Here is a 576,716-nt window from a genome sequence, read left to right as displayed (position 1 = left end):
ACATGATCCACGCCGACCCGAGGCCGCCTCTGGTGGCGCCGATCTCTCCGACATGCACCTCCGCGCAGCCACATTCTGCCGCCGAGGCCAGTGCTTGCCGCAGTTCCTCCTTCTTGACCGAAATATCTATCCCGGTCACTCGAAGTTCCGCCTTTCCCCTGTCCCTGTCTTCAGGGACCCTGATAATGATGGCGCCCGTCATTGCCTTCTTTATTTCGACGATCTCCACACCGAGCTCCGAGAGCGGACCTTCGCTCTGGCTGCTTCGAGCACGTCGGCGTACGATATCCTTGCTCCCTCGTTCAGCGTTAGAGTCACCGCGGATGTTGGCTGTGCGGGAGGGAGCGTGGCCGTCTTGGGTGCCTGCGACGGTCCTTTGTTCATTGCGGCGGCGCTGCGTCGGCGCGCTTGTCGCCCTTGACTGGGGTTGCTGCTGACCTCCTCTCATCGGTGGAGCCACAGTCGCCCCTTTCCTCGCCGTCTCTCCTCCAGCCGCGGCTGTCTTCTTCTGCTTCTTCTTCATCCTTTTCTTCTTTGCTTCTGCCACTCTCCACTCACCACCCTCCTGCTCCCTCGGGAGCGACGCTGTTTGAATGACACGGCGAGTTGCGGAGCGGCCCGTGCACCGGCCGGCTTCGGGGATGCGTTGTAGTCGGCCTGCGAATCGCTCCTCGATAGTCCTTATTATGGAGGATCCCATCTCTTTGACTATCCTCTCTAGGGCTTCTATGCGTACCCTGTCGCTCTTACCCTCCCGCGGAGGACGGCCGGACTCGGATGCCGGGCCACTGCACCGCGGGCACTCGTGAGCGCAAGCAGCCCTCTAGACAGTTCCTGGCGAAGGGCTGCGTTTTCCTCCTCCAGAGCTGACAGCCTTGTTGCCTCCACGAGCCTCGTGGCTCCGGTCTCGCTGCCGCGCGCTGGTCCTGTCCTCCTCGGCGATTCGTTCTTCCACGCGGCGGTGAGGTAGCTCGCCGCGTCCTTGAGGGCTTTTATGTACGCCCCCTTGAGGTTGGACGATGATGTCGCAACCCGCATGATTTCAGAGACGTGCATAGTTAGCCTGGCGCTGACGTCCGCGGCCGAGCTCGTCCTTGTTTGGAATGCTAGTTCCTTGGACACGTCCGGGGCTGTGATTATGATCCTCCTCTTCTTTCTTCTGGACGCCGTCGAAGTCACTGATGAGCGCGGCGCGAACGAAGCTACCGATTATTCGTCGTCGGACTTGGTTCTCGCCCACAATCCTCCTGCCATGGATGACATGGCATCAGCTACCATGGCCGGAGCGAAAATCACACTCTCCGACCTGTCTGCAGTTTTACGCGAACCCCTTGTCATTCTTCTTTGAGATTCCTCCGCAACCTCCATTCTGTTGCTCCCCGCCTCGCCAAGCGCAGAAACACGTCCGGGGGCCTAGCGGTCCACCCCCGAACGGCCATGGTCGTGAGATGACGACGCAGTGGGGCCCACTTGTCTACCCATAACTGCGTCGTGCAGGAATCTCTCTCACCTGCATCGTAAACGTGTTTCTTTTTATTATCTAACTCCGTCATTGTATATAAGTGTTTGTCGGCAAGTCGTCCACGAAAGCTTCCATCCTGGCGCCACTCACTCTTTCGCACCCTACCCCGGTGAAGGCCGGTGCAGGGCGACGGGGAGAAGGTGAGGTGAGTGGTCTTGGCAGATATGGGCCTACCAACTTCTCCGAAATTCTCCGCACCGGATCGGCAAACTGGCGGGTGCCAGAGTCGCCGACCAGCCACCACCCGACTATAGGAGAACGTCAGATTCATCGGGGTTAGGTTGGGGTTAGGTTGGGGTTGGCGCCAGAACGTGGTCCTACGTCCTGAAAACCCATACCCGCCTCGTGCTCTCCACCCTTAGCCTAACCCTAACCTAACCCCTTAGGAGAGTCATAGTTACTCCCGCCGTTTACCCGTGCTTTTGTTTTCTTTTTTCAATTCATCCACGTTGAGATGGAAGAGAAAATTCGGTCGAGAATGGGGCCTGTTGTTATAGGTCTCCAATTCCCGACCTGGCTGCTAGGTTTATCTGGTATTAACTTAGTCCTATTTTCCTTTCATACGGTCGAAAATAAGAACTATAGAACAGAATATTAACAAATTTTTGTCAATATTGCGGGCAGGCCAGATATCATTAAGTGCTCTTTTTAAAATCCATCTGGTCCTGCCGCAGCCTTCTTCCTCATCTTGTTAAGTTTCTCACTCACATCCTCAGCGGTGTCGACGGAAACAATTCACTTATTATCAGCTCAGAGGCGCTATTTCTTGGGATTGGGGAATTGAATGGTCCTGCCCGACCCCACAGATCCTCATAGAGTCTCTTCACTTGTATTGCTTTTGCTGGTTGACTGTTTGGTTCCAGGAATGCACGATCGTTGTTAACAACAACGTTGGCTAACTTCTTAGGACATTCTTTAAACAACCACTGGCAACGTGCGTAGGAGTATCTTTGCTTTTTATTTCTATAGCAATAATTATTATTCTTTTTATTTCCCTTATTTTGGGGCTATACCGTTTTATTTCTTTCATCATTCCTGCCTTTCTCTTTCTCTATTGCTCCATATAGAGATGTGTAACCTCCTTTATATAGAGCGTTAACCTCCTTTAACGGCGGGGGTACATCAGTTAGTTTCTCTACTTCTTTTTCTCATTGGAGTCTCCACTGACGGGTAGACTCCTCATTAAATATTTCCCCGCTAATTTCAGGCTCTTCGCACGTCCGCGCATTGCCTGAGTTAACGGGATCGCACTCTTCCTCTGTCACCTCGGCAACCTCCTGAGGGCTGGTATCCTCACTAGCTATCTTTAGTTTCTTTCTCTTGTTCTTTATTTGTTCTACTGTCCTGCTAGTGAGGATTTTACTTATCCCGATATTAGGGTATTTGAAGTCCTTATAGATTTCATCGAATTCCTTCAGGAGAGTTGCCTCCTCTACAGTCCATTTTCTTGTGTTTGGGGGTTCGTTCCCTTTCTTTTCGCGTTTCTTGCGGCAGGGTGCGCATGCCGTTCGTGGGTGGATAATCCTCTCTGAGTCCCGAAGCTCATGGGGCAAGCTTCGCATTTATACGCTCCTTCTTTTCTTTGACTAGTGCCACTACACTTTGGAATGTGGCACTTTACCCCATGGAGCTTTGAGAAACTCCTTTCGCAATATAAACATCCCCACTGGATGCGAGCATCCGTGCGGTGTTGACCAAGGTGCCTATCCAGGTCTGATAGCGTCATGAAGAAAAGGTGAACTTGCCTTTTCTCGCAGACCGGACAAGCAATCTTGTCTCCCATTAAAGGCGCTATGATCTTAGGAATCAAATTCGGGGGCCTTGCCAAGTCATTACCCATGGTCCCCTCCGAAGCGAATAAATCCGCCACAGCGCTTCCGGGATCGAAAAGCGGTATAACCGTTAGATTGGCAAGCCGATTCTTTATTCATTTACTTTCATATAGTCTTCCGGTCCTTCGTCGCCGCACTCCGTTTAGCCATCCGGAGGACCATTCCCCACGCCTACGCCGGCGTACATGTTACCGGCGGTACCACGGGGAGGTAGGAGTGCGACTTGAGCAGACGAGACCGAAGTCTCCCCTGTCCTTGAGCAACTATCACACACCTAGGGACCCATAGCACAACCATTTAACAGAGGCATGCTGTTTACAGGCCTTAAGAGGGTCATAGTTACTCCCGCCGTTTACCCGCGCTTTTGTTCCATATTAATTCTCGATATTCATAAAAATAACAATGTAAAACGAAAACTAATAAGATAACTATTCGCTCTATTTATTTAACACCATCGATAAAGTACTCGCAGTTTAATTACAATCGCTCCAGCGATTTGAGAAGAAAGTGTTTTCGATGTATACTTTGATGTGTGGCAGCACTCGACAACAAATATCGCCACTCGACACTAACTTCTGTCGGACGACGGCAGCGCAGTGGTTAGCGCCTTACCTTACGAATGTTCGTGACCCGGGTTCAAATCCCGGCGACCGCCAGAGATTTTCTGCATCCATAAAGTGATTTCTACACGTTGATCCTTAACGAATCTTCATAGGTGTCCACTATCTTCGATGTCCGTGTCATAAATCTTAATTTTAAAACACATATTTGCCTGGAAAATAGAGTTTGTCAACATTGTAAATCGTTTATCTTCCTAATTACATGTTATTAACATGGGAATTTAACATTGTATCAAAGCTATTAAATCTTTGAATGCAAGTATGCCATACTTTTTACTTTTTCTTGCAGGAGAGAAAATCTTATGTGCACAACAATTTCAAAATAAATAACATACTTTTTATTTGCTTGTTGCATTAAATTTATGCTTTTTTCGACAGTTCTGAACATTTTAAAAGTAAAGAATGATGTTAGAAATATTTGCTTTTTTGCAAAGTTTGTCAACTATTTTTAAATCTTTTGCTCTATTACCTTCAAAATATAATCAAAAAAATCTACAGAAATTGATTTATCACGTTTATCATCTCTTGTGATCTTTACATAAAGTAATACCAATGCCACTGCAACGGATATTTTATCTTCAAGAAGCCAGCGCGTGTTTACAACTCTAAAATTTTAACACTTGAACTTAGCAATAATCACTGGATCAATTACTGGATCAATTTATGAAAAAAGATGCATTTATGAAATTCTTATTATAACATGGACTATCCGAATACCGTGCAGATCAATACCCGAACGAGATAACGAGATAATCACGAAGGTTTCAATAAGTCGCTGACAATTTTTAGATTTATTTTATTTTCTATAAGCGGCCTAATGCCTATGGAAGCTAATACACATTTAGCTATCGCAGAGGCATAAATTACAGACATAAATTAAAATAAGTTTAATCATTGTATTTAAGTATTTAATTTGTCTAAAAATTTATTTTTTTAACTAAAAGTAGCTTCGTTTATACTAAAATGATTTTGAAAAAAATTGACTAGCATTAATAATAACATAATAACAAAAAATTTTCTTAACAAAATTTCAATATTTATATGTACATATGTTACGTTTTAAAACATGCAAGAAAATATGTGAAATCTTTGTTGGCAAAGCGTGAAAGAAGGCTGCTTCTAAATAGAAATCTTAGGGCATGTGTTAGCTACGATAATCACTGGTTTCTCTAGGATTTTTGCTTTCTGTCTCGTTCAATAACCGACTACATGTTGTGTATCTAAAAAATAATTTAAAAACGATATCGTTGCAGAAGTTCCGAGCTGGAAAATTTCGTAATCTTTCCGGGAGCTTCTAACGCCTCACGTTTGTCCTCGTTAGGAGGAGACGCATCTGCGAAGGTGGTTGCAACAGCTCAGATATCGTTGACTTAAAAATTAACATCAACGATATTCACAATTACACTTAATCCTAGGTTCAACTAGTTTAACTAGGTTTTCTTACAATTTTATATTTTCAAGTAATTTAAGTATATTTCGTAATATATCGAATGTAAATACGAAACTCGAACAATAAGAACGATAACTAAATTAATATTACATCCACATGATACATTACAATTACATTATCAAACGCAATATCGAAAGATCATAGCAAGCTTCTTCCTATTCGAAAATATAAATAACTAATCGAGGTATATATGTATGCTTTCAAATACATTGTTTTATATTATCTAATGCACATTCATACATAGGTGCATTTATCACCTACTTTTGTAAACATTATTTATATACCATCACGAACATTATTTACGATAAAGGAAAACGAAATAATTAAACAATTGTAGTTATTCAATCCGATTCTAATTGTTCGAGATTTGTGATAATGAGCTTGGGCGCGAGGCGACAGTCAGTCGCCAAACGTGGCCGCAGTCAAGGGATGAACGCTTTGTCTAACAAAGGTATGGAGTAACTCTATAGCTCTCCTTAAAAGAAATACTTGTGAAATATTTGTCCCGTGGCTCACCACATGCAGACCCTATCCTTCGGGTATGATGGATACCAGATGCCGACACGTCTCCACAGTACGTGATCAGCTAGCCCGAGGGCCGTTATAAACACTAAGATCTAGTTATCTAAAGTCCTTCAAACAGACGAACAGTCTTTGCCCCAACTACGGGAAGATAGGGAAGACCTATTTTTTCAACGAACGACGTCTCCCACTAGGAACTTTCCCTCGAGGGCGGCTAGCATCGTTTTCTAACCACCGATGTGGAGATTGACCAATTAGCAGCAACGCTAATTTTCCTTACTTTCCGAACGAAGGCTATCCCCGACGAATCCGATGATCTCGTGTCCTTAGACACACCCCATCATAATTTTTCCTCCGTGGCATCGTTGGGACGGAAAGCCATTCTCTCTCGCGATCTCATCGACGAAAAGAGTAACCCCTTACGACCAGTGAATATTACGCGTCCGACTTAGATTTTGTGAGCACGTTCATCTATCATTCCGTCGACCGCGGATTCGTTATTGAACCTAGGATTATTGTCATTAGTTTCTCGAGTATCTAGTTATCACGGTTACTTGTTCGGTTCTATGATAATCGTATTTGCACTAGTCGATGTCTTCTCTATTGCATAACGACAACGTGTAACCCAAACGAAGATTCGTTTCACGCCCCTAACCCTAATTCTTAATGTAAACCCGACATATACATATATCCAATTTATTTGATTTAATTTATATCTTGGGAAATAATAATGTAAAAAGAATTCGGCTTCGTCAAAAATGTACTCCGTCTGCACCATTCAATTTTTCCTATCTATTGCACAATAAATTTGACAAATTAAAGTTGAAATATCTCTTAAACCCCTTTTATATAGGGATTTTTATCCATTAACTACCGCATAAAAATTATTATATTAACATATTATATGTTATATATTAATATATAATGTGTAATAATTAGTAGATATCTTAATGTATACATATTTTTAATTTTTTTATTGTTACTGAAGTTACAGTTATTGAAGTGTGCTATTCATTAAATGTGTTCAGGGAAAGTTCGGTCACCGAGATCACGCTGTTGAACAGTTTGCGAACAATCATTGGATATATGGAAGGAATTACGGTTTAGGACCTGCATGGCCAAATTTTTATGTCCTCTGTTTGGAACCAACTCTATTCTATTCGCGAACAAAGATTCACGATGGAAGTATCCGTCAGAGAGGTTGTCCTCTGCAACTTTACATTGTGAACAGTCCTTGAAGCTGTTTGCGAAGTAACAGCAAGCAAAAGAGTTCTATTCGAAAACCAATTGGGGGGCAATTTACGAAGTTCAGTGTTTGGCCAGCGGGCACTGATCTTTAGACGAGCGCTTTACTCCAATGGTATCTCGTAAGATCGAGAGTGGTTAGCGATCGTGGGCGTGTAGAAATTTACAGGTTACTATCTTTAAAGAGATTTATCAAAGAACAGAAATATCAAATAACAATATTTGTACAAGGAATATAGTAATATTAATAGAATAGCTAAAATGGCAATCATTTTAATCATAATAATATACTATAATGATGGAAGCTAGAACACAAAAGTTTATAATATTATGAAAGGCTTTCGAATATGTAGAGTAATTGAAATCCTTAAAATCTGTTTTATCAATCAATCCGTAGATAGACCTTAAATGGCAGACCCAGCAGAACTTAGAACTGAACTCTGCTCCTCTCTAGCTCATTAAATTTTGGGTGATTCTTGAATCAACGTCTGTGTTTAACCTGAAGTAAGTCTTTAAACCGCAGTGTTGCTAATTTGTTGCTAATTTATATATACAGTTACGTGCAAAAGTTTTTGATAACATCGTTTTACGATAGAAATCTTATAATATAATGGAGTTAACTTGCTCTTTGTCGTAAAATATTGTTGATATCTTGTAGCTATGCCTTTCGCAAGGATAATAGCAGCAACGTGGCCGGTTTTCTTTTTTTCTTTAGAGCATTATTTTGGCCAGGCCAGGTCAGAATTTCTTTGTCTTTGAAGGTAACTAGTGTCTAATAAGACATTTTCTGAGCGCCGACGTTGACATGCGAATGACATCTCATTGTCCGAGCTTCTCTGAGGCACCGCGATCTCTTCCCAAATTCATTGCCGGAATGACGAGACCTCTTGGAATGATCCACACCTCTTGAAGTCGCCCTAAGGTTGGACTCGCCACCGTCGCCTGGAAGAGATTAACCTCATTTTCGAGGATACGCATCGTTTCACGCAGAAGCGCGTATATTCTAGCCGATCGTACTTTATGGGATGGCTACCTGAGCCTATGAACATAGGTAGCCTTCAGGCCTTTAGAAGGAGTGACAGCTGCACCTCCTCTATCTCCCGCATAATCTCAGCGCCAATGTCGGTAGTTATTCGGACAATTATAGCGCTCTTGACATTGGATACCTGTTCAGAGTCGTCCCCAGAAAGGATAATATGACGACTCAAACTTGTTTTATTAGTTATCAAATGTCCATAACGTAAATTATTATGATTAGTTTATTAATGATAAATGGATTAAACAGATGTTAATTAAACAGAAAACAGTGGTTATTAAACATGACCCAATTGCAATAAACGTATAATAATTAAAACAATTAGATAATTAATTAACAATTTTCGTCAACGCAAATTCAACTCTCTTTTAACAACGCTGACAACACTATCTTGACAACGCAATCCGCACTCTCGGACTTCTCAATTCATACTCCTGTTAATTCGTTTATCGTCCCCTAGCATCCCCTTGTCTTTTGTCATATCCCCAGTACGCATATGCTGAGCAACCGCTTGTTTATAATTCACACCTAGGCAACCGCTTGTTTACGATCCGCACAACACCCCTTAGGCCCCTCGTTCATGATACTACATTCGGCCGCACCTGACAATCACATCTGCCCTCGGATGTGCTCATCATCACTAATTTCACCCTCACCTCTGACTTCAACAACGTCCCACCATTTCATGCGATTAGCCGCCGTGGTTGTTGTTCGTGACCCTTCGTGTTCGCCCTCTCGTTGTACCACATAGCAGTCATTCCGCAAGACTTTTACCACGCGGTACGGCCCAAGGAACTGCGACTGCAACTTCGGACCAGGACCTGCGTCCTCTCGATCGCCACTAAATCTCCTGTCTTATACGCTGTTGCCTCTTTACGTCTCTTGTTAAATGTTTGTTTTTAGCTTGAATTTCCTCGATCCGTTTTTTTGCCTTTACGCGTAGCTGATCTCGCTCCTCCTAGAACATCACGGCCCACTCGTCTTCGATCAGCTGCGCGCATTCTCATCCGCGTTCCAAACAAGAGTTGGAACGGGGTAACATTCGTACTTCTGCTGGTGGTTGCGTTCAAATACCTTTGCGCTATCTCTAGGAGTAACCGCTTGTCTGGTGTTGGCGCAGACAAATTCGTCAATAGGGGAATAAGCGTCCGTTTCACTCTTTCTACTTGTGCATTGTAGTCCAGCCGTGCTGTATACCTTTCTCATTCCAATAATCCTCAAAGGCAACCGCTGTGAATATCGTCCCGCGATCCGAGATAATTCTTCTCGAATTTCCGAAACCTACAGACTGCTTCCTCAAATGGCGAATAACTTCCGCAGAACTTGTTGATTTTGTGGAATACAACCAAACGAACTTTGTGAAGGCATCAATCGCCACGAAGATATACCGGTACCTTTTCTTCGTAGATGGCAATGGTCCAAGATGATCGACACGATAAGTGTCAAATGACAACTCCTCCTTGTCAATAGGGTTCAGGAACTCCTCTCGTTTTCCTTATTTTTTCTCCGCAAGGATACAATCGATGCAACTCTGCACTACCTTATCCACCTTCTCGCGCATGCCCACAAACCGATAGTCCCTTTTTAATAACGCTTCCGTTTTAGTGATGCCCAGATGGCCGTGTTCGTGAGCTCGTCGAACCACTTGAGTCTGCATTGACTTTGGCACGCCCAGCAATGGTATCTCCTTTATTTCTTTGTACAAAACTTCGTCCTTTGAAACGTATCCGCCAGCTTCGTGCTGTTCGATGTTGTCCCGGATCTACTGCAGATTATATTCTTGCAAATACGGCTTCCTTAGCCGTGCAACAATCCTTTGTTCGTCCTCGTCTAGCAGCATGACCATGAGCAACGGATTTCGACTTAGCGCGTCGATGTGCAGTATGCTCCTCCCTGGCCTAATTGAATTGCTCTAAAAGAATTGCCCACTTCGCAACACGCTCTGGTCCTTCTTCTCCTCCTTCCTTCCCTTTTTCTCCTGACCTCCATCTCCCTTTCTTTAGAAAGCCGGCATTTCATCGCCTTTGTGCAGAAATCATAAAACCTATTCCAAAACCGCTCCTCCGCGGCCATCTTCTCAACGGCCCGGTTCTCCAATCTAAAGTCTTCAGCGATCGCGACCTCCAACTCCGTTCTCTCCTCCGTCCATCTAAGGCACCAAAAGAGCACATGTTCGGCGTCATCCAGCACCGCACCACAATCCCTACAACTGGTGTGCGACTCTTTGCCGATCCTATGACGGTACCAGTTAAAGATACCGTGTTACGTAAGGATCTGCATCTGTATGGTAGTTGATCTTCCTCTTTCTTTTGTAGAAGATCAACGGATCTTCTACCAGTCTCGTAGTTCAATTGTGGGGGTTGTGGAACGCCCACTCCAATCTCCACCTGTCCTCTGCCTCCGTCTCCAAATCCTTCATTTCTTCTTGCCCAACATGTGCCATTTCTTCAGAGCTCTCGTTGATCCGCCTCTTCACTCCATACTGCTTCCACCGCAACCATGCCTTGATGTAAATCGGCATGCTACCGGTAAGCACACACAGACCCCCATGTGACACCGTACGGTAGGCGGTAGACACACGGATCAACGCCGCCCTTTATGCCCTTCTCATGATCGTCCTATTTGTTTCTCTTCCCAGGGAGGAGGCCCATATCGGTGCGCCATATAGAACCACAGACTCCCAGATACCATAATACAGTCTCCTGACTAAATCGTTGGGCCCGCCGACGTCTGGGAGTAGGCTCCGTATGGCGCCCAAGAACCGTTCCGCTTTATCACAAACTGCTTTGAGGTGGGGGAGAATCCCCTAGCACTATCCAACACTACCCCTAAGTACTTCACAACACGGCTAGTGGAAATCTCGCCCCCACCCCCCACGTCGAAGTTAAAAATCGTCGGTATCCTCTTCCTTGTTAGGAGGATAACCTCCGTCTTCTCCCTGGCCAGGTGCACTCCAGTCTCGCAGCACCACCTAGTGGCCAAGGCTATGATCGCCTTTATCTTCTCATTGGCGCCGTGGAACCCTCAGAGCTTGAGTAGAACCGCCAGATCGTCGGCGAACGCTACTGCTTCGGTATCCTTCTCCAGGTCCAGCGCCTCCAGCACCTCGTCATACACGAGATTCCACAGTAACGGTCCTAAGACCGATCTCTGCGGAACCCCCGCGTAGATGTTCCTCCCTACGACACCGTCACGACAGTGTACCAGTATTCTCCTCTCAGCCAGATAGTCCACTAACAACTCCTGTAGCCGTCCCGGTAGCCGTCTCCTTCGATCCTCCTCCATTATCCTCTCCCACCTTAGAGTGTAGAAGGCGTTCTTCACATCAAGGGCGACCAGAACACACGCCAGGCCCTTCCTTCTGCACTCTTCAGCAACTGCGACCGTCCTATTCAGGGCTTCAAGAGTCCCCCTCCTTTATGAAGAAAGCCATACTGGTCCCTATGAAAGGGATCCAAACCAACGCTCCTCTCGATGAGCATTTTCAGCGTGTGCTTCCACACCTTTCTCAACGCCGACAGTATGCTAATCGGCCTATACGCCGATGACGTCGCAGGATCTTTGCCAGGCTTGGGTATTAGTACCACCCTAGCCTATTTCCATACCGCCGGTATTTTTCCATAGGTATTTATTCCGTTGAGCACTGTCAGGAGAACGCTAGGCTTTTGCTCCGCCAATAATCTCACTACAGTGCCAGGAATCCCATCCACTCCAGCCGCCTTCCTGGGATCGCATTTCCCAACGGCCATCCTCATGTCTACTTCCTCGATGCCTAACCCTCCTTCTTCGCCAGGTAGGATCGATGTCTCTTCCTGTGCAGTTCGCTTCTTCCAACTCTCCTCCTTGCTACGCCCGATCGCCCTTTTCAGCCGCCTCCTAGCATCCTTGAATTCGGCCACCAGGACCTCGGCATCATCCTTGCGGGCCGCCACCGCTCGCTGGGCTCTTTTTCTAGCTCTTAGAGTTCGCTCCTTAACGTAGCGAGCTCATCGCTCCACCAATAGTTGGCGCTCCTCTTCGCACTCGCCGGGTATCTCCTCTTCAAGTCCACGGCACACGTATGCTCCAGACTCATGTGCAGCCCTTCGCCGCATGCCGTCTCGTCAAATTTAAAACCATTTTCGTCATAGACTCCGTCATATTTGTTTAAAAAACCCTCTACATCCATCTCTTTTGTCAAGTATTTAAAGGCGCCACCCTCCACTCGCTTAATATTATCCCTAAACTTATACTGAATATAAAAATGGTCAGAGTCTGAGTACCAACCTAGGACCCTACTCCCCCTCCAACTCAGCCTTATTCGTCTATTAACACTAAGTATATCCGGGAAACTAGTCCTTTCATTTCTCAGGAAGGAATAGTTTCCCGTCGTCCTAATAGGTATAAGCTCGTTCCTCGTTGTAACGTCCAGCAGACATGTTCCCCTACGATCCGTCTTAGACCCCCCCCCCCCCCCACCGAGGATTTCGCATTAAAGTCACCGGCAACCATAATCGCCGGTGCTCTTTTTCTCCCCTCCTTTATGATCCCTTCCAGTTCCTTCAAATAATCGTTGAACTGGCCCTTACTCTTATTAGGGGAACAATACCCACTGACGCAAAATACGTCACAAACCCTGAACCCTACAATCCCTACATTTCTTATCAGGGTCTCGCTTGCCGCATGTTTTCCATTAAACAGGGTGACCCATATCGATGCATCCCCACCCTCGTCATTAAACCAAAATGGCAACTGCCTATAGGGCTCGGAGATGACCACAATGTCCACCCTGCTTTCGCATACGCACTGCATCATTAGGTCTTGCGCAAGCCTGCATCTATTTAGATTTATTTGTAGAACCCTAACTGGACCCCCGTCTATTCCTAACACCTAAACGCTCCATAGGGCACGCCAACGAACTCGTTACATGCCTTGCATTTATGCCACCATGTTTCAGACACATTGCGCATCTCGGCTCTTTATCACAATCTCTCATTATATGCTCAGCGCTGCCGCTCCTCCTACACGACTCCCTGCCATGACATGCAACAGTACACCCTGCCGCCACATGCCCCAACATGTGGCACCTATAACAACGCCGAATATTAGCTAACTGCCTTACAGAAGCTATCGCTAACCCCGTTCTCAGCCTCCTCTCTCTCGTCACTAAGCACTCCACTCGCTGGGCGGACCACCACCGCCTCTTGCGTGCCCCATGGTGCCGCTTTTATAGATTTGACTTCTATATCCGCATTCTCCTCAATTGCCCACTGCGACCTGATCTCGTCCACCAGCTCTTCTTTGCTGGTGAGGGGATCGATGTTCCTTATTTGTAGGGTCGCCCTGTTCACCAGAGCGGCCACCTTCGTACTATCACTCAAGGCGGCTCTCAATTTGGCCGCCTCCTCGCTAACCACCACCGTCCTATCGAATTCAATTAGGCCCGCTCTCGTCCTACGGACCCCCGTGGCTCCCTCCAATGAACTCCTCACCTCCATTATCCTCTTATAAACATGAAGCCATTCGCAACCTTCCCTTCCTCCACCTTAATTAGAATGGCTTCCTTCCTCCTCCTGTTCCTTGGTACGTCTCTCTCTTCGTCACCAACCTGCCGTTTATTTCCCGGACGCACCATCGGGGTAGCTTGCTCTAAGGGAGCTTTCCTCTTCCTCTTCCTTTTTTCTACCCTCATCCACCCTTCGGAGTCCTCGCTGAAGTCACCCCTTATCGCTCCGTTCTCCCTCCCACACGCCTCGGAGTATGTGACCTCTCTTCTTCGGGGCCTCTTATACTCCCCAACTCTCATAATTTCAGCCGGCGATACTATCTTTCTTTTTGGGTATCCGCCCTTAGCTATCGTCACTTCTCTCTTCATCCCTGCCCTTTTTTTAACCTCGACAGACTCTCTCCTTCTCCTTCTTCCTGTTTCCTTGTGATACCCACACTGCTCCAAGGAAGACAGGATGCTTTTCATCAGGTTGCCATGTCAGCACATGCCCTGTCACGATCAATCCTTCGAAAACTGCGTTTATGAATTTCTGGAAAACAGCTGGTGAATTGCATAATCCGAACGGCACACTAATAAATTCATACTGTAGGAACTGTAAATGCTGTATATTTCCTGCTACTTTCTCCGACAGGAACACGAAAGAATCTATTCTTGGGGTCCAACGTACTGAATACTATCGATCCCTGTGACAAATCTAATTGATCCTCGATCAAGGGTAGCGGGTATCTGTCTTTCACTACCTTTCGATTCAGTCGCCTATAGTCGACGCAAATTCTAGTTGAACCATCTTTTTTTTCAATCAACGCGATCCTGCTTGCATAATCGGAATGTGACTGGCGTATTATTCCGTCATTCAGCCACATTTTGATCTGACCGTTGACTTCGACCTTATCTTGCGGGGATAACCTTCGCGGTCTTTCATAACCGGGAAGATCATCTTGTAATATTAGATTCATTTCAACCCCTACTTCGAGCGTTTTCTGCGGCTTATAATTTCGAATCAGATTCTCTATCGCCTGCTTGTATTGTATATTCGTGATATGGGACAAATCTACCTCATGCCTCCCCCACTCCCAACTTTAGCACCCAAATACCTGAAGGCTCTTTCTGGGATTCTTCCGGGTATCCTTAATTTACCAATTTTTATTGCCGGGTCTTTAATAAACCAGGTGTCTTTTTCGCTATTACCTGGAACATTTGACTTTTCTCTGCTGATATTTCCATGCCCCGACCTCTCCAGGTATTTCTGAAGCTCGTCTATCTGGCTTTGTGCCGCCCTCGTATTTTCACCAAGCAAGACGATATCGTCTGCGAAGGCCAACACAGAGACTTTGTTCCCTTCATTTATATTAATGCCACCGATATTCTTTTCGATTACTTCAAGCAGCGGTTCGAGACACAAGTAAAATAGCAGCGGTCATAAAGGATCACCCTGCTTGACTCCTCTGAGAATTTCTACCTCGACCTCTATATTATTATTCGCTTTGATCGTAGTTTTACATCCTTTGTACATTTCATTTATAATTTCAATTATGGGGGTCGGAACGCCTTTTCTCGCCAGACATGGTTTTATAGCTGAATGGGGTATAGTATCGAAGGCCTTAGAGATGTCCAATATTGTGAAAATTCCCCTTCGATTTCTTTTACTATAATTTAAGGCTGCGCTCATTAGGTCAATATTGATTTTGCATCCACTTTCGGATGTAAATCCTTTGTGCCTTTGTTGAGAATTGTGGATCTTTGAAGCCGAAATAATGTTATAGGAACATTAAATGTATATTGACAGTTATTACTAAAATAATGATATATTTATTACATGGACGATTCTATATATATTTATCGATACACACTTGCACGCGTCTCAGAACCTTCTACACCCGACTCTTCATCGACGACTCTTAACCGACTGACTGTTTACATTCCTTTGTTTCGAGACGCTGCGCACACACACATACTTCCACACACTGATATATACATGTCGGGTTATCATTAGGATTTAAGTCGCGTAATGTTTCTTCATTTGAATTAGCCATTGTTTTACAAAACAGAGAATATATTTACACGAATAAACAAGATTTTACAAAATATTATGAATAATGAATTTTATAAATGATATGATTAATTAACAAATGATAAGTTAAATTATTAATTAGATTAAAGAATAATAAGTTTTATCGAACAATAAGAGGAACGAATAATATATCTTACGAATAACAAATTTAACGAATAATGAAAATTAACGATTGATAAATTTTACAAATAATGAATTTAATTTACGCTATTAACAATGATCCGGGGTTCAAACGAATCCACGGTCAACGGGATAACTTTAAATAATTTTATAACACAAAAATACGTTTGCTGAATCACTCGGTAAATTACTTGATGTATCACTTTCCAAGGCGATCACACCAACGAATATCTGATTAAAATCTTTTTCGTTATACGACTGCATTTGTTTGTTATATTCTCGCTGGAGACATCGAGAAGGTTCTAATCGTTGTTGCTAGGCAATATCTGTCAAAAGTTTGTTGTATACTTTTTGGAAACATCGAGAAAGATCCAAACGCCGATACTAGGCAATTTCTGTCTGGAGATTGATTCCAAATACAACGTGTCCCATTATATCAGCATCTCTAAAGTACAATTCTATGTGATTTCTAGGGAGAACAATACAACCGATCCACACCTTCATCAAGCAAAACGTATATCCCGTAACCGTGGCTACGTTCAGCGATCAATTGTCACCTCGAACCCATTTTTGCTGATAACAATTGCTTAATTACAGTTATGATAAAATCTAGGCTAAAGCATTAGAAGGCTTCCTCAAAATTGCATAGGGAAGGCTCCGGTTTTCATTTCATCTCCGACATACATATAAGTATTTCTACTACGCACTTAACTCAGTCCAGCACAGAAAATTACACATATCTCAACACACCTCCTTAATTTTTTGTCCTGCATATTTATAGTGGGTCTCGTTGTAACTGTTTTGAAATCGACTTAAATAATTTACACTATAGCTAACGTCTAATCTTGTTCCAGTACTAATATATAACAAAGCTCCTATGAGATTTCTATATCTTATATCGTCTAAAGCTGATTGTGCGGGTTCTAAACTTAAGTTTTGTTCCATTGGTGTAAAATATAATTTACTGTTTTCTATACTATAATGTTTCGCTAATGACTCTATATAACTACTTTGATCCAGTTTCATCTCACACTTCTTATTATCGTATTCAATGTTTATTCCTAAGTAAGTCTTTACTTCACCCAAGTCCTTCATCAAAAATTTGTTTGACAATTTTTTTTTTAATTTCATCGATTTTTCTTATGTTTTTTCCACATATTAATAAGTCGTCTACGAATAGAATTAAATATATAACATCATCGCTCTCATACTTCATATACAGACAATAATCACTCTTACTTCTTTGAAATCCTAATTTTTTCATATATTCGTCGAAACATTCATACCAAGCTCTTGAACTTTCACGCAATCCATATAACGCTTTTGATAATTTACATACTTTCCCGCTTTTATCGTCGTAACCTATAGGTTGTTTTACAAATACTTCCGATTTTATAGTTCCGTTTAAGAAAGCTGTTTCTACATCCATTTGCATAATCGTCAAACCATATTGACAACAATAAGATAGTAATAAGTTCAACGTTTGCATTTTTGCCACTGGAGAGTATAAATCTTCCAGTACTTCTTTTTGTTGGAAGCCTCGAACAACTAGTCGCGCTTTCTTACGATTATCAGATTTATTCGTATATATCCATTTCAAGTCTAATACTTTTTTGTCTTTTGGTTTTTCTACTAATTGCCAGGTCTTATTTTTCATTAAACTATTCATTTCTCGATCCATTGCTTCTTTACATGAACCGCTGTCATCTCCACTTAAAGCTTCTTCATAGGTTTCATAGGACTGTGTGCACTAACTATATTCACATAAATGAAATATGAGCTCGTTTGACCATATCTTTGAGGTTTCTTTCTTTCCCGTCCTGACCTTCTCAAATTACTTTCTGTGTCCTCAAGTTTTTCTTCTGATTCGTTACTTAAATTTCTCTCCTTTTTTATTGCAACCTGCTCGACCTTTTCGTTTACATCCGAATGTTCGTCAAAAACCTTTTCTGTCTCATTGCCTGGTCCATCTTCTCCTCGAAATCCTACTAAATTATCATCTTCACCTATAAATTCTACGTGTCTTGCAATTACAATTTTATTATTAACTAGTATCCTATATCCATTGTTTTCATAACCTACAAGTATCCCAGTGTCTGCTTTTTTGTCCCATTTCGAATTTCTTTTAACTTCGGGTATTCTTACGAAAACTCTACTTCCGTACAATCTTAAATTATTTATATTCGGTTTTCTTTTTAAAAATATTTCAAATGGTGTTTTATTTTCATATGTGTTTGTAACGGTTCTATTTTTTAAGTACGCCGCGGCTCTAACTATTTCCGGCCAATATTTAATATTCAGCTTTGAATCATGTAATAAGCATCTAGCGGAATTCATGATTGTTCTATTGTAGCGCTCAGCTGTTCCATTTAACTCGTGAACATAAGGTGGGCATGGTTCTACGACAATTCCCTTTTCCCTAGTTAGATTGTACATGCTTTTGTTCATATATTCTTTTCCATTATCGTATCTTAATCTCTTTATCTTTTTACCAGTAAGATTTTCGACTTTGTTTATGTAATCAAGGAAGCAATTGTAAACTTCACCTTTTGATTTCAAAGTATAAATCAATGCACACTTACTGTAGTCATCTATAAATGTCAAGAAATATTTGGATCCATCAAACCCGGTATTATTACGAGGTCCATTTAAATCGGTATGTACTAATTCTAAAATCTCGCGTGCTCTTCTACGGTTATTTTGGAAGGGTACATTTCTACATTTTTAGCATGAGATTCTTGCCTTTCAATGTAACTACTTATCTTATATAAACCATGATCTTTGAATGCTATCCCTATCAACTTTCTGTATTTGTTATATATCTTTAAAGTATTTCCTGCTGAGACTATCTTATTTTCATTCGTTACTCTCGCATAGCTAATTAAGTTATTATCCATTTCTTTCACGTAAAATACATTAGACATTGTAATTTTAATCCTCCTTTTGTTTACTTCAAAGTAAGTTAAAATTTTTCCGACTTTTGTTTCTTTTATAATTCTACCGTCTCCTAACTTCACATTTATCGGGTTTTTTAAATTTTCGTACTCAACAAAATAAGAGTCATTATTTATAATGTGATCTGAACATCCACTATCCAATATCCAATCTATTTTTCGCGTATCGCTAGTACATACCGTAATTTCATTTTTATTATTTTCGCGCTCTACTCTCGTTAGGAAAGATCCAATTTCTTGGTCGTCGTAGCCCTCGTTGTATGAATAATTTGCGTCGTGTTGACTTGCCTCGTAGTAGCGTTGTTGCCGGCCTCTGCTTTGTCCTCGTTGGCCAAATCCTCGTTGGCCGTATCCTCGTCTTCTTTGGCCAAAACTTCGTCCGCCGCGACCCCTATTCTACTGCGGCTGATACGCACCTCCTTGCTGTTGCGTTCTTCCATTGTTTGCGCCATTGTTTCCGCCTCTATACGTGTTTGTGCAATTTTTTGCCATCTGACCGTACTTTCCACAGCCTTATGTCCTTTTTTATGTCCTTTTTTTCGGCTGTAAATACATTTGACTTTGTTCTATCACTTTCTTTCTTGCTACGCGTTTCCCACATTATAATTTTATTTTTCAAAAATTCACAAGTCCGATCACTTTCTTTCACTGAGTCGATTAAGTCACCAACATAGCTCAATGATTCTGGTAGTGCTTTCAGCATGTAGTCGAGTTTTTCACGTTCGTTTGCATTTGCACCGGCACTCCTTAATTCATTGATAGTTTTTTCAAATTCCGTGAAAAATGAATTTGATTCTTCAAAGTCTTTCAACCTCATCATGTCTAGTCTACTTCTTATACAAATTTGCACTGCTGTTGATTCCTTCATATACATCTCATCAAATTTTTGCATTATTTTTAAAGCAGTGTCTTGATCACCAACAAATTCTAATTGCTCATTCGTTATACTACTATAGATGTAGTTCATCGCCCATTGATTCTTTTCATCCCACTTATCTTGCGCATCCGTGTCCATTTTCTCTCGTGTAGCCGGTTCATAACATTTTTTACACTTTAGATACATTAATATTCTTTTCTTCCACATTCTGTAATCGCGTCCATCGAATATTTGAACCTTAATTTCGTCGTCCATTGGCATCTTGATTCGTTTTCTATATTCACACCTTTTTTTTTTTTTTCAAAAAATAATTCTCTTTATTATCCAAAATCTTTTTATTTGTTCTACCAATAGCCTTTTTATCTCTTCAGAACTTATTTCCAATTTTTTATTCCTTTTTATAAATCGACTTTTATACATTCACTCCCGGTTACACGTGGTTCCATAACCTTAAATCTCGGCAACCACGATCTTCTACCATGTTGAGAATTGTGGACTTTTGAAGCCGAAATAATGTTATAGGAACATTAAATTTATATTGATAGTTATTACTAAAATAATGATATATTTATTACATGGACGATTCTATATATATTTATCGATACACTTGCACGCGTCTCAGCACCTTCTACACCCGACTCTTCATCGACGACTATTAACCGACTGACTGTTTACATTCCTTTGTTTCGAGACGCTGCGCACACACACATACTTCCACACACTGATATATACATATAAGTATTTCTACTACTTAACTCAGTCCAGCACAGAAAATTACACATATCTCAACAGCCTTATATTTTGATCTATACCCCGTCTTAGCCGCTCATCGAGGATTGATGAGAAAATGCGGCCTAGAATTGGGCCGATCGTAATTGGTCGCCAGTTCTCGACCATATTTCCATCTTTATTAGCCTTTGGTATTAAGGCTGTCCTATTTTCCTTCCATGCGATCGGAAAATAGGAACTATACCATAATATATTTGTCGGAGATGAAAGAACACCGGAGCCTTTGGAATTTTGGATAATCCCACAACATTGTAACCTAGAGTCTACTATAGCTGTAATTGAACAATTGTAGTTATTCAATCCGATTGTAATTGTTCGAGAGTTGTGATAATGAGCTTGGGCTCGAGGCGACAGTCAGTCGCCGAACGTAGCCGCGGTCACAGGATGAACGCTTTGTCTAACAAAGGCATGGAATAATTCTATAGCTCTCCTTAAGAAGGAAATAGTTGTAACACTCGACAATAAACGTTCCAACGGTCCCTGCCCCGTAGCTCGCCACACGCAGACCCTGTTCTTCGAGTAAGATGATCGAGTAAGATCGATCGTATATATATATATGTAACTATGCACTAAATTTGAAAGGTATGCGATGTATTGAAAGTTTTAAAAGTTTCTTTCAAGTTTCAGATATTTAATCTAAATTAGAGATATATTAGTAAAACATGAAATGAAATATATATATTTACATTATAATTTTTAAACATATTCGTATTTTTAAACATCATTAACTAAATTTCTAAATAATTAAGAATATACTGCTTCTTATTAAATAGGTACGAAATGTTTTTATTAGCGAGAAGCTATTAAAAGTGATGGTTGACAAATTGTATCGATATACCACAAGTTGACGAAGTATACCAGTAATAATTTAACAAAGCAAATTCTTCACTGCGATCTTCGAGAGAAATTCCTTGGAATTGGAATTGTTGTAACGAACGCAGCTGCATTTATAACATGCGACATAAGTAAACTCTTTTATATACTAAGCTATTTGATTAATGCTAAGTATGTAAGAAATCTAAAAAGCTTTTAAAATCGTATATTTATCATTGTACTATTGATTTTCCTACCATTTCGAAATGTACAACTTTGAGAGTAATTACTATATCTTCGTTCTTAAATAATGGAGCAGCTAGCGAAAAAAATGAAGGAAAGGCGGAGAAACGATGCAGAATATTCATAACGTGCACGTGATTCATCTGCATGTTTCAGTTTTGTTGTATATTTCACAATCGAATATTTTCTTTTCTCTTCTATCGTACTCTTGTATCTTGTGACGTGACTGTTTCTCGTGGGAGATAAGAGCAAGACGAAATGCGGTTTCTAGCATTTCGCAAACAAAAAAGGACGAAACTGTTCGCTTTTCTTCTGTTTTCTTGTTTTTAAATGGAGATGAAAGATAAAAAGACATATCTACAGAATTTATTCTATTTCCATTACACTATTTTCATCTAAATCAATTGGCTTGCTGAATAAATTCTTCTTGCTTACAGGCATAGCTAATAGAGATTTGGATAGTCTAATATGGCTTATTTTCATTCTTTTTCTTAGCTCTAATACTTTCTTTAAATCTTTCTCGCCAAACCTTATAAATTTAAAATTATTCGCACACTGTAATTCATTATTCCGATTCAATAACATTTCACACTGAGTTGCATTTAAAATATCAGAAATTTCTGAAAAATAAAGGAGGGTTTGTACATCAGGATATATTGAAAATAAATTTGGCTGTAATTCTTTACCTATTCCACGTGTATGATATTCTCCTAGTTCTTTCTACTCTAATTATATGTTCCCTCCTAGCATGCTGTCTACTCCTGTTGCTACCTATAGACCTTTTAATAGTAATTTCTTCCATTTCTTCATCATTTCTTGCTACATACCTTTGGATCAAATATAGAACTATAACTAATCACATCTTTAATGTACAATCTCTGTATCATCATGTGTATACATTTTTGTTTTACCTCCGTTTCTAACAAACTTGCAGTTATCTCTGGAGTATAGGGTCACACGCCTGGAATCATATTGTTTCTGATCCACGATATTTTTTCTCCTATTGAATTCTGTTTTATCAAGCAGGACATTTCTGCCTTCTGTCTATTTGATATTCTGAAACAAAACACATTGTCCATTTCCTTCTTTATTACACAAAAGTATTATATAATCATATAAAATAAATGAAATGTACATAACAAAATCACATAATTTAATAGTAATTGTATTTACTTTTTGGCTTTTTTCGTAATAGCGATAGACTTTCTGCTATTTGGGTGTATCATTTTCTTTGGCTTCAGGAATTCTTTTCTCATTGCAGTGGCCTATAAAAGACAACAAAATAAATTAGTTAAAATATTACCATGGCTATGAATTATTTCGATTATCCTAATCATCAAAACTCCAACTCAGGCTATCCGTTTACTCAATGTATAATCATGCACAGGCGAATCGTCGACAGTATCACACGCTTAGAAGCACTAATAGAGTAGACAAAACATCCTACATGCCACAGCTATCGAAACAATAACCAGATAGCAACGGATAGGCGCCTCTGATATACACCCGACGATAACCGCTTCAGAGGGACTAAAACCTCAGTACAAGAAGTCTCCCAAATCAGCGTTCTATACCTCTTTGTTATAACACCCTGAACCGTCACTCTGTTGGATTCATACGATAAATTTTACCACTATATCTAAAGTTTAATTCTTTAACTTATTTGTGAAACGTTCGAACTGCGACTCGAGGAGATCACCGGTGATTTGTCAATTTCGTGATTTGTTGTGTCTCGTATATGATAACAGCAACGACGGCGCCGCCTATCGATAGTAAAAGTAATATCGAAGTATACCTTCCTACCATGACATTTCCGGGCTAACAAACTTCAAAATTGGTTTCTTTTGTTTCAAGATATTTTTAGCTATTTTTTTTTAATCTTATAATGATAACCTATTTTAAAATGTGCAATGTTTGATAAATGTACATTAGTAAAATTTCATACGAAGAAAGTTTTTGGGAATCCGTATTATATTCAGCGAGCAGAAAACGAAGACTTGACGGAAGTTGACAACAATGGAGATAAAAGTCTTTATCGTAATATTGTTTTTATTGATTTTAACGTCAGATGGAACGGGTTTCGACAGAAAACGATCCACCAAATTTCAAAGAGGTAACGAGCAAACTTCAAGTAAAAACGAGCAGAAGTCAACACCCGATTATTATTATTACTGCGACTCAACAGAGTTTGGAGTAGTATTATACAAAAGATTCCGTATTTGCGTTCTTGTTCGCCGTGCGACATGATAGAAATTGATTTCTCTTCCGCTTGTATCAGATGCGGGATGTTGGTTGATCCTTTTTCACCGGTCTCGATTATCCTATTTCTCTTTATTCGCCTATTTTTTAAACACAAATGTAATATCGTAGAATAAATTTGAATTAGAGATCGGTTGAAAATAGAAAAAACCGTGTACGTCGTCCTTCTGTGGTTCGTTTACATTTAAGAGCGCCTATGTGACTAAAGTCACCTAGTTCTTACAGAGATATGAGAAAAACAATAAAGAACGCTAGAGCAGAAGAACGGTTTCGGGTTCAAGGAGCGATGACCGAGAGGTCAGAGTATGCGAGTCGAAAAGCGAGTGTGTTGCGAGAGTCAGAGCGAATTGAGTCGTTGAAGAGTAGAGTCGTTAGAGCTAATTGAGTCGTTGAAGAGTAGAGTCGTTAGACGTTTCGAGTCGTCGAAGAGTAGAGTCGTGAGAATTGATAGAGTTGTTAGAGAGAGAGTGTGTGTGTGTTAGATTCGTTGTGACGAGAGTGATCAAATAACTGTAAAGTTATTTGATATAGATACGAGTATTGCATTTAGTTTCCGTTAAATATCGTTCTCTGTCCAATTTATATCCGTATATTCAGTTTAATATTAATAAATTGTAAGTAATCGGGAAAAAATTTCTATCCTTATTTTCCGATATTACACAAATATAGATTTTTTACGATTATTTATATTGTTCATGACATCATTTGACGAATTCTTCGAGAACTTCGCAAGGGAACCAAGACATAAATGATATTTAAAATGTTTATAGCAGTTCTGAAGTAAAGAGAAGCGATATTAGTTTGAAATGATGGATCATTTCAATGACTTTATTATTTATTGCCTTAATAGCTATCTACATATTATTTTAGTTGCGTTTTTCTTTTGGATCGGAAATGACTATCCTGTGTTTCGTCAATAATTTGTCTTGCTTCTCTTGGTGCATTTCTAAAAGTAGTATTGACATAAATGAATTTTTTACTGCAAGAGTTAACATCACTTTTTTTCGACTTCTCTTTTAGGTTACAAGAGTACAAAGCTATATATAGGCCAAAACATGTATGTATCTTTCGATAAAAGATAAATTTTTATTCAAAACCTACGAGACTGCACGCAGATATTTCAAATTGCAGCGAATATTATCACGAATACTTCGCGTTAAACATGTTATATCTTTTAACATTTTCAGAGACGCGTAAACATCTGCAAGCTATTTATCACTTTATTCGATTGCATATTGTAGCGGCATATGAGTCATAGGACGATGCGAATCGAGAGTAACTCATGTTGTTGTTTTGCCTCGGGGCATTGATACCGTCTCGAGGTACGAAACTTGATAATAAACAAACTCCGGACAGAACAATATCGCCGCTACGCGCAACCGTCAACCGAAGTCGAATTTAAATTCGTTAGAGGGAGATCGTTAGAAGAGTACTGCCGATAGTTTTAAATACATTTGACTACACCAAATATCAACTCGTCTCATCACTATATACACCAACGCGTTTAATCAACCTCCACATAATCGAGAAATGATTTCAAATTTGACCCACGTTTCTATCGACTTCGCTTTCTTCTTTATTTTGGAAGAAATGCACATTCACTATTTATCAGCTAAGCGAACTCGAAACGAATGAAAATTCCCAACCACCACGTAGACCAAAGCCTATCAGCCTTTTTCGAACCTGTAGGTTACAACGAGATTCTTAATTAATTAATTTGTTTCTTATAGGCTACAGAGTCTGAGAATAAAGAATTTTTTTGACCGTTTTGTTACGACCTATGTTAAAACCACATCATAGGAATAAGATAATAATACAGATCGTAATCATTATATATCGGTACATACTATCAATTTGATTGTGCAATTAAATAACATAATATCAAAAGTAATCAAATGTTGGGATACTTTTGCGCGATAGTGTATATGTGTAAAACAATATGATTCTATAAATTCATTCACAATAAATCAAAAACAATGTTGTCTTGCTTATTCTAGTAAACAATCCAACCATTTAACTGTAAGATATTTGGAAAGTTCATGTAACAAGCATACAATATGCCACCCGGAAGGTACCAACTACGTTCCTCTATGAAATTAGTACAAATGTTTCAAGACTTATATATTATTAACATTTCACGCAACGTTTTTATAAGATACGTTAATCCGTAGAAACGACCCGTCGCAGTAAATTTATACATAGATCAGAGTTAGAAAATACAAAAGAACGATATTTTCTCTGAGTATACGAAGTTAAAATGGTGTTGGACGCAAATTAATTGGTTGGAAAGAGGCGCCTTGAAGCGTACTAAAAGAGGTAGCTTACCTCGTTGAAATACCATGGAACGAAACCCTGTTGGGCAATGGGCATTCTGCTGTAGCCTGGAATTCCTTTTGCTCCCGTATTCTTCTTCTGTTTTCCGTGGTTTTTGTTACAACACTCGCGACGTTTTCATTCAAACGAACACACAACGCATAAACGGAGAAAAACAAACGTTGAAGGTTGCGTCGCGTCACGCGAATCACTGACGCTACACTTATACGTTGGAAACAGGAACGAAACCGACGCAGGTGCAACACGGGGCCCGTGAAATGTAAACTATCGAACTAGGTATAATAGCACACGAAAGTATTTCTATTGTTTGTATGTGTGTGTGTGTGTGCGTGCGTGCGTGCGTGCGTGCGTGCGTGCGTGCGTGCGTGCGTGCGTGCGTGCGTGCGTGCGTGCGTGCGTGCGTGAGTGCGTGCGTGCGTGTGTGTGTGCGTGTGTGTGTGTGTATTCATATATATATATTATAAATTGGTTATATATATATATATATATATATGTATAAGATTTATAAAATGAATGCTCGGTAAAATGTCTGTGATAAATAATACCAATTAAAATGGAAAAATTTTTAATTGCATTGCTTCGACTATACATATACATATACTTAATGTGACTTACTTTGTATGAGAAAAATTCTGTTTGTCAATTCGATATCGAGAGCTGATAATGCTAACATACGATGAAACGATAACAGAAGAATCCGAATATTCAGAACTTTTCACGATATATGTTAAATAATATTATGAAATAAATTAAATAATTACCCTGCATTGCTTCAAGCGTACGTGTTCACGATTCTCGGCGAAACCGAATATGGCAGCAGGAAATCAACCAATCACAACTTCAGAAGAAAGTAAAGTGCGGGAAGAAATCGCGGCATCCAGCTTCCTGCGAATCTATTCTCGATCTCGATGTAAGCAGTAATCTTTCGATAATCGTTTTGCAAAATGGCGTGTCTTAAACGAAGTGTATAGTAAAATTCGTATTTGAGAGACGCATAAATAAACGATATCAGGCTATTTCCCGCGAGAAATTCACGTTCGGTTGCAACATAACATGTCACGTATGTATTTTCGTCGAAAACTGATTTCGAGGGACGTGTATATGTACGTATCAAGTTACTTGGCGAAAGTTCAACGACAGACTGTGACTTTAAAACAGTATGTATGCCTATGTTTGTTGTCCGAGAATTGGAAGAATCTGTCATGTTTTGTTTACGTCGGCTGTAATGGAGTGGTGTTTTTGTCTTGTGGTAACTGAATGTCTCAAACAACAAACTCGAGATTTCAATCGATCTTCGAAAAGAAGTCATACCCATTGGCCTTGGGTGAGTTGTGATTTTATTAACTTTTTAATTCATAATTGATAACATAAGGTTATTGTAAGACCGATGAAAATATGGATAGCAACCAATTGCAATTGAATATCTGGCCTGTCTTGCACTATTGAAATTTTGCAAGTCACTAAAGTTACCAGCATTAATATGTTCCCTTGCACAAGTTTGACGATAAAACAAATGAAATTTTACTATTTGCAAGTTATTTGATTATTCTATTTAACGAAAAATTATAAAATCATAAAATAGAATTCTATATAACCTGTAAATCGTAACTTCAATCAACTACTAGTCAATCTACTAGTACATATATTATAAATTGGTAAACTTTTGTGTGTGGGGGAGGGGGTGCTAGATGTAACACTGATACGACATTTTGAAAAAATATTTAATTATAATCATGAAAGGCGTTATTGAAATATTGAGTTTTTATTAATGTTCCTTGCAACTTCGAGTTTGCGTACTATATTTAAAATGTACATAAGATATAAAGTATATTGACAAGTAACAGTCACAAAATTGTTTCAAATGAGGATAATCATCCTAATATCAACTTATCAATTGTGATCTGATAAACAAGAATTCAAAATACAGTTAAACTGTGTTCTACATACAATAATCTTTTTCGGAGGAGATTTAAATATATGAACATATTGTGATATTTTGTCCATAATAACATGAATAATATAAAGTTTCGTATTACATATACTCTATTTTTTAATATATTCTGCATATCTCATTTTATGACAACAGACAAGCAAACTATATTCCCATTATAAGCTTCGCTCTAATTTCGCATCGTTTCACCTGAATATATCGTGAAATTTCATCCCGTCAAAATTTTGCGTCAATCTTTTTTATCTTAAAGGATTAAAGACAGTTGCAAAACGCCACGGTGTTTCGGGGTTTGTTTAAATTTCCGCCAAATGAAAAAGAAGTTTCGCGAAAAATGGTAGTTACTAACGGCACGTCTGGTTACAATTTTCGTTTACAATTCTTTTGGCGAGTAAATATGACGTACTGGGTCGATACTAAGTAGTCGGTTGTCCCTGAAATTTGAACTGTTGAGAACGAGGTAATAACAGGGCGACTGGTTTGTTGCTGTGTAACGTATACACGTTTCTGAATAGTTTTCTACTTTAAATGAAATTAACTGCTACCCGACGGAGTTTCGACGTAGCGATAAACACGCCACTGAAAAAAGCGACGAATGGGAATGGAAAATACGTAAAGATTTTTTTGACAAAATAAAGAATCATTTTGTCAGATTTCAAGAAGAGTTTGGGTAAATTCAATTTATGCTCTTTGCTACTTGACTTATGTTTATAACACTAAAAGTTATCTTTACAAGCAGCGAAGTGATTTAGTTTCATCCGTAGTTCGGTTGCTTCCAATTTTTTCATTTTCACATTGCGTATTACAATATTGATGTTAAAATATTATTATAGAAAAACATGTTAGCAACTTAATTTTCTATTTGTTCTTTTCTCTGTTTTCCTTATTCTGTTTTTGGATTTGTGGTAGATGATTTAAATAATGACGTGACGAGTTGATACTTGATATTGTCAAATATATTTAAAATTATTCCAAATACAGAATTAATCGCACGGGAGACAAAGATTTTGTAACGAATCCTAGCGGCTGCCATTTGTCGTTCACGCGCTGTTGCCGATACCGGATGCGCTAATGTCACGTAAAATAACAAAATAAAAAAAGAAATTTGAAGTGAAAAATAAAAAAAAGAAACTTTATTTTTTTTCTAACAACAATTCACTTTACAATCCACTTCCAAACTCTAGGCGTGACTTTCCAAGACTGAAGCTCTTATGATTTGACTTTCGATCGAATCCGATTACTTTCTTTTGTCATCCCTCAACATCCCCACCATGCATTTGCATTTGCTAGGCGTCCGCGACCGTTGCCACGTGCTCTTTTTTCTAGAACCTTCGGCGGAAGGACCGTTGGGATGTTGATGGTTCATTAGACACTTCAGCGATATTGCCGCCGATTGTCGCCGAGTGCCGCCACATCTTTATCTCCATCGTCAGTCCATCGGATTTGAAGTATGCCGGTCGTGACACTAACATTGTGGCGTCAGAGACGACGCGTTTTGACTCGCGAAAGGCGTTTTCGGTTTGCTTCGACCACTCGATTCGCCGCGAACAGCTCGTACGTATCTTTGTTCGCGGATCCGCGTAGTTTGTTGCACGGGTATACGTTTATATTGACACCGGTGTTCACGAGGAAAGAGATCCTTGGTGCCCTGTCCGTCACGAAAATGCGACGGGATACTAAAGCCATCGCCACATGCCGCGTTTACGGACGGCTGGTCTCGTTTCACTGGGTCCAGTTTCAAGGGGCCCGGCACTTCCTTGCGCGGTCTCGAAAGGTCTCGTGGTAATAGCAGAGACCAGACATCTGCGGTCTGTCCTTCGAACTTGATATCAATCTTGCCTTCCGTATGTAGAATAACGATGTGAGGTGGATAGTGGGTGAAGAAAGAAATACTCTTGATGTTCAACAAAAAAGTTAATTAAATTATTAACAATCAACAGTCAACAATTTATGATCAACAATTAACGACTAACGATTAACTGTCAACAACAATTAACGATTAACGATGAACGATCAAAAACAATTAATGATTAACGATGAACAACAATTAACGATTAACGATTAACTATCAAGAGTCAATAATTACGTATCTCTAATTGCGTTTGCTTCGCTATGACGCTTATCACATAACCTATAAAAAAAAAAAAAAAAATTATTGTACACTATAAAGCAAGAGGTTAAATCTTTAATCTGTTAAGAATTAAATTTTTTATTGTAACTGCGAAAATTATAAAAGTACCAAGCGAAGCAAGTACGGAATATATGCGGAATATGAATCGCTCAACGAACCAAAGAGCGGCTCAGTGACAAAATTAGTAAAGTAAAGACCACAAATATTACAACATTATATTCTACCACAAAATAATTCTCTATACAAAAAAGGTACACAACGAATCGATTTTTCACAACGATAAGAGTCAACAGAACCAATTAAGACCAGGCGAGACTCTCATAAGACAACGATATCAGAGGGATCAAATCAGCGACTTCAATCTATGTTACAGAGTATAGTTATCAAGAAAAATTGCTCTTTTCATGAAAAGTATGGTAATGATACTTTTATAATACATTGTATATCTGGCAGTCGGATGTGCCCGTGGCCATCGGAAATGTAAAGACGACGCTTTTAGAAAGTGATAGCGCCATCGCGTTTTAAAAATGCGTTAGAAGAAGGACGGTTTCGCTATCCAAGGCGAATCGAAAAGTGTGCGTGTTGCGAGAATCAGAGTTGATCGAGACGTCGAAGCATAGAGTCTTTAGAATTGAGTTGCGAGTGTTGTCGAGTGTTAGAGTTGCTAGTGAGAGAGAGAGAGAGAGAGAGAGTTACCAAATAGTTGTCAAGTTATTTGTTGTAAATACGAGCGTTGCATTTAGTTTTCCTGTTAATCAAACATCGTTTCTCTGTCTAACTAATGTCTGTATTTTCAATCCATTATTAATAAATTATAATTAATCGGACAAAATTACACCTTTAATATATTCCGATATTACAATAACTTACTTTTTTCTACGTCAATGGACACGAAAGACGTTGAGTGAGGAATTAGAACAAGTGTGGATCGTTGGAAACTACTATGCTGCGGTCTACCATTCGTTTTACCCTATATATACCACGGAACAAAGGATAATTTTCACCGGTTTCATCAAGAGCACATTTTCTAAGCTTTATTATTTATTATTACACCCATTATATTATATTATTACGATATTATCTAATTAATTGTTGTTTATTTATTTTGATGCTTATATTAACTGTTATTTGAAACATACTTTCAACAACATAATAAATACAGAGTAAAGGTTAATGAAATTTTAAACAGCTTTTTCTAAAAGAACATGTTATATCCGTGTAAGGACTATAACATTTCTGTTTCCTCGTCATGAGAACTTTATGACGCAATAAAAACTGTTGTCCTTGAAAATTATACTCCAGATCAATTTTGTGATCCATTTTTTCTAACAGATCACCATCTCCCACGGCTATAACAAGTAAGTTTTTAACACTCTATACACATAGAAAACACGTATTGATTACGATTCTGCTGATTAAAACACGGAACGTCAATATATTTATTCACTATGCCAACACAGATAACATTTACCACTGACGAATATAATATATATTTGAAAGGATGGAAATTTTATTTAACCGACTATATGACCATACTCGGTCAAGTATCAACAGCGACTATCTATCAAAAAGATTAAAAATTTTAGCCATGTGATTTGGTCCCTTAAAGCGGGGATTTTAGAAGTAATATTTTTATAATAAAAGAATTCATGAAAAAGTTGTATTATCATAGAACTAATGATAAAATGCCACCAAAACCTTTAAATTTGTAATATTCGAAAGAAACTTGAAATCTCGTTTATTTACTCGGCAACAAAATCTGATTTACCTTCAGGGAATACCTATACAATTTTTGCGTAACTCTCTCTTTTAAACAAAACATCAAAGCGTGTTGTTCCTAGCTTCAAAGGGCTTAACTCAATTTTTTGATCAATTTTTTCTCGTTCCATACGGTCGTTTCAAAGCTTATAATACCATTTACACCTTTGCCTTGTATTCCATCCATAGTTCCCATGCAATTTTATTATTATCGTTCCGAAGAACCTTCGCACTTCTGCTTCGCTCGTGATATGTATTCACATTTGTTTTGCCATTTTGTTTCGCCTTTCGGGAACGATATGTTTGGAAATGATATGATATTGAAAACAAATAGGCCATTAAACGAGAATGGATGGATTCAAACGGAATTAAGTGATCTCAATTCCACAGCTTTGGCGGCTGAACGTGTTTTCCTTTCGAACGGTTTGCTCGCGTCAAATGGTGCAAATTTCAACAAGTACCCACGTGTTTACTATTAAATTCATTTATTTCTTTTTTATTTATTTATTTATTATCTTTTTGGCTCGGTTACCTTCGACGCATTTTGCGTATTTCTTGAGCAATTTTTAAGGTATTATTTCCTATATTATTGAAGAAAGTAATGATTTTTAGATTACCAATAAAAGGTGGATTTAAATGTTATACAAATTGGCATACATTGGCAATTGGCATAATTTAAGGAAATTGGCATACTGAGATGACAAATTACTGACATTCCTTTAGTATGTTATGGAAAATTTGTAAAGGTTTAAAAATTGTTGGAACACTTTGCATGGAATATGTATTCTATATAGAATACGAATTCTTTCTCTTTCCTAATTATCGTTTACGTGATAAAATAAGGCGTTTCAATTTGAATTCATTAAATGTTGTCTTAAATATTCAATTTGAAAATTCTTTGGAGAAAATCGAAGAAGATTTAGAACTACTTTTTAATCGATAAACGCTTCAAGAATTGAGAACCACTGACCTAGGGGAACTTGATTAATCGAGGGATACGAATAGTTCCATGATATTGCAGAAGCCATTTACTGCGTTCCCCTAATATGATTACATCGATAAAAGAGAGGTCACTACTTCTTCGCCATATTTCATACGTAAAAATAAAAATCTTATATCAAAGCAAAAAAAGGAGTCACTTTTTTTTTTTTTTTTGGACCAGATCGCCATGTCATTAAATCGAGCACAATAATTAAATTAGAAAATTGAGACACCGATTAACACGAAACAGCCACCGTCAACCGAATCTTATGGACGTCTTACAGATTAGAGCGTTTCATTTACTTGAAGCAAAACGAGGATTAACTCGTAGCAACTGAGCAGTAGCTCAGTGCCGAACATTTATCTTCGTTCTCGCCAGTACGGGGAGTGCAAAAAGGCGATTTGCGAAGTCAAATTTGTGCATCAATTTGAGCGGCTTTTTCAACAAATCGAAATTCGAAATGTTGTTAAATACGACTTATTCGGAGACAATGAGGCGAAGATGATTATAAGATTCCATGAAAATATTATGTTAGATGAAAGCTGTTGGTGCCTATTAGTATGGTTCTTCTGTAGTATACACACGTATAATAGAATAATAATAATTTACTACGAGTAAAAGAAACATTTATACGTATCCATAGGGCTTTCGATTTATGAAAATTGAAAAGAAGATATATTCCATTTGGTCGTCGATTTTATTTAAATTCGTTAGTATTCGTTCCAGTTACGTCATTAATAAAACATTTTTATTGATAAGCTACCTAAGAAAAAGACCTTTTTGTCACCCCAAATTGCTTCAAAAGAAAATCCCTTGTCAAACAAACCATGTTCCTTGTACGAAAATCTAAAAAGGATTTTCCAAAAAGATGTATTCAGTAAACCGTGGCTTGTGACTGGTGAGCTTGAAAAGAGTTGTTGAAAGTTAATATTCGACCAAGCTCTTGTGACATCAATCACATCTCAACCTACATCAGTGATAATACATCGACACCCGACCTTCGGACACTTTTGGACACATCACCACCTTATCATCATAGCATACACCAAGGCTGTGACGCACCTCAGTCCACATCAGAGATAGAATATGGGCCCCCGACCTTCGGACACTTTTCTACATCATAACCTACACCTAGCTCCTCAACATCCTAAAACCAAAACGTATATAAACCGAGACTTCACCCAGCTTGGACAGTTCTTGTTCCTCTTCCAGTTGCTGTACTCATACAACCCCTATTCTCCGGTTCGGTGTTATTTTGTGTTTATAATAAAGTTTTATAAAGGAAAATAAGTAGTTGGGTTACGACACAGCCTTCTTACTACCACCCAAGTACCAACTTTACGTGACATTTTGGCGATCCGTGCCAGGATCCATCAACTTCAAGAAAACGAAATTACGCATTTCGGCATACGTGCATCATTGAAGATTGAGGGATCAGCGGACCTCTGCAGATCAGCTCACTTTGCGTGAAAACGACTTCTACGGAAAGCGGACTACGGTCATCACCAAAATTGAAACTGGTCACGAAAAGAAGAATATTCAGGTAAAGAACTGGATTCTTTTAAATATTATCGTACTCGTCGCAATAGCTTCGCTAGTACAGACTCCAACAACAGTACAATAACCACTATGAGCAAAAAATCAGAAGACACATCTTCTGTTAGCCCTATGGCTACTGGTGTGGATCCAAGTATTCGGGCCATACTAGACGCTATGCAGAAGCAGAACGAAATCAAGTTAAGAAAACTGTTAAAGGAGACTATTAAAGCAGCGACTAGTCGGAGTTATCAGGGTAGTTTAGTTTCTAATAATTTGAACAAAAGCTTGGAGAAAACAGACGTTACTGTGGGAAATGAAGAAATGGTTTTGAAAGAATTTTCAAAAGAATTGCAGTCTAATGTAGAAAATTCTTATGAAAAGAAAGTATCAATTGACACCGCTTCACAGGATTATATTTTCATTAAAACAGACTTAATGTTTGATGTCAATAGCTCAACAGAATACCAGAAAGAGTCTGTGAAACGAAGGAAAGAAGATATTGCAGTATTGTATAATGATTTGTCACCATCTTCGTCACAAGATACTCAAAATTTACAAGAATGGTTTGACAAAAAAGTAAAAGTTTAGGAGAAGCAGAAAAAGATCATAATAAGAAGGATAATATTTCAATGAGAAATATTTTGGACGGCGATACAAATAAAGAAAACCAAATTGAAACGAAGGAATTAGAAGCAGTTAGTAAATCAACTGCTGAAAATGATACAAAATCAATAGACAACGTTGAACAAAATATATCATTAGAATCCATACAAACAGCAAGAGATAATGCTTACAATAATGAACATTTGCTTATAGAAGAAGACCAAATGATGACAGCGAAAAATGCGTGTGACACTACAGAATCAAAAACTTCAGCAGATCTTATGTCGAGAAATTTAGATGCTAATACACAAGAGAAGTCTTTAGAGAATAAAGATGACAAGAATCCATCTCCATCTATGTTAGATAGTAGTAAACGGAGCAGTCGTTATAATGTTGCTGCAAAGCCTGCTACTTCGCCAAAATTTGAAGAAATTGTTTATAATCAAACCAGACAATCAAACACAAATAAAATTTTGCGAAGCGCTTTAAAGACGAAATTAATCGAAGACAAGTCTGAAATAATTAATAAACAAAAGGCATCGGAAAATGTAGAAAATAAATTTGCCAAAGAAGAAAAAAGAGGTGTTAAACAAAAATCAATTTCAGATAGTGAAAACGAAACAACTGATAAGTTCGTCAACGAAGGGAAGGTCTTTTAACGAACACAGCTAGTGATAGCGATAGGTATAAATCTGTAGAAAATGATAATGCAGTAACGGGTGTAATAGCAACTGATGAAGCGAAACATAGAGGCAGACCTAGGAGATCGGATAAAGTCAAAGTTAAAGAAGATGAAAATACAAGGAAGATCCTACAAAATGAGAAGGGTGGATTAGAAGAACAAAGAAAACTCGAAGAAGATACAAAAGAAGAAACTGCAGAGACAGAAGTCAATTCAAAAGGTATATTAAATAATAAGTGCGATTTACTTGATACCGAAAGAGCTATTGAAATTAATGATACGGTTCAAGATATTAAATTTACTGAAGGTAGAAGCCGCACTCAAAATGATATGGAAGATGTAGTAGAAGATTCACAAGAATTATCTAATAAAAGTAAGTTATCAGAAATAAGGATTGCACTTAACAAAATTGAATATACAAAAACTATTTTACGGAATAAAAAGAATTCATTAGAAAGAGAAAGAGGAGTAAGGAAAAAGAAGAAAATGTACAGACAGAAATTATTTCAAAAAATATATCAGATGATAAATGTGATTTGCTTTAGAAAAAAAAAATATTATCCACAAACTACATTAGGAATTTATCTATTTTAGTGAAGAGAAAGAGAAAGGATAGAGGAGTTGATCAATAGACTGTAGATTTTGAAGCGTTTATGAAAAACTTACAATTTTAATAAAATATTCAATGTAAAGTCTTATAATATTATAAGACTATAATATTATAATATTCAAATAAATAGATGAAAAAAAAATTGAATTTGCATAATTACTCATGGCTTATTGATCAATCATGCGACTCGTTCAGAGGTAACTCGAGTTGTAAAGGCGACAATTTATTAAAAATGGTATATCTGACGTACGATGCATTTGGTCATGTTAAACTATTTAAATAAGTATAAAAATCACGCGAAAAAAAATCTACTGAAAATAATGTTGAACTAGTTAATAATAATAAATAATATAGTGAAACACAAACCTTAAATCAAGATTTTAAGTTAAACAAAAAAAAAAGAAAAAAAAGAAGAAAGAAGTTGATAAAATGACAGCAACATGTAGCAGCAGGCGAGAGAAAATAAGCCAAATTTCTAAAAGAAGAAACGATGCTCAAGAACTCGAAATTTCTCGAGTGGATATGCTAAACAACGAATTTAATGAACAGTTGAAAGAACGTGAAACGGCAATAGAAGACTTACATCAAATGTTAAAGCATCAATCGGAAATTCATAAAGTTACCTTAAATGAAGCAAGTTTGAAAATAGGAGAACTCTCTGATAAAATAAAATGTTTTAAAGGAAAAGATAGTCAGATACCGAAACGTAATGAATTACTCGAAGAAGAACAGAATAAATGGAGAAGTTTAGAAAAAATGATTACAGAAAAACTTGAAGAAGAAAAATCCCGTTAGGAAACAGCTGAAGACGAAGTGAGAAAGCTTTCCAAATATAACGAGCAACTTCTAAAAGATTATCAAGAAATCCATAAAAAAAAAAAAAAAAAAGGTAAAGAATTAAACATGTACCTCAACTGAAAGATAAAATCAATCGACAGGATTTATATGCGAAGAACATAAGAACACAATATATAGAACAGCACAAGATGATCGAAAAATTGAGAGCAAAAGGAAAACGTGTGCATAATAAAGGTAAAGAGAACACATAATGTATCTTCACCAGGGGCGCATGATCCAAAATTAAATAATAAAATAAAAGGTTTTGTTACTGAAAAGTTAGAGAGATTTCATGACAACAAAAGCATTGCCTGTGCAGAGTGCAGTGTATCAATGTGCACTAAAAATGCAAGCAACGTGACGATTACTTTTAGAACACCACAAGCACCACGAAAACACAATCAAGACCAAACAAGATCAAGTTCAAAAGTGAAGTTACGTGAGCTTATTACTGCTAACGACCAAAAATTGAATTACGATCCCGAGCATCAACTCGCTGATCTTCAAGTAGAATGTTCCGACAAAGACAGGACGACACAAGAGCTCGAGAAGCACATAGAGGACATGAAGGAGGAAGTGCAAAAATTAGAATTACAACACGACGAGTTACAAAAAAAAAAAAAAAAAAAAAGAAACACACACGCACGTAAAAAGAGTTCAATCTTTTGGAATACAAATTGAAGAACTAACAATAAAATTAGAAGAAATAACATAAGTCACAAATATGAAGTTGACTTGCTGGAACAAAAAAAAAAAAAGGCCAAACTTAATTCATGTGTTAGTAATTCAGTGGAGGAACGTGAAGCTGGAGCTAAAGATGCAAAAGAGATAAAATGTAGTTCTTGAACCACAAGGACAAATAATCTGTCCTTCAATGTGAACTAGACGAACTAAAGGGTGAATATAAAAAAGTGGGTGATTTTGGATATAAATATGAAGAAGAAACTAATAAATTGAAACTGGATTTTGAAAAATAAGAAAAATGATCCTTGTCAATGAAAATAAATTTGAAATATTGCGTAGGGTAGAAATTGAAGGTAAAGTAAAAGATATGAACGAACAAAATAATTTTCTTAGAAAAGAACTGGAAAACGTCCAAAAACTTTCCAAAGATGTTAATAATCGCTTACTCGAGGCGAACCAAGAATTAAAAGATTCACATAGAAAACACACTCTTATTTGAAAATTGAAAAAAAAGAAAAAAAAACATCAGGAAGAATTAGGTGATATAATAAAACTTCATGATGAAGAAAAATATAAACTGATACAGCATTGGTGTTCTGTAGAATGTCAAACTGTCATAAAGGGTTACATTGATGGAAAAGTGCAGTAAATATTTAAATAACAATCCATGACTTCTTAAGTAATTGTAACAATCTTGATGTTTTACTATGGAACAACTAGATAAAGTGCGCAGTGACATTAATAAAGTAGAATCATCGATAAAAGTAGATGTATCTTCTTCATTAATATCAGAATCAACGACTGATATTATAAAGAATGTGCATGATATTCCAGAAAATCAAAAAAAAAAAAAATAAGTCACAGGAATGTACAGATAATACAATTCAAGATGGTTTAGTAGTAAATAAATGTGATGTAACAAATTTAAATAAAAACAAAAACAATTTCTAAAGTAAGGAAAGTAGTGAGACAGAGAGCATAAAGAACGCTGCGATTAATGAAGTAGAACAAGAAATAATAAATAAGGACCCACAAATTGATGATCAATGTAAAAAAAAAAAAAAAAAAGATGAGAAATTTCAAGAAGAGCAAGCAGAGAATACAACTGAGATTGGAGATCATTCAAGATATGCAGGTGACACATCTTTAGATAAAGAATCTTTTATAAAGGAAAATAAGTAGTTGGGTTACGACTCAGCCTTCTTACTACCACCCAAGTACCAACTTTACGTGACACTCTCGACCCTTCCATCCCGATAATCCCAATCAAAATTCGAATGAACCACCCAACGGAACGAGCATCGATCCCTATAGAATCTCATTCTTTACTAAGGAATTGTCGTCTTTTACCCCATTACGTTCTTCCATCACAATCTTCGTAATGGTAAATGAAAAAGTAAAAGTTTTTAAAACGCGATGGCGCTATCACTTTCTAAAAGCGTCGTCTTTACATTTCCGATGGCCACGGGCACATCCGACTGCCAGATATACAATGTATTATAAGAGTATCATTACCATACTTTTCATGAAAAGAGCAATTTTTCTTGATAACTATACTCTGTAACATAGATTGAAGTCGCTGATTTGATCCCTCTGATATCGTTGTCTTATGAGAGTCTCGCCTGGTCTTGATTGGTTCTGTTGACTCTTATCGTTGTGAAAAATCGATTCGTTGTGTACCTTTTTTGTATAGAGAATTATTTTGTGGTAGAATATAATGTTGTAATATTTGTGGTCTTTACTTTACTAATTTTGTCACTGAGCCGCTCTTTGGTTCGTTGAGCGATTCATATTCCGCATATATTCCGTACTTGCTTCGCTTGGTACTTTTATAATTTTCGCAGTTACAATAAAAAATTTAATTCTTAACAGATTAAAGATTTAACCTCTTGCTTTATAGTGTACAATAATTTTTTTTTTTTTTTTTTTTTTATAGGTTATGTGATCCATAGTTTGAGTAAGTAGTACATATATATATATATATATATTTACGTGACAAGCTTTCATTTCAATCTATATTTAAGATTAATATTTTATCAGTTTCTGTTCGTAACAACATCGAAGTAGTCAATAAGTTTGAAGAGTATAATTAAGGAAGTTATGAAGCAAGAGGTTAAGAATAAATTCTGAAAGAGGTTATGTACAACTCAGTAGTACTGCTTTACATTACTTTGCGAATTACTTTTCAAGCATAAAAATAGTTTAACAGCCACTTATAGTTATTTCCTTACCATTACATTCATTAAATTCGTTTGATTTTGTAAACAAAATAACCACGCTGACCAGTCTCTTATTTAAAATAGAATTATTTTGTCATATATCCAACAGTTTACTTTCTCTTCGTAAATATTATTAATAATTTTATCAATTTCGTATACTTCCATCCTTCGTATAAGTGACAATGAATCAGAAGAGTTTCATAGCAATATTGAACAACATACAGTCAACTACAACACCATTAGATACATCCACCATACAGTCAACTACAACACCATTAGATAACAGCAATACAATAGATTATAATTTTCTACGTGTCATTGATTCATCATCATCATTTTCCATTTTTTTAGCATATGTAAAAACCATCCAATTTAAAATGTTTAAATAACAATAGCCTATACAATATAATTTTATGTAAAAAAATTGATTATACCGTGCTTTAAAACCATGCTTTAAAATCGATATTCGCTGAAACAATACATCGCTCTGCGCTTCCAATTTGTTTTCGCACGAAGAATCAGTCCACTCATTGTTACCGTCACCATCTCTACCGTAATCTATATTACTCGAATAAATTCTATATCTTGATTGGAAAATCACATATTTTAACGAACTTCCTTATTTTTTGTTTTTTATGACTTTAATTGGCAATTTCCATAATGTTCTATAACTTGACAATAGACTGATAATATTTCAGGATATATATACATACATCATGTTTTTGAGGATTCTGTAGTAAAATAATTATAGGAAAAACAAACTATTTAAGAAAAAATTACCACCTTCGAGTAATAAATTATAGAAGGTTACCAATGTAATTTAAAACTTAAAAATAATCTATTACACGTAACAAAGAAAAAGATTTCTTCGCAAACGGTAACTCGAAAATTACAGCCATTGCTGTAGAAACATAGTTTTACAGGGAGAAGAATTTCGCTAGAAACTCTCGACGATGTCACATCAAGCGAAAATTCAATAAAGCGATTACTAACCATACTACCAGCGGCAATCGTGTTACGGCAATTCGTAAATAAGTTAGTCTTCTATTTGCAGAAACGTCTCTGGCAATATCGTCACACTCTTGATTACGTCGGCGCTATCAAATGGTCTTTGGAAGAAAGTTTTTCATTATCTACTTTTGCCCATGGCGTCGTTCCAACAAATGAATTCGAGTTCTGAATCGCTTTGTCTCGTATTACGACTTTATAACGGTGTTTCTTTAAACTTTAAACGATCGTAATAAATGTATTTACGGACGATGACTGATATCTGGTCTGTCTTAAAGTTTCAACTAATTAGTGCCCCGTTACTTTGGACGTTATGAAATGTTGTATAACCAAAGACTTATCTTCTCTTTTGGTAGTTGCATAAGAGAAGACTGAGCTGTTGAAACGCTCGAATAGATTAGCTGATTCGCTTAACGTATTTTTACTTCCGACGAGCTAAACACAAGAGCAGAAAGCACATAAGGAATAATACAGAAACGTCAAACGTATACAGAAATATATTTCGTAAAAGCATTAATACGTAACATGTCTTTATAATTCTATTTATGTATAGTAAAATGGTTTGTATCCATTTTCATGAATTATAACTGGCATTTCAAAGCATTCATGTAGATATGTAACTCTCGTTAATTAATAATTTAACAATGCGTCATGAAACGTATCATTTTCGTTTCTTCCTTTGTTTCGTTATACACGGAAACGAATTTGTAAATAAAGATGTATAATCAACGATAACATATGACAGCGAGTATAATAACTGTCAGCAAAGGAAGAGGTCGGTAAAATGATTGTGGTTGATTTCAGTGTATCGGTAAATAAGCTTTGACAGACGTTGCCGGGGGACTCGGTGTCGGTGAAACCGCGTCGATGAAATGATTGTCAGTAATTTAAAGATAACCCAATTTATTGATCTGTCTCCCCTTCATGGCGTTGTACGTCTCTCTATAAAACATATTCTACCTCGGAGTAATCAATCAATCGGTTTGATCAAATTAATCGGTTTAAGCAAATCACTTTGAGTCCAATTACCGGATGTCATCGATGCTACGTTGAAATGGCGAACACCATCCAAGTAATTGATGTCCTCTGTAATTATTTGTTAATCATGCGCGGAATCAGAACGATTCGACCTCGTTCCAAAGCAAATCGTTACTAGAGTAGAGACGGGAATTAATAATTCGTGTCAATTGTTCGATCGTGTTCACAAATTCAAATGCGGTTGAGTGGCGGAAACCATTTATAACACGTCCCATACAGCGTAGATCGCATACACGTCTTAGGATGTATTTTTGGTACTTATATATACTCTATATATATTCTTACTCTATATATACTGTAATATCGTAGAACGACGAACGATTGTCGGGTGAAGAGGATTTGACGCTGGAGGAGCTGAGGAGTAAGCTCGCACAGATGAATCTGCCTATATCCGGTGCGAGATCTGTGCTGGTTGCCAGGTTGAACAGAGCGTGCAAACCTGGTCGATCTACTCCTAAGGGTTCGAAGCGTGGCGAAGATCAGAGCTAATTGAGTCGTCGAAGAGTAGAGTCGTGAGAATTGATAGAGTTGTTAGAGAGAGAGTGTGTGTGTGTTAGATTCGTTGTGACGAGAGTGATCAAATAACTGTAAAGTTATTTGATATAGATACGAGTATTGCATTTAGTTTCCGTTAAATATCGTTCTCTGTCCAATTTATATTTGTATATTCAATTTAATATTAATAAATTGTAAGTAATCGAAAAAAAATTTCTATCCTTATTTTCCGATATTACAAGTGGGGGCACAGCCGGGATTGAATAGGACAGAAAACGACACGATTTAACGGAGCTATTTGTGCGGGAGTAGAAAAAGAATAGAATAAAATGGCGAACGTTGAAGATGTCGTGTAAAATTAAGGTAAAAATAAGGAACTTGTTAATTTCCAAAAAGGAGATTAAGTTCTTTTTATTTTTTACTCAATTTATACAATTTTTTCGGTTCGCGATGATACACTTTCGATACTTGGATTAGTTAAGAATTTTTTTATTAGACTGACTGGATGATTTTGAAGGGAGCATTTATATTCTTCCCTTCGTTGGAGTGGGAGAAGGTTTTGTTTATACTTCGCGTAAAATTCGGAGAACGGCTGGAGTGATCGAATGCCACTCAGGCGGCTGAGAACGGGTGCTGACCGGACGGTCACACGCGATAAGGCGTTCGGAATTTCGGTTTGTTATATACAGTTGCTCGAATTTCGTCTGTGACAAAGACCTCGAGAAGCTGAGGACGAAAGAGCTGAGAGCGCGTCTGGCTAGCTTGGGGTTGAAGGTAACGGGAAGAAAACCCGAACTACGCGCGCGGCTACAGGCGGCCCTAGAAGGAGACGATGTATCGTCGGAAGAAGAGAGCTCCGACGAAAGTGAAGGCGAGGACAACAAACAAGGCGCGCGAGAATACAGGAGAGGCACGCGAGCGGTGTATCAGGACCGCGATGATTATCACCAGAAGGTATGCGTCGGTTCGATGTTGAGTCTTAAAGACGTGGAAGACTCATTAGAGAAATTCAGCGGGGATGATCTGCTGAGTGTAAATCAGTGGGTGAAAGACTTCGAGGAAATGGCAGAAGTGTGTGGTTGGTCAGACGCCCACATGGTGACCTATGCTAAGAAATTACTCGCAGGCTCCGCTCAGGCCTTCGTACGACAAGAGCGATGCGCGAAGTCCTGGGCAAAGCTAAAGAGAGCGTTGAGGAATGAATTTGAAAATGTAGTGAGTGCCCAGCAACATGAGGATGATCTTAAGCAACTGGTTGGATTTAAGAAGCAATTGGAGAAGAAATTAGCTGATGCTTACGAAGAGGTCGAGGAACAACGTCAGGTTGTTGGACAATGGAAACGACGCGTGCAAAGTCTGAATGGCGAGATGCACGACTTGAGACTACTGTTGGAAGAACAAACAGCTAGGAATAATCTTCTGGAAAAGAAACAGCGCAAATTTGATTCAGAAACTCAGAATCTAATGAACGATCTGCGGCAAGAGAAAGCGCAACGTAAAAGATTAGCTAGAGAAAAAGAAATCGCGATCGCGGAGTAGTTTACCATAGAACAGAACCTTAGTGGCGCAAGATTGGAAATCGAATTGAAGGAAAAAAGATTGCGGACATTGGGCCAAGAGCTTGAGGAGTTAACATTTGGTAGCAAAACGGAGGAGGAAGTAGCACAGCTGAAGAACCAGTTAGAAGATGCAGAATGCGCTAGAGCAGTTGCAGTTAAAGCGAAACAGGCACTGGAGCAAGAACCGAATGAGACGCTGGCTTCGTTGCAGGAAGTACTGCGGCAACGTTCCGAAGCAGAAGATCGTGTTAATGTAGCTAGTCGCGAACGAACTGAGCTACTGTCGCAATTGGAAGAAAATAAAGAAGAGTTAGCAGAAGTTTTGAAGAAGTATCGGGCAGCTGTGCAGCAAGTGTCGGAGGAACGGAGAATAGTGGCAAGACACGTGGTGATTGGTAAAGTGGACCAAGAGATGGTGTCCTCGTCGGATTCTTGCGGCCAGCAGGAGGACTTAGCGAACATCACGAGGAGGAAGAATCTGGCTAAACAACAGCAACAGGATGTTGTTGACGATATTTGCAAATTTACTGAGAAGGATAGCGTTGCGGGTGTGAGGGTTGTTTCAAGTTTTCGGATAGACTCGAAGAGAGTCAATGCAAGGCGAACGAAAAGACAAGGGAAGTCGCACGTGCGGAATCCCTCCAATAATATCGATACGAAGATTCGATATACAGAGGATGTGGATGACGAGGACGACGACGGGATTGTCGAGGACACGATGAACGTGAAGACCTTCGAAAAAGAAGAGATCATAGTCTCGGTAGATGGTAAGTTGTTAGCGTCTTCCATGTACGAACCGAGCCTACGAAAATGTCACGACGCTGCCACGACGATCAAAGCCCCTGACAAGAGTGAAACGTGTAAACAAACAACGGAAAGGAAGATAGAGGAAGAGCGAAAGAAGAGCAATAGCATCGAGGACGTACAGGCCGTGGTGTTCCAAGAGGAACGAGATCAGTTGCGTACAGACGCAAAGAGACGGATCGAAGAGATCCAAGCCCGAGACAAGTGGACGTATAACAAGAGACGTAAGAAGGCGACAGCATACAGGACGGGAGATCTAGTGGCGATCGAGAGGATGCAGAAGGGTCCCGGGCTAAAGCTGCATCCGAAGTTTCTTGGACCGTATCGGGTGATAAAAGTCCTGCGAAATGACCGATACATAGTGCAGCGAGAGGGGGAGCACGAAGGGCCACGTACAACTTCCACGGCAGCCGATCACATGAAGTGGTGGAATGCTGACGATAGTGATGTAAGTGCGAGCAGCGATGATGAGCACATCTGAGGGCAGATGTGATTGTCAGGAAAGGCCGAGTGTAATATCGTAGAATAGCTTTGATTGGAGATCGGCTGAAATTAGAAAACACCGTGTACGTCGTCTTTCGTGGTTTGTTTACATCCAAGAGCGCCTAGTAACAGCGACGCGAGAAAGGATAAGCAGCGACAAAACAGAGGTACGGTTTCATATTTCAAGGAGTGGCAATCGAGAGGCCAGAGTATGTGAGCCGAAAAGTGTGTATGTGTGTGAGAGGACGAGAGCAAGAGCGAGCACGACCGGGCAGGAGTGTATTGGCGAAGATCAGAGCTAATTGAGTCGTCGAAGAGTAGAGTCGTGAGAATTGATAGAGTTGTTAGAGAGAGGGAGTGTGTGTGTTAGATTCGTTGTGACGAGAGTGATCAAATAACTGTAAAGTTATTTGATATAGATACGAGTATTGCATTTAGTTTCCGTTAAATATCGTTCTCTGTCCAATTTATATTTGTATATTCAATTTAATATTAATAAATTGTAAGTAATCGAAAAAAAATTTCTATCCTTATTTTCCGATATTACATATACTTATATGTACTCTATATATATTCTCTATCTTAGATATACCATAAAATATTTCGTGAAATCGCGTATTCGTGTCTAATGTCAGGGATTCTCTTTCCATAAGTCTGCGTTTTCTATATTATCTTTCTTTCTTATCAGTAGGCATTCTCACAATTTGTGATTAATACTGCTCGTACAGGAATGTTAGGTTTTTGACGTTGTAAAATTTCACGTGAAATAATAATGCCTATATATTGACTAATTTATCAATTAATTAAATCCGTGTATATCAAGTTTTCTATAATTTAGTACTTTCGTGTAACTACAGAAATTTGATGCAATATAAAATTTGATTAAAACAGCGATTCATTAGGAAACGAGAATAATGATGCAAATATTTTTTGTAGCCATTATATAGGATTTCGATCGCATAATTCATCAGTATCAACTTACCAGTCTTTAACGGAAGAACAGAAAGAAGGGCGGGCGGTACACAGACCGCAATCATGATCATTTTCATGTAGACAGTCAGACTGCTGTACATCTTCGTTAGTCGTCAAAAGTCGCGATGAGAAGCGTAAAAGAAGTGCACTAGCCAGAAGTATCTGCGACAGAAATCAGAATACACTCGTTTTCGCATGGTTGGATCAATTTCGCGTGGGACTAACCTGATTGAACCTAACGTGGGATAATTGTGTTAAGGGAAGTGATATATTTACACTGTACATGAGAGTGTGTGTGTAAGGGCCAGAGGGCGTCAAGGTCTTAGTGGAGACAAAAGACTGTTGCCAGATGTTAGAAGAATCTAGGATAGTCGGTTGGCGACAAGCGTGCGTGCAAGACGTTCTTCAGAGTGTAATATAGATGTATAACTGTTGTGTGGGAAATGTAGTCAATTATTTGTATTCCCAAATCCTCGAATTTCCTTAACATGGTAGCAGAGCGTGGTTACTAGTTTTGCAAGATATTTAGTGCGTGGTTACGATCTTGCGAGTGAGTTTTCAGTAAAGAAAAAAAAACTTTCAGAGGAACAAAATATACTTCGAGCACGTAGGAACGCTTGAGTAAGAAAAGAAAAAAAAAGAAGAATCAATTAAAATGGAGAGATCGGAAATCATGATACCTATATTCGATGGTGAGGATTATGGAATGTGGAAGCAAAGAATCACGATGTTTCTCAAATATAAGGAATGCGAGGTTGTTACAACTAGAATGAAGAACGAAAGAGACGACGAAGACTGGGACAAAAAGGATTTGAAGGCGATAAATATAATTTATAGTGCAATATCGAACAGACAATTGGAGTATGTTAGGGAAGGAAAAACGGCGTATGATATAATAAAAAGGTTCGATGAAATGTACTTGAAAGAGTCGACGGCACTGCAGATCGTATGCAGAAGGAGATTGGAAAACATAAGACTGGAGAACTACAGTGATTCAGCATCATTCTTTAACGACTTTGAAAAATTAATCAATGAATTAAAAAGTGCGGGCGCACAAGTAAGTGAGAGGGAAAAGCTGAATTACATGCTGAATACGTTACCCGAAGAATACAGCTACATAGCGGACATAATAGACGCATTGAAAGAAGAGGATCAAACGGTAGCGTATGTAAAAAATACAATAGAGTTAGCAGAGAAGAAAAATAAATCCAATCGAGGAGAAAGGCAAACCAACGCCTTTTCTGCAAAAAAGGAAGGCTGCTTCAGATGTGGAAGATTAGGACACTTTGCGAGAGAGTGTAAAAATGGCGTCCAAGCGGGAAGCAGTAACGGCTATTGGCATGGGCCAACACGTGGTCGAAACAGAGGAAGAGGGAACAAAGGCAATACGAGCAGAGGACGTGGAAACTTTCATCGTCAATCAACAACCGGCACTGGCGAGCATGGAAACTCAAGAGCAGGCATATGGACAGCAACGGTGCACGCAGCAAACAGCAGTGAGACGAATGAAAGAAGTAAGAACGAAATAGTGTGGCTATTAGATAGCGGTTGTACCGATCACATAATTAATAATATAAATTATTTCGATAAATCTATCGACCTAAAAGAACCGGTAAATATATATTTAGGCGATAATAGACCGATAAAAGCGACAAAAGTTGGGAATGTTATAAGTTATTTTGAAGCATTCGGAAAACAAAATGAAATAAATATGAGGAAAGTATTTTACGCGAAAGAAATGTCCGCAAATTTGATTAGTTTAGGTAAACTAACAGACAATAAGAATACGGTTATTTCCAAAGGAAATATTGCGAAAGTAATAGATGAGGATAATAAACTTACAGCTGTAGCGTTCAAAGAGAATGGGACATATAGAATAAAAAGTATATTGAAAGGGAAGAAGCACTTAGTAAACAGCGCCGAACGTAGTGGTACGAATAAAAAGGAAAGATGGCATAGGATGCTAGGACACGTAAATTTTAAATATTTAGAGATTTTGGGTAAAGAGCAGCTAGTGACTGGCATACCGAATGAATTTGAAAAGGAACTTTTGAAATGTAGGGTGTGTATAGAAAGCAAAATGCATAACTTACCTTTCAAAAATAATCGAACTAAGGCTAGGGAAATAATGGAAATTATTCATACGGACGTATGTGGTCCCTTTAAGACCACCGGATTCAATGGAGAAAAATATTTCATTTCATTTATCGATGATTATAGTAAAATAGCTAGGATCTATTGTATAAAATCAAAAGATGAGGTCTTTGATTCTTTCGTACAGTTCGTAAATGAAGCCGAAAATTTAACGGGCAAGAGGTTAAAAATATTAAGATGCGATAATGGTAAAGAATATTTAAATAATCGAATTTATAAATTTGCTAGGGATAAAGGTATAAGAATAAATAATTGCCCAACATACGTACATGAATTAAACGGGACAGCGGAAAGGTATAATAGAACAGTGATGGACATGGCGCGTTGCTTGTTAGCGGAAGCGAAAGTACATAAAAGGTACTGGCCGGAAATAGTTTGAAACACCAGCTCAGATAAATGACCCTCTAACTTACCTTTGTCCTCATCGACGTCAGTGATTTTAAAGCTAGTTATAAAGTGCACTTCTCAGCCAGCGTCCACGGCAGTCAATATTATTTAACGGGTCTTAACGCGATGTAAAAAGGGAAAAAGGAGGAAAGAAGGAACAGGGAAGCAAAGAGGAAAAACGAATTTTTCATTTTCTCGAAACTGGATCAAGTTTCAGGCTACTCGCCAAAGAGTCTGTAGCTAACGAGACAAGATTAGGCAAACCACGCTTTAAAATTCCCACAGAACTATAATAATCCTCGAAATCAATACGATTCGTCGATCCATCGCCTGATTAAAAAATGAGATAGGATGAAGCTCACTAGTCGGCCTTTGAACTTTCAATAGTGATTCTCTGTAAATGCTTGAAATTGACGCTTGGATTCTTTCCAGATTAACTAGCTTTGCCCCTCCCTCCCTTTATCTATTTTCTTAGATCGACTTAGACTGCCACAACATATTATCTTTCTTCTTTTCTTTTCTTTTCTTTTCTTTTCTTTTCTTTTCTTTTGATCTTTTAAAGCCCTAAATCGCTGGCTATTTTGTATACTATATATTTTGTACACTCAGTTACTCTGTAAGTCATAAGTACATATGTTTTACAACGTTATTTGTCATATTTCAGTTAAACCACAGAAAAGCCAGAAATATATTTGCAGCGTGTTTTAACGCGTCCCTGGCAAAGATCTCAAAAACGAGTTGCGACACAATTTAAAGCGACAAATAGCACCGCGTGTCTCGTTGTGGTAACACACGGTTCGCCAGCTTTTTAAAAGCTCTCTCCGTTTGCTTTTTCCTCTCTTCCCTGCCTCTTCGTTTTTTCTTAACAAGCAAAACCATTTTCGCGAGGACGAGAGTACGGAAATGACGTACTGGCAATTTTGTTTTGTGATAATACAAGCAGCTCGGTTTCAGTGAATTAAACTTGGGCCCAAGCTTCTACTTATCCCTACCTTCCTTTCCTTTATTTTCCCTTCTATATCGGTTTTGCGGTTTTCCACATTTCCATCACAATAAACCATGTTTTTTCTCGATTTTACATGTTAGCCAATGATTCACGGCAAAACCGTCGACTGTAAAAATATTTGTAGCTGCAATAGCAACAAGTATGTTTTCTCAAATAGAAAATATTGGGAGCGTACTAATGACGAGGGCCTCAGGCTTGATAACGAATCCGTGACCAACGGGAGGACAGGTTCCCTTGCTCTAACTCACACGTGCACCACTCCCTGCTCGTAAGGCACTCGACTTCCTTCACCGATCAGCTCTCTAGCAAGACTGCTCGTCATCCCAACGACGCCACCGAAACAAGACTCCGGTCGAGTGTCTCAGTACACACGATCCTCCGATCGACGTACGATTGCTATCGGTTTGGACTTGCGATTGTTTCGTTATGGCTATATTAGGGTCTAGGTTGCAAGGTTAGGGTGTTTTCCTGAAGTTCCAGAGGGGCCCCGGCGTCCTTTCGTCTCCGACTCGGCCATCCTGACACTTACACGTCCTCGTGTGTGGCCTGCTGGCTTAGTCTACCCGTCGGGGCTTCCACCACGCAGGCATCGACCCGGCGCTCGTCCTCGGGGCAATGTTTTTCTTCTCGCCGCGATGGACAGCGAGACGCGATGTGTCCCGGCATGTGGCAGTGAAAGCACAACGCTTTTGGTGGTGCAGCCGGTCGGCTTTCCTCCGGCCGTCGGGGGTCCTTCTTCGGTTCCCACTTCGCCCTCTTGCGGCATTCGAATGTCGGATGTCCGTAAATACCGCAGTGGCCACACCTGGTCCAGGGGGCGGGTGACCTGCCTCGTTTGTTTCCGGAGCTCGCTAATGACCTCCACGACGGGGGCGTTGGCCACTCCGTGTATAGGAAGGGCTTCATTTCTCTTTGGAATTGTTTCACCGACGTGATGTCATTCGTGAGCGCTAGTCGTTTAAAACGTTCATCGCGCGAGCCCAGCAGATGGAGGGCGGTGGCGGCGAGTACCTCTTCCCTGGTTGAATTTCGCCACTTCGACCCCAGGAGGGTGATGATACGATTTCCGTACGCTCCTGGTGTTTCGCCGTCCCGCGGTAGTTCCTCGGCTACCTTGATTAGCGAAGCGGCTGCTACTTCTTGGCCACCGAAGTGCGCGGCGAATTGTTCCTTAAAATCTGGCCAGGTGAGCTCGTCGCCGTTCATTATCTGCGTAAGCCAATACGCTGCCGGACCCTCTAGGGCACGGTTTAGGGCAGAATACAGTGCGCTGTTTTTCAGGCGGTGGTCCCTCATGAGCAGGCCGACGGCTGTGCACCAGGCGGCTGGATCTGCGTCCGCGGCTTCGGGGTTGAAGCGCGGTAGCGATACCCAGGTTGCCCGGTGTCCTTTCTTCTTCTTCTTCTTCTTCTTCCTCTTCTTCTTCCCTAGCGACCGCTTTAGTGCGCGCACGATACTCTTACGATCCCGTGCCGACAACGTGTGTTCGGATGCCACTTCTGATGTCGAGTCTGAATCCGAATCCGAGCTCGAGTCACATTCCGAGTCCGAGCTCGAGGCGCCCTCCCGGGCAGGGCTCGCGGGAGATTGCGATTCCGTGTTGGAGTTCTCCATCGTCCGGTCGCGGGTGGGGTACCTTTATTGTCGACAGTGACACTAGTGACGAGGGCCTCAGGCTTGATAACGAATTCGCGGCCAACGGGAGGACTATCATATAAAAAGCAACAGGATACACGAAATAATATAATTCTGACTAGGACAACATAAACGCAAGAAGTGTTGATATTGAAAAAAATATTTAATTTTGTATATAAATATTTTCATATTTAAAAAAGTTTCCGGAAGCAGGAAGATTTACAAACAAATAATATCATAAACCGAATGTTTCATGATCCTTTTCTAATTAGAGTATGTGACAGCATGTGAGAACGTTTCTTAAAAATATGACTTATTGCAATTACTTAATCGCAATTATAAACGATTAAGACCTTCTCACAACGAGGCAATCTATCCAAAGTATAAAACTCGTTATACTTGATGAGAAAACAAATCTCTACTTAGGTTTCATTTCGTTTCATCGCGTTCATAAAAAGTGATTTGTATGAACACATCGTGCAATTTAGTAATTAGGACCGTTGATCTCGCTGCAACATAGATGGATAGAAAAAAGCCATTTAAAATGATACAACGTCGGGAAGACAATTATGAAAATTATAAATGGAACACAAGATAAAATTGTTTAAGATTAATTCTTCTTTTTTTTTTTTTTTTAATCGCGAGTGTTTGCAAACGAAGTTTCAATCTGTTTACAATGATAGCAACGAGAGGAGGATGTCTATGAAAGTTATAAATGCGATATTGAATAACATTTCTGCGAGTGGGTTTGTTTTTCGTTACAAATGTTTTTTAAACGAATCTGCAATCTGTTGGAAACAACGGAACAGTAACGGGACGACTGATAGGGAAATAAAAAAGATCGCGTTTTATTTGAACAGACAAATCTTTGAAATCTATTCGAAAGTCTATTTGAAATGGTACGAGCTCGAAAAGAACGGTGAATACTATAGAAGAAGGATTAATTAAAATTCTTATTAATCTGTACGCTTTGTATATTAAATACCTTGATCGATGCCAAGATAACAAATTATTATACAAAACAGTGAAGTATCCACGTCTGACATTAATATTGAGTATTACCATTACTGTAATTTAATTTTTAACCGATCCTGAAAATTCCTTAGAACGTAAAAAGTATAAAATGTTACTGTGCATTTCATGATTAAATGCACTGTAATTTAGAAACAGTTATGAAGCGGAAACAAATAATTTATTCAGAATAAGAATTCTACGTAATCATGTTAAAAAAAAAACGTACTTATAACGCGTTTAAACTCCAAATATGTAAAGACAATAAGGGAAAAAAATTAAACGAAGAATCGTATTTTTTGTAAATTCACACAAGATTTTATCTAAAAAAAAATTAAGATTTTTTGAAGAACGTACAAGACGGAACACGAACAATAAAAAAGGGATGTTAAATACAAAAAATAGATTGAAATTTAGATTATGAAATATAAAAAAAATGATATTGCATAATTTACAATTATTTTCGATAGCTTACGTCAGTATGTTGGAGTGTAAACTATAAAATATTCAAAAACTGATACCATTCAGACATAATTTAGAAAAACAATAAATTGCGGAAACCGATAGTTAAAACTCGATACGATCGATACTCCAAAGCTCTAATCCTAATAATTACTCAGCAATAATAACCGATAATTCATGTTGATTAATGTTTGAACTCCGTTTTTTTTCTGTATGTGTATACAAATTTTGTACAGTTTGATAAAGCGAAATTAAATTATCATCCTTTTGTACTACTTCAAACATTGAGATTTGTCATCTTCAAGGTCGATCACACATAGTTTCAGATTGCGGAGTTGCAAGGGTAATTAATTTTGCAATCGGTTTTCCTTTGATATAGATGTGCATACAAATAGCCATTGATTGACAATATACCGAAGCAATTCTAGTTTAATTTGAAGTCATCGATCCTTTGATATTTTTGGAAGAATAGTAAAAGTACAGAGAAAACAAGAAAAAATGGCGTTAACTAAAAGATAGCTCCAATGTATCTCATAAATATTATCTATATATCATTTGTAAGATGTAAGTGACCAAGATATCGAATTATAGAAAAATTGTATGTAATGATCAATACTTGAACGTTACTTACATTTATGTACATGAAAATTTGATCTTTTATTAACTAAGTTATTGATCGACAAAATGACTTCCTACATAATTCTCCGCCTGAACTGAAATGCATATTTTTTTTTACGCAAGCCTTATGTGTAGCTAGCAACGAGCAAACAGATTAATTACTTTACACACGGTCGTATCTTGTTTGCTGTAGGCGAGTTCTCTCGTGTATTCAACGAAGTACTCAACTTTAAAGCGATAACAGAAGAACATTATTGTATCGATAAAAATCATGCTTTTTTCAAAGAAATATGTAACTCGTATTTTTTTTAAAGCAACCCTCATAATGTATTAAATAAAATAATCATACATTTTTTTTGTTCAACATTTGTAAAATACGATATTATCAAGATCACCAAGGAGGTAATCTTCAATTCTTAATGAATATAATAAAAAACATAATTAATGATTGTTTGATGGTTTTATTATTATCTCTATAATACAAAAGCACAACATCGTGTCAACAGTTTATATAGTTCGTATGTTTCTGTAGGAATACACAAATAATAGTTCTCTATCACAACGTAATCTAAAGGGAAAACCCTGACTAAATGACAAAAATATCGGTAATAACTGGAACTAATGAATGTTAAAAGCAATCAGTATATTCCATACAAACTTCCATCAACACGATTCGTTCTTCATTCTCTCAACACACTAAGACCGCAATCTTTAAACGCTTATAAAACCATAAGCAATCGTGAAGTTTAGAATTCGCTAACTGGGCGTCTCTCAATCCAGTTTTTGATCTTGGGCAGAAGGAGGACCTTTTTCTCCAGCAGCTTCAGATTCTCGTAATTCTCGATCAGATCAGACTTGTACATAAAGTTCAAATAATCGAGCAGAGCAACGAATGTTAAATCAGCCCAAGAGAGAGTACCATCGTAGAAGTAGCCGTCATTTTCCTTCACTTGCTGGTCCAAACGTTCTAAAATGAACGGCAGCGTCTCTTCAGCAGCCTTGCGTTTTGCAGCTTTGACCTTCTCGTCCTCCTCATAGTGGAAGGCGGCAATTTCTGAAAATTTGTTTTCAGTTAAATACTATTCGCTAATGTTATACTAATTTGAATACAGTGTTGTGCGAAATTTAAATGATACTGAAGATAGAATTACAATCCTTTTTAATCCTTTGTCTTGTATTGTTGACATACGTGTATCGTTCGATTAAATCAAATATTAAATCGGATTTCAACTAATAAATACCTGAACAGATATGTACTATCTGTTATCAAGATTCTCATAAGATTTATGCAAAACAGCACTGGATACTCACTATGACGAATATCATGAATAGTATCAACAGTGGCATCAATATGAAGATTTGCCCAGTCAGTCTTTCCAGCTAAGTCATATTGTTTGGCCAAGTAACGGCAAATAGCTGTAGACTGAGCAACCTTCCTTCTATCAGCTACGAGCATAGGAAGCTGGCCATAAGGAGTCACTAAAAACATACAACTAATAGAATCAAAGATTCTATCGAACAAACAGATTATGATGCTTCTTAAATATCTAGCTTCCTGTTATCTGTTTTGGAAAGATATAATTTAATTTATTGATAATTTATCAGCAAACAAAGGGCATTGTCTCCTTAACAATACCTATTGTTCTCCCACATATCTTATAGAGCAATGGAGAGTAAACAATAATCTCTGTTATACTCTGCATAATTGTGTTCTACTTTATTTAGCTACTTTAGTTAAATTAGGAAAGATGAGATTTAAGAAACAGAATTTCTTTAAATTTTAAGCTTACAGGGCTTTATTTCTGGCCAGACGTCCTTTTTGATACGTTCATCTTCAAATGGAATACTAGCATAGCTGAAGAAGAACGGATTGGTTCTGCCAATGCCGTAACTGGGAAGTAAGTCAATTTATAGAGCGGCATCTTCCTGGAAGTATAATATATACAAAGTAAAAACAAAGAATCATTGATGATAAGAATTATATTATTACAAATTATGAAGTATAAGACAATTTAAGTAAAAAGCATCAACTACTAACTACTCGCATAGCTATTTGTATCTTTATATTTTAATATAGCTTAGATATAAAAAGAATATTATTTTTGGATGTAATAATGTATAAACTTGCGCCAAATATTATAACAAAATATTGCACTTTCTATTTAAGTAGGATAGACATATTACCGGCATTTATCTTTTTTCTATAGCAATGAAATTGTTTATAAAAAAGTTTATAAGAAAACTATCAATTAATGCAAACAACGCATTTCAAAATATTAATTACATTCGCACGATTCGTTATCTCTAGTATTAATTTAACCATATGGTTCTATACACCCAAGACCCTCTAACAGTAATTTAGTACCATTACTAGTCGTATGTACAATGTATGTTTGTATACAACTTTCGTAACTACAAAACATTCAGCATGATTATATATTCTTCCAAACTTAAGAAACATTTTCTAATTGTATATTTAAATTTATCGATCAATTATGAACATGTAATAACATTTATTTCTTTCAACTACTAATTTTTAAATCATCTGCTGTTCGGTTAATTGAAGGATGTCGGCTTTCTGTAGAAGTATTTCATTTTTATTATTTAATTATGAATAAGGAAAAAACATACAAAATATAGTTTTTAAACGGTTTATTATTTATAAAGAGAAACTTTGACTCAGGATATATATACTATATATATACTATTTACTTACAATTTTTTTTTAAGACTTCAAAGTCGAAACAAGCACAGGAAATTTCCAAGCCGGTTAACAGAAACTTGAATGAGACAAAAATAACCTTTAGATCTCTATATGTTCTTCTTCCCCTCTGTTGCTTCCATGTAACTCTTATCCTATTGGTGGAGCTGTGCTGATATGTGAAATTATGACTACATAAAAACATCCGGAAAGACTCATTGAATGATTTTATAGTTTAAGGTTAATAAATTTCCATAAATTAAAGTTTAAAACTTATGAGAACATGTTTTCTGTAACAAAACTTAGTAAAAACAAACTAGTAAGGTTTATAGATTCTTTAATGATTATGTATGTATTCATAAACTAGTTCGATAAACATCGTTCGATAAAACGTCGAACAACACACAACATTGAAGCGCGAAATTTCAAATTCAAGGAAAGATAAATAACAAATATTGCGAACAAATGATATTAAATTTACAATAATCTCATGTAAGAAAAAATAAAAGGGATAAAAGTAGTACAGAAGATAGAAAAATCTATAAAACTGGTGGCTGGGAAATAGAAAATATATAAATTTATGTTATTAGAGTTTAGTACTTCTGTCGATCAATGTGTTACGACCGTTCGCGGAGAGACGCAGTCGCAGTAGCGAGAGGCGTAAATTCTCGTTACGATTCGGTGAATCGACGCCGCGAAGTAATCGTTCCCCTGTTTCGGTTAAGATAAGAGGTGGTTAAATGAATATGACACAGTATAGTAAGTTATATTTCACCGTTTATTCCAACAACTTATAACGAAGGCAGTTACGCTGATGCGTATGTACGAGATGAATAAGTGACTGATCTGTGGGTGTGTCCTACCCGGTGGAAGGATATTGACCGTTCGAAGGATGTAAAATCAGAACTGTCTTGGGAGACGATGCTGTCTCGGAGGAAAGCTAAGGATGGGTGTGTCTAGCGCACGGGACCATCGGATTTGTTGGTGACGATTTTAGTTAGGATTTTAGTTCAAGCTGAGTTGACCGTGATTCAATTCACGAATATCGGAGAGGAAAAGTCGTAATTCACAATATTACACACAATAATACCTTCACATAAAGGAACACAGCTCAGATGAGACTTTTTATAGTTAAACTTTTAACGTACTCATAGACACGAAAATTTTTTTTTAAATAGAACTGTTACATTTTACGACACGTATAACATCGAACATTTACCAACATAGCAATGCCAGTGTACATATATATATACTGGTGTACTGGTCATCTTTTTTCCACACGTTTTTAGCTTTTTAGCTGATTGTGAATGGGCGCCTAATCAGCCAATCAGAAATGGCCGGTATTGTATGAATCCTTTTCTTCAATGCTTGAAGAGCTGGATATTTATCCAAAACTGGTGCCCCAAACATATATTCGAAATTTTCAAGGGTCTCTGCAAATACGAAGTCCGCCCATGTCGTCTGAAAAAAGGTTTGGATACATTTATTTTGTACCTCCTCTATTAAACAATTTTTTTAATTTACCTTGAAAAATGTGAAAAATCGAACTCTTAACTAAAGATCACTAGCTTTTTAGGAAGAATTTGGATTTTTATTTTATTGTCAGAATTTAATGGATAATTTTAGAAATTTCAACCTTTGGAGGTATTTGTTAATTAAAAATGACAAAACTGGTATTATGTAAAAAAGAGTAATGTGTATCCTGAATCAATGTCGAATGGAAATTAGACAGTTCTATAAAAATAAGCCTTCTCACGATTCCACAACTTCATAGCTTAATTAAATACAATTCTTCGGCGATATAATTACAAATACATTTACAGGAATTGTGTGATATGATAAATATCTCGTTAAAGAAATTGAAATTGTAAACTCTAGATTCTAGTATTCTTTCACTTTCATGTTTCCTATGAGCTCTTCAATCGCTAAATATTTTGCAATGAAACACGTATTATTAAACAACATAATCATACTAAATTAATTTAATGTGACTATTTATTATTATTATATAATAACACAGTGATGAAAGAAATAAACTGGTCAAGTAATCTAAGGAACGATAATACGTATCTATGTCAGTGACAGTGAGAAAAATTCAGATATCTGTACTTAAGTGATTACACTTATAAGTATCATTATATATTATATAAATATGATATTTCGAATGGTATCATTTATCAATCATTAAACAAGAGTGTCATATCCAGAGAAATGATTTTACATATCTTCATCTTTGCTTTGATTACGATAGTAATAATTTCTATCAAACTTGATGAGGAAGATACATGAATAATTATCTAAAAGCTGAAGATCTTGGCAAATTCATTTGTACATAAACTAACAGGAGTGAATTTTAAAGATACACTCTGCTCTCAACAATTAAAGCTGTCTTGTCGCAACAAAGTTTCAATAATTTTTTATGGACAACATGGCCCAGTTTGCACAAAGACTAAAAATTTTAACATTAAATTTGGATAAAAAATCTTACGGTAGAAGGAATGATATATCCTTCATATTTGCCAATAATCTGGTCGAATTTAGTCAGGTACAATGGTATTGTTTCGTTCAAAAGTTGATTCATCCTCGCTTCCTTCCTTTCAGGATCCTCCTCCATGCGACAGTAGCAGATAGCTGAAACGTATATGAAACCAACCGTTACGTTCATTTGTGTTTTTCCCCCCAAACGAAGAGAAAATAAGTTGTGAAAGAAGGAGTAGCCTCTCATAGTTCCTACAATTTCTTTATTCTCTTTGCTTTCTTCAATATTGCCTCAACAAGTTCCTGTGGTTCACGATACTTGAAATATATACAATGTTACCAGCGTGGAAATTGTCTTGGAAACTTGGAAAATCTTTCAAGAGGAACAACATTGCTAACTGAGATTCGAGAAAGGAAAGGTAAGTAAATCCTTGCTTCTACTTAGAGCTTTTTTATTTACTTCTGACGAGTAAAGTACTGTTATTAAAATTTGATTAAAAGTACCAAGAATGTCGAGATATAAACAACCATTTGTGGAAAGGTCAGGAGAAGCAGAATTATCGAATAAACGTTATATAACTCTTAGTGATTAAGTAAGAGAAGAGAAACGAGAAAAAAGTCTTTTATCTAGGTCTTAATAAAGTATACTATATTTATCTCCATATCAAGAATAACAACAAGATATAAACAGTCTTCTAGAAATTGAGTAAATATTACATAATTACATCTTGAGCAATACTTTGCGTCTTAGCTTTTGCTTAATCATTATGATAATCTTAAATATCTGTAAATTCTTCACAGACTCTTTGCATCTTCTATACAGGTATCTCATGATCATGTGATAACACACAGGAAGAAAAAATAGAGGAAAAAACAGCGTAAAAAAAAGTTGCGTAGGAGTATCGTCGCACTACATCATTCGACAATTGATGCACGTCATGGCGATCGTCACGGTTTAAAGCAGGCCATCAAAAACACGTTTGTTATCGTACGGAAAAATCTGCGACGTTCCAGCTGTTCAGGTGCATCGAATTGTGAATCATCGGCGGTACGAAGCAAGGCGAGGGGCGTAAATAGAAAAAGAAGAGAAGAGAAGGATTCGCATAAATGATAAAATATAATCGTTCGTTCCTCGTCGATGGCGGATGGATAGCTTTAATCGTGGACGATATCGATACGATTATATTTTATACATTTGAAACAAATATAAAAGACGAGCAAAAACCAGAGATACGATCGTTATGATATTATTCAATCGGTAGCCTATTTACCTCGTTTTTTGTTCACCTTCTCTGTCTAGTAATAATTTTTCGATTCGACTGGCGTGACGTTACGTTGGCGGTGTAAAAACACGATTTTAAACACCTGCGGATAGTTGCATGAGTTTCGAGCGATTCCATTCCCTTCGATTTATATTTATGCGATCAACGCGCGGATCGTTAACGCATTATGCAGATAGCAGATGTTACGTAATCACACATATCGTAATTGGAAATTAGTAACGTTATCGCGTACCAGGATCTTCCTGTCTTTGATCATTGAGTAACACTTCGTTGTCCTCGCTCCTCCCGCGGATAACCAGCGTTTATCATATAGAGACAGGGATTTGCAAAGAATAAAAGTTGTAGAACGTTGAAAGGCGTTGAGAGAAACGTGATGTTATCCCGTTATTCGTTAACGCAACGCAGTTAAAAAAAATCCCGTAGGAAGATTACGATAATAGATAACCTGAGTCGAGTGTTTGTCGGGGGATCTAAAAGATTCTTTCCAGTTGAGCGTCTGAGATTGCAGAGAAGAAAATTTGGAAGCCATCGAATTCGTGATGTCGATAGAAATCTTCATTTGGAATCGTTGTATCATAACGTAGTCTGCTTATTGTCGATAAGACTTTACTAAACTAAAAGTGACTACTAAAAGTTTCTATCCTCTAAATTCTATCTACGATTCTATAATCTAAAAACTGACTTTTGCAAACAAACTGTAACATTCGCTTAACGGAAAGACATACGTATCTTGTTTGTACCCGTCTTTTCACAATGAATTCTTGAACGTCTGTCTCTGTGGTGAGACAAATGCAAAGTCATCTCATCAGTTACTCACCTTGCTCCAAATCTTCAAGAGTATCGACGAGCACGTCGCATATCAACGCATCCCTTTCGTTCCTTCCCATTAGATCGTACTTCCTCGCCAAGTATCGCGCCACAGCGTCAGCCTGCGCTACCGGTTTCCCGTCTACCTCCAGCACAGGCAGCTTTTTATAAGGCATTGCTAAGAACAAACATGGCTCATATGAACACTGTGTAGAGGGAAACGATCGATAGGAAATCACAACACAGCTTCCGAGGCCGTTGCGTTCTTGTGAATAGATGAATCGAAATCATTTCGGTTTTAATCAACATGGCCTAGTAAAGAAATACAGAAATGTCTTCTTTCTCCTTTTTTTCTTTTCTTACGATTACGATGGACAGGGTATCGCGTGTTTTTGACTGTTGGGAAGAACCTAAAGTTTTTAAAATCAAGGATAAAAGATAATACCAAACACGGAAAAAATATTAGAAAATGTACACGGTTCTTGTAATGAAAATTGAAATGCAAGGAATATAAATCGAATGTCTCTTGCGAACGTAATTTTGTGTTTTACACCGACAGGATTGATTTACAGACTTACGTTGATTTTTTGTTTCTCCATTTGCAAGCGACATATAAGATTATATCGAAGACTATGCTGCGTAAAACTTTTATTATACCATTTACGATAGAAATGTCGCAACAGAAGATCGAATTTTATGTCTGCTTTGTTCTTTCGACTTTTTAGCTATGTTCTTGTTCATTTCCGAACTGATTTCAATTTTTTATCCTTTTTTTCCGACAAGTCCTAAAAAGTTTTTAATTTAACGAGAAACGTAGAAGTATTTTTGTATTCCTATTTTAAGTCACCTATTTACGGTTTTCTCAAAATATTCGAAATGCTTCGATTCATTGAAAACAATAAAGATAGCAACACAAAAATTCGAGAATCGTAAGTGAATTAAGTTGGTATTCGATAAACACGATATTACGGAAGCAAAACTTAATGAAAAGTTCGACTTTATTCCGTATGAAATTTTACTTTAAGTAAGTTTAGCCTGCACGTGAAACGAAAGTTTTATATACAGAAAAGTTTGAGTAAATGGTAGATATCTGAGAGTTGAACGATGAAAGTAAAAATCGATTCTTCACGCTTACAATCCTTGTATTCAGGCCAGAGTTGTAGGGGGATCCTCTCGTCGGTATACTCGATGCCAATATATGCAAATATGTACCGTATATGTTCGGCACTACCACGGGCATTGAAGTAGATTAGTTTGTAGGTAGGTTCGTCGCTCATTTTCCTTGCTCTGTCAACTTATCGAGAAAAATGATACAATTAACTCGTGTAATTAACAGACTGTGTGCGTGTTTGTGTGTAGAGAGAACAATTTATTTATAGATGGAATAATTCGTATAATACGCAAAATAAATCATTTAGAAGGCTGGAATATGTGTTTTTGAAACAATTAATTATGTGGAAAAATATTTCAAACGAGATATAATTATGAAAAAAATAATAATTAAATGTATGTAAATGTATGTAATAATAGTTAAATGTATGTAAATGTAATAATTAAATGTAATTAGTTGTGAAAAAATAATAATAAAAAATAAATAAATGTAAAAAAAGAATTAAATGTAATTAGTTTCTTTTTACGCACGCGATATTATTGGCGATATATGAAGGTCAACTTTATTTTTTTAAATAGACATATTTATACGTATATTTATAGATATAAATACATATATTATATAGATATAATAGTATATATAATATATATAATAATATAAATGTCGAGTCTGAATCTCTGAGTCCGAGCTCGAGGCGCCCTCCCGGGGAGGGCTCGCGGGAGGTAGCGGTTCTGCGTTGAAGTTCTCCATCGTCCGGTCGCGCGTGGGGTACCTTTATTTTCGATAGTTACACGAGTGACGAGGGCCTCAGGCTTGATAACGAATCCGTGACCAACGGGAGGACAGGTTCCCTTGCTCTAACTCACACGTGCACCACTCCCTGCTCGTAAGGCACTCGACTTCCTTCACCGATCAGCTCTCTAGCAAGACTGCTCGTCATCCCAACGACGCCACCGAAACAAGACTCCGGTCGAGTGTCTCAGTACACACGATCCTCCGATCGACGTACGATTGCTATCGGTTTGGACTTGCGATTGTTTCGTTATGGCTATATTAGGGTCTAGGTTGCAAGGTTAGGGTGTTTTCCTGAAGTTCCAGAGGGGCCCCGACGTCCTTTCGTCTCCGACTCGGCCATCCTGACACTTACACGTCCTCGTGTGTGGCCTGCTGGCTTAGTCTACCCGTCGGGGCTTCCACCACGCAGGCATCGACCCGGCGCTCGTCCTCGGGGCAATGTTTTTCTTCTCGCCGCGATGGACAGCGAGACGCGATGTGTCCCGGCATGTGGCAGTGAAAGCACAACGCTTTTGGTGGTGCAGCCGGTCGGCTTTCCTCCGGGCGTCGGGGGTCCTTCTTCGGTTCCCACTTCGCCCTCTTGCGGCATTCGAATGTCGGATGTCCGTAAATACCGCAGTGGCCACACCTGGTCCAGGGGGCGGGTGACCTGCCTCGTTTGTTTCCGGAGCTCGCTAATGACCTCCACGACGGGGGCGTTGGCCACTCCGTGTATAGGAAGGGCTTCATTTCTCTTTGGAATTGTTTCACCGACGTGATGTCATTCGTGAGCGCTAGTCGTTTAAAACGTTCATCGCGCGAGCCCAGCAGATGGAGGGCGGTGGCGGCGAGTACCTCTTCCCTGGTTGAATTTCGCCACTTCGACCCCAGGAGGGTGATGATACGATTTCCGTACGCTCCTGGTGTTTCGCCGTCCCGCGGTAGTTCCTCGGCTACCTTGATTAGCGACGCGGCTGCTACTGCTTGGCCACCGAAGTGCGCGGCGAATTGTTCCTTAAAATCTGGCCAGGTGAGCTCGTCGCCGTTCATTATCTGCGTAAGCCAATACGCTGCCGGACCCTCTAGGGCACGGTTTAGGGCAGAATACAGTGCGCTGTTTTTCAGGCGGTGGTCCCTCATGAGCAGGCCGACGGCTGTGCACCAGGCGGCTGGATCTGCGTCCGCCGCTTCGGGGTTGAAGCGCGGTAGCGATACCCAGGTTGCCCGGTGTCCTTTCTTCTTCTTCTTCTTCTTCTTCCTCTTCTTCTTCCCTAGCGACCGCTTTAGTGCGCGCACGATACTCTTACGATCCCGTGCCGACAACGTGTGTTCGGATGCCACTTCTGATGTCGAGTCTGAATCCGAATCCGAGCTCGAGTCACATTCCGAGTCCGAGCTCGAGGCGCCCTCCCGGGCAGGGCTCGCGGGAGATTGCGATTCCGTGTTGGAGTTCTCCATCGTCCGGTCGCGGGTGGGGTACCTTTATTGTCGACAGTGACACTAGTGACGAGGGCCTCAGGCTTGATAACGAATTCGCGGCCAACGGGAGGACTATCATATAAAAAGCAACAGGATACACGAAATAATATAATTCTGACTAGGACAACATAAACGCAAGAAGTGTTGATATTGAAAAAAATATTTAATTTTGTATATAAATATTTTCATATTTAAAAAAGTTTCCGGAAGCAGGAAGATTTACAAACAAATAATATCATAAACCGAATGTTTCATGATCCTTTTCTAATTAGAGTATGTGACAGCATGTGAGAACGTTTCTTAAAAATATGACTTATTGCAATTACTTAATCGCAATTATAAACGATTAAGACCTTCTCACAACGAGGCAATCTATCCAAAGTATAAAACTCGTTATACTTGATGAGAAAACAAATCTCTACTTAGGTTTCATTTCGTTTCATCGCGTTCATAAAAAGTGATTTGTATGAACACATCGTGCAATTTAGTAATTAGGACCGTTGATCTCGCTGCAACATAGATGGATAGAAAAAAGCCATTTAAAATGATACAACGTCGGGAAGACAATTATGAAAATTATAAATGGAACACAAGATAAAATTGTTTAAGATTAATTCTTCTTTTTTTTTTTTTTTAATCGCGGGTGTTTGCAAACGAAGTTTCAATCTGTTTACAATGATAGCAATGAGAGGAGGATGTCTATGAAAGTTATAAATGCGATATTGAATAACATTTCTGCGAGTGGGTTTGTTTTTCGCTACAAATGTTTTTTAAACGAATCTGCAATCTGTTGGAAACAACGGAACAGTAACGGGACGACTGATAGGGAAATAAAAAGGATCGCGTTTTATTTGAACAGACAAATCTTTGAAATCTATTCGAAAGTCTATTTGAAATGGTACGAGCTCGAAAAGAACGGTGAATACTATAGAAGAAGGATTAATTAAAATTCTTATTAATCTGTACGCTTTGTATATTAAATACCTTGATCGATGCCAAGATAACAAATTATTATACAAAACAGTGAAGTATCCACGTCTGACATTAATATTGAGTATTACCATTACTGTAATTTAATTTTTAACCGATCCTGAAAATTCCTTAGAACGTAAAAAGTATAAAATGTTACTGTGCATTTCAAGATTAAATGCACTGTAATTTAGAAACAGTTATGAAGCGGAAACAAATAATTTATTCAGAATAAGAATTCTACGTAATCATGTTAAAAAAAACGTACTTATAACGCGTTTAATCTCCAAATATGTAAAGACAATAAGGGAAAAAAATTAAACGAAGAATCGTATTTTTTGTAAATTCACACAAGATTTTATCCAAAAAAAAAAATTGGCCTGTACCAATATTTTTATTTGTCGTTACAAGTTACGAGGGTATTAAAAAATTGGCCACGAATGGACCAGAGATAAGAATTTATCAGACTTGCTCTCGTAAATTTCAAGACGTTGCATCGGATATTCTTGAAAATCTTTGGACAATGGCCTCGATATTTCGCAGCTTCTATCCTCGAAGCGGAAGAACTCGGCGTTAAAAGCGACAGAACTGGAGAAACCCGGTGACCGCGAGCCTTTCACGCTCTCGACAGATTTCTTATCCCTCGTAATCCTCCCGGTGTCACCCAATTTCCACCCTCGTATTGCGATTTGTTGCTTCCAACGAGGCGACACCTTGTCTTGTGATTTCCTTTTTCGTCGCGTGAAACACGACCGAACACTTGTTCAAACACACAATTCATATTTATCTAACTCGACAAAACGCCGTGTCATTGAAACAATAGCATTCTTTGGCTTTTATGTAAATTCCAATAAATTATGATAATGTTCGTGGAGACATTATTGCTACCTATTTTATCTGTCGTGATCCAAATTGATTTGTGGCTACGTATGTATATATATATATATTTGTATTTTCTTTTGTTCTTTCTTTTTAATTTATGTGATCTGAGAATTACATTTCTGAGAGTTCGGTGAAATTCGATGCTTTATTTTTATCAGTAGAATCTTCCTTGTCATTGTCAGAGCGCAGACGTTTACGCGTTTACGGAAAGTTTAAGGATACAAAAATACAGAAAAATGTAGAAAATATGCAAGAATATGTAAAATATCGAAAGTACAGTACTTCTAATAATACTTAGTAGCATGCTTACAAACAAATTTCTTTTGTATTTCTTGAAATTGCGTAAAGATTCGCGGTAATTATCGGATTTTTGTCCTCTTTTATCTGCTTTTTTTATTCGCAACTTATATGAGATATGAATTAATATTCAACGACGTGCGCTCTGTGCCACGAAATGAATTATCTCGCGTTAAGACTGCGGCAATTCTTACGTTTGATATTTCATTTAACGAACAGCCGCGCGTTCCTGAGTTTAAAAACCGCCACTCTGAACTTACGCTGAGAATAATATCAGGAAAAGCGAACGAGAGATGATTAGAAAGAAAATGCGAGGAGCAGTGAGGGGGATATTACTAGACTGCGCTTTTTTGTGCAAGTATAGCAGGATGTTTGGGAGTGTAAAATTTTAACGAATGCGTATAATATGAAAAAATATATGAAATATCCAAGGTATAGTTTTATTAAACTTACTTTTTATAATGCTTCGTAGGTAAAACAATTTTCTATCCAGATTCCACTTTCTCAATTATATTTTCAAAAATGCTCGATAAGGAGTACAATTTTCTACCCAGGTTGTACCTTTCTAATTATATCTTCCAAAATTCTTGATAGGTGAAACAATATTCCACCGACGATTTACTTTTTTAATTGTATCCCCAAAAATATGGACCTGCTTAACGTTTAGATATTATTATTTTTTTCGTTGTTACTTGATACGGCTAGCAATTAAATAGTGAGAATAAGAAGAATTGGAAGTGCCATTTTCGAAAAAGAATTTTGTTTTTCCTTGAAGAGGTTGTTTGTATGAAGGTTAATATCACTAAATATGAAGGGAAGTGTAATCATAATAATTCGTACAGTTTTTAACGTTTCATACGTGATATAGGTTGTGTATGATGTATGTTGTACGATTAGTTCCCTAAATTAGACTGTGTGCACCATGTGCCAGCAAACTCCCTCCATCGTACTTGAACATGTGCGTAGATAAATCTGCCTCAATTATCCCATCAGATAAGAAAATCTCTACTGACCTTCTTAAGCAAACTACATAATGGACTTACATATCTTCTCTTAAGATATAAAGAAGATATTTTTTTTATCGTTAATTAACAGATCTTTGAAACGATAGAATAGAGATATCGTAAAATTATATAAAGTATTATAATATGCGTAATAAATAAGTATCGTTATATTTTTCTAATAAATAACATTCCCTTAAACAAACAATTTCTCATAAACAGTCGTTTCCCAGAAAACTTTAGTTTCGATACTGGCAACTTTATCTACTTCCGCTCTTCAATTATGAAGGATTAATCTTTACGAAACTTTTGGAACGGCTAAAGATTTCTCACGATGAAACGCGACGAATTCGATACAAACTACGCGGAAATAAAGACAGCTGCGATGGAGGATCGCGGGATTGATATTAATTAATTAATCTGTGGCAACCATTATATCGATTCGTTACGTTATTGCGACAGGCCACGCAACATTTTATTGCTTCTGTTTCTACAATTTAATTACAAAGTATTCAATTTCCCGTTATAAACAAGGAAAGGACTGCAAGTTTGTACAGCTTTTATCAAGATTACGTGCCATTGAACATATCGATTGATTGACTTCTCATGTTTCGTATTAATCGACATCCGATATAGCTATGGGACCAGGAATATTGAAATATTGGGAAGTCAGTTATATTCAGGTGTTCTATAGATTTGACGTATAAGCCTTGTAACATGTACTTCTTCATCAGACGTTTACGAGATACTGAACGATGGCTACGCTTGTAGTATCCAAAAATTTTACGTCGATTTATAATCGATGATTCGATCAAACTATAGATAGATTTGAATATTCTACGAATTGAATTTAATATTAAGAATTTTAGTTGTATAGATCATCGCCGAAAGTCTGTTACACGGACCCTTTCAACAGTTCTATACACACTTCTATTATATATTTTATTTTTTAAAAATAACGCTTTGGCATGATCAAGGATCGGAAGTATAAAAAATGATTGTGACAATTCGAGCAGTGAAAGCCTCTAGAGTAACATTATATTGGTCTCTATAGCGACATTGTGGTACCGTGTCATTTTCAAAGTTCTCAGAATTGGTACTGTATCCGATTGCAATGTTTAATATTCTTCCCGGTTCCTGGAAGAATTTCTTCAAAACTACGTTAACCCATGAAGAATCAACCAACAGTTTCTCATAATGCCGTTTTATCCGCATCCTTTGAAACTCATGAAATTGTAGAATCCAGATAGAAAAAGTAGAGACAAGGTAAACGCAAAGCTCATCCTTGGAATTGCTTGTCGTGGTGATAATGTTAACAAATAGAATTCGATAACGCAAATTCATTGGGGAAAAGGTGACAGATGAAATTCGCTAACGCAACGTTGCCCGTTAATGGGCTAAGAATTACGCTCCATGGGATCGCTCACTACATTCTTCGAAACGACCCTCGTAATCCATAGGCTCGTAAACGGCTTCCGTAACCGTAACGAATTTCAATCTTGTTCACGGATCTCTGACCGCTCGTTTCGAGGGTAACGAGGGGGTTGCGTGTTCACGTGCGTGCAACAGAAGGTGTTATCGTGATTGTAAGGCGTGCTGGAGCAGATAAGTCCAATATGTTCGCGGAAATCGTCGAGATTCATTGCCCAAAGCTGGCTGATAGTCGAAATTAACTTCGCCTCGTCCGATTTCCGCGTTCACATCGCTTTCACGATGGTTAGGCGTTTCTTCGTTCGTTTCTAACGCTGAGTTTTCCCGTGTCGCAGTCAACCCATATTTGGATGTGTGTTCACGTTGCACAGAAAATGTGGTCGGGGGTTGAAACGCGGACAGAATGGAAAACGGACTATGGGAAACGCCGAGAAAGAGGCGTCGATGAGTTGAAGACACGTCGATGCCGAAGTACACGTGTATCTCGCGTCTTATAGCGAAGGAAGGATACGTGTGAAATTTTAGAAAATATTGGCTGGAAAATGTTCTAACGGACATTGAAGAAACGAATTTAAATTGTAAAAAGAAAAAGATGGTAGCCTAAAGACGTTCCGCTTTCTGTCCCATTACGGAAAACTGCAAAATCTATGTATCTTGAGAACAGATAAAGTTAAGAAATGAAAAGGAAAAATTCGATTTATTTTCGTTATATTTTATATTTACTGTATATTATCGGAATAGCCATCCCTGATTCAGAAAATCAATTACATATATCCCTTGGCGAGAGGGAGTGAGAATTAATCCGATTAATTGTAATGGTGGATCAGCTGGATCCTCATATTCTGAACGTCCAGAGACTCGCTAACTACGAAGCAACTGGTCTGTTTGTGACGTCTATCAATTGTTTGCTAGAGATTAATCTGCTGGTAAGCAGCGTCAAAATGCGACGATAACTAAACCGTCCGAAGATCGAATTATAGCAAATGAAACGCGTCTCTGCGCTAGTCTGACCGATTAACAGGGCCTATGGGGGTGGCTTCCAAATTTGCAAGCAAGGAATTACCGTGTAACGAGCAACTCGTATCGATTATTCAATGGGTTCATATGGAGGCGAATAGAAACACGAACTCGAAACGTTTTCGACTCGACGCTGAGTATCGCGTTCATCCTTTAAATGCTACTTCAACATGGGCAAACGTTCATTTTGGTAATGTCGAGTTTTCTCATTGAATAATCTTCCGTTCGTCGATTTTACACGCTTAACCGACTAGATAAATTCGATGATTTTAAGCAACGTAATTAATGTAATTGATTAATTTTTCTTAAAGTGTGAACTATGGATGAAAGATTAGAAACCGTAACATTACAGAGTACAAAGTTAGAAATACAGGGGAACTTTATATTTTCCTTCACTGCTGATTAATTTCTTGCTGAACGTGCAACGACTCGGGAAAACTGCCGTTGCCTGTTGCAAACTGATCGTAACGTACATAGATCAAGGAACATCACAAATTTCACTTGACTACTTACGTTCGTACAACGAAGAATCCACATAATACAGTACGGCTAATATATCACTATAGAAATCGGATGGTTATACATACGCAACAATTTGGAAGAGGATATTTGCTTTCGGGTTGGGAATATCAGGGAATAGAATTGTTATTATGCGAATGACTGACGTTGATTCAATGTAATTAGTTAGGAGTAGAATTACAGTAGAAAAGGCATCAATACGATGGAATTGCACAGTTATTGTAAAAAACAAACGATACTACATAATATATTTAGGTATACAGAAACAGTGACACTTCTGTATTGTCAATTATGATATAATTAAATGAGATAATACGAATAATTGTAAATGCTATTAAATTGTTAAATTTTAATAATTTCCAATTCATTTTCGTATCAAAGCAAATACGAACAATTTACAACGTTGCTAGTTATGACAATAAATTTCTATTTCTCGTGTCAGTAATTTCAAATGTCGTTGGTTGCAATCAAAAATCTGTCGGCGGAAAATTTTCACCCAAGCTTCGACAAATAAATGAAACATCGTATTATTCTCGGTCAATATCGAGTCACTTTCGAGATTACACGAATAAAATTTAAAAAACTTTTTTGATGAATTGCTCGTCGAGGCATCGTTCTGATGTCGATATCGCATTAAGCAACTCGAAGATCGAAGTCTTGGTAACGAGATTGTCGCATCAAAGACGAAGCGAGGCCTATTACCCAGGCGATGATGGAAGCTATGCAACTATAAAGAATACTAGCGCCTTTTTCTACGATTTTATACGACTCGATGCCAGTCGAAGCTCTTGGAAAATATTGCAACAAAAAGTCAATATATAAAACAAAAAATAGGAGGTTTTTCCTTAAAGCAATTTAATCACTGTCCACGCAACTTTTATTGTTCTCATCTAGAACCGAGCAAGAAAAATAACTATTTTATTTTTATACCTTCTCTATATTGGGATTGTAAAAATTTGTCTGTTTGAAATGCATTGGAAAATTTCGTCGAATTATAAAGTTACACCGTTGGTTGTCACCATAGAATCGATTTTAGAATGGATTTTAAAATAACGTAAGAACGATTTTAATGAAATTTTGAGAGTACATATGTACGCACATAGAGAAGCGAATGTAGTTCACAGGCATTGCTACTAGGAATATTTGTGACCTACATAGGTTTCAGGGAAAATAAATGTCTGTTGCAAATAACACTAATTACAAATTATATTTTTTCAAGCTTCGTGAAAACTCACATGAGAAATTAACCTGTCGAGATTCAGCATTTTTATATAATACTATCTTGACAAGTACATTTTACAAACAAACGAATATTACTAATTCGATACGAATAATTAATTAGTTTTTCAAGTTTTCTAAGATAAATAATAGAATCAGACATTATTCCAATTTCCACGAAGATCCATTGAAATATAATATCAGAAAATGATCTATTAACAATTTCAATTTTATTCGACGCTACTATAACCCTTCGCAATCGAGGGCTCCGCTAATAATATCAAATAAATTAAATAATTAATAAATTAAAAATTTAATAAATCAATAAATTAAAAATTTGTCCTTAACCTGTCAAATCATAATTATCTCACGTATTCTTGCAACGAACAGGTAAGATACAATCAGAAAAATAAACCGACGTATTGGCCGAAGATATATTACACTACCAAGCAAAATCGTATCGCACTGCGCGATAATAGTGAGTGAGTGAGTAGGTGATGAGTGGTGCGGCTATGACTGTTCATTCTACGCATATATTTAACCAATTATACGAAAACACGTTCTTTCTACTGAAATTACTTGGAGTATCTGGTAATATGAATAAATGAAACTTTCGAATGCAAAGTATTAATATTATTAACGAAAATTAGAAATATAATTTATCAAACGGGATACGTGTATATAGTAAACCAAAGAATACAATGAATTATGCAATAACGACAGAAAAATTAGCAGATATGACCAGATCTAATTATTCAACCACTATACCCCTGCATGTTCGAATCCTTGGGCGAACACCAGCAAACAGTTCGATCGATATTTTTCAACCTTCGAATTAGCTGTTATAACTAAAATATTTTCCATCGTTACAATGCATCCTGTCCCCAATTACATCGTTAATTTCGTTTCCGAGATTCCGCTACAATACTTCGCAACGAGCAATTCAATAATTGAGACAACGACTCGCGTGATGCGCAGCAGTACGCTGGCCGTGAATCAATTGCATCGGATTACCTCGATTAATACGATTTTCTAGGACTACGCTGTAATGTCGAGTTAATTAATACGATAAAGTGCAATCGCGATCCAATGGAAACGCCTTCATTCTTACTTTTTCGCGCGATTTCACATCGGAGTCTAAGGAAAACGAACTGCATCTTGCGGCATCTTGCTGAAAAACTGAAATTCATAGGACACAGGAAATCTGGTAAACAATAAATACGGCATGGTTCCACGATATGGACGCAAAATCAATGCTGGATGGCACGCTAATTCGATTGGCGGCTGGACAGGTCGAAGCATAGAGCTCAAAGTGTTTCCTCAAAGTGTTTCCGTTCCCTCATCCTCCCTTCAATAAATATTGTTTCTCCCTCTCTCTCTCTCTCTCCCCCTCTCTGTCTCTTTCTCTTTCTCCTCCGAAAACTTGATCATCCGATTTGTGTAACGGAGTTTATTTTGTCTTTCTGTTAATAATCTGTTAATACCAATAAGTTGCCTAATCGCGACACTTCTCGAGAAAATTTCTTTTAATCGCAAGGCCGCATAATTTTGACGAAATCCATGTGAAAAGAGTGTCCGGAATTAGGATGAAAAATATGTTTATATTTCATACGTGTATATGTTTCAAAATAGTTGCAATATAGAAATACCTTGTTTGTAAAGAAGGTTGACTCTATTGAGATTAATCGTTTGGTTTCTGAAGAGTTCAATGTGAATAAGGTTTTACGGTAAATTGAAAGATGTAAAAATACGCGCGAAAATGTACAAATATGCAAAGTCTAGCAGCTATTAATAGTTCAGTAAGTAAAATAAATTTCTGTCTAGGTTCTTCTCCTTCGTCGCGCTCTATAAAAACATAAATTTAAATAAATATCAGCAGTGAGTGTAGCGATTTAGTCGATCGGATCTTAGAACGAAAAAACTTGTTTAAAAATGGAATCGATCAATTTAACTTCTCACTGGCTCACTTATCAGTGTTTATGTAACTCTTTCTCCCATTTCCTCTGCGTGAAACATGCAGCTTGGGAGTTTCGATTCGATTAAAAGTTGCGACTCTGAATATCCTTTGATCGTAAATTGAAGCATGAAAATATCATATATGTCGTATTTCGCTCTGAAACTGGATGAAAGAGGGAAATTGACTTGGTTCTTTCGCTGTTCCATTGTTTTCTTTTTTTCTATCTTTCGGCTATAGAATTACTCTGCCTATGGTGAAATTTGTAAAATTTAGTTGAATGTTACTAAGAGATACGCGATTTATCGATGGAAAGAAAGAAGAGAAATATTCACTCGTCGAAAGCTTAGTAGAACAACGTTTACTTCGCAGATGTAGAACATTTATTTCGGTTACCTATCGGTTGTATCGTTATCGACTTGCCAATCATGAAACGCAGACGCCACCGGCCAGTTTATTCAATAATAAATTATCTGACGCGTCGATTGATCACGAACACATGCTGTCCACGAAATTGAATTGTGTTCCAATCTCTGCATTATAATGTTTATATATATGTTTATGTTTATATATATGTTTTGTAAGGATTCGTTTAGTCGTAAATATGGTTTAGTCGTAAAACAGAATTTTTACACTCAATTCGATTCGCGTAATGGAAATCATAAAATTAACAAAGGACAATTGCAGTTAGATTTAAGATTAGGTAAGTGGGGAATAATGGCTCGTATAATTGATTCTTCTCTCCTTCTTTGAGGATATCTTCGCCGCTCTATAGCTTCTTTATTGTTGCAAGTGTGTAACCTTATTTTGTATAAATTAGATCAGTAACGAGGATTTAAGACGAGGATTAATTTAACAATAGCATATGAATTCTTTTCATTGAGATTTTCACACGAGAAACTGATCAGCCTTGTGAAAAATATAAAATTAATATAAAATTCCTCGATTTAATTATTTAAGTATATAATTAATATTCAGCATGCTAAAAAACGAACGATCTATTTTTCCAAATTTGCAATTATCTATCGCAAGGAATTGTAAAAAGTCACAGGCTCCAAGGTAAATTTTCAAAAGCGTTTGTAATTGTTTTCTGTTATTTTTCTCTGTGCTTGAATTTATGAAGGTGATCAGCGTGGCTCCTGAGCAAATTAAGCTAACAGAATGAAATACTTTCAGTATACAATTTCAATATTTTAATATATGATTACAGAATTTCAATATTGAAATTTAAATTATTATTTAGTGTTACGCCGTAAATAATATCAATGATACTTATTACGTAAAGTACGAAATACAAATCAACGTATATTATTGAAACTCTAAAATTGAGTAACTATTGCTGTACCAAGAATACTAATTAAGAGTTAATCGCATGGATCTGCCTGAGTGACTAAGGAATTTAACAATAGAAGATTTTTAATCGAACTTCTCTTTCAAGCTGAGTTGACCGTGATTCAATTCACGAATATCGGAGAGGAAAAGTCGTAACAGTCTTACAGTTTCGATTCACTTTCATCTCTTTTCGAGGGGGTACTCGCGATTCGCGGCTGCTTCGAGAACTTCCTGCTGGTTCATCCATTGAACCTCATTCTTCGGCGTTCTTTCAATCCCTCGTCTTCCATAGACAAGTCGTAAATCTTTTGAAAACTATTAGCTTGTCCAAAAAGTTTCTTTCGTTTTATGAGGAAATAATAGACGCACAACGCTTTTTGTTTTATATTATTTTGTCGAATTACGTACGATCCAATTTGTTCTGTTGAGATAAATTTCACAGGCTTGGTTTTACGTTTGTACGAAGGTGCATCGTTGTAAAAGACACGCTTGCGAAAGAAAGACACTTTCCGGACAACCTAATACTTTCTCTGTTCGTAAAAATTCTGTTCTACGTTTATTTCGTTCTTTCATATTAAAGGAAAGCGATACTGATCGATAAGTTACTTGATACCGTTTAGTATGTGTAACTGGTTAAAGTATAGTACAACTGGTTCTTACGAGTTTCGTAGCATTCAAATATTTAGTGTGTCTCATTAATCGTACTATAAAGGATAAGGTAAAATTTTCTACGTGAAGAAATAAATCGAAAATGTATAATTTTACAATGTACATTTTAAAATGTACAATTTTATCCTACGACGTTCTTCTTTTTGGAGAAGATAGATTTGAAATACTTTACGTCAGAAATTTATAAAGGTTATACGTTTGACAAAACCTGTTGCTTCGCTGAAAATAATACTTGGTAGGATATTCTGTCAGCCAATTTTTTTAAGAATTTTTACGATTTTGTTGTCTCAGAGTCATAACTTTACAATGCTACAACTATACACAATTGCTTCATTACGATATATGGGATACTTGTATAATCAATTATAATCATGAAGATAAAGAGTAGTAAATGGTATAATTGAAAAACACGATTTTGTTAATGTAATTTTATCGAATAATGTTAAAAAATGACTAGAAGTGATATTAATAAGTACCTTTTAAAAATATCTGAAACGAAGATTAATGGAAATGCAGTATATATATCGAAATAAAAAATATTGAAAAGTCCTCTGAGCTGTCTTGTTATTTTATAAATTTTTATTATAGATACTATACGAATTTCCAACTATGCGAATAATTTTCCCATTTAATTTAGGAAAAGTTTCATAAACTAAATATATTTCATTACGGTATATTTAACTCTATTTAATTGCATTTACCTATATTTAGCTATGTTTAATATAGAACACCTGCGTCCCATATATGATATAGTTTATATGTAAATATAATACAGCTTCATTGACGGTATCCAAAAATTTTTTTTTAGGCACGGATTGGCTTGGTCTTTGATCAGAACGTCGGCTATTATACTCGATAAATTTTCATTATCCCTCGTGTCATCAATTTCGCGGCACGGAAATTCATCGTTGCTCGAACCACGCGAAAAATATCCAGGCCAAAGGAACGAACGAGAGAGAGGGGGGGGGGCAGGAGGAAATGGAAGAAGAAAAATGCGAGAGAAATAAAAGGGAGGAGACCGAAAAGAGAGCTGTTCGTATTAGGTCGGTGAGGTACGTATAGACGACTTTGAAGTGGGTACAAGAATAAAAAATATGCCGCTAACACGCGTCGACCTATTTCGGCTTCTTTCTTCTTACTTTCTTGTAACCATGAATATTAAAACGCGTATAGTTCGTGAAATGTTAAGGGCCAGTTATCGAGTAGAAATTTTTAAGGAATTAATCGATACATCGATTCTGTTTTGTCTTTCGCTTTTCTTACGAATTTCAATAACTTTGAAGGAAAGCAATCTTTCGTTTATATTTAAATTTAATTAGAAGCATCGTAATTTAGACAAAAATTATGTTCCATTATGTAATATGGAAAAACGTGTAAAATATTCGAGGAATAGTACTCGATATAATATTATCCAGTGCTATTATCGAGTATTATTTAAATTATATCTATAAAAATATTAATTTGCATATTCAACCTACAGCATAAGCGATATACAAAAGTATTAGAATACAAAAACATTAAGGGATTAATAAACATGAAAGTTTATATTATGAAATAATTCATCTCTTCTAGGTGATGCTTTTAATATGTTATTAATCATGTCAAGTACTGTTTTATTATTATGTTATGAGATGTAAATGGTGGGTGGGAATGACAGGGGATGAATGGGATTATATCATTGAGCAGAACATTTTGATAAGTTACGACAAGTGGTATTTATAACTTCCAGCACTAAGTAATAGTACAGTAATGCATGGGAAAGATAAAATGATGAACATTGTATTTTTCTCATTGTACCTTAGAAGTTTGAACAGTGTTTATGATTTTTTTAAGTGACCAATATACGTAATCGACATATACAATTCAAAATTCTTTCTAAAATCTAAATGTAAGCACAAACACTTGCGTCTATCAAAAATGTCAAACTTCTGATGAAGATTCTTTCCACAAGTGAAACACAAGCGAGGAATTGAAACTTTCATTTCACTTTCCAATCCTAAACTTCACTTTTCATTCACTGCCAGAGCAACAAGTTCAGAGGATTCATTCATGCCTCGAAACAGTAGAAAGTAGGGGAAAAAGAGCGGGCACAAAGTGGGACAAAGGACACGTATAAATTAGAATATATTCATTTTGCTACGATTACTGCACAGAAAATAATCGATTCGAACTGACCAGCAGTCTCCTCGTATTTAAATTGCTACAATCAATCAGATCAAATAAAAAAGAATCGGACAAAGCTAAGGAAAGGACCGAAGACGCACAAAAATCAGAATAAATTTTATAATTATTCGATAGACAATGATCGAGCGAAACTCAACGTCGATGGTCTTGCGTATAAATTCAATAAAGGATGGACGATGCAAATTTATCAACAGTATCCTCGCATTAGAGTTCCTCACCTTTTTGACCAAGTAAGAAACCACGCGAAATGAAGAAAAGAAATTACACACAGAAATAAATTAGAATGATTTCTTGTAACTACATTTAGCGTCACGATGATTTCATAGAAGATATAGTGGATTTAAACTCACCGATGTCACCGAACTCAATGTCTTCACGTTGGAATTCCACCCTTTCGAGCAGGTTGGATGAACACTCGTATGGAGCGCAACTGGTACTGAGCTGTGGCGAAACTAAGGTCCTGGTGCTCCTTCTCCACCACTTGTTCGCTTGCCAGCAGTTTCCAGCTATGTCGAGCACGATGCGCAACCTCGAATATTTATGCAACCCTCCCCACCAGAAGGACGAGCTGTTCGAAACGAAAATTGTTTCAGGACTCGGAAGGTTTTCCCCTTCTCTTCCGACATTCACCTATCCGCGCTTCGGCTCGTTTCCTCCCCAGCCACCGACAAATCTTTTCTCATGCAAATAAACGAACGATTGGTATTTTGAACGCGGAACTCCCGTGGTTGGCTTAGTAGAGTTAAATATGGGAGGGACTTCATGTTTGTTGACGTCAGGTACGTTCCTTGATGCGTGATGGTAATTTTAGACTGACGCAAATTGTTCTTCTTGGGCTGCTTGTTTTCGCAAATAAACTTTTATGATTGACGAAAGCGCAAAATGAGATTTCGGAGAAGGGGGAGGTATGTAGAATTTTGAACATAATTGAAAAATGTAGGTATTTCATAATTATATGGACAGGATGTATATGGAATGGATGTGGATGGTAACTGATGGTACAAGCGGAAAGGGGGTGAAAGAAGTCGAAAATATAGAATAAAAATTTTTTTCTTAATTTTTCCATCGAGACAACGATCTACAGTGAGATCCGTTATAACGAGATAAGATTCAAAGTTGATTTTCTCGAAAACAAAGCCTCGAACGAAAGATTTCTATTCTATATTTTCTTTTTTCGCGTAGAATCACCCCCTTTCCGCTTGTACCACCAGTTACCAACCACCCTGTATATTCGTACGTGAAGCTAGTCTAAAGTCTATTATTATAAATACTAAATGTACAGAAAATCGGTTAGGTGTTCGAACTGTAAGACATATCCAAGTAAAATCATATATCTAAAAAGACGAGATTCTATGTATTTTGTTTCGAGGAAATAGGAATAATTTCTGAATTTCGCCACTGGTAATTAGTGGTACACAAAGTTGGTAAAAACAAATCAAACAGATGTTATATTCAAATACGATTGCTCACGTGCAGCGGATGCCTGGCAGCCGCAGTAGAGCGTGCCTGTCTATGGTCAGACGCGTGCAAACAGGCGGAAACACAAATTAACAGTAACAGCTTAATCTTAAATCTTCCTACACCTTAACACATCATTACAATTCCACGTATTTGCCCTTTCGAGTTCTCATTTATTCTATTAAAAAGTTTCTTTAAAATTCTGATCACTGAATTAATTGATTATACATAATCTATAAAATTTAATTTTTTTTTTTTTGTAACCATCAAAAAACACGATGTCTATGTTAAAATACCGTTAGGCAAAAAACAGTTTCTGCGACCATTATCATCGTTATCATGCGAACACAGTCTCATGGTAATATACCTCTCGCATTTGCATAAAAAGGCATTTTTAATATTTATCTAATATTATAAATATTTATGATGAATTTCTTTTTTTTGCAGTAATCTGCTTCAGAAAACCTTACGTTACTTATTTATCAAAAATTCCTGATTTAAAGACGTGGTACTCCGTTATGAATATTCTTCGTTCACTCGACGAAATCCTTACACTTCCAAAATTATAAATCAGAGAATAAAAATATTTCATCTGTCGGAGATAAAAGAACACCGGAGCCTTTTGAACTTTGGATAACCCCTCAACATTGTAACCTAGAGTCTACTATAGCAGTAATTAAACAATTGTAGTTATTTAATCCGATTGTAATTGTTCGAGATTGGTGATAGTGAGCTCTGGCTCGAGGCGACAGTCTGTCGCCCAACGTAGCCGCGGCCAAGGGATGAACGCTTTGTTTAACAAAGGTATGGAGTAATCCTATAGCTCAAAAGCTTAAAATCCTATAGCTTAAAAGAAATATTCGTGGCGACACGTGACAGTAAATATTCCAACGGTTTTTGTCCCGTGGCTCGCCACGCGCAGACCCTATTCCTGGAGTAAGATAATTGCCAGATGTCGATGCGTCTCCATAGTACATGTTCAGCTAGCTCGAGGGCTCGTTATAAATCTTAAGATTTAGTCAACTAAAGTCCATCAAACAGACAAACAGTTTTTGTCCCCACTACGGGAAAATAGGGGAGACCAATTTTTCAACGAGCGGCGTCTCCCACTAGCAACTTCCCCTCGAAAACAGCCAGCATCTTTTTCTAACCACCGGTATAGAGATTGACCAATTAGCGGCAACGACAATTTCCCTTACTTTCTGAACGGAGGCTTTTCTCGACGAATCCGATCTCGTGTCCTTAGACACGCCCCAATATAGTTTTCCTCCGTGGTATCATCGGGACGGGAAAGTCATTCTCGCTCGCGATCTCATCGACTAAAGAGTAACATCTTCGCGATCAGTGGTTATTTCACGTTTTAACCAGACTTAGACTTTGTGAGTACGTCCTTTTGTCATCCCGTTGGCCGCGGCTACGTTGGGCGACAGACTGTCGCCTCGAGCCAGAGATCACTATCACCTATCTCGAACAATTACAATCGGATTGAATAACTACAATTGTTTAATTACTGTTTTAGTAGACTCTAGGTTACAATGTTGCGGGGTTATCCAAAGTTCCAAAGGCTCCGGTGTTCTTTTATCTCCGACAGGTGTTCTTTCATCTCCGACACATCGATTTCCAATCTGTCTTGAATAGATCGATAAAATCGCGAAGGTGAATATTTTTATGGCCCACGAATATAATTCCAATCGAATTGCCATGAATATTTGATCCGTCAATCGCGTGAAGGTACTTGTAACTCACGCTGGGATGATCCGCTTGAGCGAATTCATCATCACGCGAGATTCCCTCGCAACGCGTTTTCATGTAACGCTATATCCATCGCGTAAACGTGGCCACGTGAACAGGGGAAGGCGGCGAGTGTACGTTAAACATTATGCCGTAGTTGGGTTGGTTAATTGGTCAGAGCAAGCCAGTTAGTTTCATTACGTTATCTCCATCTTCGTGGGTGTTACGACCGTTCGCGGAGAGACGCGACCGCGAGGAAAACGCGTCAGCGAGAGGCGTAAATTCTCGCTACGATTCGGTGAATCGACGCCGCGAAGTAGTCGTTCCCCTGTTTCGGTTAGGATAACAGAGGTGGTTGATATGAATATGACACAGTAGTAAGTTATATTTCACCACTCTCAATTATCTAACAAATAATGGCCACCGGTAACGAACTTACCGCCTTGCGTCGACGCCGGGATTATTGCATCGGCCACTTTACACGCTTATCGAAAAAACTGGATGAAATCGAACAATCCGGCTGTCCGCGAGAGAACGAGCTAATTCAAATCAAAAATCGTCTGGAAACATACGAGACGGAGCTCCGTGCCATTCAAAATGAAATCGTAAGCATAGACGAGGAGGAGTCCGCTCGCGGCTTTGAAATAGCCGACGAGTACGAGAGACTAGAACTCCGATTAACTACTCAACTGAGCAACCTACGACTAACTACGACGTCACAATCGACAAACGACGAATCAGCTGCCGGTCGCGAGTCTGCTTCGCTTAAACTACCGGAGATTCGAATACCCACATTTGATGGTACGCTCTAGAATTGGCAGTCATTTTACGATTCCTTCTCGTCAACGATAGATCAAAACGAACAACTAACACCAGTCCAAAAATTCTATCACCTCCGATCAGCCTTGACTGGGAGGGCCGCGCGAAGTATAGAATCGCTAGCCATCACCGAGTCAAACTATGCAATCGCCGTTGACATACTTAAGGAAAAATTCGACTGCCACCGTCAAATCTGCATGCGCCACCTAGACTTGCTTTTCGACTATCCGAAAATAGTTAAGGAGACACCCGAAGCCATAGATGACTTCCTCGAGACGGTCAAAATAAATCTCCAAGCGTTAAAGAACCTCGGTGACCCTATCATATCAAACACCGTTCTGATCAAATTACTTACATGGAAGCTACCCCCAGCCATCATTCGCAAATGGCAATGCACCTTACCAGACAAGAAATTACCGTCATACAAGCACTTGATAGACTTCTTGCAAACACGGACGAACGGCGATAGAACAAGTTCAGCATTTACCGCTACGAAAAGGGCCTCCGAACCACCCAACCGTCAGCGACCGAGCGCGTCGCGAAGTCATGCATTCACCGCGACGCTCAAGACGCCGGTATGTCCGGACTGTCGAGGACAACACGAACTACGGTATTGTGACGTCTTCAAGGCGAAATCGCCCAGGGAGCGTCTCGACACAGCCAAACGGGCGTCGCTCTGTACGAATTGTTTAGGCAAGGGACACGCTCTCAATCAATGCTCCGCCGGGTCATGTCGCATCTGTAGACAGCGACACCATACTTATTTACATCGAGATCATGGTCACAGTAGATTACGTGCAAGCCGCACATCGAGCGGTCGATCGTCGAGCGACCGATCATCGAACGGTCGATCTCCGCCTAGTTCACCGATCCCGCGGTCGTCACACCGATCGAGACGCGCATCCGCGTCTCCACGAACGTCTCCCCGAACGTCTCCCCGAACGTCTCCCCGAACGTCGCCGCGAACATCCCCGAAACGCGAATCTCGGTCAACGCGAACGACGGCATCGGGGTCAAATATCTCCCCCAGTGCTAAACAGCTAGGGGAACACTGATATCCTCAAACGGCTTTGCTAGGGACCGAACCACCGAAAACCGACTCATTGACCTCGCCCCCGTCCGGCCCACTCCACCGCGATTTGTTAGTCACCGCACAGGTCAACATACTGGACAATAGAACTCAACCGTTCCGCTGTAGAGCTCTGCTAGACACCGGCGCGAGCATGAACTTCATCACCGAGAGACTCGCCAATTCGTTGAGACTCAACCAACGGAAATGTTCGGTCCCGATCGGAACACTTAACACGTTGTCAACGACCTCGAAACGCTACATCACGGCCACGATCACCTCCGTTGACGGCACATACGAACGCACCTGGACTTTTCTAATCATACCGACCATATCGACTTCGATCCCAGATCAACCCGTAGATCGGTCAACGATACAGATACCCAGAAATCTACGACTAGCCGATCCAAGATTCCACAGACCTGCTCCGATCGACGTGCTATTGAGCGCCGGGCCAACACTAGCGTCACTGTGTGTCGGCCAACTTGATATCAGTCAAGCAAACGGGACCGACTTGCGTCTGCAAAAAACGCGGTTCGGATGGGTCATCGGGGGGAGCCCAGCCTCGCAACCACCCGCACACGCATTTCACGCGTCCACGACGGCCTTGCAGGCGGATCTCGCCCGTTTTTGGGAAATCGACGAGGGACCGCCCACCGCGCACATTTCGGAAGCGGAGCGACAGTGCGAGGAACATTTCCGGAATCACGTTCAACGCACCCACGAAGGGCGATACATGGTCGCTCTCTCCTTCAACGAGACAACTCCCTCGCTTGGATCCTCCAGAGCCATGGCGATGAAGCGACTAATATCTCTCTGCCGTCGGTTCCAACGAGATAAGCGTTTCGAAGCCGACTATCACGCCGTAATACAGGAATACTTGGCATTAGGGCACATGACGAAAGTTACCACGGACCACTGCACTGACGACGGATATTTTTTACCACATCATGGCGTGATCAAGGAGTCCAGCCAAACTACGAAACTCCGAGTCGTGTTTGACGGATCGGCCCCAACCACCACCGGAGTTTCATTAAACGACGTACTTCATACGGGACCGAAACTACAAGATGATTTATACTTCATCCTTTTAAGATTTCGAGCTCATCAATACGTCATTACAGGCGATGTCGAAAAAATGTATCGCCAATTTCTTGTGCGCCCGGAGGATCGGAAATTTCAACAAATTTTGTGGCGCAATGCTGATGGAGAAGTCGACACTTATCAACTCAACACAGTGACATTCGGGCTCTCAGCGGCCCCTTATCTGGCCATCCGCTGCCTCAAGCAACTGGCGGACGACGAGGGGCATCGATATCCACGAGCGGCGACAGTCTTACAGCGAGACTTCTATGTCGACGATGTTCTCACAGGAGTCGATACAAGGGTCGAGGCACAATCATTGAGAACGGAGCTCACAGAACTGCTCAAGCTAGCCGGCTTAAACATCCGGAAATGGGCGTCGAACGACCGGGAACTGCTACGAGGACTTCCCGAGACGGACATAAACGATAAGCTGCTACTAGGCGAATCGCAAACCTTCAAGACATTGGGTGTTGTTTGGAATTCCTTCGACGATTCGATCCTATACTCCGTCAAAACCAATGATGCCGACTCTCGAATTACGAAGAGAACCATCAGCTCCGAAATCGCCAAGATCTACGACCCGCTCGGATTGCTGGCACCAGTAATTGTTCGAGCTAAGATGTTGCTCCAGCGACTCTGGACACTAAAAATTAATTGGGACGAATCCTTACCGGCTGACGTGCACACGGAATGGAGCAAATATTACGCACAGCTGCCATTATTGAATAACGTGGAGTTTCCACGTAAAACGATAATCAACCCCGCAGCGGAAATTCAGTTACACGGGTTCTGTGACGCCAGCGAAAGGGCATATGGAGCATGCGTTTACCTTCGCACCATCACCCTGGATGGTCAGGTCTGTACACGTCTCCTCACTGCGAAGTCGAAGGTAGCTCCGCTCAAATCACTAACCATTCCAAGGCTGGAACTGAGTGGAGCACTCCTTCTCGCGTCACTAGCCACCACGGTCCTCCAAGCCTTGCCAAGCAACATTGCTCGGACCGTTTACTGGACTGACTCCACAATCGTTCTACATTGGATCAACACATCACCCCACACGCTGAAAACCTTCGTCGCTAACCGTGTGACAGAAATTCAACGGAAGACTCACGCCTCAGATTGGCGTCACATCCCCACTACCGATAACCCGGCAGATCTCATATCTCGAGGCCAACTACCCGAAGACTTCCTGAAAACAACCATTTGGCAACATGGACCAGAATGGCTTCAACAACCGGAAGAATACTGGCCAACGTGGAACCCAGTACCGTTAAACGAAACACCGGAGCAGAAAAGGGCAACCTGTCTGTCCGCGACGCCGGCGGACCACAGCATACTGGGGAGATTCTCCTCTTGGCCCAAGCTTATAAGAATTGCCGCTCGGTGCCTTCGATGGAGACAAACCCGGGATCGAGGCAAACCTCTGACCATGCACGAGTTGACCAATGCACACAACAGATTAATCAAACTATTGCAAGCCTGTTATTTTTCAGACGAAATCCGTGCTCTCCGGTCAGATAGAAATTCGGCAATGAAGGGGAAGCTCCAAAGACTCAATCCATTTCTGGACAAGGACGGGATGCTGCGCGTCGGAGGCCGACTCAGTCATTCACCAATGCCTTTCAACCAGAAGCATCCAATAATTCTACCCAAATCCTCAGTTACCGCGCTCATAATCGAGCATGAACACCTCCTAAATCTCCACACCGGAACTCAAGCTACCTTGTACGCCCTAAGGAGATCCTATTGGCCTATCGACGGCCGCAGTCAAGTTTGGAGCACGCTGAAGAAGTGCGTCCGTTGCTGCCGAGCCAATCCCCCTCCAGTGGATTATATAATGGGCGACCTTCCAGCTGCCCGGATAACAGAGTCTCGGCCATTTACCAACGTCGGAATCGACTACTGCGGACCGTTTTACATCAAGGAACGAAAGGATCGCAACCGACTCAAAATCAAGGTATACGTAGCGATCTTTGTGTGTCTTGCAGTTAAAGCAGTCCACATCGAGTTGGTCAGCGATCTCACTAGCGAGGCCTTCATTGCTGCTCTGCGGAGATTCATCGCTCGCCGCGGATTCTGTGGGACAATCTACTCCGACAACGGTACCAACTTCGTTGGTGCCAACAACGAATTACGAGAGCTCCGAAATCTCCTGCAATCCGACGATCACAAGGCACAGGTCCAGTCCTTTTTAGCCGACCGACGGATCGAATGGCACTTCATCCCTCCCAACTTACCTCACTTCGGCGGGTTGTGGGAGGCTGCAGTGAAGTCTTTCAAACGACATCTCAGACGGGTCGCCGGTAACGAGCTCTTGACCTTCGAAAACCTTAACACCCTCATCATTGAGATCGAGTCCATCCTCAACTCCCGCCCGCTGACGCCGATATCTTCAGACCCAAACGATCTCCTAGTTCTTACTCCCGGTCATTTCCTCATCGGAGATTCACTAACCAGTTTCCGAGAACGAGATTTCAGGGACACGCCATCCAATCGTCTCTCCTGCTGGCAGCATATTCAGAAACTCAAACAACACTTCTGGCGCCGGTGGCATCGAGAGTATCTCAACGAGCTACATATCCGGAACAAATGGAACAAGGGCAGTCACGACATACGAGAAGGCACCATCGTCCTTCTCAGAGAAGACAATGTTCCCCCGATGCAATGGCCATTGGGCAGAATCATCAAGGCCCAACCCGGCGCAGACGGCATCATACGCACGGCTATCGTTCGAACAGCGACGAGTACCCTCGAACGGAGCATCAAGCGGATGGTACCACTACCGAGCAGAACGACTCCAGACGACTCCGAACCAATCAACAGTCCGAAGTCTGATAAGAGGTCCACCTGACGACAGCACACCATATCACTTGATCGGTGCCCTCTCAACGGGGGGAGGATGTTACGTCGCGTAACACTCTACCTAGCCGAGGCCACACACCGCGGGCAATATGGCAACCAGATGTCTTCGGATACTCGCAGCGTATCTTCCATGATTTCAAGGACCTTCCATAAATCACATAGATTTCCTAGAAAAGGTCCTTCAAACGAAACAAACATCTGGTTCGGAGGAATTTCTAGAGACTATTGTCTACCACGGCTTAACAAGGGAAAGTCAGTTTTTGTCACGTCCGCTGCAACTTTCCTCCCACTAACCACTTTCTCTCGAGGGCGGTTAAGACCCTTCGTTTAACCAATTAAAAACGAAGCCTATTCCCTCACTCTCCTAAATAACATCGGCACCAACAAATCCGATGGTCCCGTGCGCTAGACTCACTCATCCTTAGCTCTCCTCCGAGACAGCATCGTCTCCCAAGAGTACTGTTTTTACATCCTTCGAACGGTCAACATCCTTCGAGCGGGTATACACACCCGTACATCAGTCACTCACTCATCTCGTACATACGCACCAGTGTAACTATCCTCGTTATAAGTTGTGGAATAAACGGTGAAATATAACTTACTACTGTGTCATATTCATATCAACCACCTCTGTTATCCTAACCGAAACAGGGGAACGACTACTTCGCGGCGTCGATTCACCGAATCGTAGCGAGAATTTACGCCTCTCGCTGACGCGTTTTCCTCGCGACCGCGTCTCTCCGCGAACGGTCGTAACAGTGGGTTTCGCACAATGGAGGCCTCTTCCAGTATCGGGGCCACTAGGCCTGCGTGCGTTCTAGAGCCTCTTTATCCGAACGAGACCGATTCCTCGATCGAATTCTATCGTTCTCCATAGTTTCCTGCTTTCTTTTTCGTATTTTTCATATTTCGATGAGACATGGATTTTAGTAAATGATTTTTTTGACGTATTAGTATGACGTATTACGTAAATAATTTGGAATTTCTTATGTAAACTATAACTGGTGCATAAACACGTTGCGTAAACTTGGCTTAATTACTGGTTTGTGATAATTCATATGTTCTAATTTTACCGATGAAAATTATATCATCCAGAAAATATGACATTCAAACGCTGATTTCAATGACTGCATCTTCCGAGATGACAGACAACCGTTTGTGTAACTTAAGAACATTTTTTTAGATATAGCGCGAGTTTGAGCTAATTCTGACTGCGAACTGAAGCAATTAGTTATACATATCGTAGCAAATATTTATTGTTTAATATCCACTATTACACTACACACTGTACGATGCGAACAATCGGATGAATTTCCAACTCAATAGCAGTATTGTTTAATCTTAAAGCTGATACAAACGTATTACACATATCGCTGACGTAGTCGACTGCATATGTGCATAGATGAAGTATTATGACAGAATTACCGATACGTATTATGCGAGGATAGGGAACACCATTGGAAATGTCATTGCATGTTAAGAATAACATTATATTGCGACAAAGAAAAGGCATCTATAAGAAATGAGCATAATTACACAAGCAAAAGCTACATAAATCTCAGATGTATCAAATAAATTCCTTAAAACATGTACGATGAATATATTACGAACACTCTTAAAAAAAGTTCTTTTCAATAAGCTTGAACGCATAATTTTTCGATTCTATTTCCCAGTCCCTCTCATATAACCTCTTTTCCAACATACAACTAAACTACTCAATCTTCCATTTCCTAGCCCGACTTGTAAACTGTTTCCCAGCTTCTCTGCAAGCCTCTCTTCCATCGTATAACCCTCTTCAGTCCTCTTTTTCGATCAGACTTTACTCGAATACAAAAATGCTTATCGTGACAACACATCGTTATACTATTCGCGTGAGAATCAAATTTGATCAAGGATATTTATGTAAATTTACACCTTCGTGTATCAAAGACATTATTTAGATGAGAGAAAAAAAGAAAAAATATGTCAAAAGGCAAAGTTTATACTTTAATAAATGATCAACGAAATAGATTGTAAGCAGAAATTTGTTTATTTACCAAATATTCTGGAACATTATAAAGAATACATTTTTGTATATTAGGAGCGTCTTACGGATTTTATCGTTTCTAAATTTCCTTTAGATGGATAAAACTCCACACTAATGTTCTATCTATGCACATTAATGTCTCAATGAAAATTAATATTTTTACATTGGGTAGGTATTAGGAGAGTATTAATTAAAGAAATGTTGAGATTAACAAGAATAAATTATGCAAAAGATCGCTATGAAGAACGACATCTTTTTATGTAGCACCGAATCTATCGAAAAATAGAATATTTTTATGATGCAATAGTGATTTTTATTCAAAGCTTCTCTAGTTTCTCAAAAATGCATAGAATGTACGTTGCATAACCATCTATCAACCACGCGTAATAAGTATATGGTAGATAGTAGCAACGACAATATGGAACAAGTTTACTATAGAAAATTAGATCTCCTCGTAGAGGATCGTGCGTTTTAAAAATCACAATGCTTTCGACATTCGTTAAATGTTCTCATCGAAAGCCTTTTCAACTGCGCGCGAACGTTTAAAAATCCACACAATCTAATAATCGACTCGAGTCAGAGAATAACGAAGATCATAACTTTATCTTGCATTTTTCGATCGAAAAAAGAAAAGAAGCAAAGAAGGTGAACGTAACGAAAAAGAATAAAGAGGATAAGAAGCGCGTGCACGAGAATTACGCGAGCTTCGAAAGATCGTGGAGGGCATCGTTAATGACCCACTCTAAGTGGCGAAGAATTACACGCTGGCACGCTCTCCATGTACCCTGATCGAATGCAGGGCCTCTGAAATGCTGAACTACGTCCGCAAGTTTTGTTATCGTTGCCAGAGCGAGGTGATAGAGCTTTAGTGCAAGGTTAGTCGGCGATGAGTAAAGTGGCAATCCTCTGCACGGCCATTATTCTTCGGTAGCGGCTAGGACCAGAAAGGATTTCGTTCGAATTCCTGTCGTGAGTACATTGCTTCATCGGTACATTGGATGGAATATTTCTAAAAACCGACGTTCCTACGCGTCGATTTCGGTTCCTTTCTCTCTGATGTCTCTACATCATTTACGCACGTAGCGAGTCTTCTGGATTTACAGTTTGTCCAAACTATTTCTCATTAAGAATCTCTAAACAAGTGAATATGATATGGTGTCTTTCTCTCAAGACTATCGGTTTTCTTTATCCTCGATCGAGTCGTTAAAAGTTTGTCTTAGATATTTTATGCAAAGATTGTCAAGAGAAATGTTATCACATTTACTTGTAGGAATTTAGTATTCGAATTATGAAGGTTTAATATGTGTAAAAATATATGTACACATTTTAAAAACCTGTTAAGCTATAGCTACATCGAATTACTCCTAGTAATTTTTGTTTTGAAACGATAAATTTGTCAGTGGTAATTTTCTTCAGTTCGATAAAATTCTGATGTAAAAGTTTTCTAACAGAACACAAAGTCCTGAACTGACTTTCTCTTAAATTCTTGAATTTTATTACAAATGTTTGATCAATAGCGTAAATAATTATGATTGAAGCGATATAACGAAAACCGTAACAATTTTGCCAATTGTAATGTACAAACGAAAAATCGGTCTGTGTCATTTTAACAGATTTAGCAATCTTAGTGTTGAGAGGGTGGTTTTTCATTTCTTTGTTTTAGCGGGGTAAATATAAGAGAACTGTAAGTCGTTAGCTTAGTGGAAGCGCGTTTCGCAGAAATAATTAATGCATCTTTCATTCCATTGTATCAAACTGTGATTAATCGCGACGAACGTGCAATTAAGATGTGTACCGGAGAAAAATCTGCTGCATTTAGTTGCGTGAATTCGAGTTAATCCGAGGCAGTGGAGAAATAATCTCATCGATAAATAACACGTAATTTTGTCGTATATTTCATGCCAGGAAACCTTGTTGACTGAAAAATTGTGATTTTCGTAAGTGATAATAAATTTACCAAACAATTTGTTTGTTTCTGATTAGAAAACCGATCGACTTTAAATTCTGAGAGAACGTGTTTCACAAATGATGAAGAATTTTCGAAACAATAGTGGCAAAATCTTTAATTTGATCTCTCAATAAAAAAAATCTGTACTCTCATTATGTTCTTAACTTCGATCGGTTCACACGAATTTAATCTAACAAGTCGTTACTTGGTACTGAAATAAACCAAATTTAACATGCAATCTTATGATACAATATTTTAATTATTAATTTTTCATAGAGAGTTTTTCAACGTTTCTTAACTTGAAAACCTAAAGGAACAGTGAAGAGATATCTTCAGTCCTATGTAATTCAAATAAAACACTACAAAATACATTGTTATGGACGCTTGGAAAATTCAAAACAAAGTCCTCCGCGTGAATAGAGATATAGCACACATAGGATTAATCTTTCAATAATTTTCTAATAATATTTACGTATATTCAAAAATATTTCTAACAAATATAATAATAGTAAAATTGTCTACAATTCCAAGAATACATATTTCGCTGAAGATGGTCTCTCGTGAAAGAATTACCTGAATTTAAGTACAAAACAGAAACGAAACAAAAATCCGCGACGGATCAAGTCTATTGTCCCAGCGAATGGAACTTGAAATCGAATTTGGATTGTTCGCCGCGGACACGATTTCCAGGTAAATCGATACATTCTAAAAAGCAAGGAAGCCCGTAGGACGGGACAACAAAAATAAATTGAGAAGATTAATTGCAATTACCACATAGGTCGGGTTACACCATTGTTTGACCGACGTCCCTCCTGAACTTCGAAACTGGGTTGCATAATGCGGTCGAGGCACGAGCTTAACCCTGCATTGGGCTAAAATTTCATACATGCTCGTCAAAGGAAGCCTAGACGATGATAATTACCATTTTCAACTATGAAAATTATCACGGAAACTTAGAATTGCACAGCATTTCTGTCCATCTATTAACACGACGTAACATTTCTTCTTCTAGAAAGAAATTCAGAAGAAAAGATGATTGTGTCTAAAAAAAAAAAAAAAAAAAAATGAAAAATGAAAAACACGAGATTCAGGTTTACGATCATAGAGAGTTTTCACCGTAACGTTGCGTTTACACAATTTTTATGTATTATTTTGCTACTTGGTTCTTAATAAGTTAATCGATGCCGTGACCAAGGGCACTCGAGAAGCAGAGTCGCGAGAATTCGAGACGTAGAGATCGTGCGAGTCAACGAATTTCTCGAGAGAAAAGTTTATTCGCTCGAGAGGAGATAAACTCTTAAACAACATGTAATTTCTTTTCTCTTGTATTTTCCCAGCGTTTCGTTTACTTTCTCTCCCCTTTGATAAAAAGTTACGATAGTTGACATGGTTCAGCATTTTGAAACATCTGATTTTTAATTGACAAGTTTCTCGATCGAAGAATATTAAATGGAGAACCTTTTAATTGAAAAGACGTTGGGTTTTTAAAATCACTGAGGAGCTTGTTTCAACTTCTGAAACTTTTCGGTCGGGATAGATTTTTGGAAAGTAATTTTAATTGATACGCTTGTACTTCGCTCAGTATACTACACCACCTGGAATATTTTCAATTGGATTTTTTATTGCAAAAATTTATTAATATTGAGAAAACTTTATTCTGCAACTGCATTCTCTTATACAAATATTTCTTCTTCATTTGCTACCCACCTCATTCTACAAATATTTCTCCACGATAATTTTGTAGCTCACTCTCTCTTATAAATTTGTTCAAATAATTAATATACGCGAGCAGTAGTCAAACGAAATCCATCTGTCACTCCATTTGATTATTTTACAAATTTCCATTTAATATTAAGGGGACAAATATTTAATTCGTTATTTTCACGATTTATGCTAAGGATCGCGCTACATCAAAACTTTCAGTTCGTAATGTACGTCAATTTTAATATCATCTGAAGGTTGGAATTATTCTGTATTCCTATCTCATTTAAAATTTAAACTCCACTCTGTAGCATTAATTTGCAGCAGAGACAGCGAATGTATGTAGTAGTCATCTTATCCGTATGCTACAGCGTTCAACGAATTTGCAACTCGTTAATCTAAGCGACACACAACAAGTATTTTGTTTTAGCAGCATTGCCATTCGTTTCAACTTCATCTGAGCGAATGGAAAATCCACGTTCGATCAAAGGAAATATGGTGCGCGAGTTATTCAATTAATTGTCGTATTTATTGATAGTTTAATTAGTTTGCACATTTTCTTTATTTTCACCACAAATTCTGACCAGTTACAGCCTCCTGTTCTAATGTATTTGAAAAAATTAGTGGTTTTATATACAATTTATATACAATGATAAAATGAGAATATTTTAACGTTAATCGAACAAGCTTTCCTTTTAATCAGTAAAAATTATATCCTCGCGAAAAGTTATGACCATCGATATATTCTACCAATTCACGATATATTACGAGTCGTTAACGAATTAAAGAGCTCGTTTTCAAACATAGATCGTACAAAAATTGTTCATTTGTTCATTGTTCGTTGTTCATTGTTCATTCAACCGAATTTGACGAATCGCCAGGCAATTTCTTTTAATTGAAAAAAAGAAACGCGAGGTCTTTTAATCCACCGAGAAGATTATTCGTACAGTTGTAAAATGTCGAATAGATAAAGATTGTACGCGTCTTGTCTTAAACTCTCATTAGCGTAGGTTGATTCGTGCAGTAAAAAAAAAAAGGAGGGAAAAATAACTTTGCTAAATTCAACCAGGCAGCTTTCGTCGTATTAAAAGTTTTAGGGTTGTTTTATAATTATGAGCCGAGGTTTGCGACAATGCGACGCAGTTTACAATAGTTCGTCGCAGTTGACAATACTTGAGCAACGCGTAGAATAACAGACGATGAAGAATAGTGGTGCAAAAAAACGAATGATATATTATAACGCATGTCGTCATTGATCTGGAAACTCATTAAACGATAGGATTACGGCCATATTCGCGGATTGTATCCGCGACGGATATAAAACGACAAATTCCGTGGATAGGTTCGTTGTAACAACGTCGACCACTTGGACACAATACTCCTTGATTATCCGTGTGATTTTATTTGCGGGCGTGGAATTTCCACGAAAATTCGAAACTGTATGCCACGGTTTCGTAAACCGGTGTTCCATCGCGAAAGTGCTGGATGAAACTGAGTATACAACGTTCAATTCGCGCAATTCTCTTCAATTGACATCATTCCGCCCTATGTTGCATGACGTTTACGTCATGTTTCGAAGAATTTGACATAGGACGGCGCGAACACCATAAATCAATTGTTCGACAGGCGATCGATCGATTTTAAAGTAAGCTTAAACGCCGTTAGATGAACGGCGTCAAGTGAGTTGGCCGTCGTGTCGTCTGCCGGAAATCGAGCTGGCGACACCAGTTTCGCGCTTGTCACGCGCAAGTGTTAGATTGTTTTAAATGGCGTGACGCGGATGACACTTCTGTAATTGTTAAAATTGTTGATTCTTGTCTTTGAGATAACTGGCAAAGAATTGTAAAAGATAGCCTATTGTCAAGAGGAATTTCTCAGGAGTTCGATGGTTCGTTAAGAGGTTCAAGTTGTGCGATTTAGTATTGTTAAACACTGTATTGTGCAACTATTTGCACGTTCATAATGTATATTGATAAATCTAAATGGCGTGACGCGAACTATACTAAATGGCGTAATTGCTAAAATTGTTGGTTTTTGCCTTCGCGATAACTTTGAAAGCTTCCGTGAAAGATAGCGTATCGTCGAGGTCCGAAGTTTTTTCAGAAGTTCGCCGTTTCAGAAGTTTTATTTCAACTCGTATACTTTAGGATTTTTACGCGGCTTTATGCAACTATTTGGACTTTTATAATGTGTATTGATAAATTTAAACGTTGTGACGCGAATGGTATTAAATATTATGATTGTTAAACTTGTTGATTCTTTCCTTTAACATAGCTTTAAAAAGCTTCTATAAAAGCTAGCGTATTGTCAAGGTTCCTCAAAAAATCGGAGTTTTGTTGAAGATTCAAACTGGTTTAGGATTCTAAAACATTGGATATTTCTATTTTGAAACATTTTATAGCCGCGTTTTATGTTTAAGATATACTGAATCTTCATTTATATTACAGATTGTATCATTATGCTGTTATACCTTTAAATTACAAGACCGTATCTTCAAGACTAATTATTAATCATCTTAGAATCTCAGGATTCGATCCTTCGACTTTTAAATTACGTTACGGTATTAAATCATATTACATGGTAATAAATTTTACCAACTTGTTGAAATAGCTTGTACTCTGCGCAAATCAAAATCGTATTATCACTAGATTGATATACAACTAAGTTACTGTATGTCATAGCAACTTTTCAAATCGATCGAAAATCAAAAACGATGCGGTTCGTATCGCGGCAAATAGTATGCCGTGTGTCACAAACATGAAGGTCTTGTAGTAGACATTGAAAACTATGGAAAAATATATATTACGATATTTATATATTATTAATATTATAACATTGCGAAGATATTCGTTGTTGCAATTTAATTACATTAGGGTTGAGTAAATTAAGCTCATTAAATGTCAGTATAAGAAGAGACAAAATTACATTTTAAATTAAGAACATCGATTTCAAAAATCTCTCGATATTTTTTATTTCTTTTTTTTTCCTCTTAAACATTATAGATCTTTAACTACAGCGCGTTGCAATGTAATATACTCGCGTTTAATAATTTTGCAGAACGATATCCTACGAATATTAAACCTTAATCGTTTCCTAGAATTAACTCAAATAAATCCAGGAAATCCCTCAGAGCCATTGATAATTGTCTTACCTGGTAGTAAGTACTTTAACTACGAAACATTACATTACATCGACGACTGTTAATGCGTTAACTGAATTATCGTTTATAGACTAGTAAATTAAGTCACCCTACATAGAAATACAAAATTAGATTTTACGTTGAAAGCGTTGATTTTGGAATCTGTACTGGTCGATCTTATAATTCTACGCCTGTACGAAATTCTGGCAACACTATATCGGAGAACGGAGTTTAAATTATTAATATAAGAACTACTTCAAGTAAATTCAGATTTGCTTCTGAATAATCATGGTTTTCCCATGCTGAAAAATGATCGAGCAATATGAATAATAAAGAACCATTTCTTAGAATTAAATGAGTTTCTATATTTCATTTTCCTAATATAAAATTTTACCAAATACCAAAATTAATACACTTGGACCTAATTAACTAGTATGATATAATAAATACAATGTTATACTAAATAAATATATTAATAATTACAATGCTAAGTGTATTTCGAAATTATTTCTTATTCCCTTTAACAAAATCCTTGCACCTATCATGTTTTTGCAACAGCCTGTATATACAAGGTGTCTCGTCTTGATCGAGCCAGGCAAATATCTCTTAAACCGTATATTATTCGAAAGAAGTGTTTCTTCGAAAAATACATAGCTTCGAGATCTCAAGGTGACCTTCGTTTATTCAAATGGATTTCTACATACATTTTTTTCATACGCTATTCGATGGATTTTTTAATTCCCTACAAACCAGTATTAGAGTACTTCAATGGAAAAATGATTAGTTCAAAAGGTATTCCAGCTTCAACCTTGTAAAACTTATCGCATGAAAGACAAGGAAAGATAACACAGCGCACTTACGTTTATATGTTTCTTGTCCTCCACACGCTCAATTTTAATGAAATTAACAATGAGATATCTTTTAAGCTAAGAATTTTCAGATACAACTACCTTGATACTTTTCCGTAGAGAACTAAAAAGTGCATCGGATGGTGTATGAAAGATAAAACGTATAATTCAATTGGAAGAAACAACGGTTATCTTAGAATCTCGTAAACGCTTCCACTTAGACAAATCCAATTGAACGTCGTAAGATGGGCCAATTGAAACCGTACAATTTTATTGTACACTCTTTCTCGAATTACGTATAGTTTAGGATATATGTTTGCGTGGAACGATCAAAATGAGACACCATGTACATTAATACATTCCACATTCATTATCGCGAAATTGCGTTTCCCTTTGACTTTTTCGAGTTTCCGGGACGCGACAGCACGTTCCATTCAACCGCAATTCGCGTACTCGCTTACAATTAGTCAGGGTCGCGATACTCGCGAGTTCCACTAGCGCGATTAGTCATAATGGCTATTATTTTATTGTGTAACAGCTTTTTCCCTCGTTGCTTGCCAATCGAATTGCCTGTTACCGAGAGGCACTACTCGACACGCCCGCGTCTCTAAACGTTAAATACCTTGAATATTAATGTCAGCGACGTCTGATATAGTGCATTTTACCGATGATGAAATCCACTCGATCACTAGGGAAAAACACGGCGTAACGAGGGCGTGTGTACACGAAACGTGGATCATTTGCTCCGCACGATCGATCATGCTAATGTAACGAATATAACAAATCGTTACGATAGCTTCTACTCTTAGAAGAAAGAATAGAAATACCAGCAGACACTGGGAAAATGACAAATGTACAATCAGTTCCAAGTAATCCGCATGTCTTGAAAACATTGACATTCTTTGTTTAAATAAAGCATGTAGGAGTCAATCTGACAAGCTGAACTGATCGATTTCGATGTTTGAAAAGTTTTTAATTTTACGTATCAAAATACGTAGATAGGGTTCATTTCGCAGAAATGGAACGATTAATTAACCTCGATAGAATTGGTCAGTTTTATTTCTATATCGTAGTTACTTTTTGTTTTATTACGCAAGAATAAAACAGTTATGTTAATCGTTTTGTTACGAAATACGTTAACTCTACGCTGAAATTTTAGAAGATTTTACTCGAGTATAAATAGCCTTTCTATTACGAAGACTTTTGTATGGGAATGTAGATGCCGAAAAATGTCAGCTCGAAAATACAGAGAAAAGATTTATATATAAAATTCAGCATAAACCGGAAACGCCACTTCAAGACGCGTAAATGTACCAATGTATCTTTCATCAAGATAGAAAAAGGGACGTCGAAATTATTAATAGACTAATAGACTATTAATAATTAATAGACTATTAATAGACTGTTGAATGGTTTAATCGAGACACAATGGAATACACAATAGAATTCTTACAGAAATACATAATAACAGAGTAGTGATACATCAACGGCTGTCATCAATCTCAGGTGTGCGTTATTACGTTGACCCTGGCCACGGATTAGCTAACACCTTGATGGTGACGTTATTAATCGATGGGGTTTTTACTTTCTGAATGATATACAGCATTATGTGACGTTTCCTATTTCAGCAGATTGACTTTAGAAAGAAAGAAACTGTAGAAAGAGAAAGGGAGAAAATGGGGAGTCATAAATTCTCGTATCATTAATAGAAGTCTAAATATCACGTGATAAGTTATATATAGCACGTAATAAAATATTCGGCTTACCTTTTCAATTTAGTTTCCATCAAAGATAGATTACGGATTTTTATGCAAATTCATATCTTTACGAATATAACTGAAGGAATGGGACCTCGATGGATAATCATTTTTTCGATAGATATTATAACGAGTACTATAGTTCGAATTTATTCATATATTTTTGCTTATGTTTCGCGTTTAAGTCTCCCATAAGTGCATAAAAAGTTGCATACTAGTCAAAAATTGAATGGTCACACATTTTGGTCAAACTTGAGTTAAAAGTAAAATATGGTTCTACAATGTTTGTAAATTATTGCAGATATTGCGATCAAAAGGCGATTTAATATTAAACACAAGAAGCACATTAGGTGCTCGAAACATGTGGCACAGCGTAGCTTAAAAACCCCTTTATCTCGACATGCGCTAAATGTGTTTTAGATCTTTACTCTCGGTTTCCATTCGATTAAAAACGTAGAATGAGAAACAAAACTCCAGAGAGTACAAACGTCCCTTCCATAGGATTCCACAAGAATCATCCCCATTCAACATACATAACATCCGTACGTACATCGATAAAAGTCCAGTATTTCTTTCCGATCGGAGAAAGCAAGCCATTCTCATGAGACTTAAAATTCGACATACTAAACTGACACACTCTCATAACTTTATCCTATTTGTAGATGATAATCTTCTTAATCGTAGCAACGTTAATGCATGAAAAGTAAATTAAATTAAGAAATAAATTCGCTCTGCCAAACGAGATGCAGCATGTCTAAATCAGAAGCATTGAAGATCTTCTTTATCTTCTCAAAGATATTAATCTGTATCAGCAATTATGATATCGTAAGCTACCTGCTTAATTCTAACATACGCTGTATCGTAGTATAGATACCGTTGTTTGAGTTTCTAACTTGCCTTATTGCATTCTACGCTTTGCTCTTTGTTACGTATTTTATTAATCGCGGTAGCTACCTAATCCCGGACCATAAAAATCATGAAAACGATAAAGAAATAAATAAATAAGGAAGAACAGAGCATCGACTATTAGTAAAACCTACTCGACGATAGAAGCGCCTTTTCTTCGTTTCGCGGTGCCGCGAAAACGAAAGAAAAACCGCGGCCAACAGAGCGAAGGTAAAGAATCGGAAGCCGGCGGCAGAATTAAGAGGAACGCCGTTGGCTGTTTACAGTGAATACCGGTCGCGATAAATCCAGCCTCCGGTACACTCGAAATTGCTTTTCGAGGGTCGCCTTGTAGCGGATGCAATTAAACAGGATCACTGTACGCTCGTAATAAAATCTCCAAGTTCCATTGCGCTTCCGGGATGAAAGAATCGGCTGCCTCTGCGGTGCGACGCTATTCCCGGCCGTGCAAAAAGTTCCCTTGAAAGCGCGCACTCCTCGTAACGAGCTTTTGCTAATTTTTTTAATTAATTCAAGATCGAATAGGTATCGATTAGAATCGCGATCCACATTTACGCGTTTCGATGAAACACGAATTATTAACACGAAAACACTTTCGTATTGGGTTTGAATAACATATAACGAGGTTTGAAACGAGCAGAATGTTTAATTGAAAAATTTAACTTACATTTTTACGAAGTGTCAAGACATTGTGAGATATATTTCGAAGGATTATATTTTGCTCAAATGTTTGCATTGATTTGCACAAATTATGCAGCTATATTGTTACAATATGGAACGTATTATAATGAAACGTATATTGTTACAATAATGTAAGGTAAAACCAATCCATAAATTACAGTAATGAAATTTCATATTGAATATGTACGATATTGTAACTATACAAATTAATGAACAGTTTAACAGTTTAATTAATGAACATGATAAACAATTTAATAAATCACAACTGAAGACCTTAGTAAAATAGACGTGTAAGTGCAGTTATTCAAGAAGATGATAAAAACGCTCATACAATTCCAGTTTTAATAGCATGAAAGTATAACTGCACTTACACATTTCAGAAATATTAATTATCCTAGTACTATTGCTCTTTTAATATAACGTTTTTGAACACGTAACATTAAAATCACGAAATCTATCATGATGGATCTGCCACATTATGTTCAGTTATGTTTCCTGTACTTCTCACGGAAATTACTTAACGAAATAAGGTTCGACTACGTCTAAATTTAATCTTAATTCTTTTATTTTTTTAAATTTGCTAAAAATCTCGTGTTATTTTTAGCTCATTAAAAAGGTTTCGTATTATATTCATATATTTATACAAATTGGTGGGAGGATTTTAATTAACGATAGCCTGCGTCCATCGAGGCAAGTGGAATTAAATTTGATCTTGTAATGAAAGTTTGCCAGTTGCACTCTGTGTTTAAACGGTTCGAAGGTATTTAGTGTTTTTTGTAGAAAATCGAGAGCCGCAATGTTATACAGATTGTGAAGCTGTTCGCAAGAGATACGAAAAGTTATGAAGATGGCTACTCGAAAGTTCCCATTAGCCTACTTAAACCAAGTGCATCGCCCTCAACGACAACGACACTTATACTCACCAGTCTCCACCAAAATATGCAAACTACCCCTATGAGAGGTATTTTTCTTTTCTTTTGATAAAAACAAAACTGTATAATAAGCGATACAGAACTTTGCAAGTATAATCACATAAAATCAAGCGGCGTTAGGTAAAACTTTGGTAAACTTCTTATGAATATCGTAACTTTGATCTTCAAAATATAGTAAATTATACCATCAACCCTTAACGCATACCAAGATAGGACAAGCGATGTCTTCTTATCAAGAAGGCTATTAATATTCTCGAAAAACTGTACGATCTTTTTAATAGTTCCATCGATTAGCATTAATATATATTTTTTTTAGAAGAATATTATACAATATCGCGGAACATTTTACTCGAAGGATTTTATTAAAGTAAAAAGTACGTCAAAATAAAATTACGCTCTGACCAGAAATTATTAACAGTCACTGTGTACGCTATCATTTCGTAAAAGCGCGTTATAATTAAATTTTATTAAAAGGATAATACCGTTAAACAGCTTCGAGGCAAATACTAAAAGTATCGGATAAGCGTTTTTTCATCCAGCAAAAATTCAACAAGAACGTACTGTAAAATGGTAAGAAACTTCTAAAATCCTTTAATACGTCAAGAAGTTGGCGTTCGAGTCTAAAGTGGAGATAAAAAAATGCTTGTTTTCACCGAAAAGGCGAAAGCTCAAGAGATCGTTTTAAGCGTCTTAAGAAAATTATAGCCCGTAAGCATGGAACGTTGAAAAAGTAAATTCGAAGAACAGAATATTATTTGGAGATTGTTTTATTGGGCATGCGCATAAAGGAGCGCAACCACCTCTCTATGAACGCTTTCTACATACGAAACGGTTGTGTGCTGAACAAACATCGGACCAATCTCGGTTCACTTCTTCCCTCGCGGCCTGCTTTCACGAATCTCCATCCCTGAAACCATCCTTTCATCCCTCGTGGTCGTGGGTTTTTCGACGCTTCTCTCGTGCGATTGAAAGTAAAGGGAGAGAAAAGAATTAGAGCGATGTTCATCGATTAGGGACGAAGGGTGAGAAAGCATACAACAGTGAAATAGCAAACAGAGAACTTTTTAGGCCTTTAGGCTTTTAATCATTTTTGATAACGTTAGAATCCCAAGGAGAAGTGTAACTGGAAGTCCGCTTTACTGCGGAAGGCAGAATTATGAAATGTAAATAAATAAATAAAGTAACTTTAGAATCTTCAATTTTTAATGATTTAAAAATCTCTGATTTTTAATAATTTTAGGATCTTTAAGAGAAGATTAATCTTAATAATTTTGGAATCTCTGGACAATTTTCATAATTTCATTGATCGATTAAAATGATTTTTGATTCCAAAAATTAAAGTTTCGCGTGAAATTTATTTTTATCAATATCCATAGTTTTTAACAACAAAACACGAGATTCAGTATAAAATAATTTTTGTACCATCGCGCCGGTGTGAAATTTTAAGCATGGACACTGTGTACCTGGAAAATAAGTCGAATACAGAACGTAAAAACGCGTAAAATAGGTTTGAAGTAGAGAAAATGAGGTTTGTAGAATTGTAAAGTGCTGTACCGAGCAGGATTTTTTATTCAAACGAAGTACTTTGTGGTCGAAAGTTTTACGGATTCTAAAGCGATGAGAGCAACAGGTCCCCTACTAAATGTTTCATATTTTTAACTAATTGTTAAGAATTTCAAACGGATGAGATAACCTCGTTAAAGACCGTAGAGAATTTTAAAGTTTGTCGTTTTGTATATAAAATCTGATTATAGACGGTCTCTACTGATACCATCTTTCGGTTTAAATCTTCTTCTTTGCAAATCAATTAAAAATTCTTTCAAATAAAAACTATTTATACTTATGTAAATTATTATGAATTTATAAATATATTTAAATTTGTTGTGGTCAGACACGAAGACCTAATGTAAAATAAACTGCCTTGCATAACTTACGTGTAATAACAGCTGGACAAATCTTTAATTCTGTGGTTGACGAGGAAAAAAACAAAAAATGTTTATCACGGAAAACGTATAAATATAAACTCGTTGATTCGATAAACGCAACAACGATGAGCCTTTGCGTCATTCTTATGCCAATACTATTGATCGAACTGAAAGAAGCTTTCAACACGTTGAATGCTAGCTTTACAGGGATTACCCGTGGCGCCATAATGAATTTTTTATTATGCGATAAATGTAACGGTGAAATATTATAGGTCTATACTTCATGTATAAATAAATTTATTTTTATATGTTTTATACTGTATTAATTTCGTCACGCCGTTGTAGTAACGATGGTGATAACGAACAATCGACATTTGTTCAAATTTTTTGATTTTATTTTTACCAATCTTGGCACACCGGTTACCGGTGACCTCCATGGCGGCACCGACAAGTTGAGTGTCAGTGACCGATGACCCCCGTGGCATGTGACATGCTAAAATGAACGCGGTTCCGATCAGTCCTTGAAAAACTGCGTGATTCTCGTTTACAATAACATCATGACAGAAAAGTAATTTCAGATATAAAATATCTCAAGTTTTACAGTTTAGGTGTTAGATGCTGTGAAAAATTGAAATAGAATAAAATTGTCTAAAATATAATAACATAAGTCCAAATGAAACGTTTATGAGTCATTCGCGATTCGATGGCGTTAACTAAGCATTACATGCTATTTCCAATGAAATTAAGACAAAGTACTGTATAATTAATTTTATCGTAAATTATGTATCCCATGAAACAATGGAACGAACTGTGAAACGCGAAAACTGGAAAATTTCAATCTTCTCCTTCCATCGTTTTTGAAAGCAGGAAAATCGTAATTCAGAATGGAAACATTGTAAACACGATATTGTGTTCATAGAATTATCAATTCGAGTAGGTACATGATTTATTGTAACGTAAAACCGGACACTAACGATGATCGAGCATAATTCCCTTTCGCATAATTACTCGAGTTCTCTAATAAACGTTCACTAAATCAACCAAGGTTGCTCGTTCGATTGAAACGAAAAACCATTCGAATAAATAGTCTGAACGTTTAAAAAGCGGATCGAGAGGCAAGTTATATCAAGGTTTCCACGAAAAGAACCTACAAACGTCGCTAATAATCGCTGAGAACGAATCACCAACCAAAGCTAACGCGTTTGCCGATCGTGTTACGATAATGACGCGCTACGTCAAACCATTTCGACGATCTTAGATTTAAGCGAAGTTTTTTCTTCCTCATCTTATATTCATCTATCGGTATATTGATTCTGGATAATGGAAAAAGTCACGGAACTGCGACCAATAGAAACTTGTTAACACGTTGCGAGAATTCTTTTTGTTCTTTCGTCCTATTAGAAGTGGATCAGCGAGTATTGATCGATGAAATAAAGTAATAGATGCAGATGGAGTTTCACTGAAAGATCGTATAACACTGTCGTCTAGTTGATACTTCCATGGACCCAGTTTCGATAGATATACTTTGACGTAAAACGCGACTCATTACTTCCATCGAACCACGTTTACCGTATCGTGCAACTATTTCCCTGGAACTGTTCCATTTATCGCCGGTACTCGTTAACGAAACTCTTCCTGTCCTTGGCTAACCCGGTCGTAGAATGCCTCCTGAATGCTCCGTGATATTTTCAGAAATTCTAGGGAATTTGAGGTCACTTGTAATCGTTGTTCGTGACGTTACACGTCTAATACGTGAATCTTGTTTAGACACGGATTGATATAATGCAGCGATTTTCAATTTTTGTTCAACCTACCGCGCGTCTAAACTAATTATCCAGCAAAATTCTGCTAAAATTCTATTGAAATTCTGGTACGTTAAAAAATATATTATATTTGATTTGACATATGCCATATGCTGTATAGCTATCGTTATGTTTATTTTCTTGAACGCGTTCAATTTTTATATATTTTGCTTTAAAAGATAGATTGAGATGTACGAGGTAATGTTTATTCTTTGTAATGTGTTATTTTGTATTGGCACTGTTGGAGGAAAACACTCCACTCTTCCAGGAAAATTCTACGTCTGCTCTACTGTTTAGTTTTCCTGATTTTCGAACCTATTAAGCATTATCTATTACTAAATTAATTTGAAGGGCCTTCCAGACCAATAGCCTTTTCTGGAATATGCCTTGTGTAGATGGTGCAGCGAGATGTAAACAAACTGGATTTTTGGAATTATAAATGTAGTATCGTGGACGAAAGGCCTAAGAAATATCGGGCGAACTATGAACAATGTCGCGAGAGCCGAGGCGCCGTCGGGCCCATCAATGTGTCATCGGTCTTTTCCAGTGCATAGTTTCGTGGAAAAGACCTACGTGACCCTGGCCACGAGCGTCTGCAGAACACGTGTGCGGTGGGCCTAGGAAAAAGACAACAGAATGCGGCAACGACCAGAGCGTTAGTCGAGAAACAGAGTGTGAGTCGAGGAGCCGAGTGCGAGTTGAGCGGAGACAGAGGTTGCGAGTGGCGTTGCCGAGAGAGTGTGAATTGCGCTGTTTTCTGTGCGTTTGGCGTGAATAGTTCAGGTTGAACAACAATCGTCTTTTTCTGTCTGATTAACATCTCTATTGTCCACTCTTTGTAAACACATTATATCGCGATATTACATAAATACCATAGGCCCATGGCTTCGGGGCTCTATTGTAATGTCACGCTGCCAGCGTGCAGATCTGGATTAGCATACACTGAACTTATACCGTTATACTCGAATATATTTCTGTTGCACATTAACAGAATACAGATAACCCCAACAGGTACAATTTTTCTCCAACGATGTTATTTAAATGGTTCATGTTGTTGACAATTTTTTAATCCGTGAAATTCCTGTTTTAACCATTTTAAAAGATTCAATTTATTTTACCTAGTTGGTCACCGATAACCACCGTGGCAACTAACGTGTTAACGGCGTGAAAAATTAAATTAAAGCAGAATCGTGAAAACACTGTAAATTCCCACCGATAAAAATTCAAAAATAAATGTACCAAACAAATATCGGTCTTTTAAAATCAACGTCTAAAATACATGTACAAATCTCAAAAAGTAGTTTCCACGATTTTCTCCAGGAACTAATAGAAACAGCATCACTACTTCCCTTCCAAAATCCAATCGATTCGAAACTCGTCAACTTTCAAAATCCACCTTAGATTCCCATGGAAAACAAAAGCAAAAAAAAAAAATCATTTGTTTGAAGCAATTCAGCAAGGTTAGCCCGCGAAGGGAAACTCAAGATAAAGTGTTTCTCCCTAGTGGGAAGGTAAATTGTGACGACGGGCCTCCGGCCGCGTTAACGATGACACGTTCACATTTCCGGCACGCAACGTTTGCCTCTCACCTGATTACAACACTTCATCGTTCATCTTTGTTGATGTCTCCAGAAAAAGTTTTAATCGATTAATATTAATGTTATTATTGTTGTTATTATTATTATTGTTGTTATTATTATCATTGTTGTTATTATTATTATTGTTGTCGTTGTTGTCGTTGTTGTCGTTGTTGCCGTTGTTGCCGTTGTTGCCGTTGTTGCCGTTGTTGCCGTTGTTGCCGTTGTTGCCGTTGTTGCCGTTGTTGTCGTTGTTACTAGTATTGATATAATTTTGTAACGTCTCATGGAGAATCTTTTCGAGTGCCATGAAACATTACAGACGATGCACAGGACCCGAGCCTAAGATTTGTAGCCTTGATAACCGGCCTCATGAATTATTGATGAGACATTTGAATGCATTTGAATGGCACGGCACGAAATCGCGAAGAAATCTCCGAGTATCGACGAGAGTATATCATCGCCTGACCTATCGTCATCCTCGTGCGATTCGTGAACCTGCATATCATTTTTCTCTGCTTCTTTATGCCAGTTAATGCCACTAAAACTGCCGCGTGATCGATTCTCTGCTAATTTTGGGGAAGAGTTTGCTTTTTCTTTGACTTTGGTCTTCGCTGAACTTGTTAGCGAATCTGTTTCGCTTTTAGTGGGCGTAAGAAATAATTTAAGTATGGAATTATTTGAATAATCCTTCAGTTGGGTATTATTTCAATAATTCTTCAGATAAGATTATTTTAATGATTTTTTCAAGGGTTGGAATAATTTCAATAGTTTCGCAAAAGACATTTTTCTATTTTAGGATCGTTGAACGTTATATAGAATATTTTATACGATCGCTGGCGATTCCTGAACTTGCACGCTATTTCCTTCTTCTTCTTCTTTCTCTCGCGGGTTACATCATTGGAACTTTCGTGAGATCGATTCCTCGCTATATGTTGACTCGTGTGTAACTTTTTCTTTATTCTTTCTAAACTTCGTTATTGAATCTTTTCCTGTCTTAATGAATATAAGAAGGAAGTTAAGTAATGTCAATAGAATTCTTGTATGAGAGATACCAATACATCCTGTTATTAGACTTTCATTATTTAGAAGAATGAAAAAAGAAAAGAATAATGTTAACTCAGAATGAAGATATATCGATGTCTCAAGTCGTGTCATGTGCGATGATTCGAGAAATGAACAAATGTTATATAAATTACTTGAGCTAAGGAGGGCTGTATAATTCCAAAGATATTAAAAATCGTAATTTTCCTCAAACCGCCCTGCAATTATTATTTCACTTAAAAGCTAATTAAATTATACACGATAGTTATTACTAATACACGCGATCGCTCATGGTAATTATATCTTTCAAATTACGACGAGATAAAAAATTGCTTCAACCTGATAGACTCTATTTAACCAATCGCAAGTTGATTAAAATATTTCCGCCAGGACTTGTTTACAATATCGATTGCAATAATTCCCCATGATCATGAAAAGGAAAAATCGCGTCTCTGTCTCTCCTCCTGTTCCACGTGCGCGATCGTTTTCTTCACGACGTACCTGGAAAAAATCGTCGATACTACAAATAACTGATTTGTTTCCTCTTTCGTGTAATATCAATCCATGAGCCAGCTGAGCGTGTCCAACTCGATATTTCCAAGGATACCTGGCTGAAAACGCATAACAGTAGGGAATAAATGGAATTACAGTTATCGAAAATCGTAGAAAACAAGCCCGAAGAGCTATCTGACGTCCATCGGTGGAATCCACCGAGGAACGGTTGACAAACTTCGGAAATGTGGTCAGTCGAAGCTTGCTTGATCAACAATAAGGGACAGGGCATGTCCTGAAAATTGATCATGGACGAAGGGGAAATAATTAATGTACAATATATCCAGTCCATATACAATGTATTAAAATTACATACGTCATGATTAACGTCTAACTGTTAAAAATGTGATGGCAATATGGGGGAATATTTTTCGTAATTGACAGAAAAGCTTTAACCATTTAATCATCGTTTATATAGATTTCATAAAAAATTCAAATGTTCTATAATTAAGTAAATAAATTGCGATTAATACACGTTTAACATGATATCAACGTACATTTCGATCGAATAAAAGCAAACTTAATTTTACTAGCTAAAAATGTGCTTAAGGTAAAGTAAGTCCTACTAAAAGTTAGTCACAGATTAAGATCATCGAATTTTATTGCATTCTAAATCACCTTATTTTGACGATTCGATATGCGTACGAAGAAACATGAATATAAACATACATACAAAGAGACATATGCTTATGTGCATGCATGTATGTACGTGTAAGTACCGTACATGTATGCACGTGTACCGTTCAACGGTACAGTCACCTGTTTTTATGCCGCAGATACAAGTAATTAACACCGTATGAGTTGTTATTCGCCTTCAAGACAGATTAATTACAATGCAACTTGTTCAGAACAATTTGAAGCAGTTATAGAATGTTGACATTTCGACCACACATGCACGCTGCTGTACAAGGAATTGCTTCATACGCGAGGAATTGCACTGTCCTCCTCGCGCGCACGGCTTCTCCGAATCTCTTTCATCCACAATAAATTATTTCCTTTTACAAACAAACCATCCATTTTAAAATCGTATTTAGCGTCGATGAAATTTTAATTACTCGCCGTGAAAACGTCGCGATTGTTTTCGACACCCCTCTTTGCCGGGACAAGAAACGATACAATCAAGAATTCCTTCGTATACGGAAAAGAGGGTCATACGCGCACGCCATAGCTGTACATTTCTACGTCTTCCCTTTTTTACCGACGACTCACGTAATTGTTGCGTTCTAACGTTCTAAAATTGGACCAATCAACGATCCTTTAATTACTCGTCACGGAGACTTGGCAATTGTCTTCGACACGTGCCTTTGCCAGGACAAAAATTATTCCATCAGAAATTCCAGATTCTACGGATAAGAAGGACACGCGTAAGAACGTCGTTTCCGTCATCCTGGTAACTAATTACTGATTCTACCTTGTTCGTTAATTGCACGATTTCTCGAGATTCTCGAGAAAAAAAGAAGAAGAAAAAAAGGAACAAGAAGTAAAGGAAAACGATTCATACGCATACTACATAAAACTGATCGAATCATTTGAAAAATCCAAGCTGGCTCGAGAGGATTTTTTATCGAGAACGCCGGTGTAGTATCAACGTAGCGTCGCAGTAACGCAACGTTCAGCCATGCGACAGAAAAATGTATCACCATGAACACGAGCTTCTTTGCGTTTATCGACGAGATTCGTCTGACTGGCATTGAAGATGATCGATGCAACTCAATTACGGACCGAAGATACCTTCGCTTATTATTACTACTCTTGCTTGTTATTACTTCTTACTTCGTAGCAAACGTTTCCTGAATTTGTTTCGCAATTATCAAGTTACCATCGCAGTACGGTGTGCGATGCACAAAAATAGAAATAGTCGCTGTTCAATTTTGATCTCATTATGCCGATATGATATCGTCAGCGCGTAAGTAAGTAATATTATAATTGTAAACAATAATCGTCCGCGGAAGCAATAGAGGATTGGTAAAAAGGGAGGATTAGTAAAATTGTTAGAACATCAAAGTCTAATCACTTGAAAATTAGCTCGTTCACTGTGCGTTCTTGTTTGTTAGCTCTTGTTAAATAACGTTTGTTACGACTTAAATATGAAGAATTTGAGCAAAGATACGTGCAATTTTAATTTCTAATTAGAAAATTTCTTCCCCCCTTCAAAGAGGAATTTGAAAAATATCGTTCAAACCACCTTACATTAATTTTGATCGTTCTGTGTCAAGAAGGTATCGTATCACAAAGTTACATGCTATGTAACTTACGTTACAAACTGCTACATTCGATGTTCATTACTTTTTTAGTTGGATCTTCAGTTAAAATTAAAGTTACACGAAAAGTCTGTTCTTCGCCGAATGTCAGCGCAATATCTGAAGACACGGAAGGGAAGATAAATGATTTCTGCATGACGCTCACGATAAAGTGGTAGGATTTATTTACTTAAGCAACACTTCTCACACTGATGTGTGGTGATAAACAAAAAAGCAAATATTCAAAATGTTTCGAGTCAGGGAGATACCAACAAAAATTTTATAAACAGGCTTTTACTCGACAGATCTCCTGATATCAAGCTGCAGAGAGATTGCACGTTATATGCGTCTTTTATCTTCGTCGCGAGTGCTCGCCCAAATGCCGTACTGCGATGACATGGCGAATTTTTTTCTCGTTTAACATGTTCAAGTCGGGAGGATTTCTACGATTCCTGCTTTCCGCTCAGGAGAAAAAAGAAAAAGGTGGAAACAATTTTCTCGCTTGATTTTTATTTCACAAATATTAATTCGTTATTGTTGAGAAGTATTGAAAAAAAAGTAAATAAATGATGTTGATACGTGCATCGATTTCGCACTGAAACGTGTTAATTTGTCAGTACATATATATTTACTGCTGAAGTTTATTTGTTTTTATATCTTCATAAATATAATTGAAAAACAATATCACAAATTATTTACAAATGTCAATGATCGCGTGGGAAAAACAGAACGTTCGTGATAAAATTGTCACCTGGTAGACCAAATGTATATTCTAGAATTATGGACATTTTTATGAATATGGAATATTTAGCAAAGCGCGAAGATAAATGTTTATCAATGGTAGATAACGCGAGAATAATCCGGGAATAATATGTTAAGAGAGAACACAATACAATTATTGTTCGAGTGGAGTATTTCATTTTATAGTTTCCAGAAGATTGATTTTCTCGGACAGGTGTTCGCGTTCGAATAAAAAATCCAGCAAATGGAGGTCGAAAATAGTATTTCTTACGCCATGGTGAAGGAATCGGTCAAATCAACTGATGGTATTATAATATATATCGTATCTACATTTCTAACGTGTTGCTAACGATGTTCTGGTGTTCTATCGTTCATATCTTTAATTCATGTTTATAACGCTATAAACACTGATCGTTTATATGATAATATCCTAGAAACTGAAACGGAATTATCTTTCTAAGAGACGTAGTTCCTTCCGTCGATTTTATTTATAAATTAGTAATACTGACTAATCAAGATTATGGGAAATATTGCGATTGATTTAAGAACAATATAAGAGAATTGTAGTTTGTATAACATAGGCCATGAAAAGCAACAGGAGATTATGAAACTTGTCTTTAAGGGAGGAAAGTTTCACTTTGTTAAAATGCCATTCTTCAAAGTATGATTTTACTCGACGAATGAAAGAATAATGGTAAATTAGATAATATAGATTTAGAATAATTGAATAAAAACTGTGTGGCATTTTATATTCTCCAAATAAACGAGAACAGAATTATAAAATAGAGAGGAATAAAAAGAATAGAGAGTCGGATCCAGGAAAAGTACTACAAATAAAATTAGGGTAGAGAAGTATCAAAATTAATGCAAGAGTGTATTAAAATTTTATCAAAGTAGGATATATTTTCCCCAACGGGAAGCAACATACCTCCGAGCGATTTGATTAAGAAGCCACTAACCAAAGTTCCCTCAACGAAAAGGTGGTGAACATCAAAGGAAAAGTTGGCAAAAACATGATGGCAGTTTCCGGTAAAGCACAATCTCGCAAGATCATTTTTTCGTCACGCACTAGCCCTTTCGTCGAACCCATTAGACTCCCTGTGGCCATGGAGCTAAATGGAAGGTCGAATTATAGAAAAAAAGGTCTCGGTTCCTTGTCGGAAATCGAAGAAAAATATACTGTAACTCGATCGAAAAAAAAGGAATGTACTTGCTAGAAAATACAAGAGACATGTTTAAAAGAAAATTGCAATTTTCAAATATTTTCCTTTATAAACTGTTGGTACTTTTTTACAGGATTGAAACGATCGATAGGGAAACTGCGTCACTTTGGTGCATAATTTATAAACGATAAAACGGAAGTATCAAGGATATATCGATTCAAGAATTCTGTCTCTTCCTATTATTTCTCTGACGTAGAGAGATGTCCTTAATTAAAATATTCCAAGTCAAACGATTCTGCGCATTGCTTCGTAAATGGACAATATTTATCATTTTTAACGTGCACGCTGCAATGACTTGAGAGGGGAGTTCTGAGCTCTGTTTGCTCTTAACGGTGTATTAATATTCGATTGAAACGAGAATCTAGAAACAAAGGGAGAGAATATTTTTATCGCAATAAATGTAACGATAAACGAAAGGACACGCGTGCATGTGAGAGGAAAGAAAATGGATGAAAGCGTGCTTCAAAGAAACGATAAATCCCCTTGAAAACAAAGCCGATACGGATAAACTAAAAAGTTTTTTGAAAAATTCTATTAATGAAAAGGTCATAATGAATATATAAATATACATAAGTGGCAAGTGTATTCTCCAGTCAAATAATTATTAAAATTGTTAAAATTGTTAGAAATTGAAACAAAGTTCTTTAAAGCCATTATAATTACCAACTTACACGTAATTTATATTTAAAAAATTAAAACTTCCAATATAATTAACTTGTTTCGACCTTTTGCCTTACATGATTTTTTTCTTTTTTCTAAAAACATTCCACGGTCGGCGCATCAAACATAAAAAGAAGATTAAAAAGGAAACACCAAACAGATTTCACAAAGGACGTAACCTAACATACAAACACTCACCACCCTAAAGAAATAAATCAATCAAATTCGAAGATGGTATCCCACTGGTGGTAGCCATCCACATGCTATATTGCTATATCACTAAACTATAATATTTTACCAAATGTCCTACTGGACAAATTGTAAGATATAAATAAATAAATAAGAGAAAAAAAACATTCCGATTGTTCCCTATTTAGATGATTGAACTATTTAACCATAAGCTATACACGCAATACTGTTTAGTTACTAAACAGTATAACTAAAGTGTAATTAAAGGAAGCATAGCTAGCAAAATGGCGTTAAATGAAAGTGGCCGTTAAAAAGCAAAAGATACAGAGCGCGAGATAAGTAAAACAACCTAAGGTTTATTACACATCTCGAAATGGAAAAAGTCTGTTGAAAAAATTGTTTAATCAGCTAGTTAAGTAAGAGTTAAGTAAGGAAGTTACTTAAGAAAATGATATACCTGTCAAGTAGGACCGAAGCGAAATTGAAGGACGATTAGATAACATTTAACCGTGTCTTTTCGTCGAACTCGTTCAAGATCGTTTACGCCGGTGAACTTGAACTTAAATGTGTGTTCGTAAAAAGCGAATGGAACCAGGCAGCCAGGATGGCCTTGCTTGCGGTCGTTTCATCCATTCATGGGAGTCACTTCTCTCGTCTTTGTATAAAGAAACGATCGTACAAATTGCTTTTCGGCTCTTACCTTGATATACAGTTAACCGTCTCGCATCTAAACCTTCGAAATTGCACGTTTCTTCGCTCCATCCTGGAGAACACGACGTTGAAATAATTCTATGAAAATTTGTCAATATTTTTCGAGTCAAGGAAATCGCTAATATCTTGAAATTTAACAATTCAGAAAGACGAACAAAGAGAAGAAAATTATAAAGTTACTTCGAAAGAGGGAAAGTTACCATTTTTCTATTAATTTACAATTTCTCTCAAGTCACAGTTTTTAGCGTGAGCTCGCGAACCAAAGAGAAATTGTAAATTATCGATTTACGAAAGTCAAGATATTTTATATTTCCCAAATAAGCAAACTCGATATCGTAAAATACTACGAACAAGGAAGATTGAAAAGAATGGAAAGATGTCGTAGAACCGATCGAATAATACTACGTGTAAATGAAGAACGAATGACCAAAAAACAGGAGAAAATATAGAAGCGGCGGGAGAAATCAGATGGATACGAAACTCGAAGGAAGAAGGACACGCTGAGAGGCAAATATTACGCACAGCTGTGAAAGCTGACACATATTATGCAAGCCAATCGGAATATCTGTTTCGTAGTGACGGTCATGTCTGTTTCAAAAGCGGACAATTCGATAACGACCAGCATAAACATTGTCTCTAACATTAACGACAGATTACGAAACCGCAACATAGGAACTGAACGGTGTCCCTCGTATATTTTCTTCTTTTCTGGCCATTCTAAAGGCTGCTACAGCTTCCAGTTTACTAATATGGTATTCTTCTGCTTACGTCTATGCGTTTCTTTAAATATAGAAATCGAGCCTATCATCGTGTAGAGAAGGACATCAGGAAGTAGAACGAATGATCTATCGCGCTGATAATCACCGTCATCGTTACATTTTTGCTTGCTGTCTTTCTTTCTGATTTTTATTTTATTAGCAATCATGCGTAATACCACGATTTGCGTCACAAGAGAAGGGCGAATGACGCGATACAGAAATTTCTCAACCGATAAGCAAAGTAATTGCATTGCGCTTGATTTCCTGCAGATAATCCGAGATCTTGTTTGAAATTGGAACTCCAGACAATTTTAATACCGTTCTTTTATTCGTGCTTCGGGATAATATTAACGCTGTATCGTTTGATCTTCTCCGATGCATTCTACTTCTCATTGATCTTTTAATTCTTCTGATTTTACACGTCGTTCGTTTTTAATTTCTCCAACATTGTTCTCTCGTTAATCTTCAAGCATGAAATTACCCTTTTTTTAATAGATGTCTGTATAGTCTCATCCTCTTCGTTGATGCTGCATCTATTAATTCTTCGTTAGTTGGTAATATTATTCGTATAACTATATAGTTAGTTATTCGCGTTTAACTTTCTCAACATTGTTCTTTCGGCCATGTTCATAGCCACTAATTTCTCTATTTTTAGGCGTTAACCGGTTGAAATTTTGTTTTTTTCAAATTACAGTCAATTCTATTTACGCGCTGTTTCAAATTACTCCAGAAATAACATTTCAGTTCTTATAGTTGACTTATCTAAAATTCCTTAATTGCCGAGAAATGTAACGGAAAAGGTCTTACATATTTTCGTTGGGTTATTCCAAGGCGTAACAAAAAATTAGAATTTTAAGTAGAAAACATTATCCATACCATTTATCCGTTTATAGAAGAGTGTAAATGGCAGGTAATAACATTATTTTCCTCTAAAGTCAACTGGGAAAGAATGGTCGCTACTTAGGCTATAATTTATTAATAACATACTTTACGCTTACATACGTAAAGCAAATATCTTATTTTTCCTAGAAAGTTCAATTTTCCTTGTCATTAGCCAGAACTCTCTTGTAGTTTACACATGTTTATGTATGTAGTTTACACATGTGTGTTTATTTCTTTGCATGATGTCTGCATTAAGATTCTGATCTATGGAAACATCTATCCACGGAAGATTACCGAATGATGTCCATGTTTCGAAAATTTGTCGCAGATTTTTACACGTGAGTAATGTTTTATGAAATTAAATAATTTTAAATAATTTTTTTTAGTAAGCTTTATCTAGAATGTATTATTATCTACAAAAAAAAAACAAATCAAGGAATTTGTCAAGATATCGTTTATATTAGGACTTTCTGGAATATTAAAAAAATTGTAAAATTTCTAATTGCATCGCGCTTTCTCGTAACAGAAAATAGCAGATACTTTACGATATGCTACTATTAATCTGTAACAAAAATTGGTCGGCGATATTATCGTGCGATATTATAGCGTGTCGCGTAACACGACGACGAAAAGAAGGATTTATGTTCAGAAATAACGGAAATGCGATAAAAAAAGAGATGAAGTATTTCGAAAATGTGAAGAGACTGCAATTTTTGTAGACATAAAAGATAGATAAATAACAGTGTTGCCTGAAGACATAAAGAAAATGGATAGATAATGGTGTTGCCAGAAAAATCGCTGAAAACTGAACATACCTAAAACTGACAATGAGTAAGTTCTGTGTGTTCAAGTTGAAACATCGAATTATTGAGAACACCTTTAATTTATACACGAACGAATGTTAATTTAATGTTGCTTTTTAAACCTAAAGTCAAGTCGATTCCGCCTTTCCAATAAAATTATGTCTCATATCACGCAATGAGAAAGCATAGCTTCATAGCTATCGGTAATTCGTGGTAATTGTAAAAAATTAATCTGAGAGTTCTAAATATTTAAATAATTTTATAATTGATATGTAAAATGATAGCTATTTCCTTTTAAAATTCTGATTCAACTAATAGTCAAAATTTCATTTTTCGTATTTACCGTGTTGGTTATCGAACCCTCGACGCTATATAGTTGCTCTCACAAAACGTTAACACCTAAATTCGCTAACTCAGATGTCAAATAAAACGATTCGCTTTTATTAAACGCAAGTGCCTTAAAAATTTCAAGGTACTCCGAATTGAACTCCACAATAGATCCAACCTTTCTACTCATTTCGACATTAATGGGCCTTGGTAAATAAAAATTCTGCCACAACTTGGGACGAAAGTTGGACTTTGAAACATTGGTTTGATAGTGGTGCAAGGTTTAGGAAGTTCCGCGTAACATCGATCATTGTAATTGACACTTATTGGACAAGAGAAAAATAGATATTTTCGTAAATAAACTAAACTCATAAAATGAGACACGCAAAGTAAAATCGAGTTCTCAAACACAAGGAATTCGTAAAAATATAAAACATTTTACAAAGTTATTATCTTTCTAATTGCTCATGAAAATGGACAATTAACAACTTCTAATCTATAGATAAAATATAACGATGCTAATAGAGCAACAATTTTCAAAATGCAACGATATCAATAAAATACAAATTTCCAAAATACGACTATGCAAGGATAAACGATGTTTACTAGAGTCTAGAAATAGTAAAGAATATAAATTTGAAGAATTTGATTTAAGAATTACAAATAAAATAAAATAAAATAAAATGAAATGACATAACAGGAAGAACGTAAGAATGACAAATAAATCGATAATTCGGCAAGGGAAAGTTCGTATCAAGGATAGTTGCGGTTTGCCAATGAAATTTTACCTGAATTTCTTTCATCGGTCGTACACACGGCTTATCTAGTCTCATGTTTTCGCCACTCTTCCATCTTCATTCGTTCTTCCATGAACCGGTTTCAAACTCGTCTTCGTGGCTTCTGGTAATCACTTGGCCGACCTTCTTCGGTCGCTGCTTGCCTGCGAGTTGCTCTTCGATTCGCTGGGAACCACGGACTTTCCCTGGGCGTCCATTGCTTTCAAGGTCATCAGCTTTCCGATGAATAAAACCGAATGTGACAGCACGCAAAAATCGTTTCGGCTCGTTGTGTCTAACCACGATCGATGGTTCGCATGTAACGAAATTCCATTTACAGGGATGGGAAAACCGAATATTTCAAGTCGTATCGAGTTTCAAGACAAAAGAATAGGAGTTTACTATGGGCGAGCTTCTATTACAAAATTCACAGCTTCTCGAATTTCGATCAAGCTCACTACTAGATCCAGAACTAGGACACCAGCTCTGGAATTTTGTTACGGAGCTTAGAACGTGAATTCATTGATTATTCGTCTCAGTTTAAAATAGAAAGTAGAAAAATTTAAAGCTACATGGAGAGAATGATTTATATTTAGCTTTAAAATTTTCTCGATTCCTTGGATTTCTTTGTTTACTTCTTCAATTCTTATTTACTTCTTTAATTCTTATTTACTTCTTCAATTCTTATTTACTTCTTCAATTCTTATTTACTTCTTCAATTCTTATTTTACTTCTTCAATTCTTATTTACTTCTTCAATTCTTATTTACTTCTTTAATTTCTTTCTTGTTTAAAACAGATCTACTAAACTGGATTTTTTGTTCTTGCTTAACTAAATATTTAGAGCTAAACTTCTCAAAGAAAAAAAAAAGAAGAAACGTGTATTTATCGTAAAAAGAAGAAGCTGCAAGTTCCAAGATAGATTACAGAAAATGTTACAATATCGTCACTCGCGTTTCTCTGCTTTTCGATGTACGGAGTTGATCAACGTATATCCAGAAATTTGTGTAATTTTTCGATCTTTTTCTTTTATATTCGTGACTTGTCGATCTTTTGAATTTTTGACTTTAATTTAATTCCTCGACTTTTCATTAACTTTTAGGTAACGTCGACACATTTGCATACTTCCAACAGACATTTTTATTATCCAAAATGAAAGAACAATATGCAAAGGTACGTCACGACTTTACAATCGAAGAAATAAATTCGAATGAGCTTCGCTTATGGTATCGCCTTTTCCATTATACGATTGTTTGATTTTCTACTCTTTAAAAACGAACGCCGAATGGTATTTAAACATACGGAATACAAACACGTGTTACAAGCATGTTGCATTCATCCGTGGGAATGTAGTAACGTTTTACGCACTTCCAGATATCTTGTTTCCTTTATTCATAAATTAATTCACGCGGCCGAAGGCCGCCGCGTTTCAGAAGAAATCGATTCAAAATTGCAAAACTTATGTGCACGTGCTATCTTTCGCTCTTTTTCCACAGACGCATGCTGCTGTAGCTTCATCGTAGTCCTTTATTGTGTAGCGCTTAAGCTGTTACCACACATTATTCTCTCATTAATCTCAATGATATTGCTATCCCAAATTTGTGTCTTGCAATTCAATCTCGTCTTCGTATTCGTCTTTGCTTTGATCGATATTGATATTTGAGAAATGATCTCAAACACGTTAGAGACGAAACTACAATAAAATATATCACACATAGAGAATTATAATTAATTTGAAATTTTAATCTAAATTATAAACGAATAGGCCTACACACAAAAACAGACTTACAAAAAAGTATTCGAATTTTTTTTACGAATATATTATCTGTACTATTGAAGATATTTTGAAATTTCATTAAATTATATCGCTAATGTTTGTGACGTATCTGGAAATGTATCTAAGAGCTGACAGAGAGAGAACAATATTAAATATTGAATATTGAATTATGAAAATTATTAATATTAGATTATACTGTTGATAACGTTGATATAAGCTGTTTTTTTTTCTTAAAAATCATCGAGTTTCGCTCTTGCATTTATAAAAATCTTCGAAGAAAGAGATCCCGAAATAGAAATTAATACACATGATGAAATAATTTGCAGGAATGGCAAATTGTGCAATCGTCTACACGAAATAGTAATTTCGTGTTTTGCAGGCATAATTGCTTTCCAAACAGCTATTAGACAATAAAACTTTATCTTCCGCAATCAACATCAAACATACATTTTAACGTCGGAAAATTCGCCTGAACTATATTTTATTTACTCGAAGATCATTAAACATTAATTGAATTTAATCTAATTTTAAATATTATCGCTTTTCCTCGAGGTGCTCCTCCTAGCTGGCAAGCAACATGTTCTCTTAATAACTTCTCTATCTAAAATCAATCTTTCATATCATGGATCGTTAATTTATGCATCATCGCGATGTCTAACCAGTTTCTGATTTCCACGAATATTACCTATGAAAATTATAGGGAAAAAGCAGGATAAATTACGTTTTATATTTTTTACGGAGCAGTTTTAAAATTGAATACTGTACAGCAAGACTGTAATAAGCCACAATTTTTGTTTTTTTTTCTTTTTTTTTTCATTATACACGATAGAAATTATTTGATTTTGGAATTGAATACGTGTTCTTGCCATACTTTTGGATATTTTGAAAATATTAATACGCTTATATTATATAAAATCCATAAAACTAATCTTATCTTTATACCCGCGGTGTTCGATTTAATAACATCACACCAAAGTTGTTGTTTTATTTGATTTTAGGAATCTTTTCGTATATTATTGTAACTTCAAAAATATCAAAGTATTATTCATTTTAACAGATATGCACATTTTACTTCGACAAAATTTCCTCAGTTACACGTATCTTCGTATTTAACAGAATTCTTTCCACTTTTAACTGAAGCGTTTATTTTAAAAGTGATGTAAGTATATTTTTCGACAAAAATTGATAAAACGAGAGACTTACGTGTACTTTAACGTAAAACTTTTAATATAAACGAATTATAATTTCACTCTTAGAATATTCGTTCGTTTGAATCAATTGAAACATCGTTAATAAAGGGAATAGCATAATCGCGTAATCATAATTATTTTGGAAGCGGTATAAGTCTATTTCTTAATGATCTGTAGCTTGTCCAAATAGTCGAGGCAGCAATAATTAAAAAGAAATGATATCGAAATTAAACAGCAGTATTTTACGTGTTTCAATTCTTCAACGACAAGCTTCCGACTTAAACTTTATATTTATCGTGAATCATCAAATCTTCTCTTCGATTTTATTCAGAGAAGCTGATAAGGAAGTTTGCGATATGTGTGAAGCACCGTTTATAGCTGCGATTACGAATGCAAATGTTGTCGTCCTATGTGTGTACGTACGACATGTAGACGAATCCCCGGGCATGTTGCGTTGTCATGTCGCAACGTTATCGGCGCTATCATGCACGCAAATTTTATAAGAACGATCAACGACGATGTATCTTTCCATGATCTTGGCGTGTGCACCTTTTGGATTTTGTTAAATAACAAAACGCACTAGAGTTGCTGAAATAATTTATTCATCGTACAGCATCAGAACAGAATATTTTTCTTCCGAGTTGGATTAAAATATTTACAAAATAATTATTTATTTACAAAATAATAAATATTTACAAAATTAAATAAAGAATGACTGTACTTCGATAAAAATTTGAAATCAATATCAAGCAATTACAGAAGATAATCTGTAGATATGCATAGTAATTATAAACAAACTGTACATAACGAGGAAATAATGAAACGAAAATTGGATACAAATCATAACGAGTATAACGAGTAATTGATATCAGAAATACCTATATATTCGCAACGTAGAATTGACGACCCTGAATAACAACATGCTAATAATCACCTTGTCGATCGAGTAATTAAAGGAACGTCTTCTGTGAGAATCACAGTGCGTACTTTCATAACGTCTTTATAAAGTCAGGCAAAAGCTATTGTATGCATAAAAATGGATTTATTAAAAGTATTAATTATGCACTATCCTGCAACAGAAAAGAGAAATCTCCTTCCTAAAAAAAAAAAGAAAAAGAAAAAAAAGGCGAAAGAAAAAAGATACTATATGCCTTCTAACGTTAATTTATGATACAGACGAACAAAAATGACAAGAGCAATCAGCGCGATATACCGATTGTTCCAATTTTCTATGCTCTACAAGATGACGTAATTTTGAAAAAATGTCAGCAAAAATCGTTATCTGTTTATGGTAATAATAACATCTCGCGACACACGTTGAACAGACCTATCAAACGGAATGATACAGGTATGTTACTTATAAGTAATCCCGATGATTTAGCGCTTTTATCGACAAATCTTAGAAACAACATATACTGCAGCAACCGAGACAATCTTCGAATTTGCAGCAGATCGTTGTAACCAACGAAAAAGAACGTTTTATGAACGTTGTTCAAACCGCTCGCAGGAAGATACCTCTGTTTTAGATTTCCTCTTAGATCAACGCAAGACGATGACTTATAATTCTTATAAATATCGATAAAACGTCTTTCTTCGCGCGTCTATTACGAAATCTATCCTCCACTGCGATAAAATATAATTAATATTTATCAACAAATTTCGAGAATTAAATCGACGAATAATTTGAATAGCTTTTCGCGTTCACGAAATCTTTCACGTTCGATTTCTTTTGGCAAATTTTCAAGGAGGAACCCTTTACTGGAATACGCGCGAAATTCAAACTTCGTTTTCAAACTGTTCCGTTGCGTAAGAAAGATCGTAAGAGCGATCTTGCATCTCGCGTATATAACATGTAATTCTCTTCTTTTTTTTCTTTTTCAAGGGTATCGGGTTTCTGAAGCAAATATCTTTGACGGTTAAGTCCCTGCGTCTCCGTGTTTCGCGAGTAGATTTCATTACTCAGCGAATTTGCCTGAAGCTATCAATGGGGCTATTTTGTTTCGGGAATCAGAAAAATTACCGTGTTCTTTCGTGACAATTGATTTAATTAACTGCGGCTCGAGGAAGATAAAAACGGAAAATATCGCGCTCATTTATTTTCGGTGTCGAAGGTCGCACGAATAGAAAATTTGTAATCCTCGATTGGCATAATCGACACTATCCGATCATAATTTTTTTATCTCTCGGGTAAACATAGAAGGTCAAAAAATTAGAACTCCGGCGATATCGAAGTTTGGAAATTTGGAACTTCGACGATTTGGAACATCGAGCGCATCGAAACTGGAATATTTGGAAATTCGGAAATTTAGAAGTTCGACAATTTGAAAATTTGAAAGTTATTATTAGAAAGTTAAAATTGAGTGTTAAAAAATTTGAAAATGTCGATGCGATTAACCTCGATATTCTTCTATATATCTGTTGATTTTTTCGTTCACAATGTAACAAACCGAAGAACCGTAGAATTTCAATTTGAAAAAGATATCAAAAAACATTTACCATGTGAAGAAACATAGTGAAACAAAGTATGGTTCACTGAACGGTTGATTCGCTTTTACTCGAGTGCTATGCGAGAAGATGATGGATAAAAAAGAGAATTGCGTAAAACACAGAGAATTGTACAAGTCGAAGATAAGTAAATGATGTGATGTTGGAACAATAAAATTGCCGATTGAATGATCATTGCGAGTACCGTGTGAATTACGATGAAACCAACTTTATCATGATTCACACACGGTATACGAACTTTTCAATTAATCCTATTAAATTTAATCACGCAAGACAAGCTGTTAATCAATTCACGTGTCAAGTATCATCGAGAACTAAAGTTTGTCTCTGTTTCTTTGTTTCTAAAGTCCTTTAAATTTAAATTCGTTGAGTCGTTAGTATATTTCCATATAGCTTTTACCCCATCAAATTTATTTTTTCTTAAATAGTAACATTTATTTTGTAAAATCTGTAAAACTAACCATTTTTTCTTTTCTACCATCGATTAATTAATGGTAAATCAATTTATATCAAATTTGTTAAATCAATTTCTATAACAATTAGTAATTAATATTAAAAGTCGAATAAATTAACGAGCCCCATTAGATAAATTCGTTCATTTCGTCGATAATGGAACGATTATTTCAAATTGTTTCATCGTTCGACTTTGAAAACCACTCAAGGAACTATCAGTTACACGATATCTGACTAACGCTTCGACGGATGGATAATCAACATTTAATTCACATGATCATTGTTTTTCCAGTTCACATATCATTAGCCGAATTCAATACCACGGTAAACCTGCGATACTAAAAATTACGTAATAATTTCTATTTTATAATCATTCTTTCCTACCTGGAAGAAATCGATCTTTCGTATATCATAAATCCCAATGTACGCAGCAAAGCAACTTAGAATTATACTTTTTTCTTTTCCTTGCTAAACAATTCATACTCAATTAATATTCCTGATCAATTAACCAGCCTAGCTGTCTGCTTATTATTGTATCTCTTCCAATCTGTACTATACTATACAAACAACACTGTAAATTACCATACGTAACATGGTGAAACACAGGAAATTCACAAATTCTCACTCCAAATACTCCGCAACTGCACCTCGTAATATCACTCAAATTTCCATGAGTCACCAACAGGCGAATTAAGTTAGTTAACCAAACACAGTTTGGGGAAACATATCAAACCATGCAACAACGTCGCAACGTTCTCGGCAGGTACACTCACCTGCGCGTCACCAGTTTATGTCTCTCGCTTTCCGGTCGCGTATACGTGTCGCGACAAAGCGACGAGGGAGAAGGAAGATTGCGATGGTAGTGAGAAGAGCGAGAAGGGAAAAAAGCGTGCAAACGAGTCACGAGAAAACCCAACGGTCGCGGTGAAGCAGGAGAAGCGGCTCTTTGGAATCGTAAAATCCCCGCAGTTCTCCAGTGACGTCTTCGACTTCGGCGTTGCTGTCGACGGGACGATCCACGGGAACCAAAGTCATCGTCCAATAGCCGCACACACGACGCTGGTGGGGCTCCGCTTTCGTTTGCACACGCTATAAAGCCCCGCTAATTGTCCACGCGGCGAACAGTCGGTGCGTGCCCCCTTTTAAACGACGATGTAGCGCGGCGTCCGAAAAATCGAGGATCCGTGCACCCAAGATCATTGTGACGATCGAGATCGAGCACGTGTCCTGGACTTGGATCACAGGATCACGAGAGTCGTTGCGATCCGCGATTTTTTTTGTTATTTTTCCAATTTCAGTTTTATCCTGTTGAAACAGTGAAAAGACATCCGGAAGAAGAAGAAGAAAAGAGTAAAGTTTGTTCGAAATCGACTTATCGAGTCGGACAAAAGTGAAGAAGCTAGATTTCATTTTATTTCTGTGACTTCTGCAGAGAGTTTCTCGTTTTAGAAACAAAACCACGACGAGATTTGTGATACGCCGAGTGAAGTTTCGCGTTGCTCTCGAACGATCGTGGAAAAGGTAAACGTTTGTTTGCACCGATCATTCGTATCGATGTGTCGCGTGAGACTTGAATTTTGGTACAGTGGTTCGTCGTGAAAGTATTTGAACGCTGGTCGTAAAAGGCTTTGGTGCATAATGTATGTTATCTGTTACACGAAACATTATGAAGCATATCGGGAAAAACTTGTTCGATATAACCGTACCTGTGTTATCTTAGCCGTGTCTCATTACGGTGATAATTAAACTTCAAAATGTTTCGCCTAACACACATATTATAATATCTACTATATCCATAAAGGACTTCTATAAGTATTTCAGCATTTAGCATAGATAACTTACGTATCTTTATTGTATGCGTTACATAAAATATTTAAAAATTTCTTTAGTATCGGAATGAGACATGACTATTGTAGGTCAGTCAAATTTTTAGTCAATCTGAAAACTCATATAGGAACTACTGTGATATTCATTGATCGCGAACATAATACACATGATATATTTACAAAATGTTTGCACAAATATTCAGATATTTTCACGTAAGCTACTGTATATTTGCTATTTCGCGAAGAAGGAAAAAGAATGAAGTTCTTTCATTGCTCCAATCGTGTTTTATCTTTCATTAACACTTGCGTCGATAACCTACTTAGATGACCAAATTTCCCTCGTTGAAGATAACAACTAAAAGTTTGGTATTTGCTCCGATCAAGTTACATACATACCATTTCTTCGTAATTAATCGGTCTCTTTACTTCTTCTCACTTTCACGACCAATTTAATTAAAATCCGAGCCAATGACTGCTATAACACTGCTATAATATAATAATATATGGCTCTTAAGATTGGAAGTTTCGTTAAGTATCACGATATAATGGTGGTCCGTTAATTGATCGAGATTTTGATTTGTTAAATAAACAATTTTGTCCTTATTAGTTCTTTAAAATGTCTTCGTGATGTGACAGTCAGTGTATTTGTGCTGACCCTTAATATACTGATGTGCAGTGACTTTCACGTCTACATTTATTTAGTTCAGATATTTTACTAATTATTAGAAACATACTGCAGACAATGTAGTAGAGCCTCTCTTTTCTGAAATAATAGGAAGACGAAATTTCATTTATCCAAATACAGTTTAAGAGTAATCGACAGATTCTTTAAATATTTATGAATCCATAATCAGATAATTTTTTCAACGTAAATAACTACACAGAGTTACGTTCTTTATCGTACTTCGAATCATCGAAGTTCTTCTACGAGTGCCACGAGTGCTTCGGCATGAGAAGATATCTTTTCATTAGCTTTTTCGTCTGCTGTTTTCATTTATATAAAATCGCCATTATTATCGTCTACGTGAAACATTTCATTACATCAGAATACTTACGGCTTTTCTACCGTTGCCAACATCCGAGGAATCTACGTGCTTTGAAGAATTTTCAATTATGTTTTTCTTCCTTTAATGTCTGTGATTCTGGCTTCTCCAATATCGTGTATTTTTGCTAATTTTGTTGCGCTTACATCACTTTCCAGTTTTCTCGTTTACATCGTATTTTCCTGCGATAGTTAGAACGCTTCCTAGTTTCATACCAAATTCGTATAATCACAATTCAATGAATCAAATCAAGGAAAGAGTACATTGTGTATGAACACTGACGACATACGTATGTACATATTTGAAACGGAAAAGGGCATTCGTTACGAAGAAATATTGTGTTTGGATAATAGAACGTTCGGATATTAGGCTATTTGGATAATACCGTGATATACATTTGCTACATCCATTTCGGTGTACCAATTAGGAATAAAAACATTAAAAAAACAAGTTGAAATGATTTACACAAGAAATAGAAAAATTACCACGGTATCTTAGAATGTTTTAGTATATTACGTACATCATTTTGCTTCTTTTGTTTATTTTTTCAGTAAGTGAAACACAGCGTCTGTGCCAGAATAACTAAGAGTAAGTTAGACGTTTCTGAGAAACTGTGACTAACTCCGAGTACAACATACGATAGAATGGTAATAATAGTGAAACTTATATACTAGGTAAACATTTCTAGTAGGCACTATTATGACAAAAATATAACAGTACAAAGTAACTTAGGAGTAACAGAATCATAAAGTTCTTTAAGGACCCTTTGTGAAGAAACGTCGATGATGGCATAAATATTGGTATGCTGAGAGTTGAAGGATAGACGTCTATAGAATTTTGATAGTATCTGTCAGATATCTGTATCTCGTTGAAGATCAACAGCATCGGAGATTTCCTAGAACTCTGGCTCATTTAACAGCTAATTATTTTAAAGAAGGTTAGACAGAAGAAATATGATAAATCCATTTATGTTGATTTTCTAATTATAGCGTTACTTGATGATTAAGTATAAAGTTGAAGAGGAATAAACTTACTAGATCAAAGTCCTTTAAAGCTTGCTTATTCTTTCGAAGATAACTAACAAATCCGCAAAACTTTGTAGAAAGCTGTTTAATCACAAAGTTAAATAGATCTTTGAAATAGAAAATTTGCCAGCTGTGTATTCAATCTTAACGCTAGAAACTAGCAAATCAGACAAAATCACTGACATCGGATTTGTTGTTTTTGGAATTTCTAAAAATATACAAGTGTTTTCGATAGCATCACTTAGTGTTCATCGATAGTGTTCACTTTTATTGGAACAGAAACGCGACTATATATACTTATCCATTATCGTGATATTTATCGAGACTATGTATAACATATTTAGATGGGTATCAAAAGGTCGGACGTTTTAATGATAAAATTATGTTTTTCTAAAGAACGTAAACTTAGAAAACTGCCTTCTTCTCTATGAACTTGGTATGTTTAAATGCCACGATCGACTAACAAAGCACTGTACTACAAAATACCAATCGGTGCCGATCAGTGAGAGGTAAACTCACTATTCTAGAACAGGTGGTCAAACACTGCAATTAAGCAACAAGAATAGGACAACCGTGACTCATATAGTCTTTCAGAAGCCAAAATGATTAACTCTTTGTACACTAGTTCTTGCGCATTATCCTGGCACACGGCGTAAGCGTTCAATTTTTCTAGAAGAGAAATTACTTCCATAAGCTCAATTTGTCGCAAAAAAGAACGCCGTAAACAATCATAAATTCCAAGATGAATAAGAAAAAAATAATTCCAATGTTGTCGCTGGACCATGGACTTTTATCATATAAAGCGATAATTAATCTAACTTACTCATTGTGTATTACAACAAATTTTTATTTCATTCGTTGCTTATTATGCAAAAGCTTATTCGCGTTAAATATGGTAGAACTCGATTAATTAATCGAACTTTTACCGATTTGAAGCACTCACTTGAACGTGAGCTCGTATCACGCGAAAAATGATGAGTAGCGAAGAAAATTGGTGAACTCTTGTTATATGAATTCCAATCGATCCATATAAATTGTCCGTCAGGAAAATCAGATAATTGGGATTGCAATCTTAAATAAAATGTCTGTTTCTATCGACTACAATAAGTGTTTTAATGTATCATATTAAGAAACAATTAACTCGATAACGCCATTATAAATAAATAAATAGAACGATAATTCCTCGAAAACGATGGTATTCCAATATTAATAACAGATTTCTTTCCTTTCTTTTCTTCGTTTTGCCTTACGACCAAGAAGAACACCAATCAATAGGAAGACTTACGGTTGGAAGTGAAACCAAACGATCGTTCCACTTTGTATTGTTACGAGTCTGTAAGTTTGACTTTGTAGTTTGTGCGAGTTCCGCGAGATCAAAACGCTATGCTGTATCTCGTGTGCATCGAATGAATTTCAATGGCTCGATCGCGATCACGATCGCTTTCCCTGATCGATTCGAAGGCGAGAAAACTGGCCCCGCAGGGAAAAATCACGTATGCAAACTATATGTATCCATGCTAGCCATGATCGCTCTTATTAATTAGTTCTGGGATGTAATAGTTGTTCAAGGTGCGCACTTTTGTGTAACCGGTTACCGAGAACGTTTGACACTCGAGTTATGACGATCGTTACGAGCCTCCATTTTCATTGGTGCGTCGGTGGACGAGTTATTGCTACTCTGCTATGCGTTTTCAATCGGGAAAGGTCGGTTTTGAAGCTGTGTTCAATATTCACGCGTAGCTTTTGCTGGAGCATACGTTTCTCATTAATTTCACGGATCGATTACTTTGGGGAGGTTTCTTACATTTTTTAATCGTAAAATTATTGGTTGTAAGATTTTTTTGATATACCATATTCTAAGAGATCTCGCTTTTTTAATGTTGTAACAATTTTCTAGAAATTGCAATGTAATTCTTAATCGAATTTTTGAGCCAGAATTATTTAAAATCATTATATCTAGCAATGCACGAGAAATATCGCAATACTTGTTTCATATAAGTTATTATATATACACACAGACAAATTATTTACATGCACAAATATCGCTTGCATTTTTTTGTCAGAATAAGGACGGTACCTGATGGGAAAATTCGTATTAATTTAGGTGGTCCTGGCTTAACGTTAGGGATAAACACGTGTTCGTTTTATTGCACGCTTTACGCACAATCCGGAAATCAATGCTAACTTAGTCGATCGTTGTTCAAAGCGAACAATTTATCACAACTGACTAGTTGCTACGTAGGAATGTGTTTATTCAGTATTTTTGTTAAGGAAAATGTATTTTTAGTGTTGTATACTTCATGTATATACAGATGCAGCTACGACTCGGATAATTACTGATTAATGATAGCAATCTGCTATAATTGACTAATACTTACTATAATACGTTTACCTATTTTGCATACAATTTCTTTTATCTTTTTTTTTTTTTTTTTTACTATGAGCAAATGGTGTTGGATCGAACGCATTATGTATCTTTTTCAAATTTTCTTATTTTATATTTTATATTTTTATTTTATAGCTTCCTTGAAAATTCTATGAAAATTAGGATTTTTAATGATTCGAAGATTAGAAAATTCGAAGATCGTGAGATTAGAAGATTCGAAAATTTAGACTGAACAATTTGGAGATTTGCAACCTTGTGAATTAAAAGATCCAGAATTTGTTAGACTTATTAAAAAATGGTGTATTCAAAAATAGCATATTCTCTTTCGAAGACATTTTTCTCAATTTATCCTATTGGAAAGTACAAACTTCATATATCACTTGAATCTCGATTAGAATCTCAATTAAAGTAGTCATCATTCCACATAATCATTATCGCCAAAAATGCCATTCAATTTGTGGTAGAAAAATTCTTTTCTCGTGTCCATCGACATACCGTTGTAACGTAAAGTGCGTTACAGTATACGCGAAATAATTTATGCAAATGTTACCAAGACCCTAGAAAATAACAGTTATGTCACGGACTGGTCACTTCCGGTTCTCTCGTCATTAATACTCTTTGTTTTATCTAAGTTCGTGGTAATCGCAACGAACATTAATTACACAGAACCGTAATAAATAACCATCTACACTTATGAAACATCTATGTATGGACTATTAATCGAACGCGATCATCTCGTAGATTTCGTTAAAGATCAAATCTAACCGCAATTATCTTACAAAAAATGTCATTAAATTAATAATATTTTAAACGAACTTAATTCTACGAGAAATTTCATTGAACGCTAGTAAATTAACGATATTTAAATAATAAATAATATTTCATCAAATAAAGAAATAATTAATCAATTAAAACTTGCAGGAACGATTTTATAATCGATTTAATCATCGATCTATTTTCGAAATGATTTGCAAGATTGAGATCTGAATCGTGTAAATTGCACGGTGTAAATATCATATCGTGTTGTACGATGGTTGAAAAAAAGCGAGTTTGTGCAAAAGGGGATTTCTCTTTGGGGTATGAAAGGTTTCTTAGAAGACGAAGGTGGTTGGGAAAGAGTTTAATTGGCGGAAAATTAAGGATTCAATTATCAAAGGGAGCAAAAGCTTTCGCGCGTATATTTTATATTGAAAATGATTGCTCTTGATTCAACGTTTATAACGTTAGCCTTCGTGAAGTAAAAGTAAAATGGCGTTCGCTAACGGTGTCGAATTTTTTCTTAACGATTCTAGTTGAATAATATCACGAATTTGTCGGGATTATTGTAACAATAATTTTACTTACTTGTTTTAATTATCCAGTAATTAACTGTAGTAATCGTTCACTGATAGAATCAAATTTTTATCGAAAATTTTATTTAAACAAGATTCAAAGATTAATACAAATTACTATGGAGCTACAATAATTTCGTTTACTTCTTTCATAAGCACACAATCTTTACGATAAATATCTTCCTTGATAATTTTATTTATGTAATACCTACTTGGATTTTTTAATAATTAACTATAATTGCTTTTTTATTGGTGCTTGTTTCTTAACTGAATAATCTTTAAAAAAAAAAGGCAACAATCGTGTGACATTCTGCACAGTGTCAAAATAAGCAGGAACCGGAGGTATGGTGCTCTATTATTTAAAATTTTCATTAATTGTCTTTAGAATTAATTATTATTTACACATTACGCACGATACATTTTGTGTATTTCATGATCATTTCTTCTAAACAAACTCTTCTATTCCAATGACAATTTACATCTGATTACATTACATTTTTATTTAACAATCCTCACGTCTCAAAAATATTATCTTCCTATTTGCAAAAAGGATCTAATAAGAAGCAAATTATTTAAAGGACACTCCAGTTAGAACGTACAAGTGACAGCAATAAGCCTTCGATAGTATCCTCCTTTTTGCAATAACCTTGCAAAAATGTTCAAGGATCTTTCCTTTTCTCTTCCTCTCTAGCAAATTCAAATCACTTTTTCCAGTACACTCTGTATCACCTTGAATTAGCCTTTACCTAAGATTATATCGTGTCAAAAAGTAGCATGGCAATATATCTAGACAATACAAACATCTACTTCCTTTCATCTCGACTTTAGATTTCATCTTCTTCATCTTGATTTCAACAATGTCGTTCACCTCACCTTGAACCCGTTTAAGAAAATTTAGCGAAGAAGAGATTTCTCCGCTTAATAAGAGAAACATCATAACACGTTGATAAACATGAGAAATTATCCGGCTAAATGTAACGAAGAGATAGACATAAGAGAACTTGCTACTAAAACAACAGTCGCTCACGTGAAAGTACTCGGGCACTTAAACAAACCTTTGGTGATTTTTATACGAGACACTTTGAGATTTCATTGACACTGAAGTGAGACACGATCGTCGTAATTACATTGAGAAAATTTGAAACAGATCTAAACGTGTATATAGAAATTTCATATATTTATTGGAAACATATATTATTGTTATTTTATATATAAAAATTACCAGAGTATTTGAGCAGTCAATTATTCGCTAAATTAATAAGAATAATAAGCCACGATGTACGTAGTAAAATCATCATCATGTGTTATATACATATTAATTTTTCATTTAACATATATATTTGCGAAATATATATACATTGTCTCATGTATATATATCTTCAATATACAATCTCAGATTGATTCCAAATTTTACTATTATAATCTCGATAATCGTATCTCGTTAGAGTGCTAACGAAATTATAGAACGTTTCGTGATATGAAAGTGTTCGAGTACTTCCGTGAGCCACTGTATATCATAAGATCGATCACCTTGATCGTTTATCGATCTGTATTCCTAAAACACATAAAAAGGTATGAACGCATTGCAACACGAATTTATTCGGCGACCTAATAAGACCCCATTCACCTTGAACTTAGTTTCCTCGTAACGTGTAATTTGAGTTAAGTAGGTGATCGAGGATCATTGATTCGCAGATATCGAGATAATGACAGTCATGGTGGAGTCCGTAAAAGCCGAGGAGGGCGAACGTCCGAAGATCGAAACCTTCGACGACATACTACCGTACGTTGGCGAGGCCAGCCGCTACCAATGGTTCCTTTTCATCATGCTCCTTCACCTTCGTCTACGCGTTCCTCTACTTCACGCATTTCTTCATCACGCTATTGCCAGCTGAACACTGGTGTACCGTTCCGGAACTCGAACGATGGAACCTCACAGACAAACAAAAGTAAGTGACACTTCATGTGCAATTTGTCTTATTTGAATTATTGAGTTATACGTAACGAACGATCCTACATAGTTTCTTTATGTTCGAATTTACCCTGTTACGCGATAGACATTTTCAGCTCGGGCAGATCGAAATGGTCAATAATCATGTTGATCGTATAACAAATCAATACATGTTTTCATTAAAGACGTTCCTTTCGATGTCTAGAATTAACCACCTTCTATAGGAGACAATTTATATGCATATGTACATATCTGTTCAAGTCACGTGCACGTAGTTTAAACCAGGCTTCTCGAAAGCCTGTTTGTTTTCCATGCAGGTCGCAATAAATATTCTCGACGACAGAATCTTCCACTTGCACGGAGATTTCCATTTTCTCAGCTGTGATAGCGTATCGCATCGCGACAATTTGTTTCTTTAAAACCACAATATAATATCTGATAACTTGCACGAAACAACTGTGTTTATTGAATCAGGAAAACCCAAGTATCGCGTTGTATATGTAAATGCATATGTAAATATCGTGTCGTACGGGAGTGGGGGAGATACCTATAACCAGTTTGCGACGAGATAAAAATAGTTGGAAATCGCGATTCCATAGTTATACTATTATCAACGTCTTTTTCACGTGTTCTATTTCAAGAACGTAAGGAATTACTTGTGAAAGGATAGGAAGTCTGGATGGCACGATTCCAACGAATCGTGTTACCATTCTTGACGACGCATGCGAGATCTGGTTTTCTACGATGCGTCAACGAGGAAAATCGTTCGTTACGCTTGTTTTCCATTGAATCACCCTGGCCAAGGCGAAACTATCGCTTTGTAGATCGACGATTTCTTAGCGTTCCGGGGGCCCGCCGGAAACCAGTTTGGTCGACGACCTCCGGCAGATTCTAGACGTTCACGTGTTCCGCGAACTGATCGGCTAGGAAATTCTTTTTCGTTTCGCATAATTTCTCGAATCTCCCCGCGTACCGTTTATTTGTCTGGAAATAGACTCACCGATACGTGCAGCGATCGGTAATTAAATCCCAACACAATTCGAATGCCTCGGAGTGCAACAGATACGGGACGATCGTCCTTCCAGCTCTTGCCTTTGTTCCTATTTTTACGGTCATTGTCTCTTTTCCTCTTTTATATTTTGTGCTTTTGTTTTCCTGTTGTTTTATTTTTTCACCTTTCTCATTTTTGATTTTTTTTTTTTTTTTTTTGAAAAAGCAGATTTATAAATAATAAATAGGCCGCGGATTTTTATGCGAATTTTATTTTTACAGAAAATTTAAAAATGCGAAAATGTAAACACTATTAAAGATAATGTGTTATTACTGTTACTGATATCGTCGTTATTCTTTATTAGAGAAATTATTATAGATTTTTATATTGTTATGTATATTACTTTTGTCACATTTTTTATTTAAACAGGATTCGAATTAAGTTTCAAGGAATTGGACTAATTTAAGATTAGGATTAAAAACTATGCACTTTTGAGTAGAAATTTCATCTTAGTTTTCCAATTTCTCTCCCTCTCTCTACCATTTGCTGTCATTTTTCCTTGGTTATTTAAAAAAAGATAAGAAAATCAAAGGAAAATTAGTATTCTTAAAAATACTTCTTGCAAATTTCATCATCGTTAATGTAACGTATTCTTGTTTTATGTAGGATTGCACTATCGATCCCTCCAGCGTCGAGTGAGGAATTGCTGGCGGAAGGTGCGACTTCGTTTTCGCGATGTAACATGTACAATGTGAACTATACCGACATATTGGAGAGTGGTATCAGAGAGGCAGACCCATCCTGGCCAATAAAACCATGCCAATATGGATGGACCTTTAATCACACGATGATACCATACAAATCTATAGCTGTCGAGGTAAAATCACAAGAGAAAATTATATTCTTTATATAAAGTAACTTCAAACACCGATTAACAAATTTTTATTTAAATTAAAACTGTTGGAACCGTCGTTCTATAAATATTTACGGTCTTTCATAAAGCTGCTGACGATAGCATATAATGCAGTCATTATAAAAGAAGTCCTTGTTGGTTGCACGAACTTAGACGTAGGTGTAATTACTTGTTATGCTGTTTGCATCTTAACAGAGCTCGTTTATAACGGAACATAAAATTAACCTTGTCATCCTTAATTATTTGTACGTCTCGGCGTATTAAATCACGAACATGAATCCGTTTATATAATATCGCATAAATCGAAAAGTGAAAGTTACAACTGTACAATAGACAGATATTTCGAATTGAACGTATAAATACGCACTTGGTAACTTCTTACGACTCAAGACATTTTTATCGAATATTTATTGTTATTATTATTATTTCTGTAGTAACTTGTGGATTCTTAGAGTAAGTGATAAGTGATGATGGTAGAGTTTAAAGTTTGATGTATTTTAATGAGTGATATTCGATAACAAAAGGACAGACTACGATATCGTCGCAAGCCGACTCACACTCCGTATCCGCTCAACTCGCACTCTGCTTCTCGACTGCCTCTCTGGCCGTTGTAGCACTCTATTGTCTATTGCTGGGCCCACCGCACACGTGTTCTACAGACGCTCGTAGCCAGGGTCACGTAGGTCTTTTCGGCAAAGCTATTTACCTGAAGGACTCGGTAATGCATTGATGGAACCGACAGCGCCTCGGCTCTCGCGACATTGTCTGTAGTTAGCTCGACATTTCCTAGGCCCTTCTTCCCGATACTACATTTCTAATTTCTATTTCTGCTATTTTATTACTAAAAAAGTCCTACTTAAATCGGGAGATACTATCTTCTACTTAACAAATTTATATTCCTTCCACTATGACAAATTCTCTAATCATATCCAAGAATTATGCAAACTACCTCTACTATTTTATTACTAAAAATATTACCAAAAGACTACAATTAACTAACCTACGACTCAGGTTTTCAATTCTGATGATATTAAAAAACTACGGAATTTATTACTCGTCCTTTCGTCGTCTTCCTTATTCTCTTCACCTTCTATCGATTTTCTAACCACGCGGTGTTTTTTCATAACTAGCCGCAATTATAAAGCATCCCCCTTTTCTGTTTCAGCTGGAATGAGTATGCGACCACGCATTCCTTGGCTCAGCAGCACAATCGGCCTTCTTCGTCGGCAGCATTCTTGGAGGCTTAATATTCGGTTACATAGCCGACCATTGTGGCAGAATTCCAGCGTTGGTTGCGTGCAACGCGGTTGGTTTCATCGCGTCTGTCGGCACTGCGTTTTGCAACAGCTTCTGGAGCTTCTGTCTGGCGAGATTAGTCGTCGGTACCTCGTTCGATAACTGCTTCAACGTGCTTTTCATTATCGGTGAGTCATCGAGAAAATTATAAGAGAGAAAAAGCTGTTGAGAATAGGAAAACTATAATTTATGACCTAATAATGAGGCGCCGGTATCGGTCCCGTTTTACGTAACGATTAACTATTTATGACGTGTTTGAATAAATGTTTATTGCCCTATGTCGGTTTGTTTTTTCTTAAGTCAAATTTTTATTCGAATTTTACGATATCAATTTTAAGATATTTAATGGTAAATGATTTTACTGAAACTTTATATTTTGGAATTATATCTCGTAATTTGAAATTTGTTGTGTAATTGTATATCTAGTTTGGTATTAAAATTACATGTGTCTAGGGATACTTTAAGATATTTTATTTTAAACGACAGGATACTTAATTCTGTATACTTTTCTGGTATGAAATTATATCTTTCGAGTGACCTATTTCCCTATGGAGAATAATCTTCGGTTATACCACGATTACTGAGGCACTCTCCGTTCGATATTGAGATGAAAGCAGTGTTCCTTTTAAAATTCTTTTTAATTCAAAACGATCTTACATTGTCGATGTTAATGATTTATAAAATCTACAAATAAGTCTGAATATTTGAAATTAGATTGGTAAAAAACGAAGAAAGGACAAACCTAAAGGAAATAAGGAAACAATATTATTATATCAAATGAAGAAACGAAATTGACGAAACATTTGGGAAGATTTCTATAACGATGTAATACAATAACGATATCACGAATTATTCTTTCAGTGATCGAATATGTCGGTCCGAAATATCGAACTCTGGTAGCGAACATGTCGTTTGGACTTTATTTCGCGGCAGCCTCGAGTCTTTTGCCTTGGATCGCATATTGGATCTCAAATTGGAGGATCCTCAGCATGGTCACCGCATGTCCTATGGTGGTTGCGTTTGTAGGACCATGGATTGTTCCTGAAAGTGCACGGTAGTTTAATTCCAATTTCTTTTTCATTATAAAAATATAATACAAAGAAATTTCGTAAGTAAATTAGTATACGATAGTATAGTAGACATTTAATCTTACCTCGTCCTTTGGATTATTTTTGTATCTTCGTATCATCGGAAAATTCTTTAAAAATAATCCTCAAAGAAATATAAGAAATTTCTTTTACGTTAAAGTTTCTCTTAAAACATCAAAAGTCCTTTGAGACCGGACCATAAAAATTCCAAAATTATAGCTGAATTAAATTGGGTAATATTTTATCCAGCAATACATACTATCTTGGGATCGGTTATTACATCGATTCCTCTGTCTCGTAAATAAAACATAATAAAACATCTCAAGGTCAACATCTTTCTCTCGATAAGCCATCACATTTTTAGCTGTGCAAAATAAATGATTGATGCGTAACTAGACAGCTCTATTCAAATTTGCACAAAAAGTTTGTCGATACAAAAGGTTGGTGAAAGTGATGATTTTGAAAATTTCTTACAGGCTTTTATAACGTTTGCGTATTTCATATACTTCCGTAGTTGGTACATAACCAGTGGCAGGGTGGACAAAGCGATCGAGATGCTGAAAAACTTCGCTAAAGTGAACGGTAAAGAGGTGAAGCAAGAAATATTCGACGAATTTGAGAAAAGTTGCAAGGCGATGAATGAGAAGGATCAATCGCATAATCAATACACTGTCCTACATCTCTTCAAGCTGCCACGACTTGGTCGTATCACTATCATGCTCATCATTTATTGGTAAGTTAACCTTTCCAACATCAATCGAACAAACTACACAGCTAGAACTTTTTACTTGTAAATTCTCAGCAATGATTACAATATTATTTTAGAAAAAACTAAGACACCAGAGAAACTTATAATCATATACGAAAAGATATACAGGGTGGTTGGTAACTGATGGTACAAGCGGAAAGGGGGTGATTCTACGCGAAAAAAGAAGTCGAAGATATAGAATAAAAATTTTTTGTTTGAGGTTTTGTTTTCGAGAAAATCGACTTTGAATTTTCGCTCGGAAAAATTAAAAAAAAATTCTATTCTATATGTCGGGCCTAGCCACGTGTGATGTTGCCTCGGAGGTGTCGATACAATGGGACATACGTTGTATTAATAATCAAACTTCAGGCAGAAACTGCCTAGCAACGGCGTTTGGAACCTTCTCGATGCTTCCAAACGGGTATAGAAAACAAATGCAATCGTACAGCGAGAAAAATTCCACGAGGCTGGCATTCGTGTGATTGCTTTGGAGAGTGATACATCGAGCATTTTCAACAATCGTATTTTGCGCCTAAGATTAGTTTACGTTTAGTGAAGAGTTATCCCGTTGACTGTGGATTCGTTTGAACCCAAAGACATTGTTAATAGTGTTCATTAAACTTATTATTCATACAATTTATTATTCACTAATTTTATCATTCGTTAAACTTATTATTCATTAGACTTATTATTTGTTAAGCTTTGTGATAGTCCTGTATATACGTGTAAATATAATCTCGGCTTTGTGGAACAATGGCTAATTCACGTGAAGAGTTGTTACAAAATTCTAACCATAACCCGACATATATTTTCGACTTCTTTTTTCGCGTACAACACCCGCTTTCCGCTTGTATCACCAGTTACCAACCACCCTGTAGATAGGAAAGGTATTCAATTTTATACTTCCTTTACGTTTCTTATATTTTCTTTGTTTTTAATACTATGATAATTCTGAATCTTCCTGCATTTCCTAAAATAAAATTAACTAAGAATATGTTCTTAACTCTCAGCCTCACGATATTCCAATTATATTACACCGTTAATTCAACCAAGTTACCAATCAGCCTCGACGCTACTTCCCTGTCTTTATAAAACCAGTATTAAAATAGACACAAATTACCATAAACTAGATACAAACTACTCGAATGAACATTAAGAGAGTATATGGGGCATTTTATGTGGGTCATTAAGAATCTGCTTAAGTATATAATTAGCATCGATAAACGTCAAACGCGAGGGAACGAGTATGCGAAGGATTAATAAACGATTTTGAAGTCCAGCGTGATTTATGTATGACTCGGCTGATTCTTTTCTAGGTTGCTGATGGTGTGGGTGTTCGACGGCCACGTTTGGAACATGAAACTTCTGGACCCCGACGTTTTCACGTCGTTCTCTTTAGCGTCCCTCACGGAACTTCCGGCCGCTGTTCTACTCGCCCTTTTCCTCGACAGATGGGGCAGACGATGGATGGGTTTCGCATCGATGTTCCTCTGTGGCATTTTCTCCTTCGTTGCCATCGCTACCCCCTCTGGTAACATTTTTTCTTTTTTTTTTTTTTTTTTATTTCTTGATAAATGACTTGTCAATCGATATTATTCAATAAAATAGCAGGAACGTGTGAATAGCAGTGAGAAAGCGGGGGTGAATTTTATAGAAAAAATCCGGTTTTATCGATCGACGGTCGTTTTAAAAAGCGCTTTTCTGAAGCTTCTCCAGTGAAAGCTTTGGGAGATTGAGAAATGAAAGCTCGTGCTTGATGCAAGAATAATGTTTTTGTTAGATAGTAAGGAGATAAGCGGTGGCGTTAGGGGATATCCGCGTTTTCAAGGACATTAAGGAGTGGAAAATAGACATTTTTTAATCCGTATTTAGAATAGAACGTTGTAGTTATAAAACAATTTACTATTTTTATTTCCTCATCTTGCAACAAAATTTTCCTTCGAATTCTCTTTTATCGTTTATAGACAACAGACTTGAACGACATAATAATATAGACCCGTATTATTTAAAATCATATTATAGAGAATTTACAATTATACAATCCGGTCATTTTACTTAGTATTAATAATAATCGAATCTTATAAAATCTTTTTATACAAATATTCCTCTTCTCTTCTTTTCTTTTTCTTTTTCGCCTTTAAATCCTATTCCATTAACGATTGACATTTATTTCTCAACGTCACATACTCGACAGGGATGACATTTAATTTTTAATTGGACCATGCGCGCATCGGGCGTATGTATCGTGCGTGGAATGCGGCGATCGTGGCATTTACATATTTCTCAACTTATTCAAGGTTCGACAACGGTTGCCATGGCGATTATAGCGCGTCTTGGGGTGAATATCGCCGCGAATATTGGTTTCCAATATGCAGCGGAAATGCCGCCGACTGTGGTGAGAGCTCAGGGCGTGTTTTTAATCCATATCATCGGTTATATCGCCCACATTTTGGGACCTTACATTATTTATCTGATAAGTGAATCGAAATTTTTGTTAACGACATCGTATTTCTACGATCCGAAAATTACTCAACCTCTTTTTTAATTTACGACTAATATTATTTGTTATTGAAATACGTTTTTTTAAGTTGGTTTAATTTGTAGAAAAATTATGTTCCTTGTCGGCCATGGATTCTTCTTGTGATCTTACGAATCACGGAAACAAGATGGATTTTCGATATATTTTCCTTCGTTTCGTTTTTTTGCGAAGGAAATGTAACTTTTCTATTGTCTGTAATTATTTACAGGTTTGCGATACTACACTATAGCTTCGTTTCTAAATGAAACGAATGTTTACAAAATCTCGTTATACAGGTAACATCAATGATCCTTTGTATATTGACAACTTCTTCAAATTCTGTCTTTAACCAATATTCTTTATTAATATTTAAAAGAATATTAAGTATACAGAAAATACGAAGAGGAATATTTGCGAGGACACTCTTGATTAATGTGTAAGTTATTCTGTTTTGAATTATAAATTTACATCAAAGTATACTACTATTTGTGTAATGTTATTACTGAAAATGAACTTATGGAAGTATCCATTTATTTCCCGAAAATCGAAGGGAAATTAAGGAATTAGCGGAAAGCGGAATTAATCGCTATTACTTCTAAAAGAGGTATAAAGGGAAGCGTATAAAAGGGAGAATATTTTTCGTTTAATTTAGGTTGACATTGATCCATCTTTACCGCTGGTTGCCCTCGGTTTGCTGTCTTTTGGACACGCCTTCCTGACCCTTGGCTTGCCAGAAACGTTGAACCAGGAATTACCAGAAACCCTACAGGAGGGTAACGACTTCGGCAAGGAACAAAGTTTCTGGTGGGTTCCGTGTATATCCTCGTAAGTATAGATTCTATAATATTCTTCCTCCGCCTTATGTCAATATAAATTTACTAATAATCGTTTATTTCAATTTGACAGGAGCAAAATGCTGAAAAAATCTTATAGAAAGAAGAAAGGCCTTTCAAATCCAGCGTTTACTGGCAGTGTTCAAAAAATGGATTGTACTAGGTTATAGTGGTTAGATTTGGCGACGGCGCGAAACTTGCCAGTAGGGTAAAACTTACCAGTGGCATGAAACTTGTCAATGGCATGAAACTTGTCAATGACATGAAACTTGTCAGTGACATGAAATTGCCAGTGGCGTGAAACTTGCCAAATTTGTTGTAAATATAGTTATTAAACGTGTGCGTGTGATGTTAGATGTTAAGATATTACGAACGTATTGAGATTGGAGAGCTATTGAGAGAAACTAGGAGGAAGTATCGATTATTGCAGTGAAAGAGACAAGAATCGTCAAATTACACAAAGTATACGTTTAAGCAATTAATTGACGCTTCATCGACGAAGTAGCTTTGTTGCACACAAGATAATTTTCTTTAAAGTGTATCTTTTTTCAATTGGAATGACTGTATAAAAATGTGAAGAAATTTAAAGAATTCAGAACGCGGCATTTAAAGTACGTTGCGTTCACATATTGCGATGTAATTATTTCGCGTACTATAACGTCGGTAAAGTGTTGGAAATGAGAAACGATTCGAGTATCTTATGTAAATGTACAATTAAATTCAGTATTGGATATACGTATCAAAGGAAACGATATATAAGGAAATAATATACCATAGTATTTATGCATCTTTCGCTTTAAAAATCGAAAAGAAAGATCTATATCTTTTTCTTCTTGCTCTTTTTCTTCTTTTCTCGTTGAAGGAATACTCTAGTTGAATTGATTTAACTATGAAATACCGTGAATAACAAAGGATTGCCACGAGACTCGAAACACAAAAAGAGAGCTGTCTTCGCGCATTGTCAAGCTTTCAACTTGTCTCCTTTATTACGAATCGCCTTTGTATCAATATAGGTGATTCATAAATCGCCGACACTTGAAATGAGAGTTTCGATCGACTTTTAAACCGAAGTATATTTTGCGTTCGCTCGATCAACGTGGCTTTTTTTCATCATCCATTTATGCATCAACACGTTGAATGCTTTGAAAACTCTGAGATCTCTGTTATTTAATTTAAATATATACATACATATATATATATATATATATTATTCTAATGAAACATCAAGATTGAAATTCTTTTATGATATTTTCTTTTTTATGATCTTTCAGTATTAATACGAGAAATATCTCTATTTGATATATTTAGATATAATAAGAATATTACTTCTAATAAGTATCCTTGAATTCGTAATTACTGATCATACATAAAATGGAATGCATTAAAACAATTAATTGCTAAGCGTTCATTAGCTACCATCATACCCAATTGAGATTATAAAATGAAAGTTGTAGGATCTTTTTAAGCAGGAATTTTTTTTAATACAAAGGATATTAACATAATGTTCGACATTCTTCCGAAATTGTTCTGTTTAAATCCAATGGAAAAAGAAGTAAATAATTTATAGAATTATATACAAATTTTAGAAGAAAAATTGATAGATAATGAGTTAATTTTGAAAATGCTCAGTGTTACGACCGTTCGCGGAGAGACGCGGTCGCGAGGAAAACGCGTCAGCGAGAGGCGTAAATTCTCGCTACGATTCGGTGAATCGACGCCGCGAAGTAGTCGTTCCCCTGTTTCGGTTAAGATAACAGAGGTGGTTGAATGAATATGACACAGTATAGTAAGTTATATTTCACCGTTTATTCCACAACTTATAACGAAGGCAGTTACACTGGTGCGTATGTACCAGATGAATGAGTGACTGATCTGCGGGTGTGTCTACCCGCTCGAAGGATGTTGACCGTTCGAAGGATGTAAAATCAGTACCGTCTTGGGAGACGATGATGTGTCGGAGGAAAGCTAAGGGTGGGTGTGTCTAGCGCACGGGACCATCGGATCTGTTGGTGACGATTTTAGTTAGAAGAGTGAGGGAAATAGTCTTCGTTTCTAATTGGTTAAACGAAGGGTCTCAACCGCCCTCGAGAGAAAGTGGTTAGTGGGAGGACAGTTGCAGCGTACGTGCGAAAAACCAACTTTCCTTAGTTAAGCTGTGGTAGACAATAGTCTCGAGAAATTCCTCGGAAACAGATGTTTGTTTGAAGGACCTTAGCAGGCAAGTGACTCGGGTTTATGACGGATGCTTAAGGCTATTGAGGGTACGCCGTGCGGAAGAGCGGACATCTGGTGTCCGTCTGGCCCGCGGTGTGTGACCTGGGCCAGGCAGAGAGTCGCCCGGCGTAACACTCAGGTTTAAATGTTACTTGAAACAGATCGAAACTCCGTCACGTGTTCAATTAGAAATAGTAAAATTCTGATTCGTGAAGAGACGCGAATATTTCCAATCTCGTTCCTTTAGATCCTCCGACCTGTTCGTCTTAAGCGCACAATCTCCGTTATACCACCTTCAAACAATGATTCTAGCAACTAGAATCATTCGATCGTTAGAATCATTCGCGTGCTTATGAGACTAGCCCCTGCTTTCAGTTACCGATTAAAAAGACATACTATTGTTCGTTGCAAGTATCAGCTATCGTTCCTCAAAACCTGAGATTCTTTGAAATATTCCTACGCTAGAGATTCAACTGTACATAATTGTTCAAGGCTACAAGTTAGTTCGATCCTCGTGATACAATGGATATAATTCGATCGTCTGGAAAATAATTCTGGACGAGAGAATTCTCATTTAACCCTTGACGGTCGATGATTTTGTAAATCACGTACGATATCGTAATCAGGAATGAATTCTTTTATATTTTTAATCTTGAAACTACACAGGGCCAATACATATTAAGCTGAATCGCAAATAAATATTAAGGGAGTCTTAAGGAGTTATAATATCGACATTTCTTATCAATACGATAGTGATATAATAATGTGATATAGTACAGAGTGTTTCGTAACTGATGATTCTTCGTATTTTCGAGAAAATAAATTTTGAATATGTTTCGTGAATGTCGTGTGAACACGAGTTGACAAAGCTTCAGAATTTCATTCTCTCGAACGTCGTACGAAAATCTCTCGTTCTATATTTTCAACAGATCCTTTCACATAGTATTATCCTGTACCACTGGTTATTAACCACATTAACTAACCACTGGTTATCACAGTATCAATTACCAGACACCCTGTATAATACAGAATATTACTTCAAATATCCGTATAATGAAGCATTTCATTTTCTATAATTAATTATAATTAAGTTCGGCTGTTAAGGGTTAATACATTGTAACATAAGTGATCGTTATCGTAGAACTCCTAATTATAGGATGGAGTTAGATTAGACGTATAATGATGAACGAGGATCATCGAGCATTAATGTATTTAATTATAGAGATATTTAGCAGTTTATTTTTGTTCGGGGGATTCGTCGATGTGTGTGCAAATAAAAAGTAGAATTGTTTCTTATATTAAGGTTTATGGAAGTTTTATTCGATGAATCAATCTTATGGACGTAAGTGTATACGCGTATGTATACGTGAGTGATGATTATGAATACTATGAATAGGTTTCTTCAGATTGATTGCGTTGTTATTGGCACAACGACGAACACTGATCGTCATACGATGGTACGATTTGCTTACAATATTCTTTCCTTTCTTTTTTTCTTCTTCCTAAACCATAGAAACAGTCAATTAGAGTTATTTTTTTTAAATGTACGCACAACTCGTTTTAGATAAATAAAAGTCCAGCAGTTGGTGCTGAAGAAATTATAACAATAATTTAAAAAGTCTTCAAGCTTGGATTTTATTAATATTGTACGTTATTTAAAATCGTACAAAAAAATATAACGAATAGATAAATAATCGTTAAAAATACGTGGATAATCGTTCAAAAGATATAAAACTGTTTCTTTTCACAAAGACAAATTATCTAAACGTACTATTTTTTTAAATAAGATTTTGTCCAATATATTCCAGTGAAAAATGTTAAAAACATTAAAGGAATCAAAAATTTATATCTCCCTAATTTATTATTTACGTAATTAATAAATTACGTAATTAATAAATTACGTAATTATTAATTTACGTAACATTTTCGATATTATTCTACGTAATATCTTTGAATATCAAATTAGCACCAACCGCTGAACGATTCGAACGTGCGTAACGCAAGTGAAAATTAGCATTAAAATTATAAAAGCTCTTAAAAGATAATAATAAAAATTATATAGGAACACGATTTCTAAGCTCGCTCTTTTTAGAATTAAGGCTTACAAATTCTTAAACGTAAACGATAAAAATAAAAATTAATGTAGGAGAATAGAAAAATAATATGTTCCGATTTTTTCTCGTACAAAAATCGTCAGACTGATCCGCTTGTAATATTGTTACTTCTAAAAAAACACGAATCCTCCTTCGTGTTTTTTAATTGAATTATTATTAAAAATCAGATAATTATCGTTCACAGGAGTGATAGTGTTGATGTCCATTGAAGTGTGTCTTATGGTAGCAAGGCAACGACCAGAAATGTTGGTCCCTTCCGAATTCTTCGCCTTGCTTGATAGTCTGAGGAAGATTCTGGCCGATAGTTTCCGGCAGGAACAAAACCAGTGCAGCGCCAAAAAAGGACACCGTGCTGATAATGAGCATTGGAAATCCCTCCCAAATTGCAGCCTAATGAACAAATATTAATTTATATGAGCAAAGGTTAAATACCATGAAAATCTGGTCAAAGTATTTCTCATTTAAAAAGTTTCATTAGAAAGTTTCAACCAATATAGTTTCATATCTTAAGTTATTCCATCATTTTTTATTTTAAATTTCAATTTTTTGATTAAAGATCAGTTAAAGAAAAGCGTTGGTTGCAACTTCCAAAACGGGCTTTCTAGAAAGTGAGAAATATTTTGATCAGATTTTTATAATATTTAACTTCTTCAGGAAACAACTTGTTTTAAGATAAGAAAAAAACTATTTTACATTTTCATGAGAAAATTTACATGAGAACTTTTTCATAATTTCTAATAGCGCTTATTGTATCTTTTGGAATAAATTAAAGAGAAGTTGAACGTGGATGTACTTAGCGGTGTTTCAAAAATGTTGTAACAACAATAGTAGTATAAATATTTATTTACCGAGTCAGTGATATATGGCGCCAAAGAGTGTGCAACTATTCCGAAAATATGAATGAAAGATACGCCCTGCGATCTGACTGGCGTGGGCAGAAGTTCTGCTGCATACTGAAGACCAACATTGGCTGCCATGTTCAGACAGAATCGCGACAATATTGACATTACTAATTTCGCGAGCACTGGGGAATAAATTAAAAAATACAAAATTAATCCTGGGTACACAATACTTGATTGTAAGTTTAATTAAAAATATAGTCCGATCGAAGCTTAATCAAAATCAAATTAAAATTTCACACAAACTTTAAACTTCTATAAATCTCCAAATTCTAGAAAACCAACATATAGAAAATTATTGCTTCTAAAATGTGCACACCTCTTTCAATTTCGCCACTAAATTAATTCCTAATAATTCCTAAATTCTAGTTCCATCAAAATAATTATTTTCCAAGATTAATACCTTCGAAGTTGCCAAAATTCTTTTACATTCATCATCAACTTAATTTCAGATTTTTCTCAATAATACGTCATTATAATCGTTTTAATTTTACTTTAATAAACAGATCGATATATTTACTGGAATGCAGCATAAGTTCAGCGATACTGAGTACACAGGTCATTGCCATCGTGAGAAATCCGCAGAGTCTACGACCCCATCGGTCGAGCAACAGGGCGAGTAATAACCCAGCTGGAAGTTCTGTGGCACAGGCGATCGAGAACGACACGAACACCGAGCTCTGGATAAGTTTTAATGAATACACGTGACCGTCGAACGAGATCAGGGTGAAACACCTACAAGATTGTATCGGTTATTTATGAAGGTTTTCTCGCAACATGAACTCGTATCTTATACTTGCCAGAATGCAACTAGAAGAATAGTGTTTCTCGCCAACCGTGGCGTTTTGAACAGATCGAGCAGCGTCGCTGATTCTTGAATTTTGTCCGGTGCCTCCATGTTACTCTGCAAGAATTTATTTCGAGAATAATTAACGAAAGATATAATACGAGTCGTGCCTTTAGCCCTTACACAGTTCAAAATTCATAACACACTGAAAAGAAATTTTATTTTCATTTTATTCGTCATTAATAGATAGCACGAACAGTGGCACTTTGCATTCTGTTTTATGGAATTAGTCGGCATGGCTTTTGATATCGAGATTTATTAATATAATGGGTGGTTGGTTGATTAAATACTTTTCTGATCCGAAATACAGTCGGGAACAAAACTAAGTGGATTAGTGGAGAAAATGTAAAAATTCATTTCAATCATTTGCTGAACTATCTGCATATTATTAGAAGGAAATATAATAAATAAAACTCAAGTATATGAGGCTGATACTAATTTGATTATACTTTCTTCACATCTATTTCCATTAACTATAGCAGCTTATTTTTATCCCCGATTGTACTTGTAAATTGTAAATATTTTATAATTTCTATATAAATTCCCAGATTTACTTCAAATTTTGTACGAGATCGATATAATACCACAATGGAATCGCGACAGTCAAGTTTCATTTCATATTTCATTTTTCATCGCGTTTCATTTTTAAAACCTGTCTATGCATGTTAAAATACATTCGCGAGTCTGTGTGTTTTCGACGTGAATCAAATATATCTGTCAGCACAGATTCAAGCACTGTACCGTATGATTTCGCGTAAGCTTTCTAGAATTCTATTTGATCGAACTTACGACGAATATATTGCAAATACGCGAGTCTGGATTTCTGCGATTGATCCTAGCTGTTCTCCGTAGTTTCTCAACAACCTTGTCCATCATCCCGTTGGAAACGTACCAGCTTGAACAGAGCAAATACGAGTGATATGGATCGATAAGTAAATTTGCATAAATCTCAAAGCGCAAGTTGAGAATTCGAATAATCGAACGATTAGGAGTTTACTTACCGGGCGCTCTCGGGAAGAATCCACGGTGTGATAGCGACAGATAACAGCGGTATGGCAGTAACGTAAGTAAAATATCTCCAGTTCGCGATATAATAGGCTATCCATGGTAAAATTGTACTGGCCACTGCGAAGTATACGCCAAAGGCGATATTCACGACCAACGTTCGTTTCGAAACAGCCATATATTCGAGTACTGCGGGATAATTGATCGTCGATGACTCTCGGAATAACTGATTATTATATCAAGATACTTAACGACGATTATTCTTTATGTTGCAGTAATAGAACATGGAAGATTTATCGAGTGAAACCGGTTATTATTAATATGGAGCAATTGATGACGAGCCGAATGAACGATACCATCAACATAATTGTAGGATAATTGTAAGATTATAAATATAATTCCGATTTTAAATTAATCCGTTTACTCTGCAAACGTGAATGTTCCGAGTTTGAGCTGGTCCGTATAACAAAAAGCGCTACATAATGCACGTGTTTTGCTTCTAACGTATTTAAACGAATTACGTGTTGAAAATTTTGTGATAATTTTCATTTCGAACGAATATACGGAGTGGTTGGTAACTGGTGGTACAAGCGGAAAGGGGGTGATTCTACGCGAAAAAAGAAGTCGAAAATATAGAATAAAAATTTTTCGTTCGAGGCTTTGTTTTCGAGAAAATCGACTTTGAATTTTCGCTCGATACGCGTGCACTTTATCGCGTCTCGTTATAACGGATCTCACTGTAGATCGTTGTCTCGATGGAAGAATTAAAAAAAAATTTGTATTCTATATTTTCGACTTCTTTCCGCTTGTACCACCAGTTACCAACCACCTTGTATAACTCGATTTAAGAATATCAAGATATAACTATCCTCGACGACATGAAAATCGATGAAACGATCTTTAACAATAACAAAATCAATATATTCATCTCTGGTGGTGGCAAAAGCTCTTGAATCAAGAACTCGAACCGTATAGTTCAATCGAGTACAGCAACGTCAAAATTATCTTCGAGGAACAATTCATCAAAAATTTCTCACGCAACATCATCTTTCACGTAATAGAAACATTGACTTCATACTAACGTTATCTCTCGCGTGACTGAAACATTGGCTTATCGGTCGAACCTCTCGCACTTTCTACTTCGTAGAAGGCTTACCGATAATCAGAGGAATGTTGATACAGTTATCGAACGCCAGTCCAGTGAGAAACCTACAGACGGCGAATGACCAAAAACTATTTGCGCTGGCAGTGAAAATGGAGGCAAAAAGGGCGATACCATTGCAGAACATTAAAGCTGGGATACGACCCTTCTGATCGGCGATCCAACCGACTAGGAAACCACCGATGATGGATCCGCAGAAGAAGATGGCCTGCGCCGTTGATACGAGGTATTCTCGGTCGCATACCCAATCTAGCTAATCACCAAGGTTAAGAGTTAGTCAGCGAAAAACCAGATTCATATTTTTCAGAATATAATTTTAATCCTGCTGCGGTCTTCGAATTTTTATATCTCGATTCTGCTCGCAGTTCGATGAATGAAAGAGTTCTTTATGCTCTGAAAAAAAACGTTCGCGTAAAATCGGAACGAGGAATTATCCGTACTAACAATTATCGTCTTATACTTTCTTTAAACTTAAGAAATTTACTATAACAAGGTTAGAGTAGATCGGAAATGACCCAAAGAACGCAGCAGAAGTGTAAGAATTTCGAAGCATGCGATTCAGACAACGATGTGAATACTTCACCTCAGTTCCTATACTAGGATATGGAATCTGCGTAAAATTATACTCTCATTGAGTACATTTTATCGTTTTGTTTGTTTGGAAGCCCGATGAGCTCAGGCTCTTATCGCTCTTCAACAGCTCTGTGAAGTTTACGTCCTTCCGTTGACATTGTTCGTAATAAGGATAAACGTTCGTCACTGGAATCGCTATCTTAATCCTAAACACCCCATACGATAGATGATTGATCATTTTAATTATTAAAATAAGAACCAAAGTCCAGACAGAGTAATCCAAAAATATCTTGTATCTTATCGTGAAATTTTTCTACAATATTTTCTAATAATTTTCGAAATGTTCGAAAATTCGAGAAATTCCAGAAATCGCGATATCTCGCATATTTTTCACAATATTTTAAAGTCACTTTCTACGAACAATCAAAAATATCGTTCAAAGTTTAAAGGAGCTTTCGTCGCTACGTATATCTCCTTTTCTTTCTTTCCTTCATTATACATACTTACCTCTCTTCTTCGGTGAAATTCGAGTTTACTAATTCGTCTATCCTGCACCAGTGTTCCGTGGGAATAATCGTAATGAAAAATTGCGAGAAATACAGAAACGCGTACGTCGCGCCATAAGGTAGTAACGACAATAACAACAGCCATTGATATCTCCCGTAGTCACCGACATACGGCAGAACATCATCGAAATTTTCCAATCTTGGTCTCAATCGAGTCGCTTCAGTGGGCAATATAGAGTTACTCTTCTCGTCCTTCATTTCGCTGAAACAGAATCCATCCTTGATTTCCAGGCGTAGCAGTATAAAAGTCGTATAACAAAGTTTTCAGTCTTCTAGTCTTTGAAATAAATGTCATTCGGCAGTTCCTTTGATGTTTCACATTCTGTGATTCCAATTACAATGCTCCTTTCCTCTCCCACAAACAGGAAATTATTTTCTGACAGAACGCAGGAACAATCTTACCCGTCATTCACGTTTTCCCCTTCCATAGTTCGAGCAGCAAAGTCTCAATTATGATTTTAGATTTTGAAAGGCAACGGAGATGAAAGAGGAGACCCGATATGCTGATCGAAAGACGTTCGGAAATGAACTGAAAGAACGAGCGAAGTCCGGCAACTGTTTGCTTTGTTTTCGATTCGGTTAAACGTTAAATTAAGTGTAAGTGTTTGCTCGAGTGCCGGCCAATTACTGTGCCGGGAGTCAAGTGAATCGTGACACGCGACTCGTTCAAATTGAATTGCATACGAACCACGCTCGCGAGATCATCTTTAAAAAGGGCTGATTCGGTATACGCGGCGATGTCAACGTGATATCTGCATGTCTGAGGAAAGTTTCGACGAAAGAAATAGCCTCGAGTGCTGGTTAATGGTGTTCGAGTTATCGTTTGGATATCGATATTATAGATTTGCAAATGAGATAGAAGAACCGAAGGAAAGTTTGTTGACTCTGTCATATTTAATTAAATGCAGGAGAAAAATTGAATGGAATAATTTTCTGATTAATATTGTTTGTTTATTACTCGTAATCCTCTTACCCGGCGACTTAAGGGTGACTTCCGGTTACAGTGCTTAACTAAACTAAGTTTTCGATCAATATATTGAACTCTATTGGAAAATAACCGAGAAAATTTTAAGCCATCGAAGGCTAAGAATAAATGAAATAATTGAAGGTTTTTCAAACCTGTTTTAACACTAATATCAGGGATATAAGAAGATGGTACTTCTGATGTATCAACGCAATTATTTGATTATTTACCATTCGTTAAAACAGACGGTCTTAGGGACTGAGGTGGTTAATTAGATATTGAAAAATTAAAAGAACGATTTCCAAGTTAAAAGTAAAATAATATATCGATCTTTCGCAAAATTTTTATATCAAATTGTTCATTTTCGTATCAGATAGAGCAAAAGGTTAAACTGATATGTTTACTTGAAAATGGATTCAGGGAAATTAATCATTTGCCAATTAAATTTAAGCGAATACGTGAAACAATATTATCATATGGAATAAACACGGAAACGAAACAGCTGACAGAAGAACCATCGATTTCGAGACATCGATTAGAATGACTAATGTCATTGTCAGGAGCGAGAAAGTGGTCGAGTGCTCGAAATAACTAACCTGTTTGGAAAATACGACAACGAGAAACGTTCGTGTCTACGAGCCATCGTGTCTACATAATAAATACTTGCGTGTGTACGTCTACACAAATGGCGGCATTTTTAAAATCAAAAATAGAGTATATTACCCTTGATCGTCCAAACGAAACAATTGCTTATAATTACAAGACATTTGATACAGGACTTTGAGAAATCAATATGCTACAATTTGTTGGAAACATTTAGCTTGCACATAAATCACATATGAGCCAAACTCACGCGACTGATAACGTTACATTGCACTGAAACTGAGGACTCGATCGATTCTCAAAATTCCAAATACAATCTTTTAAATTAATTTTCACTCATTATCAAGAATCCAATCAAAATTTCTTTTTCCTAATTTATTAGTAACATTCTTAGGTAGAACTAATAATTATCGCTATAATAATTATCACGACGTCAAAGTGAAACTCCAAACTGATCGTTTCTCGTTGCTCTTTGTTCAAAATATCGATCACGATTAATCAGGCACTACCAACCACATCCACTAATATCACTGTCAGATCGATTAACAGCAAGTTATGAAATTAGTAATTAAGGGCACCCTCGATCAAACCATTTTTCTCTCTCAACGTCACACTAAATCATGTCAAATGTATCTTTCCGTTCCAAATGTCGTCGACTAACTTCCAACGAACAAAATGTCTCAATACACTAAGTTCGATACCTTCGTGTTCTTTGTGGAGATAACCGAAGAATTTTTCCGTTATTGTAGCATTTTCGTTGCTGCTTCTTAATTTAAAAGTAAAGAAATAAAATTAGTTTGGAAAAGTAATTAAAGTAATTCACGTGGGTTTCTTTGAAGACGGCGGAAAATCGATGATAAAACGAAATAGAAATAGAAATAAAATAAAATAAAATCTGCGATTAAACGAATAATTAATACATGTTATTTTGAAAAGGAAATTGGCGATAAAATAGGCGAAAAACAGTTTCTATTAAAAAGGTTATACGAATAATCAACGCAGTTTGCTTCGAAGCAAAATTAGAATTGGCAATCGAGCGAATGATTGACGATTTATTTGGAAAAGTTAGCGGAATCAATGACTAAACAAGCGAGATTTCGTTAAACACACGATTTCCTTCGTAAAGAAAGAAAAAGTAGATTTGTTGATTACACGAATAATCGCTGCAGTTTATCTCAAAGAAGAAATAGCGCGGATGGTCAAACAGGCGAGAAACAAGGTTTCTCCGGGAAAAGAAAATAAAATAGCTGATCGAGTAAATAGTAAATACAATTTACCTTGAGAAAGAAGCAGACTCGAGCGATCAACACTGTTTCCCTCGAAGAAACGCTAAAATTAATGGTCAAACAATCAAAGTAAGTAATTTTTCTCGAGGATAAAGTAGGATCAGTAGTTAAATCAACAAGATTGGTACAGCTTCCCTTCAAGAGACGCTATGATCAATATTTATACAGGCAGTCACGGAATCTCCCTCTCGACTGATCCAATCATTGAGTGAAACGATTGTATTCGATGAAATTTTCCTCGAAGATGAAGCAAAGTCGCAGATCCTTACGTAAACGACCGATCAAGTTTCCACGGCAATAAACCTAAATTCCCTGGCTAATTGAAAATATAAAGGAGACACGACCACATTTCCATTTAAAGAAATGCAATTGTTAGTTAAACAACGATAGGATTTTCTTATTCGAAAAGAGAGGAGAAAAACGTCCGATGTTCACGAAGTCTTGTACAAATATGAAGGGGAAACCGGCTCGCGTATCGCTGATATAGAAGCTTGCTTAGCGAAGACGAACACTATACTCGGTGACACGTGTTTGCCAATAAAAAAGGAGAGAATCGAAGAGAAACGGAACCAAAGGAAGAAACGTTGATTGACAGTGGAACCGGCGAAACTAGAAATAGTTTGGAAAACTCGATTTTCCGATCGCGAACATCGAGGACTACGTGCTCGCGTTGCCATTGATCGAACTCCATTTAGGTTTGCGGCAAATCGTCGCAACAGCGACGTTGGTAGAACAGAAACACAGAGTTCTTCTGTCTCACAAAAAGCAAGGTGCATACATATGTATTTCCTTGTTTCTCCAAAGCATAGTGGCGCCACGCCGGAAACCGGTTGTCCGAAGCCAGCCATACTTTTCAATGGTGTTGAAATGAATTGTATTGTCGTCTTGTCGCATACTAAAATTGCGATATATGGACGGTGTTAAAAATTGACGTTGAAACACAACTGATTTTTGCAATTTAAATAACGGATGTATTGAAACGAATTCAGTGGATTTTTCAGGTAAATTTGTCGTTTGTTTTACCGGGTTTGATCTTGGATCGACTCTAGTATATTTTTCATATTTAATTGAAATGGGGAATTGCGTTATGTTATTTGTTGATACTCTGTAGGTTAGAAATGTTAGCATCGTTATTTTAGAATTAATATTTACAAAAGGCATAAATGTAATTGAATTCTAAAGAGGATTAATTAAGAATGCTCAAGCTTTTTGTGAGATTGGTTTTTTCTTGCAAGCTACCTCTATAAATTAGACCTCTCCTGAAGGGACACGTAGTTTCGTCAACCGGTTTCTTCTAACAAGATTCGTAGAATTAGCTTTTTGCGAAGGGACTGATTTATGAATATTGTTTCTTCTGAAAAAACTGCTTTGTTACCATAAAAAATCAAGGACAGGTTTTCGTAGTTTATATTCACCGAAATATTCACACACACAATAATTTCGAACAGTACGATTAACAAATTACTAGATATGTCTGTACAAATTTCACCTTACGCTCGAAGATACAAGTAAAGCGAAAATTAAATTTCCAAAATCAAATATCAAGAACAGTAAATAACTATATGCAGAATATTCTTCTAGCGAAAGACAGACAGTCTCTACTCACTATGTACATACGAAGAGAAAGATACACACTACATTCCAAACACATGTCCAAACACAGGAATGACCTCGTAACTTACATAACACCACAACTGAAGAAATTACACCATATAACATTGAATGTGACGGATGTAATATGGCACATCAATTATCGAACAAAAAGTTTCATAAAATTCAAATTAAAAGAAATATGAGATCGCGAAACACACAACGGGTGTGCATAAGTTATGTACGTAACTTCCAACTTACACACATGCAATAGGTTTAACCGTTACTGGCGTTGATAATAACAGAAGCACAGTCATGGATCCGTTACCATGTCTAGCGTTGTTTCAACGAGTTTCATTCCCACTTGATTTAGTGTCGCTCCTAGCCGCTGGTTCACGCAACAGAGAAGGATAAAATGAACCACGACAGATATACAATTACATACTTACGTACTATATGGTTCAAAGTCTATAAATAATATTGTAGACGGTATAATTAGAGGCCTTCTGTACTATTTCCGCACGCAGTAACGTCCTAAACGTATACACGGAAAACTTTAAATCGTAGCACAATTGAAGCCAGAAGAAATTTTAAAGTGAGCTAAAAAATGAAAAACAAGCCAAAAATTCAAGAATAACAGAATTACACTGGAAACTCTATTTGGGCGGGGGGCGGGGAGGGTGCGTTTGAAAATCGATCGCGTATTACGCGGTAGGTAGTAGTTGACTGATATGATTGGAGTAATAAATGTCATTACGGATTATTTGATATCACTTTTGAATAAAACTTTTTGAATAAAATTCAATGTCAAGATTTATTCATTATCGATACTTATCTTGTTTACAGTAGATTGTAGAATCGAGATATTCTGTTCGTAATTTTTTATGAAAATGTTCTTCGCATTGATGAAGAACTTTTATTTTTAAAATGATATAAATGTGATATCTCGACGATATAAACGATGCTTTTCTTTATCTGTATATAAACTAAGCAACTTCTAGTTTTATAGATTTTTACACAAAGTTCGTCAAAATCATACGTAAGAAATATTTTCTTTAGATCTTGTACCGATTTACTGAATTACATATAGTAAACCATGCTAATATTTAATAACTAAATATAACTAGATATAAGTAATTATATTAAATAACAAACGGGATCACAATATTGTTTATGGGTACAGAGACCTTAGAAAAATTATGATCGTAGTCACGTAATTACATTGGTTCCTCAAGAATCCTGTCTACCTTGATAGATCATTAAGCAACGTGACTGGAATCGCATTGCGTCGTCGAAGGAAAATTTTTTATCTTTACTTTGTTGTATGAAAATGCTTTCACTGACTGTGTAGAGGTCGGACTGAGGGAAATCTGTGTTCGCTTCTGGTTTCCATAACAGTAGAACGATGGATCTTGAATAATAGATACATTTCTGTTATGTATTATAAACACGTAACTAAAGAGAATTCCATAATATTACCCAAAAACAGTTCATTCAATTTTAATTTCTGACTAGAGGAGACGAGAAATTTGCTAATGGAAAATTTTCATTTTTAAAATGCTTTACATTTATTAATACTCTTTTTTCGAAAACGATACTTATCGTACCATCTAATACTCAAAGATCAAAGCCTATCACAGTTTTCTGTTCCATCTTTTTTAAATGCTTAAAATATTAAACCTAAATTTAATATTTTTTATCATTTTATTAACACGAAATCTGTTATTAATTATTTACTGTAATATTGTACAAATATTTCAGTCTTCATTTTGCCATACTAATACATAATGATCGTGATCTATCTTGATCATCTATCTTTTCCAAACTGATAATGTATTCCTTCATGGAATTTACCAGTTTCACTTCCTTATTGTTCATTTATCACCTAGTATCGGTAACAGATTATGTTATACGTGTTTCGTCGGCAAAACAAACAGAACTAAAGGATCTAAGAATCGCTCAGTAAGTAACAATGCGATTATGGCTGATTTCAGACAATCTGCGGCATTGAATTTTCTCACGTTGTCTCGTAACGATCGTGATTTTCCTTCTGATCCTTCAGATTAAACGTCCTTGAACATCGTTAACTAAATCATGAATTTATAACGAACCCCATTTTTCATTATTTTTTAACAAGATTCCAAAAGATATGAAAAGTAGATAAAACGGAGAGTTTATCTGAACATAATATTTATCGAATAAATCGAAATTTTATTACACGTATTTAAATATTTAAATAATCTATCATTCGAGTGTGTAATTTGTAATTATAAAATTTTATAATTCGTAAACTCGTAGAAGGCAATTAAAAACTCATGAATACACAAGTGTGTGTCACTTCATGTATGTACTTGTTGTATCGGGTATTTATGACATTCAAATAATAATATCTACATTTAGCTTTCGAAAATTAACTTGCTAATACGAAGCGTATTTACCTTCATATTTTATAATAAACTTAATTATTTCGTTAGCAATGAAACATGTGCGTCTCGCAGAAATGTAAAAAATCGTAGACAAATATAATGTTCCTAGTTTTACTTAACTTCTTAATTTTATTTACAATGATTATTGTAACGAAGTGTCTTCAAGTGGCAATAACTCAAATTTAATCCAATTTTTACGAACGCATAATCAAACTCGAATTTTATTCTTTAAGATATAGTTCATTCGAGTAACTCTGAAACGTAATTAATTAAAGCTTAGAAACGAAAGATTAAAAACATTTAATCCCCAATGGTGTATCTATTCCACTCTATATTAATATTAAAAAAACATACAAATCGGCGTCAAAAGATGTCAATATTTACAATCATAAAAATCGCCACGTTAAATCATCTTTTCATCTACTAATCCCACTCATAACAGCACACTCACCAAACAAACTATCAATGATCGCAAACGAGTCACAATGCCTTTCACATTTTACGTAAGCAAAAAAAGAATACAACGATCGTGATAGAAACTTTACAAGTGTCCCATTTACATATGTGCGTGTCTGTGTCAAGACTGCAATCAGTAAGATTAATCTCGTCTGTCGTCGACAACATGCTTCTCCGCAACCTTACTAGTTGGCACCGAATAATGGTACAATCGTCTAGTAACATGTATGATTGATAACTCGTCACGCTAGAGGGGCATATTCATTACTCGTCGCTTCAGATTGCATCACGTTAATATTAATTAGCAACAGAAACTACGATAAAGGTCGCGAACTCTCGTATGTTGAACCTTAACATTGGGGCAGTAAACGATATTTATGGAGTAGAGATGATATAGCACTGCACGTACGTAGCTGTGCGCATAGCATCGGATTCCATTGACTGTTAAGGGAATTAAAATGAGAAGAGAGAAGAATTTTCCATAACGATGCTACTAAACGGTATCGAGAAGAATCATTTCGTCGATGGTCTACAATAAAAGATTATAATACGTACTTGAGGCGGATAAGTCTCCTACGTGAAAATTACATTGAAGAAGAAGAAGAGAAAGAGAGCGATATAGATCCATGCGTTCCTTCAAGAAAAAAGAAGAAAAAAACCGACTAGATGAAGTAAGTAGTTCGCAAAAATATAACGTATCGTACCTTCGTGACTTTCCATACGAAAGTCGTATTCAGCTCTCCGCGGCTCACCGAATTAAAAAAAAAAAAATCGTGTTTGTAAGTGTGCTTTAGATACCGAAAAAAACAAGTTTTAAAAATCATGTGACAAGTGCATTTTTAAATCTGAGACGTTATCCTCTTTTGTTCTCCCGTCCCTGCCTTTTCTACGCCCGTCGAGATCGAATTCTCGCGATATTTTGCAATTCGTAGCTGCCTCTTTGGCACGAACAATTAATGTCACGTTTTTAGAGGATTAGACGCTGAAACTATTAAGAGCTGCTCGTCAGAATATTCCTTTTAATCTGTGACGAATGAAAAGAGAGAGAGAGTGCGTTTCGTCCCGGGACTACCGGTGGACTCGTCAGTAAGGCTATGCCCGGTAGTCCCTGCCTTAGACGTAGAGGGAGTCTCGCTAGGTGCGGTATTTATATCAATCGCTCGTATATTCGACCGCTAGCGAGTTAGACAGACAGACTCGTTGTCATCGTAGCCCTCTAGTGTTGGCGGTTGGTACCCGCGGATCGCCCGGGAGGTGTTGCGCCGCGTTGATGCCTCGACCTGTCGGCGTCCTGTTGATACCGATCCGCCACAAATCTTTCACACGATGTAAACTTCCGTGGTAATCGACTTTGAAGTTTATTATCTCGTAATCTTTTCATCGAATTTTAATCCTTTTAGGCTTAAATCTGCCGAGTTTCTGAGCACTGCGTACACATGCAAGCAAAATTTCTCTGAGAAGCGGAAAACTTCGAAATTTTTGTATTTATCTATAACGGCATTGTTTTGCATTTGTATTTGTATTTATCTAAATTTCAAGAATGTCTGAAAGTTGCGAAAATTAAGACATCGATATTTTCTTGGTTGCTTGTGGTAGCTGGTATGGCAAAGTAAGTGTACGAAATTTCTGGGATCTATGGGAAAATTCTCGTTTAGCAGTTACGCGTAGGAAAACTTTCAGAAGCAATCGTAATTAATAAATTGACAGTGGAAAAAGTAATTGGCCGATCGCGAATGGTTTTTCCACGCTTATTATAGCTTTAAATCGCGTTACATCTACAATTAGTCTTGAATTGTACCTCCGTAAAAACAAAAACATGTTTCTCCACTGTAACAGCACGAACGACTCCCACGCATACGTCGAATACTCGCTGCGATTCGAATTCCAGGTATTTGTAGCTCGACGATATTTCTCGAAAAACACTCTGAAATTGGAATATTCTTCGCGCATTTCTAAGATTCTCCAAGAAGAGATTTCAAGCACTTCTAGGGAGAAATTTCTTGGAAGATTATCTCTGTACTCTTTATGAACATAACGCGAACTTGGCATTATAATATACAGCATGTTGAATGCTGAAATTATCGATTTTATATACAGATTGTTACGACCGTTCGCGGAGAGACGTTGTTGGAATAAACTGTGATTTATAACTTGTTATATCGGTGTCTTATTCAATTCAATAACGCACACAAATACAAAGGAAGGGTATTGCAGATTTATGGAGATTATGGAGAAAGATATTAAATTTGTCAATAAATGCTTTGCTACAGTTGGTACGACCGTTCGCGGAGAGATGCGGTCGCGAGGACGCGTCAGCGAGAGGCGTAAATTCTCGCGACGACTATGTTAATCGACGCCGCGAAATAGTCGTTCCCCTGTTTCGGTTAAGACAACAGAGGTGGTTTAATGAATGTAACACTGTATTAACAGGTTAACATAGAATGATATATTTTACAATAATATGATGAATATGTTACAGAAATTTGACTCGACTTTACGATATCTCTAGATAAATTCGTTTGCTCGTCAGATTTGTCGAAGTGTCACGTTTGACTCGTCAGAAGGAACTGATCCCCTTCGATTATTCCTTTGTCTCATTTGGAAGATGACCCCCACTATGCTCGGGTCACGCCACCGCTCGCGCCTATGATCACGTATGCCTCTTCTTGCGTGAAAAACGTAACGGTCAAAAATCGACGTTTCTAGAGCTCGCTGCTTGGCAACAACTATGCTCTTGTCACGTAAAATAACAAAATAAAAAAGGAATTTGAGGTAAAAAATAAAAAAAGAAAACTTTATTTTTTTTCTAACATCAAAACACTTTACAATCTACTTCCGAATTCTAGGCGTGACTTTCTAAGACTGACTCTTATGATTTTACTTTCGATCGGATCCGATTACTTTCTTTTGTCATCCCTCAACATCCCCACCGTCCATGCATTTGCTAGGCGTCCGCGATCGTTGCCACGTGCTCTTTCTTCTAGAACCTTCGGTGGAAGGACCGTTGGGATGTTGATGGTTCATTAGGCACTTCAGCGATATACATTGTCGCTGAGTGCCGCCACATCTTTATCTCTATCGTCAGTCCGTCGGATTTGAAGTATGCCGGTCGTGACATACTCCGCTGGTTAGATTGATCTTGGTCCTCTAAGATCGAAGTAGAATGGAATTATTTAAATGTAGATCAAAGGATATGTTTACGCTTTTTTTTCAGGGATCGCTATGAATTGATTTTCTGCATGTGATGGTACAAAAGTTATTTCGTTAATCTTAAATATAGCAATTTTACAATATTTGTTAGTGTTCGAGAAGCTAATAATTTCAGAGGCGTAATCATGTTGTAGTTTTCGATCGTGAATTGGTTGGGTTTGTTTACAAAGCGTAATTCCTATCCCGTGAATTTAAGGCAACTAATTAAGGGTATTGTTACTAGTGCTAGGGTCAGCATTATCCTGAAAAAAGTACGCTTTCAATCGGTTACCATGTATCTTTTTCTTAGCATTGTCGATAGAAATAATGTAATAAGGAGTTTTCACATCGTTAATTCTGTAGGGTCCTAACCATTCAATGTCCAACTTATCTCTTTTATGGTCGTTGTGAATTAAAACAAAGTCTCCTTTCCTAAACACAGTCTGAGTTTTAACAATCTTTCTTTCTTGGTCTCGCTTGTATCGTTGCTTATTCTGAATAAGTGTTTTGTGAGCTGTTTCCCAATATTTATTCAACTGTTTTTGCCAAAGTGAGTACATATCATCATAGGTAAGTGTGGGAAATTTGGATATTGCGGAAGGTAAGTTAGCTTTTCGCCCAAAGGTCAATTCAAAGGGAGAGAATCCTGTTCCTTCATGTTTCGCGGTGTTGTACCCTAAACAAATGAAATTAAGTACTTCATCCCATTCTTTGTCATTGTCGTGTAATGCAGTACGAATTAAATCTTTAACTGAGGCATGCGTTCTTTCGAGGGATCCGTTACTTTGTGGGTGAAATGAAGTTGTTTTGATGTGTTTGATTTTAAAAGCTTCTTCAAATTTCGTCATTAAATCACTAACAAAATTTTGTCCGTGATCTGTTAGGATCGTTTTTGGTGCCGAAAATATGTAAATATAGTGTTCAATAAGCGCGTTAATTATGGATTCAGTTCGTTGCGTTTTAAGGGGAACTAGTATCAGATATTTCGTAAGTTCATCGTGTATTGAAAGTATGTATTGGTTTCCGCGTTTGGTTTTCGTCATCGGTCCTATGATGTCCATAGCGATTTTGTCGTTAGGGTTAAGTGGCGTGTCTGAGATTTGTGGGGATTCTTTGGGTCTGATACGTGTTAGTTTCTCCTTTTGACATGTGTCGCATGTTTTCACAAAGTTTTCTACTCTTTCTAAAAGTCCGGAAATTTTGAATTTATCCTTGATCCGTTGATACGTTTTCTGTATCCCTAAATGTCCTACGGTGTCGTTATGGTTTTCCTTTATTGCTTGTATTATTTCGTTTTCGTCTAGTTTTAAGATGGGATTAGGTGCATAAGTAATTTTCTTGTACGTGTCGTTAAAATATATTAGCATGAGTTTAATCTGTGTTTTCTCTAATTCAGTGAAGTCGTTATTTCCTATGCCGATTTTTGTTGTATCTTTAAGAATTTTGTAAAGTCTTCTGATCCAAAGTGTCTCGTCGTATTCTCCTAAGTCGTTTCGAGTTAATTGGTAAAATGTTTGGTCATTTGGTTTAATTTCTAAGAGTTTCGGATTCTCGTTGTTGTCTTTCCATGCGTTGAATGAATTAGTGTGATCAATTACTAGGTCGAGGTTAACTACTTCGTCGCGAGTTACTGCGTGAACTCTAGATAAAGCGTCTGCAGCTGTGTTATCTTTACCCTTTGTATATTCGATTTCATAGTCATATTCTTCGAGTCTAAGTCTCCAACGAATCAGTCTGCTAGAAGGGTCTTTGCAATTGTATAGCCACTTAAGAGCTTGGTGGTCGGTTCGAATAATGAAGCGTCGTCCTAACAAATATTGTCTTAATCTTTTCACGACCCATACGATGGCTAAGAGTTCCTTTTCTGTCGTGGTATTGTTTCGTTCGGGTGGATTCAGTGTTCTTGAAATGTAACAACAAGGATGACCGTCTTGCGACAGTATTGCTCCTAGTCCTTCGTTACTTGCGTCGGTAGTTAAGGTAAAGGTTTTGTTAAAGTCTGGATAAGCTAATATTGGGAAATTATAGAGTTTGTCTTTTAAAGTATCAAAGCTAATCTGGTGTTTGTCAGTCCAATGGAATGGTGTATCCTTTTTTGTTAAGTCTGTAAGGCTTTTCGCGATTTTGGAAAAGTTTCGAATAAATTTGCGGTAATAACCTGCTAAACCTAAGAATGATTTCACGTCCGTGCCATTGCGAGGTAATCGAAAGTTTTTTACAGCGTCTAATTTCTTGGGGTTTGGTTTGACTCCTTCGGATGAAACTACATGGCCCAAGTATTCTAATTCCGGTTTTACGAATTCACATTTGTCCGGTTGCAATTTAAGTCCTAATTCTCTGAGTCTCTGAAATACTATCGTGAGGTTTTCGTTATGTTCTTGAATCGTTTTTCCGAATATCACTATGTCATCCAAATAAACAAAGCAGTATTTTCCTACAAGTCCAGCTAAGGCTCTGTCCATTAATCTTTGAAAGGTAGCGGGTGCGTTTTTAAGTCCGAATGGCATTCGATTGAAATGAAAATGCCCTTGCGGTGTCGAAAAAGCGGTATATTTTTTAAATTTCTCGTTCATTGGAATTTGATGGAATCCTGAGGATAAATCAAGTGCCGAAAAGAATTTTGCGTTTCCTAGATGTGTTAAAATGTCGTCTATATCAGGTAAAGGGTAAGCGTCTTGTTCTGTGAGTTCATTTAGTTTCCTGAAATCGATAACTATCCTCCATTTCTGTTTTCCTGAGGCGTCTAATTTTTTCGGAACTACCCATACCGGAGAGTTATAAGGGGATTCGGATTCTTCTATAATATTTTTCTTCAACATGTCTCCTATTTGTCGCGAAATCTCGTCACGGTGACATTCCGGTGGTCTATACGATCGTGTGTTAATAATTTTGTCTTTGGTTAACGAAATTGTGTGCTGAGTTAAATTAGTACAGGGTAAAAGATCGGTTTCTAAATTAAAGATGTCAATATAATGAAGGATAATCTTTTCGATGGATTCACGGATTGGTTTTTCAATGTGATCTGTTCTCACTAGGCTTTTTAGTTTTGATACGTTGGAAAAGTCATGAGAATTTTGAATATTGCTAGAAATTTCAACGTTTTGCTCTCCAGTGTTGATAAAACATACTTTAGTTGGTTTGCCTTCCAAATAGATTGTTTGAACTCTGTTTTCTCCAGGAGTCAAATGTATTGGTTTCTGAAATAAAATGGTTTTGTCGTTTAATCGGATTTTGTCATTGGATATTGAATAGTTATACTTCTCTAAACATGGTAGCCCAATGATTCCGTCTTCGATAATAGGGAAATTGTTCGGTACTATGTGAAAAATGTGATTTTGTCCAAAAATTCGTTTCGTTACGTATTCGTTAGTTTCGTACTTGTCTCGTCCCATAGAAAATTTTTGTTTAGGCCCTATTTGTATCGCGTTGACAGTTTTGTTACGTTTCACCAGGTTTATCCCTGCTCCTGTGTCGACCAGAAATACTCGCTCTTCGGTTCGGGTTGACAAAGGTATTGCGAGTAATCTTCCCGTGGCGATGTTGACTCGTATGTCTCGTACGGTTCGTCCATCTCCTGGTTCGATGTTGTTTCTTGTATTTCGTCCCATTCCTGGACTGCCTGGAATCCTTGCGGGTGGTCGATCGCGCTGGCTCGGTGGTAGAAAATTTTGACACTTGTTGGCAATGTGTCCCAGCTTTCCGCACTTGAAGCACTTCATCTGCGCGCGTTCAGCAGGTGATCTATTTTCTACTTGGTTAAATGTAGCAGGTTTCTGAGCTACTGGCGTGTTAGGCGATCTTGATGGTACATTAGATCGTCTTACCTGCATATGCTGGTTGTCGGGGCGATTACTAACCGAAGGTAAGCGATTACATGACCAATTAGGTTGTCGTTCTTCTCGCAAGTAGCGTTCTACATCGGCTGCCTTTTTTTCAGCTTCCGGAAGATTCAAGGGTTCACTGCTTAATAGTATTCGCCCTATGTCGCGTCTGAGTCCCTTTAGGTACACACGAACAGTCTTCTTCGTGATTTCTTCAGTCATAATTTTACGTGTTAGTGGTTGTGGGTACTCATTGGTTACTGCGTACAGCAAACGGTTGAGTATTCTTCTAAACCGAATATTAAAACTTTGCACTGATTCCTCGCGTCCCTGTCTCAACTCTCGTAATTGTTCTTGGTACTCATCCGAAGTCACTTGTGCTGCTAAGTTATTTCTCAGTGCGTCGTACAGATCACTGTAACACTCAATAGGAATGTTGCGAATACTTTGGGCTGCTTTCCCCACGATTTTTTCCACTTTTATTGCTTTTAGCAATAGATCTTGCTCCATACAGCGATCCTTCATACTTCTCACTTCTTTGATGAAGTCTTCAACTCCTACATCATCATCTCCGTTGAGCGTTGGGATGTAGCGTATTGCATCCTTAGCTCGTAGAGTGGGAGGAGCGGGCGAAAAATAGCCTCTTTCTTCCACCTCGGGTTGTTCGCTGTCGAGGTGGACAGGTGGGGTGTCTGAAGCTGCTAACCCTGACAGTTTGCGTGCTTTTGCCATATTCACAGTACGATTGATTGCTGTCGACGCACTTTCATTGTCTTCGGTGATAATGGAAGCAAATTCATCGGTCGCAGGGGATCCGAACCCAGTCCGTAGCGCTGCGACGGTTTTCCCGAGATTCTCGATTTCTGCTGCCCTGTGTCTGTTCTCTTCGTCATTTTGCATAGACAAACGTAACATTTCCTCTCGTAAAAGGGCAATGTTCTCGTTCTGTTTTTGAATACTGTCCCATATTGCTCGCAACATTGGGTCAGTTGAGGTTGAAGTTTGAGATTCGTTTGCCTTAGACATTATTGCGCTGATTTATAATTTTCAGACGAAGACGAGTCTTGGCTACTGAAGCTAAATTTTCTTTCACGGTAACGTACACAGGAATTCAGTTTACCTTTTATTGTTACTTCACTTGGTTCGTGATAGTTACTTTGTTGTTGCGGATGACCGTAGTCCCAAATAATTCGATCTTCCGTAGATGATGAATGTCTTTTGGTTTCCGAACAAACACTTTTCACTATCCTGGCAGGATCGCCAAAATGTCACGTAAAATAACAAAATAAAAAAAGGAATTTGAGGTAAAAAATAAAAAAAGAAAACTTTATTTTTTTTCTAACATCAATACACTTTACAATTTATTTCCGAACTCTAGGCGTGACTTTCTAAGACTGACTCTTATGATTTTACTTTCGATCGGATCCGATTACTTTCTTTTGTCATCCCTCAACATCCCCACCGTCCATGCATTTGCTAGGCGTCCGCGATCGTTGCCACGTGCTCTTTCTTCTAGAACCTTCGGTGGAAGGACCGTTGGGATGTTGATGGTTCATTAGGCACTTCAGCGATATACATTGTCGCCGAGTGCCGCCACATCTTTATCTCTATCGTCAGTCCGTCGGATTTGAAGTATGCCGGTCGTGACACTCTCGTCGATACATTGTATATGATCCGACGGGCAGATAGGGCGGTCTGCCTGCGACATTGTAGGGCCGCGAGCGACGATTAGAAAATACAGCCTGTGGTAAGCCTCGTGGCGTAACACAAATTTTACGTTAATTTTATTCGAAAGATTTAGGTCAAATTTTTCCTTCGAAGAAGATTTTTCTGTCTTCAAAAGCGATTTTCCATCATTAATCGAAATATCATTTTTGCAATGGCTTGCTAGTGGGATTACGTGTTAAAACGTTCAGCTTTAAAGAGGATTATCTCCATCTTGGCGAGACTAGGCTCTCTAAAAATTGATGAATCCTGTACAGACAATATCTATAGTAAGCAACGCGTCGTCAAAACTTCAAAATATTATTACCCCGCTTTTACGTCGCAGATGTCGACAAAAATATTAATGAGATTTCCTAAGATAATCTCATACTTATTTGTATCGTTAATTCAATCGACTAAGGAACAAGTGGTGAAGAACTATTAGCAGAATCCAGGGAAGGTTTTACTGGCAAGTTTTATTACAAAACATCTAAGAACGATTTACATCATAATAAAAATAATCGCGCTATCTCGTCGCGTGACATGCGCACGAGGTCTCTGCGATTGCTAATCGATCTACAAATACTTACACGTACATATGTACAAAACTCGTGGCCATACACCACGTTGTCCATATTATTTTCATCTCGTTAATATATTTTGTATATTTATGATGTTATTATTTTACTAGTATAACGATTATTGCACTATATTCTATAAGATGGAGCTTTTGTACGAACAATTTCAGGAACTTTTATAACAAAGGAAAGTACTAATTTTTAACATTAACTACCCACGACAATTTACGACAATTACTTTAACCTACGTTCTTACCCTAATTTTTATTCGCTCGCCTAATGATTGAATTTTTAATCAATCATTGTTGATGAAAAATTGCTATGATAATTGCATTGCGGATCTTTATGCAAATGCTTATTTTCGTGGATACAATAATACAATTGAAAGATTTGATACAATCGAAAGGACTTGGGCAAAAGTATGTTTCTATCCATTAAATATCATCGATAGTGCTGTACTTTTGGATATTTTACAAAATTTTGCGTCATACGCATTCTATAAATTTTCGTATCTTCGAATCACCCATAATTGCATAAAAATCCGCTGTTTTGTGATAATGAATATTAATGACGGTGGAATTTAAGATTCCTGGATTCAGTAACTTGTCTTACTCTAATACATGTATTGCACGTTTTTGGAAGACTAAAGATTCTTTGCTCGAGATCAACGCGACAAATATTGTACTTCGTGGTGAACGTTTCGCTACAGCCTTTCGACCTCTGTGATCGAGTTTTCGCTTTTCCTCGATTTTATACTCGATCTCCGTAGCATGCTACTCCTTAAAGGTTCACCGCGAAGCGACGCTCTCATCGAATTCCTCGCACTGCATCTAGAAAATGATCGGAACATGGCGACCGGTGGTGTCTCCTCGTCCTCGCGTTTCCTGTCAAAACATTGCGTTTAAAAATATTGAATCCAATCGCTTAAAGATTTGAATAACTTCCCAACTCGATCCTTCTCTTCTGTTCAAAAGATTTAAAAAGCATTTGAAGAAAGAAGATAGTCCAGTTTTCTTTTGAGAGATTTAACAGATTTTAAGAAGAAAATAATACGAAAGCATACGAAGATGTAGATCTAACAGAATGCTTGAGAATCTTGAACTTCGAGCTTGAAGATCTGTGAATATCTTTGAAAAAAGGAGACCGAAAGTTCCTTTATATGATTTTACCTTCCGATACAAGGTACATCCCACATCTTCTGATCTTTTCCAAAATCCTCGCTGTCCTGCAGCGTCTGCGGAAGATCCTTATTCAATGTTTCCGGCAAAAAGAGAGTCAGAAGACCGTCCATAATTCCGAGTGTGCCCAGCACAAGAAGAGGTAGGAACGAGGACACAACATTGAGATAGACTACGAAGGGTGCGAGGATACTAGCAACGTATCCCATTATATGTATCAAAGCTACACCCTGAGCTCTAACCACAGTTGGTAATACTTCAGCCGCATATTGGAGACCGATATTGTATGAAATGTTTATCCAAAATCTACCGAGAATTGCCAGAGAAGCTGTATATATACCTGAAAAAAAATTTTTAGCATTAGTTTTTAATTCTAATTTTTCATGAAATAATTTTAGAAAATTTTAAGGAATAAAAAGGGAAGAAATTATTTTATCTGTCTGTAATTTGTCTGGTTGTCTGCAATAGTTGATACAAGCATTTGCTAAGCTTAATATAAGCGTGCTTAGCTCTAAGCTAAGCACAAGCAATAAGCTTCTTATCTATAAAACGTTAATCTAGCCAATTTGAATCTAAGGGATTGTATTATGGATTACGGCTACTGAAAGCCATATAGCACTGCTGGAGCGCTGAAGCCCATCATTTTGAGGACTATTGCCAACGCCCTTTGATATATGCGGAAATACGAAGCGATCTTATGATCAAAGCAGTAGAAGGGGAAATAAAATATCTATACAACGGATACATGATAGGGCTTGGAAACTATTCTAGCAATGTAGCAAATAATCTACAAGCATTTGCATGTTATAAATATTCCAAAATATACATTTTCTTCCTTTCAAAAAGCACAATGTTATACGAATGAAAAATATTCGTCTGATTAAGTCAGAATTATCGACTTAGGTTATTTAGAAGATTGATCAGTAATATAGAAGGGTGAATATATAAAAACGAAATGTACGAACTATTGGAAACGGCAGAAGCCCAGATGCTGAAGATACCAGAAATGACGAGGGAACCACATGCCAGCCATCTTCTGCCCCATCGATCAAGAACGAGCGTGAAGAACGTGTCAGCAGGCAGCTCGGTTGCTGCAGCAATCGTGAACGTAACAAACACGTCCAGGCCTAAATTATCGACGTTTCGTACGTGACCATCGAACACCAAAGAAATCGCCATCCTATATTTCGTAAAACAATTTCATATGATAAAGAAAAGCACGCTATCATATTTCATGTGAGAAGCAAATTCCTTGCTTCAGAAATGAAGTATTTTTAGACAAAAGATATAAAACTGTTCGTGAGATTTTTACAAGATACAATTCCGATTTTACGTCAATCTATTTGATATCTGTTTAATAGCGATACGAACCAAATAACAATAAATAGAATCGTGATATTCCGTAGTCGTGGCGTTCTAAATAGATCCAACACGGAGTACGTTTTGTCTGCTTCCTCCTCTTTGCAGATTCTGGCACAGGTTTCCTGTTATTAGCAAATTTTTAACTAGTTAATGTCGTTTGTCTGTTTTTCTTACAAATTTATGTGAATCTGTTATGTGTACAAAGATTACGATAAAATCCGGAAGAAAGTTTATGTTATATTTGTATGAGACGATCCTTTCGAAATAGTTTACTTGGACGTTCGCAAATTTTTTCATTTTACTTTATAAAACATCAAACCTCTAAAAGTCGATTATCTCCTTATATCGTACATTAATGTTGATATTGCCATGATCTATTCATAGACTGAGCAGTTTCCAAATGTTTAATCTATTTGTATAAAAATTTTCAAAGATAAAAACAATATACAAATTCAATAAATAACATTACAGAAATAGACAATAACAGACAATAACAGAAATTGACAGCAATTTATCGCTGGCAATTTAGGTGATGAATAAGATATAAAATTACTAGATTGTAAACAAATTTTCATTACGTAAAAGACCCAATTAGACTTCTATTCAAAGAAAATGATTATATGATATGCTTAAAGGCATATAAATTGGTATTTATAGAACGCACATAAAGCAGGAAAGATCATAAAAGTAGAAAATACGGAAAAGATTGCGGTATTCGGTTTATTTACCCGGAATCGTCTATAGATGTCATCGGGCACCTTGGTGCCGTTGATTCGCTCGAATTTACCAAGGATTTTAATGGCCCTGTCTATCTGACCTTGGCTGACCAGCCATCGAGCGCTTTCCGGTATCAACCATGGCGTACCTACGGCTAGAACAAGAGGAACTGAGGTGACAATACAGGTCATCCTCCAGTCGGCCAAATAATAGGCGATCCAGGGTAGAATGCAAGTTGCAAACATGAAGAATATTGCGATCGACATATTCGCCACGAATGTCCTCCACTTTGGTCCAGCGTATTCTAATACTGGAATAAAAAACATAATATTTAGAAGAATCATCTGTGAAAGAAATATTCTGTGAATAAAGAATGGAACAATATATTAGGTTGTCGCAGAAATTTCTTTCGTCTCGTAAGGAGATAATAGACGCATACTATTTTTTGTTTTATATTATTTTATTGAATTATATTCATTGGGACAAAATAGATCATACGTAATTCAATAAAATAATATAAAACGAAAGAAACTTTTGGGGCAACTTAACGCAATATGAAGAAGAAAAATTTGAGTTACAAATATATAAAAAGTAGATATACAATATATAGATTAATTTAACAAACGTGTTTAGTTCTACGATTAAATCGTGTTTAGATCTAATAACAAGGACTTTAATAATTTCCCGATGATTGTTCAAGCCCATTTAAATTTCCGTAAGTGTTTCGATACTTATCGACAAGAATACGTTTCTATTTACGAATTATACAGGGTGGTTGGTAACTGGCGGTACACGCGGAAAGGGGATGATTCTACGTGAAAAAAGAAGTCGAAAATATAGAATAAAAATTTTTCGTTTGAGGCTTTGTTTTCGAGAAAATCGATTTTGAATTTTCGCTCGGTACGCGTGCACTTTATCACGTCTCGTTATAACGGATCTCACTGTAGATCGTTGTCTCAATTGACGTTATTTTTAAAATTTTTTAAATTTTAAAATTTTAAAATTTTTAAATTTTTAAATTTTTAAATTTTTAAATTTTTAATTTTTTATTCTATATTTTCGACTTCTTTTTTCGCGTAGAATCACCCCCTTTCCGCTTGTACCACCAATTACCAATCACCCTGTATTTCTTAAAGATACAAAAGGTAGAATCACGCGTAACTAGCAATATCATAAATTAACTGTGAATAAACGGATCGTTAGAGTCAAAGGATCATTTACATAATTCAAACACGAGCGTGTGTTACCTTGTTAAGCTATTTATGGTAGATATTGAAAGATCGATAAGCCTGAGACACATATTTATGTCGAAACGAACATTCTCTACGGAAAGTCGAGTCTAATTCGATGAAAACAATTGACTTCCTGAACGAACATATCGATATATATCCACAGTGCAATGACAAGTAAATATTACTCTATTTTCGTACAAGAAAACAGATTAAAACGATGAGAAGTTATCTTGAACAATTGAACTGACCTTCGCGATGAATGAATCTCGCAATTTCACGAATACGTAGACGAAATTAATGTCTGGTGCGTATACGTCCAATAAATTAGAAACGCAAGGTTGTAACTCTTTAATCGCATAACAGGACAAGATGCGATAAACACGTGGAAATATATCATAGTGAACAACGTCTATTTGTAGTTGCCGTAAAATAGGGAGTAATTGCTCTTAATGAAGCAACCGTGTTAGCCACTTAATAGTGGCTTGCTTCTAATCCGGAATCACCTTCAATTAGTTGTAACTAGTGGCTTCCTGATAATTACCGCTCAGTGGTTATTTCTTTTTTTTTTTTTTTTTTTTGCTTTATTATAATTGCGATGCTCGAACCATGTTTAGCATGGAACTCGCTTCCTTATTTAAGATCACTTTGTACCATTGATTTTTACTTTTCATGCTTCATAATGAACCAATTTATAATTCATAATAAACCAAAATGACGAACGTTCGTTTAAATCACGAGTTTCAGATATTTCTATTCTCTAAAATTACCTGAATTAATTTTTATTAAATAAAATAGCTATAGGATAATTCCACAAATCAGATATTTTGAGTAGATATCTCGGAATTTCCTGTTTAATTCGCCGTAAATTTTCCCAATACGCTCTGGACCTCCTACATATATATAACGTGTCTATACATAACTGTTAATTCATCATTTTCTCGTAATCCTAACAAACAATGCTTAAAAACTTTAACTACATTTTGGATTATTATCTCGCACGAATAAATTTTAAGCTATTAATCGCTTTCCTGAAAATCTGGGTTGGTTATCAGCTTCGGTACGAGACCATCGAGTAACTCCGGTACGCATGAACGGAAATAATCTCCCAGTTATATCCAAATGTTTAATAATTTTCTACATAGAAATTTAATGAAAAATAAGAATAGAAGAACCTCGCATTACAAAAATCAACTTCCATGAAATCTAAATATTATTTATGCTGTCTGTAATTTTCAACATCTTCTTTCGCAAATCATCATCACCATCATCATCATCACCATTGCGACAGCCATTCTAAAATATATGTATCATTAATTTAATAGAAACTAAGAGTAGAAGAACCTCACGTTATAAAAATCAATATTCATAAAACCAACAAAATATCGTTTTTTAAATATATGTATCATTCAGTTTGTATTGCCTTTACAACGCGTAGATAGGGCGAGGAGATCTCTTCTGAAGACGAGATATTATTCTCATAGAAAGGATACAGAAAGGAGAAGAAGACGTAAAGAAGCTTCTCTGAGACCACTCGTTTCATCACTTCGCCTCTCAAGGTTTACTGCCTTTAACATTACATTATTCGCGCAGAAAAAGTATTCGCTTTTCTCCCAGCTGTTTCCGTCACCCTGTAATTTCATATCGTGTTACCGTTCGATCAAAAGCGACAACTCATTTATTGTAAACGAAGATTCCGTGCGGCACAATTAGCAAAGATAAATTACAGACGATCGTATTAATAATAATAATCTGACCGATATCTCGCAATGCGACCAATCGATAAACGCGAGCACCGTCCAACGCAAGGACGTTGTTAACGTTTCGAAACTGATTAACGTTCGTTCTCTTCTTTCTTTTCTTTCGTTTCTTCCTTCTCGCCTGTTAGCTCGTAAAAGTATCTTAGCATTTATAGACATTTTTTATTTATTTATATTTATTATATATGATGGTATCATAATTAGTACAACAAAGTATTATTACGTTTCTGTTATATATTCATGAATATATTGGAATTTCATTAGGATCGTAATAAAGTCATATAATAATTATATCGAATATGACGTCAGAATTATAAATACGGTTATTATAATGCAGAGTTTCAATTAAGTAAATTTAAAAATCTATATACAAGATACAAAATTATTTAGCGTAATTATATATTTCACAGTAATTACAAAAATATTTAATTATAAAAATAGTCAAACATTTATTATATTAATAAATCCCGATATTTGATAACCATTTATTACATGTTTAAGATAACTATTTATGCTGTATATTTGTACTAAATAAATGTTTGCATTAAATATCTCGTAACTTCTATGTGTATCTTCAGAAATGCTTCAAACTTTACCAATATAATCATTACAATGCTAATGAAATTTCAGAATGTTTTATATAACACATATTCTACATACATATAAATTTTCTGTGGCAAATATGTAAATGCTTTTATAAACTACTAGGTTTATACGCTTTGCAGTCTCATATTTTCCTCCCACTGTTAGCATTATCTGCAGTTTGTATGTGAGTTGTATGAAGTTGATCGAATTCTACGCTTTCAACGAGCTGGTCGAGTGAGGTTCTGCTTGAATAAGTTATAAATCCTGGCAGGAAGAAAGGCACGTGTTATTGATATCGACTGGTTAGCTGGAATGTTGAATAGGAATTTAAAGAACCAACTCAAACTTTATCGATAATAAAATATGGAAAATATGACTGCAAATAATACGTGAAAAATAATGGAAATATTCTATAGGATATTTGAATGTTTATTAGAGAATTTTAATAATAATATGGAACATAAAGAAGAAAGAAATTCGATGATACTAAATAATGATGATACTGAAAATTTCAGTGATTTTTATTAATATAAAATTAACATTAATATAAATAAAAACAAAATCTATTATAAATGATATAGACGAACTTTTTAACTAAATATCGTTAGAAAGAAAAGTGACACAAGTATACATACGAAACAATACAAAATATCCGCATCTATCTAGAGAAATTTGTTATGAATTTCAAAGTCTGTATAAATACGTATACTAATACATAAAGCTTCTAAATCTCTAAAGTTTTAATGTTTAAAAAAAAGTACAAAAATATTTCTATTAAAATATATATGATATTTTCCACGGTATTTTCTACGCAGTTTCTACAATTAAGGATTTCCTCGTTCCCATCGATTTTCCTCTAGTTGTGAGACCCTCGGATAATCACGTCCCTTTCATTTTATCTTCGCTACGCTCGATTATAAATACGGAACTGAATATAGAATTATTTGCAAATCAATGAATCCGATGATGTAATTTGTTACGCGCTCGAAACGAATTAGTATCACTTATCTTAGTTTCAATCAATACCTCACTTTCTCAAGTCATTGATTAAAATACGATTTACACTCGTACAGATCGAGCCTTCTTTCTCAATATTTCCGTCGAATATTCGTGATCAATCGTTTAATCGACCTTGATAATTAGAATAGAAATAAGAAAATTCGAACGCCAAATCATTAACGAACCAGCCACTTGCTCACGAATCTCGTCAACTTGGCCTTGTTTTGTCGAACAAATTGTAAATTTTTCCAACCTCGGCTTGAGTCATCGATTCAGGGTTAATGCACGTCATCTGAGTTTCTTTGGTCTCGATTTTCACAATTGGAATGCTGTCTGCAGGACAAACTTGCTATTCGATCAAGAAAACTCGTTTCAATGACTCGTCTGATGAACTTTCAATCAGCGTTCTTACGTTTCAACAGAGTCTCTTCAAAAGTTTCAATCAGGGTCTTAACGCTGTACTTTCAGGGTATAAAATATCTTTCAAGACAGAGACTAGTCTAGATTTTCTCTTCAGTATATTGATATTAGAACAATAACTGGAAAATATATTTCTACAGTATTATAATTGAAATTTTTTCATGTAGAGTTATAATAAAATTTTGTATTATAAATTGCCTGTATTATGGATATCAGACAATGAATTCAGCATGAATTATATCGATCTTATATTAAACAATTTATTAGAATTTTCAATGGAATATTTAAAATGTTACTTGATTGTTTTATATTATTATGTGATATTTTTACGAATTTTAAATAAGTTTGCTAGAAGAAGATGTTCATTTTAATTAAAACCATATACATGTATGTATGTATATATATACATAGATTTATAGTTGTGGAAGCGTTCGTTGTAGAACCATTCATTCGTTACCTTCGCTTTCCGTTGGGAAGTGAAAATTTATGAAAACCCTGGTATGCTATAGTTGTCCAGAAATGAAAAGCAATTTTGAACAACTAATCCTTTGTAATCAGAATATTGTCTCGTTAAAAGAGAAAACAAAATTAATACATAACTGATCGCGAAAACATAATTGATCGCGAGTATAGAGGGAAAATATTAGTATAGAAAATGATTGCGAACTAACTACCTTTAAATATTATAAATATTCAATGGTATATATAAATCCAAATATCTTAAAGTTTCATATTTTTATCTTGCATGAAATTCTTATAAAACAGGAAAATTAATTTTTCTCTGTCTCTCTCCCTCTCTTTGATATAAACGCCGCAGTTAAAAAATAAATATGTATGACCTCATGTATATTCATATGTATTTAAGCATCTTTCTTCGTAACTTTGAATGGTTTTCAATTTCATTTAAATTGTTGCATGGCAACGTGAGTTCTGTTGCAAAATTCATATACTTGTAGAAACGTCAGTCGTAAATCAAGCATAACAACAGTTTTACAGTATGTTGTAGAGATTACTTTGTTATTTAAACTTAGAGATCTTCCTGCTTACAGTAATTACAAAAAGTAACTGTACACCATCGTATTTAGAACAGCATTTATATATATACCAATTAATTAAGACTAAGTCTTAAGATAAGACTGATTAAAATATTAGCTTTCGTATCATTTGTAATACTTTCATACATGCTTATAAATAATTAATGCTATCAAAATGAAACGTAAAAACTGATTTAAAAAAAAGGAAGAGAGACGCTTCATTGGGAAATAAGGATACATACGTACAAGTACTTTTTGTAGCCACTGTGTGGCTTTCAAACTCAATTCCAGGGCAAAAAAGAAATTATTGAAAAACGGTTACCTAATATGTACATCATAGCGAAGCAATTATCAAAGGCGAATCCAACGAAAAAACGACACAAAGTGAACTGCCAGGAGCTACCCGTGAACGCAGTAGCCACCCTAGCGAGAAATCCCATTAAATTAGCTCCGAGCAAAGCTGGTATTCTTCCATATTGATCAGCAACCCATCCAAAAATTAATCCTCCGAAGATAGCGCCGATGAAGAAGATACTTTGAGCTATGGTTGGCAATGCATCATACTGACAAACCCATCCCAGCTGCAACAGAAAACTACAGTCGAATGATTTACTTCTGATCACGATCAGCATCACGGAAATCTTATAGCAATTTCAACGCCCCGATTAAACGAATTTTCGATCAAAGTTTCGAAATTCCTAATGAAGCGCGCCTCTGTCCTTTTTTCTTTCCCTTTGAGGAAAAAAGAAGGAGAAGCTTAAGACCCTGCGCGTTCTTGCGTCCTTCTTCTGGATGCTTCCTACCCCTCGATGAATAATTCTCCTCCTGACGAGCGACGCAAAGTTCATGCAAATCCACTGGAGCAAAAAGTCTTGCAATTTATGTCGAACAAATCTGCGTGTTCGCGCTGTTGCTCGTTATAACGTTTTATTAAAGTTTCTTTTCAATCCGATATTTTCATTTTCAGTTTTATCGCAACCTAGTTTTATCAGCTTTCATAATTCGAAATTTTTTATCCTTTTTTTTCTTTAAGTATTTTTATAAATATTTATTCGATTGTATTTTATTTGGCAATGTAACGCTTGAATTTAGAATGTACTCTGTAATTTCACTACATGCACTAATTATTACTGCAATATGTACTAGTAATTCTGTTACGTACTATAATTTTCCTCTGTGGAAATCGACATTGTTAATTTTCCCACTTCTGAACTATCGATCTTTCCACAAACGTTTATTCGACCCTTTTCATCGTTCTTCTTTCTTTCCAAAAATTGTACACTACGCTTATTTTTTATCGAAATAGATCATGCAAATAATCGAATACGACATACACAGTATAAAGGGATTGATTGATAGGAACAGATAAAATATTCAAAAAGCAGGAAATTACAAGTCGAACATTTTCTGTCACCTCGGATGCCACAGACGCATAAGGGACGGCGGTATAATTAAATTCCCATCCTTGTTGGCAATCTTTCGTTGGCCACGATGGGTCCGGTACGTGGCCTCCATTTAGCAAAATTTCCGTGTAATTTACATCGTACATGCTGCATCTCGAGTAACCTTCGCGGTTGACTGGTATCGCCAGCGACAGCCTGAAACGAAGGAGAAGATAACGTAGATTGGTTCACGGTCTTCGATGCCGATGGACGTTCCGACAAGCGAGTAATTAATGTTCTATTTGAAACTCGACAAAAAACATTGGGAATCTCGAGTATTTGTTGAGCTAATAATATTGATTGTTAGTCGAGTCTGATAAAACGTATTTGATTGGAATTTCATTTAAAGCGAAGAAAGTTATTTTCAATTGTAGCTGGATGTACGTTAATTGCTGTTTTCCTGTCTTTACAAATTACTCATTCCTTTGTTTCATCAGCCTTTTCGATTATTATTGTCTCGTATTATTATTGTCGAGTATTGTCTCGTGGTTATTATCTCAACGCTTTTATCGTGTCAATTTATTGCGTTGTGTTCATACGGGTTTGTAGAATATATAATAAACAATGCAATGAGAAATGAAAATGAGAAAATTTTGAAGAATTATTAAATTAGGTAAATTGAAGGGAAAGAAGTTCTGTGAAGGAACTGGATTGGATCTAAACAGATAATAAAGAAAGATGATCCAAGATTTGCGACCTCCGACGTATGTCGAAAACACTTACTCATTAATAACGAATGTCATTAAGATAATTCAGTGACGGTAATTGCGTCTGTTATTCTGATGAATGTTACATAACGAGATAGGAAGTCGATGTCATGATGACTGGCGCTGTCTGAATCAAATCAACCCTATTCACAACCAGATAATACCGTCAAACGATGTTTACATTATTATAATATGAAATCCAATTTGAAGGCTTCGTGAATTTCTATTATCCTTCAATGAAATTATGAAATAATGGCGCAATTTAATGATAAAGATTATTATTATTTCATTAGGCTTGCTGTATAATTTGCTAGATTGTCTTCAACCAGATAAATATATCAATAATTTTGGCAATGGCTATCATCACATACTTTATCGAAAGAGAGAACATTGGTTCTCTTTGATTTTCGATCGTTGAATCGTCGAAAGAAAACTTCGCGGCTCAGAGAAAGTTCTCCTACAAACACGTACATAGCTTAAAAATCGGTAACACGCGGAAGTTCTACAGGAAAAAAATCAAAAAGACTTGCTGAGCAAGGCAAGAACTTTCCAATAGAAGGTGAGCATAATAATAAATAACACTTGCACGGATGCTTGCGGAGGAGTCGTTGACTATATTAAACTAATACTAATTATGAAACAATGTAACAGTAACGGTACTAGTCGTAATTAACATACTATCGTTAACATTATCGTGATATCGAAATTTCTTCCCACAAGATCACCGATTAATTGCATCGATTTGCGAAATTCTTAGTGTTCGATGATTATCATAGTCGAGGAAAGGTATTTACAAGATATTAACATCCGCATCTAATCACATCTCGTAGCATCGCGACTTATCACGCGTATCGCCTAACCTTTACATGAATATTGAACGAACGAACACTTCGAACGCATTATGCAAGTGTACGTTACGTTTTTCATTCGCCGGTAAAAGCTTTCAAAAACGAGTTAATGAGCGAACGATACGTGGCATGCGCGAAAGAAACGAATGCTTGCCCATAGAATAGCTGAAAATGATTCGAAAAGTATACTAGCAAAATAACAATAGATTCAGATGATAACTGACCAGTCGACCAGGATTAGTCACAGCCTTTTAACAATTCTATCGATTTTTTGCTACTATTATACTTATTTACTCCAAAGCTAAGATCCTACCTAGGCTAAACTAAACGTTAACTATGACTCACAGTTGGAAAATGCACTTATCTTATACGTAATCATTTATCAATTACTGAGTTCGTTAAGTTCTATTTTTGTTTGCTGAAAGGAAAAAATCTTCCATTAATTAATCATCGCTATATCGTTGTTTGCTATTGTCTTTCGTCTGATCGACAATCATTTACCCATTCCATCGTTGTAGAACTCTTCATTTCTGGTTCCTATAATCTGGTATTTAATATCATCGAATTTATTTTGAAGCACGTGCACGTGCCAAAAAATTAGGTCACGGAAGTTTTATGCATTTCTGTGAAATCTGAAAGAGCAAAATTGCAAAGTACACGTGTGACACGTGGAAATATATAAAACATCGGAAAGTAGCACGCTTTGTAACGTTTAATCGAGGTAAAACAATTTTTTATCCAGCTTCTAGTTTTTTCTTTCGCTTCCTTTATATTCTGAAAAATATGCGTAAAAATCCGCAGGCTACGTATTATGACGTAAACGGAATGGAACGAATCAATAATAGAATAAATTAAATAATATTAATATTAAAATATTAAATAATATTAATATTAAAATATTAAATAATATTAATATTAAAATATTAAATAATATTAATATTAATATAAAAATTATAATAATAATAATCGATAATAAAAGAAATTAAGGACAATGGAACACATATTCGATTTATACTAAATATCCGCGGCTGTCCTGATATTTATTGTCAGTCGCGTACATACGTTCAAGTTATAATTTCTAATACCATTAGAAAGTTAGGAGAATTTTAATCGAGAACGATCTCTATACCCTTTGAACGTAATTTGTTCGTCACTTAATCGCTGCACGCGGTAAACACTAACGAGCAGCTCTTAAACAAAAGTATTTGTACGTTATGGTCAACAACGGGGTGACTAGTTATTAGCGCGTTCTCCTGTTTCATTGAAATTTTAATTGCATCAACGTAGTACGTTCTATGGTCGATGTCTTAACATAATTGTACGGATCGAATGTCTTTACGTAAAACTGTCCCGTGCATGTTGACGATTCGCGGCCAATCAACGATATCAGGCCGAATGTTACGTGCTCAACGCTATTTTTTCGCGTTCACGCTCTCATTGTTTGCGCGAAGGTTTAACGCGTTCGCGCGGCGTACGAGATAATACGCGCTCCGGGAATTTTATCCAAGGAGCATTGTGCGAGCGCAACACGTTGCGACACCACATCCTTTGCCTCTCTCGAAACGTCTTAATAACGAATTATGGTGCAATCGAACCATGCGCGTATAGCAAAAAGCAATCGTTTCTAGCCGTTCACTTTGAACACCGCGAAGGTTAATTTGGCAACTACATATATATCCATGTATTGTGTTTCTAACGATTGCCAAATGCTATTTTCATGCATATAGTGATGCCATCCTTTTGTTACGAAGGATTAGCATCAGAGAAATTTTCGGCTTATTACGCATATTGAAAATGTAACGTAAGATTCATCTTTTTTTTCAGCAAATATGCAGAGATACGCACAGGTGCGTTTGAGTATTAGAGCACCTACTGGTTACATCTATTGGAACGCTCTAGCGGATTTTACGCTGTAAAACATACGACGTGAATGAAAGTTCGGATTTATAATAAAATAAGCAGAAGATACAATCGGAAAAAGGATCTCAGCAAGACGATAGTATTAGGACAGCGTTAGGAAACGGTAGGCCAAGAAAAGCCGGTCGAAAGATGATTCGTAGAACTAAAGGAAAGTGTTGAGATATTGATCCGTTTCATAGCGCCGATGCGAGCGAAAAGTGAACTAAAAATTGCGCGTTTAAGCACTAAAATGTCTATATACTATCACGAAACTACGAAATATTACTAATCTTCTATTTACAACGAAGCTCGTAAGTCTCGTGACCAATTTACACGAAAAAAGATCGAGTTAGGGACACGATAACGCGTTAATGAAACTTCTAATCTCTAAATCTCTAGAGAGAAATCCTTAAAAGCTGTAGATCCTTAATAAACAATTTACCGATTACGACGATAAGTCCCCTGATGCTCGTAACCAATTTTACACAGAAAACGGATCACCAAAGTTGCAAGACTTTCGAGTTGGAGGGAATGACGCGTTAACGAGAGCGTCGCGACGTATAATGTTTACAAAGTTTGCGTGGAAATTAACACGATCAGGAATAAGCTGGATCGTTGTCACCGTTTACGATCGTGTTTCCGAGATGAAAGAAACAGCTACTATTATGCAATCGATCGTTTCGAACTAGTAAACGGCGTAGCGAAATAAAACTCGGTGTAAGTCTTAACATACGTTCACTAGCAGGAACGTGTTTTATTGAAACTTTTACGACTCGCTACCGGCTGCTCCAGCCGTTGCATTATTTGAATAACATCGAAGGTTGTTGACCTAGCAACCGAACGAAGGTGCGATCCAATTGGATGTGGATGTAATTAGACCTTGAAATACCTTTCGTCATCGAGCATTTCCAATTCCCCGCCGAGTGTCCTCCATTTTTGCGCTTAGTCTTTACGCTCGATATCGTCGCGATTTGCAAGCACTCGCTAGCAACAGAATGTGCGATCGTCGTCGCGCGTCGCCGTTTCGACAGAATTAACGTCGTTGGAATCTCACAACGATTGAGAAACCGCATATTTACTTCGCGCGAAAACCACGATAAACGAGTTATGTCTCGTTCGGGCTAATTTCTTTGAAGTAGTCAATGTGTCGATTTTTAATTTATGCTTCAAATATGTAATATCGGAAAATAAGGATAGAAATTTTTTTCCGATTACTTACAATTTATTAATATTAAATTGAATATACAAATATAAATTGGACAGAGAACGATATTTATTTAACGGAAACTAAATGCAATACTCGTATCTATATCAAATAACTTTACAGTTATTTGATCACTCTCGTCACAACGAATCTAACACACACACTCTCTCTCTCTCTCTAACAACTCTATCAATTCTCACGACTCTACTCTTCGACGACTCGAAACCTCTAACGACTCTACTCTTCGACGACTCAATTAGCTCTGATCTTCGCCAATACACTCCTGCTCGGTCGTGCTCGCTCTTGCTCTCGTCCTCTCACACACACACACACGCACACTTTTCGGCTCACATACTCTGGCCTCTCGATTGCCACTCCTTGAAATGTGGAACCGTACTTCTGTTTTGACGCTGCTTATCTTTTCTCGCGTCACTGTTACTAGGCGCTCTTGGATGTAAACAAACCACGAAAGACGACGTACACGGTGTTTTCTAATTTCAGCCGATCTCCAATCAAAGCTATTCTACGATATTACAAATATTAAGAATCGAAGATCCAGTGTGGAGAATTTGAAGGGTTGACTCTGAGATTTGAGAGTAATTTCAGAGAATAGAAGCTTAATTCCTGCGATTACTTCCTTCACATACTTCCCCTTTTCGGATCTTGACACTACGCAAATCTCTTTCGGTCGTGCCGTACACCTCGCTGCAATATGTCCAAATCCGCTGCACTCGGAACACCTAACACCTTCTCCCCTCTCCGGACACTTAACACTTAGATAATCCTCACTACCGCAAATGAAGCATCTTCTTTTCTTCATTGCATCTACAGATTGACTGGGCTTCCCGTTCTTCTGGGTTTTAGCCGGCTTCACAATCGACTTTGCTCTGCGACTCTTCTGCTCTTCGTACATCACTAACCTCTTCCTCAACTCTTTGATTGACGTAGCGCCGTACAATATAGCCTTATTGTTCTCGTCGTCTATTATTCCATCCACTATGTATTCCACCTTTGCTTCCTCCTCTTTGTCCACATGGCTGGCTATTTCGAGCATGCGGTACATGTAAGCCAAACATGCTTCATCACTCTCCTTTTTTGTTTCTTCAAGTTTCTGATGTACTTGCCTACTGTTGACTTTCCTCGAAAATTCTTTCACTAGCCCCCTCTTCAACTCATGCCAAGTCCTGGCATGACACTCGAAGCTCGCAAATATTTTCGCTGATCCCTTCAGCAGCTTCCTGGCGTAGACTGCCTTCTGCCCATCCGACCACATGCACGTATCAGCGACTTCCTCGAACGACTCGAACCATCGTTCGACATTTTCACCTTTGTCGCCACTAAACGACTCTAATGCATCTTCGACGTCTCTAAAACTCAGTGTCGAACCAACACATGCCCTTCGACAATATTCATCACGGTCCTGATACACCCTTCGCGTATCTCTCTTGTATCCTCTTGCGTTTTTCTTGTCATCTTCATCCTCACTTTCGTCGTCGCTTTCTTCTTCCGACGATATGTCGTTACCATCCATGGCCGCTTGTAGCCGTGCGCGTAATTCTACTTTTCTTCCCGTCGTTTTCAAACCCAAACTAGCGAGGCGCTCCTTCAACTCCTTCGTATTCATTTTCTCAACATCTTCATCTTCGTTACAATCACGCTCAGCTCTCTGTACGTTTCCTAAATCTCGTTGACCGATTAGCTCTTCACCGCCCGTCGATCCCTTAGGATACGATTGTCCAGCCCTACACGCCCGATTCAGCCTTGCAATCAGCACTGACCTCGCACCCGATATAGGGAGGTTCATTCGCGCGAGCTTACTCCTCAGCTCCTCCAGCGTCGAACCCTCTTCACCCGACAATCGTTCGTCCCCAACGTTTGCCATTTTTCACACTACACAAACTTAAACAGTCAACGATATCGTCTTTTACCGCACCGCGTACCGGTAAATTCACAACTAGCTCGAATAGCTCTGTTAAACCGTTTCGTTTTCTGTCTTGTCCAATCCCGGACTAGCCCCCAAAAATATGTAATATCGTGATATAATGTATTTACAAGGAGTGGACAATAGAGATGTTAATCAGACAGAAAATGACGATTGTTGTTCAACCTGAACTATTCACGCCAAACGTACAGAAAACAGCGCAACTAAATAACTAGATAGCGACTCGACTTTTACCAAAACGCAATCAATACTCTCTCGGCAACGCCACTCGCAAACTCTGTCTTCGCTCAACTCGCACTCGGCTCCTCGACTCACACTCTGTTTCTCGACTCACACTCTGGCCGCTGTCGCATTCTATTGCCTTTTTCCTAGGCCCACCGCACACGTGTTCTGCAGACGCTCGTAGCCAGGGTCACGTAGGTCTTTTCCACGAAACTATGCACTTGAAAAGACCGATGACACATTGATGGGCTCGACGGCGCCTCGGCTCTCGCGACATTGTTCATAGTTCGCCCGATATTTCTTAGACCTTTCGTCCACGATACTACATATATGTAGTGGTGTACTGGTCATCTTTTTTCCACACGTTTTTAGCTTTTTAGCTGTTTGTGTATGGGCGCCTAATCAGCCAATCAGAAATAGCCGGTATTCTATGAATCCTTCTCTTCAATGCTCGAAGAGCTGGATATTTATCCAAAGCTGATGCCCCAAATATATACTCGAAATTTTCAAGGGCCGCTGCAAACACGAAGTCCGCCCATGTCGTCTGAAAAAAGGTTTGTATACATTTATTTTGTACCTCCTCTGTTAAACAATTTTTTTAATTTACCTTGAAAAATGTGAAAAATCGAACTCTTAACTAAAGATCACTAGCTTTTTAGGAAGAATTTGGATTTTTATTTTATTGTCAGAATTTAATGGATAATTTTAGAAACTTCAACCTTTGGAGGTATTTGTTAATTAAAAATGACAAAACTGGTATTATGTAAAAAAGAGTAATGTGTATCCTGAATCAATGTCGAATGGAAATTAGACAGTTCTATAAAAATAATCCTTCTCACGATTCCACAACTTCATAGCTTAATTAAATACAATTCTTCGGCGATATAATTACAAATACATTTACAGGAATTGTGTAATATGATAAATATCTCGTTAAAGAAATTGAAATCGTAAATTCCGCGGATAACCAGCGTTTATCATATAGAGACAGGGATTTGCAAAGAATAAAAGTTGTAGAACGTTGAAAGGCGTTGAGAGAAACGTGATGTTATCCCGTTATTCTTTAACGCAACGCAGATAAAAAAAATCCCGTAGGAAGATTACGATAATAGATAACCTGAGTCGAGTGTTTGTCGGGGGATCTAAAAGATTCTTTCGAGTTGAGCGTCTGAGATTGCAGAGAAGAAAATTTGGAAGCCATCGAATTCGTGATGTCGATAGAAATCTTCAGTTGGAATCGTTGTATCATAACGTAGTCTGCTTATTGTCGATAAGACTTTACTAAACTAAAAGTGACTACTAAAAGTTTCTATCCTCTAAATTCTATCTACGATTCTATAATCTAAAAACTGACTTTTGCAAACAAACTGTAACATTCGCTTAACGGAAAGACATACGTATCTTGTTTGTACTCGTTTTTTCACAATGAATTCTTGAACGTCTGTCTCTGTGGTGAGACAAATGCAAAGTCATCTCATCAGTTACTCACCTTGCTCCAAATCTTCAAGAGTATCGACGAGCACGTCGCATATCAACGCATCCCTTTCGTTCCTTCCCATTAGATCGTACTTCCTCGCCAAGTATCGCGCCACAGCGTCAGCCTGCGCTACCGGTTTCCCGTCTACCTCCAGCACAGGCAGCTTTTTATAAGGCATTGCTAAGAACAAACATGGCTCATATGAACACTGTGTAGAGGGAAACGATCGATAGGAAATCACAACACAGCTTCCGAGGCCGTTGCGTTCTTGTGAATAGATGAATCGAAATCATTTCGGTTTTAATCAACATGGCCTAGTAAAGAAATACAGAAATATCTTCTTTCTCCTTTTTTTCTTTTCTTACGATTACGATGGACAGGGTATCGCGTGTTTTTGACTGTTGGGAAGAACCTAAAGTCTTTAAAATCAAGGATAAAAGATAATACCAGACACGGAAAAAATATTAGAAAATGTACACGGTTCTTGTAATGAAAATTGAAATGCAAGGAATATAAATCGAATGTCTCTTGCGAACGTAATTTTGTGTTTTACACCGACAGGATTGATTTACAGACTTACGTTGATTTTTGGTTTCTCCATTTGCAAGCGACATATAAGATTATATCGAAGACTATGCTGCGTAAAACTTTTATTATACCATTTACGATAGAAATGTCGCAACAGAAGATCGAATTTTATGTCTGCTTTGTTCTTTCGACTTTTTAGCTATGTTCTTGTTCATTTCCGAACTGATTTCAATTTTTTATCCTTTTTTTCCGACAAGTCCTAAAAAGTTTTTAATTTAACGAGAAACGTAGAAGTATTTTTGTATTCCTATTTTAAGTCACCTATTTACGGTTTTCTCAAAATATTCGAAATGCTTCGATTCATTGAAAACAATAAAGATAGCAACACAAAAATTCGAGAATCGTAAGTGAATTAAGTTGGTATTCGATAAACACGATATTACGGAAGCAAAACTTAATGAAAAGTTCGACTTTATTCCGTATGAAATTTTACTTTAAGTAAGTTTAGCCTGCACGTGAAACGAAAGTTTTATATACAGAAAAGTTTGAGTAAATGGTAGATATCTGAGAGTTGAACGATGAAAGTAAAAATCGATTCTTCACGCTTACAATCCTTGTATTCAGGCCAGAGTTGTAGGGGGATCCTCTCGTCGGTATACTCGATGCCAATATATGCAAATATGTACCGTATATGTTCGGCACTACCACGGGCATTGAAGTAGATTAGTTTGTAGGTAGGTTCGTCGCTCATTTTCCTTGCTCTGTCAACTTATCGAGAAAAATGTTACAATTAACTCGTGTAATTAACAGACTGTGTGCGTGTTTGTGTGTAGAGAGAACAATTTATTTATAGATGGAATAATTCGTATAATACGCAAAATAAATCATTTAGAAGGCTGGAATATGTGTTTTTGAAACAATTAATTATGTGGAAAAATATTTCAAACGAGATATAATTATGAAAAAAATAATAATTAAATGTATGTAAATGTATGTAATAATAGTTAAATGTATGTAAATGTAATAATTAAATGTAATTAGTTGTGAAAAAAATAATAATAAAAAATAAATAAATGTAAAAAAAGAATTAAATGTAATTAGTTTCTTTTTACGCACGCGATATTATTGGCGATATATGAAGGTCAACTTTATTTTTTTAAATAGACATATTTATACGTATATTTATAGATATAAATACATATATTATATAGATATAATAGTATATATAATATATATAATAATATAAATGTCGAGTCTGAATCTCCGAGTCCGAGCTCGAGGCGCCCTCCCGGGGAGGGCTCGCGGGAGGTAGCGGTTCTGCGTTGAAGTTCTCCATCGTCCGGTCGCGCGTGGGGTACCTTTATTGTCGATAGTTACACTAGTGACGAGGGCCTCAGGCTTGATAACGAATCCGTGACCAACGGGAGGACAGGTTCCCTTGCTCTAACTCACACGTGCACCACTCCCTGCTCGTAAGGCACTCGACTTCCTTCACCGATCAGCTCTCTAGCAAGACTGCTCGTCATCCCAACGACGCCACCGAAACAAGACTCCGGTCGAGTGTCTCAGTACACACGATCCTCCGATCGACGTACGATTGCTATCGGTTTGGATACTTGCGATTGTTTCGTTATGGCTATATTGGGCTCTAGGTTGCAAGGTTAGGGTGTTGTCCTGAAGTTCCAGAGGGGCCCCGGCGTCCTTTCGTCTCCGACTCGGCCATCCTGACACTTACACGTCATCGTGTGTGGCCTGCTGGCTTGGTCTACCCGTCGGGGCTTCCACCACGTAGGCATCGACCCGGCGCTCGTCCTCGGGGCAATGTTTTTCTTCTCGCCGCGATGGACAGCGAGACGCGATGTGTCCCGGCATGTGGCAGTGAAAGCACAACGCTTTTGGTGGTGCAGCCGGTCGGCTTTCCTCCGGGCGTCGGGGGTCCTTCTTCGGTTCCCACTTCGCCCTCTTGCGGCATTCGAATGTCGGATGTCCGTAAATACCGCAGTGGCCACACCTGGTCCAGGGGGGCGGGTGACCTGCCTCGTTTGTTTCCGAAGCTCGCTAATGACCTACACGACGGGGGCGTTGGCCACTTCGTGTATAGGAAGGGCTTCATTTCTCTTTGGAATTGTTTCACCGACGTGATGTCACTCGTGAGCGCTAGTCGCTTAAAACGTTCATCGCGCGAGCCCAGCAGATGGAGGGCGGTGGCGGCGAGTACCTCTTCCCTGGTTGAATTTCGCCACTTCGACCCCAGGAGGGTGATGATACGATTTCCGTACGCTCCTGGTGTTTCGCCGTCCCGCGGTAGTTCCTCGGCTACCTTGATTAGCGACGCGGCTGCTACTTCTTGGCCACCGAAGTGCGCGGCGAATTGTTCCTTAAAATCTGGCCAGGTGAGCTCGTCGCCGTTCATTATCTGCGTAAGCCAATACGCTGCCGGACCCTCTAGGGCACGGTTTAGGGCAGAATACAGTGCGCTGTTTTTCAGGCGGTGGTCCCTCATGAGCAGGCCGACGGCTGTGCACAGGCGGCTGGATCTGCGTCCGCGGCTTCGGAGTTGAAGCGCGGTAGCGATACCCAGGTTGCCCGGTGTCCTTTCTTCTTCTTCTTCTTCTTCTTCTTCCTCTTCTTCTTCCCTAGCGACCGCTTTAGTGCGCGCACGATACTCCTACGATCCCGTGCCGACAACGTGTGTTCGGATGCCACTTCTGATGTCGAGTCTGAATCCGAATCCGAGCTCGAGTCACATTCCGAGTCCGAGCTCGAGGCGCCCTCCCGGGCAGGGCTCGCGGGAGATTGCGATTCCGTGTTGGAGTTCTCCATCGTCCGGTCGCGGGTGGGGTACCTTTATTGTCGATAGTGACACTAGTGACGAGGGCCTCAGGCTTGATAACGAATCCGCGGCCAACGGGAGGACTATCATATAAAAAGCAACAGGATACACGAAATAATATAATTCTGACTAGGACAACATAAACGCAAGAAGTGTTGATATTGAAAAAAATATTTAATTTTGTATATAAATATTTTCATATTTAAAAAAGTTTCCGGAAGCAGGAAGATTTACAAACAAATAATATCATAAACCGAATGTTTCATGATCCTTTTCTAATTAGAGTGTGTGACAGCATGTAAGAACGTTTCTTAAAAATATGACTTATTGCAATTACTTAATCGCAATTATAAACGATTAAGACCTTCTCACAACGAGGCAATCTATCCAAAGTATAAAACTCGTTACACTTGATGAGAAAACAAATCTCTACTTAGGTTTCATTTCGTTTCATCGCGTTCATAAAAAGTGAATTTGTATGAACCCATCGTGCAATTTACTAATTAGGACCGTTGATCTCGCTGCAACATAGATGGATAGAAAAAAGCCATTTAAAATGATACAACGTCGGGAAGACAATTATGAAAATTATAAATGGAACACAAGATAAAATTGTTTAAGATTAATTCTTCTTCTTTTTTTTTAATCGCGAGTGTTTGCAAACGAAGTTTCAATCTGTTTACAATGATAGCAATGAGAGGAGGATGTCTATGAAAATTATAAATGCGATATTGAATAACATTTCTGCGAGTGGGTTTGTTTTTCGTTACAAATGTTTTTTAAACGAATCTGCAATCTGTTGGAAACAACGGAACAGTAACGGGACGACTGATAGGGAAATAAAAAAGATCGCGTTTTATTTGAACAGACAAATCTTTGAAATCTATTCGAAAGTCTATTTGAAATGGTACGAGCTCGAAAAGAACGGTGAATACTATAGAAGAAGGATTAATTAAAATTCTTATTAATCTGTACGCTTTGTATATTAGATACCTTGATCGATGCCAAGATAACAAATTATTATACAAAACAGTGAAGTATCCACGTCTGACATTAATATTGAGTATTACCATTACTGTAATTTAATTTTTAACCGATCCTGAAAATTCCTTAGAACGTAAAAATTATAAAATGTTACTGTGCATTTCAAGATTAAATGCACTGTAATTTAGAAACAGTTATGAAGCGGAAACAAATAATTTATTCAGAATAAGAATTCTACGTAATCATGTTAAAAAAAACGTACTTATAACGCGTTTAATCTCCAAATATGTAAAGACAATAAGGGAAAAAATTAAACGAAGAATCGTATTTTTTGTAAATTCACACAAGATTTTATTTGAAAAAAAATTAAGATTTTTTGAAGAACGTACAAGACGGAACACGAACAATAAAAAAGGGATGTTAAATACAAAAAATAGATTGAAATTTAGATTATGAAATATAAAAAAAATGATATTGCATAATTTACAATTATTTTCGATAGCTTACGTCAGTATGTTGGAGTGTAAACTATAAAATATTCAAAAACTGATACCATTCAGACATAATTTAGAAAAACAATAAATTGCGGAAACCGATAGTTAAAACTCGATACGATCGATACTCCAAAGCTCTAATCCTAATAATTACTCAGCAATAATAACCGATAATTCATGTTGATTAATGTTTGAACTCCGTTTTTTTTCTGTATGTGTATACAAATTTTGTACAGTTTGATAAAGCGAAATTAAATTATCATCCTTTTGTACTACTTCAAACATTGAGATTTGTCATCTTCAAGGTCGATCACACATAGTTTCAGATTGCGGAGTTGCAAGGGTAATTAATTTTGCAATCGGTTTTCCTTTGATATAGATGTGCATACAAATAGCCATTGATTGACAATATACCGAAGCAATTCTAGTTTAATTTGAAGTCATCGATCCTTTGATATTTTTGGAAGAATAGTAAAAGTACAGAGAAAACAAGAAAAAATGGCGTTAACTAAAAGATAGCTCCAATGTATCTCATAAATATTATCTATATATCATTTGTAAGATGTAAGTGACCAAGATATCGAATTATACAAAAATTGTATGTAATGATTAATACTTGAACGTTACTTACATTTATGTACATGAAAATTTGATCTTTTATTAACTAAGTTATTGATCGACAAAATGACTTCCTACATAATTCTCCGCCTGAACTGAAATGCATATTTTTTTTTACGCAAGCCTTATGTGTAGCTAGCAACGAGCAAACAGATTAATTACTTTACACACGGTCGTATCTTGTTTGCTGTAGGCGAGTTCTCTCGTGTATTCAACGAAGTACTCAACTTTAAAGCGATAACAGAAGAACATTATTGTATCGATAAAAATCATGCTTTTTTCAAAGAAATATGTAACTCGTATTTTTTTTAAAGCAACCCTCATAATGTATTAAATAAAATAACCATACATTTTTTTTGTTCAACATTTGTAAAATACGATATTATCAAGATCACCAAGGAGGTAATCTTCAATTCTTAATGAATATAATAAAAAACATAATTAATGATTGTTTGATGGTTTTATTATTATCTCTATAATACAAAAGCACAACATCGTGTCAACAGTTTATATAGTTCGTATGTTCTGTAGGAATACACAAATAATAGTTCTCTATCACAACGTAATCTAAAGGGAAAACCCTGACTAAATGACAAAAATATCGGTAATAACTGGAACTAATGAATGTTAAAAGCAATCAGTATATTCCATACAAACTTCCATCAACACGATTCGTTCTTCATTCTCTCAACACACTAAGACCGCAATCTTTAAACGCTTATAAAACCATAAGCAATCGTGAAGTTTAGAATTCGCTAACTGGGCGTCTCTCAATCCAGTTTTTGATCTTGGGCAGAAGGAGGACCTTTTTCTCCAGCAGTTTCAGATTCTCGTAATTCTCGATCAGATCAAACTTGTACATAAAGTTCAAATAATCGAGCAGAGCAACGAATGTTAAATCAGCCCAAGAGAGAGTACCATCGTAGAAGTAGCCGTCATTTTCCTTCACTTGCTGGTCCAAACGTTCTAAAATGAACGTCAGCGTCTCTTCAGCAGCCTTGCGTTTTGCTTTGACCTTCTCGTCCTCCTCATAGTGGAAGGCGGCAATTTCTGAAAATTTGTTTTCAGTTAAATACAATTCGCTAATGTTATACTAATTTGAATACAGTGTTGTGCGAAATTTAAATGATACTGAAGATAGAATTACAATCCTTTTTAATCCTTTGTCTTGTATTGTTGACATACGTGTATCGTTCGATTAAATCAAATATTAAATCGGATTTCAACTAATAAATACCTGAACAGATATGTACTATCTGTTATCAAGATTCTCATAAGATTTATGCAAAACAGCACTGGATACTCACTATGACGAATATCATGAATAGTATCAACAGTGGCATCAATATGAAGATTTGCCCAGTCAGTCTTTCCAGCTAAGTCATATTGTTTGGCCAAGTAACGGCAAATAGCTGTAGACTGAGCAACCTTCCTTCTATCAGCTACGAGCATAGGAAGCTGGCCATAAGGAGTCACTAAAAACATACAACTAATAGAATCAAAGATTCTATCGAACAAACAGATTATGATGCTTCTTAAATATCTAGCTTCCTGTTATCTGTTTTGGAAAGATATAATTTAATTTATTGATAATTTATCAGCAAACAAAGGGCATTGTCTCCTTAACAATACCTATTGTTCTCCCACATATCTTATAGAGCAATGGAGAGTAAACAATAATCTCTGTTATACTCTGCATAATTGTGTTCTACTTTATTTAGCTACTTTAGTTAAATTAGGAAAGATGAGATTTAAGAAACAGAATTTCTTTAAATTTTAAGCTTACAGGGCTTTATTTCTGGCCAGACGTCCTTTTTGATACGTTCATCTTCAAATGGAATACTAGCATAGCTGAAGAAGAACGGATTGGTTCTGCCAATACCGTAACTGGGAAGTAAGTCAATTTATAGAGCGGCATCTTCCTGGAAGTATAATATATACAAAGTAAAAACAAAGAATCATTGATGACAAGAATTATATTATTACAAATTATGAAGTATAAGACAATTTAAGTAAAAAGCATCAACTACTAACTACACGCATAGCTATTTGTATCTTTATATTTTAATATAGCTTAGATATAAAAAGAATATTATTTCTGGATGTAATAATGTATAAACTTGCGCCAAATATTATAACAAAATATTGCACTTTCTATTTAAGTAGGATAGACATATTACCGGCATTTATCTTTTTTCTATAGCAATGAAATTGTTTATAAAAAAGTTTATAAGAAAACTATCAATTAATGCAAACAACGCATTTCAAAATATTAATTACATTCGCGCGATTCGTTATCACTAGTATTAATTTAACCATATGGTTCTATACACCCAAGACCCTCTAACAGTAATTTAGTACCATTACTAGTCGTATGTACAATGTATGTTTGTATACAACTTTCGTAACTACAAAACATTCAGCATGATTATATATTCTTCCAAACTTAAGAAACATTTTCTAATTGCATACTTAAATTTATCGATCAATTATGAACATGTAATAACATTTATTTCTTTCAACTACTAATTTTTAAATCATCTGCTGTTCGGTTAATTGAAGGATGTCGGCTTTCTGTAGAAGTATTTCATATTTATTATTTAATTATGAATAAGGAAAAAACATACAAAATATAGTTTTTAAACGGTTTATTATTTATAAAGAGAAACATTGACTCGGGATATATATACTATATATATACTATTTACTTACAATTTTTTTTTTTAAGACTTCAAAGTCGAAACAAGCACAGGAAATTTCCAAGCCGGTTAACAGAAACTTGAATGAGACAAAAATAACCTTTAGATCAGTATATGTTCTTCTTCCCCCCTGTTGCTTCCACGTAACTCTTATCCTATTGGTGGAGCTGTGCTGTTATGTGAAATTATGACTACATAAAAACATCCGGAAAGACTCATTGAATGATTTTATAGTTTAAGGTTAATAAATTTCCATAAATTAAAGTTGAAAATTTATGAGAACATGTTTTCTGTAACAAAACTTAGTAAAAACAAACTAGTAAGGTTTATAGATTCTTTAATGATTATGTATGTATTCATAAACTAGTTCGATAAACATCGTTCGATAAAACGTCGAACAACACTGTTAGGGAAGTGATACATTTACACTGTACATGAGAGTGTGTGTGTAAGGGTTAGAGGGCGTCAAGGTCTTAGTGGAGACAAAAGACTGTTGCCAGATGTTAGAAGAATCTAGGATAGTCGGTTGGCGACCAGCGTGCGTGCAAGACGTTCTTCAGAGAGTAATATAGATGTATAACTGTTGTGTGGGAAATATAGTCAATAATTTGTATTCCCAAATCCTCGAATTTCCTTAACATGGTAGCAGAGCGTTGTTACTAGTTTTGCAAGATATTTAGTGCGTGGTTACGATCTTGCGAGTGAGTTTTCAGTAAAGAAGAAAAAAAACTTTCAGAGGAAAAAATATACTTCGAGCACGTAGGAACGCTTGAGTAAGAAAAGAAAAAAAGAAGAATCAATTAAAATGGAGAGATCGGAAATCATGATACCTATATTCGATGGTGAGGATTATGGAATGTGGAAGCAAAGAATCACGATGTTTCTCAAATATATGAATGCGAGGTTGTTACAACTAGAATGAAGAACGAAAGAGACGATGAAGACTGGGACAAAAAGGACTTGAAGGCGATAAATATAATTTATAGTGCAATATCGAACAGACAATTGGAGTATGTTAGGGAAGGAAAAACGGCGTATGATATAATAAAAAGGTTCGATGAAATGTACTTGAAAGAGTCGACGGCACTGCAGATCGTATGCAGAAGGAGATTGGAAAACATAAGACTGGAGAACTACAGTGATTCAGCATCATTCTTTAACGATTTCGAAAAATTAATAAATGAATTAAAAAGTGCGGGCGCACAAGTAAGTGAGAGGGAAAAGCTGAATTACATGCTGAATACGTTACCCGAAGAATACAGCTACATGGCGGACATAATAGACGCATTGAAAGAAGAGGATCAAACGGTAGCGTATGTAAAAAATAAAATAGAGATAGCAGAGAAGAAAAATAAATCCAATCGAGGAGAAAGGCAAACCAACGCCTTTTCTGCAAAAAAGGAAGGATGCTTCAGATGTGGAAGATTAGGACACTTTGCGAGAGAGTGTCAAAATGGCGTCCAAGCGGGAAGCAGTAACGGCTATTGGCATGGGCCAACACGTGGTCGAAACAGAGGAAGAGAGAACAAAGGCAATACGAGCAGAGGACGTGGAAACTTTCATCGTCAATCAAGAACCGGCACGGGCGAGCATGGAAACTCAAGAGCAGGCATATGGACAGCAACGGCGCACGCAGCAAACAGCAGTGAGACGAATGAAATAAGTAAGAACGAAATAGTGTGGCTATTAGATAGCGGTTGTACCGATCACATAATTAATAATATAAATTATTTCGATAAATCTATCGACCTAAAAGAACCGGTAAATATATATTTAGGCGATAATAGACCGATAAAAGCGACAAAAGTTGGGAATGTTATAAGTTATTTTGAAGCATTCGGAAAACAAAATAAAATAAATATGAGGAAAGTATTTTACGCGAAAGAAATGTCCGCAAATTTGATTAGTTTAGGTAAACTAACAGACAATAAGAATACGGTTATTTCCAAACGAAATATTGCGAAAGTAATAGATGAGGATAATATACTTACAGCTGTAGCGTTCAAAGAGAATGGGACATATAGAATAAAAAGTATATTGAAAGGGAAGAAGCACTTAGTAAACAGCGCCGAACGTAGTGGTATGAGTAAAAAGGAAAGATGGCATAGGATGCTAGGACACGTAAATTTTAAATATTTAGAGATTTTGGGTAAAGAGCAGCTAGTGACTGGCATACCGAATGAATTTGAAAAGGAACTTTTGAAATGTAGGGTGTGTATAGAAAGCAAAATGCATAACTTACCTTTCAAAAATAATCGAACTAAGGCTAGGGAAATAATGGAAATTATTCATACGGACGTATGTGGTCCCTTTAAGACTACCGGATTCAATGGAGAAAAATATTTCATTTCATTTATCGATGATTATAGTAAAATAGCTAGGATCTATTGTATAAAATCAAAAGATGAGGTCTTTGATTCTTTCGTACAGTTCGTAAATGAAGCCGAAAATTTAACGGGCAAGAGGTTAAAAATATTAAGATGCGATAATGGTAAAGAATATTTAAATAATCGAATTTATAAATTTGCTAGGGATAAAGGTATAAGAATAAATAATTGCCCAACATACGTACATGAATTAAACGGGACAGCGGAAAGGTATAATAGAACAGTGATGGACATGGCGCGTTGCTTGTTAGCGGAAGCGAAAGTACATAAAAGGTACTGGCCGGAAATAGTTTGTACAGCGGCATACTTGAAAAATCGAATATTAGCGAATACTATAGAAGGAAAGACACCTTTTGAAATATTCTTAGGGAAAAAACCAAGTGTTAAAAATCTACATCTATATGGAAGTAAAGTTCTTGTAAGAAGGCCAGAACAAAAAAGAGTTTCCAAATGGGACAAGAAGGCAGATATGGGAATTCTATTAGGATATAGTGAAGTAGGATACAGAGTCTTATTAGGTGGGAAAATAACAATAGCTAGACATGTAGAGGTCATAGAGACAGACACTAAATGTATCGGTTTTGAGGAAAATTCATCAGAGGCAGATAGAAATGATAGCGAAGATAACTATTCATTGGTTGGTATGGATAAGGAAGAGTTAGAAGGTAGGAAAGATGAAAATAATAGTAGTATTGAAAGCTCAAACACTCCTAGGAGATCTACACGTATTAAGAAAACTCCAGTATGGTATCCAGAAAAGGAAAATATTTACGAGATGCATGCAAATTATTGTAAAGTAGATATCCCTCGTACATTTGAGGAGGCGATTTGTTGCGAAAATAATGAAGTTTGGAAACAGGCTATGGATAAGGAAATAGAATGTCTCTATAAGAATAAAACTTGGAAATTGGTAGAAAGGGTAAAAGGCAAAGAAATATTAGATGTAAAATGGGTTTACACGAAAAAATCAGAGGACAGGTATAAGGCTAGATTAGTGGTAAGGGGATTTCAACAAAGAAACGTAGCCGATGACATATATTCTCCAGTGGCGAGTAATCAGACCTTTAAGATATTGCTATCATATTGTTGTCAAAATGGATTAATAATTGAGCAAATGGATGTAGAAACTGCCTTTTTAAATGGTGAAGTAACCTCGGAGGTATATGTAAATCAACCAAAGGGATATACGGACGGAACGAATAGAGTTTGTAAATTATCGAAAGCGCTTTATGGGTTAAAAGAAAGTCCGAGGGACTGGTATGAGTGTTTTGATAAGTATGTGACGAGATTAGGTTTTAAAAAGAACAATATAGAGCTGTGCCTATATACTTATGGAGAGGGAGAAAATGTTGTTTATTTGTTAATATACGTAGACGATTTATTGATTTGTAGTAAAAACAAAGGGAAGATACAAAGTGTAAAAAAAATTATTAACTGATAAATTTGAAATGAAAGATTTAGGTGAAGTAAAAGAATATCTTGGAATAAATATAGAGTATGATTATTTAAAAAAAATGAAATGAGATTAAGCCAAAAGAAATACATAGAATCATTAACAAACAAATATAAATTACATAATAGCAAATTGTACTGTACACCTATGGAGACCAACTTAAAAATTGAAAAAGCTGAGATAAATAGAGAGGACATTGGATACAAGAATTTAATTGGCGCATTGCTGTATATTGGTGTAAATACCAGACCCGCTATAAGTTATAGTGTGAATTATCTGAGTAGATTTCAAGATTGTTGTAACGAGACACATTTTAAATATGCCTTGCGAATATTGAAATATTTGTACCGGACTAGAGATTTAGGGCTACATTATAAAAGAAATGAAAAGTGCGAAACGATAGATTGTTATGTGGACGCTGATTGGGCAGGAGATCATATAGATAGGAAATCGACTTCTGGGTATGTAATTAGATTGTATGGAAATGTAATTGGATGGAAGTCTAAAAAACAAAGGTGTGTGACAAAAGCCTCGACGTATGCAGAGTATGTTGCTCTATCGGAAGCGGTGAGCGAAGTAATGACTATCAGAGAACTAATGAAAATCTTCGATGTAAATGTAGACGATAACCCTGTAAAAATCTATGAGGATAACTCTGGAGTAATGAGTATAGCAAAATACGGAACTTTTACAAAAAATTCTAAACACATCGAAGTTCATTACCACTACGTTCACGAGTACGTAAAGGAAAATAAGATAAACATAATAAAAGTAAGTACAGAAGAAAACACTGCGGATATTTTTACGAAGGCACTGTGTAGAGAGAAATTTGAAAGGTTTAGGTCATGGATGAATGTAAAATAAGAGAAATATAAATAAAGCGATAAATGTTAAATATTTTGTTAATTCGACAAGTATGTAAATAAAATTAAGTGTACAGTATAAATGTAAGGAGGCGTGTTAGGGAAGTGATACATTTACACTGTACATGAGAGTGTGTGTGTAAGGGTTAGAGGGCGTCAAGGTCTTAGTGGAGACAAAAGACTGTTGCCAGATGTTAGAAGAATCTAGGATAGTCGGTTGGCGACCAGCGTGCGTGCAAGACGTTCTTCGGAGAGTAATATAGATGTATAACTGTTGTGTGGGAAATATAGTCAATAATTTGTATTCCCAAATCCTCGAATTTCCTTAACAAACACATAACATTGAAGCGCGAAATTTCAAATTCAAGGAAAGATAAATAACAAATATTGCGAACAAATGATATTAAATTTACAATAATCTCATGTAAGAAAAAATAAAAGGGATAAAAGTAGTACGGAAGATAGAAAAATCTATAAAACTGGTGGCTGGGAAATAGAAAATATATAAATTTATGTTATTAGAGTTTAGTACTTCTGTCGATCAATGTGTTACGACCGTTCGCGGAGAGACGCAGTCGCAGTAGCGAGAGGCGTAAATTCTCGCTACGATTCGGTGAATCGACGCCGCGAAGTAGTCGTTCCCCTGTTTCGGTTAAGATAAGAGGTGGTTAAATGAATATGACACAGTATAGTAAGTTATATTTCACCGTTTATTCCAACAACTTATAACGAAGGCAGTTACGCTGGTGCGTATGTACGAGATTTTTTTTTTTTATTTATTTTTTGAAATTACAATCAATTCTCGCGTTTAGAATATGTACGAGATGAATGAGTGACTGATCTGTGGGTGTGTCCTACCCGGTGGAAGGATATTGACCGTTCGAAGGATGTGAAATCAGAACTGTCTTGGGAGACGATGCTGTCTCGGAGGAAAGCTAAGGATGGGTGTGTCTAGCGCACGGGACCATCGGATTTGTTGGTGACGATTTTAGTTAGGAGAGTGAAGGAAGTGGCTTCGTTGTTAATTGGTTAACGAAGGGTCTTAACCGCCCTCGAGAGAAAGTGGTTAGTGGGAGGAAAGTTGCAGCATACGTGAGAAAAACTAACTTTCCCTTGTCCAGTCGGGGTAGACAATAGTCTTTAGAAATTCTTCGGAAACAGACGTTTGTTTGGTTTGAAGGACCTTTTCTAGGAAATCTATGAGATTTATGGAAGGTACTTGAAACTATGGAGGATACGCTGCGAGTATCCGGTGACATCTGGTTGCCATATTGCTCGCGGTGCGACGTAACAAAATGGAATAGAAAGATTATACCACAGACGAAATTATACTTTATACTTTATTATACTTTATACTTTATTATACTTTATACTTTATTATTACATTATATCAATTGACATCTTTGGAATTACAACGATTCGATACACATTTTAACGTTTAACATTCTAACATTCAGTTAGAACTTTGTATTGATTAGAGATATTGTAACGACCAGAAATATCGATACATATATCAATACTTTTACCTCGAAATTCGTAGATTCGTACTCTTCATTGTCCATACAAATTGTGTCATATATGTCCAAACCAAATTTAATTTCCAATTTAAAACCAAAATTCTTTTTCGAAAATGGCACTTCCAATTCTTCTTATTCTCACTATTTAATTGCTAGCCGTATCAAGTAACAACGAAAAAAATAATAATATCTAAACGTTAAGCAGGTCCATATTTTTGGGGATACAATTAAAAAAGTAAATCGTCGGTGGAATATTGTTTCACCTATCAAGAATTTTGGAAGATATAATTAGAAAGGTACAACCTGGGTAGAAAATTGTACTCCTTATCGAGCATTTTTGAAAATATAATTGAGAAAGTGGAATCTGGATAGAAAATTGTTTTACCTACGAAGCATTATAAAAAGTAAGTTTAATAAAACTATACCTTGGATATTTCATATATTTTTTCATATTATACGCATTCTAATAATATCCCCCTCACTGCTCCTCGCATTTTCTTTCTAATCATCTCTCGTTCGCTTTTCCTGATATTATTCTCAGCGTAAGTTCAGAGTGGCGGTTTTTAAACTCAGGAACGCGCGGCTGTTCGTTAAATGAAATATCAAACGTAAGAATTGCCGCAGTCTTAACGCGAGATAATTCATTTCGTGGCACAGAGCGCACGTCGTTGAATATTAATTCATATCTCATATAAGTTGCGAATAAAAAAAGCAGATAAAACAGGACAAAAATCCGATAATTACCGCGAATCTTTACGCAATTTCAAGAAATACAAAAGAAATTTGTTTGTAAGCATGCTACTAAGTATTATTAGAAGTACTGTACTTTCGATATTTTACATATTCTTGCATATTTTCTACATTTTTCTGTATTTTTGTATCCTTAAACTTTCCGTAAACGCGTAAACGTCTGCGCTCTGACAATGACAAGGAAGATTCTACTGATAAAAATAAAGCATCGAATTTCACCGAACTCTCAGAAATGTAATTCTCAGATCACATAAATTAAAAAGAAAGAACAAAAGAAAATACATATATATATATATATATATATATATATATATATATATATATATATATATATATATATATATATATATATATACATACGTAACCACAAATCAATTTGGATCACGACAGATAAAATAGGTAGCAATAATGTCTCCACGAACATTATCATAATTTATTGGAATTTACATAAAAGCCAAAGAATGCTATTGTTTCAATGACACGGCGTTTTGTCGAGTTAGATAAATATGAATTGTGTGTTTGAACAAGTGTTCGGTCGTGTTTCACGCGACGAAAAAGGAAATCACAAGACAAGGTGTCGCCTCGTTGGAAGCAACAAATCGCAATACGAGGGTGGAAATTGGGTGACACCGGGAGGATTACGAGGGATGAGAAATCTGTCGAGAGCGTGAAAGGCTCGCGGTCACCGGGTTTCTCCAGTTCTGTCGCTTTTAACGCCGAGTTCTTCCGCTTCGAGGATAGAAGCTGCGAAATATCGAGGCCATTGTCCAAAGATTTTCAAGAATATCCGATGCAACGTCTTGAAATTTACGAGAGCAAGTCTGATAAATTCTTATCTCTGGTCCATTCGAGGCCAATTTTTTAATACCCTCGTAACTTGTAACGACAAATGAAAATATTGGTACAGGCCAATTTTTTTTTTGGATAAAATCTTGTGTGAATTTACAAAAAATACGATTCTTCGTTTAATTCTTTTCCCTTATTGTCTTTACATATTTGGAGTTTAAACGCGTTATAAGTACGTTTTTTTTTAACATGATTACGTAGAATTCTTATTCTGAATAAATTATTTGTTTCCGCTTCATAACTGTTTCTAAATTACAGTGCATTTAATCATGAAATGCACAGTAACATTTTATACTTTTTACGTTCTAAGAAATTTTCAGGATCGGTTAAAAATTAAATTACAGTAATGGTAATACTCAATATTAATGTCAGACGTGGATACTTCACTGTTTTGTATAATAATTTGTTATCTTGGCATCGATCAAGGTATCTAATATACAAAGCGTACAGATTAATAAGAATTTTAATTAATCCTTCTTCTATAGTATTCACCGTTCTTTTCGAGCTCGTACCATTTCAAATAGACTTTCGAATAGATTTCAAAGATTTGTCTGTTCAAATAAAACGCGATCTTTTTTATTTCCCTATCAGTCGTCCCGTTACTGTTCCGTTGTTTCCAACAGATTGCAGATTCGTTTAAAAAACATTTGTAACGAAAAACAAACCCACTCGCAGAAATGTTATTCAATATCGCATTTATAATTTTCATAGACATCCTCCTCTCATTGCTATCATTGTAAACAGATTGAAACTTCGTTTGCAAACACTCGCGATTAAAAAAAAAGAAGAAGAATTAATCTTAAACAATTTTATCTTGTGTTCCATTTATAATTTTCATAATTGTCTTCCCGACGTTGTATCATTTTAAATGGCTTTTTTCTATCCATCTATGTTGCAGCGAGATCAACGGTCCTAATTAGTAAATTGCACGATGGGTTCATACAAATTCACTTTTTATGAACGCGATGAAACGAAATGAAACCTAAGTAGAGATTTGTTTTCTCATCAAGTGTAACGAGTTTTATACTTTGGATAGATTGCCTCGTTGTGAGAAGGTCTTAATCGTTTATAATTGCGATTAAGTAATTGCAATAAGTCATATTTTTAAGAAACGTTCTTACATGCTGTCACACACTCTAATTAGAAAAGGATCATGAAACATTCGGTTTATGATATTATTTGTTTGTAAATCTTCCTGCTTCCGGAAACTTTTTTAAATATGAAAATATTTATATACAAAATTAAATATTTTTTTCAATATCAACACTTCTTGCGTTTATGTTGTCCTAGTCAGAATTATATTATTTCGTGTATCCTGTTGCTTTTTATATGATAGTCCTCCCGTTGGCCGCGGATTCGTTATCAAGCCTGAGGCCCTCGTCACTAGTGTCACTATCGACAATAAAGGTACCCCACCCGCGACCGGACGATGGAGAACTCCAACACGGAATCGCAATCTCCCGCGAGCCCTGCCCGGGAGGGCGCCTCGAGCTCGGACTCGGAATGTGACTCGAGCTCGGATTCGGATTCAGACTCGACATCAGAAGTGGCATCCGAACACACGTTGTCGGCACGGGATCGTAGGAGTATCGTGCGCGCACTAAAGCGGTCGCTAGGGAAGAAGAAGAGGAAGAAGAAGAAGAAGAAGAAGAAGAAAGGACACCGGGCAACCTGGGTATCGCTACCGCGCTTCAACTCCGAAGCCGCGGACGCAGATCCAGCCGCCTGTGCACAGCCGTCGGCCTGCTCATGAGGGACCACCGCCTGAAAAACAGCGCACTGTATTCTGCCCTAAACCGTGCCCTAGAGGGTCCGGCAGCGTATTGGCTTACGCAGATAATGAACGGCGACGAGCTCACCTGGCCAGATTTTAAGGAACAATTCGCCGCGCACTTCGGTGGCCAAGAAGTAGCAGCCGCGTCGCTAATCAAGGTAGCCGAGGAACTACCGCGGGACGGCGAAACACCAGGAGCGTACGGAAATCGTATCATCACCCTCCTGGGGTCGAAGTGGCGAAATTCAACCAGGGAAGAGGTACTCGCCGCCACCGCCCTCCATCTGCTGGGCTCGCGCGATGAACGTTTTAAGCGACTAGCGCTCACGAGTGACATCACGTCGGTGAAACAATTCCAAAGAGAAATGAAGCCCTTCCTATACACGAAGTGGCCAACGCCCCCGTCGTGTAGGTCATTAGCGAGCTTCGGAAACAAACGAGGCAGGTCACCCGCCCCCCTGGACCAGGTGTGGCCACTGCGGTATTTACGGACATCCGACATTCGAATGCCGCAAGAGGGCGAAGTGGGAACCGAAGAAGGACCCCCGACGCCCGGAGGAAAGCCGACCGGCTGCACCACCAAAAGCGTTGTGCTTTCACTGCCACATGCCGGGACACATCGCGTCTCGCTGTCCATCGCGGCGAGAAGAAAAACATTGCCCCGAGGACGAGCGCCGGGTCGATGCCTACGTGGTGGAAGCCCCGACGGGTAGACCAAGCCAGCAGGCCACACACGATGACGTGTAAGTGTCAGGATGGCCGAGTCGGAGACGAAAGGACGCCGGGGCCCCTCTGGAACTTCAGGACAACACCCTAACCTTGCAACCTAGAGCCCAATATAGCCATAACGAAACAATCGCAAGTATCCAAACCGATAGCAATCGTACGTCGATCGGAGGATCGTGTGTACTGAGACACTCGACCGGAGTCTTGTTTCGGTGGCGTCGTTGGGATGACGAGCAGTCTTGCTAGAGAGCTGATCGGTGAAGGAAGTCGAGTGCCTTACGAGCAGGGAGTGGTGCACGTGTGAGTTAGAGCAAGGGAACCTGTCCTCCCGTTGGTCACGGATTCGTTATCAAGCCTGAGGCCCTCGTCACTAGTGTAACTATCGACAATAAAGGTACCCCACGCGCGACCGGACGATGGAGAACTTCAACGCAGAACCGCTACCTCCCGCGAGCCCTCCCCGGGAGGGCGCCTCGAGCTCGGACTCGGAGATTCAGACTCGACATTTATATTATTATATATATTATATATACTATTATATCTATATAATATATGTATTTATATCTATAAATATACGTATAAATATGTCTATTTAAAAAAATAAAGTTGACCTTCATATATCGCCAATAATATCGCGTGCGTAAAAAGAAACTAATTACATTTAATTCTTTTTTTACATTTATTTATTTTTTATTATTATTTTTTTCACAACTAATTACATTTAATTATTACATTTACATACATTTAACTATTATTACATACATTTACATACATTTAATTATTATTTTTTTCATAATTATATCTCGTTTGAAATATTTTTCCACATAATTAATTGTTTCAAAAACACATATTCCAGCCTTCTAAATGATTTATTTTGCGTATTATACGAATTATTCCATCTATAAATAAATTGTTCTCTCTACACACAAACACGCACACAGTCTGTTAATTACACGAGTTAATTGTAACATTTTTCTCGATAAGTTGACAGAGCAAGGAAAATGAGCGACGAACCTACCTACAAACTAATCTACTTCAATGCCCGTGGTAGTGCCGAACATATACGGTACATATTTGCATATATTGGCATCGAGTATACCGACGAGAGGATCCCCCTACAACTCTGGCCTGAATACAAGGATTGTAAGCGTGAAGAATCGATTTTTACTTTCATCGTTCAACTCTCAGATATCTACCATTTACTCAAACTTTTCTGTATATAAAACTTTCGTTTCACGTGCAGGCTAAACTTACTTAAAGTAAAATTTCATACGGAATAAAGTCGAACTTTTCATTAAGTTTTGCTTCCGTAATATCGTGTTTATCGAATACCAACTTAATTCACTTACGATTCTCGAATTTTTGTGTTGCTATCTTTATTGTTTTCAATGAATCGAAGCATTTCGAATATTTTGAGAAAACCGTAAATAGGTGACTTAAAATAGGAATACAAAAATACTTCTACGTTTCTCGTTAAATTAAAAACTTTTTAGGACTTGTCGGAAAAAAAGGATAAAAAATTGAAATCAGTTCGGAAATGAACAAGAACATAGCTAAAAAGTCGAAAGAACAAAGCAGACATAAAATTCGATCTTCTGTTGCGACATTTCTATCGTAAATGGTATAATAAAAGTTTTACGCAGCATAGTCTTCGATATAATCTTATATGTCGCTTGCAAATGGAGAAACCAAAAATCAACGTAAGTCTGTAAATCAATCCTGTCGGTGTAAAACACAAAATTACGTTCGCAAGAGACATTCGATTTATATTCCTTGCATTTCAATTTTCATTACAAGAACCGTGTACATTTTCTAATATTTTTTCCGTGTCTGGTATTATCTTTTATCCTTGATTTTAAAGACTTTAGGTTCTTCCCAACAGTCAAAAACACGCGATACCCTGTCCATCGTAATCGTAAGAAAAGAAAAAAAGGAGAAAGAAGATATTTCTGTATTTCTTTACTAGGCCATGTTGATTAAAACCGAAATGATTTCGATTCATCTATTCACAAGAACGCAACGGCCTCGGAAGCTGTGTTGTGATTTCCTATCGATCGTTTCCCTCTACACAGTGTTCATATGAGCCATGTTTGTTCTTAGCAATGCCTTATAAAAAGCTGCCTGTGCTGGAGGTAGACGGGAAACCGGTAGCGCAGGCTGACGCTGTGGCGCGATACTTGGCGAGGAAGTACGATCTAATGGGAAGGAACGAAAGGGATGCGTTGATATGCGACGTGCTCGTCGATACTCTTGAAGATTTGGAGCAAGGTGAGTAACTGATGAGATGACTTTGCATTTGTCTCACCACAGAGACAGACGTTCAAGAATTCATTGTGAAAAAACGAGTACAAACAAGATACGTATGTCTTTCCGTTAAGCGAATGTTACAGTTTGTTTGCAAAAGTCAGTTTTTAGATTATAGAATCGTAGATAGAATTTAGAGGATAGAAACTTTTAGTAGTCACTTTTAGTTTAGTAAAGTCTTATCGACAATAAGCAGACTACGTTATGATACAACGATTCCAACTGAAGATTTCTATCGACATCACGAATTCGATGGCTTCCAAATTTTCTTCTCTGCAATCTCAGACGCTCAACTCGAAAGAATCTTTTAGATCCCCCGACAAACACTCGACTCAGGTTATCTATTATCGTAATCTTCCTACGGGATTTTTTTTATCTGCGTTGCGTTAAAGAATAACGGGATAACATCACGTTTCTCTCAACGCCTTTCAACGTTCTACAACTTTTATTCTTTGCAAATCCCTGTCTCTATATGATAAACGCTGGTTATCCGCGGAATTTACGATTTCAATTTCTTTAACGAGATATTTATCATATTACACAATTCCTGTAAATGTATTTGTAATTATATCGCCGAAGAATTGTATTTAATTAAGCTATGAAGTTGTGGAATCGTGAGAAGGATTATTTTTATAGAACTGTCTAATTTCCATTCGACATTGATTCAGGATACACATTACTCTTTTTTACATAATACCAGTTTTGTCATTTTTAATTAACAAATACCTCCAAAGGTTGAAGTTTCTAAAATTATCCATTAAATTCTGACAATAAAATAAAAATCCAAATTCTTCCTAAAAAGCTAGTGATCTTTAGTTAAGAGTTCGATTTTTCACATTTTTCAAGGTAAATTAAAAAAATTGTTTAACAGAGGAGGTACAAAATAAATGTATACAAACCTTTTTTCAGACGACATGGGCGGACTTCGTGTTTGCAGCGGCCCTTGAAAATTTCGAGTATATATTTGGGGCATCAGCTTTGGATAAATATCCAGCTCTTCGAGCATTGAAGAGAAGGATTCATAGAATACCGGCTATTTCTGATTGGCTGATTAGGCGCCCATACACAAACAGCTAAAAAGCTAAAAACGTGTGGAAAAAAGATGACCAGTACACCACTACATATATGTAGTATCGTGGACGAAAGGTCTAAGAAATATCGGGCGAACTATGAACAATGTCGCGAGAGCCGAGGCGTCGTCGGGCCCATCAATGTGTCATCGGTCTTTTCAAGTGCATAGTTTCGTGGAAAAGACCTACGTGACCCTGGCCACGAGCGCCTGCAGAAGACGTGTGCGGTGGGCCTAGGAAAAAGACAACAGAATGCGGCAACGGCCAGAGCGTTAGTCGAAAAGCAGAGAGTGCGAGTCGAGAAGCAGAGTGCGAGCTGAGCGGAGACAGAGGTTGCGAGTGGCGTTGCCGAGAGAGTGTGGATTGCGCTGTTTTCTGTACGTTTGGCGTGAATAGTTCAGGTTGAACAACAATCGTCTTTTTCTGTCTGATTAACATCTCTATTGTCCACTCTTTGTAAACACATTATATCACGATATTACAGGTATTTCTGATATCAATTACTCGTTATACTCGTTATGATTTGTATCCAATTTTCGTTTCATTATTTCCTCGTTATGTACAGTTTGTTTATAATTACTATGCATATCTACAGATTATCGTCTGTAATTGCTTGATATTGATTTCAAATTTTTATCGAAGTACAGTCATTCTTTATTTAATTTTGTAAATATTTATTATTTTGTAAATAAATAATTATTTTGTAAATATTTTAATCCAACTCGGAAGAAAAATATTCTGTTCTGATGCTGCACGATGAATAAATTATTTCAGCAACTCTAGTGCGTTTTGTTATTTAACAAAATCCAAAAGGTGCACACGCCAAGATCATGGAAAGATACATCGTCGTTGATCGTTCTTATAAAATTTGCGTGCATGATAGCACCGATAACGTTGCGACATGACAACGCAACATGCCCGGGGATTCGTCTACATGTCGTACGTACACACATAGGACGACAACATTTGCATTCGTAATCGCAGCTATAAACGGTGCTTCACACATATCGCAAACTTCCTTATCAGCTCCTCTGAATAAAATCGAAGAGAAGATTTGATGATTCACGATAAATATAAAGTTTAAGTCGGAAGCTTGTCGTTGAAGAATTGAAACACGTAAAATACTGCTGTTTAATTTCGATATCATTTCTTTTTAATTATTGCTGCCCCGACTATTTGGACAAGCTACAGATCATTAAGAAATAGACTTATACCGCTTCCAAAATAATTATGATTACGCGATTATGCTATTCCATTTATTAACGATGTTTCAATTGATTCAAACGAACGAATATTCTAAGAGTGAAATTATAATTCGTTTATAAATAAAAGTTTTACGTTAAAGTACACGTAAGTCTCTCGTTTTATCAATTTTTGTCGAAAAATATACTTACATCACTTTTAAAATAAACGCTTCAGTTAAAAGTGGAAAGAATTCTGTTAAATACGAAGATACGTGTAACTGAGGAAATTTTGTCGAAGTAAAATGTGCATATCTGTTAAAATGAATAATACTTTGATATTTTTGAAGTTACAATAATATACGAAAAGATTCCTAAAATCAAATAAAACAACAACTTTGGTGTGATGTTATTAAATCGAACACCGCGGGTATAAAGATAAGATTAGTTTTATGGATTTTATATAATATAAGCGTATTAATATTTTCAAAATATCCAAAAGTATGGCAAGAACACGTATTCAATTCCAAAATCAAATAATTTCTATCGTGTATAATGAAAAAAAAAGAAAAAAAACAAAAATTGTGGCTTATTACAGTCTTGCTGTACAGTATTCAATTTTAAAACTGCTCCGTAAAAAATATAAAACGTAATTTATCCTGCTTTTTCCCTATAATTTTCATAGGTAATATTCGTGGAAATCAGAAACTGGTTAGACATCGCGATGATGCATAAATTAACGATCCATGATATGAAAGATTGATTTTAGATAGAGAAGTTATTAAGAGAACATGTTGCTTGCCAGCTAGGAGGAGCACCTCGAGGAAAAGCGATAATATTTAAAATTAGATTAAATTCAATTAATGTTTAATGATCTTCGAGTAAATAAAATATAGTTCAGGCGAATTTTCCGACGTTAAAATGTATGTTTGATGTTGATTGCGGAAGATAAAGTTTTATTGTCTAATAGCTGTTTGGAAAGCAATTATGCCTGCAAAACACGAAATTACTATTTCGTGTAGACGATTGCACAATTTGCCATTCCTGCAAATTATTTCATCATGTGTATTAATTTCTATTTCGGGATCTCTTTCTTCGAAGATTTTTATAAATGCAAGAGCGAAACTCGATGATTTTTAAGAAAAAAAAACAGCTTATATCAACGTTATCAACAGTATAATCTAATATTAATAATTTTCATAATTCAATATTCAATATTTAATATTGTTCTCTCTCTGTCAGCTCTTAGATACATTTCCAGATACGTCACAAACATTAGCGATATAATTTAATGAAATTTCAAAATATCTTCAATAGTACAGATAATATATTCGTAAAAAAAATTCGAATACTTTTTTGTAAGTCTGTTTTTGTGTGTAGGCCTATTCGTTTATAATTTAGATTAAAATTTCAAATTAATTATAATTCTCTATGTGTGATATATTTTATTGTAGTTTCGTCTCTAACGTGTTTGAGATCATTTCTCAAATATCAATATCGATCAAAGCAAAGACGAATACGAAGACGAGATTGAATTGCAAGACACAAATTTGGGATAGCAATATCATTGAGATTAATGAGAGAATAATGTGTGGTAACAGCTTAAGCGCTACACAATAAAGGACTACGATGAAGCTACAGCAGCATGCGTCTGTGGAAAAAGAGCGAAAGATAGCACGTGCACATAAGTTTTGCAATTTTGAATCGATTTCTTCTGAAACGCGGCGGCCTTCGGCCGCGTGAATTAATTTATGAATAAAGGAAACAAGATATCTGGAAGTGCGTAAAGCGTTACTACATTCCCACGGATGAATGCAACATGCTTGTAACACGTGTTTGTATTCCGTATGTTTAAATACCATTCGGCGTTCGTTTTTAAAGAGTAGAAAATCAAACAATCGTATAATGGAAAAGGCGATACCATAAGCGAAGCTCATTCGAATTTATTTCTTCGATTGTAAAGTCGTGACGTACCTTTGCATATTGTTCTTTCATTTTGGATAATAAAAATGTCTGTTGGAAGTATGCAAATGTGTCGACGTTACCTAAAAGTTAATGAAAAGTCGAGGAATTAAATTAAAGTCAAAAATTCAAAAGATCGACAAGTCACGAATATAAAAGAAAAAGATCGAAAAATTACACAAATTTCTGGATATACGTTGATCAACTCCGTACATCGAAAAGCAGAGAAACGCGAGTGACGATATTGTAACATTTTCTGTAATCTATCTTGGAACTTGCAGCTTCTTCTTTTTACGATAAATACACGTTTCTTCTTTTTTTTTTTCTTTGAGAAGTTTAGCTCTAAATATTTAGTTAAGCAAGAACAAAAAATCCATTTTAGTAGATCTGTTTTAAACAAGAAAGAAATTAAAGAAGTAAATAAGAATTGAAGAAGTAAATAAGAATTGAAGAAGTAAAATAAGAATTGAAGAAGTAAATAAGAATTGAAGAAGTAAATAAGAATTGAAGAAGTAAATAAGAATTGAAGAAGTAAATAAGAATTGAAGAAGTAAACAAAGAAATCCAAGGAATCGAGAAAATTTTAAAGCTAAATATAAATCATTCTCTCCATGTAGCTTTAAATTTTTCTACTTTCTATTTTAAACTGAGACGAATAATCAATGAATTCACGTTCTAAGCTCCGTAACAAAATTCCAGAGCTGGTGTCCTAGTTCTGGATCTAGTAGTGAGCTTGATCGAAATTCGAGAAGCTGTGAATTTTGTAATAGAAGCTCGCCCATAGTAAACTCCTATTCTTTTGTCTTGAAACTCGATACGACTTGAAATATTCGGTTTTCCCATCCCTGTAAATGGAATTTCGTTACATGCGAACCATCGATCGTGGTTAGACACAACGAGCCGAAACGATTTTTGCGTGCTGTCACATTCGGTTTTATTCATCGGAAAGCTGATGACCTTGAAAGCAATGGACGCCCAGGGAAAGTCCGTGGTTCCCAGCGAATCGAAGAGCAACTCGCAGGCAAGCAGCGACCGAAGAAGGTCGGCCAAGTGATTACCAGAAGCCACGAAGACGAGTTTGAAACCGGTTCATGGAAGAACGAATGAAGATGGAAGAGTGGCGAAAACATGAGACTAGATAAGCCGTGTGTACGACCGATGAAAGAAATTCAGGTAAAATTTCATTGGCAAACCGCAACTATCCTTGATACGAACTTTCCCTTGCCGAATTATCGATTTATTTGTCATTCTTACGTTCTTCCTGTTATGTCATTTCATTTTATTTTATTTTATTTTATTTGTAATTCTTAAATCAAATTCTTCAAATTTATATTCTTTACTATTTCTAGACTCTAGTAAACATCGTTTATCCTTGCATAGTCGTATTTTGGAAATTTGTATTTTATTGATATCGTTGCATTTTGAAAATTGTTGCTCTATTAGCATCGTTATATTTTATCTATAGATTAGAAGTTGTTAATTGTCCATTTTCATGAGCAATTAGAAAGATAATAACTTTGTAAAATGTTTTATATTTTTACGAATTCCTTGTGTTTGAGAACTCGATTTTACTTTGCGTGTCTCATTTTATGAGTTTAGTTTATTTACGAAAATATCTATTTTTCTCTTGTCCAATAAGTGTCAATTACAATGATCGATGTTACGCGGAACTTCCTAAACCTTGCACCACTATCAAACCAATGTTTCAAAGTCCAACTTTCGTCCCAAGTTGTGGCAGAATTTTTATTTACCAAGGCCCATTAATGTCGAAATGAGTAGAAAGGTTGGATCTATTGTGGAGTTCAATTCGGAGTACCTTGAAATTTTTAAGGCACTTGCGTTTAATAAAAGCGAATCGTTTTATTTGACATCTGAGTTAGCGAATTTAGGTGTTAACGTTTTGTGAGAGCAACTATATAGCGTCGAGGGTTCGATAACCAACACGGTAAATACGAAAAATGAAATTTTGACTATTAGTTGAATCAGAATTTTAAAAGGAAATAGCTATCATTTTACATATCAATTATAAAATTATTTAAATATTTAGAACTCTCAGATTAATTTTTTACAATTACCACGAATTACCGATAGCTATGAAGCTATGCTTTCTCATTGCGTGATATGAGACATAATTTTATTGGAAAGGCGGAATCGACTTGACTTTAGGTTTAAAAAGCAACATTAAATTAACATTCGTTCGTGTATAAATTAAAGGTGTTCTCAATAATTCGATGTTTCAACTTGAACACACAGAACTTACTCATTGTCAGTTTTAGGTATGTTCAGTTTTCAGCGATTTTTCTGGCAACACCATTATCTATCCATTTTCTTTATGTCTTCAGGCAACACTGTTATTTATCTATCTTTTATGTCTACAAAAATTGCAGTCTCTTCACATTTTCGAAATACTTCATCTCTTTTTTTATCGCATTTCCGTTATTTCTGAACATAAATCCTTCTTTTCGTCGTCGTGTTACGCGACACGCTATAATATCGCACGATAATATCGCCGACCAATTTTTGTTACAGATTAATAGTAGCATATCGTAAAGTATCTGCTATTTTCTGTTACGAGAAAGCGCGATGCAATTAGAAATTTTACAATTTTTTTAATATTCCAGAAAGTCCTAATATAAACGATATCTTGACAAATTCCTTGATTTGTTTTTTTTTGTAGATAATAATACATTCTAGATAAAGCTTACTAAAAAAAATTATTTAAAATTATTTAATTTCATAAAACATTACTCACGTGTAAAAATCTGCGACAAATTTTCGAAACATGGACATCATTCGGTAATCTTCCGTGGATAGATGTTTCCATAGATCAGAATCTTAATGCAGACATCATGCAAAGAAATAAACACACATGTGTAAACTACATACATAAACATGTGTAAACTACAAGAGAGTTCTGGCTAATGACAAGGAAAATTGAACTTTCTAGGAAAAATAAGATATTTGCTTTACGTATGTAAGCGTAAAGTATGTTATTAATAAATTATAGCCTAAGTAGCGATCATTCTTTCCCAGTTGACTTTAGAGGAAAATAATGTTATTACCTGCCATTTACACTCTTCTATAAACGGATAAATGGTATGGATAATGTTTTCTACTTAAAATTCTAATTTTTTGTTACGCCTTGGAATAACCCAACGAAAATACGTAAGACCTTTTCCGTTACATTTCTCGGCAATTAAGGAATTTTAGATAAGTCAACTATAAGAACTGAAATGTTATTTCTGGAGTAATTTGAAACAGCGCGTAAATAGAATTGACTGTAATTTGAAAAAAACAAAATTTCAACCGGTTAACGCCTAAAAATAGAGAAATTAGTGGCTATGAACATGGCCGAAAGAACAATGTTGAGAAAGTTAAACGCGAATAACTAACTATATAGTTATACGAATAATATGACCAACTAACGAAGAATTAATAGATGCAGCATCAACGAAGAGGATGAGACTATACAGACATCTATTAAAAAAAGGGGTAATTTCATGCTTGAAGATTAACGAGAGAACAATGTTGGAGAAATTAAAAACGAACGACGTGTAAAATCAGAAGAATTAAAAGATCAATGAGAAGTAGAATGCATCGGAGAAGATCAAACGATACAGCGTTAATATTATCCCGAAGCACGAATAAAAGAACGGTATTAAAATTGTCTGGAGTTCCAATTTCAAACAAGATCTCGGATTATCTGCAGGAAATCAAGCACAATGCAATTACTTTGCTTATCGGTTGAGAAATTTCTGTATCGCGTCATTCGCCCTTCTCTTGTGACGCAAATCGTGGTATTACGCATGATTGCTAATAAAATAAAAATCAGAAAGAAAGACAGCAAGCAAAAATGTAACGATGACGGTGATTATCAGCGCGATAGATCATTCGTTCTACTTCCTGATGTCCTTCTCTACACGATGATAGGCTCGATTTCTATATTTAAAGAAACGCATAGACGTAAGCAGAAGAATACCATATTAGTAAACTGGAAGCTGTAGCAGCCTTTAGAATGGCCAGAAAAGAAGGAAATATACGAGGGACACCGTTCAGTTCCTATGTTGCGGTTTCGTAATCTGTCGTTAATGTTAGAGATAATGTTTATGCTGGTCGTTATCGAATTGTCCGCTTTTGAAACAGACATGACCGTCACTACGAAACAGATATTCCGATTGGCTTGCATAATATGTGTCAGCTCTTACAGCTGCGCGTAATATTTGCTTCTCAGCGTGTCCTTCTTCCTTCGAGTTTCGTATCCATCTGATTTCTCCCGCCGCTTGTATATTTTCTCCTGTTTTTTGGTCATTCGTTCTTCATTTACACGTAGTATTATTCGATCGGTTCTACGACATCTTTCCATTCTTTTCAATCTTTCTTGTTCGTAGTATTTTACGATATCGAGTTTGCTTATTTGGGAAATATAAAATATCTTGACTTTCGTAAATCGATAATTTACAATTTCTCTTTGGTTCGCGAGCTCACGCTAAAAACTGTGACTTGAGAGAAATTGTAAATTAATAGAAAAATGGTAACTTTCCCTCTTTCGAAGTAACTTTATAATTTTCTTCTCTTTGTTCGTCTTTCTGAATTGTTAAATTTCAAGGTATTAGCGATTTCCTTGACTCGAAAAATATTGACAAATTTTCATAGAATTATTTCAACGTCGTGTTCTCCAGGATGAAGCGAAGAAACGTGCAATCTCGAAGGAATTTTCGTCCGTGTAAATAATGACGGAAGTGCTTGACGGCGTTTACAACTGCTAACGTTTCCAATTCGTAGGAATGATACCTAGATTCCGCAGGGCTAGTCCTTTTGCTGTAATACTCCACTACTCGACTTTTTCCTTCGACCCTGTGCATTAGGATGGCTCCATATCCTTCCGATCTAGCGTCCGTATGTAATTCTATGGGGTAATTGGGACCAAATATCATTAGCACCGGCGCGTCAGTCAGAACGGAAATTACCTTTTGTCTTATCTGTTCGTGCCTATCCGTCCAAGGTATATTCTTGTTACTCGAGGTAAGTGCGTACAGGGGTTTCATTACTTGTGAAAATTTGGGAATAAAGCTTCGGAAATAAGAGGCCAAACCTATGAATTGCCTAAGTTGTGTGACGGTCGACGGTGCAGGTAGAGAACTCAAGGCTTGTATTTTACCCGGGTTTGGGCGGACTTCTCCGTTACGAATTACGTATCCCAAGTAGAGTACCGATGTCTTTAAAAAGGAGCATTTCGAAAAGTTAAAGGAGAATCCGGCTTTCACGAGGGTATCTAATACGGTGCTCACCCTTTCTAGAGCTTGGTCTACTGAGTCGGCAATAATTAGGACGTCGTCCAAGTAAACAACAACGAACGAATACGCGAGGTCGCCTAAGGCGTTGAGAATGGCCCTCTGGAAAACGGATGGTGCATTTTTCAATCCGAACGGCATAGTCACGTACTCGTATTGCCCGTCGGGTGTAACGAACGCCGTATATTCCGTCGAATTAGGATGAATGGGAATTTGGTGGAATCCGCTGGCCATATCCAGGCTAATGAAGTATCTTGCCTTCTGCAATCTCGCGATTTGATCCGCGATGAGGGGTAGGGGATACCGGTCCGCGACCGTATTTTTATTTAATGCCCGAAAATCTACGCACAGTCTATCTGAGCCGTCTTTCTTCTTTACAAGTAAGATAGGGCTCGCGAACGGTGAGTTGCTCGGCCTCACGATTTTTGCTCTAATTAACTCGTCTATTCTCTCACGCACTATCCTACGCTCTTCTTCGCTAAGTCGGTAGGGACTTCTTTGCACGGTAACATTAGGATCGATTAACCGTATTTCCAACTGGCCCGTGCTTACGCGAGTACGTGGGAAGCCCGTAATGAATGAATCTTTGAATTTCTCGAGGACAGAAATTAACCGACTTTTATCATTACCAACCACGTCAGTGTCAACCGCATTGATATTGATCTCGTCCTCGGGGGTTTTACTACAGGCATTAATAGTCTTCGTTTTACAAATATCGACGCTATTCCGTGTAATAGTTACATCAAAACCCTGGCTTAAGATCTCGCGGCCAATCATGATATCATAATGCAGGTGACTATCGGCCAGAACGTGGAAGGTTATCTCCAATGTAAAACAGTTAATGCGTACCGTAGATAAGATCTGGGATGTACTCTTAACGCAGGTGTTTCCTATTCCTCGCATAACTACTATATCTGTCGTTCTCCTACCGGAGAATTTCGGAGCGACAGATTCTCTAATTAATGAGCACTCGGCTCCGGAATCGAAGTAAAATGGGAACGACTCACCCAGATGACTTAAACTACCGGCTGGGGACTCCACCACGCAGGAGTTGACTTTACGCTCATCCTTGGGGCCTGGTCTACCGTCCCGTCGCGCCGGGCAGTTAGGTGCGATATGGCCTTCCGCATTACACCTGTAGCAAACCGCCTTGGACGGTGCGGCCGGTCGGTTTCCTTCCTGGCGTCGTGCATCCCTTTGCTGTTCGTTCTGCATCCTCTTGCGGCAGTCCTTTATTCTGTGTCCGAGAGTACCACAGTAGTGACACTTCGTCTGGTGGCCCGATAACTTGCGTCGCTTAGCTTCGGGTTCCGCCGGTGCATATCTCGGCGAAAATGTCGACTCTTCTTCGTAACAGAAGGGTCGCATTTCGCTCAGGAATTGGTCCTCCGTTCTGATATCGCTCGTGAGGGCCAATCGTTTAAGACGTTGGTCGTGTGGAATTAATATGTAGAGAGTGACAGCGTTAAGTATTTCGTCTAGCGTAGAATGTTGCCACCGCGTCTGTAGGAGGGAACGGACACGGCCGGCAAACGCCCCCGTGGATTCGCCCGCTTTCCGCGGTTCCCTGGATACCTTGATTAACGATGAGGACGTCGTCTCTCGGCCACCGAACTGTGTAAGGAATCGTTCCTTAATTCCAGGCCAGGTAACTTCTCCGTTTCCCACCGTTCGCGCCAGCCAATGTGCTGCAGAACCCTGTAGAGAGTCACTTAAGGCAGAGCGTAGCGCGTCTTCTCGCAGGGGGTTGTTCTGTAGGGCCCTACTAACAGCCGCGCACCACGCGGCTGGGTCGGCGCCCGCGACTTCTGGGTTAAAATGTGGTAATTTGGTGATTCCCGTATTCGTTCGTTGCATTAACGTATGAATTAGGTTGTTCATGACAGCGACCTGCCCTTCCAGCGTTAGCAACCGTTCTGATCCCACTTCTGATGTCGGGTCATCACTGGAAATGTGGTTGTGGGCGTCAAATGAATCTTCTCGAGGATTAGCCATTGATGCGGTACACACAGGCGTAGTTTATTACAATGATAGAATTATTACAGTCTTAACAATTGATCACGGCTGTTCGGCACTCGCGACACTAGTGACGATGCTCTCGGGCTCAATAACGAATCCGCGGTCAACGGGACGACAACAGAACGTAGTCACAAAGTCTAAGTCTGAGAAATAATCACTGATCGCGAAGGCGTTACTCTTGGATCGATGAGATCGCGAGCGAGAATGCCTTTCCCGTCCCGATGATGCCACACAGGAAAACTATAACGGGGTGTGTCTAAGGATACGAGATCATCGGATTCGTCGAGAAAAGCCTTCGTTCAGAAAGTAAGGGAAATTGGCGTTGCTGCTAATTGGTCAATCTCCATATCGGTGGTTAGAAAAAGATGCTAGCCGCCCTCGAGGGAAAGTTGCTAGTGGGAGACGCCGCTCGTTGAAAAATAAGTCTCCCCTATTTTCCCGTAGTTGGGACAAAGACTGTTTGTCTGTTTGAAGGACTTTAGTTGACTAAATCTTAAGATTTATAACGGGTCCTCGAGCTAGCCGAACATGTACTGCGGAGACGCATCGACATCTGGCAATCATCTTACTCGAAGAATAGGGTCTGCACGTGGCGAGCCACGGGACAGAAACCGTTGGAATGTTTACTGTCGCGTGTCGCCACAAATATTTCTTTTAAGGAGAGCTATAGAATTACTTCATACCTTTGTTAGGCAAAGCGTTCATCCCGTGACCGCGGCTACGTTCGGCGACTGACTGTCGCCTCGAGCCCAAGCTCATTATCACAATTATCGAATAATTACAATCGGGTTGAATAACTACAATTGTTCAATTACAGCTATAGTAGACTCTAGGTTACAATGTTGCGGGATTATCCAAAATTCCAAAGGCTCCGGTGTTCTTTCATCTCCGACATATATATTCATTATGACCTTTTCATTAATAGAATTTTTCAAAAAACTTTTTAGTTTATCCGTATCGGCTTTGTTTTCAAGGGGATTTATCGTTTCTTTGAAGCACGCTTTCATCCATTTTCTTTCCTCTCACATGCACGCGTGTCCTTTCGTTTATCGTTACATTTATTGCGATAAAAATATTCTCTCCCTTTGTTTCTAGATTCTCGTTTCAATCGAATATTAATACACCGTTAAGAGCAAACAGAGCTCAGAACTCCCCTCTCAAGTCATTGCAGCGTGCACGTTAAAAATGATAAATATTGTCCATTTACGAAGCAATGCGCAGAATCGTTTGACTTGGAATATTTTAATTAAGGACATCTCTCTACGTCAGAGAAATAATAGGAAGAGACAGAATTCTTGAATCGATATATCCTTGATACTTCCGTTTTATCGTTTATAAATTATGCACCAAATTGACACAGTTTCCCTATCGATCGTTTCAATCCTGTAAAAAAGTACCAACAGTTTATAAAGGAAAATATTTGAAAATTGCAATTTTCTTTTAAACATGTCTCTTGTATTTTCTAGCAAGTACATTCCTTTTTTTTCGATCGAGTTACAGTATATTTTTCTTCGATTTCCGACAAGGAACCGAGACCTTTTTTTCTATAATTCGACCTTCCATTTAGCTCCATGGCCACAGGGAGTCTAATGGGTTCGACGAAAGGGCTAGTGCGTGACGAAAAAATGATCTTGCGAGATTGTGCTTTACCGGAAACTGCCATCATGTTTTTGCCAACTTTTCCTTTGATGTTCACCACCTTTTCGTTGAGGGAACTTTGGTTAGTGGCTTCTTAATCAAATCGCTCGGAGGTATGTTGCTTCCCGTTGGGGAAAATATATCCTACTTTGATAAAATTTTAATACACTCTTGCATTAATTTTGATACTTCTCTACCCTAATTTTATTTGTAGTACTTTTCCTGGATCCGACTCTCTATTCTTTTTATTCCTCTCTATTTTATAATTCTGTTCTCGTTTATTTGGAGAATATAAAATGCCACACAGTTTTTATTCAATTATTCTAAATCTATATTATCTAATTTACCATTATTCTTTCATTCGTCGAGTAAAATCATACTTTGAAGAATGGCATTTTAACAAAGTGAAACTTTCCTCCCTTAAAGACAAGTTTCATAATCTCCTGTTGCTTTTCATGGCCTATGTTATACAAACTACAATTCTCTTATATTGTTCTTAAATCAATCGCAATATTTCCCATAATCTTGATTAGTCAGTATTACTAATTTATAAATAAAATCGACGGAAGGAACTACGTCTCTTAGAAAGATAATTCCGTTTCAGTTTCTAGGATATTATCATATAAACGATCAGTGTTTATAGCGTTATAAACATGAATTAAAGATATGAACGATAGAACACCAGAACATCGTTAGCAACACGTTAGAAATGTAGATACGATATATATTATAATACCATCAGTTGATTTGACCGATTCCTTCACCATGGCGTAAGAAATACTATTTTCGACCTCCATTTGCTGGATTTTTTATTCGAACGCGAACACCTGTCCGAGAAAATCAATCTTCTGGAAACTATAAAATGAAATACTCCACTCGAACAATAATTGTATTGTGTTCTCTCTTAACATATTATTCCCGGATTATTCTCGCGTTATCTACCATTGATAAACATTTATCTTCGCGCTTTGCTAAATATTCCATATTCATAAAAATGTCCATAATTCTAGAATATACATTTGGTCTACCAGGTGACAATTTTATCACGAACGTTCTGTTTTTCCCACGCGATCATTGACATTTGTAAATAATTTGTGATATTGTTTTTCAATTATATTTATGAAGATATAAAAACAAATAAACTTCAGCAGTAAATATATATGTACTGACAAATTAAACGTTTCAGTGCGAAATCGATGCACGTATCAACATCATTTATTTACTTTTTTTTCAATACTTCTCAACAATAACGAATTAATATTTGTGAAATAAAAATCAAGCGAGAAAATTGTTTCCACCTTTTTCTTTTTTCTCCTGAGCGGAAAGCAGGAATCGTAGAAATCCTCCCGACTTGAACATGTTAAACGAGAAAAAAATTCGCCATGTCATCGCAGTACGGCATTTGGGCGAGCACTCGCGACGAAGATAGAAGGCGCATATAACGTGCAATCTCTCTGCAGCTTGATATCAGGAGATCTGTCGAGTAAAAGCCTGTTTATAAAATTTTTGTTGGTATCTCCCTGACTCGAAACATTTTGAATATTTGCTTTTTTGTTTATCACCACACATCAGTGTGAGAAGTGTTGCTTAAGTAAATAAATCCTACCACTTTATCGTGAGCGTCATGCAGAAATCATTTATCTTCCCTTCCGTGTCTTCAGATATTGCGCTGACATTCGGCGAAGAACAGACTTTTCGTGTAACTTTAATTTTAACTAAAGATCCAACTAAAAAAATAATGAACATCGAATGTGGCAGTTTGTAACGAAAGTTACATAGCATGTAACTTTGTGATACGATACCTTCTTGACACAGAACGATCAAAATTAATGTAAGGTGGTTTGAACGATATTTTTCAAATTGCTCTTTGAAGGGGGGAAGAAATTTTCTAATTAGAAATTAAAATTGCACGTATCTTTGCTCAAATTCTTCATATTTAAGTCGTAACAAACGTTATTTAACAAGAGCTAACAAACAAGAACGCACAGTGAACGAGCTAATTTTCAAGTGATTAGACTTTGATGTTCTAACGATTTTACTAATCCTCCCTTTTTACCAATCCTCTATTGCTTCCGCGGACGATTATTGTTTACAATTATAATATTACTTACTTACGCGCTGACGATATCATATCGGCATAATGAGATCAAAATTGAACAGCGACTATTTCTATTTTTGTGCATCGCACACCGTACTGCGATGGTAACTTGATAATTGCGAAACAAATTCAGGAAACGTTTGCTACGAAGTAAGAAGTAATAACAAGCAAGAGTAGTAATAATAAGCGAAGGTATCTTCGGTCCGTAATTGAGTTGCATCGATCATCTTCAATGCCAGTCAGACGAATCTCGTCGATAAACGCAAAGAAGCTCGTGTTCATGGTGATACATTTTTCTGTCGCATGGCTGAACGTTGCGTTACTGCGACGTTACGTTGATACTACACCGGCGTTCTCGATAAAAAATCCTCTCGAGCCAGCTTGGATTTTTCAAATGATTCGATCAGTTTTATGTAGTATGCGCATGAATCGTTTTCCTTTACTTCTTGTTCCCTTTTTTCTTCTTCTTTTTTTCTCGAGAATCTCGAGAAATCGTGCAATTAACGAACAAGGTAGAATCAGTAATTAGTTACCAGGATGACGGAAACGACGTTCTTACGCGTGTCCTTCTTATCCGTAGAATCTGGAATTTCTGATGGAATAATTTTTGTCCTGGCAAAGGCACGTGTCGAAGACAATTGCCAAGTCTCCGTGACGAGTAATTAAAGGATCGTTGATTGGTCCAATTTTAGAACGTTAGAACGCAACAATTACGTGAGTCGTCGGTAAAAAAGGGAAGACGTAGAAATGTACAGCTATGGCGTGCGCGTATGACCCTCTTTTCCGTATACGAAGGAATTCTTGATTGTATCGTTTCTTGTCCCGGCAAAGAGGGGTGTCGAAAACAATCGCGACGTTTTCACGGCGAGTAATTAAAATTTCATCGACGCTAAATACGATTTTAAAATGGATGGTTTGTTTGTAAAAGGAAATAATTTATTGTGGATGAAAGAGATTCGGAGAAGCCGTGCGCGCGAGGAGGACAGTGCAATTCCTCGCGTATGAAGCAATTCCTTGTACAGCAGCGTGCATGTGTGGTCGAAATGTCAACATTCTATAACTGCTTCAAATTGTTCTGAACAAGTTGCATTGTAATTAATCTGTCTTGAAGGCGAATAACAACTCATACGGTGTTAATTACTTGTATCTGCGGCATAAAAACAGGTGACTGTACCGTTGAACGGTACACGTGCATACATGTACGGTACTTACACGTATATACATGCATGCACATAAGCATATGTCTCTTTGTATGTATGTTTATATTCATGTTTCTTCGTACGCATATCGAATCGTCAAAATAAGGTGATTTAGAATGCAATAAAATTCGATGATCTTAATCTGTGACTAACTTTTAGTAGGACTTACTTTACCTTAAGCACATTTTTAGCTAGTAAAATTAAGTTTGCTTTTATTCGATCGAAATGTACGTTGATATCATGTTAAACGTGTATTAATCGCAATTTATTTACTTAATTATAGAACATTTGAATTTTTTATGAAATCTATATAAACGATGATTAAATGGTTAAAGCTTTTCTGTCAATTACGAAAAATATTCCCCCATATTGCCATCACATTTTTAACAGTTAGACGTTAATCATGACGTATGTAATTTTAATACATTGTATATGGACTGGATATATTGTACATTAATTATTTCCCCTTCGTCCATGATCAATTTTCAGGACATGCCCTGTCCCTTATTGTTGATCAAGCAAGCTTCGACTGACCACATTTCCGAAGTTTGTCAACCGTTCCTCGGTGGATTCCACCGATGGACGTCAGATAGCTCTTCGGGCTTGTTTTCTACGATTTTCGATAACTGTAATTCCATTTATTCCCTACTGTTATGCGTTTTCAGCCAGGTATCCTTGGAAATATCGAGTTGGACACGCTCAGCTGGCTCATGGATTGATATTACACGAAAGAGGAAACAAATCAGTTATTTGTAGTATCGACGATTTTTTCCAGGTACGTCGTGAAGAAAACGATCGCGCACGTGGAACAGGAGGAGAGACAGAGACGCGATTTTTCCTTTTCATGATCATGGGGAATTATTGCAATCGATATTGTAAACAAGTCCTGGCGGAAATATTTTAATCAACTTGCGATTGGTTAAATAGAGTCTATCAGGTTGAAGCAATTTTTTATCTCGTCGTAATTTGAAAGATATAATTACCATGAGCGATCGCGTGTATTAGTAATAACTATCGTGTATAATTTAATTAGCTTTTAAGTGAAATAATAATTGCAGGGCGGTTTGAGGAAAATTACGATTTTTAATATCTTTGGAATTATACAGCCCTCCTTAGCTCAAGTAATTTATGTAATATCGTGATATAATGTGTTTACAAAGAGTGGACAATAGAGATGTTAATCAGACAGAAAAAGACGATTGTTGTTCAACCTGAACTATTCACGCCAAACGCACAGAAAACAGCGCAATCCACACTCTCTCGGCAACGCCACTCGCAACCTCTTTCTCCGCTCAGCTCGCACTCTGCTTCTCGACTCGCACGCTGCTTTTCGACTCGCACGCTGCTTTTCGACCAACGCTCTCGTCGTTGCCGCATTCTGTTGTCTTTTTCCTAGGCCCAACGCACACGTGTTTTGCAGACGCTCGTGGCCAGGGTCACGTAGGTCTTTTCCACGAAACTATGCACTTGAAAAGACCGATGACACATTGATGGGCCCGACGGCGCCTCGGCTCTCGCGACATTGTTCATAGTTCGCCCGATATTTCTTAGGCCTTTCGTCCACGATACTACATTCGGCCATCCTGCAATAACATCTGCCCTCAGATGTTGCCTTCTATCTCGCTGTCATCAGATGCGTCACTTTCGGCGTTTAGGACCCAGGGTTTCATGAAATCTGCAGTCGTCGAGGTGTGCGCGGGCCCCTCATGCTCCCCTACTTTCTCCACAGTGTAGCGGTCATTTCGCATGGCTCGCGCGACCCGGTACGGACCTAAAAATCTGCCCCCGAGTTTTAACCCTGCGCCGAACTGCGTTCTCTTTATGGCGACAAGGTCCCCCCTTCGATACTGCTTCGCGCTCTTTCTTCTTTTATTGTAACTTCGACGATTCTCCTCTTGAGTTGCGGCGATCTTCCTCTTCGCGTCCTCACGTAGCTCGCGACGTTGTTCTTCAAACCTCGCGGCCCACTCTTCGTCGATCAGCTTTCTAACCTTCGCCTCTTCCCTGACTTGCATTTCGACCCCGACCAGTAGCTGGAAAGGAGTCTTCCCTGTGCTTCTGTTTACGGTGGAATTTAGGTGTTTCTGAACCTGATCGACATGCTTATACCAGTCATCGGGTTTAGGGGCAGTCAGTTTAGTTAGTAATGGTATGAGGGTCCTGTTTATCCTCTCCACCTGCCCGTTCCCCCTCGGCGCCCCCGTCGTGATTAATGAATGCTTTATGTTTTCTCCTTCGCAATACTCTCGGAAAGCGCTGGACGTGAACGCTGTTCCCCGATCGGAGATGATTCGCCGTGGATTCCCAAAAATAGCCGCTTGCTTCTTCAGTCGGTCGACAACATCAGCGGTATTAGTAGACCTGGTGGGATAAAGCCACGTGAACTTCGTGAACGCATCCACCACTACAAAGATGTGCGCGTATCTCTTCTTTGTAGCTGTCATGGGGCCCACATGATCAATATGGTAAGTATCTAACGGCGTGTCGCCTTTGTCCAGCGGATTGAGATATCCCTCTTGCCTGCCTGACTTCCGTTCGGCTAGGATACAGTCGAGACAGTTGGATACCACGCGTTCGACCTTTTCGCGCAACCCCTTGAACCAGAAGTCCTTCTTGACCATAGCTTCGGTTTTGGTAACCCCGAAATGCCCACGCTCGTGCGCTTGCCTGACTACTTGCGTCTGCATCGCCTTCGGTACCTAAGAGTAGACTGTGTCTTGTCATTACCTTATTCGAGACAACATGCAGGGTGACAGTAAAGTCGTACCCGTCGACCGTCATTACCCTTGTAAACTCGCCCCAGGTACTATTGCCAGCGGACCCAAAACCATCAAACCTAAGTTTGCAGTTTCCCAGAGGTGGTGAACCTAACCTCGCATACTCATCCGCTCGTATGAACGTAAGGTCACTACCTGTATCCACTAACGAGACGAACCTGCAGCCATCTATCGACACGTCCTTCACGTACTTCTTCCTCCCCGGTCTTGAGATTACGTAAGTCTTTACTTGTCGCGCTGTGCAATTCGCCGCCACATGTCCAAACTCGTTGCATTTGAAACACTTCATACCTTTTCCTTTCTCCGGGCACTTAACCCTTAGATGATCCTCACTACCGCAAATGGAGCATCTTCTTTTCTTCATTGCGTCTACAAATTGACTGGGCTTCCCGTTCTTCTGGGTTTTAGCCGGCTTCACAATCGACTTTGCTCTGCGATTCTTCTGCTCTTCGTACATCACTAACCTCTTCCTCAACTCTTTGATTGACGTAGCGCCGTACAATACAGCCTTATTGTTCTCGCCGTCTATTATTCCATCCACTATGTATTCCACCTTTGCTTCCTCCTCCATGTCCACATGGCTGGCTATTTCGAGCATGCGGTACATGTAGGCCAAACATGCTTCATCACTCTCCTTTTTTGTTTCTTCAAGTTTCTGATGTACTTGCCTACTGTTGACTTTCCTCGAAAATTCTTTCACTAGCCCCCTCTTCAACTCATGCCAAGTCCTGGCATGACACTCGAAGCTCGCGAATATTTTCGCTGATCCCTTCAGCAGCTTCCTGGCGTAGACTGCCTTCTGCCCATCCGACCACATGCACGTATCAGCGACTTCCTCGAACGACTCGAACCATCGTTCGACATTTTCACCTTTGTCGCCACTAAACGACTCTAATGCATCTTCGACGTCTCTAAAACTCAGTGTCGAACCAACGCATGCCCTTCGACAACATTCGTCACGGTCCTGATACACCCTTCGCGTATCTCTCTTGTATCCTCTTGCGTTTTTCTTGTCATCTTCATCCTCACTTTCGTCGTCGCTTTCTTCTTCCGACGATATGTCGTTACCATCCATGGCCGCTTGTAGCCGTGCGCGTAATTCTACTTTTCTTCCCGTCGTTTTTAAACCCAAACTAGCGAGGCGCTCCTTCAACTCCTTCGTATTCATTTTCTCAACATCTTCATCTTCGTTACAATCACGCTCAGCTCTCTGTACGTTTCCTAGATCTCGTTGACCGGTTAGCTCTTCACCGCCCGTCGATCCCTTAGGACACGATTGTCCAGCCCTACACGCCCGATTCAGCCTTGCAATCAGCACTGACCTCGCACCCGATATAGGGAGGTTCATTCGCGCGAGCTTACTCCTCAGCTCCTCCAGCGTCGAACCCTCTTCACCCGACAATCGCTCGTCCCCGACGTTTGCCATTTTTCACACTACACAAACTTAAACCGTCAACGATATCGTCTTTTACCGCACCGCGTACCGGTAAATTCACAACTAGCTCGAATAGCTCTGTTAAACCGTTTCGTTTTCTGTCTTGTCCAATCCCGGACGAGCCCCGAAAAATATGTAATATCGTGATATAATGTGTTTACAAAGAGTGGACAATAGAGATGTTAATCAGACAGAAAAAGACGATTGTTGTTCAACCTGAACTATTCACGCCAAACGCACAGAAAACAGCGCAATCCACACTCTCTCGGCAACGCCACTCGCAACCTCTTTCTCCGCTCAGCTCGCACTCTGCTTCTCGACTCGCACGCTGCTTTTCGACTCGCACGCTGCTTTTCGACTAACGCTCTCGTCGTTGCCGCATTCTGTTGTCTTTTTCCTAGGCCCAACGCACACGTGTTTTGCAGACGCTCGTGGCCAGGGTCACGTAGGTCTTTTCCACGAAACTATGCACTTGAAAAGACCGATGACACATTGATGGGCCCGACGGCGCCTCGGCTCTCGCGACATTGTTCATAGTTCGCCCGATATTTCTTAGGCCTTTCGTCCACGATACTACATTTATATAACATTTGTTCATTTCTCGAATCATCGCACATGACACGACTTGAGACATCGATATATCTTCATTCTGAGTTAACATTATTCTTTTCTTTTTTCATTCTTCTAAATAATGAAAGTCTAATAACAGGATGTATTGGTATCTCTCATACAAGAATTCTATTGACATTACTTAACTTCCTTCTTATATTCATTAAGACAGGAAAAGATTCAATAACGAAGTTTAGAAAGAATAAAGAAAAAGTTACACACGAGTCAACATATAGCGAGGAATCGATCTCACGAAAGTTCCAATGATGTAACCCGCGAGAGAAAGAAGAAGAAGAAGGAAATAGCGTGCAAGTTCAGGAATCGCCAGCGATCGTATAAAATATTCTATATAACGTTCAACGATCCTAAAATAGAAAAATGTCTTTTGCGAAACTATTGAAATTATTCCAACCCTTGAAAAAATCATTAAAATAATCTTATCTGAAGAATTATTGAAATAATACCCAACTGAAGGATTATTCAAATAATTCCATACTTAAATTATTTCTTACGCCCACTAAAAGCGAAACAGATTCGCTAACAAGTTCAGCGAAGACCAAAGTCAAAGAAAAAGCAAACTCTTCCCCAAAATTAGCAGAGAATCGATCACGCGGCAGTTTTAGTGGCATTAACTGGCATAAAGAAGCAGAGAAAAATGAGATGCAGGTTCACGAATCGCACGAGGATGACGATAGGTCAGGCGATGATATCCTCTCGTCGATACTCGGAGATTTCTTCGCGATTTCGTGCCGTGCCATTCAAATGAATTCAAATGTCTCATCAATAATTCATGAGGCCGGTCATCAAGGCTACAAATCTTAGGCTCGGGTCCTGTGCATCGTCTGTAATGTTTCATGGCACTCGAAAAGATTCTCCATGAGACGTTACAAAATTATATCAATACTAGTAACAACGACAACAACGGCAACAACGGCAACAACGGCAACAACGGCAACAACGGCAATAACGGCAACAACGGCAACAACGGCAACAACGGCAACAACGACAACAACGACAACAACGACAACAACGACAACAACGACAACAACGACAACAACGACAACAACGACAACAACAATAATAATAATAACAACAACAATAATAATAACAACAACAATAATAATAACAACAATAATAATAATAACAACAATAATAACAATAATATTAATCGATTAAAACTTTTTCTGGAGACATCAACAAAGATGAACGATGAAGTGTTGTAATCAGGTGAGAGGCAAACGTTGCGTGCCGGAAATGTGAACGTGTCATCGTTAACGCGGCCGGAGGCCCGTCGTCACAATTTACCTTCCCACTAGGGAGAAACACTTTATCTTGAGTTTCCCTTCGCGGGCTAACCTTGCTGAATTGCTTCAAACAAATGATTTTTATTTTGCTTTTGTTTTCCATGGGAATCTAAGGTGGATTTTGAAAGTTGACGAGTTTCGAATCGATTGGATTTTGGAAGGGAAGTTGTGATGCTGTTTCTATTAGTTCCTGGAGAAAATCGTGGAAACTACTGTAATATCGTGATATAATGTGTTTACAAAGAGTGGACAATAGAGATGTTAATCAGACAGAAAAAGACGATTGTTGTTCAACCTGAACTATTCACGCCAAACGTACAGAAAACAGCGCAATCCACACTCTCTCGGCAACGCCACTCGCAACCTCTGTCTCCGCTCAACTCGCACTCTGCTTCTCGACTCGCAACCTCTGCTTTTCGACTAACACTCTGCTCCTCGACTAACGCTCTGGCCGTTGCCGCATTCTGTTGCCTTTTTCCTAGGCCCACCGCACACGTGTTCTGCAGGCGCTCGTGGCCAGGGTCACGTAGGTCTTTTCCACGAAACTATGCACTTGAAAAGACCGATGACACATTGATGGGCCCGACGGCGCCTCGGCTCTCGCGACATTGTTCATAGTTCGCCCGATATTTCTTAGGCCTTTCGTCCACGATACTACACTACTTTTTGAGATTTGTACATGTATTTTAGATGTTGATTTTAAAAGACCGATATTTGTTTGGTACATTTATTTTTGAATTTTTATCGGTGGGAATCTACAGTGTTTTCACGATTCTGCTTTAATTTAATTTTTCACGCCGTTAACACGTTAGTTGCCACGGTGGTTATCGGTGACCAACTAGGTAAAATAAATTGAATTTTTTAAAATGGTTAAAACAGGAATTTCACGGATTAAAAAATTGTCAACAACATGAACCATTTAAATAACATCGTTGGAGAAAAATTGTACCTGTTGGGGTTATCTGTATTCTGTTAATGTGTAACAGAAATATATTCGAGTATAACGGTATAAGTTCAGTGTATGCTAATCCAGATCTGCACGCTGGCAGCGTGACATTACAATAGAGCCCCGAAGCCATGGGCCTATGGTATTTATAATTCCAAAAATCCAGTTTGTTTACATCTCGCTGCACCATCTACACAAGGCATATTCCAGAAAAGGCTATTGGTCTGGAAGGCCCTTCAAATTAATTTAGTAATAGATAATGCTTAATAGGTTCGAAAATCAGGAAAACTAAACAGTAGAGCAGACGTAGAATTTTCCTGGAAGAGTGGAGTGTTTTCCTCCAACAGTGCCAATACAAAATAACACATTACAAAGAATAAACATTACCTCGTACATCTCAATCTATCTTTTAAAGCAAAATATATAAAAATTGAACGCGTTCAAGAAAATAAACATAACGATAGCTATACAGCATATGGCATATGTCAAATCAAATATAATATATTTTTTAACGTACCAGAATTTCAATAGAATTTTAGCAGAATTTTGCTGGATAATTAGTTTAGACGCGCGGTAGGTTGAACAAAAATTGAAAATCGCTGCATTATATCAATCCGTGTCTAAACAAGAATCACGTATTAGACGTGTAACGTCACGAACAACGATTACAAGTGACCTCAAATTCCCTAGAATTTCTGAAAATATCACGGAGCATTCAGGAGGCATTCTACGACCGGGTTAGCCAAGGACAGAAAGAGTTTCGTTAACGAGTACCGGCGATAAATGGAACAGTTCCAGGGAAATAGTTGCACGATACGGTAAACGTGGTTCGATGGAAGTAATGAGTCGCGTTTTACGTCAAAGTATATCCATCGAAACTGGGTCCATGGAAGTATCAACTAGACGACAGTGTTATACGATCTTTCAGTGAAACTCCATCTGCATCTATTACTTTATTTCATCGATCAATACTCGCTGATCCACTTCTAATAGGACGAAAGAACAAAAAGAATTCTCGCAACGTGTTAACAAGTTTCTATTGGTCGCAGTTCCGTGACTTTTTCCATTATCCAGAATCAATATACCGATAGATGAATATAAGATGAGGAAGAAAAAACTTCGCTTAAATCTAAGATCGAAATGGTTTGACGTAGCGCGTCATTATCGTAACACGATCTGCAAACGCGTTAGCTTTGGTTGGTGATTCGTTCTCAGCGATTATTAGCGACGTTTGTAGGTTCTTTTCGTGGAAACCTTGATATAACTTGCCTCTCGATCCGCTTTTTAAACGTTCAGACTATTTATTCGAATGGTTTTTCGTTTCAATCGAACGAGCAACCTTGGTTGATTTAGTGAACGTTTATTAGAGAACTCGAGTAATTATGCGAAAGGGAATTATGCTCGATCATCGTTAGTGTCCGGTTTTACGTTACAATAAATCATGTACCTACTCGAATTGATAATTCTATGAACACAATATCGTGTTTACAATGTTTCCATTCTGAATTACGATTTTCCTGCTTTCAAAAACGATGGAAGGAGAAGATTGAAATTTTCCAGTTTTCGCGTTTCACAATTCGTTCCATTGTTTCATGGGATGCATAATTTACGATAAAATTAATTATACAGTACTTTGTCTTAATTTCATTGGAAGTAGCATGTAATGCTTAGTTAACGTCATCGAATCGCGAATGACTCATAAACGTTTCGTTTGGACTTATGTTATTATATTTTAGACAATTTTATTCTATTTCAATTTTTCACAGCATCTAACACCTAAACTGTAAAACTTGAGATATTTTATATCTGAAATTACTTTTCTGTCATGATGTTATTGTAAACGAGAATCACGCAGTTTTTCAAGGACTGATCGGAACCGCGTTCATTTTAGCATGTCACATGCCACGGGGGTTATCGGTCACCGACACTCAACTTGTCGGTGCCGCCATGGAGGTCACCGGTAACCGGTGTGCCAAGATTGGTAAAAATAAAATCAAAAAATTTGAACAAATGTCGATTGTTCATTATCACCATCGTTACTACAACGGCGTGACGAAATTAATACAGTATAAAACATATAAAAATAAATTTATTTATACATGAAGTATAGACCTATAATATTTCACCGTTACATTTATCGCATAATAAAAAATTCATTATGGCGCCACGGGTAATCCCTGTAAAGCTAGCATTCAACGTGTTGAAAGCTTCTTTCAGTTCGGTCAATAGTATTGGCATAAGAATGACGCAAAGGCTCATCGTTGTTGCGTTTATCGAATCAACGAGTTTATATTTATACGTTTTCCGTGATAAACATTTTTTGTTTTTTTCCTCGTCAACCACAGAATTAAAGATTTGTCCAGCTGTTATTACACGTAAGTTATGCAAGGCAGTTTATTTTACATTAGGCCTTCGTGTCTGACCACAACAAATTTAAATATATTTATAAATTCATAATAATTTACATAAGTATAAATAGTTTTTATTTGAAAGAATTTTTAATTGATTTGCAAAGAAGAAGATTTAAACCGAAAGATGGTATCAGTAGAGACCGTCTATAATCAGATTTTATATACAAAACGACAAACTTTAAAATTCTCTACGGTCTTTAACGAGGTTATCTCATCCGTTTGAAATTCTTAACAATTAGTTAAAAATATGAAACATTTAGTAGGGGACCTGTTGCTCTCATCGCTTTAGAATCCGTAAAACTTTCGACCACAAAGTACTTCGTTTGAATAAAAAATCCTGCTCGGTACAGCACTTTACAATTCTACAAACCTCATTTTCTCTACTTCAAACCTATTTTACGCGTTTTTACGTTCTGTATTCGACTTATTTTCCAGGTACACAGTGTCCATGCTTAAAATTTCACACCGGCGCGATGGTACAAAAATTATTTTATACTGAATCTCGTGTTTTGTTGTTAAAAACTATGGATATTGATAAAAATAAATTTCACGCGAAACTTTAATTTTTGGAATCAAAAATCATTTTAATCGATCAATGAAATTATGAAAATTGTCCAGAGATTCCAAAATTATTAAGATTAATCTTCTCTTAAAGATCCTAAAATTATTAAAAATCAGAGATTTTTAAATCATTAAAAATTGAAGATTCTAAAGTTACTTTATTTATTTATTTACATTTCATAATTCTGCCTTCCGCAGTAAAGCGGACTTCCAGTTACACTTCTCCTTGGAATTCTAACGTTATCAAAAATGATTAAAAGCCTAAAGGCCTAAAAAGTTCTCTGTTTGCTATTTCACTGTTGTATGCTTTCTCACCCTTCGTCCCTAATCGATGAACATCGCTCTAATTCTTTTCTCTCCCTTTACTTTCAATCGCACGAGAGAAGCGTCGAAAAACCCACGACCACGAGGGATGAAAGGATGGTTTCAGGGATGGAGATTCGTGAAAGCAGGCCGCGAGGGAAGAAGTGAACCGAGATTGGTCCGATGTTTGTTCAGCACACAACCGTTTCGTATGTAGAAAGCGTTCATAGAGAGGTGGTTGCGCTCCTTTATGCGCATGCCCAATAAAACAATCTCCAAATAATATTCTGTTCTTCGAATTTACTTTTTCAACGTTCCATGCTTACGGGCTATAATTTTCTTAAGACGCTTAAAACGATCTCTTGAGCTTTCGCCTTTTCGGTGAAAACAAGCATTTTTTTATCTCCACTTTAGACTCGAACGCCAACTTCTTGACGTATTAAAGGATTTTAGAAGTTTCTTACCATTTTACAGTACGTTCTTGTTGAATTTTTGCTGGATGAAAAAACGCTTATCCGATACTTTTAGTATTTGCCTCGAAGCTGTTTAACGGTATTATCCTTTTAATAAAATTTAATTATAACGCGCTTTTACGAAATGATAGCGTACACAGTGACTGTTAATAATTTCTGGTCAGAGCGTAATTTTATTTTGACGTACTTTTTACTTTAATAAAATCCTTCGAGTAAAATGTTCCGCGATATTGTATAATATTCTTCTAAAAAAAATATATATTAATGCTAATCGATGGAACTATTAAAAAGATCGTACAGTTTTTCGAGAATGTTAATAGCCTTCTTGATAAGAAGACATCGCTTGTCCTATCTTGGTATGCGTTAAGGGTTGATGGTATAATTTACTATATTTTGAAGATCAAAGTTACGATATTCATAAGAAGTTTACCAAAGTTTTACCTAACGCCGCTTGATTTTATGTGATTATACTTGCAAAGTTCTGTATCGCTTATTATACAGTTTTGTTTTTATCAAAAGAAAAGAAAAATACCTCTCATAGGGGTAGTTTGCATATTTTGGTGGAGACTGGTGAGTATAAGTGTCGTTGTCGTTGAGGGCGATGCACTTGGTTTAAGTAGGCTAATGGGAACTTTCGAGTAGGCATCTTCATAACTTTTCGTATCTCTTGCGAACAGCTTCACAATCTGTATAACATTGCGGCTCTCGATTTTCTACAAAAAACACTAAATACCTTCGAGCCGTTTAAACACAGAGTGCAACTGGCAAACTTTCATTACAAGATCAAATTTAATTCCACTTGCCTCGATGGACGCAGGCTATCGTTAATTAAAATCCTCCCACCAATTTGTATAAATATATGAATATAATACGAAACCTTTTTAATGAGCTAAAAATAACACGAGATTTTTAGCAAATTTAAAAAAATAAAAGAATTAAGATTAAATTTAGACGTAGTCGAACCTTATTTCGTTAAGTAATTTCCGTGAGAAGTACAGGAAACATAACTGAACATAATGTGGCAGATCCATCATGATAGATTTCGTGATTTTAATGTTACGTGTTCAAAAACGTTATATTAAAAGAGCAATAGTACTAGGATAATTAATATTTCTGAAATGTGTAAGTGCAGTTATACTTTCATGCTATTAAAACTGGAATTGTATGAGCGTTTTTATCATCTTCTTGAATAACTGCACTTACACGTCTATTTTACTAAGGTCTTCAGTTGTGATTTATTAAATTGTTTATCATGTTCATTAATTAAACTGTTAAACTGTTCATTAATTTGTATAGTTACAATATCGTACATATTCAATATGAAATTTCATTACTGTAATTTATGGATTGGTTTTACCTTACATTATTGTAACAATATACGTTTCATTATAATACGTTCCATATTGTAACAATATAGCTGCATAATTTGTGCAAATCAATGCAAACATTTGAGCAAAATATAATCCTTCGAAATATATCTCACAATGTCTTGACGCTTCGTAAAAATGTAAGTTAAATTTTTCAATTAAACATTCTGCTCGTTTCAAACCTCGTTATATGTTATTCAAACCCAATACGAAAGTGTTTTCGTGTTAATAATTCGTGTTTCATCGAAACGCGTAAATGTGGATCGCGATTCTAATCGATACCTATTCGATCTTGAATTAATTAAAAAAATTAGCAAAAGCTCGTTACGAGGAGTGCGCGCTTTCAAGGGAACTTTTTGCACGGCCGGGAATAGCGTCGCACCGCGGAGGCAGCCGATTCTTTCATCCCGGAAGCGCACTGGAACTTGGAGATTTTATTACGAGCGTACAGTGATCCTGTTTAATTGCATCCGCTACAAGGCGACCCTCGAAAAGCAATTTCGAGTGTACCGGAGGCTGGATTTATCGCGACCGGTATTCACTGTAAACAGCCAACGGCGTTCCTCTTAATTCTGCCGCCGGCTTCCGATTCTTTACCTTCGCTCTGTTGGCCGCGGTTTTTCTTTCGTTTTCGCGGCACCGCGAAACGAAGAAAAGGCGCTTCTATCGTCGAGTAGGTTTTACTAATAGTCGATGCTCTGTTCTTCCTTATTTATTTATTTCTTTATCGTTTTCATGATTTTTATGGTCCGGGATTAGGTAGCTACCGCGATTAATAAAATACGTAACAAAGAGCAAAGCGTAGAATGCAATAAGGCAAGTTAGAAACTCAAACAACGGTATCTATACTACGCTACAGCGTATGTTAGAATTAAGCAGGTAGCTTACGATATCATAATTGCTGATACAGATTAATATCTTTGAGAAGATAAAGAAGATCTTCAATGCTTCTGATTTAGACATGCTGCATCTCGTTTGGCAGAGCGAATTTATTTCTTAATTTAATTTACTTTTCATGCATTAACGTTGCTACGATTAAGAAGATTATCATCTACAAATAGGATAAAGTTATGAGAGTGTGTCAGTTTAGTATGTCGAATTTTAAGTCTCATGAGAATGGCTTGCTTTCTCCGATCGGAAAGAAATACTGGACTTTTATCGATGTACGTACGGATGTTATGTATGTTGAATGGGGATGATTCTTGTGGAATCCTATGGAAGGGACGTTTGTACTCTCTGGAGTTTTGTTTCTCATTCTACGTTTTTAATCGAATGGAAACCGAGAGTAAAGATCTAAAACACATTTAGCGCATGTCGAGATAAAGGGGTTTTTAAGCTACGCTGTGCCACATGTTTCGAGCACCTAATGTGCTTCTTGTGTTTAATATTAAATCGCCTTTTGATCGCAATATCTGCAATAATTTACAAACATTGTAGAACCATATTTTACTTTTAACTCAAGTTTGACCAAAATGTGTGACCATTCAATTTTTGACTAGTATGCAACTTTTTATGCACTTATGGGAGACTTAAACGCGAAACATAAGCAAAAATATATGAATAAATTCGAACTATAGTACTCGTTATAATATCTATCGAAAAAATGATTATCCATCGAGGTCCCATTCCTTCAGTTATATTCGTAAAGATATGAATTTGCATAAAAATCCGTAATCTATCTTTGATGGAAACTAAATTGAAAAGGTAAGCCGAATATTTTATTACGTGCTATATATAACTTATCACGTGATATTTAGACTTCTATTAATGATACGAGAATTTATGACTCCCCATTTTCTCCCTTTCTCTTTCTACAGTTTCTTTCTTTCTAAAGTCAATCTGCTGAAATAGGAAACGTCACATAATGCTGTATATCATTCAGAAAGTAAAAACCCCATCGATTAATAACGTCACCATCAAGGTGTTAGCTAATCCGTGGCCAGGGTCAACGTAATAACGCACACCTGAGATTGATGACAGCCGTTGATGTATCACTACTCTGTTATTATGTATTTCTGTAAAAATTCTATTGTGTATTCCATTGTGTCTCGATTAAACCATTCAACAGTCTATTAATAGTCTATTAATTATTAATAGTCTATTAGTCTATTAATAATTTCGACGTCCCTTTTTCTATCTTGATGAAAGATACATTGGTACATTTACGCGTCTTGAAGTGGCGTTTCCGGTTTATGCTGAATTTTATATATAAATCTTTTCTCTGTATTTTCGAGCTGACATTTTTCGGCATCTACATTCCCATACAAAAGTCTTCGTAATAGAAAGGCTATTTATACTCGAGTAAAATCTTCTAAAATTTCAGCGTAGAGTTAACGTATTTCGTAACAAAACGATTAACATAACTGTTTTATTCTTGCGTAATAAAACAAAAAGTAACTACGATATAGAAATAAAACTGACCAATTCTATCGAGGTTAATTAATCGTTCCGTTTCTGCGAAATGAACCCTATCTACGTATTTTGATACGTAAAATTAAAAACTTTTCAAACATCGAAATCGATCAGTTCAGCTTGTCAGATTGACTCCTACATGCTTTATTTAAACAAAGAATGTCAATGTTTTCAAGACATGCGGATTACTTGGAACTGATTGTACATTTGTCATTTTCCCAGTGTCTGCTGGTATTTCTATTCTTTCTTCTAAGAGTAGAAGCTATCGTAACGATTTGTTATATTCGTTACATTAGCATGATCGATCGTGCGGAGCAAATGATCCACGTTTCGTGTACACACGCCCTCGTTACGCCGTGTTTTTCCCTAGTGATCGAGTGGATTTCATCATCGGTAAAATGCACTATATCAGACGTCGCTGACATTAATATTCAAGGTATTTAACGTTTAGAGACGCGGGCGTGTCGAGTAGTGCCTCTCGGTAACAGGCAATTCGATTGGCAAGCAACGAGGGAAAAAGCTGTTACACAATAAAATAATAGCCATTATGACTAATCGCGCTAGTGGAACTCGCGAGTATCGCGACCCTGACTAATTGTAAGCGAGTACGCGAATTGCGGTTGAATGGAACGTGCTGTCGCGTCCCGGAAACTCGAAAAAGTCAAAGGGAAACGCAATTTCGCGATAATGAATGTGGAATGTATTAATGTACATGGTGTCTCATTTTGATCGTTCCACGCAAACATATATCCTAAACTATACGTAATTCGAGAAAGAGCGTACAATAAAATTGTACGGTTTTAATTGGCCCATCTTACGACGTTCAATTGGATTTGTCTAAGTGGAAGCGTTTACGAGATTCTAAGATAACCGTTGTTTCTTCCAATTGAATTATACGTTTTATCTTCCATACACCATCCGATGCACTTTTTAGTTCTCTACGGAAAAGTATCAAGGTAGTTGTATCTGAAAATTCTTAGCTTAAAAGATATCTCATTGTTAATTTCATTAAAATTGAGCGTGTGGAGGACAAGAAACATATGAACGTAAGTGCGCTGTGTTATCTTTCCTTGTCTTTCATGCGATAAGTTTTACAAGGTTGAAGCTGGAATACCTTTTGAACTAATCATTTTTCCATTGAAGTACTCTAATACTGGTTTGTAGGGAATTAAAAAATCCATCGAATAGCGTATGAAAAAAATGTATGTAGAAATCCATTTGAATAAACGAAGGTCACCTTGAGATCTCGAAGCTATGTATTTTTCGAAGAAACACTTCTTTCGAATAATATACGGTTTAAGAGATATTTGCCTGGCTCGATCAAGACGAGACACCTTGTATATACAGGCTGTTGCAAAAACATGATAGGTGCAAGGATTTTGTTAAAGGGAATAAGAAATAATTTCGAAATACACTTAGCATTGTAATTATTAATATATTTATTTAGTATAACATTGTATTTATTATATCATACTAGTTAATTAGGTCCAAGTGTATTAATTTTGGTATTTGGTAAAATTTTATATTAGGAAAATGAAATATAGAAACTCATTTAATTCTAAGAAATGGTTCTTTATTATTCATATTGCTCGATCATTTTTCAGCATGGGAAAACCATGATTATTCAGAAGCAAATCTGAATTTACTTGAAGTAGTTCTTATATTAATAATTTAAACTCCGTTCTCCGATATAGTGTTGCCAGAATTTCGTACAGGAGTAGAATTATAAGATCGACCAGTACAGATTCCAAAATCAACGCTTTCAACGTAAAATCTAATTTTGTATTTCTATGTAGGGTGACTTAATTTACTAGTCTATAAACGATAATTCAGTTAACGCATTAACAGTCGTCGATGTAATGTAATGTTTCGTAGTTAAAGTACTTACTACCAGGTAAGACAATTATCAATGGCTCTGAGGGATTTCCTGGATTTATTTGAGTTAATTCTAGGAAACGATTAAGGTTTAATATTCGTAGGATATCGTTCTGCAAAATTATTAAACGCGAGTATATTACATTGCAACGCGCTGTAGTTAAAGATCTATAATGTTTAAGAGGAAAAAAAAAGAAATAAAAAATATCGAGAGATTTTTGAAATCGATGTTCTTAATTTAAAATGTAATTTTGTCTCTTCTTATACTGACATTTAATGAGCTTAATTTACTCAACCCTAATGTAATTAAATTGCAACAACGAATATCTTCGCAATGTTATAATATTAATAATATATAAATATCGTAATATATATTTTTCCATAGTTTTCAATGTCTACTACAAGACCTTCATGTTTGTGACACACGGCATACTATTTGCCGCGATACGAACCGCATCGTTTTTGATTTTCGATCGATTTGAAACGTTGCTATGACATACAGTAACTTAGTTGTATATCAATCTAGTGATAATACGATTTTGATTTGCGCAGAGTACAAGCTATTTCAACAAGTTGGTAAAATTTATTACCATGTAATATGATTTAATACCGTAACGTAATTTAAAAGTCGAAGGATCGAATCCTGAGATTCTAAGATGATTAATAATTAGTCTTGAAGATACGGTCTTGTAATTTAAAGGTATAACAGCATAATGATACAATCTGTAATATAAATGAAGATTCAGTATATCTTAAACATAAAACGCGGCTATAAAATGTTTCAAAATAGAAATATCCAATGTTTTAGAATCCTAAACCAGTTTGAATCTTCAACAAAACTCCGATTTTTTTAGGAACCTTGACAATACGCTAGCTTTTATAGAAGCTTTTTAAAGCTATGTTAAAGGAAAGAATCAACAAGTTTAACAATCATAATATTTAATACCATTCGCGTCACAACGTTTAAATTTATCAATACACATTATAAAAGTCCAAATATTTGCATAAAGCCGCGTAAAAATCCTAAAGTATACGAGTTGAAATAAAACTTCTGAAACGGCGAACTTTTGAAAAAACTTCGGACCTCGACGATACGCTATCTTTCACGGAAGCTTTCAAAGTTATCGCGAAGGCAAAAACCAACAATTTTAGCAATTACGCCATTTAGTATAGTTCGCGTCACGCCATTTAGATTTATCAATATACATTATGAACGTGCAAATAGTTGCACAATACAGTGTTTAACAATACTAAATCGCACAACTTGAACCTCTTAACGAACCATCGAACTCCTGAGAAATTCCTCTTGACAATAGGCTATCTTTTACAATTCTTTGCCAGTTATCTCAAAGACAAGAATCAACAATTTTAACAATTACAGAAGTGTCATCCGCGTCACGCCATTTAAAACAATCTAACACTTGCGCGTGACAAGCGCGAAACTGGTGTCGCCAGCTCGATTTCCGGCAGACGACACGACGGCCAACTCACTTGACGCCGTTCATCTAACGGCGTTTAAGCTTACTTTAAAATCGATCGATCGCCTGTCGAACAATTGATTTATGGTGTTCGCGCCGTCCTATGTCAAATTCTTCGAAACATGACGTAAACGTCATGCAACATAGGGCGGAATGATGTCAATTGAAGAGAATTGCGCGAATTGAACGTTGTATACTCAGTTTCATCCAGCACTTTCGCGATGGAACACCGGTTTACGAAACCGTGGCATACAGTTTCGAATTTTCGTGGAAATTCCACGCCCGCAAATAAAATCACACGGATAATCAAGGAGTATTGTGTCCAAGTGGTCGACGTTGTTACAACGAACCTATCCACGGAATTTGTCGTTTTATATCCGTCGCGGATACAAACCGCGAATATGGCCGTAATCCTATCGTTTAATGAGTTTCCAGATCAATGACGACATGCGTTATAATATATCATTCGTTTTTTTGCACCACTATTCTTCATCGTCTGTTATTCTACGCGTTGCTCAAGTATTGTCAACTGCGACGAACTATTGTAAACTGCGTCGCATTGTCGCAAACCTTGGCTCATAATTATAAAACAACCCTAAAACTTTTAATACGACGAAAGCTGCCTGGTTGAATTTAGCAAAGTTATTTTCCCCTCCTTTTTTTTTTTACTGCACGAATCAACCTACGCTAATGAGAGCTTAAGACAAGACGCGTACAATCTTTATCTATTCGACATTTTACAACTGTACGAATAATCTTCTCGGTGGATTAAAAGACCTCACGTTTCTTTTTTTCAATTAAAAGAAATTGCCTGGCGATTCGTCAAATTCGGTTAATGAACAATTTTTGTACGATTTATGTTTGAAAACGAGCTCTTTAATTCGTTAACGACTCGTAATATATCGTGAATTGGTAGAATATATCGATGGTCATAACTTTTCGCGAGGATATAATTTTTACTGATTAAAAGGAAAGCTTGTTCGATTAACGTTAAAATATTCTCATTTTATCATTGTATATAAATTGTATATAAAACCACTAATTTTTTCAAATACATTAGAACAGGAGGATGTAACTGGTCAGAATTTGTGGTGAAAATAAAGAAAATGTGCAAACTAATTAAACTATCAATAAATACGACAATTAATTGAATAACTCGCGCACCATATTTCCTTTGATCGAACGTGGATTTTCCATTCGCTCAGATGAAGTTGAAACGAATGGCAATGCTGCTAAAACAAAATACTTGTTGCGTGTCGCTTAGATTAACGAGTTGCAAATTCGTTGAACGCTGTAGCATACGGATAAGATGACTACTACATACATTCGCTGTCTCTGCTGCAAATTAATGCTACAGAGTGGAGTTTAAATTTTAAATGAGATAGGAATACAGAATAATTCCAACCTTCAGATGACATTAAAATTGACGTACATTACGAACTGAAAGTTTTGGTGTAGCGCGATCCTTAGCATAAATCGTGAAAATAACGAATTAAATATTTGTCCCCTTAATATTAAATGGAAATTTGTAAAATAATCAAATGGAGTGACAGATGGATTTCGTTTGACTACTGCCCGCGTATATTAATTATTTGAACAAATTTATAAGAGAGAGTGAGCTACAAAATTATCGTGGAGAAATATTTGTAGAATGAGGTGGGTAGCAAATGAAGAAGAAATATTTGTATAAGAGAATGCAGTTGCAGAATAAAGTTTTCTCAATATTAATAAATTTTTGCAATAGAAAATCCAATTGAAAATATTCCAGGTGGTGTAGTATACTAAGCGAAGTACAAGCGTATCAATTAAAATTACTTTCCAAAAATCTATCCCGACCGAAAAGTTTCAGAAGTTGAAACAAGCTCCTCAGTGATTTTAAAAACCCAACGTCTTTTCAATTAAAAGGTTCTCCATTTAATATTCTTCGATCGAGAAACTTGTCAATTAAAAATCAGATGTTTCAAAATGCTGAACCATGTCAACTATCGTAACTTTTTATCAAAGGGGAGAGAAAGTAAACGAAACGCTGGGAAAATACAAGAGAAAAGAAATTACATGTTGTTTAAGAGTTTATCTCCTCTCGAGCGAATAAACTTTTCTCTCGAGAAATTCGTTGACTCGCACGATCTCTACGTCTCGAATTCTCGCGACTCTGCTTCTCGAGTGCCCTTGGTCACGGCATCGATTAACTTATTAAGAACCAAGTAGTAAAATAATACATAAAAATTGTGTAAACGCAACGTTACGGTGAAAACTCTCTATGATCGTAAACCTGAATCTCGTGTTTTTCATTTTTCATTTTTTTTTTTTTTTTTTTTTTAGACACAATCATCTTTTCTTCTGAATTTCTTTCTAGAAGAAGAAATGTTACGTCGTGTTAATAGATGGACAGAAATGCTGTGCAATTCTAAGTTTCCGTGATAATTTTCATAGTTGAAAATGGTAATTATCATCGTCTAGGCTTCCTTTGACGAGCATGTATGAAATTTTAGCCCAATGCAGGGTTAAGCTCGTGCCTCGACCGCATTATGCAACCCAGTTTCGAAGTTCAGGAGGGACGTCGGTCAAACAATGGTGTAACCCGACCTATGTGGTAATTGCAATTAATCTTCTCAATTTATTTTTGTTGTCCCGTCCCACGGGCTTCCTTGCTTTTTAGAATGTATCGATTTACCTGGAAATCGTGTCCGCGGCGAACAATCCAAATTCGATTTCAAGTTCCATTCGCTGGGACAATAGACTTGATCCGTCGCGGATTTTTGTTTCGTTTCTGTTTTGTACTTAAATTCAGGTAATTCTTTCACGAGAGACCATCTTCAGCGAAATATGTATTCTTGGAATTGTAGACAATTTTACTATTATTATATTTGTTAGAAATATTTTTGAATATACGTAAATATTATTAGAAAATTATTGAAAGATTAATCCTATGTGTGCTATATCTCTATTCACGCGGAGGACTTTGTTTTGAATTTTCCAAGCGTCCATAACAATGTATTTTGTAGTGTTTTATTTGAATTACATAGGACTGAAGATATCTCTTCACTGTTCCTTTAGGTTTTCAAGTTAAGAAACGTTGAAAAACTCTCTATGAAAAATTAATAATTAAAATATTGTATCATAAGATTGCATGTTAAATTTGGTTTATTTCAGTACCAAGTAACGACTTGTTAGATTAAATTCGTGTGAACCGATCGAAGTTAAGAACATAATGAGAGTACAGATTTTTTTTATTGAGAGATCAAATTAAAGATTTTGCCACTATTGTTTCGAAAATTCTTCATCATTTGTGAAACACGTTCTCTCAGAATTTAAAGTCGATCGGTTTTCTAATCAGAAACAAACAAATTGTTTGGTAAATTTATTATCACTTACGAAAATCACAATTTTTCAGTCGACAAGGTTTCCTGGCATGAAATATACGACAAAATTACGTGTTATTTATCGATGAGATTATTTCTCCACTGCCTCGGATTAACTCAAATTCACGCAACTAAATGCAGCAGATTTTTCTCCGGTACACATCTTAATTGCACGTTCGTCGCGATTAATCACAGTTTGATACAATGGAATGAAAGATGCATTAATTATTTCTGCGAAACGCGCTTCCACTAAGCTAACGACTTACAGTTCTCTTATATTTACCCCGCTAAAACAAAGAAATGAAAAACCACCCTCTCAACACTAAGATTGCTAAATCTGTTAAAATGACACAGACCGATTTTTCGTTTGTACATTACAATTGGCAAAATTGTTACGGTTTTCGTTATATCGCTTCAATCATAATTATTTACGCTATTGATCAAACATTTGTAATAAAATTCAAGAATTTAAGAGAAAGTCAGTTCAGGACTTTGTGTTCTGTTAGAAAACTTTTACATCAGAATTTTATCGAACTGAAGAAAATTACCACTGACAAATTTATCGTTTCAAAACAAAAATTACTAGGAGTAATTCGATGTAGCTATAGCTTAACAGGTTTTTAAAATGTGTACATATATTTTTACACATATTAAACCTTCATAATTCGAATACTAAATTCCTACAAGTAAATGTGATAACATTTCTCTTGACAATCTTTGCATAAAATATCTAAGACAAACTTTTAACGACTCGATCGAGGATAAAGAAAACCGATAGTCTTGAGAGAAAGACACCATATCATATTCACTTGTTTAGAGATTCTTAATGAGAAATAGTTTGGACAAACTGTAAATCCAGAAGACTCGCTACGTGCGTAAATGATGTAGAGACATCAGAGAGAAAGGAACCGAAATCGTCGGTTTTTAGAAATATTCCATCCAATGTACCGATGAAGCAATGTACTCACGACAGGAATTCGAACGAAATCCTTTCTGGTCCTAGCCGCTACCGAAGAATAATGGCCGTGCAGAGGATTGCCACTTCACTCATCGCCGACTAACCTTGCACTAAAGCTCTGTCACCTCGCTCTGGCAACGATAACAAAACTTGCGGACGTAGTTCAGCATTTCAGAGGCCCTGCATTCGATCAGGGTACATGGAGAGCGTGCCAGCGTGTAATTCTTCGCCACTTAGAGTGGGTCATTAACGATGCCCTCCACGATCTTTCGAAGCTCGCGTAATTCTCGTGCACGCGCTTCTTATCCTCTTTATTCTTTTTCGTTACGTTCACCTTCTTTGCTTCTTTTCTTTTTTCGATCGAAAAATGCAAGATAAAGTTATGATCTTCGTTATTCTCTGACTCGAGTCGATTATTAGATTGTGTGGATTTTTAAACGTTCGCGCGCAGTTGAAAAGGCTTTCGATGAGAACATTCAACGAATGTCGAAAGCATTGTGATTTTTAAAACGCACGATCCTCTACGAGGAGATCCAATTTTCTATAGTAAACTTGTTCCATATTGTCGTTGCTACTATCTACCATATACTTATTACGCGTGGTTGATAGATGGTTATGCAACGTACATTCTATGCATTTTTGAGAAACTAGAGAAGCTTTGAATAAAAATCACTATTGCATCATAAAAATATTCTATTTTTCGATAGATTCGGTGCTACATAAAAAGATGTCGTTCTTCATAGCGATCTTTTGCATAATTTATTCTTGTTAATCTCAACATTTCTTTAATTAATACTCTCCTAATACCTACCCAATGTAAAAATATTAATTTTCATTGAGACATTAATGTGCATAGATAGAACATTAGTGTGGAGTTTTATCCATCTATAGGAAATTTAGAAACGAGAAAATCCGTAAGACGCCCCTAATATACAAAAATGTATTCTTTATAATGTTCCAGAATATTTGGTAAATAAACAAATTTCTGCTTACAATCTATTTCGTTGATCATTCATTAAAGTATAAACTTTGCCTTTTGACATATTTTTTCTTTTTTTCTCTCATCTAAATAATGCCTTTGATACACGAAGGTGTAAATTTATATAAATATCCTTGATCAAATTTGATTCTCACGCGAATAGTATAACGATGTGTTGTCACGATAAGCATTTTTGTATTCGAGTAAAGTCTGATCGAAAAAGAGGACTGAAGAGGGTTATACGATGGAAGAGAGGCTTGCAGAGAAGCTGGGAAACAGTTTACAAGTCGGGCTAGGAAATGGAAGATTGAGTAGTTTAGTTGTATGTTGGAAAAGAGGTTATATGAGAGGGACTGGGAAATAGAATCGAAAAATTATGCGTTCAAGCTTATTGAAAAGAACTTTTTTTAAGAGTGTTCGTAATATATTCATCGTACATGTTTTAAGGAATTTATTTGATACATCTGAGATTTATGTAGCTTTTGCTTGTGTAATTCTGCTCATTTCTTATAGATGCCTTTTCTTTGTCGCAATATAATGTTATTCTTAACATGCAATGACATTTCCAATGGTGTTCCCTATCCTCGCATAATACGTATCGGTAATTCTGTCATAATACTTCATCTATGCACATATGCAGTCGACCACGTCAGCGATATGTGTAATACGTTTGTATCAGCTTTAAGATTAAACAATACTGCTATTGAGTTGGAAATTCATCCGATTGTTCGCATCGTACAGTGTGTAGTGTAATAGTGGATATTAAACAATAAATATTTGCTACGATATGTATAACTAATTGCTTCAGTTCGCAGTCAGAATTAGCTCAAACTCGCGCTATATCTAAAAAAATGTTCTTAAGTTACACAAACGGTTGTCTGTCATCTCGGAAGATGCAGTCATTGAAATCAGCGTTTGAATGTCATATTTTCTGGATGATATAATTTTCATCGGTAAAATTAGAACATATGAATTATCACAAACCAGGAATTAAGCCAAGTTTACGCAACGTGTTTATGCACCAGTTATAGTTTACACAAGAAATTCCAAATTATTTACATAATACGTCATACTAATACGTCAAAAAAATCATTTACTAAAATCCATGTCTCATCGAAATATGAAAAATACGAAAAAGAAAGCAGGAAACTATGGAGAACGATAGAATTCGATCGAGGAATCGGTCTCGTTCGGATAAAGAGGCTCTAGAACGCACGCAGGCCTAGTGGCCCCGATACTGGAAGAGGCCTCCATTGTGCGAAACCCACGAAGATGGAGATAACGTAATGAAACTAACTGGCTTGCTCTGACCAATTAACCAACCCAACTACGGCATAATATTTAACGTACACTCGCCGCCTTCCCCTGTTCACGTGGCCACGTTTACGCGATGGATATAGCGTTACATGAAAACGCGTTGCGAGGGAATCTCGCGTGATAATGAATTCGCTCACGCGGATCATCCCAGCGTGAGTTACAAGTACCTTCACGCGATTTACGGATCAAATATTCATGGCAATTCGATTGGAATTATATTCGTGGGCCATAAAAATATTCACCTTCGCGATTTTATCGAATCTATTCAACACAGATTGGAAATCGATGTGTCGGAGATGAAAGAACACCTGTCGGAGATAAAAGAACACCGGAGCCTTTGGAACTTTGGATAACCCCGCAACATTGTAACCTAGAGTCTACTAAAACAGTAATTAAACAATTGTAGTTATTCAATCCGATTGTAATTGTTCGAGATAGGTGATAGTGATCTCTGGCTCGAGGCGACAGTCTGTCGCCCAACGTAGCCGCGGCCAACGGGATGACAAAAGGACGTACTCACAAAGTCTAAGTCTGGTTAAAACGTGAAATAACCACTGATCGCGATGATGTTACTCTTTAGTTGATGAGATCGCGAGCGAGAATGACTTTCCCGTCCCGATGATACCACGGAGGAAAACTATATTGGGGCGTGTCTAAGGACACGAGATCGGATTCGTCGAGAAAAGCCTCCGTTCAGAAAGTAAGGGAAATTGTCGTTGCCGCTGATTGGTCAATCTCTATACCGGTGGTTAGAAAAAGATGCTGGCTGTTTTCGAGGGGAAGTTGCTAGTGGGAGACGCCGCTCGTTGAAAAATTGGTCTCCCCTATTTTCCCGTAGTGGGGACAAAAACTGTTTGTCTGTTTGATGGACTTTAGTTGACTAAATCTTAAGATTTATAACGAGCCCTCGAGCTAGCTGAACATGTACTATGGAGACGCATCGACATCTGGCAATTATCTTACTCCAGGAATAGGGTCTGCGCGTGGCGAGCCACGGGACAAAAACCGTTGGAATATTTACTGTCACGTGTCGCCACGAATATTTCTTTTAAGCTATAGGATTTTAAGCTTTTGAGCTATAGGATTACTCCATACCTTTGTTAAACAAAGCGTTCATCCCTTGGCCGCGGCTACGTTGGGCGACAGACTGTCGCCTCGAGCCAGAGCTCACTATCACCAATCTCGAACAATTACAATCGGATTAAATAACTACAATTGTTTAATTACTGCTATAGTAGACTCTAGGTTACAATGTTGCGGGGTTATCCAAAGTTCCAAAGGCTCCGGTGTTCTTTCATCTCCGACAGATGAAATATTTTTATTCTCTGATTTATAATTTTGGAAGTGTAAGGATTTCGTCGAGTGAACGAAGAATATTCGTAACGGAGTCCCACGTCTTTAAATCAGGAATTTTTGATAAATAAGTAACGTAAGGTTTTCTGAAGCAGATTACTGCAAAAAAAAGAAATTCATCATAAATATTTATAATATTAGATAAATATTAAAAATGCCTTTTTATGCAAATGCGAGAGGTATATTACCATGAGACTGTGTTCGCATGATAACGATGATAATGGTCGCAGAAACTGTTTTTTGCCTAACGGTATTTTAACATAGACATCGTGTTTTTTGATGGTTACAAAAAAAAAATTAAATTTTATAGATTATGTATAATCAATTAATTCAGTGATCAGAATTTTAAGGAAACTTTTTAATAGAATAAATGAGAACTCGAAAGGGCAAATACGTGGAATTGTAACGATGTGTTAAGGTGTAGGAAGATTTAAGATTAAGCTGTTACTGTTAATTTGTGTTTCCGCCTGTTTGCACGCGTCTGACCATAGACAGGCACGCTCTACTGCGGCTGCCAGGCATCCGCTGCACGTGAGCAATCGTATTTGAATATAACACCTGTTTGATTTGTTTTTACCAACTTTGTGTACCACTAATTACCAGTGGCGAAATTCAGAAATTATTCCTATTTCCTCGAAACAAAAAACATAGAATCTCGTCTTTTTAGATATATGATTTTACTTGGATATGTCTTACAGTTCGAACACCTAACCGATTTTCTGTACATTTAGTATTTATAATAGTAGACTTTAGACTAGCTTCACGTACGAATATACAGGGTGGTTGGTAACTGGTGGTACAAGCGGAAAGGGGGTGATTCTACGCGAAAAAAGAAAATATAGAATAGAAATCTTTCGTTCGAAGCTTTGTTTTCGAGAAAATCAACTTTGAATCTTATCTCGTTATAACGGATCTCACTGTAGATCGTTGTCTCGATGGAAAAATTAAGAAAAAAATTTTTATTCTATATTTTCGACTTCTTTCACCCCCTTTTCGCTTGTACCATCAGTTACCATCCACATCCATTCCATATACATTCTGTCCATAAAATTATGAAATACCTACATTTTTCAATTATGTTCAAAATTCTACATACCTCCCCCTTCCCCGAAATCTCATTTTGCGCTTTCGTCAATCATAAAAGTTTATTTGCGAAAACAAGCAGCCCAAGAAGAACAATTTGCGTCAGTCTAAAATTACCATCACGCATCAAGGAACGTACCTGACGTCAACAAACATGAAGTCCCTCCCATATTTAACTCTACTAAGCCAACCACGGGAGTTCCGCGTTCAAAATACCAATCGTTCGTTTATTTGCATGAGAAAAGATTTGTCGGTGGCTGGGGAGGAAACGAGCCGAAGCGCGGATAGGTGAATGTCGGAAGAGAAGGGGAAAACCTTCCGAGTCCTGAAACAATTTTCGTTGCATAAATATTCGAGGTTGCGCATCGTGCTCGACATAGCTGGAAACTGCTGGCAAGCGAACAAGTGGTGGAGAAGGAGCACCAGGACCTTAGTTTCGCCACAGCTCAGTACCAGTTGCGCTCCATACGAGTGATCATCCAACCTGCTCGAAAGGGTGGAATTCCAACGTGAAGACATTGAGTTCGGTGACATCAGTGAGTTTAAATCCACTATATCTTCTATGAAATCATCGTGACGCTAAATGTAGTTACAAGAAATCATTCTAATTTATTTCTGTGTGTAATTTCTTTTCTTCATTTCGCGTGGTTTCTTACTTGGTCAAAAAGGTGAGGAACTTTTATGCGAGGATACTGTTGATAAATTTGCATCGTCCATCCTTTATTGAATTTATACGCAAGACCATCGACGTTGAGTTTCGCTCGATCATTGTCTATCGAATAATTATAAAATTTATTCTGATTTTTGTGCGTCTTCGGTCCTTTCCTTAGCTTTGTCCGATTCTTTTTTTATTTGATCTGATTGATTGTAGCAATTTAAATACGAGGAGACTGCTGGTCAGTTCGAATCGATTATTTTCTGTGCAGTAATCGTAGCAAAATGAATATATTCTAATTTATACGTGTCCTTTGTCCCACTTTGTGCCCGCTCTTTTTCCCCTACTTTCTACTGTTTCGAGGCATGAATGAATCCTCTGAACTTGTTGCTCTGGCAGTGAATGAAAAGTGAAGTTTAGGATTGGAAAGTGAAATGAAAGTTTCAATTCCTCGCTTGTGTTTCACTTGTGGAAAGAATCTTCATCAGAAGTTTGACATTTTTGATAGACGCAAGTGTTTGTGCTTACATTTAGATTTTAGAAAGAATTTTGAATTGTATATGTCGATTACGTATATTGGTCATTTAAAAAAATCATAAACACTGTTCAAACTTCTAAGGTACAATGAGAAAAATACAATGTTCATCATTTTATCTTTCCCATGCATTACTGTACTATTACTTAGTGCTGGAAGTTATAAATACCTCTTGTCGTAACTTATCAAAATGTTCTGCTCAATGATATAGTCCCATTCATCCCCTGTCATTCCCACCCACCATTTACATCTCATAACATAATAATAAAACAGTACTTGACATGATTAATAACATATTAAAAGCATCACCTAGAAGAGATGAATTATTTCATAATATAAACTTTCATGTTTATTAATCCCTTAATGTTTTTGTATTCTAATACTTTTGTATATCGCTTATGCTGTAGGTTGAATATGCAAATTAATATTTTTATAGATATAATTTAAATAATACTCGATAATAGCACGGGATAATATTATATCGAGTACTATTCCTCGAATATTTTACACGTTTTTCCATATTACATAATGGAACATAATTTTTGTCTAAATTACGATGCTTCTAATTAAATTTAAATATAAACGAAAGATTGCTTTCCTTCAAAGTTATTGAAATTCGTAAGAAAAGCGAAAGACAAAACAGAATCGATGTATCGATTAATTCCTTAAAAATTTCTATTCGATAACTGGCCCTTAACATTTCACGAACTATACGCGTTTTAATATTCATGGTTACAAGAAAGTAAGAAGAAAGAAGCCGAAATAGGTCGACGCATGTTAGCGGCATATTTTTTATTCATGTACCCACTTCAAAGTCGTCTATACGTACCTCACCGACCTAATACGAACAGCTCTCTTTTCGGTCTCCTCTCTTTTATTTCTCTCGCATTTTTCTTCTTCCATTTCCTCCTGCCCCCCCTCTCACTCTCTCTCTCTCTCTCTCGTTCGTTCCTTTGGCCTGGATATTTTTCGCGTGGTTCGAGCAACGATGAATTTCCGTGCCGCGAAATTGATGACACGAGGGATAATGAAAATTTATCGAGTATAATAGCCGACGTTCTGATCAAAGACCAAGCCAATCCGTGCCTAAAAAAAAAATTTTTGGATACCGTCAATGAAGCTGTATTATATTTACATATAAACTATATTATATATGGGACGCAGGTGTTCTATATTAAACATAGCTAAATATAGGTAAATGCAATTAAATAGAGTTAAATATACCGTAATGAAATATATTTAGTTTATGAAACTTTTCCTAAATTAAATGGGAAAATTATTCGCATAGTTGGAAATTCGTATAGTATCTATAATAAAAATTTATAAAATAACAAGACAGCTCAGAGGACTTTTCAATATTTTTTATTTCGATATATATACTGCATTTCCATTAATCTTCGTTTCAGATATTTTTAAAAGGTACCTATTAATATCACTTCTAGTCATTTTTTAACATTATTCGATAAAATTACATTAACAAAATCGTGTTTTTCAATTATACCATTTACTACTCTTTATCTTCATGATTATAATTGATTATACAAGTATCCCATATATCGTAATGAAGCAATTGTGTATAGTTGTAGCATTGTAAAGTTATGACTCTGAGACAACAAAATCGTAAAAATTCTTAAAAAAATTGGCTGACAGAATATCCTACCAAGTATTATTTTCAGCGAAGCAACAGGTTTTGTCAAACGTATAACCTTTATAAATTTCTGACGTAAAGTATTTCAAATCTATCTTCTCCAAAAAGAAGAACGTCGTAGGATAAAATTGTACATTTTAAAATGTACATTGTAAAATTATACATTTTCGATTTATTTCTTCACGTAGAAAATTTTACCTTATCCTTTATAGTACGATTAATGAGACACACTAAATATTTGAATGCTACGAAACTCGTAAGAACCAGTTGTACTATACTTTAACCAGTTACACATACTAAACGGTATCAAGTAACTTATCGATCAGTATCGCTTTCCTTTAATATGAAAGAACGAAATAAACGTAGAACAGAATTTTTACGAACAGAGAAAGTATTAGGTTGTCCGGAAAGTGTCTTTCTTTCGCAAGCGTGTCTTTTACAACGATGCACCTTCGTACAAACGTAAAACCAAGCCTGTGAAATTTATCTCAACAGAACAAATTGGATCGTACGTAATTCGACAAAATAATATAAAACAAAAAGCGTTGTGCGTCTATTATTTCCTCATAAAACGAAAGAAACTTTTTGGACAAGCTAATAGTTTTCAAAAGATTTACGACTTGTCTATGGAAGACGAGGGATTGAAAGAACGCCGAAGAATGAGGTTCAATGGATGAACCAGCAGGAAGTTCTCGAAGCAGCCACGAATCGCGAGTACCCCCTCGAAAAGAGATGAAAGTGAATCGAAACTGTAAGACTGTTACGACTTTTCCTCTCCGATATTCGTGAATTGAATCACGGTCAACTCAGCTTGAAAGAGAAGTTCGATTAAAAATCTTCTATTGTTAAATTCCTTAGTCACTCAGGCAGATCCATGCGATTAACTCTTAATTAGTATTCTTGGTACAGCAATAGTTACTCAATTTTAGAGTTTCAATAATATACGTTGATTTGTATTTCGTACTTTACGTAATAAGTATCATTGATATTATTTACGGCGTAACACTAAATAATAATTTAAATTTCAATATTGAAATTCTGTAATCATATATTAAAATATTGAAATTGTATACTGAAAGTATTTCATTCTGTTAGCTTAATTTGCTCAGGAGCCACGCTGATCACCTTCATAAATTCAAGCACAGAGAAAAATAACAGAAAACAATTACAAACGCTTTTGAAAATTTACCTTGGAGCCTGTGACTTTTTACAATTCCTTGCGATAGATAATTGCAAATTTGGAAAAATAGATCGTTCGTTTTTTAGCATGCTGAATATTAATTATATACTTAAATAATTAAATCGAGGAATTTTATATTAATTTTATATTTTTCACAAGGCTGATCAGTTTCTCGTGTGAAAATCTCAATGAAAAGAATTCATATGCTATTGTTAAATTAATCCTCGTCTTAAATCCTCGTTACTGATCTAATTTATACAAAATAAGGTTACACACTTGCAACAATAAAGAAGCTATAGAGCGGCGAAGATATCCTCAAAGAAGGAGAGAAGAATCAATTATACGAGCCATTATTCCCCACTTACCTAATCTTAAATCTAACTGCAATTGTCCTTTGTTAATTTTATGATTTCCATTACGCGAATCGAATTGAGTGTAAAAATTCTGTTTTACGACTAAACCATATTTACGACTAAACGAATCCTTACAAAACATATATATAAACATAAACATATATATAAACATTATAATGCAGAGATTGGAACACAATTCAATTTCGTGGACAGCATGTGTTCGTGATCAATCGACGCGTCAGATAATTTATTATTGAATAAACTGGCCGGTGGCGTCTGCGTTTCATGATTGGCAAGTCGATAACGATACAACCGATAGGTAACCGAAATAAATGTTCTACATCTGCGAAGTAAACGTTGTTCTACTAAGCTTTCGTCGAGTGAATATTTCTCTTCTTTCTTTCCATCGATAAATCGCGTATCTCTTAGTAACATTCAACTAAATTTTACAAATTTCACCATAGGCAGAGTAATTCTATAGCCGAAAGATAGAAAAAAAGAAAACAATGGAACAGCGAAAGAACCAAGTCAATTTCCCTCTTTCATCCAGTTTCAGAGCGAAATACGACATATATGATATTTTCATGCTTCAATTTACGATCAAAGGATATTCAGAGTCGCAACTTTTAATCGAATCGAAACTCCCAAGCTGCATGTTTCACGCAGAGGAAATGGGAGAAAGAGTTACATAAACACTGATAAGTGAGCCAGTGAGAAGTTAAATTGATCGATTCCATTTTTAAACAAGTTTTTTCGTTCTAAGATCCGATCGACTAAATCGCTACACTCACTGCTGATATTTATTTAAATTTATGTTTTTATAGAGCGCGACGAAGGAGAAGAACCTAGACAGAAATTTATTTTACTTACTGAACTATTAATAGCTGCTAGACTTTGCATATTTGTACACTTTCGCGCGTATTTTTACATCTTTCAATTTACCGTAAAACCTTATTCACATTGAACTCTTCAGAAACCAAACGATTAATCTCAATAGAGTCAACCTTCTTTGACAAACAAGGTATTTCTATATTGCAACTATTTTGAAACATATACACGTATGAAATATAAACATATTTTTCATCCTAATTCCGGACACTCTTTTCACATGGATTTCGTCAAAATTATGCGGCCTTGCGATTAAAAGAAATTTTCTCGAGAAGTGTCGCGATTAGGCAACTTATTGGTATTAACAGATTATTAACAGAAAGACAAAATAAACTCCGTTACACAAATCGGATGATCAAGTTTTCGGAGGAGAAAGAGAAAGAGACAGAGAGGGGGAGAGAGAGAGAGAGAGGGAGAAACAATATTTATTGAAGGGAGGATGAGGGAAAGGAAACACTTTGAGGAAACACTTTGAGCTCTATGCTTCGACCTGTCCAGCCGCCAATCGAATTAGCGTGCCATCCAGCATTGATTTTGCGTCCATATCGTGGAACCATGCCGTATTTATTGTTTATCAGATTTCCTGTGTCCTATGAATTTCAGTTTTTCAGCAAGATGCCGCAAGATGCAGCTCGTTTTCCTTAGACTCCGATGTGAAATCGCGCGAAAAAGTAAGAATAAAGGCGTTTCCATTGGATCGCGATTGCACTTTATCGTATTAATTAACTCGACATTACAGCGTAGTCCTAGAAAATCGTATTAATCGAGGTAATCCGATGCAATTGATTCACGGCCAGCGTACTGCTGCGCATCAGGCGAGTCGTTGTCTCAATTATTGAATTGCTCGTTGCGAAGTATTGTAGCGGAATCTCGGAAACGAAATTAACGATGTAATTGGGGACAGGATGCATTGTAACGATGGAAAATATTTTAGTTATAACAGCTAATTCGAAGGTTGAAAAATATCGATCGAACTGTTTGCTGGTGTTCGCCCAAGGATTCGAACATGCAGGGGTATAGTGGTTGAATAATTAGATCTGGTCATATCTGCTAATTTTTCTGTCGTTATTGCATAATTCATTGTATTCTTTGGTTTACTATATACACGTATCCCGTTTGATAAATTATATTTCTAATTTTCGTTAATAATATTAATACTTTGCATTCGAAAGTTTCATTTATTCATATTACCAGATACTCCAAGTAATTTCAGTAGAAAGAACGTGTTTTCGTATAATTGGTTAAATATATGCGTAGAATGAACAGTCATAGCCGCACCACTCATCACCTACTCACTCACTCACTATCATCGCGCAGTGCGATACGATTTTGCTTGGTAGTGTAATATATCTTCGGCCAATACGTCGGTTTATTTTTCTGATTGTATCTTACCTGTTCGTTGCAAGAATACGTGAGATAATTATGATTTGACAGGTTAAGGACAAATTTTTAATTTATTGATTTATTAAATTTTTAATTTATTAATTATTTAATTTATTTGATATTATTAGCGGAGCCCTCGATTGCGAAGGGTTATAGTAGCGTCGAATAAAATTGAAATTGTTAATAGATCATTTTCTGATATTATATTTCAATGGATCTTCGTGGAAATTGGAATAATGTCTGATTCTATTATTTATCTTAGAAAACTTGAAAAACTAATTAATTATTCGTATCGAATTAGTAATATTCGTTTGTTTGTAAAATGTACTTGTCAAGATAGTATTATATAAAAATGCTGAATCTCGACAGGTTAATTTCTCATGTGAGTTTTCACGAAGCTTGAAAAAATATAATTTGTAATTAGTGTTATTTGCAACAGACATTTATTTTCCCTGAAACCTATGTAGGTCACAAATATTCCTAGTAGCAATGCGTGTGAACTACATTCGCTTCTCTATGTACGTACATATGTACTCTCAAAATTTCATTAAAATCGTTCTTACGTTATTTTAAAATCCATTCTAAAATCGATTCTATGGTGAAAACCAACGGTGTAACTTTATAATTCGACGAAATTTTCCAATGCATTTCAAACAGACAAATTTTTACAATCCCAATATAGAGAAGGTATAAAAATAAAATAGTTATTTTTCTTGCTCGGTTCTAGATGAGAACAATAAAAGTTGCGTGGACAGTGATTAAATTGCTTTAAGGAAAAACCTCCTATTTTTTGTTTTATATATTGACTTTTTGTTGCAATATTTTCCAAGAGCTTCGACTGGCATCGAGTCGTATAAAATCGTAGAAAAAGGCGCTAGTATTCTTTATAGTTGCATAGCTTCCATCATCGCCTGGGTAATAGGCCTCGCTTCGTCTTTGACGCGACAATCTCGTTACCAAGACTTCGATCTTCGAGTTGCTTAATACGATATCGACATCAGAACGATGCCTCGACGAGCAATTCATCAAAAAAGTTTTTTAAATTTTATTCGTGTAATCTCGAAAGTGACTCGATATTGACCGAGAATAATACGATGTTTCATTTATTTGTCGAAGCTTGGGTGAAAATTTTCCGCCGACAGATTTTTGATTGCAACCAACGACATTTGAAATTACTGACACGAGAAATAGAAATTTATTGTCATAACTAGCAACGTTGTAAATTGTTCGTATTTGCTTTGATACGAAGATGAATTGGAAATTATTAAAATTTAACAATTTAATAGCATTTACAATTATTCGTATTATCTCATTTAATTATATCATAATTGACAATACAGAAGTGTCACTGTTTCTGTATACCTAAATATATTATGTAGTATCGTTTGTTTTTTACAATAACTGTGCAATTCCATCGTATTGATGCCTTTTCTACTGTAATTCTACTCCTAACTAATTACATTGAATCAACGTCAGTCATTCGCATAATAACAATTCTATTCCCTGATATTCCCAACCCGAAAGCAAATATCCTCTTCCAAATTGTTGCGTATGTATAACCATCCGATTTCTATAGTGATATATTAGCCGTACTGTATTATGTGGATTCTTCGTTGTACGAACGTAAGTAGTCAAGTGAAATTTGTGATGTCCCTTGATCTATGTACGTTACGATCAGTTTGCAACAGGCAACGGCAGTTTTCCCGAGTCGTTGCACGTTCAGCAAGAAATTAATCAGCAGTGAAGGAAAATATAAAGTTCCCCTGTATTTCTAACTTTGTACTCTGTAATGTTACGGTTTCTAATCTTTCATCCATAGTTCACACTTTAAGAAAAATTAATCAATTACATTAATTACGTTGCTTAAATCATCGAATTTATCTAGTCGGTTAAGCGTGTAAAATCGACGAACGGAAGATTATTCAATGAGAAAACTCGACATTACCAAAATGAACGTTTGCCCATGTTGAAGTAGCATTTAAAGGATGAACGCGATACTCAGCGTCGAGTCGAAAACGTATCGAGTTCGTGTTTCTATTCGCCTCCACATGAACCCATTGAATAATCTGTGGCGGCACGGGCCACGGAACTTTTCAACGGCTCCGGATGCAAAGCGCGACGCCGCCAAAGCGCAACACCGACGTGCCCAATGTACCATCGATATCTGCACACTCTTTCCGCCGAATTCTCGGAAGAGCATACACGTGCCAGCACTGGCGGCACATCTAATGAATGCACGCTAGTGGGGGATATCGATGGGCTACGAAGGGAAGAATCTGCGCGATCCGAAACAAAAGCAGAGTCAGTCTGTCTTGCGCCATTAAATGTGTAACTTCTCGGTACTATTTGCATAGCAACGCGTCGAATGATCTCGCGGTGTCTATCGTTATTTGTTAGTTGTTACCTGTTGTCTGTTAAGTGTAATTGTTAGTTGTTAATTGTTAACTCTGATTGTTGATTAGTTCTAATAAAACTATTGTTCGTTAAAAACACCAAGAGTAGTTCCTTACGCACCTATCACCATACCTACCTCAAATCGATACGAGTTGCTCGTTACACGGTAATTCCTTGCTTGCAAATTTGAAAGCCACCCCCATAGGCCCTGTTAATCGGTCAGACTAGCGCAGAGACGCGTTTCATTTGCTATAATTCGATCTTCGGACGGTTTAGTTATCGTCGCATTTTGACGCTGCTTACCAGCAGATTAATCTCTAGCAAACAATTGATAGACGTCACAAACAGACCAGTTGCTTCGTAGTTAGCGAGTCTCTGGACGTTCAGAATATGAGGATCCAGCTGATCCACCATTACAATTAATCGGATTAATTCTCACTCCCTCTCGCCAAAGGATATATGTAATTGATTTTCTGAATCAGGGATGGCTATTCCGATAATATACAGTAAATATAAAATATAACGAAAATAAATCGAATTTTTCCTTTTCATTTCTTAACTTTATCTGTTCTCAAAATACATAGATTTTGCAGTTTTCCGTAATGGGACAGAAAGCGGAACGTCTTTAGGCTACCATCTTTTTCTTTTTACAATTTAAATTCGTTTCTTCAATGTCCGTTAGAACATTTTCCAGCCAATATTTTCTAAAATTTCACACGTATCCTTCCTTCGCTATAAGACGCGAGATACACGTGTACTTCGGCATCGGCGTGTCTTCAACTCATCGACGCCTCTTTCTCGGCGTTTCCCATAGTCCGTTTTCCATTCTGTCCGCGTTTCAACCCCCGACCACATTTTCTGTGCAACGTGAACACACATCCAAATATGGGTTGACTGCGACACGGGAAAACTCAGCGTTAGAAACGAACGAAGAAACGCCTAACCATCGTGAAAGCGATGTGAACGCGGAAATCGGACGAGGCGAAGTTAATTTCGACTATCAGCCAGCTTTGGGCAATGAATCTCGACGATTTCCGCGAGCATATTGGACTTATCTGCTCCAGCACGCCTTACAATCACGATAACACCTTCTGTTGCACGCACGTGAACACGCAACCCCCTCGTTACCCTCGAAACGAGCGGTCAGAGATCCGTGAACAAGATTGAAATTCGTTACGGTTACGGAAGCCGTTTACGAGCCTATGGATTACGAGGGTCGTTTCGAAGAATGCAGTGAGCGATCCCATGGAGCGTAATTCTTAGCCCATTAACGGGCAACGTTGCGTTAGCGAATTTCATCTGTCACCTTTTCCCCAATGAATTTGCGTTATCGAATTCTATTTGTTAACATTATCACCACGACAAGCAATTCCAAGGATGAGCTTCGCGTTTACCTCGTCTCTACTTTTTCTATCTGGATTCTACAATTTCATGAGTTTCAAAGGATGTGGATAAAACGGCATTATGAGAAACTGTTGGTTGATTCTTCATGGGTTAACGTAGTTTTGAAGAAATTCTTCCAGGAACCGGGAAGAATATTAAACATTGAAATCGGATACAGTACCAATTCTGAGAACTTTGAAAATGACACGGTACCACAATGTCGCTATAGAGACCAATATAATGTTACTCTAGAGGCTTTCACTGCTCGAATTGTCACAATTATTTTTTATACTTCCGATCCTTGATCATGCCAAAGCGTTATTTTTAAAAAATAAAATATATAATAGAAGTGTGTATAGAACTGTTGAAAGGGTCCGTGTAACAGACTTTCGTCGATGATCTATACAACTAAAATTCTTAATATTAAATTCAATTCGTAGAATATTCAAATCTATCTATAGTTTGATCGAATCTTCGATTATAAATCGACGTAAAATTTTTGGATACTACAAGTGTAGCCATCGTTCAGTATCTCGTAAACGTCTGATGAAGAAGTACATGTTACAAGGCTTATACGTCAAATCTATAGAACACCTGAATATAACTGACTTCCCAATATTTCAATATTCCTGGTCCCATAGCTATATCGGATGTCGATTAATACGAAACATGAGAAGTCAATCAATCGATATGTTCAATGGCACGTAATCTTGATAAAAGCTGTACAAACTTGCAGTCCTTTCCTTGTTTATAACGGGAAATTGAATACTTTGTAATTAAATTGTAGAAACAGAAGCAATAAAATGTTGCGTGGCCTGTCGCAATAACGTAACGAATCGATATAATGGTTGCCACAGATTAATTAATTAATATCAATCCCGCGATCCTCCATCGCAGCTGTCTTTATTTGGCGTAGTTTGTATCGAATTCGTCGCGTTTCATCGTGAGAAATCTTCAGCCGTTCCAAAAGTTTCGTAAAGATTAATCCTTCATAATTGAAGAGCGGAAGTAGATAAAGTTGCCAGTATCGAAACTAAAGTTTTCTGGGAAACGACTGTTTATGAGAAATTGTTTGTTTATGGGAATGTTATTTATTAGAAAAATATAACGATACTTATTTATTACGCATATTATAATACTTTATATAATTTTACGATATCTCTATTCTATCGTTTCAAAGATCTGTTAATTAACGATAAAAAAATATCTTCTTTATATCTTAAGAGAAGATATGTAAGTCCATTATGTAGTTTGCTTAAGAAGGTCAGTAGAGATTTTCTTATCTGATGGGATAATTGAGGCAGATTTATCTACGCACATGTTCAAGCACGATCGAGGGAGTTTGCTGGCACATGGTGCACACAGTCTAATTTAGGGAACTAATCGTATAACATACATCATACACAACCTATATCACGTAAAAACGTGTAAACTGAAACGTTAAAAACTGTACGAATTATTATGATTACACTTCCCTTCATATTTAGTGATATTAACCTTCATACAAACAACCTCTTCAAGGAAAAACAAAATTCTTTTTCGAAAATGGCACTTCCAATTCTTCTTATTCTCACTATTTAATTGCTAGCCGTATCAAGTAACAACGAAAAAAATAATAATATCTAAACGTTAAGCAGGTCCATATTTTTGGGGATACAATTAAAAAAGTAAATCGTCGGTGGAATATTGTTTCACCTATCAAGAATTTTGGAAGATATAATTAGAAAGGTACAACCTGGGTAGAAAATTGTACTCCTTATCGAGCATTTTTGAAAATATAATTGAGAAAGTGGAATCTGGATAGAAAATTGTTTTACCTACGAAGCATTATAAAAAGTAAGTTTAATAAAACTATACCTTGGATATTTCATATATTTTTTCATATTATACGCATTCGTTAAAATTTTACACTCCCAAACATCCTGCTATACTTGCACAAAAAAGCGCAGTCTAGTAATATCCCCCTCACTGCTCCTCGCATTTTCTTTCTAATCATCTCTCGTTCGCTTTTCCTGATATTATTCTCAGCGTAAGTTCAGAGTGGCGGTTTTTAAACTCAGGAACGCGCGGCTGTTCGTTAAATGAAATATCAAACGTAAGAATTGCCGCAGTCTTAACGCGAGATAATTCATTTCGTGGCACAGAGCGCACGTCGTTGAATATTAATTCATATCTCATATAAGTTGCGAATAAAAAAAGCAGATAAAACAGGACAAAAATCCGATAATTAACGCGAATCTTTACGCAATTTCAAGAAATACAAAAGAAATTTGTTTGTAAGCATGCTACTAAGTATTATTAGAAGTACTGTACTTTCGATATTTTACATATTCTTGCATACTTTCTACATTTTTCTGTATTTTTGTATCCTTAAACTTTCCGTAAACGCGTAAACGTCTGCGCTCTGACAATGACAAGGAAGATTCTACTGATAAAAATAAAGCATCGAATTTCACCGAACTCTCAGAAATGTAATTCTCAGATCACATAAATTAAAAAGAAAGAACAAAAGAAAATACAAATATATATATATACATACGTAACCACAAATCAATTTGGATCACGACAGATAAAATAGGTAGCAATAATGTCTCCACGAACATTATCATAATTTATTGGAATTTACATAAAAGCCAAAGAATGCTATTGTTTCAATGACACGGCGTTTTGTCGAGTTAGATAAATATGAATTGTGTGTTTGAACAAGTGTTCGGTCGTGTTTCACGCGACGAAAAAGGAAATCACAAGACAAGGTGTCGCCTCGTTGGAAGCAACAAATCGCAATACGAGGGTGGAAGGATTACGAGGGATGAGAAATCTGTCGAGAGCGTGAAAGGCTCGCGGTCACCGAGTTTCTCCAGTACTGTCGCTTTTAACGCCGAGTTCTTCCGCTTCGAGGATAGAAGCTGCGAAATATCGAGGCCATTGTCCAAAGATTTTCAAGAATATCCGATGCAACGTCTTGAAACTTACGAGAGCAAGTCTGATAAATTCTTATCTCTGGTCCATTCGTGGCCAATTTTTTAATACCCTCGTAACTTGTAACGACAAATAAAAATATTGGTACAGGCCAATTTTTTTTTTGATAAAATCTTGTGTGAATTTACAAAAAATACGATTCTTCGTTTAATTTTTTTCCCTTATTGTCTTTACATATTTGGAGTTTAAACGCGTTATAAGTACGTTTTTTTTTAACATGATTACGTAGAATTCTTATTCTGAATAAATTATTTGTTTCCGCTTCATAACTGTTTCTAAATTACAGTGCATTTAATCTTGAAATGCACAGTAACATTTTGTACTTTTTACGTTCTAAGAAATTTTCAGGATCGGTTAAAAATTAAATTACAGTAATGGTAATACTCAATATTAATGTCAGACGTGGATACTTCACTGTTTTGTATAATAATTTGTTATCTTGGCATCGATCAAGGTATCTAATATACAAAGCGTACAGATTAATAAGAATTTTAATTAATCCTTCTTCTATAGTATTCACCGTTCTTTTCGAGCTCGTACCATTTCAAATAGACTTTCGAATAGATTTCAAAGATTTGTCTGTTCAAATAAAACGCGATCTTTTTTATTTCCCTATCAGTCGTCCCGTTACTGTTCCGTTGTTTCCAACAGATTGCAGATTCGTTTAAAAAACATTTGTAGCGAAAAACAAACCCACTCGCAGAAATGTTATTCAATATCGCATTTATAACTTTCATAGACATCCTCCTCTCATTGCTATCATTGTAAACAGATTGAAACTTCGTTTGCAAACACTCGTGATTAAAAAAAAAAAAAAAGAAGAATTAATCTTAAACAATTTTATCTTGTGTTCCATTTATAATTTTCATAATTGTCTTCCCGACGTTGTATCATTTTAAATGGCTTTTTTCTATCCATCTATGTTGCAGCGAGATCAACGGTCCTAATTAGTAAATTGCACGATGGGTTCATACAAATTCACTTTTTATGAACGCGATGAAACGAAATGAAACCTAAGTAGAGATTTGTTTTCTCATCAAGTGTAACGAGTTTTATACTTTGGATAGATTGCCTCGTTGTGAGAAGGTCTTAATCGTTTATAATTGCGATTAAGTAATTGCAATAAGTCATATTTTTAAGAAACGTTCTTACATGCTGTCACACACTCTAATTAGAAAAGGATCATGAAACATTCGGTTTATGATATTATTTGTTTGTAAATCTTCCTGCTTCCGGAAACTTTTTTAAATATGAAAATATTTATATACAAAATTAAATATTTTTTTCAATATCAACACTTCTTGCGTTTATGTTGTCCTAGTCAGAATTATATTATTTCGTGTATCCTGTTGCTTTTTATATGATAGTCCTCCCGTTGGCCGCGGATTCGTTATCAAGCCTGAGGCCCTCGTCACTAGTGTCACTATCGACAATAAAGGTACCCCACCCGCGACCGGACGATGGAGAACTCCAACACGGAATCGCAATCTCCCGCGAGCCCTGCCCGGGAGGGCGCCTCGAGCTCGGACTCGGAATGTGACTCGAGCTCGGATTCGGATTCAGACTCGACATCAGAAGTGGCATCCGAACACACATTGTCGGCACGGGATCGTAAGAATATCGTGCGCGCACTAAAGCGGTCGCTAGGGAAGAAGAAGAGGAAGAAGAAGAAGAAGAAGAAGAAGAAAGGACACCGGGCAACCTGGGTATCGCTACCGCGCTTCAACCCCGAAGCCGCGGACGCAGATCCAGCCGCCTGGTGCACAGCCGTTGGCCTGCTCATGAGGGACCACCCCCTGAAAAACAGCGCACTGTATTCTGCCCTAAACCGTGCCCTAGAGGGTCCGGCAGCGTATTGGCTTACGCAGATAATGAACGGCGACGAGCTCACCTGGCCAGATTTTAAGGAACAATTCGCCGCGCACTTCGGTCGCGTCGCTAATCAAGGTAGCCGAGGAACTACCGCAGGACGGCGAAACACCAGGAGCGTACGGAAATCGTATCATCACCCTCCTGGGGTCGAAGTGGCGAAATTCAACCAGGGAAGAGGTACTCGCCGCCACCGCCCTCCATCTGCTGGGCTCGCGCGATGAACGTTTTAAGCGACTAGCGCTCACGAGTGACATCACGTCGGTGAAACAATTCCAAAGAGAAATGAAGCCCTTCCTATACACGAAGTGGCCAACGCCCCCGTCGTGTAGGTCATTAGCGAGCTTCGGAAACAAACGAGGCAGGTCACCCGCCCCCTGGACCAGGTGTGGCCACTGCGGTATTTACGGACATCCGACATTCGAATGCCGCAAGAGGGCGAAGTGGGAACCGAAGAAGGACCCCCGACGCCCGGAGGAAAGCCGACCGGCTGCACCACCAAAAGCGTTGTGCTTTCACTGCCACATGCCGGGACACATCGCGTCTCGCTGTCCATCGCGGCGAGAAGAAAAACATTGCCCCGAGGACGAGCGCCGGGTCGATGCCTACGTGGTGGAAGCCCCGACGGGTAGACTAAGCCAGCAGGCCACACACGAGGACGTGTAAGTGTCAGGATGGCCGAGTCGGAGACGAAAGGACGCCGGGGCCCCTCTGGAACTTCAGGACAACACCCTAACCTTGCAACCTAGAGCCTAATATAGCCATAACGAAACAATCGCAAGTATCCAAACCGATAGCAATCGTACGTCGATCGGAGGATCGTGTGTACTGAGACACTCGACCGGAGTCTTGTTTCGGTGGCGTCGTTGGGATGACGAGCAGTCTTGCTAGAGAGCTGATCGGTGAAGGAAGTCGAGTGCCTTACGAGCAGGGGGTGGTGCACGTGTGAGTTAGAGCAAGGGAACCTGTCCTCCCGTTGGTCACGGATTCGTTATCAAGCCTGAGGCCCTCGTCACTAGTGTAACTATCGACAATAAAGGTACCCCACGCGCGACCGGACGATGGAGAACTTCAACGCAGAACCGCTACCTCCCGCGAGCCCTCCCCGGGAGGGCGCCTCGAGCTCGGACTCGGAGATTCAGACTCGACATATATATTATTATATATATTATATATACTATTATATCTATATAATATATGTATTTATATCTATAAATATACGTATAAATATGTCTATTTAAAAAAATAAAGTTGACCTTCATATATCGCCAATAATATCGCGTGCGTAAAAAGAAACTAATTACATTTAATTCTTTTTTTACATTTATTTTTTATTATTATTTTTTTCACAACTAATTACATTTAATTATTACATTTACATACATTTAACTATTATTACATACATTTACATACATTTAATTATTATTTTTTTCATAATTATATCTCGTTTGAAATATTTTTCGACTTAATTAATTGTTTCAAAAACACATATTCCAGCCTTCTAAATGATTTATTTTGCGTATTATACGAATTATTCCATCTATAAATAAATTGTTCTCTATACACACAAACACGCACACAGTCTGTTAATTATACGAGTTAATTGTAACATTTTTCTCGATAAGTTGACAGAGTAAGGAAAATGAGCGACCTATCAAGAATTTTGGAAGATATAATTAGAAAGGTACAACCTGGGTAGAAAATTGTACTCCTTATCGAGCATTTTCGAAAATATAATTCAGAAAGTGGAATCTGGATAGAAAATTGTTTTATCTACGAAGCATTATAAAAAGTAAGTTTAATAAAACTATACCTTGGATATTTCATATATTTTTTCATATTATACGCATTACATTATAGAAGCAAACGCGGACTGCTCAACGTCATAGGCTCAGAATCTAAAACTCTATTCGGAACTCTCCTCGAAAAAGATCTAGAACTCATTAACGAAAATATTGATACATTTGTAGCGGCACTCGACACAGCACAAATACCGCTAATTGACATAAACAACTAACGGACGACGGTAGCGCAGTGGTTAACGCATTAGGTTACGAACGTTCGGGGAAAGTAGTGGGGGGATATATGGGAGGCAGACGTAGAGAGGACGGAGCTGCGAGCGTAATCGAAATCTCCGGAAAACTGGAGAGCTTGGGCAAGGGAGGTAACCAGAGTGGAGGACTAGTGCCTGTGAACGCAAAGCGGGTGTGGATACGGGAAGTGTGGCTTGGACAAGGAGTTAAAGCAAAACCAACCAAGTGTGAGGTTAGGACGGTGGAGTAGCCATATTAGGACGCGTGACAACAGCGCCGCTACACGGGCTACCCGAGAAACTACCCAGACGCAGCCATATTGGCGCGTGCGCCGAAGCGCGTTGCGCGGGCCACTTGAAAGTGACAGCGACTGGCAGAGTGGCAAGTGCTGACCGAGCGACATTTCCCGCCCAACGGGGAAACAGGCGCAACCATGGCGAAAGGGAAGGAGGTAGAGGAAAACGCTAGGGGACGGAGGGAAACGGAACTGGCTCCGGAGCTGCCACACGTCAGCACCAGGAGCATGACGAAGGCGATGCCGCCAAAGGAGGGACCCTCCCGCTTCAGGCTGGACAAGGAGGGAATATGGACTGAGGAAACAACAGAGGAGGAGGAAATCCCCGCCAGAGAAGCACCCCGAGCGAAGAGAAAGAAGGTCAACGAATCCCCCGAACTCCCCGCGGACCCGGCTGAAGAAATGAGAACAGCCACAACGGCGGACATAGGAGCCGAACTGATTCGCCGGGCCGCCGAGGTGGCCAAGGCTGCCGAGGCACCCGGCAACCACAAGGGCACGCAGGTGAAAACCCTGAAGGAGGCGGCGAGAACCATCACCGCGGGCGTGACCGAAATAGTGAGGAGAACGGACCCTGTCACCGACGCACTCGCTATAGCGCAAAGACGCATAGCAACACTGGAGGCGGCGGTAGAGGAACTCCGAAAAGAGCCGGCCTCGCGCCCCACCGCGGATGAGGGCAGCTACAGGGCGCGTCTCGCTGCAGTCAAACACCATGCAGAGGAGATGAGATCCTTGCTGCACCGACTGGAGAAACGACTGCAGAGAATAGAAAAAGGAGAAGGAAAGGAGGTCGCTCCTGCCACGAACACGAGAGGGATGGAGCCTGGAGCCCCAAACGCCCCAGCGCCCAAGGGAGGCCGAACAGCTGTCATCGAATGGCAGACGGTTGAAAGGAAAAGAAGCGGAAAGAAGAAGGAGGCAGGAAAGAAGCAGCCGGCGAAGCTGATCCCCGAGACACGGGCGGAGAGACAGAGGGAAACTCCGGAGAGTGGATTGGAGAACGCACGAAGAGGGGGGGGGCAGGGGGCCCCTCCCGCGCTTACCGCGAACGTCAGCGATAACAATCACCCTGACGGACAAATCGAGCCAATCCTACGCGGAGGTGCTGGCTGCGGCCAAGGACAGTGTCTCCCTGACCGAGCTCGGCATCAACACGATGAGAATGCGGAAGACCATCGCCGGAGGCGTCATCTTAGAGGTCCCCGAGGACCAGGGAAGGGAGAAGGCCGCAGCGCTCGCAGCACAGTTGACGCGGGCTCTGGACCCGAACGAGGTCCGCGTGGCGACACCCTTCCGAGCCGCGGAGGCAAGGGTGTCCCTGATAGACATAGCGGCCACCAAGGCGGAAATCCAGAACACCCTGGCGAAGAAGAGCGGCTGCAAGCCGGAGGACATCCGGCTGGGAGAAATCCGCCCCGTCCGGAACGGACTTGGCACCGTGTGGATACGAGGCCCTGCCAGTGCAGTGAGGAAACTGGCCCAGGCTGGAAAGGTCGCCATAGGCTGGTCGACGGCGAAGGTCGAAGCCATCGAACGGATACCGTTGCAGTGCTACAGGTGCCTTGGGATAGGACACACGGGGAAGACCTGCACCGCCAAGGAGGACAAGGGCACCTGTGCTTCAGATGCGACGAACCAGGGCACCAGGCGAGAGCATGCACTACTGCGAGCCCGAAATGCCTGCTCTGCGAGGCGCTTGGAACACCGTCGGTGCACAGGATGGGGGGACCGGCCTGCGCCCCCTCGAAGAAAGGAACGAAAGGAGCCGCCCGCGGAGCCACGGCTGCATGAGGCAGCGAGAAAGGCTCCCCGTCGCAAAGCGACCCTAAGCCCGCGAACAAGGAGGTAGGCACGGAGGAAGCCACAAACAAGGAAAGAACTGAGAATGCGCATCCTCCAGACTAACCTGCGAAGATCAAGGCGAGCACAAGACCTGCTCCACCAAACCATCCGGGAGAGCACGGTCGCCCTAGCGGTGGTGGCGGAACCATACAGAGTTCTGGATGCCCCGGAGTGGGTCAGAGACACGGACGGAATGGTTGCCGTCACCTGGACATCAACGCCCGGGGCGTTCATCCACGGAGCCCTGCTGGAACGCGGCAACGGATACGCCGCGGTCGAGTGGGCAGGGATGATGGTGGTGGGGGTGTACGTGTCACCTAACAGCGGACGGGCAGCGTTCGAGGAATTCCTAGACGGAGTTGGCGACTGCGTTAGGCGACGACTCCCCCGACAAGTGCTCGTCCTGGGAGACTTCAAAGCTCACTCCACGGAATGGGGGAACGCCAGGACCAACGCGCGCGGCCGCACGCTATCAAACTGGGCCGCGGGACTTGGACTTCTGTTAGTGAACAGGGGCTCGACCAGTACCTGCGTGACGTGCAGAGGGAGCCCATTTTTGACATAACATGGGCCCGAGGCATTCAGGCGGATCTCAGGCTGGAGAGTGGCCGAAGGGGTCGAGACGCTGTCGTACCACCTCTACATATTCATGGAGGTGGACGCACCTGGACCTGGAATGCCGACGACAAACGACGGGCACGGCCCGCCGAGGGGGAGGCGCGCGCGCCCACCGCCCAGATGGAAAATAAAAGAAAGGAATGAAGATCTACTCCGGGCGGCTGCTATAGCAACAGCTTGGAGCTGGGAGGCCTCGACAACGACGACCGAAGCAGACGTGGAAGAGGAGGCCGAGAACCTCCGCCAAGCCACGACAGCAATCTGCGACGCATCCATGCCACGGGCCACACCTGGCACGGTGCGAAGCAGAGCAGTTTACTGGTGGAACCCCGACATCGCGGAACTGAGGACGAGATGTGTCCGGGCCCGAAGACAGTACCTAAGGGCCCGCCGCTGGCGACGACGCGACGAAGAAGAAGTCTCCTTGCGCTACCGGACGTACCGCGCGCTACGGTGCTCGCTACAAAGGGAAATTAAAAAAGCGAAGGACTGTGCCTGGTCCGAACTGGTCGAAACAGTCGAGTCGGACCCATGGGGGAGGGCATACAGTGACACAGAAACTACGCGCGAAGGGCACCCTGACAACGGCGGAAATGGAACCTGCGCTGCTGACGCGGATCACCGGAACGCTCTTTCCACCACAAGAAAACAGAGCGGTGGAACGGCCACAGGAAACGACACGACCGCTGGAATGGAGGGACGACTGGGAAGTCACGGAGGAGGAGATATGGGAGGCTACCAGAAGAATGACCTCCCGCAACGTGGCACCGGGCCCGGACGGAATCCCTGGCCGGATCTGGGGGGAAGTGATGGGGGTCATGTTCCCCAGACTCCGGCACCTCTTCACAAGATGCATGAGGGAGGGAGTCTACCTCCGGGCGTGGCGGACGACGAAACTGGTCCTGCTCCATAAAGAGGGCCGACCGACGACCTCGCCGTCAGCGTACCGGCCGATATGCCTACTGGACGAGGTCGGCAAACTACTCGAGAGGGTAGTCGCCGCCCGCTTGGAACGACACATAGCGGGCCAAGTGCCAGATTTGCACGAAAGCCAGTACGGCTTCCGGAAGGGGCGCTCGACGATTGACGCGGTCAGACGCGTACGAGCGATTGCGGAGGACATGGTCTCCCGGAAAGGCGTGGCGCTGGTGATTTCCCTGGACATCGTCAACGCGTTCAACACCATGCCATGGGACAGGATAGTGACGGCCCTGGAGCACTTCGAGGTTCCCAACTACCGCGTCCGATTGATCCGAGCCTACCCCGACGACAGGTGGGTGTGTTACACCAGTTAGGAAGGAGAGGAAAAGCGATCCATCGAGCGTGGCGTCCCGCAGGGCTCGGTGCTGGGCCCCATACTATGGAACGTTGCGTACGACGAGGTACTGCGATGCCCGCTACCCCCAGGCGCGGCCATGATATGTTATGCGGACGACACCCTAATCCTGGTCGAGGGTCGTGGCTGGCACGAGACGCTGCGCATTGGCGAAATCGCAACTGCCTGTGCGATCCGTGCCGTGAACGAACTGGGCCTGAGAGTCTCCCCGGCGAAGTCGGAGGCAACCTGGTTCTTTGACAGGAAGAGGCGAGGGACACCACCGCCCGGCCTATGCATAAACATGGCAGGTAAATCCGCCCGGGTGGGATCACAGATGAAGTATCTGGGACTCACCATCGACAGCCAGTGGACGTTCGAGCCGCACTTCGACTCACTGATCCCGAAGTCAGCGGCTGCCGTGCCAATGCCCTGTGCGGCCTACTACCGAACATCGGCGGGGCCGGAGACGCGGTGCACCGACTTTACGAGGGCATCGTTCGGTCACGAGTGATGTACGGGGCCCCAGTATGGACGGACGACCTGATGGCAAGCCGTCGCAGCATTCTGCTCCTGAGAAGGCTGCACAGAGTGACCGCCATCAGAATCATTAGGGGATACCGGACGGTGTCTCACGCGCCGGCGTCCACCCTAGCCACGTCCCCCCCCCCCCCCCCCCCCCCCGTGGGAGCTGCGGGCGCTGGCGCTCAAAAAGAGATACACCCGCCGGAGAGAATGGCATCCGGGAGAAGACCCCACCGAGCAGGCGGCTCCAAACGACACAGGAACCGCCGAGGAGGACACATGGAACCTGTGGCGATCCCAACTGATCAACGGGAGAAGCGAACACCGAGGCGCGGTTGCGGTCCTACCAAACTGGGAGGCATGGAGGAGCCGCCACGGCCTCCCACTCACATTCAGGATGACACAAGTACTCACCGGACACGGCGTGTTCGGCGAGTTCCTGAAGAGAATAAGGCGAGAGACGACAGACATCTGCCACCACTGCGGAGAGGGCAGGGACACAGCGCAGCACACCCTGGAGCTCTGTCCGGCGTGGGAGCTGCCCTGCTACACCCTGCGGCACGCCATAGGAGAAACGTTGACACCCTCAGTGATTGTAGAAGCGATGTTGAGAGGGTCACAGGAATACGAGGCCGTCCGCCTCTTCTGCGAGCGAGTTATGTTCGCGAAGGAGCGAGCGGAAAGGGAGAGAAAAAAAAACTCTCACCCCTGCTGGATAAGACGATGGAGAAGGATGGCAGTCAGACGACCCAGAGCCGCCCCGCCACCACCCCAACGGACTACGACCAGAAGAAGTGACAGGGCTAGGGGCAACGACCTCCCCCTAACGCCTACTCAATAGCCGGCTCGAACAAGAGAACGCGAGAAGGGGGTGCAACTGAAGTTAATTCATAAGAGGTTCCTGGAGCACCCCTGTCACGCGCATAAGATGGTCATCGTGGAGTTTTAGTCGGTAGGAGTCCGACACTACTCTGCTGTTACGCGATTATTGCAGCAGCGGAGTGTCCATGAGGATTTCTCCACGTACAAAAAAAAAAAAAAGGTTACGAACTTTCGGAACGCGGGATCGAATCCCGGCGACCGAAGTCCGATTTTTATTCCACGATTCTAATTAGGAAGAAAATATAGCAGTGCCCCCAGCAGCGACATCTACAGCCACCAACCACAATCATCACGAACTCGACTCATCCTCTACACATTATTTGACTCCAACAATAAAATAAAAACGATCCTCAGTAATCAAACCGCACTTATCAAACGCGTGCTAGACTATGCTAAGACGAATCAACTCGAAAACGTTAGCAACGTCATACGCAAGATTGAAAACCATAACGAGAAAAACGAAATATTGATCTCTTTACTAATTCAGACTGAATCTACCATATCGAAGCTCCATATTAACATCGACGAAATTTTTAACACTATAGTATCAGGAAAACAAGGAATCATAAACCCGCAAATTATGGAACCTAAACAATTCTTAACAACACTCGACCAAATAACGAAGCAAAACTTTATGAGTAATCATATCGATCTTTCAGTTCAAAACTTTCTACTAATTCTAGATCTAAGTAAACTAAAATTATGGACAAATGATAACAAACTCATATATACGATAACTGTATTGTTTTCAGAAGACAACGAATGGAAAATAACAAAAATTTATCCGATACCTTTCAAGCAAAACTCTGTATTTATCGCACCTGTAGTAGAAACTGATACTAATCAGCTTAGAACGATACACCTTTGTCGATAGCCACTACTTAAACAAATATAAACGAACGGCAATCATCGACATTTGTAAGGGAACTCAGTCAAGTCACAGTAGAATCAGTTCACCTGAATGTAGAATCGAATTAACTAATAATCAACAGACAGTCAAAACCTGCCCAACTGCTGTATTCAAGTTGGAAGAATTGACGTTCGTACCCTTACAGACAGGAAATCATTATATCATTATCATTAGGAAAAATGTGCAGATCGACGTATCGTGTAAAACACATAAAATCTTAGAAATCAGACAACCGAGTTTAATTAGCAGCAAAACTGGAGTTCGACTCGAGACGTCGTTGCTTGCGGACGTGTTTGCCGCGAGCTCCAGCTCGTGAGCATAAGGCTAGTTGTAATAGTAGTTGGTTAGGGGTAGATGTGTCATATCGTGGGTGGAATTAGTTTAAAGGAAACATGAGAAATACCAATTTTTAACGAGCTAGATAGTGATGGATAATTCCCATTTGAGATGAATTAGGGTGTCGTGGGTACGTACAGTGATTTTAGTTTATTGTTGACTTGAATAAGATGAGAGGGTTTAACGGATGCAAGAAGTCACAGGCTAAATTGGAAGGCGTAGCGGGGCTAAAATCGATATAACAATTAATGTTATTGAGTGAGTAAGCGTTTAGTGGATTTTAATTGAAGTTAAAGTGAGCTAAATTAATATTAAGTTAATCTATTGGCTAAATTAAAGGAAATAGAAATTAGAATTTGACTAGGATAGGAATTGAAATAAAGTGTAATTACGGTTCGGGAACTATAACAAATGAATAACTACGAGTCACATGTTAAGGTGAATGTAGGTTATAGACGGAAGTCTGGTTCGCGACGCAATTGAGAGCGGACATGTTGGTGGATCGCTCTCGCTAGCTAGGTGTTTGACAATATACGATGATACATGCGTGTGAAAATGCAAGCAGGATTGCTAAGGATTGTGGTGAATTACAAGGGGGTGTGAGTGGAATAATATTGAGACGATATCAGAGTGTATGCATATGGAGGCGACAAGGATTATAATCATATGATCGTTTGAGTACAATTAAAGTGGGAGAAACATGAAGCGTGGCGGTCAATATTGGCATGATAAGTTGTAGGGGAATAGCTGTTAAATTAACTCGAGTACAGCAGCAGCAGCGTAGGATAAAAAAGTGTGTGATGCATTAACGGCTCATTGGTGATGGTGTCTATGATGGATAGCGGTGAATAAGTAAAAGGAGGAGTAATATAATATGTGAGTGTTAGCATACGCTGATGATCTTCAAACCAAACAAGGGAAAAAGAACGAGTAGCATACATTGTATGAATAAATATGTCGGGTTTACATTAGAATTAGGGTTAGGGGCGTGAAACGAATCCTCGCTTGGATTACGCGTTGTCGTTATGCAATAGAGAAGACATTGACTAGTGCAAATACGATTATCATAGAACCGGACAAGTAACCGTGGTGATTAGATACTCGAGAAACTAATGACAATGATCCTAGGTTCAATAACGAATCGGCGGTCAACGGGATGATAGATGAACGTGCTCACAAAATCTAAGTCGGACGCGTAATATTCACTGGTAGTAAGGGGTTACTCTTTTCGTCGATGAGATCGCCAGAGAGAATGCCTTTCCCGTCCCGATGATGCCACAGAGGAAAACTATAATGGGGTGTGTCTAAGGATACGAGATCATCGGATTCGTCGAGAAAAGCCTTCGTTCAGAAAGTAAGGGAAATTGGCCTTGCTGCTAATTGGTCAATCTCCATATCGGTGGTTAGAAAAAGATGCTAGCCGCCCTCGAGGGAAAGTTGCTAGTGGGAGACGCCGCTCGTTGAAAAATATGCCCCCCCCCTATCTTCCCGTAGTTGGGACAAAGACCGTTTGTCTGTTTGAAGGACTTTAGTTAACTAAACCTTAAGATTTATAACGGGCCCTCGGGCTAGCCGAACATGTACTGCGGAGACGCATCGACATCTGGCAATCATTTTACTCGAAGAATAGGATCTGCGTGTGGCGAGCCACGGGACAGAAACCGTTGGAATGTTTACTGTCGCGTGTCGCCACGAATATTTCCTTTAAGGGGAGCTATAGAATTACTCCATACCTTTGTTAGGCAAAGCGTTCATCCCGTGACCGCGGCTACGTTCGGCGACTGACTGTCGCCTCGAGCCCAAGCTCATTATCACAACTCTCGAACAATTACAATCGGATTGAATAACTACAATTGTTCAATTACAGCTATAGTAGGCTGTGGGTTGCAATGTTGCGGGATTATCCTAAATTCCAAAGGCTCCGGTGTTCTTTCATCTCCGATATATATTACACTCCGAAGACCTCGATAACCTTCTTGTACGCACGCTTGTTGTCAACCGACCCCACCAGATTCTTCTAACAGCTTCGAATCGTCATTTGTCTCAACTGAGACCTGGACGCTCTCCGACGCTTACACACACATTCACATGTACAGTGTCAATGTATCGTCTACCTAACAGTAGTAAAATTTATTGTATGAATCCAAAATAGTGACGGTTCAGAGTGCTATAATAAAAAAGATATCGAGCTCTAATTTAGAAAGGTTTTTATGCTGAGGTTTTAGTCCCCCTGTAGGGATTATCGCCGGGTGTATATCAGAGGCGGCTATTCCGTTACTATCTGGTTATTGTAGCTGTGGCATGCAGTATGTAGGTTATGATAGCTGTGGCATGCAGTATGTTTTGTTCACCCTATTACTGCTTCTTAACATGTGACATTACTGAGCGTGTGACACTAGCACATCCGATACCAGGCGGGCCCGTCAGCCTCGCGGTAGACGCATCGGATTACGCCATAGGAGCAGTATTACATCAACGCGTGAACGACAAATGGCTGCCGCTAAGATTCGTTACAACATCCTTGACCTCCGCGCAGCAAAAAAATATAGAGCATATGACCGCGAACTTCTTGCTTTGTACACCGCAGTTAAACGTTTTAGATAAGCCGTAGGAGGGAGAAATTTCGCGATATAAACCGATTACAAACCCCTCATGTGCGCGTTCAATCAATATCTACACAAATGTTCGCCGCGACAATTTCGCCATCTTGACTACTTCGGACAGTTCACGACCGACATCCGATACATTAAAGGCTTGGACAATAATGTAACCGACGCTCTATCTGGCATCGAAGCGATAGGAAAATCTGTGGACCATAAAACTCTCGCCGCAGCGCAAGAAAACGACACCGAGCTACGCGACATCGTCAAGTCCGATACATCCGTATTACAATTAAAGAAGATACATTTTCCTGATTACGGCGTATCAGGCGATTTTGTATGACCGTTTGTATCGAAATCCTTGCGGCACAGCGTATATAATTCGCTCAGGGACTTTCCCATCTTTGGATACGCGCTACGCAAAACATGGAGACGACGTGTTTCGTCCGATCGTCAATAAACAAAGATTGTCGAAACTGGGCACGACAATGCCTGGCAGCCTATGGTCCACGTACCGTCATTCCGGTCCTCAATAAACCTAAGGACCCACCATAAACCTTAACTTTTTAGTTTAATTGTTAGCACATGTTTTCAAGTTAATGTGCTTATCCGGAAGGATTTTCTAATCCTATAAGTGTTTTCGGTTTATGGCTGGTTCTTAGAAAACTCGCCAGGTTTATTAGACTCTGTTAAACATTACGGAGAGAGCGGGTAGTCACCTAATGGGAAAAACGAATGTTTGTCTAACGACAAAGCTGGTTTTTTCCATGAACAAGTTCACCCATGAGCCACGTTGGTAGGAGGCTTCCTCCTCATACCTTTATGCATTAAGGTGGGTTATAATCAAGCGGCATCGCGGACCGTTACCCTCTCTTTTCATAACGAAAAGTGTGAACAACGAATCCGCTTCCTTTGTTCAAAAAATACCTACAAACCGAGCTTCCCTCCATAATTACATGAGAGCGGAAGTTCAGTTAACTCTCCATTCTAACATACTCAACACCTCAAGACTTCCTCTACGACAACATATCTACTAGGACTCGAGCTCTGTCTTCAGATCAGTCATCGTCTCTACACTGATTCTCTCATCTAAGAGCAATCCATTTATTCTTCACTTACCTCTTACGTATCGGCGTTACTATCTTGTGTAAAGTTGTTGGAAATACATATTTTATAATCCTGTTAATCGCAGCGTTATATCACCTCAACCACCCTTATTATCTCAACGGAAATCAGGGGATCGATTTGTTCGCGGCGTCGATTATAACAATCGTAACGGGAATTTACGACTTCCGTGGCGAATTTCCTAGCGAAAGCGTCTCCCCGCGACTGGTCGAAAATACAGTATGCTTATGCGAATTTCAAGAAAATTGCAATGGGTTACAATGGATTACAAAGGGAGAGGGAAGTGCAATGAATTATTACGATAAATTGTAAGGGGTGTGAAGTGGGATGAGATGATAGGAGAATTGGTGTGAGTGGAATAGTATTAAGTGAATATCAGGGTGTATGTTACAAGGGAGTCGACGTGGATTATGATCGAGTGAGTAAGTTACAATATGTTTGGGTATAATTAAATGGTAATAGCCTAGCTGAACAAAAATAAATGGAATAATTGGAGGATCTAATGTTAAATGTGAGAGAAACAAGAAGTGTAATGCTCGATAATCATGGCGTGATGAGGTGAACAATAACAAAGAACATAAAGCAATAAATTATTGAACTATTGAATTAAGATATGAAGAGGAGTTGGTAAAGTCGAATATCTATAGAAAATGCAATTACGAATTTCAATTTAAATGATAAAACTTTAAAAGGAAATAAAATTAGAATTGAATTAGAAGAAGCCAGAGTTACATAAAATATAATAAAGAGTGGTAATATAATGGAGGAGTATTCTACGTAATATAATTGAAGAGCTATATAAATATAAAGTTTTAAGAAGAAATTTATTTTCAATCTTAAGTAATTTAAATACAATAGCTTAGGATAAATATATTTGGAACTATAATGACTCATCAGATAAAGTCAGTTCATAATGGAAAACAGTGGAAGAATTAGAAAGTGGTAGTACATATCGTTGATTTTCAAAACTAAAAAGGAAAGGAATTAGTAGGAAACAGTAAATAATTTAAAAAGTAATAAATTAATGTATATAACGTATTCATAAATGTTTAATATGCGTGAGTACGTTGTTGTAGATAATTCGAAAGGACGTTGGTTGTTCGCATTTATTGACGAGTTATTATAGCTCCATAACTACAAATTAATTAATTAAGTACAAACTACCAAATTAATGGTTAGGGCAAGAATTGACACAATTCGAATTTTTTACATTAAGCTACATTATATGGGATAGAATATAGAAAATCAAAAAATGTAACTAAATAAAGTTTAGCTAAATAAAAAGTGAAAGATTAAAAACGCCTTTAATAACAATAACTCATCACGCTAAGCTTGTTTATCGTGTTTTGTTTTTGTTTTAGTCGTTATTTATTTTACTTTTAACTGAATAACGAGAATGGTTTTGTATTAATTGACAACGCAACAGTATTTAATATTGGCTTCGAGATGATAATTAATATAATAGATTTAAATGTTGTAAGATTATGAAGTATGATAGAGAATGCAATTGCACACGATGGAACACAATAGTACACTAACACTACCCTTTGGGTGGCTTCGACACGGTTAATACCTGCTGGATTGGCACATGAATATCAGTAGATCGATGAATTGAAGAAAGTACATGTGGGTGGTAGCACTCATTGGGACACGGTGGGGTTTTCTTGTCACTGGGGTCAACTGTGAGTTGATGGGATAGGGGAAATGCAAATGCAAATGCTTATATGCAGTGGAGTGTAGGAAGTAGGGATCACATAATAGTTTGAACGACGTGATGAGACGCGCACGTGTCACACGGTTGCCATATTGGTAAGCGGGCCCCTTCTTTAGGGGCTTTATGATACATGAAGGAGTGGTGCCATCTACATGCATGAAGTAAAGTATTATTCAATATGAAATGGTATGTGTCAATCTGGCTAAGTGGGTCACCTGGTAGCAATGGTTAATTAGGAAAGCTTAGTAACAAGTACCGAGGGACATCTATGCAGTAGGGCTCGATGTACGCTGTTACGGTGGAAACCTCATGTACCTCCGAATTAAAAAGGGTTTACCCTCCGACGGGCAAGAAAAATCATAATTATTGGCGGAATGAACAGTTGATGAAGTTAAGAAAGGAGGAGGTGATGACGACGAGAAGAAGAACTCAGAGAGCAGTGGCGTGAGGAACTGAAGACGCGGTACAGTGGGTTCAGGAGTTGCGGAAAAAGAAGAGGCAGACGAGGAAACTGATTCGAGCCCTTGTCGATGAGCTTTTCTTAACGAGACCGAGGGGAAATATAAGTAGAATCCACGGGAGTATTAGTGTCAGCGAGGGCTTGATCACGAAGGAAGCGCTACTGGATGCCGGAGCTCAGATGAACCGGAATAAAGCGGTTGGTGTAGATGGCATACCAGGAACGATGGTAAAAGAAATTGAAGATTGCAAAATTACGTGTTGAACAGTGTTATCAACTGAGCACGAAGAAATTCGTTTTTCTTGAAAATGAAGCTTTATACGGAAAGATTTTATTCCACATTTTTCTCTTATTTTTGCACGTAAAATAACTTCCATCTGCTTAATCGGTAACTAACCAAATTTATATGTTTCAAACAGATTTCCAAGATCAATTTTCTCGAAAACAAAGCCTGTTATTCTTTATATCTTTCTTGTTTTTCTTCGTACAAAACTGTTTTTCGTTTGTTCCTAGTACTTGACCGGACCTTATGTTTCACATATTCTAACATACTCTATTCATATAAAAATTCGTAGTATAATAATCGTTATTTTCGATATTAAAATTATTATTAAATATTCGTTTAATTAATCTTAAAATTCTGATACAATTATGAAAAGCTATCAAAAGAATGATGTCTAGATTTTACAAGTATGCCACAAAATATATGTCGGGTTTACATTAGAATTAGGGTTAGGGGCGTGAAACGAATCTTCGTTTGGGTTACACGTTGTCGTTATGCAATAGAGAAGACATTGACTAGTGCAAATACGATTATTATAGGACCGGACAAGTAACCGCGGTAGTTAGGTACTCGAGAAACTAATGACAATGATCCTAGGTTCAATAACGAATCCGCGGTCGACGGGATGATAGATGAACGTACTCACAAAATCTAAGTCGGACGCGTAATATTCACTGGTCGTAAAGAGTTACTCCTTTCATCAATGAGATCGCGAGCGAGAATGCCTTTCCCGTCCCGATGATGCCACAGAGGAAAACTATAATGGGGTGTGTCTAAGGATACGAGATCATCGGATTCGTCGAGAAAAGCCTTCGTTCAGAAAGTAAGGGAAATTGGCGTTGCTGCTAATTGGTCAATCTCCATATCGGTGGTTAGAAAAAGATGCTAGCCGCCCTCGAGGGAAAGTTGCTAGTGGGAGACCCCGCTCGTTGAAAAATAGGTCTCCCCTATTTTCCCGTAGTTGGGACAAAGACCGTTTGTCTGTTTGAAGGACTTTAGTTAACTAAACCTTAAGATTTATAACGGGCCCTCGGGCTAGCCGAACATGTACTGCGGAGACGCATCGACATCTGACAATCATCTTACTCGAAGAATAGGGTCTGCGTGTGGCGAGCTACGGGACAGAGACCGTTGGAATGTTTACTGTCGTGTGTCGCCACGATTATTTCTTTTAAAGAGAGCTATAGAGTTACTCCATACCTTTGTTAGACAAAGCGTTCATTCCGTGACCGCGGCTACGTTCGGCGACTGACTGTCGCCTCGAGCCCAACTCATTATCACAACTCTCGACCAATTACAGTCGGATTGAATAACTACAATTGTTCAATTACAGCTATAGTAGACTCTAGGTTACAATGTTGCGGGATTATCCAAAATTCCAAAGGCTCTGGTGTTCTTTCATCTCCGACATATATAGATGAAAGGACACCGGGTCCTTCCTTTGGAATCCATCGGAAAACCCCCAATATTTTAGCCTCTATAACTTAACTCGATTACAATTGTTCGAGATTTGTGATAATGAGCTTGGACTCGAGGCGACAACCAGTCGCCGAACGTAGCCGCGGTCAAGGGATGGACGCTTTGCCTGACAAAGGTATGAGGTAATAGTATAGCTCTCCTTAAAAAGAAATAGTTTTTGCGGCACGCGACAGTAAACATTCCAACGGTCTCTGTTCCGTAGCTCGCCACAACCATAGTCTATGACTACATTTAGGAGGAAGTAGACGGTGGCCGCGCGGTTTTTGATTTAGCTTCTCAATTTTGGCTACTAACTATTAAAAATTTGTAGTTCGTCCAAAAATTCAAAATGTGTCTTTCTTCAAATTGATCAATGGTACACTTCATACAGAGCATCACATAAATGAATCGGGTAGATATCTCGAGTCGAAACGATATAAATCTACATTATTTAATGTCTTCAGGATGCATCATGAATTATCTCAAAAAATATGCTTAAGATAGACGCAAAACGTAATAACCACGAACGGGAATTACAAAAACGAAGACTTCTTGGACAAGGGTATCTACCTGGGTACCAAAAAACCAACTTGTATAATTTCAGGCACAATTCAAATGTCGCCGAGACCTCTGAAGAAGTCAATAGCGCCGACGTGGTTGTAACGATCGGTTAGCTAAAACTACTGCTGCACAATGGAGCAGTTGCGTCCCAAACGTACTAAAAGATTTTTGATTAGACATATTCCTGGTTTTGTCATTACAGAATAATCAATAAAAAGGAAGCACTTGAGATCACAGAAATTGTAAATATGTCAAGTTATTATTACCTTTTTCATTTTTATATGTATCAATATTAATAGTATTTTGCATATGTGGTAAAAAACTTTACATAACTGGACTGTTTTAGGTATTGTGTAATTAAGGTTGTATTTTCGACCAATCACGGGGAGACGCAATCACAAGGAAAAACGTCAGCGGGAGTCGTAAATTTCCGTTACGGTTATAATAATCGACGCCGCGAATAGATCGATCTCCTGATTTCCGTTGAGATAATAAGGGTGGTTGAGGTGGTATAGCGCTGCGATTAACAGGGTTATAAACTATATATTTTCAACAAATTGATACCGTTGTACTTACAACCTACGCCGTTGCGTATGATATATGTCGTAGACGACGATTTAGCGTATGAAGATGCGATACACATGCACAATATTCTTTGGTAATCGAGCAAGACCCTTACAGTTGAGTTTCTTGTTGTAGTTGACGAAGCAATAGAGGAGACTGATGTTCCGCTCTCATGCAATTACGGAGGAAAGCTCGGTGTGGGTATGTTTTCTTGAACGAAGAAAGCGGATTCGTTGCTCACACTTTCGTTAGTAAGGTGAAAGTAACGATATGTGATGCCTATTGTTTGTAATCATGTTACTGAGTGGTGAAAGGAGAAGGAAACCTCCTACCAACCTTGCTAGGGGGTCATTGTTTACGGGAAAAAACCGGATTTTCCGTTAGATAAATATCCACTTTTTCCGTTAGGTCACTACCCGCAGTCTCCGTAATTTTTAAGAGCGCCTAATAAACCTAAGCACCTTTCCAATAACCCTCCATAAACCGAAAACCTTTCTAGGGTTAAAAAGTCCCTCAGGACAAAATGATTAACTTAAAACATGTGTTAAAATAATGACGTTGGAAAGTTAAAGTTTTATGGTGGGGCCTTAGGTTTATTGAGGATCTGTTTAATGGTGCTTGGGTCTTGACGGTCTGACAATAAAGGACGTCGCACAGATCATCTTGCGCGAAGTAACGAAGGTTTTGCTCACATGATGTAATGAAATATGTGTCAAAACGTTTTATTATTTTTAATCATTTTGTACACTGCTTCTCTAGATATTCTACAGCCATTTGTTGAACACGAGTCACGTCTTCCTCAGTACCATGCTGCTCTTCAAAATTGATGAACTTTTTAAAGAGGATCTTCACCTTTCTAGGCAGTAATGCCTGAACAACTGCTCTCTCTAGAACTTTCCTGTAAATGCAAATTATTAGAAGGTAAATTCTCTATGAAATTAAAAAGACAAAATATAGTTGAAAAAATATTTTTACCTTCCTATATCAGTATCATTAGATTTAATTAGAGAATCAACATAACAAGACCATATATCCACCCGTTTCGGATAAGAACTTAGAATTTACTCAAACAGAGTTACTGCTCTCTCTTTATTTCTGTAGTGTACATACGTTCAGATGCTGGCAAAGATTGGAATGCTCTCTGCATAATATGCCTCGATTTGTCCCCCAAGCCCATTTTTATTAACCCTTCTCCACAATTAAACCACATCTCGGGAATATGGTTAAATTTTCCAATCATGGTATTAATTGTTTTCTCTAGTTCCATCTGCCTGCTAGCCTCGACATGTACAGTCAACATGTGACTGTATACTTTCAGTGCCTCTTGAAAAACATCATTCAGTGCTTTAGGAATTCCGAATTTAGACTCTAAATTCAACCAAGCCTTCCAAACGTTTAATTTTTCCTTCTGTTCCCTGAAATTAATCGTTTTCACCGCTTCTCTTGCTCTTGCTTTCTCGATTTCTGTTGTTTGTAAATGATATGCCATATACTGTAACCATACTATTGAACTGTCTAGACTAGCTAAAACTAATCTGTGGAACTGATGTACAGAATTTGGTAACTGGTTGTTGGCGAGCGCTTCTTCTCTTTGACGTATTTCATGTTTCTCCTGTCTTTTTTGTTCTCGACGTTAATTTCTTATTTCTCAGATTTGGTTTTTCTTCTACTTCATCGTTACTATCGCAAGATGACTCTTTATCCTGAAAGAGAATTGAGTCAGCATATTCCAAATCTTTTTCGGAAGGTTTGGTCTTCCAGTTTAGTCTTTTCTTCTTCTGTTTGTTCAACACACATTCTCTTTGAATATTCCTTTTCTAAATCTTTCTCTGGTTTTTCTCTGTTTCGTTTCCCTTTGTTTTTCATGTTTCGTCTTCCCGTATCTTTTCAATTTTTATTTCTTTGGCGAGTGCCACATACTCCTGATTTTGTTTCTTTCTTTTTAAGTTATTATTATCATCCGATTTCTCTCTCACATAACACTTCTTTTCAAATGCAGATTTTATGACGCTGAGAGGCATAATATCGGATTTTTGGGAATTTAATGAAGAGTAACATTTAATTTTAGAATGAATAATATAAGGTGTTAGATCTAGCAGTAAACTATTTATGTGACGACGTACAGTTATCGCAGCTAAAGTTCCGTTGCCAATACCTTGAAGGAATATCAAGATAAATCAATTTGTCACCATTAAGATTCTACCACATAGCAATTTACCGCCAGGAAATTGTATTTACTTATTTTGTTTGGCACTTATTTTATGCATTATTGACGATAACGTGGTTATAATCGTCCCAGAAATTTTGTCCCCTATTTTTTTATTCTCGGAGTAATGATTCTTAGACACTATACCTAGCAAGTTATTCTGCAATTGAACAACCAACCAATCAGGCGTAATTTTTTCAATCTTTCCAGTAACTCTTTGCCCTAATTTGACAGATGCAAATGGTCTGTTTTTGTAATATGAATTTCTTGAAAGTTCTACTAATTTATTAAAATACAGGATCAATGGATCCAATGCTGCCACTATTCTACTTTTAGGATTAGATGGATCGTCGTATATTTTCTTTAGCGACAATGTTAGTCCTAATTGTTGTTCTTTCCTGTTAATAGAAAATATTTTTGTCAATAAAATTTAGTTTGTGTGCAGTAGATTAAAATTACTAACGTTACTATGGGACACATCCAAATGGCGTACATTCTGCAACTGGTAAAATAAGTCTTATACCATCTGACCCCATATCTTTGATCGTACAAGGCATACAGTCTCCTATTCTCAGTTTTTCAAAATTCCTGTACCTTCCTTGAGTTGCAAAATTCCTAATTAAAATTAAATTAGGTACTGTAGCAAATACAAGAGCTGAAAGTGTATGATCAGGAACATATTTTGATGCTAGTAGAGCTGCAATTTCCTCACAAGGTGACATGTGACCAGCTGGTAAAAATCCTGTACTAACAGTTTGTCCTTTATATCTACTGACTCTTAAATATAATCCCTGGGTGGATGATTCTATTATTGTGCCCTCTACTTCTTCATCGAGAAAGCGAGAGAGCGGGAATCAAAGACTAATGTAAAATAATGCCTAGCATAATGCTAATGCCACGTATCATATAGTTGCTGAAACTTTCATGCTTCCTACATAGATATAAAGATAAATTGTTTCATTATAAATATTAATAATAAATATTAATTGAATAAATATAGATAACAATGACCACTATAGGTTTCATATATGAAGTATTAGACCGAACGAAGTATGAAATATACTAGTACTCCTTATAACATTTATAATAAAACAATCGTCTACTCAGATTTAATTTTTTCAATTTATAAAAATATGAATTTACACGAACACCCGCACTTTACTTATCATTACTTCCACAACAACGTTCTGTTTCTAAAGTTCAGATTTTTGTAACTGCAGTTAAACGTGACACCCACATAAGCACGCATCATTTTTTTGTATTCTGCTACAATAGCACTTGTAATAGTTCTGCTCATAAAGAAATTTGACAGGCGTGTAATAGACAAAAAATCATTTATAAAGTCGTTTCCCCATTTACCCTTATGCTACGTGCATTGTTTTTTACATGAAAATGCGACGCACTTACAGTTCGCCAGGCCTATTATACCGACTGCCAGTCATTCGGCTAATCCGTTTCCCATTCTTATTCACCATTCTTCACTCGTCCTACACTCTCTCCCGTAATCACTGTAGCGGCACATGAGTCAGAGGACAATTCAAATCACGTTGTTGTTTTGCCTTACAAGTAATGTAAGAACAAATAAACTCCATGCAAAACAATGTCGCCGCTTCGTGCAACCGTAGATCAAACGTAGACGAATTCGAATTTTCCGGTTCTCCCCCGGCCAGTATAAATAAACGGACGCGATCGCGTGCGTTTTAGTGTGGAATAGTATCGAAGAGTATTGAAATGTATCGAACAGTATCGAACAGTACATATAGAGTATCGAATATTATCTACAGAGTATCTCCGATTATTTATCGAATTACGCGACGAACATTAATGAGTATTTATTCCGCGTCTTGTATTTTGTACCAACGACTCACGTATTCGGCTGTAAATAATTTATTTATTTATTTATTCAAGATATATTTGACGGACTGCGACAGCAATATTTCGCTCTCGTTATTTCGCACAACCTATCATCGACCAATTTTCCACATTGGTGACCCCGACTTGATTTGAGTTAGAGAAATTTAGTATTGTGAGTCTGAGTGCGCTAACAATGTTGAGCGAAAACACAACGGTTGCGACTAGTCAAACAATTCGCGTGCCTCCGCTGAAGCCGCAGAAGATCGTGTTCTGGTTCTCTTGCTGCTGGCTCACGATAAAAGGAAGAAGAGGGGCGCGAAGCGCGGGAAGGATAGCGACAACGACACCGACACCGAGGCTGCCACCGTGGCCGCCGCCACCTTTACCATTCGCGACGGTGCCGACGGCGGCAACGACACGCGGAGTGACGAAATGAGAATCGGACCGGTCGATAAGCAAGCTACCGTGAAGGACGTGGAACCGACCCAGGATCAGAAAGAGGAGGAGGTCGCATACCTGCGAAGGAGGGTGCGCTTTCAGGAGAGAGAGACGATGTCTCCAAGAGACGGTTGACCAAGGAATGCACGGAGAGCAGCCAAAAATGATAACATCGACGGTGAAGGACGAGAGGTGAGGATCACCTCTACGAGGGGGACGAAAGAAAATGCTCCCGGGGCCCCAACGGGAACGATTATGGGTCCCCCTCCCCACCTCCTCCACACACTTGGTCAGCGTCGCGCCGTTTCCGCTGTCCCGACGGGTCGGGGAGTAATAATAAACAAACAAAGAAAACGGATAGAGGTCCAGGACCTCGAGATCCACTAGAGGATCTCAAGATCCTGTTCCTCCGCAAGTTGGAAGAGTGAATAAATAATGCCAGGGGGGGGGGGGGGCGATCCTCCCGGCTACGGACGCTGGTGTCATGTAAACTTCAGGGTTGGTTGATGAAATAAAATAGCTGAGTCGTAACACAACTATTAATTTTGTTTTAATTAAACTTTATTATGCATTCAGCAATCACAATGTAATACACACTGAATTAACATAAATCACAATTCACTGCAACCACGTTATGTAAGACTTAGTTACAATGACACGTTAAGTACGCGACTGTTATAAGGGGCGAGACCGATAAAGATATGTTGACTATTCTAAGGATACAGAATAAGTGAAGTTTTACTGACGATACTGTGTCTGAGGAAAGCTAGGGGTGGGTGTGTCTAAGGACACGGGACTATCGGATTTGTTGATGACAATTTTGGTTAAGGAAGTGAGGGCAGTAGACACCATCTCCGATTGGATAATAAGGCGGTTGGTGGACCAGGAAGGGTTTCAGCCGCCCTCGCGAGAAAGTTGCTAACGGAACATAAAAGATGTGAAGAAAACCAACTTTCTATGCTAACACGTGGTAGACAATAAACGTAAAGGATATCTAAGACAAGAAATACTCGCTTGGTCCGAAGGACATTAACTATGAAAATTCCAAGACCCCTGGTGGGTACTTAAGACTATTGAGGGTACGCGCCAAGGATGTGCAGATATCTGAGTGCCATCCTGTCCGCAGAGTGTGGCCCGGTCTCTGATGTGAATCGACGTTACAGTAGCGTAGCCGTAAGAACCGTACAAGCACGATTGCGGCCGGCGAGAGACACCTCGCGGTCGACCGTGGAGTCGTCGGCCGACGAGGCAGGGTTTATTACCGTCATAGGCGGAGGAAGAGGGAGAGCGAGGCGAAAGAACAGGAAGCCCACGGCGCAACCTCTTCCAACGGTCCATGCGCCGACCGACGCAAGAACCAAGGGACGGGTATTGTTACGCCACGAGGCTTACCACAGGCTGTATTTTCTAACCGTCGCTCGCGGTCCTACAACGTCGCAGGCAGACCGTCTTATCTGCCCGCCGGATCATATACAATGTATCGACGAGAGCATAGTTGTCGCCAAGTAGCGAGCTCTAGAAACGTCGATTTTTGACCGTTACGTTTTTCACACAAGAAGAGGCATACGTGATCATAGGCGCGAGCGGTGGCGTGACCCGAGCATAGTGGGGGTCGTCTTCCAAATGAGACAAAGAAATCATCGAAAGACGATCAAACTTCTGACGAGTCAAACGTGACACAACGAGAAATCTGACGAGCAAAATCAAATAGTCTAACGAATTCATCTAGAGATATCGTAAAGTCGAGTCAACTTTATGTAATATATCCATCATATTATTGTAAAATATATTATTTTATGTTAACCTGTTAATACAGTGTTACATTCATTGAACCACCTCTGTTATCTTAACACAAACAGGGGAACGACTATTTCGCGGCGTCGATTAACATAATCGTAGCGAGAATTTACGCTTCTCGCTGACGCGTTTTCCCAGCGAACGCGTCTCTTCGCGAACGGTCGTAACAGGTATCGTCGTCTTTTCCATTGTCGACGTTGCGAACAGGGGCCTCGGCGCCCAGGACGGCGACCAACAGTGGCGGAACAAGGGCAGGGACTTTTCGGCGCCGCTCGACCTCCGGTACGCCCCCGCACGGGAAGGGAATCCAAGCGAGGAGCGGGCAGGGGCGATGGATCCGGAGCGGTATCGCTCACCGTGAGGGACGGCTGGGGCTTCACGTACAGGGATGCGATATCGGTGGTGAAGAGGGAAGTCAAGTTCTCCGAACTCGACTTCACGGAGTTAAGACCGAGGAGGACAAACACGGGGGCGCTGCTGTTCGAAATCTCAGGCCAGGACGCTGGGTGCAAAGCTTCGCGACTGGCCGAGCGGATGGCGGCCACGCTGAAGGATTTGCCCGCCAGGGTAACCGTGCCGCGAAGGACGGCCGAGCTAAGAGTGATCGGACTGGAGGACTAGATCACATCGGAGGAGGTGGCAGCCGCTGTTGCTGAGGCCGGGGGCTGCCACGCTGACGAGGTCAACGTGGCAGTCATACGCTCCGCTCCTCGGGACCTCTGATTGGTATGGCTACGCTGCCCGCAGATAACGGGCAGGAAAATCAGCAGAGGAGGAGACGCCCTACCAGGAGGTAGGATTAACATAGGTTGGTCAGCGGCGAGAGTTTCCCCTCTACCTGCGCGCCGACTCCAATGCTTCAGGTTCATGGAGTCGGGTCACGTGCGCCGGGACTGCACATCGATGGCGGACCGGCCGGAGCGTTGCTACGGGTGCGGGGCGGAAGGACATCGCGCCAGGGACTGTTCGGCGCGAGTACCCATGTGTCCGGTATGCGCGGACCTGGGACTGCCCGCGTAACACCGTATTGGGTCACCGGCATGCAAACTGCCTGCCCGTAAGAAGAGGGCCGCACAGGAAACAAGGACCGCTCCACGCGACGGTGGGGACGTGGTGACGAGGAAGGAAACGATGCTGCCGTGAACTGACCCCACGAAGGCGAGAAGAGAGGACAGAGAAGTCGGACTAAACGACTGCGAGGGGAACGGCCCGGAGGAGCCTATGAAGACGGAGCCTTCCCCGACGTGAGCGGAAGAAGAGGAGGTGGACAACTGCTCCTGCAGTGCAATCTTAACCGCTCCCGCCGGGTTCAGGACTTAATGTTCCAGAGGTTGACGGAGCGGCGGATTGGTCTGGCAGCAGTGGCCCAGCCGTACAGCATTCCCGGCGCGTCACGAGGAGCTGGGGATCTGATAGGCTCGGTCGCCATATTCTGGACCGGGATCGCGGGAAACCCCTCCTGCTCGGCGATCGAGCGGAACGGGGCTTCATAGTCGAGAAATGGGGCGACCTGGCCGTGGTGGCGGTCTACGTGTCGCCCAACATCAGCCGGACCGAATAAGCCTCCTTCCTGGACGGACTTGCGGCTGCGCGAGGCGTTTGGGCGCCTGCCCGACACTGGTCCTCGGGTACATCAACGCCCACTCAACGGCGTGGGGATCCCGCAGGACCAACGGAAGGGGGCGCGACGTGCAGGACTGGGCGTTCGCACTCGACCTCCGGCTTATGAACCGGGGGTCGTCTAACACGTGCTTGGCACGGCGGGGCGTGTCCATAGTGGACCTCACATGGGCAAACCCTGCCGCATCTCGCCGTGTTTGCGGTTGGGAGGTCTCCCCGGCGGAGACCCTCTCGGACCACCTTTATATCTTGATGGATGTGGCGGTTGGCGCAGCGATGGGCGACCGTTCGTTAGGTGCGCGCGGTTCCAGCAGCCCACCGGGAAGGAGAAGAAGATTCCCGCGATGGGCGGTGACTGCTATAGCCGTCACTTGGTAGAACGAATCCCCGACCGACGAGGACGCGGAAGCGGGCGCGACTCGGCTGAGGCGCGACATGCACGCGATCTGCGATTCGTGTATGCCGCGGTCTGGAGCCCCGCGCCGCGTCGGCGCTGTGTACTGGTGATCCGAGGGGATCGCTTGTCTACGCGAGGCGTCCATCCACGCTCGGCGCCGGTACACCAGATCCCGTCGTAGGCGGCGGTTAGACGAAACCACTGGTCCCGGGAGCAGCGAACGAGGGAGATGGCAACTTTACCTAAGAGGAGGAGCAGGAGCCTCAACCGCCGGAAGAAGAACCACGTGTCACCGCGAGAAGTTGGAGCCCGGAATCAAGCGTCACCGAGGAAGAACTTGCCGGGGTGGTCGTAGGCGCGGAAAGCTCGGGGTCCCGATGGAGTCCCAGCCCTCCTGTGGAAGGACGTCTCCGGGGTCTTGGCCCCGAGAGTAACGCGTCAGTTGCTGTAGAACATCGCGTATGACGCGGTGCTTCGGACGCCGATGCTTCCGAACTCGGCACTGGCGTGCTACGCCGATGACATGTTGGTGCTGGTCTAGGGCACGGCATGGGGTAGAACCGTCCGCCTCGCTAGCGGTGGCCTGCGTGATCGCCGAGATCAAGGGATTGGGACAGAGGGTGTCCCCTGAGAAGTCCGAGGCAATGTGGTTTTGCCGCAAGGCCGATCACGGGAGGCCTCTAGCTGGTTATTGTCTGAGGTTGGAGGGGGCTGAGATCGGGGTTGGAACAAGAATAAAGTATCTGGGTCTGACCCTCGACAGCCACTGGACCGTCGGCGCTCACTTCGAGCGCCTGGCACCGTCTGTTGAGGCGACGGCGAACGCCTCAGGATGTTTGCTACCTTGGCTGGGCGGGCCCGACGTCGGAGTGCGCCGGCTGTACGCCGGCATGGTGCGATCGAGGCTCCTCTACGGAGCTCCGATCTGGGCGGAGGATCTGATGACCAACCGTCGCAGTCTCCTAGCGGTCAGGAGGCTGCACAGGACGGTGGCCATCAGGGTAGTGAGGGGCTTGCGTACCATTTCGGCGGCAGCAGCGGCGGTGCTCGCCGAGTTTCCCCTGTTCGAATTGCAGGCCCTGAGGTGTCGCGAGATTTATCCTCACACTCGGGGTCTGTCGGGCGGGATAGACCCGATGGGCGCCGACGTCAGCGTTCGGGCTCGGCGGGCTTTGCTTGACAGATGGCGCGCCAGCCTCGACACGAGATGGGGTGGGCCGGGGATAAGGGTCCTTGGGACCGTCCTTCCAAACTGGGACGCTTGGTTGGACGACAGCGGGTCTCCCCTGACCTACAGGGTGACGAAGGTGCTCACCGGACACTGTTGCTTCGGCGAGTATCTGTACCAAATCGGGAAAGAGGCGACCGCGCGTTGCCACCACTGCAATGCGATCGTGGATTCGGCGCAGCACACGCTGGAAAGTATTCCAGCAGTAGCCCGGCCTGGGCGGCCGGCGCCGCGACATCATCGTGGAAATCGGATGGGACCTCTCGCCGCCGACGATCCTCGAGGCGTTGTTGGCAAGCGAGAGAAGAAGGATGGCCGTGACCTCCTTCTGTGAGCAAGTTATGCTTCGAAAAGTGGCCGCGGGGAGGATGAGGGTGCGGTACTCTCACCTTGAGATGATTGACTTGCGAGGGCGCTGCAGAGGCTGTGGGCGCGCTTCGGCGAGGCGCACTAGGTTCGCCGAACCCCCCGGTGGGGTGCAAACTTAGGCGCTGGTAGCTCATCGCCCCGGGGCCGCAAAGAATCCCGGTAGGGGAACCGGACTGTCGGGCACGGCGGCTCCGGCGACGAGGCGCGGTGTTACATGGCCGCACAGCGCTCCATTAGGGGACGTATTAAGCGCGGGGGGGCGGTGTATCGCTCACACCGGTTCCCGGGCCCCTCTCGATCGCAGCCGGGACGATCATCGTGAAGGTTTTAGTCGGTTGGAGTCCGGCATTACCACGCCGCTTTACCCCATCCTCCATCCGCCGCTTTGCCCGTGCGGATTTCCTCCATGTTAATAAAAAAAAGGCTACTACAAGACAATAAAATATTCATTTAAAATACCCCTATAATAATTCAGCCATAGGCTTACATGTATGATTTCATTTAGCTGACACGCCAATTTATACATCGACTGTTCTTGTAGCATCGAAAAGCTCAATTTATCAAGCAATTCACAATTAAACGTTTGTATATATTAAATATTATAACCACCGATTACATCAAATTCAAACTTTTTAATTTCCACTATTTATTAGTGCTTATAGGCGACTAATTGTCCTCTCCACATCACACGAATATACCTCTATCTCCTTACTGTTCATTAAACGGTCAATTAATAGTCTATTAAAGTATTTATCACGAATTGTCTCTCCTCAACTGTCATAACAACATCATATTTATCTTTTTTCGAAATTTTAGTTGGCTGTCCGTTTATGGCACGGATAAGCTCATTTCCCTCATTAGGAAATTCCGACTTACCAGTCCTCCCAGGGCTATAATTCAGAATTTGAGTGGCCGTCTGTTTATGACACGGACAGGCCCATTCCTCTCGTTAGGAAACTCCGAGTTACATGTCCTTCCAAGGCGGTAAATGTAATGACTCGAGGCCAGGAAAAAACCCAGGAAAGGATCAGCCGGAAGAGTACGGTGGAGAGAAGAAATACAACGGCGGGAGGAGAGAATCAGGAACGGGGAAGTTTAGTTCATCTTCAACCATCTGACATTACAGACTTAGGACGACAGTGGTCCTCCCTTAGTTCGGTTAAGTGCTACAACTAGTACAAATAAAGTGCCATCTAAATCTAACACTCGAGTTATTTCATCTCCTCCATCTTGAACGTTGAGTTATTCGAGGTACGCGATATCGACCGATCGGTTTGACCTGACCGGTTGCTCTTTAGTCGATAATACACCACAATCTTATTTGCGTTATTACAACCATCCACTCTTATTTCCATTGTTTTAACAAATTCGAATTATAGTTATTACACGTTATATTTGTCGGGTTTACATTAGAATCAGGGTTAACGAACCTTCGTTTGCATTACACGTATCGTTATGCAACAGAGAAGACTTCGACTAATGCAAATACGATTATCATAGAACTGGACAAGTAACCGTGGTAATTAGATATTCGAGAAACTAATGACAATGATCTTAGGTTCAATAACGAATCCGCGGTCGACGGGATGATAGATGAACGTGCTCACAAAATCTAAGTCGGACGTGCAATATTCACTGGCTGTAAGGGGTTACTCTTTTCGTCGATGAGATCGCGAGAGAGAATGACTTTCCCGTCCCGATGATGCCACAGAGGAAAACTATATGGGGTGTGTCTGAGGACACGAGATCATCGGATTCGTCGAGGAAAGCCTTCGTTCAGAAAGTGGGGGAATTTGGCGTTGCTGCTAATTGGTCAATCTCCATATCGGTGGTTAGAAAAAGATGCTAGCCGCCCTCGAGGGAAGGTTGCTAGTGGGAGACGCCGTTCGTTGAAAATAGGTCTCTCCTATTTTCCCGTAGCTGGGACAAAGACTGTTTGTTTGAAGGACTTTAGTCAACTAATTCCTAAGATTTATAACGGGCCCTCAGGCTAGCTGAACATGTACTGCGGAGACGCATCGACATCTGGCAATCATCTTGCTCGAAGAATAGGGTCTGCGTGTGGCGAGCCACGGGACAGAAACCGTTGGAATGTTTACTGTCGCGTGCCGCCACGAATATTTCTTTTAAGGAGAGCTATAGAATTACTCCATACCTTTGTTAGACAAAGTGTTCATCCCGTGACCGCGGCTACGTTCGGCGACTGGCTGTCGCCTCTAGTCCAAGCTCATTATCACAACTCGCGAACAATTACAATCGGTTTGAATAACTACAATTGTTTAATTGTAGCTATAGTAGACTCTAGATTACAATGTTGCGGGATTATCCAAAATTCTAAAGGTGTTCCACAGAGGTGTCGTTGTACAGAACTCTGGTGGTGCTTGGTGACGATTCAGCAAACACAGCGCGGAGTTTTGAGGGTTTGATCCTTTCCCTGATTGAATCGTGATGTGACAGGTAGTACCTGTTGTCTGAGGGATGATCTGCCTTGGAAATGTGAACGATGTCTGTAGTGGGTTGGGAGACTGGCCTCCCCCCGATGACCCGCCCGAATTGCATTCTCTTGGTGATGATCTTTGGTAGAGAAGAAGCGTTGGGCGTCGTGCTTGGGACGTCGTGGCAGCCAAGAGTGGCTTCAGGGAGAAGTCTGTGGTACGCGACTTGTTCGATGTGGCGCTCTGTGAAACCAGTAGAGAATCGTTGAGATCAGATGGAATGTTATGTAAATTACCGATGCCATTTGAGTGATTAGTCATGGTGGTAATAATGCGTAAATCATTCTGATTAGGCCCAATTGCAGGTGTGGCGCATCTGTGAGGTGGCGAAGTTGGAGTCGTTACGTTAGGTCTCGGAGAGTAGCTGTCCGATGCCATGTTTCTAATCCTGGGTGGTACAGGTGACGTGATGTAAGATAGATCATTGAACGTCGATACGTTGTGTTGGACGCTCATCGTGGAAGTATTGCCCGAGGAAGAACTGCCCCTGGACGGTTTGATCATAATGGATTTCGAAACCTTTACAGTACGTTCCGACTCAATGTTGACTTTGCTGTCCTGGATGGGACTCAACCCGTTGCTTTCTAGGTTGTGAACTACGGTTAAAGAATTATGAACGTTCTGTAACAGATTAGGAGAGATTAGGTTTTGAAACGAGTTGTCGCCTGGTGAGACCTTCTCTTTCTTCAGGTCCAAAGGCTCGTTAAAGTTTGTCAAATTCAAGGTGATTTGTGGCGTTGGGTGAGACGATCGAGATAATGCGGACGCGAACTTGGTTGTCGTCAAGTTGCGTGTGGGTAATGAACTGCGGGTGTCATGCAATGAGTTCCGTCCCTTGGCTCGCTCAATTATATCGATGGCGCGTCCTTTACAGTCCAGAAATTCATATTTAATGTCTAGTCGTTCCTGTACTGTCTGACCCTCGTCTATCCCGTCTAAGTCGCATTGATGTTTTTTACATATTGCGTATTCGACTTCCAAGTCTTCTAACATAAATGGAACTGTGTTTAGTGATCCCTTTGCCTCATAATTATCAAGGATCGTTCGAAATTTCGCCACTTCCCGTTTGGATACCTCCCGCTCCAGCTTCAATTGTTTTATGCGTGCTTCCTGGTTAGGGGCATGGTGGCTTGGCGCACGATAGCTCTGATAATTTACGTAGGTTCGGCGTCCGAGGTGCTTCGTGACTACCAAGTGTGCGACTTATCTTAGTCGTGATAGGCTTGCCTCGGCTGTTCGTTATCGCCGGTTACGGTGCAACGGGATGTTACATCGTGTACCTTGTGGTGAAGGTGATTCCTTCCCGATGGTGACACTCTGTTGATTGTAGCTCGTGGATTCTGATATCCTCCGAACTGATGCTTCCTCCAACGGCACCGAATCCGGCTGATATTTTGCGTAGGTTCTGCGTCCGAGTTGCTTCGCGACTAACAAGTGTGCGACTTGTCTTAGTCGTAATAGACTTGCCTCGGCTGTCCGTGAACGCAGGTTACGGTGTGACGGGATGTTGCGGAAATATTTCAAAGATATATAACAAATACAGAAAGTTGATAGGAATCGCATTCAAAGATAATGGTTTATATGAAATAAGTAGTTACATTGAAAGGCAATAATCTCACGCTACAATTGTGGGAAAAATGACAAATAAAGAAAAATATCACAGGATCTTAGGGCATATAAACTTTAATTATTTAGATACAATGTGTAGGAAAAAAAATAGTTGAGGGAATGCCAGAAAATTTTGAACAAGTAAAATTAAAATGTGGTACATGTATCCAAAATAAAATGCACAATTTACCCTTCCAAAACAACAGTAGTAGAGCACGAGAGATTTTAGAATTAGTACATACCGATTTAAATGGACCTCATAAAAATACCGGGTTTGATGGATCCAAATATTTCTTAACATTTATAGATGACTACAGTAAGTGCGCATTGATTTATACTTTGAGATCAAAAGATGAAGTTTACAATTGTTTTCTTGATTACATAAACAAAGTTGAAAATCTTACTGGAAAGAAGATAAAGAGAATAAGATGCGATAATAGAAAAGAATATATGAACAAAAACATGTACAATCTAACTAGGGCAAAGGGAATTGTCGTAGAACCATGCCCACCTTATGTTCACGAATTAAATGGAACAGCTGAGCGCTACAATAGAACAATTATGAATTCCGCTAGATGCTTATTATATGATTCAAAGCTGAATATTAAATATTGGCCGGAAAGTAATTGGAGCTGTGGCGCAATTAAAAAATAGAACCATTACGAACACGTATGAAAATAAAACACCATTTGAAATATTTTTTAAAAGGAAACCGAATATAAATAATTTAAGATTGTACGGAAGTAGAGTTTTCGTAAGAATGCCTGAAATTAAAAAAAATTCGAAATGGGACAAAAAAGCAGATACTGGGATACTTGTAGGTTATGAAAACAATGGATATAGGATCCTAGTTAATAATAAAATTATAATTGCAAGACACGTAGAATTTATAGGTGAAGATGATAATTTAGTAGGATTTCAAGGAGAAGATGGACCAAACAATGAAACAGAAAAGGATTTAAACGAAAAGGTCGAGCAGGCCACAATAAAAGAGGAGAGAAATTTAAGTAACGAATCAGAAAGTAAACTTGAGAACACAGAAAATAATTTGGGATGGTCAGAACGGGAAAGAAAGAAACCTCAAAGATATGGCCAAGCGAGCTCATATTTCATTTATGTGAATGTAGTTAGCGCAGGCAGTCCTCAAACCTATGAAGAAGCTTTAAGTGGAGATGACAGCATTTCATGGAAATGGATGTAGAAACAGCATTCCTAAACGGAACTATAAAAACGGATGTATCTGTAAAACAACCTATAGGTTACGACGATAAAAGCGGGAGAGTATGTAAATTATCAAAAGCGTTATATGGATTGCGTGAAAGTTCAAGAGCTTGGTATGAATGTTTCGACAAGTATATAAAAAGATTAGGATTTCAAAGAAGTAAGAGTGATTATTGTCTGTATATGAAGTATGAGAGCGATGATGTTATATATTTAATTCTATTCGTAGACGACTTATTAGTATGTGGAAAAAACAAAAGAAAAATCGATGAGATTAAAAACAAATTGTCAAACCAATTTGCGATGAAGGACTTAGGTGAAGTAAAGACTTACTTAGGAATAAACATTGAGTACGATAATAAGAAGTGTGAGATGAAATTGGATCAGAGTAGTTATATAGTCATTAGCAAGGCAATAAAATATAGAAAATAGTAAACTATATTTTATACCAATGGAACAAATCTTAAGTTTAGAACCCGCACAATCAGCTTCAGACGATATAAGATATAGAAATCTCGTAGGAGCTTTATTATATATTAGTTCTGGAACAAGATTAGACGTTAGCTATAGTGTAAACTATTTAAGTCGATTTCAAAACAGTTACAACGAGACACACTATAGATATGCATTGAGAATTTTGAAGTGCTTATATTTAACTAGGAAATTAAAATTAACTTATAAAAAAAATTTGAATGCTGGAGTTATTGATTGTTTTGTTGATGCTGATTGGGCTGGAGATAAAGTAGATAGAAAATCCACTACGGGATTTATTATAAGATTTTTCGGAAACGCAATTTACTGGAAATCGAGAAAGCAAAGTAGCGTGACAAAATCATCAACAGCCGCCGAGTATGTAGCTTTATCGGAAGCTGTGAGCGAAATTAAATTTGTAAGAAAATTGTTGAAAGATTTTAAAATAACGATCGAGACACCAATAAAAATTTACGAAGATAATTCTGGAGTGATTGCGATATCAAAATTTGGAAACTTAACAAAAAATTCTAAGTACATTGAAGTTCACTTCCATTTTGGGAACGAAAGATACGACAATAAAAAGATTGACACTATAAAAATAGATTCAGAAAATAATGTAGCTGATATTTTAACGAAGGCTCTAGGGAGGAACAAATTTGAAAATTTTAGATTATTTTTAAGAACAGTTTGATTGACTTATAAAAGGAAATGAATATGCAGCACAAAAAATTAAGGAGGTGTGTTGAGGTATGTATAATTTTCTGTGCTGGACTAGGTTAAATGCGTAGTAGAGATACTTCTATGTGAATATCAGTGTGTGGAAGTATGTGTGTCCGAAGCGTCTCGAAAACAAATGAATGTAAACTCTTCAGTCGGTTAAGAGTCGTCGAAGAGTCGGTTTACAGTCAGGTATAGAAGAAAATGCTGAGACGCGTGCAAGTGTGTATCGATGAATATATAAGGAATCGTCCATGAAATAAATATTTCATTATTTTAATATTAATCCTCAGTATAAATTTAGTGTTCCTATAACATTATTTCGGCCTCAAAGATCCACAACTTTCAACAAGTACGATAAAGATGGAGTTGACAAAACTAAAGCTAAAATAGTTAGATTTAACGTCGGTGATTTTATATTACGCAAAATTTTGATTTTGTAATAGCAGAGAATTTTGAGGGAGACAGATATTCTAAAAACGTTAGACGGCAAACGCTCTTACAAGTACAGTCACGACAGGTTGATGAAAGTGCCAGATAGTCGCATTCCTGCGGATTTGGACGTTGGTAGTAGCGGCGAGGACAGTGCCCAAAGCGATATGGGTACCCCGACCCCTGAGGGTCATTAACCCAATGCCACGAAGCTGAAGCGGTCGTGTACTCACATGCACTGCCAGCGACAGTGCCACGAAGCTGAAGCGGTCGTGCATTCGCACGCACTGCCAGCTGCAATGTTACGAATCTAAATTGGCCATATATTCGCACGCACTACCAGTGACAATGTAATAAAATTCTGTGTGGTCGTGCAATCTACAAAATCAAGATTCAACTGGGTACAAAATCGCAAATAGTCCATCATGCCATTACGACCCGACTGATAAACCACAGGATGCAACTAGCACTTTGAATACAAATTATAACGCTACAAATTCTCGTTCTCTTTCATTTTTCTGTTATCAAACCTCCGAACGAAATTTCATTGTTGGAATGGACCCTTGACTTATTTGGAACATTTAGTTGAACGGTAAATAATATGAGTTACGTCGAGTCTAATGTTGGAAAAACGCAATATTTTAGTTACACACAAGGACGTGTGATTGTCAGGATGGCCTTGTCGGAGATGAAAGGACATCGAAGCCTCCCCTTTGGAACTTCGGGATAATCCCCTAACACCGTAATCTAGATTCTACCATAGGCATAATTAAACAATTGTCGTCTTTCGATCCGATTTGTATTTGTTTGAGATTTGTGATAATGAGCTTGGGCTCGAGGGGACAGCCAGTCGCCGAACGTAGCCGCAGTCACGGGATGAACGCTTTGTCTAACAAAGGTATGGAGTAATTCTATAGCTCTCCTTAAAAGAAATATTTGTGGCGGCACGCGACAGTAAACATTACAACGGTTTCTGTCCCGTGGCTCGCCACACGCAGACCCTATTCTTCGAGCAAGATGATTGCCAGATGTCGATGCGTCTCCACAGTACGTGATCAGCTAGCCTGAGGGCCCGTCATAAATCTTAGAATTTAGTTGACTAAAGTCCTTCAAACAAACAGTCTTTGTCCCAGCTACGGGAAGATAGGAGAGACCTATTTTTCAACGAACGGTGTCTCCCACTAGCAACTTTCCCGCGAGGGCGGCTAGCATCCTTTTCTAATCACCGATATGGAGATTGACCAATTAGCAGCAACGCCAAATTCCCTCACCTTCTGAACGAAGGATATCCTCGACGAATCCGATGATCTCGTGTCCTCAGACACACACCATCATAGTTTTCCTCTGCAGCATCATCGCGACGGAGAGTCATTACTTAGAGTCTGTACGCTCGGTGGATATTCCACGGTTTCGCAAAGAGTCCGACTTATATTTTGTGAGCACGTACACCTATCATCCCGTTGACCGCGGATTCGTTATTGAACCTACGACCAACATCACTAGTATCGCGAGTGTCCAACCGCCGCGGTTGATTGTCGAGTCGGTAGCATCCATACTCGTATTAATAGACCGTACCTTCGTTATAACAAGACGATGGCCGATTCCAATGAAGATTCATCGAACGCCCACAACCTTATTCCTGACCCTTCTCCGACATGTTTAATTCGGTAGTATTCAGGAAGTATGTGCCAATTATCAACGAGTGTTGCATCAAAGTATCTGAAACTACATGTATCGTTACAACGCACGACTCATCATCTATCAGAATATCTGTCGAAAATTCTTCGAGTGTACAATTTCTTCCGGACCCGATACCGCGAAATTCAACAATTTTCTGACTTAATCTGGACGCCCCAATTTTCACATACTGATCCGCTCTCATTAAAGTTAGTTCGCTACCGGTATCTATTAGCGCGCTCAATTCAAAATTTCCGATCTTAACGCCTTTACCACGCTTCGTCTGCAACGATTGCCACATACTAGAAACAACTTTATGGGACTCGCTCAGGTTGTCGCACTTCGATACGATGTGTCCGTACTCTCTACACTTAAAGCACTTAGATCCTCCCGACCTATTCGGGCACTCTGCACACTCATATTCTTCGCCGCCGCAATTGTAACATCTCGTCTTCTTCATATCTCCAGATTTACTGGGCTTCCTGCTCCTTTCAGTTTTGGCTACCTTCACAATCGATTTTGCTCTGCGATAATTCTGTTTCTCGTACATGATTAATCTCTTCCTCAATTCTGTAATGGATGTAGTACCGTATAGTGTAGACTTATTGTTTTCTTCATCTACTAATCCTTCTACAATATACTCCACTTTCGCCTCCTCCTCCATATCAACATGGCTGGCTATTTCAAGCATGCGGTACATATAAGCCAAGCATGTTTCGTCGCTTCTCTTTTTCGTATCTCTAAGTCTTTGATGTACTTGCCGACTATTAATCTTTTTAGAGAATTCTTTAATCAGTCCTATCTTCAGCTCATGCCAAGTCCTAACATGGCACTCGAAACTCGCGAATATTCTACCTGATCCTTTCAGCAATCTCTTCGGATAAATCGCTTTCTGTCCCTCTGACCACATGCACATGTCTGCGATTTACGACACCCCCCAGGCCCCTCATTCATGATACCACAATAATGTACAAATTGCACCAATTCTTTTTAACCTGTTACATTACAACGTATTACAAGTTCTACAAAGCTATAGAAACATTAACTAATAGACTTTTATAGTGGCTTGTAGACTTATATTATAAATAACAATAATGTAAATTATACAAATATTAATTCATAATAACAATAAACTTTTTAATTTACTTTTTAATTTTAACTTAATTTTACTTTAAAGGAATATAAGCATAATTAAGAGAAATGTGCGCGTTTCTATAAGAATGTTTTAGTGAAGCTTTTATTCCTGTATGGAAACATTATTATAATATGATCTACAAAAACACATGCTTTGATGTGATAACGAATAATAAAATTGACAAAATAATTTAGATATGGAACTTAGTCAGCTTCGTTAATAATATATAGAACTTTCTATAAAAAACTCATTAAACATATATTTATACAACTTTATTACCGACTTTAAAACATATTATATAGTTTCTAGTAATCAAATTGTAAATATAGTAAACAAATAATTGTGTTAAGTTATTGTAAAGATCCATAATCCATATAACATGACATATTACGTACATACGATTATTGTAACATTAATCACATATATATACAACAATACAACGTTATTATTACTTATTTAGTTATTACTTATTATTATTATTATATTAGTAAAATTTATAATATCGAGTTTTTCAATCAGGTTTTTTCAAATAGTAGTTTCATAAGGTTTTGTGCTCAATAGAATCACACAGTTTTCATAGTTGTCAAACACGTCCACATTGCGTATAAGTAGCGTTTGCTTAGAATAACGTCGTTTTTGTACCTCACAACCCTACTAAGACTGTAAAGTGATTTTGTGAGAAATGTTTTTATAATTGGTACTCCATTGTATAAATATCCCAATACCTGATCGTTATTTTTACAACCGCGGACGCTAACAGAAAATTATTTTACGTGAAGATACAATGATGGAAATTGATAATTGTTCGACTAATCAAGTTACATCGGATGGAATTTAACTTTTAGAGAAAAATGGCGCACCCGGGAGAATAGATCGCGTTAAACGCAAATTGAACTGAAAAGTCGTTATGTATTTAGAGGACTTGTGTGTAGAGGATGGTTGGTCGTGAAATTTATTAGACGAGATTGCCCGTTATAGAAGCCGTCAGTATATTTTAAAATGACTAAATACATAAGAACAGATAATGCTCGCAAAGACGCTCGTACTAACAGATTCGCTAAGACAGTGTATAATCGCTCGCGGATAACTCGTTAGTAACTGATCAATACTCGGTAGATAGTCGGTAGAGTCATAGGACGAGGCGGATGGAGAGCGTGCACACGGAATGGAGCAAATATTACGCACAGCTGCCATTATTGAATAACGTGAAGTTTCCACGTAAAACGATAATCAAACCCGCAGCGGAAATTGAGTTACACGGGTTCTGTGATGCCAGCGAAAGGGCATATGGAGCATGCGTTTACCTTCGCCGGATGGTCATGTCTGTACACGTCTCCTCACTGCGAAGTCGAAGGTAGCTTCACTCAAATCACTAACCATTCCAAGGTTGGAACTGAGTGGAGCACTCCTTCTCGCGTCACTGGCCACTACAGTCCTCCAAGCCTTACGAAGCAACATTGCTCGAACCGTTTATTGGACTGACTCCACAATCGTTCTACATTGGATCAACACATCACCCCACCCCCTCCAGTGGATTACATAATGGGCGACCTTCCAGCTGCACGGATAACAGAATCTCGGCCATTTACCAACGTCGGAATCGACTACTGCGGACCGTTTTACATCAAGGAACGAAAGGATCGCAACCGACGCAAAATCAAGGTATACGTAGCAATCTTTGTATGTCTTGCAGTTAAAGCAGTCCACATCAAGTTGGTCAGCGATCTCACTAGCGAGGCCTTCATTGCTGCTCTGCGAAGATTCATCGCTCGCCGAGGATTCTGTGTGACAATTTACTCCGACAACGGTACCAACTTCGTTGGCGCCAACAATGAATTACGAGAGCTCCGAAATCTCCTGCAATCTGATGATCACAAGGCACAGGTCCAGTCCTTTTCAGCCGACCGACGGATCGAATGGCGCTTCATCCCTCCCAACTCACCTCACTTCGACGGGTTGTGGGAGGCTGCAGTGAAGTCTTTCAAACGACATCTCAGACGTGTCGTAGGTAACGAGCTTCGAAAACCTTAATACTCTCATCATTGAAATCGAGTCTATCTTCAACTCCCGCCCGCTGACTCCGATATCTTCAGACCCAAACGATCTCCTAGTTCTCACTCCCGGTCATTTCCTCATCGGAGATTCACTAACAAGTTTCCGAGAACGAGATTTCAGGGACACGCCATCCAATCGTCTCTCCTGCTGGCAGCATATTCAGAAACTCAAACAACATTTCTGGCGCCGGTGGAATCGAGAGTATCTAAACGGGCTACACATCCAAAACAAATGGAGCAAGGGCAGTCACGACATACGAGAAGGCACCATCGTCCTTCTCAGAGAAGACAATGTTCCCCCGATGCAATGGCCATTGGGCAGAATCATCAAGGCCCAACCCGGCGCAGACGGCATCATACGCACGGCTATCGTTCGAATGGCGACGAGTACCCTCGATCGGAGCATCAAGCGGATGGTACCACTACCGAGCTGAACGACTCCAGACGACTCCGAACCAATCAACAGCACCGAAGTCTGACAAGAGATCCACCTGACAACATCACACCATATCACTTCATCGGTGCCCTCTCAACGGGGGGAGGATGTTACGTCGCGTAACCTTCTACCTAGCCCAGGCCACACACCGCGGGCAATATGGCAACCAGATGTCTTCGGATACTCACTGCGTACCCTCAATAGTCTCAAGTATCTTCCATAAATCTCACGAATTTCCTAGTGGGGGTCCTTCAAACCAAACAAACGTCTGTTTCCGAAGAATTTCTAAAGACCATTGTCTACTACGGCTAGACAAGGGAAAGTCGGTTTTTCTCTCGTATGATACAACTTTCCTCCCACGAACCACTTTCTCTCGAGAGCGGTTAAGACCCTTCGTTTAACCAATTAACAACGAAGCCTATTTCCCTCACTCTCTTAACTAAAATCATCACCAACAAATCCGATGGTCCCGTGCGCTGGACACACCCATCCTTAGCTTTCCTTTGCCACAGCATCGTTTCCGAACATCACTGATTGTACATCCTTCGAACGGTCAACATCCTTTAACCGGGTATACACACTCCTAAATCAGTCACTCATTCATCTCGTACATACGCACCAGCGTAATTGCCTTCGTTATAAGTTGTTAGAATAAACGGTGAAATATAACTTACTATACTGTGTCATATTCATTCAATCACCTCTGTTATCTTAACCGAAACAGGGGAACGACTAATTCGCGGCGTCGATTAACCGAATCGTAGCGAGAATTTACGCCTCTCGCTGACGCATTTTCCTCGCGATCGCGTCTCTCCGCGAACGGTCGTAACAATATCATACGTAAAGGTGTAACTATTTAGTGTATTAAGTTATTGGAAATATGAATTTTATGACCCTGTCAATCGCTATATTATACCATATCATCAATTACCCCTATTATCCCACAAGAAATAAGAGGATCGATCTGTTCGTGGTGTCGATTCTTATAATCGTAATGAGAATTTACGACTCTCGTTGACGCGCTTCCTCGCGATCGCGTCTCCTCGCTGGTCCTCGCTGGTCCTTCGAGCTGGATCACGTGCCACTGAAAAGTGCACTTACCAGTAACCATACAGTGTCACGTGAATTCAACATTTTATCTACTTAATCACCTAATCACACGAGTAGCCATCGGAAAGGAACTCCTCCCTCGCTAAGCATATGCGCGACCCCACGCCGCACAATAACGAATGGTAACCGATTCCCGGACCAACGTCCAGTTCTTCAAGATAAGCTCGCTCAATCTATTAAACTAACACATGGCCCACGCTGAACAGATCAGTACATTGCGGCGGAGACGAAGCGCCTTAAGAAAAATTTAAAAAGACATAATGCTATTCAAGGGATTTGTGGCGGATCGGTACCAACAGGACTCCGACAGGTCGAGGCATCAACACGGTCGTAACACCTCTAGGGCGATCCGGGTACCAACCGTCAACACCAGAGGGCCGCTACGACGACAACGAGTCTGTCTATCTCGCTAGCGGTCGAATATAGGAGGCATGATACAAATACCGCACCTAGCTAGATTCCCTCTACGTCTAAGGCAGAGACTACAGGGCATAGCCTTACTGACGAGTCCACCGATAGTCCCGGGACGAAACGCTCAGTCCCTTTTCACACGGCAGTGCCATAACACTGCCAAAATGACTGCAAGCCTGGATTCATGAGCATGAAGAGATCGTTGATCTCGTTGATCCTGCGGCTGCTCGAAATATATCAAGTAAGTCTAGTTATTTTTCTCAATTCGATTAGTCGATGTACAAAATAATTTTTAAGCAACGCAACCTATAGTCGCTATTAATTCAAAAATAGCGGCTATAAGGCGGAAAGATCGTGAATTTAAGACTACGTCTGATGGCCGACATATTGTCACAGTAGAAAAAGATGAACCAGAACGCAAGAGAAAGAAGAAATCTGCACTTTTGTGCAGTGATTCAGAAGACGATTGTGGTAAGAATTGGGGTTAGATTTGGGGTTAGGAATTGTAGAATGTTACGTTTTGTCTGGCTCGTTTTGGTTGCGTTGCCGTTAATTTTTGAATTTAGACTAAATTGTAGTATTGTCTGTTATATAATGCGATTTGAAATTAAACTCCACGTTTCGGCTAACCTGCTATGCGCAGGAGTGCTAGCACGGGAGAGGATTAAAGTTGGTGAAAATAAATGTTCGCTTAATCCTGCTATATTATTAGACAAATATTCTTCACAAAAAATGTTTATTCGTATTCTAATTGGATATTGACAGAATAGTCGTTGAAATTTCGAATGCTCGGAGTTACAATCGTTCGCAATACGTTTCGCTCTTATTAATTACAAGATTTTAATTTCGATAGATTTTCGATAGTTTACAAATTGACAAATACAAACGCGTCGATTAACAAGACTAACAAGAATTGAAAACTAATAAAACAAAGAACTAAAAGCTAACGAACTAAAGGACTAGAGAATCTAAAAGCTGAGAGCAAAAACTAAGAGCTAAAGGAATTAAGAGCTGAAAACTAAGGAACTGAAGAATTAAAAAAACAAAGGAATTGAGAAATTAAGAGCTAGAGGAATTAAGAATTAATCGCTATGAACAAGAAATTGCTTGCCAGGAAATGAGAACTAATCGCCAAGAACCAAGGAATTAATCACCAAGAACTGAGGAACTAATCACACAAAACTGAGGAATTAACTACTCTAAAACTAAGGAATTATTACCGCTTCTTCTATGCCGCTACGCTTATTTATATTTAGGTCTACCGTGGAGGGGTTGTCATGTGACGGGTTATTCCGTGGGGGTTGTGAGGTTCGAATTTAGTTTATACAAATTGTTAAAATTTATTTAAATTTCAAATTAGAACGCTCACTCGCGCTATTGATAGTTTTAGCCTACGTTACGGCGCGTGCGCAGCGCGGGACGTGACAAGAAAAATGTAAAGTAATTCAAAGAAACAAGTGAACGAAGCCAATGAATTTTTATGTTACATGATCAGAAGATGATGTTCGGTCTGTAGCCATGTCGCAAGCAATGGATAAAAAACGTAAATATAACGATAGTTATAATAACGTCAGCGTAAGGAGTGGATCCACATTAAAGTATCGAGGTATAATAGTAATATATAACCTATAGTAAATTTTGGTCTGTTGTTTAATAACAATTTTGGTATCCGTAGCAGGAGGGTCTGGAATACATCGACCATTGAAAAAGTCAAGAACAGAATGTATACCAGGAGCGGAATATAAAGCATCAAAGGCTGGAGGTGATGTTAAAAGGAAAGGAAAACCAAATCCATATGCTTATGTACCTTTGTCAAGAGCAGCATTAAACAAAAGGTAAATAATGATACCATGAATTTTGATTTAAATCGAAGATACGCATTGAATTGATTCATTTTTATCTTTAGAAAAAAGAAGAAAAATGCGAGTAAATGTTTATAACTTTATAACTATGAGAAAACTCGAAGCAGCCCGAGCGCAACTGCATATGCGAGGCTGCGAAAAGTATCTGTTATAACTCAATTAAGAGCGAGTATCATCAATGTATTGGGTTTAGATTTGGGTCAGATTTTTCAATGCAACAGTAGCAAGGTGACTCTGGCAACGCTTGCACGAAATAACAACTATAATTTTATTTCATAAAATAACAAATCGGAAGTTATATCTGGTTCTTCGCACACGATAAAAATTTTATTACGGAATTGTGTCGGTAAAATATGTGAAACCGAAGAATCAATGAAAACGTAAGATAAGATTTAATTATTATTTTTCGTATCTATAATTTATATTTCATCATTTATATCATACTTTTAGATATAAGGACACTATCAATCAGATAACTTTTATGATCCATCAAGCATTAGGTTATCAATATTTGGAAGCTTGGTATCATATTCTTCATTTAATAGCCCTACTGTTTCAGGTAATATCGATTTTCTGCTTCTTACCCATTTGTCAATGTTGTACAATTCAACGTTTCCTTTTATTACAGGCAACTGGTAAAGCGAGAAGTCCGCAATTAATAGAGATATTAAAAAGTCTTGCTGAGTTACGTGATTCTTACAATTTTGCGTGGAAAAATGACGCTGAGTACGCTATTGGAGCTGCGATAAGAGTGCTAGGACCGGAGACAGTATTAAATTTGATTCCATTAAAGGCAAGTAATTCTATATGAACCGGATTATGCTTAGAAAGAAAAACTTTATTTTATAATTACAGTAATATAAATCACTATTCTATAGGTATCACACAATGCGATTAATTCAAAAATAACTTGGCTACTACCATTATTGAAAGATTGTATGCTAGGTGGGTCACATACTTTCTTCACGGAAGCATTGCTACCTATCGTTGCATTGTGCGAGTAAGTATTGTAATCTATCTTTATTATAAGAGTATAAATTATCTTATATTGATATTTTGAATGATAATTATACTCAATTTTAGAAAAAAAGCAACCGAGCACCTGTACGCAGGAAAACTTACGAATTTCTCGTTTACCAAGTCTGGGCTATTTTACCAAGTATATGCAACAACGCTACTGATGTGAAAGATAATTTCAAGGTATATAACAGAGATAAATATAAAAAATATAGTATCAAGTATCCATGAGATAACTTTTATCTTGTTTAGAATATATCTAAACTGTTAGGAACAAATTTAAATGAAAGAAGGAATTTAAGGACGTCGATAACGTCTGCCTTACGAAGATTAATAACGAAAGCAGTCGAAGGCGACAAAAAAGAAGATATACACGAACTAGCTAGATTTGCAAAGAATTATTTACCATTGTTTCTAAATCTATACACTACTAAGCCACTTGGAACTGACGAAGAAGGACAACGCTTCGCCACGTTTGATACAATAAGAGTAATTTGTGAATAGAAGGAGTAACTTTCTTTAAAGAGATTAACTAATATTTTGTACAATTACAGGTGTATCTTACAATTACGGATAAAGAATTGGTACACGAATTATTCGATCGTGCGTTATTTAAGTTGAAAGAACCTGATATCGACGATTTTTTCAAAGAAAGTATTCACGATATAATAAGATTATTTATTAATCATACTGACATTAATAGATTAAGGACGTTTTACGATATGTGTGTACCACTTCTTAAAGAAATTTCTAAAACCAAGGAACAGAAGAAAGCGTATAGGTAACTTTTTAATATATTTGGAATTAAATATTTTAACTATCTTTTCTGCAAAAACAAAAATTATTTTTTATTTGTATGTTCTTTCAGGTTTTTAGAAGAGATATGTGGCAGTGGGAAGGAAACGTGTAAAGAGTTTGTAGTTCGAGATACAAAAATTATTAATAATAATAATCCTCTGCTACTGAAGTCGCAAGCCAAGCAGAGGAGTATGTGCTAATTTTACAAACGTTGTTCTATAATATCAATTTCTTATGAAAATTTTAACAAATAAGCCTTACTCATTTTTTAATTAGGTACGATTAAAATGCTTAATTCATCTCATAAAAATTCATCCACAACTTGAGAAAACTAAGTTCTTCGAAGCCATTGTGCCCGAAGCAATAATGAGTTTAAAAGACTTAAATGCGAAATATCGAACTTCTGCATATCAACTTTTAAACATTATTGCCGAGAAATTTTTAGGAAATCCTACACATCTTAAAGATTATGTTAATATGCTCATGGTTGGTTTGAGTGGTGCGATAGAAAATATACAAAAGTATTGTACCGCATCCTTGCTGGCACTTTCTTCTATCACTTATCATTACAACGGTACAGTTTATTTCAAACTAAAGTCAAAATAAACATTTCGTATAAAAATAAATTACAAGTCTGACAAGAGAAATTGCAGAAGCTGCATTGTCATATATCAAAATATATATTACTGTGATGCCATCTCATATTGTTGCCTCGAATTTAAAATTGTTGATTAGTAACAAAGGCGTTTAATTAATAATAATAACAGGTAGTAAAAAAATCCCGTATATCTCAATAAAAAAACGAATAAGTGAATTTGCAGATAGGCGCTTTATGTGCAATGAACGATGACTGCCATACGCATTTCAGACAAAAAGTACGATATTCTGGTAAAGTTAATAAGAGAATACGGAATGGAAACAATTTTTGGCATGATTCCAGCTTCCAATGCGATGTTACGTAAGAGATTAAAAAATATGAATAAGGCAGAAGAAGCGAAGAAAAAGAAAAAAGAATTGAGGAAATTGAAAAAACAAGAAAATGACGAGGATGCTGAATTCAATGCAAAGAGAAAACCTAAAAGGTAACTTTGTATTTTCCTTTAAACGGAATTTTTCTTAAACCGAAACAACTCTACAATCTTTATTAAAATTCAGTATTGAAGAAATATTGGCGGATAGCGATGATGAGTTCGATGAAGATATGGGCAATGAAGAGTCAAGGAAAAGGAAGAAAAGAACATCGCGAAAGGAAGCCTGGATTCATGAGAATGAAGAGATCGTTGATCTCGTTGATCGTGCGGCTGCTCGAAATATATCAAGTAAGTCTAGATATTTTTCAAAATTCGATTAGTCGAAGTTGGAATTAGATTTACAAAATACTTTTTTAGCGACGCAACCTATAGTCGCTATTAATTCAAAAATAGCAGCTATAAAACGGAAAGATCGTGAATTTAAGATTACGTCTGATGGCCGTCTTACTATCACAGTAGATAATGAGAAAGATAATGAACCAGAACCCAAGAGAAAGAAGAAATCTGCGCTTTTGTTGCACAGTGATTCAGAAGACGATTATTCAGAAGACGAATTGGGGTTAGATTTGAGGTTAGGAATTCTAGAAAAATGTAAAGTAATTCAAAGAAACAAGTGAACGAAGCCAATGAATTTTTATGTTATATGATCAGAAGATGATGTTCAGTCTGTAGCCATGTCGCAAGCAATGGATAAAAAACGTAAATATAGCGATAGTTATGATAACGTTAGCGTAAGGAGTGGATCCACATTGAAGTATCAAGGTATAATAGTAATATATAACCTATAGTAAATTTTTAATAATTATATTAAATTGACATTGAGATGGATTCCTCTAGCCTAGACTGTGTAGCTATGTATATTAATAATAATTTACTTCTCTAGATTAAGTGACTTGTACTTATAAAGATGGCTACGTTAAGTGGTTTGTATTTTTATATCATAAGTAATTGAGTGGAACTCAACTGTTTCTGTGAAGCAGAGTGTATACTGCGAAGGAGGTGGCGATACCTGAAAGAGGTAAAAACGAGTATTATGGGGATAGGTTGCTACCTTACTTTTATTAAGTTAATATGAAATGGTGCCTTATAAGGTTAGCTGGTAGCTATTTAATACGTGATGGGTTTTTTACAACGATTGTGTTACGTCGTGCGACATTCTTTCTAGAACAGGCCACACACCGCGGACAGGATGGCAACCAGATGTCCGCACGCCTTCACTGCGTACCTTCAATAGTCTTAAGAGCCGATCATAAATCTTAGAGGAATTTCTAAGGTCCTTCAGACCGAACCAAACATCTGCACTAAGTCACTGTCTAAAGGTTATTGTTTACTACGGAAAGATAGGAGAAGTTCGTCTTTCTCATGTACGATGTTTTACACTAGCAACTTTCTCTCGGGGCGGTTAACACCCTTCCTCCACTCTTCCACCACCAATCCAGAAAATTAACCTATTACCAGAGAAGTCCTTCCCTCACTCTCCCAACAAGAACTTGGTCTTAACAAATCATCTTTTCTCGCATCATTAGACGCACCCATCGCAAGTGTCCTCCGCTGCATCATCGTTACAGAAAGTTAGTCTTTATACGTTTTTTGAACCTTCAACATCTAAGCGTGCGTCGTGTACAACACCTCGTTACTCTATCAATCGAATTAATTGTACATTTCTAGTCAAGAAGTTGTTGGAATAAACATTAATTGTATTCGTTAATTCAGTGTAAAATCAATTTAACCACCCCTATTATCGCAAACGAAATCAGGGGATCGATCATTTCGTGGCGTCGATTATCCAATCGTAATGGGAATTTACGACTCCCGTTGACGTGCTTCCTCGCGATCGCGTCTCCCCGCGAATGGTCGAAACAGATTGACTACTGCTAAGTGTTTTGTATTCTTATTTACTATAAGTGAATGAGATAGTTTAAGTGCTTTGTATTCTTATTTATTATAAGCATGTATTCCGCAATTAAACGGCGAAGACGATATCGGAAGTACGTGAATTGCGAGCCATGTGTAGCGAACCCACGCTACTAATAAAAATGATCAAAATCGGGAAAATCACGGGTAAAGCCGCAATGGCTATCCGCAATATACCAATAAACGAATACGGACACCTGTACGATGCCCTACGACGAAACGTAGCCACCCAAGATTCTGTTAGAGAACAACAAGACCAGCTACGCGAAACGAGACAGCGTCACGACGAAAGTGTGCAAAGTTATATCATCAGGTTCCGCAGAGCACTCAATAAGCTACAATACAGTATAACGAACGAATACTGTGACGAAATTACTAGACGAGCTATGAACGACAGGATTTTAAGAGACTCCGTAATCGATTTTATTCGAGGCCTGAAAAGCGAAATAGGACAATTACTACTCGCCAATCCACCATACAATATCCTTGAAGTCGTAAAGAAAGCCACCGACATCGAGCGATTCTTCAGGGAAGATCGAAATCGACGACCAAAACCAATGGAACGATTACGACTCCATGGGCAGCGATGACTAACAACCAATAATTCCTATTCAATCATTAGAAAACCAACTCCAACACCCAGTCCAATGCCAAGAAGCTTCCGACAAACTGAACAAATACCACTTGCCCAAAGGACACAATTAAAATGCTTCAAATGCAATCAGATCGGACATGTCTCCAGTTAATGTAGAAATTTTCGAACACCCAGCCAATTTCCGAGACCACCAGCAGTTCACAATCTCGAGACAAGCAAGGAAGAAATAGAGAAACCAATATACCAGACTTACGAATTAACGCCACAACAGGAAGACTACCCACAGTACTTTTACGATCCGATGGACAGCGATATAAATTCCTCATTGACAGCGGAGCAGGAATTAATATACTCAAGCGAAGATGCCTATTACGACCAAGAATAACAAAAGAACGAAAATTCTCGATGGGACACTCTAAATTTAAAACTAACGAACACGCTTTGATAAAACTATTTGGCAAACCTCTAGAATTCTTTGTGGTAGAAGACAACTTTCCAATTATAGAAGACAGCATACTCGGTTTACCAGCCCTATCTAAATCCAAATTTGAACTCTCAAATCAACAATTATAACGTGACAATAATATACTTTTATTGCAACAGGAAAACGACGTACCTCCAAAACAAGCAGTGTCAAAAACAGTCTACCTGGAAGGAAAACCGACAACGACATGCTTTATCAATGGTGGTGAGTGCCCAGTCAAAATGACTAATTTTATCGAAAATTCAAACACGTACGATCAAGTCTCCACGTTTAAAGATTTAGTCAGACTTTCGCATATAAAGAAAACTCACCGTGAACCAATCGAAAAGATATTGCTGTTTTACCTCGACGTATTCAATCTAGAGACCGACTTATTACCATACACTAACCTTGCTAAACACACAATAACGTTAAAAGAAAATAAAATCATTAACACAAAATCTTACCGACCGCCTGAATGCCATAAAGAAGAAATCAAACGATAAATGGACGAAATGCTACAAAAGAACATCATAGAACCATCTGATTCTCCTTACAATTCACCAGTCTGGGTAGTACCAAAAAAGGCTGACGCCTCAGGGAAACAGAAATGGCGAATTGTAATAGACTTCAGAAAAATAAACGAACTAACTGACCAGGACGCATATCCATTACCTGACATAGACGACATACTATCCCAACTAGGCAACGCAAAATTTTTCTCAGCCCTCGATTTATCCTCCGGATTCCATCAAATCCCAATGGACACAGACTCTAAGAAATACACAGCATGCTCCACACCACAAGGACACTACCATTACAATAGAATGCCATTCGGTTTAAAGAATGCACCTGCAACATCTCAACGCATGATGGATACCGCGCTAAGAGGACTCATAAATAAACATTGCTTCGTATATTTAGACGACATTATAATATTCGGACAGTCGATTGAAGAGCACAATAGCAACCTCGCGATAGTATTGCAACGCCTACGCGAACTCAGACTCAAAATACAGCCGGACAAATGCGAATTTCTCAAACCAGAATTAGAATATCTCGGACATATAGTAACCGCCGAAGCTGTAAAGCCAAATCCCCAAAAATTAGAAGCCGTTAGCAATTTCAAACAGCCACGTAATCCCACAGACATCAAATCGTTCTTAGGACTAGCAGGTTATTACCGCAAGTTCATCAGAAGCTTTTCTAAAATCGCGAAACCATTGACCGAACTTACAAAAAAGGAGACACCATTTCATTGGACAGATAAAACCCAGAAAGCATTCTAGACATTAAAAGACAAACTCTGTTCATCACCCGTACTAAAATTCCCAGACTTTGCGAAACAATTCACATTAACGACTGACACCAGTAACGAAGGTATAGGTGCGATCTTATCACAGGACGGACATCCATGTTGTTATATCTCGCGAACTCTAAACCCACCGGAACGAAATTATTCCACCACAGAAAAAGAACTTTTAGCAATAGTATGGGCCATGAAACGCCTCCGACAATATTTGTTAGGGCGGAAATTCCTCATCCGAACCGATCACCAAGCACTAAAATGGCTACAGAATTGCAAAGACCCCTCATCACGCTTGATGAGATGGCGATTGAAACTAGAAGAATACGAATGCGACATAGAATATACGAAAGGAAAAGATAACACTGCAGCCGACGCACTATCTAGAATACATGTTCTGACCAGTCGACGCGAAAACTTGAACATAGAACTCGACAAAAAGTTTCACGATTGGGAAAAATCTACCGACGCGTTACCCAAAATTCTCAAAATGACTCCGAACCGTAAATCTTTCTATCAATTATCCAAAACAGAGCTAGGAAATTACGACAGAGTCGAATGGTTAACTAAATTAAACGAAATTATTCATACAAACGAGAAGATAGGTATAGGCGACGACAGTTTCACAGAAACCGAGAAGAACGCGATCAAACGAATTTTATTATTTCTGAACGGCACAGTAAAAGAATTAAATTTTGCATGGGAACCAATCCAAACATATAGCGCCGAAGAAATAGACGAATTATTAAAAGAAAATCACGATTTAGTAGGACACCCCGATATACAAAAGACATACGACCGCATTCGTGAACGGCACAGAGTACCAGATTTGATGAAACGCATACAACAACATATAGAATCATGCGACACCTACCAAACATCTAAAACTACACGTATCAGACCGCGCGAAGAACCTTGTATCACCGACACACCCCTCGAACCAAACGATAAAATTGGTATGGACTTATTAGGCCCACTGAAAAAGACGAAGAAAGGCAATCAGTACAATCTATCCATACATGACGAACTGACAAAATACTTAATACTCGTACCACTAAAAACTCAGCAAACGGAAACAATTTGGAACGCACTCCTCAATCGTTACATTTACATCTTTTCCGCTCCAAAAAAGATATTAACTGACCGCGGACAGAATTTTATATCTAGTTTAATGCAACAGTACGAAGACGCGTTCAAAATCAAACATATCAAAACGACATCCTTGCACCCACAAAGTAACGGATCTTTAGAACGGACACACGCAGTAGTAACAGACATGTTAAAATCGATACAGCGAAATTCGGATGAAGAATGGGACGATCAACTTAACTTTGTATGCCTTGCATATAATACAATGATACACGATTCCACTGGTTACACGCCATTCGGACTCACATTCGGACACCAAGCCAATCTTCCCTCCACAATATCCAAGAGTCCCCAGCGCACATACGCAAACGAAGTCACGTTCCGCAAAAAGGAATGGGACTCTAGACTCCGAAACGCTCGCGAAACATTGATCAACAGTAAACAGTAAGACAAAAAGATACACGGTAATCGTATAAAACCTTACTTTCCAGGTCGACGCTCCTCTTTGCCGGAATAGTATCCGCGCAAATAAATATTACGCCATTAGAAGGAAACTCTGTATTCGTAGAAAACATAGGAAAAGGATATTTATACAGAGATACTGCCAATAGTAGGATTAGACACTAGCGACATATACGAACAGATAAGCATAATAGAATCATATAAATTAACAATAGACTCACGTGTAATCAGCAAACAATACGTTGAAGAATTAGGCGGATTACAAAATCGTATCAATAACCTAAAACAACTCGCAAAACACTTGAAAGCGTTAACACATACCCGAAGCACACGAGGTTTACTCAACATCATAGGTTCCGTATCGAAAAGTCTGTTCGGAACTCTCGACGATGACGATCTTACGCTCATAAACAATATGATAATAATAAATGATAATAATAATGATAATAATAAAATCAAGACCATAATAGCTAATCAAACAGCACTTATTAGAAAAATTATAAACTCAGAAAACCTAAACTACTTAGAGAAATCATATAGTTATATATTAAAACTACAACAACAAGCAAATATCGATAGATTTATGCTTAAGATGATCATGAAAGTCGACACCGCGATGCAAACTTTACACTTCCAATTAGATGAAATACTTAACGTCATGATATTAGGCAAACAAGGAATAATTAGTCCACAAATACTCGACTCCGATGAATTCATAGAAAATTACGCCAAGGCAATAGGTAGCCAGATGTACAACACCGCGATTTCTGCCAAAACCGAACATTTTCAATTCATACTCGACATCAGTGATCTTAAAATCTTCACAATAGATTACAAAATATTTTTCAAAATCATAGTACCTTTAGTCTCTGTTACGCCGCCTAAAACATCTGCACGCCAGCCCGCGCGACCGGACAACAACCGACCTGCGTAACGTCACTTCGACCCGCAATAAACCTAAGGACCCACCATAACTTTCACTTCCCTGTATTGTTTCGCCATGTGTCTTCAATCCGTTTGTCTTAAAGAATTTCTAAAGCTTAAAAATATTCTCGAAACAGTCGGTTTTTAGAGAAGTCCTTGGGTTTATTAGTCGCACTTAAAACACGGAGAAAGCGGGTATGCACCCATTAGGAAAATCCGAATAGCCCTGTAATAAAACAAGCTAGGTTTTTCTCACGCACACAGTCATCTATTCACCACGATGGCAGGAGACTCCCTACTCATCCCTTCGAGCAGTAGTGCAAGTCATGACCAATCGACACCGCGGTTCGTTAACCTCACTTTTCCTAACGAAAGTGGGACCAACGAATCCGCGTTCTTTAGGCATAGGGGCACACCCACACCGAACTTTTCTTCCGTATTAAAAAAAGAGCGACAGACAGTCGAAAAACTAACGCCTAACGCGGCTGTCTACACATAGCGCGAGAGTCGCATACTTCACGCAAATCTTTTGTCGGTTCTCGGTGTTGTCGAACATACATCTTCTCTCCTAAATATATTATAGTGCTACGTCTATTAATACATTAACTTCCATTATAAGAGCCCTGCTCTAGCGTACATATCCATCGCATCTTCGTGCGACAAGTTGTTATCTATCTATCTATGCTCATCAGTGTAATCTAAGTGAGCGATTGGTATAATCGTAACGGGAATTTACGACTCCCGTTGACGTCTCTCCTCGCGATTACGTCCCCCCGCGATTGGTCGAATTTACAGAGGGTTTTTACCTTGTTACCCGTTTGCCTTTCAACTAAAGCTCTAAATCTCCAAAATGAACTTTCAACTTCATCTTTTGTCTTAAGGATATACACATATACAAACCTTGATGTGTCATCGATAAAGGTGGCAAAATACTTTGCTTCTGTTAGGGAAGTGATACATTTACACTGTACATGAGAGTGTGTGTGTAAGGGTCAGAGGGCGTCCAGGTCTTAGTTGAGACAAAAGACTGCCGTTAGAAGATTTTGTATAGTCGGTTGGCGACAAGCGTGCGTGCAAGACGTTCTTCAGAGTGTAATATAGATGTATAGCTGTTGTGTGTGAAATATAGTCAATTATTTGTATTTCCAAATCCTCGAATTTCCTTAACAGCTCCACCCAAAGATGTTTGTCTTATAGGGCCGCATACATCAGAATGTATCAGTTCTAATTTTTTCAACATCTTTAATTCAGATCTCTTTGGCACTGGGGTTGTTGCCTGTTTGCCTTTCAAACATATATCGCAAGTATTCATTTTACTCAATCTTATATTAGGTGGACCATTTACCATATTTTTATTTATTAATCTCCGAAGATCAGATTCATTTAAGTGTCCATATTGATAGCGCCAATCCATAAGTGTATTTCTGTTTTCATATACCATACCAATATATTCGGATTTTGTATCTACAATATATATGTCGGAGTAACATTAGAATTTAAGGCGCGTAACGATTCTTCGTTTGAATTAGCCATCGTTTTACAAAACAGAGATTATATTTACGCGTATATACAAGATTTTACAAAATATTATGAATGTTGAGTTTAATGAATAATAAGATTAACAAACGATTAGATTAACGAATAATAAGTTTAACGAATAACAAGTTTAACGAATAATAAGTTTAACGAATAATAAGATTAACGGATAATATGTTTTACGAATAATAAGTTTAACGAATAATGAGATTAACGAATAATAGGTTTTACGAATAATAAGTTTAACGAATAATGAGTTTAATAAACGCTATTAACAATGTTCTTGGGTTCAAACGAATCCACGGTCAACGAGATAACTCTTTACTATGCGTAGAATAATTTTAGACACAAAAAATACGATTGCTGAGTCGCTCGGTAAACTGCTCGATGTATCACTTTCCAAGGCGATCACACGAATGATGATCTGATGAAAATCTTTCTCGCTGTACGACTGCATTTGTTTGTTATATGCTCGCTGGAGGCATCGAGAAGGTTCCAATCGCCTTTGCTAGGCAGTTTCTGTCAAAAGTTTGTTGTATACTCTTTGGAAGCACCGAGAAAGATCCAAACGCCGTTGCTAGGCAGTTTCTGTCTGGAGTTTGATTCCTAATACAACGTGTGTCCCATTATATCGATATCTCCAAAGTAGAATTCTATGTGATTTCTAGGAAGAACTATACAACCGATCCATACCTTCGTCAAGCAAAAAGTTCATCCCGTGACCGTGGCTACATTCGGCGACCAGTTGTCACCTCGAATCCACTTTCGCTATCACAAATATCGAGCAATTACAATCAGATTGAATGACAACAATTGCTTAATTACAGCTGTGATAAAATCTAGGCTAAAGCATTAGAAGACTTTCCCAAAATTGCAAAGGGAAGGCTCCGGTTTTCCTTTCGTTTCCGACATATAAATCCCTTTTACGAATAGTAGTAATAACGACTTCATCATTCTTTCCAAATATTGTAGCCCTTCTATTTGTAAATACAATCCTTTTTCCATTTGCTGTAACTTTTGATACTGAGATCAAATTTGCTTTTAATTCTGGCACGTATAAAGCGTTTTCCAATCTAAATTTCTCAAGTTTGTTTCTTATACAACTAAATAATATTTCAGTACCCTTACCTTTGACTTCAGTTAATATGTCATTCTCTAATTTTACTTTCTGATTTCTGACTGGCTCTATGGATTCAAAACAGTTTATGTCACAGCACATATGTGACGTAGCACCGCTGTCAATGCACTATTCCATCGGTGGTTCCATGTTTATATTCAATGAAATATCAGTAACAATACTATTTTATGCTGATTATCTTCATCCTGAATATTGGAAGCACGCAAGCATTGTTCAATTTTGGGTATTTCAGGAACTTGTACTAGTTGAGCTTTATGATCATCGTTTTTCTTCTTCAAACACTGATTTGCCTTATGTTTACGTTTGTGACAATAAAAACATTCGATGTGTTTTACTTTGTTAGCTTTAATAAATCCATTTTTATTTTAAGAATTTCTATTTTTATCATAGCTTTTGTGTTTATTTGAATCTTCCACTTGCAGAGCTTCTTGGTAATCTTTTACAGCATTTGAATTATGACGAGAATCAGCTTCTTCTAATAATTTTATCTTAAGCGCATCTGGAGTAGGTAATTGGTCCCGCGATTCGATTGCACATCTAAAATTTACGTATGTGTTCGGGACGCTATATAATAATAGGATTGACAATAAATTATCAGCGATTGGAATATCCATTTCTTTTAATTTATCCACGTGACTGAAATAATTATTTAAGTGATCGTACATATTTTCACTACCGGACATTTTCGTGAATAATAATTGCTTTAGGAGCGTAGCTTTTCTTGCTTCACATGACACAGCTCACTCGAACTTATGGTAAGAATAACATCGGTTCTGACTTTACCATCCCTTTTATTCCATAAAGAGGCTTCATCCACTGCTTCAGGTTTAATTATTGAACCATTTGCATATTTCCACAAGTCATCTTTAATTGCCTCTATTTGTAATTTCCATGTGTCGTAATTTACTTTGTTTAGCTTTTTAATACTTAAACTCGCCCCGCTCGACATTTGTTTCTTTTTTTTTTTCTTTTGACAACTGTATTATCACGCAAGCAATTATTGTATACTCGATAAAGCGCCCTTATGATATTCAACACTGAATCATCGATCACGCACCCATTTCTTTTGTTTTTAGGTTATCTTCTGCGCTCCTCAATATTATTACTATTAATAACATTTTCAATAAAATAATAACTAATTATTGCACCTGGGCCCGTAACCTGTTGCTATTTCTATACTCAGAGGTACGATCACAATAGTAATTATTTTATTGAATGAATAAATCTATCACACCGTTCTGAGCCAAAAAACCTTCATTGCACGCTCTTACAAAAACTAGGGATAAAAACAAAAAGGCATCTTGAGCCTATCGATTAAATCTATCGATTGTAACTAAGACTATCTCCTAGTTACTATTTCTTATAAGTAACGCATTTGCATATGGATGGCGAGAACGAACTCACATTGTCATTTTCAACAATAAATAACAAAATAATATATTAAACAATATAATAATATATAATACTTAAAAAAATTGTATAAAACATAGTGCTCTGCGATAATCAATAGTTTAAGACATTTGAAATTTGATTATAGTCCATAAGGTAAAAATAATTACCATACCATAAGGTAAAGTATCTAAAAATAAGGTAAGTACCATAAGGTAAAAAAAATAATGGATTATATGTGTCGCAGATGAAAGGAAAGCCGAAGCCTTTCCTTGGAAAATTTGGGAACATCTTCTAGTACTTTAGTCTAGATTTTATCATAGCTGTAATTGTTTAAAATTTGGGATAGCGAGATTGGGTTCGAGGTGACAATTGGTCGCCGAACGTAGCCACGGTCACGAGATAAACGTTTTGCCTAACGGAGGTCTGGAGTGGTTGTATGGGTTTTCCGAGAAGTGTGATTGTGGCGGCGTGCCGCCTCGAGAGCGGGCCTAGCCACGTGTGAGGTTGCCTCGGAGGTGCCGATACAATGGAACATACATTGTATCAATAAACAAACTGCCTAGCAACGGCGGTTGGAACTTTCTCGATGCTTTCAACGAGTGCGTATCAAATTCCAGGCAGAAGTTTCCTAGCAACGAGCGTTTGGAACCTTCTCGATGCTTCCAAACGAGTATACAAAAACAAAAGGCAATCGTACAGCGAGAAAAATCTCCACGAGGCAGGCATTCGTGCGATTGCCTTGGAGAGTGACACGTCGAGCATTTTCGTCAATCGTATTTTCGCCTAAGATTATTTTTTTACGCTTAGTAAAGAGTTAACTCGTTGGTCGTGGATTCGTTTGAACCCAACAAAAACATTGTTAATAGTGTTCATTAAATTCATTATTCGTAAATCATATTATTCATTAATCTGACTATTCGTTAAGCTTATTATTCATTAGACTTATTATTTGTTAAGTTTTGTAACAGTCTTGTATATACGTGTACATATAATCTCGGCTTTGTGAAACGATGGCTAGTCCACGCGAAGAGTTGTCACGCGCCCAAAATTCCGATCTTAACCCGACATATGTATGATGTAGTAAATCAACTTTATGTATAGCCACATATTAGGGTTTTGATTTATTATGACGACGTTGGCTTGCATTGGGACTATGATTGTCTTGCGTTTTGGGTGGCGTTATCGTTAGATATACGGCAACTGGCTATGACCTTGGACTATTCTTTACCTTTAATAAATATGGAGAAGTATATTATCGGAAAAAAAGTAACGGCGCAGGGGGTTTCGGTGACCCCAGGCCCCGTGGCTGACTCGAGTGACGTTCCAAGCTCTACTCGGCGGTTATCTAGCGAGTGGCCAAACGAGACGAGAGGAGGGTGGGATCCGGGGCGCCCTCTCGATCGGGTAATATGACCGGGGACCATAGTAATGGTGCAACGGGGTGCAGAATTGGAGCAGGAAACCAGAGGAGCAGCAGAAAGAGTTATAAAGCGGTGAAGGGTCTCCCCCCCCTCCCCCCAAGAAGAGTGCGAAGTTGCTGGAGTTTACCAACGGCATACGAGAGGCGGTAGAGAAAAAGGGCTCGGGCAGCCTAAAGACTAGCAGTGGACGGGAGCCGTCGAGAATAGTCTCTGTTATTACAGACAAGGGGGAATTCTTAACTCCTGTCGTGAAAGAAGCCATCGGAAGTGAGGAAAGGTCCCTCGTATCTTGGTCGAGTATGGCGGCGAAATCGACCAATGAGACGGTCGAGGAGACTGCTAACGCGTCCGAGGGGGAGGCTTCCGCCTCGGAGAGCAGCAGCTATAATACTCCGATGATGTTTAAAGCCAAACAACCGAGGTAACCACTCTCTAGAGTGGCAATGAAGAATAAAAATATTATTACATTAAGAATCGAGCCTGAAAAAGCAAACTATGTGCTAGTTAGTCTCGACGAGTGGGACGAGTTAAGGAATTTTATGACAGATGCCATCGATGAAATGAGACATGCGGCGGATAAGCTTAAGAGGTATACCAACAAGGACTCAAAGATTGGGGAAATAGCAGCATCGGCCGATATGAAAATGGGCTGTGTTTGGGATAAATTAAACGTAATATTGAGTAAGAAGGGTCGTAGAAGCAGGAGGCGGGTGGATGTGCCGCCGAGGTAAACGCTTCAACATAACCGCTTCGGCCCAAGTCGAAGTAGGGAAAGTGAGTACTAGTGGAATACAGTAGTAAGAGAAAAATTGTGTCACCAACAGAAGACAGAAAGGGGGACGACATAAAAAGGACAAAGAGACGTGATACTTCGTACGCGGAGATATGCAGCGAGAGGAGAAGGAACGAAACCGATGTCACGACCGGCTCAGTTCAAAACCGAAGGCAATGATGTGGCGGCATTCGGCAACAATATATATCGCCTAAGCGAACTGCCTAATGAACCATCAATATCCCAACGGTGCTTCCGCCGAATGTTCGAGAAGAAGGCATGTGTGGCAACAGTCGCGGGCGCCTAACAAACTCGAGGACAGTGGGGATATTGAGGGGTGACAAAAGAAAAATAACCGATTCCAATCGGAAATAAAGTTGCAAAAAAAGTTAACCTTGAAAAGTTATGCTTAGAGCTCAGAAGCAAATTGTAAAACCAAGTGTTAGAAAAAAAATAAAGTTTCTTTTTTATTTTTATCTTAAATTTGTTTTTTTATTTGTTTTGTTATTTTACATGATACCGACCTCGTGACAAGAGAAACATGCGATTCTGGTGGGGAGTTAACTGTTCACATGACCAGGAGAGATAAAAGGAGGCTTAAAGAGAGGAGCAACAAATCTAGACCAACGATTAATAGACGACAGGGGGAATGGAAGCCGAGGATATGTAACAGACTTGAGGCTCTCTTGGTGATAGTCCGGAAGGATGAGGACTGGATTCAAAAGTATGGAGAGCTTACGAGGGCCAAGGAGGCATTGAGTGAAAGCACGGGTGTCAGGCGTACAAGGGACGGCGACATACTCGTTGCCCTTAAGATCAAAGAAGCCATAGGGTCTGTGTTATCACCCTCTTGAGTAGGGTATCTGTGGAGATCAAAGACATCGGCCGGCAAGAAACTAAGGAGGATCTCATGCAGGACATATCAAGAGGACTGGGAGTAAACGATACCAGCGTGGTGGAGGTAAAGTCGTTAAAAGCAGCACCCTGGGGCACGCAGATTGCCATTGCTGTTATACTGGCTACGTATATCGCGAGCAAGAAAGGGAGAGTAAAAATGAGAACAAGCTTTACCGTTCTCACTATGCGGATTTTGCTTAAAATAATCAGATGTTATAGGTGCCATGATATGCGGCACATGACGAATAAGTGTTCGTGCAGTCCTAGCAAGGAGCGCTGCCGGAAATATGGCGAGATAGGGCACACAATATCAGTGCGAAGAGGAGCGCCAACTATTGGTAGAGCGATGAGCTCGCTACGTTAAGGAGCGAAACTCTAAGAGCTAGAAGGAGAGCCCAGCGAGCGGTGGCGGCCCGCAAGGATAATGCCGAGGTCCTGGTGGCCGAATTCGAGGAAGCTAGGAGGCGACTGAAAACAGCGATCGGGCGTATCAAGGAGGAGAATTGGAAGGGGTTCTGCGCCACCTTAGATCAGGATCCATGGGGCAGGCCGTATCGAGTTGTGAGGAAGAGAATGATGCGGTCGGCTCCAACGGAGCCCCTTGGACGAGATAGAGTGAAGGGAATCCTGCATGACCTCTTTGTCACCAGGCAGGAAATGCGACCGGCTACACAAGAAGAGGCATCGATCCCACCTGGCGAAGAAGGAGGGTTACACATCGAGGAAGTGGACATAAGGATGGCTGTTGGGAAATGCGATCCCAGGAAGGTGGTGGGAGTGGTAGGGATTCCTGATACTGTCGTGGGGTTATTGGCTGAGCAAAGACCTAGTGTGCTCCTGACAGTGCTCAACGGCATAAATACCTATGGAAAAATATCGGCGGTATGGAAATGGTTACTGTGGAATCTCGTGTATGATGGGGTGCTGGAGAGGCTGGACCGGGAGAAGGATACCGAAGCAGTAGCGTTTGTCGACGATCTGGCGATTCTACTCAAAGTCAGAGGGTCCCACGCCATCAATGAGAAGATAAGGGCATTCATAGCCTTGGCCAGAAGATTTCCACTAGCCGCGTTGTGAAGTACCTAGGGGTAAGTGTTGGATAGTGCTAGGGGATTCCCCCCTCCCCCCACCTCGTAGCAGTTTGTGATAAAGCGGAACGGTTCTTGGGCGCCGTACGGAGCCTAGCCCCTAACGTGGGCGGGCCTAACGATGTAGTAAGAAGACTATATTATGGCCTTTGGGAGTCTGTGGTTCTATATGGCGCACCGATATGGGCCTCCTCTCTGCAAAGAGACACAAATAGGACGATCATGAGAAGGGCACAAAGGGCGGCGCTGATCCGTACGTCTACCGCCTACCCTACGGTGTCACATGGGGCACTGTGTGTGCTTACCGGTAGCATACCGATTTACATCAAGGCATGGTTGCGGTGGAAGCAGTATGGAGTGAAGAGGCGGATCAACGAGAGCCCCGAAGAAATGGCACATGTTGGGCAAGAAGAAATGAAGGATTTGGAGACGGAGGCAGAGGACAGGTGGAGATTGGAGTGGGCGTTCCACAACCCCTACAATTGGACTAGGAGACTGGTAGAAAATCCGTTGATCTGGTACAAAAGAAAGAGGGAGACCAACTATCATACGATGCAGATCCTTACGGGACTCGATATCTTTAACTGGTACCGTCACAGGATTGGTAAAGAGTCGTACACCAGTTGTTGGGATTGTGGAGCGGTGCTGGATGATGTCGAGTATGTGCTCTTTAGGTGCCCTAGATGGATAGTGGAGAGAACGGAGTTGGAGGCCGCGGAGGAACAGTTATGGAATAAGTCTTATGCATTCTGTACAAAGGCGATGAAATGCCGGCTGTTTAACGAAAGGGAAATGGAGGTCACAAGAAGAAGAAGGGAAGGAAGGAGGAGAAGAAGGACCAGAGATGAGGAGAGAAGATAGATAAAGATTGGGTATGTTGTGTAGAGGCCAACCCGAAGTAATGTCGAATGACTGTACCAGGTTTGTACCTCGAGTACCGTAGCAGAGAGAGAATGAGGAGGGGTTTTTAGTGGGTATGGTGATGTCATCTGGCCGAGTCCCACATAACATGGTGACGCGGGTCACTGGTTATGCGAAATAGCATTTTCCCCTTCTCGCGCAAAAAGGGCACACAATATCAAATTGAGGAAACGATCTGAAGTGCACACTGTGCAGTAGGGGGTACGAGTTACGGACTAATCATGTCATGGCGTCTCTAGCCTGCTTTACGCTCAGCAGGATAATACGGAAAGAGGCAACTAGAGGGAGAGCACCCTGAAGGTGGTTCAGATAAATTTAAATAGGAGTAGGCTTGCCCAGGACCTGATGCAGCAGCTGGCCTGGGAAGGGCGCGTCGATGTAGTCATCATATCTGAACTAAATAGACAGCTCCCCTTTTAGTACAAGGGGGATGCATCTATCTTGGCAACCAGATTAAATGGCCTTCACCCTAGCGAAAATACGCTGATCGAAGAAGAGGGGTTTGTCGGGATCAAGATAGGGGAAGTGTACTGCGTGAGCGGTTACTGCTCGCCCTGTGATCAGTACTTATCTATGATCAGTACACTGGGAGGCTCGACATATCCATCGGGACAACTGCGAGGAGGTGCAATGAAGTGAACATGGTTGGTGATTTCAATGTGAAATCCATAGTATGGGGTTGCCCTAAGAATGACAGAAGGGAAAAGACGCTGACAGAGGCTCCTATTGGGATCCTGGATGGCTTTACATTTCAGAGAGGCTCGAAGAGGAGTTTCCTGGATATAATGAACGCGAGCAGTAAGCTCCTCGAGAAGCATAAGCATTCTGGGATCCTTGGAGAATGCAGTGCTTCGGATCACAGATACGTTTTGCACGAGTTCAGAGGAGGCGCCAATTATAGAAGGAAGAAATGTTTTAAATATTCGACGAAGGACGTTATGCCCGAAAAGTTTTTAAGTAGTTTCGACGACAAGAAAAATAAATTATTGAAGGATCAGCCCAGGGAGACGATAAAACAAGAGGATTACCTATTACCACTCAATAAAGTATTTCCCCCTAAGGGAAAATAAACCCAAATTATTGGTGGAACGACGAGATAGCCTGGCTTCGGGGGGGGGGGGGGCTTAGGAAGAGGAGATTAACACAGAGATCGAGGCGACAAAATAAGGAGCGCGCTGTTCAGCTTGATGCCGATTACAGGAAGAATAGGAAAGAGCTCAGGTCAGCTATCTATTCGAGCAAGAAGCTGGCCTGGAAGGAGTTCACAGCTACCCTCGACCGTGATCCATGGTGCCTTCCATATAAAAGAGCCATTGCCAAGCTCAGCAAGCTGAGAATATTATCGCCAAACTCTTCCTAATCGAGGACACGGACGTTGCTAATGAGGACGTAATAGAGAAAAATGGCGGAGGAACCCCCGGAGTTGGTGTGGCCCAAATGGACGAGCTCAGGTAGCGGTTGGTCGGCTGAATGGAAACAAAGCCGTTGTGATCGACGAGGTGCCGGGAACGGTCATTCAGTGGATTTTCGGGCATCGGACGCACGATTTGCTCGATACGGTGAACTCTATTTACGTGATGGAAAAAGTTCCAGCGAATTGGAAAATGGCCAGGTTGATCTTGCTCAATAAACCGGGTAAGGATCCCATGTTGGTCTCGTCGTATTGGCTAAGAAGTATCCTACCGGCGATGAACAAAGTGTGGGAATACACAGTCAAGTTGGCCATCGAGAAGAAACTGAGAATGGACCCATTCCACCGAAATCAATTTGGATTTCGCAAAGGGAAAAATACCATCGATGTCATCACGTAGGTCTGCAAGTTCGCTGATTCTTGCAGAATGAAGGGCATGGTCTGCGTCACGATGTGCATCGATGTTAAAAACGCGTTCAATTCCCTGCGGTGGGAGGTAATCCTGAAAGAAGCGAAGCGCAGGAGCCACCCTTACATTCTGACGAGGGTTCTCGCAAACTACCTCAAGGACTGATTCGTAGTTCCAGACAACCTGAGTGGTCTTATCGTTAAACAAATTTTTGCTGGTGTTCCACAGGGCTCTGTGGTAGGCTTCTGTGGAACCTAGCTTACGATGGTCTGCTGGCCAGATTTGACAATCGAGTGAATTTGAGAGCTTTTGCATTTGCGGACGACCTTGCTATCTTGGTGGGTCTGAAGAAGAAGGAAAGTGTGTAGGTCAACTTGAATCTCCACATGAAGACGATCCTGAAATGGTGTAAAAAGTCGGGTCTCCAGATAGCAAAGAATAAAACTGAGATCATTTTATTGAATAAGTGTTCCAAAGAATTTTAACATAACTTTGACAGGAGAGGTGCTTAACACGCGCGAAAGTGTTAAATACATAGGCGTGGTATTGGACTCCGAAAGGAAATACAGTGAGCTCATCGAAGTAGTTTGTACTAGAGCGGACGCGTTTGTAGGCGCCATCAGAGGACTACAATCGAGTATGGGAGTCGGCCATGCTATATGCTTTCCTGGTCTGGGTGGATGCGCTTAGCAGGATTAAGACAGTAGGCAAACTCTGCAGGGCACAGAGGAGTGCCTTGATAAGTACCTCAACTATTATTACTATTAACAGTGCTAACGCGCAAAGAAGGATTGGTAGGGGAGGGGCTTTTAGTCGGTATGGCACTACCATCAGCCGAGCCCCACATAACCCGGCGACGCGGGTCGTCTGGCACGCGTAATGCATTTTCTCCTCTTCGCGAAAAAAAAAAACAAAAAAATAGGTCCTAAGACAAACTTAGCATTACCATTCGGTATTATTTCGGGGTTGCCGTCTATCCGTTACCTATTTATCCTTGTGCATTTTGTACTTCTGTGGGGGCTCTCAATAGCAACTCACGTCGGAGGATGGCTACGCAGTGGTTAGCGCCTTACATTACGAACGTTCGGGATCCGGGTTCAAATCCCAGCGCCCGTAATCCGATTCTTCTTCCACGACACTTAAATTAGAAGTAAACGCCGCAGTACCCCACCAGCGACATATAAACCCGTAGTAGAACTAGCACCTCAACTACATCCGCACCTCACTTCTTTCCTCCCACTTGAAAAATAAAGAATGTCAAATGCGATGTTTGCGAAGTAACATTGTCCACCAATCGTTTTGAACAATAAATTTTCGATAAACCCCATGAAGAATTCGGATGTTATTTACTGTATGTACGATTGACCGCGCACGATGGTAGGGACCAGTCCTCTGAAGTAGGGCCATGATGCAAATGCGTTTAGCCTCTCTCTCACTAAATTTTCCAGCCCCGTGCGCTAGATTATCCATTTCAGACATGTGTACAGCACGTGCTCCGCCTCGTCTTCTGTATCCCCATAATCCCAACATTTTAATTCCACGTCTTTCCTTGCCTTTCTCCTGCATTTGTGGAATAAACAATGCCGTGCCCAGTTAGCATTTGCATCGTGTAGTGATATATTTCTTTCTTATTTATATTGAACATTATTGCATTTTTTACAATTTTTTCAGCGAAATTATCTTTGTTATAATTATTCCATTTGATTTACGACTCTTCGTTAAGTTTAATTATTATTTATTTATTATATTATTAGATATTATATTATTAATTTCTAGCATCAGGGTGTTGCGATTACCTACCCGATGTTCCACTTGCGTTACTCTCTTAGGATTTCTTGTTTTATTATATATTTCTTTCCTCATGCTTGCCTTGATGTAGATCGGCATGTTGCCGGACAATACGCATAATACCGCATGAGAGACTGTACCGTACGGCGTAGTTGTTATAATCAGGGCCATTCTTTGCCCCCATTCATCACTTTCCTATTTTTTGCAATATTCAAGGCCCCGGCCCACATCGGTACTTCGTACATCACTATTGCATCCCATGCGTTATAATACAACCTACGGACTAAGTTGGGAGATCCGTTTACGTTCGGCAAGATACTTCTCAACGCGCCGAACCTAACAACCGGTTCTCCCGTACACTAACAATGTGATTATCAAACCTCCTCCTCCCATCATAATAACCCCTAAGTATTAAATTGCCTCTTTCGTTTGGGTTTCCAACTCTCCCAACATTAGCTTGATTATCCTCGGTATTCTCCTGCCAGCTATCATTATGATTTCAGTTTTGTCCTTCACTAGGCTGGTTCCTACAGTCACACCCCATCTTTTTCATTACTTCATTTATTCTCCGATTCGCACATTCATTTTTCTTTATGGCGCACGTAAGCGCCAAGTCATCCACAAACCCAATGGCTTTTATTGTCACGTTATTTTTTAAGTAATTCATCGTATGCTAAGTTCCACAGGAATAGTCCTAGCACTAATCCCTGTGGTACTCCCGCAAACATCCCACTTTCCGCCGTGCCGAACGCATTGCTGACAATTACTGTTCTATCGGCCAAGTAGTTCTTCACTAGCCTTCTTATCTTGGCTGATAACGATCATATCATTTCTTTTCTTATACTCTCCCAGCTGAGAGTACTGAAAGCGTTCTTTATATCGAGCGTTACCAGCACGTAAATCTGCCCTTTCTTCTTACAACTGTCCGCAATTTTCATAACTGGAGTTATTGCGTCCACACTGCTGCGTTTCCGTCGAAAGCCATATTGCTTCCTATGGAACGGATCCATACTCATGCATCTCTCCATCACCAATTTTAAGCATTTTTCCCATACTTTGCTTAGTGCTGATAGTATGCTGATGGGTCTACACGCATTGGCTAATTTCGGATCTTTACCCGGCTTTGGTAGTAAAATCAACCTTTTTTTACGTGGAGGAAATCCTCACGGACGCCGCACCGCTTCTGGGGTAGAGAGAAGCGGCGCGGTAATGTCGGACTCCAACCGACTAAAACCAACCTTCCCTGTTGCGATCTAGGATGGCCCAGGAACTGTAGGTAAGCAACAAACACTGAGCCTCCACCGCGCGCGTGATGATCCATCCATTCGCTGGTGGCATGATGTGCGGTTATGTCACACCGCTGCCCGTCGCTGGGACCGCCGTGCAAGGCCGCTTGGATCCCCAACCGGCCTGCGTGGCGGTCCCTGGGCGCTGAGATTTTCAGCGCCTAAGTTTAAACCCCAGCGGGCCTCGCCGAGGTGCGTCCACGGCCTCTGTCGCCCGTCGATCCGCTCCGCGTGGGAGTCCCTCCCTTACCCGCCCCGCCGCCTCCTTCTGGAGTATAACCTGCTCGCAGAAGGAAGCGACGGCACGCCTGTCTCTCTCGCTCGTCAGTATCGCGTTGAAGAAGCGGCGAGAGGTCCGGTGCCTTTTCCACAGTGTGGGCATGGCGCGGCACAGCCCACGCAGGGCAGTGCTCCAGCGTGTATTGCGCCGAGTCCACACCTGCGTCGCAGTGGTGGCAACTCGCGGTCGCCTCCTTCCTGATTCGATGTAGATACTCATCGAAACACCCGTACCCGGTGAGTACCAGCGTCACCCTGTAGTTAAGGTGAGGGGGCGCCACCGTTCAACCAAACATCCCAGATCGGAAGGACGGCTCCTAAGGCCCTTAGCCACGGCGAGGAAAATCAACCTGGCTACTTTCCATCTCTTTGGAATTTGCTCTGTTTCGTTGAACCTGTTTATCATTTCCGTTATTATGTCGTTTCTGTGACCTACAATTAACTTAATGATGTTACTCCGTCAATCCCTACCGTCCTCTTAAAGCTAATTTTCTCTGCGATTTCTTTTACATCGTCCTTCTCTACTATTAAATCGTGTTCCTCTTCGTCGGTCGTGTCCATTACTACAATATCCTGCTGTAACGGTCCGTGCGTCGAATATAAATAGCTCATTTATGATTGTCCTTACCTTATTAACCGGCATATCATCTGGCGGAAATTTATTCTTGCCATAACCGTATGGTATGGCTTTCCACAGGGGTCTCTTTCTAAGACCTCACAAAATGCCGTTTACGCTCTCTTTTTGCTTTTAGCAATTTCGTACTTCATCTTCCTCCTCATTTCCTTGAATTCCTTTATAAGAACATCTATTGCTATATTTACTTTTCTCTTCGTTCTCGTCACGTTCCTCCTCGCTTTGGTCACGTTTTTAGGTCACTAATTTCGTTGTCCCACCAATAGTTTCTGCATTTATGCTTCGCCGCGCTACCTGCTTTTTTTCAATTTTTACTTACATGTTTTTTCTATGCACCTCCGTATTCTTACCGTTCTGTCGGCTAAGTCAGTATTATTTACAATCTCGTCTGTCAACATTTCGTCTAATTTCTCTATAAAAACATCAGGTTCGAGTTCCCTTGTCGATTACTTAAAATATTTCGACTTGCCGGTGCAAATATTAGTCTTAAATTTGTGTAAAATGTATAAATGGCCCGACGAAGAATAAATACTTAAAACTTTGCTGCCCACATGTCTTACTCTTTAACTTTACTATTACTATTTTACTACTTTATTTCAACATAGCTCTCCAGTTCCGTCCTATCAAGGGATTACCTAGAGCAGTGTAACAACGCATGCTCCGCGTCGTCTATTTCCGCGTCGCAATCGCAGCATTTGAAGTGAACCTCTTTGCTAATCGTCCTAAGATACGCGTTGAATATCCCGTGTTCGGTCAACAGTTGCATCGGCCAATGATCAGCATTTCTTTTGTACTTCTTAAAGGCACAAGCCTCACACATTAATTTCTTTATCCCATTATCTTCTCTGTACACACTCCATTTATCCCTACACCTGTCGTCTATACGTTCTTCCACCGTCCTCCTTGTTTGTACAGAACTTTCAGCAATTCCTGCTCTAGATAGAATTTTCTCTGATTCCTGTTCCCATCATATTCTCGTTGATACATCTTTAGTTCGTAGATCTCAGCCCGCAGCCGCACAGTTGGCATTGTGCCCGTCAATACGCACAGAGCTGCTTGCAACACAGTTCTGTAGGCCGTAGACGATCTTATGAGTGCGGCCCTTTCTGCCCTCTTCAAGATGTTTCTGTTATTCTTGGTCAACAGCGGTTTGGCCTATACCGGGGACGCATAAAGCACCACTGGCTCTCATACTCCATAGTAACGCTTCCTGACTGAGCCAGTACCACAAACTTTCTCAAAGTGAGCCCGATACCTCCTGCCTTTATCCAACTGTACCCCAAGGTAACTGATCTCTTTCTTAGTTTTCAATTGATGGTCCTCAATGTGGATATCCATGACCTTGTAATACGTTTCCCGGTGAGCAGGATTATCTTCGTCTTTTCGTGTCCTATCACTAGTCCACTGTCAGCATGCCACCTCGTCGCCATATTCATTGCCCTGCCCAAGCTTATCCCGATCTCCCCCAGGCTGGCCACGTCAAGTATCAGTGCCAGGTCGTCGGCAAAGGCTACGAGGAATATCCTGAAGCTCTATCAGGAGGCCGTCGTAGACAAGATTCCATAACAGGGGACCTAGCGTGGAACCACGTGGGACTCCCGCGTAAACGTTCCTCTTCAACGTCCCTCCGCTGTTACGGGCTACAATCTTCCTGTCTTCTAGGTAGCTGCCTACAAGACATGAAATTTACCGGGGCATCCCTCTCGCCTCAACCTCCAGATAAATCTTATTCCATCCGAGAGCATTGAACGCATTCCTGATATCTACCGCTGCGAGCACTCTTATCCGTTTTCTTCTCTTAGAGCTGTCCATCAATTTACCTACCCGGTAGGTACTTACTACTACCACCGTAGTCTTCCTCCTACGAAATCCAAACTGATTTATATGGAAGTGTTCGAGCTCCAGCCTTTCCGCCATCAGATTCTTGAAAGTGTGTTCCCAGACATTACTGAGCGCTGGCACTATACTGATCGGCCGATACGATGATGGTAATGCGGGGTCCCTATCCGGTTTTGGAATAAGTACCACCTTCGCCACTTTCCACATCGCAGGTATCCTTCCACTGACATTTACCGCGTTCAACACTCTCAGCATCTTGTCAATCCTCTTCTCAATTAACTCCTTCACCACCATTCCCGGTATGCTGTTCACGCCTACCGCTTTATTAGGGTTTATCCCCGCTCCAGCATTTAGTTTCGCTTCCTGAGTAATCAAGCGGATGTCCTCGCCTTCGCTCATACTGATACTCCCGCCGATTCTGCAAATAAAATCTCTCGATCTCGTTAAGAAGAGCTCGTGAACAATACCTCGCACTTTGTCCATACGACGACCATCAGTTCGGGCTTTCGGGATTAATTTTTTCATGATCTCTCTGTATGGCCTTTGATCCCTGTATGGATCCCTTTCCACCATAGCACAAAACTCCTTCCAGCCCTTCCCCTTGTTGGCTCGTATCATATTCTTCGTCTCTTTCTTCTTTTCCTCCACTCCTGAGCTCACTGTGCCGCATCGCTATTTCCTCTCGCCATTGCCCTCTGAGCTCTTTTTCTCGTCATCATCGTCTCCTTTCTTAATTTTGCCAATTCCCCACTCCACCAGTAACTATTGTTAGAATTTAATCTCGAGATTAATAATCTGTGGAAGACACAATGTTTATATTCAAACAATATTATGTGATATTTATTAAACAAAAATTACAAGAAATATAAGTGAGCGTTGTGGAATGTTGACAGTTGGCTAGTTATTCTCAGACTGACTGACTTAGTGACCCATGGCCCTTGAATAGGTTTTGAACCCCACTTTCTATACAGTAATAAGTGTGCCCTGTGTGGATGCTGTGTGGGGGCACGTGCCACGGAACCTTCCAGCAGCTTCGCGAAATAAAGCGCTACGCCGCCAAAGCGCGACACCGACGTGCCCAATGTTCCATATCCTTACGTTTCTTCCGCCGAATTCTCGGAAGAGCATGCACGCGCCAGTCGCCGCGGTACATCTAACGAACGTACGCTAGTGGGGATATCGCTAGGCAACGAAGGGAAGAATCCGTCAATCACCTCATCTATATGAGATTAATATCGTTGTATTCCAACAATTATGGTTTTTCTTGCACATCGGCGGGTAAACCTTCTTTAATTTGACATGCTATTTCCACCGTAAACTGTAGTCTCTCCTCATATACCTTCTCTTCTAAATCCGTATTCCCTCTAAATATTTATCGTAAATTCCGTCGATTCTTAAGACAACTTTCTTTAAATAAACATCCTTCGACGTATAAGTAAAATTTTCTAGGTTACGCCTCGTCTTTTTCGTTCTAAAATCGTGCAGGGCATACATGTGGTCCGACGCTGTCCACACCTTTGGTATTTTCCCTCCCACGTATTTCTTGGCCTATCCTCTATCGGTACTTACCACGTCGATGAAGCTTGTCCCTCTGTTCAATGTATAGCTTTCCTTCATGTTAATGGTTACAATGCCGTTCTTTATCAACATATTCATCAGGCTCGTACCCCTGTGATCAGTTCTCTGGCCACCCCACGCATTAGATTTTGCATTAAAATAGTCGGTTGTCATCATCATTTAAATTTATTATTAGGATTTTTATCTCCTGGATGTATTTTCTCTTCTCATCCTATCCTTCACCCCTAGGCATGTCAGCGATTCCGTTATATGTCTCATGTTGGCTCTTCTCTCCGCCGCGCACATCGCACACCTTGGTTCCTTACCACATCGGTTTATAGTGTGATCGCCATCGCCACACCTCCAACTTAGCTCCTTCCCTGAACTCAATATCTTGTACCTCGTCGCGTTATGTCCCAGCATATGGCATCAATAGCATCTGAGGACATTCGGGATAACTCTAGCTGTTGCTATCGACAACCCTATCCTAATCCTGATAGTGGGTTTCTTCCTTGGAATGCTATTCGCCGGAAGTACCACCACCGTTTCCTGGGTTCCCCAAGGTGTCATCGCAGCGATTTTATCTGAAACCAATTTTTGTCGTTAATCTCCAACTCAGTAGCTATGCCCTCAGTCAGCGACTGAGTCTAGAGTCTCCCTGTTTGCCAACGGCAAAGTGTCTATGTCCTTCTTCATGGCCGTTGTCAGTTTCTTTGCGATCTCGTCCGCCAATACCTTATTGTTTATCTCAATTAAGATGTATCCTGGTCTTTTCTGCACTAGTTGTTTCCCTGAGCACATCCTTCGCTCCCGCTATTTCTTCTTTCCGCTATTCAAAACTCTTTACTAGTCGCTAAATCGGTGAAACCATTTCGCGGTTCATATCTTAATTACAATTTATCTATCTCGCAACATCGTAATCTAACCCACAAGTACCTACGAACATTTATACTCTATGTGAAACAAGTTGTCGTAATAAACTGTATATCATAACCAGTAAAATCAGTGTAATATTCAATTCAACCACCTCTATTCTCATAACCTAAATAGGGGATTATTTTATAGCGTCGATTAAATAATCGTAAAGGGAAGTTACGACTCCCTTGACGCGTATCTGTGCGATCGAAACATTTGGTCTGAGGTGATAGGGCGTGATAGTGATTGAAGGAACACTCGAATTTGTTTAACAATAAATATTTATTAACGGTAATATCCAAGGAGTGCACTTGGCGAAAACTCGCGGTTGTTACATTCGGTTCGCGGTTCGCGGATACAAGTTCAAGATGCGATAAATACGATTCGACATACGCTTTGAGTTCGGACGATGATTGCCGCAGAGGTCGAGGAACTCGGATTCAGTCTAGCTACTAACTGTCAATTCGGACAGACGACTCGCGACTGACTTTTTTCTCGTGATGATACTGCATAGGAAAACTATGATGGGGTGTTTCTCAGGATACGAGATCATCGGATTCCTTGATGAAGGCGTTAGTTCGGAAAGTGAAAGAAATGGACGTCGCTGTTAATTGGCTAAATTCTGAGCCGTTGGTTGGGAAAGGATGCTAACAATCCTTGAGAGATAGTTGCTAGCAGGAAGCGTCGCACGTGAGGAAAGCAGACTTCCAGCATCTTCTCGTAGTGGGTGATAGGTACAGGGACTGTTAAGACAAAGACTGTTTATTCCTTTGGAGGACATTAGCTAAATAAATTCTAAGATTTATAGCGGGTCCTTAAGTTAGCTGAAAATGTTCCGAAGGAATGTATCGACATCTGGCAATCACCTTGTCCGAAGGATAAGGTCTTTGTGTAGCGAGCCACGGGACAGAAACCGTTGGAACATTTGCTGTCGAGTGCCGCTACAGGTCCTTTCAGCCAGATCCGTGCCAAGTGAAAAGAGCACTCACCAGTAACTATACAGTGCCACGTGAATCTATGAAAGTCCAACAACGTCCATATAGCAACCACAAGGTAAGGTTGCTCAGATATCGAAACCCATCATGGCTCCTAATCAGGAAGAGCGCATAAAACAGTTGGTGCAGAAACGAGAAGGGTTCAGGAGAGACTTAGAGGCATTGCGCGCTGCTCTCAATAATTATGAGGAAAGGACACCTACAACTGCTATCCAACGTAATTTAGACAACTTAGTGGTAGAATCTACGGCGTTTAAGAAAAATCAAAGTGAATTAGACTATAGGGATGAGAATCAAACAATGCAGGATCGTATTGACCTACAACAGATGTTGTATACCATTATGGGACGCGCGATAGAAATCATTGATGCAAACAAGCGATAAGAGCAAATAACTCGAAATATTACAACAAACTTGTCGTGCACACCATTGTCAGATTCCGTCGAGTTGACGAAAATTCAGTTCCCCACATTTTCGAAGGCTTACGAAGATTGGCCAGCATCGTTATAGGATTGTTAAGCAACGCAGCAGTTCATTACTCGGCCATTTGGGACATATTGGAACAACGATACAATAAACCGGCTAAAATCGTGAAGAAACCTTTGAAGGAGATGATTGACACGGCCCCCTTAACACGGACATCACATTGAGACTTACAGTCCTATACAACCAAGGTAGAGGCCTTGGAACCACTCGGAAAACCGACCGCCGATTCCTTGCTGCTGTATTTATTCACATCATAAGTTAGATCGTAAAACTGAGTTAATGTGGAAGAACAAAACACAATTCACACCATTCCCTACGTTCAAATAACTCCTGAAGTTTTTAAACGATCGTTGTTAGATCATAGAACCTATAAGAACGACACGCCAAACACGAGGGCATGCATTTATAACGTCGCAATCTCTGTCATTCTGTCCGATTTACCGCGGACCACATAAAATTTAAAGCTACAACACCTTCAGGATGAAACGTCTTGTAGCCGCCGAAGAAGTATCAGCGTATGGTATATCAATTGCTTGCTCACAGGAAACACGCTTCCACATTGTAACGCCGGATCCTATCGCATATGCGGGCAATGCCATCACACGTTGTTACATGGATCCGATTCTCGGACTCTTCTTGATTTCCTCCTTAGTAGCCGATATGTCTATCACAGTCACTCTTGCTGCTGCGGCTCGGAAGGGTGTCGCCACGCGGACTTTGTTCGGATCCAAGGCCCGGGTCAGCCGTGCTGCGAGCGCAGTGGCCTTCTCCCTCTCCTGGTCCTCGGCGACCTCCAGAATGGCGCCTCAGGTAATGGTCTTTCGCATTCTCACCGCGTGGATGCAGACCGATGCGTAGGGTTAGCCCGATTTATCTCTCAGTGTGATTGTTACCGCCGATGTTCGCGATGTATGTGGAGCAGGGGGGCAGCTTGCTTCCCCCTTTTCGCGCGTTCTTCGATCCTCCCTCTGGGGCTTTCCTCGGGATCTTCGACCCTGTCCCGGGAGTTAGCTTCGTCGTGGTGGGGCGCGAGGCCAGCTCTTTTCGGAGCACCTCGTTCTCCGCCTCTAGTGTTGCTATGCGTCCTTGCATTATAGCGAGGGCGCCAGAGACGGGGTCTATTCTTCTCGCCATCTCTGTTGCGCCAGCAGCAGTGGTCCTCGCCGCTTCTCTCAGCGTTTTCCCCTGTGTGACCTTGAGGTTGGAAGATGTCTCTGCAACCTTGGTCACCTCAGAGGCTCGACGGATCAGTTCTGCTCCTATGTCCGCCGTAGTAGATATTCGCATCTCTTCGGCTAGGTACGTGGAGAGCTCGGGGGATCCGCCGGCCTTCCTTTTCTTCGCGCGGGGCGCTTCGCAGGCGGGGGTTTCCTCTTCCTCCGTCGTTTCTTCCGTCCGTAGGTTCCCCGCGTTCAGTGTGGAGTAGGAGAACCCCTCTTTAGGCGGGACCGCCTTCTTCATGCTTCTGGTGCTGACGTGTGTCGGCTCAGCAGCCAACTCCACTTCACCCCCTTCTCTCACGGTTTCCTCTATCTCCTTATCTTTCGCCGCGGTTGCGTCCCTTTTCCCCATTGTACACAAAATGGCCACTTGTTCCGCGCTTGTCACTCCACCAGTTACTGCCATTTTCGAATGGCCCGCGCGGCGCGCTTTCGGCGCACGTGCCAATATGGCTGCATCTGTGAAGTTCCTCGGGTAGTTCGTGTAGTGGCGCTGTTGTCACGCGTCCTAATGTGGCTACCTCACCGTCATAAGCTCACACTCGGTTTAATTTCGCCTTTAACGTCTTTCTTGACCAGATTTCGTTAGTTCCTACACCCGCTTTACTTTCACAGGCACTAATCCTTCATTCCTGGTTACCTTCCTTGTCCGAATTCTCCAGTTTTTCCGGAGATTTCGATTACGCTCACGGCTCCGTCCTCTCCACATCTGCTCCAGGTGGATGCCCCAACCGTCTCCATGCCAACGGGACCTGAGGGTTTAGAAACCCCCTGCGTCGTAACTTTATTCAATGGAGATCGAAATGCATGACACCTGCGATGCCAGCGAGAAAGCTTACCTAGCCTGTGTTTATCTCCGAACCATTAAACCTGACGGCCGCGTCTGTACACAGCTTCTAACCACATAATCAAAAGTAGCCCCGCTCAAATCTCAAACCATTCCTCGGCTCGAGCTGAGCGGAGCACTCCTTCTTACGTCCCTGATATCGACATTACAGCAGGCCCTATTGCACAACATTACTCGAACTGTCCCATTAGACTGATTTCACTATCACCTTCCACTGGATAAATACATTACCTCACACGCTCAAAACATTTGTCACTAACAGAGTCTCCGAAATCCAAACAAACACCAGTGTCCGCGATTAGCGCTATATTCCTACCAACGACAATTCCGTGGATCTAATATCGTGAGGCCAAACGCCCGACGAATTTCTACGCCCGACTATTTGGCAGCAGGTCCTGACTGGCTCCAACAGTCGGAAGACTGCTGGCCGACATGGACACTAACACCGCAAATTGAATTGCTGGAACAGAAAAGGGCGATTTATCTGTCCGCGACTTCCGCCGATTACAACTTGTTGCAGAGATCATCACTCGATAAATTAATCATAAATTCGATGATTATATTATACATACGTACATACATACGTAAATATATGTCGGGTTAAGATCGGAATTTTGGGCGCGTGACAACTCTTCGCGTGGGCTAGCCATCGTTTCACAAAGCCGAGATTATATTTACACTATATACAAGACTATCACAAAGCATAACAAATAATAAGTATAATGAATAATAAGTTTGATGAACAATGAAGTTAGTGAATAATAAATTGTACGAATAATTAAGTTCAACAGATAATAAGTCTAATGAATAATAAGTTTAACGAACAGTAAGTTTAATGAATAATATGATTTACGAATAATATATTTAATGAACACTATTAACAATGTTTTTGGGATTCAAACGAATCCACGGTCAACGAGTTAACTCTTTACTAAGCGTAAAAACATAATCTAAAGCGAAAATACGATTGACGAAAATACTCGACGTGTCACTCTCCAAGGCAATCGCACGAATACCAGCCTCGTGGAGATTTTTCTCGCTGTACGATTGCAGTTTGTTTTCTATACTCGTTTGGAAGTGTCACGGATGAAAAGAGAGGTTGCGTTTCGTCCCGGGTCTACCGGTGGACTCGTCAGTAAGGCTATGCCCGGTAGTCCCTGCCTTAGACATAGAGGGAGTCTCGCTAGGTGCGGTATTTGTATCGTTCGCCCGTATATTCGACCGCTAGCGAGGTAGATAGACTCGTTGTCGTCGTAGCCCTCTGATGTTGGCGGTTGGTACCCGCGGATCACCCGGGAGGTGTTGCGCCGCGTTGGTGCCTCGACCTGTCGGCGTCCTGTTGATACAGAGTCGCCACAGAAGCATCGAGGAGGTTCCAAACGCCGTTGCTAGGCATTTTCTGCCTGGAGTTTGATTATTGATACAATGTATGTCCCATTGTATCGGCACCTCCGAGGCAACTCCACACGTGGCTAAGCCCACTCTCGAGGCCGCATGCCGCCACAACCACACTTTTCGGAAAACCCATACAACCACTCCAGACCTCCGTTAGGCAAAACATTTATCTCGTGACCTTGGCTACGTTCGGCGACACATTGTCACCTTGAACCCAATCTCGCTATCACAAATTTTGAACAATTACAGCTATGATAAAATCTAGGCTAGAGTACTAGAGGATGTTCCCAAAATTTCCAAGGAAAGGCTTCGGCTTTCCTTTCATCTCCGACATATATATTTATATCTAATTAAATTATGCCTCGTACTAATAGAAATAAGTACTTTTGATGCGTTGTTCATTCCTGCGTTGGGCATTCCAAAACAGACAATCGAGAAACTTTCTTGAGGTTCTTCAAATTCTTCAGAACCTTCTTCAACCGAATCACATCAATCGTACAATGACACACCGTCCAACGTAAATCAGTTATTAAAATTAAATATTTTGTTAATTCCGTCTCTCATCCAAAATAGCATCCCTCTCTCTATCCAAAATATTTTTAACGTGAGACGTCGTATCGATATAGACCGCAACGAAGACCTACCATTTTCGCTGGCCAAGTCATAATGACCGTAAATCGTTTCGTCGCGATTGCGTTAAAACAGGCAGTTAACGATCATAAGATTAACGAGGCAGTATTCAAACAGACTGGTGATTAAATATTAATAGATATCAGTACCCGGTACGTCATTTTCCTATACTCTTCCGGTATAAATGATATTACTTCACCTACTCAAGTACGATTCAGCAAATTTGTATCCAGTAATCGGCGATCGAATGTGGGATTCCCTTAATTAGGCCGGAAATACACTATTTCATAAAAAAATCTAAATAACTGTCCAATACTCTATAAACATATATATGGTGGGTTTACATTAGAATTAGGGTTAGGGGCGTGAAACGAATCTTCGTTTGGGTTACACGTTGTCGTTATGCAATAGAGAAGACATTGACTAGTGCAAATACGATTATTATAGAACCGGACAAGTAACCGTGGTAGTTAGGTACTCGAGAAACTAATGACAATGATCCTAGGTTCAATAACGAATCCGCGGTCGACGGGATGATAGATGAACGTACTCACAAAATTCACTGGTCGTAAGGGGTTACACTTTTCGTCGATGAGATAGCGAGAGAGAATGACTTTCCCGCCCCGATGATGCCACAGAGGAAAAATATAATGGGGTGAGTCTAAGGACACGAGATCATCGGATTCGTCGAGAAAAGCCTTCGTTCAGAAAGTAAGGGAAATTGGCGTTGCTGCTAATTGGTCAATCTCCATATCGGTGGTTAGAAAAAGATGCTAGCCGCCCTCGAGGGAAAGTTGCTAGTGGGAGACGCCGCTCGTTGAAAAATATGTCTCCCCTATCTTCCCGTAGTTGGGACAAAGACTGTTTGTCTGTTTGAAGGACTTTAGTTAACTAAACCTTAAGATTTATAACGGGCCCTCGGGCTAGCCGAACATGTACTGCGGAGACGCATCGACATCTGGCAATCATCTTACTCGAAGAATAGGGTCTGCGTGTGGCGAGCCACGGGACAGAAACCGTTGGAATGTTTACTGTCGCGTGTCGCCACGAATATTTCTTTTAAGGAGAGCTATAGAATTACTCCATACCTTTGTTAGACAAAGCGTTCATCCCGTGACCGCGGCTACGTTCGGCGACTGACTGTCGCCTCGAGCCCAAGCTCATTATCACAATTATCGAATAATTACAATCGGGTTGAATAACTACAATTGTTCAATTACAGCTATAGTAGACTCTAGGTTACAATGTTGCCGGATTATCCAAAATTCCAAAGGCTCCGGTGTTCTTTCATCTCCGACATATATATACATATACATAACTGTGTGCGTATATATATAATATACGTATAACAGCCAAAGTTCAGCTCTCAAGTGTACGCAAAACTTTTATGTTCATTTTACGCTATACCAGTATGTTTCATGAATTTGTTTGCTAACAGTATCGAAACAAATAACAAGCAGAGGACGAGCTATTCATGAATTGTTTTGCCAGCGTGTACGCTCCCAATATTTTCTATTTGAGAAAACATACTTGTTGCTATTGCAACTACAAATATCTTTACAGTCGACGCTTTTGCCGTGAATCATTGGCTAACATGTAAAATGGAGAAAAAAACATGGTTTATTGTGATGGAAATGTGGAAAACCGCAAAACCGATATAGAAGGGAAAATAAAGGAAAGGAAGGTAGGGATAAGTAGAAGCTTGGGGCCAAGTTTAATTCACTGAAACCGAGCTGCTTGTATTATCACAAAACAAAATTGCCAGTACGTCATTTCCGTACTCTCGTCCTCGCGAAAATGGTTTTGCTCGTTAAGAAAAAACGAAGAGACAGGGAAGAGAGGAAAAAGCAAACGGAGAGCGCTTTTAAAAAGCTGGCGAACCGTGTGTTACCACAACGAGACACGCGGTGCTATTTGTCGCTTTAAATTGTGTCGCAACTCGTTTTTGAGATCTTTGCCAGGGACGCGTTAAAACACGCTGCAAATATATTTCTGGCTTTTCTGGGGTTTAACTGAAATATGACAAATAACGTTGTAAAACATATGTACTTATGACTTACAGAGTAATTGAGTGTACAAAATATATAGTATACAAAATAGCCAGCGATTTAGGGCTTTAAAAGATCAAAAGAAAAGAAAAGAAAAGAAAAGAAAAGAAAAGAAAAGAAAAGAAAAGAAAAGAAAAGAAAAGAAAAGAAAAGAAAAGAAAAGAAAAGAAAAGAAAAGAAGAAAGATAATATGTTGTGGCAGTCTAAGTCGATCTAAGAAAATAGATAAAGGGAGGGAGGGGCAAAGCTAGTTAATCTGGAAAGAATCCAAGCGTCAATTTCAAGCATTTACAGAGAATCAAGCGGGCTGGTTAAAGTCGTGAGTTGAGCAATTATCCCGCGTTAGGTTCAATCAGGTTAGTCCCACGCGAAATTGATCCAACCATGCGAAAACGAGTGTATTCTGATTTCTGTCGCAGATACTTCTGGCTAGTGCAGTACCTACACAGTGGTTGTTGAAATAACCGCTTCTCATCGACTTCTTTTACGCTTCTCATCGCGACTTCTTACGACTAACGAAGATGTACGGCAGTTTGACATTCTACATGAAAATGATCATGATTGCGGTCTGTGTACCGCCTGCCCTTCTTTCTGTTCTTCCGTTAAAGACTGGTAAGTTGATACTAATTAATTATGCGATCGAAATCCTATATAATGGCTACAAAAAATATTTGCATCATTATTCTCGTTTCCTAACGAATCGCTGTTTTAATCAAGTTTTATATTGCATCAAATTTCTGTAGTTACACGAAAGTACTAAATTATAGAAAACTTGATATACACGGATTTAATTAACTGATAAATTAGTCAATATATAGGCATTATTATTTCACGTGAAATTTTGCAACGTCAAAAACCTAACATTCCTGTACGAGCAGTATTAATCACAAATTGTGAGAATGCCTACTGATAAGGAAGAAAGATAATATAGAAAACGCAGACTTATGGAAAGAGAATCCCTGACATTAGACACGAATACGCGATTTCACGAAATATTTTATGGTATATCTAAGATAGAGAATATATATAGAGTACATATAAGTATATATAGAGTAAGAATATATATAGAGTATATATAAGTACCAAAAATACATCCTAAGACGTGTATGCGATCTACGCTGTATGGGACGTGTTATAAATGGTTTCCGCCACTCAACCGCATTTGAATTTGTGAACACGATCGAACAATTGACACGAATTATTAATTCCCGTCTCTACTCTAGTAACGATTTGCTTTGGAACGAGGTCGAATCGTTCTGATTCCGCGCATGATTAACAAATAATTACAGAGGACATCAATTACTTGGATGGTCTTCGCCATTTCAACGTAGCATCGATGACATCCGGTAATTGGACTCAAAGTGATTTGCTTAAACCGATTAATTTGATCAAACCAACCAATTACTTTAATTAATGCAAGCTGTACTCGAGATTCGCGCATCTTGTGTATACACACCGGGTCAGACAAAAGTTTTCATTCATCCCAGTAGAACTTTCGCAGTCCTTGAGGACGAGTGTCGCTTCTCGTGCATCTAAAGTTTCGTTCAAATTAGCCGATTTATTTGAATTCGATCGACTGGAAACCTCTTTGTCACTGTGAATTTGTTACTTAATTGATACTCTTATACGCCTTTGTCCTTTAAGCTCTTACATCCATTTTTAATTAGTCAAGTCGTTTGACTTTTCACAAGTATTTTGAAACTAGTTTAATAGCGCGAATCTACTTTTTTTACTTGAGATTATCTGCTATTTTTATTGAAATGTATATGTACGTATATACACTTTTGAATTTTAGCCTTCTATTATTCTTATATCCTTTAAACGTCATTTCAAGCTTCAAGCGACTTTAACTCAAATAGCTCGATTTCAAGTTCTAACGTATACTGTAAAGCACACTTGCGAAGTGAAACAGTAAACACGATATGAAAACTCTCTCCCCAGTAAGAAATCGAATATCCAATTTCAATCGTGCTTCATCGATGAAGCATCAATGCTACGTAGAAGCATCGTGGCAGCCGCAATGCGGATCCGTTGCGGATCCGAACAAAAATTTCCTGGCACGATCGTTTTCGTAACGCTATTAGCCGTTTCAGTATCAGGGATGTTTTAAAAATCCGTATCGGATTGTCGAAACATACCGTTCAACGCGTTCACGCTTCACTTCATCAGCTATATCAGAAACGTTACACTAAAGAGTCAAAAGGTTGCCAAATATTCGTGCTTTACCTTTTGTTTGTGTGACGTTCTGTAATTGGTTTTCCAATTCAAGAGGTAATTTATACATTAGTTTTTTCTTTATTTGGTTTACGATTATTTGAAAGAAAAGTAATTACGAGAGGAAACTCTGATAGACTAGTGACAAGCTACGTTCGGAACCGAGCGCGTTGTGAATTGACAATCGTAACCAAACATCGCGACACAGTTCACCACACTACGCGTACAGCATGATCACGCTGAGTGGCGTTGAAACGGTTAACGTAACTGCGCGTACGACCGTCGAATGGCAAAGATATTCAAGCTGAGAATCGTCTTCAGATGCTATAGACGACAACTGTACTGACTTTCAAGGAGAAACCATTCGACATGGTCTTATGCTTGTGCCGGGACCTGCGGTTTGCAGTCTCTGCATCTGCTATCATTCGAAGCCGAAGTGGTGCCAGGTGATCTCATGCAAACCACCCGTAGTGAGTATATGCTCATTAGTTAAACACTTAACACAACCAGAGAGAAACTAAAGCATACCGTTAACGCTTGCACGCTGGTCGTTAAAGCACATGCTACGCGAATAGGGTACACAGCGATTCATCTAACTTGCCTTGAATTACTTTTACAAAGAGAAACATGGACAGGAATAATTTTTTGCTACGAGTCGTTTAATTTATTCGTTCGTTAGGACGATTGGTCTGACAAATTCAAAGTCTTGTTCCGTATAAATATTTTTAAACAAGCACGTCATAAGCTATGTATATTTTTTTTATCGCAACGAAGAAAGTTCAGAGAAATGTTGAAATTATTAATTACAAAAGAAGACATTTACGTAGTAAAAATGTTAGCGAAAACATTTGTGAAAAAGTTACTTGTTATAAATTCTAGAAAAAGAAATATTGAAAATCACGTCCCATTTATTCAGTTGCACGTATGAAAAGGATTTTGCATTCGCGCAAAAAATCCCTTAAGGATACATATTTTATAATAATTGGAGTGTCAAAGTTATTACGCGGATTGGCGTACCTTAACCACGTGCCTTTTAATGAAACTAGGTTATTCATTTGTTATTCGTTCCTAACTTTCAACTTTATGATTTTTGCGGAATAAAATTTTATATTCCGGTTCAGTTTATAAATGATTCATTTTGAATTTAATAAAATTAGAGTTACAGCAGTGCAATTTAACAAAGAACAAATAATCATTTGTACTTTATTAAAATGTTCTTTTAGCGTCTCGTTTTAATATTTCTCTAATAATATTTTGTTAACCGTTATATTTAAATGAAGGTTTTCAAAGCAGAGACGTACTTTAACGTAGGAAATGGACGTACATTTATAATGAGAATTCAGAAGCAAAAATATTTCATACGAAAATAAATATTCCCCATGTGTAAATAGCTACGTTATGACTTTTATATGTATCTAACGTCTTTCCATGCAAGGTAACGTATATTTGCATCTGTGCTTCTTCGCTTCTGAGTAGTAAAACCTGGCATTCATGCGGCTGATAGGTAGTTACGCGCTGACAACGAAAAACATAAAATGAATAAAAAGCATGAGCCATCCTATAAAAAAAATAAAGCTGCTTTTATCTTTCATTACATATTCGTCAGAATATTGTTAATAAATATTTAAGTTCAGATTTCAGCTTAAATAAATGCATAGGATTGGACATTTATTTATATATGTATCTGTGAACGCTTTTTGACATAAAATTTTTATAACGACTAAAATGACATATTCCGATATTAAATTAATTTGATGAGAATAAAAACTGAATTTTTTAAACGAGATTTTGTATGAAGTTACATTTATTGGGAAAAATTCATTCTTTTATAATATGATAAAACGAGACTCATAATAGACTCTGTATAAATCATTTCATGGAATATTATGTGTATGTACATGTGTTCTACGCTTTTATTATAAAAATGCTAAATGAACGTAACGATCAAATGCATCGACAAATGCATTGAACATATCGATTGTTATTTTGAAAAATTGATTATCTTTTATTTGTTTCGAACTACAAATTGATTGAGACATTCGTGTTTGCTAAATTGCGAATTTAACGCAATGAAGTCGTCTGAATGCCTTGCGAGCATGTAAATATAGCGTCGAATTAACAGGTCAATTACTTGAGGTTGGAACTGAAAGAAAGAGAAAGATGGAGGAGGTCTTGCCTTTGAATGCTGGACACTTCTAAAGCCCACAGTTCGCTGAAATTGCCAGAGAATTCAATTAAATGGCAAATTAAACCATTGAACTGAATCTGTTTCCAATCGTGAGCTTGGAGGTTCTACCCTTTGAATTTTTAAACCAGTCACCCTTCTTTTGTACGTATGGTAACGAATATAATTCATAAACTAATGAAGTGTGTAATTCAATTGAAAGCTCTTTTCACTGAATTCAGTTTAGACTAAGAAAAATGATATAATAACGAAATTATCAATTTACAATTTATAGAGCGTATACTTTATTCGAAAGTGAAGTTTATTACTGCAAATATTAGTTGGCTATTTATAGCCTGTTTGAAAAGGTGATTTAATTTCGATTGATTTTCGATAAGTTTTTGTTGGTTTACTCAGGTTAATTAATCTCCAATAAAATAGAAATACCAATCCGGTAGTATAATTGCTTTCTTGCTTATTACTTTTTTACTAATTAGCGATGCACGATTCCAGACCAGTAAATATTTTTCCATCGGGAGAAGTCAGGTCGAGAGATGCAAGATTTATACGCTCGTTCTGTCAGTTATCCCAGTGTCTGTTACGCGATAGAAAATGAACGAACGGAATAATAAATGCATTATCGGCATGAAGATTGCTTGATGTAGGCCACCGCTTTTTTTCTATCCTTCCGATACCATTTTTCTTTTTTTTTTTTTTTTTTTGCGAAACACTTTGCTAGTCGTGAGAAGCAGCAATTCCCTTCTGCGAATCAATTACGGTTCACGAGAAATTGTATTATAGCCTGGAACGTATTCAAATTATCTTCAATTATTCTCGGCTGTTTCCATTTCCATTCGTCTCTTACGTAAGTACTCGTTTGATGTACGTACATAGTGAGACAATAATCGTTAACACCTTTAATGTCTTCGGTATTATAGAATAAGACGCGAAAATACGTTGAAACCTGACTTTTAGATTCGCGAGACTCTATAAGGCTTCGAAAGTCTCTTGTTTCAGGCCGAATAAAAAATTGTAGATGAAGAATTACATTGCGAGGTCTGCTAAGGAAAATTTTAAATCGTATCGTTGTAATAGGATTATTTCAGCGAGGGAAATTACGTGTTGCGTGCGAAGCCACGAGCTTTCTTTCAGGCTAATATACATAATTGTCCCATCGAACTTTCCATCTAAACCGTTGCGCTCACACGTGGATTTTGCATTTCAATTTTCTTACTTACAGTCCAGTCCAGTGAGACCAAGTTAAATTTTTCAGCCCTCCGAGGTAGAATATGTTTTATAGAGAGACGTACAACGTCATGAAGGGGAGACAGATCAATAAATTGGGTTATCTTTAAATTACTGACAATCATTTCATCGACGCGGTTTCACCGACACCGAGTCCCCCGGCAACGCCTGTCAAAGCTTATTTACCGATACACTGAAATCAACCACAATCATTTTACCGACGTCTTCCTTTGTTGACAGTTATTATACTCGCCGCCATATGTTATCGTTGATTATACATCTTTATTTACAAATTCGTTCCTGTGTATAACGAAACAAAGGAAGAAACGAAAATGATACGTTTCATGACGCATTGTTAAATTATTAATTAACGAGAGTTACATATCTACATGAATGCTTTGAAATGTCAGTTATAATTCATGAAAATGGATACAAGCCATTTCACTATACATAAATAGAATTATAAAGACATGTTACGTACTAATGCTTTTACGAAATATATTTCTGTATACGTTTGACGTTTCTGTATTATTCCTTATGTGCTTTCTGCTCTTGTGTTTAGCTCGTCGGAAGTAAAAATACGTTAAGCGAATCAGCTAATCTATTCGAGCGTTTCAACGGCTCAGTCTTCTCTTATGCAACTACCAAAAGAGAAGATAAGTCTTTGGTTATACAACATTTCATAACGTCCAAAGTAACGGGGCACTAATTAGTTGAAACTTTAAGACAGACCAGATATCAGTCATCGTCCGTAAATACATTTATTACGATCGTTTAAAGTTTAAAGAAACACCGTTATAAAGTCGTAATACGAGACAAAGCGAAGAGAAACTAAACTGTTGGATATATGACAAAATAATTCTATTTTAAATAAGAGACTGGTCAGCGTGGTTATTTTGTTTACAAAATCAAACGAATTTAACGAATGTAATGGTAAGGAAGTAACTATAAGTGGCTGTTAAACTATTTTTATGCCTGAAAAGTAATTCGCAAAGTAATGTAAAGCAGTACTACTGAGTTGTACATAACCTCTTTCAGAATTTATTCTTAACCTCTTGCTTCATAACTTCCTTAATTATACTCTTCAAACTTATTGACTACTTCGATGTTGTTACGAACAGAAACTGATAAAATATTAATCTTAAATATAGATTGAAATGAAAGCTTGTCACGTAAATATATATATATATATATATATATATATATATATATATATATATATATATGTACTACTTACTCAAACTATGGATCACATAACCTATACAAAAAAAAAAAAATTATTGTACACTATAAAGCAAGAGGTTAAATCTTTAATCTGTTAAGAATTAAATTTTTTATTGTAACTGCGAAAATTATAAAAGTACCAAGCGAAGCAAGTACGGAATATAGGGATATAGGAAGCGATGGGGAACAGCAAGTAACTGCAACATCGAAATACTACAACGATTCCAATCGAAAACGCTAAGAGCCTTAATAGACGCACCTTGGTATGTTACCAACGAAACCATCCATCGCGACCTCAAGATACCTACAGTCAAAGAGGAAATAGCAAAATATAGCGACAGATATAGCAAAAGAGTCAGGAAACACCGAAACCCCCTAATCACTGGACTACTCGATACGACGGACCAGATTCGCAGGCTGAAGAGGCACTACCCGCTAGACCTAAACGTTAGATTCATTTAATTATCCAAATTAAGCTATTGCACTTACTTATAATACTTATAAATTATACCTATCTATAATAAGTATTAACTTATTGTAAATAAACAGCCATGTCACTGCGCCACGCCAGAAAAATTACTGAAAATTCTCAACGCGAGAATTGATTGTAATTCCAACAAATAAATAAAAAAAAAAAAAAGCTGTTGCTGTCCCCAAGCGCCAAAATACGTTCTGACTACTATTTTATGTATCTCACAGAAGTATGTCTTCATTCATCATCTCCCATGCCATCCACCAACGTGTTCTTAACATGTTATCTCCTAGTAAAATATTGATATTGAGTCAGATATCCAACTGAATAATCTTTTCGGTGTCTACTATAAGACATTTAAAACCAAGGCTCGTACACACGTGTGCTTATACGTCAGATGTAATACTTAACACGAAACCTGCTTATATTAATATTAAATTTATGCATAGTAGGATGTTCGACCTTTGTAAAAATGAAATTATAATACATACAGTTTCACCGTGGAAAAGTGAATCTTTCTAGCATGTCCACGCAAATGCAGCGGAGGGGAGGACTGTGCATGCACCAAACAACTTTACGTTCGTAATTTTTCACACAAATGTACAACTGTAGGGAAATAATTATCTCTGATTTTTCGGATGTTAGGAATCGACAATATCGCATAACGGAATGCTGTGTTCTACGTATTCTATTTTTGTTACGAAAGTGGTACAAACGAAGTCCACGTAAGAATAGTACAACAAAATCGGTTGAGGTTAGGTTATCGTGCAGATATCGCGGCCTTTGCATTGGAAATCACGCAACTGCCAGTCTCGTCGTTCCTTGTAAACGAAAGAAAGGTATTGTAATCGGTCGGAATTAACATAAAACTCGTCGCATGCGACCATATGGCCTGAATGTTGAATAAACGAGAGTAGAGCGCGAGCTATGTGATTCTAACCGTTTAGGCGGAAACTAATGATTGTAACCAGAGCCGAGATATATGCCAATATTACTTTGCTCGACAAAGCGTATAAGATGAGGAGAGAATCGCGATAAGGTAGAACAAGAGACAGATATTCTCTACGTAAAGCAAGTCTGTCAACTAGATTGAAATCCTATAGCTATAACTACAGTGAATCCATATTCTGGCGAATTGTCTTTTCACAAATGAAGCTTCTGAAGAACGGAATTGATACAATAACTACTGTTCATTCATAACTACTATTGTAAGAATCTATATATTTGTCTATCTATATCTATATATATCGATCTATATATATTTGTCAGAATGTCATTTTATCAAAAAACCCATCCTCTGTAATCATAGTTTAACGAAGCATAATTAATAGAAGAGGTAGAGCGTTAAGTGGAGATGATTTAATCACAGTTAAGTAGATAAATCTCTATATTAGTCTCTTTAATTAAAATGTCCTACGTTTTATTTGCGTCATTTTTTTTCTTCATCCAATTTAAAATGTTTAAATAACAATAGCCTATACAATATAATTTTATGTAAAAAAATTGATTATACCATGTTTATTACAGATATTTAACATTTTTGTGTACATACAAAATTTAAATTATACCTCGCTTGAGAACAAAAATTCTATTTGTTTTCCTAACATGTACTAATAATTATTGATCAAACTAGAAAAAGCTGGAGGAGATTACTTAGGAAGATTACTTAGCATCTTATATTCCTGGCAAGAGAAAATGAAAAATTCGTTTCTTCTCTTTGCTTCCCTGTTCCTTCTTTCCTCCTTTTTCCCTTTTTACATCGCTTTGTTTTACATCGCAATTTACATTTATTTGTAAAGTTTGAATCTTCTCGATATTGAAGATGTTGAAGCTGCAAGTATGTATTTCATTTTAATCCATTCGAGACCGAGATTTAATTGTAAGACGATACCTAGGTGTCGGTACGATCTGAATGTTTAGTTAGAATGATTCTGTGTTTTACTCTCTCCAGGGTATCCTTTTCATACTTTGATTTTAAATCGATGACAATCTTAAATAGTATGCCTCATATTTTTAAAATATAAAATTATATACTATGTTATTCTATAATGTATTATGTACAGTCATATATATATATATAATAATTCTATATTGAAAAAAATATGAAATTAGCATGATATATACATTACTACATAAGTTATATATAAAATATGTATACTATACCCTTGCCTACTGACTGATATGAATTTCTTTCGGTCTCGAATGCGTTAAAAGAGAGCGCAAAGAAGTCGAAATTACTTATTGTAATTAGTAAAACGACCTGAGAGGCAGACAGATGCAAGAAAGAAGGAATATTATATTAGCGGCATTATCATGTTTTTGCTCTCTTTAAGTCTTTCATCGAGACAGACAATCTACAGGTATTAATCGACCAATTTCTCCAAGCTGATAACTTCGAATTGATGTTTATATATAAGAAGTGTTATGTGTTAATCTGTCTAAATGTTTAAAAGGTGTTATAAATTAAATGTTGTTAAACGATACGTAATTGCCTTTTGATCGTAAATTTTACTATCAAGGGGTCTCTTATGTATGCGTAATCATTGTGAATTATAACAATTTATGTGATCGATATTAAAGCTGTTTAAAAGCATGTATTTTTTTCTATATTATTATTCTCCTATATTATTATCCTATATTATTATAGCATTCCTATATTATTATAATATCCAATTACATGTTGATACACAAGATATACAGATTATTATTTATAACGTTTTGGTTTTCTTAATTGAGTCATTCATTTAGTACAAATGATAAGAAATTAGTAATAATTCACAAAAAAAGGATATCGTAGTAGAAATATTATAAAAAAACATTTTCTGTTTTAGTGTAGAGTTACTCCTTCTTACAGACAGTGTCGTACAAATCTGTACGTCTCTGAGAAAATGTAGGTATCTGAGCCCTTACTTCCTCAACAACTTTTAGATCTGATAGAAAAAAGAAACATACGAAGTAATAAGTAATGCTTACTAATAAATTCAACAAATACAGAGGAAGATGGCTAAATCGATAAATTAACGAGACTAAAAATTAATTACATCATGGATCTCTCGCTTTTAATTTTAAGCTGTAAATTACCGATATCGGTGACTGCCATATTCTCTTGAGTTTCCAAATCGTAAAGAATCTTTCCCCAGGGATTGGTCAACTGTGTATGTCCCCATGCGACGTAACTTGCTTAAGGAACACGAGCCGGTGATATGCGGGCAACGTATAATTGATTATCATTCGCTCTGAAACGCTGAAGTAATGACCAGTGCAGTGGTCCAGTGGTCATATTGAATGCCGCTGGATATATCAGCATTTGGCAACCTAACCCAGAGAAGCAGGAAATATGAAGCCACCGAATACCAATTAACTTCGTAATTGCACGGTTCACATTCCATCATTTCTGAATATGCGAGGACAGTCCTCTCATTGTGCTTTTAATTCTTTTATTTGTTTCATTTTCAGCAAATATACTGGTTTTTTAAATTAAGCTTCTTTTTATACAGAGTTACAGATTATATTAATTTTATGTAGAATATATTTAAGAAAGATATTTAATTTTTTGCTAGTTAAGTATTGATCGATTAAGTTACTGTACCTTTGTTTCGATAAATGCGTGCCATTTCCTCGAATCTAATATCATAGCAAATGCCAATACCTATTTTGCAGCCCTTCACATCGAACGTCGTTAGGGAGTTACCAGGACTGAGTGAATCACTCTCTCGAAAAGTAATCTTATTAGGAATGTCGATGTCGAATAGATGTACCTAATAACATAAAAATGTAGTCGCTAATTCTATTGCTGCAACTTTTGTAATTTAATATCAAAGTTACCAACTCCTAAACTTTAATTATTTTTTATTTAATAACTGACAGCGTTTTTATCACTTTCTTTTATTAAAAAATCCTATCATTTAATAATGTTTAAAAAGGAGAAAAAATAAGTATAATAATATTTTAAGTATGTGAAAAATTTATACAACACAAACACATTACAACAAAAATGGGCGTTTCCCGTATCATAACGTATTTTATAAACCGTAAATTATAGAATTGGTTATAGTATACGTATGTACATATGTATATTCCTAAATTATTCCTAGATAGAGTCACTTTCTTCACCCCAATATTTTCAAATTCAAAGCCATAAAGGAATATATTACTTACCTTTCGGTGTTTTGCTATCAAAATTCCATCGGGACCGCAAATAGTACAGGTATTGTACAATTTAGCGCCCTCTATTTCAGGCATCGTACCACCAACTACATAGATGTTGTTTTCTTTAGCTGCGTTCGATGAAGCAACGCTCGTTTCACCATCAGGAATACTCTCGGCGTATTTTGGAAAGTACTCTGCATTGCAATATTTCAATTAATGAAGAATAACTGTCTTTTGTTCCAACCATAAATTAAATTGAAATGTTTGTCAGTTTTTTATTTTTTAAATTATTAAAATAACTAAGTTTTATATTTCGACTTAATTAAATATGCAATTACTTAGCTAATAGTATATATAATAAATTGTTTCTACAGGTTCAAAATGAAAAATGAATATTTAGAAATATTTAATTACGACAATGCTATTTGTGTTAGCATCAGTGGCTTGTTACTCAACGACTTTGCTAGTACTTTTTGAAACATAAAGTTAGTTTTCAATTAACACTTATACTAGAGGCGGAATTATAAATGCAAAATAATTGATAATACTAATTTATAAGTACCTAATTATTAGTATCTTAAAAAATATATTTATACAAAAATCACGATAATCATGAAAATGGGGAAATCCTATATTCTCGAATCAATTCACAATTTATTTTGTATATTAATTAGATTCCGCGCTCATCAGTACGTACTCACTGGCGACATCGAGAAAATGTATCGGCAATTCCTCGTACGACCAGAGGATCGGAAATATCAAAGGATATTATGGCGCAGCGCGAGTGGAGAAACAGAAACATATGAGCTTAACACCGTAATACTCTTATCATAGAAATAGAAGCAGTCCTCAATTCCCGCCCGCTAACTCCTATCTCCACCGATCCAAATAATCTCCTAGCCCTCACTCCCGGACATTTCCTCATTGGCGATTCATTAATGTGCTTACGTGATCGAGATTTCAGAGACATTCCATCGAACCGACTCTCCAAATGGCAGCATATCCAACAGCTTAAACAACATTTTTGGAACCGCTGGCATAAGGAGTATTTGAACGAGCTAACCAACCGCAATAAATGGAGCAAGGGTGGACACAGCATGCAAAAGGGCACAATCGTCATCCTCAAAGAGGACAACGTTCCCTCTGTCACGTAAAATAACAAAATAAAAAAGGAATTTGAGGTAAAAAATAAAAAAAGAAAACTTTATTTTTTTTCTAACATCAAAACACTTTACAATCTACTTCCGAATTCTAGGCGTGACTTTCTAAGACTGACTCTTATGATTTTACTTTCGATCGGATCCGATTACTTTCTTTTGTCATCCCTCAACATCCCCACCGTCCATGCATTTGCTAGGCGTCCGCGATCGTTGCCACGTGCTCTTTCTTCTAGAACCTTCGGTGGAAGGACCGTTGGGATGTTGATGGTTCATTAGGCACTTCAGCGATATACATTGTCGCTGAGTGCCGCCACATCTTTATCTCTATCGTCAGTCCGTCGGATTTGAAGTATGCCGGTCGTGACATACTCCGCTGGTTAGATTGATCTTGGTCCTCTAAGATCGAAGTAGAATGGAATTATTTAAATGTAGATCAAAGGATATGTTTACGCTTTTTTTTCAGGGATCGCTATGAATTGATTTTCTGCATGTGATGGTACAAAAGTTATTTCGTTAATCTTAAATATAGCAATTTTACAATATTTGTTAGTGTTCGAGAAGCTAATAATTTCAGAGGCGTAATCATGTTGTAGTTTTCGATCGTGAATTGGTTGGGTTTGTTTACAAAGCGTAATTCCTATCCCGTGAATTTAAGGCAACTAATTAAGGGTATTGTTACTAGTGCTAGGGTCAGCATTATCCTGAAAAAAGTACGCTTTCAATCGGTTACCATGTATCTTTTTCTTAGCATTGTCGATAGAAATAATGTAATAAGGAGTTTTCACATCGTTAATCCTGTAGGGTCCTAACCATTCAATGTCCAACTTATCTCTTTTATGGTCGTTGTGAATTAAAACAAAGTCTCCTTTCCTAAACACAGTCTGAGTTTTAACAATCTTTCTTTCTTGGTCTCGCTTGTATCGTTGCTTATTCTGAATAAGTGTTTTGTGAGCTGTTTCCCAATATTTATTCAACTGTTTTTGCCAAAGTGAGTACATATCATCATAGGTAAATGTGGGAAATTTGGAACTCGGAAGGTAAGTTAGCTTTTCGCCCAAAGGTCAATTCAAAGGGAGAGAATCCTGTTCCTTCATGTTTCGCGGTGTTGTACCCTAAACAAATGAAATTAAGTACTTCATCCCATTCTTTGTCATTGTCGTGTAATGCAGTACGAATTAAATCTTTAACTGAGGCATGCGTTCTTTCGAGGGATCCGTTACTTTGTGGGTGAAATGAAGTTGTTTTGATGTGTTTGATTTTAAAAGCTTCTTCAAATTTCGTCATTAAATCACTAACAAAATTTTGTCCCTGATCTGTTAGGATCGTTTTTGGTGCCGAAAATATGTAAATATAGTGTTCAATGAGCGCGTTAATTATGGATTCAGTTCGTTGCGTTTTAAGGGGAACTAGTATCAGATATTTCGTAAGTTCATCGTGTATTGAAAGTATGTATTGGTTTCCGCGTTTGGTTTTCGTCATCGGTCCTATGATGTCCATAGCGATTTTGTCGTCAGGGTTAAGTGGCGTGTCTGAGATTTGTGGGGATTCTTTGGGTCTGATACGTGTTAGTTTCTCCTTTTGACATGTGTCGCATGTTTTCACAAAGTTTTCTACTCTTTCTAAAAGTCCGGAAATTTTGAATTTATCCTTGATCCGTTGATACGTTTTCTGTATCCCTAAATGTCCTACGGTGTCGTTATGGTTTTCCTTTATTGCTTGTATTATTTCGTTTTCGTCTAGTTTTAAGATGGGATTAGGTGCATAAGTAATTTTCTTGTACGTGTCGTTAAAATATATTAGCATGAGTTTAATCTGTGTTTTCTCTAATTCAGTGAAATCGTTATTTCCTATGCCGACTTTTGTTGTATCTTTAAGAATTTTGTAGTCTTCTGATCCAAAGTGTCTCGTCGTATTCTCCTAAGTCGTTTCGAGTTAATTGGTGAAATGTTTGATCATTTGGTTTAATTTCTAAGAGTTTCGGATTCTCGTTGTTGTCTTTCCATGCGTTGAATGAATTAGTGTGATCAATTACTAGGTCGAGGTTAACTACTTCGTCGCGAGTTACTGCGTGAACTCTAGATAAAGCGTCTGCAGCTGTGTTATCTTTACCCTTTGTATATTCGATTTCATAGTCATATTCTTCGAGTCTAAGTCTCCAACGAATCAGTCTGCTAGAAGGGTCTTTGCAATTGTATAGCCACTTAAGAGCTTGGTGGTCGGTTCGAATAATGAAGCGTCGTCCTAACAAATATTGTCTTAATCTTTTCACGACCCATACGATGGCTAAGAGTTCCTTTTCTGTCGTGGTATTGTTTCGTTCGGGTGGATTCAGTGTTCTTGAAATGTAACAACAAGGATGACCGTCTTGCGACAGTATTGCTCCTAGTCCTTCGTTACTTGCGTCGGTAGTTAAGGTAAAGGTTTTGTTAAAGTCTGGATAAGCTAATATTGGGAAATTATAGAGTTTGTCTTTTAAAGTATCAAAGCTAATCTGGTGTTTGTCAGTCCAATGGAATGGTGTATCCTTTTTTGTTAAGTCTGTAAGGCTTTTCGCGATTTTGGAAAAGTTTCGAATAAATTTGCGGTAATAACCTGCTAAACCTAAGAATGATTTCACGTCCGTGCCATTGCGAGGTAATCGAAAGTTTTTTACAGCGTCTAATTTCTTGGGGTTTGGTTTGACTCCTTCGGATGAAACTACATGGCCTAAGTATTCTAATTCCGGTTTTACGAATTCACATTTGTCCGGTTGCAATTTAAGTCCTAATTCTCTGAGTCTCTGAAATACTATCGTGAGGTTTTCGTTATGTTCTTGAATCGTTTTTCCGAATATCACTATGTCATCCAAATAAACAAAGCAGTATTTTCCTACAAGTCCAGCTAAGGCTCTGTCCATTAATCTTTGAAAGGTAGCGGGTGCGTTTTTAAGTCCGAATGGCATTCGATTGAAATGAAAATGCCCTTGCGGTGTCGAAAAAGCGGTATATTTTTTAAATTTCTCGTTCATTGGAATTTGATGGAATCTTGAGGATAAATCAAGTGCCGAAAAGTATTTTGCGTTTCCTAGATGTGTTAAAATGTCGTCTATATCAGGTAAAGGGTAAGCGTCTTGTTCTGTGAGTTCATTTAGTTTCCTGAAATCGATAACTATCCTCCATTTCTGTTTTCCTGAGGCGTCTAATTTTTTCGGAACTACCCATACCGGAGAGTTATAAGGGGATTCGGATTCTTCTATAATATTTTTCTTCAACATGTCTCCTATTTGTCGCGAAATCTCGTCACGGTGACATTCCGGTGGTCTATACGATCGTGTGTTAATAATTTTGTCTTTGGTTAACGAAATTGTGTGCTGAGTTAAATTAGTACAGGGTAAAAGATCGGTTTCTAAATTAAAGATGTCAATATAATGGAGGATAATCTTTTCGATGGATTCACGGATTGGTTTTTCAATGTGATCTGTTCTCACTAGGCTTTTTAGTTTTGATACGTTGGAAAAGTCATGAGAATTTTGAATATTGCTAGAAATTTCAACGTTTTGCTCACCAGTGTTGATAAAACATACTTTAGTTGGTTTGCCTTCCAAATAGATTGTTTGAACTCTGTTTTCTCCAGGAGTCAAATGTATTGGTTTCTGAAATAAAATGATTTTGTCGTTTAATCGGATTTTGTCATTGGATATTGAATAGTTATACTTCTCTAAACATGGTAGCCCAATGATTCCGTCTTCGATAATAGGGAAATTGTTCGGTACTATGTGAAAAATGTGATTTTGTCCAAAAATTCGTTTCGTTACGTATTCGTTAGTTTCGTATTTGTCTCGTCCCATAGAAAATTTTTGTTTAGGCCCTATTTGTATCGCGTTGACAGTTTTGTTACGTTTCACCAGGTTTATCCCTGCTCCTGTGTCGACCAGAAATACTCGCTCTTCGGTTCGGGTTGACAAAGGTATTGCGAGTAATCTTCCCGTGGCGATGTTGACTCGTATGTCTCGTACGGTTCGTCCATCTCCTGGTTCGATGTTGTTTCTTGTATTTCGTCCCATTCCTGGACTGCCTGAATCCTTGCGGGTGGTCGATCGCGCTGGTTCGGTGGTAGAAAATTTTGACACTTGTTGACAATGTGTCCCAGCTTTCCGCACTTGAAGCACTTCATCTGCATATGCTGGTTGTCGGGGCGATTACTAACCGAAGGTAAGCGATTACATGACCAATTAGGTTGTCGTTCTTCTCGCAAGTAGCGTTCTACATCGGCTGCCTTTTTTTCAGCTTCCGGAAGATTCAAGGGTTCACTGCTTAATAGTATTCGCCCTATGTCGCGTCTGAGTCCCTTTAGGTACACACGAACAGTCTTCTTCGTGATTTCTTCAGTCATAATTTTACGTGTTAGTGGTTGTGGGTACTCATTGGTTACTGCGTACAGCAAACGGTTGAGTATTCTTCTAAACCGAATATTAAAACTTTGCACTAATTCCTCGCGTCCCTGTCTCAACTCTCGTAATTGTTCTTGGTACTCATCCGAAGTCACTTGTGCTGCTAAGTTATTTCTCAGTGCGTCGTACAGATCACTGTAACACTCAATAGGAATGTTGCGAATACTTTGGGCTGCTTTCCCCACGATTTTTTCCACTTTTATTGCTTTTAGCAATAGATCTTGCTCCATACAGCGATCCTTCATACTTCTCACTTCTTTGATGAAGTCTTCAACTCCTACATCATCATCTCCGTTGAGCGTTGGGATGTAGCGTATTGCATCCTTAGCTCGTAGAGTGGGAGGAGCGGGCGAAAAATAGCCTCTTTCTTCCACCTCGGGTTGTTCGCTGTCGAGGTGGACAGGTGGGGTGTCTGAAGCTGCTAACCCTGACAGTTTGCGTGCTTTTGCCATATTCACAGTACGATTGATTGCTGTCGACGCACTTTCATTGTCTTCGGTGATAATGGAAGCAAATTCATCGGTCGCAGGGGATCCGAACCCAGTCCGTAGCGCTGCGACGGTTTTCCCGAGATTCTCGATTTCTGCTGCCCTGTGTCTGTTCTCTTCGTCATTTTGCATAGACAAACGTAACATTTCCTCTCGTAAAAGGGCAATGTTCTCGTTCTGTTTTTGAATACTGTCCCATATTGCTCGCAACATTGGGTCAGTTGAGGTTGAAGTTTGAGATTCGTTTGCCTTAGACATTATTGCGCTGATTTATAATTTTCAGACGAAGACGAGTCTTGGCTACTGAAGCTAAATTTTCTTTCACGGTAACGTACACAGGAATTCAGTTTACCTTTTATTGTTACTTCACTTGGTTCGTGATAGTTACTTTGTTGTTGCGGATGACCGTAGTCCCAAATAATTCGATCTTCCGTAGATGATGAATGTCTTTTGGTTTCCGAACAAACACTTTTCACTATCCTGGCAGGATCGCCAAAATGTCACGTAAAATAACAAAATAAAAAAAGGAATTTGAGGTAAAAAATAAAAAAAGAAAACTTTATTTTTTTTCTAACATCAATACAATTTACAATCTACTTCCGAACTCTAGGCGTGACTTTCTAAGACTGACTCTTATGATTTTACTTTCGATCGGATCCGATTACTTTCTTTTGTCATCCCTCAACATCCCCACCGTCCATGCATTTGCTAGGCGTCCGCGATCGTTGCCACGTGCTCTTTCTTCTAGAACCTTCGGTGGAAGGACCGTTGGGATGTTGATGGTTCATTAGGCACTTCAGCGATATACATTGTCGCCGAGTGCTTTATCTCTATCGTCAGTCCGTCGGATTTGAAGTATGCCGGTCGTGACAGTGTCATCCGGACAGCTACAGTTCAGACGGCAAAGAGCATTTTGGATCGGGGCGTCAAAAGTCTTGTCCCACTGCCAATTCAACCCGATCTCGAGAAACCCGAACAACTAGCCACCGAGACGAAATAAGACGGGAACTTCAACCACACCTCGCTAGTTTGATCGGTACCCTCTCAACGGGGGGAGAATGTTACGCCATGCGGCTTACCATAGGTCATATTCTTAACTGTCGATCGCGCTACTATAATGTTGCAGACGGATCGTCGCGTCTGCCCGGCAAACAAACATTGTAGTGGCAAGCGCGTGGTTCATTAAGCAGGGCGACTTCCAGAAACGTCGACTCGTGGCCCGTATTTTACCTCGCGTAAAAGAATGTGGCGTGATCCGAACGTAGTGGGGGTCGCCTTCCAGAAAAAACGAAAAAAAATCGAAAGGCGTTCAGAACTTTTCGAGAAGTCAAACCGTCAACACATCTGATACGTCGCGCATTACTTATCAATCAAAACGCAGTTATAAAGGGAACAAAAAAAATGTAACTTTAATGTAATGTAATCTGTAATGTAAAAAAATGTAATCTTTCTAGTTAATAAGTTGTTGATATAAACATTAATTTATTTGTGTTAATTCTGTGGAATTTCATTGAACTACCCTTATTATCATAATCGAAATAAGGGGATCGATCAGTTCGTGGCGTCGATTATTTAATCGTAACGGGAACTTACAACTCTCGTTGACGTGCTATCTCGCGATCGCGTCTCTCCGCGTACAGTCGAAACGCCTATTTTTTAACGAACGACGTCTCCCACTAGAGACTTTCTCTCGAGAGCGGCTAGCATCCTTTTCTAACCACCGATATACAAATTGACCAATTCCCTTACTTTCTGAACGAAGGTTGTCCTCGACGAATCCGATTTTTCCTCTGCAATATTTTTAAAGCTACACATTTCGAATTTTCCAATTATGCCGAAACAATTGCGTGAATCACTCTCTATATTCCATACAATAAACTATTTTTTGCGTTTTAAAGTAGTTGAATATTTTATTAAAATACTCTGAGCAATTCTCAGGTTTCTGTGAAAACAAGATAACCCAAATGTAGTTGTGTTTCCTTCAGAATTATGCAGATTTTATTTGAAATATGTGAGGTGTAAGTGACCCCGACGTGATCGAGCTAATGAGATTTCAATGATCCCGGGCGCGCTAACGATATGTCAAACAAGAATAAAACAGTTACGACCAGTGAAGTAGTCCGCGTGCCTTTGACGATGTCCTAGAAGATAGTGCTATGGTTCTCCTTACTAGAGAGATAGCTCGCGGCGGCGAGCATCGCGGGCGATGAAGAAAAATCTACCGCCCTCCAAGGGTGTCTAGAACCTGAGTACTTAGAGCGAATCGAGGACATAGCGTTGAATACCCCGGCCACCACAATATGATAAACTCAAGGACGAAACACTTCTCTCTCCTTTTCCTTTATTTGTCGGCTCTACATCCATCCCCCTTGCTTACTCAAGTTGTTGTTTGTCTATATACGATTCAGCAACTATGGAACCACATATGGGCAAGATGGATTGACAGAAAGGAAGCGGAGGATTTACGCGACGGAGGATGTAATTGAAGGATGAGCGTTGTAATGAATTGGTTTTGGTTTGTAAATATATTTGTTATGTTCTTGCAGCACTTCTTCTTTGCATTCTCAAGTCCCTTGGACGGCCTTTAGGAGAGAACAAAGACACAAATGATAATTGTAGCTGCTGGCTGTAGATGTCGCTGCTAGGGTACTGCTGTATTTTCTTTTCATTTAAGAATCGTGGAAGAAAAATCGGACTACGGTCGCCGGGATTTAAGAACCCAGATCCCGAACGTTCGTAACTTGAGGCGCTAACCACTGCGCTGCCGTTGTCTGGTATTAGTTAGTGTCGAGTTGTCGTATTTGTGCTGTCGAGTGCCGCCACATATGTATGCATTTATGAATTGAGTGGTTTACAAGTAATTACAATCGATATACATTACAAGTAATTAAAATTTATTACAAATGACTCGCTGTGCATATTACTATAACAGTCAGTACTAATTCTATAGATCAGCAGCATTGTAACTTTCCAATAAACAACAGAAAATCACGTCGTTGAATAATAAATGCATTCACTGTAGAACGAAATTATTATTACGAATATAAGAGAAACGATTTAAAAACCATGTATTTTTTCATTTAAATTATTTGCATTTGCAAAGGGAGATACAAAATTTTAACAACGTTGCAAATTACAAAGACACAAATTACAGTTTCGTGTTTAAGTTATTGTTCAGAGTTTGTTGGAATACAACGATATTAATCGCATACAGATGAGGTGATTGATCGAACGGATTCTTTCCTTCGTTGTTCAGCGATATCCTTATTAGCGTGCGTTCGTGAGATGTACCACGGCGGCTAGCACGTGCATGCTCTTTCGAGAATTCGGCGGAAGAAGCGTAGGAATATGGATGGAACATTCCCGATGGGCACGTCGAGAAGCTACTAGAAGGTTCTGTGGCACATGTGACGCCACACAGACACCCACACAGCTCACACTCATTACTGCATAGAGAGTGGGGTTCAAAACCTTTTCAAGGGCCATGGGTCACTAAGCCAGTCAGTCTGTGAATAACTAGCCAACTGACTACATTCCAGAACACTGTAATAATTGTTTAATAAATATCACATTATATTGTTTCAACACAAACATTGTGTCTTCCACAGATTATTAATCTTAATTCCAAGATTAAATTCTAACAGAGCTTCCTAATAATTATGGTACAATTGGTAAAATGATGATTTTACATGAAAAAAGTAAAAAATATATCAGATAATTGAAATAACGCGATATAAATATAATTGAAATAACATCAGTAAGAACGGATGTTTTAAGCTTTCGATTTTGAGAAAACAGGGTATGAATATGTTTAGTTAAAAAGCAATCCGTGTTTATTCGAGCATTCGCGGAGAGACGCGATCGCGAGAAAGCACGTCAACGGGAGTAGTAAATTCCCGTTGCAATTAGATAACCGACGCCACGAACTGATCGATCCCCTGATTTCTGTTACGATAATAGGGGTGGTTCAATGAATTTAACACTGTATTAACAGGTTAATATAGCTTGTATATTTAAAAATAATGAATGTAATAATAAAAACGTCACAAATTATTTAGCGATAAATACAGTTGATATGTTATAGGAATTCGACCCGACTTTGCGATATCTCTCAATGAATTCGTTAGACTAAGCAATTTATAACGTTTGACTCTTCAGAAGGGACCGATTACTCTTCGATCCTTTTCGTTGTCTTTTCTGGAAGACGACCCCACTACGCTCGGATCACGCCACCGTTCGCGCCTATGATCACGTATACCAGCTTCTTTATGCGGATAAAATAACGCACCGAAGGCGAATAGATGTTTCTGGAACTCGCTGCTTGACGACAACTATGCGTTTATCGCTACTTTGTGTATATCTCGACGGTCATGTAAGACGATCTGTTTGCGACGGTTAGGAACACGGCCTATAGTAAGCCTTGGGGCGTAATAAACGGAGAGAATAGAATAATCTACAGGATTATCAACGGTGAAGTATATAAATATACTAACGACTCAGAAAACATAATTGAAGTGAGTTGCTTAGATATGAAATTATTGTTAATAACTAAAAGAATAATAGTACAAGTTAGATTAGCAGAGAGACAAACGTGATTGTGCAGTGAGTCTAGGAAACAGGATAAAATATAAAAGAAATAAAAATGGAATATGCAATACGTCCTATCCAAGAAGATTGGATACCAACTAATGCATGATAAAAGAATGTCCGCAATATTTGGAATTAAGAACAAAATTCTTAAAATAAACAACCACCATCTTCATGAACAGAGAAAATTGATTATTGAGACTAAAGAATTTTATTAAGAAACAACATGACGCTCAGAGCATAATAACTGAAGTTATAATAACCTGAGCACAACTCAAAAACTTAGCTATGACCCTTTTGTAATAACTAACAAACAAACATTTCAAACTTAATTAATTATAAACAAGCTACAGATAATTTGAAGTTGGATATGAATAAGCTTAATAACAAAATTAAATAAATAGAATTTTTCTTATTTAAATGCGACAGTTCGTAGTACAAAACAAATTTTGTTCAGGAATAAGGTTTTCTGAAAATTTCCAGCGAAAATTTTTGCAAAAATTTCCTAAAGGAATTATAACCTATGAGATAAATGAAATAAAAATACAAAAACCAACTGATATTAAAAGAAGAATGATTATGTTACAAGATAATATGAAACTGTGTAAGGGATTACATATGTAACATATTGTCCCGATGTACATATACCTGCGAAGCGACTTACTACCCTGTATATTCCAGAAACTTCTTAGTTTGCCCCAGCCTTAGCAATTTGAAACTATTTTATTAAAATTAAGAATTTTCCACATTAGATCGAACGCACTTCTAATAGGTACCAAACAGTATATATATATATATAGCAAGATTTTACATATCTCTAAATTATTCACAGAAAATTAATACGGCACATAAATTAGACTTCGGATTGTAAATATTAAGAATAAATAACCGATACAGTCTCACAAAAATAGAAGGATAAAGATAGAGATAAGGGATCAAAAACAACAGTTATTTTTCAAATTTGTATGAAAAGCCCTTAAGAAAATAAGTTCCTCCTTAAATTGAAAACAGTTATATGTATAGAAATCAAACTTGCGATAAAAGTAAAAAAGATAGAAAATAAGAAAATTGTATTTGTTTTTATGACTCACTTTTACATGTAGTATAATTTCCACCGCTATTTTAGCATAGAACGCTATTTTCAAACACGAATTGTTCCAACTCGATAGTTCCTTGCTTTACTGTAAACGGAAAACTCTTTCGTGTTCTCAACCAAATTTATCAAATTCCAGCAATGACACATGCTATGTGATTGTCAGTAGAACATGGAGAAATGTTTCCAGTAAAGTTTCGAGCGACTTATCGCCGATTTTCAGGAGACACTGCGACGATATCGCGTGTACAGTGCTTCTATCGGTGTTGATGCGCTTTAATACATAGTGCAAGAGAACACTAATAAGATTTCCCAGTGGGCCTGTAAATCCTTATAGATCACTCAAAAATATATCATATTGTTTGTTTCAACTACTAGCAATTTAAAACGTCGTCTACATATATTTAGAAAGTTAGCAAAGACATATATTTGTTCCTGAGCATGATTTCTATCAGTTGAGCGTTGTAGCAAAATGTCCGATACAATTTAATGTTGAATTTGTCCTTTTTTAGGCTAGCTTGATTGGATTACAGGTAGATTTAAACGATCCGTGTGTTGCATCTCCAAGGCATCTTCGACTCATCGATACGCAGTGATACCCGGCAAACTTCTAGTGGACAAGCGACGTTGCTTGCAGGCAGTTTATATACATGTTTTGGCATGTGTTGTCGGCAGGCAATGTCTACAGACGCCTGTAGTCTGCCCGTACGCGCCTTAAGTTTCACTGACAGACATTGTCCGCCGATTACTACGACATCTGTCTGTGGACAATAGGCCGTCAGTGTGGAGTTATCTTTACCCGAATAATTTAAGAAATATAAAATAAACTTCAACGAAAAGTTGCTAGCTTCGATATCTTACTAATACAATGTTATCGAAATTGAATAAACCTCGTTACTGTATTTAAAAGGAAATTGCATTTATATTTCAAGTTTATAGAGACAACAACAACAACCAAACAAAGAATCGCAACGAAGAAATAAACGGATACAACAAACAGAACACTGGATCGAAGATAGAACAATAAACAAGATAGAACCAAGAAAACAACAGTAACGAAGAACCGGGGCGCAGAAAAAAGCACGAAGCGTGCGAGCTGGAGAGGAAACCTGTGACCGTCGGTGCAAGCGGTAAGCATACAAAATGGTTGCCGAGCAGGAATAATCGGCTGGAGAGCCAACCTGCTGGGACCGAGCTATATGGTGGCAGGTATCGCGTGGCGCCAGCTAAGCGAGCTGTCGCCCGAAAGGGTAGGTTTAACTTGTCCAATGATCCGCAAGGAGAGGGCAAGTCGCGCGCCGACCATCTATGCGCGCCATTCCCAAGTCGAACGCGAACATCTAAATGCGAAGCCAGTATGCGTTTTTACTGCAGGTATGGCGCGGTCGACCAAAAGGTCGGGCCCTCAAACGCACACATTACTTGTACAATTCGAGTGCTGCAGATACGGAAAAGCAATTTATAATTTATCGTAATTTATCGTAATGCGAATTTTGGCGCGTCGTCATAAATAGATTTTTATTTAAAACGAAATTGTTAAATATCCTTTTGTATCAATTCACATAACGTTAATAAATCAATATTAGACATATTACTCATAAATTGTACATATCTTTGTGCATATACGCATAGTTTTCGTGCATATATCAATATTTGTATATTTTATATGTATAACTTTCATATGCTGTTCGCAAATTTTACATTCATAAACATCTGCAATCTACACGTTACGTTTTTCGTTGTATTTACAAGTACGGACATTAGATATTCTATTACATTCTTTTATTATAATCTTTTGATATATTTATAGTTGTTTAATTATTAGGTCATCCCATAAGTTCGTGCCGTTTTTCGAGAGGTTATATATGTTAAGATCGTTTACATACCTTTCAGTTTCATGAAAAAATGTAATCCCCCTCTCGTTGTACAACTTCTTCCCATTTTTCTGGTAGGTTCCGTCTCGATAAAAGTTCTCTTGTTTTTCTTTAAAATAATTTTCTATGCTATTTTTGAGAGTGTCAATATTTTCAAATTTTTTAGCTACTAAAAAGTGTTGTAATGCTCTGAACAGGTGGTAATCAGATGAGGCAATGTCTGGGGAATATGGGGGATGTGGTAAAATTTTTCAATTAAATTCAGACAATTTTTTGTAACGCTTTTCGCGATATGCGGTTTAGCATTGTCGTGATGGAAGATAACGTTGTTCCTATTCACTAAACCTGGCCGTTTTTCAGCTAGTGCTTCCCTTAATTTTTCCAACTGAGCGCAATATTTGTCTGAATTAATGGTATCGCCACTAGATAAAAGTTCAAAATAGAGTATTCCTTTATAATCCCACCATACACACAAAAGAACTTTACGTGGATGTAACCCTGGTTTTGCACAGCGTTCAGGCGGCTGATTTCGTTGGGATCAGCTACGTTTCCGTTCAGGGTTTTCGAAAAGTATCCACTTTTCATCACCAGTCACCAGGGGCGTTTAAGGAATGGTTCACGTTTATTACGTGCAATTAATGACATGCACGCTGTCGTTCGTTCAAGACGGTTCCGTTCCGTAAGTTTATGGGGCACCCAAACGTTCAACTTTGACACCATCCCCATTTTTTTTAAACACCTATGAATCGTTGTCTTAGGTATTTTCAGGACATTTGACATCTCTTGAACTGTCAAACTTGGTGATTTTTCAACAAGATCCCGAATTTTATCTCCGTCTGTCTGAGGAGGACGCCCGGAGCGTACCTCCTCTTCTAAACAGAAATTCCCAGCTCTAAAACGTTGGAACCACTTCCTACAGGTGCGAGATGAAAGCGTATTTTCTCCGTAAACAGCACATATGTTTTTCCTGGCAATTGTTACCGAACTTTCTTTCCGAAATTCACATAACATGAGATGTCGAAAATGGATACGCATTTCACTCGTGATTTTTTACTGTTAGAAGTCACTGTGTTCACTATATTACGATCTTATGCCCACGAAGATCTACTCTAGCCTGTTCTCGATTAGCTAAGCTCAAGTGCATTGGTCCCTTATCGCCGTATGTTTAGAAATCGACACATGAAATATATACACAAAAACTTATGGGATCACCTAATTCACATTTTCTATAAAATCTATAAGATCAGCAAGTGCTCTAATACTTGTGAACAGTCATATATCTTAATTCGTGCCTTTTGTATCAATACAGAAGCTTAATGCGAGAAAGAATTTTCGATATAAATGTTCTCAATGTTATAAATCGAGTTCCGCGCAGCCGAGTTAAACGGACGTGTAAAAGAGTGATTCAGAAAAAGTGCGGCAAGTGGGGAAGAGAAAGTTACGAACGGCAACGCTCATAGCTAAATGGTGTAAACCCGTGTCCTCTACTAACAAGACTATAAGCATAACTAAAATGAAAAAGCACATCCCACCGATAAAAATAATTAACAAAGACGAACAATATTACATAAATAAAACAACAAACATATTGTTACGACCGTTCGCGGAGAGACGTGATCGCGAGATAGCACGTCAACGAGAGTTGTAAGTTCCCACTACGATTATGTCAATCGACGCCGCGAAATAGTCGTTCCCCTGTTTCGTTTAGGATAACAGAGGTGGTTTAATGAATGTAACACTGTATTAACAGGTTAACATAGAACAATATATTTTGACTTTGATCTCTAGATAAATTCGTTTGCTCGTCAGATTTGTCGAAGTGTCACGCTTGACTCGTCAGAAGGAACTGCACGCCCTTCGATTATTTTCGTCTTTTCTGGAAGGCGAGCCCTTAATGAACCATGCGCTTCCCACTACAATGTTTGTTTGCCGGGCAGCCGCGACGATCCGTCTGCGACGTTGTAGGACCGCGAGCGACGGTTAGAAAATACAGCCTGTGGTAAGCCTCGTGGCGTAACAATTTAATATATGAATTTTATAAATTGATGAAATTATTTTATTTATTTTTTTGCTCGTAAGTTTTTATTTTTAATATAAAAAATTTTTGTTATAATTAATAGTATAATAATTAGGAAAATAATAAATATTGAAAGAATACAATAGTTGGCTTTTAAATATAATTTTTTAATATTATAAATTTTATTATTTTTGTAATAATTAAAATTTAATATTTTAATATTTATATCACAATGGTTTATTAAGAATAAAAAAGTTAATAATAAAATTAGATTTGTTAAAAATAAATTTAAATAATTAGTTTTTTTTTGATAATTTATTAATTAAACTAATAAAATAAGAGAATAAAATTAAAATTCCTCTAATAAAAATAATTAATAAAATATATAAGTTTAATGAAATTATTTGTTTATATATTAAGATATTTATTGTTATAAAAATAATATATAAAATTAAATATAATATTTGTTTTAAAGGTGATATAAAAGTATTTAAATAAAAATAATTTAAAATTAAAATTAAATTAATTCTTAGATTTATAAATATAAAGAAGAATACAATTATAAGAGTTTTCATTAATAGTAATAAATTTAATATATTAAAATTATTTTACTAGTTATATTAATATTTTTAAATTTTTAATTTACAAAATTAATGTTTTTATTAAACTATATAACTAAAAATATTAATTCAACAAAAAATAGTTTAAATTAAAATAATAATTTTGGGAATTATAGATATTTTTATAAAATTTTTTTAAAATTTAATATTAAATTAAGTAATTTAATTTTTTTTAAGTTGATTAATATTAAATTTATTTTAGAATTTGTTATTGTGAATTTAATATTAATTTTAATTATTTTATTAAACAATAATATTTAATTTTTATGTACTCAATGTACTGTACGTATTAATTTCAATTCAGAGTATCCTGCTATTATTATTAATTGGATATAGTGCACTGCTATATAATATTGATAGTTCAAGAAAAGTATTAAAGCAGTGAAAATTATAGAGTTTTTAAGAAACAGGACGACAGAAGCAGGACAGAATCGCAACAGACGGACATTGCAAAAGTGTCTTTTGCTCCGCCTCCAAGGGTTTGCACCCCCCAAATGTTTTCAAAATTTCCTAAGGAATTATACCTGGCTTTATATCCGAGCAAATTTTATGACCGCATGAAAACATACTTCTTAGTTTCCTACTTTCTTTCATACTTCCCGATTCCTATTTTCGTAGTTAATAAGTTCAAACTATTATTCTCAATGTACTGTACGTATTAATTTCAATTCAGTGTATCCTACTATTATTATTAATTGGATATAGAACGCTGCTATATAATATTGATAGTTCAAGAAAAGTATTGAAGCAGTGAAAATTATAGAGTTGTAAGAAACAGGACGACAGAAACAGGACAGAATCGCAACAGACGGACATTGCAAAAGTGTCTTTTGCTCCGCCTCCAAGGGTTTGCACCCCCCCCCCCCCAAATGTTTTCAAAATTTCCTATGGAATTATACCTGCCTTTATACCCGAGCAAATTTTATGACCGCATGAAAACATACTTCTTAGTTTCCTACTTTCTTTCATATTTCCCCATTCCTATTTTCGTAGTTAATAAGTTGAAACTAATTTGTATTCAATGTATCTCAAATATTATTTATAAAAAATGAGAAAATTTAATATATAAAATATAATGATGTAAATAATATATTTAAATTAGTATATGGGTATTCAATTATTTGTTTTCCTAATCAAGTAAGTATAATAAAAATATTAATAAATGATCAATAAAAAATTTTATTTATAAAATAAAATTTATTATTTTTTAAATTATTTAAATTAATTAATGGAACTAAATATAAAATAAAAATTGATATAAAAAGTATAATTACTCCTCCTAATTTATTTGGAATTGTTCGTAGAATTGAATATGCAAATAGAAAATATCATTCAGGTTTAATATGAATTGGTGTAATTATTGGATTTGCTATTTTAAAATTATCTGGATCACCTAAGATGTAAGGTATTTGTAAGTTAATTAATATAAATAAAATAAAATTAAATAAAATATGTAAATATATAATGAAAAAATAAAATTATGCTCCGTTTATATGAATTAATCGAATTAATCATCCTGAGTTTATATCTTTTATAATATTTGAAATTCTATTAAATGCAATATTGATATTTGGACAGTAATGTATTGATAAAAATAATCCTGAGATAATTTGAATTATTAAAAATATTCCAAGTATTGGTCCAAAATTTCATAAGTAATTAACATTAATTGTTGTAGGTAAATTAATAAATGATATAGGTGTTACGACCGTTCGCGGAGAGACGCGGTCGCTAGGAGAACGCGTCAGCGAGAGGGATAAATTCTCGCTACGATCATGTTAATCGACGCCGCGAAATAGTCGTTCCCCTGTTTCGTTTAGGATAACAGAGGTGGTTTAATGAATGTAACACTGTATTAACAGGTTAACATAGAACAATATATTTTACAATAATCTGATGAAGATGTTACAGAAATTTGATTCGACTTTGATCTCTAGATAAATTCGTTTGCTATTGGTCTGATATGTCGAAGTGTCGCGTTTGACTCGTCAGAAGGAACTGCACGCCCTTCGATTATTTCCGTCTTTTCTGGAAGGCGACCCCCACTGCGTTCGGATCACGCCACATTCTTTTATGCGAGGTAAAATAACGGCCACGAGTCGACGTTTCTGGAGGTCGTCCTGCTTAATGAACCATGCGCTTGCCACTACAATGTTTGTTTGCCGGGCAGCCGCGACGATCTGTCTGCGACGTTGTAGGACCGCGAGCGACGGTTATAAAATACAGCCTGTGGTAAGCCTCGTGGCGTAACACATATCAAAACCAAGCCAACCAATAAACGAAGAACAGGAATGCTCAGCTACAAACGAAGTTGATATGGAGACAATACCAAACAATGAAGAGACCAATACCAATAACGAATTAACCCAACAGGATGAAGGCTGGAAGGTGGCAAGTTGTAACAAGAAACGAAAAATAACAGGAAATCCAGATACAGAAAAGCAGCGATGGCTGCAAGAATTACCATTAAGAAACTCCTTCAGCTCACTAACGGAAGAAATAGACGACGACCTAACAACCAAAAACCCAACACAATCAACACACACTACAAAACCATATAGTTGGGAAGGAAAACTACACAAGAAAACAAACCAAATTAGAACAAGTAAAAATACAAACAAACACCCCAGAAAATTATAGAAAAGTGATACAAGAACTGAAAGAAAAAAACGCTATGTATCACACGTACCAGCTCAAACCGGAAAGCTACGAAATAGTTATGAGGATTACATCCAAAAACTAACATAAAAAAACTAAGTGACGAATTAGCAAAAATTGGCCACCAAACAAGAGCAATAAACAATATGACAAGATACGATACGAAGCAACCATTACCATTATTCTTAATAGAACTGGAACCTAGAATCAACAACAAGGAAACCTACGAAATCAAAAGAATGGAACCACCACGCCACAAAAATGATATACCACAATGCATGCGATGTCAACAATACGGTCATACTAAAAATTATTGTAACAGAAGCCCGGCATGTGTTAAATGTGCAAACAATCATTTAACAACACACTGTCCATATGTAGGGAAAATAAATGAAGTAAAATGTTACAACTGTAATGGAAACCACCCAGCCAGCTATAAAGGATGTGAAATCAGGAAACAATTACAACGTAAAGTGTTTCCACCACTTCGCAATAGATCAATCAATAACTACGAACCACAACAAAGTATAACGGATAATTAAGCAACATTGAAAGCACAAAATGAACCAAAAGTTATAAACAGAAACACAGATCCCCAAGGAAACCGAAGCTACGCGCAAGTAACCCAAAACATTAGACAAGCAATGCCCACAAACAAACAGAATCAAATCAACAGCACCGAAGATGATACAGAAATCAAAGAAATGCTCAAACAATCCATTAAAGGTACGGAGATATTAAGAAAAATGGTAAGTGAGCTAAACGCAATACTAAGGCAACAAGTACAACAAACAACAGTCATGTTACAACTACTCACAAACTTGCTAAGTAAAAAATAAAAATAGACATGCATAAAATAGCAGCCTGGAACTCTAACGAACTACAACAAAGGGCCCTAGAAACTAAAACATTCCTGTATTACAATAATATCTACATACTACCCGTATCGGAAACACACTTCATTATAAAAAGCTATATAAAAATACCGCACTACACCATATACGACACCATGCATCACTTAGGGAAAGCACACGGAGGGACGGCAGTAGTAATAAAACACGACATTAAACATCACTGTTACGTCGCGTAACACTCTACCTAGTCCAGGCCACACACCGCGGGCAAGATAGCAACCAGATGTCTTCGGATACTCACTGCGTACCCTCAATAGTCTCAAGTATCTTCCATAAATCTCACGAATTTCCTAGTAGAGGTCCTTCAAACCAAACAAACGTCAGCATTTCTAAAGACCATTATCTACCACGGCTTGACAAGGGAAGGTAGTTTTTCTCACGTATGATGCAACTTTCCTCCCACTAACCATTTTCTCTCGAGGGCGGTTAAGACCCTTCGTTTAACCAATTAACAACGAAGCCTATTTCCCTCACTCTCTTAACTAAACTCGTCACCAACAAATCCGATGGTCCCGTGCGCTAGACACACCCATCCTTAGCTTTCCTCCGACACAGCATCGCCTCCCAAGACAGTACTGATTTTACATCCTTCGAACGGTCAACATCCTTTAACCGGGTATACACACCCGTAGATCACTCACTCATTCATCTAGTACATACGCACCAGCGTAACTGCCTTCGTTATAAGTTGTTGGAATAAACGGTGAAATATAACTTATTCTACTGTGTCATATTCATTTAACCACCTCTGTTATCTTAACCGAAACAGGGGAACGACTACTTCGCGGCGTCGATTCACCGAATCGTAGCGAGAATTTACGCCTCTCGCTGACGCGTTTTCCTCGCGACCGCGTCTCTCCGCGAACGGTCGTAACAATCACCTACACAACAAAGTAAGAAAGGAATATACCCAAGCAACCAGCGTTACAGTACAAATTAGCAGCAACCACTTCCAGTTGTCAGCAGTATATGTACCACCGCGATACAAAATGACAACACAAATGTGGGAAGAGTACTTTCAACACTTAGGTGACAAGTATATCGCAGCGGGAGACTACAATGCAAAGCACACGCTATGGGGATCAAGAATTACCACACCTCGAGGTAGAACTCTGGAAAAATACATTAGAAATAACAACCTCATTATATTATCCACAGGAAGACCGACACATTTGCCGACAGACCTGAGCAAAATTCCTGACCTACTCGATCTTGCAGTTACAAAGAGACTAAACGCAAATAAACTAAAAAAAAAAACACCCAGGCTCGAGCTTAGCTCCGATCATACACGCATAATAATTGCATACAGATACAAACTAATACTTTATAGCAATCCAGAGACACTATGCAATAAAACCACCAAATGGCAAACTTTTAAAGAAATAATCGAGAGCAAAACCAACTGCAACATCCCATTGGAAACACCCGAATGCATCGAACAGGGAGTAAAAACATTGACAGAAACTATCCAAGAAGCAACATGGGCAACCACTATACCTGAACCAACTGTTAATTCGACCAATCGCGGGGAGACGTAGTCGCGAGGAGAGACGTCAACGGGAGTCGTAAATTCCGGTTACGATTATAACAATCGACACCACGAATTGATCGATCCGCTGATTTCCGTTGAGATAATAGGGGTGATTGAGTTTGTATAACACTGTGATTCACAGAATTATAAATTATATATTTCCAACACTTAGATTACACTGTTGAGCATAGATAAATAGATAATCACTTATCGCACGAAGATAAGATAGATATGTACGTTAGAGCAGGGCTCTTATAATTGGATTTAGTGTATTAGTGGACGTAGCACTATAATATATTTAGGAGAGAAGATGTATGCTCGACAATACCGAGAACCGACTCTCGCGTTATGCTTAGACTGCCACGATAGGCGTTAGCATTAGACTTAGTAGTTGACTTTTCCAACGATGTAGAAGAAGTGAAGTTGAGTGACGATGCTGTGTCGGAGGAAAGCTAGTGATGGGTGTGTCTAGCGCACCTGACCATCGGATTTGTTCATGCCAATTTAGGTCAGGAAGTGAGGGTAGTATACATTGCCTCGGATTGGACAAACGAAGGTCGGTGGACTAGGAAGGGTCTTAACCGCCCCCGATAGAAAATTGCTAGTGGGAAGCATCGTACGTGACAAAAACTAACATTACCGTGTCAAGCCGTAGTAAACAATCGTCTTTAGAAACTGATTTAGAAAAGACATTTGTTGGGTCTGAAGGACCTTAGCAGGCAAGCTACTCGGGTTTATGACGGGTGCTTAAGGCTATTGAGGGTACGCCGTACGGAAGAGCGGATATCTGGTGTCCGTCTGGCCCGCGGTGTGTGACCTGGGCCAGGTAGAGAGTCGCCCGGCGTAACACCTCTGAAACCTGTTATCTGCCATCCACGTGTTATTTAGCAATTAGGTTAGAAAAATTAACCAAATGTCCAGCTGGACAAATTGTAAAATACAAATTAAATAATAAAAATATATATATAATCGCATTCCCTTTGAACTCAAAAACGCACCAGCAACGTTCCAACGCACGATGGATACCGGGATTAGTAGCACATAACTGTTTCGTATATTTAGACATCATAATATTTTGAAGCACCATCCAAGAACATAATCAAAATCTAGCTATTGTATTAGAAAGATTACAAAATTTAGAATTAAAGACACAACCGGACAAATGCGAATTTTAAAATATCTAGGTCACGTAGTAACAAAGGAAGGAGTGAACCCCAATCCCAAAGAGATTCAGGCCGTGAAAGATTTTAAAATACCAAAAACCGCGACTCAAATAAAACCATTCTTAGGACTCGTTGGATACTACAGAAAATTTATACACGACTTTTATAAATTCGCGAAACCACTGACAGATTCCACAAAGAAAGACACTCCATTCCACTGGACTGATAAATAACAGCTTGCATTTGACACGTTGAAACAAAAACTCTGTGATGCTCCGGTACTACAATACCCAGACTTTGAGAAAACATTTATATTAATAACACATGCAAGTAAGGAAGGATTAGGAGCAATACTCTCCCATCCAGACGGACATCGATGCTGTAACATATCTCGAACCTTGAACCCTACTGAGAAACACTATTTTACAACCGAGAAAGAGTTACTAGCAACGTATGTTCAATAAAAAGACTAAGGCAATATCTACTTGATAGAAAATTTAAGATTCAAAGTGATCATCAAGCTTTAAAATGCTTAAAAAATGTTAATCTCTCCAATGAAGAAATTCAATCCGTATCATTCGATCTAGAAAACCCAGACTATTATGATAACCATATCGACTGAGAAACTAATACAACCCGAGCTCCAATAACTCAAAAACCTAACAGACCACGCTTTAAACAAGTTACAAACCGAACTAGGAGACTTCAACGAACAACACTGGTTATATAAGTTAACTAAACACTTTACTAAATGCCAAACTGAATTCTTACAAATAGGAATAAACGACAATAGTTTCAGCACGTTAGAAAAAGTCATGTTAGTTATGGCATATAGGCATAATTCATAAATTAAAGGTTTGGGCAAGGATTCACACAGTTTAAATTTAAATTAATGTTTAAATTTGTTTACTTAAGCTAGGTTATAGAGGACGAAATACAAACTGTCAATCATACCAAGACTGTTTGTTTATTAAGTTTTGTTTTTATGTTAGTCGTTGTTTATTTTGTTTGTATTGAGGTAGGTATGGTGATAGGTGCGTAAGGAACTACTCTTGGTGTTTTTAACGAACAATAGTTCTATTAGAACTAATCAACAATCAGAGTTAACAATTAACAACTAACAATTACACTTAACAGACAACAGGTAACAACTAACAAATAACGATAAACACCGCGAGATCATTCGACGCGTTGCTATGCAAATAGTACCGAGAAGTTACACATTTAATGGCGCAAGACAGACTGACTCTGCTTTTGTTTCGGATCGCGCAGATTCTTCCCTTCGTAGCCCATCGATATCCCCCACTCGCGTGCATTCATTAGATGTGCCGCCAGTGCTGGCACGTGTATGCTCTTCCGAGAATTCGGCGGAAAGAGTGTGAAGATATCGATGGTACATTGGGCACGTTGGAAAAGTTCCGTGGCCCGTGCCGCCACAGTATTGTTAACGTTTATATTATTTGACAACACAATAGAATTTAATATAACTGATTTGATGGGCGGGATTTATAAAGTCATCATATCTGAACCAAATAGACAGCTCCTCTTTTGCTACAACGATACGAAAGAGGATGCATCTATTTGGGCAACCAGATTTAATGGCCTCCACCCCAGCGAAGATAGGCTGATCGAAGAGGAGGGGTATGTCGGGATCAAGATAGGGGAAGTGTACTGTTTGAGCGGTTACTGCAACATTAGTATAATCCAACATTAGTATAATCGACTATGATCAGTACAGTGAGAGGTTCGAGGGAGAAGATAAAGCAAGAGGATTACCTACAGCGGATCATTGAAGAATGCCGTGAGGATTCATTCAATAAAGTATTTCCCCCTAAGGGGAGTAGAAACCCAAATTATTGGTGAATTGACAAGATAGCGCGGCTTCGGGGGGAGACCCACAAGAAGAGGAGATTAGCACAGAGATCGAGGCGACAAAATAAGAAGGGCGCCGTCCAGCTTAAGGCCGATTATAGGAAGAGTAAGAAAGAGCTCAGGTCAGCTATCTATTCAAGCAAGAGGCTGGCCTGGAAGGAGTTCACAGCCACCCTCGACCGTGATCCATGGGGTCTTCCGTATGGAAGAGTCGGCAAACTCTTCCTAATCGAGGATATGGGCATTGCTAATGTAACGTCGATTCATATTAGAAGCAGGATGTATGCAGGTCTTCAGTCCGTACCCTCAATTACCCCAAGGACCCACCATAAACCTAAACTTTTTAAGTTTATTATTTCTGTTATCTGTTTATGGATGATCCTTGAAACAGCCCTTAGGTTGTTATACGTCCTTATTTATTACGGGGAAAGCAAGTAGTTACTTAATGGGAAAAACCCAATACTCGACTAACGAAAAAGCTGGTTTTTTCCATAAACAATATTACCTACTAGCCGCGTTGGAAGGCGGCTTTCTCCTCCTATCTTCATGACCTATAACCAGTTGGCATCGTGGATCGTTACCCCCACTTTTCCTAACGGAAGGTGCGAACAGCGAATCCGCGTTGTTAATTAAAAAGGGCGCACCCACACCGAGATTTCCTCCGTAATGAGACGAGAACACCTGGGGAGAAATAGACTAAACTATCGAACAGTGAACATCTCTCCGATCTGTGTAAACCTGTGCTGCGAAATAAAAACGATAGTTGTGTTACGACTCAGCTATTTTTTATTTTCATCAACTAACCCCTAAGTTTACGCGACACTAACGGGGACTTAATAGAGGAAAATGGCGGTGATACCCCCGGAGTCGGTATGGCCCAAATGGACGAGCTCAGAGCAGCGGTTGGTCGGCTGAATGTGAACAAGGCCGTTGTGACTGACGGGGTGCCGGGAACGGTCTTCAAGTGGATTTTCGAGCATCGGGCGCACGATCTGCCCGATATAGTGAACTCTATTTACGAGACGGGAAGAGTTCCAGTCAAATGGAATGTGGCTCGGTTGATCTTGCTCAATAAATCGGGTAAGAATCCCAGGTTGGCCTCGTCGTATCGGCCAATAAGTATCCTACCGGCGATGAGCAAAGTTTGGGAATACACATTCAAGTCGGCCATTGAGAGAAAACTGGGAATGGACCCGTTCCACCGAAATCAATTTGGGTTTCGCAAGGGGAAGAGTACCATCGGTGCCATCATGCAGATCTGCAACTTCGCTGATTCTTGCAGAATGAAGGGCATTGTCTGCGCCATGATATGCATCGATGTTAAAAATGCGTTCAATTCCCTGCGGTGGGAGATAATCCTGAAAGGGGCGAAGCTCAGGGAGCTGCCCTATAATCTGACGAGGATTCTCGCGAATTACCTCAAGGACCGTTTCGTAGTTCTAGACAATCTGAGTGGTCTTATCGTTAACCAATTTTTTCGGGTGTCCCACAGGTTTGTGCTAGGTCCGCTTTCGTGGAATTTAGTTTACGATGGCCTGTTGACCAGATTTGACAACCGTGTCAATCTAAGAGCTATTGCATTTGCGGACGACCTTGCTATCTTGGTGGGTCTGAAGAAGAAGGAAAGTGTGGAGGTAAATTTGAATCTCCACAGCAAGACGATATTAAATTGGTGCGAAAATTCGGGTCTCCAGATAGCAAAGGAGAAAATGGAGATTATATTGTTGTCGAGAATGAGAGTTCCGAAGAAGTTTAATATAACATTGTTGAGATACTTATAATTTTCTGTGCTGGACTGGTTTGAATGCGTAGTAGAGATACTTGTATGTAGGTATCAGTGTGTGGAGGTATGTGCGTATGCGGCGTCTCGAAAACAGATGAATGTAAACTATTCAGTCGGTTAACAGTCAGATATAGAAGAAAGTACTGAGATGCGTGCAAGTGTGTATCGATGAATATAGAAGAAATCGCCCATAAAATATATATATATAACTATTCTAAAATTAATCCCAAGTGTAAATTTAGTGTCCCTATAACATTATGTCGGCCTTAAAGATCCACAATTCTCAACAAACATTGACGGGAGAGGTGCTTAACACACGCGAAAGGGTTAAATACCTAGGCATAGTGTTGGACTCTAACAGAAATTATTTTGATCATTTTGATGCGGTTTGTAATAGAGCGGATGAGATTGTAGGAGCTATCAGAGGGCTCTTGCCAAATGTGAACGGCCCCTCCGACGCCTGTAGGAAGTTATACCATCAGGTGTGGGAGCCGGTCGTGCTATATGCTTCACCGGCCTGAGTGGATGCGCTCAGCAGGATTAAGACTGTAGGCAAAGTCTGCAGGGCAAGGAGTGCTCTGATAAGTACCTCAACGGCCTACAGGACCGTTTCGCATGCGGCGTTGTGCGTGTTGACAGGGACTATGCCCATTCATATCAGGGCTCAGTGTCGAGGAAAAATCTACGTGGTTAGGAAAAAACTAGCCCGACCTGATCTTGGCGACTCAGAAGCATTCCTAAATCAGCTACATCTGTACGAAGAGGAAACGGTAGACGAGTGGAGAAGAGAGTGGATCAGGTCCAACACGAACAATTGGACAAGGAGGCTGATCGAGGATGCAGCCATCTTTAGAAAAAGGAAGAGAAGTATAGACCACTACACCATGCAGCTATTGACTGGGCATGGTATCTTCAACACGTATAGGGTCAGAATAAACAAAGAAACCGCCGACAAATGCAGGGATTGCGACGCGTGCCCAGATGATGCGGAGCACGCCTTATTGAGGTCTCCAAGATGGGCAGACCAGTGTACTACTCTGGAAAATGTCGTTAGCGACACATTCACAATAAATAACATAATCGTATTGGTGTCGGCCGACGACCATACTTGAGGGTTGTTCCGTAGTTTCTGCGGGACAGTGATGAGAACAAGACAGACACAAGAAAGGTACAAAGGCGGAGCGATTCTAAGATGGGGAAGAAGAGGATGATGACTATATCCGAAGAAACGGAGGCATTTGTTTGATAAGGAGTTGACGCATCGAATGGGGTCTCATCGAAGTAATGTGCTATTAACAGTGCCGTCGAGACTCTCCGCTCGAAGAAGGATTGGAAGAGGAGGGGTTGTTAGTGGGTATGGCACTACCATCAGACGAGTCCCACATAACCCGGGGACGCGGGTCGTCTGATATGCGTAAAGCATTTTCCCCTCCTCGCGAAAAGAAAGGTCATAGACAGAAAAATAGGGTAGATAATAAAATCAACGTGTAATTAAAATAAATATCTAATTTTATATTAAATATTAATTATGTATACAATTTGAAAATTCTTGCATTAAGTGCCGATGTTTAGAGTTTAAGCAATCGTAGTTCATTGTTAAATAAAGGTCAATTTGGGCAATGGCCATGTAAAATGCGATTTTAATGGAATTGGGTGAGATTGGTGGTCCGGGCCTAAAATAAAAATAAAATAAAATATATATGTCAGAGATAAGAGGACACCGGTGCCTTCCCTCTGAAACCTCGGGAAAATCCATAAAAACATCGTAATTAAAATCAACAGTTGCCGTCATTCTACCCAATTGTATTTGTTTGAGACTTGTGACAATGAGCTTGGGCTCAAGGCGACAACTAGTCGCCGAACGTAGCCGCGGTCGACAGGAAGAACTCTCCATCTAACAAAGGCATTGAGTAACCCTATAGCTCTCCTTAAAAGAAAGATTTGTAGCGACACGTGGCAGTAAACATTCCAACGGTTTCTGTCCCGTAGCTCGCCACACGCAGACCCTATTCTTCGAGTAAGATGATTGCCAGATGTCGATTCGTCTCCGCAGTACATGTTCGGCTAGCTCGAGGGCCTGTTATAAATCTTAAGATTTAGCTAACTAAAGTCCTTCAAACAGACAAACAGTCTTTGTCCCAACTACGGGAAAATAGGGGAGACGCGAGATGCGAATGCGATGCGAATTTACGAGTAATAGCCGACATGAGTACAAAAATCAATGAATTAAAAAACGACATGCGTTCACTCAAGACAAAAAAGGGAATCGAGGCACCCGTATCACCGCCGATAATTCCCTAGGTGACAATACCGACAGACGGTAGCCCCCAACCAATTAAGTTAAAAGACGCGATCGAGTCAGTACCAATATTCGACAGATATCGACCCTCAGTATTTCAATATTTAAGAACATGCGAGCGCGCACGAAACATGATTCCGCGGCATCAGGAGCCTCAGTTGGTAAAATTATTAATGAATAAGCTTCGCGGGCACGCGTTCCTCGCCATAGAGGACGGTTAGCTAAACAGTTTGAACGATTTCGGGAACAAATTAAAGGATATGTTCGGCCGGACTCAGATTTGGACGACGACCTCTCCGGATTATTTCAATAAAAATAAACGAAACTCCAAGTACTCCCACCGCTAGAATAATTTCCCCAGATTTAAAAACTAAGACAAATTTACTATTAGACCCCGGATCAGAAATCAATGTCATCAAGAAACCTGTCTTATCCGAATCAGCAATCATGCTGCAGCAATCATGCAATCGTAATGCAGGTTGCGGGAAATCCAGTTATTTTTCACGTGGGGAGCACGAGGCGGCTACGGGTTCTCAGGGGGTAGGACCACGCCCTGGTCCCATCGGGAAACCACGATGAATCTAATGTTCTCCTATAGCCGGGTGGTGACTGGTCGACGTCTTCGGCCCCCGCCAGTTTGCCGATCCGGTGCGAAGAACCTCGGAGAAGTTGGTGGGCCCGTATCTGCCAAGACCACTCACCTCACCTTCTTGTGGGGCTCCCCGTCACCCTGCGCCGGCCTTTGCTGGGGCAGGGTGCGAAAGAGTGAGTGGCACCAGGATGGAAACCCTTGTTGACGACCTCGGCGACTTCAGAATCACAATGGACAGAGAAACGAACCAAAAAATCGTTTACAGTGCAGGGGAGGGATACCACAGTACCGGCGCAGCCGCGGGTTGTAAAACGGGCCCCGAGTCGTCATCGAGAAACCGTGACCGTCCGGGGGTGGGCCGCCAGGCCCCCGAACACGCTCATGCGTCTGGCGAAGGGGACACACAAACTGGGGGGTCTCGGAGAGGGTTGGAGGAACTGGAGGAACTCGACGTTATGACCGTCGGCCCGGGACCCTCACGGGATGGGATGCGCCGACGCTGCGGTGAGATCCGACGACGAAATGTCGTCATGCTCTTCCTATTTGACCGCTGCCGGGACGGTCATCGTGGAGGTTTTAGTAGGTTGGAGTCCGGCATTACCACGCCGCTTTTCCCCAGAAGCGACCTCGTGTCCGTGCGGATTTCCTCCACGTTAATAATAATATTTATAAAAAAAAAAGTTATTTTTCACGTAGTTGACTCATTGCTGATCGATCAAGATGGAATCTTAGGATACGAATTTTTCGCAGGATGCAAGGCTCGTTTGGATTACGAGCGAAAACATATAAGTGGGGAAATATTTATATCCCCTTCGATACAAGAGAAAAGATAATCGTGCGGAAACGAAGTTCGGTACCATTACAAATGTTCGATTAACATTACAAATCTGGAGATAAAAGAGGGATTTATTCCCAAAATCGAGCCAATCAAGGGAGTCTATTTTGGTAATGTAGGTGCGAAGAACCATAAGGGACAAGGATATACAAGAATAATAAATACCACATCGAAAGATTACGAATTTATCACACCTACAATAGTAATTAAAGAATTTGAGAACCTCGCCTCGCCGCCTGAAGTTCCGTTTTCTTGATTATCTTACCTTTTTTTGGACACACGGAGTCTGCTGAAGTTTCGTCTTCTTGATTATCTTGTTTACGCTATTTTTAATTTTCCACATCCTTGAGACACGTAGATGCTGCTGAAGTTTCGTCTTCTTAATTTCTCATGTTTCGTTTGGTGTTAGTGATATACGAGGTGCGTGATAAAATGTAGATATTGTAGTAGCTCGTATTTTGTTGATGTTTCGTCTGCGATGCTTCCCAGGCCTTCCCTACTGATGCCAGTGGAACGTGCCAGGCGCGTGGCAGCTTTGTCCTTGCTGAGGTTGCATTTGTGATGTATTTGGTAATTTCCTTGCTCATGTCAATGAAACGTACAAGGCGTGTGGCAACTTAGTGTTTGTCGAGTCTTTGCACGTGTAACACGCTCTATTTCCTATGTTCCCCAAGAATTATTAAAATTCCAATGGCAAGTTTTTAATACGTCATTCCATAGGAGGTGGCGCCAAGTGGTAGTTTGTAATAATTGTTAATTTGCTTGGCGAGTTTGTTCTGCTTGGCGAGTTTGATTTGCGTGGCGAGTTTTTAGGTTAGTTTTTCCTTTTAGGTAATAATATGCATTAATTCATAGTAATAAGTGATTTTGATAGTGTTTGATTATTCGATATTTTGTATGATTGGTAGTGTCGATTTTGTTTATTGCATTTTCATGTTTTCCCTTATGAATACAGGTTATGTTGGATCATGGATACTGATATGTCTGAAGCTGTAGAAGTATGTATTATTTTAATTTGTTTTGACTTCATCCTGTTTCGTATTGTTGTTCGTTTTCTTAAACTTGTGTGTTTTATTTTAGTGTGAGAAGAAGAAAAAAAGTCGTAGGCCGTTCAAACCTCCTCCGAAACGTTCTAGGAAACGTGGTCGTCGTGGTGGCGCAAAAGCTCGTGGGCAGAGGTTAAGGAGGCTGGAGGGATCGTCTTCCACAGAGGGTAGCAATAGTGTGGCTCCAGCCCCATCGTCGAGTCTCGGTGATCCTTTTGGTTATTGATCTAACCTTCTCCGATGAGGACACCCTTCAGTTGCCGCCAAGTTCTCCTTCGATCGAAGTGGTTGATACAGATGCCTGTGCCAAGATTCGTTTTTGGGAGGAGATCCCTGATCAAGTGTTGGAGGCTTACCTACGCCACCATTCCTCAGGTCAGGCGGGTACTTGTCCGGACGTACTCTCATGGTGTTTAAATAGGTTTCGTGAGATGTATCCGGATGCTCCGTGTGTGGATTTTGACTTTACTTGGTAACAGTGCCTTATTTGTTCATGTGTGTATATATGCCTAAATGTGTTCCCAGCGGGTGTTATTTTATTGGAGTGATTTTGTCTATATTCTTATATTTTATTTACTAAGATATGTTTTGTTTTTTGCGTTGAAAACACCGTAATCACTGGTTGATACAGCGAACAATTGTGAACGAAATAGATCGAAAGTTGATAGAGTTGTTTTATTCCAGACAATTCATTAAATCTTGAGCAAGAACGAGTATTTCAATTTTGAAACTATACTCTCTGAGAACAATCTGGATGACATAGTGATTTATTCAAGATCTCCTCACGAACACGAAATTAAATTTAACGAGTTAATGGAAATACTAAAGGAAGCCAAATTGCGATTGCAACCCGATAAATGCGAATTCCTACGACACGAAGTTATTTGGGACACATAATCAGTGAAGATGGTGTAAAACCCGATCCACGGAAGATCGAAGCCGTATCGAAATTTCCACGACCAAAGAAAGCAAAAAATATCAAACAGTTTTTGCGACTAGCGGGATACTACCGAAGATTTATACCTAATTTTTCCAAAATTGCAAAACCATTAACACAACTATTGAACAAAGACATCCCCTTTAAATGGTCGGAGAATCAAGAAAATGCATTCAACAATTTAAAAACAGCGCTAATGACAAAACCTATTCTGCAATGTCCGAATCTTTCCAAACCCTTTAACTTTACGACAGACGCTTCAGGTTATGCAATAAGCGGTGTAAATAGGATAATCAAGAAGATGAAACTTCAGCAGAAGATAAGCAGCACCCGCGTTTCCTCAGGTAAAAGGGAATATGAGAAATTAAGACACAGCGTAAACAAGACAACCAAAAAAACGAAACCTCAGCTTAAGCTAGCAATTACGATATTCACATTTTGTCACAAGTTAGTTACCATTTGGTCAATTGAAGCGTTTACACCTCCACTCTGTCAGTCTGTCTCAATTGAAATCTATAAGTATTAACTACAGTTTGTCTTAATCGGAATCAAGTTAGTAGAAATTTATAAGTATTAACAAGAGCTACCATCTTTCGATAGAAGTGTTTACACCGTCACTCTGCCAGTTATCTCTCGAATAATTGTTTCAAACGAAATTTATAAGTGTTAACTACGAAGGTTGCCCAAGCGAAATAAGTGCCAAAGTTCGATTAACCGCCGAATTGTATAATAGAACACGATTGACTCCGCATACATTTAAGGTGAGAATTTTAAAGTTTGTATATTCTCTTCTCTGATAACTTCGCAGTTGTACGATATTTGAAATCGGAATAAAAGTATCCGTTGGCAGTTACAATCAACGAACAAGAATATCAAGCACACGATTAACGCGGATTTTGCCCAAGACATTTTGGATTCACAACGACCGTTCTCTGCATTAACTAGTGATCTGACGCAGCAGAAACGTTGTGCTAATTACGGTGTTTTCAATCATAGAAAACACCTATGGTCTCCGTGTTTCTCTTCCCATTATTAGCACATATTGGGCGAGAGGGACGAAGATCTGCTTCGCGCGGCCTCCTCGGGGGCGATGGCCTCCCCTAGCGACAAATTAATCGGTTAGGGAAATTTGCATTGTTGGCTCGATCAAGAGGATCGGAGTGCAAGGAGTGCACTGTTAGTAATTCATGAGAGACCCCGGGAACACTTCTGTCAAACGTCAGGATGACCACCGTGGAGTTTTAGTCGGTAAGAGACCGATGCTGCTCTGCTGCTGCCGCAGAGGTGGAGAGTGTCCACGAGTATTTCTCCACGTACAAAAAAAAAAAAAAAAAAGAAAACAAGGGGAGTGCACTGAGTGCGTCGTCGTCCCACGAGATCCCGACATAAAAATCATGCCGAATTCTCCAGAATGTGTTTTAGGCAGTGCAAATTTATTCATTGGAAATGACTCTTTTAATGAGTATCTGGTGAGAGAACCGAATAGGTATCATTATTAAGTTATAGATAAATACAAAATTACATCAAAAACAAAGAAATGAACAGAAAAAAAGAAATTTTTAGGCCTAGCAGTTCTAACGAGACAAGTAAAAATGAATGCTCTCTACGACTATTGGTCAACTGATCCATGTATGGAAACTCCATTCTTCTCGTAAGTAATAAGCAGAAAAAGATTTTTACAAATAACGCAGAGTTGGAATTTTTGCAACAATTCGACGACGAAATGTCATCGTGTTCTTCCTCTTCGACCGTTGTGAACGCGCTCGGCAAGCGATCATACCGGAAGATTACTGGGTCAAGGTTGGCCTCATGGAGGGCGAAAGCGTCCAGCGCTGAACTCCAACGGCGCACGTGGTCACTGTCACGACCGGCATACTTCAAATCCGACGGACTGACGATAGAGATAAAGATAAAGATGTGGCGGCACTCGGCGACAATGTATATCGTTGAAGTGCCTAATGAACCATCAACATCCCAACGGTCCTTCCACCGAAGGTTCTAGAAGAAAGAGCACGTGGCAACGATCGCGAACGCCTAACAAATGCATGGACGGTGAGGATGTTGAGGGATGACAAAAGAAAGTAATCGGATCCGATCGAAAGTAAAATCATAAGAGTCAGTCTTAGAAAGTCACGCCTAGAGTTCGGAGGTAGATTGTAAAGTGTATTGATGTTAGAAAAAAAAAATAAAGTTTTCTTTTTTTATTTTTCACCTCAAATTCCTTTTTTATTTTGTTATTTTACGTGACATCACCACCACCTCCGCCGTCGCCTCAACAATGGCCGATCTCTGCCGTCTCTGCATCCGCGACGGTGCCGTTGGCGGCGACGACGCGCGGAAAGAGGATATAAAGATGGAATCGGATGAAAGAGAAGGGACCGAGAAGGACAGCTAACCGATTCACGGACATGAACACGCGGACAGCGCATATCTGCGGAGGAGGGTGCGCTTTCTGGAGAGTGAGATCCGTCGTCTCCAGAAGACGGTGGAACGGCTGACCAAGGAATGTGTACTAAGAGGGCAGTAACAGAAGGAAGTGTAGCGACACTCGACAGCAAACTTTCCAACGGTTTCTGTCCCGTGGCTCGTTACACAAAGACCCTATACAAGACAAGATGATTGCCAGATGCCGATACATTCTTACAGAATATTTTCAGTTAACCTAAGGGAACGCTACAAATCTTAGGATTTTGTTAATTAAGGTCCTTCAAACGGACAAACAGTCTTTATCCCAATAGTCCCTAAATCTACCACCTACTACGGGAAGATACGGGAAATCTGCTTTTCTCACGTACGACGCTTCCTACTAGCATCTTTCTCTCAAGGATGGTTAGTATCCTTTTCCAACCACCAACTCAAAATTTAGCCAATTAACAACGACGTCCACTTCCCTCACTTTCCGAACCAACGCTTTCCTAAACGAATCCGATGATCTCGTATCCTTAGACACACCCCATCATAGTTTTTCCTATCCAGCATCATCGTGACGGAAAGTCAGTCGCGAGACGCCTGTCCGAATTGATAGTTGATAGTTGGCAGCAATCACTGATCCGAGTTGCTCGACATCTCAGGCAATCATCGTCCGAACTCGTAGCGCATATCGAATCGTATCTACCCGAATCTACCCGAGTTCGAACTTGTAATCGCGAACCGCGAACCGCGAACCGAAATTAATAACCGCGAGTTTTACGTCAAGTATACTCACCGAATATATTTTGTTAATAAATATTTATTGTTAAACATATTCGAGTGTTCCTTCAATACCTATCACGCCCATCACCTCAGAAGTAACGACGGTGAAGGGCAAGCGGTGGTTATCACCACTACGAGGGGACGAAAGGAGATGCTCCCGGGGCCCCAACGGGAATGATTATGGGCCATAGAATAAGAATGCATATAAAAAATTTCCTGCAAAAAGTGATAATTTCGTGGATAGAAGATTGTGGATCCAAGGAAAACGACGAAGAAATATCTAGTACAGCAAACACTTATGAGCTGACAAGCAGATCATCCAGACTAGATCACCCACAAAGACTATCAAATTTCGGAAAACATAAATTTATAAACATAGTGTCTAGTCGTCGGAGTAAAAAAGCCCCAAAACCCCAATGTAGAATTTGCACAATTAAAAAAGAAAAGAAGTAGAATATGTTTTGTCTGTAAATTTTGCAATGTTCCATTACACAGAAGGGACTGTTTTGGACGATATCACACTTTTAAAAAAATATTAAATTATTATTTGCTTGAGGAAAATCATTGTATGGATTATGGAATATTATATAAATATTAATCTAAAAACGATTCTAATAGATCAAATAAATATCAATATAAATATTATAAGTAATTTCGCCAAATTTGAGTTAACATTTCTATAGGTATGAGAAAAAGCGCGTATATTCCCACGCGATATCCTAGAGTCTAAACAGAGCTGGCGTCAACGATGTATCTGCGACCGAGTGAGAGGTAGACAGTCCGTAGGATTTTCAACCGCTACTGGTCGGTAAAATAATACGATAGTACACAACAAGTGTATAAGGTGAAACCGTGAATGCGCGCGCGCGCGCGCGTGTGTGTGTGTGTGTGTGTGTGGATAACGATAAGGTGAATCTTTTCTTTCTTTTATGAAGAAAGATTTTATTTTTCATTCTTTTGGTCTCTCCCCTCTCGTTTCTTTTTTCTTTTCTTCTCTCCAGCGTTAGATGAAGCGCACAAATGACCAAATCTTTCCACGGTTCTCTCTCGGTTCGCTATATTTTGCGAATGAAATTGTACTTCAAATCCACTATATCCAAACGTCTTCCCCTTTCCTTTTCTATTCCTCCACCTACATTTTGAATAACCCAGAGCGGTCGGATCCTACATCGAATCGATAAAGTTTGGACCCACGTAAAAATAAGTATAATGCTCAGGAGTTTGTCGTTTGGGTATTCAATTGTGTGTTCACTATCGTTACTACTCGCACTCCGCACTCGTAGTACAAATCGACAAATTTTTACAATTTGTTAATTTATCAACCACAGTTGATCATTTTAGAATCCACAGGAAAATGATAACATGCTCGATATTCTAGTTTGTGTTTGAAGATACATAAAAAATATATGTGTCGGAGATGAAAGAACATCGGAGCCTTTGGAATTTTGGATAATCCCGCAACATTGTAATCTAAAGTCTACTATAGCTGTAAGTAAACAATTGTAGTTATTCAATCCGATAGTAATTGTTCGAGAGTTGTGATAATGAGCTTGGGCTTGAGGCGACAGCCAGTCGCCGAACGTTCACGGGATGAACGCTATGTCTAACAAAGGCATGGAGTAATTCTGTAGCTCTCCTTAAAAAGGAAATAGTTGTAACACTCGATAGTAAACATTCCAACGGTCTCTGTCCCGTAGCTCGCTTACGGCGTGTCTCCGCAATACATGTTCAGTTAGCCTGAGAGCCCGTTATAAATATATAAACATACAAACAGTCTTTGTCCCAACTACTGGAAGATAGGAGAGTCCTATTTTTTCAACGAACGGTGTCTCCCACTAGCAACTTTCCCTCGAGGGCAGCTAGCATCTTTTTCTAACCACTGATATGGAGATTGACCAATTAGCAGCAACGCCAATTTCCCTTACTTTCTGAACGAGGGCTTTTCTCGACGAATCCGATGATCTCGTGTTCTTAGACACACCCCATTATAGTTTTCCTCTGTAGCATTATCGGGACGGGAAAGTCATTCTCTCTCGCGATCTGATCGACGAAAAGAGTAACCCCTTACGACCAGTGAATATTACGCGTCCGACTTAGGTTTTGTGAGCACGTTCATCTATCATCCCGTCGACCGCGGATTCGTTATTGAACCTAGGATCATTGTCATTAGCTTCTCGAGTATCTAATTACCACGATCCCTTGTCAGATTCTGTAATAATCGTATTTGCACTAGTCAATGTCTTCTCTATTGTATAACGACAATGTGTAATCCAAACGAAGATTCGTTTCACGCCCCTAACCCTAATTATAATGTAAACCAGACATATATTTATACACTTTCTATACTCATACATATCTCATTGAGCATGTGAAAACTCACTAGTCGAACGTAGGTTATGAAAATACATCTAATTCATAAATATATTATGAAAATTATGTAAAGAAATATAAATAGAAGATAAATTTGAGATAACAAAATGATAGCACGCGTCATACAAAATATATTTTAGAAAAAATAAATGATTTCTTATACTTTTTTACTTATATTTTTTACTTATATTTATTTTCCTATATTTTTACTTCCCTTGTAAAATATCTATTATATTTCGATGTACTCAGTTTTTTTATATTTTCATGTTAAATTATATTATTCTTTCAGAGCTATATAATTTTCCTCTTTCACTATTTGAAGTTTCCTTCCACGAAACGATTTCCTTCAACGAAAACCATGCCATGCTTTGAAATACAACTTTTCAAAACATTTGATGTAAAAATAGAGAGATCATGATCCATGCTGATATATACATATTTTCCCATTTGGAGTTAACATTAGTTTCCCATTTGAAGTTACATAAAGTTTCTTCATGCTTAAATTTAATTTGCGATAAGTATCTTCTGTTTGTTCTTCAGTCATAATCACGGAAATAAGTGGTCGAAGAGATAGTGTACATCGAAATATAATATAATATGCTCAATTATATTAGAACTGCTAAAATATTCAACAAGGACGGTGGTATAGGCAATCGTCATCGAGAACAGATGACTAGCAACCGTGTTATCGTAAGTAGCTGGTTTTTCTTGTTCCTTATTTTGAGATTCAGCTTCCATTCCTTACATTCATCAACTCTTTGTATTCTCCTTATTTCCCCTTCCCTTTTCACCCTTTTCCACTTGCGGCTCATTTCTTCACCCGGAACAGAGTATGTAGCTGATTTTCATCGAACAAACCTGTTCGAACGTCTCACACCACTTTACGGATACTTGCATATAACTATAATACGCATCTTCATTCGTCTCTTATTCATTGAATGGATTTGAGAGACAGCGATTTTGACGCGCTTTCCTTTAAGCATTATCATTTTAGGAGTGTTCCTGTTAGAGTATACATGCTTCGTAATGGTAATAAATAGACCGAGTTCCATGGACTTTTATACGGAGCAAATTTCTGGTGCCCAGATTTACTACTATAAAAATAAATCAATGCATCATTTGATTAAGCAGTTTCAGAAAACAGTCTGAATTTAATTTGGTAGGACCGTCATTTTAAAGATATCTTCAGGATACGCGGGACAGCGTACTCTATATATTTAGTATAGTTTAAAATGATATCTTATAGGATTCTCAAATCCGAGTCGAAATTGTATTCGTGAGCAGTTGCAGTTTTCATACAGGCATGTATGTATGTTTTCACTTAAAGCCTTTTTGACAGCATTTCACAGACGAGGCATCAAAGTTTTCTCTGCACGTTGTCTATTGACGGTCTTGAGCGCAGTGAGATCATATTTGATGCTCTCGAAAAATTAGTGAATAAAATTATTGCTAAACAGATCGAGAGAAAAGGAGCGTTAGATGCTCCTCTTATTAAATTATCAGAGAATTAAAAGTTGTTTACTTTTCATTTTTACTATTTATATCATTTCTAAAATAATACTAACATTGACAATAAAATTCGATTGGGTTAGACATCTTCGCTTTAGTGATAAATAGTTGTTACGCAATACATTTGTTCAGTTGAGATGTACTGTTGAATACAAATACAATATACAAATTGTATTATAATTTATAGCGTAACTATGGATAGATTTCAATGGTAAGAAGATTATTTTAAACTCGTACAAGCATATGCCTCTGCTCAAAGTGATGAATCTTTATGCTCTTGTTCAGCAACTGGCCTAATAACATTTATGTGACAAAAAAACATATACATCTAGAAAAATTGTATAATACACAACTCACTTCTCGATAAATCCGCTGGTTCTTATTTCACCATCCTCAACTTCCAACCGGATTATAACCACATTTCTCGGTGGTTTTACCGCCATTTGTCCGCTTTATTGCTGGCCATCTTCGTTGTTTTCTTAACGGCCGTTTTAAGCCGCTTGCTGGCTTCCAGCGACTTACTCACAGCGCTTAATATCGCAGTTTCCTTATTCTTAGCTTTTAGCTTGTTCTAGCCTTTCGGCTAGATGACAGTTGTGGAGCAGGAGATTCTCCACAAATCCTCTCATATCCTTAAAGTAACGCATTATCGTTGCGGTTTGCCCTTGTTAACTTTGTTGCTCGGGTCGTGGCAGAATGGTAGGACCCTCTTTTCCATATCGCTAGCTCGTTCCCTTATGTCGGGTATTGGCCGCGATTCTTCTTTAGTATCCTCCTTCTCTTCATCAGACCGCTTCTTGATTTCTGGGCTGTTTTGCTTTATCGGTGTAGCGCTTATATTAGTATCTTTAGGGGTTGACCACTCTGCCCCTTTTTCAGGCTTTTGCGTTTTCAAGGGTTGCAAAACCATGCTTGCATTCGTGGCGGGTGGCGGGTGGCGCCTGCCCACGTGAAGACATCTGGATTACATTCGTGGCGTACTGTTTGTACACACGGACAGTGTACGAAGCGAAGCGAACACAACCTATCTGCATGCCGTCATCTTGGGTCAACGCATGCTGTCAGGAGATCTTTAAAATGTGTCCAAGGATGTTGGCCGATGTAATTGTTAACAATGACTTGGCTTACTTAGAACCAGGCAGGCAACCGCCAGAGGCAAGGGAGGTGAAGAGGCTCTACAAGCATTTCTGGGGTAGAACTGCACCTCCAAATCCTATAATCCTAGGAAGTAGAGCCTCGGAGTTGTCATTATGTGAATACTTTCTTGTTTCACATGATCTAATAAACCAACACTTCTTTCCACTTTTTTTAAGAAACTGTTTTGAATCGTGCAACATTTTCGATCGATTGCGATATCTCTGGTAATTGCATAGTTTTATTTGTGAATATTACACAAGTAAATATTTCGTTTTTTCGTTCAGATAAACTGTAACGTGATATTATTTTATATCACTGTTGCTTGATCATATTGCACAATTTTTATGCCAAGAGAAACATGCTAAAATTCTACATGTAATTTCTTTAGAGATAGTTGTACATTCAAATCATACAAATATTTTTTTAGGCCTTTTTTTTAGAAGGAGTTTATTGGGCCCAGAAAATACAGATTTTAAGTGCATATATTCACAATAAACATGAATTTTTGTAATGGTATGTTAGGCAAAGGTACCGATACGCGGCGGTACGACGTAGCCATGCTGTATTATGTGCCGGCGCTTTACATTTTTTGTTGTATGATGCGGTTTTTGGCTTTAAGCCTCTGGGGAGCGGAGCTTTTTTTTATTTTTTTTTTCTGTCCTGAAAAACTTGGTCGCAAAACAGGACGCTTCGGTAGTTTGCTTTTTGGGTGCTGTGTAACTTTGGGGAAGGGTGGGATGAGAGGGATGGGGCGGGTGGGTGGGGGGGGGGGGGGACAAATAGGATTATTTACAAATATTTACAAATATTTACAAATATTTACAGTGTTTACATTTTACACCTGTGTTATGCGGTGTCAGAATTGAGTTCTGTCGGTTTAATGTTCTCTCTTACTTTGTTATGGGTTCTGTATCCACCAGTATTTTTTTGTGTCTTTGGTGTCTTTCCGGGGGAGGGCAATGTTGTATCTCCATCTCGGGTCAGCGGTCTGTCCATTTATGTTTTCTTCGTAGAGTATGGTTTTGATCCCTGTTTTTCTTTTTATGTGATATATTATTGGGATGTTGTTTTGGTCCTGGAGGTAGTTTTTTCGTCTAGGTATAGGAAGGCTTCTGGGGGGATGTGGCCTGTTTCACAGTGTTTTTGTAATATGCGTTGTTAGGAAATAGGCAGCTGAAAACTAAGCTGTTTTCTTTTATTTTTGCTGCTTGCGCGAAGTGGTTTCTTATTAGCTTTAGGATGTGGCAGTCGATGCGGTGAATGTTGGCTAGGTCGTATATTGTTTTGTTTTTTACATATTTTTTGAATCCACTGTGTTCGGATCTGTATGTGCTCAGGCAAGCCCTGATGCATTTTCTTTCGAATATGCGGATTTTTTCCATCTGGGAAGCTGATATGTTGTACCAGATTGGGCTGCCGTAGGTAATGATTGGTCTGATTAGTGCTTGGTAGCATAGTATTTTCACTTTGCTGTCGAGATGTTTGGAGTAAAATAGTCTTTTTATTCGCCAGAATGCTTTATTGGCCTTAGCAAGTTGGGTTTCGGTGTGCTGCTTGTAGTTTAATTTGTCGTCTATGTTTATTCCTAAGTATTTTACGCAGTTTTTGTGTGGTTGCAGTTCAGTTTTTATTGTCTTAGTTTTGCGGCCTGTTACGTAGATGATTAGGTCATCTGCGAAGGCTATGGAGCGTTTGTGGGTGGATGTATTGAGATTAAAGAGGTTCAGTAAGTCACTATTGTAAATACTGAAAAGTAGCGGGGAATTTACTGTACCTTGTTGCAGACCGTTTGTTATGGACAATTCTTTGCTTGATGTGTTTGCACCTTCGGTCATTACGAATGTTCTGCTCGTGATCATGTCCCAGACTATTTTAATTAGGTGTTTAGGAAGGTTTATCTTGATCAATTTGTATATGAGACCTGGGATCCAGACTGTGTCAAAAGCTTTTTCGAGGTCTATTAAACAGGCGGCTACTCGCTGTTTTGCGTTTAGGGCCCAGCAGATGTCCGACGTAAGTTTGTTTATTGCGTGGATTGTAGAGTGTTTGTGCCTGAAGCCAAATTGATTTTCTGGGATTATGTCATTTTTTGTGCAGAAGGAGGTTAGGGGGTTATTTATGATTATTTCAAATACTTTGTTTATGTTGGGGAGGAGACTTATGGGTCGTAGGTTTGCGGGTGATGAGCCGTCTTTATCTTTTTTTGTTATAGCTATCAATTTGGCCTTTTTCCATTTTCTGGGGAAATATGTGTTGTTTAGAGCATTGTTGAAGAGTACTGTGTAGTACCATTTTATTTTGTTCGGTAGGCGCTTGAGTAAAACGTTTGGGATGCCGTCGAAGCCGGAGGGTTTTTTGTTGTTTAGTTTGGAGAAGATTGTGTTTGGTTGATTGTAATTTGTGAAGTAATTTATTTCTGGATCTGGTTGTTTGGGGTTGTCTGCGGTGTTTTCGTTTGAGAATGTGCAGACTGTTTTGTTTAGCGTTTTGTCTTGTTCCATTTCATTTTTAAGTTTGTTTCGGCGATGATAATTCTGTTTAGTTGATCTCGGCCCATGTGTTCGTTTTGTGTGTGTATTTTGGAAAAGTGGGTGCCGATGATGTCTAGTTTTTCTGTTGTTTTAGTTATTATGAAGTTACCCTCGATGTCTTTGGTGGTGTTGTGTATTGTTATACCTGCTTCTTGGATGAGGGAGGTTTCTTCTGGGGGCAATTTGAGAGGTGGGATGGAGCTTTGTCCTTTTGGTCTGAAGATTTGATTTATTTGTGGGAACATGTTGGCTGAGTCGTTTTTGGAGATGTTCCTTATTTTATTTGTCCAGTAATGGTTTATAGCGTTTGCGAATTCTTGTTTCATTTGCGCTTTTATTTTGTATAGTAGGTACTTTAGGAATTCTAATTCTTCTCTTTTGTCGTAAAAGGCACCGGAAAATTGTCTTTCACGGTGATCTTATTTAATTCCCCGTAGATGACGCAGAGATGCATTTTTTATTCTTTTTCCGCACTAATACAACAAGGGATTGCGTATGGTGAATTGCTTGGTCTGATCATTTCTTTCTTGTACAAATCGTCCAAAATTGAAAAATCGGCCGATATGCCGACAGCAATGTCGCCGTTCGGTCCTCTTTACGGAGTAAGACCAGCCTCGCCGTCCGCCACGCTCGTGGGTAGACTCCCTCCCTCAGACATCTCGTGTAGAGGCGCCGAAGTTCGACAACGAGATGATGGCGTACGGTTTATATATATATATGTCGGGTCACGATTCGAATTTTGGGCACGCGACGACTCCTCATGTGGACCAGCCATCGCTTCACAAAGCCGAGACTTTATTTACACGCATACACAGGCCCATCACCAAGCTTAACAAATAATAAGTACAACCGATAATAAGTCTAACAAACACCAAGCCTAATGAATAATACGATCCACGAACAATCAAATTAAATAATACTATCAGCAATGTTTGAGTTCAAACGAATCCACGGCCACCGGGACAACTCCTTACTAAGCGAAACCAACCTAGACGCAAATGCGATCGTCGAAAATGCTCGATGTATCACTCTCCAAGGCAGTCGCAAGAATGCCAGCCTCGTGGAGATTTTTCTCCCTGTACGATTGCATTTTGTTTTCTATACCCGTTTGGAAGCATCGAGAAGGTTCCAAACGCCGTTGCTAGGCACACTCGTTGGAAGCATCGAGAAAGTTCCAAACGCCGTTGCTAGGCAGTTTCTGCCTGGAGTTTTGATTACTAATACAATGTATGTACCATTGCATCGGCACCTCCGAGGCAACATCACACGTGGCTCGGCCCGCTCTCGAGGCCGCATGCCGCCACAACCACATTTCTCGGAAAACACATACAACCACTCCAGACCTCCGTTAGATAAAACATCCATCCCGTGACCGTGGCTACGTTCAGCGACCGATTGTCACCTCGAACCCAATCTCGCTTATTACAAATCTTAAGCAATTACAACTATAATAAAATCTAGGCTAAGGTACTAGAGGATGTTCCCAAAATTTCCAAGGAAAGGCTTCGGCTTTCCTTTCATCTCCGACATATATAATATATATATGTATATGTGTATATTAGTTAGTTAGAGGAGGTAGAACAAGAATTTTCGCGTTGATGGATTGGATAAGAATGTGAATTTTCGTTGTTTGATATAAATTTATTCCTACGTTTGCCTTCTTCTTCTCTTTTAATTTCGCTATAGTAGTTTGTCGTTAGAACCAAAGCTCAGTTCATTTACTACGATGGTTTCTATTGCCACAATTTTCTTGCCCTTCGAGTTTAATAATCGAGGATGATTCCAACGATCCTCTCTGTGTGGGGTTCGTGTGGTTTCGCAAGCCTTGGCCAAAGACGGGCAATATTTTGACAACAGTGGGAGGAGGAATGCGAAGATCGATGGGTGTTTTCGATAATCGAAAACACCGTTTGCACACGCCAACACAGCGAACGATCCTTTGGTTAAATTTTCGAAGGGAAATTGTTCTGCTATTTCTCTCTTACAATCGCGTGCAATGATGGCAAGAATATCGGTAAATAGCAATGCTGGTATTGCTCTTAATTTTCGATTGACCCCGACGATGTATTTAATGGTCCTCTCTGTGCGGGACTTGTGTGATTTCGCAAGCTTTGCCCAAACACGGGCAATGTTTTGCCAACAATGGGAGGAGGAATGCGAAGATCAGTGGGTGTTTGAGTAGCTGAAAACACCGTTCGCACAAGCCGACACAGCGGACAACCCCTTTGTTTAAAGTTTAAACAATGATTCTATCTTCAAAACCGTTCACGAAAATAAAACGAGATCGATGATAGGAAGTTCTAATTCGATTCTCGAGGGCAACGAAATTATCAGAGAAGAAGGAAATTTTCAAAATTAATTTTCTTACCTTGAGGAGTAGGTGCTGTCTGGCGCCATTACCTCAGCTGCTCCGGTGGTCGTCGATGTTTTTGTTGGGTTTATTACTTGAACTCGAATATAGTTTACTATCAACGTTTACTTTATTTATCTATTTCGATACAGACTGAACAATTTACTAACTGGATTAATACCGCAATTACAATGCCCGTTTCTGTCTAAGCGATGAAATGAGGACTTCAAAGATAAAATTTTCTTTTTACTTAGTCGCGGCTCTCTTTTCTTGACCGAAAAACTAAAGACCCCGAAACGCAAAATACTATACAAAATTTTTAAACGCAATGATGAGCGCAATAACGAACGTAGTAACAATGAACACAAAGAGTGAACAAAATAATAATGAACCGTAATAACAATGATCACTAAGAATGAATACAAAAATAATGAGCACAATATGGTACGTAAATTATAATGAGCACAAAGAATGATTAAAATAATAATGAGCGCTGCGCTATGTTGCTACGCTTATTTATAATGCCATCCCTCACGGAGTGGTAGTCCACTGGGGCTTCACTTCCGTGGGAATCGGGATGTTGCAGTTTGGGTTTCCTGAAATCGTACGTGAGACTGTCTTCTCATATCTATGATTCTTACCTCTGAATGAAATCGACGCATCATAATAGTGTGATGCTGGTAGTGAACATCTTAAGAGAATCTTAATTAGCCTAGGCCCTGTTTTTAATATTTGATTTCATTCGACTGCATGTGGCCTTCTTTCATCTACTGGCCGTCGGTTTTTCGTAATCGCCACGCAAGCACGTGTTGCCGTACGGGTATATGTGTCGCTATCGAGTTTTACTGCCTCGGCTCCCATTGTTGGCATAACATACGGTCAGCGTTACAGTTACGTAATTATTTCATTCTAACCACTTCTAGTTAATTATGATTGCGAAAATAGATCATGGGAGTTGTGGTGTCTTCACAAGAGATACCCTGCTTTCTCCCATGGGTTATTTACATTTTCCATTTCTGCTGCTATATTTTTATTGATTGTAGTATAATTTGACATTAATTGATGTACGGTACAAGGAGAAATGAGAACATTCTCCCATGAGAATATTATATGTTTTACCAGTTTATATTTTTTAAATGTTATATTTTATAAATTATATACATGCAGAAAAGATATGAAAGTTATAGAAGGAAATCTAAATAGAATCATGTTATATTTTTTATTGATTACTATTAAGGTGTTTTGAAAGCAAAATGATAGCTTATACGCAATATTTTATTGTTTTACTTCTCATTAAATTATGCAAGTAAATCAGTTAGTCAATCAAAGTAAGACTATATATACATTACAAATAACTGTAACGTCTTAAAAATCACAAAATTCATTAATGGATATTGAAACATGGTAACATAATCCTTAGAAAGGTCTGTGAAATATAACACAAGGGTGAGCAGAGAGCAATCGCCGGTATCAACGAATGCCAAAGGATATGCCAAAATAGTAGGTCTTATTAAACGATATTTTATTAAACGATCAACGCTTTTGCAACGATGTAAACATTTGAAACATCTAACATTGAAACGCTGGATATTTCTCGCCTCTCGCCGTAGAGAAAAGCTAGAGAAATTACGAAAGTACGTATGCAGTGTAGGAAGTATCGAAGGAAGGATGTATTTAGTGATGGAAAATAATTTGACTCGAATGCGTTAGATGTTCCTAAGAATCATGCAGTACCAAACCATTATTCAGATAAAAGGAAAGGAGAAGAAAAATGGAAAGATTAGAAATGATATACTTGCGTTGCGAACTTTGGGACGGAAACGGAAAGAAGATGCGCATGATACGTTTAGAATATGAACATGTTGGGTAGTGGAGAAATGACACTTATAGATATATGGAAGGAAAAAAATAATAACGGATGGATTCTTTCGTTCGTGCACTTAAATCAGATGATCATGTGGTTAGTATGAATTTCTGTAATAACGTCATTGGAAGAAATGGAGTTAATTATTCCTGCGCGATATAAAACGCAGCATACGCCAACCTCCTAATTATGGAAATTTTCATCACTTTATAGACGAATATATTTGTATGATTTGAATGTACAACTATCTCTAAAGAAATTACATGTAGAATTTTAGCATGTTTCTCTTGGCATAAAAATTGTGCAATATGATCAAGCAACAGTGATATAAAATAATATCACGTTACAGTTTATCTGAACGAAAAAACGAAATATTTACTTGTGTAATATTCACAAATAAAACTATGCAATTACCAGAGATATCGCAATCGATCGAAAATGTTGCACGATTCAAAACAGTTTCTTAAAAAAAGTGGAAAGAAGTGTTGGTTTATTAGATCATGTGAAACAAGAAAGTATTCACATAATGACAACTCCGAGGCTCTACTTCCTAGGATTATAGGATTTGGAGGTGCAGTTCTACCCCAGAAATGCTTGTAGAGCCTCTTCACCTCCCTTGCCTCTGGCGGTTGCCTGCCTGGTTCTAAGTAAGCCAAGTCATTGTTAACAATTACATCGGCCAACATCCTTGGACACATTTTAAAGATCTCCTGACAGCATGCGTTGACCCAAGATGACGGCATGCAGATAGGTTGTGTTCGCGTCGCTTCGTACACTGTCCGTGTGTACAAACAGTACGCCACGAATGTAATCCAGATGTCTTCACGTGGGCAGGCGCCACCCGCCACCCGCCACGAATGCAAGCATGGTTTTGCAACCCTTGAAAACGCAAAAGCCTGAAAAAGGGGCAGAGTGGTCAACCCCTAAAGATACTAATATAAGCGCTACACCGATAAAGCAAAACAGCCCAGAAATCAAGAAGCGGTCTGATGAAGAGAAGGAGGATACTAAAGAAGAATCGCGGCCAATACCCGACATAAGGGAACGAGCTAGCGATATGGAAAAGAGGGTCCTACCATTCTGCCACGACCCGAGCAACAAAGTTAACAAGGGCAAACCGCAACGATAATGCGTTACTTTAAGGATATGAGAGGATTTGTGGAGAATCTCCTGCTCCACAACTGTCATCTAGCCGAAAGGCTAGAACAAGCTAAAAGCTAAGAATAAGGAAACTGCGATATTAAGCGCTGTGAGTAAGTCGCTGGAAGCCAGCAAGCGGCTTAAAACGGCCGTTAAGAAAACAACGAAGATGGCCAGCAATAAAGCGGACAAATGGCGGTAAAACCACCGAGAAATGTGGTTATAATCCGGTTGGAAGTTGAGGATGGTGAAATAAGAACCAGCGGATTTATCGAGAAGTGAGTTGTGTATTATACAATTTTTCTAGATGTATATGTTTTTTTGTCACATAAATGTTATTAGGCCAGTTGCTGAACAAGAGCATAAAGATTCATCACTTTGAGCAGAGGCATATGCTTGTACGAGTTTAAAATAATCTTCTTACCATTGAAATCTATCCATAGTTACGCTATAAATTATAATACAATTTGTATATTGTATTTGTATTCAACAGTACATCTCAACTGAACAAATGTATTGCGTAACAACTATTTATCACTAAAGCGAAGATGTCTAACCCAATCGAATTTTATTGTCAATGTTAGTATTATTTTAGAAATGATATAAATAGTAAAAATGAAAAGTAAACAACTTTTAATTCTCTGATAATTTAATAAGAGGAGCATCTAACGCTCCTTTTCTCTCGATCTGTTTAGCAATAATTTTATTCACTAATTTTTCGAGAGCATCAAATATGATCTCACTGCGCTCAAGACTGTCAATAGACAACGTGCAGAGAAAACTTTGATGCCTCGTCTGTGAAATGCTGTCAAAAAGGCTTTAAGTGAAAACATACATACATGCCTGTATGAAAACTGCAACTGCTCACGAATACAATTTCGACTCGGATTTGAGAATCCTATAAGATATCATTTTAAACTATACTAAATATATAGAGTACGCTGTCCCGCGTATCCTGAAGATATCTTTAAAATGACGGTCCTACCAAATTAAATTCAGACTGTTTTCTGAAACTGCTTAATCAAATGATGCATTGATTTATTTTTATAGTAGTAAATCTGGGCACCAGAAATTTGCTCCGTATAAAAGTCCATGGAACTCGGTCTATTTATTACCATTACGAAGCATGTATACTCTAACAGGAACACTCCTAAAATGATAATGCTTAAAGGAAAGCGCGTCAAAATCGCTGTCTCTCAAATCCATTCAATGAATAAGAGACGAATGAAGATGCGTATTATAGTTATATGCAAGTATCCGTAAAGTGGTGTGAGACGTTCGAACAGGTTTGTTCGATGAAAATCAGCTACATACTCTGTTCCGGGTGAAGAAATGAGCCGCAAGTGGAAAAGGGTGAAAAGGGAAGGGGAAATAAGGAGAATACAAAGAGTTGATGAATGTAAGGAATGGAAGCTGAATCTCAAAATAAGGAACAAGAAAAACCAGCTACTTACGATAACACGGTTGCTAGTCATCTGTTCTCGATGACGATTGCCTATACCACCGTCCTTGTTGAATATTTTAGCAGTTCTAATATAATTGAGCATATTATATTATATTTCGATGTACACTATCTCTTCGACCACTTATTTCCGTGATTATGACTGAAGAACAAACAGAAGATACTTATCGCAAATTAAATTTAAGCATGAAGAAACTTTATGTAACTTCAAATGGGAAACTAATGTTAACTCCAAATGGGAAAATATGTATATATCAGCATGGATCATGATCTCTCTATTTTTACATCAAATGTTTTGAAAAGTTGTATTTCAAAGCATGGCATGGTTTTCGTTGAAGGAAATCGTTTCGTGGAAGGAAACTTCAAATAGTGAAAGAGGAAAATTATATAGCTCTGAAAGAATAATATAATTTAACATGAAAATATAAAAAAACTGAGTACATCGAAATATAATAGATATTTTACAAGGGAAGTAAAAATATAGGAAAATAAATATAAGTAAAAAATATAAGTAAAAAAGTATAAGAAATCATTTATTTTTTCTAAAATATATTTTGTATGACGCGTGCTATCATTTTGTTATCTCAAATTTATCTTCTATTTATATTTCTTTACATAATTTTCATAATATATTTATGAATTAGATGTATTTTCATAACCTACGTTCGACTAGTGAGTTTTCACATGCTCAATGAGATATGTATGAGTATAGAAAGTGTATAAATATATGTCTGGTTTACATTATAATTAGGGTTAGGGGCGTGAAACGAATCTTCGTTTGGATTACACATTGTCGTTATACAATAGAGAAGACATTGACTAGTGCAAATACGATTATTACAGAATCTGACAAGGGATCGTGGTAATTAGATACTCGAGAAGCTAATGACAATGATCCTAGGTTCAATAACGAATCCGCGGTCGACGGGATGATAGATGAACGTGCTCACAAAACCTAAGTCGGACGCGTAATATTCACTGGTCGTAAGGGGTTACTCTTTTCGTCGATCAGATCGCGAGAGAGAATGACTTTCCCGTCCCGATAATGCTACAGAGGAAAACTATAATGGGGTGTGTCTAAGAACACGAGATCATCGGATTCGTCGAGAAAAGCCCTCGTTCAGAAAGTAAGGGAAATTGGCGTTGCTGCTAATTGGTCAATCTCCATATCAGTGGTTAGAAAAAGATGCTAGCTGCCCTCGAGGGAAAGTTGCTAGTGGGAGACACCGTTCGTTGAAAAAATAGGACTCTCCTATCTTCCAGTAGTTGGGACAAAGACTGTTTGTATGTTTATATATTTATAACGGGCTCTCAGGCTAACTGAACATGTATTGCGGAGACACGCCGTAAGCGAGCTACGGGACAGAGACCGTTGGAATGTTTACTATCGAGTGTTACAACTATTTCCTTTTTAAGGAGAGCTACAGAATTACTCCATGCCTTTGTTAGACATAGCGTTCATCCCGTGAACGTTCGGCGACTGGCTGTCGCCTCAAGCCCAAGCTCATTATCACAACTCTCGAACAATTACTATCGGATTGAATAACTACAATTGTTTACTTACAGCTATAGTAGACTTTAGATTACAATGTTGCGGGATTATCCAAAATTCCAAAGGCTCCGATGTTCTTTCATCTCCGACACATATATTTTTTATGTATCTTCAAACACAAACTAGAATATCGAGCATGTTATCATTTTCCTGTGGATTCTAAAATGATCAACTGTGGTTGATAAATTAACAAATTGTAAAAATTTGTCGATTTGTACTACGAGTGCGGAGTGCGAGTAGTAACGATAGTGAACACACAATTGAATACCCAAACGACAAACTCCTGAGCATTATACTTATTTTTACATGGGTCCAAACTTTATCGATTCGATGTAGGATCCGACCGCTCTGGGTTATTCAAAATGTAGGTGGAGGAATAGAAAAGGAAAGGGGAAGACGTTTGGATATAGTGGATTTGAAGTACAATTTCATTCGCAAAATATAGCGAACCGAGAGAGAACCGTGGAAAGATTTGGTCATTTGTGCGCTTCATCTAACGCTGGAGAGAAGAAAAGAAAAAAGAAACGAGAGGGGAGAGACCAAAAGAATGAAAAATAAAATCTTTCTTCATAAAAGAAAGAAAAGATTCACCTTATCGTTATCCACACACACATACACAGACACACACACACACACACACACACACGCATTCACGGTTTCACCGTATACACTTGTTGTGTACTATCGTATTATTTTACCGACCAGTAGCGGTTGAAAATCCTACGGACTGTCTACCTCTCACTCGGTCGCAGATACATCGTTGACGCCAGCTCTGTTTAGACTCTAGGATATCGCGCGGGAATATACGCGCTTTTTCTCATACCTATAGAAATGTTAACTCAATTTGGCGAAACTACTTATAATATTTATGTTGAGGTTATTCGATGTGTAAACAGAGAAAACACGTGGATAAATTGTAAGGCAGAAAATATATTTAAATAGAAGTGTAATAAGTAAGAATACAATTTGAGCTGGTCCAGATCCGCACGCTAGCTGTGTTACCCAATAACTGAAAAACCCCGAAGCCAACGTCGCCTGTCTAAACTTTTCTAAATTCAGCGGTTTCCCGTACCACAGTTCATATGGTGTTTTCTTGTCTTGTCTTGTCGGCCCCGTCTTATTTATGACATGTACTGCTGTGTTCATGGCTTCGGCCCATAAGAACAGCGGTAGATTTGGTTTCGAATATAGCATCGACCGACCTGCCTCTACTATTGTTCTATATTCCCTTTCTGCGACACCATTCTGTTCAGGAGTGTATGGGACGTTAATCGTGTGCCTAATTCCCTGACTTCTTAAAAATTCTTTGACTTCTTTATTTTGGAATTCTTTCCCTCCATCACTATGAATTTCTTTAATTTTATCCTTAAATTGATTTTCAACTTCTAGGCAAAAGGTTTTTAGTTTTTCAATTACTTCTGACTTACGTCGTAAGAAGTAAATCTTTGTGAATTTTGAAAAATCATCTTTAAATGTCAGAAAATACAGTTTCTTGCCTAATGACTCGACTTCCATAGGTCCACATACATCCGTATAAATAATTTCGCGAGGTTTAGTCGCCCGATTGATTTTCTCGTGAAAACTCGATCTATGCTGTTTCCCGTACGCGCAACCTTCACAGAAAAAGTTATTATCCTCTACAACTTTCATATTTGAATTCTTTAAGAATTCTTTAACATGTCTGATGTTCTGATGACATAGCCGTTCGTGCCATAACTGTAATGTGACCGCGTTTGACTCTGCTCTATTGCTAAAATTACACACTGACGGTATGATAACTCGCATATCTACTTTATACAAATTTCCGATAACAGAACCTCTTGCTATTATTTTCTGATTTTGTGAAAATATACAATTGGTCCCTTCCTTTGAAACACAGAAATCTATGCCCCTTCTTGTAACAGAAATAATGGAAAATAGATTTCTTTTCATACCTGGTACGTACAGAACATCGTTCATTGTACATGTTACCCATTTGCCGCCCACAAAAGTCTCTACTCTGATTTTTCCTTTGCCGCACGCATCCATGAATGTGCCATCGCCGATCTCTATCTTCACCGTGTTATCGAATTCTTCGAAGACGCTAAACCATTCCCGTCGTCCTGTCATGTGATCCGTAGCTCCTGAGCCGATTATCCAAACATCAGGGTTTGCCGCTTGTATCGCTGAGGTACTTCCTAATAAACCAATTCCGCTGTGATCCCGATTTTGGTTTCTAGGTTCCTGGTTGTCTCTATTGTTGCTTCTTTTGTTATTTTTAAAACAGTTTTTGCTGGTGTGGCCTTTCCTTTTGCATATAAAGCATCTAAAGCAATCCTTCTTTAGATGGCCAACTTTTCCACAGTTAAAGCAACTTGGTCCTTGTTTCTCGTATTCACGTTTACTTGACTGCTTCTGCTGTTCCCTTTTATAATTATTACCTTTTGTTACCAGTGCCACCGATGTTTCCTGGTCGTCTTTCTTCCATCTAATTTCTTCCGTCATCAGCCTGGTACTAAGCCTGTCTAAGGTCTTCTTTTCTTCTTCCACGGAATCCCACGCACTGTGAAAATGATCGAATTTGTTTGGTAACACCGATAAAATGCGTGTTATCAGCATTTTCTCGCCAATTTCACTCCCAAGGACTTTCATCTTCGCCGCTATGAGTTCCAACTTTGATAGGTTGTAAGAGACATTTTCAGATTCTTCCCATTTAAAATCGAAGAACTGCTTCTGGACCATATTTAAATTCTCATCCGACTTCATGTCATATACTGTATTCAGCTTTTTCCACATTTCATGTGCTGTCGTGCAACATAAAAGAAGATCCAACGGTTTCTTTCCTACCGAGGTCACGATTAATTTTCTCGCTAATCGATCTGCTTTCAAAAATCTTCCACGAGCGATTTCTTTCTCCGCGCTGTTACCTGGATGACACAAATTCCCTTCACACACGTTGATCGGGTCGTCATCTTCCTCCAAAAGTGTACGCATAACAAAACGCCACTGGAGCCAATTTTCTTCGCCGCGTAACATCTCGACCTTCGCACTTGCTGATTCCATTTTAGCACTATCCCTTATTTTACTAAGCACAACACTTTAACAATTTATTCATTTCACGTTGCTACCTTGCAATTTACAGCCCTGGGCCCATAACCTGTTGAGGTTATTCGATGTGTAAACAGAGAAAACATGTGGATAAATTGTAAGGCATCGTTTTCCTTTGATCCACAATCTTCTATCCACGAAATTATCACTTTTTGCAGGAAATTTTTTATACGTATTCTTATTCTGTGGTCCATAATCATTTCCGTTGGGGCCCGGGAGCATCTTCTTTTATGCCCTCGTAGTAGTGATCCCCGCCGCTTCACATTCACCGTCGTTACTTCTGAGGTGATGGGCGTGATAGGTATTGAAGGAACACTCGAATATGTTTAACAATAAATATTTATTAACAAAATATATTCGATGAGTATACTTGGCGTAAAACTCGCGGTTATTAATTTCGGTTCGCGATTACAAGTTCGAACTCGGGTAGATACGATTCGGTATGCGCTACGAGTTTGGACGATGATTGCCTGAGATGTCGAGCAACTCGGATCAGTGATTACTGCCAACTACCAACTATCAATTCGGACGGGCGTCTCGCGACTGACTTTCTGTCACGATGATGCTGGATAGGAAAAGCTGTGGTGGGGTGTCTCTAAGGATACGAGATCATCGGATTCGTTGAGGAAAGCGTTGGTTCGGAAAGTGAGGGAAGTGGACGTCGCTGTTAATTGGCTAAATTTTGAGTTGGTGGTTGGAAAAGGATGCTAACCACCCTTGAGAGAAAGATGCTAGTAGGAAGCGTCGTAGGTGAGGAAAGCAGATTTCCAGTATCTTCCTGTAGTGGGCGGTAGGTATAGGGGCTGTTAAGACAAAGACCATTTGTCCCTTTGGAGGACCTTAGCTAAATTAATCCTAAGATTTGTAGCAGGTCCTTAGGTTAACTGAAAATATTCTGTAATAATGTATAGGCATTTGGCAATCATCTTGTCCGAAGGATAGGGTCTTTGTGTAACGAGCCATGGGACAGAAACCGTTGGAAAGTTTGCTGTCGAGTGTCGCTACACTTCCTTCTGTTACTGCCCTCTTAGTACATTCCTTGGTTAGCCGTTCCACCGTCTCCTGGAGACGACTGACCTCACTCTGCAGAAAGCGCACCCTTCTCCGCAGGTATGCGCTGTCCGCGTGTTCATGTCCCTGAATCGGTTAGCTGTCCTTCTCGGTCCCTTCTCTTTCCTCCGATTCCGTCTTTATATCCTCTTTCCGCACGTCGTCGTCGCCAACGGCACTGTCGCGGATGCAGAGACGGCAGAGATCGGCGATTGTTGAGGCGACGGCGGAGGTGGTGACCACGTGCGCCGTTGGAGTTCAGCGTTAAACGCTCTCGCCCTCCGTGAGGCCAACCATGACCGGGTAATTTTCCGGTATGATCGTTCGCCGAGCGCGTTCACAACGGTCGTAGAGGAAGGACACGATGACATTTCGTCGTCGAATCTCACCCTGCCGCCGCCACCGTACCGCGAAAGCAGCCCATCCGACGAAGATCCCGGGCCGCTGATAGTTACATCCGGACCCTCTGACCTTCCCCGAGACTCCTCTGGTTGCACGTCCTCGTCACCAGACGCATGAACACGCCCGGGGGCCTGATGGTCCACCCCCGGACGGCCACGATTGCTCGATGGCGACGCAGCGGGGCTCGCTTTACAACCCGCGGCTGCACCGGTACTGAGGTATCTTTTCCCTGCGCCGTAAACGTTACTGCCTTTTTTGTCTGCCATATCCATCCTCCGCAAAATTCTCTGCACCGGATCTGCAAACTAGCGGGTGCCAAAGGCACCGACGAGCCATAGTCCTACGCCCTGAAAACCCATACCCGCCTCGTGTTCCCCGAAAGTGTGGATCGCTTCACGATTTTGCGTGTCATACTTGCGCAGGGGTCATGCTAATCTTCTATGTATCGTTCCAATTTTAGTATATGTAATGCCGAAGCAAGTACTCCCCAATTTCTACCTGATGGAACAATAACCATAAGGAATGTCTCGATTTGAACGTGTTTTAGGCGACTTAACTGCTTTAGCGGTAAATCCAGAAGCCTCGTTTTATGGCCGTTCCTTAGGATTATTGCGACCCGCATAATTATATGTCGGAGATGAAAGGAAAACCGGAGCCTTCCCTTTGCAACTTTTGGGAAAGTTTTCTAATGCTTTAGCCTAGATTTTATCATAGCTGTAATTAAGCAATAGTTGTCATTTGTAATTGTTTGATATTTGTGATTGCGAAAGTGGGTTCGAGGTGACAACTGGTCGCCGAACGTAGCCACGGTCACGGGATAAACGTTTTGTCTGACGAAGGTGTGGATCGGTTATATTGTTCTCCCTAGAAATCACATAGAATTGTACTTTGGAGATGTCGATATAATGGGACACACGTTTTATTAGGAATCAAACTCCAGACAGAAACTGCCTAGCAACGGCGTTTGGATCTTTCTCGGTGCTTCCAAAGAGTATACAACAAACTTTTGACAGAAACTGCCTAGCAAAGGCGATTGGAACCTTCTCGATGCCTCCAGCGAGCATATAACAAACAAATGCAGTCGTATAGCGAAAAAGATTTTCATCAGATATTCATTCGTGTGATCGCCTTGGAAAGTGATACATCGAGCGATTTACCGAGTGTCTCAGCAATCGTATCTTTTGTATTTAAAATTATTCTACGCATAGTAAAGAGTTATCCCGTTGACCGTGGATTCGTTTGAACCCAGGAACATTGTTAATAGCGTTAATTAAATTCATTATTCGTAAAACCTATTAATCGTTAATCTCATTATTCGTGAAATTTATTATTCGTAAGACATATTATTTGTTCCCCTTATTATTCGTTAAACTTATTATTCTTTAATCTAATCATTAGTTAAACTTATCGTTTGTTAATCTTATCATTCATTAAACTCATTATTCATAATATTTTGTAAAATCTTGTATATTCGCGTAAATATAATCTCTGTTTCGTAAAACAATGGCTAATTCAAACGAAGAATCGTTACGCGCCTTAAATTCTAATGATAACCCGACATATATATGCACAGTTGATGGACACCTCGACCGTAGAGAGTCACCGGACGTAACATATTCCATACTTGTAACAAAATATGGTGGTTTCCATAAAATGCATGTTAACATCTTGAAAGTTTTATTGTTTGGAGTGATGGAGTTAGACCTTTATATTTTTTAGTTGTTTCACAAACTCACAATTTGCTTTTCAGAAGTGTTCTATCCATATCGATATTGTTATAGTAGTTATTGTGATAAATATGTTGCCATATGTTCTTGTAAGGTTCAGTAATCCTTAGAACAGTGTCTTCTAATTTTCTTCTTTCAACAGTATACACGTAAAAGTTGCATATGTAAGAGCATCCTGTAAGAGCTTCACATAGCACTCTTACAAGTATTCCATATTTTGTAATTTTTAATCGAAATAAATTTCAATCGAAAGTCTGCTCCTCTAGAGAATCATACACTCATCCAACTACGATTGTTGTTAAGCTGAGGTTTCGTTTTCTTGGTTGTCTTGTGTTACGTTTTGTTTGGCTCGTTTTGGTTGTGTTGCCGTTAATTTTTGAATTCAGATTAAATTGTAGTGTTGTCTGTTATTTAATGCGATTGACAATTAAACTCCACGTTTCGGCTAACCTGCTACGCGCAGGAGTACTGGCACGGGAGAGGATTAAAGTTGGTGAAAATAAATGTTCGCTTACTCCTATTATATTATTAGACAAATATTCTTCACAAAAAAATGTTTATTCATATTTTAATTGGATATTGGCAGAATTCTCGTTGAAATTTCAAATACTCGAAGTTACTCGAATCGTTCGCAATACGTTTTCACTCTTATTAATTACAAGATTTTAATTTGATAGATTTGCAATAATTTACAAATTGACAAATGCAATCACGTCGATTAACAAGACTAACAAGAACTGGGGAACTGAGGAACTCTGAACTAAGGAATTACCTCTCTCTCTTCTATGTTGCTACGCTTATTTATATGTCGGAGATGAAAGAACACCGGAGCCTTTGGAATTTTGGATAATCCCGCAACATTGTAACCTAGAGTCTACCATAGCTGTAATTGAACAATTGTAGTTATTCAATCCGATTGTAATTGTTCGAGAGTTGTGATAATGAGCTTGGGCTCGCGGTCACGGGATGAACGCTTTGTCTAACAAAGGCATGGAATAATTCTATAGCTCTCCTTAAAAAGGAAATAGCTGTAACACTCGACAGTAAACATTCCAACGGTCTCTGTCCCGTAGTTCGCCACACGCAGACCCTATTCTTCGAGTAAGATGATTGCCACATGTCGATGCGTCTCCGCAGTACATGTTCAGCTAGCTCGAGGGCTCGTTATAAATCTTAAGATTTAGTCAACTAAAGTCGTTCAAACAGACAAACAGTCTTTGTCCCAACTACGGGAAAATAGGGGAGACCTATTTTTCAACGAGCGGCGTCACCCACTAGCAACTTTCCGTCGAGGGCGGCTAGCATCTTTTTCTAACCACTGATATGGAGATTGACCAATTAGCAGCAACGCCAATTTCCCTTACTTTCTGAACGAAGGCTTTTCTCGACGAATCCGATGATCTCGTGTCCTTAGACACACCCCGTTATAGTTTTCCTCTGTGGCATCATCGGGACGGGAAAGGCATTCTCGCTCGCGATATCATCGATGAAAGGAGTAACCCTTTACGACGACTGAATATTACGCGTCCGACTTAGATTTTGTGAGTACGTTCATCTTTCATCCCGTCGACCGCGGATTCGTTATTGAACCTAGGATCATTGTCATTAGTTTCTCGAGTACCTAACTACCACGGTTACTTGTCCGGTTCTATAATAATCGTATTTCCACTAGTCAATGTCTTCTCTATTGCATAACGACAACGTGTAACCCAAACGAAGATTCGTTTCACGCCCCTAACCCTAATTCTAATGTAAACCTGACATATATTTAGGTCTACCGTGGAGGGGTCGTCATGTGACGGGTTATTCCATGGGGGTTGTGAGGCTCGAATTTGGTTTCTATACAAATTGTTAAAATTTATTTACATTTCAAATTGGAACGCTCACTCTCGCTATTGGTGGTTTCAGTCTACGTTACACGCGGGACGTGACACTTGTTTACGCTGTGTCTTAATTTCTAATATTCCCTTTTGATGCTACCTGGGAAAACGCGGGTGCTGCTTATCTTCTGCTGAAGTTTCGTCTTCTTGATTATCCTGTTTACGCCGCTTATTGCATAACCTGAGGCGTCTGTCGTAAGATTAAAGTGTTTGGAAAAATCCGGATATTGCAGAATAGGTTTTGTCATTAGCGCTGTTTTTAAATTGTTGAATGCATTTTCTTGATTCTCCGACCATTTAAAGGGGATGTCTTTGTTCAATAGTTGTGTTAATGGTTTTGCAATTTTGGAGAAATTAAGTATAAATCATCTGTAGTATCCCGCTAGTCCCAAAAACTGTTTGATATTTTTCGCTTTCCTTGGTCATGGAAATTTCGATACGGCTTCGATCTTCTGTGGAGCGGGTTTTACACCATCTTTACTGATTATGTGTCCCAAATAACTTTGTGTCGTAGGAACTCGCATTTATCGGGTTGCAATCGCAATTTGGCTGCATTTAGTATTTCCATTAACTCGTTAAATTTAATTTCGTGTTCGCGAGGAGATCTTGAATAAATCACTATGTCATCCAGATAGACGAATAGTTCTACTCCTTACAATCCTGATAACGCTGAGTTCATCAAGCGTTGAAATGTTGCTGGAGCATTTTGAAATCCAAGGGCCATTCTTTTGAATTGGAAGTGTCCGTATGGTGTTGAGAATGCAGTCTTGTGGGCATCCTCCTGTGTCATTCGAATCTGGCCGAAGCCTGATGCCAAATCGAATGTGGAAAAATATTTTGCACTTCATAATTGATCCAATATCTCTGTAGTGTTGGGGAGCGGATAAGCATCGCCGAACATTTTATCATTATGCTTTCGAAAATCAATAACTAGACTGCAATGTTTGTTTCCTTGCGAGTTTGGTTTCTTTGGCACAATCCATAGCGGAGAATTGTATGGAGATATCGATGGTTCTACGACATCAGTATCCAATAATTCTTGAATTTGACGATTTATCTCTTCTTGATGTACAGGTGGATAACGGTACTGTTTAATATTGATCGGTATGTCGTCCGTTGTGATTATTCGATGCTCTAGAATTTCGGTTCCTTCCAACGTATCTCCTGGGATTTGAAATCTACCTTGATTCCTCCGAATTAATTCTTCGACGATTTTTCTTTCCTCCTTGTTCAAGTGTTCAAGTCGCAATAATTCGATTATTTTGTCGAACCTATTTTCTTTTGATTTTGAAATTGCTTTGCAAGTCGTGCTAGGCGGCGAGCCGAGGTTCTCCAATTCTTTAATTAGCATTGTAGGTGTGATAAATTCGTAATCTTTCGATGTGGTATTTATTATTCTTGTATATCCTCGTCCCTTATGGTTCTTCGCACCTACATTACCAAAATAGACTCCCTTGATTGGCTCGATTTTGGGAATAAATCCCTCTTTTATCTCCGGATTTGTAATGTTAATCGAACATGGCACCGAACTTCGTTTCAGCACGATTATCTTTTTTCTTGTATCGAAGAGGATATAAATATTTCCCCACTTGATATGTTTTCGCTCGTAATCCAAACGAGCCTTGCATCCTGGGAAAAATTCGGATCGCAAGATTCCATCTTGATCGATCAGCAATGAGTCAACTATGTGAAAAATAACTTTTTTTTTATATATATTTTACGTGAAGGAAATCGGCACGGACGCCAGGCCGCTTCTGATAACCGTCCCGGCTGCGATCGAGAGAGGCCCGGGAACTGCTGTGAACGTCGCAACGGGGCCTCCCCCGCTGATGGGACGGTGTGTGGCCATTGTCACATCGCGCCTCGTCGCCGGAGCCGCCGTGCCAGGCAGCCCGGTTTCCCTACCGGACTGCTTGGCGGCCCCGAGGCCAAGCGCCCAAGCCCGAACCCCATGGTGGGCGCGGCGCGCCCGGCGCACTTCGCCAACGCCACACGGAATCCCAGGCGATCACCCATCCAAGTACTATCCCTGCACGCCGCTGCTTAACTTTCGTGATCTAACGGGAACGAGTGCACTCAGCGCGGCCAGGGCGTTGGCTACTTTCACTTGAACTGGAATGCATTTAACTATGTGTACTGCTTCTCCTGCGACCAAAGCCATGTGTCCTGGAGTTTTGGTTATTGCATACGCAAATTCACCAGGTAATATAGTTGCTAGACTTAATGCATTCTCTATTATTTTCTTTTCCGAGATGCATCTTAGTGTCAATATATCCTGATAGAGTGCCGTTATTTGCCTTCTGACAGTTTCTCTACGTAAATGAATTTTGAGTTAACGTATGCGAATATATCCAAATTTTCGACTGCTGTTTTACGTTTGCGTATAAATGTATTTCCTTTAGTCGTTTCTAGGAGAAAGAGCTTGGGGTGTTCTATGGATAACAGGGTGTATCCGCACAAAGGCTGTTCTCCAGCCTTGGTTGGCATAAAGGTTATTTCTTGAGTCGTAAAGGCAAAACCCGGTAGCGTCGGGTTGCTATTGGTTTTTATTTCTTGAATTTTTGTGGCGATTCCTTCGTACAAGACGTCATATTGGTCGAACTTACATAGGAATAGTGGATGTGGCTGCCAATAGGTGTATCCATCTTCTGAATCCAAACAAGTTCCTTTATTAATAGCGCATTCATTAAACTATTCATTAGACTTATTCATTAGACTAGCACTATTCATTAAACTTATTTAACGAATAGTAAGTTTAATGAATAGTATGATTTACGAATAATAAGTTTAATGAATGCTATTAACAACGTTTTTGTGTTTAAACGAATCCACGGTCAACGGAATAACTCTTTACTAAGCGTAGACTAATCTTAGACGCAAAAATACGATTGTTGAAAATGCTCGATGTGTTACTCTCCAAGACAATCGCACGAATGCCAGCCTCGTGGAGATTTTTCTCGCTGTACGATTGCATTTGCTTTCTATACTCGTTTGGAAGCATCGAGAAAGTTCCAAACGCCGTTGCTAGGCAGTTTCTGCCTGAAGTTTGATACATACTCGTTGGAAACATCGAGAAAGTTCCAAACACCGTTGCTAGGCAGTTTCTACCTCGAGTTTGATTATTAATACAATGTATGTCCCATTGTATCGGCACCTCCGAGGCAACATCACACGTGGCTAGGCCCGCTCCCGAGGCCGCATGCCGCCACTACCACATTTCTCGGAAAACCCATACAACCACTCCAGACCTCCGTTAGGCAAAACGTCCATCCCGTGACCGTGGCTACGTTCGGCGACCAATTATCACCTCGAACCCAATCTCGCTATCACAAATCTTGAACAATTACAGCTAGGGTAAAATCTAGGCTAGAGTAGAGGATGTTCCCAAAATTTCCAAGAAAAGGCTTCGGCTTTCCTTTCATCTTCGATATATATAAAAAACGATAGGCGAATGAACAATACTTTATTCAAAAGGCGAAGTTACACTTCAATAGCAAAATACAGACTGACTTACTTACTAAAGAACTGGGATCTTTGCCTCCTCACTATGATTCATATATCTCACGGGTGGGAGTTCGGTTACTGTCTATTCTCACCGCTATCGCATGACCAGGTGTTGTATGCATATCCTGAGGTCGGCGGATTCCTGGCTTCTGGGCGACGTTACAAACTGATCGATCCCCTGATTTCTGTTACGATAATAGGGGTGGTTCAATTGAGTTTACACTAAATTAACAGGTATAAATTAATGTTTATTTCAACAACTTCGTAAAGAGATAGTTACGCTGGTGCGTATGTACAAGTTAAGTAAGCGATTGATTTAAGGGTAGAAACCCGATAAAGGTATGTTGATTATTCTAACGATGAAAAATAAGTAAAGTTCTGTGACGATGCTCTGTCGGAGGAAAGCTAGTGATAGGTGTTTCTAACCATCGGATTTGTTGATGATAATGTTGGTTAGGAGAGCGAGGATAGTAGACATTGCTTCTGACTGAAATTGAACTTCGTATAAGTTGATGGAAATTTTATTGTATAAATCCAACAGAGTGTCGGTTCAAAGTGTTACAACAGAATAATGTGTTGAGCGCTAATTTAGGAGGGTTTTTATATGGAGGTTTTAGTCCCTTTGGAGGGGCTGTTTTGTTATTATTTCGATGGCATACAGGATGTTTCGTCTACTTTATTACTGTTTCTGAGCGGGTGGCCTTTCTTGAGCGTGTGACACTTCCACCGGCATGTCGGTTGACGTCCACGGTTCGGCTAGCGAAAAAAGGAATAAATCGTAAAACTAAAGGATCGTTCAAAATTGACACTTTATACATTCGTTCAAGTTTGTATAACGAGATTGCGATATTAATTACACTATGTTACGTAGATATTAGTCTATATTCATTATTTACCGAAACTGTAGTAAGACTGACTAAACTTCGATTTTGATGTTTTTTGCGTATGTCGTGCAAATCTATATTTTGAAAAATCTTTTCCTATCCATACAAGGACTGAAATTGCTTAATTTCCGAGATATTCGCGAAAAACTGCCGGTATCGCTTGAATGAATTCTGCCTATAGTTGTGCGTCCGTGCAACCTATGCGTAGGTTGCTATCGGATACAGTATTTTGTTCATAGTATATGTAGGTATGATAGGGGGAGATTGAAAGATTACGGGAGATTAAAAGATTACGGGAGATTGAAAGATTACGGGAGATCGAAAGATTACGGGAGATTGAAATATTATTTAACTGCCAGGTAAAGAGAGACGTCCGCTTGAACTCGCTGACTAAGCCCTCTTGTCTTCATGTAGGCATTCTCTGCAAACACACACATACATTCCTTTATGCAAAAACTGCCTAGGTCGAGTTCACCGTCAAGCCACAAAAACGCGTGTGCTCGGCAGAAACAGAATAAGCCGATGAACCACCAATCAACGAAATAAACTTGATCGTTACAATAGACAATATAGAGGAAATTTATGTCGATTTTTCCCTAACAATAAATAATGTCAATGTTTGCGTACATTTATTGTACAATTACATTATTTATATAAATGTTCTTATGCTGTACAATTACATATATGTCGAGTCAAAGTTCGAATCTGGGCCCGAGTCGTCCTCTTGGCGGAGGCTTGGGACAGGTAAGGATTCCTCACTGAAGCTATCCATTTTTTTACACTGAAGTTATTTTTATTGACACACACAAAAATGTTACCAGTTGACACAGCTCACAATGATCACACACTCGCGACATCTGTGACATCGTTCGTGGAAAAATAGGTCTCTCCTGTCTTCCTGTAACTGGGACAAAGACTGTTTATCTGTTGAAGGATTTTAGGTAACTAGATATTAGTGTTTATAACGGTCCTCGGGCTAGCCGATCACGTACTGCGAAGACGCGTCGGCATCTGGTAAACATCCTGCCCGGAGAATAGGATCTGCGTGTGGCGAGCTACGGGACAGAAACCGTTGGAATGTCTACTGCCACGTGCCGCTACAAATCTTTCTTTTAAGGAGAGCTATAGGGTTACTTAATGCCTTTGTTAGACAAAGCGTTCATCCCTTGACCGCGGCTACGTTCGGCGACTAATTGTCGCCTTGAGCCCAAGCTCATTATCACAAATCTCGAACAATTACAATCGGACTGGGTGACTACAATTGTTTAATTACAGCTATGGTAGATTCTAGATTACGGTGTTAAGGAATTTTTCCGAAATATCAAGGGAAGGCTCCGATGACCTTTCATCTCCGACATATACTGTAGCCTGCCACGTGATTCTAACGACCTCGATTGAATTTATGTGCAAGTGCAAGTGCATTTTACGCAGTTTATCAATAGTTAGCGACTATCTCCACTCGAATAACTCTACCAGTGCTATACAACTCTCGGGGTGCATGCCGTGATCGCCCACTCCTTATAATAATATCAAACAATCCCATTATTTACATCTACAAATTTAAGACCGTCGCAACAGAATACCCATCCACTAGGTAAACAAAACAAAATAATACACCCGCCAAGCACGAACGCTCTGTAGATTGTTATCATCTGTTCCATTCGTGCTTTATAGACTAAACACTCATTCGTTAGATATTTAATTATTAAATTCAAATTATAAACTGAATTTCAACCACTGTCTAATAAATACTGCTCGCAAACCATCTATCATTTCTTAAATCAAATATAAGAATTGTTTATTTTATAAATTATGTTGTGTGTCTAAACACAGCCCACTCAAACATTGTATCGACCGCATGACATTGATTGTCAACAAGTCCTATAAACTAAGATCTTTCAAATTTCTTTTGTTTTTGATAGACACAACCGCTAGCCGATGAGTTATTCCGGTATATTTGGCTTGTTCTTTGTTATTATACAATTACTGCCATTTTTTACGACTGACCTCCTTTCTCGTAGTGACACGACACTATGCTATATTTAATCAAAACTCATAATTGTAGCGATAAAATACTTCCTATCAATACAATATTATTTAATACAATAATATAAAATTTAAATATCCTGGTTTAGGGCTGTTAAAGGATATAGGTTTGGGTTTATTAATTAATCGATTCACGCAGATTTGATTTTCTCCAATATATTTGATCGCCTCGTACAACACGTCTTAACACACAGAATACACTCGGTCAATTAACACGTGGTCGACTTCTAAGACAAAAGAGCGTCGTTAGAAGTCGTACCAACTTAGCTTGTAGTAACTAGCGATCATGCCAACCTAACATTTTTCAACACTCCCCTTTGATCGTAGTTCCTACAAGCCCCATAGCTTTGGTGAAATACTGAGTCTTAACCCTGTTTAAGCCTTTGGTAAGGATGTCAGCGTCATTCTCAGGACTAGGTATATACGTATAATCTAATATCCCCTTCGACACGCAGTTCTTAACATAAAAGTAACGCACTTGGACGTGCTTAGAACTTTCGGCAACTACTTCATCCTTTGACCATGAAATAGCTCCGATATTATCACAGAAGATCTTGCAAGGGCGAGGGCAATATGACAATTGGCCCAACTCCCTTAACAGTAAGGAAATCCACACTGTTTCCCTTGCTGCTTCCTGCATCGTCACGAACTCCGCTTCGCACGTCGATTGAACTATGATCGGTTGTCTTTTAGACAACCAGGATATTGCACCACCAGCGAGTATGAAGACATACCCACTCCTGGATTTCCTATCTACCGTACAGCCCGCAAAATCCGAATCGCAAAACGCCTTCAAAGGTTGTCCCGTTCTTTGGTACACTAGTTTTGAGTCTTTGGTTTTCAACCGGTACTTGAATATCCCCTTCACTGCCTTCCAATCGGATACAGTTGGATTTGCACACCTTTGACTTAGTTTTCCTATTGCACACGCGACATTAGGGCAACTTACAGTGGAGACATACATTATATGCCCCACAGCTTGTTCGTATAATTTATTGTCGAATAATTTATTTAGCTAGCTGTGTCGACACTCCAACCTCATGAGTAATGTCAAACAGATCCAGCATGATCCAGATGGATAGAAATTGAGTGTCTACACCTAGCATTCTTACGTCTAATTTGTCCTTAATCCTAGTTTTGAATATTTCAATTCTTTTTCGGTAGCTCTCGAAATTGGACGATTAGATACCCGTAAGACAACAGAATGTAAATTTTCCGGACAGCCATAGTATCTATTGATAGCCGATCCCTGAAAAATATCCATTAGCCCACAAAATAAATTTATCTTTTCCATTCCGTTCTCTAAAAGTCGCCAACACAATCCTGCGATTTATTTCAGATGACTTTTGGTATGGATTGGCATTGCCAATTAGTGGAGATGAATTGAAAAATTTCATCCAGTACTCACACTTACTTGCAATTTTGGAACCAAAGCCGCGGTTTCTGGTTCTAGAAGATTGAATTTTTCTTTTGCAATTCTTGCAAATAACACTAGTCGCTATCATCGAAAATACAGCAACAAACTTCAAGATATATTAACTAAGATCACTTGCAAATACTTCATTGTTATCTCTATTTTACAATTTTTTAGTTGATACGCTTGTTATTCGGTTCAGCAACGTGTATCATTCGAGTTACAGTTGATGTACACGCAGAACGCCATATTAGACCTGATGCAATTTTCGTGAACCCATCTGCTGCTATATACGTACTGCAGCTAGTTCTCATTACGAACGCTATCGCTATAAGGTTCATTTCATATCAAGCATTCTGTGCAAAGCAACAGTAATGTGTAATGTTGCCAATATTGAATCGCTTCTTTAAGAGGAAGGCATTCGAGATAGATTGCTTTCATCTTTGATTCTGTTTGGTTTCAGTTTTCTTGGGAAGTACGCAACCGCGTGCAACATACCGTTATCTTGGGGTTGTTTTAAAACGGCTCCTAAACCATCACCATTTGCATCTGTATAAATGAATATTTCTTTGTTTTGCTCATATGTTGCTAGGGCCGGACTTGAACAGACATATTCCTTGATCCTCTGAAATGATTTCTCACATTCTTCATTGCAGATGAATTTGACATTTTTCCTTAATAAGTTATGAAGTGGTTCCAGGAGTTTGCAGGCATCTTCCATAAATTTATAATAAAAATTAATTTTCCCCATTAATTGTCTTACATTCTTTTTTGTTCTTTGGGCGTTCCAGTTCGCCCAAGTCAAGAAATGTTTTTTCGGCTTTCAGCCCTTTTTTTCTCTTTTCCAAATCGCTTTCTTCCTTCCTTTAAATTTTTTAATCCTTTTTTTCTCTTTTTCTCTTTCTCTAGCTATCTGCACGATAGGCTAATCATGTCCACACATAGTTTGTTTCTACAATGTTTAATATAAAGAGAATGTCCCGCGAATGTGTACGAGAACATATGCCCAGCGAAGTGCACTGGTACCGATTCTCTAAACTGATAGATTCGAACGGACTTGAAGTGACTTGACGACTAGGCAGATAGAAAGGAGCGCGGTGTTATCGTTCGACGCTCTCTTAGAGTAGGTCGCGGGACGACCATGCAATTTCAAAAACTCGTCGTTCTGTCGATCACCCAATGCAATCCATGTCTTCATGACTTCAGCAGTGAGTGTTGGAGTAAGACGCCTTATCAGTGCATCAGTTGGCAAAACAGTTAAAAGACGCTTTATGAGAGATCCAAACATTCTGTTGATGGTGTGCATGAATATATAGGCTCCAAGACAGACGACAACGATACGAACTACAATAAGCTAAGTCTATGAAGGGAAGCTAAACGCTACGATTAAATTTTACAGATAACTCACACTTCATGGACATAACCGGAATAAGTTGCGATACGACGTAAGAGATCATATAATTAATCTAATGAGCAGTGCTAGTTAGTTAAACCATCAGTCCTCAACATTTATGCAAATTTCATGTACCCATGTTCTTGTTCGACCTGGCTTTTACATTGTTCCGAGATGATTGTTACAGTGTTCCCTCTTTTCTTTGTTTTTTTCTTTACTCTTTCCTTTGCTTGGCAGATAGATTTGATTATTATTTGATTATATAAATATAAATGCTGAAGGCTTTGCATCCTTAGACATCACTGATAGCGTTCCTACGTCCTTAGAAGTGAATAGTAGCGTTTCTACCTCTTATGATAATAGGGCTTACTACACAATGTTGATCGCCTGTTGGTCTGTTGGATCCTCTTGTATTATTCTTTTATTTTATTATTGCTTAGTTCGTGCCTTTCGGCTTTGAATGAACTTTCGGTTTTACATCTCTTACATCTCTTTTCCACTCTATTCTATTGCACTACCTTGCTAATTTTACCTCTAAAAACTAAAAGTAGAAACTACAAATTAGCAACTAATGACTAAAGAACTATTGCAACTTTGGTCTTTAGCCTCCTTGCTGTGCATCCTTCCTGTCGTTTGCCCTTCTCTTCTCTATTATTGCCTTCAGTTCTGTTAAACCTTCTCCACTCTTATTTAGCGTTTTTCCTATGTCCTTTGGTCCTCCCGTTATTTCACATTCTTCTATTACATGCCTCAGGTCTTCTTTCCTTCTACATAGTCTGCATCTTTATCTCCCTCTTCTTTCTAGTATTCCCTTGCTTTGATCTCGTTTCCGCATCTGAATCTTGCCAGTATTTTTCTGTCCTTCCACTTCATCCTCCCTTCTAAGTATTTTGGTAATTTTTCTTTGGTTATGTTTCTGTAGTGTATATTATACTTGGATTCCTTTATCCTTTTCTCCCTCTCTTCTGCTTCTTCCTTTCTTCTTTCTTCTATAATTTGGTCTGCTGTCATCTTTTCTTATTCCTCTCCTGTTTCTATCTGTATCCTTCCCATTCTCACATCTTCTAGTCCCTTCTTTCTCTTTCTTGTTCTTTTCCCTTCATGGCCATGAGGTGGGATGTCGTGATAGGTGCGGAAGAAATACTCAGATGTATTCAACAATCAATATTTATTAACAGTAATATTCGATGAGTACACTTGTACTAATCCCCATTTTCCTCATTTTCTCCTCCAGTTTCTCTCTGTTTAGTCTGTCGAACGCCGCTCTTAGGCAGGTATATAATTTCCCTCTTTCTTCACCTATGAGGTGGATAGGTCGTGATAGGTACTGAAGGAACATTTGGATATGTTTAACAACCAAGATATTTATTCACACTTATGAGGTGACAGTCCGTGAAGGTGACCGTCCGTGAAGGTGCCCGCAAGAAAATACCCTTGATTTTCAACAATAACGTTTATTAGACTCTTAACAATTAACAACAAATAATGCTTAACCACGGTTTACGTTTAGCAACAATTAATAACAAGTAACGATTAAAACTGAACTCTCAAGAGTAGTTTTAACGACTCGTTTCTCTAATTGTGTTTGCTTCTCTTAACCTTTCGCACTTCGCGGCTCGGGGCAAAATGAATCTTTTTGGTTCAAAACCGAACAGATTCTTTCCTTTGTTGCCCCTCGATATCCCCACTACGCGCGCGTTTATCAGAAGTCCGCGACGGTTGCCACGTATGCATTCTACCGAATATTCGGCGAAAAAGTCGTAGGGATATCGATGGTACATTAGGCCTGTCGGCCTTACGCTTTGAAGGTATAGCGCTTTGTGCCGCGAAGCTGTTGGAAATTTCCGTGGTCGAGTGTCGCCACATCTAGCTGCTTGTCTGTGATGTGGTTTATTACATAAACCGTATCGGTCACTTCCGTTCCTTTTCTGAATCCGAATTGGCTCTCTCCGTTTCTTTTCAATCTCTGCCTTCAGTCGTTCGTCCAGTATCCCTGCATGGTAGTGAGTGGTACCATCCGCTTGATGCTCCGATCGAACGGTAGCCGTCCGTATGATGCGTCTGCGCCGGGTTGGACCTTGATGATTCTGCCCAGTGGCCATTGCATTGGGGGAACGTTGTCTTCTCTGAGAATGACGATGGCGCCTTCTCGTATGTCGTGACTGCCCTTACTCCATTTGTTTCGGATGTTCAGCTCGTTCAGATACTCTCGATGCCAGTGGCGCCAGAAATGTTTGAGTTTTTGAATATGTTGCCAGCTGGAGAGACGATTGGATGGAGTGTCCCTGAAATCTCGTTCTCGGAAACTTGTTAATGAATCACCGAAGTGACCGGGAGTAAGGACAAGAAGATCGTTTTGGTCTGATGATATTGGAGTCAGCGGACGGGAGTTGAGGATAGACTCGATTTCAATGATGAGTGTGTTGAAGTTTTCAAATGTTAAGAGCTCGTTACCTACGATACGTCTGAGATGTGGTTTGAAGGATTTCACTGCAGCCTCCCACAACCCGCCGAAGTGATGTGAGTTGGGAGGAATGAAGCGCCATTCGATCCGTCGGTCGGTTAAAAAGGACTGAACCTTTACCTTATGATCGTCGGACTGCAGAAGGTTTCAGAGCTCTCGTAATTCGTTGTTGGCGACAACGAAGTTGGTACCGTTGTGTAGATAGAGTAGTAAATCGGCCGATTTGAAAGCCTCGTCTCCGATGCAAGGAGGTAATTTTGTCTGTGTTCTCCATTGGTATAGTAGATTGTGAAGACAATGCAATAAACGAGCTTACCTTGTGGTTGTGAGTTTAAATGTTACTCGTCACCGTGTGTGTCTCGTTTGACGTGTAAGACGTGTTCTTGCGGAAGTTGACCCTCTAGTTGTTGGCGCGAGGCTGCGTGGTTGCGTTCTTCAACCACCGGGTTATGCCTCTTCAAAAAACTGATGGACTCTGGCGTTACTGACTTCGCTGGAGTGGTAACGCTTCTGCTGCTGTTTGTGTTGGATTCACGTGGCACTGTATGGCAGTGGGTGTCACTGGTGTGCACTTTTCACTTGACACGTGATCCGGTTGGAAGGACCAAAATGATTCGACCGGTTACGTGTTCACACTTTTAACTTGCCACTGAATCCGGCTCAAGGGACCAAAATGTTACGATCGTTCGCGGAGAGACGCGGTCGCTAGGAAAACGCGTCAGCGATAGGCGTAAATTCTCGCTACGATTCGGTTAATCGACGCCGCGAAATAGTCGTTCCCCTGTTTCGATTAAGATAATAGAGGTGGTTCAATGAATGTAACACTGTATAATAAGTTATAAATCACAATTTATTCCAACAACTTTGTAAGGAAGATAGTTACGCTGGTGCGTATGTATAAGATAAGTGAGTGGCTGCTCTACGGGTGTAAGCCCGATCAAAAGATGTTGACTGTTTGAAAGATGGAAAATCAGTGCAGTTCGGTGACGATGCTGTGGTGGAGGAAAGCTAAGGATGGGTGTGTCTAGCTCACGGGACCATCGGATTTGTTGGTGACGATTTTGGCTAAGAGAGTGAGGGAAATAGGCTTCGTTGTTAATTGGTTATTTACTATGGTGGTGGATGAAGAAGGATGCTAACCGCCCTCGAGATAAATTCCTGAGATTTACGGAGGGCACTTGAGACTATTGAGGGTACGCAGTAACGATCCGAAGACATCTGGCTGCCATCTTGCCCGAGGTGTGTGGCCTGGTTTAGAGTGTTGTCCGACGCAACATCTTCTCTCTCCTCCGTTATTTTTTCTTCCTCTCTATGCCCCGTTTTTCTGCCCTCTTTTTGCTCTGTCCCTTCTAAAATTTCCATAAAGTGATTTTTCCACTCTTCTTCGCTTATATCCTCATCTATACCATCTCTACTTCTTCTGTATTTATTTATATATTTCCACGCTTCTTGTTCTGTTTTGATCCTCTTTATTTTCTACATTTCTTCTTCTTCGTGTCTTTCCTTTTTTTGTTTACACCACTGCTTGAATGGCTTTTTTCCTCTGTGAGCGCTTCTCTGCTGCATTTTCCTTTCATAAACTTTGTCATCTTCCTTCTCATCTCTCTTTTCCTTTCTTTCCACTCCTTGTCGTACCACACTTTCTCCCCCATGCCCCATTTCCTTATCTTCACTTTCTGCTTAGGCATTGCTTCATTTATCTTCTTTTTGATTTCAGTCCACATTTCCTCTACTGTTCTTCCCTTGCAGGTCCAGCCTTTACATTCCTCCAGGTATTTTTCCACACTTTAGTTTGTTCATTCCCTTTTCTCCTTCTCTTCTTCTTTCTTTTCCTCACTTGTTGTAATTCCGGCCCCCTATTTCTATTTCTAACGGCATGTGGTCCGACCCTGTTCTTTTTCCTACTTTCATGTCGATTATTTCTTCTGTCGTCTCCTGATTTCCAATCACATAATCTATTACTGAGTTTCCTCCCTCCCCATATATGTCCACTCCTCCCCTTCTTTATCTCTTCCAGTGATTATCATCCAGCTTCTCTCTTCCAGGTACTTTAGCAGAGTTGCATGCCCAAGTACTTTTCTAGTACTGTTCTATCATTGATCCACGTAGGGCAGTGGTACAACGCATGCTCCGCATCATTTTCTTCAGCATTATAATCCCAGCATCTTGAGTGGGCCTCCTTATTAATAGCCTTACGATATACGTTAAATATTCCATGTCCACTCAAGTTCTGCATGGTAAAGTCTTCAATATTCCTTCTGTACTTCTTTTAAAAATACAAGCGTCATTTATAAGTCTCCTTGTCCAATTATCCTCCCTGTAATATCTCCTTTCTTCTCTCCACTTTTTCTCCATACGTTCTTCCACTGTCCTAATCCTTTCTATAAAAATTGAGGCGGTTCCTGACCTAGAACGGGTGTTATATCGCTCCTGTTATTCTACCCTTCTTATCTCATAGTTTTCCGCCTGCAGCTGTGTTTTAAAATATATCGATATAGTGCCCGTAAGCATACACAGTGCTGACACGTGTTGCTTGCTGTCTCCCGGTTCCAGCAATTCTGTTGTCGTTATTTTTAAAGATCAAACTACGTTACGTTTTGTTTCTTTCGTCGTGAGTGCTTGTTGTTTTCTTGGTAGTTTTGTATTTTTATTTTGTTTACCCGGAGTTTGTAAATAAAGTCTCGCGGGGCCTTGTTTACTTCTGTGATCACGAATCTTCGTGTAGTATTCAGGCCATGCCAAGTCGTAAATACGAACAACGTCTTCCTCTAATATCTTCCTCTAGCGTTGACTTGCTAAGAATATTTTTATTTGCATATTGTTTCAAAAAATTTACCAATATCACGTTATTTAAACACCTATGGACCATATGCAGTTACCATTACTTCGCATAAATCAGTATAAACGTTATTTTGAAGTACTATTATATCATGTGTCACTGCATAAATCTTCTGATTTTGCTTCAGCATTTCTGTTGTATACAACAGTATTGGTGTGCTGTTTTAATCGAGATTTTAGTTCACATGGAACCTAAATCACAAGAATAATAAAAAAAGAAAAATGTTACTTGCTTCCGGATACGACGAAATAAACCACTACTTTTATGGCGTTTACGGGCCCAAATTGGAAAATGTGGACGAATTTTGGATCTATGTTATTATCGTTTTTGGCTGAACTTTGCTTTAGGGCAAAACCAAAAATTAATCACTTTTTTGCAGTCTATCAGTTTTCAAAACGGGGAAATGTAAAATTATGTAAAATTTGTGTGGTATTTTACACTTTATTTTAGCAATAAATTGGATTCTGGATCTTTCAATGAGTACCGTTTATGGAGCCACAGACTGCGCGTGGATGGTAATCATTTTGACCTATTGAGTCAAACGTGTTTGATTACATGTATTTTGTATACATGTATTTGGTTACATGTATTTGGTTTTTCATTCTGACGACTCAAGGACACTTGTATACAGCAAACCCGGATTAGTTCGATTACTTTTCTTTAAAAAAGGCTGTAATATTACTGTTTTTTCATACTCTTTTTTTGTTTTCGGCAAATTGAAGTGTTGCATAAGTAATCTATGAATTGAAATATTTATTCCTTTTTTTAATAAAAATCATTAATATTGCAAGTGCCTGGTCTTATCCGTATGTTCAGGTTAGAGAGTTCTCCCATTACTGGTGAGATCCACCTTGAAGAACGGTAAAACCTGTTGCTACTTGATGCGACCGGTACACAGGTGCTGAATCTTCTTTGGAACATGTACCCACCAATTATTTCTAATTTTCCATTCATCTTAAAAAAGTGGCAAATCCGAAAAATCGGATGTCCACCCTTAGGAACTCGCTTTTCAACATCGTTTCAATCATCGATCTGTAATAGAACTTTATTAAGTAAATTTATTTAAGTATTTTTCTACAAGTCTGTGCATGCATCCTCCTTTTTTTCCCAGAGCTGCCTTTATGCTCTAAAGAAACTTGGTTACATTAAGTTGAATCTCGAGACAGTTCAGTAAAAGTTCGCGTGAACGGCGCATTGCAACAATATCAGTGTCAAGGCCTGTAGGTAACAGTTTTTTCCAATGCGTCCAAAGAATTCATTTGCGTTTTTTCACCACTGCGTTGTTTTTTCGCTCTCTTTTTATCGTGTTATGCACCTTTTCGCAGTTATCGAATGTTTCCTGTATTTATTTTCAGGTTGACGCTAGACGGCCAATTGTGTTAGTACGAACTAATTTTTTGCGAATATAATATACTCAATGTAACATGTATGCATACTCAGGAAATAGAATTCATTTAGAGACCAGCTAAGGATGGGGACAAAGATGAGGATTGTGCGAATTTTTATGGCGACGTCAACTCATTGAATGATATAATGGACATAAGCTCATTTGGCGCCAAAGAGAAATGTAAAATACTCTGAAGATGTTTTGCTTTGCATAGTCATATGGTATGCGTCATTGGATTCCGTAATTTCAAACTTGGATTTGTGGATTCCACACATTGAAAACTACAAAATTGCAGATAAAAAAGACAATGATTTTTAGTTCCCTACAGTAAAGTTCAACCCCATTTTTTAATATAATTGCCAGTTCTAATGCATAACTGACAGAGCAAGATCGCTACTTTGGAGTATGTTGCTATAAACAATATATTAAACTTTAATATTATATCCAAAATAAAATGTTTAACTCAGTAATGAAAAATATATAAAATAGCACGATATTGATCGAAGGGCTGCTCTGAAAAGATATAGGTTTGCTTTATCTCTAAGAGTCCAGGATTGCACGTTATTATTTTGTGATAGACGCTCTTGAGTTTGCAATCCTTCAATCATCCGCCTATAATAAGTGTACAATAACGATTATTCTATTTCCTAAAATAATATCAATTACTCATTCATTTTTTATGTTTATAATACACTACGCATGCTATTTGTATAATTAATTTGTTATTACTTCACGCAACCGCTTGCGCCCACCTTGCAGCGGTCGGCGAGAACTCTAACCCACACTTAAACCTAATAAATGATGATATTCTCTTTTTATTGAGCTGGTATATAAGTTATAGTAGATAAGTTATAGCAGGCATATGCTGCACATCGTATATGTAGTTATCGTTATCGTATATGTTGTGCCATTATTTTAAGCCTTTGCTCGCCTTACTCTCGTTTATAAACAAAAGGTAACCTACAACTAATACTGACGTTCCCATTGCCAAATAGGCATAACTGTAGTCAAATATACTTTGTAGCGATACCGGCATTTTTTACGAATATCTCAATAAGGCCGATCCCCGGTTATATAGTCAGGCCGGAAAATATTCGGACACTAGAACAACTTTGATTTCTCTGCCCTGTACTTGAAATAAATACGGAAAAAACAACAAAAACATTTTGCAGTATACTGAACTATATTGCATAGGTCTCGAAGTAAAAAACTTTTGATTTAAAAGAAAGCGTTTTTTAAATATAAGAAGTGTTGAAAAATGTGAATTTTGGTGTTATAAAAATATCTGAACATTTTATAAATTAATGTTAGAAAAACTAATATGGCAATACTATTTTTCATAAAAGTCCAATATTTTGTCCGATACCCCTTTTGTTCAATAATGTGTTAGTAGACGATTTTCCAGATGTTGAAGATTATTTTTTATTAATAATCGATACTGTAATTTATTTCTCTATTAAATGAACTTTCTTCAGTGTTTATTGTTATACTTTTGTATGATTGTATTTTTTACTAATTGTGCGACGTAGTTTATTCTATAGGGACGGTCGTGCTTCTGTGAAACACTCGTTATCTTAGTTTGATATCTTAAATCTGTAATGCATTGGAGCATTCTCGTAAATTTTGAATTCACTTTCCGTCGATCTCCAGAAGAATGGAACGTTTCTTCAAGTTCGCTGTTCATTTTATTTCAGGAATCGTAATTAATGGATTGCGCTTTATTTCGCGAACGATACGAATATCTTGCCGCAGCGTCATTTTGCGTTTTCTACCCGTTCTTGGCACATCTTCAGCGAAACATCTCTCTTTGACTGAATCACATGGCATTCTTTTTTTTTCTAAGCTAGAAAAATTTACGGAATGTCCAGCTGAACAAATTGTAAACTACAAATTATTTATTATTTATTATTGCTTAGTCCGCGCCTTTCGGCTTTGGACGAACTTTCGGTTTTACATCCCTTATACCTATTTCGCTTCTTATATATCTACCTCCCCTCTTATCCATTCTATTATATTGCACTCCCTTAATTATTCTATCTCTAAAAACTAAAAAACTAGAAAAAACTAAAAACTAATGACTAAAAAACTATTGCAACTTTGCGCTTTTGCCTCCTTGCTGTGCTTCCTTCTTGTCGTTCCGCCCCTTCTTGTATTACCCTTCTCCTCTCTATTATTGCTTTTAGTTCTGTTAGTCCTTCTCTAGTCTCATTTAGTGTTTTTTCTATGTCCTCCCGTTATGTCACATTCTTCTGTTACATGTTTCAGGTCTTCTTCTTTCCTTTTACATAGTTTGAATCTTTTTTCTCCTTCTTCTTTCCAGTATTCCTTTGCTTTCCACATCTGAATCTTGCTAATATTCTTCTGTCCTTCCACTTCATCCTCCCTTCTGAGTATTTTGGTGATACTTCTTTGGCGATTGTTCTGTAATGTATGTTATATTTGGATTTCTTTATCCTTTCCCCCCTCTCTTCTACTTCTCTCTTTCTTCTTTCCTCTATAACTTGGTCTGCTATCATCCTTTCTTGCTCTTCTCTTGCTTCCATCTGGGTTCCTCCATTTCTCACCTCTTCTGGTCCCTTCTTTCTCTTTCTTGCTCTTTTCTCTTCTTGGCCATTTCCCCAGTTTCTCTCTCTTTCCTTTATGCACTCCTTTACTAGTTCCTTTTTTGATACTAAGGCTTTCTCGTCATACCTTGCTGCTCTTTTTAATGCTTTTTCTTTGATTTATGTTAGCTTGCATTCTTCTATCAATATATAGTGATAGAATTTGGTGTTGTCATATCTAAACCTAAGATCAATTTCACATATCTTCTTTGTATTCTATCCAGTCTTTCTTCCATATTCCAGCCCCATACCAAACCGAAAGTCCTCAAACTACAAATTAAATAATAAAAAAAGCATCTTTCTGACTCCCATTTTCGAGAGCTTATATTTTCCAGGCATTGCAGACAAGGAATATCCTTTTTTTCTTCGCTGAGAGATCCTCAATCTCTATAGTTCTCTTAGTTCTCTACTGCTTACCATAACCAATAAAATATTACCGTTATTATTCCAAGGTAGATTATAAATACCGATAAAAGTAGCGCAAGTGTTCTAATATATTTAAAAAACAGTTTCACAATAAATATTGCAATAGTTCTTTACAAAAAACCAATAATTATGCAATCGTTGACTTATCTTCCGACGATGGAACTCGTTCTTTCTACATTTTTGACTTGTATGAGTATGAGAATTTTTTGCCAAAACAAATGATATATATATGTCGGAGATGAAAGAACACCGGAGCCTTTGGAATTTTGGATAATCCCGCAACATTGTAACCTAGAGTCTACTATAGCTGTAATTGAACAATTGTAGTTATTCAATCCGATTGTAATTGTTCGAGAGTTGTGATAATGAGCTTGGGCTCGAGGCGACAGTCAGTCGCCGAACGTAGCCGCGGTCATGGGATGAACGCTTTGTCTAACAAAAGTATGGAGTAATTCTATAGCTCTCCTTAAAAGAAATATTCGTGGCGACACGCGACAGTAAACATTCCAACGGTTTCTGTCCCGTAGCTCGCCACACGCAGACCCTATTCTTCGAGTAAGATGATTGCCAGATGTCGATGCGTCTCCGCAGTACATGTTCGGCTAGCTCGAGGACCCGTTATAAATCTTAAGATTTAGTCAACTAAAGTCCTTCAAACAGACAAACAGCCTTTGTCCCAACTACGGGAAAATAGGGGAGACTTATTTTTTAACGAGCGGCGTCTCCCACTAGCAACTTTCCCTCGAGGGCGGCTAGCATCTTTTTCTAACCACCGATATGGAGATTGACCAATTAGCAGCAACGCCAATTTCCCTTACTTTCTGAACGAAGGCTTTTCTCGACGAATCCGATGATCTCGTATCCTTAGACACACCCCATTATAGTTTTCCTCTGTGGCATCATCGGGACGGGAAAGGCATTCTCGCTCGCGATCTCATTGATGAAAGGAGTAACCCTTTACGACCAGTGAATATCACGCATCCGACTTAGATTTTGTGAGTACGTTCATCTATCATCCCGTCGACCGCGGATTCGTTACTGAACCTAGGATCATTGTCATTAGTTTCTCGAGTACCTAACTACCACGGTTACTTGTCCGGTTCTATAATAATCGTATTTGCACTAGTCAATGTCTTCTCTATTGCATAACGACAACGTGTAACCCAAACGAAGATTCGTTTCACGCCCCTAACCCTAATTCTAATGTAAACCCGACATATAGTATCGTTCAATTACTGATTACATTGATATAAACTATCTTATACTTTTATTTGCGATATTTTATACATAAAAATATTTCTTGCATCGTATCGTACAATTTTAAATTACTCTCAGTGTTATAAAGAATTCTGTATGATAGTTATGTAATTATTTCATTCTGATCGGTTGTAATTAATTGTAGATGATTCTCATATATAAAAGCACTGACACAACAGATGATGTATAGAGGTTGTGTTGCTTTAAACAAGAGACATCCTACTTTTTTACATTGGTTACTTGTATTTTCCATTTTTTCCAGTAATATTATTATTCGTTATAGTGCAACCTGACACTACATTTGATACAGACTACATCATGACGCATGTTAAGGACTCCAAGGGGAAATGCTAACATGTTCTACAAGGGGAAATGTTACATATATTTTATAAATTATATATATTATGCTAAACGCACTGGGAAGATCGCTGTCATATGTTGTAGAATATTATATGATTAATATTATATGAAATTTATGGAGGGAAACATAATAGAATCTTGTTATATCTCTTATTAATTGCTATTGACGTGTTTTGATAGCAGAGTAATAAAGTACAAGTCTACTCAATATTTTATTGTTTTATTCCTTAATGGATTTTGGAAATAAGTCTTCCTTCATTTGTTAGTAGAAATGGAAAGATAACAGTATAATTGCTTAGAAGTTCTACGAAATATAACACAAACAAGAGCAGAGAGCAATCGCTTTGCCAAAAATTTATTTGCTAAAATAGTAGATTTTGCGATAAACCGTTCAACGTATTTTGCAGCGATATAACATTTGCAACACTGCAACGTTAGATATCATTCACGTCTCAACGTAAAGAACAATGTATAGAATTCATAAAGATACGTGCACAGTATACAATGCAGGAAACATTAAAGAAAAATTGTACTTAGCGATGAAAAAGCAATCCGTCTAGATGGACGGAATTGTAGAATATGCAAGAAGTTTCTAGCCAACAATGTACTATATATTATGTTGTAATTTGTCGTATATCAACATATGTTGGAAAATCTATAACAAATCTAAAGATATTGATATTGGTCGAGAACTTTATGCAGATTGACCAATGACACAGCAACGTGTTTTGAACTTGCAATATCTATTTATACGATGAGGAATTTGAATAGTTTGAAGAACTCGTACTCAGAGTAATCAGGCAATAAAAATAAATGGTGCAGTACAAAACGATCATTAGTAAAAGAAAACGAAGAAAACATAAAAGTGAAAAGATTAGAAACGATAAACTTGCGTTTTGAAGTTTGAGACGGAAACGGGAAGAAGATGCATGTGATATTATATGTGAAATCAGATGACCACGTGAACAGAACACGCGAAGGAAATGGATTCAATTATTGCTGTCAGATATACAATGCAGTACACATCAATTTTCTAATCATGAAGAGGAGATTTTCATTATTTCACAAACGAATACATTTGTATACTTGGAATCTAGAATTGTGCTTTATCTGTAAAATATATGTCCAGAATTTTAACATATTTCTCTTGATACAAGGATTGTGCAATGTAATAGTAACAACAATAAGAAATAATATCAAGTTTCAATTTGGATAAATGAGCAAATGAAACATTTGCTTGCCTAATACTTACAAATAAAGCTATACGCAATGAGATCGCAATCAATGGAAAAAGGTTGTAAGATGCAAAAGCTTCTGGAAGAAAGTTGATGAACATCTCAAAAACATTCGAATATTGGATATCTTAAACATGTCCGCACATTTATCGAGAAGTAGGTTGTTCATGACACATTTTCTATAGGCGTATTTGCATTTTGTTGCATAGAAAAATGCAATTCGCATAATTTGATCTCCAGTTACTAAACACGAGCACAAAATTTCACCGCTATGGTTACAAACAACACAGTCCGTAATTTCTCCATACAATAATCTTTGTACCGTTGGAAACTAACTATAATAATATTATAGGTGACAATACAATCAATACGGTACAGTGCAGCGGATGCAGTGGATGCTTTGTCAACAGCTATGTTTCTCACCAAAACACAGATGTCGAATTCATTCAAATTTTATAGCAAATGTCAGTATTATTTCAGAAATAATATAAATAATAAAAATAAAAAGTAAATAGTTTTTAAAAGTTTATAATTGAATAATAGAAGTATCTAATGCTTCTTTCTTCTCGGGCTTCTGGCGACAGTTTTATTCACAAATCCTTCGAGATTTGCAAATATGAAATTACTGCATTCAAGACTGTCAGTAGACAACATGCAAAGAAAATCTTGAAGACAAACAATCAAAAAAAAAAAAAAAAAATTGACACAGTCAACACAAATAAAAAGATCATTTAAGTGAAAACATATTTAGCGTTTTCACTCAAGGATGAAATCCTTATATAAAAACTACAACTCTGCTTATAAGTGCAATTTCAGCTTGGATTTAAGGATCCTGTAAAATATCCTTTCTAACATCCGAGTCTATTGAAACAATCGCCTCATAAAAACTTCCTTATAATATATGGAGCATATTATCCTGAACATCGAGAAGCTTTTTGTCAAGTGTTCTACCAATTTCTTAAACTCAACTCAGTTTGTGAAACTACTTAAGCAAATGTTGCATCGCATTACGCTAGTAAATTTAGATGCCCAAAATTTTATCTATATGAACGTTTGCTGAACTCGATGTATTTATTACCGTTATGAAACATTTGCACGCTTTAATAGGAATACTCTTGAGATGACGAAAGAAAAATGTATCAGAATTTCTTCAATCTCTTTAATGACCGAATGGCGAATACGTATTGAAGTCGTGTACAAGTATCCGCAAAAGTGACGACACGTTCAGACAAGATTGCTCGTTAGGAATCAGTGCAAAAATGAGTCTCTAAGTAGATAGAAAAAGAAGAGGGAACAGATAGAACACAAATATCACAGTCATCCGTGTTGCGTGACGATTAACTATACCGTCCTTGAAGAATATTGTAACAGATTCCGGTGTATTTGACAATATTATATTTCGTTGTATACTATTTCATCGATCACTTATTTCCATCAGAACAGACAGAAGAACAGATACTTATCGTGATCTTAACTTCAGAAAGGAGGAACTTCCTGTGATATAAATTCGGAGCAGGAACATATATGAACCTGTGTCATGACTTCTCCATTGTTAAATTAAACGTTGTTTAATCTAAACGAAATTTATATTCGAAAACGTGACAAGTAAGAGAATGATGAAACAAAACGCAATTTTCAGAAAAAAATTTAATTAATTTAAGCAGTGAATAGAATTAGTAATGATATAGTGCTATAAACAGTCATAGATATATCAGTTTAATATATGGAAGATAAGAAAAGCATGTTAGTCGCATTGAACGGAGAGATCCTTTCAACGTGATAATGTTCGATACACTTAAATTTACTGAAACTATTATCTTTTTGAAAATATTCAAACCTTGATTTGTTTCGCAAATTTAACAGATCTGAGTATTACGGAAAGTGTTCGGATAGATTTAGTCAGAAGTGTTTTCACAAAAGGAAGTCAATCATTTCAAGCAGTAAGATTAAATTCAATTATGAAGTTCTAGGAAAATAATATAATTTAGCAGAAAGATATTCGAAAACTAAGTATATAATCGAAATATAATAAATATCTTACAAGGGAACTAAAACATGAAATATTATAAATAGCGAATAATATATTCGTTCTACAACACATATTAAATAACGTTTCATATAATTTTGTTACCTCCGGCTTACATTCTATTTATATTTTCCTCTATAATTTTCACAACGTATTTATGAGTTAAATATATTCTCATAATCTATGTTCTACTAGCGATTTTCTATATGTTCAATGAGGTGTGCAATATAGAAGATGTATAGAAAATATATGTTTTATTTTTCTACAGCTACAAATTAGAATATCGAGCATGTTATCTCTTTCCTACGGATTGCAAATTGATAAATTGTAATTAATGAATTGATAAATTGATAAATTGTAAAAGCATCACGACTAATTTCACCAGTCTAGCACTTGTTCAAGATTTGTCAACCTTCGAACGAGCAAACGCAGATGAACTGTTACAGTAGGGAACACGCGATAATGCCCGAGCGAGATACACCCGAGCTTTATATTTAGTTTTATTGTGGATCCGATCTTCATCGGTCCTATTTATATAGATCTCGATTGTTCTGGATTACCTGGAACGTAGTGTAACGTCCATACAGGTTACTGTGTCTGTTATTGATAACGTCGTTCCCCAAAGGCTGGTCATGTGTTCAAGAGTACTATGTGCGAACGTGTTCTTGAGCATTTCGGCAAACTTTTATGACCGTTGCTCGCGAATACTGGTAGTTCACGTTTTCAGACTCCACGAATTTTATCCTACGTATCTAGATAATCTGACTAAACTCGTGTCATAATGATATAATAAGAAATGTGAGAAAACTCAGTAATTCAGTATCAGATGAATGATGTTAAAAGGTGATCATTCGGGTTTTTTATTTATTACGGAACGTCATGAAGGAATGGGAAAGAAGAGATGCATGTATGAAAATTATAACTAAACGGAAGTATTCTTCTCCGGAATAATCAGTTTTTATTACTTTAGAAATAAACGTCTTATTTTTTAATATATACACAAAATGTCTTTTATATATGTCGGAGATGAAAGGACATCGAAGCACCCCCTTTGGAACTTCGGGAAAATCCCCTAACACCGTAATCTAGATTCTATCATAGTCGTAATTAAACAATTGTCGTTTTTCGATCCGATTGTATTTGTTCGTGATTTGTGATAATGAGCTTGGCTCGATGCGACAGCCAGTCGCCGAACGTAGCCGCGGTCACGGGATGTACACTTTGTCTAACAAAGGTACGGAGTAATTCTATAGCTCTCCTTATGATGGATACCAGATGCCGACACGTCTCCACAGTACGTGATCAGCTAGCCCGAGGGCCGTTATAAACACTAAGATCTAGTTATCTAAAGTCCTTCAAACAGACAAACAGTCTTTGCCCCAACTACGGGAAGATAGGGGAGACCTATTTTTTCAACGAACGACGTCTCCCACTAGGAACTTTCCCTCGAGGGCGGCTAGCATCGTTTTCTAACCACCGATGTGGAGATTGACCAATTAGCAGCAACGCTAATTTTCCTTACTTTCCGAACGAAGGCTATCCCCGACGAATCCGATGATCTCGTGTCCTTAGACACACCCCATCATAATTTTTCCTCAGTGGCATCGTTGGGACGGAAAGCCATTCTCTCTCGCGATCTCATCGACGAAAAGAGTAACCCCTTACGACCAGTGAATATTACGCGTCCGACTTAGATTTTGTGAGCACGTTCATCTATCATTCCGTCGACCGCGGATTCGTTATTGAACCTAGGATTATTGTCATTATTTTCTCGAGTATCTAATTATCACGGTTACTTGTCCGGTTCTATGATAATCGTATTTGCACTAGTCGTATTTGCACTTCTCTATTGCATAACGACAACGTGTAACCCAAACGAAGATTCGTTTCACGCCCCTAACCCTAATTCTTAATGTAAACCCGACATATACATATATCCAATTTATTTGATTTAATTTATATCTTGGGAAATAATAATGTAAAAAGAATTCGGCTTCGTCAAAAATGTACTCCGTCTGCACCATTCAATTTTTCCTATCTATTGCACAATAAATTTGACAAATTAAAGTTGAAATATCTCTTAAACCGCTTTTATATAGGGATTTTTATCCATTAACTACCGCATAAAAATTATTATATTAACATATTGTATGTTATATATTAATATATAATGTGTAATAATTAGTAGATATCTTAATGTATACATATTTTTAATTTTTTTATTGTTACTGAAGTTACAGTTATTGAAGTGTGCTATTCATTAAATGTGTTCAGGGAAAGTTCGGTCACCGAGATCACGCTGTTGAACAGTTTGCGAACAATCATTGGATATATGGAAGGAATTACGGTTTAGGACCTCGATGGCCAAATTTTTATGTCCTCTGTTTGGAACCAACTCTATTCTATTCGCGAACAAAGATTCACGATGGAAGTATCCATCAGAGAGGTTGTCCTCTGCAACTTTACATTGTGAACAGTCCTTGAAGCTGTTTGCGAAGTAACAGCAAGCAAAAGAGTTCTATTCGAAAACCAATTGGGGGGCAATTTACGAAGTTCAGTGTTTGGCCAGCGGGCACTGATCTTTAGACGAGCGCTTTACTCCAATGGTATCTCGTAAGATCGAGAGTGGATAGCGATCGTGGGCGTGTAGAAATTTACAGGTTACTATCTTTAAAGAGATTTATCAAAGAACAGAAATATCAAATAACAATATTTGTACAAGGAATATAGTAATATTAATAGAATAGCTAAAATGGCAATCATTTTAATCATAATAATATACTATAATGATGGAAGCTAGAACAAAAAAGTTTATAATATTATGAAAGGCTTTCGAATATGTAGAATAATTGAAATCCTTAGAATCTGTTTTATCAATCAATCCGTAGATGGACCTTAAATGGCAGACCCAGCAGAACTTAGAACTGAACTCTGCTCCTCTCTAGCTCATTAAATTTTGGGTGATTCTTGAATCAACGTCTGTGTTTAACCTGAAGTAAGTCTTTAAACCGCAGTGTTGCTAATTTGTTGCTAATTTATATATACAGTTACGTGCAAAAGTTTTTGATAACATCGTTTTACGATAGAAATCTTATAATATAATGGAGTTAACTTGCTCTTTGTCGTAAAATATTGTTGATATCTTGTAGCTATGCCTTTCGCAAGGATAATAGCAGCAACGTGGCCGGTTTTCTTTAGAGCATTATTTTGGCCAGGCCAGGTCAGAATTTCTTTGTCTTTGAAGGTAACTAGTGTCTAATAGGACATTTTCTGAGCGCCGACGTTGACATGCGACTGACATCTCATTGTCCGAGCTTCTCTGAGGCACCGCGATCTCTTCCCAAATTCATTGCCGGAATGACGAGACCTCTTGGAATGATCCACACCTCTTGAAGTCGCCCTAAGGTTGGACTCGCCACCGTCCCCTGGAAGAGATTAACCTCATTTTCGAGGATACGCATCGTTTCACGCAGAAGCGCGTATATTATAACCGGTCGTACTTTATGGGATGGCTGCCTGAGCCTATGAACATAGGTAGCCTTCAGGCCTTTAGAAGGAGTGACAGCTGCACCTCCTCTATCTCCCGCATAATCTCAGCGCCAATGTCGGTAGTTATTCGGACAATTATAGCGCTCTTGACATTGGATACCTGTTCAGAGTCGTCCCCAGAAAGGATGATATGACACCTTAAACTTGTTTTATTAGTTATCAAATGTCCATATCGTAAATTATTATGATTAGTTTATTAATGATAAATGGATTAAACAGATGTTAATTAAACAGAAAACAGTGGTTATTAAACATGACCCAATTGCAATAAACGTATAATAATTAAAACAATTAGATAATTAATTAACAATTTTCGTCAACGCAAATTCAACTCTCTTTTAACAACGCTAACAACACTATCTTGACAACGCAATCCGCACTCTCGGACTTCTCAATTCATACTCCTGTTAATTCGTTTATCGTCCCCTAGCATCCCCTTGTCTTTTGTCATAGCCCCAGTACGCATATGCTGAGCAACCGCTTGTTTATAATTCACACCTAGGCAACCGCTTGTTTACGATTTTCACAACACCCCTTAGGCCCCTCGTTCATGATACTACATTCGGCCGTACCTGACAATCACATCTGCCCTCGGATGTGCTCATCATCACTAATTTCACCCTCACCTCTGACTTCAACAACGTCCCACCATTTCATGCGATTAGCCGCCGCGGTTGTTGTTCGTGACCCTTCGTGTTCGCCCTCTCGTTGTACCACATAGCAGTCATTCCGCAAGACTTTTATCACGCGGTACGGCCCAAGGAACTGCGACTGCAACTTCGGACCAGGACCTGCGTTCTCTCGATCGCCACTAAATCTCCTGTCTTATACGCTGTTGCCTCTTTACGTCTCTTGTTAAACGTCCGTCTGTTTTTAGCTTGAATTTCCTCGATCCGTTTTTTTGCCTTTACGCGTAGCTGATCTCGCTCCTCCTAGAACATCACGGCCCACTCGTCTTCGATCAGCTGCGCGCATTCTCATCCGCGTTCCAAACAAGAGTTGGAACGGGGTAACATTCGTACTTCTGCTGGTGGTTGCGTTCAAATACCTCTGCGCTATCTCTAGGTGTAACCGCTTGTCTGGTGTTGGCGCAGACAAATTCGTCAATAGGGGAATAAGCGTCCGTTTCACCCTTTCTACTTGTGCATTGTAGTCCAGCCGTGCTGTATACCTTTCTCATTCCAATAATCCTCAAAGGCAACGGCTGTGAATATCGTCCCGCGATCCGAGATAATTCTTCTCGAATTTCCGAAACCTACAGACTGCTTCCTCAAATGGCGAATAACTTCCGCAGAACTTGTTGATTTTGTGGAATACAACTGAGGTGGTATGGTGATAGGTGCGTAAGGAACTACTCTTGGTGTTTTTAACGAACAATAGTTTATTTAGAACTAATCAACAATCAGAGTTAACAATTAACAATTAACAATTACACTTAACAGACAACTGGTAAACAACTAACAAATAACGATAGACACCGACAGATCATTCGACGCGTTGCTATGCAAATAGTACCGAGGAGTTACACATTTAATGGCGTAAGACAGACTGCCTGCCCTTTTGTTTCGGAACGCGCAGATTCTTCCCTTCGTAGCCCATCGATATCCCCCACTAGCGTGCATTCATTAGATGTGCCGCCAGTGCTGGCACGTGTATGCTCTTCCGAGAATTCGGCGGAAAGAGTGTGAAGATATCGATGGTACATTGGGCACGTCGGTGTTGCGCTTTGGCGGCGTCGCGCTTTGCATCCGGAGCCGTTGAAAAGTTCCGTGGCCCGTGCCGCCACACAACCAAACGAACTTTGTAAAGGCATCAATCGCCACGAAGATATACCGGTACCTTTTCTTCGTAGATGGCAATGGTCCAAGATGATCGACACGATAAGTGTCAAATGACAACTCCTCCTTGTCAATAGGTTTCAGGAACTCCTCTCGTTTTCCTTATTTTTTCTCCGCAAGGATACAATCGATGCAACTCTGCACTACCTTATCCACCTTCTCGCGCATGCCCACAAACCGATAGTCCCTTTTTAATAACGCTTCCGTTTTAGTGATGCCCAAATGGCCGTGTTCGTGAGCTCGTCGAACCACTTGAGTCTGCATTGACTTTGGCACGCCCGGCGATGGTATCTCCTTTATTTCTATGTACAAAACTTCGTCCTTTGAAACGTATCCGCCAGCTTCGTGCTGTTCGATGTTGTCCCGGATCTACCGCAGATTATCTTCTTGCAAATGCGGCTTCCTTAGCCGTGCAACAATCCTTTGTTCGTCCTCGTCTAGCAGCATGACCATGAGCAACGGATTTCGACTTAGCGCGTCGATGTGCAGTATGCTCCTCCCTGGCCTAATTGAATTGCTCTAAAAGAATTGCCCACTTCGCAACACGCTCTGGTCCTTGTTCTCCTCCTTCCTTCCCTTTTTCTCCTGACCTCCATCTCCCTTTCTTTAGAAAGCCGGCATTTCATCGCCTTTGTGCAGAAATCATAAAACCTATTCCAAAACCGCTCCTCCGCGGCCATCTTCTCAACGGCCCGGTTCTCCAATCTAAAGTCTTCAGCGATCGCGACCTCCAACTCCGTTCTCTCCTCCGTCCATCTAAGGCACCAAAAGAGCACATGTTCGGCGTCATCCAGCACCGCACCACAATCCCTACAACTGGTGTGCGACTCTTTGCCGATCCTATGACGGTACCAGTTAAAGATACCGTGTTACGTAAGGATCTGCATCTGTATGGTAGTTGATCTTCCTCTTTCTTTTGTAGAAGATCAGCGGATCTTCTACCAGTCTCGTAGTTCAATTGTGGGGGTTGTGGAACGCCCACTCCAATCTCCACCTGTCCTCTGCCTCCGTCTCCAAATCCTTCATTTCTTCTTGCCCAACATGTGCCATTTCTTCAGGGCTCTCGTTGATCCGCCTCTTCACTCCATACTGCTTCCACCGCAACCATGCCTTGATGTAAATCGGCATGCTACCGGTAAGCACACACAGACCCCCATGTGACACCGTACGGTAGGCGGTAGACGTACGGATCAACGCCGCCCTTTATGCCCTTCTCATGATCGTCCTATTTGTTTCTCTTCCCAGGGAGAAGGCCCATATCGGTGCGCCATATAGAACCACAGACTCCCAGATACCATAATACAGTCTCCTGACTAAATCGTTGGGCCCGCCGACGTCTGGGAGTAGGCTCCGTATGGCGCCCAAGAATCGTTCCGCTTTATCACAAACTGCTTTGAGGTGGGGGAGAATCCCCTAGTACTATCCAACACTACCCCTAAGTACTTCACAACACGGCTAGTGGAAATCTCGCCCCCATCCCCCACGTCGAAGTTAAAAATCGTCAGTATCCTCTTCCTTGTTAAGAGGATAACCTCCGTCTTCTCCCTGGCCAGGTGCACTCCAGGCTCGCAGCACCACCTGTGGCCAAGGCTATGATCGCCTTTATCTTCTCATTGACGCCGTGGAACCCTCAGAGCTTGAGTAGAACCGCCAGATCGTCGGCGAACGCTACTGCTTCGGTATCCTTCTCCCGGTCCAGCGCCTCCAGCACCTCGTCATACACGAGATTCCACAGTAACGGTCCTAAGACCGATCCCTGCGGAACCCCCGCGTAGACGTTCCTCCCTACGACACCGTCACGACAGTGTACCAGTATTCTCCTCTCAGCCAGATAGTCCGCTAACAACTCCTGTAGCCGTCCCGGTAGCCGTCTCCTTCGATCCTCCTCCATTATCCTCTCCCACCTTAGAGAGTAGAAGGCGTTCTTCACATCAAGGGCGACCAGAACACACGCCAGGCCCTTCCTTCTGCACTCTTCAGCAACTGCGACCGTCCTATTCAGGGCTTCAAGAGTCCCCCTCCATTATGAAGAAAGCCATACTGGTCCCTATGAAAGGGATCCAAACCAACGCTCCTCTCGATGAGCATTTTCAGCGTGTGCTTCCACACCTTTCTCAACGCCGACAGTATGCTAATCGGCCTATACGCCGATGACGTCGCAGGATCTTTGCCAGGCTTGGGTATTAGTACCACCCTAGCCTATTTCCATACCGCCGGTATTTTTCCATAGGTATTTATTCCGTTGAGCACTGTCAGGAGAACGCTAGGCTTTTGCTCCGCCAATAATCTCACTACAGTGCCAGGAATCCCATCCACTCCAGCCGCCTTCCTGGGATCGCATTTCCCAACGGCCATCCTCATGTCTACTTCCTCGATGCCTAACCCTCCTTCTTCGCCAGGTAGGATCGATGTCTCTTCCTGTGCAGTTCGCTTCTTCCAACTCTCCTCCTTGCTACGCCCGATCGCCCTTTTCAGCCGCCTCCTAGCATCCTTGAATTCGGCCACCAGGACCTCGGCATCATCCTTGCGGGCCGCCACCGCTCGCTGGGCTCTTTTTCTAGCTCTTAGAGTTCGCTCCTTAACGTAGCGAGCTCATCGCTCCACCAATAGTTGGCGCTCCTCTTCGCACTCGCCGGGTATCTCCTCTTCAAGTCCACGGCACGCGTATGCTCTAGACTCATGTGCAGCCCTTCGCCGCATGCCGTCTCGTCAAATTTAAAACCATTTTCGTCATAGACTCCGTCATATTTGTTTAAAAAACCCTCTACATCCATCTCTTTTGTCAAGTATTTAAAGGCGCCACCCTCCACTCGCTTAATATTATCCCTAAACTTATGCTCAATATAAAAATGGTCAGAGGCTGAGTACCAACCTAAGACCCTACTCCCCCTCCAACTCAGCCTTATTCGTCTATTAACACTAAGTATATCCGGGAAACTAGTCCTTTCATTTCTCAGGAAGGAATAGTTTCCCGTCGTCCTAATAGGTATAAGCTCGTTCCTCGTTGTAACGTCCAGCAGACATGTTCCCCTACGGTCCGTCTTAGACCCCCCCCCCCCCCCCCCCCGCGGATTTCGCATTAAAGTCACCGGCAACCATAATCGCCGGGGCTCTTTTTCTCTCCTCCTTTATGATCCCTTCCAGTTCCTTCAAATAATCGTTGAACTGGCCCTTACTCTTATTAGGGGAACAATACCCACTGACGCAAAATAGGTCACAAACCCTGAACCCTACAATCCCTACATTTCTTATCAGGGTCTCGCTTGCCGCATGTTTTCCATTAAACAGGGTGACCCATATCGATTCACCACTTCGGCACCACCCTCGTCATTAAACCAAAATGGCAACTGCCTATAGGGCTCGGAGATGACCACAATGTCCACCCTGCTTTCGCATACGCACTGCATCATTAGGTCTTGCGCAAGCCTGCATCTATTTAGATATATTTGTAGAACCCTAACTGGGCCCCCGTCTATTCCTAACACCTAAACGCTCCATAGGGCACGCCAACGAACTCGTTACATGCCTTGCATTTATGCCACCATGTTTCAGACACATTGCGCATCTCGGCTCTTTATCACAATCTCTCATTATATGCTCAGCGCTGCCGCTCCTCCTACACGACTCCCTGCCATGACATGCAACAGTACACCCTGCCGCCGCATGCCCCAACATGTGGCACCTATAACAACGCCGAATATTAGCTAACTGCCTTACAGAAGCTATCGCTAACCCCGTTCTCAGCCTCCTCTCTCTCGTCACTAAGCACTCCACTCGCTGGGCGGACCACCACCGCCTCTTGCGTGCCCCATGGTGCCGCTTTTATAGATTTGACTTCTATATCCGCATTCTCCTCAATTGCCCACTGCGACCTGATCTCGTCCACCAGCTCTTCTTTGCTGGTGAGGGGATCGATGTTCCTTATTTGTAGGGTCGCCCTGTTCACCAGAGCGGCCACCTTCGTACTATCACTCAAGGCGGCTCTCAATTTGGCCGCCTCCTCGCTAACCACCACCGTCCTATCGAATTCAATTAGGCCCGCTCTCGTCCTACGGACCCCCGTGGCTCCCTCCAATGAACTCCTCACCTCCATTATCCTCTTATAAACATGAAGCCATTCGCAACCTTCCCTTCCTCCACCTTAATTAGAATGGCTTCCTTCCTCCTCCTGTTCCTTGGTACGTCTCTCTCTTCGTCACCAACCTGCCGTTTATTTCCCGGACGCACCATCGGGGTAGCTTGCTCTAAGGGAGCTTTCCTCTTCCTCTTCCTTTTTTCTACCCTCATCCACCCTTCGGAGTCCTCGCTGAAGTCACCCCTTATCGCTCCGTTCTCCCTCCCACACGCCTCGGAGTATGTGACCTCTCTTCTTCGGGGCCTCTTATACTCCCCAACTCTCATAATTTCAGCCGGCGATACTATCTTTCTTTTTGGGTATCCGCCCTTAGCTATCGTCACTTCTCTCTTCATCCCTGCCCTTTTTTTAACCTCGACAGACTCTCTCCTTCTCCTTCTTCCTGTTTCCTTGTGATCCCCACACTGCTCCAAGGAAGACAGGATGCTTTTCATCAGGTTGCCATGTCAGCACATGCCCTGTCACGATCAATCCTTTGAAAACTGCGTTTATGTATTTCTGGAAAACAGCTGGTGAATTGCATAATCCGAACGGCACACTAATAAATTCATACTGTAAGAACTGTAAATGCTGTATATTTCCTGCTACTTTCTCCGACAGGAACACGAAAGAATCTATTCTTGGGGTCCAACGTACTGAATACTATCGATCCCTGTGACAAATCTAATTGATCCTCGATCAAGGGTAGCGGGTATCTGTCTTTCACTACCTTTCGATTCAGTCGCCTATAGTTGACGCAAATTCTAGTTGAACCATCTTTTTTTTCAACCAACGCGATCCGGCTTGCATAGTCGTAATGTGACTGGCGTATTATTCCGTCATGCAGCCACATTTTGATCTGACCGTTGACTTCGACCTTATCTTGCGGGGATAACCTTCGCGGTCTTTCATAACCGGGAAGATCATCTTGTAATATTAGATTCATTTCAACCCCTACTTCGAGCGTTTTCTGCGGCTTATAATTTCGAATCAGATTCTCTATCGCCTGCTTGTATTGTATATTCGTGATATGGGACAAATCTACCTCATGCCTCCCCCACTCCCAACTTTAGCACCCAAATACCTGAAGGCTCTTTCTGGGATTCTTCCGGGTATCCTTAATTTACTAATTTTTATTGCCGGGTCTTTAATAAACCAGGTGTCTTTTTCGCTATTACCTGGAACATTTGACTTTTCTCTGCTGATATTTTCATGCCCCGACCTCTCCAGGTATTTCTGAAGCTCGTCTATCTGGCTTTGTGCCGCCCTCGTATTTTCACCAAGCAAGACGATATCGTCTGCGAAGGCCAACACAGAGACTTTGTTCCCTTCATTTATATTAATGCCACCGATATTCTTTTCGATTACTTCAAGCAGCGGTTCGAGACACAAGTAAAATAGCAGCGGTCATAAAGGATCACCCTGCTTGACTCCTCTGAGAATTTCTACCTCGACCCCTATATTATTATTCGCTTTGATCGTAGTTTTACATCCTTTGTACATTTCATTTATAATTTCAATTATAGGGGTCGGAACGCCTTTTCTCGCCAGACATGGTTTTATAGCTGAATGGGGTATAGTATCGAAGGCCTTAGAGATGTCCAATATTGTGAAAATTCCCCTTCGATTTCTTTTACTATAATTTAAGGCTGCGTTCATTAGGTCAATATTGATTTTACATCCACTTTCGGATGTAAATCCTTTGTGCCTTTGTTGAGAATTGTGGATCTTTGAAGCCGAAATAATGTTATAGGAACATTAAATTTATATTGACAGTTATTACTAAAATAATGATATATTTATTACATGGACGATTCTATATATATTTATCGATACACTTGCACGCGTCTCAGCACCTTCTACACCCGACTCTTCATCGACGACTATTAACCGACTGACTGTTTACATTCCTTTGTTTCGAGACGCTGCGCACACACACATACTTCCACACACTGATATATACATATAAGTATTTCTACTACTTAACTCAGTCCAGCACAGAAAATTACACATATCTCAACAGCCTTATATTTTGATCTATACCCCGTCTTAGCTGCCCATCGAGGATTGATAAGAAAATGCGGCCTAGAATTGGGCCGATCGTAATTGGTCGCCAGTTCTCGACCATGTTTCCATCTTTATTAGCCTTTGGTATTAAGGCTGTCCTATTTTCCTTCCATGCGGTCGGAAAATAGGAACTATACCATAATATATTAAATAACTTTGCTAATATTATTTGCCAGGTATTTGCAGATTCTCTTTTAATAGCCCGTCTGGCCCTGCCGCTGTCTTATTTCTAATTCTTTTTATTTTCCCATCAATTTCCTCAATGGTAACCGGCATAAAATAGTTGTCTAAAGGCAGCTCTGAAGCTATACTTCCCAGAATTTCTGGTAGCTCCCGTAAACTCGTTAGCGTGTCGCCGATTAGGAAATGAGCGCGAGTAAGGACAGGGAGATCCTTCGGATCGGATGATATGGGAGTCAGTGGGCGTGAACTGAGAATGACTTCAATTTCAATAAGAAGGATGTTAAGATGCTCAAAAGTCAATAGTTCCGTGCCGACGACGCGAATGAGATGGCGTTTGAAAATTTCACTGCGGCTTCCCATAAACCGCCAAAGTGTGGTGAGTTTGGAGGATTGAAACGCCATTGTATCTGTCGGTCAGCGAGAAAACTCTATACCCTTTCCTTGTCGTCGTCGGACTGCAATAGGATCCGAAGTTCTTGCAACTCCCGGTTAGCCCCGGACGAAAGTGTGCCATTGTCTGTAAGGATGGTTGCGCAGTATCCTCGTCGCGAGATGAATCGTCGTAGAGCGGCCAGAACGGCGTCGGTGGTTAGATTGCTGACCAACTCTATGTGGACAGCCTTTGTTGCCAGACAGACGAATATGGCAACTTAAATCTTGACTTTACGGCGGTTGCGATCTCTCCTCTCCTTAATATAAAATGGGCCGCAGTAATCGATTCCAACGTTCGTGAACGGACGCGATTCGGTAATACGCGCCTCTGGCAAATCACCCATCAGGTATTCTACTGGTGGAGGGTCGGCTCTGCAGCAGCGGACGCACCTTTTGATAGTGCGCCACACTTGGCTACGGCTGTCGATCGGTCAATAGCGCAGTCTCACCGCGTATAGTGTAGCTTGTGTCCCTGTGCGATGGTTGTTCTAGTGTTCTTAATTTATAATGAGCTCTGTTACAGTGGATTTCGGCAAAATAATTGGGTGTTTTTGACTGAAGGGTATAACTGAGTTGGTTAGTCGTCCTCCGACTCGTAGTATCCCATCTTCGTCGAGGAAGGGATTTAGTGGCTGTAGTTTTCCTCTAACGTTCCTGCTTCGATTTTTCTGGAGTGTCCGAATTACAGTCGCGAAATAACTGGATTGCATTATCTTGATTAATTTGTTGTGTGCCGTAGTTAATTCTTCTGTTGTTAGATGGGCAGATCGGTTTTGTTTATGTCTCCACCGGAGACACCAAGCGACGACTCTTATTAGTCTTGTCCAGGACGAATATCGATGGAGGAGTGTGTTATCGTTGGTATTCGTCGTTAGACAGGTCGTCTTTTTTTGTTCCGGGATTTCTCCCAGCGGTGTGGGAATCCAGATCGGCCAGGTTTCCTCTTGTTGCTTGAGCCATTCGGGTCCGTTTTTCCAGATGGTCGGACGCAGGAATTCCTTGGGAGTCTGCCCTCGGGAGATTAGATCCGCTGGGTTGTCGTCGGTGGGGCACATGACGTCAGTCAGCGATGTTGGTTTTCGTTTGGATCTCGACCACGCGGTTTGCCACGAAGGTTTTTAACATGTGTGGCGAGAACTTGATCCACTGGAGCACTATAGTGGAATCAGTCCAATGCACGATCCGAGAAACATTTATAGTAAGTGATTTACTTACCACGGACATTAGCGAGGTGAGAAGCAATGCTCCGCTTATTTCGAGTCTTGGGATAGTTAGAGATTTTAGCGGCGCCACTTTTGATCGCACAGTAAGTAATTGAGTTTGTATATGTCCATCAGAGTTGCCTTCTCACTGGCGTCGCAAAAACCGTGTAATTTTATGTTATTAGCTGCTTTGACTATTGTTTTACGAGGGAACCGAATATCATTAAGTAGGGGTAGTTGGATGTAATATCGGTTGCATTCTGTATGCAACTCTGCTGGAAGAGATTCATCCCAGTCGATTTTTAATGCCCAGACGCGTTGAAGTAAGATTTTTGCTCTGACAATCACTGACGCGAGCAATCCTAGTGGATCATAAATTCGGGCTATCACCGAACTAATTGATCGTTTTGTGACACGAGTGGTGGTCGCTGTGGGTTCCACTGAGTAAAGGATTGTGTCGTCCTGGGAATCCCGATAAATACCTAATGTTTTTAAATTTTGTGACTCACCCAATTGTAGTCTTCGATTTGTGTCTTTTTCGGATAGTCCTCACAGTATGTCCTTATCGTTGCATGCCCATTCCCGGATGTTTAAATCGGCCGATCTGAGAAGGTCCGTGAGTTCGTGTCTTACCGATAATACTTCTTCCTTCATATCGGCCCCGGTGAGGGCGTCGTCGACATAAAAATCACGCTGTAAAAACAATGATGATGCTCGCGGGAATCGATGTCCTTCATCGTCTGCTAACTGTTTTAGGCATCGTAGGACTAAGTATGGGGCAGCCGATAATCCGAATGTCACGGTGTTGATTTGATATGTTTCGTCTTCCCCGTTGAAATTACGCCATAGAATCAGTTGATATTTCCGATCTTCTGGGCGTACTACGATTTGTCGATACATCTTCTCAATGTCACCCGTTAGGACATATTGATCTGATTGGAATCTCAATAGAATTTCAACCAGGTCTTCTTGTAGTTTAGTTCCTGTATGCAGAGTATCGTTGAGGCAGACTCCGGTGGTGCCGATTGCCGATCCGTCGAACACAACCCGAAGTTTAGTGGTATCACTCGATTCGTTGATCATGCCGTGATGCGGCAAATAATAACAGTTGTTTGAGGGGCGGTTATTCGTAATCTTCGTCATGTGACCCAAGTCTAAATACTCTTGAATCACAGTACTATATGCGGCTTCGAATTGCTTGTCGCGTTGGAATCGGCGATAAAGAGAGGCGAGCCTACTCATTGCAACGGACCTTGACGTCCTAAGCGTGGGAAGCTTCTCGTTGAATGGCAGGGTGACGATGTATCGCCCTTCCTTGTTGCGTTGGATATGGTTTCGGAAATGTTTCTCACATTGTAATTCCGATTCTGAAAAATGTATGGTGGTCTATGGATAGAGCAGGTGGGCTCCCCCCGATAACCCAACCGAATCGAGTCTTTTGCAAACACAATTCAGTATCGGTGGGTTGGGGTATTTTGATCTGCCCGACACATAATGACGCTAAAGTAGGTCCCGAGCTTAATAATATTTCGATCGGGCTTGGTCTGTGGAACGCTGGGTCGGCTAGTCTTAGATTCTTGGGTATCTGTATTGGGGACCGATCGATTGGTTGGTTTGGGCTAGTGATGATATTGTCGGAATTATCAAGAACGTTACTATACGTTCATATGTACCATCTATAGAAGTAATGGTTGCCGTTATCTGGCTTTTTGCGATCGTAGTTAAGTTGTCGAGGGCACCGATTGGGACCGTACATATCCTTCGTTTCATACTGAGGGTGTTTCGACCGCTCGCGGGGAGACGCGATCGCGAGATAGCACGTCAACGAGAGTTGTAAGTTCCCGTTACGATTAAATAATCGACGCCACGAACTGATCGATTCCCTTGTTTCGATTAGGATAATAAGGGTAGTTCAATGAATTCCACAGAATTAACACAAATAAATTAACGTTTATTTCAACAACTTATCAACTAGGAAGACATAAAGAGAACAACAACAAAAAAAAATGTAACTGCGTTTTGCTTGATAAGTAATGCGCGATGTATGAGATGTGTTGACGGTTCGACTTCTCGAAAAGTTCTGCACGCCTTTCGATTTTTTCCGTTTTTTCTGGAAGGCGACCCCCACTACGTACGGATCACGCCACATTCTTTTACGCGAGGTAAAATAACGGCCACGAGTCGACGTTTCTGGAGGTCGCCCTGCTTAATGAACCATATGCTTGCCACTACAATGTTTGTTTGCCGGGCAGCCGCGATGATCCGTCTGCGACGTTGTAGGACCGCGAGAGACGGTTAGAAAATACAGCCTGTGGTAAGCCTCGTGGCGTAACAGAGGGAGTTTGCGAATTTCTCAGTCATGAAATTCATACTAGATCCAGTGTCTAGCAAAGCTCTGGCTCGTATTGGTAATGCCCTTTTGTTTAAAACATTGATCTGTGCCATGACCAGCAGATCATGTTGCAGTTTGACGTTTGCAGAGGTATTTATCAACTTGGGCCCCTTTTTTGTCTTCTGTTTGGTTAGTCACCTTTTCCCCGATTAGGGTTTGGACGAGGAGTTTTGGTCGGTGCATTTGGTCCGTGATGAGCGCGATTCATACGGAGCATGACCTTTCGGATTTTTTTGGCGCCGAATGTGTAGATTTCCATGACGTTTCGGTTGTACGTCTCCAATTGTCGAACGAACGCGGCTTCGATGATCCAGGTGGAGATCGTCCATTAGAGGTCGTCGGATGAACGACCACCCGACGGTCGATCTCCAAACGACCGATGGCCCAACGACCGACCGCTCGATGACCGACTGCTCGATTACCGATTGCTCGATGACCGATTGCTCGATGACCGACTGTTCGACGACCGACTGCTCGACGACCGTGAACTGACCTGAGTGTGTTCTCTATGTAAGTAGGTATGATGGCGTTGCCCGTATATATAACACGAACCCGCTGTACATTGTGTAAGTGAATGTCCTGTGCCTAGGCAGTTTGTACATAGCGATGCCCGTTTTACGACTTGAAAGCGTTTCGTTGCCGATTTAGCTTTGAAGACCTTGCAGTGTTTTATTTCATGGGATCTTTTGCAGGTCGGACACACCAACGTCTTGCTGGTTGTAGTGAATGTTCGCCCTTGCGGTACGTTTTGCCGGTGCCGATGATATTTGTGGGTTGACCCTTTTGTCTCCTTTATTTTAGAGAGAAGTTGATTTCCGTTTGCCCGTGTTTGCAGAAAATCCATCAGATGTTTGTAAGAGTGCATTCTTTTGCTTGGTAATGTGCGCTGCCACTTACGCATGCTGGACGAAGGTAATTTCGACGCGAGCAACTAGATAATCACCACAATTGATGTAACAGGCTCGCTTAATTTTTCGACCCCTTTGAGATTTACGTTGACTGTTTCCAACAAATCCTCTATGACTTCTGGAGTTTTCTTCTTTATTTCGGGATAATTGCGCATCAACTCCCAATGACGCATACAGATCCTGAGGTGATAGTCAAATTTCTCCTTCAACGTGTTAAGAGCGATCGAGTAATTGGCCTCTGTGAGTTCCAACGATTGAATACTCCGTGCGGCCCTTCCAGTTATGGATGATCAAAGATGTTGGAACTTTTGGACCGTTGTTAAATGTTCATTGCGGTCCTCTGTGGATGAGAATGTGTCATAGAAATAGTTCCAGTCTTCGAGGGCACCGTCAAACTCAGGCAAGCGCACTTCTGATAATTTGATAGGTATCGGCTCGGGTTTCATGCATGAATCGCGTGTTTTTGGTGTCGAATGTCTCGTTGGTTGTAGTTGCTCAAGGACGTCTAGTTCGTCAAGGAGTTTCGTGTGTCAATGTCATTATATTCTTACGTTAAAGAGACTGCACGATCAGTTTCCTCCTGATCTAACGCTTGTAATTCGTCTTGAACCGCGATTATCTTCCTCCAATTCTCGTCGAACGTTTTGCGGCAAGATATTAGATAGTTCTTGCTTACCCGTCCAGACTCTTCATATTCGTCTAGTTGACGCTTCGTGATTGTCAATCGGCTGATTAATGAAATGGGCGTTGATCCGGGAATCGGTTGCTACTCTTTACAGTGCGTCGTGGGGTCGCGTATATGCTTAGCGAGGGAGGAGTTCCTTTCCGATGGCCGCTCCTTTGGTTAGGTGATTAAGTCGATGGAATGTTGATTTCACGTGACACTGTATAGTCGCTGGTAAGTGTACCTTTTAATGGCACGTGATCCAGCTCGAAGGATCATGTATATTCGACCAATCGCGGGGAGACGCAATCGCAAGGAAGCACGTCAACGGGAGTCGTAAATTCCCGTTACGAATATAATAATCGACACCACGAGTTGATCGATCCCGTGATTTCCGTTAAGATAATAGGGGTGGTTGAGAGGGTATAACACTGTGATTCACGGGGTTATAAGGTTTTTATTTCCCACACTTATGAGGTACACTGTTGACTATGTATAAATCGCAGATGAATTGGCGCACGAAGATACGATAGCTTTGCACAATAGAGCAAGGCTCTTATAGTTGAATTTATTATGTTAGTGGACGTAGCACTAGAGGATACATAATAGAGGAAGTGAATGTTCGATAATCCCGAGAACCGAATTAGATTGATGACGTGAGTTAGACTAACTTGTCGCTCTTATGTTAATACGGAAGAAAGTTCGGTGTGGGTGTGCCCTTTGAATGAAGAAGGCGGATTCGTTGTTCACACTTTTCGTTAGGGAAAGTGAGGGTAACGGTCCGCGATGTCGATTGGTTGTGGCCCACGTTGATACTTGAAGGTATGAAGAGGAAGTCTCCTACCAACATGGTTCGTAGGTGACCTTGTTCATGGGAAAAACCAGCCTGTTTTATTAGACAGCTATTCAGTTTTTCCCAATAGGTGCGTACCCGCTTCCTCCGTGTCTTTAAAAGCGCTTAATAAACCCAAGGACCTCTCCAAAACCCAGGTGTGGGCCGAAAATACTTTTAGGCCTAAGAAATCCTTCAGGACAAACGGATTGACTGAAGATACATGTTGGTAGAATGAAACGAAAAGCGAAAGGTTATGGTGGGTTCTTAGATTTATTGAGGGTCGGAGTGACTACACGCCGACCGTTAGCTGCCCGGTCGCGAGGGCTGGAGTGCAGATGTCTTATCTGTACATAATACTTGTTGTTACATCTCCAGAACACTAAATCTTCCCGAAAGAAATTACTCAACTACTGAAAAAGAACTCCTTGCAATCGTATGGGTAGTAAAATCTTTTGAGACAATATTTGCTAGGAAGACTTGGCTTGAAAACTGCAAAGACCCCGCATCACGACTGATTAGATGGAGATTACGAAGCATACAATTGCGAAATACAATACCACAAGAGAAAAGATAATATACGGCAACTGACGCACTCTCGAGACAAACTATTAACAATTTGACGACTGAAGACGATCTCCTTGACGAATATAACAGATGGGAACAAGACACCGACACATTTCCTAAACTACTATAGATAGTCCCCAACGAAAAATCCTTCTTCCAAATAACAAAAGAAACTTTAGGGCCCTACGACAAAAAGAAATGGTTAAAGAAGATCGTAGAATTAACTACAAAACATAAAAAGTTAGGCATAGGGGACAAAAACTTCGATGAAATCCAAAAGACGCGAATAAAAACATTTTTGATGTATGTTAACGACAAGATAGAAGAAATAATTTTTGCATACGACTCGATTCAAATTCTAACAGACGAACAAGTTGACGCGATCATAAAAGAAAACCATAACGACGTTTCAAGACACTTAGGTATACGGAAAACATACGCAAAAATCAAAGAACGATTTAAAATCCTACATTTGTTCTCAAAAGTAGAGGAATTTATAAAAAATTGCGTAGCATGTCAAAATCAGATACTTGTCAAAATCCGCGTGAAAGAAATTTCCGTAATAACTCAAACCCCCACTGAACCAAACGAAAAAGTAGCAATGGACATAATTGGTCCCATGCGGAAAACTAAACGAGGAAACCAATAATTACTCCCTATTCATGATGATTTGACCAAATACCTGATATTGACACATCTCAAGACACGAAGAACTGAATGCATAATAGATGCGTTATTGAATCATTACATTTACATCTTCTCAGCACCTAAAACTATACTAACAGACCAAGGGCAGAACTCTATTAGCGAACTCATGACGAAGTTCGAAGAAGCATTTAAAATAAAACATATAAAAACAACCAGCTTTCACCCACAATCTAACGGATCCCTAGAAAGAACATACGCAACGGTAAAAGACATGACACGAACAAGTCTAAACGACTCAGACAAAGAATGAGACGAAGTATTAAACTTCATATGCTTAGGATATAACACAGCAATACACGATGCAACCGGTTTTTCACCTTTCGAACTAACCTCGGGACGAAAAGCTAACCTCCCATCCTCAATATCCAAAACCTCCAACTACACGTATGAAGAAATGTTTACACTGTGGCAAAAGCAATTGGACAAATACAAAACAATAGCTAAACGAACACTTGAACAAAGTAGAAAACGCTACATGCGAGATCAACAAAGAAAAATCATTAAAACACGAATGGTATTTAAAGAAGGAGACGCAGTTCTTGTACATAATGATCACAAAGCAGATAAATTGGACGATGAATGGTTAGGTCCTTACCACATCGAAAAAGCTATGACTCCTTATTACGAGATTTTAATCAATAACCAAATTAAGAAGATACATAGTAACAGAATTAAACCATACTTTTCAGGACGCTCATTTAATGCACAACCCTCGTGCTCAGATTGGAATTAATACCGATCGAAAATAACGCAATTTTCCACGAGAAAATATCTAGAGCCTATTTGTATAATGAAAAAGTTAACGTATATATAGGAATAGATGTAAGCGATATGTTTAATCACATCGATACGTTAGGAAAACACATAACGGAGACCCAAAAATATTGTACCACCCCATGTCAAGTAGAATTAGAGATACTTTCCTTAACCAACCAGTTCAATAACATCAAACCGCTGGGAACACATTTAAGATTATTAACTCATTCTAGAGTTAAGAGAGGATTGATAGACGCTATAGGTTTAATCAGCAAAACACTTTTCGGAACCTTAGATTCTGACGATTTACAATTGATAAACCAGAATATCGACAAACTATTTAGCGAAGGAAACGAATTATAAACCATTGTAGCTAACTAAACCGCTCTAATTAGGAGAATCCTAAACACCGACAGCCTAAAACAATTAGAAAAAGTAAACGCGGACATACAAAATAAAATAAATCAAGTAAATAAGCTAGCACTTCTAACAGTCAAGATTACTTCTATAGAAAGCGCTTTGTCAGATCTACACTTTCAACTCGATGAAATATTCAATTTAATTTTACTAGGAAAACAAGGAATTATTAGCCCCGGATCATAAATCATCACATTTTCGTAGAACAATACGCTAAAGCTTTAGGAAATCACATCACGAATAAAGGATTTTCACCAGAAGAAAATTTCCAAAACATTTTAGACGTCTTTACACTCACACTGTCTGTCCAAAGCGAAAAGATCTTCTTTAAAATTTCAATTCCAAGAATAATTGACTCTGAATGGGAAATAGAACAGGTATAACCCATACCGACTCGAAAGAACGGAGCATTTCTCGCCCCCTAGTCGAACATCCGATATTTTTCACCTTAGGATTAACTTATATGAATGTAGACCAGATGTATTTGGACAAGCAATGTCGAATCAAACACGAATTGTATATTTGCAAACAAACTCAACCCATACATGATAGACGTTCAAAACACGATTGCGCATCCGAAATAATTAGTGTAAGTTTTGAATTATCAACACCGTTCAAGGCCAAATTTGATCCATCAATTCTGAAGAAACGCAAGAGCTTAGAGGACTAAGTTCACTCTACGAAGGGGGGAGTGTAACGTCACCCAAAAGCCAAACATCTACCGAGCTCAGGATATATCGATAACACTTGGTCATGCGATAACAACGAGAACAGAAAGTAGCCAGACTCCCACCCGTGGGATATGTGAACCATAGTGACGAAGTAAAGATCCTAGTCCTTTAATCAGTGAGTCAGTCTGTGTTCTACAATTGAATTGTAACATTTTCTTATTAATAAAGCATACGAATGTGCTATTGCTCATTCGCCTTTTTTTTATATCTCGTTATTTATTACGTGACAAGATCATCGGATTCGTTGAGGAAAGCGTTTGTTCGGAAAGTGAGGGAAATGGACGTCGCTGTTAATTGGATAGTTTTGTGTTGGTGGTTGGAAAAAGATGCTAACCTCCCTTGAGAGAAAGTTGCTAGCGGGAAGCGTCGTTCGTGAGAAAAGCATCCATTCCATCATCATGTCCGAAGGATAGGATTTTTGTGTAGCGAGCCACAGGACAGAAACCGTTTACTGTCGAGTGTCCCTACATCAATATACTAACTACCGTCGGATTAGGTCTTATCCGCCCTATACGTTTCTCGAATTACATTCCGTATTTACCTACTATTTATGGAACTTTCGCCGAGCCGACTCTATCTTAGTCACCAGTCACGCAGCCCGTGAAATGACGGTGCCTGGCCTATATGGCTAGAACTGTCTGTAACCATAATCTAACTCTAACCTAACCCTCCACCACGAAATTCCCCTATAAGCACCACGGATAGTCCATGTAGTGTCAATTACGAAACATAGCCTCCATCTGACACAAATGTTTATCTAACTCCAACCTAAGCTCTTCACCAGCAGGAGCCCGAGATTCGCAGTTGAAATCAAGACGCATAGCTCTTTGGAATATCAACGGTCTAGCTCAACAAAAATACGACCTGGAACTCTTCTTCAACAACAACAAATCGACATAATGCTCTTATTTGTGAGGTGATCGTCGGTGAAGGTGCCCACTAGAATTACTCTTGATTTTCAACAATAACGTTTATTAAACTCTTGACAATTAACAACAAATAACGATTAACCATGATTAACGATTAACATCGATTAATAACTGGTAACGATTAAAATTGAACTCTCAAGAGTGGACGACTCGTATCTCTAATTGCGTTTACTTCGCTTAACCTTTCACACTTCGCAGCTCCGGGCAGAATGAATCTTTTTGGTTCAAAACCGAACAGATTCTTTCCTTTGTTGCCCCTAGACATCCCCACTACGCGTGCGTTTATTAGAAGTCCGCGACGGTTGCCGCGTATGCATTCTTCCGAATATTCGGCGAAAGAACCGTAGGGATATTGATGGTACATTAGGCCTGTCGGCGTTACGCTTTGAAGGTATAGCGCTTTGTGCCACAAAGCCATTGGAAATTTCCGTGGTCGAGTACCGCCGCATTTGAAACTCACTTCACCGACAAAAATTACGTGAAAATAAACGGTTATAACTTCTACCATACCCAAATAAAGGCCCACGGCGGCACCGGAATTATTATCAAAGCCAGCATTAAGCATTACGAGCTTCCATCGTTTCAAAAGGACTACCTCCAAACTACAAACGTAGCGATAGAAGAATGCCATGGTACAATCGCCACTTCAGCAGTATATTGCCCTCCTAGACACTCCATTTCTAAAGAAGACTTTGATAACTTCCTTGACGCTCTGGGCAATCCATTCATAGCTGGAGGAGACTATAACGCCAAACATATACAATGGGGCAGCAGACTTACCACAATAAGAGGCAAAAATCTCTTGAATAGCATAAACACCATCAATCTCAACTACCTCACCACATATGAACCCACTGCCCACTGACACCAAGAAATTACCTGATTTACTTGACTTCTTCATAACTAAAAATATCTCTCCTAGATACGTCCAAATCAGCTCCTCGGCTGATCTCTCTTCTGATCATTCCCCGTGATAGCAACAGTCAGTTCAACAATTAAAGGGAATACACCTAATGGCTTTATTCATAACCAACTCGTTTCATAACCAACGCGTTTTAACCCTGAAACCTCGGGCTTCGACTCCGCTGTATGGTGCGCAGCTGTCAATCTGATTATGGAGGAAAATCCTTTACAAAGCAGTGCCCCGAATATAATTTCAATAACGAGTGTCCAATCGACTTCTACGTAGTGGAGGCACCAACTGGTAGATCAAGTCATACGGGTGAGTCGTTTCCATCTTACCCCGATTTTGGAGCCAAGTGTTCGCTAATTAAAGGATCCGTAGTCCTGAGAATTTCTGGCAAAAGAACGATGGATATAGTAGTAATGCGAGGAATAAGAGATATTTGTACTAAACGTACATGTCAAATCTTGTCCGTTGCAGGTGTTAGTGGTTTTACATTAGAAATACATTTTTCATGTCCTCGCTGATAGTTATTTAAAACATAATATCGCGATTGATCGTTAAATTTTAAGCCAAGGCGTTGACGTAATATTACACAAAATAGCCTCGCTATGTATAAAACAAAAAATAATTAATGCCTGTAACAATACCGCTGAAAAAACGAGATCGATGTTAATGAGGTTGACCATGATGTACGTGGTAGTGATAAAAGTCGATTAATCTTTCTTTTCGAAAATTCAAAGATTCATCCGTTACAGGTTTCCTACGTACTCGCGCAAATACAGGCCAGTTAGAAATACAATTAATTGATCCTAATACCACCGTACAAAGAAGTCTTTATAGACTTAGCGAGGAAGAGCGCAGAGTAGTACGTGAGAGAATAAGCGAATTAATTAGAGCCAAAAATCATAAGATCTAGTAATTCACCGTTCACGAGCCCTGTGTTACTCGTGAAGACGAACGATGGTTCAGATAGATGATTTGTAGATTTTCGAGAACTAAATAAAAATACGGTCGCGGATCAATATCCTTTACCCCTTTTTGCGGAACAAATCGCGAGATTGCAAATGCGAGATACTTTATTAGCCTAGACATGGCTAACGGGTTTCACCAAATCCCTATTCATCCTAATTCTAGGAAGTATACAGCATTGGTCACCCTCGATGGACGATTTGGACAATAAATTGTTATTTTCTTCAAATTCTTTTCAAAATTTAATGTTTCTTGCGGAATCATTTTATATTATGCGGCGATATTATGCTGACTCCGTCGAAAACAAGGATTTTTACATTTTCAGACAACCCTAATAATTTTGCAACTAATATTTGTCTAAATATTCTAATATTTATGTTCTTCCTTGCTGCAATTTTGTAAATCATCAAAGCGTTTACAACAGAAATCCCCAGAAGGAGTTACACACCATGTCTTTTGTACCATTTGATCCCTTTTCTATTTGTGGTGGCATAAGAAACCATTTGGTCGGAATAATCTACACCACACTTTCCTTTATTGTATTCAACAACAGCTAGTGGTCTTAATGTCGCGAACAAACGAAACGAGAGATCATTCTTAAGATTCCTTTGAAAACACGCGTGGCAGCCAACGTGCCATTCGTACGTTGTTGTTTATTTGGATGATGTTCTAATTATTGCCGACTCCATAGATCAAGCTCTAGAAAGATTGTACACCGTGTTAAATACCCTCGTAAATGCCGGATTTTTTCTAATTTTTCTAAATGCTCTTTCCTAAACATATTGGTACTCTATTTGGGACTTGTAATTCAGAACGGAGAAGTTCGCCCCCACCCGGGTAAAATACAAACCTCGAGTTCTTTACCTGAACCAACGACCGTCACACAGCATAGACAGTTCACAGGTTTAGTTTCTTACTTCCGGAAATTCGTCTCTAAACTTTCACAGGTAATGAAACCTCTATGCACACTTACTTCCGGTAACAGAAACACCTCAGGTTTAATCTTGGTATTAATCTTTTGTAATCAGGTTTAGTCTTTTGTATTACGTAAGAATGAGGAAAGGAATCAAACTAAGTTAGATCCAAAATTTAAGGGTCCATTTGTAATAGCAGATATTTTGGAAGGAAATAGGTATATCTTGAAAACATTAGACGGCAAACGTTCATACAAATATAGTTCTCATAGGTTGCGAAAAATGCGAGATAGTTGTATTCCTGCGGAATTGGACGTCTGTAGTGATGGCAACAACAGTGACCATGACGATCTGAGTACCCCGATCTCGGAAGATCTATGCACGATGGCGGAGTGAGTTCGCACGCGTTTCCAAGAGCGATAGATGTGATATAAGGCTCGTTGGGACATGTGATGCTTCCAGGGCGATAGATGTGATATAAGGCTCGTTGGGACATGTGATGCTTCCAGGGCGATAGATGTGATATAAGGCTCGTTGGGACATGTGATGCCTCCAGGGCAAAAGATGTAATAAAGCTCAAGAAGACCGTGGAACGAAGCTCTATGTTCTTGTGCGATCCTTTTTTTTTTGTACGTGGAGAAAGCCTCATAGACACTCCGCTGCTGCAGTAATCGCGTAACAGCAGAGTAGTGTCTAACTCCTACTGACCAAAACTCCACGATGACCATCTTATGCGTGTGACAGGGGTGCTCCAGGAACCTCTTATGAATTAACTTCAGTTGCACCCCCTTCTCGCGTCCTCTTGTTCGAGCCAGTCATAATACCTCCAGACTATTGAATTGGCGTTAGGGGGGGGGGTGTCATTGCCCCTAGCGCTGTCGCTCCCTCCAGCAGTGGTCCGTTGGGACGGTGGTGGAGCGGCTTTAGGTCGTCTGATCATACTTCTCCATCGTCTTATCCTACAAGGGTGGGAGTTTTCTTCTACTTCTACAATCGCTGGGGCGAGGTCAATCTTTCTCCTATGGCGCGCCGCAGAGTGTAGCGGGGCTGCTCCCACGCCGGACAGAGCTCCAAGGTGTGCTGCGATATGTCCCTGCCCTCTCCGCAGTGGTGGCAGATATCTGTCATCTCTTGTCTGATTCTCTTCAGGAACTCGCCGAACACGTCGTGTCCGGTGAGCACCTGGGTCATTCTGAATATGAGCGGGAGGCCGTGGCGGCTTCTCCATGTCTCCCAGTTTGGGAGGACCGCCTCTGCGCCTCGATGTTCGCCTCCCTCGTTGATCAGCTGGGATCGCCACAGGTCCCTCGTGTCCTCCTCAGCGGTTCCTCGATCGTTTGGAGCCGCCTGCTCGGTCAGATCTTCTGCCGGATGCCATACTCTCCGGTGGGTGTATCGCCTTTTGAGCGCTAGCGCCCGGAGCTCCCACGGGGGGGGGGGCGTGGCTAGAGCGGTCGCCGTCGCGCGGGACACCGTCCGGTATCCCCTAATGATTCTTATGGCGGTTACCCTGTGCAGCCTCCTTAGGAACAGGATGCTGCGACGACTCGCCATCAAGTCGTCCGCCCATACCGGGGCCCCGTACATCACTCGGGACCGAACGATTTCCTCATAAATTCGGCGCACCGCGTCTCCCGCCTCGCCGATGTTCGGCAACAGGGCGCGCAAGGCATTATCAGCCGTCGACACTTTCGGAATCAAGGAGTCGAAGTGTGGCTCGAACGTCCACTGGCTGTCGATGACCAGACCTAGATATTTCATCTGCGATCCCACCCGGGCGGGTTTAGTTTGCCATGTTTATGCATAGGCCGGGCGGTGGGGTCCCTCGCCTCTTCTTGTCACAGAACCAGATGGCCTCCGACTTCGCAGGGGAGACACTCAGGCCCAGTCGGCGCACAGCAAGGGTCGCGCAGGCAGTTGCGATTTCGCCGATGCGCAGCGTCTATGCCAGCCAGGACTAGGGTGTCGTCCACATAGCACGCCGCCGCCTTCCCTCCCATTCCCTGCTGGTGTAGCATATCCACCTGTCGTCGAGGTAGGCTCAGATCAACCGGACGAGGTAGCTGGGAACCTCGAAGTGCTCCAGGGCCGTCACTTTCCTGTCCCACGGCATGGAGTTAAACGAGTTGACGATGTCCAAGGAAACCGCCAGCGCCACATCGTTCCAGGCAACCATGTCCTCTGCCAGTGATCGCACGCGTCTGACCGCGTCAATCGTCGAGCGTCCCTTCCGGTTGCCCTACTGGCTTTCGTGCCAACGTGGCACCTGACCCGCTATGTGTCGCTCCAAGCGGGTGGCGAATACCCTCTCGAGTAGTTTGCCGACCTCATCTAACAGGCATATCGGCCGGTACGCTGTCGGCCAGGTCGTCGGTCGGCCCTCTTTACGGAGCAACACCAGCCTCGCGGTCCGTCATGCCCGAGGGTAAGCTCCCACTTTCAGGTATCTTGTGTAGAGGCGCCGAAGTCTGGGGGCCATGATTCCCATCACTTCCCCACAGATCCGACCCGAGATTCCATCCGGGCCCGGCGCCACGTCGCGGGAGGCCATTCTTCTGTTCGCCTCCCATATCTCTTCCTCTATGACTTCCCAGTCATCCCTCCATTCCCACGTCCGTGTCGTTTCCCGCGGCCGTTCTGCCGTCCTGTCTTCTTGCGGGGGGAAAAGCGTCGCGATGATCCGCAGCAGCAGCGCAGGTTCCATTTCCATCGTTGCCTGAGGGTCCTTCGCGCGAAGTTCCTTGATCTTCCCAGGTTAGTCTGGAAGATGCGCATTTTCAGTCCCCTAGTGTCGTCACTTCTCTGGCTTTCTCCGTACCAGCTTCTTTGTCCGCAGACTTAGGGTCGCCTTGCGGTGGGGAGCCTTTTTTGTTGTCGCTTGCTGCTATGGATCCGCGGGTGGCTCCTTTTGTTCCTTTCTTCGGGGGCGGGGGGCGCGCAGGCCGGTCCACCCATCCTGTGCACAGATGGTGCTCCAAGCGCCTCGCAGAGTAGGCATTTCGGGCTCGCGGCAGTGCATGCTTTCGCTTGGTGTCCTCCAGGCACCTGTAACACTGTAGAGGTCTTCGCTCGATGGCTTCAACCTTCGCTGTCGACCAACCTATAGCGACCTTGCCAGCCAGGGCCAATTTCGTCCCTGCACCGGTCGCGCCTCGTCTCCACACAGATCCAAGGCCGTTTCGGGCGGGGCGGATTTCTCCCAGTCGGACGTTCTCCGGCTTGCAGCCGCTCTCCTTCGCCAGGGTGTTCTGGATTTCCTCCTTGGTGGCCGATATGTCTATCATAGACACCCTTGCTTCCGCGGCTCGGAAGGGTGTCGCCACGCAGACCTTGTTCGGATCTAGAGCCCGCGTCAGGCGTGCTGCGAGCGCTGCGGTCTTCTTCCTCTCCTGACCCTCGGAGACATCCAGAATGACGCCTCCGGTGATGGTCTTTCGCATCCTCATCGTGCTGATGCCGACCTCAGCCAGGGAGACGCTGTTCCTGGCCGCAGCCAGAACCTCTGCGTAGGATTGGCCGGATTTATCTGTTAGGGTAATCGTTACCGCCGACGTTCGTGGTGTATGTGGGAGGAGCAGCTTGCCTCCCCCTCTTCACGTGTTCTCCGATCCACTCTCTGGGGCTTTCCTCAGGCTCTTCGCCCCTGTCCCGGGGGTTGATTTCGCCGGTTGTTTCTTCTCTGCATCCTTCGTCTTTCTATTTTTTTTTCCTTTCCGACGGTCTGCCATTTCGTGGCAGCCGATTGTCCTCCCTTGGTCGCTGGAGCGTTTGGAACTCTGGACTCAATCCTTCTTGTGCTCTCGTCCGGAGCGACCTCCTTTTCTTCCCTCCTTTCCATGCTTTGAAGGCGTTCTTCCTGCCGGTGCAGCGAGGGTCTTATCTCCTCTATCTCGTGTTCGATTGCGGCGAGACGCGCCGTGTCACTGCTCTTCTCTGCGGCGAGGCGCGCGGCAACTCTTTTCGGAGCGCGTCGTTTTCCGCCTCTAGTGTCGCTATGCGTCCTTGTGCTATAGCGAAGGTGCCGGAGGCGGGGTCTATTCTCCTCACCATCTCTGTTGCGCCCGCAGCGATAGTCCTCGCCGCTTCCTGCAACGTTTTCCTCTGCGCGCCCTTGATGTTGCGAGATGTCTTGGCAACCTTGGTCACCTCTGCGGCTCGACGGATCAGTTTCGCTCCTATGTCCGCCGTAGTAGAGGTTCGCATCTCTTCGGCTAGATCCTCTTCCCCCGTCGTTTCTTCGGTCTGTGGGTTCTCCATGTCCAGTGTGGGATGAGAGGGCTCCTCTTTTGGCGGGGCCGCCCTCGTCATGCTCCTGGTGCTGACGCGTGACAGATCAGCAGTCAGCTCCGCTTCGCCCCCTCCTCTGACGATTTGCCCTACCTCCTTATCTTTCGCCACTGTTGCGTCTTTTGTCGCCATTGGGCGCAAAAATGGCCACTTCCTCCGCACTTGCTATTCCACTAGTCGCCGTCACTTTCGAATGGCCCGCGCGGCACGCTTTGACGCCGTGCCAATATGGCTGCGTCTGTGTAGTTCCTCGGGTAGCCCGTGTAGCGGCGTTGTTGTCACGCCTCTTAATATGGCTACTCCACCGTCATAACCTGACACTCGGTTTACCTCCGCCTTTAGCGCCTTTCCACACCAGATTTCATGGGTTCCTACACCCTCTTTGATTTCGCGGGCGCTAATCCTTCACTCTGGTTACTTTCCTTGCCTCAATTCTCCAGTTTCCCGGAGATTTCGAGTACTCTCACGGCTCCGTCCTTCCTACGTCTGCTCCACCACACAGTCACCACAAAAACTCCATGTTCTCGCGCGAGCTAGAAAAACGAGATTCATTTGGGTACGAAATCGAGAATGGTCAATCATGCCTTTACGACCTGACTGACCCACAGAATGCAACTGGCACCTTGAATACTAACTATAACGGTACTAATTTTTGTTCTCTTTTATTTCTTCTGTTGTCAAACGTCCGAACGAATTTTTGTTGTTGCACTGGACCCTTGACTTATTTGGAAAATTTAATTGAATGGTAAATAATATCAGTTACATCAAGGCTAATGTTGGAAAAACTCAATATTTCAGTTACACACTAAGACGTGTGAGGGTCAGGATGGCCGTGTTGGAGATGAAAGGACATTGGAGCCTTCCCTTTGGAACTTCGGGAAAATCCCCTAACACCGTAATCTAGATTCTATCATAGGCGTAATTAAACAATTGTCGTCATTCGATCCGATTGTATTTGTTCGAGATTTGTGATAATGAGCTTCGGCTCGAGGCGACAACCAGTCGCCCAACGTAGCGGCGGTCACGGGATGAACGCTTTGCCTAACAAAGGTATGAGATAATTCTATAGCTCTCCTTAAAAGAAATATTTGTAGCGGCACGCGATAGTAAACGTTCCAACGGTTTATATCCCGTGGCTCGCCACACGCAGACCCTATTCTTCGAGTAAGAGGATTGCCAGATGTCAATGACGTATGATGTATGATGACGATGACGATGTCCAGATGTATGATGAACGTTATTACCATATAATTAATCTCGCACCTTCTTGTCCCAATTCTGATTATGCTATATTAAAATTTTTATGGTCAGCCATAATAAACACACTTAATGCTCAACACAGTGTAATTTGTTTTTTGTTTGACGAACAGCTTTTCCTACAAAAGGTTTCAATGCTTTTATTATTTTCATTACGTTCTAAGCACTGATGTAAGCGTGCTTTCTAATGCAGATTCGTTTTATTTGAGTTTACTGATTCATTTAAGACAAAATTTTTATTTTAAAAAAATAGCAATTGTTGGTGAAACGAGATATTAGCTTCCTTTTCTTCATTTCTTTTTTCTTTTTTTTAATAAATGAAATCTCGTTCATGCCGCTCATAATTATTTTTAAGAAATCTGTTTTCTGTATAGCCAGGGTTAACCTTTTTCAATGACATTTTAAGTTTACATAAATTTTTCGAAAATATGCATTTTTTCCCATGTTCTTTCCTAGAAAAATACGCAGTCGTTCGTATTTCTTTTGGCATTAAATTTTTCAATATTGATTGCAGATCTTTATTTTTACGAAAATCTGACATGTTCTCAAAATACAGTCAAAATAAATAAAATTTAGATTGGAAAGAAAGGCATATTACACAATAATTCATATAGTAAATCTTAAAGCATTTGTGCACTTACCAACAGGAGTAAAATAGAATGTGTTATTTAGAGGAATAAATAAGAAAATAAATAAATATGCTGTTTTAACTGAAATAAAGTGTAGAATAAAATATATTATGACAAATGAAAACAATGAAAGGAGAACTCAACGAAGCCAAACTTGTAACTACGCAAACAAATACACATGTGTACACACCTAAATGTATTTGTATGTACAGAGTGTTTGGTTTAAGTAAGTACCGCGGAAGAACTCATAAGGGATTGAAATTATAAAAACAATGTTCTTATAAAAGTCGTTTGATATTATTATATCAATATGTACATCATTATGTGGTATTAATGATACTTCTGTGGGTATAGTGATACAACTGTACTTTGGCAGTACAACTTACTAAAGTCACTCTTATTCTCCAAATATAAGAAACAAATTGCCTCATTGTAATAGACAGACTTGTTCGTATAGACCATCTAGGAGGTGTAACTACTATATTAGTACTGAAGGTGAATATGAACTGTCAAGTTTGTTTTGGCATTTCCTTCACCAATTTTATGTACATTACGGATACCAAGAAACGGGGTACCTCGCAGTTGAGGGCACTGCGAGGTGGCTCATGGGTGCGTCAGTCATCAGCGGCCAACACCGGGGTGCCTGGCAGTCCCCCCCAATGGTATCAGCCTTCCCCCGGTAAGCGGCTGTGCCGGGTACGACATCCTTTCCACGGGAATTGAAAGCATCCAGAAGCCTCGGTGGATGGGTGCTGAACGACCCAAATAAAAACGGAATCGGGAGGTGGTGAAATGGTGTTCGGCACCGGGGATAGTGTTTTGAGCACGCCGCTTACAGTGAGAAATGATAAAGGGGATGATTTGGCGAGGAGAGCGGTTGAACAAAGTACGCGCGCTAGATATGGGGTTAGGTTGGGGTTAAGTTGCCTGCGGGCGGGTCCCGATGGCGCTGGTGTGGCATTGCACTCTTCACGCCCACCAGTGCCAAGTGCCAACTCCTCCTCTAAGTCGGTGGAGCCTGGTAAACACTGGCTTGCCAGTGGCTAACGGAACAATGGCTATCCCAGGCACCCTGGGATCCTCTCCCGTCTACTTATCACAATCCCTTCCTGGAGCAGCGACCGGAGGTCCCAAAGGAAGATGCCGACTGTACAAGGATGGCGACGTGGGCTAGAAACCCACCCTTCCCGAGGAACAGAACAGGAAGACAACGTGGCGTAAAACCCACACGCGATGGGGATCCGATAGGTGGTCGTCGCGGGCTTAACATCCCACCAGATCTACGTCAAGTTTCTGACTCGGGAGCGGACATGACTGGGTGCCGGCCTCGCGGCCGGGATGTGTTGTCTTAGCGAGGAGAGCGGAAGTCACGGCTCTCCCTTCTTTCTCCCACTTCTCCACTTCTTTCCCATACCTTCCAATCCCTCAGGGGCTGTGGACTCGCTGGCGAGTTGCAGTACGGGCATGCGACCCCGAGGAACCCTAGCCCAAATACCGTACCCCATTGGTCATGTCTCAATGGGCCGGGGGTCTTGTCTTCATCGGCCGGACCATGAGGATGACAACCTCTATAAAAAATCCCTAACCCTAAGCAGCGGTGCGCGGCGACGGGGTACCTCGCAGTGGAGAGCATTGCGAAGTGGCTAATGGGTGCATCGGTCATTAGCGGCCAACCCCGGGATACCTGGCGACCCCCCGGCGGTATCAGCCTTCCCCCGGTAAGCCGCTCTGCCGGGGGTGACTCCCTGTCCGCAAGGAATTGGAAGCACCCGGAAGCCTCGGTGATTGGGTGCCGAAAGAACCAGATGATGAATCCAAAAATCAAGAGCAAGGCAAGAAGGAAAAAGAACGAAGAGGAAAAGACGGAGGAAGTCGCGGGTTCTGCCGCCTCCCATCAAGCATTGGGAGCTAACTCATCCAAGAAACGTCGGATGACGAGGATACCCCCCTCATCGTCCGAGTGCGACGCGGAAGGGTGAAAAAGTCTGGCGGACACTCTGGGTCTCACCAGGAAATGGCCCAGCAGCTCAGAATAGCCAGGACGGCGGAATTAGGGGCGGAACAAAGCCGGCTAACTGACGAGGTGGTTATGGTTGCCGAAAAATCTGGCAATGTCAAGGGCAGATACGAGAAGACCCTAAAGTAAGCGGCAACGTTCTTCGCCCTCAACGCAGCAGAGTTGACAAGAAGGGTGGATGCCACCCCGTGCGTCGCCATAGTGGAAGCACAAATAACGGCAATGGAGGCACGATTGACGACAATGAAAGCACGATTGATGACAATGGAAACGGGGATCGCGGTGCTCGGAGGGAAGATACCCCCGCACTTTGCGACGGAGAAGGGCAGCGAGTCGCCCCTGGCTGCTGTCGAGCGCAAGATGGAGCAGGTGGACACCGCGTTGACCAGACTAGCAGAGGGACGCCTACGAGACATCGACGGGAAAAAGAAAACGGAGGCTGTCCCCAAGCAGGCCACGGGAAGGGTGGACACTGAAGCTCCAAACGCTCCAGCGACCATGGATGGACAAGCGGTTGCTATAGAATGGCAGATCGTGAAAGAAAGAAGGAAAATCAAGAAGGCGTCGATCGAAATACAACCAGCGGGGACGACCACTGTGTCAAGGTCGAAGAATCCGAGAAAAGCCCCAGAGCAAAGAGCGGAGACCGCGGAAGAGAGGGGAGACAAGCCGCCTCTCCCGCGCACACAGCGAACATCGGCGGTCACCATTACGACGAAGGAAGGATCGGCCCAATCCTACGTGGAGGTGTTGGCCTTTGCCAGAGGCAGCAACTCTCTGGCCGAGGTCGGCGTCAAGGCGCTGAAGATGCGGAAAGCCATACTAGAGCTCGCTGAAGACCAGAAGGGGGAAAGGCTGCCGCGCTCGCGGCACATATGACGCGGATCTTGGATCCCAGCAAGGTCCGAGTAGCGGTACCCTTTCGAGCCGCGGGAGCAAGGGTGGTCGGGATAGACATCTCGGTCACCAAAGAAGAGATAAGTGACACCCTGGCAAAAGAGGGTGGCTGCAAGGACGTCCAACTGGGCGAGGTCCGGTCCGCCCGAAACGGTCTTGAATCCGTGTGGATGCGAGGCCCGGCCGGGTCGGTGAGGATACTGGCCCAGGCTGGCAAGGTCCCGATCGGATGGTCGACAGCGAAAATCCAGGCCATCGCGCGAAGACCTCTTCAATGTTACAAGTGCCTGGAGATCGGGCACGTGAAGAGGACGTGCACTTCCAACGAGGACAGGGGGCACCTGTGCTACAGGTGCGGTGGCCCGGAACACTGAGCCATAAGATGCACCGCCGCAAACCAGAAATGCCTGCTCTGCGAGCCGCTCGGGGCACCGTCGGCGCAGAGGATGGCAGGACCGGTTTGCGCTTCTCCAAGAAAGGAAACGAGAAGAAGAGCAACCCGCGGCTGCAAGTGGTGAAAAGGAAGGCTCGCCGCTGCAAGATACCTGAGACCCTGAACCCGCGAGCAAGGAGGACCATGGAAGCGATGAACTTAGGGGACTAAGAACATGCGCATCTTCCAAACGAACCTAGGACGGTCGAGAAGAGCGCAAGACCTGCTTTTTCAAACTATCCGGGAGAACGCGGTCGCCCTAGCTGTGGTGGCCGAACCGTACAGTATGCTTGACGCTCCGGACTGGACCGGAGACACGGACGAAATGGTTGCCGTCACCTGGACATCAGCGCCGGGGGCACTCGCCTACGGGGTCTCGCTGGAGCGCGGCAATGAATACGTCGCGGTCGAGTGGGCAGGAATGGTGGTGGTGATCGTGTACGTGTCGCCCAACTGCGGATGGACAGCGTACGAGGAGTTCCCGGAGGGGTCAGCGTCTAGGTTCCCCTGGCCGGTGCTCGTCCCGGGGGACTTTAACACTCATTCCACGGAATGGGGAAACCCCAGGACCAACGCACGCGGTCGCGCGTTCTCGGATTGGGCCGCGGGTTTCGTGCTCCTGTTCGTAAACAGGGGCTCGGCCAGCACCTGCATGGCGCGGAGAGGGTGCTCCGTCGTGGACATCTCGTGGGCTACTCCCGACGCGTTCAGACGGGTCTCAGGCTGGAGAGTGTCCGAAGGGGTCGGAGACACTGTCGGAACATCTCTACATACTCATGGAGGCGAGGGAAGCACCCAGACCTAGAACGACTTCCACGGGCGATGGCCGCGGTCCTCCGAGAGCGGGACGCGCGCGCCCACCGCCAAGATGGAAGGTAAAGGAGAGGAACGAAGATCTACTCCGGGCGGCTGCGATAGCGACAGTTTGGAGCTGGGAGGTCCTGACGATGACGACGACCGAAACAGGCGTGGAAAAGGATGCTGTTCCCCCCGCAGGAGGACTCCGCGCTTGAACAGCCGCGGGAATCCACCCTCACGACGGAATGGAGCACGGAGTGGGAAGTCACCAAGGAGGAGCTGTGGGAAGCAACCAGGAAAATGACCTGCCGCAACGTGGCGCCGGGCCCGGACGGGATCCCGGGCCGGGTCTGGAGGGAATCAATAGGAGTCGTGGTTCCCAGACTTCGGCACCTCTACAACAGACGCCTGAGAGATGGAGTCTACGCGCGTGACGAACAGTGAGGCTGGTCCGCAAGGAGGGCCGACCGGCCACTTCGCCGTCGGCATACCGGCCGCTTTGGCTACTAGATGAGGTCGGCAAGCTCCTCGAGAGAGTCGTTGCCGCCCGCCTGGGAAGACACATGTCGGGGCGGGTACCGGATTGGCACGACAGGCAGTGCAGCTTTCGGAAGGGGCGTTCGACGATCGGCGCGATCAGGCGCGTACAGGTACTCACAGAAGAAATGGTTTCCCGGGACGGCGTGGCGTTTGCGGTGTCTCTGGACATCGTCAACGCGTTCGACACCATGCCATGATAATATGAGAGTTGTATAACACTTGTTAGAGTACGATGTGCCGAATTGTAAATATGGCAACAAATTATTTAATATATATTGTTTTAATAGGGCGGAATTATTAATTAGTGTGTAAGTCTTAAGACTAAGATGATTATGTGTAATTTCTAATTTAATTATAAGTACAGTATTGTAAGATGTATGATGAATGGTATAGGTGAGGTTCCCATTTAAATGGTAGGTATGTTATATGCTATATATTTAGTTTAGCTAATTATAATTTATATTTATAATATTGCCATGATAGGGATATTGCTCGTAAGATACATCTGGTAGGTGATCCGCCAGATATTATGTAGTTGTTGTCCTTCCTGCAACTCACTGCAAATTTAAGAGAAGATTTTTAATTTTAGCAATTGACTATTACAGGAGCTATTGAGTCACGTATGATATTATATTGCGCACCGGCGAAGTCGCGACTGCCTGCGCGATACGTGCTATGCGCGGACTGGGCCCCAGTGTCTCCCCTGCAAAGTCGGAGGCCATCTGGTTCTTCGACAAGAAGAGTCGAGGGACTCCTCCGCCCCGTCTGAGCATAAGCATGGCGGGCGAAACCGTCGGGGTTGGTTCGCAAATGCGATACCTGGGTCTCGTCATCGACCGCCAGTGAACGTTCGAGCCGCACTTCGACTCCCATATCCCGAAGGTCGCGGCGGCTGCCAACGCCTTGTGCGGCTTGCTGCCGAACATCGGGGGGGGGGGGGGGAGTCACGGTGCGTCGATTATACGAGGGCGTCGTTCAGTCCCGAATGACGTACGGGGTCCCGATATGGGCGGACGATCTGATGGCGAGTCGCTGCAGTATTCTGCTTCTCATGTGGCTGCACAGGGTGACCGCCATCAGAACCGTCAGGGGATACCGAACTGTGTCCCACGCGTCGGCGACCGTTCTTGCCGCGCCTCCCCCGTGGGAACTTCGGGCGTTGGTGTTCAAGAAACGGTACGTCTGCACGAGAGTGTGGGACCTGGGAGGAGAGGACTCGACCATGCAGGCGGCCCGAGAGGACCTAGGCACCGCCGAGGAGGACGCGCAGGACCAGTGGCGTTTCCAGCTGGTCAGCAAGGAAGTGGAACACAGGGGCGTAGAGGCCGTCCTCCCACATTGAGAGAGATGGAGAAGCTGCCGCGGCCTTCCGCTCGCCTACAGGATACTCACCGGACACTGCGTGGTCGGGGAGTATCTAAAGAAGATCGGGCGCGAGGAGACAGACACCTGTCACCACTGCGGGGAGGTCGGAGACACGGCGCAGCACACGCTGGAATTATGTCCGGCGTGGGAGCTGCCGCGCTACACCCTGCGTCTCGCCATGGGCGAGTGCTTGGCCCCTTCAGCCGTCGTGGAAGCGATGCTGAACGGGCCACAGGAATACGAGGCTGCTCGCCTCTTTTGCGAGCAGGTTATGCTTGTAAAGGAGCGGGCAGAGAGGGAAAGGGAGAAGAGCTCTTACCCTTGTAGGGTAACGCGACGAGGGAGGGTCAGGCGGCCCAGAGCCGCTTCACCGTCTTCCCAACGGGTCGCGACTGGTAGGGGGGAATGGCGCTAGGAGCAATGCCCCCCCCCCCTAGCTCCAAATTTAAAAGTTAAGCGAACTTTTGCGATCGACTCTAACGATAGTACGCGTGAGGGGGTGCAACGGAAAAACAATTTGATCGACGTCTCCGGGGCACTCCTGACACACGTGTAGGAAGGCCATCGTGGTGTTTTAGTCGGTAAGAGTCCCACACTACTCTGCCGTTGCCGATTATTTCGGCAGCAGCAGAGTGTCCATGAGGATTTTTCCACGTAAAAAAAAATGGTTGCCTGCGCGCAGTGTGGCAGGAATAGCGCGAGGGAGAATATCGACGCTCAGAATAGTGAGGTCGAAGGAAAGGAGATAATGTTCACAAAGGGTGAGATGAAGGCGGTTCACGCTAACCTTGTCGGGGGCGGTGCAAATGTTGAACGGATTGATTAATAAACTGAACCTCGATAAGGAGAAGAATGGGGGGATTAACCCATTTGCATCCAAGCGCGGATTAATTTTATTTCAGTCGCTAAGTATTCTTCAGATGTGAGAGATCACGTTTGACCTTATGTCAGTTTACTATTTTCTAAAGAAGTCTTACTTTTGTTGTGAAAATCTTTTTAACTGCCATTATGAGGAAGTACTGTCTTAATTAAATTTAACAAATTTAAATTTAAAAAATATTCTGATTTTATAATGTAAACTAAAATTTAGTTGCCCCAATGGATTTTGACGATCTTGATGATTCGGATCAAAGTATACCAATAGGACATACTCGAAAACGTATCCGTAGGATCTCATCAAACGAAGGCAGCGAAGTTGATCAGTGCGGCAGTTTTAGAGATGAAGATCACATCTGGAAAGCAAAAAATTATACGCCAATTATACATGACTTTTCAAGTGTGGTTGGTGCAACTGTTAATACGCAAAATCTGTTGAGGAGAACAGTTTTTGAATTATTTTCTAACGAAGAATTAGTTACAAAACTAGTTACAGAAACAAATAAACATCGAGAAACAGACGCAAATTTTATGCCTCTTTCAGAAAATGAACTAAAAGTATCTATTGCTTTAAACATTTTAATGAATTACTTTCTAAGCCAATTATTCAGAGTTATTGGAGCATGGATAAATGCATAGAAACATCATATTTTAAAGGTAATATGGGCCGTAATCGATTTCTGTCTATCGCTTAAAATCTACATTTTTCCAGTAATAATAATTCTAATGGCCCACTCATAAAATTCCGCATGCATTGATCAGAAGTAATACAAGTGACATAATTAACATAGTCTTCACTCTATCTGGAAATTGTAGTAGTACTAACTATATAGACAAATTATCAGAAATACCAGCAAGAAAGACAGGATTAATACATATAATTGAGTTCTGCATCCACCGCTTTTCAATACAGAATCATCTTGATATAGTGCATAACTATATTTGCGAAAGTGACGAATTTTGATGTAGTAGGAGCTAAACCTGAGGCATTGATAGGGCATGGAATTGCCAAAGAATACACAATCGCAGGCATTACACCTAATGATTTTGTCAAGATACATAGTGGGCTAGAATTTAACATGGAGGAGTTAAAAGACAAGCGAAGGTACAAAAGATTTGTTTTCCTTCAGCCGGGAGGCCGCTACAGACGCGCTCCGCACGCGCCGTAACGAAAAAACGGAAAATCGCAATATACAAATAACGCGAGTGACAATTCGAACCCCCAAAACGAACGCACAGTACAACGAAAATGGAAATTCTTTAATAAAAGATTAATTAAACGTAGTTATATATAGAGAGAATTAGCGTACGAGGGTAAATAACAAATAATAAAATAGAAATAGGTACTCTAACGAAATAGTAAATATAAAGAGTATAACATAACCTATACCAACTAACAAGTGAGTGAGCTGCGAATCAATCCGGAACAAGAGCAATTATATCCGACGACAGGAAAATATACCACAATTAATTGACGAAGATGGAAATGAAGATATGCAAATGAAAACAAACTATTAAATAAAACCAATTAATAAATCGAATAAGCAGGTAAAATCCAGAAATTAAAATGATTATATACCACATAATAGTAAAAGAGTATGTTACGTTGGGCGACCCTCTACCTAGACCAGGCCACACACCGTGGGCAAGACGGGAACCAGATGTCCGCTCATTCTGCGTACCCTCAATAATCTTAAGGACCCATCGTAAATCTCAGGAATTCGCTAGTTAAGGTCCTTCAGACCGTACAAATATCCTTTTTTTAAATCACTTCCTAAAGACTATTGTCTACTACGGCTTGACAAGGGAAAGTTAGTTTTTCTCACATACGATGCTTCCTACTAGCAGCTATCTATCGAGGGCGGTTAAGACCTTCCTAGTCCACCAACCTTCGTTTATCCAATCAGAAGCAATGTATACTGCCCTCACTTTCCTGACCCAAAATGTCATGAACAAATCCGATGGTCCCGTGCGCTAGACACACCCATCGCTAGCTTTCATACGACACAGCATCGTCACTGTACCTTACTTCTTCTACACCGCTAGAAGAGTCAACTACTTCTTCTACACCGCTAGAAAAGTCAACAACTAAGTACAAAATCTAACGCCTAACGTCTAAATCTAAGCATAACGCTAGCGGAGTATAACTCACATCAACTAAGTCGATTCTCGGTATTGTCGAATATTCACTTCCTCTATTAAGTATCCTATAGTGCTGCGTCCACTAACATACTAAATTCAATTATAAGAGCCTTTCTCTAGTGTGCATATCTATTTTATCTTCGTGCGACAAGTTGTTATCTATTTATACCTACTCAACAGTGTAACTTAAGTGTTGGAAATATATAATTTATAATTCTGTGAATCACAGTGTTATACAAACTGGATCACCCCTATTATCTTAACGGAAATCAGGGGATCGATCAACTCGTGGTGTCGATTATTATAATCGTAACGATTATAACAATTTACGACTCCCGTTGACGTCTCTCTTCGCGATTGCATCTCCTCGCGATTGGTCGAAAATACAGAGAATAAATGGAACAATAGGAAGACATATTGTAATCAATCAACAAGAAAAAAAGGAGAAATTTATGTAGTAACGTATGGATTCTTAAAGTAAGGACAAGTAATGATGGTAGATTTAGAGTTTAGTGTAGTTTAATAAGCGATATTCAATAACAAAAGAACCGACTATAATATCGTCGCACGTCGATTCACACTCTGTGTCCGCTCAACTCACACTCCGCTTCTCAACTGACTCTCTGGCCGTTGTAGCATCTCTTTTGTCTTTTGCTAGGCCCACCGCACACGTGTTCCGCAGACGCTCGTAGCCAGGGTCGGGTAGGTTTTATATAACGAAACTCGGCACTTGTAAAGACCGAGGACACATCAATGGAGCCGACAGCGCCTCGGCTCTCGCGACATTGTCTATAGTTAACTTGATGTTTCTTAGGCTCTTTTCCCCGGTACTACATTTATAAAATAATTGAATAAAATTAATTAATAGACTGAATGAACTGCGAACTCACCTGATGAATCCAAAATAAAAATAACAACATACGACATCATGGCAAAGAGGAAATAATTGGGGAAAAAGACAAGAATACAGGTTATAATTTATTAACAAATACAAGAAATAAATGGATAAATAAAACAATTAAATAAATGTAGGAATGTTCATTATAAATTAACAGAAAAGACAGTATGATAAACACAATATTGTAACACTCTCACAAAATTGAATATAATATCGGACCTCACGAATTCGCTTAACACTATTTCTACGTCACAGCAACACGATGAACTTCTCTCGATCACGATTAATTCAACTCTGACAGCATTACCATTACTGCAACAAACCTAGGTAACGCTCACAACACTCCTTGACAACATTAACATATCTTAACAACGTTTATAAACAATCAGCCACGTCTTTCACTAACATCACACCATCCCACATAAATCTGTTAACAAACCAAGTGATTAAGAACAGTTAACATTTCAATAAAGAATTATTACATTACAAGTTATATATGTACATATGAGATAAATATTCTAATAAATAAATATAAAAAGTTAAAAATGCATTATTACATTATTTATCCTATTGGAAAATTACATCGAGAAAATATATATGTCGGGTTTACATTAGAATTAGGGTTAGGGGCGTGAAACGAATCTTTATTTGGATTACACATAGTCGTTATGCAATAGGAAAGACATTGACTAGTGCAAACGCGATTATTATAGAATCGGACAAGTAACCGTGGTAATTAGATACTCGTGAAACTAATGACAATGATCCTAGGTTCAATAACGAATCCGCGGTCAACGGGATGATAGATGTACAGGCTCAGAAAATCTAAGTCGGACTCTTTGTTAATAAAACGCGTAATAATCACTGGTCGCAAGGGGTTACTCTTTTCGTCGATGAGATCGCAAAAAAATGAGTTTCCATCCCGATGATGCCACAGAGGAAAACTATAATAGGGTGTGTCTAAGGACACGAGATCATTGGTTTCGTCGAGGATAGCCTTCGTTCAGAAAGTAAGGGAAATTGGCATTGCTGCTAATTGGTCAATCTCCACATCGGTGGTTAGAAAAAGATGCTAGCCGCCCTCGAGGGAAAGTTGCTAGTGGGAGACGTCGTTCGTTGAAAAATAGGTCTCCTCTATCTTCTCGTAGTTGGAACGAAGACTGTTTGTCTGTTTGAAGGACTAAATCTTAAGATTTATAACGGGCCCTCAGGCTAGCTGAACATGTACTGCGGAAACGCATCGACATCTGGCATTCATCTTACTTAATATCTTAATAATAAGGTCTGCGTGTGGCGAGCCACGGGACATAAACCGTTGGAACGTTTACTATCGCGTGCCGCTACAAATATTTCTTTTAAGGAGAGCTATAGAATTATCTCATACCTTTGTTAGACAAAGCGTTCATCCCGTGACCGCGGCTACGTTCGGCGACTGGCTGTCGCCTCGAGCCCAAGCTCATTATCACAAATCTCAAACAAATACAATCGGATCGAAAGACGACAATTGTTTAATTACGTCTATGATAGAATCTAGATTACGGTGTTAGGGAATTTCCCTAAGTTCCAAAGGGGAGGCTCCGATGCCCTTTCATCTCCGACATATATACAGGAAAAGATAAAACTGATACCAGATCTGCTAGCAGAAATGTTGTGATAACTTTGTTGGAAGAGAGTGAGTTATTGCACAAAGAATATTATTTATTTATTGATAATTGGTACAGTTCACCGACATTGTATCGAGAATTACATCACATGAAACAAACGTATGTGGAACTGTGAGAATTAATAAAGTACACCAATTACAAAGGGGAGAAGCTGAGAAGCTGTAGTATATTCTGCAAGAGACATGACGGCGATAAATTTTTTTTTTTTTTTTAGTTAGTTGTTTACATTCACAATTTGAAATTTGACGATGTGAAAACTCTCCAAGGTGATCGCAAGAATAAAAGACCGATGGAAATTTCCTCTCCTTACGATCGTGTTTGTTCGTTGCATATTGGCCAGGGATACCAACAAAATTACAGAAGCCGTTGCTAGGCAGACCCGCGCAGAGCCGACATTGCTCCTGCCTGGGGTTTGATTGTTAATACGACGTGTTTTTTTTAATTTAATATTTCACATTCACAATTTGTCCAATTTCGACATTTGGTAGAATTTTTTATCTGTTTGATTATCATGTGGGTGGCTACCCCCAATGGGGTACTATCCTCGTGTTTGTTAAGATATATCCTTTGTAAGATCTGCTGGGGGTTTCCTTTTTAGTCTTCTTTCTATAATTGTGTTGAACGTTTCCGCTGCCAGCCGGTTCGGGTGCGTTGCTATTCTTTCTCTGTACCTTCTTGCAAATCTGCTAATCTCTTCCTTGACCGTTGGTATTCCAAGGTCTCTCCGTATGTCCTCGTTTTTAACGTACCATGGGGCGTTTACAATTGATCTAAGAATTTTAGCTTGGATTGTATCTCTTTTGCGTATATGGCTCATTGCTGCTGTTCTCCAAAGTGGTATTCCGTACGTCCAAATTGGTTTTATGATTGTTTTGTATATTTTTAGTTTGTTTTCTATGCTTAGTTTGGATTTTCGACTTGTTAACCAATACTTTTGTCTCCTTGCTATCTGTATTTTGTCTATTATAGATTTAATAGGCTGTTTCCATGTGAATCGTGTATCTAAGAGGAGTCCTAGGTATTTGAATTGTCTTGTTTGTATTATGTGCGTGCCGTTCAGTATAATGTTTGAAGGTATCTGTTTTCGCAGTGTGAATGTAATGTGGTTGCATTTATCGGGGTTTGCTTTAATTTGTTTAACTTGAAGCCACTTTTCTATTTTTGTGATATGTTCTTGTAGTGATGTGACTGCTGTTGCAGGGTCAGTGTACCTGACTAGTACCGCTGTGTCGTCCGCGAATGTCAGTATTTTGCTATTGTTAGTTGTTGGTATGTTAGCCGTGTATAATGTGTATAAAATTGGTCCTAGGACGCTTCCTTGCGGAACTCCTGCCTTGATGACTTTAACTTCAGAGTATGTACCTTTAATTTTTACTACGAAGGTTCTGCTGCTTAAGTAAGATTTAATTAAATGGTATATCTGCTCCGGGAATTGTTTTCTGATTGATTGAAGTAGGCTTTCGTGGTTTATTTTGTCAAATGCTCTCTCGATGTCCATAAAGAGGGCTGTGCAGTATTGTTTGTTTTCTAATGCTAGAATTATTTCATTTGTAAGTCTGTGCATTTGCTCTATCGTGGAGTGTTTGTTTCTGAATCCAAATTGGTGATCTGGTATTAATTTTTCCTTCTTTATCATTGGTTTTAAGCGGGCGTAAATTATTTTTTCTAGTATTTTGGAAAACACGGGAAGTAGTGATATTGGTCTGTATGATGCTGTTTGGTGTGGGTCTTTGCCTGGTTTAGGTAACATTATGATCTGTGCTAGTATCCACAGTTTAGGATAGTATTGGATTCTTAATATTGTATTGCAAATTATTGTGATTGGTCGTATCGATTTTGGAGGAAGGTTTTTCAAGATTTTACCATTGATTGGGTCGATTCCTGATGCTTTATTGTTTTTTGTTTTCTCGATTATGTTTCTAATTTCTTGTTGTTTCAGGTATGATGTAGTGTTTGTCAGTTGTGGTACTAGTGGTTAACACATCCTCGTCGGTATGAAAATTGTGGTTGCTATTACTGATGTTATGTGGTGTAAATGTGTTGCTTAGGTGGTTGGAAAATTCTTCAACTTGATCTTCGTTGCTTCTTGCCCATGTATTATCTGCTTTTCTGATTGCTGGGACTAGTTTTATTGGCTTCTTTATTTTTTTTTTTTTTTTTTTTTTTGTAGCTTTCCATAGGGAGTAGTTAGAGTTCTCGTGCGCAGATAGTGACTCTATGAATTTTGTGAACTCGTTATTGTGTTCTTTTATTTTGTTTTTTATTTCCTTTGCAAGTTTATTTAGGTGCTTTTTGTTTTCTTTTGATCTATGTTTTTGCCATTTTGCTTTCGCTTTTCTTTTTTCTTTAATTTTTTCAAGGATGTCTGGCGGAATTATTTTTGTTCGTCTATTAGTTGATTCAGGTATGGTGGTTGCCCATGCAGCTTCCTGAATAGTTTCTGTAAGTGTTGTTACTGCTTATTCGATGTGTTCAAGTGTTTTCTATGGGATGTTACAATTGATTTTGTTCTCAATTATTTCTTTAAATGTTTGCCATTTGATGGTTTTATTGCATAGTGTCTCTGAATTGTTATAAGGTATTGGTTTGTTTCTGTATGTAATAATTATGGGTGTATGATCGGAGCTAAGCTCAAGACTGGGTGATATATATAGTTTATTTGCATTTAGTCCCTTTGTAACTGCAAAATCAAGTAGGTCAGATATTTTGTTCAGATCTGTCGGCCAGTATGTCTTCCTGTGGATAATATATTGAGGTTATTGTTTCTAATGTATTTTTCCAAGGTTCTACCTCGAAGTGTAGTGATTCTTGATCCCCATAGTGTGTGCTTTGAATTATAGTCTCCCGCTGCAATATACTTGTCACCTAAATGTTGAAAGTACTTTTCCCACATTTGTGATGTAATTTTGTGTTGCAGTGGTACATATACTGCTGACAACTGTAAATAGTTGCTGCTAGTTTGTACAGTAACGGTGGTTGCTTGTATATGTTCCTTACTGACCTGGCTGTGTAGGTGATGTTTAATGTCGTTTTTTATTACTACTGCCGTCCCTCCGTGTGCTTTCCATGAGGGATGCTTGGTTTCGTATATGGTGTAGTGCGGTATTTTTATGTAGCTTTTTATTGTGAGGTGTGTTTCTGAGGCGAGTAGTACATCGATGTTATTGCTGTACAGGAATGTTTTAGTTTCTAGGGCCCTTTGTTGTAGGCCGTTAGAGTTCCAGGCTGCTATTTTAAGCGTGTCTATTTTTATTTTTTGCTCTTCATGTTAGTAAGTAATTGTAACATGACTGTTATCTGCTATGCTTCGTTTTGGTCGCTTATCATTTTTGTGAGTATTTCGGTGTTTTTTATGGAATGTTTTATTAACTCTTTGATTTCTGTAGCGTCGTTGCTTTGGTTGTTCTGTTCTTGGTTGTCTAAGGGTGACGACCGATTGACTACTTGCGCGTAGCTTCGGTTTCTAGCGGTGTTGGTGTTAGTGTGGTTATTGTTCCTTGCGTGCTGTGTTTTTGGTGTTGACGTAGGCTCTATGTTGTCCTGTTGCGCGTGGAGATTGTTGTGTGTCCTGTTACGAAGCGGCGGAAAAAGTTTGCCTTGAAGTTGCTTTCTTACTAGACAGCCTTTGTAACTCGCTGGGTGATTTCCACCGCAATTGTAGCATTTAACGTCGTTTATTTTTCCCGTGTGTGGGCAGTTCGCTGTTAGGTGCTTTTCTGCGCATTTGACACACGCCGGGTTCCTGTTGCAGTAATTTTTATTGTGTCCATATTGTTGACACCTCATGCATTGTGGTATGTCTTTTTTGTGCCTGGATGGCTAGACTGTGATTAGTGTGTTTAAGATTTTTTTAATATCGAAAATTTCCTTGTTGTTATTTTTAGGTTCTAATTCTATTAAGAATAGCGGTAGTAGTTGTTTCGTATCGTACCTTGTAATATTGTTTATAGTACTTGTTTGGTGGCCCATCTTTGCTACTTCGTCACTTAGTTTTTTGTGTTGATTTTTGGGCGCAGTCCTCTTATAACTACTTTGTAGCTCCTTTCCGTTTTCAGCTGGTACGTGTGGTATATGGCATTTTTCCCCTTAATTCTTTTATAACTTTTCTGTAATTTTCTGGTGTGTTTGTTTGGATTTTTATTTGTTCTAGTTTTGTTTGTGTTATTGTGTAACTATCGTTTCCAACAATATTGTTAAGTTGATCGATAAGCGGGTCTATTATTTGCGCCTCAACAAATATTGGTGGTGGTTTTGTGATGTATGTTGATTGGGTTGTGGTGTTGTTTGTTGGGTTGTCGTCTGATTCTTCTGTTAGCGAGCTGAAGGAGTTTCTTAGCGGTAATTCTTGCAACCATCGCTGCTTTTCCGTATCTAGATTACCTGTTATTTTTCTTTTTTTTGTTATAGCTGGCTACTTTCCAGCTTTCGTCCTGTTGAGTTGTTACTTTGTTGATTTCCATGTCAACTTCAACTGTGGCTGAGCAGTCCTGTCCTTGGTTTGTTTGTTGACTTGTTTTTGATGTATCTGTTGTTTTGTATATGTAGCATTGATCTTTTTTGTTTATAATTTTATTGGTGCAATATTTTTCATGGTAGGTTGCTAGTCTTCTTAATAGAAGACACGGGTTTCCACCGTTTGGCTATGGGCGTAACCGTTCTTAACTTTCTCATCCCCACTTGCCGCACTTTTCTGAAGCACTACTTTGCACGTCCAGTTAGCTCGGCTACTCGGGCAATACAGATTGTCACTGGTGTCGCGAGTGCCTAATCACCGTGATTAATTGTCAGAACTGTAACAATCCCATTATTGCAATAAACTACACCTTTTTTTTGCGCGCGAGGAGGGGAAAATGTTATGATCCGCGTCACTGAGTTATGTGGGACTCGGCAGATGACGTCGCCGTACCCACTAAAATCCCCTCCTCCTGTTCACTGCATTGAGGTACTCGAGGTACCAACCCGGTACAATCATTCGACATTACTTCGGGTTGGCCTTTACTTATGCGTACCCATCTTCATCGGCAATCTTCCACGCTAAACTCTTCTCCTCCTGCTTTCTCTTCTCCGCAGAGCCTCCACCTCCCTCTCCTTGTTAAGCCGATTCGTCATGACTGTGGTGCACACATTACTAAATTTGAGCCATAGCCGCTCCTCGGCAGCCAGCTTCTCCACGATCCGGTTCTCTATCCTACATTCTTCTCCTATCTCGGCCTCCAACTCCGCGCGCTCCCCTGTCCATCTAGGGCACCAGAACAGCACGTGCTCGGCGTCGTCCACGGCGGCTCCGCAATCCCAGCAACTGGTGTGCATCTCTTTCCCAATCCTGTGACGGTACCAGTTGAAGATACGGTGCCCAGTGAGAATCTGCATGACGTGGTAGTTGACGCCCCTCCTCGTTCTGTAGAAGATCAACGGGTCCTCTATCAACCTCTTAGTCCAGCTGTAGGGATTGTGGAACGTCCATTCCACCCTCCATTTGTCCTCGGCTTCGGTCTTCAGCCTCTCCATCTCCGGCGTACAATGCCGGCTCCGTTCCCTCTGCATTCTCGACGATCCGCCTCTTCACGCCGTACTGATTCCACCGCTACCACGCCTTAATGTGTATTACCCGTCACCACGCACAAGGCTCCATGCGACACTGTAAGATAGGCGGTAGACGTACAGATCATCGCCGCCCTCTGTGCCCTCTTGATGATATTCCTGTTCTTCACCGTGCCCAGGGATGAGGCCCATATAGGTGCACCATACAGGACCACCGACTCTCATACCCCATAATAGAGCCTTCGGACTTCGTCCTTAGACCCATTCACGTTGGGGAGCAGGCCCCGTATGGCGCCCAAGAACCGTTCCGCCTTGTCACAGGCCGATTCGAGGAGGGCGGAGAACCCCCTAGCAATATCCAACCAAACTCCCAAGTACTTCACTGTAGTAGGTTAGGAGGATAACCTCCGTCTTTTCTCTTGCCAGATGAAGTCCCACGTCGCTGCACCAACTGGTGGCCGTGCTGATGACCGCCCTTATCCTGTCGTGGATGCCGAGGAACTCCCTGGCCTTAAGGAGTGCCGCCAGGTCGTCAGCAAACGCCACGCTTCGATGTCCTTCTCCCGGTCGAGCATCTCCAAAATTCCGTCGTACACGAGGTTCCACAGTAGCGATCCTAAGACCGACCCCTGCGGAACCCCCGCACCGACCACTGACACAGAACACGTCGCCGACCTTGATTCCTACGATCCCAGCCTTTTGGACCAGGGTCTCGCTTATCGCGTATCTACCGTTAAACAGGGTGACCTATACGGATGCATCCCCGCCCTCGTCGTTAAACCAATAAGGCAATTGCCTGTAGGGCTCAGAGATGACCACGATGTCCACCCTGCTTTCACACGCGTACTGCATCATCAGGTCCTGCGCCAGTCTGCGCCTATTTAAGTTGATTTATAACGCCCTAATTGCGTCCCCGTCTGAAGGTACCAATACCAAGGCGTACCAGACCACTGGGCACGCCAACAAACCGGCTCTCGAGAGCTCCTGGCCTCCATGATCCTCGTGTAGATCTGCAGCCAGTCACTCCCTTGCTCCAACTTCACCAGGATGGCTTCCCTCCTCCTCCTACTTCTCGGTACTCCCCTTCCAATAGCCTGTACCTCCCTGTCCCTGTCCGGATGCATCAAGTGTACAGGCTGGGCCGGGGTATCCAGTACCGCCACGGGCGCTCTTCTCTCCTTCCTTCTTCTTACCACCCTCCTTCATCCATCAGATTCTTCGCTGCCCTCCTCTTCTCTTCGCGCGTCCCTGAATTGCTTCCCGCATGCCTCCGCGTAAGAAGCCTCTCCCCTCCTCGGCCTCTTTCGTTCCTCCGCTCTCAATATCTCCACCGGCGATACCACCTTTCTCTTGGGGTGGCTGCCCTTGTCCATCGCTACTTCCTTCCTCGCTATTGTTCCCGCGCCTATCTCCTCTTCCACCGGGGTTCTCTTCCTCCTCCTTCTCCTCGCTTTCCGCTCCCCCCACTGTTCTAAGGAGGGCAGGATAGCCTTTATCACGTTCCCCATCCCCCTGATGCCCTCGTCGTCGTCCTCGTCCAATCTAAGTTTTCGGACCGCCATACCTAACATCTGTACCGCTCCCGCGAGGGCCCGGGTCAATCCTTTAAGTTCCGCCCTAAAGATCAGGACGTTTTCTTCTTCCTCACCGTCGCTAGGCTGGGTATCCTCCCTGGTACTATCCTCCAGCTCGCTAGTCGTGGTCGCCCTAATCTGCCTCCTTTTGGTGTTTCTATCTACCATCTTCCTCACCAACTACACCGGCGGCCCTTTCCTAGGTATCACAAGCGTGGTGAAGTCGCTGTCCCTTACACCGTAGGAACCACCCGACTCCTCCACCACCTCCACCTGAGATCTACCTCCGATCGTCGGGCTTCTCTGAAGCTTCTTCGTGGGATCACCCTCTTTTACTCCCTTCTCCCTCGGGATTACCGATATGGTGACCTTCTCATTCAACCTGATATCCGCCACCTTCCTCGGCTTCTCCCCACCCAGTGATAGCTTCCTCGTCTCTCCTTCCTTATCTCCTTTGTCCCCGGTAGTAATTACCGTACAAGGGGGTGCCCGGGGATCCACCTCCCCCCGCCGTTCTTCCAGTCGCATGATGACCGTCGGGTCGAGCCTGGGAAGCTACTCGAACTCCCGACGGGGCCTGGGGGCTCCGAAACCCCCTGCGCCGTAAGTTTCAATCCTTGCAATAAACTACACCTGTGTTGTACCGCATCAATGGCTAATTCCTGTGGAGATTCATTTGACGCCCACAACCTTAATCCCTGTGCTCATCCGACATATAAAAGAAGACTAGGCGAACTTGGGTATTCCACGGATCCTTCGAATTATAACCGCTTGCAGAACTGGGTAATAAAAATTGTTATTATTAATGGTATGAGTTAGGTTTAGAATAATCTAAGTCTTTTAAATTATAGTTTATATCGAGCTTTATATTTTATTGTTCTTATTTCAACTTAAATACATTTCAGCCAATATCAACAATGATTCTTACAGTCTTGAATACGCAGTTTTAAATAATTAATCATTGTTGGATTCGGAAAGTAGAGTTCAAAGACAAAGGCATCAATGTCTAATGAATGTAAATAAATAAATCGCCAAGCAATACGACGAACAAAACGGCGAACGTGTCAGCTATGCTTGCGACTCTGTTAGAGATATACATGTAGTGTTACCGACAGTTTTTGCGAATATCTCGGAAGCTAAGACCGAGCGGCGGTAAAATGCCAAAGAAGAAGTTGTTGAAAATGTTGATTTCTACAACATATCATGGAAATTCAAGCTGTCGGCCACTTCTTAAATAATTTATTATTTAAAATTTTATTCTCATTCTTATTCATTATTCATTAATTTTTTTCTTTAAAAAGAACATTTATTCGTTCGTGTTTTTTCTAAATAATTATGTTCGGTACATTATAGAGAAAATTTTTATTCGTCTTTATGCAATAAAAAATTCTCACTTATAAATTGACTTCAATGTATCACTCTACATCTGGTAAAGATGAATAGTAGCAGAATGAACCATAAATAACCGAACCGAAAATAAGATCACATCACGTATATGTATATTTATATAAACTTCTTTTTTTGTTTGCTAAATCTGTCCCTGCTATCCTTGTTGTCCCTGCTGTCGTTACATACAACAAAATATCTCGTAGAATTTTGGTATTACCTCCTCTATCTGAAGTATTGAGATACAAAAATTGCTTTTAAAAAATTATTGTGGGGATACGTAAAAGTACCCTTCTTGTATATTGTTGACAGTGAGCAAAATATGTATATATACATCGTACATGTATAATGCAGCTTTGTATACATTGTTCCCTAGGGTCATAGTTTGGTCATGTGGAGATTAGAGAATAGTTACGTATAGAGTATCTTCTTTGATATAGCTATAAGCATTGTAGCGGTTTATGCTATGTATTATACTTACGTATGTGTGCAGCAGTTACACAATTTTCAGTGGCGATTGCAGATATAGTCTCCATTTTTTGCCAAATATCTCTAGCATTACTTACGCTTCACGGGAGAACAATCATTAAATTAACTATTTTCTGTAAAATATTGTACAATTATTACATAGTTTGAATATATTTTGCATTTACATATTTTATCCACTTTGATAGATAACATCTATATAAAAATCAGCCGCGTAATGGTGACAATTTTCGAAATGTAAAGTCGTTATTGTATTGTAGTAAAATTGAAATATTAGGTGGTCCGAAAAATTTGTTTCGTTTTATAAGGAAATAATGGATGCACATCTTTCGTTTTATATTATTTTATCGAATTACGTACGATCCATTTTGTTTTATCACGATAAAGATCACAACGTTTGTGACATTAGGTTTTATGTTTGTATAAAGATGCGTTGTTGTAAAAGACGTGACTGTAAAGGAAAGACACTTTTCGGACAACCTTATATAATCGGCGCGGAGACATTTGCGCAGCGTACAGGATTCGCTTACAGTCCAGAAGCGTAGACAATGAACAAGCAGTACGAATCTGCCTTTATTAGGGACGGTATTGTTCGACAGTCTTTCATATTCGAAACGCGGGAGTGTGAACGTGCTACGGAATGTTTACCTATTTAAACGTTACAATTTTTGGGTTTAGCAAGTGTTTGTGCAATTGGTAAGATGTGCTAGTTGCTAGATAAAATATAAAATCTGGTTATTCGAAAGTTGATTTGCAATTTTTTATAAAAAGGATTTATCCAGGATAAACACTTTATACCTGTTAATTTTATGAATTAAAAACTTTCTGTGGATTATTTTAATCTAATAACTTTGTTCTGTCCCTAGGATGGGTCATACGGCAACCAGATAGACTATTCCACATGTGGGAGTAAGTCGTAGAAACCAATACAGTTTTCTTATTTATTTTTCTTTTTTCTTATTTCTATTATATTTCTCATTTATATTAACGTAAGAGTGGTGATATACATATTTATGTTTTAGTTTTAATTAAACGTATTGATTATATTTTTTTATATAAAAGTTAGGTCGTTCTTCCTATTTTATTTTCTTCCCCTAAAAAATGTTTTCATCAAAGATAATGCTTATTGAGAACCAAGAATAAAGTCGATCATCGATAATGGTTACTAATTACAGAGCTTAACGTATATGTCGGAGATGAAAAGAACACAGGAGCATTTGGAATTTTGGATAATCCCGCAACATTGTAATCTAGAGTCTACTATAACTGTAATTAAACAATTGTAGTTATTCAATCCGATTGTAAATGTTCGCGAGTTGTGATAATGAGCTTGGGCTCGAGGCGACAGCCAGTCGCCGAACGTAGCCGCGGTCACGGGATGAACGCTTCGTCTAACAAAGGTATGAAGTAATTCTATAGCTCTCCCTAAAAGAAATATTTGCGGCGGCACGCGACAGTAAACATTCCAACGGTTTCTGTCCCGTGGCTCGCCACACCCAGACCCTATTCTTCGAGCAAGATGATTGCCAGATGTCGATGCGTCTCCGCAGTACATGTTCAGCTAGCCTGAGGGCCCGTCATAAATCTTAGGATTTAGTTGACTAAAGTCCTTCAAACAAACAGTCTTTGTCCCAGCTACGGGAAGATAGGAGAGACCTATTTTTCAACGAACGGCGTCTCCCACTAGCAACTTTCCCTCGAGGGCGGCTAGCATCTTTTTCTAACCACCGATGTGGAGATTGACCAATTAGCAGCAACGTCAAATTCCCTCACCTTCTGAACGGAGGCTATCCTCAAGGAATCCGATGATCTCGTGTCTTCAGACACACCCTATCATAGTTTTCCTCTGCAGCATCATCGCGACGAAGAGTCATTCTCTCGTGAGGTCATATTAGCGAGTTACTTAGTGCCTGTACGCTCGGTGGATATTTCACGTTTTCGCAGAGTCCGACTTAGATTTTTGTGAGCACGTACATCTATCATCCCGTTGACCGGGGATTCGTTATTGAACCTAAGACCGACATCACTAGTATAGCGAGTGTCCAACTGCCGCGGTTGATTGTTGAGTCGGTAGCATCCATACTCGTATTAACAGACCTTCGTTATAACACGACGATGGCCGATTCCAATGAAGATTCATCAAACGCCCACAACCCTATTCCTGATCCTTCTCTGACATATAATTGTTTCTATAATTGAATATTATGTTCTTATAAAATAATTATGTTTTTGTTAATATTAATTATTCTTCGAATCTCGTATTGTATTGATCTGATAGATAGTAATTTTTTTCGAAATTTGTTTTGTTTCCCTGACGCACTTCGTGATACACAATTAAGCTTATTCCAGTAACACAATTCTTCATAAATTCGTTTCCATGCTGTTAAGGTAAGTTCTTTCCCTACTTCTTTTTGATTATCTACTATTACTCTATTATTTGCTTTAATGTCTGCATTTTAATCGCAAAATGCATTGTTTCATTTAAGAAACGCGATACAGTATACATATTCGTTATTTTTTTTATTTATTAACCAAAAATTATGAATGAAATAATACAAATCTCAGTTCTCAGATTCTGTTGCAAGTCATTACAATTAGATATGGGCATGATTTAAATAATATACCGAGTCTGATATCTACAAAATCGTCTAAAACTTTCTATTTTTCTATGTGTTTTATGTGTAGATATTTTATTACATATAGAAATTTATTATACATAGAAACCTAATCTCAATATTTAACCAATGGCGAAACAATAAGCGGTAGAATATCTCACGTAATATTGATGCCATCAAAAATAGTTTTAACAAAAATTGTTTAGTTCGAAAGAAGACATCACATACGGTGCAAATTACTTTTTTGTAGATTCAGTGGTAGGGTCCCATTTCAACTTCATTTTTGCAAATGGAACCATATATTTTTTAATACATTCATCGATCTATCTTCGTACTTCTTATGAAAGAATTAAAAGGAACTGTTAGTTCACCAAATATCTTAACTTGAATTCGTCGTATGAAAAACAGGTAAGGACGCGAAACGGTACTCTTGTGTTTACGTTGTCCTTGTCTTTCGTTTGTTTTAGCATAAACACAATACCGCTTCGTGTCTTATGCTTATCTTTCATACGACAAATTAAACTTAAGATATAATCTAAACTAACAGTTTTTCGACATAAATAGGTTAATACTTTTGTATATGATATGAAACGTTACGATATCGGTTACACTACTGTTGCTTACAAAGCACGAGTTTCGACTGATTGGTAAATAAAGAAAAAAAAGAATAATAGCAAGAAAGAACCGATTCGGAAGGACGAGCCTTTCGTTTACCTCCGAATCTCTCATCAAACAGGTTACGTTGTAGGATGTAAGCATACTTCCCGCGGTGAACGTATATATATATTGTTTATATATATCGTTTTGGTATAGTTATTAACTATGTTTATTGTTACGTATATTTATATTGTAGTATAAAAATGTAGCCGAAAAATCCGCCTGTTTCAAACCCCTTCTTTTAATGTATGCGTTATGACCGTTCGCGGAGAGACGCGTCAGCGAGAGGCGTAAATTCTCGCTACGATTCTAATAACCGACGCCGCGAATTAGTCGTTCCCCTGTTTCGATAAAGATAACAGAGGTGGTTCAATGAATTTAACACTGTATTAACAGGTTAATATAGCTTGTATATTTAACAATAATGAATGTAATAATAAAAACGTCACAAATTATTTAGCGATGAATACAGTTAATATATTACAGAAACATATCTTTAAACATAAATAAACTTTAAAATAAACATATTGTTGCGTCGTGCAACACTATACCTGGACCCGGCCATACACCGCGGGCCAGACAGACCCCAGATGTCCGCTCATCCTTACGGCGTACCCTCAATAGCCTTAAGTACCCGTCATAAATCCCAATAATTTGCTTGCTAAGGCCCTTCAGACCGAACAAATATCTTTGTCTAAAACACTTTCTAAGGACTATTATCTACCACGGCTGGACAAGGGAAAGTTGGGTTTTCCCGCGTACGATGCTTCCTAATAGCAACTTTCTATCGAGGGCGGCTAAGATCCTTCCTAGTCCACCAATTCGTTTGTTTAACCAATTAACAACACATTCGATGGTCCCGTGCGCTAGATACACCCATCCTTAGCTTTCCTCCGCTACAGCATCGTCACCGAAACTCACTGATTCTTCAACCTTCAAACATACAACATCCTTCGACCGGGTTTACACCCGAAGATTAGTCAATCACTTATCTTATACACACGCACCAGCGTAACTATCTTCTTCATAAAGTTGTTGGAATAAATTGTCTTTCACACCTTGTTACATCAGTGTCATATTCAATTAACTACCTCTATTATCCTAATCGAAATAGGGGATCGATCATTTCGTGGCGTCGATTATCTAATCGTAACGGGAATTTACGACTCCCGTTGGCGTGCTTCCTCGCGATCGCGTCTCTCCGCGAGTGGTCGAAACACATATGACTTTACGATATTTCTCAAGGAGTTCGTTAGATTAAGCGACTTAGTTTTAATCGTCAGACCTCTCGATGTATAACGTTTGACTCTTCAGAAGGGACTAATTGCCCTTCGATCCTTTTCGTTGTCTTCTCTAGGAGACGACCCCCACTACGCTCGGATCACGCCACCGTTCGCGCCTATGCTTACGCCTGCCACCTTCTTTATATGTATGAAATAACGGACCGAAATCGACGTTTCTAGAACTCGCTGCTTGGTGACAACTATGCGCTTGTCATGTAAAGTTGATACTTGGATTGTAGTAAGAAGGCTGAGTCGTAACCCAACTACTAATTTTCCTTTATAAAACTTTATTATAAATTTTAACACTTACAAGAATAACACTGAACCGGAGAAAAGGGGTTGTATGAGAACAGTAACTAGAACAAGAACCGTCCGAGCTGGATGAAGCCTCGGTTTATATACGTTTTTGGTTTGAGGATGTTGAGGGGGCTCGACGTAGGTTATGATGTGGAAAAGTGTCCGAAGGTCGGGGGTCGATGTCTTATCTATGATGTGGACTGAGGTGTGTCATAGCTTCTGTGTAACCGGTGATATGCGTCCAAGGTCAGGGGTCGAAGTCTTTATCTATGATGTGGACTAAGGTGTGTCATAGCTTCTGTGTAACCGGTGATATGCGTCCAAGGTCAGGGGTCGAAGTCTTTATCTATGATGTGGACTAAGGTGCGTCGCAGCCTTGGTGCAGGCAATGATGATAAGGTGCTGATGTGTCCAAAGGAGTCCCAAACTCGGGGTCGATATCTTATGGTTGAGATGAGATTGATGTCACACGCTCATCGATACATTGTGTATGTTTCCGTCGGGTAGATAAGACGATCTGTCTGCGACACTGTAGGACCGCGAGCGACGGTTAGAAATACAGCCTGTGGTAAGCCTCGTGGCGTAACACGTAAGAACATTACGATCTGTGCTATTTTCCATAGTGCAGGAAAGTACTGTATTCTTAGAATTGCGTTGAATGTTTTCGTTGTTAGTCTTATAGCCTTTGGCGGAAGGTTTTTTAAGATTTTTCCATTGATCAAGTCAAGACAGCTTTACTTGTCTTTGTTCCCTTAATTAAGTTTGTAACTTCTTGCGCTGTTGTGCTGAGTATGATGCAGCGTTTATCAGTTGTGTTGCTGGCATTTTCCACTTTTTCATTTGTTTGCCATCTGGAGATGCTGTTATTAATTTCGTACGGTGAAAATATATTTTGTAGGTACTTTGAAAATTCTTCTGCCTGCTCTTCGTTGCTTCTGTCCCATGTGTTGTCCATGTTTCTGATTGCTGGGATTGATTTTATTGTTTTCTTAACCTTGTCAGCCACTTTCCATAGAGAGTAGTTGGTATTCTCATGCGCGGATAGTGATTCAATGCATTTTAAGAATTCATTATTATGATGTTCCCTTATTTTATTCTTGAATTCCTTTGTAAGTTTATTTAAGTTTTTCTTGTTTTCTCGTGTTCTCTGTTTTTGCCATTTTGCTTTCGCTTTTCTTTTTTCCCTGATTTTATCTAGGATGTCCTGCGGAATAATTTTTGATTGCCTGCTATTTGAATCATGGGTGGTGGTTGCCCACCCTGCTTCCTGTATTATTTCTGTCATAGTTGCTACTGCTTGTTCAATGTGTTCGAGTGTTTTCAATGGGATATTGCAGTTGATTTTGTTTTCGATTAGCTCTTTAAAAGTTTGCCAATTGGTGGTTTTATTGCAAAGCGACTCTGGCTTGTTATAAAGTAGTGGTTTGCTTGTATATTCTAATATAATTGGTGTATGGTCGGAGTTAAGCTCAAGGCTGGTTGTTATTTTTAATTTGCTTACGTTTAGTCCTTTTGTTACTGAAAAATCCAAAAGGTCAGGTGTTTTATTGAGGTCTGTCGGCCAATACGTTGGTTTTCCTGGTAGATACGTAGATGGTAGATACGTAGTACGTTGAGGTTGCTGCTTCTAATATATTTTTCTAATGTTCTACCTCTCGGCATGTTAATTCTCGAACCCCATAATGTGTGCTTTGCATTAGTCTCCTGCTGGTATATATTTATCGCCTAAGGATTGGAAGTACTCCTCCCATTCTTTAAGTGTCATTTTGTGTCTCGGAGGTACATATACTGCTGATATCTGGAAGTAATTGTCATTGGTTTGTATTGTGACAGTGGTTGCTTGTAAGTGTTCTTGATTTGTAGGTGATATGTAGGTCACGCTTGATGTCATTTTTTATTCTTACTGCAGTTCCTCCATGTGCCTGAGGGGTGTTTGATGTCGTAGATGGTGTAGTACGGTAATTTCATGTAACTTTTTGTAGTGAAGTGTGCTTCCGATACGAGTAGTATGTCGATATTATTGTTATACAGGAATGTTTTAGTTTCTAGGGCCCTTTGTTGTAGTCCGTTAGAGTTCCAGGCTGCTATTTTAAGCATGTCCATTTTTATTTTTTACTTAGCAAGTTTGTGAGTAGTTGTAACATGACTGTTGTTTGTTGTACTTGTTGCCTTAGTATAGTGATTAGCTCACTTACCATTTTTCCTAATATCTCCATACCTTTAATGGATTGTTTGAGCATTTCTTTGATTTCTATATCGTCTTCGATGTTGTTTCTTTGATTCTGATTGTTTGTGAGCGTTGCTTGTTTAATGTTTTGGGTTACTTGCGCATAGCTTCGGTTTCTATGTTAGTAGCTGGGGATCTACGTTTCTGTTTATAGTTTTTGGTTCATTTTGTGCTTTCAATGTTGCTTCATTATCCGTTATACTTTGTTATGGTTGGTAGTTATGGTGGAAACAGTTTACGTTGTAATTGTTTCTTGATTCACATCCTTTATAGCTGGCTTCCATTGGTGGTTTCCATTACAGTTGTAACATTTTACTCCATTTATTTTCCCTATGTATGGACAGCGTGTTAGATGATTTTTTGCACATTTAACACGTGCCGGGCTTCTGTTACAATAATTTTTAGTACGACCGTATTGTTGACACCGCATGCATTGTGGTATATCTTTTTTGTGGCGTGGTGGTTCCACTGTTACTATCGTATTTAGAATTCTTTTGATTTCGTAGATTTTCTTGTTGTTGGTTCTAGGGCACAGTTCTATTAAGAATAATGGTAATGGTTGCTTCGTATCGTATCTTGTCATATTGTTTATTGCTCTTGTTTGGTGGCCAATTTTTGCTAATTCGTCGCTTAGATTTTTTTGTGTTAGTTTTTGGATGTAATCCTCTTATAACTATTTCGTAGCTCCTTTCCGATTTGAGCCGGTACGTGTGATACATAGCGTTTTGTTCTTTTAATTCTTTTGTCACTTTCCTATAATTTTCTGGGGTGTTTGTTTGTATTTTGACTTGTTGTAATTTTCACCTCGACCTCGCCGCTATTCTTGATCTCCAGCTGCTCTACTAGCTCCATTACTAGTTCCTCCTTGCTCATCAGGGGATCTATCTTCTTGATCTCGACGGAGGTCTTGTCGCGCATTGGTAACGCGCTCACCCTGCCGCCAAGGGCTATATTCAGCTCCACCACGATCTTATTGGCGTCGCTTCCTGCCTTTAATTCAATTAGGATGTCACCAGCCCTGGTTCTCCTAATACCGCAGCTATCCTTCAGGGTCTCCCTCGCCCCACCATGTCTCTATAGACCCGAAGCCACTCTTTCCCTTGTCCCACCTTGACAAGGATGGCTTCGGGCCTATTTCTATTCCTCTTCGGCCTTTCAGATCTCTTCGGCCTGTCCACGGTTAAAGCCCTATCCGTTTCAACCCTATTCCCTATTCCAGGGTTGATCCTCTTTTTCTCTTTTCGTCCACGCACGATGGTTCACTCCTCTCTCCCGTCGCTATCCGTGTAGTACAGAGTCGCCTTGAACCTCCGTCAGCACAAACTTCGGCATAGGAGACCTCACCGCTTCTCGCCCTTTTCAGTTTATTATTGATTTCCCCTTCGAGGGGCGATATCACATTTCTTTTAGTTTTTTTTTCGTCGCTCCTCTTCGGAGCGATCGTCGTCTTATCATGGCTGACCGTTCTATTTACTCTTGTGATTCTCTGTTCAGTCAGCATGGTCCAGAGCGTATTAGCCCTTCCGCTAATTATGCCCCTCCTTCTTTTAATATCAGGGTCTCTTTTAGACAATAGGTAGATCCTGTTGGTAACCCCTTGTATTTCGGTGAAGAAGTCGCTAATAATCTCTGCCATCGCCTTCCATTCGCTCATGTTGATGACAATATTGTCATCCTCTTGAGCTCTATTCTCCGCCTGCGACCTGTTCGCAATGGCCTTTCTTCTGAGATGCCCCCCGGCTCTCGCTACCTCACTCCCGCTATCCGACATTTCTGCTGGTGTGTCTAGCTCGGAGACGGTACTTATTTCTTCCCTCTCTTTTTTAGTGGGACTTCGGGCCAGACTTTTCGTTGGCCTGGACGCCCTATCCTCCTCCGAAGTCTTCTTCAGGTATTTAACGATCCTATCGCCTTTTAGAGTTTCCTCTTTCACGATACGGATCGTTTTTCCACCCGGTAGCTTTACTCCTTTTATAGCCGGTACCCCGACTTCTTCAATAATTTCTGCGATGTGTTCATTAAATTCTATTCATCGCTTCGGGGTTGCCCTGTTTCCAATCTCTTCATTGGCAACCCTGGCAATTCTTTTGTCCCCGGACGTATTTACCGAACGAGAGGAGGCCCTGGGACCTCTCGTCGTTCGTACAGTCGTATGATGACCGTCGGGTCGAGCCTGGGACGCTACTCGAGTCGCCGACGGGGCCTGGGGGCTCCGAAACCCCCGTAATTTTCTTTCCTTTATTAACTTTATCCATATTTTTAACTTGAGAATGTCCTTTTTCGTAGCCGGCCGTCATAATATCTCGCAGTAAACCTTCCAAATATATCCTCTCATAAACCAACAAGACTCGCCAAGCCGTCAACAAAAATCCAGCCATGTCGTGCTACTATAACACGAAGTTCATATAAATATAATGTAATGTACGAGCTTGTTGTTTTACATCAAATATATTATTTATCTTCATTATTCAATCGCCTATCGTTGTAATGACTAGTTCTGATGATGCATACATGATGCGCAGCGTATAAAATACATAATGAATAATAGTAGAATAATAACAGCAGCAAAATAATAGTAATAAATAATGGGTAATAAAAAGATAATGATCAACAATTAATAATAATTATATAGATAAATGAGCGAAGTCAATAATAAATTATCAAATAGTAATAACTGTACTAGTAATAAGCATGGGGTATAGTGTCGAAGGCTTTCGAAATGTCCACTATTGTGAACACTCCCCCTCGATTTATCTTGCTACAGTTTAGAGCCTCATTAAGTAATTTAATGGTAATCTTACATCCGCTCTCGGATGTAAAGCCTTTCTGCCTCAGGCTCTGGTCTACACTCCGTCTTAGCCGTCTATCGAGGATTGATGAGAAAATTCTACCCAAAATTGGGCCAATCGTAATTGGTCGCCAGTTCTCGACCATATTTCCGTTTTTATTGGCTTTGGTTATTAAAGTTGTCCTATTTTCCTTCCATGCGGTCGGAAAGTAGGAACTATAGCACAATATATTAAACAACTTAGCCAATATTACAGGCAGGTCGGGCATTAACAAATTTTCTTTCAACAGTCCGTCTAGCCTTGCCGCTGTTTTACAGCTCATTCTTTTTAGTTTCCCCCAATCTCTTCGATGGTAACGGGCATAAAATAGCTGTTCAAGGACAGTTCTGAAGCTCTCTCCAGTTCCGAACCCAGTTCCAAATTTGTGGGCCCAGTTCTTCCCCACAGAGCTTCATATAACTGTTTCACATCAACCGCATCTGGTGGCTTTCTGGTAGGTTCCAGATAAGCCAGATCATCATTGATTATGGCATCAGCCAACTTTCTGGGGCACTCATAAAAGATCTCCTGGCGACGTGCGTAGGAGTACCTTTTTGTTCTATTCCTATTATTCCTTTTTCCACCATCCTGTCTTTGGTTCTTTTCTTTCTCTAAGGGCTTGTTCTTTCTACTACTCTCATTTTTAAGAGCTCCATTTAAAATTGTTTGAATATATCGATCGACTTGATTAATTAATTCCGACTTGTCGTCTCTTCCCTTGTTCCAAATCTTTTTCAGCCGGGTATAAGCATCCCTTAAAACAGGGGGCACCTCGACTTGTCTTTCGATTTCTTCGGCGAGGCATTGCCTCCACTCGTGAACCGTTTCTTCGCTATTAACACTTCTTTCCTGGCGAGTAGACACCATGGATGGTTCACCGAGATCGCACCCGCCCTCTGTCGCAGAGGCTTCCTTCTGAAGATCCCCTTCAACATTACCAATCTTTAATGATTTCCTTTTGTTCCTAATTTGTTCAGCTGTTTTCGTCGTCAAAATTTTGCTGATTTCTATGTTGGGGAACTCATAATCTTTGTAAATTAAATTTAGCTCCTTCAGTGGAGCAACCTCCTCCACTTTCCAAACTCGACCACTTGCCACATTTGTTGGGGAGACCGTTCCCTTTCTTTTAATATTTCTAACGGCAGGGTGCGCGTGTCGCTCTGTTAGGGAAGTGATACATTTACACTGTACATGAGAGTGTGTGTGTAAGGGTCAGAGGGCGTCCAGGTCTTAGTTGAGACAAAAGACTGCCGTTAGAAGATTCTGGATAGTTGGTTGGCCACAAGCGTGCGTGCAAGACGTTCTTCAGAGTGTAATATAGACGTATAGCTGTTGTGTGTGAAATATAGTCAATTATTTGTATTTCCAAATCCTCGAATTTCCTTAACACGCTCATGGGTCGAAAGAGGGGTCTTTGGGATCCCAAGCTCCTGGGGTAAGCGTCACACTTGAATTGTCCCTCACGATGCTCCGTGGGGTCCCGAAACTTAGGAATGTGACACCGTGCACCACGGAGCTTAGGAAAGCTTTTGCTACATCTACCGCAGCCCCATTGAATGGTGGTCTCTACGCGATGTTCATTAAGGTGCATGTCCAGATCCTGTAATGTCATGAAAAGCAGGTGGATTTCCCTCTTTTCGCAGACCGGGCAGGCAACTTTATCCCCCATCAATGGAACTAAGATCTTATACAAATGTGTCCAGGGACATTGCCGGTTCGTCATCAATGGTCCCCTCCAAAGCGGATAAATCCGCCACAGCGCTTCCAGGACCGAGAGACGCTGCGTCCGAGGCATTACTATTATTCGAATCCAATTTGTTTCACAATATTTGTTTGCTATCATTAAATTTATCCATCCGTATCCAAATCGTAACCATAACAAGTCTGTCATCATTTGTCTAACCCGGGAACGAGTTCCCCTTTTTAAATAAATTTGCATTCAAGATTTATATCCAATTCGCGGTTTAATCAACCATTAATAGGCAAGCCGACATTCAATGGGTTGTCTTCCGCTCGTGCTTCGTCGCACTCCGTTTAGCCATGCCAGCTGCATCTGGGGAACTATTCCCCACGCTGATGCGACTTAGCATGTTACCGGCGGTACCACTGGGAAGTAGGAGTGCGACTTGGGCACTCCTACCCAAGATCAAGGTCTCGCCTTCCCCCGAGTAACTATGACACTCTTATTACCCACGGCACGCCGTTTCTCGGCGGCATGCCGTGGCATCCATCGCAACGCGTGACAAGTTTCTTCATTCCGTCAGCGAAAAATTTTACTGGATGCTTCTAGTAAACTTTTGATAAACAACTTAACTGCTCTCTTAACTTCATTTTCACACTTGACGTGAGTTCCCCATCTCGTTATTTTCCATTTATAATTTGTATAAAATGAAACTAAATTGTCAGCGCGATATGTGTATTATCGTCTGCTTATACTTTAACTCGCCCCTCCCCCCCGCCCCGCCCCGCGGCCACGTCTGCACGCTGCTTGTGTTACATAAAATTAAGAGTTAGGTTTTAAATACAAGAAGGTTGAGCCGTAACTCCACTTTATGTTTCTTTATTAAATAACACAAGTACAGTTTACGCGACTGATCGGAGAGATGTTGACTGATGAGAGTTTGTAGCTTCAGTGTCGAGGTTTTCTCGTATTATTACGGAGGAAAGCTCGGTGTAGGTGTGTCCCTTTGAACTAACAACGCGGATTCGTTGTTCAAACTTTTCGTTAGGAAACGTGATGGTAACGATCTGCGATGTCAATTAGTTATAGCCCACGTTAATAAATGAAGATAGGAGGAGGAAGCCTCCTACCAACGTAGCTCGTAGGTGACATTGTTTATGGGAAAATCCAGCATTACCGTTAGCCAAATACTCGATTTTCCCATTAGGTAACTCTACCTGCTTTCTCCCTAATTTGTAAGAACGTACAATAAACCTAAGGACTGTTCAAGGGCCATCCATAAATTGATAAAACTTACAGTAACAATAAACTAAAAGTTTAAGTTTACGGTGAGTCTTTGAGGTTATTGAGAATACGCGGTGAGGGCCTGCACACATCTGGCCTCTAATGTCGCCTCAACGATAGTTACGAACGAAGTTACAAACGAAATTGAAATGGAACCAATACAAAACAATGAAGAGAATAAAACCAATAATGAACTAACCCACCAGGATAAAAGCTGGAAGATGGCAAGTTACAACGAAAACCGAAAAATAACTGTTGAAATGGTCACCACTTCTAAGAAAACTCTACATCTGGTCTTTTTAGTTTTCTCAAGCACTGAAGCCATCGACAGCATGTAAACAAAAGACTGCGACGAAGACAGACCATAAACAGTAGACAGGCGACGTTAGCTTCGGGGTTTTCAGTTATTGGGTAAGCGTGCGGATCTGGACCAGCACAAATTGTATTCTTACTTATAATTACACTTGTATTTAAATATATTTTCTACCTTACAATTTATCCACGAGTTTCTCTATTTACACATCGAATAACCTCAACGATAACACCAAACACAAACGTTAGGAAAGCTATAGAAGCAGGAAAACAATAATGGCTACAAGAAATTACACTCCGAAACTCCTTCAGCGCACTGCCAGAAGAGAAAGAAACAGACCCGGCCGGAAAACCAATAACCCACATCGCCAAACCACCACCAATTTACATGGAAGCCCAAATAATAGACGCCCTCATTGAACTACTTAACTACGCGGCAGGCAAAGAAAATTACAGTATAAAACAATTAAAACAAGATTCGGTAAAAGTACAAGAAAAAGGCATTAAAAGCGAAAAACGCCGGGTATCACACTTACCAGCTCAAAACTTATAAAAGTTACAAAGCAGTAACCACAGGATTACATCCAAAAACAAATACAATAACATATGCGAGGAACTAGCTAAAATCGGACATCAGGTAAGAGCAATAAATAACATAACCAGATATGATACTAAACAATCATTACCGCTATTCCTAATAGAACTCGAACCTAAAAATAATAACAGAGAAATTTTTGAAATTAAAAAGGTTCTAAACGCAATAGTAACAGTGGAGCCACCTGGACATAAGAAAGACATACCGCAATGCATACGGTGTGAGCAATATAGACACACAAAAAATTACTGCAACAGAATCCCGGCGTGTGTTAAATGCGCAGAAAAGCACCTAACATGTCCATACATAGGAAAAATAAATGAAGTAAAATGCTACAACTGCAATGGAAATGTAGCTACCCAGCTAGCTACAAAGGCTGTGTAGTCAGAAAACAACTGCAACGTAAACTGTTTCCGCCGATTCGAAACAGGATACGCAATAACTAACTGAGACAACACCAAATCTACAGCACGTAATGAACCCTTGCCACCCTTGGACAACCAAAATCAGAACAATAACAGCAACGACACTACACAAATCAGGGAACTGCTCAAACAATCCATTAAAAACATCGAATGCTAACAAAAATGATAAGCGAACAAAACGCAGTTTTCAGATAGCAAACGCAACAAATCACAGTCATGTTACAACTTCTTACAAACATGCTAAGCAAAAAATAAAAACGGACACGCTGAAAATAGCAGCCTGGAACTCAAACGGACTACAACATCGGGCCCTAGAAACTAAAACATTCCTGTACAACAGCAATATAGACATATTACTTGTTTCAGAAGCACACTTCACTCCAAATAGCTACATGAAAATACCATACTACACCATATATGATACCAAATACCCTTCAGGAAAAGCACACGGAGGGACCATCTCTAGCGATATGGTTGGAGCACTTACTAACAGGAGTATAAGCCTCCTTGATACTATTCAAGTTCTATATTAAACTTTTCCCCTATTTTTATAGAAATAATATTAATTAATTAATATTATTAATATCATAATTAAAATTAATATTAGAAATAATAATATTTTATAGAAATAATAGCGCGTATACACTTAAAATGGACATACTATATACGTTATGACTTATAACTGTTTAGTGTAATAATAACTGCATCTACGTATAAACTCTATCTCAGAAAACATGACATTTCAAAAACGATATTAAATTGAAGTTAAGTTTCGATTGCGACGAACCAAGAGTCTAATCCTGCTGCCCATATGTTTCACCGAGGGTCAAAAGCTAATGTGAAATAATGTTTAATAGCAATTTAATGTACCGCATAGTTACTAAAGTCGATGATGCGTGTGATTTCGATACCCAATTTTGTATGCATTTCTCGTAGCGAATCTGTTGACCAACTGAACCCGTCTAACCTTTCTTACTTCCCTTTGCACACTTCACAAGTTGGGGAAAAATTAGTATTGGCGAATAGGAGGAAGTCGTGGCGTTCGTGAGACTTTCATTTAAAGAATTTCTGCTTCGCGTTGGTCCTAAGTTCTCCATAGTCTAAATCGAGCGTACGCTCTCTAAATAAATATGAATTAAAATATGTTTCGCGAACATAACACCTCCTCTTTTAGATATCGTTTGTTAGTATGCTTTCACACTCGTAGATCTAACACGTAGCAAGAAAATATTGAAGTGAACTATTCCTCCGTAGTATATATGTAGGACTATAGTAGTGTATATGTAGGACTTATCGTTTACGCGCTTCATTTGATTTCCTGATTCTCTTAAGCGTGATATTTGACATCAGTTACTGATGTTTTTATAGGTTGAATGGGTGAACAGCAGGCTATTCTTCCATTTGCACGATGGTTTCCTCTTAGTTGAATTGAATTTTGTGTTGTCGATCTTGAACTAAGACTCAGCATCTGTTGTCCTGAAAACGTGTGTTTTGCTGTTCTTTTTGGTTGTTTATGTCTGAGTCACGTACGAATTTTCGCGTTGACCATTTTACCAATACGACTCGGTACTCGGTCATCAGTATCTCATACATATTATCTATTTTTTTCACGAGGAAGGGAAAATGCTATTACGCATACCCAGTGACCCGTTTTACACGGTTGTAGGAGATGATTGGTAGTGTGTTGTAAATGACGAGATATCTTGATATTGAAAACCGTTGTGGCGGCACTTGACAGTAAACTTCCCAACAGTTTACGTCGCGTGACGCACGACACAAAGACCCTATACCTGCGGACAAGATGATTGCCAGATGTCGATACATTCGTACCAAATATTTCCAGCTAGCCTAAGGACCGCTATAAATCTTAGGATTTATTTTAGCTAAGGTCCTCCAAAGAGACAAACAATCTTTGTTTATCAGTCTCGAAGTCGACCACCTACCACGGGGACACACGAGAAATCTGCTATCTCTTACGTACGATGCTTCCCGCTAGCAACACCCTCTCAAGGACAGCTAGCATCCTTTTCCAACGACCAACACGAATTAGCCAATAAACACTAACGTACATTTCCCTCACTTTCCGAACCAAAGCTTTTCTCAACGAATCCGATGCCTTCGCATCCTTAGACACATCCCAACGCAGCCTTCCTCCGCAGCAGCATCGCGACAAAAAGTCAATCTATTACCGCGAGTCAACATATCACGATCGTTATACTTACACGGTTCGAGTCGAATAATTATCTAAGCTCTCGACATCTCGTGCAATCATTGTCCGCACTCGCAGCGCATCTCGAATCGTAGCTATCCAAGCTCTATCTCATAACCGCGCATTCGCGATCCGAATATAATCGCGAATCCTGCGTCAAGTGTACTCATTGACATTAGAGTGAATAAACATTTATCGTTCAATAAATCTGAGTTTTCCTTCCGACCCTATCACGACATATCACCTCACCGTCAAATATATTTTAAAATAATAGATACAGAGAATGTTCGCTAAGACGCCCGGTACTAACTGATTCGCTAAAACTATGTATCGATCGTTATTAAGGTCGCTCGAGACTGGGACTGGAAAACTGGCCACGTTACGATCGCGTTCATTTATTTATACTGGTCGGGGGTATACCGAAAAATTTAAATTCGTATTTATTTGACGCTTGCCCGTAGCGACGACATTGTTTTTTCCCGGAGTTTACTTATTATTACAGTATGTATGTTCTAACGACGTTGATACTCCGAGGCAAGACAACATGATTCAAATTGTCCTCTAGCTCATGTGCCGCTACATATTTATATACAATTGAGTATACAAACTTGAAGCTTTGTGGAAATATAACTTTTCTTAATTTTGAAAAGTATGCAAAAATCAAGCCTCAAATGTTTATTAGTTCTCGTAAAATTTATCTAGCAAATAAAACGTTTCTGTGTCTTTATCATTTTCTAAACTCCAGAATGAAGCTACATCGTATCACAAAAATAAGATTCTATCAATTAAGAAATCACTTTTAGTGCACTATTTCGAATACAAATAGATGTGAGAATTCGAAAAGAAAATGAACTTCCCGGCCATTGGTCATAAAAGAAGTTTTCTGGCGCGTAGGATACCGTCTGGTGTCATCAAATATCGAGCCTGCTTCCGGTAAATACCGTATATGGATACCGTAGTATTGGTTGTGTGGATCGTCCTCCACGGAGATTTTCAAATCTCCTCTGATGTTCGTCTGAATCTGAAGTGGATTTTTTTCTGGTAGCTGCATAAGTTTTGTTTTGATATATGAATAAATGATATATAGTTAATGATATATGAATAAATAAATAATAGTCAATAAATAAATAACAATAATAATTTAACATTTAAAATAAATAATAAAAAATAAGTAAATAAATAATAATATTTTGCTCATCCATCTAAAAATACGTTGGCACATCTCTGTAGAGCTTCTTAAAACATTCATAACAATCGTGTTCATTTCACCTTTCGTGACGCCATGTTCCCTTAAAATTTCGATGGTTTTTGGCGTTATGGCCAAGACCACGGGTGAAATCTCGCCATCATCCACACTGTATTTTGCCATTAAGTGGTTCAGGCATGGAATGTATGTGTCGACCTTCTCCTTCTCCGCTTTAGGGAAGCAATCTCAACGAGAATCCGTTCCTCGTTTTCGAAGTGCGGTTTATACAGATTACCTCCTACTTTTATCGTAGGCTCCACAAATGCTTCATTGTTCTTACTTAATTTATTCGCGAGGTGAGACTTCACCACATCGTATCTTCTTATTCTTAGACTTTTGGTGTATTGGCACAACCCTAAGATGTGTCCTAGGGTTTCTGGTTGGGCGCGACAGCTCGTGCAAGCTACGTATATTATTTTGTCGGCCCGTGCCAATGCAGTCTTTGTACCAAAGGTGTTCGTCCTTAGTCTCAGTGCCTCTATAAACCTTGATGGCTTGACCAAATTATACTTCTTCAACCACACGTTGCCGATCTTTTCTCTTGAAAAGTCTTTGACTCCTTGGCCCTGACTCCTCAGTTCGGACCACTGTTTTACGTGTTCTCTCTTTAGCCTCTTTCTCGCTTTCTCAATGTCCTCAGAAATGGCCGGCCAATTAATCTTTAGGGAGTTCGCTATTTTCTTTAATTTTTTTCTTCCTCGTCGCTTATCAAGCGAGATGCCACTGAATCCAGTGAGTTCTTTCGCACTGTTTAGGATACCGAGTTTCACAATGTGTTCAAACCTCGGTAACCCTAATCCTCTGCATGCTTTCGGAGCATAGAAGAAACCAGTGACTGTCGAAGGCACCAGATGTATGGCCTTAATTTCTTGCCTGACTTCGCTTTTCAATATTCTCAAGACACCGTCGCTTGGTGGATTATTCAATAGATTATAAATCTAGCGAGTGAAGATGTAATTCACAATTAATTCTATTTTCTGGCATGGCTTAAGAGAAAGCTTTCTGACTCTTCTCACCACGCTCAGAATTTCCGGACTATTATGTCACAGTCGATACCCTTCCAAGGCCCCATTTTGGCACCTAAATATCTAAAGGCTTGCTCCGGGTCAATAGTTGATATCTGAGCTTTTTCTAATTTTATTTTAGGGTCTCTGACGAACCACGTGCCCTTTTCAGCGACTACCTGGAACTCTTGACTTTTTTCTCTCGAGATAGACATTCCCAGGCTCTTCGGGTATTTGTGGAGCGTATCCACCTGAGGCCACACACCACGGGCAATATGGCAACCAGATGTCTTCGGATACTCGCAGAGTATCCTCCATAGTTTCAAGTACCTTCCATAAATCGCATAGGTTTCCTAGAAAAGGTCCTTCAAACCAAACAAACATCTGTTTCCGAAGAATTTCCAAAGACTATTGTCTACCACGGCTTAACTAGGGAAAGTTAGTTTTTCTCACGTACGCTGCAACCTTCCTCCCACTAACCACTTTCTCTCGAGGGCGGTTAAGACCCTTCGTTTAACCAATTAACAACGAAGCCTATTCCCTCACTCTCTTAACTAACATCAGCACCAACAAATCCGATGGTCCCGTGCGCTAGACACACCCATCCTTAGCTTTCCTCCGATACAGCATCGTCTCCCAAGACAGTACTGATTTTACATCCTTCGAACGGTCAACATCCTTCCACCGGGTAGGACACACCCGCAGATCAGTCACTCACTCATCTCGTACATACGCACCAGCGTAACTGCCTTCGTTATAAGTTGTTGGAATAAACGGTGAAATATAACTTACTCTACTGTGTCATATGCATTTAACCACCTCTGTTATCTTAACCGAAACAGGGGAACGACTACTTCGCGGCGTCGATTCACCGAATCGTAGCGAGAATTTACGCCTCTCGCTGACGCGTTTTCCTCGCGATCGCGTCTCTCCGCGAACGGTCGAAACAAAATGATTCACTAAAAACTGTCCTGAATTCCTAAGAATTTATTTACCGCAAAACTGACAAAGTGTTTATTTAAAACATGAGGTTGAAGGTAGTCCTTTTCTTTCATTTCATTCATTTTCATTTTCTTTCTTAAGTATGGCTAACACAATATCTAATCAATTAAAATTTTATATTTTCACGTGAAAAGTTTCTTTAGATAATTATTATCAACATGATGACTAACTCTTACGGATTAATACGTGTCTGTAGGGCAATCCGGTGGACTTGATCGGCTTTTTACTTCGAAAGTTGAGTAATCGGTGTCGCTTTCTTACGCATCTTTGAACTGTATAAATGTTTTAAAATTGTTTGATCCAGAATGTACCACACCGGACAATCAAGAAGGCAGGTGCCTTGACTACAGAAAATGTAAACCTCTGCAAGAAATATGGCAGATACAGTACCGTACAGCCACCGATTTTTATAGACGATCAGTGTGCAGATACCAGGTCAATGTTACGATCGTTTGCTGTCCGAACGATCCAAACAAAGAGAAGAGAGAAATTTTAATAAAAACTGTGTATAAGTATAAGGCTTTGCGACCACCATACTGTGGTTTTAGCAACGTCTCTCATACCAGGGTGGTCGATGGTAAACCAGCTGAACTTGGTACGTTTTATGTCTTTCTTTCCGATTAATAATAAGCCATTTACTGCAAAGCATGAACTTTAAAGGCATTAAACAGCACATCAATGTACATTTCAATTAGACTAAATAATAATGCTATGATTTTATCGGTAGTAACTTTACTTATTAACTTGAATTATTTCTTTCTTTTACTTCATGTTAGGAAGAGTATCTTTTTGCTTGAAATAAAAAATTGATATAGGAGTAATAATATGGATAGAGATCAAAAACTGTTAGGGCAGAAATTACACGTTTGAACTTTATAGTTCAGTATAGTTCAAATAGAAATTATATAGAATTATTTAATAATTTGTATTCCACTGGAATAAAAATTTAATTTCTGTCTTTATCAAATCTCTATTTCAGAGTATTTGTACGTATGTACTTATCGTCTGCTGTATGATCGAATATCGAATAGGTAATAATCGTTGTTACTCGTTATGTGAGAAAAAATTATGTATATTCACAACTATGACTATTGCATTTTAGGCGCTTGGCCATGGATCGCTGCATTAGGTTTTCGTAATCCCCGAAACCCAGACAAACCACTATGGAAGTGCGGAGGTTCCCTGATATCGGCTAGGCATGTTTTGACCGCAGCACATTGTGCACATATGGATGGAATAGAAAACATACACAATCATAATATTGCCATTCTTAGATAGGTGGAGGAGGTGCCATTTTCGAGTAAGTCCTCAAATATATATATATATATGCTATTGAGTATTACTGAAGTATCATATCCTGAAATTTCTTACTGTACACATATATTGTGTCATAAAGCGTGTACAATTCTTTCTCATACTTTTGGTCATTCGTTTCCTGCATTTTCATTTATTTTTTTATTTTTCAGGGTACGTATATCCCATTTGTACGAAAGAGCAACTTCGTCGGCTATAACCCCCTTGTTGCTGGATGGGGAGCGTTAAGATATAGCAAGTGATATCAATTTTATAATAAAATTAAACAGTTCCAGTCTTAAATATCTTTCTCATTTTCTTCGTAGGACGACCACGACCTAATGCATTAATGGAAGTACAAATGCCAGTGATTAAGAACGCCGAATGCAAAATAGCTTATTCCAAATTTCCTAATGCACCTGATATCACTGATGGTATAATATGCGCCGAACATGCTCAGGGTGGAGAGGATTCTTGTACGGTAATTAAGTTACAGAGTTACTACAAACTATACGGTATCTGAAGACACGTCAATTCGAATTAACATCAAATCGACGTCTTAAACATTAAAAATAATAGATAAACACAATTTAATAGTTTTGCCCACTTCTCACACCTCGTTATGGTATTTAATCTAATTTCCTTCTAATCTTAGTTTTGCTCAAAATACATATAACATGTACGTTATAAATTGGAGTATTTCAATACACAAATCAATAGAAGATTATTACTGTATATAAGTATAATTTCAATGCAATTCGATCGATATATTTCAGTATCTTTGATTAAAAATTTAACGATCCTTTCAGGCTGACCGTGGCGGACCACTGCTGATACAACATGAATTAACCTCGTATTTAATAGCTATTGTGTCTTATGCTTATAAGTGTGGCACAGCTGGGTATCCCAGCGTTTACACTAGGGTCACATCGTACCTTGACTTCATTCTCCAAGCGATGCAATAATATGATATTACTGTTCCATAAATATCATTGTGTAAAAAACGTAAAGTTGGATTTTCTTATTGTGGAGATAAGAAACAGCTCAAATTTACATTGTTTTGTACGTTACAAATTATAGGCTTAAAATGTACGAAATGTAACTTTGAAACGACACTAATTTTTTACGCACGATAAACCTCCACGACTTAGGTATGTAAAGATGATAAACGTATATTAATTCTATTAATTTGGTAATAATAAACCAACTTTCTGAGAAGTTCTGTAAATTTCGTTTCTGTTGTATCAAGAGAATAATGGAATATTCCACTTAGATCGTATACTTCTTGTATGTACGTACAAAATTTTCCGGCTAATCTAAAACACTTCATAAGATAGAGAGCTTCTGGAAATTCGGACACAGAGAGTGCATAAAATACAAGATAAGTCTCGTGTCTTTCAAAATTATTTTTTATTCGCTAAAAACGTCCTGTGTACTCATGCAATCACATGCAACCTCGAAACTTCACTTATTTTTTATCACTTTCCAATTCAATACACAGTTTCTGCATTTTTGACTATATGTAAGAGAAATTTCCATTCAGCCAAAGGTGTACTTACAGATTATAGATTCCTATACGACTCTCAGTAAAAATTTATCCGCACTCCAGATATATAAAACTTCTGTCGACCGTATTGATCCATCTGCACTCTTCGTATGACGTCAATATCTGTTCAGTGCTGCTGCGCAGGTTTCTTTGTATTACGTCAATTCGTTTGTGACCGTTGCGCGAGTAATGGCGCTTTGCAATGGTGATTTGCAGGAAAACAGTGCAGGATGCTGTGATTCGTTTCTTGTGGTCGGAGGTTATGTTTGATGCCTATATTTATCAAAGATTTAATGCACATTATGGAGAAAGTGTTTTGTCACGAAGTGTGTTTGAATGGGCACAAAAGTTCAAAGAAGATCGCACAAGTGTTATGAAAAAACAGCTGGACGCCCGTCCACATCCACGATGACAACATTGAACGTGCTCATGAACTTATGCTCTATGGAATAGACGAGTGACACTGGATAATGTGGCAAATCATTTGCAAATCAGCCACGGCTCTGCTTATGCAATAGTGCACGACAGATTTGGATTTTAAAAAGTTTGTGCGAGATGGATGCCGAAAAAGCTGATGAAAAGGTGAAGACGACGATGCATTCGTGGTTCGCAGCTCAGCCCAAAACATTTTTTAATGAGAAAATATAAAGGTCCTTCGGCAAATGGACAAAGTGTATACAGAAATCGAGTGATTATGTCAAAAAATGATGTATGTCTTTTTTGACAATTGCTTAAAATAAATTCTACACCGACAGAGCGGGTAACTTTTTACTCACCCTCGTAAGACACTTAAATTTCCAATCTCTTATGATGAATAAAAGAGCTTATACTATTAAATCTAATTGTATTTTGTTGCATGAGAGTACACGTGTATGTGATGTACATTACCTTTATATCCCCTTGAACGCTTCAATATTGCGCATATATACTATATTTTGTACAGCTTCTATAAAATTTCGTATGTTTGTTTAGGCTGTTAATCTAGAGGCTGGAGTACAAAGAAGTGGCACAATGATGTGGGCTGATGACATTTATAATTATCAAGGAATCACCCCTACATTCGCTCAGGTATATATCGTTGACTATAATGTATTTAACATATATGATTGTTAGAATATTAATAATTAATTTTTAATTCTATCAGAATTTTAATGAAACTGTCCCTTGGGAAGGAAGAACTGATACCTTGATATCACGGTTTGTACATCCTATATATACGACAAATTTTAGAACATTATATAACGAAGAACCAGATCGTCGTGGCCATGTGATGTGAATAAAAGGACTTGAATTTGATGATATTTTTATAATGTTAGATAACATAACTAAGTATCTTCACAGTAAGATAGGATGACATGGTTTACATGATCTTAATGTTGTTCACTCGAGTGATGATATTATAAGGAAAAGTGTAATATCACAGGTAGGATGATTCATAATTTAGAACTACTAACTCATGTATGTATTAAAAATTAAAGAAATATATTAAATTTTATAGGATATTTATGTTTAGTAACCAGTAATTCAGAGATTGGTATTCATGGTTACTATAACGAGGCTGTAGAAACGCACCCTTTCTTCTTTGCAAATGGTCCTGTATTTATGTCTAAGCCGAAACTGGAACCTCTGAATAATTTAGATTTATTCTTGTTATTTTCTAAAATACTTATCTACAGTATACCATAAGGAATGATACCGTATCGCACCTAATCAAGTGCCTTAAGAAACATCAACAGGATATCACAGTAATCCCTTATCGACTGATATGTAAGTAAAAGTTATCTGTCATTGTTATACACAATTATGTGTTAGTGTTATACACAGTTATTTATCATTTTCTATTAATTCAGTTGTAGCCACTACAATATCTATGACACTGGTAGTAATTATGAGAACAATAATGATGTGTTCTATAAGAGGAAATGATGATTAGGAACAAAAACTTACAGGTAAGTCAAAGTATATGTTATTTGCCATTTGAAAAGAAAGTTACTAACTTGGAATTTTTTGATAAATAATAATTGTGCAAAATATATTGGATTTCAAATTTGTCAAAAATTGATATTTAAGAAGCATTGTAATAATATAACATTAATATTTTGATTTTTCAGAAGATATCATGCGGTGGATGGATAATATGCAAAAAATATTAAGCAGTATATGAATTTTCCTATTGCGTAGAGATAACAAAATGAATTTTAAAAAATGTCGACACGGTAATAAGAAATAGCATCATGACAAAGAATATATAAAGACAGTTTCATTTTTTATAAATAAAAATTTGTTGTTCCAGATTTTGAAATACAGCGAAACGTTTAATTAGTATCTTAATATCTTTAAATAATTATTATTTTAGAATCAATTGTAATTGTATCATACGTACTTTTGAATTCGTGCAAGAACATATGTAATTTTGAAGTAGTTATTATTAGGAAACTGTTAGACGCGAACAGTATGCGAAAAGTTAGTATGCAGTGTAATAATTATCAATCAAAACACAAGAATTAAATTCTTGAGGAAAAAATTTCCGGAATTTCTTATTTACATGATTATAGAGAAATCCATAATAAAAAGGAGCTGCTTTCTAATACTTCGCTTCCTTGTAATGCCTACGTTAACAATAACGAGGTTCGACTTTTTGTTTTTAGAGGGATACTGGAAAATTTGAAAGTACAGTACCATTGGGAAGAAAATCACGATATTGAAAACGATATTTGCAAGTAAATTTCCAAAAAATCTGTTTTCAAATTTTCGCTTTCTATTTCACATTAAAAGAAAGGGAGGGCTGCCTTCTTTTTCTGCAAGACAAAACAAACATTCTGAATCTCGTATCAATGAATGATGTCAATAAGTTATTTTTCTTTTCAGATTGAACAATATTCCAGATTTATTCATAATTTCATACTACGCGAAGAATAGACTTTCATAGGTATATAAAGGAAATATTAAGTATAGGAAAACTCTTTTTCGTTGTAGGTGACATATGCTTCACGGTTGAACACATGTATTTTTGAACACATATAAATGAAGAAGTACTCTTATGGAGAAAAAGAATTGATACCTTCGATTGACATTAGATAATGTATATAAACTTATGAACAATCACTATCAGTTTGTATTTTAGGTGCACACGCAGATTTGTTGGAGTTCTTATAAAATGTACTTCCTGTACGAACGTTTTATTCTTCCAAATTTTACGATACTATGTCTCATATAATAACTATATGGATTAAACGTAATATAAATGATCCGAAAATAGACTCGAACGACATTAATTGTCTTTCTATTTATACCAATATCGATAATACAAGTAAAGCTGGAGCAATAGTATGCAAGAATGGACTATTTATTATTTTAAACCAAATCATAGCATATTCAGAATGCACAGTATTATCATGAAATGTAAATGAATCAGTTGTAAACGAACGATTTTACTGTAAAATCATTGCCACCTTTTTTTCATCTGAAATATAGCAGCAATGAGTACATTCTTTTAATATATAATAAAACGAGATATCTTTATAAAGTTACATATGTCATCACTGGTAACTGTTATCTCGTATGACACCAAATATACCGTTAGTATGGAATGATATTTTTATGAAGATATACTTTAATGATAGATTTTATGAATGAAACGTTATATAAGAAAAATTATCTCTTGTTATTCTATGAAGTGTAGTAGCTAATGAAGATTAATTTTACGAAGTATTAGAGCAAAAGAGAATTAAAAAATTAAAAAGATCTAAATAAGATTGTTCGTGTGGCTTAATTATCTCAATTCTGGTACACCACTTGTTACATTCTAACTAATTAGCGCTAAACAATAACTTGCAAATATTAAAGATATTAACACCTTAATATTAACACCTAAAGGTTTTCAGGAAATTTTATAATATTTGATTATTGTATATCTAGTCATTGATTGATAAAATTTCTTGTATAAGCATAGATCGAGGTTGACGTCATACGCAGATTGCATTACAGGTATCGTTTTAATTTATTTTATGGCTAGAATCATTTGAATATTATACGAATAATTATTTCCATTCGAACGATTAATAAATCACGTACCTATAAAAGATATATTATGAAAAAGACGTGACGAAACAAAAAAATATTGGAAATTCCGTTGTCATTAGATCAATTATTTTTGCAATGATTTTTATTTCCATGTAATTACATATGAAATGGGTAATTCATTAACATCTCCTCGAATCGAATATAATTCGTTACACTTCACAACGATTCAAATAATGGACGGGAAATATATAATAACTTTCCTGTCCTTGCGTTAAAATAGTACTGTACAAATCAGATGATACAGGAAATACCCAAAAAACCCAATTACATCCACATTGCATGACAGCACACTTGCAATGGATTTTTGTGATTTCAATGTCACAGACAATGACACAACTAATCAGAACACGTTCGAGGCTATAGACATTGAAATTACCGCGTGTTTAATACGTTTAAAGCATAAATCTAAATTTCACGCGATTATTTCTTTGTACATTGTGAAACTCTTAAATTATCTTAATCGAATAAATAATCCTAATGTAATAAAACATCTTGAAATAGACCTAGATATCTGAAACAGAAACTCGAAGGATAAGAAATCCTAAAAGGTACTAATCCTAAAATAACAAACTCCTAAATAATAAACAAGTGATAAAACCTGTTATAAATAATAAACCTTACCTGGAATAATCAAATCCTAACTAATCGAAAATAAAATAAGGCAAGCAATTCTTAATCTTTCAAGTAATTTTTCCGAAAACACAGAAAGATAGAGAAATTAAAAAGACGCAGCACAAATTGCAGCACAATGAAAGTTTCAGAGCGATGAATACGATCGTATTAAACTAAATAATTTTCAAAAGTGAAATTACACTGAAACGTATATCGATGATATTTGTCATTTCTACGATCTGTTTCGCTTGATCGTGCTTCTTTTCTGATGTAAATTCAATTTATAATACGAACTAAGTTTCCTTTATTATTATTAGTCCTGCGTCTTTTTAATTCGTCACTTCTTTTATTTCAGAACAATGACGGGCTCCAAGATGCTGTTCGGATGTTTGGCGTTAATTGCTTTTCTGCATCCATTAGTTCACGTTTGTACTTCGAGTAGTACAGCTCAAGGTTTGTACTTCGAGTTGTCTTTTTCCATGCACTTCAAATTCCAATACGATCTGGTCACGTGGCCTTCGTACAATTTCGAAATTTTACCTGTTTGGTAATCGTCAATGAAAAAAGAAGTTATGCGTGACCTCAACACATTGAAACAATTTTTATGATTTTTTATTTGCCGGTTGGTCAGCAAGTTAATGGAAAAATTTCACTTAACTATTCGCGTTAATTTCTTCGGTTTAACTTTTGGGAAATGCTTCGTTAGCTTCGGGAATATTCCAACGATTCGTTTTACGTACAAAATAAGCATGATAAATATTACATAACGGTAATGTAATATCGGAATATATTAAAGGTGTAATTTTGTCCGATTAATTATAATTTATTAATAATGGATTGAAAATACAGATATTAGTTAGACAGAGAAACGATGTTTGATTAACAGGAAAACTAAATGCAACGCTCGTATTTACAACAAATAACTTGACAACTATTTGGTAACTCTCTCTCTCTCTCTCTCTCTCTCTCTCTCTCTCACTAGCAACTCTAACACTCGACAACACTCGCAACTCAATTCTAACGACTCTATGCTTCGACGTCTCGATCAACTCTGAACCTCGCCAATGCATTCCTGCTCGGTCCTGCACGCACGCACGCACACACGCGCGCGCGCGCGCACACACACACACACTTTTCGGCTCACATACTCTGGCCTCTTGATTGCCACTCCTTGAAATATGAAACCGTACTTCTGTTTTGACGCTGCTTATCTTTTCTCGCGTCACTGTTACTAGGCGCTCTTGGATGTAAACAAACCACAAAAAGACGGCGTACACGGTGTTTTCTAATTTCAGCCGATCTCCAATCAAAGCTATTCTACGATATTACATTATCGTATAATAATAAGCTTTTAATCGTTTAATAATAACTCGTCAAGTAGAAATTCCACACGAAGCATTGTGAAGAATAATACTTGAAGAAGATCTATGTTCTTACGAGATTGGCTGTGTACAAGAACTTTGTTGGATAGATTGTATCGTTTGACGAAAATTTTATTGTTGAAAGTTAAGAAAGTTGGAAAGAAAACCCACGCTGTCTCGAAGATATCTTGTTTTTCAGATGCTGTAAATTGACAAATAACTAGATATTAGTATTGACATTATTTGATGTCATATCTGACCTTAAAGTATAAATAAAATCAATCTAGGAATTAATGAAATTTCAAACATTTTTTCTAAGAAAACAGAAGTTTTGTTCCTCCTAATGAGTATCACATGATGCAATAGAAAAATAATTTGACATTGAAAATCGTGTCAAGATCAATTTCGAAGCTATAAAATCGTCTTAAAAAAACGCCGTGATAAAAAATTTTTTGACACCTTGTACAAAGGTGTATATCAACGTAAGTGTACCTGTATGTCTATATTCGAGATTATTTATCTATTCAAGATAGCAAAGTAAAAATACTATATAGAGGATTTAATTAATGTGTATATCAACACATATTCTCGATAATACGATAATACAATAATATTCTCGATATACGTACGCGCGTGATAGAAGGTCGTTCGGGGAAAAATGTTCATGACACCGATATAAAAATACCATATGGAGGACATAATTAATGTGTCGATCAACGTATATATCATTATATGTAATTATATCATTATTATCAATATTATATATAATTATTATATTATTATTATCATTATATGTAATTATATCATTATTATCAATATTATATATAATTATTATATTATTATTATCATTATATGTAATTATATCATTATATGTGCATTTGGCAAATAATATTTGACATCTGGAAGCGACATGTTATTTATCTATTCAAGATAGCAAAGTAGAAATAGCATATAGAGGATTTAATTAATGTGTGGATCAACGTATGTATCACTATATGTAACAATAATATTGACTGTATATGTACGCGTGTAATAGAAGATTTTCGGTTTACAATGTTTATGACACTGATATAAAAATACCATATAGAGGATTTAATTAACGTGTATATCTATGTATATATCTGTAATATCGTGATATAATATATTTACAAGAAATGGATGATAAGAAATTAGTAATAATTCACAAAAAAGGATATCGTAGTAGAAATATTATAAAAAAACATTTTCTGTTTTAGTGTAGAGTTACTCCTTCTTACAGACAGTGTCGTACAAATCTGTACGTCTCTGAGAAAATGTAGGTATCTGAGCCCTTACTTCCTCAACAACTTTTAGATCTGATAGAAAAAAGAAACATACGAAGTAATAAGTAATGCTTACTAATAAATTCAACAAATACAGAGGAAGATGGCTAAATCGATAAATTAACGAGACTAAAAATTAATTACATCATGGATCTCTCGCTTTTAATTTTAAGCTGTAAATTACCGATATCGGTGACTTTTTTTTTTATTTATTTATTTGTTGAAATTTTTTTTTCTTTTTTTTTTTTTTCTTTTTTTTTTGATATCGGTGACTGCCATATTCTCTTGAGTTTCCAAATCGTAAAGAATCTTTCCCCAGGGATTGGTCAACTGTGTATGTCCCCATGCGACGTAACTTGCTTAAGGAACACGAGCCGGTGATATGCAGGCAACGTATAATTGATTATCATTCGCTCTGGAACGCTGAAGTAATGACCAGTGCAGTGGTCCAGTGGTCATATTGAATGCCGCTGGATATATCAGCATTTGGCAACCTAACCCAGAGAAGCAGGAAATATGAAGCCACCGAATACCAATTAACTTCGTAGTTGCACGGTTCACATTCCATCATTTCTGAATATGCGAGGACAGTCCTCTTATTGTGCTTTTAATTCTTTTAGTTGTTTCATTTTCAGCAAATATACTGGTTTTTTAAATTAAGCTTCTTTTTATACAGAGTTACAGATTATATTAATTTTATATAGAATATATTTAAGAAAGATATTTAATTTTTTGCTAGTTAAGTATTGATCGATTAAGTTACTGTACCTTTGTTCCGATAAATGCGTGCCATTTCCTCGAATCTAATATCACAGCAAATGCCAATACCTATTTTGCAGCCCTTCACATCGAACGTCGTTAGGGAGTTACCAGGACTGAGTGAATCACTCTCTCGAAAAGTAATCTTATTAGGAATGTCGATGTCGAATAGATGTACCTAATAACATAAAAATGTGGTCGCTAATTCTATTGCTGCAACTTTTGTAATTTAATATCAAAGTTACCAACTCCTAAACTTTAATTATTTTTTATTTAATAACTGACAGCGTTTTTATCACTTTCTTTTATTAAAAAATCTTATCATTTAATAATGTTTAAAAAGGAGAAAAAATAAGTATAATAATATTTTAAGTATGTGAAAAATTTATATTACACATTACAACAAAAATGGGCGTTTCCCGTATCATAACGTTATCTATAAACCGTAAATTATAGAATTGGTTATAGTATACGTATGTACATATGTATATTCCTAAATTATTCCTAGATAGAGTCACTTTCTTCGCCCCAATATTTTCAAATTCAAAGCCATAAAGGAATATATTACTTACCTTTCGGTGTTTTGCTATCAAAGTTCCATCGGGACCCCAAATAGTACAGGTATTGTACAATTTATCGCCCTCTATTTCAGGCATCGTACCACCAACTACATAGATGTTGTTTTCTTTAGCTGCGTTCGATGAAGCAACGCTCGTTTCACCATCAGGAATACTCTCGGCGTATTTTCGAAAGTACTCTGCATTGCAATATTTCAATTAATGAAAAATAACTGTCTTTTGTTCCAACCATAAATTAAATTGAAATGTTTGTCAGTTTTTTATTTTTTAAATTATTAAAATAACTAAGTTTTATATTTCGACTTAATTAAATATGCAATTACTTAGCTAATAGTATATATAATAAATTGTTTCTACAGGTTCAAAATGAAAAATGAATATTTAGAAATATTTAATTACGACAATGCTATTTGTGTTAGCATCAGTGGCTTGTTACTCAACGACTTTGCTAGTACTTTTTGAAACATAAAGTTAGTTTTCAATTAACACTTATACTAGAGGCGGAATTATAAATGCAAAATAATTGATAATACTAATTTATAAGTACCTAATTATTAGTATCTTAAAAAATATATTTATACAAAAATCACGATAATCATGAAAATGGGGAAATCCTATATTCTCGAATCAATTCACAATTTATTTTGTATATTAATTAGATTCCGCGCTCATCAGTACGTACTCACTGGCGAGATCGAGAAAATGTATCGGCAATTCCTCGTACGACCAGAGGATCGGAAATATCAAAGGATATTATGGCGCAGCGCGAGTGGAGAAACAGAAACATATGAGCTTAACACCGTAATACTCTTATCATAGAAATAGAAGCAGTCCTCAATTCCCGCCCGCTAACTCCTATCTCCACCGATCCAAATGATCTCCTAGCCCTCACTCCCGGACATTTCCTCATTGGCGATTCATTAATGTGCTTACGTGATCGAGATTTCAGAGACATTCCATCGAACCGACTCTCCAAATGGCAGCATATCCAACAGCTTAAACAACATTTTTGGAACCGCTGGCATAAGGAGTATTTGAACGAGCTAACCAACCGCAATAAATGGAGCAAGGGTGGACACAGCATCCAAAAGGGCACAATCGTCATCCTCAGAGAGGACAACGTTCCCTCCATGCATTGGCCTCTGGGCCGAGTTATCAAGGTTCATTCAGGCGCCGATGGTGTCATCCGGACAGCTACAGTTCAGACGGCAAAGAGCATTTTGGATCGGGGCGTCAAAAGGCTTGTCCCACTGCCAATTCAACCCGATCTCGAGAAACCCGAACAACTAGCCACCGAGACGAAATAAGATGGGAACTTCAACCACACCTCCCTAGTTTGATCGGTACCCTCTCAACGGGGGGGAGAATGTTACGCCATGCGGCTTACCATAGGTCATATTCTTAACTATCGATCGCGGCACTATAATGTCGCAGACGGATCGTCGCGTCTGCCCGGCAAACAAACATTGTAGTGGCAAGCGCATGGTTCATTAAGCAGGGCGACTTCCAGAAACGTCGACTCGTGGCCCGTATTTTACCTCGCAGTAAAAGAATGTGGCGTGATCCGAACGTAGTGGGGGTCGCCTTCCAGAAAAAACGAAAAAAATCGAAAGGCGTTCAGAACTTTTCGAGAAGTCGAACCGTCAACACATGTGGTATGTCGCGCATTACTTATCAACCAAAACGCAGTTACATTTTTTTTGTTCCATTTATATCTTTCTAGTTAATAAGTTGTTGAAATAAACATTAATTTATTTGTGTTAATTCTGTGGAATTTCATTGAACTACCCTTATTATCATAATCGAAATAAGGGGATCGATCAGTTCGTGGCGTCGATTATTTAATCGTAACGGGAACTTACAACTCTCGTTGACGTGCTATCTCGCGATCGCGTCTCTCCGCGAACGGTCGAAACAAAATGATTCACTAAAAACTGTCCTGAATTCCTAAGAATTTATTTACCGCAAAACTGACAAAGTGTTTATTTAAAACATGAGGTTGAAGGTAGTCCTTTTCTTTCATTTCATTCATTTTCATTTTCTTTCTTAAGTATGGCTAACACAATATCTAATCAATTAAAATTTTATATTTTCACGTGAAAAGTTTCTTTAGATAATTATTATCAACATGATGACTAACTCTTACGGATTAATACGTGTCTGTAGGGCAATCCGGTGGACTTGATCGGCTTTTTACTTCGAAAGTTGAGTAATCGGTGTCGCTTTCTTACGCATCTTTGAACTGTATAAATGTTTTAAAATTGTTTGATCCAGAATGTACCACACCGGACAATCAAGAAGGCAGGTGCCTTGACTACAGAAAATGTAAACCTCTGCAAGAAATATGGCAGATACAGTACCGTACAGCCACCGATTTTTATAGACGATCAGTGTGCAGATACCAGGTCAATGTTACGATCGTTTGCTGTCCGAACGATCCAAACAAAGAGAAGAGAGAAATTTTAATAAAAACTGTGTATAAGTATAAGGCTTTGCGACCACCATACTGTGGTTTTAGCAACGTCTCTCATACCAGGGTGGTCGATGGTAAACCAGCTGAACTTGGTACGTTTTATGTCTTTCTTTCCGATTAATAATAAGCCATTTACTGCAAAGCATGAACTTTAAAGGCATTAAACAGCACATCAATGTACATTTCAATTAGACTAAATAATAATGCTATGATTTTATCGGTAGTAACTTTACTTATTAACTTGAATTATTTCTTTCTTTTACTTCATGTTAGGAAGAGTATCTTTTTGCTTGAAATAAAAAATTGATATAGGAGTAATAATATGGATAGAGATCAAAAACTGTTAGGGCAGAAATTACACGTTTGAACTTTATAGTTCAGTATAGTTCAAATAGAAATTATATAGAATTATTTAATAATTTGTATTCCACTGGAATAAAAATTTAATTTCTGTCTTTATCAAATCTCTATTTCAGAGTATTTGTACGTATGTACTTATCGTCTGCTGTATGATCGAATATCGAATAGGTAATAATCGTTGTTACTCGTTATGTGAGAAAAAATTATGTATATTCACAACTATGACTATTGCATTTTAGGCGCTTGGCCATGGATCGCTGCATTAGGTTTTCGTAATCCCCGAAACCCAGACAAACCACTATGGAAGTGCGGAGGTTCCCTGATATCGGCTAGGCATGTTTTGACCGCAGCACATTGTGCACATATGGATGGAATAGAAAACATACACAATCATAATATTGCCATTCTTAGATAGGTGGAGGAGGTGCCATTTTCGAGTAAGTCCTCAAATATATATATATATATGCTATTGAGTATTACTGAAGTATCATATCCTGAAATTTCTTACTGTACACATATATTGTGTCATAAAGCGTGTACAATTCTTTCTCATACTTTTGGTCATTCGTTTCCTGCATTTTCATTTATTTTTTTATTTTTCAGGGTACGTATATCCCATTTGTACGAAAGAGCAACTTCGTCGGCTATAACCCCCTTGTTGCTGGATGGGGAGCGTTAAGATATAGCAAGTGATATCAATTTTATAATAAAATTAAACAGTTCCAGTCTTAAATATCTTTCTCATTTTCTTCGTAGGACGACCACGACCTAATGCATTAATGGAAGTACAAATGCCAGTGATTAAGAACGCCGAATGCAAAATAGCTTATTCCAAATTTCCTAATGCACCTGATATCACTGATGGTATAATATGCGCCGAACATGCTCAGGGTGGAGAGGATTCTTGTACGGTAATTAAGTTACAGAGTTACTACAAACTATACGGTATCTGAAGACACGTCAATTCGAATTAACATCAAATCGACGTCTTAAACATTAAAAATAATAGATAAACACAATTTAATAGTTTTGCCCACTTCTCACACCTCGTTATGGTATTTAATCTAATTTCCTTCTAATCTTAGCTTTGCTCAAAATACATATAACATGTACGTTATAAATTGGAGTATTTCAATACACAAATCAATAGAAGATTATTACTGTATATAAGTATAATTTCAATGCAATTCGATCGATATATTTCAGTATCTTTGATTAAAAATTTAACGATCCTTTCAGGCTGACCGTGGCGGACCACTGCTGATACAACATGAATTAACCTCGTATTTAATAGGTATTGTGTCTTATGCTTATAAGTGTGGCACAGCTGGGTATCCCAGCGTTTACACTAGGGTCACATCGTACCTTGACTTCATTCTCCAAGCGATGCAATAATATGATATTACTGTTCCATAAATATCATTGTGTAAAAAACGTAAAGTTGGATTTTCTTATTGTGGAGATAAGAAACAGCTCAAATTTACATTGTTTTGTACGTTACAAATTATAGGCTTAAAATGTACGAAATGTAACTTTGAAACGACACTAATTTTTTACGCACGATAAACCTCCACGACTTAGGTATGTAAAGATGATAAACGTATATTAATTCTATTAATTTGGTAATAATAAACCAACTTTCTGAGAAGTTCTGTAAATTTCGTTTCTGTTGTATCAAGAGAATAATGGAATATTCCACTTAGATCGTATACTTCTTGTATGTACGTACAAAATTTTCCGGCTAATCTAAAACACTTCATAAGATAGAGAGCTTCTGGAAATTCGGACACAGAGAGTGCATAAAATACAAGATAAGTCTCGTGTCTTTCAAAATTATTTTTTATTCGCTAAAAACGTCCTGTGTACTCATGCAATCACATGCAACCTCGAAACTTCACTTATTTTTTATCACTTTCCAATTCAATACACAGTTTCTGCATTTTTGACTATATGTAAGAGAAATTTCCATTCAGCCAAAGGTGTACTTACAGATTATAGATTCCTATACGACTCTCAGTAAAAATTTATCCGCACTCCAGATATATAAAACTTCTGTCGACCGTATTGATCCATCTGCACTCTTCGTATGACGTCAATATCTGTTCAGTGCTGCTGCGCAGGTTTCTTTGTGTTACGTCAATTCGTTTGTGACCGTTGCGCGAGTAATGGCGCTTTGCAATGGTGATTTGCAGGAAAACAGTGCAGGATGCTGTGATTCGTTTCTTGTGGTCGGAGGTTATGTTTGATGCCTATATTTATCAAAGATTTAATGCACATTATGGAGAAAGTGTTTTGTCACGAAGTGTGTTTGAATGGGCACAAAAGTTCAAAGAAGATCGCACAAGTGTTATGAAAAAACAGCTGGACGCCCGTCCACATCCACGATGACAACATTGAACGTGCTCATGAACTTATGCTCTATGGAATAGACGAGTGACACTGGATAATGTGGCAAATCATTTGCAAATCAGCCACGGCTCTGCTTATGCAATAGTGCACGACAGATTTGGATTTTAAAAAGTTTGTGCGAGATGGATGCCGAAAAAGCTGATGAAAAGGTGAAGACGACGATGCATTCGTGGTTCGCAGCTCAGCCCAAAACATTTTTTAATGAGAAAATATAAAGGTCCTTCGGCAAATGGACAAAATGTATACAGAAATCGAGTGATTATGTCAAAAAATGATGTATGTCTTTTTTGACAATTGCTTAAAATAAATTCTACACCGACAGAGCGGGTAACTTTTTACTCACCCTCGTAAGACACTTAAATTTCCAATCTCTTATGATGAATAAAAGAGCTTATACTATTAAATCTAATTGTATTTTGTTGCATGAGAGTACACGTGTATGTGATGTACATTACCTTTATATCCCCTTGAACGCTTCAATATTGCGCATATATACTATATTTTGTACAGCTTCTATAAAATTTCGTATGTTTGTTTAGGCTGTTAATCTAGAGGCTGGAGTACAAAGAAGTGGCACAATGATGTGGGCTGATGACATTTATAATTATCAAGGAATCACCCCTACATTCGCTCAGGTATATATCGTTGACTATAATGTATTTAACATATATGATTGTTAGAATATTAATAATTAATTTTTAATTCTATCAGAATTTTAATGAAACTGTCCCTTGGGAAGGAAGAACTGATACCTTGATATCACGGTTTGTACATCCTATATATACGACAAATTTTAGAACATTATATAACGAAGAACCAGATCGTCGTGGCCATGTGATGTGAATAAAAGGACTTGAATTTGATGATATTTTTATAATGTTAGATAACATAACTAAGTATCTTCACAGTAAGATAGGATGACATGGTTTACATGATCTTAATGTTGTTCACTCGAGTGATGATATTATAAGGAAAAGTGTAATATCACAGGTAGGATGATTCATAATTTAGAACTACTAACTCATGTATGTATTAAAAATTAAAGAAATATATTAAATTTTATAGGATATTTATGTTTAGTAACCAGTAATTCAGAGATTGGTATTCATGGTTACTATAACGAGGCTGTAGAAACGCACCCTTTCTTCTTTGCAAATGGTCCTGTATTTATGTCTAAGCCGAAACTGGAACCTCTGAATAATTTAGATTTATTCTTGTTATTTTCTAAAATACTTATCTACAGTATACCATAAGGAATGATACCGTATCGCACCTAATCAAGTGCCTTAAGAAACATCAACAGGATATCACAGTAATCCCTTATCGACTGATATGTAAGTAAAAGTTATCTGTCATTGTTATACACAATTATGTGTTAGTGTTATACACAGTTATTTATCATTTTCTATTAATTCAGTTGTAGCCACTACAATATCTATGACACTGGTAGTAATTATGAGAACAATAATGATGTGTTCTATAAGAGGAAATGATGATTAGGAACAAAAACTTACAGGTAAGTCAAAGTATATGTTATTTGCCATTTGAAAAGAAAGTTACTAACTTGGAATTTTTTGATAAATAATAATTGTGCAAAATATATTGGATTTCAAATTTGTCAAAAATTGATATTTAAGAAGCATTGTAATAATATAACATTAATATTTTGATTTTTCAGAAGATATCATGCGGTGGATGGATAATATGCAAAAAATATTAAGCAGTATATGAATTTTCCTATTGCGTAGAGATAACAAAATGAATTTTAAAAAATGTCGACACGGTAATAAGAAATAGCATCATGACAAAGAATATATAAAGACAGTTTCATTTTTTATAAATAAAAATTTGTTGTTCCAGATTTTGAAATACAGCGAAACGTTTAATTAGTATCTTAATATCTTTAAATAATTATTATTTTAGAATCAATTGTAATTGTATCATACGTACTTTTGAATTCGTGCAAGAACATATGTAATTTTGAAGTAGTTATTATTAGGAAACTGTTAGACGCGAACAGTATGCGAAAAGTTAGTATGCAGTGTAATAATTATCAATCAAAACACAAGAATTAAATTCTTGAGGAAAAAATTTCCGGAATTTCTTATTTACATGATTATAGAGAAATCCATAATAAAAAGGAGCTGCTTTCTAATACTTCGCTTCCTTGTAATGCCTACGTTAACAATAACGAGGTTCGACTTTTTGTTTTTAGAGGGATACTGGAAAATTTGAAAGTACAGTACCATTGGGAAGAAAATCACGATATTGAAAACGATATTTGCAAGTAAATTTCCAAAAAATCTGTTTTCAAATTTTCGCTTTCTATTTCACATTAAAAGAAAGGGAGGGCTGCCTTCTTTTTCTGCAAGACAAAACAAACATTCTGAATCTCGTATCAATGAATGATGTCAATAAGTTATTTTTCTTTTCAGATTGAACAATATTCCAGATTTATTCATAATTTCATACTACGCGAAGAATAGACTTTCATAGGTATATAAAGGAAATATTAAGTATAGGAAAACTCTTTTTCGTTGTAGGTGACATATGCTTCACGGTTGAACACATGTATTTTTGAACACATATAAATGAAGAAGTACTCTTATGGAGAAAAAGAATTGATACCTTCGATTGACATTAGATAATGTATATAAACTTATGAACAATCACTATCAGTTTGTATTTTAGGTGCACACGCAGATTTGTTGGAGTTCTTATAAAATGTACTTCCTGTACGAACGTTTTATTCTTCCAAATTTTACGATACTATGTCTCATATAATAACTATATGGATTAAACGTAATATAAATGATCCGAAAATAGACTCGAACGACATTAATTGTCTTTCTATTTATACCAATATCGATAATACAAGTAAAGCTGGAGCAATAGTATGCAAGAATGGACTATTTATTATTTTAAACCAAATCATAGCATATTCAGAATGCACAGTATTATCATGAAATGTAAATGAATCAGTTGTAAACGAACGATTTTACTGTAAAATCATTGCCACCTTTTTTTCATCTGAAATATAGCAGCAATGAGTACATTCTTTTAATATATAATAAAACGAGATATCTTTATAAAGTTACATATGTCATCACTGGTAACTGTTATCTCGTATGACACCAAATATACCGTTAGTATGGAATGATATTTTTATGAAGATATACTTTAATGATAGATTTTATGAATGAAACGTTATATAAGAAAAATTATCTCTTGTTATTCTATGAAGTGTAGTAGCTAATGAAGATTAATTTTACGAAGTATTAGAGCAAAAGAGAATTAAAAAATTAAAAAGATCTAAATAAGATTGTTCGTGTGGCTTAATTATCTCAATTCTGGTACACCACTTGTTACATTCTAACTAATTAGCGCTAAACAATAACTTGCAAATATTAAAGATATTAACACCTTAATATTAACACCTAAAGGTTTTCAGGAAATTTTATAATATTTGATTATTGTATATCTAGTCATTGATTGATAAAATTTCTTGTATAAGCATAGATCGAGGTTGACGTCATACGCAGATTGCATTACAGGTATCGTTTTAATTTATTTTATGGCTAGAATCATTTGAATATTATACGAATAATTATTTCCATTCGAACGATTAATAAATCACGTACCTATAAAAGATATATTATGAAAAAGACGTGACGAAACAAAAAAATATTGGAAATTCCGTTGTCATTAGATCAATTATTTTTGCAATGATTTTTATTTCCATGTAATTACATATGAAATGGGTAATTCATTAACATCTCCTCGAATCGAATATAATTCGTTACACTTCACAACGATTCAAATAATGGACGGGAAATATATAATAACTTTCCTGTCCTTGCGTTAAAATAGTACTGTACAAATCAGATGATACAGGAAATACCCAAAAAACCCAATTACATCCACATTGCATGACAGCACACTTGCAATGGATTTTTGTGATTTCAATGTCACAGACAATGACACAACTAATCAGAACACGTTCGAGGCTATAGACATTGAAATTACCGCGTGTTTAATACGTTTAAAGCATAAATCTAAATTTCACGCGATTATTTCTTTGTACATTGTGAAACTCTTAAATTATCTTAATCGAATAAATAATCCTAATGTAATAAAACATCTTGAAATAGACCTAGATATCTGAAACAGAAACTCGAAGGATAAGAAATCCTAAAAGGTACTAATCCTAAAATAACAAACTCCTAAATAATAAACAAGTGATAAAACCTGTTATAAATAATAAACCTTACCTGGAATAATCAAATCCTAACTAATCGAAAATAAAATAAGGCAAGCAATTCTTAATCTTTCAAGTAATTTTTCCGAAAACACAGAAAGATAGAGAAATTAAAAAGACGCAGCACAAATTGCAGCACAATGAAAGTTTCAGAGCGATGAATACGATCGTATTAAACTAAATAATTTTCAAAAGTGAAATTACACTGAAACGTATATCGATGATATTTGTCATTTCTACGATCTGTTTCGCTTGATCGTGCTTCTTTTCTGATGTAAATTCAATTTATAATACGAACTAAGTTTCCTTTATTATTATTAGTCCTGCGTCTTTTTAATTCGTCACTTCTTTTATTTCAGAACAATGACGGGCTCCAAGATGCTGTTCGGATGTTTGGCGTTAATTGCTTTTCTGCATCCATTAGTTCACGTTTGTACTTCGAGTAGTACAGCTCAAGGTTTGTACTTCGAGTTGTCTTTTTCCATGCACTTCAAATTCCAATACGATCTGGTCACGTGGCCTTCGTACAATTTCGAAATTTTACCTGTTTGGTAATCGTCAATGAAAAAAGAAGTTATGCGTGACCTCAACACATTGAAACAATTTTTATGATTTTTTATTTGCCGGTTGGTCAGCAAGTTAATGGAAAAATTTCACTTAACTATTCGCGTTAATTTCTTCGGTTTAACTTTTGGGAAATGCTTCGTTAGCTTCGGGAATATTCCAACGATTCGTTTTACGTACAAAATAAGCATGATAAATATTACATAACGGTAATGTAATATCGGAATATATTAAAGGTGTAATTTTGTCCGATTAATTATAATTTATTAATAATGGATTGAAAATACAGATATTAGTTAGACAGAGAAACGATGTTTGATTAACAGGAAAACTAAATGCAACGCTCGTATTTACAACAAATAACTTGACAACTATTTGGTAACTCTCTCTCTCTCTCTCTCTCTCTCTCTCTCTCTCACTAGCAACTCTAACACTCGACAACACTCGCAACTCAATTCTAACGACTCTATGCTTCGACGTCTCGATCAACTCTGAACCTCGCCAATGCATTCCTGCTCGGTCCTGCACGCACGCACGCACACACGCGCGCGCGCGCGCACACACACACACACTTTTCGGCTCACATACTCTGGCCTCTTGATTGCCACTCCTTGAAATATGAAACCGTACTTCTGTTTTGACGCTGCTTATCTTTTCTCGCGTCACTGTTACTAGGCGCTCTTGGATGTAAACAAACCACAAAAAGACGGCGTACACGGTGTTTTCTAATTTCAGCCGATCTCCAATCAAAGCTATTCTACGATATTACATTATCGTATAATAATAAGCTTTTAATCGTTTAATAATAACTCGTCAAGTAGAAATTCCACACGAAGCATTGTGAAGAATAATACTTGAAGAAGATCTATGTTCTTACGAGATTGGCTGTGTACAAGAACTTTGTTGGATAGATTGTATCGTTTGACGAAAATTTTATTGTTGAAAGTTAAGAAAGTTGGAAAGAAAACCCACGCTGTCTCGAAGATATCTTGTTTTTCAGATGCTGTAAATTGACAAATAACTAGATATTAGTATTGACATTATTTGATGTCATATCTGACCTTAAAGTATAAATAAAATCAATCTAGGAATTAATGAAATTTCAAACATTTTTTCTAAGAAAACAGAAGTTTTGTTCCTCCTAATGAGTATCACATGATGCAATAGAAAAATAATTTGACATTGAAAATCGTGTCAAGATCAATTTCGAAGCTATAAAATCGTCTTAAAAAAACGCCGTGATAAAAAATTTTTTGACACCTTGTACAAAGGTGTATATCAACGTAAGTGTACCTGTATGTCTATATTCGAGATTATTTATCTATTCAAGATAGCAAAGTAAAAATACTATATAGAGGATTTAATTAATGTGTATATCAACACATATTCTCGATAATACGATAATACAATAATATTCTCGATATACGTACGCGCGTGATAGAAGGTCGTTCGGGGAAAAATGTTCATGACACCGATATAAAAATACCATATGGAGGACATAATTAATGTGTCGATCAACGTATATATCATTATATGTAATTATATCATTATTATCAATATTATATATAATTATTATATTATTATTATCATTATATGTAATTATATCATTATTATCAATATTATATATAATTATTATATTATTATTATCATTATATGTAATTATATCATTATATGTGCATTTGGCAAATAATATTTGACATCTGGAAGCGACATGTTATTTATCTATTCAAGATAGCAAAGTAGAAATAGCATATAGAGGATTTAATTAATGTGTGGATCAACGTATGTATCACTATATGTAACAATAATATTGACTGTATATGTACGCGTGTAATAGAAGATTTTCGGTTTACAATGTTTATGACACTGATATAAAAATACCATATAGAGGATTTAATTAACGTGTATATCTATGTATATATCTGTAATATCGTGATATAATATATTTACAAGAAATGGATGATAAGAAATTAGTAATAATTCACAAAAAAGGATATCGTAGTAGAAATATTATAAAAAAACATTTTCTGTTTTAGTGTAGAGTTACTCCTTCTTACAGACAGTGTCGTACAAATCTGTACGTCTCTGAGAAAATGTAGGTATCTGAGCCCTTACTTCCTCAACAACTTTTAGATCTGATAGAAAAAAGAAACATACGAAGTAATAAGTAATGCTTACTAATAAATTCAACAAATACAGAGGAAGATGGCTAAATCGATAAATTAACGAGACTAAAAATTAATTACATCATGGATCTCTCGCTTTTAATTTTAAGCTGTAAATTACCGATATCGGTGACTTTTTTTTTTTATTTATTTATTTGTTGAAATTTTTTTTTCTTTTTTTTTTTTTTCTTTTTTTTTTGATATCGGTGACTGCCATATTCTCTTGAGTTTCCAAATCGTAAAGAATCTTTCCCCAGGGATTGGTCAACTGTGTATGTCCCCATGCGACGTAACTTGCTTAAGGAACACGAGCCGGTGATATGCAGGCAACGTATAATTGATTATCATTCGCTCTGGAACGCTGAAGTAATGACCAGTGCAGTGGTCCAGTGGTCATATTGAATGCCGCTGGATATATCAGCATTTGGCAACCTAACCCAGAGAAGCAGGAAATATGAAGCCACCGAATACCAATTAACTTCGTAGTTGCACGGTTCACATTCCATCATTTCTGAATATGCGAGGACAGTCCTCTTATTGTGCTTTTAATTCTTTTAGTTGTTTCATTTTCAGCAAATATACTGGTTTTTTAAATTAAGCTTCTTTTTATACAGAGTTACAGATTATATTAATTTTATATAGAATATATTTAAGAAAGATATTTAATTTTTTGCTAGTTAAGTATTGATCGATTAAGTTACTGTACCTTTGTTCCGATAAATGCGTGCCATTTCCTCGAATCTAATATCACAGCAAATGCCAATACCTATTTTGCAGCCCTTCACATCGAACGTCGTTAGGGAGTTACCAGGACTGAGTGAATCACTCTCTCGAAAAGTAATCTTATTAGGAATGTCGATGTCGAATAGATGTACCTAATAACATAAAAATGTGGTCGCTAATTCTATTGCTGCAACTTTTGTAATTTAATATCAAAGTTACCAACTCCTAAACTTTAATTATTTTTTATTTAATAACTGACAGCGTTTTTATCACTTTCTTTTATTAAAAAATCTTATCATTTAATAATGTTTAAAAAGGAGAAAAAATAAGTATAATAATATTTTAAGTATGTGAAAAATTTATATTACACATTACAACAAAAATGGGCGTTTCCCGTATCATAACGTTATCTATAAACCGTAAATTATAGAATTGGTTATAGTATACGTATGTACATATGTATATTCCTAAATTATTCCTAGATAGAGTCACTTTCTTCGCCCCAATATTTTCAAATTCAAAGCCATAAAGGAATATATTACTTACCTTTCGGTGTTTTGCTATCAAAGTTCCATCGGGACCCCAAATAGTACAGGTATTGTACAATTTATCGCCCTCTATTTCAGGCATCGTACCACCAACTACATAGATGTTGTTTTCTTTAGCTGCGTTCGATGAAGCAACGCTCGTTTCACCATCAGGAATACTCTCGGCGTATTTTCGAAAGTACTCTGCATTGCAATATTTCAATTAATGAAAAATAACTGTCTTTTGTTCCAACCATAAATTAAATTGAAATGTTTGTCAGTTTTTTATTTTTTAAATTATTAAAATAACTAAGTTTTATATTTCGACTTAATTAAATATGCAATTACTTAGCTAATAGTATATATAATAAATTGTTTCTACAGGTTCAAAATGAAAAATGAATATTTAGAAATATTTAATTACGACAATGCTATTTGTGTTAGCATCAGTGGCTTGTTACTCAACGACTTTGCTAGTACTTTTTGAAACATAAAGTTAGTTTTCAATTAACACTTATACTAGAGGCGGAATTATAAATGCAAAATAATTGATAATACTAATTTATAAGTACCTAATTATTAGTATCTTAAAAAATATATTTATACAAAAATCACGATAATCATGAAAATGGGGAAATCCTATATTCTCGAATCAATTCACAATTTATTTTGTATATTAATTAGATTCCGCGCTCATCAGTACGTACTCACTGGCGAGATCGAGAAAATGTATCGGCAATTCCTCGTACGACCAGAGGATCGGAAATATCAAAGGATATTATGGCGCAGCGCGAGTGGAGAAACAGAAACATATGAGCTTAACACCGTAATACTCTTATCATAGAAATAGAAGCAGTCCTCAATTCCCGCCCGCTAACTCCTATCTCCACCGATCCAAATGATCTCCTAGCCCTCACTCCCGGACATTTCCTCATTGGCGATTCATTAATGTGCTTACGTGATCGAGATTTCAGAGACATTCCATCGAACCGACTCTCCAAATGGCAGCATATCCAACAGCTTAAACAACATTTTTGGAACCGCTGGCATAAGGAGTATTTGAACGAGCTAACCAACCGCAATAAATGGAGCAAGGGTGGACACAGCATCCAAAAGGGCACAATCGTCATCCTCAGAGAGGACAACGTTCCCTCCATGCATTGGCCTCTGGGCCGAGTTATCAAGGTTCATTCAGGCGCCGATGGTGTCATCCGGACAGCTACAGTTCAGACGGCAAAGAGCATTTTGGATCGGGGCGTCAAAAGGCTTGTCCCACTGCCAATTCAACCCGATCTCGAGAAACCCGAACAACTAGCCACCGAGACGAAATAAGATGGGAACTTCAACCACACCTCCCTAGTTTGATCGGTACCCTCTCAACGGGGGGGAGAATGTTACGCCATGCGGCTTACCATAGGTCATATTCTTAACTATCGATCGCGGCACTATAATGTCGCAGACGGATCGTCGCGTCTGCCCGGCAAACAAACATTGTAGTGGCAAGCGCATGGTTCATTAAGCAGGGCGACTTCCAGAAACGTCGACTCGTGGCCCGTATTTTACCTCGCAGTAAAAGAATGTGGCGTGATCCGAACGTAGTGGGGGTCGCCTTCCAGAAAAAACGAAAAAAATCGAAAGGCGTTCAGAACTTTTCGAGAAGTCGAACCGTCAACACATGTGGTATGTCGCGCATTACTTATCAACCAAAACGCAGTTACATTTTTTTTGTTCCATTTATATCTTTCTAGTTAATAAGTTGTTGAAATAAACATTAATTTATTTGTGTTAATTCTGTGGAATTTCATTGAACTACCCTTATTATCATAATCGAAATAAGGGGATCGATCAGTTCGTGGCGTCGATTATTTAATCGTAACGGGAACTTACAACTCTCGTTGACGTGCTATCTCGCGATCGCGTCTCTCCGCGAACGGTCGAAACAAAATGATTCACTAAAAACTGTCCTGAATTCCTAAGAATTTATTTACCGCAAAACTGACAAAGTGTTTATTTAAAACATGAGGTTGAAGGTAGTCCTTTTCTTTCATTTCATTCATTTTCATTTTCTTTCTTAAGTATGGCTAACACAATATCTAATCAATTAAAATTTTATATTTTCACGTGAAAAGTTTCTTTAGATAATTATTATCAACATGATGACTAACTCTTACGGATTAATACGTGTCTGTAGGGCAATCCGGTGGACTTGATCGGCTTTTTACTTCGAAAGTTGAGTAATCGGTGTCGCTTTCTTACGCATCTTTGAACTGTATAAATGTTTTAAAATTGTTTGATCCAGAATGTACCACACCGGACAATCAAGAAGGCAGGTGCCTTGACTACAGAAAATGTAAACCTCTGCAAGAAATATGGCAGATACAGTACCGTACAGCCACCGATTTTTATAGACGATCAGTGTGCAGATACCAGGTCAATGTTACGATCGTTTGCTGTCCGAACGATCCAAACAAAGAGAAGAGAGAAATTTTAATAAAAACTGTGTATAAGTATAAGGCTTTGCGACCACCATACTGTGGTTTTAGCAACGTCTCTCATACCAGGGTGGTCGATGGTAAACCAGCTGAACTTGGTACGTTTTATGTCTTTCTTTCCGATTAATAATAAGCCATTTACTGCAAAGCATGAACTTTAAAGGCATTAAACAGCACATCAATGTACATTTCAATTAGACTAAATAATAATGCTATGATTTTATCGGTAGTAACTTTACTTATTAACTTGAATTATTTCTTTCTTTTACTTCATGTTAGGAAGAGTATCTTTTTGCTTGAAATAAAAAATTGATATAGGAGTAATAATATGGATAGAGATCAAAAACTGTTAGGGCAGAAATTACACGTTTGAACTTTATAGTTCAGTATAGTTCAAATAGAAATTATATAGAATTATTTAATAATTTGTATTCCACTGGAATAAAAATTTAATTTCTGTCTTTATCAAATCTCTATTTCAGAGTATTTGTACGTATGTACTTATCGTCTGCTGTATGATCGAATATCGAATAGGTAATAATCGTTGTTACTCGTTATGTGAGAAAAAATTATGTATATTCACAACTATGACTATTGCATTTTAGGCGCTTGGCCATGGATCGCTGCATTAGGTTTTCGTAATCCCCGAAACCCAGACAAACCACTATGGAAGTGCGGAGGTTCCCTGATATCGGCTAGGCATGTTTTGACCGCAGCACATTGTGCACATATGGATGGAATAGAAAACATACACAATCATAATATTGCCATTCTTAGATAGGTGGAGGAGGTGCCATTTTCGAGTAAGTCCTCAAATATATATATATATATGCTATTGAGTATTACTGAAGTATCATATCCTGAAATTTCTTACTGTACACATATATTGTGTCATAAAGCGTGTACAATTCTTTCTCATACTTTTGGTCATTCGTTTCCTGCATTTTCATTTATTTTTTTATTTTTCAGGGTACGTATATCCCATTTGTACGAAAGAGCAACTTCGTCGGCTATAACCCCCTTGTTGCTGGATGGGGAGCGTTAAGATATAGCAAGTGATATCAATTTTATAATAAAATTAAACAGTTCCAGTCTTAAATATCTTTCTCATTTTCTTCGTAGGACGACCACGACCTAATGCATTAATGGAAGTACAAATGCCAGTGATTAAGAACGCCGAATGCAAAATAGCTTATTCCAAATTTCCTAATGCACCTGATATCACTGATGGTATAATATGCGCCGAACATGCTCAGGGTGGAGAGGATTCTTGTACGGTAATTAAGTTACAGAGTTACTACAAACTATACGGTATCTGAAGACACGTCAATTCGAATTAACATCAAATCGACGTCTTAAACATTAAAAATAATAGATAAACACAATTTAATAGTTTTGCCCACTTCTCACACCTCGTTATGGTATTTAATCTAATTTCCTTCTAATCTTAGTTTTGCTCAAAATACATATAACATGTACGTTATAAATTGGAGTATTTCAATACACAAATCAATAGAAGATTATTACTGTATATAAGTATAATTTCAATGCAATTCGATCGATATATTTCAGTATCTTTGATTAAAAATTTAACGATCCTTTCAGGCTGACCGTGGCGGACCACTGCTGATACAACATGAATTAACCTCGTATTTAATAGGTATTGTGTCTTATGCTTATAAGTGTGGCACAGCTGGGTATCCCAGCGTTTACACTAGGGTCACATCGTACCTTGACTTCATTCTCCAAGCGATGCAATAATATGATATTACTGTTCCATAAATATCATTGTGTAAAAAACGTAAAGTTGGATTTTCTTATTGTGGAGATAAGAAACAGCTCAAATTTACATTGTTTTGTACGTTACAAATTATAGGCTTAAAATGTACGAAATGTAACTTTGAAACGACACTAATTTTTTACGCACGATAAACCTCCACGACTTAGGTATGTAAAGATGATAAACGTATATTAATTCTATTAATTTGGTAATAATAAACCAACTTTCTGAGAAGTTCTGTAAATTTCGTTTCTGTTGTATCAAGAGAATAATGGAATATTCCACTTAGATCGTATACTTCTTGTATGTACGTACAAAATTTTCCGGCTAATCTAAAACACTTCATAAGATAGAGAGCTTCTGGAAATTCGGACACAGAGAGTGCATAAAATACAAGATAAGTCTCGTGTCTTTCAAAATTATTTTTTATTCGCTAAAAACGTCCTGTGTACTCATGCAATCACATGCAACCTCGAAACTTCACTTATTTTTTATCACTTTCCAATTCAATACACAGTTTCTGCATTTTTGACTATATGTAAGAGAAATTTCCATTCAGCCAAAGGTGTACTTACAGATTATAGATTCCTATACGACTCTCAGTAAAAATTTATCCGCACTCCAGATATATAAAACTTCTGTCGACCGTATTGATCCATCTGCACTCTTCGTATGACGTCAATATCTGTTCAGTGCTGCTGCGCAGGTTTCTTTGTGTTACGTCAATTCGTTTGTGACCGTTGCGCGAGTAATGGCGCTTTGCAATGGTGATTTGCAGGAAAACAGTGCAGGATGCTGTGATTCGTTTCTTGTGGTCGGAGGTTATGTTTGATGCCTATATTTATCAAAGATTTAATGCACATTATGGAGAAAGTGTTTTGTCACGAAGTGTGTTTGAATGGGCACAAAAGTTCAAAGAAGATCGCACAAGTGTTATGAAAAAACAGCTGGACGCCCGTCCACATCCACGATGACAACATTGAACGTGCTCATGAACTTATGCTCTATGGAATAGACGAGTGACACTGGATAATGTGGCAAATCATTTGCAAATCAGCCACGGCTCTGCTTATGCAATAGTGCACGACAGATTTGGATTTTAAAAAGTTTGTGCGAGATGGATGCCGAAAAAGCTGATGAAAAGGTGAAGACGACGATGCATTCGTGGTTCGCAGCTCAGCCCAAAACATTTTTTAATGAGAAAATATAAAGGTCCTTCGGCAAATGGACAAAATGTATACAGAAATCGAGTGATTATGTCAAAAAATGATGTATGTCTTTTTTGACAATTGCTTAAAATAAATTCTACACCGACAGAGCGGGTAACTTTTTACTCACCCTCGTAAGACACTTAAATTTCCAATCTCTTATGATGAATAAAAGAGCTTATACTATTAAATCTAATTGTATTTTGTTGCATGAGAGTACACGTGTATGTGATGTACATTACCTTTATATCCCCTTGAACGCTTCAATATTGCGCATATATACTATATTTTGTACAGCTTCTATAAAATTTCGTATGTTTGTTTAGGCTGTTAATCTAGAGGCTGGAGTACAAAGAAGTGGCACAATGATGTGGGCTGATGACATTTATAATTATCAAGGAATCACCCCTACATTCGCTCAGGTATATATCGTTGACTATAATGTATTTAACATATATGATTGTTAGAATATTAATAATTAATTTTTAATTCTATCAGAATTTTAATGAAACTGTCCCTTGGGAAGGAAGAACTGATACCTTGATATCACGGTTTGTACATCCTATATATACGACAAATTTTAGAACATTATATAACGAAGAACCAGATCGTCGTGGCCATGTGATGTGAATAAAAGGACTTGAATTTGATGATATTTTTATAATGTTAGATAACATAACTAAGTATCTTCACAGTAAGATAGGATGACATGGTTTACATGATCTTAATGTTGTTCACTCGAGTGATGATATTATAAGGAAAAGTGTAATATCACAGGTAGGATGATTCATAATTTAGAACTACTAACTCATGTATGTATTAAAAATTAAAGAAATATATTAAATTTTATAGGATATTTATGTTTAGTAACCAGTAATTCAGAGATTGGTATTCATGGTTACTATAACGAGGCTGTAGAAACGCACCCTTTCTTCTTTGCAAATGGTCCTGTATTTATGTCTAAGCCGAAACTGGAACCTCTGAATAATTTAGATTTATTCTTGTTATTTTCTAAAATACTTATCTACAGTATACCATAAGGAATGATACCGTATCGCACCTAATCAAGTGCCTTAAGAAACATCAACAGGATATCACAGTAATCCCTTATCGACTGATATGTAAGTAAAAGTTATCTGTCATTGTTATACACAATTATGTGTTAGTGTTATACACAGTTATTTATCATTTTCTATTAATTCAGTTGTAGCCACTACAATATCTATGACACTGGTAGTAATTATGAGAACAATAATGATGTGTTCTATAAGAGGAAATGATGATTAGGAACAAAAACTTACAGGTAAGTCAAAGTATATGTTATTTGCCATTTGAAAAGAAAGTTACTAACTTGGAATTTTTTGATAAATAATAATTGTGCAAAATATATTGGATTTCAAATTTGTCAAAAATTGATATTTAAGAAGCATTGTAATAATATAACATTAATATTTTGATTTTTCAGAAGATATCATGCGGTGGATGGATAATATGCAAAAAATATTAAGCAGTATATGAATTTTCCTATTGCGTAGAGATAACAAAATGAATTTTAAAAAATGTCGACACGGTAATAAGAAATAGCATCATGACAAAGAATATATAAAGACAGTTTCATTTTTTATAAATAAAAATTTGTTGTTCCAGATTTTGAAATACAGCGAAACGTTTAATTAGTATCTTAATATCTTTAAATAATTATTATTTTAGAATCAATTGTAATTGTATCATACGTACTTTTGAATTCGTGCAAGAACATATGTAATTTTGAAGTAGTTATTATTAGGAAACTGTTAGACGCGAACAGTATGCGAAAAGTTAGTATGCAGTGTAATAATTATCAATCAAAACACAAGAATTAAATTCTTGAGGAAAAAATTTCCGGAATTTCTTATTTACATGATTATAGAGAAATCCATAATAAAAAGGAGCTGCTTTCTAATACTTCGCTTCCTTGTAATGCCTACGTTAACAATAACGAGGTTCGACTTTTTGTTTTTAGAGGGATACTGGAAAATTTGAAAGTACAGTACCATTGGGAAGAAAATCACGATATTGAAAACGATATTTGCAAGTAAATTTCCAAAAAATCTGTTTTCAAATTTTCGCTTTCTATTTCACATTAAAAGAAAGGGAGGGCTGCCTTCTTTTTCTGCAAGACAAAACAAACATTCTGAATCTCGTATCAATGAATGATGTCAATAAGTTATTTTTCTTTTCAGATTGAACAATATTCCAGATTTATTCATAATTTCATACTACGCGAAGAATAGACTTTCATAGGTATATAAAGGAAATATTAAGTATAGGAAAACTCTTTTTCGTTGTAGGTGACATATGCTTCACGGTTGAACACATGTATTTTTGAACACATATAAATGAAGAAGTACTCTTATGGAGAAAAAGAATTGATACCTTCGATTGACATTAGATAATGTATATAAACTTATGAACAATCACTATCAGTTTGTATTTTAGGTGCACACGCAGATTTGTTGGAGTTCTTATAAAATGTACTTCCTGTACGAACGTTTTATTCTTCCAAATTTTACGATACTATGTCTCATATAATAACTATATGGATTAAACGTAATATAAATGATCCGAAAATAGACTCGAACGACATTAATTGTCTTTCTATTTATACCAATATCGATAATACAAGTAAAGCTGGAGCAATAGTATGCAAGAATGGACTATTTATTATTTTAAACCAAATCATAGCATATTCAGAATGCACAGTATTATCATGAAATGTAAATGAATCAGTTGTAAACGAACGATTTTACTGTAAAATCATTGCCACCTTTTTTTCATCTGAAATATAGCAGCAATGAGTACATTCTTTTAATATATAATAAAACGAGATATCTTTATAAAGTTACATATGTCATCACTGGTAACTGTTATCTCGTATGACACCAAATATACCGTTAGTATGGAATGATATTTTTATGAAGATATACTTTAATGATAGATTTTATGAATGAAACGTTATATAAGAAAAATTATCTCTTGTTATTCTATGAAGTGTAGTAGCTAATGAAGATTAATTTTACGAAGTATTAGAGCAAAAGAGAATTAAAAAATTAAAAAGATCTAAATAAGATTGTTCGTGTGGCTTAATTATCTCAATTCTGGTACACCACTTGTTACATTCTAACTAATTAGCGCTAAACAATAACTTGCAAATATTAAAGATATTAACACCTTAATATTAACACCTAAAGGTTTTCAGGAAATTTTATAATATTTGATTATTGTATATCTAGTCATTGATTGATAAAATTTCTTGTATAAGCATAGATCGAGGTTGACGTCATACGCAGATTGCATTACAGGTATCGTTTTAATTTATTTTATGGCTAGAATCATTTGAATATTATACGAATAATTATTTCCATTCGAACGATTAATAAATCACGTACCTATAAAAGATATATTATGAAAAAGACGTGACGAAACAAAAAAATATTGGAAATTCCGTTGTCATTAGATCAATTATTTTTGCAATGATTTTTATTTCCATGTAATTACATATGAAATGGGTAATTCATTAACATCTCCTCGAATCGAATATAATTCGTTACACTTCACAACGATTCAAATAATGGACGGGAAATATATAATAACTTTCCTGTCCTTGCGTTAAAATAGTACTGTACAAATCAGATGATACAGGAAATACCCAAAAAACCCAATTACATCCACATTGCATGACAGCACACTTGCAATGGATTTTTGTGATTTCAATGTCACAGACAATGACACAACTAATCAGAACACGTTCGAGGCTATAGACATTGAAATTACCGCGTGTTTAATACGTTTAAAGCATAAATCTAAATTTCACGCGATTATTTCTTTGTACATTGTGAAACTCTTAAATTATCTTAATCGAATAAATAATCCTAATGTAATAAAACATCTTGAAATAGACCTAGATATCTGAAACAGAAACTCGAAGGATAAGAAATCCTAAAAGGTACTAATCCTAAAATAACAAACTCCTAAATAATAAACAAGTGATAAAACCTGTTATAAATAATAAACCTTACCTGGAATAATCAAATCCTAACTAATCGAAAATAAAATAAGGCAAGCAATTCTTAATCTTTCAAGTAATTTTTCCGAAAACACAGAAAGATAGAGAAATTAAAAAGACGCAGCACAAATTGCAGCACAATGAAAGTTTCAGAGCGATGAATACGATCGTATTAAACTAAATAATTTTCAAAAGTGAAATTACACTGAAACGTATATCGATGATATTTGTCATTTCTACGATCTGTTTCGCTTGATCGTGCTTCTTTTCTGATGTAAATTCAATTTATAATACGAACTAAGTTTCCTTTATTATTATTAGTCCTGCGTCTTTTTAATTCGTCACTTCTTTTATTTCAGAACAATGACGGGCTCCAAGATGCTGTTCGGATGTTTGGCGTTAATTGCTTTTCTGCATCCATTAGTTCACGTTTGTACTTCGAGTAGTACAGCTCAAGGTTTGTACTTCGAGTTGTCTTTTTCCATGCACTTCAAATTCCAATACGATCTGGTCACGTGGCCTTCGTACAATTTCGAAATTTTACCTGTTTGGTAATCGTCAATGAAAAAAGAAGTTATGCGTGACCTCAACACATTGAAACAATTTTTATGATTTTTTATTTGCCGGTTGGTCAGCAAGTTAATGGAAAAATTTCACTTAACTATTCGCGTTAATTTCTTCGGTTTAACTTTTGGGAAATGCTTCGTTAGCTTCGGGAATATTCCAACGATTCGTTTTACGTACAAAATAAGCATGATAAATATTACATAACGGTAATGTAATATCGGAATATATTAAAGGTGTAATTTTGTCCGATTAATTATAATTTATTAATAATGGATTGAAAATACAGATATTAGTTAGACAGAGAAACGATGTTTGATTAACAGGAAAACTAAATGCAACGCTCGTATTTACAACAAATAACTTGACAACTATTTGGTAACTCTCTCTCTCTCTCTCTCTCTCTCTCTCTCTCTCTCTCACTAGCAACTCTAACACTCGACAACACTCGCAACTCAATTCTAACGACTCTATGCTTCGACGTCTCGATCAACTCTGAACCTCGCCAATGCATTCCTGCTCGGTCCTGCACGCACGCACGCACACACGCGCGCGCGCGCGCACACACACACACACTTTTCGGCTCACATACTCTGGCCTCTTGATTGCCACTCCTTGAAATATGAAACCGTACTTCTGTTTTGACGCTGCTTATCTTTTCTCGCGTCACTGTTACTAGGCGCTCTTGGATGTAAACAAACCACAAAAAGACGGCGTACACGGTGTTTTCTAATTTCAGCCGATCTCCAATCAAAGCTATTCTACGATATTACATTATCGTATAATAATAAGCTTTTAATCGTTTAATAATAACTCGTCAAGTAGAAATTCCACACGAAGCATTGTGAAGAATAATACTTGAAGAAGATCTATGTTCTTACGAGATTGGCTGTGTACAAGAACTTTGTTGGATAGATTGTATCGTTTGACGAAAATTTTATTGTTGAAAGTTAAGAAAGTTGGAAAGAAAACCCACGCTGTCTCGAAGATATCTTGTTTTTCAGATGCTGTAAATTGACAAATAACTAGATATTAGTATTGACATTATTTGATGTCATATCTGACCTTAAAGTATAAATAAAATCAATCTAGGAATTAATGAAATTTCAAACATTTTTTCTAAGAAAACAGAAGTTTTGTTCCTCCTAATGAGTATCACATGATGCAATAGAAAAATAATTTGACATTGAAAATCGTGTCAAGATCAATTTCGAAGCTATAAAATCGTCTTAAAAAAACGCCGTGATAAAAAATTTTTTGACACCTTGTACAAAGGTGTATATCAACGTAAGTGTACCTGTATGTCTATATTCGAGATTATTTATCTATTCAAGATAGCAAAGTAAAAATACTATATAGAGGATTTAATTAATGTGTATATCAACACATATTCTCGATAATACGATAATACAATAATATTCTCGATATACGTACGCGCGTGATAGAAGGTCGTTCGGGGAAAAATGTTCATGACACCGATATAAAAATACCATATGGAGGACATAATTAATGTGTCGATCAACGTATATATCATTATATGTAATTATATCATTATTATCAATATTATATATAATTATTATATTATTATTATCATTATATGTAATTATATCATTATTATCAATATTATATATAATTATTATATTATTATTATCATTATATGTAATTATATCATTATATGTGCATTTGGCAAATAATATTTGACATCTGGAAGCGACATGTTATTTATCTATTCAAGATAGCAAAGTAGAAATAGCATATAGAGGATTTAATTAATGTGTGGATCAACGTATGTATCACTATATGTAACAATAATATTGACTGTATATGTACGCGTGTAATAGAAGATTTTCGGTTTACAATGTTTATGACACTGATATAAAAATACCATATAGAGGATTTAATTAACGTGTATATCTATGTATATATCTGTAATATCGTGATATAATATATTTACAAGAAATGGATGATAAGAAATTAGTAATAATTCACAAAAAAGGATATCGTAGTAGAAATATTATAAAAAAACATTTTCTGTTTTAGTGTAGAGTTACTCCTTCTTACAGACAGTGTCGTACAAATCTGTACGTCTCTGAGAAAATGTAGGTATCTGAGCCCTTACTTCCTCAACAACTTTTAGATCTGATAGAAAAAAGAAACATACGAAGTAATAAGTAATGCTTACTAATAAATTCAACAAATACAGAGGAAGATGGCTAAATCGATAAATTAACGAGACTAAAAATTAATTACATCATGGATCTCTCGCTTTTAATTTTAAGCTGTAAATTACCGATATCGGTGACTTTTTTTTTTTATTTATTTATTTGTTGAAATTTTTTTTTCTTTTTTTTTTTTTCTTTTTTTTTTGATATCGGTGACTGCCATATTCTCTTGAGTTTCCAAATCGTAAAGAATCTTTCCCCAGGGATTGGTCAACTGTGTATGTCCCCATGCGACGTAACTTGCTTAAGGAACACGAGCCGGTGATATGCAGGCAACGTATAATTGATTATCATTCGCTCTGGAACGCTGAAGTAATGACCAGTGCAGTGGTCCAGTGGTCATATTGAATGCCGCTGGATATATCAGCATTTGGCAACCTAACCCAGAGAAGCAGGAAATATGAAGCCACCGAATACCAATTAACTTCGTAGTTGCACGGTTCACATTCCATCATTTCTGAATATGCGAGGACAGTCCTCTTATTGTGCTTTTAATTCTTTTAGTTGTTTCATTTTCAGCAAATATACTGGTTTTTTAAATTAAGCTTCTTTTTATACAGAGTTACAGATTATATTAATTTTATATAGAATATATTTAAGAAAGATATTTAATTTTTTGCTAGTTAAGTATTGATCGATTAAGTTACTGTACCTTTGTTCCGATAAATGCGTGCCATTTCCTCGAATCTAATATCACAGCAAATGCCAATACCTATTTTGCAGCCCTTCACATCGAACGTCGTTAGGGAGTTACCAGGACTGAGTGAATCACTCTCTCGAAAAGTAATCTTATTAGGAATGTCGATGTCGAATAGATGTACCTAATAACATAAAAATGTGGTCGCTAATTCTATTGCTGCAACTTTTGTAATTTAATATCAAAGTTACCAACTCCTAAACTTTAATTATTTTTTATTTAATAACTGACAGCGTTTTTATCACTTTCTTTTATTAAAAAATCTTATCATTTAATAATGTTTAAAAAGGAGAAAAAATAAGTATAATAATATTTTAAGTATGTGAAAAATTTATATTACACATTACAACAAAAATGGGCGTTTCCCGTATCATAACGTTATCTATAAACCGTAAATTATAGAATTGGTTATAGTATACGTATGTACATATGTATATTCCTAAATTATTCCTAGATAGAGTCACTTTCTTCGCCCCAATATTTTCAAATTCAAAGCCATAAAGGAATATATTACTTACCTTTCGGTGTTTTGCTATCAAAGTTCCATCGGGACCCCAAATAGTACAGGTATTGTACAATTTATCGCCCTCTATTTCAGGCATCGTACCACCAACTACATAGATGTTGTTTTCTTTAGCTGCGTTCGATGAAGCAACGCTCGTTTCACCATCAGGAATACTCTCGGCGTATTTTCGAAAGTACTCTGCATTGCAATATTTCAATTAATGAAAAATAACTGTCTTTTGTTCCAACCATAAATTAAATTGAAATGTTTGTCAGTTTTTTATTTTTTAAATTATTAAAATAACTAAGTTTTATATTTCGACTTAATTAAATATGCAATTACTTAGCTAATAGTATATATAATAAATTGTTTCTACAGGTTCAAAATGAAAAATGAATATTTAGAAATATTTAATTACGACAATGCTATTTGTGTTAGCATCAGTGGCTTGTTACTCAACGACTTTGCTAGTACTTTTTGAAACATAAAGTTAGTTTTCAATTAACACTTATACTAGAGGCGGAATTATAAATGCAAAATAATTGATAATACTAATTTATAAGTACCTAATTATTAGTATCTTAAAAAATATATTTATACAAAAATCACGATAATCATGAAAATGGGGAAATCCTATATTCTCGAATCAATTCACAATTTATTTTGTATATTAATTAGATTCCGCGCTCATCAGTACGTACTCACTGGCGAGATCGAGAAAATGTATCGGCAATTCCTCGTACGACCAGAGGATCGGAAATATCAAAGGATATTATGGCGCAGCGCGAGTGGAGAAACAGAAACATATGAGCTTAACACCGTAATACTCTTATCATAGAAATAGAAGCAGTCCTCAATTCCCGCCCGCTAACTCCTATCTCCACCGATCCAAATGATCTCCTAGCCCTCACTCCCGGACATTTCCTCATTGGCGATTCATTAATGTGCTTACGTGATCGAGATTTCAGAGACATTCCATCGAACCGACTCTCCAAATGGCAGCATATCCAACAGCTTAAACAACATTTTTGGAACCGCTGGCATAAGGAGTATTTGAACGAGCTAACCAACCGCAATAAATGGAGCAAGGGTGGACACAGCATCCAAAAGGGCACAATCGTCATCCTCAGAGAGGACAACGTTCCCTCCATGCATTGGCCTCTGGGCCGAGTTATCAAGGTTCATTCAGGCGCCGATGGTGTCATCCGGACAGCTACAGTTCAGACGGCAAAGAGCATTTTGGATCGGGGCGTCAAAAGGCTTGTCCCACTGCCAATTCAACCCGATCTCGAGAAACCCGAACAACTAGCCACCGAGACGAAATAAGATGGGAACTTCAACCACACCTCCCTAGTTTGATCGGTACCCTCTCAACGGGGGGGAGAATGTTACGCCATGCGGCTTACCATAGGTCATATTCTTAACTATCGATCGCGGCACTATAATGTCGCAGACGGATCGTCGCGTCTGCCCGGCAAACAAACATTGTAGTGGCAAGCGCATGGTTCATTAAGCAGGGCGACTTCCAGAAACGTCGACTCGTGGCCCGTATTTTACCTCGCAGTAAAAGAATGTGGCGTGATCCGAACGTAGTGGGGGTCGCCTTCCAGAAAAAACGAAAAAAATCGAAAGGCGTTCAGAACTTTTCGAGAAGTCGAACCGTCAACACATGTGGTATGTCGCGCATTACTTATCAACCAAAACGCAGTTACATTTTTTTTGTTCCATTTATATCTTTCTAGTTAATAAGTTGTTGAAATAAACATTAATTTATTTGTGTTAATTCTGTGGAATTTCATTGAACTACCCTTATTATCATAATCGAAATAAGGGGATCGATCAGTTCGTGGCGTCGATTATTTAATCGTAACGGGAACTTACAACTCTCGTTGACGTGCTATCTCGCGATCGCGTCTCTCCGCGAACGGTCGAAACAAAATGATTCACTAAAAACTGTCCTGAATTCCTAAGAATTTATTTACCGCAAAACTGACAAAGTGTTTATTTAAAACATGAGGTTGAAGGTAGTCCTTTTCTTTCATTTCATTCATTTTCATTTTCTTTCTTAAGTATGGCTAACACAATATCTAATCAATTAAAATTTTATATTTTCACGTGAAAAGTTTCTTTAGATAATTATTATCAACATGATGACTAACTCTTACGGATTAATACGTGTCTGTAGGGCAATCCGGTGGACTTGATCGGCTTTTTACTTCGAAAGTTGAGTAATCGGTGTCGCTTTCTTACGCATCTTTGAACTGTATAAATGTTTTAAAATTGTTTGATCCAGAATGTACCACACCGGACAATCAAGAAGGCAGGTGCCTTGACTACAGAAAATGTAAACCTCTGCAAGAAATATGGCAGATACAGTACCGTACAGCCACCGATTTTTATAGACGATCAGTGTGCAGATACCAGGTCAATGTTACGATCGTTTGCTGTCCGAACGATCCAAACAAAGAGAAGAGAGAAATTTTAATAAAAACTGTGTATAAGTATAAGGCTTTGCGACCACCATACTGTGGTTTTAGCAACGTCTCTCATACCAGGGTGGTCGATGGTAAACCAGCTGAACTTGGTACGTTTTATGTCTTTCTTTCCGATTAATAATAAGCCATTTACTGCAAAGCATGAACTTTAAAGGCATTAAACAGCACATCAATGTACATTTCAATTAGACTAAATAATAATGCTATGATTTTATCGGTAGTAACTTTACTTATTAACTTGAATTATTTCTTTCTTTTACTTCATGTTAGGAAGAGTATCTTTTTGCTTGAAATAAAAAATTGATATAGGAGTAATAATATGGATAGAGATCAAAAACTGTTAGGGCAGAAATTACACGTTTGAACTTTATAGTTCAGTATAGTTCAAATAGAAATTATATAGAATTATTTAATAATTTGTATTCCACTGGAATAAAAATTTAATTTCTGTCTTTATCAAATCTCTATTTCAGAGTATTTGTACGTATGTACTTATCGTCTGCTGTATGATCGAATATCGAATAGGTAATAATCGTTGTTACTCGTTATGTGAGAAAAAATTATGTATATTCACAACTATGACTATTGCATTTTAGGCGCTTGGCCATGGATCGCTGCATTAGGTTTTCGTAATCCCCGAAACCCAGACAAACCACTATGGAAGTGCGGAGGTTCCCTGATATCGGCTAGGCATGTTTTGACCGCAGCACATTGTGCACATATGGATGGAATAGAAAACATACACAATCATAATATTGCCATTCTTAGATAGGTGGAGGAGGTGCCATTTTCGAGTAAGTCCTCAAATATATATATATATATGCTATTGAGTATTACTGAAGTATCATATCCTGAAATTTCTTACTGTACACATATATTGTGTCATAAAGCGTGTACAATTCTTTCTCATACTTTTGGTCATTCGTTTCCTGCATTTTCATTTATTTTTTTATTTTTCAGGGTACGTATATCCCATTTGTACGAAAGAGCAACTTCGTCGGCTATAACCCCCTTGTTGCTGGATGGGGAGCGTTAAGATATAGCAAGTGATATCAATTTTATAATAAAATTAAACAGTTCCAGTCTTAAATATCTTTCTCATTTTCTTCGTAGGACGACCACGACCTAATGCATTAATGGAAGTACAAATGCCAGTGATTAAGAACGCCGAATGCAAAATAGCTTATTCCAAATTTCCTAATGCACCTGATATCACTGATGGTATAATATGCGCCGAACATGCTCAGGGTGGAGAGGATTCTTGTACGGTAATTAAGTTACAGAGTTACTACAAACTATACGGTATCTGAAGACACGTCAATTCGAATTAACATCAAATCGACGTCTTAAACATTAAAAATAATAGATAAACACAATTTAATAGTTTTGCCCACTTCTCACACCTCGTTATGGTATTTAATCTAATTTCCTTCTAATCTTAGTTTTGCTCAAAATACATATAACATGTACGTTATAAATTGGAGTATTTCAATACACAAATCAATAGAAGATTATTACTGTATATAAGTATAATTTCAATGCAATTCGATCGATATATTTCAGTATCTTTGATTAAAAATTTAACGATCCTTTCAGGCTGACCGTGGCGGACCACTGCTGATACAACATGAATTAACCTCGTATTTAATAGGTATTGTGTCTTATGCTTATAAGTGTGGCACAGCTGGGTATCCCAGCGTTTACACTAGGGTCACATCGTACCTTGACTTCATTCTCCAAGCGATGCAATAATATGATATTACTGTTCCATAAATATCATTGTGTAAAAAACGTAAAGTTGGATTTTCTTATTGTGGAGATAAGAAACAGCTCAAATTTACATTGTTTTGTACGTTACAAATTATAGGCTTAAAATGTACGAAATGTAACTTTGAAACGACACTAATTTTTTACGCACGATAAACCTCCACGACTTAGGTATGTAAAGATGATAAACGTATATTAATTCTATTAATTTGGTAATAATAAACCAACTTTCTGAGAAGTTCTGTAAATTTCGTTTCTGTTGTATCAAGAGAATAATGGAATATTCCACTTAGATCGTATACTTCTTGTATGTACGTACAAAATTTTCCGGCTAATCTAAAACACTTCATAAGATAGAGAGCTTCTGGAAATTCGGACACAGAGAGTGCATAAAATACAAGATAAGTCTCGTGTCTTTCAAAATTATTTTTTATTCGCTAAAAACGTCCTGTGTACTCATGCAATCACATGCAACCTCGAAACTTCACTTATTTTTTATCACTTTCCAATTCAATACACAGTTTCTGCATTTTTGACTATATGTAAGAGAAATTTCCATTCAGCCAAAGGTGTACTTACAGATTATAGATTCCTATACGACTCTCAGTAAAAATTTATCCGCACTCCAGATATATAAAACTTCTGTCGACCGTATTGATCCATCTGCACTCTTCGTATGACGTCAATATCTGTTCAGTGCTGCTGCGCAGGTTTCTTTGTGTTACGTCAATTCGTTTGTGACCGTTGCGCGAGTAATGGCGCTTTGCAATGGTGATTTGCAGGAAAACAGTGCAGGATGCTGTGATTCGTTTCTTGTGGTCGGAGGTTATGTTTGATGCCTATATTTATCAAAGATTTAATGCACATTATGGAGAAAGTGTTTTGTCACGAAGTGTGTTTGAATGGGCACAAAAGTTCAAAGAAGATCGCACAAGTGTTATGAAAAAACAGCTGGACGCCCGTCCACATCCACGATGACAACATTGAACGTGCTCATGAACTTATGCTCTATGGAATAGACGAGTGACACTGGATAATGTGGCAAATCATTTGCAAATCAGCCACGGCTCTGCTTATGCAATAGTGCACGACAGATTTGGATTTTAAAAAGTTTGTGCGAGATGGATGCCGAAAAAGCTGATAAAAAGGTGAAGACGACGATGCATTCGTGGTTCGCAGCTCAGCCCAAAACATTTTTTAATGAGAAAATATAAAGGTCCTTCGGCAAATGGACAAAATGTATACAGAAATCGAGTGATTATGTCAAAAAATGATGTATGTCTTTTTTGACAATTGCTTAAAATAAATTCTACACCGACAGAGCGGGTAACTTTTTACTCACCCTCGTAAGACACTTAAATTTCCAATCTCTTATGATGAATAAAAGAGCTTATACTATTAAATCTAATTGTATTTTGTTGCATGAGAGTACACGTGTATGTGATGTACATTACCTTTATATCCCCTTGAACGCTTCAATATTGCGCATATATACTATATTTTGTACAGCTTCTATAAAATTTCGTATGTTTGTTTAGGCTGTTAATCTAGAGGCTGGAGTACAAAGAAGTGGCACAATGATGTGGGCTGATGACATTTATAATTATCAAGGAATCACCCCTACATTCGCTCAGGTATATATCGTTGACTATAATGTATTTAACATATATGATTGTTAGAATATTAATAATTAATTTTTAATTCTATCAGAATTTTAATGAAACTGTCCCTTGGGAAGGAAGAACTGATACCTTGATATCACGGTTTGTACATCCTATATATACGACAAATTTTAGAACATTATATAACGAAGAACCAGATCGTCGTGGCCATGTGATGTGAATAAAAGGACTTGAATTTGATGATATTTTTATAATGTTAGATAACATAACTAAGTATCTTCACAGTAAGATAGGATGACATGGTTTACATGATCTTAATGTTGTTCACTCGAGTGATGATATTATAAGGAAAAGTGTAATATCACAGGTAGGATGATTCATAATTTAGAACTACTAACTCATGTATGTATTAAAAATTAAAGAAATATATTAAATTTTATAGGATATTTATGTTTAGTAACCAGTAATTCAGAGATTGGTATTCATGGTTACTATAACGAGGCTGTAGAAACGCACCCTTTCTTCTTTGCAAATGGTCCTGTATTTATGTCTAAGCCGAAACTGGAACCTCTGAATAATTTAGATTTATTCTTGTTATTTTCTAAAATACTTATCTACAGTATACCATAAGGAATGATACCGTATCGCACCTAATCAAGTGCCTTAAGAAACATCAACAGGATATCACAGTAATCCCTTATCGACTGATATGTAAGTAAAAGTTATCTGTCATTGTTATACACAATTATGTGTTAGTGTTATACACAGTTATTTATCATTTTCTATTAATTCAGTTGTAGCCACTACAATATCTATGACACTGGTAGTAATTATGAGAACAATAATGATGTGTTCTATAAGAGGAAATGATGATTAGGAACAAAAACTTACAGGTAAGTCAAAGTATATGTTATTTGCCATTTGAAAAGAAAGTTACTAACTTGGAATTTTTTGATAAATAATAATTGTGCAAAATATATTGGATTTCAAATTTGTCAAAAATTGATATTTAAGAAGCATTGTAATAATATAACATTAATATTTTGATTTTTCAGAAGATATCATGCGGTGGATGGATAATATGCAAAAAATATTAAGCAGTATATGAATTTTCCTATTGCGTAGAGATAACAAAATGAATTTTAAAAAATGTCGACACGGTAATAAGAAATAGCATCATGACAAAGAATATATAAAGACAGTTTCATTTTTTATAAATAAAAATTTGTTGTTCCAGATTTTGAAATATAGTGAAACGTTTAATTAGTATCTTAATATCTTTAAATAATTATTATTTTAGAATCAATTGTAATTGTATCATACGTACTTTTGAATTCGTGCAAGAACATATGTAATTTTGAAGTAGTTATTATTAGGAAATTGTTAGACGCGAACAGTATGCGAAAAGTTAGTATGCAGTGTAATAATTATCAATCAAAACACAAGAATTAAATTCTTGAGGAAAAAATTTCCGGAATTTCTTATTTACATGATTATAAAGAAATCCATAATAAAAAGGAGCTGCTTTCTAATACTTCTCTTCCTTGTAATGCCTACGTTAACAATAACGAGGTTCGACTTTTTGTTTTTAGAGGGATACTGGAAAATTTGAAAGTACAGTACCATTGGGAAGAAAATCACGATATTGAAAACGATATTTGCAAGTAAATTTCCAAAAAATCTGTTTTCAAATTTTCGCTTTCTATTTCACATTAAAAGAAAGGGAGGGCTGCCTTCTTTTTCTGCAAGACAAAACAAACATTCTGAATCTCGTATCAATGAATGATGTCAATAAGTTATTTTTCTTTTCAGATTGAACAATATTCCAGATTTATTCATAATTTCATACTACGCGAAGAATAGACTTTCATAGGTATATAAAGGAAATATTAAGTATAGGAAAACTCTTTTTCGTTGTAGGTGACATATGCTTCACGGTTGAACACATGTATTTTTGAACACATATAAATGAAGAAGTACTCTTATGGAGAAAAAGAATTGATACCTTCGATTGACATTAGATAATGTATATAAACTTATGAACAATCACTATCAGTTTGTATTTTAGGTGCACACGCAGATTTGTTGGAGTTCTTATAAAATGTACTTCCTGTACGAACGTTTTATTCTTCCAAATTTTACGATACTATGTCTCATATAATAACTATATGGATTAAACGTAATATAAATGATCCGAAAATAGACTCGAACGACATTAATTGTCTTTCTATTTATACCAATATCGATAATACAAGTAAAGCTGGAGCAATAGTATGCAAGAATGGACTATTTATTATTTTAAACCAAATCATAGCATATTCAGAATGCACAGTATTATCATGAAATGTAAATGAATCAGTTGTAAACGAACGATTTTACTGTAAAATCATTGCCACCTTTTTTTCATCTGAAATATAGCAGCAATGAGTACATTCTTTTAATATATAATAAAACGAGATATCTTTATAAAGTTACATATGTCATCACTGGTAACTGTTATCTCGTATGACACCAAATATACCGTTAGTATGGAATGATATTTTTATGAAGATATACTTTAATGATAGATTTTATGAATGAAACGTTATATAAGAAAAATTATCTCTTGTTATTCTATGAAGTGTAGTAGCTAATGAAGATTAATTTTACGAAGTATTAGAGCAAAAGAGAATTAAAAAATTAAAAAGATCTAAATAAGATTGTTCGTGTGGCTTAATTATCTCAATTCTGGTACACCACTTGTTACATTCTAACTAATTAGCGCTAAACAATAACTTGCAAATATTAAAGATATTAACACCTTAATATTAACACCTAAAGGTTTTCAGGAAATTTTATAATATTTGATTATTGTATATCTAGTCATTGATTGATAAAATTTCTTGTATAAGCATAGATCGAGGTTGACGTCATACGCAGATTGCATTACAGGTATCGTTTTAATTTATTTTATGGCTAGAATCATTTGAATATTATACGAATAATTATTTCCATTCGAACGATTAATAAATCACGTACCTATAAAAGATATATTATGAAAAAGACGTGACGAAACAAAAAAATATTGGAAATTCCGTTGTCATTAGATCAATTATTTTTGCAATGATTTTTATTTCCATGTAATTACATATGAAATGGGTAATTCATTAACATCTCCTCGAATCGAATATAATTCGTTACACTTCACAACGATTCAAATAATGGACGGGAAATATATAATAACTTTCCTGTCCTTGCGTTAAAATAGTACTGTACAAATCAGATGATACAGGAAATACCCAAAAAACCCAATTACATCCACATTGCATGACAGCACACTTGCAATGGATTTTTGTGATTTCAATGTCACAGACAATGACACAACTAATCAGAACACGTTCGAGGCTATAGACATTGAAATTACCGCGTGTTTAATACGTTTAAAGCATAAATCTAAATTTCACGCGATTATTTCTTTGTACATTGTGAAACTCTTAAATTATCTTAATCGAATAAATAATCCTAATGTAATAAAACATCTTGAAATAGACCTAGATATCTGAAACAGAAACTCGAAGGATAAGAAATCCTAAAAGGTACTAATCCTAAAATAACAAACTCCTAAATAATAAACAAGTGATAAAACCTGTTATAAATAATAAACCTTACCTGGAATAATCAAATCCTAACTAATCGAAAATAAAATAAGGCAAGCAATTCTTAATCTTTCAAGTAATTTTTCCGAAAACACAGAAAGATAGAGAAATTAAAAAGACGCAGCACAAATTGCAGCACAATGAAAGTTTCAGAGCGATGAATACGATCGTATTAAACTAAATAATTTTCAAAAGTGAAATTACACTGAAACGTATATCGATGATATTTGTCATTTCTACGATCTGTTTCGCTTGATCGTGCTTCTTTTCTGATGTAAATTCAATTTATAATACGAACTAAGTTTCCTTTATTATTATTAGTCCTGCGTCTTTTTAATTCGTCACTTCTTTTATTTCAGAACAATGACGGGCTCCAAGATGCTGTTCGGATGTTTGGCGTTAATTGCTTTTCTGCATCCATTAGTTCACGTTTGTACTTCGAGTAGTACAGCTCAAGGTTTGTACTTCGAGTTGTCTTTTTCCATGCACTTCAAATTCCAATACGATCTGGTCACGTGGCCTTCGTACAATTTCGAAATTTTACCTGTTTGGTAATCGTCAATGAAAAAAGAAGTTATGCGTGACCTCAACACATTGAAACAATTTTTATGATTTTTTATTTGCCGGTTGGTCAGCAAGTTAATGGAAAAATTTCACTTAACTATTCGCGTTAATTTCTTCGGTTTAACTTTTGGGAAATGCTTCGTTAGCTTCGGGAATATTCCAACGATTCGTTTTACGTACAAAATAAGCATGATAAATATTACATAACGGTAATGTAATATCGGAATATATTAAAGGTGTAATTTTGTCCGATTAATTATAATTTATTAATAATGGATTGAAAATACAGATATTAGTTAGACAGAGAAACGATGTTTGATTAACAGGAAAACTAAATGCAACGCTCGTATTTACAACAAATAACTTGACAACTATTTGGTAACTCTCTCTCTCTCTCTCTCTCTCTCTCTCACTAGCAACTCTAACACTCGACAACACTCGCAACTCAATTCTAACGACTCTATGCTTCGACGTCTCGATCAACTCTGAACCTCGCCAATGCATTCCTGCTCGGTCCTGCACGCACGCACGCACACACGCGCGCGCGCGCGCACACACACACACACTTTTCGGCTCACATACTCTGGCCTCTTGATTGCCACTCCTTGAAATATGAAACCGTACTTCTGTTTTGACGCTGCTTATCTTTTCTCGCGTCACTGTTACTAGGCGCTCTTGGATGTAAACAAACCACAAAAAGACGGCGTACACGGTGTTTTCTAATTTCAGCCGATCTCCAATCAAAGCTATTCTACGATATTACATTATCGTATAATAATAAGCTTTTAATCGTTTAATAATAACTCGTCAAGTAGAAATTCCACACGAAGCATTGTGAAGAATAATACTTGAAGAAGATCTATGTTCTTACGAGATTGGCTGTGTACAAGAACTTTGTTGGATAGATTGTATCGTTTGACGAAAATTTTATTGTTGAAAGTTAAGAAAGTTGGAAAGAAAACCCACGCTGTCTCGAAGATATCTTGTTTTTCAGATGCTGTAAATTGACAAATAACTAGATATTAGTATTGACATTATTTGATGTCATATCTGACCTTAAAGTATAAATAAAATCAATCTAGGAATTAATGAAATTTCAAACATTTTTTCTAAGAAAACAGAAGTTTTGTTCCTCCTAATGAGTATCACATGATGCAATAGAAAAATAATTTGACATTGAAAATCGTGTCAAGATCAATTTCGAAGCTATAAAATCGTCTTAAAAAAACGCCGTGATAAAAAATTTTTTGACACCTTGTACAAAGGTGTATATCAACGTAAGTGTACCTGTATGTCTATATTCGAGATTATTTATCTATTCAAGATAGCAAAGTAAAAATACTATATAGAGGATTTAATTAATGTGTATATCAACACATATTCTCGATAATACGATAATACAATAATATTCTCGATATACGTACGCGCGTGATAGAAGGTCGTTCGGGGAAAAATGTTCATGACACCGATATAAAAATACCATATGGAGGACATAATTAATGTGTCGATCAACGTATATATCATTATATGTAATTATATCATTATTATCAATATTATATATAATTATTATATTATTATTATCATTATATGTAATTATATCATTATTATCAATATTATATATAATTATTATATTATTATTATCATTATATGTAATTATATCATTATATGTGCATTTGGCAAATAATATTTGACATCTGGAAGCGACATGTTATTTATCTATTCAAGATAGCAAAGTAGAAATAGCATATAGAGGATTTAATTAATGTGTGGATCAACGTATGTATCACTATATGTAACAATAATATTGACTGTATATGTACGCGTGTAATAGAAGATTTTCGGTTTACAATGTTTATGACACTGATATAAAAATACCATATAGAGGATTTAATTAACGTGTATATCTATGTATATATCTGTAATATCGTGATATAATATATTTACAAGAAATGGATGATAAGAAATTAGTAATAATTCACAAAAAAGGATATCGTAGTAGAAATATTATAAAAAAACATTTTCTGTTTTAGTGTAGAGTTACTCCTTCTTACAGACAGTGTCGTACAAATCTGTACGTCTCTGAGAAAATGTAGGTATCTGAGCCCTTACTTCCTCAACAACTTTTAGATCTGATAGAAAAAAGAAACATACGAAGTAATAAGTAATGCTTACTAATAAATTCAACAAATACAGAGGAAGATGGCTAAATCGATAAATTAACGAGACTAAAAATTAATTACATCATGGATCTCTCGCTTTTAATTTTAAGCTGTAAATTACCGATATCGGTGACTTTTTTTTTTATTTATTTATTTGTTGAAATTTTTTTTTCTTTTTTTTTTTTTCTTTTTTTTTTTGATATCGGTGACTGCCATATTCTCTTGAGTTTCCAAATCGTAAAGAATCTTTCCCCAGGGATTGGTCAACTGTGTATGTCCCCATGCGACGTAACTTGCTTAAGGAACACGAGCCGGTGATATGCAGGCAACGTATAATTGATTATCATTCGCTCTGGAACGCTGAAGTAATGACCAGTGCAGTGGTCCAGTGGTCATATTGAATGCCGCTGGATATATCAGCATTTGGCAACCTAACCCAGAGAAGCAGGAAATATGAAGCCACCGAATACCAATTAACTTCGTAGTTGCACGGTTCACATTCCATCATTTCTGAATATGCGAGGACAGTCCTCTTATTGTGCTTTTAATTCTTTTAGTTGTTTCATTTTCAGCAAATATACTGGTTTTTTAAATTAAGCTTCTTTTTATACAGAGTTACAGATTATATTAATTTTATATAGAATATATTTAAGAAAGATATTTAATTTTTTGCTAGTTAAGTATTGATCGATTAAGTTACTGTACCTTTGTTCCGATAAATGCGTGCCATTTCCTCGAATCTAATATCACAGCAAATGCCAATACCTATTTTGCAGCCCTTCACATCGAACGTCGTTAGGGAGTTACCAGGACTGAGTGAATCACTCTCTCGAAAAGTAATCTTATTAGGAATGTCGATGTCGAATAGATGTACCTAATAACATAAAAATGTGGTCGCTAATTCTATTGCTGCAACTTTTGTAATTTAATATCAAAGTTACCAACTCCTAAACTTTAATTATTTTTTATTTAATAACTGACAGCGTTTTTATCACTTTCTTTTATTAAAAAATCTTATCATTTAATAATGTTTAAAAAGGAGAAAAAATAAGTATAATAATATTTTAAGTATGTGAAAAATTTATATTACACATTACAACAAAAATGGGCGTTTCCCGTATCATAACGTTATCTATAAACCGTAAATTATAGAATTGGTTATAGTATACGTATGTACATATGTATATTCCTAAATTATTCCTAGATAGAGTCACTTTCTTCGCCCCAATATTTTCAAATTCAAAGCCATAAAGGAATATATTACTTACCTTTCGGTGTTTTGCTATCAAAGTTCCATCGGGACCCCAAATAGTACAGGTATTGTACAATTTATCGCCCTCTATTTCAGGCATCGTACCACCAACTACATAGATGTTGTTTTCTTTAGCTGCGTTCGATGAAGCAACGCTCGTTTCACCATCAGGAATACTCTCGGCGTATTTTCGAAAGTACTCTGCATTGCAATATTTCAATTAATGAAAAATAACTGTCTTTTGTTCCAACCATAAATTAAATTGAAATGTTTGTCAGTTTTTTATTTTTTAAATTATTAAAATAACTAAGTTTTATATTTCGACTTAATTAAATATGCAATTACTTAGCTAATAGTATATATAATAAATTGTTTCTACAGGTTCAAAATGAAAAATGAATATTTAGAAATATTTAATTACGACAATGCTATTTGTGTTAGCATCAGTGGCTTGTTACTCAACGACTTTGCTAGTACTTTTTGAAACATAAAGTTAGTTTTCAATTAACACTTATACTAGAGGCGGAATTATAAATGCAAAATAATTGATAATACTAATTTATAAGTACCTAATTATTAGTATCTTAAAAAATATATTTATACAAAAATCACGATAATCATGAAAATGGGGAAATCCTATATTCTCGAATCAATTCACAATTTATTTTGTATATTAATTAGATTCCGCGCTCATCAGTACGTACTCACTGGCGAGATCGAGAAAATGTATCGGCAATTCCTCGTACGACCAGAGGATCGGAAATATCAAAGGATATTATGGCGCAGCGCGAGTGGAGAAACAGAAACATATGAGCTTAACACCGTAATACTCTTATCATAGAAATAGAAGCAGTCCTCAATTCCCGCCCGCTAACTCCTATCTCCACCGATCCAAATGATCTCCTAGCCCTCACTCCCGGACATTTCCTCATTGGCGATTCATTAATGTGCTTACGTGATCGAGATTTCAGAGACATTCCATCGAACCGACTCTCCAAATGGCAGCATATCCAACAGCTTAAACAACATTTTTGGAACCGCTGGCATAAGGAGTATTTGAACGAGCTAACCAACCGCAATAAATGGAGCAAGGGTGGACACAGCATCCAAAAGGGCACAATCGTCATCCTCAGAGAGGACAACGTTCCCTCCATGCATTGGCCTCTGGGCCGAGTTATCAAGGTTCATTCAGGCGCCGATGGTGTCATCCGGACAGCTACAGTTCAGACGGCAAAGAGCATTTTGGATCGGGGCGTCAAAAGGCTTGTCCCACTGCCAATTCAACCCGATCTCGAGAAACCCGAACAACTAGCCACCGAGACGAAATAAGATGGGAACTTCAACCACACCTCCCTAGTTTGATCGGTACCCTCTCAACGGGGGGGAGAATGTTACGCCATGCGGCTTACCATAGGTCATATTCTTAACTATCGATCGCGGCACTATAATGTCGCAGACGGATCGTCGCGTCTGCCCGGCAAACAAACATTGTAGTGGCAAGCGCATGGTTCATTAAGCAGGGCGACTTCCAGAAACGTCGACTCGTGGCCCGTATTTTACCTCGCAGTAAAAGAATGTGGCGTGATCCGAACGTAGTGGGGGTCGCCTTCCAGAAAAAACGAAAAAAATCGAAAGGCGTTCAGAACTTTTCGAGAAGTCGAACCGTCAACACATGTGGTATGTCGCGCATTACTTATCAACCAAAACGCAGTTACATTTTTTTTGTTCCATTTATATCTTTCTAGTTAATAAGTTGTTGAAATAAACATTAATTTATTTGTGTTAATTCTGTGGAATTTCATTGAACTACCCTTATTATCATAATCGAAATAAGGGGATCGATCAGTTCGTGGCGTCGATTATTTAATCGTAACGGGAACTTACAACTCTCGTTGACGTGCTATCTCGCGATCGCGTCTCTCCGCGAACGGTCGAAACAAAATGATTCACTAAAAACTGTCCTGAATTCCTAAGAATTTATTTACCGCAAAACTGACAAAGTGTTTATTTAAAACATGAGGTTGAAGGTAGTCCTTTTCTTTCATTTCATTCATTTTCATTTTCTTTCTTAAGTATGGCTAACACAATATCTAATCAATTAAAATTTTATATTTTCACGTGAAAAGTTTCTTTAGATAATTATTATCAACATGATGACTAACTCTTACGGATTAATACGTGTCTGTAGGGCAATCCGGTGGACTTGATCGGCTTTTTACTTCGAAAGTTGAGTAATCGGTGTCGCTTTCTTACGCATCTTTGAACTGTATAAATGTTTTAAAATTGTTTGATCCAGAATGTACCACACCGGACAATCAAGAAGGCAGGTGCCTTGACTACAGAAAATGTAAACCTCTGCAAGAAATATGGCAGATACAGTACCGTACAGCCACCGATTTTTATAGACGATCAGTGTGCAGATACCAGGTCAATGTTACGATCGTTTGCTGTCCGAACGATCCAAACAAAGAGAAGAGAGAAATTTTAATAAAAACTGTGTATAAGTATAAGGCTTTGCGACCACCATACTGTGGTTTTAGCAACGTCTCTCATACCAGGGTGGTCGATGGTAAACCAGCTGAACTTGGTACGTTTTATGTCTTTCTTTCCGATTAATAATAAGCCATTTACTGCAAAGCATGAACTTTAAAGGCATTAAACAGCACATCAATGTACATTTCAATTAGACTAAATAATAATGCTATGATTTTATCGGTAGTAACTTTACTTATTAACTTGAATTATTTCTTTCTTTTACTTCATGTTAGGAAGAGTATCTTTTTGCTTGAAATAAAAAATTGATATAGGAGTAATAATATGGATAGAGATCAAAAACTGTTAGGGCAGAAATTACACGTTTGAACTTTATAGTTCAGTATAGTTCAAATAGAAATTATATAGAATTATTTAATAATTTGTATTCCACTGGAATAAAAATTTAATTTCTGTCTTTATCAAATCTCTATTTCAGAGTATTTGTACGTATGTACTTATCGTCTGCTGTATGATCGAATATCGAATAGGTAATAATCGTTGTTACTCGTTATGTGAGAAAAAATTATGTATATTCACAACTATGACTATTGCATTTTAGGCGCTTGGCCATGGATCGCTGCATTAGGTTTTCGTAATCCCCGAAACCCAGACAAACCACTATGGAAGTGCGGAGGTTCCCTGATATCGGCTAGGCATGTTTTGACCGCAGCACATTGTGCACATATGGATGGAATAGAAAACATACACAATCATAATATTGCCATTCTTAGATAGGTGGAGGAGGTGCCATTTTCGAGTAAGTCCTCAAATATATATATATATATGCTATTGAGTATTACTGAAGTATCATATCCTGAAATTTCTTACTGTACACATATATTGTGTCATAAAGCGTGTACAATTCTTTCTCATACTTTTGGTCATTCGTTTCCTGCATTTTCATTTATTTTTTTATTTTTCAGGGTACGTATATCCCATTTGTACGAAAGAGCAACTTCGTCGGCTATAACCCCCTTGTTGCTGGATGGGGAGCGTTAAGATATAGCAAGTGATATCAATTTTATAATAAAATTAAACAGTTCCAGTCTTAAATATCTTTCTCATTTTCTTCGTAGGACGACCACGACCTAATGCATTAATGGAAGTACAAATGCCAGTGATTAAGAACGCCGAATGCAAAATAGCTTATTCCAAATTTCCTAATGCACCTGATATCACTGATGGTATAATATGCGCCGAACATGCTCAGGGTGGAGAGGATTCTTGTACGGTAATTAAGTTACAGAGTTACTACAAACTATACGGTATCTGAAGACACGTCAATTCGAATTAACATCAAATCGACGTCTTAAACATTAAAAATAATAGATAAACACAATTTAATAGTTTTGCCCACTTCTCACACCTCGTTATGGTATTTAATCTAATTTCCTTCTAATCTTAGTTTTGCTCAAAATACATATAACATGTACGTTATAAATTGGAGTATTTCAATACACAAATCAATAGAAGATTATTACTGTATATAAGTATAATTTCAATGCAATTCGATCGATATATTTCAGTATCTTTGATTAAAAATTTAACGATCCTTTCAGGCTGACCGTGGCGGACCACTGCTGATACAACATGAATTAACCTCGTATTTAATAGGTATTGTGTCTTATGCTTATAAGTGTGGCACAGCTGGGTATCCCAGCGTTTACACTAGGGTCACATCGTACCTTGACTTCATTCTCCAAGCGATGCAATAATATGATATTACTGTTCCATAAATATCATTGTGTAAAAAACGTAAAGTTGGATTTTCTTATTGTGGAGATAAGAAACAGCTCAAATTTACATTGTTTTGTACGTTACAAATTATAGGCTTAAAATGTACGAAATGTAACTTTGAAACGACACTAATTTTTTACGCACGATAAACCTCCACGACTTAGGTATGTAAAGATGATAAACGTATATTAATTCTATTAATTTGGTAATAATAAACCAACTTTCTGAGAAGTTCTGTAAATTTCGTTTCTGTTGTATCAAGAGAATAATGGAATATTCCACTTAGATCGTATACTTCTTGTATGTACGTACAAAATTTTCCGGCTAATCTAAAACACTTCATAAGATAGAGAGCTTCTGGAAATTCGGACACAGAGAGTGCATAAAATACAAGATAAGTCTCGTGTCTTTCAAAATTATTTTTTATTCGCTAAAAACGTCCTGTGTACTCATGCAATCACATGCAACCTCGAAACTTCACTTATTTTTTATCACTTTCCAATTCAATACACAGTTTCTGCATTTTTGACTATATGTAAGAGAAATTTCCATTCAGCCAAAGGTGTACTTACAGATTATAGATTCCTATACGACTCTCAGTAAAAATTTATCCGCACTCCAGATATATAAAACTTCTGTCGACCGTATTGATCCATCTGCACTCTTCGTATGACGTCAATATCTGTTCAGTGCTGCTGCGCAGGTTTCTTTGTGTTACGTCAATTCGTTTGTGACCGTTGCGCGAGTAATGGCGCTTTGCAATGGTGATTTGCAGGAAAACAGTGCAGGATGCTGTGATTCGTTTCTTGTGGTCGGAGGTTATGTTTGATGCCTATATTTATCAAAGATTTAATGCACATTATGGAGAAAGTGTTTTGTCACGAAGTGTGTTTGAATGGGCACAAAAGTTCAAAGAAGATCGCACAAGTGTTATGAAAAAACAGCTGGACGCCCGTCCACATCCACGATGACAACATTGAACGTGCTCATGAACTTATGCTCTATGGAATAGACGAGTGACACTGGATAATGTGGCAAATCATTTGCAAATCAGCCACGGCTCTGCTTATGCAATAGTGCACGACAGATTTGGATTTTAAAAAGTTTGTGCGAGATGGATGCCGAAAAAGCTGATAAAAAGGTGAAGACGACGATGCATTCGTGGTTCGCAGCTCAGCCCAAAACATTTTTTAATGAGAAAATATAAAGGTCCTTCGGCAAATGGACAAAGTGTATACAGAAATCGAGTGATTATGTCAAAAAATGATGTATGTCTTTTTTGACAATTGCTTAAAATAAATTCTACACCGACAGAGCGGGTAACTTTTTACTCACCCTCGTAAGACACTTAAATTTCCAATCTCTTATGATGAATAAAAGAGCTTATACTATTAAATCTAATTGTATTTTGTTGCATGAGAGTACACGTGTATGTGATGTACATTACCTTTATATCCCCTTGAACGCTTCAATATTGCGCATATATACTATATTTTGTACAGCTTCTATAAAATTTCGTATGTTTGTTTAGGCTGTTAATCTAGAGGCTGGAGTACAAAGAAGTGGCACAATGATGTGGGCTGATGACATTTATAATTATCAAGGAATCACCCCTACATTCGCTCAGGTATATATCGTTGACTATAATGTATTTAACATATATGATTGTTAGAATATTAATAATTAATTTTTAATTCTATCAGAATTTTAATGAAACTGTCCCTTGGGAAGGAAGAACTGATACCTTGATATCACGGTTTGTACATCCTATATATACGACAAATTTTAGAACATTATATAACGAAGAACCAGATCGTCGTGGCCATGTGATGTGAATAAAAGGACTTGAATTTGATGATATTTTTATAATGTTAGATAACATAACTAAGTATCTTCACAGTAAGATAGGATGACATGGTTTACATGATCTTAATGTTGTTCACTCGAGTGATGATATTATAAGGAAAAGTGTAATATCACAGGTAGGATGATTCATAATTTAGAACTACTAACTCATGTATGTATTAAAAATTAAAGAAATATATTAAATTTTATAGGATATTTATGTTTAGTAACCAGTAATTCAGAGATTGGTATTCATGGTTACTATAACGAGGCTGTAGAAACGCACCCTTTCTTCTTTGCAAATGGTCCTGTATTTATGTCTAAGCCGAAACTGGAACCTCTGAATAATTTAGATTTATTCTTGTTATTTTCTAAAATACTTATCTACAGTATACCATAAGGAATGATACCGTATCGCACCTAATCAAGTGCCTTAAGAAACATCAACAGGATATCACAGTAATCCCTTATCGACTGATATGTAAGTAAAAGTTATCTGTCATTGTTATACACAATTATGTGTTAGTGTTATACACAGTTATTTATCATTTTCTATTAATTCAGTTGTAGCCACTACAATATCTATGACACTGGTAGTAATTATGAGAACAATAATGATGTGTTCTATAAGAGGAAATGATGATTAGGAACAAAAACTTACAGGTAAGTCAAAGTATATGTTATTTGCCATTTGAAAAGAAAATTACTAACTTGGAATTTTTTGATAAATAATAATTGTGCAAAATATATTGGATTTCAAATTTGTCAAAAATTGATATTTAAGAAGCATTGTAATAATATAACATTAATATTTTGATTTTTCAGAAGATATCATGCGGTGGATGGATAATATGCAAAAAATATTAAGCAGTATATGAATTTTCCTATTGCGTAGAGATAACAAAATGAATTTTAAAAAATGTCGACACGGTAATAAGAAATAGCATCATGACAAAGAATATATAAAGACAGTTTCATTTTTTATAAATAAAAATTTGTTGTTCCAGATTTTGAAATATAGTGAAACGTTTAATTAGTATCTTAATATCTTTAAATAATTATTATTTTAGAATCAATTGTAATTGTATCATACGTACTTTTGAATTCGTGCAAGAACATATGTAATTTTGAAGTAGTTATTATTAGGAAATTGTTAGACGCGAACAGTATGCGAAAAGTTAGTATGCAGTGTAATAATTATCAATCAAAACACAAGAATTAAATTCTTGAGGAAAAAATTTCCGGAATTTCTTATTTACATGATTATAAAGAAATCCATAATAAAAAGGAGCTGCTTTCTAATACTTCTCTTCCTTGTAATGCCTACGTTAACAATAACGAGGTTCGACTTTTTGTTTTTAGAGGGATACTGGAAAATTTGAAAGTACAGTACCATTGGGAAGAAAATCACGATATTGAAAACGATATTTGCAAGTAAATTTCCAAAAAATCTGTTTTCAAATTTTCGCTTTCTATTTCACATTAAAAGAAAGGGAGGGCTGCCTTCTTTTTCTGCAAGACAAAACAAACATTCTGAATCTCGTATCAATGAATGATGTCAATAAGTTATTTTTCTTTTCAGATTGAACAATATTCCAGATTTATTCATAATTTCATACTACGCGAAGAATAGACTTTCATAGGTATATAAAGGAAATATTAAGTATAGGAAAACTCTTTTTCGTTGTAGGTGACATATGCTTCACGGTTGAACACATGTATTTTTGAACACATATAAATGAAGAAGTACTCTTATGGAGAAAAAGAATTGATACCTTCGATTGACATTAGATAATGTATATAAACTTATGAACAATCACTATCAGTTTGTATTTTAGGTGCACACGCAGATTTGTTGGAGTTCTTATAAAATGTACTTCCTGTACGAACGTTTTATTCTTCCAAATTTTACGATACTATGTCTCATATAATAACTATATGGATTAAACGTAATATAAATGATCCGAAAATAGACTCGAACGACATTAATTGTCTTTCTATTTATACCAATATCGATAATACAAGTAAAGCTGGAGCAATAGTATGCAAGAATGGACTATTTATTATTTTAAACCAAATCATAGCATATTCAGAATGCACAGTATTATCATGAAATGTAAATGAATCAGTTGTAAACGAACGATTTTACTGTAAAATCATTGCCACCTTTTTTTCATCTGAAATATAGCAGCAATGAGTACATTCTTTTAATATATAATAAAACGAGATATCTTTATAAAGTTACATATGTCATCACTGGTAACTGTTATCTCGTATGACACCAAATATACCGTTAGTATGGAATGATATTTTTATGAAGATATACTTTAATGATAGATTTTATGAATGAAACGTTATATAAGAAAAATTATCTCTTGTTATTCTATGAAGTGTAGTAGCTAATGAAGATTAATTTTACGAAGTATTAGAGCAAAAGAGAATTAAAAAATTAAAAAGATCTAAATAAGATTGTTCGTGTGGCTTAATTATCTCAATTCTGGTACACCACTTGTTACATTCTAACTAATTAGCGCTAAACAATAACTTGCAAATATTAAAGATATTAACACCTTAATATTAACACCTAAAGGTTTTCAGGAAATTTTATAATATTTGATTATTGTATATCTAGTCATTGATTGATAAAATTTCTTGTATAAGCATAGATCGAGGTTGACGTCATACGCAGATTGCATTACAGGTATCGTTTTAATTTATTTTATGGCTAGAATCATTTGAATATTATACGAATAATTATTTCCATTCGAACGATTAATAAATCACGTACCTATAAAAGATATATTATGAAAAAGACGTGACGAAACAAAAAAATATTGGAAATTCCGTTGTCATTAGATCAATTATTTTTGCAATGATTTTTATTTCCATGTAATTACATATGAAATGGGTAATTCATTAACATCTCCTCGAATCGAATATAATTCGTTACACTTCACAACGATTCAAATAATGGACGGGAAATATATAATAACTTTCCTGTCCTTGCGTTAAAATAGTACTGTACAAATCAGATGATACAGGAAATACCCAAAAAACCCAATTACATCCACATTGCATGACAGCACACTTGCAATGGATTTTTGTGATTTCAATGTCACAGACAATGACACAACTAATCAGAACACGTTCGAGGCTATAGACATTGAAATTACCGCGTGTTTAATACGTTTAAAGCATAAATCTAAATTTCACGCGATTATTTCTTTGTACATTGTGAAACTCTTAAATTATCTTAATCGAATAAATAATCCTAATGTAATAAAACATCTTGAAATAGACCTAGATATCTGAAACAGAAACTCGAAGGATAAGAAATCCTAAAAGGTACTAATCCTAAAATAACAAACTCCTAAATAATAAACAAGTGATAAAACCTGTTATAAATAATAAACCTTACCTGGAATAATCAAATCCTAACTAATCGAAAATAAAATAAGGCAAGCAATTCTTAATCTTTCAAGTAATTTTTCCGAAAACACAGAAAGATAGAGAAATTAAAAAGACGCAGCACAAATTGCAGCACAATGAAAGTTTCAGAGCGATGAATACGATCGTATTAAACTAAATAATTTTCAAAAGTGAAATTACACTGAAACGTATATCGATGATATTTGTCATTTCTACGATCTGTTTCGCTTGATCGTGCTTCTTTTCTGATGTAAATTCAATTTATAATACGAACTAAGTTTCCTTTATTATTATTAGTCCTGCGTCTTTTTAATTCGTCACTTCTTTTATTTCAGAACAATGACGGGCTCCAAGATGCTGTTCGGATGTTTGGCGTTAATTGCTTTTCTGCATCCATTAGTTCACGTTTGTACTTCGAGTAGTACAGCTCAAGGTTTGTACTTCGAGTTGTCTTTTTCCATGCACTTCAAATTCCAATACGATCTGGTCACGTGGCCTTCGTACAATTTCGAAATTTTACCTGTTTGGTAATCGTCAATGAAAAAAGAAGTTATGCGTGACCTCAACACATTGAAACAATTTTTATGATTTTTTATTTGCCGGTTGGTCAGCAAGTTAATGGAAAAATTTCACTTAACTATTCGCGTTAATTTCTTCGGTTTAACTTTTGGGAAATGCTTCGTTAGCTTCGGGAATATTCCAACGATTCGTTTTACGTACAAAATAAGCATGATAAATATTACATAACGGTAATGTAATATCGGAATATATTAAAGGTGTAATTTTGTCCGATTAATTATAATTTATTAATAATGGATTGAAAATACAGATATTAGTTAGACAGAGAAACGATGTTTGATTAACAGGAAAACTAAATGCAACGCTCGTATTTACAACAAATAACTTGACAACTATTTGGTAACTCTCTCTCTCTCTCTCTCTCTCTCTCTCTCACTAGCAACTCTAACACTCGACAACACTCGCAACTCAATTCTAACGACTCTATGCTTCGACGTCTCGATCAACTCTGAACCTCGCCAATGCATTCCTGCTCGGTCCTGCACGCACGCACGCACACACGCGCGCGCGCGCGCACACACACACACACTTTTCGGCTCACATACTCTGGCCTCTTGATTGCCACTCCTTGAAATATGAAACCGTACTTCTGTTTTGACGCTGCTTATCTTTTCTCGCGTCACTGTTACTAGGCGCTCTTGGATGTAAACAAACCACAAAAAGACGGCGTACACGGTGTTTTCTAATTTCAGCCGATCTCCAATCAAAGCTATTCTACGATATTACATTATCGTATAATAATAAGCTTTTAATCGTTTAATAATAACTCGTCAAGTAGAAATTCCACACGAAGCATTGTGAAGAATAATACTTGAAGAAGATCTATGTTCTTACGAGATTGGCTGTGTACAAGAACTTTGTTGGATAGATTGTATCGTTTGACGAAAATTTTATTGTTGAAAGTTAAGAAAGTTGGAAAGAAAACCCACGCTGTCTCGAAGATATCTTGTTTTTCAGATGCTGTAAATTGACAAATAACTAGATATTAGTATTGACATTATTTGATGTCATATCTGACCTTAAAGTATAAATAAAATCAATCTAGGAATTAATGAAATTTCAAACATTTTTTCTAAGAAAACAGAAGTTTTGTTCCTCCTAATGAGTATCACATGATGCAATAGAAAAATAATTTGACATTGAAAATCGTGTCAAGATCAATTTCGAAGCTATAAAATCGTCTTAAAAAAACGCCGTGATAAAAAATTTTTTGACACCTTGTACAAAGGTGTATATCAACGTAAGTGTACCTGTATGTCTATATTCGAGATTATTTATCTATTCAAGATAGCAAAGTAAAAATACTATATAGAGGATTTAATTAATGTGTATATCAACACATATTCTCGATAATACGATAATACAATAATATTCTCGATATACGTACGCGCGTGATAGAAGGTCGTTCGGGGAAAAATGTTCATGACACCGATATAAAAATACCATATGGAGGACATAATTAATGTGTCGATCAACGTATATATCATTATATGTAATTATATCATTATTATCAATATTATATATAATTATTATATTATTATTATCATTATATGTAATTATATCATTATTATCAATATTATATATAATTATTATATTATTATTATCATTATATGTAATTATATCATTATATGTGCATTTGGCAAATAATATTTGACATCTGGAAGCGACATGTTATTTATCTATTCAAGATAGCAAAGTAGAAATAGCATATAGAGGATTTAATTAATGTGTGGATCAACGTATGTATCACTATATGTAACAATAATATTGACTGTATATGTACGCGTGTAATAGAAGATTTTCGGTTTACAATGTTTATGACACTGATATAAAAATACCATATAGAGGATTTAATTAACGTGTATATCTATGTATATATCTGTAATATCGTGATATAATATATTTACAAGAAATGGATGATAAGAAATTAGTAATAATTCACAAAAAAGGATATCGTAGTAGAAATATTATAAAAAAACATTTTCTGTTTTAGTGTAGAGTTACTCCTTCTTACAGACAGTGTCGTACAAATCTGTACGTCTCTGAGAAAATGTAGGTATCTGAGCCCTTACTTCCTCAACAACTTTTAGATCTGATAGAAAAAAGAAACATACGAAGTAATAAGTAATGCTTACTAATAAATTCAACAAATACAGAGGAAGATGGCTAAATCGATAAATTAACGAGACTAAAAATTAATTACATCATGGATCTCTCGCTTTTAATTTTAAGCTGTAAATTACCGATATCGGTGACTTTTTTTTTTTATTTATTTATTTGTTGAAATTTTTTTTTCTTTTTTTTTTTTTCTTTTTTTTTTTGATATCGGTGACTGCCATATTCTCTTGAGTTTCCAAATCGTAAAGAATCTTTCCCCAGGGATTGGTCAACTGTGTATGTCCCCATGCGACGTAACTTGCTTAAGGAACACGAGCCGGTGATATGCAGGCAACGTATAATTGATTATCATTCGCTCTGGAACGCTGAAGTAATGACCAGTGCAGTGGTCCAGTGGTCATATTGAATGCCGCTGGATATATCAGCATTTGGCAACCTAACCCAGAGAAGCAGGAAATATGAAGCCACCGAATACCAATTAACTTCGTAGTTGCACGGTTCACATTCCATCATTTCTGAATATGCGAGGACAGTCCTCTTATTGTGCTTTTAATTCTTTTAGTTGTTTCATTTTCAGCAAATATACTGGTTTTTTAAATTAAGCTTCTTTTTATACAGAGTTACAGATTATATTAATTTTATATAGAATATATTTAAGAAAGATATTTAATTTTTTGCTAGTTAAGTATTGATCGATTAAGTTACTGTACCTTTGTTCCGATAAATGCGTGCCATTTCCTCGAATCTAATATCACAGCAAATGCCAATACCTATTTTGCAGCCCTTCACATCGAACGTCGTTAGGGAGTTACCAGGACTGAGTGAATCACTCTCTCGAAAAGTAATCTTATTAGGAATGTCGATGTCGAATAGATGTACCTAATAACATAAAAATGTGGTCGCTAATTCTATTGCTGCAACTTTTGTAATTTAATATCAAAGTTACCAACTCCTAAACTTTAATTATTTTTTATTTAATAACTGACAGCGTTTTTATCACTTTCTTTTATTAAAAAATCTTATCATTTAATAATGTTTAAAAAGGAGAAAAAATAAGTATAATAATATTTTAAGTATGTGAAAAATTTATATTACACATTACAACAAAAATGGGCGTTTCCCGTATCATAACGTTATCTATAAACCGTAAATTATAGAATTGGTTATAGTATACGTATGTACATATGTATATTCCTAAATTATTCCTAGATAGAGTCACTTTCTTCGCCCCAATATTTTCAAATTCAAAGCCATAAAGGAATATATTACTTACCTTTCGGTGTTTTGCTATCAAAGTTCCATCGGGACCCCAAATAGTACAGGTATTGTACAATTTATCGCCCTCTATTTCAGGCATCGTACCACCAACTACATAGATGTTGTTTTCTTTAGCTGCGTTCGATGAAGCAACGCTCGT

The 576,716-nt window shown here is 38.4% G+C and overlaps 19 protein-coding genes, 7 long non-coding RNA genes, 1 other non-coding gene and 6 pseudogenes across 59 annotated transcripts; 17 read left to right on the top strand and 16 right to left on the bottom strand.

The window, feature by feature from the left end:
• Positions 1–21,932: 21,932 nt before the first annotated feature.
• On the bottom strand, positions 21,933–26,334 carry LOC126875753 (uncharacterized). 3 transcript variants are annotated; one of them, XR_007693638.1, is made up of 5 exons: positions 26,167–26,334; positions 22,756–22,847; positions 22,494–22,638; positions 22,269–22,434; positions 21,933–22,202 (listed from the first exon to the last, which is right to left on the bottom strand). It is a non-coding gene; the product is annotated as an uncharacterized LOC126875753 (long non-coding RNA). The 3 variants fall into 3 exon arrangements; XR_007693637.1 differs by having other exon boundaries at positions 22,269–22,409; positions 22,481–22,638; positions 26,167–26,333; XR_007693636.1 differs by having other exon boundaries at positions 22,269–22,409; positions 26,167–26,332.
• An 8,289-nt stretch (positions 26,335–34,623) lies between these two features.
• On the top strand, positions 34,624–44,248 carry LOC126875775 (unconventional myosin-XVIIIa-like). The gene is made up of 6 exons (XM_050638648.1): positions 34,624–34,786; positions 37,492–37,870; positions 38,289–38,379; positions 38,479–38,594; positions 38,903–39,084; positions 43,926–44,248. Exons 1-6 carry the CDS (start codon positions 34,624–34,626, stop codon positions 44,246–44,248), a joined length of 1,254 nt encoding a protein of 417 aa, XP_050494605.1.
• A 9,993-nt stretch (positions 44,249–54,241) lies between these two features.
• LOC126875734 (glutathione S-transferase-like) lies at positions 54,242–55,726 on the bottom strand (annotated as a pseudogene).
• Positions 55,727–57,166: 1,440 nt separating this feature from the next.
• Positions 57,167–62,497, top strand: LOC126875754 (uncharacterized). 6 transcript variants are annotated; one of them, XR_007693643.1, is made up of 5 exons: positions 57,167–57,260; positions 57,799–57,841; positions 57,930–57,972; positions 59,103–59,398; positions 59,803–62,497. It is a non-coding gene; the product is annotated as an uncharacterized LOC126875754 (long non-coding RNA). The 6 variants fall into 6 exon arrangements; XR_007693644.1 differs by adding an exon at positions 59,521–59,685 and having other exon boundaries at positions 57,791–57,972; XR_007693640.1 differs by adding an exon at positions 59,481–59,685 and having other exon boundaries at positions 57,791–57,972.
• LOC126875761 (uncharacterized) lies at positions 60,282–67,772 on the bottom strand. Its single transcript, XR_007693652.1, has 2 exons — positions 67,035–67,772; positions 60,282–62,363 (listed from the first exon to the last, which is right to left on the bottom strand). It is a non-coding gene; the product is annotated as an uncharacterized LOC126875761 (long non-coding RNA).
• Positions 67,773–82,111: 14,339 nt separating this feature from the next.
• Positions 82,112–86,920, top strand: LOC126875774 (uncharacterized). The gene is made up of 2 exons (XM_050638647.1): positions 82,112–82,592; positions 82,992–86,920. Exons 1-2 carry the CDS (start codon positions 82,112–82,114, stop codon positions 86,918–86,920), a joined length of 4,410 nt encoding a protein of 1,469 aa, XP_050494604.1.
• Positions 86,921–124,031: 37,111 nt separating this feature from the next.
• LOC126875727 (carcinine transporter-like) lies at positions 124,032–140,945 on the top strand (annotated as a pseudogene).
• A 2,840-nt stretch (positions 140,946–143,785) lies between these two features.
• LOC126875726 (carcinine transporter-like) lies at positions 143,786–155,390 on the bottom strand (annotated as a pseudogene).
• On the top strand, positions 146,210–147,464 carry LOC126875756 (uncharacterized). Its single transcript, XR_007693645.1, has 2 exons — positions 146,210–146,358; positions 146,686–147,464. It is a non-coding gene; the product is annotated as an uncharacterized LOC126875756 (long non-coding RNA).
• Positions 147,946–148,446, top strand: LOC126875760 (uncharacterized). Its single transcript, XR_007693651.1, has 2 exons — positions 147,946–148,089; positions 148,307–148,446. It is a non-coding gene; the product is annotated as an uncharacterized LOC126875760 (long non-coding RNA).
• An 11,922-nt stretch (positions 155,391–167,312) lies between the features above and the next one.
• LOC126875773 (organic cation transporter protein-like) lies at positions 167,313–181,696 on the bottom strand (the record flags this gene model as incomplete). Its single annotated transcript, XM_050638646.1, has 8 exons — positions 167,313–167,833; positions 168,119–168,467; positions 169,093–169,307; positions 169,499–169,611; positions 170,218–170,516; positions 176,556–176,814; positions 177,648–177,831; positions 181,572–181,696. Coding segments are annotated over 8 exons (1,725 nt in total), but the record flags the coding sequence as incomplete, so codon positions are not given.
• A 633-nt stretch (positions 181,697–182,329) lies between these two features.
• On the bottom strand, positions 182,330–485,598 carry LOC126875728 (uncharacterized). 2 transcript variants are annotated; one of them, XM_050638608.1, is made up of 3 exons: positions 485,244–485,598; positions 229,880–229,995; positions 182,330–184,710 (listed from the first exon to the last, which is right to left on the bottom strand). In XM_050638608.1, exon 3 carries the CDS (start codon positions 184,213–184,215, stop codon positions 182,857–182,859), a length of 1,359 nt encoding a protein of 452 aa, XP_050494565.1. In that variant the 5' UTR covers positions 184,216–184,710; positions 229,880–229,995; positions 485,244–485,598; the 3' UTR covers positions 182,330–182,856. The 2 variants fall into 2 exon arrangements, with proteins under 2 accessions (XP_050494565.1, XP_050494566.1); XM_050638609.1 differs by lacking the exon at positions 485,244–485,598 and adding an exon at positions 294,845–295,061.
• On the bottom strand, positions 184,874–186,152 carry LOC126875772 (hematopoietic prostaglandin D synthase-like). The gene is made up of 2 exons (XM_050638644.1): positions 185,987–186,152; positions 184,874–185,013 (listed from the first exon to the last, which is right to left on the bottom strand). Exons 1-2 carry the CDS (start codon positions 186,150–186,152, stop codon positions 184,874–184,876), a joined length of 306 nt encoding a protein of 101 aa, XP_050494601.1.
• LOC126875735 (glutathione S-transferase-like) lies at positions 191,873–193,353 on the bottom strand (annotated as a pseudogene).
• On the top strand, positions 262,068–266,901 carry LOC126875758 (uncharacterized). Its single transcript, XR_007693649.1, has 3 exons — positions 262,068–262,466; positions 264,977–265,047; positions 266,518–266,901. It is a non-coding gene; the product is annotated as an uncharacterized LOC126875758 (long non-coding RNA).
• Positions 269,695–270,216, top strand: LOC126875771 (uncharacterized). The gene has a single exon (XM_050638643.1). It carries the CDS (start codon positions 269,695–269,697, stop codon positions 270,214–270,216), a length of 522 nt encoding a protein of 173 aa, XP_050494600.1.
• On the bottom strand, positions 283,738–286,377 carry LOC126875769 (uncharacterized; annotated as a pseudogene).
• Positions 291,833–292,876, top strand: LOC126875768 (uncharacterized). Its single transcript, XM_050638641.1, has one exon. It carries the CDS (start codon positions 291,833–291,835, stop codon positions 292,874–292,876), a length of 1,044 nt encoding a protein of 347 aa, XP_050494598.1.
• LOC126875750 (RRP12-like protein) lies at positions 308,135–308,607 on the top strand. The gene is made up of 2 exons (XM_050638638.1): positions 308,135–308,287; positions 308,357–308,607. Exons 1-2 carry the CDS (start codon positions 308,200–308,202, stop codon positions 308,518–308,520), a joined length of 252 nt encoding a protein of 83 aa, XP_050494595.1. The 5' UTR covers positions 308,135–308,199; the 3' UTR covers positions 308,521–308,607.
• Positions 308,808–310,964, top strand: LOC126875767 (RRP12-like protein). The gene is made up of 9 exons (XM_050638640.1): positions 308,808–308,923; positions 308,994–309,102; positions 309,172–309,336; positions 309,422–309,543; positions 309,627–309,702; positions 309,813–310,049; positions 310,115–310,341; positions 310,429–310,547; positions 310,804–310,964. Exons 1-9 carry the CDS (start codon positions 308,916–308,918, stop codon positions 310,962–310,964), a joined length of 1,224 nt encoding a protein of 407 aa, XP_050494597.1. The 5' UTR covers positions 308,808–308,915.
• Positions 311,211–311,954, top strand: LOC126875746 (RRP12-like protein). Its single transcript, XM_050638634.1, has 2 exons — positions 311,211–311,440; positions 311,514–311,954. The coding sequence occupies exons 1-2, from the start codon at positions 311,271–311,273 to the stop codon at positions 311,707–311,709; spliced, it is 366 nt and encodes a 121-aa protein (XP_050494591.1). The 5' UTR covers positions 311,211–311,270; the 3' UTR covers positions 311,710–311,954.
• On the bottom strand, positions 355,447–554,453 carry LOC126875741 (omega-amidase NIT2-A-like). Of its 2 annotated transcripts, none has more exons than XM_050638628.1 (4): positions 554,404–554,453; positions 549,576–549,760; positions 549,013–549,181; positions 355,447–355,680 (listed from the first exon to the last, which is right to left on the bottom strand). In XM_050638628.1, exons 2-4 carry the CDS (start codon positions 549,657–549,659, stop codon positions 355,547–355,549), a joined length of 387 nt encoding a protein of 128 aa, XP_050494585.1. In that variant the 5' UTR covers positions 549,660–549,760; positions 554,404–554,453; the 3' UTR covers positions 355,447–355,546. The 2 variants fall into 2 exon arrangements, with proteins under 2 accessions (XP_050494585.1, XP_050494584.1); XM_050638627.1 differs by lacking the exon at positions 355,447–355,680 and adding an exon at positions 548,058–548,738.
• LOC126875778 (U6 spliceosomal RNA) lies at positions 412,436–412,542 on the bottom strand. The gene has a single exon (XR_007693657.1). It is a non-coding gene; the product is annotated as a U6 spliceosomal RNA (small nuclear RNA).
• LOC126875777 (5S ribosomal RNA) lies at positions 417,646–417,763 on the bottom strand (annotated as a pseudogene).
• Positions 512,624–513,841, top strand: LOC126875747 (venom serine protease Bi-VSP-like). The gene is made up of 2 exons (XM_050638635.1): positions 512,624–512,811; positions 513,140–513,841. The coding sequence occupies exons 1-2, from the start codon at positions 512,680–512,682 to the stop codon at positions 513,293–513,295; spliced, it is 288 nt and encodes a 95-aa protein (XP_050494592.1). The 5' UTR covers positions 512,624–512,679; the 3' UTR covers positions 513,296–513,841.
• LOC126875742 (omega-amidase NIT2-A-like) lies at positions 520,833–540,946 on the bottom strand. 3 transcript variants are annotated; one of them, XR_007693630.1, is made up of 5 exons: positions 540,897–540,946; positions 536,069–536,253; positions 535,506–535,674; positions 534,921–535,231; positions 520,833–521,266 (listed from the first exon to the last, which is right to left on the bottom strand). XR_007693630.1 is itself a non-coding variant. In XM_050638629.1 (3 exons), the coding sequence occupies exons 1-3, from the start codon at positions 536,150–536,152 to the stop codon at positions 535,098–535,100; spliced, it is 387 nt and encodes a 128-aa protein (XP_050494586.1). In that variant the 5' UTR covers positions 536,153–536,249; the 3' UTR covers positions 534,336–535,097. The 3 variants fall into 3 exon arrangements, 1 of the variants encoding a protein (XP_050494586.1); XR_007693629.1 differs by lacking the exon at positions 520,833–521,266 and adding an exon at positions 534,336–534,769; XM_050638629.1 differs by lacking the exons at positions 520,833–521,266; positions 540,897–540,946 and having other exon boundaries at positions 534,336–535,231; positions 536,069–536,249.
• Positions 521,047–522,742, bottom strand: LOC126875745 (omega-amidase NIT2-A-like). The gene is made up of 3 exons (XM_050638633.1): positions 522,565–522,742; positions 522,002–522,170; positions 521,047–521,727 (listed from the first exon to the last, which is right to left on the bottom strand). Exons 1-3 carry the CDS (start codon positions 522,646–522,648, stop codon positions 521,594–521,596), a joined length of 387 nt encoding a protein of 128 aa, XP_050494590.1. The 5' UTR covers positions 522,649–522,742; the 3' UTR covers positions 521,047–521,593.
• LOC126875736 (venom serine protease Bi-VSP-like) lies at positions 523,356–569,863 on the top strand. 13 transcript variants are annotated; one of them, XR_007693615.1, is made up of 9 exons: positions 523,360–524,225; positions 525,643–526,314; positions 526,610–526,984; positions 541,100–541,643; positions 541,856–541,951; positions 542,028–542,306; positions 542,382–542,650; positions 542,734–542,832; positions 542,995–543,185. XR_007693615.1 is itself a non-coding variant. In XM_050638620.1 (3 exons), exons 1-3 carry the CDS (start codon positions 524,123–524,125, stop codon positions 539,320–539,322), a joined length of 570 nt encoding a protein of 189 aa, XP_050494577.1. In that variant the 5' UTR covers positions 523,356–524,122; the 3' UTR covers positions 539,323–539,913. The 13 variants fall into 13 exon arrangements, 2 of the variants coding, with proteins under 2 accessions (XP_050494577.1, XP_050494578.1); XR_007693618.1 differs by lacking the exons at positions 542,382–542,650; positions 542,734–542,832; positions 542,995–543,185 and adding exons at positions 555,889–556,157; positions 569,738–569,863 and having other exon boundaries at positions 523,359–524,225; XR_007693616.1 differs by lacking the exons at positions 525,643–526,314; positions 526,610–526,984; positions 541,100–541,643; ... (3 more) ...; positions 542,734–542,832; positions 542,995–543,185 and adding exons at positions 539,147–539,818; positions 540,114–540,488; positions 554,607–555,150; ... (2 more) ...; positions 569,386–569,654; positions 569,738–569,863.
• Positions 529,942–534,131, top strand: LOC126875764 (uncharacterized). Its single transcript, XR_007693654.1, has 2 exons — positions 529,942–530,099; positions 530,248–534,131. It is a non-coding gene; the product is annotated as an uncharacterized LOC126875764 (long non-coding RNA).
• LOC126875739 (venom serine protease Bi-VSP-like) lies at positions 550,982–566,917 on the top strand. 2 transcript variants are annotated; one of them, XM_050638626.1, is made up of 4 exons: positions 550,982–551,125; positions 564,624–564,733; positions 565,353–565,643; positions 566,151–566,917. In XM_050638626.1, exons 2-4 carry the CDS (start codon positions 564,631–564,633, stop codon positions 566,324–566,326), a joined length of 570 nt encoding a protein of 189 aa, XP_050494583.1. In that variant the 5' UTR covers positions 550,982–551,125; positions 564,624–564,630; the 3' UTR covers positions 566,327–566,917. The 2 variants fall into 2 exon arrangements, with proteins under 2 accessions (XP_050494583.1, XP_050494582.1); XM_050638625.1 differs by lacking the exon at positions 550,982–551,125 and having other exon boundaries at positions 563,782–564,733.
• On the top strand, positions 551,120–568,060 carry LOC126875737 (venom serine protease Bi-VSP-like). Of its 7 annotated transcripts, none has more exons than XR_007693628.1 (5): positions 551,120–551,236; positions 551,856–552,146; positions 552,654–553,325; positions 553,621–553,995; positions 567,903–568,060. XR_007693628.1 is itself a non-coding variant. In XM_050638624.1 (4 exons), the coding sequence occupies exons 1-3, from the start codon at positions 551,134–551,136 to the stop codon at positions 552,827–552,829; spliced, it is 570 nt and encodes a 189-aa protein (XP_050494581.1). In that variant the 5' UTR covers positions 551,120–551,133; the 3' UTR covers positions 552,830–552,851; positions 566,515–566,917. The 7 variants fall into 7 exon arrangements, 2 of the variants coding, with proteins under 2 accessions (XP_050494581.1, XP_050494580.1); XR_007693625.1 differs by lacking the exon at positions 553,621–553,995 and adding an exon at positions 567,118–567,492 and having other exon boundaries at positions 567,903–568,041; XR_007693624.1 differs by lacking the exon at positions 567,903–568,060 and adding an exon at positions 554,406–554,544.
• LOC126875743 (omega-amidase NIT2-A-like) lies at positions 561,341–567,950 on the bottom strand. Of its 2 annotated transcripts, XR_007693631.1 has the most exons (5): positions 567,901–567,950; positions 563,073–563,257; positions 562,510–562,678; positions 561,926–562,235; positions 561,341–561,774 (listed from the first exon to the last, which is right to left on the bottom strand). XR_007693631.1 is itself a non-coding variant. In XM_050638631.1 (4 exons), exons 2-4 carry the CDS (start codon positions 563,154–563,156, stop codon positions 562,102–562,104), a joined length of 387 nt encoding a protein of 128 aa, XP_050494588.1. In that variant the 5' UTR covers positions 563,157–563,257; positions 567,901–567,950; the 3' UTR covers positions 561,341–562,101. The 2 variants fall into 2 exon arrangements, 1 of the variants encoding a protein (XP_050494588.1); XM_050638631.1 differs by having other exon boundaries at positions 561,341–562,235.
• Positions 569,864–574,839: 4,976 nt separating the features above from the next.
• On the bottom strand, positions 574,840–576,710 carry LOC126875744 (omega-amidase NIT2-A-like). Of its 2 annotated transcripts, XR_007693632.1 has the most exons (4): positions 576,573–576,710; positions 576,010–576,178; positions 575,425–575,735; positions 574,840–575,273 (listed from the first exon to the last, which is right to left on the bottom strand). XR_007693632.1 is itself a non-coding variant. In XM_050638632.1 (3 exons), the coding sequence occupies exons 1-3, from the start codon at positions 576,654–576,656 to the stop codon at positions 575,602–575,604; spliced, it is 387 nt and encodes a 128-aa protein (XP_050494589.1). In that variant the 5' UTR covers positions 576,657–576,710; the 3' UTR covers positions 574,840–575,601. The 2 variants fall into 2 exon arrangements, 1 of the variants encoding a protein (XP_050494589.1); XM_050638632.1 differs by having other exon boundaries at positions 574,840–575,735.
• Between the last annotated feature and the right edge of the window lie 6 nt (positions 576,711–576,716).

Source organism: Bombus huntii, unplaced genomic scaffold (assembly GCF_024542735.1).
Source record: "Bombus huntii isolate Logan2020A unplaced genomic scaffold, iyBomHunt1.1 ctg00000057.1, whole genome shotgun sequence".
In the NCBI taxonomy this organism is placed as follows: domain Eukaryota; kingdom Metazoa; phylum Arthropoda; class Insecta; order Hymenoptera; family Apidae; genus Bombus; species Bombus huntii.
This window is presented reverse-complemented; position numbering and strand designations above follow the sequence as displayed.

Bases quoted from the DNA above. Each gene is read 5' to 3' on its own strand.
- LOC126875737 (XM_050638624.1), top strand. From the start codon at position 551,134: ATGTGGCGTGATCCGAACGTAGTGGGGGTCGCCTTCCAGAAAAAACGA. The intron at 551,237-551,855 runs GTATGTCGCGCA...TGTTTGATCCAG, and splicing joins TCGAACCGTCAACACATGTG to AATGTACCACACCGGACAAT. The intron at 552,147-552,653 runs GTACGTTTTATG...ATTGCATTTTAG, and splicing joins TGGTAAACCAGCTGAACTTG to GCGCTTGGCCATGGATCGCT.
- LOC126875771 (XM_050638643.1), top strand. From the start codon at position 269,695: ATGCGCATCCTCCAGACTAACCTGCGAAGATCAAGGCGAGCACAAGAC.
- LOC126875746 (XM_050638634.1), top strand. From the start codon at position 311,271: ATGGAAACAATTTTTGGCATGATTCCAGCTTCCAATGCGATGTTACGT. The intron at 311,441-311,513 runs GTAACTTTGTAT...ATTAAAATTCAG, and splicing joins GCAAAGAGAAAACCTAAAAG to TATTGAAGAAATATTGGCGG.
- LOC126875767 (XM_050638640.1), top strand. The intron at 310,050-310,114 runs GTAATTTGTGAA...GTACAATTACAG, and splicing joins CCACGTTTGATACAATAAGA to GTGTATCTTACAATTACGGA. The intron at 310,548-310,803 runs GTATGTGCTAAT...AGAAATTTTTAG, and splicing joins GTCGCAAGCCAAGCAGAGGA to GAAATCCTACACATCTTAAA.
- LOC126875728 (XM_050638608.1), bottom strand. From the start codon at position 184,215: ATGGCAAACGTTGGGGACGAACGATTGTCGGGTGAAGAGGGTTCGACG.
- LOC126875744 (XM_050638632.1), bottom strand. From the start codon at position 576,656: ATGCCTGAAATAGAGGGCGATAAATTGTACAATACCTGTACTATTTGG. The intron at 576,179-576,572 runs GTAAGTAATATA...TTATGTTATTAG, and splicing joins TGATAGCAAAACACCGAAAG to GTACATCTATTCGACATCGA. The intron at 575,736-576,009 runs GTACAGTAACTT...TCTCTGGGTTAG, and splicing joins ACGCATTTATCGGAACAAAG to GTTGCCAAATGCTGATATAT.
- LOC126875774 (XM_050638647.1), top strand. From the start codon at position 82,112: ATGCGCCACCTAGACTTGCTTTTCGACTATCCGAAAATAGTTAAGGAG. The intron at 82,593-82,991 runs GTACGAATTGTT...CGGCTTTGCTAG, and splicing joins AGCCAAACGGGCGTCGCTCT to GGACCGAACCACCGAAAACC.
- LOC126875747 (XM_050638635.1), top strand. From the start codon at position 512,680: ATGGAAGTACAAATGCCAGTGATTAAGAACGCCGAATGCAAAATAGCT. The intron at 512,812-513,139 runs GTAATTAAGTTA...CGATCCTTTCAG, and splicing joins GTGGAGAGGATTCTTGTACG to GCTGACCGTGGCGGACCACT.
- LOC126875775 (XM_050638648.1), top strand. From the start codon at position 34,624: ATGAGCAAAAAATCAGAAGACACATCTTCTGTTAGCCCTATGGCTACT. The intron at 34,787-37,491 runs GTAGTTTAGTTT...TATCTTCACCAG, and splicing joins GACTAGTCGGAGTTATCAGG to GGGCGCATGATCCAAAATTA. The intron at 38,380-38,478 runs GTTAATAATCGC...AAAAAACATCAG, and splicing joins TCCAAAAACTTTCCAAAGAT to GAAGAATTAGGTGATATAAT.
- LOC126875742 (XM_050638629.1), bottom strand. From the start codon at position 536,152: ATGCCTGAAATAGAGGGCGATAAATTGTACAATACCTGTACTATTTGG. The intron at 535,675-536,068 runs GTAAGTAATATA...TTATGTTATTAG, and splicing joins TGATAGCAAAACACCGAAAG to GTACATCTATTCGACATCGA. The intron at 535,232-535,505 runs GTACAGTAACTT...TCTCTGGGTTAG, and splicing joins ACGCATTTATCGGAACAAAG to GTTGCCAAATGCTGATATAT.
- LOC126875736 (XM_050638620.1), top strand. From the start codon at position 524,123: ATGTGGCGTGATCCGAACGTAGTGGGGGTCGCCTTCCAGAAAAAACGA. The intron at 524,226-538,348 runs GTATGTCGCGCA...TGTTTGATCCAG, and splicing joins TCGAACCGTCAACACATGTG to AATGTACCACACCGGACAAT. The intron at 538,640-539,146 runs GTACGTTTTATG...ATTGCATTTTAG, and splicing joins TGGTAAACCAGCTGAACTTG to GCGCTTGGCCATGGATCGCT.
- LOC126875750 (XM_050638638.1), top strand. From the start codon at position 308,200: ATGTCGCAAGCAATGGATAAAAAACGTAAATATAACGATAGTTATAAT. The intron at 308,288-308,356 runs GTATAATAGTAA...TGGTATCCGTAG, and splicing joins ATCCACATTAAAGTATCGAG to CAGGAGGGTCTGGAATACAT.
- LOC126875768 (XM_050638641.1), top strand. From the start codon at position 291,833: ATGACATGTTGGTGCTGGTCTAGGGCACGGCATGGGGTAGAACCGTCC.
- LOC126875739 (XM_050638626.1), top strand. From the start codon at position 564,631: ATGTGGCGTGATCCGAACGTAGTGGGGGTCGCCTTCCAGAAAAAACGA. The intron at 564,734-565,352 runs GTATGTCGCGCA...TGTTTGATCCAG, and splicing joins TCGAACCGTCAACACATGTG to AATGTACCACACCGGACAAT. The intron at 565,644-566,150 runs GTACGTTTTATG...ATTGCATTTTAG, and splicing joins TGGTAAACCAGCTGAACTTG to GCGCTTGGCCATGGATCGCT.
- LOC126875743 (XM_050638631.1), bottom strand. From the start codon at position 563,156: ATGCCTGAAATAGAGGGCGATAAATTGTACAATACCTGTACTATTTGG. The intron at 562,679-563,072 runs GTAAGTAATATA...TTATGTTATTAG, and splicing joins TGATAGCAAAACACCGAAAG to GTACATCTATTCGACATCGA. The intron at 562,236-562,509 runs GTACAGTAACTT...TCTCTGGGTTAG, and splicing joins ACGCATTTATCGGAACAAAG to GTTGCCAAATGCTGATATAT.
- LOC126875745 (XM_050638633.1), bottom strand. From the start codon at position 522,648: ATGCCTGAAATAGAGGGCGATAAATTGTACAATACCTGTACTATTTGG. The intron at 522,171-522,564 runs GTAAGTAATATA...TTATGTTATTAG, and splicing joins TGATAGCAAAACACCGAAAG to GTACATCTATTCGACATCGA. The intron at 521,728-522,001 runs GTACAGTAACTT...TCTCTGGGTTAG, and splicing joins ACGCATTTATCGGAACAAAG to GTTGCCAAATGCTGATATAT.
- LOC126875772 (XM_050638644.1), bottom strand. From the start codon at position 186,152: ATGCCTTATAAAAAGCTGCCTGTGCTGGAGGTAGACGGGAAACCGGTA. The intron at 185,014-185,986 runs GTGAGTAACTGA...TCGTGTTTGCAG, and splicing joins TCTTGAAGATTTGGAGCAAG to CGGCCCTTGAAAATTTCGAG.
- LOC126875741 (XM_050638628.1), bottom strand. From the start codon at position 549,659: ATGCCTGAAATAGAGGGCGATAAATTGTACAATACCTGTACTATTTGG. The intron at 549,182-549,575 runs GTAAGTAATATA...TTATGTTATTAG, and splicing joins TGATAGCAAAACACCGAAAG to GTACATCTATTCGACATCGA. The intron at 355,681-549,012 runs GTACAGTAACTT...TCTCTGGGTTAG, and splicing joins ACGCATTTATCGGAACAAAG to GTTGCCAAATGCTGATATAT.